General features: G+C 38.7%; 6 protein-coding genes across 15 annotated transcripts; 2 read left to right on the forward strand and 4 right to left on the reverse strand.

The window, feature by feature from the left end:
• Positions 1-86,798: 86,798 nt before the first annotated feature.
• UBE3D (ubiquitin protein ligase E3D) lies at positions 86,799-158,573 on the reverse strand. Of its 2 annotated transcripts, XM_065730962.1 has the most exons (10): positions 158,477-158,573; positions 158,185-158,384; positions 156,999-157,089; positions 151,517-151,748; positions 146,425-146,494; positions 144,014-144,083; positions 143,296-143,404; positions 139,829-139,998; positions 117,095-117,233; positions 86,799-87,320 (listed from the first exon to the last, which is right to left on the reverse strand). In XM_065730962.1, the coding sequence occupies exons 1-10, from the start codon at positions 158,536-158,538 to the stop codon at positions 87,300-87,302; spliced, it is 1,164 nt and encodes a 387-aa protein (XP_065587034.1). In that variant the 5' UTR covers positions 158,539-158,573; the 3' UTR covers positions 86,799-87,299. The 2 variants fall into 2 exon arrangements, with proteins under 2 accessions (XP_065587034.1, XP_065587033.1); XM_065730961.1 differs by lacking the exons at positions 86,799-87,320; positions 139,829-139,998 and having other exon boundaries at positions 117,145-117,233; positions 158,477-158,553.
• Positions 158,574-160,382: 1,809 nt separating this feature from the next.
• On the forward strand, positions 160,383-221,194 carry DOP1A (DOP1 leucine zipper like protein A). 6 transcript variants are annotated; one of them, XM_065730947.1, is made up of 39 exons: positions 160,383-160,440; positions 169,538-169,729; positions 170,800-170,981; positions 172,999-173,169; positions 174,552-174,741; positions 175,271-175,369; positions 176,359-176,458; positions 179,151-179,260; positions 180,887-180,995; positions 182,631-182,751; positions 183,387-183,506; positions 185,089-185,203; positions 185,573-185,602; positions 186,000-186,233; positions 189,124-189,748; positions 191,837-192,111; positions 192,776-192,928; positions 196,267-196,367; positions 197,640-197,899; positions 198,551-200,558; positions 200,661-200,772; positions 201,378-201,560; positions 203,867-203,992; positions 204,974-205,108; positions 206,332-206,387; positions 206,935-207,039; positions 208,120-208,186; positions 209,727-209,871; positions 210,109-210,188; positions 210,738-210,847; positions 211,011-211,160; positions 211,537-211,598; positions 211,685-211,837; positions 213,002-213,138; positions 214,041-214,096; positions 214,973-215,137; positions 216,573-216,702; positions 218,939-218,998; positions 220,599-221,194. In XM_065730947.1, exons 2-39 carry the CDS (start codon positions 169,592-169,594, stop codon positions 220,902-220,904), a joined length of 7,479 nt encoding a protein of 2,492 aa, XP_065587019.1. In that variant the 5' UTR covers positions 160,383-160,440; positions 169,538-169,591; the 3' UTR covers positions 220,905-221,194. The 6 variants fall into 6 exon arrangements, with proteins under 6 accessions (XP_065587019.1, XP_065587022.1, XP_065587021.1 ...); XM_065730948.1 differs by lacking the exon at positions 160,383-160,440 and adding an exon at positions 162,748-162,763; XM_065730950.1 differs by lacking the exon at positions 218,939-218,998.
• A 634-nt stretch (positions 221,195-221,828) lies between these two features.
• On the reverse strand, positions 221,829-229,997 carry PGM3 (phosphoglucomutase 3). Of its 2 annotated transcripts, XM_065730955.1 has the most exons (13): positions 229,800-229,997; positions 229,499-229,704; positions 228,970-229,154; positions 228,404-228,471; positions 227,990-228,123; positions 227,629-227,824; positions 226,362-226,519; positions 225,350-225,433; positions 224,241-224,339; positions 223,783-223,899; positions 223,291-223,413; positions 222,477-222,650; positions 221,829-222,085 (listed from the first exon to the last, which is right to left on the reverse strand). In XM_065730955.1, exons 2-13 carry the CDS (start codon positions 229,700-229,702, stop codon positions 221,999-222,001), a joined length of 1,629 nt encoding a protein of 542 aa, XP_065587027.1. In that variant the 5' UTR covers positions 229,703-229,704; positions 229,800-229,997; the 3' UTR covers positions 221,829-221,998. The 2 variants fall into 2 exon arrangements, with proteins under 2 accessions (XP_065587027.1, XP_065587026.1); XM_065730954.1 differs by having other exon boundaries at positions 229,499-229,997.
• A 2,326-nt stretch (positions 229,998-232,323) lies between these two features.
• ME1 (malic enzyme 1) lies at positions 232,324-389,760 on the reverse strand. The gene is made up of 14 exons (XM_065730953.1): positions 389,370-389,760; positions 350,207-350,340; positions 343,121-343,270; positions 324,260-324,335; positions 323,112-323,273; positions 302,304-302,407; positions 267,295-267,404; positions 258,200-258,297; positions 256,384-256,497; positions 244,718-244,823; positions 241,506-241,648; positions 239,630-239,803; positions 233,535-233,633; positions 232,324-232,685 (listed from the first exon to the last, which is right to left on the reverse strand). Exons 1-14 carry the CDS (start codon positions 389,469-389,471, stop codon positions 232,527-232,529), a joined length of 1,731 nt encoding a protein of 576 aa, XP_065587025.1. The 5' UTR covers positions 389,472-389,760; the 3' UTR covers positions 232,324-232,526.
• Positions 389,761-423,512: 33,752 nt separating this feature from the next.
• PRSS35 (serine protease 35) lies at positions 423,513-431,980 on the forward strand. 3 transcript variants are annotated; one of them, XM_065730957.1, is made up of 2 exons: positions 423,513-423,580; positions 429,176-431,980. In XM_065730957.1, exon 2 carries the CDS (start codon positions 429,191-429,193, stop codon positions 430,430-430,432), a length of 1,242 nt encoding a protein of 413 aa, XP_065587029.1. In that variant the 5' UTR covers positions 423,513-423,580; positions 429,176-429,190; the 3' UTR covers positions 430,433-431,980. The 3 variants fall into 3 exon arrangements, with proteins under 3 accessions (XP_065587029.1, XP_065587030.1, XP_065587031.1); XM_065730958.1 differs by lacking the exon at positions 423,513-423,580 and adding an exon at positions 424,137-424,165; XM_065730959.1 differs by lacking the exon at positions 423,513-423,580 and adding an exon at positions 424,194-424,205.
• A 10,860-nt stretch (positions 431,981-442,840) lies between these two features.
• Positions 442,841-510,769, reverse strand: SNAP91 (synaptosome associated protein 91). The gene is made up of 30 exons (XM_065730960.1): positions 510,556-510,769; positions 510,033-510,192; positions 492,225-492,367; positions 491,014-491,089; positions 489,222-489,324; positions 487,009-487,102; positions 485,651-485,762; positions 484,114-484,220; positions 482,758-482,799; positions 478,722-478,792; positions 477,339-477,366; positions 473,815-473,924; positions 472,472-472,572; positions 468,386-468,400; positions 468,069-468,239; positions 463,238-463,345; positions 462,456-462,713; positions 462,182-462,259; positions 462,012-462,083; positions 461,457-461,540; positions 460,457-460,540; positions 456,638-456,775; positions 455,217-455,366; positions 453,632-453,662; positions 452,289-452,400; positions 451,416-451,439; positions 448,395-448,478; positions 448,214-448,318; positions 445,266-445,366; positions 442,841-444,273 (listed from the first exon to the last, which is right to left on the reverse strand). The coding sequence occupies exons 2-29, from the start codon at positions 510,160-510,162 to the stop codon at positions 445,274-445,276; spliced, it is 2,724 nt and encodes a 907-aa protein (XP_065587032.1). The 5' UTR covers positions 510,163-510,192; positions 510,556-510,769; the 3' UTR covers positions 442,841-444,273; positions 445,266-445,273.
• Positions 510,770-537,233: the final 26,464 nt, after the last annotated feature.

Genomic DNA, 537,233 nt, shown 5'->3' on the forward strand with positions numbered 1-537,233 from the left:
AACATGGGGAAAGCGGTTGCCCTTCTGGAACAGAAACTGTAAGTCAGACAGCAAAGCAAGGGCAGCTCCAATGTCTCTAGACACACGTGTTCAGGCACCTGAATCGCTCCCAGAGGACCTGCAGACGTGCCCTTCATTTGCTGTATTGTTCGAGCTGTGTGCTCTGTAACAAAAATAGACACAGAGGACACGTAAAGCAGAAGTTTAAAACTACTTATCACCAAAGAATCATTTTCACCTGAACACTACATGGTTCCTGGACTGGGAAGAAAGTCACCTACTTTGCCATCATTGTTAATAGTCCTTGTTATGGCTGCTAGTGCTTTCCAGCTCTACAGTCTCCTCTCTGATTCTTGAGGCACTTTCAGGCTAGTTAATCTTGTCCCCCAGAAGAACAGATAGCTGTCATCATGCTTGGCACATGGGTTGTCATCAATGTTAAACTCAGCAGCTGATATTCCATATAATTCTGAGGCAGGACCAAATAAGTAAATCCAACTTCCCCATTTTTCATGCTAGTTTGAGGCAGGCACCTTCCTGAATACCACCACCATGTTCTTGGAAAGAAGACAGACAACAGTAACAATCCCTCTCACCCTCCCCCTTTTTTAGAAAATGGTAGCAGAATATCCCAGTGGGTAAAACTATTAATTCCTGCAGGGATTTTTACTCAAATTTCACTTCAGTTCTTCCTCCCATGCTAAGTCATGATTTCATCAGGTCTGGCTTCACCAAAACCTTTTCTACTTTTCACCTCCCACTTTACAAAGCAGAGGTTTACAACACAAAGATATGCTTAGAGTCAAGCATGGTCCAGACACAGGAAGCCCTGCTTCAGCAAGTAGCTTGGGAGTCCTACTGGTAGAGAAAAGTGAAACATACAGTTTTCCTCTAGTTTGTATTTGCTTTCTGTAGCAACATTTTTGTTATTGGAGTGATAAAGCCTCATCCAAATCTCAGTTATCTAAAAAGAAATGTTTGCATGCAGAGGTGCTGAGCACAGGCTCACTGCTGGATGACTCTTCATTACATGCCTACAAGAGCATTTAGGAGCAACACTTGTGACAGGAAATGCATACCAAGACACTGAAAACAAAGATAGAAAAACATTAAAAGCTACTCAGAAATCTGGCATAGACACTGTGATGTCAGAAAAGCCTGCTCTATCTAGAGTGTCCTCCATGGAGTGCAATGTATTGCACATTCTGTGTTAGCAGGGACCATACCTTCCAGTTGCTGTAAAGCTTAGTGATGGATATTAGAAAACACAAGCTGGAATAAAGCTCCTAGCGGGAGCAGCTTAGCAAGCTGGTGACTGTTTCTGAACGCCATTTATTGACTGATAAGTAAAAATGAAGGTCATAAGATGCATGCTAAGATATGGAGCTGTTAATAGAGGTAATATAGAATATTATGTGTGAGCTGTTCACTTGCCTCCACTCCATAGCAGTTTGGGTGCAGTGATGGTTAGGGCTGCTTCAACACCTCTGCTTCAGTTCAGTAGCATGGGACTTAGTGTCCTCAATGGAGATTTTCAAGAGGACTGAAAAGTACAATAGATTTCTCAAGCAATTCCAACTGAAAGTGATTAGGATGTGCCACTTGTCATCCTGCTCTTCTCAAGAACTGCTTTAAGGCCATTCTTCATTGCTCAAAGGCACTGTGAAACCCAAACCCTATGGCTTTCATTTCCATTTCTCTCCCCTCTATCCTCCTTCACTCGTGGGTGACATTTTAGACCTTAAAATGATATAATCGTTCTGGACTGCAAGCACACACTGCTGGCTTGTGTTAAGTTTTTCCTCTACTGGGACTACCAAGTCCTTCTCTGCAGGATCACTCCCAAGGAATTCTCCCAGTCTGTACACATACCTGCATTGTCCTGACCCAAGCACAATGCATTGCACTTGGCCTTGTGGAACCTTATCAGGTTTACCCAGGCCCAACTTTCAAACTTGTCAAGATCCCTTTGGATTGCATCCCTTCCTTCTGTTGTATCAGCTGCACCATTCAGCTTGACACTGTCTTCAAACTTGCTGAAAGTGCACTTGATTCTATCATCTATGACACTGATAAAGATGTTAAAGGATATCAGTACCAAGATAGATTCCTGGGGAACACAGCTCACCACCAGTCTTCACCTGGACATGGAACCATTGACTACAACCCTTTGGCTGTAACCATCCAACCAATTCCTCATCTACTGAGTAGTGCACCCTTCAAACCCACATCTCTCCAATTTAGAGAGAATATAGTGTGGAACCATGTCAAAGGCCTTGCACAAGTCTAGGTATAAGACATCAGTTGTCCTTTTGTCTACCTCGTTTTTTTTTCCTCACTTCACATATATATTTATGTTAAGCCTAAGAATAACTCGAATGCAGTGCTCTTGTCATGACGAGGGAATGCTCCATGCAGACTACTGTTCTTCTCTATACCTGTTTCATCCTTTAGTGACCTATGTGATTTATCAGCACAATCAGAAGCTAAGGTAGAAAGCCTCTGGAGGCTTTGGTCACCGTAGCTTTTGATCAGATACCTGGAGATTGGCCATGGACCCATTGCCTTCACAGTTCACTTGTTTCAACATTAAATAACCTCATGCCTCAGTTATACCAAATTCAGTAACTATGAGGGAGAGATTGCACAGGCTGGAAATCTCATGATTTTTAACTGCTGCTTTTGAAACATAACAGTAGGTCCTAGCAGATTCATCTTTCCTGTTTCACTTTGAAATGTAAATAAGTAATTGAATGCAGAAAAAACCCTCACAGGTATCTGTGGATGGAAAAAGAAACTCCTGGTTCTCCAAACATGTTCAACAGATGGTAGTAAAAAGGCAGTGCTCTTTTACTGTTGGAAGAATGTTTTTTTAATTCCTTTCTTCTTAATAAATCAAACAAAGAGCAGAGGAAAACGCCAATTTTCTGCACTTCTCGGGCTTGTGCTATTAAAAAGAATTGTGATAAAGTAAGTCCTAATTCGTTTGCCAGTTCTACAACACTCACAAAAATGTTGTGACTTTTTCTCCAAGCTAAGCAATTCAAATGATTATAAGATCCCTTGAGAGATCACTTGCAGAGTTGTTTAAATAGCGATCCAATAGCTCTTTACAGAGAACCATTACATCTGCAAGCTCTTTCTTCAATGTTACAAAAGAACAAAGAGTCTTCATAGTGTCACACTTGCATGTCTCAAATAGGATTTTACATCATTCTTTTGACCAGTGTTTAGTTATACATGTATATAGCTACACACAACCATTCATGAGAAAGAGCTACCCCTATGTGCAAAACTTGTTCACAGTTCCTCTCTCCTGGTGTTTTCCTAAACAGTTAGCATTATCAGAAGCTGATTCCAGCAAACTTAACCTGAAACCTGGAGAGCATTGGCAGCCATTGCCATGAACTCCCCATCACTGCTGTTTTAGAACTAGAAGTTACTCCAATAGCAGAGGCACGGTGCCCACCACACTCTCTAACCTTGCTTATTTCCAGTTTCAAAACAAAATGGAGGAATTCTACCTGCCTACAGCACAGCAACCACTGTTTGCAATCAGATGGCTTTCTGCTGTGTCACGGAGCTCATATGGCAAGGTTCATTCCCAGTGACACATGCCTTAACACAGTTGTAAGAAGACAGTCAAATGCAAGCACAGAAGATGCTTGTAAATGTCTGCGAGTGTAGGAAATTGAGTGGGTACTAAACCAAGCATATCTCTAGCATGCACAAATTTACTCCCAAAGCAATCACTTACTCTCCACGAGCTTGCATCTCCTTCCTCTTACAAGCAGAAATTCCCCTTGCCTCCTGTTTAAGCTTTGTCTCTGGTACCCAGACTGTTTCTCACGACAAGTACCACCAGAAACCCCTTGCTAATGGAAGCACACTGATCACAGGGTCATAAAGGGACTGGCTCTCTGCTGGCAATTTTGTCATGGCACAGGCAGTTACCTCCATATGTTCCCACTGAGCTGGAACCACAAACGATGCGAGTGCCAAGGGGCTATGAACACTTGCAGTGATTACAGCACTCGCTTTGCTTCACTTAAGCTGCACTTTTGGACCTGACTTGTTCCCATCACTGGTGCCCAGGGGTAAGAGGAAAAGCCCAGCTGCAATTACACAGAGCTTCTGTGCAAACTGATGGCATCCTCCCCATGCTGCAGCTGTCCTTTGGATGCTGGTGAGTGCAAGGAGAAAGCTCTTTGTTCCATGCCTGCGTAATGTGAAACTACAGACTGAAAGCACCATGTGTGCCCTGATGAGAAAATGATGAAAGAAACTTTGAGTCCTTTTTATCAGAATCTTCTGCAATGCAGTGGGGAGGTTATCCACTGAACTGGTCTTTCAGCAGACCTCACTTTTTCCTCTAAATGGTAGAAGAGAAATGAGACTTTTTTTAATTACAGTATCCAAACCTTCTTTCCAATATGTCCTGCAGAAAACCCAAAAAGTTCATCCTTTGTTACTGCAGTGAAAGTTTCCCTAGGTAGCATGGTATTTAAAACATAAACAGGAGGATGCAGCTGGAAATTTCCAAATGAATGCTTTCTTTTTTTCCACTTTGCCTTGTCTGCACACATCTTGAGCAGCCCATGTTCCTGTCTGCCTACCAGGATGATATCCTGGGAGGATTTCATCACCTTATACCTGCAGTTCAACAGGAACATTCCCAAATCTTCAGGAGGCACGTTGCTCTCAGTATTATACATCCCCTCAGCTGCCTATAGATGGAAAGAGATCCATAACTAATATAGGTGGTGTCACAAAGCTCCACCAGCACAGCAGTCAATACGAAATGCAGCACTAATTACGAACAGCACCAATCTGCTCAAATTACTGTTGTAACGCTAGCTTTGGGAAAAGGTATTTTTATGCATAAGCTTTTCTGCAAAAGAAATATTACTGGAAAGGCAACAAACAGCCTCTCGGTTATGAGAATGAGCTCTGCTGAACTCTCGTTATAGCTGCTTTCAGGAAGGAAAATGATGTATATATCTTCATGCTCTGAAGTTAACAGAAAGAAAACAATAAGTGGCCACGCTGATATTCAGAGAGAGAAAATTCCCAGATCCTGCTATTTTATGGAGACATTGCTTTTTGTTTTAGCAAACAGAGAAATCTATTTGATCACTTTTAAGTATGTGAGCAACGTACCCAAATGTAAGGTGTGAAAGATCCTCAACTGCACTGAAGCAAGTGTTTTTCATGGGGGTCTCTCTGTTTCATACTGTTTAACACAGGGGAAAAAAAAGCTACTTCAGGATGCAGAGAGAAGTGTTTTCCAAACACATACCATTGAGGACTGATTTCAGAATAGCTCTGTGCCAAGATCCTAAACATGCAAATCCTGATATGTGGGTGTAGTTGTGTGTAGACGCGATGCTTAACATACACGGAAGTAGAAACAGGGTAACACTCTCTGCTGCCAAAAGCAAGTCATGTTTTCCTACTGTTCTTCCAGAGGGTCGGGCCTTCATCCACAGTTCCCACTCTGAAAGTTTCTCAGCCTAATGAATGTGTACCCAGGACAGCAGCTTGGGCCAGAGTGAGGAGGTGGCTCTATGACTTGTCAGTAGACCCCAGTGAAATATGAAGGGAATAAGTTGGTCCCTTGCAATCTGAAAACCGTGTAAATTTCCTTGGTGAGAAAGAGAGAGGGAGAGGGAAATAGAAAAAATGAAATGGAAGACTTCTTGGGCTCAGGGAAATCATTTCCATCATTTTTTCACCACATAATGGGCTGTTTGTCATAGGTACCGGCACCATTCTTTTCATCAAACTGTTGGCTAAGATTTATTCTTTTTCTCTCACAAAAGCTTCCCACCTGGGGTGGAGGAAGTGTTTTCAACTCATATCGTTCACCAGAATAGCTCCTTATTTCTCACTATGTCATTTCTATTGTAGGTACATGTTTTCCCTCTGCTCTTGAGAACTATTCAATATTAAAAACCCATCATGAGTTATAAACTGAGATCTCACTAGCAGATTGTTCTCATTTTTACTCATCCTACTGTTTACTTCCTAAAAGCTGGTTAAATTATCATTCAGTGCAGATGAATTTTCAAAAGGACATTAATTCCATATTCATTTTCCAACAAAGGAAATCAGCTAAGTCACTTCTTTTTTCTTTATCTTTCATGCATTTCCTGAACTGTGGTTTCAGGTAGCTGCTCATCCTTAGCTACAGGGACCAGTATCACAGTAGGTAAGGTGATGCACCGTGATGCCAAATGCATACATTCATCTTGCTCCATGCTCATGCTAAAGCTTGCTCCCTGCTGACCTAGCTTAAAATAGATGTCTGTCCAATAAAACTACTAAGTGTTCACGTAAAGTAGAAACTTTATATCTACTTGCTCTGAAGGAGATTATAGTTACAAGAAGCACAAGAAAAAAAAAACAGAGCCCTCAGAATAAAAGTGTCAGTTACAAGAAACTGTAAGAAATCACCTTTCACAATGTACAGATATACAATAATCGTAGAATCACCAATGTTGGAAAACACCTTCAAGATCACCCAGTACATCCATCCACCTACAACCAATATTTCCCACTAAAGCATGTCCCTCAGTTCATCTAAATGTTCCTTGAACATCTCCAGGGACAGTGACTCCACCACCTCCCTGGGCAGCTCCAGTGCCTTATTGCTCTCTCAGAGAAGTATTTCCTAACATCCAGCCTGAATCTCCCTGGTACAACTTGAGTCCATTCCCTCTAGCCTTATCTCTAGTTACACGGGAGAAGAGTGCATCTTCTCCCTGCCTCACCACAACACCCCTTCAGGTACTTGTAGAGAGCAATAAGGTCTTTCCTGAGATTCTTATTCTCCAGGCTAAATAATCCCAGTTCCTTCAGCTACTCGTCATAAGGACTCGTGCTCCAGACCTCTCACTCATAATGATATTTATTAATATCACTTCTACCTTGTTCACATGTTATTCGTTACCTTAGCAATCCAGGTTGAAAATGAAACCTCCATATCCACAGTCGTGTAAGAAGCTAAGGTGCCAAAAACAACACTTAGCTGAGCCCAAACACTAGAGTGGTAAAGTTCAATTAGCAGTTACCTGGCAGCTCAATTAGCAGTTATCTTCAATTAGCATCACCTGGGCTGTTACAGCCCAGTGACTGCAGTACAGTTCAGCAGTAGCTGGCTGGATTATTCAGCTCCGTGCTGTTATTATGAGCATCGGAAGCTGTGCTGGAGTAATTATTCTTGTTCTTCAAGATGCAACAAAAGTGAGTGTTTTAACTAATGAAACGTGGTAAGTGCTGAAGCCACCATTAATATTATCAACATTTTTAATTTGTAAGGTGATGAAACATTAAGGTTTCTATAGCAGCTGCTGATTTCAGCTTCTAGGAACAGTGAACATTTAAATACTATTGTTCAAGAGACTGTGTTCTAGAATACCATTATTGGGAGTTTCTATAGGTATAAATACAATTTTCTTTAAATAAAACAAATTAATTCTTTGAACTTGACATACTTTGAGAGATTGAGTAATATCTGTACTTCTGTAAACACTTCTATTTGCTGACTGGAACCTGTTTTGTTAAGGAATCAAGGTTAAGATTAAAAGAAACCTGGTTTGTTCAGAGCAGCACCTGGTCAGAGGTATGAGCATCCAAAGAATATAGTGCTCAGGCAGCTGGTCCACAGATGGTCTATCACTATGAAAGCAGCTCCATCTGAGCATACATCCTTCTGGTTCCCCCATTTCTGAGAAAGCAGCTATGTAGAAATTTTAAGTGGGTGAGATAGCTTTGTGTTTTTTTTTTTCACTTGACAGTCCATTATTCAGTCAGAATATTTTTAGAAAGCATTCTTCATTTAACAGGCAAATAATTCTGAGTAAACAGTTGCCATCAGCTTACCCACAAGACCTCATCAAAGTATGAGCTAATTTGACTATCTCAATTGTATCAAAACACTGTACTCCTTGTGATTTTTGAGACCAGAAGGAGGAACTGATTTCAAACAAATAGGGAGAATGACCTTCCTCCTCACCTCTCACTGGAAAGAAGCACTGAAAACATTTTCCAACCCTGAACAACACACGTGCGTGTAATGCAACAATGAGATGGAAACTACCATAATAATAGTGGGGTAGCAAAGTCTTCAGCAACAGCAAATGAGAATAAGCCCAAACACAGCCACTGTAATGAAGATAAGGAGTTGCCTACCTTTAGAAGGCCCACGTAGGCAAGGATCTGCAGCAAGAGATGACTTTGCCTCCACTGCCAACTTTTACTGAGGTCTGGGGAAGGGTTGGATCCTGGCTCCACCCCATCCAGTCATTCAGGTACATTGCTTGCACCTGAGCTCCCCTGGGTTGACCCTGCCTTCCCACCAGGTGCGTAATCACTGTTTCGAGCTGTGAGTTAGCATTTCTGCTACAGTGCAGAAAAATGCATTTTTCCTTTGGTAAAATACAGCAAGCCCATCATCAGAGTCAGCAACAGAATTTGTGTTGTCGATTTCAGCCTTTTACCATTTCACTCTATCTAGGATTTTTTGTTTGTTTGTTTGTTTGTTTTGTTGGTTTTTTTTTCCAGCTTTCAAGGATGGGTGAAAAATGAGAACTAAAAAAAGATAAAAGCCCGTCCTCTGAGTTCACCTGATCCTGCTCCTCGAACCAAACCAAGGAGTCCTTGTCACGCACAGACCTGGTCGCGCCAAGATCTAGAGAGCACACTCATCATATTCAGAGCTGGGAAAATTTGCACTGGCAAAATCTGAATTCTTAGTGGAATAACACAGAGTTGCTCACACATCAGCCAGGAGGCCGAGCTATGCACAGACCCCACCTTTCACATCCTTGCTTGAGTGCTAGAAGTGGCACTGCTGTGTCCCATCAGTGCCATGCCTCTGCTAAAGTACTCACATGTCAGTGGTCACGAAGGATGCCTTTGCTCACAAAACTCAGGGAATGAATGTCTCACAACAGTTCTTGACAACTGACTGGTGCGTCAGATACAAGGTATAGTGAAGAGAGAATTACAGAATCAGAGACTAATCGATGCCAGTAACTACAGTATAGTTGGAGACGGGGCTGAATTTCATGGTAGGAATAAAACTGTAGTAAAGATAACTGAAGAGATATTTTTCACTTTTAACTTTTACAAGATTAAGTATTGCAATACATTTTTGCATAATCAGCAATGCTCTGTACCAATAGCAGTACTATGATATATGAATTGAGATTGACTAAATCAGTAGATATAAAGTGACTGTCAGAGAAAGGCCGTGTGACTGGTAGGAGTCTTATTAGATCAAATTTTTTTACACCCTTTGCTGATGGTATGAAAGCCTCAATGGTTACAAACTTTGCTGTTGAAGAGCAGCTGAAGGCCACCAAACCATTGAACTATCCTTTCTTCTCAAGCCATTCTGCCAATATCAAGCTGCTAAGCTCAGCTGTTTCAGCTGCATATTTCAGTTTCTTCACTAAATAATTCACTGTTTCTTAGTGTAGTGATTCATATTAGGGCTTCTAGGCATGTCTTTTTCCACCTGAGATCTGCTTCTCTGTGTCCTGGACATGGTTGGAACACCAAATGCTGCTTTATAATATTGACTTTCCAAAATCTGCTGGTTCAAAGCTTATTTCTAACCCCCTGTCTTTGACTAGCTGGACTACATCCTTGCTCAGCCAGGCACCTTCACTTAACATGGAGTTTGCCCCCTCTTATAGTCCAATTTATGAGGCTCTGTGTTCAGAGAGGATACAGGATAGTAAAGCGTTTAGCTGATCAGCAGCTTGAATCCAAAATACTCAAGTAATAAAATACAATTATAACAAAATAGAGGGTAAAGAATATTTTAATTATAGATCAGGAGTGCCAGGAATGGACACATACCTTGGGTGTTCATCTGTTCAGAAAGGTCAGCATTGACTAGTCAGCTACTGAAAAGTGGCTCCATGGTTTCAAAAGAGCTGTGCCTGGCATGATGCGTAGCCCTGCCACTGACTGACTAGATAAAACATTTCTAAAATTAGCCCATACTGTGTTTCTTGTATCCCCAAGCTACACCTGAGAGCTGCCAAGATCTACACACAACTGTAGGTTTTCTTTGTCATTTATTTATTTGGGACATGATCAACATATCTCGATCTGGTTCTGTTCTGTTAAAGCATCCATGTGTAGGACTGGGAGAGGTTTAGATATGAAATGCACTGAATTATTTACATTTATATATATTGTACATAGCTAACTCCTTTATACAAGTGGCAAAACACAGTATGATGATAGTACCAGGTGAGGAGAGCTCAATCTCATGACAGTAGAACATGCCTCACTATTCGGTGTACACATCAACAGCAGTGGGTTTGCTTGCTGTAGCATAATTCTCAGCTGCTCTATGCAAGACAGACAAGCACACTGGCTTTCCTGTATTTCAAAACATTTGCTGATCAAATTATTGGCTTACTGCACTAGCAGGAGTGGCCCACAGAGGTGTCTAGGGGGCTCCTGCACTTTATGATAAAAGCTGATATAAGCAGAACACCAGAAATTTGATAGAGAGGCATGACTGTGATGCTCTCATGTGCATTGCCACAGCACGGCCTAAACTACTAAAATACAATCACATGCAAAAAAGGCATGGTGCACAACCTGAAGTTCAGCCAATAGAGGGAACACCTGATAAGTCTTCCACAGAAATGTGTCTGGTGACTCTGTCCCCACCCATTCACACTCCTTTCAATGGCCTCCATTTCTTGAAATGTCTCTGCAGTGAGCAAGGCCTGGCCTTTCAGCCAGCAGCCTGCTTGACAGTTAGTGGTAACCGTGGTAATCCTTAGGGGTCTTATTTACTTCAATGGGTAAACAATGCATTTAACTCGCTTTAATGAATCAGAAGAGTAACTGCTTTCTTCTACTTCAGTAGGGTGCATGTGCCATGGTATGACACTTTCCTTTTGAGCCATAGAGTGTCTCCTAGATATATACCCACTATTATTTTGAATACTTCTTTCATTTCAAAAACTCACTACATACTAATGAGTCTCAGCCACACCCCATTTCTAGTATAGTAATGGTAACCCTTGAATTTACACATGAATTGAGGTAACTGTGCCCTGCTTCCATGACTTCCTACCCTTACTATCTATACTTCATCTCTTTTGTAAGACTGAGAGACACAGGAGGAAAAAAAAAAAGTGACCAAGAGCAAAATAGCTATAAATCCCCCAAGGCCTTTTTTTGCAGTGGATGCATCCCACGGTCACCCATCTTAGCCTTTTCTCCACTGAGTAGGCACAGTATCTCAGGCATTTCTACCACATCAGCCTCACTGAGCTGCAGCAGATAGGATTACTTTTATGTGCAGGCTAGTTCTTGTCCAGTGAGAAGAGAAAACTGAAACACATTCATTCAAGCTTCACGGAAATTAAACTTGCCAGACGTCTTAATGAAGGCCAAATTTAGACACTAAGCAAACAGTGTTTGTTTTTTTTTTTTTCTCACCTTAATTTTGTATTGATGTGCACATCCACAAAGCTTCTAGAAACCATTTGGAAATGGTAAAGATAGATCCTTGATTGCTAATTTTAGCAGGATCATCATGGTTTTTGTAGTCTCTCTCACCCACTTGCTGTCAGGAACACAAATTCCACACTTAACACTCCCTGCTGACAACTTTGTTTATGTGAAGATTTGCAATCATGAAGGACCTCAACACTTTTATCTCCCCAGGGGTGGATGCTGGGCACCAAACTCAAACCCCAGCCTAATGCCACAGCTGCAGATCTCAGCACCATGTTACAGCCATGCTCAGCTGCCTACTAATGTTGTTTTGATATCCAAGCATGCATAGCTTTTCTAGGGCAGGTAGATCATCATGTGCTCCTTCAACCTTAACTCCTTCAGCTCCACAGATGAAGAGTAATGCAAATTAACTTTGGTCATTGCTGGATGTATTTATTTTCTCACGGGGTGAAAAGGTAAAAATGAAATCTCTCAGCTGCAAAGAGAGTTTCTGCAGCAGCATCAGTTGATTATTCATGAAGCAGCGGTGATCTAGGAGTCCGTGATAATAACTCAGTCACACTTAAATAACACTTCACATTCAAGACCAAGTACCTTTTTATTAACCTGGAGGGGTGATCATCCCAGGTCAGTGTTGAAACCAGCCAGCATTCTGTAAATAGGCTCTCCTGTGACCCATATCATAGCTTCCTGAGGATTAAAATGATTCAGTGTTTGGTGCTATCAGGCTGTACTCACAAGCATTCATTTAATCCTTTCCTCTCCATTTCCTTGTTGTGTGAAGAGAAAGACAAATGTAAGAACATTGAAATAGGACGTTTTAAGATCACAGATCTGGGCAAATGCAGTTTCTCACTTAAGCTCTTCTGCCTCTTGATTACACATAAGCCATTCAGCTGCTCAGTATATCATATCTGGTCTTAAAGTCTAGGCTCACAGCTCCCCAGACTCTAATAGACCCTGGGAGAAATACAAGCACAACTTTATACTCCATCTCAGTGGTTTCCAAAAACCAAGAAACTGTTGCAATAAAGAGAGGAAAAATTAGTTTAAAAGGAGAAAATAAATTGAATCTGTCAAACCAAATAGTAAGTGGGCTGCCTGGTTAGGTAAATAATTTTTATTGGCTTTCTCCAACTAATCTGCCTGCAGGATTTATTGATCTTCTACTGTATCTTCAAACAAAGCAGCTGACTATAGTTCCAGTTTATGCTTTATCCATTAATATTTTTGTACATCTTAGAGAGCATTTATATTATTTATTAATTTTATCTAACTGTAATTACAATCATTGCAACTGTTTAATGAGAAGATACTCCAGGCCAGCTTGCTAGAACTCAAATTTCATTTCATCATTCTCACAAGAATGGCTTTGGAACATTTAGTTCCTAAGCCAAGAGCTTTCCCCTGGCCAGCAAACATTACAAAGGGATAACTAAGGCTGAGTTGTATTTGTACCCCCTGCAAAAGAGAAATACTGCTGTTATTCTGTTAACATAATTAGGTCAGAGTTCAACCATTTTAATTTGTGTTATCCAGATTTGCATAGACTTCTGCATGCACTATTCGTCATACCAGAATGGGAGCAGTCAAGGAGAGAGGAGGCAGGAAGCCAGTCATCTCTCTCACCTTTCTGGTTTCAGCAGCAATACTGAGATTAAAACTTCCATTCTCAAGGCGATATATGCACTTGCATCTCCATGGTCTATGGTAATGAGTCAACAAGTATATCTTCACTCAACCCACTTCTGGGTTGCCCCATGGCTGTGAAACAAGAAGCTTTAGTTACATAAAAATATGTCTTTAATTTTCTCATAGTTTTCTCATGTGGATCTGTCGTTTTGCTGAAGAACAGACAATATTTGAGTCTTGGTCCTCAAGGTCATTTCTTCATACGGAAGTTCTGACTTTTCAAAGTAGCACCTGCAAACCCACTCAGAACAGGGCACTGAATGAATTCTCTCCTATTATTATTGAATCCTGAGCTTCATTATTTGAAGCTAATTGGGCAGTAGAAAGATTTCTCCATCTACATATGCTACAGGAAGTTTTCAATGAGTCGACACTTTTCAGAATAGAAATTATACAATGGAAGTCTAATGAACAGGGAAAATTCATATGGCACTTTGGCTGCTTCTCTTTCTTTCTTTACAAAAAACTTACAGGTTGGCCAGTTTTGTAGGGAAGAAATCTGACCCAGCTTATCACAGAATGGTTGAGGTTGGGGGGGTACTTCTGAATGTCATCTGGTCCATCTAAGCACAGAGAATCTGCTTCAAAGATGATCTCAGAGAATCTCTACATACCAGGCTCAGTACTGCATGCATATATCTGAGAGAATTTTCCACTAATAAATGTCATATTAATCTGTATAAGGTAACCAGACAGCATTGATACAAGATTGCATTACTCTATATAAGCTAAATGAATACATCCCTTTGCTCCTGGTGAATAAGCTGGCTTTCTGACCCTTGCTGATGTGAGATCCTGAAGCATTTCTTTTTAAGTCAGCTGAACTCCCACATTCTCCAGCTTTTTAAGTCCAACCTCAGCCTACACTGTTTCTATTCCTTCAGCTGCAAGTTGTTCCCTGTATAATGGCCCCTCAAGATATTTCTAATTACTTGTTCAGATAGATATTTTCATGCATTAAGGCAAACATAATTAATAACATTTAAATTTAAGACGTAGGCCTTGAATGTCCAAACCACGGATCTGGCCACATCATGCATCTGAACTTCTCTCCCACAAAACCTGGAGTGCCAGAAGGTGTCCCTGCTCCTTGATGGGTGGAGGCATGGAAACACCGGACTAAGAAGGTGATGTTCTGGAATCCCAGTGTTTAAACTTCAGCAGCTATGGGCTGACATCTCCTGAGACACATAGAGAAGGCAGTCATGGATAGAAAGGTCTTGAAAATAACTGTGTTGAATGTGTTGATTTAGACATTTTGGGAATGATGGAGAGTAACAGATAAGGCCAAAGAAAGAGATTAAATATGGGAAGAAATAGATAGCATAAGTGAGAAGTCCACAGTGTCTGGCCTGACTACTCATAGGGAGGTGCATGAACATTGTTGCTCCATCTGAAGTCCTGAGTGAGGTTCAGAATGCTCATGCGAGGCCCTGGGGTCAGGTCCCACTGTCTCACCTGTCCAGCAGGAGTGCTGGTGATGCTGCAGTAACTCAGAGCCTCCTGTGCCACAGCCCAAACAGATGGGGGGAGCTGGAGAGCAGGGGTACAAATCCTGGGAGAGAGCTGAAAGCAAATATTTCCATCCCCAAATAGTACTGTTTACAGGATCCTGTAGTCCATCATCTTTTACCTTCTATAAACCACACCATTGTTAGCTCAAGAGCAGATGAGCTGCAATACGAGGTGTATGTACAGATCACTGTTCTATGTCAAACAGCATAAACACAAGACCTGGAGTCTTTTGTGTCTTAAGTTTATCTTATGCTACAGAGTAGCTGACACCATAGTGCAAATGGGACCCACAGCTTCTGAGGGCTGGCGTAGTAAGGACTGCAGGCTGGACACTGCTGCAGGACGGATGGCTCATGAGAAGAAAGGGAAGGACAGCACAGGCAGGATGTGAAAGTTAATTATTTGGAGGAAGGAATGTGTTACAAAAGGCTCTGTTGTCATTGCTTGCTTTAATATTTTTACATTTCAAGAAACCAAGGCAAAAACAAAACCAAACAAAACCAAAAAAACAAACAAAAAAAGAACCATTAAGAATGCCAGTATTAAAACTGAAGAAAGGAGATCACAGCCTTTAAAAATAAAGCATATATAAAAACTGTACCAAATGTACCCAATTTCTATAGCATTTGTCAAGTTATAGATACAGTAATAAACGCTCCACAAAGAACTAAGAACTTGAACATAATGTTGTAGCTCCCTTGTGCTTTCAACTGCTTGGTTTTCTCTCATTTGTGTCTGTTTTAAAGTCTGTTTCAACAATATTTAAGTCACCCTAACAAAATCAACAGCACAAAGGACACAGTCCTTTATGTAAAACACTGCTTTTCTATGTGAGCACACTGCATGAAATTTGAGACTATTAAAAATAAATACAAAATTATGATATATATTAACACAAATTATAATAATATAATTATGTAAGTCACAAAACTGTTTAATTATTTTACTAAATGCAAACAAAAAGCTGTTGTTTTCTAGTTAAAACAAAGCAGCAGCTTACAAATCAGTGATAATCTGAAGGCAGCCATAAAGTGATAACTGTTAAAGCATTGAGATTCCATGCTTATGGAGAGAAAATGCTGGATGAGCAGGAGAGAAATCCCAGTACATAGCTAGCAAGAGACAGAAAGAGGGAGAACAGGGAGCTTCTTATCTGGGAAAAGAAATAGAAGCTGACGCAGCTGTGAACAGGCTTGTATTGTTTTATTCCAATGTACAAACGAAGTGCTTAGCAAACATTTCTCGAGATTTGTGGCTCTGTCCCTAGAGCATCACACACAGGATATATCCACCACCTCCCTGTGCATCTCAAGGTTATTAACAGAATGAAGCTGTAGACACGGGCTTACTACTACCAGAGCCTGTCGGACTTGTGGACCAAACAGTTCAGAGTCAGTTTTTTCAACCAGGAACATTCATTCTTCATCAGTCCCTTTCTCTGTAGCTGGAGCTGTGAGCTGTCCCACAGACACTCACCCCTACCGCACCCCGTGCAGGGCTCAGCTCTGGTCTCAGCCTCTGGCTGCAGCACTGCTGCCATCTCAGGGACTCATGTCAGGAGAGAGCACTTCTAATCGATTTAATCATTAGACTTTTCCCATCCATGTCTGCTGCTAACCCCATGAAGAGAGATCAGGAGCCTCCACAAACTCCACTGGCCCTCACAGAAGCCCACCAGTGAGCAGGCACACAATATGGTGTGTTTTAGAACGTGAAGTGCTCTGTGCCCTGCCTACAGGAAAAGGTCATCCCTGGAGTCTGACAGCCTCGGGCTTGGTTGAAAACCAAGGTGAATGAAGGTACATGGCTAATCTTGCGCAGTGCCAAAGGCCATTCAATCACTGAAGATTCCTGTCTTCATCATGGGCTTCTTTTTCTTAGGCTTGGCTGCTGTTCTCATTCCTCACACTTGCCTCCACCTTCTCACAGGCTGTCAAACCTCTCCTTGAGCAGCCTTCCCACCTGCAGGTTTTCCCGCCATCTCTCCCACACCACTGTGATCTCTTTCCTTACTTTCCCTTCATTTTACCTTTCTTTGCTGTCAGAGGCAGAACATCTTGCAGCACAAGATTTTCCTCTTCCTTATCTGCCAATGCTGTTGTTGCAGAGCTTTCATTCCCTGGTTCCACATTAATTTTCCCCATTATGCACACTGTGTGCTCCCATCTCACCATACCTCACAGCCTCCATTTAAATTAGAGATGGACTCAACCTCACACTGGTTAAGAGACCCACATGTTGTTCTGTTAAACATATCAAAGGATTTGAAATGGCATTTTATCATACACACTTGCAAACAGTCAGCTTTCCTCTTCCCCTTCTCCTTTCTGAAATCTCATTGTTTCCTCTTTATCTGACTCCTTTGCTGTCCTCCTCACATCCTTTCCTTAGCTGTTAATGATTAAGCTTTTCATCTTTGTGGCCTGTCATCTCAAATGCTGTGGCCTCTGATCTGTCTCTCTTCTCAGAGAAAATCAAACTCAGAAAAAGCCTGCTTTTGAATCCTGTATTTCCATGTACCACTTTACTACATTTCTTCCCCAGATCGTGAAATTCATTGAACCCTAAGCTGTTACCCTAGCCTACAATTATAATTTCCAGCTTTGGTCTGGACCTCTCCCAGGCTGCTTTTTATTACTCCACAAACTTCTTTCAAAGTTTTGAGCCTCTCCTAGACTGAATGCCAGGGCCCAGACTGTACCTCAGTCCTTCTGCTCTGGTGCAGTGGTGTAAGGCTTCCCCCACCTTGGCTGCTGCTGGCACACGAACATGTGGAGCATGTGCTAGTGTCTCTCCTTGCTCTCCTCCCTCTCCTCCCTCTTCCCCTGATCCTTGCTGATCTTCCTGCTTTTCTCCTTCTCTCTCCTCCTTTCTGTGTCACCTAAGCCTCACAGGAGGCTGCACATTTCAAAGACCTCCAATTCTCTGTAACCCTCTCCATTATCTATCAGTGCCAATGAGCAGAGGCAATGTTTCCTGCTCAGTCTCTCCTCCTTTGGCCTCTGGATGCTGATTAGAGTCTGTATGTCTCAGCAGCTGGAGTGTGATGGGCCCTTCTTGCTGTTGCGGATGAGTAATAGCTCCTGGCATGAGATGGGAGGCAGCTTTGGGGGCAGAGTTAGGGCGGTACTGTATCCTGCTGTCTCTGAAGGTGAAAATAGCAAAAATCCAAAATGCTATTTAGACAGCAGGATACACAAAGAGAAAATGTGTGTCCTGTCTGCTTTCCCTGTAGATGAAATCTAACACCAGAATGGGCGAGTGAACTGCTGATATGGAGTACACGTAACAGCAGTCCATGGTCTCTGATAATATGCTATGATAATATTCTATAACATTGTATCAGTGACAGAGAAGGATTAATTTATGGGAGAGAGCTTATAGTGTGAGTCCTGCAGCACCAGCATGGATCTTTTTTGGTGCTTAAAGAGTGAGAGCTGACATTTGTTTGGGACATATGACTGTGGCAAGCACCAGCCTGTTCCTCAGGCATGGCTCCTGGTGCCTCACAGACCTGACAGCATGGAAATCGATGCTTTTCTCTCTGTAATGGAATGGATCTTTTTATTGCCAGGGTATTGTCATGAATCTTTGGCAGAAGCCCAAAGGGTCTCCCATGGGAGCAGTCCATAGGGAATATTCTAAACAGAAGCAAAAAAAAATCTCAAAGCAGCTCTGGTCTGTTTTTAATCAAATACTGATCAACAGGAGGGAAGGTTCTTAAAAAATAAATAAATAAAATATTAACAAAAAAAGGTAATATTTTCCAGGAATATCTGTGCAACATGCTCTTTCCCCAATTCTGTGAATGAAAAGAAAAAAATACCCCAAGGACTCATAGACTTAGAAAATGAAGATTGCCTTAGTCAAGTCTGTTGGAGGGATCTGTTCCAAGATGCAAGGAGGTAGTGGGCACTGTCTGGAGTTTAGATAATATCCATTAACGTTACAGATACGAGATGGTTCTAGAAGGAGGTAAAGGGATGCAGTGTGATGTTCAGCTTCTTGGGTGGGCAATACAGATTCATCCCCTTTTGTCATTTAAACAAAACTTGAATGTCTGCAACATTTCCTGACATATCCCCCCCTGCCCCCATGTTAGTGTGCAATCTTTCTGTGGTTTTGCAACCATTTCAACCCCATTCTTGCTGAGATCATGGCCTAAGGGCCACATCACAGGTCCAGGAGCCACTCTGGAGAAATCCCAGCACCACCTTCTCTGATTATTTCTTCTCCCTTCATCACGGCCCCTCCAGCTTCCAATGCTCCTATGTAAACCCTCTCCACATAGCCTGAAGCTTTTCCCAAGTTTTCTATTTGCCTTTCTGTGGGCACAGGTGACCAAGCACAGATTGATGGCATGGCTGAAGAAGCTGCAGGCATTCGGCAGCAGCTGCTCCCTCAACTCAGGAGATGCTCACAGCTGCCCTGAAGCCACTCCTGCAGACACATCCTTGTATTCTGGAGTCTGCCGTGATACAGCCACCTGTTTTCAGAAATGAGCTTAGAGAATTAATTAAATTTGTTTTAAAAGAAGCATGCCAGGTAAATCTACCAGCTTTGATAAATCTTAATGATATTAGTAATTTCCCTTTATTCCCCTGTCTTATTAGTAGTAAAAAAAAAAAAAAAAAGACACAATTTGCTTAAAGCCCATGGATGTGGTATTGGGAATTTCAGCCTGAAAATTTGCCAAAGCTAAAAGTGCCTGGAAGCATTGGGTTTTAGTGGAAAACAGAATTTTAAGCTGCAAAACTGAAGGTACGGCTACAATTACGTGATCTAGAAACAGCTTTTTCTCTATTTGTGCCAGGGGCAGTGTTTTGGGCATATCTTGTTCAGACACAGGTAATTCTATATGTTGCTCAGAATCAGGAGATCTACTAGTTATCTTTTCTACGATTATAAAAAATGCTGACATCCCACTCTTAAGGCTGCACGTGCAGCCTGGGCTAGGGAGCTGCTTTGGCAGGGGGTTGGACTAGATGATCTCTAGAGGTCCCTTCCAACCCCTACAGTTCTGATTCTGTGATCGGCCCTCCAAAGCAGGCAGCATCTCTGGGCAGATACAGGACAGAGAATGGAAGGTGAACTTTCTTCTTTTGTGACAACCCCTTCCTGTAGAGGAAAGCATCCTGGAGAGGGGCTGTGGAAGCCCAGGGGAGGGGCAGAACCTCATCTGACACAGGATAGCATCCGCACTTTCCTAATTTGGCTGGAGTTACTGCTGTGACTCTGGAGCTGCTCGGCTCCCGGAGGTGCAGGTGATATTTGTGCGGATGCAGATTGTAACCTTTTTAATCTTTACTTTGTTTCCATTTTCAAAAGGCCACCAGATTATTTGTATGATTAGTCAATTTGACTAGAACAAAGAACAGGCACGCACGAAATGAAGAGGAAAAACAAAGAGTTATCCCAGGACCGTGTCTGACACCCTGCAGCACTGTATGTGACAACAGAGCAGGGGGGAAAGAAGGTGCAAGAAAGCATTGTTTTCTGATCAGCTTGCTGCATTCTGCTGCACTGAATTTTCCTTTGCAGAAGATAGAAAAGCACTAGCAGAGGGTCTCATCAGTGTTGTTACTATGGCAGGTTTACAAAGGGCAGAGATGAGGGCAGACTTTCCTACAAGGCCTCAGAGTTTCTCTGTCGGTCTTTTTGTGTTCCTTGCAAGTTGATGTATGGATGTCACTCTCAAAGATTTCTCAGCCTTTTTTGTCAGTTTTACTTTTTTCACCTTCATTCTGGTGTAAGAACTGTGTAGCTCTCCCACATCCAAACACCTGATTGCTGTGCAACACTTCTAAAAAGACAACTCTTCTACAAAATAGCTTCCCTTGCATCCCAGTTTTACACAGCTGGGAGGAGGTATGAGATCACCACCACCACTCCTCATAGCCAGTGGGTAAGTTTCCCTGGCATTTATCCAGATGCTGACAAATCTTCTGCAATTTCACTTTCTTTTCTAGAACCAATAACTTCCAATACTAAAGTGGCAGGCAGCTAGAAAATAAGAATATCGCTTAAAAGAAAAGTATGCATGGATGTTTGGCTCTCAGAGCAGCGATGAGTTTGCTAAACACAATGCTTTTAGGTGAGTCCAAAGGAAAGTCCCTGAAGAAACTTCTGCAGAAGCTGTCATTTTTTTCATTACAAATCAAATAATCCCTACTGAAATTTTACAAGTGAAAATATGAAACCACAGGCTGTCAAAACAGGGGTTTGGGAATGCATAACCCTAAATCAGTTCAGTTTGACTGATAAGTGTATCAGCAGGATTTCTCCCCTTCCTGATTTTGTACAACTCATAGCTCAGCACAGCAATTTAAATCTAGAGCTAATGCTCCCTCTGCAAGAATATAGAACAATGGAGACAGATAACACAGCGATGTAGTGTTGATTCACTAGAGGTTTTTCTCAATTCTGAACACCCAGCAAGAGGGTCCTATTGAGTAACGGCAGAAATCATTCCTCCATCCATAGTCATTTAATTGTAAAGCTGACAGCTTTTTTTGCATGTACTGCAGTGCAAAGACAGAATATTTGTGATACCAGAAACTTTCAGTCTCTTACACTCGGCAGAAAGGAGAAACAGAGCTCCAGATTCTTATTGGCTTTGAATTTCCAATGTTTGGAGGTGAGTTTGAGCACTGGCTTAAAAAAAAAAAAAGAACTTGCAGATCTTTTTGACTTTTTTAAACTTTCTACTAACTGCTTCAAACTGGACAACAGCTGAACATTCTTAACATGAAAAAGTAACAGCAGTAAATTAGCTTTTTTTTTCTTCATCACCTCTCACTGAACTCACAGCACAAATTTAGAAGCAGGACTGTCACATATGGCATAGTATATGTAACACACAGCAAAGAAATGATAGTTTTACTTCCTAATATTGCATCTAATTGTGCTATATATATGGCAATGAGTGTTGCTTCAGCATGTCCCAAAGAAGATACACAAGCTTTGGATGAAGACACAATTGCAGGTGACAGCCCCTGCAATTTCATTTATTTGACTGCAGATCAGATGTCCAATGAGAATCAGAGATCTCCTCAAACATAGAGCACATAGGAATACTCAATAAGAAAAAGTCCACACAGCTCAGAGTCTTGTACCTGAGACACGAGCAAAGGAAAATGCGTGGAATATATGAGTATAAACAAAAGTAAAGCTTGTGCAAAAATATTCCCTCAACTCCTCAGTCTTCCACGCCTTAAAGTTCTGGGACTGACACACCCAATGAGTGTTTGGTGTACCTCTTTCTGTGATCTTTGCTCATATTCAGTATAAACTCCTTATTTTTCCTCTACTGTTTGACTGATACAAAACAAAACTTCTTGCTCCTTCTAGTGTCATCTGGTTCCTCCTCATTCTTCATAGGGATAGAAAACAGTCCACCCCTTTCCACCCATCCTCCATCAGGCCTCTTGCATTCGAACAGACACCTGCTGTATTGTCCTTGCTGTCTGTTTCTCAGGTTAACAATCCCAACTCACTTAACTCAACTGTTCTTCAGGCTGAGGTTGTGTCCTTAGTCTCTTGAATCCTTCCAGCCCTCTGAACTCTTTCTGAGCTGGGAGTAGGGATCAGAGCAGCAGAGGGCATTAAAAATGCACCTGAACCAGGGACTGATGCCAGTGGAACTTTATGTTCTCACTCCTTTGTCCCTTATAAAAGCCAGTTATGATTTAGGACATATTCTGAAGTCTTCCATTCCATGGTTTTCCCCTTACGCGTGTCCCTGAATCACAGTGTGCAGAGCAGGCAGCATTTCAGCTTGAATTCTCAGTGCATCTTTCTCCAGCACACATACTTTCAGTCCTCAGATGACATGGTTGAGATTAAAATCTTTCTTGCTTTGCTGCTCAGGGCACAACACTGCCAGGCTGAGGTCCTGCTGCTGTCCTGGAAGTTCTATTTCCATGAGTCAGCTCCTCAGCCAAGCAGAGCAGCAGCCTCCTCCAAGATCATCGTGCTGCTCTGGCTGCAGTGGGAAGTTCAAACTCCTGTAAGTGGCAGTGCTCTGTTGCCATCCTCCCACAAAGTGCCTGTAAAGCATTTTAAATAAGAAATGAATGATGGTGCTGGTGTTCTGCATGAGCAGGTCTGTGGTCCTAGCACTCCCATAAATCACCTGCTTGCACACTGCTGAGGAGGGAGGGTGCTCAGCAGGCTGTGGGGAGAAGTGTTTTCTGAAGTGTTAAGGAGGACAAAATCCCTTTGGGGAAAGAAGGAAAAGATGAAAACAGGAAGAATAATTATAGGCCCTACATCTTCTTGATAAAGGAGATTTTCAATATTTCAGCTATACTTGTGTTAATTAGAAATATATTGGTAGCGGAGAATTGAAGCAGGTTTGTAACTAACCAGTCGATGTAGGCATCATAGCATGAAATCATGTTACAAGCCCCAAAATGTATTTTGCTAACCATCCATTAAATCTTAATCTCAAGTTTTGCAAACCATTAAGATTTTCAGATAAACTTTCCTGTAGAGCAAGCAAATCAGGAGCAATGCAGTTGCTCTGCTCACATTAAAAACCTAGGCAAGGCAGTCAGCTCAGAGATGAATATAAGCTTCTCCTCCTTATTTAAGACTCATATTTCTCACATTACTCATTTTATTTTAATATAAATACGATTCTTACAAAATAGGTTGGGCTAGGAGAGCCAGAAACAAAGCTCAGAAACAACAGAGCACTGGTTTCTGCTTTGTGGGGGTCAACATATGAACCCCATGCAGCTGACTTGAAGTTCCAATACCTCACTGAAGTAACTCAGTTTTCCACCTCTCTAAATTCTGTTCTCACCTCTGAGAACCAGCAGAGAGGAGTACTACCAGATTACAAGTGCTACTGGATGAGTAAGGCTTGGAGAACAAGACTTTTTATATAGGTGCCTATTGTGTATGTCTGGATGTGTGACAGTTTTCCAAGCCCTGCACATCCAGCTACTTCTGCAGAGCAGAGGTCTAAGTTTTTAGCCAACCATTTTTTAAAGCATTTCCAAGGATCTGTTTCACACCCACCTCTATCGCCTTCACTCAGCAAAATGTGAGCACCTGACATGTAAATGACAATGGAGCCGAGCTACGGCTGAAGTCATTCCTTTAATTCGCTGACATTTCTGGGACAGGGAAACTAAAAATGTCTGAACACTCAGAAAAGAGCTTTTGTTTCATACACTAATAGTTCCCCTTGTTCTGCTTATGCAATTGTCATCATATATTCTGATTCCCAGCCCAGTAGTTTGGGGTATCATGCGGATACCAAGGATGGGGAGGCAGGCGTTTTCTCTGCCCCCAAAATAAAAAGAACCATATGCACTGCCTGCAGCCCATTCAGTGCTCACCTGCCCAAACCCATTTCTGTGGAGCCACCCATTTCTGTTGATGCCATGCTGATAGGGCCATAAGCAGAGGGGAGACCTGAGGCACAGAATGGGTGAGTGGATCCACTCTGTCAGCAGCCTCCTCCTCTCTGCAGAATTCCTGGTCTTCATACACTGCTATATGTGGACATAATCTGGCCAGTCAGTGTGGATTGTGTCCTGCAGTCACAGAATCATAGAATCACTAAGCTTAGAAAAGACTACTAAATCTTCCAGTACTTGAAAGAAGCTCACAAGTAGAACAGAGTCTGACTTTTTATGTGGATAGATAGTGATAGGACAATGGGGAACAGATTTAAACTGAAAGAGGGGAGGTTTATGTTACGTGTTAGGAAGAAATTCTTCACTTATAGAGCGGTGAGGTGCTGGCATATCTGCCCAGAGAGGTTGTGGATGTCCCACCCCTGGAGGACTCACAGCCAGGCTTGATGGGTTTCTCAGCAGTCTGATCTAGCAGTTGGCAACCCTGCCCACAGCAGCGGGTGGGAGGAGGGGGGTGGAACTAGATGGTCCTTGAGGTCCCTTCCAAACCAAGCCATTCTATTATTCTAGTCCAACTGTCAGTCCATCATCACCATGCCACTAAGTCATGTTGCTCAGTGCCAGATCTACACTTCTCTTGGAAATCTCCCCAAAATGGTGACTCTATCATGTCCCTGGGCAGCCTGTTCCTGCAAACCTAATTAAGGAAGCTACTTGTATTAGAAAAGCCAGACTGCAAGCTACAGCTGTGAGAATCTCCCCCAGCCAAGCTGCAGGCCATGCATGCAAATACATGAAGTTCCAAGACTTCTATGCAAAATGAGGATATTGTAGGAAATACTTCTAGAAATGTAAGTCTGTGAATAAAAAAAATGAAAAAAAAATCCACAGATTAAAAAATAATCCCAGCTATTCTGTGAGCCCAGAGCAAGCCAGAGGGAGGCTATGCCATGGGACAGGGCTGGCCCCATGCCACTAGGGCCCTCATATTTCCTCATCCCTTGAACTTCTTTAATTGCATGGTGGGAGTCAGCTATCTGTTAAGCACTGGGTGCTAGTAATTTATCACCTACTCCCACTCCCACTCACAAAAAATCCCATCCATTATCAGCACTTTGGGATCCTTTTATAAATAGGTTAGAAATCCTTAGTTTGACATATGAGAGAGATTTGGTAAAGGTGAAGTGTACAAAAGGCAAGATGCATGCTGTGCCCCAAGTACTAATGGATACAACTGACTTCCAATTGAAGAAGTTGTGTTACTTCATTCAGTACATCATATCACATTCACACATGCATGACCAGCAACTCCAATGTGGAAGTATGATCCCAGCTGCTCTGGAAGACTGTGGTGAGGAACCAGACATGGAGGATTACTGCTGTGGAGGATTCAGGATGAAAGGTTTGGGTTAGGAGTCTACAGAGATATAGAGAGACACACTGCTGAAGCACCTGGCCCTTATGCTGCTCTGTCACAGAGTGAGGGGGAGCTTGCAGACAGCCTTTGGGGAATGCACGTGAGAATAATGTGAAGTGTGTGTATATTTAGAAAGAGACCTGAAAAAACATAATTCATGGTCTCATTTGAGCTGAAAGTGAACCGAATCAGTGTAAGTCCTTGCCTTCTCTAGCATAGGTTAAGTGAATGTCTGGCTAGTACGGGCCCAGCTTTCCCTTCAGTATATTTGCAAAATAATGAAAGCACCCAACTTATTGCCTGTTTATGTGAACTCCTTCAACACCTCTGAGATGAGGAGTTGTTCTACTTGTTCCCTTTTGGCTAAAACAGAACTCGTTACAACCCCTGCCTGAGTCAGTGTGTGCCAGGTGACACTCTGATCAGTTAACACCTGGGAAATGCTCTTGTCAGATTATACACAACACCTTGTTTGTGAATGATGTTTAAAGATGCAAAATAATGAGTTGATTCTGCTGTGGGATAATGTTAAACTTTTAATTGGAATACTGGAAATAGTTGCTAAAGGAAAACAAGAATACAGAGAAAAAAGTATGAAAAAACAAAAGAACTTTGCAAGGTATGCCATTAAAAATTGGCTACAACTTTTATCTTCCCCTCGTAAAAGGCAGCTGCTCTTTTTCAAGTGCAACGGGAGAAAGACAGCAGATGAAGACCCAGGGGCCCTTGTTCCCTTTCCTCTTCCTGACCAAGCCTGCCTTACCTTTTCCTTAGGAGCTTTGTTAGTCACTCAGACCAAACACAAGAGCACTGTGCAGTAAATGGAGAGCAAGGTAGACACACATACACATGAAGTGTAGTTGTTCCTGATGGGAAAACATTATTTATTCACTGGGTTAGCTACGATGGAAATTCAGATGTTAAGACTAGGATCTGCACTTCAAGTTTAATGCATAGATATTAACACTGAAGAGAACATGATGTATGATAAAGAATTCAAATGAACTTTTAAAGATAAATCATGCCAGAAATTTGAGCACTGTGCTTGATGGAGTTATGAAAATAAATGGAAAATGGGAGTAAGGTAGATGGGTTATTTTGATTTTGCAAAGCATGTGAAAAAGTGGTATGCAATCCAGAAAAAGATTATGTCAGAATAGGCTGGAAAGTGAACGAATGGCCTGCAAAGAGATTAAGGAACTGTAACAAGGAATAACAAATAGTTTTCCTGATAAAATCTCAGGAGAGGTGTGATGAGATACAGAAAAAAAAAATGACTGCTAGTTATGATAATATTTCCAAGAAAGCATGAGTTTTCAAAGTCCAGATCTTGATTCTCTTAGGGAGAAAAGGCAACAAAAATCTCAGGAGACACCTCTGAATCTTAAAGCAAAATAATCACATCTCAGATCCAATGGGATGAGAACAGTTATTGGGAAAGAAAATACTGTCCAGTCAGAAAATCAGTTTGATTTCCTATATCATCCAGACACCTCTGTAAATAATAGCCGTGCCTTGTGAAGAATTTCTACTCATTATAGGGGAAATGTATGACATGCATATGTGGTGCTAAAATGGGAGGCCAAGAGAACCATGCAATGCTGAATTATTATATAGAATAGGAATATAAGAGCATAGATATTAACCAAATAAAATTTGGTTAATTTTTAATTCTTGGTAAATTACCAGGAGGAAAAAAAAAAGTTATTTAAAACAGGTAAGAGAAGAAATTACAAGCCACACATAGAGCTAGGAGCACAGTGAAATGAAGGAGTAAAGGATTGGTGTGAGCTGGGACCATGCATACAGGTATGCACAGCTTAGGGTGAGACGGTCTCACATGTCTGCTGAACAGCTCTGAAACTCAGTATTTGAGTGGTGTTCACAAAAACCATTAAGTTGTGGAAAGAGCAACTGCTGCACGACTTGGGAGGGTTCACATTAAACCTGCATTAAAAGAGCTAAAACGTAAGGTGACATCCATTGCATAGCAGAGGCTCTCTGCTTCCATCAACCATGCATCTAAACAAGTTTACAACTTCAAGGCATAGGCTAATTTTGCTTATTTTGGTTATTTTATAACCATGCTACAAATACTTTCCTGATACCACCTGAGAAATGTTTTTAATGCTTTTACTTGTGTTTCTTGACTACAGGAGAATGCAGAAAAATATATCAGTGAAAGGAATGACATCTTCCCAAAATTCAAGACAGGTTCTATTTGAGAAGAGGACAAGGTTCTCACTCTATTTTTATTTTAGTCAGAAACATCAGCTGACCCTTAATTGTGATGCTGATAACAACAGACAAGAATGACCTGTTGAACACAATTGGCCCTATAGTAATTTCCAGGTCCTGCAATTAGTAATATGTCAAACAATAAGATATGAGTGCATAAAGGGGAGATGCAAACAATATTTCCACACAGTAGGTGACTGCCTGTAGGGTGATTTGATTTACTGAACTGAGAAGATGACACTTGTCAAAATCTGTTCACAGTAAGAAAAACTTCTACCTAGATCATCAAAAAAATGTCCTATTTGAGAAAAAGGAAGTCCCTAAGGCAAGGATACAAAAATAACGTATAATATCCACTAGCATGCTATCATGAAGTTTGGAGTTAAGTGAGAGAGTCAGCTGCACTGAGAAGGAGTATTCAGTTTTAGGAGACAGGCAACAGTGTGTGTCACACTTGTAAACACACTGATGGGAGGAAAGGAGAGTGGAGAATTTCAGCAGGAACAGATCAGGAGAAGATATTTGTTAGCAAAGGAAAAGTAGATTCACAGTATACCAATGGTCTTTCCTCTTGTTTCTCAAGTAAATAAAAAACATTACTGCAGCATAGGAAAATTCCCAAAGTAGATCTTTTAATAGAAACAATCACTATTAATCATTCATGGAAACTAATGCTATAAGTTTCTGCTACCAAACACAGTATGCCTTGGACTGTTTTCCAGTTCTTGATACCCTTTAGCATGGCACATTACTTCCAAACCAGAGTGATTGCATCCAACCTATTGAACCCATTGGCTCCCCACACATGGCATGACATTCATATATTTTTTAATATTTTAAAATATGTTTGTTTCTTAGATAGCTGAAGTGAAATATTTGTCTGGTAATTTTTCCAATTATAGCAAAGGCAATTATCAGCAGGAAAGTTAAACTACATTAGTTCTTCTGTGACAAATGACATATTTTTATGTTAAAGCACTGCCTGATTCTTTTATTTATTCTCCTCCCAAGTCTGCATAAATTTCTGTAAGGTCAAAGAGTTCCTAAGCTTCCACTACTAATGTACAGGAGTTCGATAATTAAATTATCTACAGGATGATTCATATGAACCAAACACTTGTAAATCCTACTCTTAATGCCAATATATATAACAAGACCTTATGCATTTTATGGAGATGTATAGTTACAGACATGACATAAATATGATGGCAGCATTCACAATAAGACAGAGAATCTAATTTTGTAGATCCAAGGGACACATTAAATAATCTTGGTTTATTTCACAAACAGTTGTTAATAAAAAGTGCTTAACTTGTTAATTAAAAATTTGCCACTAATTACAGCTGCAGCCTCCCACCCAGCATGACTGAAATTGCAACTGGTAATTAATTATTTGAATGTGAAAATGAGTGCCATGGTCATTCTGGAACACAGAAGGGTGCAGTACCACGCTCTTGATGCTGCTGCGGTTGGCCTCGGTGGAAATGGTGAATGACTCCATGATTCTAGGCAAATCCATTCCCATCTGGCAACACACAGGGCTCAATAACAGCAGATCCAATTACTGCTGCTGTTTCTGCTGACCAGGCACTCTTGCCACCACCTGCACCTGCCTCGAGAAGCTATTTAAAATATGCAGGAGTAATACCTGTTTTCAAGCTAAGAGCAACATGATAAAATGTTATCTTCTTGCTCAGTTGAAAGAATTTGCATATGGGTAATTCTACTGAAGCAAAAGGTGGCTTTTAGATTCAGACCAAGTGATATGGTCAAGAGAGGCCACTGAAATAGACGGAACTTACTAACAAATAGTCAGTATTATGTTATGTAATTTACATGGGATCATATTCTCAACCTCTGTCAGGTGAACAATTCTGTCTTAAAAAAGAAAGGAAGAAAGGAAGAAAAATCACCCAGAAAAGATGATCCAAAGACCAAACCTGTCAGCCTTTTAGATGATATTAAGGATGGGATCAAGAAGGGGAAGGGGAGTAAATTTGAAGATGAAGGGAAACAGCTGTGAAATATGGAAACTGCTGTTATTCATGGTAGGTTGAAATTTTTGTTTGTTTGCTTTTAAATGTTTCTGTTTCTTTAAAGGTGAAACAAGACACAAACATACACCAAAAAAAAAGTACAGAAAGAGGAATATCAAAGACAGAAATCCCCATTTTCATAATAGACAGTTTCTCCTTCTAGAAAAAGACTCACTGCTGGAAAACAACAAGTCAAGGACTCAGCCCATCATCCTTTCTGAGTCCAGGAGAAATCTTGTCAGTTCTGGGACATGAAGGACTTATCAGTTGTACCTTTGGATGTAAGAAACTGAAAGCAGATTTGGGGCTTGGATAAGCAAAAGGAACTGGAGCCTCACAGTTACTAAAGTGTCTTGAAGCTTTTGCCCCCAGCTTGGTGACTATCACATAGGTCCTTCTGTGACTCAGAGATGTGTCTTAAATGGGCTTTAATAAATCATGGGAGATCTTGTCCAACAATGTGTCGGACCAGGTGGTCACAATGTCAATGCTTGCACTTTCTGGCATCAGTTCAGGCAGATGGAGTTTACTTTTGCTTAATTCACTGCTTAACACTGCATTTAGTCATTTTTGTCTTTACAGTCCTTTTTATCAGCCATAATTTTAGCTCAGAGCCCAAGTACAGTAAAAGGAATTTTCTTATTTGGATTAATCAGTTATCTATTTAACTTCCTCTGAAATTCATAAACTGATTTATAAAATAGGCAGATCTACTTTCAATAATGAAAGCAAGTCTCCATCCAGCCGATGACCCAATCAATAACAAGAAGGAGGCAAATATTATATAGGAGACTGCCTGAGGCTTGGATTATTGGTATTTACTGAAGAAACATGACTGAGAACAACTAGAAATGTGTCAGTTCTTTTTCTCTATTTGTTGTGGAATCAGTGTTTTTTGTTTTCCCTTGTGTTGGCCACCACCTTTCTTTCTCTCCAGCAGCTGACAGAGCGCTCTCAAAATCTGGAGACCCTGTGCTAAGGCAAGAAATTTTCTAGATAAAAAGCATCCTCCAAAAGCTCATCCACTTCAAGAATTTTACTTCTCAGGTAGACTTATTAGATGGTCAGTGCCCTCACTGTAAATAATTACAGAGGAATTAGAAGAGAAATCTGACCACAGGTTCTAAGGCGGCACAGGTAGAATATATTACTATGTTACACAGCAGTGTAACAGGCCAGATGGGAACTACTACTTAAAGTCCAACTCTCTGGAGGCAAGTAAAGGCACAGCCATAAGATGAACTCTCTTACAATCAGGGTACTGTGTGGTCCCTCAGAATTGTTTTTTGGGAAATGTCATTTCATCACTGGGAAGCTATTTTACTTGATACTGTTCACTTTAATTCTTGAAACTATTGTTGTAGTACTGTTATGGGAATTTTTATTTTAAAAAGGTAGTGATGAGTCACCTGGTCAATTTAGTACAAATGGGAATTCACTACAGGCTTTCTGAATGGATAATGCCTTCCTAAACTCAGAGCTCAATTAAGCAACTAAAGAGTTATTTCCTTTAGGAGAGCTTAGGCACTGCTGGAAGTAAGAAGTAAGGAAATTTCAGCCCAGAAATGGTATTGCTGATCCAAAGTTTAACAGGGAACTGTGATCCATTGGGAGTCATTTGTTTTTATACACTGAAAATAAAAGTAACTTTCAGTGCAATCTTCAGAGGCAAGACCAGCCTACTCCTCACAGAGCACCCAGTCCCACCACAACAAGGGAGGTCTTCCTCAGACTATGAGGGCAAACCCAGACTCTGGTCAGAAGTGAGGAGTGGGATCTTCCACCTGTGCCCTCACCTTTTCTCCAGAGGCATGAGAGGCACCCAACAAATGGTGCCCAAAGATCATGCCAGCAGAGCTCTGCCCCAGTTACTTGGAACATTGCTGTGAAAGAGAGGTGACATTTCAAACACTGCCTCACATCAGTCTGTTGTCCCAAACCAGTTGATTTGCCCTCGGAGCAGGCTACATTGAGGTTGCAGATGCCTGTATGAAGTACTTTAAAGAGAGCTAGATTTTAATCATAATTTTGAAAACCAAATGTATGCAATATTCTCCCGTCAGATCTTGGAAGCTTTATCAGAACTCTTTCTCAGTGTTAGGGACCTATATGCAAAATTAACCTTCTTTTGCTTCTTATTTTCTTGCATCACTTGGATGAAATCACACAGTTCATAAAAAGTACTGGTTGCAGCTATTCCCAAACAAGGCACAGTAGACTTCTAGAAAAGTCTGTTCTGGAGATGCGAAGAGAGAATTAGCAGTGGGTTTACCATACTAGCAACAACAGTACCTTGTGGCTGAGAGGCCAACCTTATAATGCTGCCCTTGTACTGCTAAAAAGTAGGCTGGACATCAAAAGAAGCAAAGACCAAGACTGGAAAAGCAATTAATCCTTGCCAGTTACCTCTTAGAAACAGCATATTTCCTGGTGTCACTACCTTTGCATATGAGTTGATGTAAAAAAATAAATAAATAAATAAATCAGTGTTATTGTATTATTCCAAGTGTCACTCTTGGTAAATGCTAAAATACATAGGAGCTGCAGAGAATGTGCCCGGTTCCATTTTGAAGAAGGGACTTTGAGTGGCTACAACGTGAATGTTAGACCAAGGAACAACTTTTGGAATAATATTAGGTGTAATGAAAATGGAAACTTCAGTTAGAAAGAATGAAGAAACTAAAATAGCATGTGAGAATAAGGGGTCTATTTTTACACTTCAGTGCACATGGAGTACCCATTAATTTTAATAGGTGCTTTACACTGCAATTATTAATAGAAGAACGTGCCCTGTTGTATTCTTTTATGGGACTCTGGCCATATTCTGTGACATTGCAAAGGAAGGCTAAAAGTACTGTCAACTTAGGGGTAATGGCAGAAATGGGATTCGGTTGTAGCAGATAAAAGGTTTCTAAAATTCGAAGAAGAATAGGAAGTGGGTCTGGGACTGAGGTTAGATATGACGAAGTCTCTGACAAGACACTGGCCCCTTAAGGAGACAAGGTCAGGGAAGCAGACTGCTGTTGCAAGGTATTGCAGAAAGCTTCAACAAACTCTTGAGATACCAGACTAATAGAACTGAAGAGACCATCTAGCTACTGAAAGTCTTCAGTAATTTAGGCTGCCATCAGCCTGTGTGGAAGGCTGCATTCATTAGACTTTAAGCCCACTGGAAATGTTCAGAAAGCTCTGAATTGAGCTGCAGTGGTACAAGCCTAATCTTCACGTCTGCTGCAATATCAGCAGGGTATCAGGATGCCAAACTCTGATCTCCTCCTCTGGAGCCAGGAGATGCTCCTAGCTGTCATTTTGGACACCTTTGCTTGCTAGGTGTCCTGAGTGCTAATATTACAGCTACTGTCAACATGACAGCATGAACTCATGAACAATGGGCTCATCAAGCCACATGCAATAAGTCACACTGAAAAGGCAAAGATATTTAATAAGTGTAGACAACATGATGTGAAGTACAAGTGAGATAATTTGGGAAGTGTTTAGAACATGCCACTAGCCTTACTATTACCAATTATCATTCCTACAAGTTACGAAACATCAACACTTGCATAACATTAAAAATTTGTTTTCACTTTGTGGAGATATTTGTCATTAAACTAAATGCTAAAACCATCGATTTAGTTTTCCTCCATAACCTTCCTATAACAAAAAATATACAGGAACATAAATTTCTAAAATCTTGTCCCTTTTATGCCTGATAACATTGGCTTTTCTGATTCAGAGAGAAGTTCAGATTTATTGAGTGACATCTGGTTAATTAAATGCCTATTTCCTATGGTGTGTTAAAGGATTCATAACACAGAAAGTCAACACTGAGAGAGTAATTAAAGTGCACCTAAAGAGCAGAACTAACCTTGTAGTTCACTGTAATTAGAAATAAAATAGGAACAATATGTTTAGAGAATTACCTCCTTTATTAGGTTGCCATCAACAGAAACCTGTTTATCTATTTGAAATCTCATTTTGCAAGCTTCCATTTTACTTTTACCCATCTGTGCAACTTTATACCTCAGCATGGATGGCTATCTCAGGAGTAAGCAGAGCTCTGTTTCCAGATGTATGCTAGTTCACAGACACTGGAGTTACTTGGAGCAGAGGATTATTTTTTTCCCCCTAAAGTTTCAGTACATTCCCTTTGCGGGCACGAATGCAGAACACTCAAAGTCAAGTCCTTGATAAAGGCCTGTTAAAAAATCTAAAGCTAACATTTCAACCTGAAGAAGTCTGTGGAGAGACCTCATTGTGGCCTTCCAGTACTTGAAGGGAACATACAAACAGGAGGGAAACAGACTTTTTAACATGGTCTGATTGCATCAGGACAAAGGGGGTATGGTGTTAAAAATCAAAGAGAGGAGATTTACATTAGATGTTAAGAAGTTTTTCTACTCAGTGTTGTGAGGCACTGGCACAGGCTGCCCACAGAGGTTGCAGATGCCCTATCTCTGGAGGCTCTCAAGGCCTGAGCTGGTGAGGGGCAGTCCTACAAATGGCAAGGGCTTGGAACTGGATCTCTAAGGTCCCTTCTATCCAAGTCATTTTATTAGTTTACGATGTCACTTTATATTTTGGTGACTAATGTTATTTAACCACAGGCCTTTTTTTTCCCCCCACATTCTCAAAGCTTAGAGAAATATCATCCAAGATAAAAAGAAATAACAATAAAAGCATCTAAATGCCGAAATCCATGAAGTAGTCTCAAGGAAAAATGTGAGCTGCTTTGATTTTCTTTTCATCAATGAAGATAAATGCATTAAAGATATTTGCTTCGAACCTTCTATTTTAGCTGTAATTCTCTTTGGCTTGTCACACTGGTTACAAAAGGAACAACTATAACATCTAATATCACTGCTTTATGAATGAAAATCAGTAGCAAGTAAACATGTATATTTACAAGCTGCATATTTATTACCTTGAATGAGAAGGATTGTCTTTTATTTATGAAGTTTATGAAAGAAAAAAGGTAATAATGCTGAGCTTTGAATATGTGTATGGTATTCAGCAACCTGGAAAAGAAGCTGTGATCAGGAGCAGCATGGGACTGCTGGCAAGAGCTCCCTTATGGTGTGACTACTGCAGGAAGAATGAAGACATCAGGACAGAACAACACCTGGAGCACCAACTTTTGAGCTTTGAAAAGCAGCTGGAGGATGATAAATGACACAAATACAAACCTTCCAATAGCCCAGACTTAACTCCAGTGCCTAGAGCTTAAAGAAAAAAATTGAAGCTGTAAACAAGTAAAATGGAACACTTTCCCTACCCCCAGCTAATGCCACCATAGCATATGCTTGCTCAGAAGAGCTCTAAGGATTCAGACACAATGTTTTGCTTCAGGAGGACATTTATTCCTTTATTTTCCTTTAATCTCTTTTAAGACTGGCTCATTCTCCAGTGAGATTTTTAGAAGTCTTAGTGGCAATTCTTCTATCTACCTCTCACATGATCTACCTCACTGTTTCAAGTTTAGAGCCCTAATAGTTTATCTTAATCATAGGTTTTAATACATGAAACAATGCTGTGATAGTCTCAGCTCATTGTTCCATGTTGCCTCACTCCTTGATATATACCAGCTTCAGGATTTCCGATCTCTCATTCCTGCCAAAAGTTTTGCCACTCACAGGAGTGAGTTATTTTTAAAATATTTTTTCATAACAGTTCTTAAACACATATATGCAAATAAGCAACTAAAGAAAGACAAAAACGAACAAACAAAAGCAGTATTTTATGTCAGAACAAAATAAAGGCCAGAAATTTGCTCACAAGCATTAGATTTGCAAAGTGTATTTGCAGACAATAATTAACAGCCATTTGCTAGTTCTTTACCCATTTGAATACTGCCTTTTCCTACTCCTCATCTTTACCTTGCTGCTTCTTTGACGTGGATGCAATTGTGCTGGCTGCTCACTCTAGATCAAGCTCCAAGTTGGCCGATCCTACTAGCTTCAAAGAGCTCTTTTAAGTAAATTAGTCTCTCAATAACTCCACATCACTTGCATTTCCACTTCAGGTAGAAGATAATATATGCAGCCCAATAATACTCTTTACAGAACCTTTTTCTTTTTTATACTAAACAGGCCACAGAATATGTTTAACTTCCCCCCTAACTCTTGCATTCTAATAACTTACTTAGCACACTATTACCATATTGTACATCACTTGATTATTACATCTTTCTGCAATTTTGTTTTCAAAATTGCCATCCTATCCTTTCCTCATTTCTCAGAAATGCTTGGCGCTCTTCCAGGAATTTATTCAAGTACACATTAAAGCTGATCCAAGCACTCATTTTTCCCTTCTTTTTTAAGAAAGTATAGAAAAATGCATATGAAACCAATAAGGTTTACTGCCAATCTTTCATATCTCCTGAAGCACAGCCGATCCTCTTGCCACCTTGCAGCCCATTACAAAATGAGTAGCTTACAAGTTTCTTGCCCGGAATTTCATTCTGCCCTATTCTTGAACAGGGAACGACAATGCTTTAGTATATGAATAATACTTATACAGTGAAAAGTTCTGTAGTGAAGCACAGTCTTAGAAATCAAAATAAGTCATTAACCAGGAGATTGGTTCAGAGTGCTTTCCTCAGTCCACTCCTGAAAGTCAGTTGAATACCACTTCTATGATGACAAAAAAAGAAAATCTTTCACTGAACTACTGGGGAAATACCTGGGAGTTAGATGAGTTCAGTCCAGGCTTTCAGAATTTTTTTTAATCTATTTGTGTTTAATGTATACTCTTTCTTCCCCTATTGCTCTCTGCCTACCTTAACTTGTAGGCTAAGTTAGGATCACTGTCATGGTTTCATGATTTTTGGTACTGGTATTCCACATTGTAACATCATGCACAAAGAGTTAATGCTCCAGCTCCATGGATCACCAATAGTTCTGGGTATACCTGTCTCAGAAGAACTATATTCCTCAGAGGACTTTGCATTGCTTTGTATTTTTATGTATTTCCGCTCAGAGGGAAAGATCAAAACTGTCTGCGTGTCATGAGACACTCTCTTTCCTTTGGGACCAACCCAGCAGTAGGTGCTCACTGCCATCTCACCTTCAGCATTTAGCTGAAGGCCTTCGATTTATTAGACACTGTCTCTTGCTTATTTTATTTGATTTATTAGCTTCAATTGCAATTATATTGTATTATATTGTGTTGTTTTGCTTTCCGATATCCTATTTAGTAAATTAGCTTTCCTCCTCAGATTATTAGCACTGTTTTGTTTTTAGGCCCTTCTCACTTTTCCCTTTCCCCGGGCATGGGTCCCCTACACCAATCATCACAGAACTGGGCCGAACCAGCCCATAAACTGTTGACAATCTCATAACTGTCTCATAACACTGCACTTTCAGCTGCATGACAGTGTAAATGCCATCAGAGTCTGGAAAGGTGCCTTGCTCAGGGTACCTGAGGAGCATCTGCATGAAGAGAGAGGTTCAGTCCTCCTCACAGATTCAATGTTTAAGCTACCCAGCTATTTTGTAAAAGGCACACAGGGTTACTACCCTGATCATATCTGCAAGTAACATACATTAATTGTACATCATCTCCTGAATCAAAGGTGACTTAGATGACAGCAGATGCATGCTGATGTTCACAGCATTAGTAAATAAAACAAACATTTCTGATTAACTTGAAAGCCCTTTTTCCATTCAGTATTAGGTATTAAAACCAAACATGAAGTCCAGGTGTTTGTTTTCCCCTGTATTCTCTCTCCATTTTCTTTCTCAATCACTAAAAGGGTATTGGTTTCTACTTTTGTCTTCCTCTGTTTCCCTGAGTGTCTGAAATCTTTCTCAAGCCTGAAAATCCATTTAAAGAGTGTTAGAATTACAATCAACCCCTTCTTTAATTTTCTGTTCCTCTATGACTTTCCAAACCTCTATGACTTTCCAAAAGAGGCAGGAGTACTAAGGAGAGATTAAAAAAAAAAGATAAAAGAGGAAACCCCTCTGAATGCAATTCATTTCATTGTATTCAATGAAAATGTGTGTGCTGTTTTGGACTGAGTAATCTGAAGCTGAGATAAATGAGAATATTGCTTTTAAATATCTAGTGAAAAAACACTACCTGGAAATTATTTACATAATAAAAGCTATTCTACAATTGTTCAGAACATTACGTTCTCCTTTTCGAGTGAGTTTCCAATGCTATGAGACTATATCCTTGTGGAGGGCATAATCAGAAACAAATATCCAGAAGTCATTCTCAAATTTTTCATTTTAATTTGGATTTTTTTTTAAGAAATCCCAGCAAAAGGAACAAGAGAGTCACAAGAACATCTATTTGAAAAGAAAAACTTGAAAAGAAAAACAAACATGTATGCACAGTTAACAAATGGAGCACAGAGATCCCTTGGAGCTGTTACATTTCATACCTCAAAGTTTGTCTTTACTTTCTATTCAAGTCCTTAAATTTTCAAGGCATGTCCACTTCTAAGTGAATTACCCTGTATTCCAATCCCTCGCTAAAGTAAATACTAAAGCGAAAGTCCAGTTTTACCAAAATACTGCAGATGAAAACTGGAGGTATCTACAGATTCAAGTGAGAGTACTATAACATTGATAACCAGATGAGATTTAACAAGGGCAAGTGTAGAGGATTCTAGGGAGGAATAACTACATGCACTGGTACAGGTTGGGGGATGACATAATGGAGAGGAGCTCTAGAGAGAGGGATTTGGGAGCCCTGGTGGATGACAGATTAGCCTTGAGCAGTGTGCCCTGGTAGCCAAGAAGGCCAATGATATCCCAGGGTGCATTAAAAAAATGCATGGCCAGCAGCTCAAGGGAGGTGATCCTCCCCCTCTGCCCTGGTGGAGCACTGTATCCAATTCTGGGCTCCCCAGTACAAAATAGACAGGGATCTCCTCAAAAGAGCCCAGCAGAGGGCTACAAAGATGATAAAGGACCTGGAACACCTCCCTTATGAGGAGGCTCAGAGGGGATCTGATTCACATCTATAAATATCTGAAGAGTGGGAGGCAAAGGAATGAGGCTGGACTCTTCTCAGCAGTGTGTGGCAACAGATGAGGGGAAATGACCACAAACTGAAGCGTAAGAAGTTCTGCACAAATGTGTGTGGGAACATCTTCACAGTGCCTTGACAGAGCAGTGGCACAGCTGCACACAGAGGTGGTGGAGTCTCCTTCTCTGCAGACTTTCAAGAACCACCTGGACGCCTACCTGTGCAACCTGGGCTAGGGAGCTACTGTGGCAAGGGGGCTGGACTCAGTGATGTCTGGAGGTCCCTTCTGACCCCTACAATTCTGTGATAGTATAGGCAAGATGTCCATTGTATAACTCTAGGGCACAAGAGTCAGTAGTTGGAGCAGATTGGCATCCACCGCATTTCACAGGGAGTTATCCCTCACAGAGGTGCACATTACATTGCAGCCAGTATTCTCCTGTGTCAAGAGGAAAATTTTACAGACCTTACCATGAAAATAGAACATCTGTTCAATATAATTGGCAGATACTGAAGAAATAAATCAATTGGATTGTGTTGATTTAAATCAAAGTACGGGAAATAAATCATTGTAACACCATAAGTAATGGCTATTCTCATTACAAATCCCAGTGATTTAGCTTTCTAGGAAGGAGCTACATGAATCAAAGCTGTATTGTGAGAAAAGCATACTAGCTTGAGGATAACAAGGAGTTAATCTGAAAGGTCTTTAATGAGGAGGCTAAACAGTCTATATGATAAATTATTGCTCCAACATAAGAGGGAATGAGCTAGAAACAGCACAAATAAATCCAGGAGGAGTTCAATGTGTACAACATTCTAAGTACTCAAGAAACACACCTTGTACATTTTTAAATTCTTTTGTAACCTCTGAAAACTTTCATCCACAATCTGAAAGACAGCTATCAATACATGATTATTTCTTTTTTCCTGAAAGCACTGAGATAGATGGAAGCCCTACTTTTTGGCATTCTTTTATATAGATGGCATATGGCAGCTGCATTATTTATTTATAATTCTGGGCTCATAATTCGAATTCTGTGCTTGGGGAGCTGTATATCAACTGGCTGCTCTGGCCAAAGTCATTCCAGCAGAATCCCCACTGATAGCAGTCATCCATTAAAAAAAATAACTGTATGATAGCTCACCTGGACAGCAGTGCTTCTTCCACACTCCTGAGGCCACATTCATTGCTCCTCCCATTCAGTGAAAGAGTTTCATTTAACTTCAGCTGATTTTAGATAACATCATTTCTACTGGTCTTTGTCATATGCACATCTCTATATGCTAAGGGCAAAAACAATTAGCATAGCACCACCTGGTCTAGGGAGCTGCTTTGGCAGGGGGTTTAAACTAGATGATCTCTAGAGGTCCCTTCCAACCCCTACAATTCTGTGATATTAAAACCCTTTTACCAATGTACACCATTTTAGATGAAGATTAGGTGACCTCATAAATGAGAGGAACACATGAAAATCTATGTTTGACAAAAAGAACTAACGTATACAAATCCTAAATGAGATGGATAAATTGCTACAAGCTTCCATGAAGTTAAACTAACATTCACTACTATATCTGAAGGGGAAAAAAGATCCCTTCCTTTGTACCACTATTGATGAATATTAAAATATTTAGATATTAAATCCTTATCTCCCCCCATAAGGCATTATAAAGCAATATATATGCAAAATATGAGAACAAAAATAGATTTGCCTACACATCAGCATTTCAAACACTCATTAACGCCAGGACAAACAAAACACTGTGTTCTGGTTCTCTTTACATCATCTGTCATTTGGATATGCAGAGTATAATGAGGCAGAACCTTAATGTTTGCGGGGGAGAAAAGTTAGTTTTTATCTTTCATTTACAACAAACATTAAACAAAGCCCATATGAGGGTTGGAAAGTAAGCACCCTGGCAGAAGGCCCCAGGTCTGGATAATCAGGACATTGATCTTGAGGACAAAGATGTCCCTAAGAAATTACTTTTCACATATAGTCACCAGCACTCTGGCGCTTTCATGGCTGCTCTTAAGCCATCTCCTTACTCTATTGTTTGCTCTGCTTGGCTTCAGACCAAGATGTCTGGGAGGTCTATTGTTCCTCAAGGACTAATCTGCAGGGATTTGTATGTATGCTTCAGAGCCAGAAAAAACTTCATTTCTTGTGCCAGAACTTTTCTACATTAAATAGACATTCTGTTCTTCTACTACAACCACAAGCGTATAGACTGAGGCCAGAGGTGGTCACCAATCAGTGATCATTTAGTCAGCACAGCTTTGGAATTTGGAGTGATAATAGATGTATGTGGACAGTGCAGGAAAGACAAGATATGTTTCACTCAGACCAACACTTAACACCACAAACAATTTGGTTTCGCACACATTCAAATGCAGCTTTTACTGTGTTTTTCCTAGGATCCAGAGGGGTTGATTCCTTCAAGTGCATAGCTACAGTAATCAGTAGTTTAATCTAGCTACTAATTATAACTGAGAAATCCAGTACTTGAGAGACATGGAGATGCTGGAGAGTGTCCAGCAAAGGGGCTTCTTTGGAGCACTTCTCCTGTGACAGAACCAGGGCCGTTCAGCCTGGAGAAGACCCAGGGGAGGATCTCATCTGTGTCTGTTAATAACTGAAGGGAAGGTGTAAAGAAGACAAAGCTAGGTTCTTTCCAGTGGTTCCCAGTGCCAGGACCAAAGGCAATGGGGACAAACTGGAGCAGAACAGGTTCCTTCTGAGCACCTGGCAGCACTGCTGTGTTGTGCGGGTGATGGGGCACTGGTGTAACCTGCCCAGAGAGTATGTGAGGTCTCCTCCTTGGGGACCTTTAAAGGGCACCTGAATGCGGTCCTGGACACTCTGCTCTGGGTGCCCTACTAGAGCAGGGATTGGGTCAGGAGGACCCAGAGGTCACTGCCAGGCTCAGCCTTCTCATGATTCTGTGAATTTAAACACATATACAGAGCAAAAATAACCCTAATTACTGGTTAAGAAAATGAGATGAAGTTTGTTTATGAAAACTAGAACTAACCAGACACTTCATTTCTCAAGTGTCCTAAGTATTTTGACTAATGGCAGGTAAAAAGAACATAAAAGCAATAACAATATATACAATTTCAAGTTACTCTTCATTAAGAAGTTTCAGATCAGACAAGATGAGATTGAGTGATAAAGTATTATGGAAACTCTGACTAATCTTAAACATATAATCTGTGGGGAAAAAGCACCTGCTAGATAATCCATTTACTGGTTTCCCAAAGTAATTCCCAGAGGATTTCTCTATGATGGAGTACTCTTTTGGAAAGTTATGATGTTCTCCTTTTTTGCTTACATTAGAATAAACTACATAAAGAAAAAAAAGAGGCTGTTTATTTTTTCCAAGAGAAATGAACAATACTGGGATGTAAGTTCCCAACTGCAAAAGCAACCAACTGAAGAGAACAGTCTGCAGAATATTATGGTAATCCACAGCAATTTAATTTTAAAATATGTAATTAAATCACATTTTCTTGCTTTTCAAAGGTACATGAAGTACTTTAAGTGAGGTTCTTTGCTTATTGGATTCCTTTATTGTGTTGTAAGAGTGAAATTTTTAATGCTGCCTCTTGATATCAGGAAAAATTAGAACAGAATAATTAGTCTTATAAAAATTTCAGTTCAGTAATAAATGCATTTGAAAATTTTATGCTTCTCCTTTTCTTCCTTTACCAAGATCTTGAGCAGCATTTAAATGTTTCTGCAGCTTCCCTTGTTTTCTGCATCTCATCTATTTAAGAAGTCCTTATAGAAATCCAAATGCATCTGAAAGGTTCTGCAACATATTACCCACCTGTTGGAAGTACCGTTGAGGCATTTCCCCTCAGAAGACATCAGGCAGATGTATATAAAACTGGAAGCTGAGCATACATACCTACTGCTGATTTGTGGCCTTTTATGCCTTCTTGTAAATAGTTAACAAGGTAAGAGGCATCAGAAAAAAATAGTCGTGTCCATCTACTAACATCTTTGCTGTTCCCTAAGGGCCAGCAGCAGATGGTATTTAACTTCAGACAGTGCAATTTTTAACTCACAGGAAAGACCATATAACAGTAAAGGCATCAAAACAACCTGTTTCTGCTAAGCACCATACAAAGTAACAGTCCTATACTGATAGGACATGCAGCTCCAGCAGTAGCCGAAGGTGATATTTATACATGTCAGGGAAGATTCATGAGCATAAGGGGCAGCTATGTTTTGCTGGAGCAGTGCAATTCTCCTAAGGGTTATAGACAGAAGTAGTAAGATTTTTGTCTTGACCTTGGAATTTATTTACTTTTTTTAACTTGTAACAATTTTTACACATACCTATGAGTTCAGAGGCCAGACACAAGTACTTCTTTCTTGTCTGTACCCTGTGAAGAACAAAAAACCTTAAATTCAACCTGCCTCCATCTCATCTCTGATGAGACTATGGAGAACCTCCAGTCCCTAAGTGTACTTGACAGCTCAAACCCAGCTAGGTACCACTCAATGAATGATTTTTCTAATTTCCACACAAAAAGAACTTCATAGAATTCCAAGGAACTGAGATTTCACTGTCTTCATCATACCTTACAGAAAGTTCCTCCCTCCCCCATCACTGAAGCCATTCTTTTTTAAACTCCTGTAAAAAAAAAAAAATCAAGGTGTGCCCCAGAGCAACCAGAGTTCTGCTTTGGGAGCATCCCTTCAGAGATCACAGCACAGGAAGCTGACATCATTTGTCTTCACCAACAATTATGCGACACAGTCATAGCCCTTAAGCCACATGCTGTTGAAAAGCAAAGAACAACCCTTTTCTAATTCCAGATGCTTTCAAAGATTTATTGAAAGAAGCCACCTACATTTCCAAAGGTATCATCTCTCCTCTAGCACTACTTCTTCTACACCAGGTTCCACATATAAAATACAACTTAAGCTTGTATATGGCTTGGTGAAGTCTGGATTGCCTCTTGGATAGATATTCCCCCCATTTGATTCCTTCTGCCCCTCCAGCACTTCAGGCTTTGAGTATTTATATTTCAATTTAGAATCCATCTGCTTTTGCCCCTCAATCCACACCTCCCCAAAGGCCACTTTTACTCACAAATACAGTTCTAATGGCACTAGGTACTCCATGAATGCTGAAACACACCAGATAAAAAAAATTACCAACAGTCTGCTGGTAGAGTGTTAGCCCATCTCTTTATGGTCAGAAAATGCTTACATTTTATTACTAAAAAAAATGGAAACATATCCACTGGTACTTATCTTTCCCAGAAAAACACTACAATATTCCAGCTGATTTCTACACTGTTCCCTTTGTGCTGGGAGTGGCTAAAGGAATCCTTTTTCCTAGTAAGTATGCCTACAGCCAGGGTAGAATTAAAGGTGACTCATTGATATTGCTAACAGCAAAGGTGAGTCAAGAAAGGATGCAGGAGGAGGAGGTCTATGCCATCAGATGCACAGGTGATTCAGTCTCAAATACTTGAATACTACATTACTAGTCAAATATACTTAGGGAAATCATTTTATTATTCTTTCAGGATATGGGCTACACATCAGCAGTGGGGCAGAGCTGTCTGAATGTGTGTGCCAGCTCTGGAGAAGTACATGCATGTGGAAGCTATCCTTGCAACAGCACTCTCCAGGCAGCTCTCATTGGAAAGGGCTCATTTGCACCCAATGGCCCCTGCTCATGGGAGTCACAACAACCAGAAATAGACTGTAGTTAGTGCAGAAAATAAAAATGCCAACATCTGATTAGCATAACAAGGCCACGGAAATACTCATGGCTAATTAGTACAAATTCTAGATGGCAGTAAGAACACCGTGAAGCAGCCAAAAAGAAAAAAAGCACCCTAGTTTAAAATAATCTTGCTTTGCTTTTTTCTAAACCCTGAAAGAAGCAACATGACTTGCAAAGACTTGTGCTTATGAGAAAAAGAGAGGTACATGTTATTTCACTGGGAAACTCAAATATAATTTAATTTTCTTTCTCTGTATCTCTTCCACAGATGAATGAGGATTAACAATAATAATCAGGCCCCTGGCTGTCCTTCTGCTATGCATCTCAGTACCCCTATTGCAGACTCTGGTAATATATACCACTTAGTGATGTCCTGGCCACAACACTAAGTGATTAGTCCCTTCAGTAGCCTTCATAATGGTACAGTTTTGTCAGAAATCCATAGCTGCTTTAAATGTGCATATTGAAAGCCTGTTTTAATAAAAAGAATCTCTTATTCCAGCCATTTAAGGCCACAACCACAAAGACTCACATTCCATAATTAGAATTAGTTCTCTAGGAACTTCAGATATAACAGTCTGGGTCAAACAAAGGGCAAGCTTGTGGTCTGCTTGGGATAAAGCTCAACAATGAGCTAGTTTACACCAGGCTGCAGAATGAAAGGAATGCAGTATGACAAAACACCAATGGTGCTGTTGTCACTTGCCTAAAACCAGGCAATAAAGTTACTGCAGAACTTGGGACAGTGGAGTTGACAGTATAGTTCACCTTAACAAGTTTTATTGTATTAAATACACAAGTCAGAACTCCTTCTAGTGAATTGCATCATATATTTCTAATCACCAAGAAAAGGCAGTAGAGAGTACTATACAAACATAAGCATGCACACCTCCATATATATATATCTACACTATAGAAGCAGCAGCCAGCAGATAGTTGGGATGCCAGTTACACTCGTGGAAGCTTTCCTCGCAGCCCTTCTCCTGCCTCATCACACCAGCTATCTGTCAAACACCACTTCTATACCACTTAAATATGTACACTATGCTTTGTATGTAAATATATTTAGATTCTGTAATCCTAAGGATTCTAGCTCTCTATCAGATGTCTCTTCCACTGATACATACACAGAAACTGGTGCTTTAAAGGCTGTGTTTCCTCATTACCTTTAATATCAAACATTCAGAACAACTTCTGGCCCTTAGTAGGTACTTGTTAACATAGGATAGGCAGTCAATGTGCCAGCCAGTAAATACATCATGCTTGGGGGATATTTTTCCCCCACCACTCATAGGTATAATTAAAGGCAATAAAATCAAGTTCATTACATTTTGGAAAAAAAAAAGATGAGTATGGTATTTTCATTTGAACCAAATATTAAGAGATATGAAGAACACAAATAACACTATTTGACAGCAAATCCTAAGCTAGGAAACACTATTTGTCCCAACAGCCACCAGCACTAGCAATGCATTTTTGCCAGTAATGAAAAAGAGCTCACATGCCATGCTGTTAAACATCTGTAAACATTGTGCTCACATCCACTGTCTGGTCTCCATAAGTGTCCAGCAAGCATCAGCAAATGTTGGTGCAGTTTTTTTCCTCCTGCATGGAGGAATTCAGTGCCACACCTTTGCTTCAGTCAACCTTCCATGTCAGATGCCATTTTGTCAGACCACCTTTCATCTGCCATATGTCACACACAACAAAATGTGATGGAACATTGGTGGGAAGGCTCAACCTCTACTGTCATACTACTAACATCTGCCACTGACATCACAGGCCAATAGAAAAGAATAGGAGGCATTACTCTCAAAGTAGCCCTCATAGTTTAGATGAGGTAAGAGAATGTCAGATTTCTCATATGAGGCAGGGAAAATTAACTATCCAGGAGGAAAGAAGTGAAAGGTGTTGGTCCTGAAACACACATGGTCTCCTATTTGTGCAGGAGCAAAAAATGGGACATGGAGTCAGGACAAATACTGTTTTGTTATATTTCACATAAACCTTCCATGGAAAAAAATAACTGTTGCTGAAATATTTTTACTGGTCTATCATTAAAGTATTAGGAGCAAAACCAAGTCTGGGCAGAAACATTGGATTTCTCAGAGATTATTTTGCCATGCTGAATTTTAGAAGAAAGTAGAACAAGAGAATATATATTAAAACAATATGATTTTAAAGCCCCACACTGTGCTGCATATGTCCTTGAAATATTGCAGCTGAATTTTTGATAGCAGTAGAAGATAACAGGTATAAAAAGATAATGTATTTCTTAGGGGAAATAACTACAAAAAAAACAACAGAATCCTCCTTCAAGGAGAGAAAAGCATGGTCAAATTCTTCAATCAAAACCAGGAAATTTCCTAGGAAACAATTTTGTAAAAACAAGTAAAAAATGACACTGACTGGGTAAAGAGACTTCTGTCAGTCACAATAATCTAAGTTAATAAAAACACTGGACAAAGACTGCACATTTTTTTGTTGGTTTGTTAGGAATGACTTGAGAATTAGACACTTCTATCCTAATTTCAACATCTCTGGAAACTGCCTCCTTTTGTTACTAAAGGTGAGCAAAGCCCTGCTCACACAACTAGCCAGCACAGGAGACAGTCTTTTGGATGAGAAGCCAAGCTCAGGGAGTTGTGGGGTGGGCACTGTGCTCCTCACTAAAAATCTGACAGACCAGGAAAGCAGCAATGGTCAGGAGGGCTCAGTAGGGCATTGCAGATGCTGGGAGCTGGCAGGGTGCCTCACACCTTGTTGAAAGCCTCTGCAATTCCCCAGAGCTCCAGCAAGATGGTGAAGCAAGAACAGGACTAATTGCTGCTCAAGAAGGAACATAACAGAAGTGTCTACATACCAGTGTTTAATTTTTTCTCTCCAATAGAGGGGCTATTAAAAAAAAAGATGAACTCAAAGTTCCAACTCCACATCAGTTTCAACTCTTTTTTTTCAATTAGGGCTATTAAAATCATCTCAGCATTTTAAAAGTTAAGATGACTTACAGAATTCCTAGGTTTAAGTTCAGCAGAGAAAAGAAGCTGCATTCTCTTTGTGAGCCTTATGGATTTGATAAAAAGAAAAGGCAGTGTGACCTGCTCAAATACTCCCTGTTGCAATGCCAGATGGGAATCTGGCACTGGAAGCTGGAGCTGGCAGTAGGCAGAAGCCCTGATTTGTAGTGTGTGAAAGGCTAAATAATACTCCAAAATAACTGTCAATCACTGATGGAGATGGAATCATTTCAGTAAAATGATGTCTAAGTAGCACATCTGAATAATTTATTGTGGCAGCATAATCTGCAGATTTCAGCTGTGATTACAATATAAGACTCTATTAAAGACTAAAGAGCAGAGAATAAAGCACAGAATAAATCAGAATCATAAAGCCACTGTCAGCAAGAGGATAGAAAAAGTTCTTGATAGAAACTGGTGAGAGCTGCGTGCTGCAGAATTTGTTTCAGGAGTTGATGAGAGCTAGGTCTAGATGACAAGTTAAACACCTGACTGGCTGTTTCTAGACAGATGCTGAAATTCCTCATGAAGTTAATGCAAGATGGGGCATCAGAGCTTCTGACAATCTAGCTGAACAGGAGTACAACTTCCAACTTTGTTTCTCTAGTGTTCAGCATATAGACATCACCACAGAAACACCTGGGTAATTCTGAGAAGTGTCATCTCTAAATGCTTTTAAGCTGCTACATAGGACTAACATAAACCCTACTCCTCATTTCTTCCTCGAAACACTACTGTAATTTCAATATTTGGTTAGACACTAAAATTGCTGGAAATTTCATAAACTTGGTTTACAAATGGAGCATAATCATTTAGTTAGACTTCTTTGTCTGTAATGACAGAGGAAAGATCATTTTCACCTCAGCAACTACTTTGAGGGACAAGACTTAACTTATCCTGGAATGCCTTTTATGAAGCAGACAGCCATACACAACATATTGATTTTTACTTATAGTGTTAAAGATACAGGTTCTTTCAAGTCCACTCCTAAAATAAACCTTTGCAGATCTCAGCTGGCTCTTGCTTCCCACTGACTGGGGCCTCAGCCAATGACAGTGGCTTCTGGGCAGTTTATGATGAGAATAAAAAAAAAAAATCAGAGGTTGCTGTATGAGCTCTGAGAAACAGAAAAATGGAAAAAGCAGTGGTCCAGATTAAAACCTGATGGATAGAAAAGCAGCAGTGACGTTTGCACAGATGTCTCCCAAAGGAGCTCGTCTTTGGTTTCTCCCTGTTACAGTTGCAATGAATGATGAGGAAGGGACACAGACTGTGCTTTAGATTCAGCAAGAAGGCAATGTAAACTTACTTTAAAATTAAAGGAAAACCTAAAAATGTGCTTTCCTCAGCAGAAAGTGATAACTAAACTAAACTTCCCACTGAGAACAGCACTAAGCGGAGGGAAGGAAGCTGTAAACAAAGTGGGCTCTTGCAATTATATTCACATCTGATGGCTATTGTTGAATCTCCAAAGGTTTTTAAGAAAATAGACAAACAGATCCCAATATAGACAAAGGCAGCTGAAAGATAATGCAGCACAATTTGACACAATTCAAACTGCCTTGCTGGGTTTCTTAACAAGCCATGTTCTCTAACTATGTGAATATATATGCAAAACAAAACAAACCTTAGAGAACTCCTTGCTGTAATTCATAGCAATAACGTTATCTGTATAAAATTATGTGTGAAGTAAACAGCCAAGATTCAGAAGAAGCCCACATATACTTGGGAATGTTCTTCACTACCACAAGTAATTTCAGACTCTCAGCCTCCATGATGATCATCCACTTCCCTCTACCCTGCACACCATGAAGACATAGCAAAGCCTTCTGTGCAGACACCTATGGCACACGCTGCACTTTCACATTTTCCACATTTAAGGACATAGTGCACTGCTGGCTTTGACCAATGGTGCAACCAGCCTGGTGATGGCCATAGAAGCAGCTCTTCGTGGCAGCCCATGGACTTGACACTCTCATATTCACATTTTATTACCACTAGCACCTTCTTAGAAATTTCACAGCCATGAAAACACTTAATTCCTTTTCCAACCTGCAGACACCTTTGGCACACCCACTGGTGATGCAACCCAGAGCTCACCACCTGCTTTCAGAGCAGCCTTGTACAGCTGTTTTCAACTGATCTGTTTGTTTCAGTCAGTGCCTCTATTTGGGATAGCTGGTGGCTGCCAGTGCTGCATTTGGCACACTTGGCACCTTCATGGTTCTGCAAAACTTCTGCCAACAAACCCCCAAGCCTTCTCCCCTAACTGAGGAGGGGGATTTCCAGTGTTTTGCTTTAGAAAAAACAGTTTTCATTAATCAAACACTATTTGTCAAAACTGGCAGCAGTTATATAGCAATGAGAGTCCTTGGAAAGTACAGCAGTCAGCACTGTGAAGTGGCATTTATCAGCAAGAATTGCTATATTTCTATCCCTCTGCTTAGGCAAAGAAAATAGATGAGACAATAGTTGGCAAATCAAATCCTTATGATATATTTCACTCCACCAGCAAGCAAGTGTTTATTTTGGCTTGACTTGGCTGCACAGCACAAGTAAAACTTGCTGTAATGTGTAGCAGTTGGTAATTTATCTATCATCAAAGGTATTTATAGAGCACTAGTTACCAGAGTATTCTGGTTCTCTCTACTGAGATGTTAGAAGAGAGGGAATAAGGCTTGTTACAGGGATTTATAAAGAAGCTGATTTTATAAAGCTTCCTTTGGAAAGGAGGGTGGTGGGAAGACATGATTAAAGAAAAGTTACAGCATGAATGCACAGAAGAAGTGTTCTAAGCTAAACAAAAAATTATTCCCTATGAAGTAAAAAAAGTAAATATAGTTCATAAACCAAGATACGCTTTGATAGGCTGAGAATTCATATTTCATACTATTTCAGTTATTTTACAACCTGACTAAAGTACCAAGGTTCCAAGGACCCAAGCTCATATATATTAAAAAGTCTTCATGCTCAGTCAAACCATGGTTTCAGCAGCAGCACTGCCTTAAAGGCAGGCTCTTCTACAACCATGATGCAGGATAAGGTTAAGGGGATTGAAGTTCAATGAGGGACATGAGATTTTACAATTTCCCCTTTGGATGCCTTTTACCTATCATCCCTATATTCACTTCCATGGAAAGACCTCAAAAACAGACAAGCCTGCCAAACTGCACAGGGCTGGAAAAACTCCGCTTTTAGACTTCTTATCTTCAGGCTCAGCAAGTCAAGTGACAAAATGGGTGCCTCACTATCTTACACTGTGATTTAAGCACTATACAGCACTCCTCTGAGTTCAAACTGACATTAGCAAAACGTGGTTCAGAGTCTACTCCAGACACATGGGTGATGCTGTACATCAGCTCTCCTAACATGCAGAAATCCTGCATGCAAGAGAGATAAATGAAGTCTGTGAGCTAGACAAGAGCTGTGTCTACACCATAATGCCCATGCAAGGTGGGGTTTAAGCATTGCCTTGGTAACAGGTGAATATCTGCCACCTGTCAACTCTATTAGGGCATCCAGTTCCCAAACAGCTGAAGATGTTGCAAGCAGCTCCAGCCACTCTCCTGTGGGAACTGAGAAGTCTTCCTGGTAGCATTCTAAAAGTAGGAGAGAGCCATTATGCACTTAAAAATAGACATATTTAAAACAAGCCCTTAAAAATTAAAAGCCATCTGTTGATGAAGGACTTAAATTCAAATACCCTTTGTATGCACTTTAACTTGGTGCATGTGAGAGATAGTTAAAGAAAAGCAAAACAGCTACTTGGTGATTTCTAGATATTTTTCATGGCTGTGGGGGCTTGTTGTAAAGCAGGTTGCCCTACACCCACTAAGAAGAAAAAATCCTGAGGGTTTACTGTCATAGAAGCATGAGTTGGAAGTCTTCTAGCCCAACTCATCTGCAGTGAGCAGGAACATCTCCAGCTAGATCAGATTGCTCAGTGGCTCATCCAGACTGACCTTGAGCATGCCAAAGGACAAAGCATCTATCACCTCTCTGGGCAATCTGTACCAATACCCCACCACCCTTATAGTAAAAAAAAAAATTATATATCCTTTCTAAATCTCCCCTCTTCACCCTTTTTGTTTCAAATGCTAGGGGATGAGGGGTGATGGGAAGGAAGAAAGGACCCAAACACCCAAGAAGGCTATGGTGAAAGACAGCGTTATATGAATTTGTAAACCCAACCACTGCAGCCAGCAGCATTTGGCTATCTTGACTGGGAAGCTTCCCATAGTAAATCAGCTGTGGTCTTCCTCTTGCACAAGGACTTTCTCATACATGTTTAGTATTGTGCCAAGACTTTCCAGAAGAGTAGCAGCAAAACAGGTTGTATCTTAGCTAAGCAGAAATAAACTTCATGAGCAGAAGCGGAGAGAGAAGAGCATATCTACCCTGACGATTTTTATTCAGCTAAGAACAATAAAAGCCTGACAGAAACAATGGGGGGGGTGTTCAACTTTCTTACAAAAAGACTCCAAGTATTTTTATGCCACCACATAACAGTCAACCTAAACACGGGGCTAGCTCTAACTTTCCAATAGAAAGCGCAAGACAAGTGGCACTTGATTTGAAAAAAATTGAATATTTGAACTGCTTGCTTTTAAGAAACTTCACACATGATTTTCCTGTGTAGTTAATAGAATGCAAAAGATAAATGGAAGTTATGCTGAGCCCCAGCACTGGTTAGACACTTACCATGATTCTCTTATTTTACTTGCACGAGTGTTATGTGGGGAAAAATAAGGAATAACTGACTTAAAAACTCCCCACAGGAAACCCTGCAAATGCAGCTCTTGGAACCAAATCAGAAAGGACCAAGAAGGGCAGTGCTAATCCTGAGATTAAAAGAAATGAGTTATGAGAACAAGTTAAAAAATTATTTTGTAAGTAGAGACTTAATAGAAGTGGCCAAAATCATAAATAACTGAGATAAGAGAAGCTTCTCTTTTAGCTTCAGTGCAGAAGATTGGATAAGCAGCACCCATACTGAAGTTAAAGAAAAATAAATTTAAAGTAAGCATTAAAAAAAACCACTTTCCATCTCTGATAGCAGTAAGCAGGTTAAGTGACCTGCTGCTCAAAGTTGTGAGGTGCTGACCTTAGGATTGCTGGTGAAGGAAACTAGAGTGGGAAGTGCTATGAAAAAGTGAACTGCACTGAGTGCAAAAGCTGTTACTTGCAGGCTGTCATGTGTTCTGCTTTTACAGGTGTTTCTCCTTCAAAAGCCACACACCCACATTCATAATTCCAACATTCTACACTGAGCTTCTTTGAACATATAGAAACATTATTTATTAGATCAAGAAAGTGACAGGTTCCTGTAAGGACCAAAGACCTAAGTAACCTTTTATTTAAGATGCAGCACCTAAGCATCCTTCTGCTGCTTTAGATGCATGGGAAAACAGATACTGCTTACATCTGAATACATAGAGTACATCACCATCATGCTGGCTGAACAGGAATCATAACTGAATTCTTAGAAATCAACCAAACCTTTATCTCCCATTATCTTCATGGGAAACAAGTTTCCTTTGACCTAAGAATAGTATAACAACATCACCCATGCTGTCAGCACAGGAGTCTGGAAACCTCCTCATGCATTAACACTGGTTGGGTACACAGTGAGCCTCACATATCCCACATTAAAGCCCAGGTAATCCTACTTTTCCAATACCATGAAGGCAGGCTTGCAAGCCTGTTGAAACAAGATTTTGGATTTCCAAGGAGAATGCTTTCTCAAGCAAAATCTTTTTTTCCCCTCTCTTTGCCACTACATTTCAGCATTTGAAGCAGAACAGAAGGACCTGAGCAACAGGGGAAGGAGCAAGCAGGCCAGAACCAGCCTCAAAATTGGATTAACACTCACAGAGCCTGGTGTGATGGGTGTGAAATGCATGTGGAAATAAAGTCTATCATTGAACTCTAATCAAACAACTCTCTGTTTTGTTCAGGGAAAAAGAAAAAAATAAAAACTAATTCTGACTAGACCTCAGCATAATCAGGTAAAGCATTCATGAGCAGGCCAACAGTCACATACAGAAGGAATGGAACTCACCACACTGGTGGAGGAACTTTCTAGTGATACAGCACTCCTCAAAAAGCAGCCTAGGCCCAAGAGTTACACACCCTTCAGTGGCTGCCCTTATTTGAGCCCAGGGTGGCTGCATCCTGGGTCCACCCCTTCTGGTCAGCTGTGGATCACAGGTGCAAACAATGTGCCTGTGCTCCCTGGGCCAGCCACTCCCCTTCACCAGGTGCTCAATTACCAGTTCAAGCCCTAACAGATCCCCTGAAACTTTCCTTATGCTGTAACTGGGATTTCAACCATAACTTGGTGAAGGGGAACCTCAGAAACACCAACAGCACTTTCCCAAGTATATGTGATTCTTGTTGCATAAAGTAGTTTGAAGCCTGAAATTGTGATGAAGGTCCTGAACAGATGATCTGTGAGGCATCACTAGGAACAGTGTTACTGTAGCACTGACATGCCAGAACAGTAATTAGGCAGTTTGTGTTGAGGGATTTTTTACAAGCATTACATAAGAAGTCCACGCTCCAGAATATTTGCTATGCTTAGATAAAATCATGCACATACACTTCAAAGAAACATAAGAATAGAAATGTATCCCGTGTCTGCCTAAGTAAAATTCTTTCTTTATCATTTTTTAAGTAATCATCTATTACAGCACAGCTTTCTACTACAGTAAGAGGGTTGAATTTTGACATTGCAGAGAAACTGAATGGGAGCTACTTATACAACAGTTTTTCTCATCAATAGGATCCAAAGAATTAACCAATTCACTGGTGTAATGTGCACCAGATGGCCAGAAAACGCACCTTTAACATCTTTGATTTTTAGAACAGTTTTTTTCTTACAACTGACTTATGCATTAGCTCTTAAAAACGAAATGCGTGTTGAGACTGATCTCATAAATCCCAAGCAATCTTAGCTACAGCTTCTTCAGAAAAGCATTTTATTGAGGATTTTCCCTTTTAGTAAAACAGCAAGGTCTGCTTGCCTAATCTGCTTTGAATTGCTCAGGCAGAAAGTGAGAATTTTGCCACCAAGGGAAGCACTTCTAGGAGGTGCTCAACCACAGTAGCTCCCTTGCCTTTCTCCCATGCTCCATCCCACCAGCTCCGTCCAGGCATCTTGATGCTCTTCAGAAAGATAAGGCAAGTCACATTCCCTTATGAGACATGTCTACATGTTGCAGAAACTGAAGTGTCTGTGATCCAGGAGTGCTCACACTGATAGGATTAAAGCACAGTAATGATTTGCTTCCATGTGTCAACATGAACCATTCCTCTAGACGCAGCAGGAATAAATCCTGCCCAACAAAGGGCAGAACCATTCTAATGTAATTCTTCAAGCGCTATAATTTTAAATATGGGAATTTCTGGTGATTTTCTAATTGTCTGAAGTATTTTTAGTTTGTTTTTCTCTTTTTTTTTGGGGGGGTGAAGGGGTGGTATATGTGCTATTATGGAGATGGTTTTATTAAAACTGACTTCTTGTCTCTGGCATCATTGCAATAATAAACATAGGTAAGAGTACAGAGGTGACAGTGGCAAACACCACATAAGTCTTTATTTTCCATTTATTTCTTTCACAATGACCTTAAAGAAGTTTGAAATACATTTAGTCAAAGTCATCAGACTGACCTAGGAATAAGAAAGAGTTTTAGAGTAAGATTAAATCACCCATCTCCCAAACAAGAGACAGATTTATACTTAGGTTTGGGGTTACTTTGCATTCCTTTCTAATTATACATCCAAAAATGATGTCTTTTTCAACAGATGTCTATCCACAGCCTTGATTTAATTATGCAGATAAAAAAGGGTTCGGAAACAGAGTCATTCTGTTTATCCTTTGATCCACTATTAGAAGAATCTTTATATACAGTACTTTGATCATATATTTGAAATTAAATTCAGGACATGTGGCATCTTAAAAAAGATTCTCCATTGTATTTTCTTGAATCAGTCAAGATATCATCTATTAAATGTTTTCTCCTATATAAAGGATTTAAAGACCCATTTATTGAAAGTAACTCAGAGAGTTTCTGCAGTTAGCATTAAGGAGAATGAAAGATATTAGACCCAAGGTGCTGGCTCAGCACTTTTTGGGGCTCTTTGAATGAGTCCTCAGAGATGCCTTCATCCTCCCACATGTGGAAACACTCATGAATTTGTGCTGCCACTCTCTGTCCTTATCACTCTTTGGGAGCAAAGTGTAAAGGAGGAAAAGTGCTGATCTTGTACAGAAAGGAATGATGATGGGGCAGCATCCTGCTCCCTACCAACTCATTATGCTGAAGAGGGGGAAAATTGTTGCCATGCTTTTATTTTTCACACACAGACTTTTGTTTCAAGAGTGACATGCATGAAGCTCATGAAAGAGTACATGAGTATAGTCCTATTCAAAACATACTCCATTGCTTTATAGTTCCCAAAAGAGAGAATTACTGGCCCATGATTGCCAAAGTTATTATTATTATTGAGGGTTTTTTTTTTTTATTGCTTTGTCTTTCTTTGTAAATGAACAAATATTTGTCATTTGCCAGTCTCTTAGGGTGCAATATTAAAGATTGACAATTTACTGTGAACACATTTAAAGGTTGGATTAGCACAGTCCAGGAAATTGGTGACTTTTCCATACATCAAATTAAACGCTTTGACAAAAACATCTTCTCTTGACATCTTCAGCCTCTTACAGTGAGTCAGTTCTTCCTCCCATAAGCAAAAAGGCCAGGGAAGTCTCTTCCCAGCATCCTCTGGTGAAAACGGAGGCAAGGAAATCAGCAGGCTCCTGTGCAGGGGTCACATCCACTCTGACTTCACCCTCAAATGAGGCTGACCTCAGCCTCCTTTCATTTCTGGTTCAGATTTTCAGAAAAAGAGCTATCCACTGAAGTAAACAGGAGAAATTGTAGCAGCTCTGTGCAGCTCTTAAAATTTGCAGGTTTTACTATCACGTCAAGGTATTCAAAAGATAAAGAAAATCACTATCAGCACAGAGAACATGGTTATTAAATACTATTGCATGAGATCTATTTTAGAGGAAATTAAGAACGCTTTAATTATGCTTTGATTTGATCACCCTCACTGAAGTGACAGCTGAATTGGTTATGCATTGAGTTTTGCAGACAGTGAAATGCACACTGTTAGCAACTCGGAAAGTGGGGTAAAATGTACTTCTAGGTAGCCAAAAGCCTGCATTACCCCTCGTCCCTGCTATTTGACACTGAAGCCTGTGTGGGAAGGTTTGCTTCCTGCTTTCTGGCTCCTTGGTGACTGCTGATGGCCATCTGGTTCTGGTCAAATCCCACAAGTGTACAGGGTGCAGACCTTCCTCATCCATTTCCCATTTTCTGAGCTTGTTTTCATCATCAGCCCTCTTTGGAGTGATTCCAATGAAGACTGGATGCTTCCAGTCTTAAGGATGTTTCCAAAAGAAGGGCTGTGTCCTTGAAGAGTCATCTGTACCTCAACATTTGCACTGAAACGGTGGCAGGAACAAAAAGAGTATTAGGTCGTCCCTGTGCTGGTACACCTCTACAGGTACTTTAAAACTGCAAGCTTAAGTAAGAATAAATCAAATATAAATCCTGATGGATGGTTACTAACATTTTCTTTTATCATCTGTATGAAACTACGAGGAGCACTTCTCTCAATGGTTTTCTTTTTTCTTTTTCTTTTCCCTGAAAAATGAGCAGAAGTTTTCCTGTATATTCACAGCAGTAAATTACAGGTATATATGTACATAATTAACAATGATTTAAGCTTAGAAGGGTATGGATATGTGAACAAAATTATTCTCATATGTGCCTATTTTCAGTGGGTTATTACTTAACTCTGATGGCACTACTTTAGAAAGAGATAGCATGTATATAGAATGTTATCAATTCTAATGTATTTATCTGACTCGCATAGTTGTACATAATTATGTCACTGGGGAAAAATAGACTTAGTACTTGCAATATGTAAGGATCTGACAACATGATATTTAGAAATGCCAGCACATTGTGGTGGCACATAGATGCCAGATGACATGAAACAATTGCAAAAATTTTTCTTTGTTCTGGCTCACACAGGAAATTCCCATTTGCTATCTGTGTTGCAACTTCAACCTCACCCTCACTGGCTTGCTTATAGATATGTGTGTATTTCTTTCATACCCACTGGCACTTCTTTGTTTCATTACTAATTGTTTTCCTCTGTCAGGAAGAATTCATCAGCAACGTGCCAGCATTTCTGATCTTATCAACCACACGCTTCTTCCCAGAAAGCCCTTCATTTTCCAAGCATTTCTTTTCGCTTTCTGGGTGATCATCTTGTGTGTGGCAAAGAGTGAGCATTCTCCAATCATCTCAACCCACCATCTGTCTGATTCATGACATTTTTCTATCTTCTCCCCACACCCTACTGGAGATAGGGAGGTGAGTGTGGGAGTTGAGCTGTTAGCCAAGTCTGACCCATCACAAAAAGATTTTGCTTGAATAACCATCGTCTGCAACTCCCAAATCTGAAGGAATTTCCATCAATCCCAACATTTCAGAAAGGAGCCCCAAAGCCCAGACTGACCTCTCCTCTCCTTCTGTTCAAAGACAAGCATTTCAGCCACTGAGATGTGTTTTAACAGAGTTGTTATTAAGAAAAGCACTTGAGCAGGATTTGGGCATTAGTGATTAGACACCTTCATTTTCACGCTGATTCAATTTTCTCTCCGGTGATTGCTGGAAAGCCTCCAGAAGTGCACCACATTACTTTTATTTAGATTTTCTCCTCAGAGCCCTATATCCAGCCATGTTGTCAGCCAATATATATCACACTCCATCTCAGTACATAATTCTCATCAAAGCATTGCAAAAATTTTGGACTTACATAAGGCAGAGCCTGTTCTTTTCCTGTCTGATAGCATACAGTACCATACTTTGAGAAATTCTAACTTGCGAGTCCCAAAATACTCACCTTCCCAATTCCCATTTGAAATATATGTCCTAATTCCAGGCAAAAGATGTCAGTTTAGAGCACTGCCTCACTACCTTCCCAGATCCAGTTGAGGTACCTCTGCAGTGTGGCAGCAGGCAGACAGGCTCATGAAAAATAGTAGTGAGACATAATTAACCATTGAACAGCTGCTAATGAGAACCATTTATTGGAAGATTTAAGACTTGTTTTCATGAGAAAGAATTTTCCTCCAGAGCTCTCAGTAACTGCTGGTGTTCTTAGGAACCTGGACTCCCAGATCTCCAGTTTGGGGTTTTTAGTTACAAAAAAAAAAAAAAAAAAGTAGGTTTTAATTTAACACAGTACTTTGCAATTAATTAGGAATCTCATTAAGGGAAGCAAGGCTTTGCTCTGTAATAAAATTTTGCAGGGACCATACAATGTGACAGGCAGGGATTTCTTAATGGGAACATGATCATATTTGCCCTGAAATTCAGAGAGCTGCTCCTTAACCTTGCAGACTTACACACTGACAGCTAAAATTTGTATGTATCTGCTTCTGCTGTGGTTAATCCTGAACCTGCAGATTCTTACACTGTAGGATAGCAATTCATAATAAAAGATAGAGTATCTTTCCCTAGGTCTGAAGACCGGTGTCCTCTTCAGGTTTGTAAAAACTCTTAGAAAGGCTGTCATTGACAAACCTGACAGGTCAGTGCAGAAAACTATAGGAACAGTTTAATATAGGCATTGTCCAATACAGTCATCAGTGGGAAAAGGTGCATGGCACACGAAGAGTTACTGTCATTTTAAATCATATTCATATTGCAGTTATAGATTTCTAATATACATTTAATTACAGTGATTACAAGCCTTTAAAAATTATCAGCAGGTCTTTGGGAATATCACACCCTTTATTTCACTCTGCTTTAATTTATTGCTCCTAAATAGAGGACAATTACCATTTACAAGCAGCTGCTCCTGAAACGCACTGGAGAAAAGGGATTTGTTTCTGAAGCTCGCTATCAGTTGTTCCTCTTTTTTTAAAATTTTATTTTATTTTTTATACAAACAAGATCCATACGCTTTCCATTTTAGACCACAGAACAAATGGGTTCTGTAGACTCCTAGACTGGTACCTGGACTGTCACTGGCAGAAGTGCACTTATACAAGGAGGCTGAGAGAAGCTCTGTACCTATGAGGACCCGGCCCATGCACTTCTCTCCACCCTTGCACCTGAGCCAAGGCCTGTCCAAGATGGTCAGGGGACCCCACTCTGTCACATCTGTTCTCCTTCAGTTGAGCAGAAGGGGGACCTGCAGGTAAGGCAAGGGACATGTGAATAGGAATTAAATGAAATGTCACTGTGTCATAGAGAACAAAAGAAGAGATATATATTTGTCTTTGTTATTAGTGAGTCTTCTGGTCTGCTCGGCTGTGATAAAGCAGACAGTAATAACATATTTTTTCATCAGTTCTTTATTTAATCAAAAGGAAGAGATTTAGGGCTAGATCCAAAACAGATGCGAAGCTTTACTGCAGGAATTTCCGCAATTCAAGGTGACACAGGAGCATTGCAGCTTTGCTTGGAACAAGAGCTAGGCATGATGCAGACCAGCTCAGCATAGTGTGACACACCCAATGGGGCAATGCAAAGAGCAATGTGAGCCTCGTGTGGGCCATGGGCTGAAGGGAAAATACCCCTGAAGCCACTGGGGAGGTCACCATATCACAGAAAATCCGAGTCGGAAGGGACCCATAAAGACCATCAAGTTCCACTCCTGGCTCCATGCAGAACCACCCCAAAAAACAGATCATGTGACTGAGAGCATTCTCCAAATGCTTCTTGAACTCCAGCAAGCTCAGTGCCATGACCACAGCCATGGGGAGCCTGGTCTAGTGCCTGAACACCCTTTGGTGAATAACCTTTTCCTTACATCTGATCTGAAATGTAGATGTAGAAATGACTGCTGGAAGATCGCACCTGAAGAACTGCAGAGGCATAGAGGGATGTCACTGTGGCTGGAGGGACTGGTGGCAATGCATGTCTATGATGACCCTTGGTACTGGCTGCCAGGAGGACAACACTATCACTTGAGCATCCAATGCCATACAGCATCTTAGCTGGCACCAACACACATTGAAGCTGATCCACTTCCAAGAGACCAGCACTGGGACCAGCTGGAGAGAACATCACCATCTTAGTGGGGAGGTGAGGCGGCAGCTGACAGGGTGTGCGTGTATGAAAAGCTATTTCTGGCAGAGTTGGTCCCTTGCTTGGCCTGCTAAATTAACCTGAGCTTTGCAGCATCACGTCACCTGGTGTTCCTTTTCCTCCCCTTGACATTAGGTAGAGCACGTCATAATGCTCTGCAAACCTGGAATATTCATTAGGAAAAGATTCATGAATATTTTATCTTTAACCTAATAACAATCCTAACAGAAAAAGCTAGCAAAAAGTTCCTATTGCAACTTTAAACTTAAGTCAGCATAGGGGAGCAGAAAGAAAGCTGAAATAACTGTAGATAAGATCTGACAGGAAAAAAAAGAGCTGCGGTACAAGGAACACAGCTATCAGTCCCTTCAGGGTAACAGGCAATGCCTTTCATGAAGTTTTGTTGACAAAAACAGGAACACTGTGAGCAAAATAAGCACAGTGGTAATGAATCAAGCTTAATGCAGCATTATAAATTTCAGAGCTTTGTACGCATTAGAAATAGCTAGCAGACATCAGGACTGTGACAAGTGTCTGTACCATTCCTGTTAAAGACACCTTTGGTAGAGGACAGATAAAAGCACATTGTGGAATACTGTGCTTTAAACAATGGATCAAAATCCATCACTGCTTTCAGGCAGAACAGTGTTGCTTTCTTTTGCTTCCAGTTGACATTGATCAGTTAATCACTGGGCACTTGATTGAATTTATTCCTTTGTTAAATGCATAGGAAATTGCTCAGACAACCTAAATGGAGTTTATTAGCAGAGTCTTAGTGATCCAGCTCTGTATCAGAGAAAAGGAAGATACAAGGAACATTTTCTCACAAACCCTGCTGTAGTCGTAAAAGGTAATAACATAGCAGAAAGATGGTTTGACTCCTCCTCTAACTTTGAATGCTCCCAAACAACTTGTGCCCTTTTGCAAGTATGTATCTAAAAGATTAGCTAGCAAAGGTTCCACTAAGCAAAAAGAACTAACCATTTCAAGATGGTTTTTAGTCTCAAATTCATAACAATGAGACTTTGGTGCCATGGTTACTAGTGCTTATCAAAGTGCTACCAGCTACTCAGTGGTAAAGGCATCACCTGGAGCAGACATAGCAGATGGCTGTACTTCTGCTGAATAACCTCCATGGCCAGCGTGGCATTTCATCCAGCTCTGTGCAATCATGACAAGCTGTAGAGTACAGCTAAAACCTGGTCTTCTGTAAAGCTGCTTAGCACCTTAGCCCAGCTGAGTTTTCTGGAACAGATCTGAGACCTCAGGGTGAGTTGATACCATGTCAGGTTGCATCATTTGGGGTCCAGTATCAGCAGTCCTGCCGCCAAGCTTACTGTGCCAAGCATGTCCTCTAGCAGCCCCTGGAAGGTTAATTCACTGCCTGAAACTTTTAGAGAGGATTGTCCATTGAATCCAGCCTTTTCATATTAACACTGGCCAAGGATTACCAAAAGGTAAAGAGGTTTCTGATATACTATCACTAAGACTCAGCCTGGAAAAGAAGAAGGTCAGGGGATCTTACCAATATCTATGAGTACCTGAAGGGAAGATGTAAAGCGATGGAGTCAGGTTCTTTCCAGTGGTTCCCAGTGCCAGAAACAAAGGCAATGGGCACAAACTGGAGCAGAACAGGTTCCTTCTGAGCTCCTGGCAGCACTGCTGTGTTGTGTAGGTGTTGGGACACTGCCATAGGTTGTCCAGAGAAGCTGTGGGGTCTCCTCCTTGGAGATCTTTTAAAGCCACTTGGATGCTATCCTGGAAACCCTGCTGCAGGTGTCCCTGCTTGAGCAAGAGTTGGGCCAAGTAGACTCAGAAGTCTCTACCAAACAAAACCATCCTGTGATAAAACTATGATGACTTATAGTGAACATGACGTACTACCAGCATCGCATGCAACTTGTCTGTGCATTACCAGTGACAACAACAGGGGCTTATAGCCAGGACAGAAACATGAGCCGTGACGTCCTCCTCATCCTCAGCTGTGGCCCCAAGGCTGGAAGCATTGAACTACACATCTCAGGCTGAGGTCTTACAAGTTTTCATTGTGGTTTCACACCCACTTGCTCGAGCACACTGTGACAGGTAACCCATGGCCACAAGGGAACCTGTGTCAGTCACCTGAGACTAAATTGTAACATTTAAAGTTCAATTACAATGTTCTAGGTTAAAAGTATTCCTGCATTCGGTGGCCTTTCATGGACTTCTGCTTTTGAATTGGTACCAAGCATTTGAACTTTTCTTGGCCTTTTCATCATTGGACGATATGAATTTGCCTGGGGGATATATTTCACCATATTTGTGAGCATCTGGGGAGAGATTCGGTTAGCTCAGTGCCTCAGAATCACACACTTTTATCTCTAACCCCAATTTGGGTCACTGAAAGAGCAAAATACAGACATTAATGATGCATAAAGCCCGTGCCATTGTGATTTTCATCACCCTCTACTGATGGTCTCAGCTCCCTAGCAAGTACTTTGCAACACTTTAACACTGAACACATTAGCCCTCTACATTTTGTTGCTCTTTCCACACTGTCCTTTTTTCATCCGCTCTCCCTTTAGCTCTAGGGAGAGCAAGGATCGATAATACAAATCTAATATCAAAGAAGTCTCCAGTGAAGCTGTAGGTGTGTTCTGCTCATGTTGTGCCCCAAGCAGCAGTATATGGGTCTCAGTGCTGGCACACTCCACATTGTGCATCAGGTGATGTCAGCACCCTGGTGCTTGCACCCTACTTTCAATAACTGTGTTATTTGCAAAGAGTTTTGGAGAGGTAATGGTGTGTAGTAACATTCACGTGTTTACTTTCAGTTGTTGGTCTCTTAAGGGTAGAATAAAATTATTCTCAGAGTCAAGAAGAATATATCTGAAGATTGTTGCAAGGCCTAAGGAGATACAGGAACTTGAAAATAAGATAGATATTACTTTTTCTTGAGCATTGGGCTCCTCTGGAAGTCAGTAAATAAGTCTGAGGATGGGAAGCTGCAGTCTGCTACATGACTGTGGAATTGCATGGGTCTTGCAGAGATTATTTTGGCCAAAAATGTTACCAGTGTTCTCATCTTAACGATACACAGCCAGGTACATTTAGCAATTTACAAATTTATTATCCAACCCCACAAATTGCTAAGAAGAGGCACTGTATACACTCCTGGATACAGACACCCCACTACTGCTGAGATCTCAATAACAGCACTTCCAAGCAAGACTATTTTTTAATGAAATACAAAACTGGCTAAAAATCTGTTTCTCTCATCTCTTGTTTCACAGCAGGAAAGATAGCATACGGTTCTATAATAGCTATCAAATGCCATGACAAAACCAGTATCCAGATGTAGTGAGGTTATTTTTTCATCTCTCCAGTTTTCTATGAGATGTTATCTTCCATCAACACCCTTCTTAACTTCTTAGCAACACAAAATTCTGTTTGCAGCTTGTTCAGCTCTATTTTCAGAGCTTAAATGTGATTTGATAAAAATAACTGTTTCAAAAAATACAAAATAACTTTTCAAGTCAGGTAATCAGAGGCTTGATTTAAGGTAAAATGAATGATAAAATTATATCAAGTACTGTTTTGTAACTAAAAATGGATTGGGAAGAGAGTAATCTGTTAGGTCCTGGTCAGAGCTGAGCATTACTAATTCCAGAGTAGACTGGCAAGGATCACAGAATAACAGAATCACAGAACTGTAGGGGTTGGAAGGGACCTCCAGAGATCACTGAGTCCAACCCCCTGCCAAAGCAGCTCCCTAGCCCAGGTTGCACAGGTAGGCATCCAGATGGGTCCTGAACGTCTCCAGAGAAGGAGACTCCACCACCTCTCTGGGCAGCTTGTTCCTTAGGATGGAAAACAAAAGCATGCATTCCTTGTACAGAAGTTTGAATCCATAGTACTATAGATTTTCCATCAATACTATCTATCTCAGGACCCACAATGTGGAATTGGAAGGGGAAGGGAATCTGACCTCAAGAACCACTTTCAAATTAAAGTTGACTGATCACTTATAAAAAATAATGGGATCTGAGTTATTCCTAAGAGTAACACCTCCAGTTACTAAAAGGATATTGCTTGAAAAGCTATTTTCTAAAAAATAGATGCTAAGATTGATGGGAGACTGAAAGAAAACAATACATCAGACTCTGTTTAATTTGATGAAGGTAAGAATGATAGTCAAGTTTCAAAGACTAAGACTGGAACAGTCTTAAGGAAGACCCCATAGTCAGCAGAAGTACTGTCCTGTTAGCTGCATCCAGCATGAGAATGGAAGAGTAAAAAATGAAAATAGATCACTATATTTCAAGTCAATAAAGCAAGTGGATAAACCTTTATGAGACTCAAAACTACGTCTCCCTTATAACCACCCACTTCCACACGTAATGGATATATTCATCTCAGTTCTGTGGGTTTTTCTGTCAGACAGACAGAGGGTGGGGCAAATTGCCTTCTTTTCATAAATCTGATACTACCCACTAGCATGAGCCGAGTCTTGAAATATACAGGAACACAATTGATTTCCAAAATCTCTATTACAGTTGCAGTGAAATTACAAGGAAGAGGGGCAGGACTGCCTCTTCAAATAAATTGGAATTCTTTAAAATGGGTTTCTAAAATGTACAGCAATAAGCCTATCATCATCACCCCTCAGGCATTTAAAGAGTTGCTAAACACATTTCCCATATCTGAATCCTTCACTCATATTCCCCAGAACAAACTGATTAAATGAACAGCAGGATAACATTTCCAAAAAATATATATAACAACAAGGGGAAATACATTACTCCAGCCTATTGGGACACCATTCCCAGGACAAATACCATCCATCTTTTTTTTCTCATCTGAATTTTTCCGATGACAAAGAGCATGACCTGGTAGATGTTGGCTCTGCTCTGAGGGCTGGCTTGGATCTGAAGGATATCTCAGATGCTCTCAAACCTACACGTGTTGCCATATTTGGAGAGGACAGGATGGGGCAGAGGAGAATTTGTGCCTTGGAATGAGTTAGTAGGAAGGTGAAGGCAGATAGGTTCCCTAATCCTGCCTTACTTAGCACTGTCCTCTTCATCTGAAGCCAGCATGCATTCTTCATATAGTTGTTCTGCCATACATATCTGTCCAATACATATCTGCCATACATATCTGTCCAATGCAATTACCTCTCAGACGTACTGGTTTGCACTAACATAAAAATACCTTTAACTGTAGGAGGACAGCCATTTTCATTCCCTTTGCATTAGCAGGTATTAACATACCAAAGAGCACTTTCTAGGAAAGAGGCTGTTTTTCAGCCAAATTCTGGTCTGGGAGTGCCTGGGACCCCACAGCTGCACTGCCAACACCATGTTCCTGTCATATACCACTCCAACTGTATTTTAGAAAGTTTCACATGAGTTAAATAAAGTGTTTGTTTTAAAAACGGCACGCAGAGGAAGGAGAAAATGGCAGTATTCTCCCGATCTGTAGTTCAAAGTTCCATCCAGCTACCACCCTCCTGCAAGCTGTTGCTCTAAGTCTGCACTGTGCCAGAGCCACCAGCCCTTGAAATCCAAGATCCCCAGTGAAAAACAATGTGCAGCCCAGAGATGGCCTCGAGCTTTAAACCATGCAAGCTGAGCTCCTGACTCACCTGCTGGGAAACCTGCCAGTGCCTGACTTGCAGCACTACATCTTGCTGGGAGATTCACCATCTGCCCAGGATATTACTGAATTTCTAATAATGTTTTAATGTGTTTTTTTTTTTTAATATATATATATATATATATATATATATACATATATATTCTGACTCCTAGCTCTGTTATTTTGTTGTTGTTCTTTATGTTTGTTTGTATGAAGTGTTTCTTTAGGTTTCAGACAAATCCCTTCTGCTAGAGGGATCATCATAACTGCCACAGCAAGAGAAATGAAGACAATGATTTTGCCAGCATATTTCTGGTAGGTAGTTTCTATGGATGAGGAGGGAAACGGACATTTTAATTCTAGAAGCAATTTGGTTGCAGAAGTTTGTCTTCTTACACATGTAAGTGGTCACTGCATCCCCCTCCTGCTCGTGTGGGCTCTTGTGTCCATCATTTAACTTCAGGCTCCCAGGCAGTCCATTCTGCTTTTATAACCAAAGACTTCTGTAGCATTTTCCCTGTTTTCCTCGTCTATTGTTTTCAGTTTCAGTGCTGCACACCAGTTCTGATAACCAATTTTTTGCTAATATTGGATTTTTTTTAAGTTTTTATGCTTCATTGCTTTATAGCTTTTCAAGAAAAGAGATGATTTCCTTTTTAGAGGGTTCCAAGATCCTCCATAGGGGTCCAAACAAGAGGGACTTCCTCTCTTTGCAGTGTAAAAAATATTGTACATTGTCTTCAGTCTTTTTCAGTAAAGAAGTCCCGAAACAAATACAAAGTTATTTTCCTTAGCAGACTTACAAGCCTAACATCAGTGTTCCTGTGCAACTGCTCTCCCTGGAACAGCTTTATGTAATCCCCGGCCTCAAAAAGCTCTCTTGCAATTACTCTGAATCTTTTGTGAGAAACTTAGGAAGTTTTAGTGCATCACCAAGCAGTTAACATCTGTGATTTCCTACTGAGTTCTGAGTTTAAATCAATTAGCAGTAATTGGGACTGTTTACAGTGGGCTTTCATGTGGAACAAGCATATGCTGGAATTTTAAACAAAATATTTAAGTTCCTACACCAAATAACCATAATGAAAATTAAAAAAAAAAAAATGTGTTAACCCTGTACTGTGCTGCTAAATTATCTGGTAACTCGTTGTTCTCAGCAGAACCCACTTCTGGCCTTTGAAACAAATCTGAAATCGCCAGGTTTGGAGAAACAAGTGATTTGAATTTGATTTTTATGTTCTCCATTTCTCAACATCTTAACTGTTTATGCTGCACTAAAATCACACAAACTGGAATTAATTAAATTTAACAAAGCATCTAATTCTTGCATGGACTGGTCTTGACATTTTTCTCCAGCCTATTAAGGTAATAAACCTACCACATCGAATTACACTCAGAAGTGCTATACACAGTTTTGGGAAGGGATCAATTCTCCCGATGACAGTGGTTATCTGTGCAGAATTATACTGCGCAGTTTTAAATAAAACTGCTGATCTTTCAGTATGGAGGAAGTACCAAAGTACAAAGTTAGCTGGGATTTTGCTGGGGCACTTCCCTCCTTACCATGGCCATCCCCCAATTACTCCCATCCAGTGCACCGTGAGGAGGGAAGGAGAAAGACGGTCCCAAAGCTTCCATGGTTTGGAAGCTTTCCAACCCTACAAATAAGAATGAAAAACAGGTTGATTTATCAGAGCCTGCAGGTTATCGCTGTCTTTAAGGAGATTTGCCGGTGCTAGCAGTTCTGAGAGCTGTCTGCACAGATTAAGCTGCAAGTAGGTGCCAACCCATTGCAGATGCTGCAGCACCCGCAGGGCTGGGAGCTGGATTTATCCCTGTTGAGTAAGTAGGAACAGGGAACTACTGAGAAGCTGTGACGCAGACAGTCAGAGAAGAACTTCAGAGCTGAGGAGCTCTTTCACCTTTATGCTGAAGTGAAAGTGAGATGTGGTTTCTTGATTTAAAAATGATTATTGCATATTGGAACTGAAGTGGAAAGGGTTAGTAAAAATCCTTATTTCCGTACTGTTATGTTGCCAAGGAAATCTATAGCAAATACAGTCATTATTGGAGAAAGCCAGTTCAGCAGAGCGATGCTTTTGAAAAATTGAAAGTCGAAGGGAGACACAATTATGTTTTGTTCAGGTCAATAGGCACTTTCATTCAAGAGGACAATTATTGAACATCAAAAAAGAAGATGCAAAGACATCATTACTCTGTAATGAACCAAGCCTGGAGCTGGTTTAGCAACTATAACCTGAGAACAACACCATCAGCCACTTTCCAGTGACTTTTTAAAGCTGAATAAATGTTTACATGGAGAAAAGCAAGCGATAGTGGGCATGCACACTGCTTCTTTGTGAATATTGAGCTGAATTTTCAAAGAGCTATCTCTGCCCCCGTTGCTTCCTTTGCAAGAGCCTTCTCCAGAACCAGGGCTAGCCAGGAAGGCCTGGAACATCCCCAGTGCCTGTGACACCACTGCTAAACAGGCAGGCACAAACGCTGACAGCAGGGCCACCAGGCCTTTCCACGGCTAGTGACACCCCAAGACATTTTCACAGCTTCTTGTCACAGTCGAGCTTACTCCTCTTCCAAATGCAGAAGCTTCTACGTCATCACAGCTTTGCCAGCTGCCTCTTCCCTGCAACTTCATCAAATGCTGACTTGAATTCAGCTCTTCCTGCTCTGTACACTATTGCTTCTCCCGAAGCAACGGTGGACTCGCACTGAGAGCTAACTCAGCTCCTCCACACCATTCTCACACTTGTCTTCTTCAAGGGAACAGGGGGAAAAAAACTTCATGCGTTTAGATAAGGTCAAGGAGATCACTCACCAATTACCATCATAGGCAGAACAGACTCAGATTAATGTAACTTATTGCCTATTGCAAATAGACCAGATTAGCGAGAAACTAAAAGCAAACTATGAACACCTTTCTCCCACCCTCTTCTATTTAATTCCTCATAGCGGTGCAGAGGAAAGGGAATGGGGCCTGCAGTCAGTCTGTAACGCTTAATCTCTGCCACTCTTCCATGGTCACTCAGCCTCTGCTACACGTGGGTCACTCCCATGGGATGCTGGCCTTCCCCAGCTGATCCCACATGGGCCTCCCACGGGCTGCAGCTCTCCCAGCACTGCCCCAGCGCAGCTCTGTACCACAGTGCCTAATCTTCAGGCACTACCCCACACGGCTCCCCATGGCTCTCCACAAGGAGATCTGCTTTCTGTAGTGTGTATGGGATGCATGGGGACAGCCTGCTTCTCTGTGGGCCTCTTCTGTAGTAGTGGGAAGCAGTCAGGCTCCTCACTGCTGCTGGGCTCTCTCTAGACCACATGCTTGGGTCAGAAACAGCTGCAGGATGAAATTGCCCTCCAGAGGACTGTGTGCCTGGCACATTAGGGCCGGATGATAGCGGCTATTTATTTTACCCTCCATAACTGAAGCCATTTTAAATCATGACTGCACTGTGCAGCATGTGGGTGAGAGCTGTTTGTATAATTATCCTTCTGTAACCTAATCCTGCAGAACATGGCTCTTGTCTGCATTGGGTCTCCTTCACACTGCTCTGACACTGCAGAAAGACACAGGCAGGTAAATCCACTTCAGGAATCTTTGATCCAGCAAAAACTGCAAAGCAAAGGAACACGAGGCTTACAGTCTTACAGAGGTATGACTGCTTGGCTGTGGGAGCAATTCCTTGCTCTTTCTTCATGATTAATTAGTTTACATCCTAGCTGATCTCATATCACTCTCCCTGAACTTTCTGGATGTAAAAAAGTGAAATGCTGTGGCCTGAGATAGGCCCTGAATCAAAGGTGATCTACAGATGAATCTCACAACCTCACAGTATATCTAATATATATAGTATTAATTGCACACACAAGATGATGTTTAACCATATTTTTCCATGTCAGGATGTGTATGTATATTCTGGTGTTTATCTATATGCAGTAATAAGTCAAATTATAACTTTCTTGCTCACAAGGGAACTTTGCTGTAATGTTTGTTACCCAATTAAGCATGTTGCAGGGTGTCTGTGCAGACAGCGAGGCCTGTGTTCCTCCAAAATAGATAACACAAATCCTTTGTTTCCTCCTTGAACCCTGGCCAGGTTGTGGGGAGAAAGAGGAAACCAGATGCTCCACCTGACTGGGACATGAATTTGTTTGGTATAAAGGCTGGGCCTGCTTGGAGTGACTTTGGAGACCTCACCCATGGGATGGATGCACTGCCATAGAACTTCCCAATTTCTGAGACAAGTTCTCCAGATCTTTATACAACCACGGTTCCCCAGTGACTGTGGATCTGGATGATGGTAAAGTATTAGGATAAATGGTTGTGTATCTTTCTTTATCACTAGTGCTAGCATCATGCAGTAATGATTAGATGCATTACCTTGTTTATTTTCTTTACTGTTAAGCTTATCTTTTAACTATAGGCACTGCTTTATTTTTCTATTATTTTGAAATACACAGTAAAATAAGCTTATCCTTTTTGTCAGTGTCAGTGTCTTTCCTGTTGCCCCCACCAACTGGCAAAACATGGAAGTGTTGCAAATTTAAAACTGATCCTTACTAAACTTTTCACAGTCAAATTCTTCCACTGTTTTCCCTTTCAGACTAAAAAAATTTTCTAATAAGTCGGTAATTATAAGCAAAAAAACCACACTGGGACAACTGATATTTATTTTTTTTCTCCTGATACCTTTATCCAATTCTGATTTAAGAAAAATGTTCCAAACACCACTGATTCTCAATCTTCACTGTCTTTACATTGATATAATGATATTGCCGTGGCTTACAATAATTTCCAAGTCTTTAAATTTCACTGAACAACACAGGGCTCATATTAAACAGTTTCAAGTGTATCTGAGAGATGAAAGGTGACAGAACTGGTAATTACCTTGTTTCTCATTAACAATGACTTAGTACTCCAGGGACCTGTATCAGAATAAATATTCTATCTCCTGTTTATTAACCTTTGTTCTTTAAAATGGTGAATGAGTGCTGATAAAGCTATCACTATTGCGACTGCCTCAGGAACTGATGATGTTTCCCAGCTCTTAATATGATTTGGAGTCACCTTACCAAAAATAAACAGAACTTGACTCTATTATGCTCCAGACTGTCTGTACTTCCAACACAGGCGTTCAACCTAAATATACAGGCAGTATCAGCTGGTGTCTCACCATCTACTATGAATGAAATCTACTATATAACTCCTGCATAGTTTTATTTATGCCAAACTGTAGTGAAACAAGTGCAGGAACACACAGAGCTTCTGTGTTTCCTTGGCCAAGGTTTATTTTGGAAGGCGAGATCTTCTTGGTAAGGAATACAAAGTTTGCTGTGTTGTTTGGGTACTGCCATCTGTCTTGTTTCCAACAGTAGCAAGAGCAAGCTGCTTCAAAAGTAAGTTCCCTAAATCCTAAATCTGACTGCTTCAGAGCAACTTAATTGCTTAAGCCCTAGATAAATGTCCAGAGCCATAGAGTTTCTACTGCTTCAGTAACAGATCATTTCAGATCTGACAATTTCCCCTTAATGCCAGCACTAATGAAGTATAATCATTCTGACTGCAGAGCCTTAGAAGAAACAGAACAAACAATGAGGAAATAGAATAAACACTGATTTAATGACAGAACAGCCCTGTGCCTTGATGGAGAAAAGACAGCTATGGTCAAGAAAGTAAGTGAAAAATCCAGGTGCTAACATGTTTTGGCCAAATGATAGGAGTAGATCTGCTAACTACAAGAGACTGAGTGACTCGAAAGAAGGGGACTAAATTCTCAATGGGCTCAGTTACAATCTTCAGAGTAAATTAGCTTGGTAGCATTTATTGTATATCAATATTCTGGGGGCTTGTGACTGTACAGCAAAGAGATGACCCTTTGTAATTCTACCGCGGTAATGGATCTGGGCAACAGTAAGTTTTCAGTGTCACTGAAAAATCCCAGAAGGAAGAAATCTAGCATTTATATAGCCTCTTTATTTTTTTGCTACAAAGAACCCTGGGAACGATGACAACCACTTTTGATAAGAACTGGAACATATACTTAAAAGTCAGCTACCGTGATTGCCGTGTTACCTTTTAACTTCTCTGCCTGATGGTCACACTGACAGGTCTGACACTTTATTTAGTGGTGATGGGTAGTAAAATCTTCTCAGCTAGACACTTGTCACCTACCTCTCCTTGTTATTTTCCTGTGCATCTCCTCCAGGGGCTGATTCATTTTAGAAGTATTTGTTGAAAGCAAAACGCATTGGAGCACAAAGTGACCCATGAAAATTGTACACTGTATTGAGTTTGGAAAAGAACACTCAACTTCCCTAGTTTACTTATTAACTGAAGACTATACACTGCGAATCAATACACCATCACTCCATTATCTCAGGACCTGCTTGAGAAACCTAACCAATTACTCACTTCTCTTCCCACTGCAGTCTTACTACATACAACAGATATACATCTGAAAATATCTATCCGAGTGTGATTTCAAATGAAAATATTTCAGTGGAAAATATGTAGCAAGAGAAGAAAGTCCATGCCTCATCTTTCCTAAATGAGTGTCCTAGTTTGGACTGATAAAGAGAATTTTCTTCATAGTGGATGGCACTTTGGATTTGTGATGAACATAGAGCAGATTTCTGTTGTTTAGCAGGCAGGATTGTGTAGTACAGGTAGTACAGCTGGCTCAGATCAGGAGATGGCAGCAACAGAGGGAGTATGATGCTAACAAACATTCTGACACGGTTGCTAGTAAACTACTTGCATTCCCAGCAAACTAAGAGCTGCTTGCAAGCAAAAGCAGAGTTAGAGAAGGACAATCCTACCCTTAATGGGGAGGTTTGCTCTTTCAGAGAGGAATAAAAAGCCACCATGACTAAGTGCACTGGTGAAACATTCCAGTGTCTCCCCAGCATTCTGATACAGTCTATGCAGTCACCTCTCTCTCAGATGGGATGATGACCCCAGCTCCTCACTCCTGGGATACGTCCTCCCCAGATGACTATTAGGCAAGGAACGTGTTAGTTTTGACAAACTACTTCTGCACAAGCTGGGTTAAAGCAAAACCCAAGTACTTTCTTACAGCATCCAAAATGGACAACAGAGTAAGAGCTTTTCAAGGGCTCAGAAAGACCATAGTGAGCCTGCTTACAAGAGGAATCACAAAAGGTCCTTTTTATTCCACATCTCACTCAGATGCTCTTCTGATGTGGCAGAGATTCTGCTTCTTCACGTGTCATGTCTTGCAGGCTACACTTTTTAGAAGAAAACCTTTCCTCCACACAGCTCACTAACTTCTGTTATGAATTTCCTTTTCAGGGGCTCTGAGCATATTTAATTTTTCCTCTTGAAACTTTCTTTCCATTCGAAACTTGCTTGCTTGAAACTCGCTCAGAAGACAATCTTGACACTTCTGCAGTTAAATTAAGAAAGTCTCACTTCTCTGAAGATACAAATGTCACTTTGTCAGCCCAGCTGTCATCCCCTGCACTTTACTTGCCAACCAGCACCTTCTTGACTGGTGCCACTTTACCTGCTTAACCTCTCCTTCCCTGCTTTGGTGACTCAATTGCTTTCGACGTGAAGGTGTCTCCCAGTACTGAAATTTGTATTTAGAATCAGTAAGAACATTCACAAATGTTCTTGGCACAAACATCTAGTGCAACAAGCGAAGTCAGTGATGATTGTCTCATGAATGAAACGTCAGTGCTGGGATTAAGGCAACAGAAAGAGACAGAGGCGAAAATCTTTTTTCCAAATACGCCACAAAAATGTCACAAAACACTGACAACAGAACAGCGTGTAACAGATATTTTCCTGAAAAAATGGCATATTTTCAACCCACTCTCTCTCAAATGAAAGGCGAGCCTGGTACAAACAATTGAAGGGAAAAGTTCAATTCATTTTGTGCAAACATTTGAATAAGGGTCAATTTTATTTCAGTACTCCGCTCTTGGGATGGTCTGTTTCGTTTAGGGCTTGAACCGCCTTTCAGGCTGAGGTGACAAGTGAGTGACAGCAGCGCTGACAGCTCCATTAGCAGCAGAAAGAGGACAGGTGAACGTCGCGTTGCACCTCCTCTGGATAATGAGCTGCATTTCTGAATGTAACCCCAATTCCTGCAAGACGAGACACAGTGTGACAAGTAAGTGGTAGATGAAGCAACACATCCTGAGGACTTCTCTTACATCAAGGCCTTTTACTAGTGTACCTACTATATATAGTGCAAAGAAGACAGAAAGATGCAGGTGTTAGGGCTCTGGGCTCAGCCTCTTGAAAGCAGATGCCAGTTGCCTGCCCAAGGCACCCAGATAAGATGCTGAACAAGATGTTTTGGATGCAATCATTCACCAGGTGTTAGTGGTTACAGTCTGTGCTTATTAAAAAGGTGTGCAGAGTGGGTAGCCATCTTGGTTTCTACTCAAGGATCTTTCTATCCCCTCATTACAAACCAAAACTGGGGATAGGAGCCCTTGGGGGAGCAGGCTGTGTTCCGAAGCCTCGACATGCACCAAGGATGAGAACAGACCCAGGTGCATTAGGATGTGATGACAAACTTCATTTGTGTCAGAGCAACCACGTCAGATTTGGTGCTTGCCTAGATGTCGAAACTCTGTTTGGGAATTACAGGTATTCAGTGCATTCAAATCAACTTTGTTTTTTCTCCCAATAAAACACGCATGTGAATCACAGCAAGCTATCCCGGCACGAGCTGTTGCTATGGGTTGCCTAGAACTTTGGCACTTGTTCTTTTTTGTCTCATCTTGTTTAGCTGTTGTAGAAACCTGTTTCTTCCAAGATTTTCCAGAAGAAAAAAAAAAGAAAAGCTTAACAAAGAAGATAATTGCTCCCTCATCTCATGCTTTGAATGTGAAAAAAAACTTGTAAATAGAATGAATTTAACAACAACAAAAAAATACTGGGGGAAAATACACATTTATGTTTCTGTTCTGAAGTGGTATTGAAAATGTGATTTACTTAAAAAAAAAATTAAAACATAAAAGAAAATGAACATTTCCCAAGAGGTATTTAGGCCATTTTCTATGTGTTTTTCATGGGAAGAGATTAAACCTCTATTATTAGGTACTTAATACATGGCTAAAGTCAAGGAGGGAACAGAAGAGGCTTCCTATTACATGGAAGCACAGAGACACATACAATAGGTATAGGAACAATATTGTTTGCCGTATTCCTAACTCAGACCCTTGTAGGTGCTGTGGGAGTGAAAATTCTTGTAGGATTCTTTACATTCTTTCATATAACATGCTGAAAATAAATCTCTCAGCTCCTGTTCTCTCCCTAGTTTAACACAATTCATAACACATTCAACAAAAAAGTTACTTCCATTAAGTTTATAACTTAAGTCTGCCAAAGACTCAGAAGGGCCTCCATTTATGAACTGGTGAAAATGAATTTAATGGGGAAGTAGGAGGTGCTACTGGTCACCTTTCAACAATTCTCTTATTAGACGTACTAAATATACTTCTCAAGCAGATGGAGAGCACTAGAATTATTGTATCTCTGTTGAGAAAGAAGAGGGACAAAATTAAATGTTGATCTAAGAAAGGCAGATAGGAGAGAGGGTCCGTATAACTGAAGAGTGAACAAATCAGAAACTGCATAGCATTAATGAGACAGATTGATTTAATTAGCCAGTGTAACCTCATTTATCACGCTAACCAGAGGAGACGTGCTCGCATACAGTGATGTTTGAAGGTCAGAGCAGTATGTAACACACCTCTTGTGCCACCCAAGTGTCCAGCCACAGAGGTCTGTTTTACTTAGAGTGGGAAAAAAGTCACTAATAGACAGTTATGGAAAGCCTGCTACAATGACAAAGAGCCTCCATACCAATAACGCAGTGCTTTATGTTGTAATTGGATCAATTCAGCCTGCTAATAACCCAAATTTTCTGCATTTTCAGTGTTTAAGGGAATCAAATATCAACTATTCAGATAGAAGTAACACTAACATAAAAATCGGAGCCCTTAAGTTTTGGGCAACTGCATTGTTTTATGAGAGCAGATCAGTCCCTGCCAGTCTTTTTTTTTTTTCTCTGCTCTTCCTCTTCATTATTCAGGAAGGAACTTAAATAATGACAAGGCTCTGGAAGAATTCTCAGTAGCAAAAAGCTTCTCAAGGGCTCATTTATGGTCTCAGCTACATTGGGGTAAGACCCAAGCACCTCAGTGTGACAAGGGGATACATACATACCAGCCTAATTTGGCCCCGAATTAGAAGTGCTTTGTCAGCTAGGAGCTCAGGTGTCTTCCAGCATTCAGTGCTGCCCCTCTGACACTGAGTGTTTTTGCTGCTAATTGGAATTTCCTTACTTCTACTGTGAAATTATTCATTTAAAAAAAAGAAAAAAAGCTTCTAAAATCATTTTCTCTTTTCTTTCCTGATTTATCAAGAGCCTGTGAAAAGTGTCTTGCAAGTGTTTATAGTTGTTTCAGGTTTTAAATGGTGCATGGGGAGCTGTTATACTTTTCTAAGTATCTCTTGCTTTATTTGAAACTCCTATTTAAAGAAAAAGCATAACAGGACCCACATTGATTAATTCCATCACCCTCTGTTCCTTTAGGAAGAGTGTGGAAGGCATCCCCAGAGCCTCCCTGCTTCTGCACTGCGTTGGGAGCACAGCTGAGCTCCTGCTCCAGTGGACCCTCATCCACGGGAGCCTCAGATAGCCTGGAACACCATGAAGCTGGGCCTTGCAACCCTTAAACCCTCAGCACACTGAAGGGGCAGGAAAGCATTCAGCACCAATACCCAACAAGTGGCAGTCAGATGGGTTTGGGATAGGCTGTGGTGCCAGCTGCTCGTGCATGTGTAGGATGCCTCAGAGTTAAACACCGATGCTGGAAATTAGAGCCTGCTCACAACATTTCTAGTGTCTATTTCAAGTATATTTAAACCTCCCTTACAGAGGCCACACAGGAGACTCAGTCTGAAAGATGCTTTCTGCTACAGAGAAGGGTTCTAATGTTGCTTTGGCTCCGTTATATGCAGAATAGAAAGAGCTGAAGTCTTACCACAGTTCTTTTGTCCCTTCCCTCTTGGTCCCCTTCACACTAGCTTGTTACTAGCCTGTTAATGATGGTTGTTTTTTTTTTGTATTAGGATCATTCCTTACTCTTCAGGTTCAGTTTCTTCTGTAGAGTACTCAGGTAGCAAGGGAACATCATTAAGTTCATGAAATTTTTTTCTTACACTAATTGTATGAGGGAGAAAATGTCTCTACCTGTCCCTCTGCTGAACCTTCCTGTATCACATACTCTTTCCAGTGTGCTGTGCAGCACAGGCAGTGAATACAGCAATACTCAGATTATACAGAAAGAGTTCATGGTTGGAAAGTCACTCTTTTGTCCTCAGTCAGCGGCAATGAGGAAAGACAGTCCTAGGACTTATCAGCTGCCTTTAGAAGAAATGACACCCCTGGCAATTTACCTGAGCATCTGGAGTGTGGCTATGAGCTGGTAATATTATATCCACCTCAGAGAAGGGGATCCTCATAGAATCCCTTGCAAAAGCAGGGCTGTTCCCCTTGTGCACGGCAAGCATTAGATGTGGGCGGCAGAGGCTGAAGTCCAACTTTAATGCTAATCCTTGCCTCTTTGACCAAGGCAGGAAATTCCACAGCTGTCATCAAAGCAACACATGTAATGAATAATCCATCAGAGCTTTTTGCTTTTCTAATAGATGGATTAGAACAAAACAATCTGCGTGCATCTTAAAAACACTGGATACTATATTAATGCCAACTCTGAGAGTATAAATAAGCTGATGCAGTTTAATAGTAAGTATAATTTCCTAGAACAGCATAAACTAATGGCTCATCGTTTAAACCAGATCTGCTGTATTTAACCCAGCTACTCTGCTGGTCTGCAGGACAGAACAACTGCAACAAGCACCCCAGCACCTTGCAAAATATAGGAAAGTATCAGCTGCCATTCAACAGTGTACAAATAACACAGAAGTGAAACAAATAAATACGAACAGGTTTAGGACATTGTCCTTTGAAACACTGTCCTCTGGGTTAAAGATATGAAGATTTAGCTTTTAATAATCTTCGCATACAAGGAACCCTTCCTCTCCCCTGTGTAAGTGCTTCAGTTCTTGTTCCTAGCTACATAAATCACAGGCAGGGTAAATGCATTACAAGTCAAAGGAAGGAAATACCATCGTCTCCTAGCAGACTCTGGGAGCTACAGCTTTGCACATACGTACCAAAACATCACGCAGCTTAGCATGGCATAAGATACAGAGTTTTACAAACAGTCTAGACCAAATTTATGCTCATCTATGAAATTCTTGGCTGCTTACCCTCAAAAAATATTTAACACTGTTTCTCCTGAAAACTTCTCTTCCATGACTACATTGTGCTTTCTCCCATTATTTTTAGCTGCATATCAAGGAAGTATAGAACTCAGTGTCCAAACCCAAGAGTGCCAGACGCAAGACTCACAGATAGCCAGTAGTACCAAGCAAAAGCTGTACTCCTGAGAAACAGAAAAAGCCTCTGATCTAATTCGATGAAGAAGAGTTGACAGAGGCCATACATGCTGCTGACATGTATAATCTCTCTCATGACAGCAGATGCACCTGAAAGTGGTTGGCAGAGATATTACAATGTTGACCATACTGCCCGCATTTCACGATCACAAATCAGTTTCCAGTTGACAAGACTCATTTTTTACTGCAACACCTTCATCTTCAAGCCTTTGCCAAACAGTTATAACTTCATCAGAGCATCTGGGAATACATTTAACAAAACTGCCTTTTGCAGAAGTGAGATACTACTAAAGCAACACAGTTCTGAAAAAACAAAAGCACAGACAGGAAAGAAGTTATCTGGAAAACAGAAGACTGGCCCTCAATTTTCTAGTGGGGGCACCTCATTAGAACACCTCAGTGCACTACTGCACACTCGTTATTTTTCTTTAGGAATTATAGTAAAATAAGATCACCAGAGTTCTGCAATGTGTGCAGCACCATTTCATTAGAAGGACAAAAAGTCAAAACTGTGCTTTGTTATCAGTGGACTCAGTATGAAGACTGCTTCCACGTGACCTTTCATTTGTAATTTTTCATGAAATCAGATGTACAAGATATTCCTGTTTGAAGGAGTGAGCACAATCCCTGAAAGCTGTGTCTAAACAGGCGATAAACTCACAATTCCTTAATGCCTTCTTCCAAATAAACAAAAGCCTTTTCATACACCTCATCAGAAACTTAAAACACTTGGATTATGTGATAAAACACTTTCAAAGGCAGCAAATACCAAAAGTAAATTTGCATTTTGTATATTACTGTATAATCTTTAATTAAGGGTTCATATTAAACTAATAAACAAAAATAATCTATTTTATCTTTCGCAGCTGTGGATGATTTGTGAACAACTGTTGGGCATGCATTAGGGTAATAAAGCCCATGATATGTCTTAATATACAAAACACATAACTACTCACAATTATTACTTGAAACTGAGCTTAAGCAAGACAAAATACTTAATAGTTTGTGGTGGGAAGCAAGAGTGACACTGTCTGGTCAATGCAGGCTGCATTATAGAAATGCTCAGGTGAAAATTATGCAGTGTATATTCAATGTATGATACTTTTAACATTGCCTGCTGATGAGAAAGTTTGTTCCAACCAAGCTGCGATAAAATGCTGACTTGGCTTCTCTTTGTCAGCTCAATGAAGTGTAAGTCAAGTCTAAGACCCCAAAGTGTTCTCTTCAAGACAGCCATAAAGCTGGATCCAACATAGCTATCAGTCATTTTAAAACTCTAGGACTCAAAGACTACATCAAACCACATTATTACCCAGGCAAAGAGAAGAGTTATGACCCAAGCATAAGGTTTATGCACCCAAGAGAAAATTCTGTCATTGTGGCCTATTTGCACCTATGGAGGAATCCAACAAACTCTGTTCCATAAAAAACCCAACTTTCTCCTTCATGGCATGCTTCTTCTAGCAGATACGAAAAGCAGGGTGGATATTTAAAACAAACAAGCAACTGCTCCCTGTTTAGATCCACCAAACAAAGACAGGTCTTCTGTGCTTGCTCTGCGCAGCGGGAAAGGGTGAATTACATCCTTTAAGCTTGAAATACTTCCTCGAACCACCCAAGTCCTGTCTTATATTCTGTCAGGTTTTTGATAGCCACAAAACTATTAAGGTGAAAACATCAAGCATCTAAGCTCGGAACAGTGATGTTTTCCATTAAGGACTACTGGAATTTGACCAGAGTCTTGCTCCCTCTACTGTACTTTTGTCTGATTTCACCAAAAGGGTGTGTATTAAACATCAGATTCATTATCAAATTCATACCAAGAGACAGGAAATATAATATTGGGTTTTTACACAAGTATTTGATCTCTGGAGTGACATCCTCTTTGTAGCAAACATTAAAATTAACAAAAGGTTCAAGAATTCACTGTCTATGGGCTATAAAAAGAAAAAAAAAAGCCCAAATACACAGTGCATCAGTAACAGAGAACTAAATAAGAACAAAACATTTTTACCTTGAAGTAAAAATATGTAATACATATTATATATATAATATCATCTTCAGATGGAGAGTTATTTACTAGAGCTTCTACTTCACATTTATGGTCTGGAACCCCCCGTGGTTCTCAATGACAGCTGAAGGGCTTTTCCTGCATGGTAGATGAAGACCGGCACAGGGCTTGAGATGATGGCATTGAGATCCTGACTCCTGCTGAGATCTGAATGGAAGCCCCAAGGCAAATCCCTCAGTGGAAGCCAAAAAGAAAATTAACAGGCCAGAGGGGATTGTAGGTTTTTCTACGAACCAATCTTATCAAACGTTTTCACAGTGACCATGGCACAGTGACACGGTCCACTAGAAATGTTTTAAGAACATTTGCTAATGCAGCAGTCAGAAACATCATTAATAAAGATGAGGATCAGGACAACTTGAGAAAGGATCAAACATCCAGAGCACAGAGCCGTGCACATATAGAATAATTGGATTTTCTTCCAGAGAATAATGGCATTCCTTGTGTCACCACAGTTGGTAACAGAAGTGGAGTACAGCTGTAGTGCTTGCTATGAACCACCAGTGTGATGCAAAGGTGGAAAAGAACAGAACCTCTGACACATAATGCAAAGTGTTCCCACAGGAAGTACGAAGTAAATGTCACTCTGCCAAGACCCCCACTTGGCATGCTGTTTGCTCACACCTTCACGAGAAAGATTAATTCAAACCAGAACAGACAGAATCTGGTAAAACACAGAATCTATTTTTGTGAAGAAAGTTATTAATAAAGCAAACACTGAAGGAAGACAGGATTGCTCTCCAAACACAGAAATAAGTTTATGAGTCCAAGACGAAAACTATCTTCTACATTAAAGAATGTTGTTGGCACAACAAAAAATGGGTACAAATTAGCCAGAGATACACCAGAAATCAAATTTCTATCAGATAAGTGAGGCTCTGGATCAAGTTTCCAGTAAGTGCAACAGGACAAAAAATAATAACTGATTGAATTTATGTGGGATCAGGATATGAAAGCAGACGTTTGAGACATAACTAAATGGAAGAGTGCCAGCAGTAACATGAGAGTGGCTTCAAGGAACAGAAGTCCTGCAGGTTCTGAATTCCATCTTTTCCGAGGATACTTTAAAATGATGTTCTATGGCCCAAGTAAAAATGATTAATACTAACTATGAAACATTTGTCTAGTACCTCAAGAGACAAAAATCTGTTTTAAAATCTGGAATGATCCACAACAAAGTAAATAGCCCATGTAAGGTCCTTCTTATTTAGTAGCATTCAGGTAACTACAACAAAAAATTACCATCGGTTTCTACTTGAAACAAATTTTTCTAAAATTAAATTTTCTAGTGCAAATGGTGACTTTTGCAGAGCAAGTGTCAAAATCTAGACAATGATGAGGGTATAGACTGGAGTGCACACTCTAGCAATCCAGAGATAATTAGAGAAAATCTGAAATGTATCAGCATTATTCTGTGAAAAGATATTTAGTTTGTGTGAGCATTAAAGAAAAAACAAACAAACAAAAAACAATAGTCCAAGAAATGTTTCAATTTACAAATTACAGTGCCAATTCCAAAATTCCCAATCCACCATTTCTTTACCTACTTGCAACAACCTAAAAATATCTTTCAGGACAGGAAATAATTTCCTTCAGCCCTGTTGTTAATCTCTTATCCCTAAGCATCTTTCAGAGCTCTCTGTCATGCTGTGCTCCCCGTCTTCTGCTGGGCTCCCTCATGCCTCGTTTGCTTATCTAGCATCCACCCACCAGACCTGTCCCAGCTGTCCTTGTGGATAGGAACACAGTGCTCTTTGCACACTCAAGATAAGAAGATACAACAGCTGAGCTGTATTTGTGCATCTCAACCACAAAATATGATTTTTATAATTATTCTGAATCAATTAAAACAACAACTCATGTTCTTCTCAACGACCATCAATTTAAAAGGTGCTCTTGATTTAGTGTATTTTCATTTTGGGCCACGTATTCGAGAATTTTTGTTTCAACAATTTTACAAAACCCTTTTTTTCCTTTTTGTCAGCAAAGCACAAGCTGTAAATTGTCCCCTACCTTCATTTTCTTTCGAAGCTCAAAGAAAGAATTGCTCTTGCCCTCCTCTTGATAAATCCACATAAATCAAAGCCTAGTAAAGAGCAAGTCTGGTAATCTGAGAAAACAGCAGACACTAACTGTATAATTGGACCATTACAGATCCCAAATCATAGCTTCTTATTAGTCACAGACAGAAACTTATGACAAAATTTACAAAGAAATTGATAGAATAGCCACTACATCACGAATATAATCAATAATCCAACAAATCTAGGAATGTACTGTGCAGAGCTGATAGAGTGTTCGCTGAATTCATAGAATCATGGAATTGTTTAAGTCCTGAAAAGGTAATCTATCCAACTCCCTAGCAATGAACAGGGACACCTACAGTTAGGTCAAGTTGCTCAGAGTCCCATCCAGCCTAACCTCAAGCGTTTCCAGGGAAAGGGCATTCAATACATGTCTGGGCAACCTGTGTCAGTGTTTCACTATCCTTATTGTAAAAAATAAAAAGTTATATCCAGTCTAGATCTCCCTATTTTAGTTTGAAACCACTTCCCCAGGTCGTCTCACAACAGACCCCACTAAAGAGTCTATCCTCTTCCTCTTCATAGCCCCTCTACTGAAAGGCCGCCCTCAGGTTTTCCCGGTGCCTTCTCTTACCCATGCTGAACAGCCCCAGCTCTCAGCCTGTCCTTGTAGGGAAGGTTTCTATCCCATGGACCATTTTTGTGGCCTTCATCTGGATGCACTCCAACAGGTCCTTTCTCCATTCCTCTACAGCTAGTTTTTCCACCTCATTTCCACATGAATTGAGCCTCCCCATGATGACAACTAACTCCATGTCTCTTTCACGTCCTCAAAGAAGTGATTAAAAGCATGCAAATTAAAATGACATTTTATATTTTAAAATAAACTCTTTTCTAATGTTTATAATGAGAAATTGATAGGCATTTATATCATAATTGAAAAGCAGCAGACAGAAGGAGCATTTATTACTGAAAATGTAATATAATGACCAATGCAATCCATGTGTAAGACAACAGGATGGGGACAAAGCAAGAGTCATTAGACATGATTTGCAGTTAGACAAATACTCATGGCTATCATTAAAAGAATGCCATCTAACTGTCCTAAATTATAGCACCATGAGATCTGAAGACAGCAACTGCTGTCTGCAGTGAGAGAAGCATCACACTTGCCTGCCACAGGAAGAGACAGGAAGGCACAATGTTGCTAACGAGAGGTTAGCATGTGGACCAGCAAAATTCCTGATATTCTGTGAAAACTGTTAAAAGCTCCCTGGCATCTGCCATAAGGCAATTCAGTCCACTTTGGAAGAATAAACTGAAGAAGCATGGTAATGACAGGGCTGCTCAACATTTTTGTAACTTGTCCTTCAGCAGATTTTGCAGTCCTTCAATAAAAGTGATATAGAAAGCAAGAAAAAGCGGGGGGAGGGGGAGGGGGAAGGGGAACTGAAAGGAATGATGTAAATAAGCTAATACAGTACCTCAAACAAGTAACCTGTCATTTATAATGGAATAGAGTTGGCTAGGAGAGAAATGAAAGAATGCAAAGTCTAAAATTGAAACCAGAAAGTGCTGTTCTGGAGGACCAACAATGAAGGCAGCAAAACAGAGAGAAAATTACTAAAACGCATTTGCATTTAAATCCAGAAGTCAGTGCAAAAACATCTATTGTAAATTTTAATTAAAGCTGCTCCTTATATCTACAAAGTTTTCTAAAAAAAAAAAAAAAAAAGCAACCATGAAACAGAGGCAAGGCAGAACTTGCCCTTCAGCTCACAGCACATCTCCCTGCATCAATCTTTTTGTTGACATTATTCAGTGTATCCCAGACTACACTGAAGGTGACTTAAACTAAACTAGAAAGTCACCCTAATTTGGGAGATAAAATAACCACACTGGGACTGAATTTGGTATGACAGTTTAGCAGTCCCAGTTCATTATAATGGTCAGGCTTGTTTAAAGAACCTAACAAGCTCTAATGTTGACTCGTTAATGACAGGAACAACACTGTTGTCCATTGGTGCTAATGGAGAACACCCCCTGGTCTGACAGGTAGGAGCGCTTTGTGCATCACGCCAATAGCAATCTTTATAACTTGATAGCATGTAAGAATTAAAGCTGACATTTAAAATAGCTTCTTGTTGCCTTACACTGTTTGGAAACTGCACATTAGTAGAGGAGGCACATCTATCTCCGTTAATGTGAGTGGGTACTTCTTAACGTCACAGTTGATTTATTATTATGGCTTTAAGACTGAGGCTGTGCTTGACACTGTGGAAAGCAAAGAGAAGATACTGCCTGCCATGAAAAAAATGCAGCGCAATAGATACAAAACAATGGGGAAACAGAGGAAGTAATAAGTAGGATCAAAAGTTTTCTAAAAAAAACCAACCACAGCTGGTAGCCAGCTCCTGTTTGGAGCAATTTTCCATCTCCAAGGTGCTTGTCCACATGCTTGAAAGGTAAGGAAGTTGCAGATGTGCCCAAATCCTATGGTCAGCCCAGACCACCAGTCCCTGCTGTGTTCTCTCTCAGCTCCCTTCTCACTCAGTCTGTTCACTGAGGGAAGACGTGGGCAGAGAGGGAAACAGAAAGGCCCAGCCTTGGTGCTGTGCAAGCACTTCTCAGCAGCAGCCAGAACAGCAGCACGTTATCTGCACTGTTGGAGCCATAAATCCAACCCACAGCATGGCTGCTACAAAGGTTGTTAACTCCATCCCAAGCCAGACCCTGTACATCAATGCACAAGGTAAATAAATAAATAAATAGAACAAGGGAACTTCTAAGTGTATGTAGGCACACAGGAGGCAAGCTCCTAAAAGGCTGTGTTATCAGTGTACATGCTGGGCTTGGTGCTCCTCAGGATTTGCTTCCTGAGCCAGCTGCAGCACTGCCACAGCAGGAGCACGTCAGGATGGAGCTGATGCACGTTTCTAGTACTCAATCTCCATAAGGCTTTCCTTGTTCCCAAATACTCCAGATGAAGTATCTATGCTCATCATTCTGTAACCAAATACAGTCCTAATGTCAGATTTACTCTTTATGGCCATAGTAGCAAATGAAATAAATGTGACAGAGACTTAACCTTTTGGTGTGGCACACGCATTTTCTGACCTAAGATAGCTCTACATTTGTAAAACAGTAATGAGTCATTTCAATAGATTGGGAAAGACTTTAAAGTTGAAGTATTTCTGTGCAGTACGTCTACTGTCTGCAGACAGCTCAATTATATTCTGGGTAGTCACAGAAATCAAGCAACTCACTCCAAAAAAAAAAAAAAAAAAGGTAAAAGATTCTGTGTCCAGTGAAAAACACTGTCACTCCTGTGAAAGGCAGGTAAGCATGCAGAGCAGAGATGGACACTTCAGGGAAGCTGTACTCCTTTGCTACAATAACCTTTCATTTCAGGCAGTTTCTGCAAAGTCAGCCCTCGTGCGCATACATGTTTTGGAAGCTGAAGGAATAATTATTCCAAACAACCATATGTATGGGAACTGCTGAATCACGGCCTGAACCACTGATTGGTCACCTGAAGTGAGCACCGAGTCAGCCATGGGGGCACAGGTGGAGGTGATATACCTGTGTGAGTGGAAGGGGTGGAGCCTGGCTCCACCTCTCCCAAACCCCATTTAAGGGCTGACCACCACCAGGGAAGGATCTCTTCTCGGAGATCCCTCCCATGTGGAGTCCCCTATGAGCCTTGTCATCCTGAAGGCGAGCCATCTTCTCTTTTGTATTATTTGTATACTGTCTATATAGTACTGCTCAAAATATACCATCATCTATACTATTTCTTTGTGAAGTACCATCCTTGGGAGTTATTTACCCCACAACATAAAACTTAGATTCTCAAAAACATTATCAGTTTCACAAAATACATGAGGTATAGTAACACAAACATAGTCTTTCTTCACTCACAAGAAGGTGAACATTAATGTGGAAGTAATATACACAATAAACATACAAGTTCAACAAAAACTAGATTTTATATTTTCAAGTTGGCTTTCTAACTTTACCAGAGCAAAAGAAGGACAAAACATGCCTCAGCATCCATAACATTAAATATTTTAGAACCCTTCCTTGCTGCCAATAACTGATAAAGGTAGAATTGACTATTTAGAACTCCAACCAGCTTGATGTGACAAGACACTCTTACAATGGCATCTAAGAATGTACTGGATGTAAAAGCCAACAGTCTTCGCCTTTGATTGCATCCAGACAGAAAGAATAACACGTGCCATAGCTCATGTTGCTTTGTATTGCCAGTGGATTTTGTTTTAGATGTCACACTACTTGAAGGTTTCTGTACGCATCTGATGGAAGGGAATTTGAGAAGAGTTTTCCACATAGGTATCCGAGTTCTTCACATCTTCAGAAAGGCAACCTGTAAAAGGAAGCAAAAACATAACTGTGGTTACTCATAGCACTGCAGGTTAAAATATATATATATGTGTGTTTAATTGAAATTACATACTATAATAGTCTTTTCACTTAAAACCAAAACCTCTAATGTGATGAGAGAGAAGATGCTATATTAGAAAGCAGTTACTTTCCACCATTTGTCTGCCTAACATTTCTCTCTCTAAAGTTTCCAAACTCACTCTTCTGATGATGCAGTATACTTGCACTGAACTGAATCAACTGTAGAAGTTTCAGTGTTTAAATAAGAATGACAAAGACTTCCTGGTCTGTTCTACTCTAGAGGAAATCCAAATCGATGTATTTTTCTACTTACCTATCAAAAACTTTTTTTCTCCAAGAATAACGAAGCACAAGGAGTGTATCTTGTCTCCATACAAAGGCTATCTGTTAGCCTTCTGAAACTAGCTTAGATTAAATTTGACATATTCCCTATTTTGCTCCAAATACTAGTTTGTTTAAACAATGCTGCCCACTAATCACTTTAAGTCAATTAAAAAATATCTTAGATTTTAAAATGACCAGGAACAACTCAAAGCTTTCATCTTCATATATACATGTCCTAACTAAGGGAGTGCTGAGAAGACAAACATTTTTCTATGACTTAGAAGAGAGGAAATGAGATACCTTGTCTTTTTAGCATGCTAAGTGGACTCCTTTGTCTACCATCTATTTAGAGGAAAGGTGACCTAACAAATGTCAAAATTCTAAGGATTTCTGGATTCCTAATTCATATGTGCTTGATCACAAGCAGACAGTAGTTTCCCCTGCATGTTTTTTTTTTTTTTGTTTAGCCTTCTTGAGAAATATCAAGGTACTAACTTAGAAAGTAGTTAGCTGACTGGAGACACAATCATATGCCAGTTTTCTTATCTGACATGGAGATTGTTTTGTATACTGAACTGGGAACAAGCACCACATCTTGCAGATCGCAAGGACTGAAAAAAAGATGGGACAGATATCACCATGTGAGGACAAGAAAGAAATAAGACTACACATTACACAACTGACTCCTAAAAACTACAAAAACACAGAAGAATTGAGACACTTCTTTTTTCTTCCAAGAGCTTTTCAACTGCACTCAATTAAGTGAAGAAATTATTTATCACTTCGGATTTCCTTAACTGACAGTCAATAACCAGTCTACTTGATATTTTAAGTAAGCAATACAGGAAGCATGATCAGCCAGGACCTGAATTAAAATATAAAGTATCAGCAAGCATTTAGAGCAGAGGGTAAACAAAGATAAAACAATATTATGCTATGTCCAAAGAGTGTTTAACAGAGAGTTGTATGCCTGCTACAGAGGATGCAAAAAATCAAGCAAGTTTGAATGTATCTAAGAGGATTCTCAAAAAATCATTCGTACAAAGGATTCACATCTAAAATAACATGACTGCAAGGTGTGAATGAGATATGGTAACAGAAATTCTTGGCTAGAATGGTAAAAATCAAGTTGCATCACTTCCTGAATATCTTTTTCTACTTCAACAATCCCAGCTGTACCCCTTGAGAAAGCTGTGATGTTACTACACAGAAGGGTTTATTTACAGAGACTGGACAACAGAGAGCCACAAAAGCTTCCGTATTTCTGAATCATTCTGTTCTTCCAAAGTGGAACTAAAATTCAGAGAAAAGGATTTTTATGTAGAACGTAAATTTTCAGAAGTGCCTGGAGGCAAATCTGGCCAGTATGCAGCCAGCTGGTTAGAGTGCAAGTCTGCCGAGTTTCCCAGGAAAATCTCATCATGTTGACACGTTCTCATTGTGTGTTTTCATTCAGCTTAACCAACACATTCCAGCAGGAAGCTGCTCCAGCACAAACATTTCGGTCAGCTCAACCTAAGGTTGTTGCAAAGGCTTAAAGCTGCTCATCCTGTATGTAAATTTATCTACTAGGCAGAGATTCACAACCTCAATGACAAAATGTAAGAAGAACTGACGTGCCTGTCACCTTTCTCATTATCTACTCACTCAGATGAATGGGACAGAAATATAATTAAATGTAAATTCTTACCTATGCAGAGAAGTCATAAGTTACGCAGACTAGGAAGGAAATCTTGGCCCGAATTATGTCAGAGGCAGAACTCACACTGACTTTGACAGGGCCATAAATTTCTCCCTGCGCTGCAAGGAAGATGTCCTGATTTCAATCGAAACAACATTAAATAGCACAATGATGTTTTGGTTGTTGCTGAGTGATGGAAGTGTGCCTGGGGCTGGGCCAGCTGCTCAGCAGGGAAGAGCCACCACCTTCATGGCGTGGCAGAACCATTGAGGGGAGCAAGCAAAAGGCTGTGTTGTGTTCAGAAACCACAATAGAAGAAAAAAGTTAGTTTTTTTTTTTTTAATCTAGAAAAAACAAATACACATTGTAATACACAACATATAAAATTTTAAGCAGTGTTTTTTTTCTAACTCAAGACTAGAGGCTCTTTTTCTATGTGCTTCTGAGGTATCATTAGAATGGATATCCTTATTTAATTTGACTACTTGGTATATTTTATAATGCATGAAATGCACATATTCACTCCTTTGAGAGTATTATTTGCAACAGAATGTTTTCCTGAACCTCTGGGCTTCCCTACTGCCCAATAAAATGCAAAAATGTCAAAAGGAATCATTTGTCAGTGTCTGCATTTACATTTAATATCAACGTGAATGAAAAATGCACATTAGATCATCTGTAAAGCTGACAGAGCTGACAAAAAATGGGCTAACACATGGAAATCATAAGCTCTTTAAAAAATACCTGGAACACATGAAGATGTTCAAGGACAAAACCAAACTAAACTACATAACTTACAAAGCTCCTCCTCAACTGAAGTTTAATATGAAGCATGTAAAATACTTCGTTTATTGTAAATTCCAGACACACTTACACTGCTGTATATTCTAGATAAAGCAGTCTGGCACTGTACACTGGCTTCAAAATTATGAACCTACGGGTTGGGCAAGTGGGAGTTAAGATGTTCTGTTTTAGACACTGTGCTCTCTCAGCTTTCTCAGTTAAATGTAAAATATCAAGCTTAAGCATTCTCCGTGGGAATGATGCTGAGAATTTGGGAAAACCAACTTGACAGTGTGCTCTTACATGGACAAACACTGCAACAGGCTGAAAGCTACCAAAACAGAGGCTGATAATGTTCTTTTCTCAGTAGGAAAAGGTAGATACAGGGCAATAGGTTTCAGTCATTCTGAATCTTTCTCATAACATTTAATTTTATGGAACATTTCATCAAAATATTTTCCTGATTTCGTATGACAAAAATCCAACAGAAAACAACAGTGGGGCATCCAGTTACAGAATCAAACCCTAAGGAGTAACAAGTAAAAGAAGAAAGTTACAACTTCACAAAATACTTGAACAGCTCTGGAGTCCTGATGAACTAGGGAGATAAAAAGAGGGCAGTTCTAGATGGCAGAAGCTGCTGGAAAGAAATGTGCACTACCCAAGAATGGTAACACTGGGCAAATGGGCAAAGCAGATGACTGGTGTAAGAGAAGCAGAAGCACGACTAGAGACAGCAAAACAATACATTTTAAAGAAATGCAATCTGCAAATCCAGTGCATACAATCTGTTTTGTGGAGCTGACAATAGACAGAGGATATGTAGCAATAGAAGAAATTTATTTTCTCAGCTAGGCAAAGTAGTTCAATCTCACACAAGTTTAAAACTGTTCTTATGTTTGTATTCCCTTTAGAGGAAAGAAACCAAGTGAACAGTGCAAAAAAATAGATCATTTTTTATGACCATAAAATTCGAGAGCACAGAATTTTTAACACCTATGTCTCTTCCAATAATTAAACAAAAGTAGATACACAACAGAATTTCATTTCAGTGTAAGAGAGGAAACCGTACAGACGTCACTCCAAAAGTAATGCCTCCTATTTATTTCCATGGAAACTACAACACATACAAACAGCACAATAGCACCACTGGATAGAATAAACTCTCAGCTATAAAACACTATTTTCCAATGTAATCACCACCATTAGCCATGAATTTTCACCAGTGATGAACAACAGTCTGCATGCCACACTTGTAGCTATCTGCAGCAGTGGAGGTGACCCACAGTTACCACTGCTGAAACACACCACCCACCACATCACTGTGCTCACATCCCATCAGGTCTCCATAATCATTATGCAAGCATCAATGAACATCAAAGGGGTGACATTTTTTTCTGCACAGAGGAATGTGATGCCACACGTTTACTTCATCTGCACTTCCATGTCAGCCACCACTGCACCAGACTGCCCAGCTGCTGCCATCTGTCACACAGCAACAACATGTAACAGCATACAGTTGGGAAGGCTGAGCTGCCATACCACTAGCATTGCCTCTGCAACTGTGGGCCAACATAATGAAATAGGAGGTATTAATTTCAGACCAGTCCTTGTACTTCTGTCTACGCCTACTTAATTAGAAAGGAAAACAGTGAAAAGAAAGTAGTTACATATGTTTCAGTTTCAGAAGATAATAACCTGATACACTTATGAGTCCTTTCTGAAATATAACTGTTCCATTTTCTCTTTCCCTCTGTACACCAAACAATAAAAAGCTACCACCAGGCTCCAGTCTGAGCATTAAATGTGTAAAATACATTTCATGTTAATTATTTCTCTTGAACATTAGACCCATTTTTAAACACTACCACACAGGGTTCATAATACCACAGCTTGCTTTAGAAGAAGGCAACTTATATGGTTACCCTAAATCTTACCAACAGCGGGCGGATAATCCGTACATAAACAAATTCCCATGCTTTGGTCCTGCACAGGATCTAGTGTGAAATCAAGCGCAACTGAATGACTGCAGAGGAAACTCTGATTACATGCCAACGAAGCTATGGCCTGCAATCAACATCAAATGCTGTATTCATTACCACTCAAAATTGACAGGTAACTCCATTCACATACGCACAGGAACTGAAAAAATCTTTCCTGAGAGGAAGTGGACAGATCTCTGTTCCTTAGACACAAGGACAGAAGCAATTAACTTCACAGGTTCAGTATCCCTCTGCTGCAGTTCCTCTCCATGCATAATACCGTTTCAAGCTTTCTATTCAGTGTTTGGTAAAATTGGACTGGTAAGTTAAACTCTGGTCTGTGCTAACCTCAGTGACTTATCCTAGAAACAAGAAAGTAAGGGCCCACAGAGACAATTCTGCTGGCAGACCGCAGGGGACAGACTAAGCTCTACTTGGAACAACAGTGAAAAGCTGAGAATAGCATTTTCTTCCACAGGTGCAGCTGGATTTGGAAGATAACACACACTCAAAGCCTCAGACCAAAGCCTAATTCACATACAGATTTGCAATGCCACAAAAGCTAGCACAAAGTGTTACGGTTTAAGCCTCAGTTATTACAGCTAATGCAACTGCTTGGGTGGCTGCAATTACAGCTATAATCAAGATGCTCTGTACATAGAATACATGCTTACCTCGAAACAAGAATCAGAAAGAGCAAACTACATGCATTGTGAGTACAGCTGAGTCCACATGTATTACCAAACCCCTGTATTTAATAACACACCAGTACAACTATAACAATAACATAGATAAACACATAGAGAAGGCCATTATCCTGCCTGATTCATCTCAGTGCTGTAAAAGAAAGATGGATCAAAGGGTTGGAGAATTAAAGCACCCATACCATGCACTAGTCACAGCTCTACAAATATCTTGTTTCTGGTAAACTAAACTCAAAATAAGTCTGGTGTTCCCATACCTGCTAAGAAGAGACAGAAGCAGTTAAAAGAATATTGCTTTCTCTGAGGCTTTCATTTTGACACCAGTTTGAATGACTTGGCTTGAAGCAGAGAGTTGAAAAAGATTTGAGAGAACATTAACTGCTTTATTTGCACCTTCTCCTGCTAAATCCACATATTCATAAAAAGGCAGCTATCATTTCTAGGCTGATCACTACCAAGCCATCACATACTACCCCTATATATCTGAAGCTGCTCCTGGGAAGAACAAAGGCATTTTTAAACTCAAATCTAGGAAGGAAAAACAGCAGGAGAACAGCGCAGGAACCAGAGATGCCACTATCTTGACATTGCAGGGCTTAGCTGCCTCAAGAAGGACTCTAGTAGACTGCAAGCTCCCCACCTATACTCTAGCTATCAAGCTGCCCTCAATTACACTGCTATTTCATTCCCCTTTCGTCAACATTCAAGGCTCTGGGGGTGAGAGCTAAGCATTAAGTCACTGTGTGCCTGCTTCTCTTATGCCACCCAGGTTGCAGATGTAGAGCTGACTACTCTAAAATTTCCACCCCAGCCACTTATCACAACCTCTCAAAAATTATTGTTTCAGGTTCTCTCAGATGGTGAAATGGCTTTAAATGCCACGTAGTGAGATGTCCGGTTTGGAGTATGCCTCTCAGCATGAATAAGTGTTTTAAACAGTTCCCCTTCCCTGGCATTTATGGACTTAACAATCTGAAAAGCCAGTTTGTCCTCACAGCAGAAGAACCCACAGCCCTGAGCTGGTAATTCTTAAACACTTTACAACGAAAACAAATTCAAAACAAACTGTCAATAGAAGGATATGACTCCCTGGTAAAAGGTCACTAAAAGAATATTACAGATTGACTGAACAGATACAGTTGGACAAACAGTTTCAAATATTTCATCAAATAAGAAACTGTAAAATCTAGTGCCAGTATAAAGGCCTGCATGACCTGACATTATGCCAGATTTTTACTGAAGGCAGACACTACATAAAATATATCCAAAATGCTCCCACAGCCAAAACATGGCAGCACGTGCTGCACAGAACTATGTGGTCATGGCCATAGGGTCAACAGAAGCAGAAGTTGTGAGACTTCTATCCTGACCAGTTAAAACCCTGCAAATTGGGATGTAGGGTAAGGAGACTTTAGAGTAGAATGAATACACTTTTGCAATCCAACGCACTGACATCTATGGGGCTCAGATTTGGGTGTGAAGGACGCTTCGTGAAGGATTCTCATCTCTTTTACTCCATGGGAGTTCTAGGTTTTCACCTAGGATCACCATGGCTGGAAAAGACCTCCAATATCTTGTCCAATCATCCACCTACCTTTAATATTTCCCCATTAAATCACATCTCTTAGTACAACATCTACATGATTGTTGAATATGTCCAGGGTCAGTTCCACCACCTCCCTGGATAGTCTGTTCCAACGCCTCACCACTCTGAGAATAAATTTTTCCTAATACCCAGCCTCCCCTGGCACAACTTCAAGCCATTTCCTCACATCCTATTGCTGGTCTTATTCCTTTAGCATATATTTGCAAAGAATTTCAAAGAATTTCCACCATGCTCCTGTACGGTGGGAAAGGCACGTGGTGTGAGTCTTCATTGCAGAAAGAAAGTCATTAGGAAAATGCTACCTTGAGAAATCACTTTCTTTTTCTGTCCAAAAAGGGAAAAAAAAGCTAAAATGTAATCAGAACAGTCAAACAGAAAGGGAATTAGATTCATTAAATTTGATTTTTCATGGAATTAATTGTAACCAAAGGGTTTACTTTTGAAATATGATTTCTCAATCTGGTAATGCCCTTTCAAGGTTTACAAAATAAGCATGCATTCTTTCACTTAATCTCTCCTAAAAGTATTGCTTATAAGAATGAAGCTTGATTTGTGACAGAGATAAATAAGGAAAAAAACACAAGAGATTCCTGTGAAATCTATGCATGTGCACTGCATCCTACCTTCCAGCTAATATGACAGTTGCATGTTGAAACCTGCCCGAGGGAGGGCAATCTTAGAGAGAAATCTATAAGCAGCTGCAAAAAAAAAAAAAAAAAAAAAAAAAAAAGAGAAAGGAAAGGAGGAGAAGGGGGAAGGGAAGGGAAGGGAAGGGAAGGGAAGGGAGGGGAAGGGGGAAGGGAGGGGAAGGGGGAAGGGAGGGGAAGGGGGAAGGGAAGGGAAGGGAAGGGAAGGGAAGGGAAGGGAAGGGAAGGGAAGGGAAGGGAAGGGAAGGGAAGGGAAGGGAAGGGAAGGGAAGGGAAGGGAAGGGAAGGGAAGGGAAGGGAAGGGAAGGGAAGGGAAGGGAAGGGAAGGGAAGGGAAGGGAAGGGAAGGGAAGGGAAGGGAAGGGAAGGGAAGGGAAGGGAAGGGAAGGGAAGGGAAGGGAAGGGAAGGGAAGGGAAGGGATCTCTCTGTGTTCTAGTGTATACGAAGACAATCTTATTTTGTAGATGAAGTAGTTCTTTGCATGAAAACATTTTATGTACATAAGTGCATCAAGTGGTCAATGTTCTTTTCATTTTAGTTTAGTTTAGTTTTTTTTCTCCTTACATCACAGTATGAGAAGATCTGAAAATTCACAGCTTTATTTTATCTTTTGCCAAGCCTTCTTCAGTAGCTTGTATTACTTTTATTTCTGCTGCAGACATTACTGCTTTTGGTACCCAGCATTATTATAGATGCAGAAACTGCAATATTATTTACCTTTGTTAGCCTTAAATAGTTTCTCTATTGAATGCAAAACCACAGTGGAGGACAGAAGTTAGTACTAACATTACATTGCAGTTCAAATCCACCTAGGATACAAAACCCACAGAATTTAGGATTTTCTTAGTCAACACCAGATGATGTTCACTTTTTACTGCAGAAATTACTAAGCTGAAAATCAATCCTCAGCTAAGCAGGCAATCCAAGCAGCAGCACGTGATTTTCTGCATAAAGTGGTTACAACTGCTGTAGAAAAGACATTTGTTTAAGCACCCTCATGTATGGACAGTTGGGAGACATAGGCTAATGTAAAACAAACAAGGCACTGCAAGCTGGTGTGTAAATTTACGGCATGCCAACTATATCCTAAAACTAGACCATGTGTGATCAATACTTGGCAAACCAAACTGGTGCATATGATGCAGACCCAAAAAACTTTCTAGCCCCACGACAAAGTGTTGCAGAAGCCTGACTCAGGAAAGGCTGTGTTTGCCAATCCTTACAAGACCTGCACACTAATGCATAGCCAGCCATTCCACAACTCCAAACATACAGCATTGTTGGCTTCAGGTCAGATTCCTGAAGTCATTTCAATCAAAGAGTATGCAGCTCTCTGTAAACACAAAGATTTCTTTGCACTCTTCAGAACATGCATAGAGTGACTGGTATCATCCATATGAAAGCACAGATGCATCTTCCCCACAAAGGGAAAGGACTTTCTCTTACAGTGTCCAGCAACTGTAGCCCTTATAGTACTTAGGCAATGAGGAAAAGAGAAAAAAAAAGCATACTCTGAATACATCTTTTAAAAGAAAGGTCTAGACAGAGAGATGTATGGAATTATTTTCATGACCTTAGAACCATGAACATTGTGCCTAATTCTAGAGGGACTAAACAAGGCCAACTAAGTGGACATCATTTGAAATACAATTTTAAAATATAACCCAATAGTGATCTGTGTGCTGTAAAAATGTCTAACAGTGTCTTCAGTCACAATGACTTAAAATTTGGTACTGTGACTTGCTCCTCCAAAAGTAGAGATGAACACCTTAAACAGCCACAGAAACCTTAAATCTGAATCACACTATCATCAAATCACCTATCTCAAGTGAGCTGACAGGTACAGAGCTTCCCAAATGTGAGGTCCAAGGAGATCTGCTCACTTACATCTTTGATGAGATGCTGGTCTATCCAGATGGACAATTTTCTGGCCATTTCCATGGCTGTTGCTCGTAACTAGATACCCTTTGGTGGTACCCTCTGAATGTAATTTATTGAGTGTCCTATCTCAACCAGATATCCCATCTTCTGTATTCCAATTCTCTTATGCCTTTCAGAGAGGAAACGGCTCACAAATGTGAAGGAGAAAGACTGGTTTTATTTCATTACTACACAGTAATATGCTTGGCTGGATTCTCAGTTGGCATTTGTCTCCTTTCCTCCTCTCCTTGTCCTGTCCCTTTTAGCTATGAAGTACCATAAAACTCACTAAAAGTTTACTTTTACTCACTAAAGGAAAGTGACTTTCACATTCTCCATGACTAAAATCAGAAAAAAAATAATACAGTCTTCCTTCTTTGGTTTCAATTCTTCCTTTGCCATTAAACTAGAACTTCTGGTATTACTATCTAATATCAAAACATTCACCAAATTAACTCACACATTCTCTCTCCTCACAATCTTCCTATTTTAACCACTATCCCTAACATTTTTCTTCTTACATCCATCAATTCCTCTACTCTAAACCCACACAATACTCCTTCAGTGAGGACTCACCTTCAACTAGTGCTCAAACACTAAAGCAGGAGACAAGCACCTCGATCATACTGTTTTCCAAAAAAGGAAAAAGGGGGGAAGAGAAGAAAAGGGGGGAAGGGAAGAAAAGGGGGGAGAAAAAAAAGGGGGGGGAAGGGGAAGGAAGAGGGAAGGGAAGGGGAGGGAAAGGACCACAACAACCCACAATTATTTACATTCCTGTTTCTGCAGCAGGTAAAACCTGCGAGCTAAATTCCCTTCAGAGCCTGGCTGGAGATTCCTGTTTGTTCCCTGTGTTTCCTGACTTTGTTACTGTCTTTTTCTCTAAATAGGAGAAAAACTGTGGGCTAAGATTATTTAGATCTTAGAAGTAACACGGTGAAAAGTTAAAGAAAACAAGGAACTTAAATGGAAGCATAGGAAAAAAGGGGAGAAAGCTGGATCTCTTGCTGAAAACTGAAATGTAGACAAGTATTTACACTGCATAAAATATAAGTATTTGGTGTAGTGCACTATTGAGGCTATCGTACAAGTATCAACTGAAGAAACAAAGTGATTCAGGCTTCCTCATGCAAGCCATGATCCCAGTATAAGTGGTATAATCACGTGGCAGGACAGAGGATAGGCAAGACAAAAGCTACTAATGCTGTATGCCAATGTATTTTTGAATTCTAATTTAATGTATTTTTGAATTCTAATTTAATGAAAATGTTTCCTTCTCTCTTTGTCAGCTACCTCATAAGAGGACTCGACCCTAGACCAAGGTGCATGAGAAAACCCAACAGGAAGGAAAAGTTGATGCAATGAACTATGGAGTAGCACCAGAAGTCACTTACCCTATCTTTAAACTGTCAGGAAAAAGCCTATTGAAAACTATTGTGGCAAAGTTCTTTAAAAGTAAGCAGACAACAAAGAAACAAAGCCAACCACTTCTTAACACTCTGCCTACTGATTGCCTGGTGAGAGAAGTTCCAGTTTATTTCTGCTTTAGTCTCCAAATTGTTTCATTTATATCCCAAAAGAAAACTTGCCAAAGCCTGTAAGCTAAGTAAAGGTCTATTACCTTCGTCTCCTGCAATGTTTTAGATTTGTGATACCAAAGAAATCAGTGCACAACCTAAATAGAGTTTTTAAGAGCCTCCCCAGCAAAAGCTACGTGAGCAGAGCATTCTGTGATGCAGGATGAAGCTGCTGGTTCACCTTATCATGTATACAGCAACCGCCACAGTGCCCAGCGGGGCCATCTCCTGCATGAACATCTATTTCTTCACAGACCAAAACCAAACGCTGCTTGAAATATCATCTGAAGGACCAAGATGATGTGGGACAGAGGCAGAGAGAGCACGACAAAGAATAGATGTATTAAAGAGGCGTTCAACAATCAGTGTTTGGTTGTGTGCTCATATTTACATGGAAAAAATACGGTCCGAACAATAGATATACAATAAAACAAAAGAATGAACTGGAGGATATTAAAGGAGAACATGACACTGCTGAGTAATACTTTGAAACTCAATAGTTTGAACAGGTGTCTTCACTGGATTATCTTTTGAAAATGTTCCAGAAAGTAGCTGCATAAACTCTTTTTTCTTCCTGGCAGTTAAAACTAGAAAGAGAATAAATAAACCTCACTTCCCTGCATGAGGTATGAGAATTAATTAGTTTGTGCATATAAGGCGGTATAAAAGTATCAACTACTATTTCTATTTTTAACATCTGATTGGGACTACTGCATTCCTACCCCAGAGTTTAGATTTTGGCAAGAGATTAGGACTGAATTAAAAAGGAAACAGGTGCTTACAAGATAATATGGTGTCAATAAAAGCACTAGCCAAGAAAATGAAAGGAAAATAACGTAAATGCAGCATTCATTTGTACTTTGTGAAATACAGACACATCCAAACACATAAAATACAAATAATGAACAGATATATTAGAGAACATCTCTGCCAGATTCCTTCCTTTGATAATACAGTCAGAGCAGGGATGCCTTTCAGTTTGTGCTTGACTCCTTTACTGTAGATTCTCATGATGCTTGTTAAAAGACCACATAATCAAGTTTCACTGTTTAACACTGTCTGGGAAATAAAACTTTTCCCAAGCCTCAAAATGAAGTTTAACATCAGTAGATTTTAACCGCTAAATTCACAGAATCACAGAACTGTAGGGGTTGGAAGGGACCTCCAGACATCATGGAGTCCAACCCCCTGCCAGAGCAGCTCCCTAGCCCAGGTTGCACAGGTAGGCGTCCAGGCGGGTCTGGAACGTCTCCAAAGAAGGAGACTCCACCACCTCTCTGTGCAGCTGTGCCACTGCTCCGTCACTGCACTGGGAAGAAGTTCCCACACACATTTGTGCAGAACTTCCTATGCTTCAGTGTGTGGCCACTTCCCTTTGTCCTATCACCACACACTGCAGAGAAGAGTCCAGCCTCATCCCTTTGCCTCCCATTCCTTAGGTATTTATAGATGTGGATCAGATCCCCTCTGAGTCTTCTTTTCTTAAGGCTGATCAGACCCAGGTAAATTATTCCAGGCATTTTTACACTGAGGATCTCTGGCCTCAAAGATCCCTACAGCCATTACTGGGTCAGAATGAATTTTGTTTCTAGGGATGGAGCACATTCTTTTACCAGCCGTAGTCAGAAGAAGAGCTGAAAATAGCTGAAAATACCCATGTTGTGAATCAAACTCCTGAAAACCAATGTCTTCTCAGGAAAACAAAAAGTTACTAGCCTTGAAGTTTCATAGTAAAATACAATAAATCACCATCCTTAGTCATTCTCTCACCAAAGAGCAAGGTAATTAAAAAGCTATCAACAAACTCAAATCCTTCAAGTTACATGCTTGCATTAGTATGTACTAAAAATTTCATACAACAGTAAAATAAAAAAAAAGCAATGGTTTTGAAAGGCAAGGATTTGTAGGGCAATGTTTTGCAAGTTGTATGGTGCTTACTATTATTGCCATTCTCCTGTACTGTTTCTTATAAGACTAGAATAGCAAGCTATAGGAACTCAAGAGCACTGTTGACTCTCCAGTTGGAGCTTTGAAGGAGAGCACCATAAGAATTTTAAATAGCTGTCTAGACTATACTGAGATCCCTCATGTCTTTCACCATTAAAATGTTTTCCTGTAGCCTGTGGAACTAGTGACTGAATAACGTAGTAACATAATTTGAGAATGCTAGATGTTTATGTTTCTGGTATTAAATGATTTTTGCATTTTTAGAAGGTTTAATACAATTATCTTTCACTTTGATCTGTTTAAGATGCATCTCTTCTTAAGTATTTATTGTCAGCAGGCACCCATGAGAGAACAAGTCTATTAAATTAGCAAGACATTAAGGAAGGTTTTTAAAAGACAGACAACAAAGGATTCTCTCTTTGAAAAAATACTGAAGAAAACTACTTTGACTTGATACAAATTCACATGTCCTTTAAATTCTAATTCCTTCATCAGTAGTAACAGCAACACATAGAGGTTGAACTTAGTCCTGTATCATTGATTCTGCATATACATTTGAACAACTCTGAACAGGTCAATTCAACTCAGTTGTCCAAGAGAGGCAATTATTCATGTGATGAAGTGCCTATGGGATCCAAAGCTGGATTCATAAATGGCTTATGCATCTCTGTCACTAACAGGAATCAGATAACTCTGCAGACTTATGCTCCACTGAGACCGAATCTGAGAATTTTGATAAATGTACCAGCCAGTTATCTTTTTTAAAACAACTGGATGAAAATTAATTGGTCTACCAAAATGAGAACTCTTGCAAGGAGCTGAAGAGATTTTAAGGTGAAGTTTGACTAACTTCAGAGGCAATAGCAGGAGACTACACTTGATAACACATAAGAGTTCCACATAGTCCTTGCTATAAACTGCACCAACTCTTGCAGCTCTCTAGGATAAGACCCGATCACCAAAACTAGGATAATGATTGTCTTTTCATCAGATTCTTATGCCAGCCTGTTGAAACACATTGGGAAATGCAAGATAATATTCTGCAAGCAGATACAAGATGGAAGCTTTCTCTATTATATCATACTCTGCTACTTGTGGAAATCATTTTTACATTTGAATCATTAAGGAAGATAGTTAAATGATCCTGTTTATTTTTCCAGATCTCCAAGCAATGGTATTTGTCCTCTCCAAAGATCTGCTAAATGGCGAGTTCATGCCTTTCGGGAGGTAAAAACTAAAAGCTAAAATTAACAGAAGAAAAAGAAAATAAACAAAATCACGCATTTGCATGTATTAACCAAAGACAAGAAATCCACCTCCCAAGAAAAGCCTCAAAGTTGGATTTCTGAAGTTGTGCACAAATTCATCAACACCACTGTGCACCCTTTCGTCCTTCATCATTTCAAAAAGGAGTGCAACTGCACTTAAGCAGAGGATTGTGTGTTCATCATATTCCACAAGTAATACTTGCACTGTGACAGAACCAAAGGCTTCAAGAACAAAATTACAGTTAGTAATAGCTGCTTCCTTTCACAGACAATTTACACTGCCCACAAACAAACTACTCCTCAGGTATCATCTTTTACAGCCTCTCTTTCCTTTCTACGTTTGCAATGCTTTTATTACAAAATGAAAATAATCGTCCTGGATCGTGCACCATGCTTTTAATTTTTCAGCCAAGTGCTGTGCACAGCTTTTGTCTGTAATAGTAACAGATTGCCCAAGGACACACACAGTGAGTCATGGGAAGAGTCAGGATTTCCTGGCTCTTAATCCTGCCTCAGATGAGGTCTCTCACATTACTAGTCTGAGGGGGCCAGCAGGTGCAGGGAAGAGAGGAGAAGAGATAGAATGGGAAAGAGAGAGATAGAATGGGAAAGAGATACTGTTCTTTAGATGAGCAAGACTGAAAACCAGAAAAACAAGCAAACAAAAGAAAATAAAAACACCACAGTGTCTTTCCCTGCTCAGTTTCAGATGACTGATGTAACAGTAATCACAAAATCTGCTCAAGAGCTTAAATCTTTTTTTTAATGTAATGGATGAAATAGAGGAAAAATACAAACAAGCAGAAAAATGACATAAAAATATAAGGCTTCTTAAAACAGAAATAAAATCAACAACTTGCACAACAATCAAGGAACCAGAGGGGGAAGGAATTTACATGTTGTCAAGATGAGGAGATGCAGGAAGCTCATTCCTCTGAGATAACTGTGCAGCAGTAATAGCGTGTAACCCCAAAATGGTGAAAAAATCTGGGGTGCATGATCACAGTAGTGGTTGACATGACTAAACTGTCTCACAGCTTTTTTGAACACAATTTGAAACCATTCTGCAGGCTACACCAGTCTACTAAACTGCAGAAGCCAATTCCCCCAAGGCCACCTACAATTAGTGAGAGCTGAGGAACATTCAAGAGACAAATATAGATCATGCAGAGGTGATGCATCAGCAGCCTGCAAATAATTAATACCCATCCTAATAATGCCACCTACTCCAAACAACTGTGCAACAGTTTACAAGACCCGTAACGTCACAAAGGAGTAGGAAAACCATTTTTCATCCCCACAAAAGTAGGTCACCCATCATATTCTGAAGAAGAATCCAAGCAAAAAACAAATGGGTTTTGAGGCAAGTTGTGCTTATTTCTCAAAGCAAAGCACAGCTCACACGTGGACCTCAGCAGCACTCTGGCTAACTGGCTGAAGTGAGCCCCTTTTCAAAATAAAATGGAGTTGTGCTGGTAAAAGACATAACTGTATGGAATATTTAGGAGCTGCTTGTCTCAGTGGGTGGGATAACAAGATTATACAAAGACTACAGCCTCAGAATATAGGTAACAGGAAATTAATGCATTTTATTACTCTGCATGTAACTCATGTACTCTCATTTAACCCACAATGGAGTGATCTAGAGCAACATCCAACAGGTACAGTCAGTCCTATTATCGTGGGAATGCAAATGGTGTCCCTGCACACCCCCAGTTATATAATTACATGCAACAACAGCTACTGCAATAATCAGGAAACTAATTTAGCAGAGGATGAGAAGCAAGTATTTTGAGTTTTGGATGGAGTGGTGTGGAGCCAGGAGTTAGACTTGATGATCCTTGTATGCTCCTTTCCTTGTGATTCAGGATATTCTTTGATTCAAAGTGAGCCAGGAGTCGCTTCTGTCAAAACTCTGAGACAGGCACAAGCAAAAAGTCAGAACTGCAGCAGCTTGAACATCACCAGAAGCACTGCTGAGAAAGGAAACTCAGAAAAGGCTGAAGTACTGAACACCTATGCCTCAGTTTTTTCTGGTAAGAGTGGCCTTTAAGAATCCCAAGCCCTTGAGATCAGTGGGAAAGCCTGCGACAAGAAGATTTAGCATTGGTGAAGGAGGACCAGGTTGCAGAACACTTAAACCATGTGGACATAGATCTGCTTTAGGAAAAGCATCAGTAGCGGTCTGACAGAGGCGATGCTTCCTCTCAAGTCAACTCTGAGGTCACATCTGGAATAAAGTTCTGAGCTCCCAGTACACAAAAGGTCATGAGAATGATCAAGGGCCTGGAGCACCTCTGCCAATGGAGGTAAGACACTTCAGCCTGGAGAAGAGATCTCCGGGGGGGATCTCTTACGTTTCTATAAGTACCGGAAAGAATGGAATGAATGAAGAAGAGAGGTTTTTGTTTGCTTATTTTTTCTCCAACAGTGAGGTTGGCTGAACACTGGCAAACAACTGGCAAAAGTTGCCAAGTTAAGTTGCAGAGACTCCATCATTTTAATGTCTGAAACATGACTTTTCTAGAGTACCTGTGTTCTAGCTGACCCTAATTTAGCAGGTGCTTGGAGGATATGATATCAAAAGATCACTTCCAACCTCAGTGAATCTGTGCCTCATATATATTTTTGGCTCATTAGGGTCATTAAGACTGGTCATTAAGACATCCTTCAAGATGTAGCTTTCCAATGGCTCTGAATCCCTCAAAAACAGATTTTTTTCCCACTTCAGTCTATGCTCTTTTTGGGTGGATTTAGATTGACTGCAAATTCCATTTTCCTCACCAGTTATCTCCCTAAGCTTTCTTTTAGATATTGACATCTTTCCTGCACTTGAAATATGCTTTTGTCAAACAGGGAATACTTTTAAGCTATACGTTATCTTGTGGCTTTGGTTTACTCCTCCTTTCATATCCTCTTTTCTTTATATTACGTGTATGATTACTTTATATCATAGCGTGTCCTTCAAACTCATAGTTCCATGCAATCCATATTATTCTCTCCAAGCTTCCCCCGCTCCCGCCTCACCCCAACTTTGTCATTTTTTTCAGCCATTTAATTCTTTCCAGTTTTGGATGAAAATAACTATTAGACTTTACTATTATGAGACCTTTTCTTGTAGTGATAAAAATCTTATTATTCAAAACAAAGCTAGAACCATTCCTTTAAGTGAGATTTTGCATGTTCTTCTTTTTTAATTAAAAAAAAAACAAAAAACATCTTTTGGAAAACACTAATGACCTCCAAAGATAATCAGTATTTCGGCTTCTTTCTTTCTATTCCTATTCTTTTTTTTAATCCAATTTTACCATCAAGGACAAGTATATATGAACAAATTATTCAATAGTCATAGCTCCCTTGAGCTATCATTCTGGATTATTGAAGTGCAATTATCATAACACATTGGTCTGCTCTAAGACTATCAGAATGCTGTTTAAAACTCCTTCCTTAGAGCAAGACCACTAAAAAATGCTATTAAAACCTAATTTACCAGTATTATAGAAATGAATAAATTTAGCACTTCACAAAATTCAATGAATGAAAACCAGCATAAGTTAGCAGAAATGTAGACAGATGATAATTAAGAATATAGGTAGAAATAGGCAAGATCCAAAGTTGGGAATCATAGCATGATCTCAGTGAAATAACCTGAAGTTTTAAGAAACTTTATTGGTTTCGTAAGTCAAACAGCAAGAAATAGCAAAGAGTGAAACCTATATGAAAAACTTCAATTTTATTGAGTTTGCAGAGGTGAGCAGGAACAGAAGAATGGTTTGCCTCAGGTATTAACCTGACAGATAACTTGAACAAATATTTTTGTCACATTTCACCTGTTTGTGCCCCAAATTTAAACACTTTATACAAACCCTACTGCACTGCATAAACAAATTCAAAAAAGACTAGGTACATATCAATCCCCCAAATCCTTATAATCCTTGGTAAGCTAAATTAAATGAGCATGGCTGTTTGAATGCATGAAGATAATTATTTATAACATAACTGATCCTACCTACCTCTATTTAAAACAATTCATTTTTCTATAACTGAATTTTTTAAATGCTTTTCTAGTCTTTCAACCTCAGAAATAATTTTAAATATCTTTTAATCACATCACATATATACTACACAAAGTTCAGGTAAAGAAAAAATGACTTGCACTTTTCCCTTTATTTCTCTGACTGATCTTCTCTCCCCAACCATAAAATACAAACAAAGCTTGCTTAAAAGACAGATTGAAAGACAGAAGGAGAGAAAAGCACAGACCTTGAACACCAGGAATGAAATCAAATTTGTTAACTGCTAGGAGCATGAAGCATTAATGAAACAGAACTAGAAAATGTCCCCTGTATACCATTGAATATTTATTCAATGTTAATTAAATTCTTTTATTCAAAATCTATACTTACCCAAGCATAAAAATATTACATCATATCAATAACTGCAGAGTGTAAGGAAGTACTATACTATAAGCATGTTTTTCCCCATCTAGTGGAGTGAAGGCTTTTAATCATTTCTATTGTTTGAAGTGCTGAAAGAAACATAAGGGGAAAAAAAACAAACAATAAACCTCTGCATGAACCAGCAACCACAGTTATTAATTCGTCCAACAAACAGATATTGGAAACTAGCTCCAAGCATTTTCTTACAAAGTTCACATCCAAAAGTGTTAATGAGGAATTTTCAGAGAACCCACAATAATTATGTTTCTCTACAATATATTCAGCTGGCTGCTTCATTCATTTGCAGCCCAGTTCTGCACCATTGAAGCCAACAAGAGTTTTAAGATTAACCTCAATAGATTGAGGTTCTTGCCTAGAATGCTGAATTTCAGATGCATTCATGTAATATGAAACAAATTAATTAAAGCAAATCTGCAACTATTAAGGGATCATTCTCTAGCATTTTTAAGCTTACAAGATGAGAAACAGCTTCCTAAATCTTTAGATAGGCACTGACTAGAGACTATCCAATGTCCAAAATCACTAAAATTTTATTCCAATGAGAACTCTAAGTAATCTAAAGTAAGCCAGGAATTCTTACTGGGATGGCCAAAAAAATGGACTGACCGGTCACTTTTGCATAAACAAAAATGAGATGAAAATGAAAATGAGACTAAGACAATGCCTTTACACAAAAACCTTCCTGCAACTTGCAATTCCTTCAAAAATTTTTTTTTTTTTTTGTAAAAAATAAATATTATAGATTGGTTTGGGAACTACTTTGAAAAATTTAAGTAGACACTCAGTAGTTTTGCATATTACCTGACTGTAGGCTGGGAAAGAAACATAAACCAGTAGCTAAATTTTCATTCTTAGCATCTGCACCTTAGTAAAGTCTCATTACTATAACCAGTATTAGTTTTGTTACCAATCTTGACTTCTCCATTGTTTTGTGTTAGGAATGTATGCTCTGCCTTGACAAGAAGGTTTACATAAAATGTTATGCCTCAGAAGGGTTTTCTTCAGCTTCCAGGCTACGCTTAAAAATCTCTCATCCCAACATATCAAATGGCCATTTCAAATCTTGTCAGACTGTGGCCTCACCAATATCTTTGCATCTCCTAGAAGAGTTCAGAAGTACACAGCTAGAACACTTTTCCAATCCCAGTTCTCCAATAGCATCAGTGTTTGAACAGAGACATTTATGCAAAATTATTATTTACTTACACAGATAAATATCAGCTCTTGAGGGCTAGCTGTGTGGATTGATTCAGATGGATTTAACTCTGTTTGCTGTCAAATTTCTTCCTAAAGTTTCACATTAAACCCTTTAAAATGAAAAACTTATTACACCATTCATTGCTGCCAATATTAGTATGGAACACTACATGAGGGGGCTGGAATGGGTAGAAAATAAGAGGTGCAGAGGAAAGCAAAAACTTACAGAAAAGAACAGATTAAATTCTACAGGCAGTATTTAGTTACATCCTAGATATCACCTTAAAATAGAAAAAGCAGTCACTAATGGAATATATTCCCCAGGATAACCACACGGAATAGACACTCGATTAATTAAACTACTCACTAGCTACTGCTCTATAAAAATATAGCTAAAAATGTATTTTCTTCCAGCAGAAGCACAGAATGTAACCTGAATTCAGAATGCTTCTGTGTATTCAGCAGAAAGTCGATTCTACATTGTTCCAAAGAAGGATATAAAGCCAGGCTGTTCACCTCCCAGCTTGTTTTTCTACCTTATCTAGATAGATGCAGATACAATTAAACAATCCTAAGTAAATCCTTAACTAAAAGTTTTTAAGTTTCTAACCTGTAAAAAGGCATAAGTGAATTACAGGGTTGTCTCCTCATAAGTGGTACAGAAACAGTACGCAATCAAACGATTAAGTGACAAGGAAATACCACTGAAGAAAGCCTAAGTAGTCAACAAAGTAGTCCTAGAAATTAATGAGTTCTTAAAAGTGTGGCAGATGACAAATAGAATAAACCTCATAAGAAAACATCACGAAGAGTAGCAGGAAGCTCTTTGGTGAGTAGAAACAAATCTGTTAGCTTATCATACCCCATTACACAGTGGTAGCTATCTTTTTTGATACAGTAGGAATAAAAATGGAGCACCAAGAGCAGGAGAAAATCCATCTAAAACTGAATTACACAGGCAACTAGTTGTTGATAAAAAAAGAACTAGAGTTAGTGGTATAATACAGAAAGTGAGAACATCTGAACCATACAATGTTCAGCCTTTTTCAAGCTTGGATTTACCAGGCATTATGGAAAAAACTTGTAAGCTAACTGAGCAGCCCATCTAATGAGTATGAAAATGTTGTTTTAATCTTTTGTACAAGTTTGCAGGCAAGACTCTTTTCCATGAAGCCAATGTGCTTAATACTCACTTTTTCTTCTATTTTCCTGATAATTCAAGCTCACTAAAAGCAATAGAAAGAATATAGTTCTCTGACCTACTTAACCAATTCATAATATCAAAGCTCATAAAAATAAAGAAGACTGGCAACCAGTATGTTAAAACAGTCTCTTCCTCTACAGACCATGTTTTTATAATTTATGTTAATGATGTGGAAAATATTTTTGTATTTGTTTTCCATAAGGCAGAATCATTTCCTGTTTCACTTGTCAAGCTGCTGGGAGACAGATAAAGAAACATTAAGCAGAATACCTGGCAAAAGTCCAACCACCAATCACGTTCTGCCCACTCAACTCTGCCCTGTGATCTCACTTGGCTATTGCCTCTTCAGATTCCTGCAAGTTTTCCTACGTCCTCTTAAATGGTTGCCAGGTTTCACTTGAGGCAGTAACAGCTTGCTGTCAAAGGCTAACTGATTTCAGTAGGTTGTGTTAACATCCACATCTCCTTGTGCCCTTCTATTTCTTCTTCCTATAGAGTATTCTAAATCTTATTTTAGGAGCACTGTGAAAAGTATATTCTGGGACACTTCTTCACACACTCATATGTAGAATAATTTCCATTAATTCAAAAGCAGCAGAGCCACAGTACAAAAATATTTGCAGAGATTTTCTTACTGGTCAAACCAGCAAAAACTTTAGAGAAGATAGAAATAATCCTACTCTTTTTGTAGTCTGTCTGAATTTTGCTGGTTTATGTCAGTGGGAACTGCTTATTTCTTCCATTTTCCCTCATGCCCTTCCCTGTCCCTGGGCAGATAGTAATTTGACCTCCCCCTGTACCTAACATGTTCCCATTCTGGTTTTCCTAAACTCCACACCTAAAGTCTTCTACCCTAACAAGCAAGAGCTTTCAAGCACTGCCATTTGTCACCAACCATCAAACACAGATCAAAGACCCATGATTTAAGCACAGATTTAGAGCCCAGCACTCTCCTTGCTGGCACTGCAACAGAATGATGGGCTTCTATTTCTGAGAAGGGAAACCTTTCACACTGGAAGCATTACTGTCTACACCAAAAGATCCATCCCAGACTTATTTTCAACTGACAATAAAAAAAAAAAAAAAGAGCTTAACAACCCTCTTCACTTCCATCCACCATGTACTTTATCACAGTCAAGTCACTGATGCAGTTATTACGCTCTGGCTTTGCAGACGTCTGTATATTTGTCCATTTGTCTCCTTGAAGACATCATTACAATTTCCAGCTCTTTAATACACAATGCTCTTGCTCTGAGTGCCTTGGCAAGATGCCCTGCCTGCCAACATAACACTAGGATTCAGTGACATCCTCTTTCAGAATCCTCAAAATTAATCGGTGATAATATACCTATTCCAGCCTACTGCTGCAATCTCATACAGTTGATTTCATCTGTTCTTAAAGTACCTGTAAGTCTACTAAGAAGCATCCCTTTATATATCTTTCTTCAGCAGATTTCACGAACTTCTTAAGTAGCTTCAAAACTTTCATTCAGACTCATAAGGAAATGAACAGTGTGTGTCATAGCTTTCCATAACAATATCCATTCACAGCATAATAACATGAAACCTTAAGGAAAAAATTCTGTTATAAAATCATTGCTGTCCAGTGACTCAGTATGATTTCTAAAGTAATAGTTGACTGTCTGGCTCTATGCAGCTGATAACTATATTTCTCCACCTTGTTGGCTAGGAGATTGGAACTTAAGTCAATCTATTAATAATGAATTGGACACAGCTAAGACTAACTCAGATAAATTGAAGGGAAGCAGCCCAAAAGAAAGGGATTACTTAGAAACCATGTCAAACACTTGCAGCAACATTTGGCCTTAAATGGGGCAAGATATTTCTTTTGAGTTATGAGCTCATTTTTGAGTCAGAAAGGTGATGTTCTCAGTTAAGATGCAGAAATGGGCGGGCTAAAATGCATTAGACATCCCATATGAAGACTTTTACATACATAAACATGTCTATTCGACTCATTTCTTTTCGTAACACATGATAAACATTGTTTGGGAGTGTGGTGTGTTCATAAGGAACACAAACTCTGTGTCTAATAGACATTACAGACACAATTACTGGATAATTGGGACATAAGAGAACAGCTACACTTTTAGATTTCAGAACGACTTGGGAAAATAAAACCTTTCACAACAGAATCAAACTGGAAATTAAATGAGTGATATCAATCAGACCTTTTCAGTCCAAATTAGTTTCATCTTCATCCCTTTCAAGCAGTTGATAACATGGGCTGTACCAAGCTATCTAAATTGGATTCCTGTAATCAATTTTGTATTCCTGTCTAAACAACTAATGACATTTGAACACACTCTCTAAGAAAACGGCAATGAAATGTATTATCAAATGCTGACATTATACTGCGTCCCTTAGGTCTGTTTTCTCAGTACAGAATCATCACAGGAGCACCTGACTTGGAAGGGACCCTCAAAGGTCATCTAGTCTAACTCCCTTGCAATAAAGAGGGATGGATAAAGCTAGATCAGGCAGCTCAGAGCCATGTTCAGCTTGACACTGAATGTCTCCAGGAATGCGGCATCCACCACATCTCCAGACAACCCATCCCAGTGCTTCATGACTCTTACTGTAAAAAATGTTTTCCTTATATCCAGTCTAAATTTCCTCTCTTTAATTTGAAACCATTTCACCTTGTCATATCATGGCAGAGCCTGTCAAAGAGTCTGTCCTCTTCTTTCTTATAGCCCCAATTTAAATATTGAAAGGCTGCCCCCCCTGATACTTTCCCTGGTCTGAACAGCCCCAGCTGTCTCAGCCTGTCCTCACAGGAGAGGCGTTCCATCCCTTGTGGCCCTCCTCTGAATATGCTCCTACAGGGTCCATGTCTCTCCTGTACTGAGGACTCCACATCTGGATGCAGTGCTCCAGCTGAGGTCTCATCAGTGTAGAGGGGCAGAATCACCTCTCTCAACCTGCTGACTACACTACTTTGGATGCAGCACAGGGTATGGTTGGCCTTCTGAGCTGCAAGAGCACACTGCTGACTCACGTCCAGCTTCTCATCCATCCACCAGTACCCCCCAGGTCCTCTACTGCAGGGCTGTGCTCAGTCCTTTCACCCTCCAGCTTCTTCTAATAGTGGGGGTTGCCTCAAACTAGGTACACAAGACCTTGCACTTGTAAACGTATGCAAGTAAACACTCAGTTTTTAAGAAGTGATTTAAGTCCACACAGGATTTTGCTGTTGGAGTGTAGATTGTGAGAAATGCATGAAAATGAGTTGATTTCTCAGGCAGATCTCCCCTTTCAAGCAAAAAGGAACTGTATTTCCAGAAAAGGCAATTGCCTGTATACTACACATACACTGCTTCCCACTAGAGGCTCATGTCGCTTTTTTTGTAATTAAACTTAATTCTCCTGTGTATGACATGCCCAGATTCATCCCCTCCGATTTCTTCTATACTGCTGAACTCAACTGCAAGGAACAGATGACAAATTTTGAATCTCAGTTTAGTGGTGACTCTCCATCACTGAGCACTGACGATCACTAAATTCTGTACTTCCACCAGTAAGCTCAGTCTGCATTTTTTCCATTCAGCGTTTTAGTTTTGGTTATGATGTGATTAAATTTCTCTGGTTTCAGGACAACTCCTTTCCATTACGGGAAGCGTAGCAGTACCAGACCTTAGGTAATGGGACAATACCTTCACACCAGCAACTCTGTAGAGGCACCAGATACCATAAGGCTACAGTGCAGAAATGAGTGCCTGTCCTGCAGGTATGGATTCGTCACATCAGGGACACACAGGGGAGATACAATCAGGGACACACAGAGGAGATACAAGACATTGCTTAGCATGCTCCTGTGTATGGAGAATGCCTGTGTTGAACACTTCTCGGATAAGAGACACTGAGTTAATAAAGTTTATGCACAATGAATAGTAGGAAATATTTTTGGTTGCAGTTCAAGAAAGACTTCAAACTAACAGATGATTATAATTCAAGCAAGACCTCACTGGAGATACTTTTAAAAAGGTAGCTTATGGTGAACAGAGAAGCCTGGCTAGCATGGTAAAATTCACCTTATTAAAACACAATTAGCAGATGAGGAAAACAAGCCTAGATTGAGTCAAGATATTGTCATTTCAATCATTTTGCAAAGTACTGCTTAAATTTGGCTTTGAAATACTCATTCTTTTACTACTACTTGCTTCTGTCAGCATTTCCTCAAAATCACCATCACTTTTTCTAATTACTCTGCAGTCTTCAAACAGATTTATTATGTCATTTACTAAATGCAAGCAATCAAAACAAAATATTCAGACATTATAACTTTATTCATTTTCAAGTCAATTAAATACTTGTATGTATATTTAGAAAGAAAATGTCTGCTTTTCAAGTACTGTAAGGTTTGGGTACTTGTTTCCTATTTACAGAAAATTTGTTTAAAATCAGTCTTTAATATATTTCCACATAATTTATCACAATAAAACACTTATTTGCAGATGTAATGCAAAATGAAATCCAAACATTTAGGAAAGAGCAGTTCTTTTTCCAGTCCTTTCCATAGAAAATTGTTAATAAAGAAACTGTAAGAGCAGTCAAAGCAAAATTAATACATCCTCTGTCATTCTGGCAACCAATCAGAATAGGTCAAAATTGGGGAAAAAAATCATCAGCAAACACTTTTATCTAAATCTGTGTAAATTAAAAGAAAACATTTAGCTAGGGGAAACCAGAGCACCAAAAGAGGTTGAGACTAACTCAACTTGGTTTACTTGATAGAGGTTATGTTTTGCAAAAGGAAAGAAAAATTACTCCATTTGCAGCAGTTTTTCTATATAATTGTCACACTGTTCACTCAAAAATTCCAGAGACCTAAGCAGCCTGTGAGAGTCAGAAAAATGAAGAAACATGTTGTCTGCAGAAATCCTAAGGGATTTGGGATCCTAGTCATGGTCTGCAAAATCTTACAGAACATACATCTCCAAATCTGTAAGTCATTGTGTGGGAGATGAGCAAGCAAGTCATACAGAGCTTAATTTAAAAATTTTTGAAAATATTTCAATGCACAAATGGATTTATTCCTTGTTTTTGGGGCAAGTGATTTTCAAAAACTGAAAGTCCATTCCTTCTGTCTTGATATTGTCATCTTTTAAGTCACTATTTCCCAAATCACTTTGAACCACACTATTTCCCTGTTCATTCTTTGCTACTGTCTGACAGTACTCCAATGGACAGGAGTCCAACTTAAAAGAATCTGTGAAATCTGCAGCTCCAAATACTCTGGAGGCAACAAAAGGAGGAGCTGAGCTGATTTTCCTAAATCTCACATGGCAGTTTGTTGCAAAAAGGACTGCCAGGAAACACACAGGTGCATATCTAATTATTCTCAATTCCTAAAACACCCTAACTTACTTTGCCCTAAAGTTTGAAAATGGTTTTTTTAACCTTATAAATATACAAAAGTCTCAAACTTAGAAAACACCGAATGTCAAGGCATGCCTTTAGTTTAGATCATATGCATACCTCAGAGACAGCAGCAATTTTGTATTCTGCACATCATCAGTGTTTTGATTCTCACACAGTAGAGCCATTAAACTACAGTGAATTTGGTTTTTATTAATTTTTATAGTTTCTGAGCAACTTTCTATTTTATCTCTCTACTACTGTGTATTTTAGAATGTTTTCTGCACCAAATTATTTCAAATGACAGAGACTCAGTAGTTTGCTCTATAGGAAACTTTTTTATTCCTTTTTTGGAAGCAAAGCAAATGAGTTTTTCCTACAGAGACACTTCTAAGAATGCTTAGTGCAACAACAGAATGAATACTTTTTCCCTCTTTTTTCAACATAGGCTCTACTTCTCTTTACCAAAGCAGTGGGATGGTAACTCCCAGAGACACTGGGTGCAGCAGTGAAGACAAAATTTTTAAAATGCTTCACCATCTTTAAAGCCCAATCTTCTTTCAATTTCATGCAACTGTAACAGTAAAAATAAAACTGTGATCTATTTAACTCTGAAAACTCTTGCTGTAGACTATGGTCTTATGAATGTAACCTCAATATGGGAAGTGAAATGCCTGACTGTCCCACAATAAAATCAGCGAGAGAGAGAGAGAGAATGTGCTGAGCAGCCCCATGTATCATCATAAGAATTCAATATCCAAGACATTTTGTGCTCACTGTGCTTGAATTCAGAGAAAGATAAGGTTAGCAAAACACAACAGAGATTACATGTCACTTTAAAGCATTTCCCTGTGTTAACTACTTTTTGTTGTAAACTCTAAAACACTAACACATCTTCCCAGATTGCAATGAGAAGTAGCAGCTGAGCACTTCACTGATGAAGTACAGGGTATCTCAAGTGGGTGCTAGCTACAAGTGCTTGCAAGTATTTTGTGTAACGCACAAAGTCCAATGATTCCTAAAGCCAAGGGTCATCACCTCAAGTAGGTGGAGAATGAGATCAAGAATTGAGCAAGGTAATACAGTTTTCTGTATAATGTAATGGATACGAAGAGGGGTGAAACAACATGCAAAGCAAAAGCAAGCAAAGAAAATCTTGAATCATTTCAAGTAGCCAGTTCCTCACTCACTTCTTTATGCTTTCTGCACAGCTCCAGAATAAATACAAGGTATCTCAGTCTTAATCCCTGATTCTAGGCACCCAAGTAGGGGTACAAGTCTGTGAAGTTGCAAGTCAGGAAGGAAAACTCAAGTTCTCTAGAAAACCCAAGGGCAGCCACTGATTGGCATGAACTCGTCTACCATTTTGGTCCTTCAAGTTTCCAGGCTCAAGATTTCTGAGATTTGGCTTTCTATAGTCTACAAGAAAATGTCACTCACTGAACAGGCAAAACAAGAGGTGAGACAAAGGCAATCTGGGACCTACAATCAACAGCCTGGTCTAGCAGAAACAGGAAGGCTAAAAGCTGGCTGCAGTAACTGCTCCACCCTTTTAAAATCAGAGAACTGCAGAACAGCCTGCTGCTGCTTCTTTCTTCCAGGTTGCTCCAGTGATGTAAACCCAGCAAAAAGCCTTCACAGGATCAAAATGGAATAAAAAGGAATTTCAAATATTATGTTACTAAGCAGTAGCACACTGTTTGAAAATAAAATGTAATTTACGTCTCAGCACAGATACAGAATCTGTTAAGCTTGTCCTGAAAAGTATTACTGGAACAGAGAGCAGAACAGTTTATTACAGAAATGATTAGCAACTAAACACATTTACTTCATGTGGGTTTAACAACCTAAACAACACCTACTGCATATGTATACCAACTAATTATTTTGGCTTGTCATACCTGCAACAGTGAAACACTACCAAGAGATGGAATAAATGCAGTGTCAAACAACACAAGGGTATGGATAAGCTAATTTTTGCCTACTCAGCTATAAGCAGCTGGTAGTACATTTAGCTATGTAGCAGCTTTACTAATGGCATCTCAGGAGTTAGCTGGAACTTTCAGATCGCAACACAGACAGCTGCCTGTTAGATTTGTTTTAAAATACTGCATCAGAACATGCCTGAGTGGAAACCAGTGATCCATTTAGCTCCATACCAAGTGTCCAAGAGTAGGAACATTTAAGAAAGCAGAAAGCTTGAGCACATCCCTGTGTCATTTACCTGAAAACTCCCTTAGCATCAGAATCCAGTGCTCAGCTGCCTAGGACCTCGACTCCTCTTGAACAAGACTGCCACTTGTGGTAACAAGCAACTTGACAGTGATTTTCAGTTCAAATACAAATATTATTTTAATACAGAATATACATATATGAGAAAAATATCACATACACACAAAAAAAGGCTGAGTTAATATGTTGCATGAAGACTGAGATATCCGTAGCTGTTGTTTGTAAGAACTGTACACACAGAAACATGCTAAGATCATACAAATCATAATTTAACATGCCTGCAACAATGTATTTTTGAGGAAAATTTGTGACTAGTGAGAACATCAGCAGTTAAAGAAAATGGGATGAAATTGTGAATGCTTCACTGTTAATTTTATACACTGGCTTGCATTTTTAATTCCATTGCTCAGATTGGCTTTCACCACTGTAACCCTTTTTTTTTTTTTTAGCTGCAGACTTATGTATCTACTTTATTTATTTTTGAACACATGATTTTACATAGTGTTGCATTTCAAGAGAGTTGAATGATTCTAGCTGTTCCAGATTAAGATTGCAAATTTTATGCTATTTCTTTAAACATTTAATTTAAACAATGACTCAGTGTTTAATAAAACAATGGTATTGCTTGCCCTGGTCTACATGTAATAAAAAAAAAGAAAAGAAAGAAACAGAGAATGAAAAATTCTCCACTGCCTTATACAACTTAATGAACAGTTACTCAAAACCAGAAGATAAATCTTCAGTCTCAAAGTGTTTACAGGCCCCACAGATCTATCTTTTCTGTAGAAATAGCACTATTATACTGAAACAGCAGCTGTTCCTTACCTGAAAAGAGTTCATAGACTGAAGTGAAGAGGGTAGAGAAGCAGTACTCAAAGTCAGCGTCAGCAGTAATTCCAGACATGTTTCTGATGGTAACTTTAAAGGATGAACTCCAAAATCATTTTCCCAGGCATCAGCTAGGCTAAAAAGTTAAAAAATAAAGTAAAATGAAATAATTTATTTTTCTATAAGAAAATAAAAATAAATTAAATGCATACTAGAAATGGCATGGAGTTGTGATGATAGATCCCCACTTGTCACTCCTATCCTTGTAATTGAAAATAACTGTTTTGCCAGAAATGAGGTGCATTTAGAGCACTTTATACCTACTGTCAATTTTACAAAGAGATGCTTAATGTGAAAAAAAAACCTTAGCATACATTTAGAAGAACACACTCAACATTTCTTAATCCAAGTTTAAGTACTTCTGAACCAAAGCTCAGCTGCTACTTCCAATCATATGTTGTCTTTACGTAAGGAGCATTATAACTAGAGCATAACACCTCCATTTTCTGTTTCTATTAAAATAAATCCTTTCACTTCTGAAACCACCAGATGTGATTTCAGAAACTGATGTTACGACGCTCTCACTGGAATTTTACTTATCAGTCGACATTGTTGTGGGTTGATGCTCACTAACCACGACAGACAAACGTACTATGCCTTTCTCAACCCAAAGCTAGAACAAGCAGGTCACTTTGATATAGGTGTTCTAAACCACACAGGTAAGGAGGAGAGTGCCTGAGCTAGGCACCCTCCGGCAGTTTGGATGGTACTGCATCACTCAAGGTCTTCACAAATGGCTGAAAAGAACCAAAGCTTCTGCACAATAAGTCCCCGTTATATCCAGAATGTGACTGGAAATTACTTTGGACACTTTCGCTGTGCCAGACAGGTCTGCAAAAGCCTGTTTGGAGCTACTACAAATATTGTTTGCAAGGACAGGAAAGCACATAGTTCAGAAGACATTTGAGTATTTAAAGGTGCAAGCAGCTAAGTCCCCAAATACAATGCCCATATTAAAAGTAAGTACGATTCTATAAAAAGAATGAGCGAGTTGCCAAGCCCAAGAGAGGCTGCCCTGACTTGTACAGAGATTCTGTCAGTGTTGCAGGGGAGAACATCTAGCTCTAAACCATGGACACTGAGCTGCCAGCAAGCAAGGATTTAGTGGGCAGGGATGGTGATAGGAGGATGGTTGGACTAGATGATTTTGTAGGTCCATTCCAACCTAATGTACCTATGAACCTATGAGTTTCACCTTTTGTAACTTCATTTCCAAACATAATTAGAAATTTACCTTGGTAATCCCTACTGTGACCTTGGCTCGACATTTTTGACAAACTTGTCTGGTGATACAAGCAAATTTAGGTAAATCTAGCAAAACTGAAAGGCTTTCAGTTTTTCACAAATCAGCAAGTCTAAACAAAGCAGCGTGCAGGAACCCACAAACAGTTAAGAGTGTTTGGAGACCAGAGGTGACATTATGATAAGGTACTGGGGCGTAGAGAGGTGTTTCCACAGATCAACACCTTCTCTGTAAAGAAACTTTTCAGAACTCCAGGTCATACTGAAAACATTACAACCTAATTCACTACCCTGATTCTATTTTTAGTTTTTGACTTAAAGATTTTTTGAGGGCTGCCTCCTCATACTGAAGCTCAACTGGTACAGCACTGATGCTGCATTAGGGCATTTTGAGTCTGTTGACTTAGCTGAGGGAAGGACTGTTGCTATAAAGACATCTATCCCAATTAGATTTAATTTTTGTTTATTAATAGCTAAATTACGAGCATTTCCTGAAATGATTCCAGTGTGTTCCCTCATTACAAACAAACCATGTGTGTCCTAGCACTTACTGCTCCAGGAATGCTCATGTTATGAAATAGTCTTTATGACTTGTCCTTTAGCAGCATCTAATGCAAGAGTTTGTGGTAAGTTTGTGCTTTGTTAGATGAGCTCTCTTTGTTCTTCTTTACCCCTATGACTCATGGGAAGTATTTTTCTACAATCTTCACCGTAGAGGACGGAGAAAAACATCTACTTAAAACAAAAACAAAACAAACCCTATTTATTCATCTTAGCTTCAGGGAATCCTTCTGTACAAAGAGAACTGTCTCCCTTCCAGTGCTGGAGAAACTATTTGCTTTCTATTTACTGAATGAGCCACATTGGTTAACTGCTCCTCAGGGGAGTGAGAACCCATGGAGGAAAACTCACACCAGACCAACCCCAATTTCCAGCAATTTGAGTTGGCTCAAAGTTCCTTAGCCATGGATCCAAAATTGTGTTTTGCTCTCCTAATTTTAGAAACTGAGTAATTGAATTTGACATTAAGATGGGGTAAATTGTTAAGAGACAGTTCTGGCATTAAGATGGAGCAAATTGTCAGAGATAGAGTTTTGGAGAGAGCTAAGGATGAAGATGACACCAGAAGGATTCAAATGGGCTCATGGTAAAATTGGATACAGGTTGGACTGAGTATGTGCATGCTTTCTTCCCTTCCTTCCATCTTTTTTCAGCTGTGAATTCTTTCTTCTAAGCTTCTCATGAGAGAAAGCAAGCTGGGCCAAACATGCACTTTTGGAGATAATTTTTTTTTTTGCCACATCACATTAAATCCACCCTCTGTAAGTTATAATCATTCAGTTTTGCCTGCCAGTGATCTCACAGACACCAAAATTCCTGTCCCTGTTCATTGCAGGGGCGTTGGACTAGATGATAGCCTTCTTAAAGGCCCCTTCCCACGCAAATGATTCTATGAAGAAGGGTTGGTGATAATGACATTGCCCCACAAGGGCAAGAATCAGAGCTCTTTGCAGCGTTAATCCAAACCTGAGATGCTGTCCTTACAGATTAAAGTGGCATCTCAAACTCACTCTGTTTCAACTACAAGACCTACATCAATACAGTCCATAGAAAGGTAATAACATTAAAACATAAGATGTTCATGTGACTTTCATTTTGAGTAAGACATGATCACAGCTAATCAAAGCATTTAATATGCTTCAAGCAGACATTTCAGAGCTAAAAGCAGCACAGAAATTGAACAGAGTAAAATTCTACTGAAGGGATAATGTATTTAGCTATTATGTTAGATGTTGATATGAAATAACTATGTGCAATGTGCTAAAATGCCAAACTGGAATACAGAAAACAAAAAATATAGATGAAAGTCTGAGACTATCCTTCCCCCTGTCCTTATCAATACTTTCTACAAGGAACAAGATGTGTGAAGGAAAAGTTTAGATCATGATATCATTATCAGTCAAAGCAATACAGCCAGGAAAATAAAACTATAGCACCATGAGCAAGACATTAAAAAAAAAAACAGCAATCAAGTGTCAGAATATTTGCAAAGCTGTTTAGGTGATAAATGTGAAATTTGCCTCTCTTTAAAAAGAAAAAAAAATATCAGCAAACATTTTCTGAATTTCAAATAACTAATTCTAAAAGCAGAGATGAGCAAAACTTGAAGATGTGTATTCAGATAAGACTAATGAAAAAATAGTTACTTCACCAACAAAGGTAATTGATCACAATGTTCTCAGATGCATAAATTTGATTCATTGGGCACTTCTACAATGATCATTATGTAATTGCTCCATGCCTACGTAAGACAGAATAAGATGAGAAAACGTCCTTAAAAGCAATGTTTAAGACACCAAAATAATGAATAACATTTCTAAACCCAGTTACCATTCAGGTCAAGGAGCCCACTCATAAAGTCTTAAGTCTTCAGAGAAAAATACAGACACATTCAAGGCAAAACACTGAAACAAGAAAAATCCTGATGTATATTTACAAGTCATTAAAAAATGACTGGAATCTTTCTGAGATCTTGGAATCTGAGATTTTTTTTTGAAAATTGGACAAGATGCCTCAAGCAGATTGCTTTTTTCCAGAAAAAGTTGAGCTTCTGCATCTTTCACTAATACCAAGGTTATTTATCAAAAGTAACCATCTTCCACTGCGCATGACATTCACTTTAAAATGCAACAGTCTTATCAAAATATGAAATAGCTTGCGTTTGAAGAGGAACAGGTAAGTCCTTTTTTACTTTCCAGAGCAACCCTATCCCAGTCTCTTATTTAGCAAACTACTTCTAATAGATTAACTTTGGGTAGTCTCTACAGAGATCAAAAATGGAAAATGAAAAAGCACTTACTCAGAGAACTACTCAATGCCAGGGCACTAGGCTAATTTCACAGAGTCCACCTGATTATTTACTATCTAAGTAAATATGCCATACATTTAGGCCTCCAAATATTGTGAAACACTCAAAGGAGATGACTACAAGGTAGCTATGGCTTCAGTGCTTTGTTAAATAAAACCCATGCTGAAGAATGTAACATAAAAGCTCACGGAGGCTCAGTCCTGACTCTCAGGGTTCACTGAATGCTGTTAAAGTTGTCCTTTCCAAAAGCTGCAGCTCTGATGTAAATGACAGATGACTTTATTGAACCCAGGGACAAACTTGCTAAATTAAACAACTATTTGTAAAAATGATTTAATCTAAAAACAATTCTAAATTATGGTTGATGACTATATACTTAATATACCAGGAGGCTAAGTTATTTATACTTCTAATTATCTTTGCAATGATCTAAAAATGACAAAAATCAATGCATGCTCATTAGCTTCTAAGCTCTTGCCAAAATTTAAATAATACGGAACAGTAAGAAGTGCAGCACTTTCAAAGCCTACAATACATTCCTTTGGAAAAATTTCTTTACAGAACCAAGGCACTTTACAGAACCAAACCACTTAAAACAACATCTGCAGTCTTGTTCAAATGTAGTTTCCTTTTCTCCTTCAACAGCTGAGAGTGTCAAGTGATTTTTTGAGCAGACGTTCCCTAGGATCTTCATTAGTTGCATGGTATCCCAAATTAACAGATATTAAATCTCTCAAAAGTGACAAGGCAACAAAAAAAATGTATCCCAGGGGTATCCTTACATGGGGATGAGCGAGAGCAGTGGAACATATCAGGGGAAGTAAGAGGACATACAGCAATAATCCAGGAACCCACATGAGAAGTTGTTTTTTTTTATACTTAGTGCAATGGACAACAGTGGTCAACTAGAAAAGCATTCTAACTCCATCTCTAAGCTCTGAACCTTATTTATTTTTTCGAGTGCACCACTATAGAGAAAGGACACCTTAACAGAAAACTTCTGTATTCTATATTAAACTGAGTAATCATGTATTCTTGGATGTGGGTAAGAAGTTAGCTAGAAATCCATAGTTTAAAAGGAAAAAAAAGGCTTAAAATATCCTATCCTACATAAGCTCTCCTTAAACTATCAGTGTGTTACCATTTGAAAGAGACAAGTTTTTCATACTAATAAGAAAAGCTTGCAATGCAAATTCAAATTTAATCTCAGAGTACCATCTGCCCATTGCCATAGTATTTCTCAAAATGGCTGGTATAAGAAATATCAAACGTTCTTGTACTAATTCAAAGGGCATTTGAAATATAATTATGCTATTTGATCCCACAAATGTTACACCTGTAATTTTCTCATTTGTAACTCCAATATGTAGCACAGATTAAGTACCTAATGCTAAAAAGTACACTGAAAGACAGATATTAAATGGCTTTGTTTGCATGAGACAACTGCGTAAGAATCTGAACCGCATTCTATTTCTGTATTTTAAATTACTTTAATACTTCTCAATGTGCTTTGATTATTTTACATTATTTAAGGAAAGTCAGAGAGAAAAGTAAAAGCTGCCCACCATAACCTGTAATGTGCATATCAAATTCTCTTCTGTTTTGCACATTTTTATTACACTGAATTAACCATTATTTACTTATATGTAACTATGATGGTTTTGGTGCTGTTAAATAAAAACGTTAATAGCACAAATGAGGATTACGTTCAGCTCACAGAATTCAATTCTTATTTTTCTCAAAGTGGAAAAGGACAAAAACAAAACCAAACCGCATTAGTACACTGTGCCAACATAGATACGGTTATTTACAAGTAGATTATTCATCTGAAGGCTATCTTTCTGCATGGAAATAAATCGTTAGATTTAAATCCTGTCCAGGAGTAACTTGCCTTGGAGCATGCCTTTTCAAAGCAATGCTTAGCACAGTCCTCCAAAGTAAAGGTTTTTGGGTGCCAATTGCTTTTTTTTACATTGTCTTCCCTCTTCCAGCTGGCAGCTAGACAATTTACAAAGCATTAATTTTCCATTGCAAATTCTATCACCCACAGAATATTTTCATTTCACTGTAAAACAGCACTAATTGTACAGTATCTGCAAAACACAAACAGAATTTCAGCTGCAAGAATCTCTGAAATTATGCTTAAATATCACAGTGAAGAGCTAGCAGGTGTTCTCCTGCCCTGTCACCTTTATGCTCCAGATTCACAATAATTAAATGATTTGAAAAGCTAGATCAAGCATCAATCATAAGGCAGACTTATGTTCCATGGGATTCATAGATGCGTGGGACCATGAATACTTGAAAATACACTAAACTTAAAATTCATGACAGTTCTCATAGTACACACAGATGGTCAGTAAGTCCACCTATGACATTATTATCTTTATTGAGCCTTAGCATCAGGTAAGCAAAAATAGGTTGATCAGAGAATAAGCAGAAAAGGGAATTTTAATTTTGACAGAACTTATCTTGGAGACAAAAAATCCAAGCCTGATGGCTACTTCCTATAACATGTCCTACCAGCAAAACCAGAGTGCATAAAGGTACAGCAACAGCACCTGTATCCACAGAGTCAATCCTTATCAGTAACTTCATATGAGGAAATTCTTCATTATTCTGCAAGATCAAAAGTTTATGGTAACAGCTGAAGCTGTAGAAGCCCAAGCTACAAACAAATTTCACCAGATCTACCTTTCAACAGAGCATCTGACTGTAAAAAAAAAAAAAAATACAAGCTCATGGAGAAAACAAAGCTCCTGCAGGACTTCTGATGCTCAAATGTATAGAGGCTAGACTAGAACAATCTGAGGTTGGAAGGAACCCACAAGGAACAAATTTAAGTCCCAGCTCCACACACCACCCAGCATTCAAACCCTATGACTGAGAGCACTGTCCAAACATGCCTTGAACTCCAGCAGCTTGGGGCTGTGCCCTGCTCTGGGCAGCCTGTTCCATGCCCACGCCAACCTCTGGTGCAGGACCTTCCCCCAGCCCCTACCTGACCCTCCCATGACACAGCTCCATGCCATTCCCTCAGGTCCTGTTGCTCAGCTCTGCCCCTCTGCTCCCCGTGAGGAGCTGCAGCCACCACGAGGGCTCCCCTCAGTTCCTCTCTGCTGGGCTGAACAAACTCGGGCACCTCAGCCACTCCTCATACACCTTGTTCTCAGAGCAGAACTCTTCAAAGTACAAGTTTGTTAAACAGAGTTTCTCATTAAAAAACAAACAAACAAACACAGAACAAGAAAGTGTGGGAGCTTAGTTCTTTCTGGGTGTTAGCTGAAGTCTGTCGTGACTGCACTTGAACACCCACATTATGCAGAACTACTGGCATAGCTCCAGAGTACAATGTAATTGCAGACTTCTCAGCAGCACAGCAGTGCGGTCCCTCTTAAAAGAAGCAGCAAATTGCTCCCGTAAAAACTGCATGGCCAAAGCTTTAGAATGTGCTGCTTCAGTTTAATGGTCGTGTTAAGGCTTTAAGCTGCAGTTTTAGGACACCTTACTGTAACGCAGGTGGTGAGAACACAAGTAATTTTGCTGAAAACAATAAAAATACAGATTGCTGTAGCCACATCAGTTCTAATGAACAATTTATCATACTGGAGGATGGCAGTACCAGTGGTTATCACCACCTAGACTAGCAACAGTTCTACTATAACTGCAGACTGAAGTTTTCTCAGTTGTAGTCACAGATATGTCTACAGCTCAGAACAAAGGGATAACTTTGCACATCCCTTAATATACTTCATCTTTAGCACCTCTTGTCTCCTTCCTGGGATACACCTAATCTAAATTACAACAGATTGTGCTTTATTTCCCTAATGTATGTCAATAACTGTAGCCTACTGTGCTTGGGATGGATTTGGAGTTTACAGAGCAGCATGCTATTGACCTACTGCTAAAAGCCAGACTGGTGCCACATTACATTATATGGAGTATCAAAAGCATGTGCCAGAACAAATGACATAAAAAAGACAGCCTGTAACAACAAAACATTCAAATTCTCAAATTCCATAGGTGTTTTAACAACTCTTCATGAAAATAGAACCTTCATTTAAAAAACAATCAAAATGAGACTGCATACTGCAGAAATGAAAGACGTGGTGTCAACTATCAGATCACAAATACAAGGGTCCCTCTGTGTACAAATATCGCATTTAGTATGTGAGAATTATTTTGCAATATGTAAGATGTGGAACCTTAATACAGGCAATCAAATACCAAAAGCTACCATGCAAAGATAGATAGAATACTATTTTTTTTTAATTAATTCAGTATGAAAAGGTCTACAAACCTAATAAACAGCCTGTCCAGATCCTTCAGTCCACTACATTCTCTTTTTATAGCTTCCTAGGAGGAGTAGGGGGATGCAAAACTGAGGTCCCAAAAAATGTAACACATGAGTAAAAAATTATTTCACAAACAGTAGAGATTTGAGTGCTGAAAAATAAGGCTAGGGAATCACATTAATTGTACAGGAAAATGAATTCTCTTCCTACAGAATGAGGCATATCTTTTGCATCTTCTGGTCTCTTCTTCAGCATGGCAAGTAGTTAGTTCTCTTTTAACAAAGACAGAAGTTTCCCCGCTGCTGGTTCCTACCATAGTGAAATGGCCTTAAAATTCAAGAGGTGCTGTCACCACGTTTTTCTTTTTATACCAATGCTTAATAGTAACTTTAGCTTTAGGACAAAGGGACATACAGGAAAGAACCTTCATACTTCATTTTCTCCATGTTTTCAGCTCCACTTTTACCAAATCCTTGGCATTTTTAATGTGCATTGTACCATCTGAAAAGAAGCTTTGCTTTGCTAAACATAGAAAAGTTTTTGTCTTTAGTAAGGACTTAGATAAATAAGCCCAAATCTCAGTGGACCTTGTTAAAGCAAGATCATAAATTTTTTACACTTCCTTGTGAGTCTGGGAAAAAAAAAGTCTACGTATCAGTCTGAGCTCATGCTGACTAATATGGTCTCAGAGAAGGGACTACTGAAATTCATGTGTACAGCCATTAGAAATAGATTTACAGGTGCAATTATGATAAACGAGCACAGGTTTATTAAGTAATGATTAATTGTTTCAAAAAATTACTGTTAAAGCTGAAAATAGAAAGCATGCAGAACCGAAGTTTAAACACTATAAAGCCAGTAACCTGTTGGTTCTGTGCACTGTGTGCACTAGGAGATATTTAAACCACACAGTCTTAGGCAACCAGCAACTTGTCTGAGCAGGGATGGGATAGCTGATGGAGACAGTCTCCAGCTGGTGACCCTGCCTGGATATCTAAACTGTTCATCTCTTGTTTCCTAAACTGACAAGGCTTATGGCACGTTGTCTTTAAGCAACAGAAAACTGGCAAAAATTTTCTTTCAACCATATGTTATAAGCTGCAGCAGTTGAGGATTCAACTGCCAGGTGGCTCTAACATCCATACTGCAAAGGCAGGACCAACAGCTCATACAGTGACCTCAGCAGCCAATCCAAGCTGAAACTGTGAATGAAGAGCACAGTTGGCTGAAGTGAGACTGCCAAGTTCCTCATCTAGTCGGTGGAGGGAGAGGAGCAGCTTCATGGGCAGGCTGCAAACCCAGTGAGTAATGTGGTACCCATCCCCTTCCAGTAACACGTTACTGATAGTCACCAGGGAAGATCAGGGAAGCAAGGCATTAGAGACTAAGGACCATAAGCCACAGAGCTTTCACTTGACCTATCACTTAACAAGACAGAGTTGACTCTGTTCAATCTCCCAGTCAAATGGTGTGAACTGTACTCACGTTAGGTGCAAGTATTTCCCACCAGGCCTCTCCAATTGCACTGCTCCTCCTCACCATCAGACCAAGCAGTAACCATAACACCAGCATTTAGGAGCACACATACAGAGCCTTTAATATCCTATCCTAACAGCACTGATTTCAGGTATTCATTTGTGTCTCTAAACTAGTAAGAAAGAATAACAATTATTTTCTCAGAATAATCAACCAGGCAAGTGGCAAAGAAAAGTTATTAAAAAAAAAATCAAATCAAGGTTGAAGGAACAATGCTGTGTATAATCAGTGACAGCACAGCGTTGTTCTTGCCCTGTACCTAACTAAACCCCTGGGTTCCACAGCCACAGCATTAAAGCACTTTCCTTGATGTTCTCATGCCGGTTATTCATACTAACTGTGCCACATGAACATTTGCATATGCTCCATAAACCTTAATTCTCTTTTTAAGACCTATTATACCAAGCAGGAGGCCATTTCTGAAGTTAAAATGGATTTTCAGAACAATATAAAGATTAAAATGTTTCCTGGCCTCTGATTTTTAAACCTTTGGGTAAAATTAAATCATTTCCACAGTGCTGCTTATATTCCGTATAAAGTATACACAAATAACAGAAACTCCAGAACATTATGTCTGAATCCAAAGGGAGAAGTTAAACTGCTGTAGAAATAAATGCTGTAATCACTGTTCACAGAATGCTCTCAGCTTGTTGCTCTGAAGTTATTCTATTTTTTCCCCATTGTACTGACTTCAGAAGAGAAGCAAATTCAGTATTTCACAATGTAATTACAAGAACCTGCAGCAAAGTAAGGAACACCACAAATCACAGAATCAGTCGATCCCGAGAAATTCCAAATAGCAAAACTTATTATTTCCACTCATTCAGTCCACACCTCTGCCAATAAAATGTCTAATTACTGCAGTTAAAACTTCCCATATGCCATACTTTCCCCTTCCCACTGAAACTATTAATTCCCTGGAACGGTTTACTAGTATCATCGTTTTCTTTGCTCATTGATGTGACTATGGCAAAATCTGTGCAGATGCCTCCTCTATGCAGGCTAGGAAACAATGCTGGCATAAAATATTACATGCAGCTACAAGTCAAATTTAAAAAGCTATTAAATCCTAAATAAATAAAATCAGCAGTACAATAAAATCAAGCACACCATCTCCTTTCCTAAAAATAATCCTTAAAACCAACTGCAAATCTAGAACATTCCACTAGACCCTTTTCCCTATCCTCAGACAGGTCAGTTTTCTTACATGCATGGAAGTACTTCTCCATAAAAACATCCAACCCTTCACAAAACTGCCTCTCATTTTGTTTAGGCTTTATTTCCTCAGAACTAATTCTGAAGTTTTATCTTTCAACCACTCAGAAGCTTTCACCATTCATTACCTCAGAGATTTTAACAGTGTCAGTACAGTCCATAGCCATACTGCTGGAGTCCCCACTACATTTACATGGCATGAGCTTTCTTAAAATAAATAAAAAATAAATAGAGTAAGAACAAAGAAGTCTAGTCTCAGATTAGAAACATGAAGAACAGGAAAGGAAGCATGGCAGCTGAGATCTGGACATGTACAAGAGTGGCACTGGAAGCAAAAAAAAACAGAAAGAAAGGGTATTTAAATGGAAGACTAAATCTAAGTGAGTGCTGAAATGGAACTTAATGTTACAGAAAGAGCAAAATGCAGGTTTGGTGAAAAGTAAAGAAGGCATAGAAGGACTAATTCACTGCCACCAGTACAGTGAAAATAGAACCCCTTCGAGTAGATTGGCTCATTCAAAGAAGTGATGCAACAGCAGAAGTAATGCAGCTGCAGATAAAGTACTAAAAACCCTTTGCAAATGAAATTAATTAGGTAGAGAAATAATCCATACAGTTGAACATGAGACCAGTCAAGATAGTGGTAACCTGTCACTCTGAAGAGAGGGCAAAATGAAGGAGAGCTGGGAAGTCTTTTGGTAGGTCTGTGACAGAGCTTGAGCACTGAACTAGAAGGTACCTCCAAACCAGCAAGCTTATTTCTTTGAAAGAAAAGAAACTGTGCCAAACTACTCATTTTTGCAATTTTATTACACAATTATTGTTTATTATTGTGTTCACCCCCCCTGTGGACACAAGCCACAAGATTGGGTTGCCCAAGGCCACATCCAACCCGACCTTGACTGCCTCCAGGGATGGAGTACCCACAGGTCTCTGGGCAGCGTGTTCCAGTGTCTCACCACCCTCTGAGTAAAGAATTTCTTCCTAACATACCACCTGCATCACTCCACCTCTCAGTTCACAACTGTTACTCCTTGCCCTGTTGTGTCACTCCCTAGTAAAGAATCTCTCCTTATCTTCCTTTGGAGCTGCATCTTAAAAGCAGTTATGTTTCCTGGAAACTATTCCTACTGAAAAGCCTTGCAGGAACCCCACTGCTCTGCTATTAGAAGTCTTCCAATCCTCAGCTCAACTTCTTCATAATCAACTACATCAGTCTGTTCTCTCCAGTTTCTTCTGAAGCCAATCAATGAACATTTTTTACTATTTAGTACCCATTGCTACTTCATTTTCAGCAATCTGCTGAGTAAATACGTGCATCATAAGTAACTGATGATAAAAAAAACAAAACAGTTGGATAACTGAATAAAATTCAGTTGTCCCACTCATAAGGAAGAACTGCAGAGGTGCTAAAAGCATCTGCAGAATTGCTGTGCTGGGAGACCAAAACAGTTTCTCATTAACTTCTTTCCTTTTACAAAAGCCACTGAGTTTCAACAGTTTCAGAAAGGAAAAAAAAATCCATCTTCAATAAAACAATCTGAGTTCGCATTTCTTAGTCATCATGATATGCTCCAAAACTTACAGGCCTTAATATTATTAATGACATGCAGCCACTGCTGCTTGAGATACAACAGTGGAATATAACTTCGCAGCAATAATATGCAAACAGCTGGAAACAGGAACTAACAACAAACACATTTTCAGGTGTGACTACAACAAGTAAAGGTCCCTTTATTATATTAGGCTTAAAATGCACTGAATTATTAAATATCAGAAGGCTTGTCTTCTAGTAATGTTTAACCCTCTTTTTCAGATGAGGGACCTTCACAATACCAGCATTAATTCCAACCAGTCAAAATCACTGCGGATTCTCTTTTTAATTTCCCCAAATTAAAAAAAATACTCCCCAACTTCTGAAGGAAGTTCAACATCTGGAAAAAATAGCGTAAAAAACATATAGAAACATTTTAACAGTTTTCTCTGTAGGTCATACAGTTGTTCCCATTAAGAAATATCAACTTTGGACAAAGAAGAAATACGACATATTGTTCAGTCTTACTGCTTTGTGAAGTACACAGGACAATTGGGAAGTTAGCCAAAAAGATAAAAAATACACAGTAAAGTGCAGCTACAATGTCTGATGCACCTCAGCAACGTTTCCACATTGAAATAAAACTATTTTGGAGGATTTAAAAAAAATCAGCTTCTACCAGGAAAAGAAAAATTGTGCTCAGTTTAAAAATCAACTTCCAACCAACTCTGCTACTGATACTATGCCACAGCTTTGATCAGTGCCAACAGAACTGATCAGTATGAATTTAAAAGTCCAAGTTTGTGCACTGGAGACATGGGTGCCCAGTTGAAACAAATGGTTGCAGTCATCTTCCTGAAGAGCAGTCCTTAATGAGAGCCTGTACAATTTTGCCTTCCCAAGGAAAGCCAGCAAAATCACAACCCACAGGAGCACTCAGTGATTTCTGTATTGCTGCCTCCAAGAATACAGAGGACACTAAAAATCATAATCTATTCCTATCACTGTGAAGTATGGAGAAATTTGAAGGCTAAAGTACTGGTAAGAGCACACATGCTGGTAAGAACGTAGATCAAATGTAATACTTTTTATCCACAAACAAGGGAAATGGATGGGTACAGTCAATATGACTCCTGAGTAGATCTACCAGTTCTGCCTTCAGCAACTATCTGACTGTAATGCAGCAATATAATTGACTGAAAATCTAAAACTCTTCATCAGCTTTATTGCCTGAAATAGTACATTCCTCACCCATTCTTATCCACAGCACTATCAATTATTATGCCTATTAGTCATACATATAATCTCATTTATAGTTTAAAACCAGTATTCAGAGGAAAAGCACAAGAACTCCTCATTCTGTTTATCCTTAATGCCAGAGCATTCAAAACAAGCAACCAGAAGCAGTATTGGTTCCACACACATTCAGCAAACAAGAAGCAATACTCAGAGCAACTTCACAAATTAACTTTCTAAGGTCTTGAGTCATATGCTCCCAATCTGCTTTTGCCTTGCTGGTATACAAAGTATTTCAAGTAAAATTACCAGCTTAAATCATTTAATTAACCTAAGTATTGTTAGTTTACACAGCCTGTTGTGGAGAAATATACTAGAAACAGTGAATACTGATTATTTTAAAACAGCTCAGGACTTCAAAATTCACTAAATCATGTTTTGAGGTTTGTCTGCAATCTGCCCAAGGCACTTCCGTAAGTTTTCCTTTTTCATTATGGAATGAAAAAGTTGTTTCATTATGGGATTCCTTCCTGCTGAAATGGATTCTGTCATTTAAAAGATATTATTGGAATTAAGTATTTATAGTTTCTAAGTAAACCCAATAGTCCTCCTAAGTCCATCAGAAGCAAATTCTAACTGTGTAACTGAAAAGCTGCTATAGTTTGACCTACAACCATAAAAGTATTTTCAATGTATCATCACTATGACATTAAGGCTACCTCACTTTCTAAAAAGTGTTGCCTAACACTGTTGTGTTAGATGAAAATCAAAGTTAACATGCTAGAGATACACATCTTAGAATAGGACTTGCATAGATGTGACGTTGCAAACTGGACAGTAAATCTAAATATAACCAACAAGAACCCTGCATGATACAGTACCAGTATAAAGTTTAGGATACCCATGTCTGTTTTACCAGCATAAATACAGAATTTTGTTCACCAAATCCCCCCAGTCCCAGATCCAGAGGCAAATCAGTGAAACTAGCAGGAGATCAATTTAAAACAATTAAAAAGAGTACTCTACAGCAGTAGTGAAAATCTGGAACTTGCTGTTTTAAGAGACTGTAGAGGCAGAGAGCACCATTAAGGTCAGAAAGTTTATACAAAAGATGGTCCTAAGATGCATGAACAGATACTAAAGGAAACAGGCAGGGCTGTATTCCCTTAACATTCTTAATAAAACAATGACATAAACTGAGTAGTACAAGAATGTCCTGAGGCTCACATGCTAAATAATACCTACTGATCTCAGAGAAAGGATAGAGGGAACACTGATTTCGCCCAGCACGGAATTTCTTATACTCTTATGGTCTCATAAAAGTGGAATTAACTACTTGACAATGCAGCTGTTTCAAAGCATACATTTTGTATCAGTTTCATATTGCCTTGCCACTTTTAATCACAGATTTCTCCAAACTCATCAGTTCTCTCATCACAAATTTTGGTATTACTAAACGAGCTGAACAATTGTGATATGAATGAGAGAGATATAAGAATTACTTCTTTATTGAATTAGTGTTTTGGTAAAAAATATAAATACTAATAAGGAAAATAATAATATATGCCTGAATTGTATTTTCCCCTATCATATTACAGAATCACAAATCAAAAAGCATATTAAATATGACAGAAAATCTTAATTCTTTTTTCCTAAGAAATCAGAACCCAAGAAGTAACTCAGAAATTGTATTTACATTCAATTTCTTCTTTGTACATTACCATTTACTGTGGATACAGCATTTATCACTTCTAATGCACAGTTCAACAGCACTATCATGCAAGATGAGTAGTGAAACATAAGCATTTTTTATGCTGTGCAACAAGAAAGGCAAACTATTCATCAAGTTTTCACACACAGGTGAATCAGGACTGAAAAAGCCATCTTTATAAAAAGAAAACAGTAACTAGCCAGAATCCTACATTCTCTGACTTCAGTGCTAAATTTCAATAACTGAGCCAAAAGGTGCCCTAGGTAACGAGCCCAACCAGAATGTCAGCAAAATTTGAGGAAAAAAATATCTAAGACCTCATTTTTTAGACAAATGCTTTACTGCAATATCTTTCTCTGAACTTCTTATTTTCTCTAATTCAGTTAGTACTTTTAAGACTACTATGAATTTGAAAGATTAGACAACAAAAACATGACAGCTTCAAGGAGTCAGGAAGATATACCTGTGCTTCAAATCAAGAAGTAAAATTTTCAGTAACAACCATAGAAGGATGTTGCACGTGGTAGGTCTAGTTTCAATATCAAGGGTCAGGATGCTTCTACTGAGAGTTATACTTCAATACTTACACGCATCTTTTCCTAGAGATGGGAAAAGGATGTCAACAGTACAGAAGAACAGATCTTTCCTCTCAAGAACAATCTCTAGCTACAAAAACAAACAAAAACCCAACAAGCACTATCATCCCTTCCCTTCCTCCACGGTTCACCAGTTTATAGCTCCCATATACACCTCCCTTGAATTCTAAAGAGTATGTTTCTTTTCTGTCCCCAAACCCTTGGCTGTCATCAGATCACATCTTTCAAAAAGCTCTGCTCAGTCAGCTCTTTTAAGGCAAACACCATTTGCAGTGTCAGTTTTCTTGATGCCATGAAAGAGTCCAAGAAGAGAACAGAAAAGGAAAAAAAACCCCGAAATAAAACAGAACCTTCACAGTCTGTCTGCAAACACACCCACTTAATCATTCCAGAGATAGCACAATAAGCTTCTTATACTACAAAAGTCACTATAAAGAAACCAGAGAACAGTGGTTCTGAGTCTGCATGCTCCCTGCATAGTTTCTAACGAAGTTACTGAAACGTTAGGAAAAGACTTTCTATTTCAGACAGGTAAGAATCAGTGACATACTGTGGAATTTTAGAAACTTCAGACTGGAATTAGAACATTATGGTTCTTTAATAAGCAAACTACTATAAAATCATATACAGAATGAAAACCACTTTGGGGGCAAATAAACTATTTGATATTCTGCAATCCATCAATACCAGATGTATTATATACAGACTCTGACGTAATTAAAAACTGTATCAAAAGCACTAGAACTAAAAAAAAGTTCTGATCCATGAACTCATTTTTTCTATCTTATTCTATCCCTCTACAGCTAATAACAATAAACAAGCAAACAATTTCTGGAAGTTGCTTTTCAACTCTGAAATGCTAAGCAACAAATTCTTACCTAGGATAAGGCTTCCGTAAAATCTATAAACCATGCAAAGAGACTCTGGATGCATGTAAGAAATAAAAAGCTATCATTAACTTTTTGACAAATAAAGCTTTGCCTAGTACACTACTATAAAAGGAGAAGTGTAATTTCCTCTAACTGTACTTTCACAAATATTTTCCGAGACCAACTACAGTCAAATTGCTGCGTGACCTAATTTTCTTCATGCATTTTCACAACACTCTCACTCCAACAGCATATAATGTTATCACTCCCAACTGTCAAGGTTGGTTGTATAGCCTCTTATTTGCCAAGAACCCATTACTTGAAAGGAAGACCTCTCCTGTCTGCACAGCAGATTTGTAGGTGGAGAAAAGGAGCCTTGCTGAGAGAAGAGTGGCAGGCACCAATAAATATCTCACTAAGAACAGAGCAGAAAATACACGTCCTTCACTAAGAAATGACAGTTCCTCTGCATTGCATATACTTTCAACTAATTTGTTGTAGAGAGACTTCTTATATAGGTCCCATAAGGGCTGGAACCTAACTGTTGGCAAATCTACTCAGGTCTCACACTATCACACAAAGGAGACATTTCTAGCACTGTTTAATAGCTGAAGGAGCAAGATGCAAAGGTTACGTCAGTACAACACTTAAAAGGCAATCCTCAGAAAGATCAGAATAGGGCTCCGCAAGGAAAAATGCCAAGGGCTACACTATAAATAGCATGTCTGGATATATTCACCCATGTCTTAACTTCACTCTGCCTTATTAGCTGCTGAATGCTCTTCTAACATACACAGCTTGTTGGAAAAAGATACCCAGAGCACAGCTGTTAATAATTCATTGCCAAGGCTCCACAAGATATGTCCTCAGCTCTGTTCTATTCACTATCTCAGCCACTATCCTAGAGAATGGAACAAAAAGACATGCTTCTTTCATTCACAGGCAACATGAAGCTCAGAACAATACTCTAATCCCTTAGAACAGACCATGGGCTCCAAAACCTTTGTAGTACTTCAAGGGTAGATGCGTGTGCAGAAATAAGTAATTTAAGTATTATAATTACTGTTGGAGTGGGGTACCTGAATTGTTATTCAAGATATCAGACATTTTGTTCAGTATTCTTGAAAGAAATATTTGAGAACTAAATGCAAGCACACTGCATTAAACAAGCGGCATTATTTTTTATACTTTCTCCTCTCCTCTGTTTACATTACTATTCAATGCACAGACTTCAGTCTTATTGTGCATCAAGGCACTATCTCAAGTAAACTGATGAATGTAGAATCAGACTCATCGTATCAGTTCGAATTATTTCTGTTCTTCCATTTCAAAGGCCAAAATCTTGTATTTATTTTGGTAAGAGCAGAACTGGGAGCTGTGATCCTTCCACAGAAAAAGAAGATCAATAGCTCAGCAGAAGTTGCCTGTCAAAGAACACAACCCTCCCTACCTTTCCACAGTGAGCAGGTGAATTTACTTAGTGTCTGTCCAAGTTATTTGAAAACTAGTTGGTCCATCTAAGCCATTCATATATTTTAATCTTATAAAAAAATCACCTCCAACATCTGATTTACATATTTTATACCTCAATTTTCTTCTTCCAAGTACCACAACAGAAACATGAGACAAAAAATCCCCAAACCTTTAATCAAATCAGTAGACACTAAAGACTAAAGTCAACACTGTGCAAAAGAAAACATACTGCTGCTGGTGCCTATGAATCAGTGCAACTTCAACTGCACACCCACATCTGATGTGCAATTTTAATATATTATTTTGAGTTAACATTACAGGAAATAAACCAGGTTTAATCACACTAATTCAGATACACTTGATGACTATGTTCAAATTTAAAAGTCATGTTTTCTTTACTCAGTAATTCTTAACTGTATGCAGTTTTTTTTTTAAAGGTGATGTTCAAATCCTCTAGGCAGTCAGTGCAAGCAGGGAACACGACCTTCCAAAGTAGTTTTCCCACACAGGAAATTTGGGGTGTAGCAACCCAGTCATCCATGCTATGCAGCTGTCCATGCTTGAGCAGAGTGCTGGGCCAGATGGCTTCCACAGGTCCCTTTCCAACCTCAACCATACTGGGATTCAGTGATCTGACACTTAGAGGCAATACTGACATAGACTGAAACAAAACAATTCTTTCAAACCTATACACACTCATTCCATCATCATAAACAAGCCAAATGATCCTGTTCCATAAAGCACTCTGTGCTACCACACAAGCAAAATGTTCGACAGCACTAAGCAAGATCACTCCAGCACATTATCTTTGGTATAAGAATGAATTAGCACAGTTAATAACAACTTGTACAGAAACCTGTAGGGACATCTGCAATTTTCTTCTGCCTTTTAAAAATCATTAAATGGAAGAAATGACAACGATGTACTTAAATATCAAACAGTTTGGGAAACAAGCATCCAAGAAGGTCAGGGATGATTGGGTATTAAACAGTAGTATTAACAGCAGTATTAAACTGACTGCTTTCATTTCTTATATCATGCTTACACCAAAACATACAAAAGCTCCCAACATGCTTGAGAGAAAGGAATTACAGTAAATGTCTTTGGTCCTTTCTTTTCTGTTTTTACATTTTAAGCCAAGGACAGTTACTGCTAGAGGAGAATTAAAACCTGAATGGTACCTCAGGTTCACTATCAAGTTCCAAAGACAAATACAAGGTAATCTTCAGAAACAAGTGAACTGTAACCAGCCTTCCAGTGAAAACAGAAGAACCAAATACAGTCACATAGTAAAATTTTGCTGCTGAGAATACTATTTGAGAAAAACATTTCTGAATGCAGGGTAAGTGACTAAATAGATGTGACTTTTAATTACTTCTACATAAATTGAGATACATGTGTCTTCAGGTAATTGAATCTTCTCTGTGATTGCTAAAATTTGAAAAGCAAAACTGTAAGTTACCATTCACTATGACTTCAGTGGTAAACTGAGCATCTTTAAGAGCAAGTAGTGAATTTTCTAATATCCTCCCTTCTAACAATAAGCAATATGAAGGTAAATATTCAAGATAATTTTTTTTCTTGCTAAATAACATTTAGACCAAAATCACAGAGATTTCTCAGTGCCACCATCTGAAGCTACTCCATACATAAAGGTGATCCTTTTTCTTATATGACCAACAGTAATAGTTTGTTCTATAGTATCACCTGTTTATTTAAATGTTGAATATTTTAAATTTTCTCCCTATGTTAGAAAGTTCATTTCACCTACTCAATACTGGAGTCTGTTCAAAAATTAAAATGGATAAACTTGGGAGTATTCATTATCATGCATCGCATTCTTGTAAGGTGTACTTTTCTTCTATGAAAACATTTAAATGTGCATGATGTGTATGCACATTTCCTTGTCTATGCAAGGCAAAGATTTTTGCTTTCTGAGCTCTTGGCCTATATATTAGCGGTGTACTCACTGAATCCTGAGGAAACACCTTTTCTTAAACATATCCACATATCTTTTCTCATCTAATTTCAAAAAACGTAAAGGAAAGTTTAAAATAGAAACACCAAACCACTATTTACACAAAATATTTTACTCAAAAACATTGCTGTCTGTTTATTCCTGTAGAACTAAAAGCATGAAACTGTGTTAGCAATCATTTTCTATGACCTGCAAACACTGGAGTCACTGTTTAATCAATATTCTCATATCTTTGCTTTCTAACAGTTAAATGCTTTAACACATTAGATTGGACATTTGTCATAATGTATTTTCAAAGCTTGTTGTAATAAAATTTTTCTGAAGGTCTCTAGCAGACTTGGAAACATAAAAAGGGTTGGTATGACATTCAACTTAACCACCTTCTTTCTCTCTTCTCATTCCCCTTCTCTTAAGTTCATAAGTTCATAAGGTTGGAAAGGACCTATAAGATCATCTAGTCCAACCATCCTCCTATCACTATCTCTACCCAACTACTAAATCAAATCCTTTAGCACCTCATCTAAACGCTTCTTGAACAGCGCTAGGGATGGTGCCTCAACCACCTCCCTAGGCAGGCCATTCCAGTGCCTGACCACTCTTTCAGAAAAGAAATGCTTCCTCAGGTCTAATCTAAATCTTCCCCGGCATAACTTGTGGCCATTCCCTCTCGTCCTGTCGTTATTTATCAGGGAGAAGAGGCCCACCCCCTCCTCACCACAACCCCCCTTCAGGAAGTGGTAGAGTGCAATAAGGTCTCCTCTGAGCCTCCTCTTCTCCAGACTGAACAATCCCAGCTCCCTCAGCCGCTCCTCATAAGACTTGTGCTCCAGGCCCCTCACCAGTTTTGTTGCCCTTCTCTGAACACGCTCCAGGGCCTCAATGTCCTTCTTGTAGTGAGGGGCCCAAAACTGAACACAGTACTCGAGGTGCGGCCGTACCAGAGCTGAGTACAGGGGGATGATCACCTCCCTGCTCCTGCTGGCAAAGGCCTCATTTGTGTTTGAGATAATGCCACCATTAGCTTCAATACATGTTACAGTTATACGTACTCAGGCTAATTTGTTATCTCAATGGACTTCTGAATCATCTGAAAAGGACTTTTCCATTGAGAATAAGTAATGCAAAAAGTAGAGGCCTTTGATTTACTGCATGGCGTTATTCATACTCTTCTAGGTTACAAGAAATGTATTTTAACAGTGGCACTGTTAAACACATTGTCCATATAAACAGAGATAATTTTAACACTAATTTGTGACACACTAGAAAACATCTGCATTAGCAAATGCAACTTGGGTTAAGAAGGCATTCCAGACCTGTACACAACTCTATCTCTTACAAAGCAAAGCATAACTGAAGTTGGAAAAAGCAGGCAAAATTTGCTAAACGATGAACGACCCAGCTGCACCCTCTTGGCTTTGGCTGTACCAAAAATGCTCAATTTCTTTTCTGAGGCATCACAGAGAGGATTACTCCCATAAGTATACTGACAGATGAGACTGGATTTTCATATAAAATACAGAAATTGAAGGCAAAGAGGAAGATCCTGCTAAACTCAAACATCATTCAAGGAGCAGTCCATGCTCAACTTCCTTCAATTTTCCATCCTCCCTCAATTACACTGTCCTGAGCTACAGACACAGAGCATCATGTCTGAAACAGTGTGGACAGACCTCATTCCTACTTCTTGGAATTCATGGCACCACAATCTTTTCAGCACCCATGAATAGAGCTGGAAAAAAGACCAAGCTCTCGAAGAACACAGTGAGTTTAAAAGGGGAAAAAAAATTGAATAAATGAAAAGTACATTACTCTTCCATGTAAAGGAGATAACTTTATATCATTTATATGCGTGCCAGTAAGAACAACATTACTCTCTTGTCTACTTATTAATACTGTGCCGCAAAAATTTAACTACTAGATGTTCTCTGAGGGAAAACCAAACTATTATTTCAGTTAGTTACCAATAAGAAAAAAAAGAGTAAAACAAACAATTTTGAAAAGGTACATACACCACTGAGATTACTGGACTGTCCAATGGATTTCAAAGCAACATTTCTGACCTGAAAAGCAAAATGATTCAAAAACCACAATCTGAGGTCAGAAAATGCTATACTTACTCCTTATTCCTGTTTTTAATGCATGGCTGGTAGAGTACTTTGACAGCACTCCACATCCCCAGTGGTCCAGAGCTAGGCATGAAATAATCTCCAAACAGTGTTAAAAGACTTTGGGAGGAGGAACTTCCTAAGGACTCCACCAGTAATGTGTCAGAATTTAGAAGCCATATCTATAAATAAAGAAATAATTTATTTTACTTCAGATGACACTCTTTACACAGGTTAGTTGACACTAACCTGACATGATGACAACTCCTAAGGAAGTGTTAAAAAACAACAAAATGACATTTTACTTTCGATATTACACATCACAGGCCCTAGAGAAGAAAATGAGGAGTTAATACAGTCATCTACTATTACGATCTCCTTCTCACTAGTAGAGCATGATTTTGAATGACTGCATGCTACAGGCAGGGAACTGAAAGACTGCTCACTGAAAGTGCAAAAAAGTAAGGAATTTTACAAAACTTATAGTTATGACTAGACAGAGCTGAGAAATACAGTGAAAAAAACAGCAATTAACATGGTCTAAGGTAAGGCTGGTAGTAGGTATATAAAATGCTCAGTGAGGGAAAGAGCCACTGGTAACAGGATACATGCCATAATTGAACATGACAGCCACAGCTTACCAGAGATCAAAGCTCAGAATCACAGTGAAAGTTTCATGAATAATGACAGATGTGAAGTTTTAAGAGAGGACAATCAATTTAGCCTACACACATAAACGATGACAAGAAACTGCACTTCACTTAGCAAGTGGCTGTCTGTCAGTTTCATTCTGGTAACTCAAAGTACACATTCATAAACCGAACTGCAAAAATACACCTCACTAAGCTAGGATCATTACAGATAGTGCTTTAAGCCACACACTGAAGATGTTGGAGAAAATGGGGATGAAAAAGAAATGCCATACACAAAGGCCACTACCACCACAATTAGCTTTAATTAAAAATGCGTTTCTTAATTTTGAAATTAAGACTTCCTTTTTAAGAAGCCCTCTCTCTAAGCTGAGTGCACTGACTTAAGGCAGATTATACATGTTATTTGTGGCTAGCACAGCATTCAGATTTTCATGTGAGCTTTCAACCACTCTATAGACAATATACAATCTTTCCTTTCTTTCTACCACTTTACACAAAAAACAGTGCCTGCTGAACCAAACGCCTTTGATGTTAAGTCCACTAAGAACTTTCAAACAAAGATAAAGTTTAAAATTTATTCATAATGCAGATTGATGACCTTTTCTCAAATGGCAGCCTTGGGAAAAAGTATTTTCATGTGGCTTTTTCCTTTTTAAATCATCCAGCCAATACGTTTCAAAGATGATATCAGGGAAAAAGCTGCAACAAATCACTTATACTTGGGGGGACTTGTTCCAAATAGGTAAAATACAGCAATCTACATTTCACAGATTTCCTAAAATCACAACCTATGTCTCCAGCATCCCTTTGAGAACAGTGAGGCATAAACTCTGATTTAACATGACTATAAACAGCTGTTGCTCTTCCTCACTCCCAGCTATTTCAGACATTACTGTTATTTTTGTCATCACATGGGTCAGTACTGTACATACATTCCATTACAACAGCTCTGTCTTCACATTTGAACTAAATGGATTAAATGTAGTCTTCTTCGTATTTCACAGAGAATACAACTCTCTAAAAGAGCTGGTTAGCTAAGACTCAGCGAGGTAGTCATTACATCTTGATTGCTGTGACATCCCTTTCTCTAGCCTTGACAAATGCAAACTCATTCTGCTCAAACCCTCAAAAACATGATCCAAGAATCAGCATCTGACTGACAAGTCTTTCCCATTAGTCTCATTTCTTTTCTTGGGTTATCTTCCCACTCACTGCTAAAATATGAGTTAACTTACCTAATCCTACTCCAAAGAATAACTTCATTAAGTACTCTAAGACTGGAGTTAGTATTCAGCTACTCAGGACTCCAGCACAATTTTTTTTCATTTTCACAAGTCTACCTTTTGGGGTTTTATAGAGTGAATTCCATCCAGGGGATGATACAGACAGGATAAGTAAAGAGATCCATCTGAGCCACATTTTAGACTTTTGGAACAGTTCTATTTATTCTCAGGCTTTAAAAAAATCCTTAAGTATACAGCTTTCAAAAACCTGGTTATCATCAATTTAAACAGAAACTCAAGTTGCAATCTCCATAGATAATGTAACTGTATCAAGTTCAGTGATACACACAGAGAAAATAAGACAATGAGTATATATAAAACTTGGGCTTTAAAAAACATTTTTAAAAAAGACTTTTGAAAGACCTTAACATTAATTATTACAGACACAGCCTAACCTGTGAGCATTCAGGTATATAAGCACAAACACTGCAGATGAAAATCTCTGGTTCATTTTCAGTACAAATGGAACAGCTGGTCTACTATACATCAGTGATGAGACCACTTGTCTGTGTAATTACAGCCCTAAGCAGTGACTCTTTTTTTGTTTGTTTTTAATTTGCAAACATTAGTGTAAACACTGCTTATATTACTCTTGTGTCCACAAGGCCTGTGAGTCCCAAGACTTAAGCCATAACTCTGGAATACCTGTTGGTGTGCTCCCAGAATACTACCATGGAAATGAATAAGGCCTTTTTGATGTTAAACACAGGGAGAAAAAAAAGCCTAATAAAAAGGGATTCCAATTAGAAGCTAGCCTCTATGCTAACTCAGCCTCATGCTGATTATTAACGAGCATTAAAATACTAAGCCAGCCCCTGTTATTAAAGAAACTCCAGATTCAAATTCCTATCCACCTTAAAAGTTTGAGGAATTTGCTGTTACTAAATAGCAAGCTTAAATCATCAAGTATAATTGGCAATTTTATTATTGTTTGCATTTCACTTTCCAATGCAATCTATCAACCACATGAGTAGTTTTTCCTGATCTAAGAAAGCATCTGTGAAAGATGCAATACAATCTGATGAACTTGTAGTGATTAAAGATAAGAAACACTGGAACAAAAAGATGAGATACATATTACAAAGCCAAGATAAAAGGTCTCCATAATTCTTGTTATTTCTGCATGTTCTGGTTTTGACTGGCAATGGGTTAATTTTCTTCATAGTAGCCAGTACAATGCTACGTTCCGGATTTAGGATGAAAGCAGCAGTGGTATCACACTGATGTTTTCATTGTTGCTGAGCAATGCCTACACAGAATCAAGGACATATCTTCCCACGTTGCCCTAGCAGCAAGCAGGCTGGAATGCACAAAATTGCAGTGAGGAGACACTGCCAGGACAGCTGATCTGAACTGGCCAAAGGGCACCATGCACAGGAACAAAAGCTGGGTAAAAGGAGGCAGGAAAGTGTGCTAGGAGTGATGGTGTTTATACTCCCAAGAAGCTGCTGCATATGAGAAGCCCTGCTTTCCTAGAATTGCCTTGCTTGCACACATGGCTTTTGCTTTACCTAGCAAACTTTTTTCAAGATAAAAAACTTACCAGAATATATATCTTTCCATCATCACCATTTATGGTGAATCTAAATGTGCTTTTAGTAGAGGACAATTCCACAAGACACTGAGCAACCATGCTCTGTATGAATTGAGACCTGTTAAAGAATTAAACATGTACATTTTAATTACAACTACACAGGTAAGATCATTCACACCAACGCATGGCATGATGAGTAAAAACTTTTCCTTATACTTTACACATATAAACAAAGTTCAGAAAAACATGCATATTTCAAATATAGCTCACGAATGGAAAGACCTATGACTAATACAAAGTATATAATACAAGGTAATTGGATCAGGTTCCATGCCATCTTATCTTCAAATTACATTATTTGAGAATCCAAAAACCCAAAAAAAAAATCCAAAAACTTCCAGTGAAACATTACAAGCTTACTTAACTCTACATAACATAATTTTCAATTTCAATAATTAGTCACCAAATGTCATGAAAACTTAAGTAATTCAAATAAGTATTTTATTTTGGCTTACTGGCTGAACAGTGAAACACTGCAACAAGTTGTAACCTCTCTCCTTATTATATACAGAAACAACACTGTTGCATGAGTGAATACAGACTGCATTACCTTTAAAATGCAGGACTTGCTCGTTATAGTTAAATATTGAAAAAAAAATTTTACTAGGTTTCTAACTTCCTTTTCAAAATATAAAAATAACAATTTATCTGACTTTTTAATTTTTACCTTGGTATTGTGCTGAAACTTTCCTCAGATGGCCAAATAATCACCTCAGTGACATAGTATTTAATAGTATCTAAAATGAAAAACACCTTTAAAGAATGACTTATTTACAAGTAGACTGTAAGTCACCATATCATTATGTTTAATTATACTGCAATTAGCTTTTTGTTCCTCAGTCAATTAAGATGTGCAGCATGTGATCAAATTCCTGCTTTGGTTTGTAGGAGAAGTTTCTAATAAAAGAAAACATTGCTAGAAGTCTGCTCTGAGATAATTACACAATCAGCAATTTGTCATTCACATTGATCCTTGTTTAACACTAGAAACAATCATCTTGAAACAGTATGCAGGAACCAAAACACCTGGACTGAACTAAATGTCTTACATAAGGATGTTTGCTGGTGCCAGTTAACTCCTGTTTACTATGCACTGCTATCAAGCCACGCCTGAAAGACACAGTGAAAGAACTTTCCTAAAGTACTGAGATCAGAAGAGCTTACATAGTATTTTAGTACCCTCTGCTGCTCAGTAATGCTACAGCGAACCACAAGAGTTTTAGTAACAGTATACACACGGGAATAACAGAATCTCTTTTCAAAAACTACACTAACATAATGCTAATATATGTAACACACGTTCCAAGTTTCAGTGTGTTTTCAAAAATCTCCAGTAAAACATACTTTTAAAACAAAATGGAAGCGTTTTGAGTTCAGAATTTAGTCTCCATCAAGGTCAAAAACAATCACATTGAGGCTTCAAGCCTAGGCTACACATGCAGCCTAACCAAACAGCAAGCAGAAAAGGTTATGAATACAGAGTAATAAATTAATTACACTAAGCCTTAACATATTAGCAATAGTGAAGTTCCACCAATTCCATAAATGTTAAGAGTAGAATGGATTGCCTCATTTGACAACTGTCCAGACACACCAGAAAAACTGGATGAAAATTACTGCCCACAGCAGGGGAGTTGGAACCAGACAATCTTTAAAGTCCCTTCCAACCCAATCCATTCTATGATTCTCAGTAAGACATTTAATCCTGTTATAACAATTCCAATGACTTGGCAACTCCACCCCTTGTCCAGATAAGCATTATGCATTCTTTAGTTATCCTTGCTGTTTAGAAATTACATGTTACCTCAGAGCTAATTCTAGTCTGCAACATGCTGTGCCTTGTCCAAGAAGGCTTACCCTGAGTAAGGAATTGGTTCCACTGCTGAAAGGGCACTAGGAACCGAGGAGACGTTTGCCTGCAGAGATAGAAAATGGGAATTTCTACCCCCCCCCCCATAAAAAAAAACCCAAACAAAAAACCAAAGTATGTATGGGAATAGTGCTGGGGAAAAGGACAGATTTGTGTCTGTCCTTTGAATTCTCCATAAAGTTCTTACACTAGTGAGGAAATATGCTCAAAAGCAATCAACAAGCTTTCTAACTTGACCAAAATAGAGTCCAGAACAATTCCCCACACATCTACTCTGTGTTTCCCATCTCCTCTACTAACAATCACATCAACTATGGGTTGCTAGAGTTGTCTGAAGGCTTAGATGAGGGGCATTTATTCACGATGATCTGTAAAGCTTTTTTCTAGCCCCTGATTTTGCAAAGTCTTACAACTTGCTCTGTGGGATTTCAAACATCTTACCTTAAAAGTAGTTTTCTTAGAGCTTGTATTTTTTAGATCCCTGTACAGAATAGTAAGTCAAACTTCTGTCTTCTGTCTCTGTGACTTCTTTCTGAAACAGGCTCTGCATTTTCTACTACATTTTTATATTCTCTGAACTGAGATGGACTCATGCTTTTGCGGTAGAGCAGAGGGAGAATGAAAGAAAATCCTGCTAGAAGCAGTATTATCACTGCTTCTCTCCCTGTTAATAATTGCATTTTGAAGAATATCTTTTGAATACTTCAGGTAAGCCTTAAATACTGAATGTCACAACAGCTTTTGAAAAAACAAGACTCTTACAATGTCACTGTCAAATGATGAGAGGCTTCCTTTCCATGAAACTAGGCTTGCTGTTAGCAATAATATCTTTAGCTTCTATTTCTCTGTTAACTAAGTTACGAATTAACCTCTCCATTATTCTGTATGACTGACAACAAAAGGAACTATCCGCAACTTATCAGGTCTCCTATTTTACTGGGATTCCTATTAAACTGCAACCATGTTTCCAGTCTTTCAAAGGTTTAGAATTAACCAAATATGCCACAGAAACTGCGAGGATGTTCCTCGTCTTGGTAAGTCACTAGTTCAACGTCTCACAGATGGAGCAATTCCAGAAGGGAATAACCCAAATACAGGGAGTTTAGGCCTACATTTTTTTCTGATAAACAACATTCCTCTGGAGTTTCTAACCTCCAGTGCTCATTAACTGACACAGTCAAGTACAGTTAAGACTGCACACACAATACCTGATGATACTGTTTCTCCCAGTGTTGTCTTGCAGCGCTCACAAATTACTCTGGTATTTTCCTTTGATTTCTGTAGGACAAATAAATATCATTTAAATGCTGCTTAGTTATTCTGAAATAGAAACCTATAATTTTAACATACTCCCAGGAATGTACAGTGAACTTTGTAATTCAGCCTGTTCCCTTTGTGTTCATATGTACAGAGATGTGCATTGACTATTTCAGTCTTCTACACTTCGACATGCTTTCAAGTTTCATACCAATTTTTAAATCTGACAGCATTACCAATCACACAGGACAACCTGCATGAGATAACAGGAGAATCTCATAATATTCAGTGATTGTATGATAAAGTGATTAGGTAAATTCAGTGTTGATAAGGGCAAAATAATGCACAAAAGAAGAATTATCCCTAAGCATATACAGAAAATATTACATTGTAACATGACCACCACCACTCAGTAGAAAGTTCTAGCATCTGTGGACAGGTTTGTAGGAATACCAGTTCATGTTCAGCAGTAAAGGTCCATAGAGTATGCAGAATTACTGGGAAAGAACTAAAGAACACAACATATTATGATAGTTTAGAAAGGTGAGGTGGGTTTGGCTCTATTTTATTAATTCCAGTGTTTGAATTTAAATTCATTATCACTGGAAGGATACAAGTAAGCATAACTCCTACTTTAACACAAAATATAAACTCCAGAACTGATTCTATTTCAGATTATTGTATCACAGTATAAGTCTGGTCTGGAAGTAATATGTATAGGCACACTGAATGATGTTTCTGAATTAATAAACTCTTCTGGAACTAAAAATCCTGGAATCTAATGAGAATATTTCTAAATTGTATTTGTATAAATACCTTAATAACTGTTAACTCAGTACACAGTTTATAAAAATACCTATGTGTAGTTTACTAAGCGTGTAAGACAGAAGTTGCTGAAGTCCAAACAAGTCACAATGAACTTAAGAAATCATATTGCAGGATATGCCTACATAAAATTGTCTAAAATTAGCACAAATTAAATCAGTTTGGAGTACTTCCACTCAGCATTTATCTTTTGTTGTAACCTTTGTAAGAGGTGCCTACAGTTCCCATAGATTCCAACTGGAGTGAATACATATGTGCCTCTCAGGAAACATGGTTTATATGTACCTCCAACACTATAGTCCTCAGATTGTAAAACACGTGATGCAAGATAGCTTTCTTGGACTACTGTCCAGAACATGAACTGGTGTTGTGTGGTTTATTACATTACAGAATTTAAAAGAGTTAAAAAAAATACATCGTCTTTAGTACATTTTTATCTTCTGAATGAAAATACTGAGCTATGCCCATTACAAACTGTCTTCAGAACCTGGATGATGGGCTCTCATATTATGCAGATATCCAAGACCAATTACCCTTCTCAGCATTAAATAATACATCATTATTTGATCAATTCTGATTTATTAAGGCCTTGGAAGAAGTGATCCGTCATTAGAAAGCAGTGATGAAAGCGAGCACAATGCATTTTACTTGTTTCATTGGGCAGTTTTTTTCAGTAGATACCTTCTGCTATAAGGACAAGGAAAGTTACACATGGGAGACAGATGAGCTATAAACACCAGTGTGGACCATTAAGGAAGTTAATGCCTAGTCCAACAGCAGATGCTCAAAGAAATGATAACAAAAATTAAAAGAATTTAGATGATACTAACTAGCTAAACATGAGTTACTAATGAGATGCTACACAGCAAAGAAGAAAAAATGATTTCTGAATGTATAAGCAATTTAACTGCTCATAAGGATAATAAGAGAATATAGCTCTCCAGAATTAGTAATGTGATTATTGCTAAAATGCATCTATAAAGAGTCTTAAAAAAAAATCAAAAATAACAAAAATGCTTTTCCAGAACAACAACAGACAGGAGATATTGAGTTACAATTTTTAGCGTGCTTAGTTTAATAAGTAGGCAGCAAAGATTTAGGTTGATGCATCACTGAAACGGTTTACCATGTTGTGTGATAAAGTTGCTGTCATTTGAAGTACTAAGTCAGTACTTGACATCTTTCTCAAAGTCATGCTATAGCTCAACCAGAAAGGAAGAATTTGATGCTGGGAATGCCTAGCAAGAGTTCCCTGATCTGTACTACGCGAATACTAAAATGAACACAAAGGACTGCTCCAGCTCCCCAAAAAGCAGGAAGTGGCCCACAGAATCTGAGCTCGTGATCAAAAAGTCCTGTTTCTCTGCTCTCCCTATCAAGCTAAACAAATTGTGACAGCAAATTCCCCCTCCTCACAAAGCAGGAATCCAACTAAAAGCTCAAGGGAGTGCCCTACAATCTTTGTGACAACTTTGGAGAGCCATCAGAAGTGCAGCCCCCTTGTTAACATCTGGCTCATCTTTACAGTTATTTCCTTCCCTAATTCCTGCTCTTAAACATATGCAGTAAAATTATTTGCTTAATGTGAAAAGCACAGCTAAGGGAACTGTCCTTTGTGAGAAAGAGTATTTAGAGGATGGAACAAATACTGCACAGTACAACTGCATATATGCAGCACGTCTTTGAAAGCTACAAGTCAGATGTTTTTCTCCTGTCTATGGTTACAGGTGCTAGCTGAGAACTGTGCAGCATGGTACCTATAAAGCACCACTAACTCACCATATCATGCTTCAGCAGAAAAAGCGACAGCTCCAGGTAGGCTAATTAAATCAATATATCTATTTGAGAACTTGCAGCTGCAGATGAAGGTGGCTCACCAGCCCAGTATTTTTTGCTTCTATTCCTAAAGACCCCTGACAGGGCATCGGGGAAAAATATTTTCCCCAAGAGATGCTATTACAAAGCTGCAGAACCACGTGACATTCAAAAGCTATGTTACACTGGAAGGCTAATAGATGTGAGAAATACGTTTGCGATGAAAGAGTGCTGTGTTGGTCCCACAGGAGCCTGGAAAAGATTGTTTAAGCATATCTAGTATATTCCTGCTACTATTTTGGTCATACGCAAACACTTCCCAAAGAACTGCAATGCAATTAAAAAAGAACTTTCATTCTGAGACAGACCGCAATGGTATTCTCTAAAATGAGAACATTTATGCCAATAGCAATCTATCTTGCTTCTATTACTCTCATATTATGGAAGAATTTTCTGTTTCAGTATGAGGGCTTTCTTCCCTTATTAATCCAGCTTCTACTTGATATTACAGTTTTTTGCTCATTTGCTTGGCAACCAAGAGATGCTAGAAATAAGAAAACACGGAAATTAGAATTCAGTGCGAGCATGAAAGATGCAGAAAGAGGGATCTGACACAAGGAAATAATTCTCGACTTCAAACCAAGAAAGCCAATCTGAAGATTCATCACACTAAATCAGTACCGTATGTTTCTAAAAGAAAATAGCCTCCTCCTTCATTCAAAGTTCTGCTGTTATTCTGGTCTGACCCATATCTCAGTAACATTTTTGTCCCGTATCTTATTACATTTCTGCCACAAAGGCAACACTTCCCTGTCAAACATCTCTTTGATTTTAAAAGTATGTTGGGCAGACTGCTCCTCTTTCTCTGGGCTGCAGTATGAATTCCGTTGACACTGCCTCTTCCCATCTTTGTTCCCATTGTTCCACCATCTCTTTTGATACTACTGAAATGAGAGATAATTAATTTTGGGGACCTCAGACAGAAGGCATTGTCCTTTTGGAAATTCAAAATCTTCTACTTATCCGCCTTCTTAAGAATACTTAGAAGACATAACTTCAATTGTCAAATAATTCCAAGAGTTAATCCATATTAATCTGCTTCTCTCATGCTGAAATCCTTTCAGGATATCGGTTCTTATGTTTCCTTCTCCAAATTCTGCTTTTCAGTGAACAATGGAACAAGAAAACAGAGAGACCACAGCTTCAGGACTGGCAGACAGACAGGAGGACAGAACTGTTCTCAAAACAGATGGCTCGCTTGGATGCATCACACCACCTGATCTGCTAGAATCCTGGTGATTTAAAAGGAGATAATACAAATCCCTTACGACAATAAACAGCAGTGCTGTATAAGAATCAGGGCCTCTGATGTTTGAATTTGGTGCTGGGAATCTGTATATCAGCTGTTACAGATGCACACTGTCAATGCAGTAACAGTTTCCAAACTGCTGAAGAACTTCATCAGTCAGCTCTAATACGTAGTATGGGGGAAAAAAAAAGATGGTATCTGCAGGATCAGACTTAGCACCAACTACAGACAAACTGTACATTAGCAGAAAAGATGTTATGGAAATGCAAGCTAAATTCCTTGATGCTCTTTCGGTGGAAGAAGTAATTATTGCTCAAATTTCTATACAAGTGCTGGATTTCCAACACAAGTCTGTTTTATTTCTTCATCTCACTACTGAAACATTAGAGTGCCTACAGACTTTTTTTTTCCTGGGCAACAACAAGCCTTGATGTTTCTAAGCCAAATGGTAGCCCTATTCCTTCAGACTCAGCTGATGGATATCTCCTCCTGGAACACTTTACAGAAGACACCTTCAGCAGTTACAGCCTAGAGTGGCAGATCCTTTTCACCAGATAAAGAGCAGTCAAATAAGGTCAACATCCTTCTTTCATTTTGTCAGTGTAAGGGAGCTATATCTGAATCTGGAAAACATTCTGATTTTTTTAAAATCTTACTGAAGAAAAAAACAAGCAGATTAAAAAAAACCACACACACCTTCCTTTGATTGTAGCACTGCTACTCTAATTTTCTCCTTTTCATTTGTATCACTGCCCCTTGGCAAACACCTAACCAATTACAGTTACAATCTGAATAAATGTTGATGTTCTCCACTCAGGATAGCTTTTTTGGGGGGAGGGGGAAATACTTTGTTCTAGAAGTACATCATTAAATGGTTCACACCATCCAGGTCAGTATCATGACATGGTGTATATTTTAAAAAACAGCACAGAACATTTTCTGGCTTTTATGCAGCTGAATGCCAACAACTCTTTAACCTTCAAAATATCCTTGTAATTCACATTAAGTTAAATAAGTCAGTGATAAAAATGTGTTTTATAAGAAAAAAAAATCAAATACAATCCCTTAAGAATTATTAAAACAAACTACTTTACCAAGGTAGAGTCATCCTGAGAAGCATAATGTCCAATGTCCGAGCTGCACTTGGGAGATTCAGGCACATATGATTGATTTCCTGAGTTCAACAGGAGAAAAGTGTCTCCAAGAAAACAGTCATCATGCTGAGGGCGTAAAGTGCTTCTTGCAAAGGGATTAGGGTGACAACACCACTCTTCTACTAAAGCACTCCAGTTTTCACTCGGTAGAGGAAGAACTCTGAGAAATTTCCTAATAGGGAAAAAAGAAATATTTCCATATATTATTTCCTAAGATACTAACAGAGAAATTGGACTCTTTAAAAGAAGAAAAACTATGACACTTTCTCCAAAAGGAAGTGCTTGACTCTCCTTTCAGTCAAAAGCACTTTCTTTGGACAAATTCTGAGAAAGCAATGGCCAAGTGTTTCCTGCCAAGTTTGTAATGAAGCTTTTCCCACAGGTGAATCTCCAATGATTACACAGCAGAATTTGGCATAACTTCCGTGAAAATAATCACATGGTAAAAAACAAAACAGGTCTACTCAGTCAAGAAAAATATAACAACGGATATATTGTAGTTATTTTAGGTTTCCTCACACCAAGCTTTAATATATATAAGGAGACAAAAGAAAAACAACAAAAGCTGCCACAGCAAGGGAGAGAATGTCATTCAAAGCCTTTCAAAGTCAAAAATTAGACTTCAAAACAAAGCTAAACCCTGACAAAAATACCACAGCATGTATCCTTTAAAAAGAAGAAATTAAAAAAAAAAAGGATAAAATAATGCATTCTTAATTTAGATTCAAATTCAAGTTTCAAAACACACAGACCAAAATAAAAACCACCAACGAACCAAAAAAAAACAAATCCTCTTCTTCTGGGTTGCTATACAGACCATGGCATCTGCCACAGGCAATCCCACACCTTGCATTGCATATCAATTTTGTTTTTAACTTCCTTTCTTTGGTTACCCACTGCCTGAGGATTTTAGAAGCCAAAATTGTGAAGCATTGTTTTAAATTGTAAAACACACTCTGATAGCTGGAATATATGCATGTGACTACATAAATACAACCTTAGTCATTATGCTCAGTAGTCAATACTTGTTGCTCAGAGTTCCTATAATCATTGTGTCCTCGTCACATGTGATATTATTAAGAATTTAAAAGCATTGATAAATACTGTCTGCACATTTACATTTGCTTTAATCTGGGTTTTCTAGGAAACTACTGCATTGGGAAGGAATTCTGCCTCTTTAGCAAAATAACAGACAATAGCTTTAACTGTGAGTTCTCCAACAATTTTCTAGATGCACTTTTTTGTTGTAGTGTTGCATTCTCTGTCTAGTTTTTTTGAATGCTTTACTTTCACTCCCATATTTCATCTGCTCTTGCTCAAACTCTTCACATGTTATTTCTTGACTTCACTCCTAGTTTAAAATTTGGAATTACAATTTCACTCTGCAAATAATCAGAGAACCAATGAGGCAACAATTAGACACCCTACTTTTCTTGCTTTTCAGAGACTACTCTTTCTGAAGATGCCTGCTTTCCCATTGCAGTTCACTGCAGTTTTTCTACTGCTGAGTGAGTTAAAATAAAACTTTGTATACCTTCTTCCTGCTTTCTTGATCCATAATACATTTTAAACTGTGCTTGCTCCATCTGCAGATGGAACTTGGAACAACTGGTCTTCCCGCCCAGCTTTAGCACTATGAGTAACGTCACCTTCCAGCACTACCCATTGCTGACATCACTCTCTGTAGTCTTATATATCATCAGAGATACTATCATGGTTCAGATGGAGGACTGATTATTCATCCCAGTCTCATACAGTTAGTGCTAAGGGCTGGACTCTCTGAAGGTTTCCATTCTCTTGTACCATTCTTCACTTAGAGCAACAAAAAGCAAAGCCTTAGAGAATTATTTTACGTATGAGCTACACTCACACTGCATGCACTGTAAGGAGAAAAAGAAGAAAATAACCCAAATTCTTTGCAACTCATGAACTATGGAAAAAAAAATCTAACCACTTCCTCTAACATGTGAAAGAAGCAGAGAGCATAACCCTTCAGCCATCAAGACTCCCGAAGGGAGACAGACTAATCCGGTGGATCTCAGAAAACATAGAAGGAATAACAGAAAACAGCTGAAAAATCTCATCTAGCCCATTTCCCTGTCTCAAGGAAGGATTCACAACATTTAAACCATTCCAGACATACCTCTCTAATCTACTCTCTAAAATGATAGGAAGTCTATGCAATTTCTATCTCTTGTGGTAAAAAATGCTAGCTTTAGAGTATGCTTTTTCATTTCAACCTAAAACCCTCTTGCTTCAGCTAAAGGCCATTACTACACCGTTGCAGCAACTATACACATACCAGACAACTCTTGTATCTCCTAGGAGACGTCTCAACTAATTCCCATTTCTTTCAATTTCTTTGTAAAGATAAAATTTTCTAGATATCAGGTTGATCTTATTACAGACACTTTTCTAGCAATGCACATTTTATTAAGTTCTCTCTTACACAGTTATGCAACTCCCCTTCAATCTCATCACCTGTGATGTCATTAGCATGGTGAATAACAACTAGATGTTATGTCTGCACATGTCATTTTTGAAAGAACAGGAGTGCTAAAACAGAAACCGTTGCAAACACTGACAGCTCCAACCTTCTATCATTACCTCAGCCAATCTATTTCAGAAGTAACATTCAAGGGGGTCAGAGTTCCTCTGCGAGGAGAAATGCTTTAAGTACTTCCATGCCTTTCTTTGCCTTTCTAAAACTTCTAACTATGCTACATTGTAGGATGTGGAACCAAAACATGTAAATTCCATGCATAAAAATTTAGTGTGCTGAAATTCAGGAAAACATCCACTCAAAGATGAAAAAATAAAAGGTGGAAGATCTTTTGAAAGCAGACACTTCAGACTACAAATTGTAAGTTTCGTTACCCACAAACGTATTACACTTCCTGATAGACTTTGTGATGAGACATTTCATTAGAGAAAGCCTGAAACATTCCTTCATTTATGTTCAAGCCAACCATAAATCTTCATTTATGATAAGAACGAAAAAGAAGTTTACTGATATACATTTGTATTACCATTTTGAGTATTATTACACATCCAGCTAAAGCTGTCAAAATTCCTCACTGCAAGATCCAGAAAATGCAGCAGCTTTTCATTAAAATTCTCACTCACTCTGCAGATTACCTGGACTTCCACAAGGCCTTTGCCTGACAGTGGCCTGGCCTTTGCCACTGTCCCACACAACATTCTTATCTCCACATTGGAGAGAGATAGGGACAAAGGGAAGACAATTCCGTGGATAAGGAATTGGCTGGAAAGTCACTGACAGAGGGTTTTGGTCAATGGTTCCACATCCAGGTGGAGGCTGCTCACAAGTCACATCCCCCAAAGGGTCCATCTTGGGACCAGTCCTCCATTAGCATCTTTATCTGTGACATAAACATTGAGTGCATCCTCATCAAGTTCATGGATGGCACCTAGATCTGAGGCACAGTTGTTAAAACAGAAGGAAGAAATACCATCCAAAGGAACCTGAACAAATTTGAAAGGTGGGCCCGTGCAAACCTAATGAGGTTCAATAAGGCTAAGTGCAAGGCATTTTACTTAGGTCGGGGCAACCCTAGGTACCTATAAAGACTGCAAGAAGAATTCATTGAGAGCAGCCCTGAGAAGAAGGACTTTGGGGTCCTGGTAGATGAAAACCTTAACATGAGGCAATACAGTGTCCTTGTAGCCTGGAAAGCCAAAAGTATCCTGGTATGCAACAAAAGAGGGGTGGCCAGCAGAGCAAGGGAGTTGACTGTCCCTCTCTACTCCAGCCCTGCGAGGCCTCATCCAGAGTACTTCACCCAGGCCTGGGGCTTCAGTACAGGAAGAACATGGAGCTGTTGAAGCAGGTCCAGGAGAGGGCCACAAGGATAAAAGGGCTGAAGCACCTCTCCTATGAATAAAGGCTGACGTAGCTGCACTTTGTTTAGCTTGAAGGAGAGAAAGCTCCAGGGAGACCTCACAGTGTCCTTCCAAAACTTGAAGAGAGCTTACAAAAAGGAAGGAAATAAACTTTTTACATGGATAGATAGTGACAGGATAGGAGGGGACATCAGTTACCCAAAGGGAGTTTTTCACCGAGAGGGTGGTGAGACATGAGCACAGGCTGCCCAAAGAGGTTGTGAATGCCTCACTGTAACACTACAAAGCAATGGAAAGCACAGCAGCAATAGGGCAGCAAAGTCCTAGGCTGCAGCAAGTGAGGAGAAGAAGCCCAAGTGTGCAGCAACGGCTGGCAGAGAAACAAAGGAAAAACAATGCACTTACCCTTAGGTCTCAGGCAGGCGGGGATCTCCAGCACAATACCCTTGCCTCCATTGCCAACCCTTAAATGAGGTCTGGGAAGGGGTGGACCCTGGTTCCAGCCCATCCAGTCACTCAGATGCATTCCTTGCATCTGAGCATCCCTGGGTTACCCCTGCCTTACCACCAGGTGCTCAATCACTGTTTCAAGCCTTGACTTAGCATTTCTGCTACACTCATCCCTGGAGACATTCAATGCCAGATTGGATGGACACCTGAGCAGCCCAATCTAGCATCTGATTTAGTGACTAGCAGCCCTGCCTATAGTGGGGGGGGTTGAACTAGATGATCTTTGAGGTCCCTTCCAACCCAAGCCATTCTATGATTCATTCATTCTATAATACACTTCGTAAGGAAAAGAGATAAGATCAAGTCATATAGCTAAGAAACAGCTCCTATACTTCTCAAATTTAGTGTCTCCAAAGTTATGTGTAAGCCATCTTTGCTTAGAAGAAAGGAGCTGATGACAACACCTCCATCCTGGCCAGCCACTTTATAACAACAGAAACTGAAAAAAAAAATCATAACAGAGTGAACAGAACTGAAAAGGATCCCTGAAAGTGCACGGGAAGAAAGAAATCTAGGTTAAAATTTTCACAGAATTGTTCTGAGTTTGAAGGGACCCTTACAGGTCATCCAGGCCAACTCCACTGCGATGAACAGAGTCCCTTAGATAGCAGAGCTGCCAGCTAGATACAAACTATGAGTATTTTCAAATCAATAAAAACTAAAATTGTGTTGAACTTTTTATTTGCACTATTTGCGATTCAAAATATTACAGCTCCTTGTTCTTCAGTGCAGCCAAGTCCAGATACAAGAGGAAATTTGAGGCATCGCAGGCAGACAAGAAAAGAATTTAGGCCTCCCACCTTTCTGGGCAATGTACCACATGCTCTTAGTAAGCTATTTCTACCCTTAGTCAAAACAAATCAATAAATAAATGGTGAAAAGTTGTTCCAAGTAATTTTGATTTTAGGTACCTGTAGCAGTGTTTCAAGGTATTCTCAACTAAGAAGTTCAAAATAAACATCCTTCATCTAGCTGTGTAGAAAGAATAACACAAATATCAATCAGTATTGTACTTTCTGACACAAATGAAAGATACTGCAGTGCTTACCGTTCTTTTACTACGACATTACCACAGGACTGGCAGGAAAAGATGCAATTCTCCTGTGGTTTCAGGCTTTCCTTCAGATCATAAACCAATTCTACAAACAAGAGAAGATAAAGTAAGGCTTCAAGGCTGTGCAAAGTTTTCAGTCATACATAAAGATCTTTCCAAGTATTTCACTCTTAAGCAAGTTAAGAATCCAAGAAACAAAGCAAAACAGTGACATTCTAAACACAACTTTAATTTATTTACCTGTAGAAGTAAGTAATGAGATTTTGGATAAACTTGCCACCTCTACCTCATGGCCCGTATTGCTGGATAGGAATTAAGTTTGTGAATAATTATTTTAATTGTGGGTACTGTCTCCGTTGGAGGAAATGAGACACAAATATCGTTACAAAGATGGTTCAAGCTAAAATTCACTGCTTCTAGTGTGCAATGATAGTTCTACTACTGAGTGTCTCTGCCATATGATGGTACTTCCAGACACACAACAACAACAACAAAAAAATAGCTGGGTGCTTAAAAATTAGGCAGTAGTCCGCCATTCTCAGCCTGGTAAGATACACAGTTGTGGTGGTACTGCTCAAGGAACAGTCAGTCAGCAATACCCTCTAGAGGCTAGCATGGTGAACAGTCTCAGGAGACAGCTCAGACTGCTTAAAATTCTGATTTCTAAATTAGAGAATGAACTACAAAAGCATCCAGACAACATCAAGTAGCATTAGGCAGAAGAAAAGTGTAAGCCTAGCTCTACTATATAAACAGCCTTCAAATAATACTTCCTAAGGTCAAAGTATGTTCTCAGCAAAGGCTCTCTATTTATGAGTTAGGTTACAACCACTAATAAAAGGTACTTAAGGACATTCCAGATACATAACAGACAAATTTTGTGTATTTATATAAAACATAAAATATAAACTAATTAAACAGGCAGTAGCAACTTTTGTACTACAGCCTTGATGAGTTACATTCCTGCACTTTTTAGCCGCTAAACGTGAAATAGGAGCTAAAAAAAACCCTGGAAAACAGGGGAGTGAGCTCAACACAGCTCTCAAACTCCCACACAGGAGTTACTCAACAACTTCCCCTCTCGGCATCACCTCCGGCAGCTCCGCTTCTTAGAGCAGACCGCCTCCCAAGCACTCAGAAGCCGCGACCACGTGCACCTCCAGCCGGCGCGCAGCCTTACCCGGAGCTCGGGGCGTAGCGCGCAGGCGCAGCCGCAGGTGCAGGCCGTCCCCGGGCAGGAGCCGCAGCCCGCGGCAGGAGGACGGTGCCACGCTGACCCCTGGCGGCAGCGCAGCCGCCATGCAGGCAGCGCCGCTCCTCACCTCCAGCCGGCCCGGGGCCACCGAGACGTCGGCCGGCAGGCTCCGCAGGCTCGCCTCGCTGGAAAAGCAAAGCAAGTTTCGTATTATTTCTCCCCCGCATACAGAACTGCTAAGCAACGCGCACGGCTCCGCTCAACCCCAGGGGGCTACCGGATAACGAGCACGGCGCTCTGCGTTCCCCGCCGGATCTCCAGCAGGAAGGCGCACGCCATGCCCGCACAGCTCGTCCGACAGCCCGCGCGGGAAGCGGCCTCTCTTCCGCCGGCCGAGCGCTGCGCCCGCGGCCTCCCGCTGCAGCGCCGCCTGCCGGTGGGCGCCGGGCTGTCCCGCAGCGCTGCCACGCGCTTGGGGCTTGGAGAGCTCCAGCGCTTTCTTCGTCCTGTCATCTGCTGCCACGGCACACAGCCTGTTTTCCAGTTCCTCCCTCCAGCCAGCCGTAGCCTACAGTGCAGTTTATACTCTCACTTCTGCAGGGTCTCTGTGAAGAGCCTGCAAGTCTATTTTTCACCTTTCTGATGCTATCTTTCTCTTATCTTTCTTCACAATGGGCTGTATGTTGCTTAGGTTAGGATTTGTGGCAAAACCACCATTGATGTCACACCGACACTTTAGTTATTGCTGAGCGGTGCTTGCATGGCATCAGAGCTTTTTCATTTTCTCACCCTGCCTCCCAGCGAGCTGGCTGGGGTGGGCAAGAGGATGTGGGGTGGCAGGGAGGACAGCTGACTTCAGCTGTACCATACAGTGTTGTGCTCAGCAATAAAACTGGGTGCGCAGGCCGCTCAAAGCAGCCACTGCTCGGAGTCTGGTTGGGCATCATTTGCCCTCTTGAGGGAGGTGAAGAGTGGTTGTCTTTGCATAATCTTCAAATCAATTCCTTATTCACTGAATAGTCCACCTTTTGAACCCATATCTCTCCAATTTTGAGAGGTCTCTGTTGCTATAGAGTGAGGCCTCCAACACCTCACAGAATCATAGGGGTTGGAAGGGACCTCTAGAAACCTCCCTGCCAAAGCAGGTTCCCTACACCAGGTCACACAGGTAGGCGTCCAGGCGGGTCTTGAATATCTCCAGAAAAGGAGACTCTACAACCCCCCTGGGCAGCCTGTGCCAGTGCTCCGTCACCCTTACCGCAAAGAAGTTCTTGCACACATTCGTGCAGAACCTCCTGTGCTGCAGTTTCTGTCCATTCCTTCTTGTCCTGCTTCCACACACTTCTTAAAAGACTCTGGCCTTGCCACTTTGTCCCCCACACCTCAGATATTTATAAACCTGGATCAGGTCCCCTCTCAGTCTTCTTTTCTCAAGGCTAAAGAGACCCAGTTCACTTAGCCTTTCTTCATAGGGGAGATCCTCCAGGCCCTTCACCACCTTTGTGGCCCTCCACTGGGCTCTTTCCAAGAGATCCCTGTCTTTTTTGTACTGGGGACCCCAGAACTGGACACAGTACTCCAGATGAGGCCTCACCAGGGCAGAGTAAAGGGGGAGGATCACCTCCCTTGACCTGATGGCCGCACTCTTTTTAATGCATCCCAGATTCAGCTGATTCATGCATTTCAGATTCATTCAGCTGAAGGTAATTATATATAAGCCTTCCGTCAGTGGAGCACATGAAGTAGTTAGTAGTGACAGTCTTACTACCTCTGGGAAGATTGCAGAATCAAGGAATCAGAGAATGGTTAGGCTTGAAAGGGACCTCAAAGCCCACCCAGTCCCAGCCCCGTGCTGTGAGCAGGGCTGCTCTCCAGCAGCTCAGTTGCCCGCCCAACCTGCCTTGAATGGTTGGGGCACCCACAGCTCTCTGGGCAGATATGCCAGCACCTCACCACCCTCTGAGTAAAGAGCATCCCCCTAACATCTAACCTAAATCTACCCTCTCTCAGTTTAAAACTTGTCCTATTGCTCTGTGCCTCAGGAGCTGCTGTCTGCATCGTATCCCACCAGGAGCTGCCCGTTAACACAAGCCACCAGCTGCGGCGGGGAGCGCTCCGTGGGCCCCTATCTGATAGCACCGCCAGGCGGCGCAGTGTGTCGGCGCGCGGTGCACGCCGGGAGCTGTCAGGGTGGCGCGGGGCGGCCGGCGGCGGCGCGGCTCTTCCGGCGGGGTCGCAGAGGTAAGGCGGCTCCCCGCCCTTCTCCTCCTCCTCCCCGTTCCCCCTGCGGCGGGCAGTGGGGAAGCGCGGTCAGCCCTTCGGGCGCTGTGGCGGCCGGCCCTTCCCGCTGGGCCCCGCGGGCCGCCCGGCAGCGCTGAGCGGGCCCCGCCGTGCCCTGCGTGAGGGTTGGGCCGACGCCGTGCCCTGGGGGGGGGCTGCCATCCTGCCCGGGCCAGCAGCTATTCTACTTTGACCTTGAGAACGCCGCTGTTCGGTCCCGTTGGCAGCGGTGCGTGATGATGCTTGGAAGGGTCTGCGGTTTGTGCAGCACGGGGTTAAGTTCCATCTGTTGATGCCGAAGTGGCCTTAGCTCTTGTGGTGGCTTAATTTCATCCGCTTGATAAATGTACAGCTGCTTCTGTGCTAAACGTTTTTACAAATAACGTTTGCATACCTGTTACAGTAATCAGAGAGGCCTAAGCAATTTCCCTGTTTAAACATCCTAAAATCTGGTGGAGATGAGCAGTGCTCCTGGTGAGCTTGCTTTGGGGGAGCCCTTGCATTCGCAGTGCTGTGTAATTAGCATTCCTGTGCCTTCTTTCCATATGCAGTAATGTTATGATATGGGTCTCAGATAACTGAGCAGTGTGTTACCTGAATTGTGCCTGCAGGACTGGGAACAAATGGAAGACACAAACCATAATGTCATAGATGTTTGCAGGTAACCTCTGTGTAAGGTTGACCATGGTAATTTGTAATTTTGCTGCCAAGCCTCTGTCTGTATCTGTTCTAAATTCCTACATATCTACATATTTATGTGCCTTTCTTTGAGGTATTGATAAATTTCCATAAAAGAGACAGAAATACTGTAATATTCTTTCTCTTGTCTAATGATAGCGTGATGCCCAAATACTGAGATTTTCCAAAAAGTGCAGTCACCTTTAATATAACATGGATGAATAAGGGTGAATGCCAGTTTAGAAAAAGACAAAATGTCAGCAGCATAATTCCTGGTTTTCTTCTAGCTGAGATGAGAATAGGCACTTCTGGAATTGAAGTAGCCTGTAAATGAGAAATGGGTAAGGAGAGCTGCATTTCTGACGTACTGAATGTCATATTTTCCCAACCTGTTGGTGACACTTGTGACAGCAGGTATTTAAACAGCATCTTGCATAAACAAGTAATTCCATGTCTTCCAGCAGGGCTGTGGCTGTGCATTCTAGTGCATGATTGCGTTCATTGTGGAGGTTATATTTATTTTGGCAGTGCTTTTCTTGTGCACAAATACTGGCGTGCTACACTGACCACTAGAAACACTCATCACATGCACAGCAAACTAAACTGGTAAGAATGCAGTCTGCCTGGTGTAGGTGGACCTAGATTGTATTCATCTGCTATTATTACTCATTTAAATAAGGGGAGGGGGAATGCTTCCCTTAGCTCATCACTGGCTTAGTTGTCTTGACCAGTTTTACTTCTTCCCACCTTTATTTTTAGTGTTTTCTCACTTATCTGGAAAGGATTGCTTGGGTGACCGAAAATACATATTACTGTTTTACCTCTGTTGTTGCCTTTAGAAAAAAGAGGGAAATATTTTGAAAATGGTTGAGAAAAATAGAAGGTAGAACAGGAACAGAACTTTGAGGCAATAAAAAGAGACAGCGCCTGCTTAAGTGTAGGATGGAAGAACAGAACTTTACACAGTAGAATTTATTTGTGTGCATTTAAATTGTCTTTCAGAGTAATAATCATGCTGCCTTGACTTGTAGCTGAGACGATAAGTAATAAAACTAGAAATAGTTTTCTTCCCTTTTTCCCCGAGTTCTTAAAGAGAAACAGTTCAGAATCAACTATTTGTCCCCAGTGTCTGATATAAGAAGAATGCAACACCAAAGCCACTCAGGAGATAATTTTGCTAGTCAATGCAACACTATCTTTATTATTTTGCTTATGTTCTATGGTATGTGCTTCCTCACTAGAGATACTTCAGAGACAGAATGCCAGATTTGCCTGAAGCTATGCATTAGAACAACAGGATGAATATAAGGTTTAGTCCTTCAATTTTAAATTATTGTGAGCAAAGAATAAAAAAGAATAAATGAATAAATTATCAGGCTTAAAAAAAAAAAAGTTGGTAGATTATGCATTAAATTCAGTATTGGAGTACTAAGGAAGATGTCACAATATGAACTCAGTGTTACACTGGAAGCTGGACTCCTCTTTGAGGAGAATACCGCCAACTCAGTGTATGACAATGAACTCATGCAATCCTTACCTTTTTTCCAGGCTGAAACATATCTGAGAATGGGCAAACTCTTCTTTAAAGCAAATTGGGTTTAAATGGGTTTGCGTTGTTATTGTTGCTGTGGTGTTTTTTGTTTGCATTGTTTTTAAACTTCCTTACTGCATTAATAGAATTTCCTAGTTGGCTGGCAGTAAAACATAAGTAAGAGAGAAAAAGGGTACCTCAAGCTAAGTCTTCAGTCAATAAATGGTTGGAAGAGGTCAGAAGAGCTAACTAGCTAAAAAGTCTTTCCAATTAAGGGCATAATGTCCACTTGAAGGAATGAGGCTGAAACATATAAAAGCAAAAATTAATTGAAGTTCATTTTAGAAACCTTTTCTTGTTCCTGTACTCAGATACCAGGAGAGGAGGTGACTCTTTCAAATGAGGTACCTACCAGTTGCTACTCGGTAGAGTGGGCAGGAGCTGAGTGGGTGCATGTGAGCAGGGCGATGGCACTGCGTGTCAGGGAGAGCACAGAGCTTGCTGTGGCAGGGAGAGCACAGAGCTTGCTGTGGGCAGAGGTGCACAGCTGGGGTGCAGGTGCATGCACGCTGCAGCACAAACATTCTCTTTGCTGTGGCTTTCAAATTACCCTCCAAAATTTGACATTGCCCTCCAAAAATTGCCCTCCAAATTTGTGGTTACCATGGATCTAGTGATCTCAGATAAATACTTTCCATATTCTCTTCAAAGTAACACAGGCAGCCTACTTTCCAATATGCAGACTTGTAATCTTTTTATGAAGGTTGAGAAATCGCAAACTGTGCTGTTGTCAGTTTGATTGTGGACAGCTGAAAATGCAGTATTAATACAGGGCAGTAAGCCAAGCCTTGTCAACCTGGTAGCAACTCGTTCTGCTACAGGAATTGTAGGTGATAGGGTACATACAATATAGGTAGGATTTAATGTTTCCCTTTGTCTTGACATTGTCACAGTGACTGGTTTACTCTGGAAGGTTACCTTTCACGTTTAAATCAATCAATAAAATCTTAAATGTAATATCTTGCTGTTGGAATTATTTAAAACCCTAGGCTGACATTTCAACGAAGGTTACTCTGTTATAGAAGAGGATCAAAAATGCCTTTACCTGTATTGTTTACTCTTTTTTAGCAGATGCTTTGCTGTTAGAATTTGAATTCATTATAAAGGCGATAGTGCTGTAAGCTCAGGTGAAATAAAATTTAAGGAGGAAACTCCACAAAAGTGTCAAAACAGTAGAGGTCAAATTCTGAGTACTTTTCCTTCCTGCAAATGTGTATCTGAAGGAGAGGGAAATGTTGACCAGTTCTAGATGTGTAGACCTGAGGAAACATTTTTTTTTCTGAAAGAGTGGTCAGGCACTGGAATGGCCTACCTAGGGAGGTGGTTGAGGCACCATCCCTAGCGCTGTTCAAGAAGCGTTTAGATGAGGTGCTAAAGGATTTGATTTAGTAGTTGGGTAGGGATAGTGATAGGAGGATGGTTGGACTAGATGATCTTATAGGTCCTTTCCAACCTTATGAACTTATGAACTTATGAACTTAGATATAAGTTGAGATCTTTGTTTGTTTTCTTAACTAACGAAAGGAGAAGCTGATTACTGAGAGGGATTTGTTGGGTGTTCCTTAAGAGTTTTTGAGCTTGTTACTTATTACACTTGATGAACTCATATCTGGTTTATGTCAGACTTCAGAATACCATAAAAGAGCAAAAGCAGGAAGAATGTCTTGCATATCTTATCTATTCCCATCAGAATTCTCTCAGTGTTAAACTGAGAATCTTTATTCTTTCTTCTGTGGAGCATATCCATTTAGGTATTAAATATTATCTTTGTATTACAGGCCATACATGTTGATTCTCATTCAAACAAGAACTAAATAAAAAAAGTATCTCAGAAAAATGTTTCATGTTGATTTGGAAGCTGTCAGTACAAATAATGACATCAAAAGGGATATCAACACCTGACTTGGTGTCATTTTTCTGTGGAAAAACAGTTATTCTTGTGAATTTTTGATAGAAAAGTGTACTGGGAAGGTACTAATCACTGTAATAAATGTCACTGAGTTCTCTATGTTCCTGCAGGAATACCAGGGAGGTTTGGGCTAGCTCAATGTACAGTGAGTATATAGTTTTAGTCATACCTCTTCTTTTTTGTTTTTCATTACAATATTTAATAGCAACTGGCTGAAATAACAACCTCAAGCTGTTCTTCAGAAAGCATTAGAGATGCATTTTTGACAAATTCTGAATAGAAGAAGACTCCGTAATTTTAGAAACAGATTAATTAGTTAGAATCAGAAAGAATCAGAAAGTCTTTGTTCACAGAAGTATTTCCAATGCAAGATTTTTGTATTAAGACACTAGCTTGCAATTTACAGCAGTTTGTTGTTTATGCTTTTAAACACTTCTGAGAGGAAGTGTAATGAATTGCCAAATGACAGGACTTCTGTTCTCTGTGTATTCAAATCTGTTCCTCTTAAGTATAGTAAAATAAAAATGTTTCTGCAGTTTTCACTTGGTATGTGTGCACTGTAGCCAGCTTAAAATCAAACAGCTCAGTACTGTGAAATATGAAATTTTTCTCATCTGCTTTTTAATTATCTGTTAGGTGTATTTATTTTTTTACTGTATGCCCCGTAGCTTGAATCACCAAATAACTTCAAAAATAGACCTTCAATAGGCATTGAACTGCAAGAACCCTGAGGTCAAAGTAAGCAAGATTGTTAGCTAAGGTTATTGCTATACTAGGGACAAATCTTGGGATTTCTGAAAGTGAAATAATGTAAGCATGTTTGTGCTCCACAGCGAGCAGCCCATTTGCTTGCACCAGCAACTGACCTGTTTTGTATTCCAGGTGGGTGGAAAGCAGATTAATCTACCAGTTCTGTGAGGCTTGAAAAAAAAAAAATGTGAGAATGGAACAGCAGCAAATCAAACCTGAAGAGGGGGTTTGGAGTACAACAGTTACTGGATTGTATGGGTAGTAGTTGGAAAGTCTTACAATTTTGTGATAGAGACAAGACCTACTTACACTGAATGTGTTAATGAAACTGTTCTTCTCAGTGTAGCTGCTTCAGCCAAAGCTATTTAGAGCCTCTTAAATGGTCCACTGGTTTGTGTTGATGCAACACAGAAGGCTCTCAAGCATGTAAGTTTAGGGAGGACAGTCGTGCTGTGAAAAGTGCAACTGCAGAAACAACACCTTAATATAACGCAGAGAAAAGATAGTACTGCCTCAGTGATGGAGGCGATTGCAAACTTGTACATAATCCTCAGCAAGAGGAGATCCACAGTCTAGGTAACTGCTTTCCTTGACAAATACATACCTTAAGACTAGTCTCTAGATGTAGCCAGAATTGTGTGCTGTCCGCCCTTTTTGTTGTTTCTTAACCCCAAGAAACCATAAGTAGAAGGTAGTAAGCATCTAGACCTGCTTCTGTGATTTAATTACAGTATTATCAAATAGTTTGGAAATAGATAACATTTCCTAGATAGTGTCTGAGATTAACACATTAATCGTGAAGAATATTTACATTGTTCATTTCCGTTTCCTCATCCATTAAGAGGAGGCACAGTCACTTAACAGCTCAGTGGTAGTCCATGTCCTGACAGGTTCTCCAGGAGATCAGGTGAGCCATCTGAGATTTTTCTCTCACTTGATGAGGTATATACCGAAAAGGAGAAAAAAATAAAATCAAAGCAATGAACGATGCTCTTCATCCTTTCATTTTAAATATATTATAAAATTAAAAAACTTCAAGAAAACTTAATTGTAACCATGGGGTAGTAAGATACATTTTTCTTCTCTACATGGAGCTTCAAAAGGATTATGTTCTTTGAAATGAAAATATCAACTAGAAGACCAGGGTAATTTCATTAGTATCAACTGGTGGGCAACAAACTTGTCTAGAAATACTGATTATTCAGTGAGAATATTTTGACCAGCTTATTAAGAAAAAAACCTGTTTGTTAACTTCGTGTTCCTGCTATTTTTATCTAACCTTTGATAATCTTGAATCAGTCCAAATTACTGGCTTTCAGGTTTTTCAAGCACTTTGGGAAGACATAGTCCTGTTTTACACACAACCATAAGTGGTTGCATTTATGTTTTGCTGAATAAAAGAGGGTACTGATGCTTTCTTGAATCAAAAAAAGCATAGTTCACTGTGTTGAGTTCTTCCTCCATCTTCCTCCATCCTTTGTGCCTGGGAAAATAAAAATCATATTGCTTTTGTATGTTGGTCCTTTCTTCTTTTTAGTAGTAACATTTCACTTTTTGTTTGGAGGTCAGATGCTGATGACCTTGCAGTCTCTTTGAGAAATCTCTTGGTATTCCATAGTTATTCCAAAGCAAAATAGTTCTCTTTCTGGTCTTGAGACAAAACAAATATGATTATTATTATAAAATGAAACCACATGGAATAAACTTTTAAGTAAAAAAAAAAAGTGTAAGTCCTTTGTGCTCTTAGGGTATGATGAGATCTATTGGTTTGGCACTCAGAATATATTTTGAAATAATACTCTGCATCTCTGTACTGCCTGGAAAGAGTTTGTCATTGTGTGACATCAGAACCAGAAGTACGAAAAAAGTTGGTAGGTATAGAACTTTTTATTCACTCCTGCTATTCTAGGATTTTACTCCTTTTGTCTGTAACTATATTTTTATTTTCTTCTTTTTTTCTGCTTTACTTGTAACGGAAAGATGTGAACAGGGCAGGAACAATATGAGAAGTAAAGTAATAACAAGGTCAAAAAAAGAAGTATTGTGGGATCTTAGTTGTTCTGAAAGATAAAAGGTCAATGAGATGAGGGAAGAAGAGAGAACATCTGGTGCTTTATACGTACCATGTCTTGAAGGTTGTGGGGTTAGCAACTTCTCAGAGCTCCCTCTGTATCACCTAGTGCAGTGCTGTGCTGCCTCTAACTAAAGAGATAGTCTTTTCTTTTTTAAACTGTTCTTCTGAAAGATGGTGTGGATTGATCTTCAGAAGCAGCTGCTAAGGGCATAAAGGAGGGAGCAAAAATCTGCCACTGTACTTTGTCTCAAAAACTTGACACAGTCATATTTCAAGCCTGATTTATGACTGTCTCTAATTTGGAGATATTGGAGTGTAGTTTTCTTCATGTTTATGGAGTGCTAAAGAGAGGAAACAGAACTGGCATACTACAATGTGATATAAAGTACGGCAACAGTAGTGGGGTGGCACAATCCTAGGACTCAGCAAATGACAGCAAGCCCAAGCACAACTGCTATGAATTCAGAAGCAAAGGAAGAAAAGCTGCTTATCTTTGGAAGGACTCTGGTAGACAAAGATCTCCAGCAACGTACCTTTACCTCCACTGCCAACCCTTAAATGAGGTCTGGGAAGGCATGAATTCTGGCTCCACAACGTCCAGTCACTCGGGTACATTGCTTGCAACTGAGCTCTCCTGGGTTGACCCTGCCTTCCCACCAGGTGCTCAATCACTGTTTCAGGCTGTGAGTTAGCATTTCTGCTACAAGTACCAATGTAGATTGTAGTGTTGGGATTCAATTGTAAAACCACCAGAAATCAGAATGTCACTTTTTCTTTCTGTTATTGTTCCTGCTCTTCTATTTCGTAGACACTTAATTTCAAGCATTACCACTATTTTGTCATACTGCTGCTTGTGGGTTGATGTTAGTGAGGCTGGCTCTTCAGTCATGGTGAAAGTTCTCAGTGAAGCTGCTGTTTTCAGCATAACTTCTATTTATCATACGTGGTAGGCAGTCTTGTGAGTGCTACTTCTTTATTGTTAGTGCTGTTTCATGGTTGTTTTTTATCTGCTGTGCTTTACGCTATGATTATACACACACTTTTCTTTGTGCTGTCCTTTAATCAAGACAGAGGAGAGCAGCATTTATTGAGTGTGAAGTCTTTTCTGAAGTTGAATATCAAAGAGTTCCCAAATGGCTTCAGTTAAAAGGGATGCAAAATCCTCCTTTCATAGAAATGCTACAATTGAATTTCCCATTATGGATTGCAAGTGCTTGAGGCTGAAGTAGCGTTAAGAAATATATATGTGTGTGTGTATGTATAGAGAGAGAGTGGGTGGAAAAAAATAAATACAGTGATTGAATTTCATGAAAATAAATTCTTTTCAGAGCATAGATTATTTATGAGGTGCTGCTTCACAAAATAGACGTCTTAATTATCTCGTAAATAATGTGGGATTAAAATATACAGGGCAGATTTCAAAAGCCTCTGATTACAGAACACTTACACTTCTGGTGTGTGTGAATGATAATAAAGTAGTTTACACTTCTGGTGTGTGTGAATGATAATAAAGTAGTATGGTATTTCTGAATTGGAATATGAGGTGTTGTAGAACGGTTGAGACATGAAAGTACTTCTGAATAATGTGTGATCTGAATGTGTGCTTCAGTCTTCTACTGAAGTAGTAGAAGTAATTTAAAAAAAAATAGATTTTTTTTTTTTTTTGCTTTTTGAAGGGCCGATTTGTGGGAAAGGTTCATTTATTTATTTATTTTTGGTAGTTGTTTGCTTTTCCTTCTGCTGATGGACTCAGAGGGAGAGGGAAATGAGATAAGAATCCCCTTGTTATATTGTTTAGGATAAACAGCTTTTGGGCAGAGGGGTAAAGCATTAATTTTCCAAATGTTTTTTATTTTTTAAGATTTAATTGTAAATACACACTTGGATATGTGTTAAATATTTGTGGGCACTATGTATGCTTTTTAGTGGGATTTGCTATGAATAGCCTGATTTCAGTTTGATATTTCTGTAATGCTTTCCATGAGTAAAATGTCTTCTCGGAATGAAATTGTTTTAGTAATGTGCCTTTTTATTTGTGTGTGTGTGTTTTGAACAGGTAATGATTGTACATGAATTACAAGCTGGTCTTTAGTGGGGATACAGTGGGAGGATGAACACAGAGGAGCTGGAGCTACTGACTGATTCTAAGTACAGAAACTATGTAGCAGCAGTTGACAAAGCACTGAAGAACTTTGAATATTCCAGTGAATGGGCGGATTTAATATCAGCACTTGGGAAGCTGAACAAGGTATGTCTGTCAGGTGCCTTCAGAAAAAAATCAGGAATTGACAAGGAATACTGTGTAATAGTGTGAAAGGGTAAGGTTTCAGCAGGGTCTGATGGAACTAAGTGCAACATTTTTTTCATAAACATGTACTTTCAATCTCATTTAATTGTACTTTAAAAAGTATGGAAGATACAGGCAGGTTTAAATATAAATACTTTCATATGATGTGTGAGTTACAGAATTTATAAACCATTTGTTGACCTGAGAATGCTATTCTGATTCCTGCTAGTAGTATGTTCATTGTGTACTAGCACTGTGTTCTTTAATAGCAACTTACAAATGTGTACATGTTCTATAAGATCTTGTTCTGATCATTCCACTGAGGAGTTTGTAGGCATCTTCAGTCAGGGTCATCAAGTTCCCTTTGCACATGCACTTTTTACCAACGTGAAGCTCTACAGAATTTGGAATGGAAAAATACAGATCTGAAGCAATTACATAATGTTCTTTTAACTCTATGGAAAATCTAGAACAACATTATTGTTGTCAGTGTTGGTGGGATAGTTTCTTTGTATAAATTCTGCCTTTCAAATAGAAAAGTATAATATTTGGAAAGAGAAGTATAAAGACAGAAATATAAATCTGTGTCCTAGTCTTGAAGTGTTCATGCAGTTTTAGACAGTGGTGAACTTCGGTATGTTGCCTTACTTTATGGCAGTTTTTAACTTTTTGGTTGTGGGGCTTTTTGGGTTACTTCAATATTTCTCTTTGAGCTACTGGCAGTGTCTTCTGATGAATGCAGACTGTCATTTTTGTCCTGAACTGCCATGCGTGATTATACCAGAAGAGGCCTAGTAAAATTAGGTGAATAAGCTGTAAGTGTGGAGCTCATTGCAAGTGAAGTTTTAAATTCCTTGGCATTTCTAGTTGTAGCAGATGTACTATACAAGTGAAAGGCACTGCAAAGAAAAAGCTCCAAAGTATATCTTGAAAGGTTGGTTTGGCCGTATTTGGGAACCAATTTGGAAAATGTGCATAGGATGTTTAACTACTTTGTTTTGTTTTTCTTAATGTGCTGATTTGTTTATCAGGTACTACAGAACAATGCGAAGTACCAGGTAGTTCCTAAAAAACTGACTGTAGGAAAGCGCTTAGCACAATGCCTTCATCCAGCTTTACCAGGTGGAGTTCATCGGAAGGCTCTTGAAACATATGAAATCATCTTCAAAATCATTGGGCCCAAACGTTTGGCCAAAGATCTTTTCCTCTACAGGTACTGTAGTTTAAGCAACTCAGTTCCAAATGTGTCATTTAAATGCTCTTGGTTTTCTGAATTTTACACATTTTAATAAAATAATAATATTTTAATAATATTTAATTAATATTTTAATAATATTGCTTAGTTGTATGGCAAGAATCAAGCAATTTTTTTTTTTTTGGTCAAGTTACTGGTGCTTGTTTAATACTGTTCTTCTGAATACTGTATATCAGAAGTTCATAAGTTCATAAGTTCATAAGTTCATAAGGTTGGAAAGGACCTATAAGATCATCTAGTCCAACCATCCTCCTATCACTATCTCTACCCAACTACTAAATTAAGTCCTTTAGCACCTCATCTAAACGCTTCTTGAACAGCGCTAGGGATGGTGCCTCAACCACCTCCCTAGGCAGGCCATTCCAGTGCCTGACCACTCTTTCAGAAAAGAAATGCTTCCTGAGGTCTAATCTAAATCTTCCCTGGCGCAACTTGTGGCCATTCCCTCTCGTCCTGTCATTACTTATCAGGGAGAAGGCATACAGGTTGCCTACATTTTCCTAGGAATGAACTACCTTTTACTAAGAAATCTGGAATTTGTTATTTCTTCACGGAAATAAATAAAACTTTGTGCAAGTATATACAATAACTGCAGTATTAACATTTATTTCAATGTATTTACCTTTTTTTTCCCATCACTCGAGTATAGCTTATTACAAGAAACTTACTCTTCTAAGCAATCAAAGCAACAGTACAGAAAGATTGCTTTGTTAGAATGCTGGGCAAGTACAAAACTTGCCTTGCTGTTAGCCTCTAGGATTGAAGATAACAAAGGTGAAAGAACCTTGAAAAGAAAGTGTTGTGAAAATATTCTGATTCCCTAACCTCCAGCAGGTTCTTTCTGACAGAAAGCAGGATGTTATCTATTTATATACAATAGATACATGTGTGCTTATGTACACGCACACACAGGGTCACACATGGATTTTATTCTTTAGCTATCCCTAGAGATTGAAATTTCATCAATTTGATTATCTGTAGAATTAAAACAATTCTGATGAGGTAGCAAAAGTGTATATTAATGCTTGGAAATAAATTGTTTACCTTCAATTCAGCTGTTCTGTCTAGCTTGGACAATATGCTCATAAATAGTTTCTTTATTTGGAAGGAGGAATCTCAGATCTATGTTGGTTGTTGGTTTTTAATTTTATTTATTTTTTTGAACTCGTAGCTCAATTTTATTTTTGTTTGTGCTTTGGTTCAGTAGCTGCAGTATCTCAGTAACAGTAGGTTCTAGGACAGAGAAAAATGCTACCTTGTGTAATGTAACTAAGAGCCATTGTTGCTCATGCTTGGGAGGAGACTAAGACATTTACATTTTTGCGTTATCAAAGATTCCAGTATTTTTCTTGTAAGCAGAATGACTGTCTAAGCATCTTGAAGGATGACTAGTTGTGTTACAAAGAAAGACTGTGGAATAGTGTTTTAGTTATTGAACAAAAAGGCATTTTCTGCAGCAAAACAAACCAATTGAAAATAGCAGGGCAGCGTTTCCTCAAGATAAAGGCAAAAATAAATCATACAATTCTGCAGTTTGCAAAGACTTCAGTCTTTCATTAACATGTATAAAATGTGTATCCAAAATGATTTTTAATAGTAGATTTATAAGTATGTATTTTACAACACATGGAGAAGAAGATGAATGAACAGTTTGAATGGAGGGGAAAAAAAAGAGCTTGAGACAAGGGTCTTAAGTCTTTTAACTTCAGTCATGAATGACTTTAAAGGTTGACATTAAATGCATGTCTTATTACTGATGTTATTTGTAAGAATTTGTTATATCTAGTAGCAATAGCAAAAATGTTTTTAGTATGTGGAAAGCTGATTATATTTGTACCTTTCATGAACTTTGATTTTTCAAGTTAAACTCAAAAACTTTTTTTAATCCTTTTTTTTTTTTTCTTCTTTTAAACTGTCTCATGTGAGCAATTTCTAAAACAAATAAATAAATAAATAAATTGTTTTTTCCTCACAGTTCTGGGCTATTTCCACTCCTTGCCAATGCTGCTATGTCTGTCAAGCCAACGTTACTGAGTCTGTATGAGATTTATTACCTCCCTTTGGGGAAAACTTTGAAACCAGGTCTGCAAGGACTGTTAACTGGGATTCTACCTGGCTTAGAGGAGGGGTCAGAATATTATGAGAGGTGAGAATAGATGTTTTAATAAAACAATATGACTGATTTTTTTTTCTTGTAACTTTTCATTAAATATTTGTAGATTTTGTTTTAATGATATGACATTTAATTTTGTTCAGTCGTATTAATTTGGAATTGCGCATAATGATGTAAGATACCTAACTTTACTTATGTTAAATTATCTGTTAAGTGTTTCTGATGTTGAAAGAAAATTGACATTAGGTAGACTTAGTGTTATAATTCAGTTCTGGAGACATATAGCATGTTAGGAACTAGAGAAACCAGGAACCACTTGAATCAAGAAGCACTTCTTTACTGTGTGGGTGGTGGAGCACTGGCTCAGAGTGCACATAGGCTGTGGAGTCTCCTCCTTGTTGCTCTTTAGAAGCTGCCTGGATGTGGTCCTTTGCTGCTTGGGCAGTGGTTGGACCACATGTTCACAGGGCCCTTTCAACCTTAGCCATTCTGGGATGCTGTGAATATACTGCTGCTTTCCTTTTTTTCCCATTGGTTTCCACCAAAGTTATATGTGCTGTGTTAGTGCTAGTCTAAAATACATAATTGAATTCAAGATGCATAGACCAAGCTTCCATCATTAAGATTTATACTTTACCTTATCTAAACTATCATTAAAATACCTACATAAGAGCCAGACGACAAAGGTTCCCTTATCTGAATAGGTATTAATGTATTTTGAGCAGAGGGGCCTGGGAGGTAATAGTTCTTACCTTAACTGGGCTTAGACTTTCTGAATATCTTTACCATAGTGTCTGGTGCACCGGGATCTTAACAAAGCGAAGGATGAAGTGGCACTACAAGTCTTTGAGTTAGTGGCATCGTTAATGTGCTTACATATTTTGGGTATTTCCAAGTACGTTGCTTGGAGCTTCGGAAGCTGGGATTTACAACTTGTGTGCCTCTCCTATAGATACAGTGTAGTTGGCATATCTACTTCAGTGGCTACTTCTTTGCTACAGTTTCCATTACTCCCCAGGGGCCACTCAGCTTTCATCCCAGGTCTGTCTCAGCTGTGCAGAGGGGCTGTTACATGAGACTGCAGAAATGAGAGAAATGATAAAAGAGAGCTCCTGAATTCTTAAATAGCTGTGCTCTCTTTGTCTGTAGCAACAGCTGGCTTTAAGCAGCAGACTAAAAACCTACATGAGGAGTAGATGGTCCTTCTGTGGGTAAGCAGAAACACTTTGTAAGCCAGGCTGGTGCACAAGCTTGCTAGGTTAGATCACTGTGTTCAGGTTGCATTCGGTGGTTCAGAACATGATCAGCCAAAATATAAAGTTAGTCTTCGTGTAAGGCTTGATTATTTATTTATTAGAACTGGGGATAGAAGCAGTGATGCATGTCCTAATTCATCTGATTACTTTATTCTGCAGAACAAACACGCTATTGGAGAAGGTTGCCTCAGCTGTGGATCAGTCAGCATTCTATAGTGCTCTCTGGGGCAGTCTTCTCACAAGCCCTGCGGTTCGCTTGCCTGGAATCACTTACGTCCTCTCCCATTTGAACAGGAAGCTTTCAATGGAAGATCAGCTCTATATAATTGGCAGTGACATTGAATTAATGGTAACGTTTTATTGACACCATTGGTGTTAGACTTAGTTATGTAAGAACATACTTCCAGGGTGGCTTAGATGTCTTTGATATCTTTAAATACAGCCTTTAAAAATAAAAAAAAACGTGCATTTATTTGTCTTACCTCCAATTAAGCTGATGTTTTGGGGTATGATAAATGTTGCAAAGCTGAATTAATGTTTCAGAACTGCTTAGGTTTTGTGTAAAGCTGTCCATTCATGACTCATCAGCTTAAAAGGGTTGATTTTTGTATTTTTGAAAAATGTATAGTATTGTTTTGTCTGATGCTAAATTATTATTACTGATACCATAGAGTGAAAGTTTAGTGTTTGTGTAGTTGAGGGAATCTGTTGATTGTGTTTTCTCAGTGGTAAAATAACTTATCACTGTTTTTGTCTTGTTTAATTATTCAAAATTATTTTTAAATAACTATGTCAGACATTTCACTGTATTTATAAGTAACTATTTTTATTTTGTGAGTGTTCATTTGCATCTATTTACAACAGTACTGTTTCTTCAGGTGGAAGCAGTAAGCACATCAGTGCAAGACACCAGTGTTCTAGTACAGCGGAGCACACTGGACCTTATCCTTTTTTGTTTTCCTTTCCACATGAGCCAGGTAGGCTAATAATGTAACAGATACTAATTGGCAGACTCTTAAGTATACTCCTTAATAAATACTTCTGAGAACTGCTAATAATTAATGATTTTTTCCTTGGTTGAATAGAATCATGAGTAAGAATTACTCTGGTCAGTTTGGTTATTCTCAGCTCAGGATCTCTGCCCTTGTCCTTTCTTGCTTCATGTGTTACATTTTAACTTACGTGGCCACAAACTCAATGTAAAGTGTTACATATAATCACGAGCTTTTAATATGCCCAAACTGGACCTGTAAACAAGTTACCTGTTCATGTTGTTTTTAGTTCTTGGTGTTGAAGAACAGTGAAAGTTGATCCTTGTAACATAAGTGTTATAGGAACATGATAGAATTAAAAATGATTTGATTATTGATTTTGAGTGAGTTTTGATTAGTCAAGTGAGTAGTGCTGGTGTAGTGGGAGATGTGGAAGATATGAGATCTATTTTTAAATTGTTTTAATTATGATTGTTTTTATATATGTGTACTCAAAGTTGATCCATGCTTTCTCAGAAATTTGGAAATTTTTCACTTTGCTGTAACAAGAATTGTATTCTTGCTTTGTGGAAGTATTTGTTCACATTTATCAGTTCTACATGAATATGTTGAGTGTCTTTGTTTAGGTACGAGGATGCTTATTTATTTTTATTTCTAATGTTCAAACCTTCAAAACAATAACAGATAGAGGAAAGAATTTTAAATAACTGCCTTCTTATTAATTTAACTAGATGTTAGTGAAATTTACTTCCTCGGATTTTTTACAAGGCAATTTATTTAATTAGAAAAAAATTGAGTTGTTAATGAAGTCAAGTTATTTTGCTGTTCATAAAGGGTACACGTTATTACTAAGAGTCTATTCAAATGATAACTATATCTGGAACATTGAACCAATTGATTTTATGTGTGCTAATCTTAGCTTTGAAAAAATGTTACTTTCCATAGTGAAATAGTCATGTTTTTAACTTCTTCAGGCAACACGTCCCGACATGATCAGAATTTTGTCAGCAGCCCTTCATGTGGTGCTGCGCAGAGATATGTCGCTCAACCGAAGGCTTTATGCATGGCTTCTGGGTAGGTTTGTTTTATTAGGTAACTTGTTTGTTTGTTTGTTTGTTTGTTTTTAATGGAAAGTAGAAGAAAGATCATGTGTCCGTTGGTTGTGTTACAGAGAAAAAGATTATTGGAAAAGGGAAATATATTTTGTATTGTTAGGAAGAAAAGCATTGTTCTTCTCAGTGGGCATAACCTGTGAAGAATGTCATTCTGGAACTGCTTCCTGTTCCATACATTATTAGTGCATTTTGCTGTAGCAGTAGTTATGGGCCGCTTTCAGGAAGAAAGCCTGATGTAGTAGGCCTGCATAAATGGACACTGAAGGGCAAGATTTATTTCCCTAAAATCTTACAATGGAAAAACAGATAACAGGCATTTCAGCTTAAGACAGTTGGAGCATAGTAGGAAAGAAAGATTGAAAGTAAAGCAATGTCAGAATATGTTCATAGTGTATTGATGAAGGATTGAATATGCAAGCCTTAACTTTAAGCATCATTAAATATTTACATCGTTGAATTAACATATCATCAATCATTTTTATTGACTTCATGGAACTAAAACAGAACTTCAAGCCCTTTTTGGAAGTGAAAATAGATTGATTACAAGACACACACTTTCACTTCTATCAAATGCTAGGTTACTAACGTAATACATGTTTCTTCTTTTATATGAAACCAGTTGATAGTCACAGAAGAGTGACAGAGAGGAATAGCTATTTAGAAGGCTTTAGTAACTACTGTGGGAATATTTAGAAAAATAGAAAACATACATAAATACGTAAATTACTTTATTTAGTCTTGTTATTTTGAGAAAATAAAATCCATTGTTTCACGAAACTGGCCTGTTATTCTTTATGGTCATTGTCACGGCACTTTAGTATAAAAGTCGACATCTCTGACTTGTAAGTTCCTGAAAGTGTCATAGAAACTGGAGACTGAGTAGAGGGAAACTGGAAGGAAGACTATTTCATGTTCTGCTTTACCTATTTTGTTTAGCTTTCCAGCACACCAGCCAACACTGGTAGCTTTTCAGGCTACCCAGAACCCTTCCCAGCAGCTACTGTATCTTTCCCAGCTGGTAGATATGACATCACAGACAGGTAGCTTGTGCATGATTAGGAAAACTAAATTGTCAGAGAACAAGAAAAAGAGAACTGAAGGTATGGATGAGGAGCAACACAGTTTTACATAAGGGATTTAGTTTCGTTGCTGAAGAATTTGCAGGGATTTAAAGGATTAATATGAAAAAAAAGTTGGATTTCTTTAGTTTTGCTGCTTACTAAATAATTACTAAATAATTGTTTATTTTTTTAATATTGCATCTTAAATTCATATAATTTATTGCCAGATGGATATAATCCATTCTATGTCTAGATATACCAGCTTCAGCTAAAATCTTTTCATGTCTTAATAATCTCTGGAGACTCTGACTTGCAAATTGATCATCTTTTAAGGAAAGGCAGTGAAATACACAATCATGCATTCAGATCCACAGGCATTCAGATACCTACATTATCCAATTTAAAGAAAAATAATTTCCAAATTAATCACTGTGCTAACATTTAAGCTAAGTTTGAGAGATAAGATGCGTCATCTACTGTCACTGAAGAAGATATTTCATGCTTTTTTAAAATCACAATTTTTTTTCAGTTGTGTAAGTTTCTACCACTGTCTCTGCAAAAAGATACTGAAACTTCATAAAACAGTTCCATAATTAATTTTTCTGGTCCCGTTTTATGAATAGCTGGTGCCTCCATTTGGTTTATCTTTGGGGAGGGTAACAGGCAAAGCCCTGTTGACTTTTGATACTGTGCTGCTTTTAATGTGTGTAAGGAAGTCAGTTATATTTGAGGACTCTCTAAAGTCATATTCTGCATGAGATTATTTAATTCTGGTGTTGGCTATTCTTGTTGACTATTCCTTCTTTTTGTTTTATAGCTGGAGATAGTCTTTTTATAATTCTCAAGGCATAAATATGACCTTGCATCTCTTTGAACCCAGGCAGGATTAGCTGTAGATAACAATGGTGGCTTTAAGTTGCTGCTGAATTGAATTAATCTTCTTAGACTTTCCTTCCCCTTTTTTTTTTTTCTTTTCTTTTGTCAATTCAGTACAAAAAATGTGGAATGGAGTCATATCCTGACCAACTTTTTTTTTCCCCTAGGCCTTTCCAGAAAAAAACTAAAAAAATGGTTAAAGAAAAGTTAGAAACCTTTACAAAGCAAAAGTTTATCTCCTTTCAGATTTATAATAATACAGTTGATTTTTTGTGGAATATGAACCAAATTGATGACTAATATTCTCTCTGTATAGGTATTTTATTCGTACCAGAGTGCTTTTAGTGATAATCTATTTATATTTTCAATACCAAATTTTGTATTCTCAAATTCTTGATATTGACATCTTTTCGTGAGACATAGTCCTAGATTGTCTTCTTGGAAGTATGCAGTCTTTGAACACTTATTTATTTTGCGTGATAAGTAATTTGAGTAGTTTTGCTGTGTGAAGTTAAATTCTTTAGTTTTTGTGCAGTCTGCATGTTTGGAAGAATCAGTTTCCTATATTAAACTCTCTTTAAATCATCTCTCTCTTGCCAACATTACTTGGACATCATCTTGGTAAGTTATCAGTGCTAGTCTGTTTAAAGAAATTGACAAAATATTCTATTAGGAGACAAGTATTTATTTACCTTGTCTTCTGTTTGCTTGAAGGTTTTGATAATAATGGTGCCCTTATAGGACCCAGAAGTACAAGGCACAGCAATCCCGAGGAGCATGCCACTTATTACTTCAACACATTCTCCAAGGAAATGTTAGTCCAGGTAAGCATACAGTATTTTTATTGAGGCACAGATAAATAGATACTGATCAGAGTTGCTATCTTTGTCTTTTGACTTGACATTTCAATTTCTCTGTGGTATTATGTCCTACTCTTCTGAAACCTTCTCAGTGAAAAATCATAGTATATATGAGATAATATCATTCTTTGGAATGACAGTATGATCGAGACAAATATTAGATTCTTTCCTGTCCTATTCTTCCATGAATGCAGCATGCATAAAAGGTATTTGAATATAAGCCCAGCACACTGAAGCCTGTTCTATAACAAGACAGAGCTGAGGAGTTGTTTTTACTAACATTCAGAAAATTCCTCTGCTTTGGGTATCATAGAACTTTGATTAGATAAACATTACTCAGGAGGCATGGGCATGAAGGATCATCTTCCCCTCTAAGCAAGGGGAAGATCTTTTTGACTGACAATTGAGAGGAATAGTTGAGCAAGTTGACTGTCATGCTGTTTGACCCTTAAAGCTAAGTGTGCTGAGTTTACCTGGTCTCAAGGACTGGTGTTACTTCTCTCACAACAATTGATGAGTACAGATCTATTTCAAGATGCTGTGTCTGATCCTGAAATCAGGTAGATGCTTTCTTATTAAGGCAAATTGAAAAGGTTGGGATTTTTCTGATAGTAAGAATTGTAGTACTACATATAGGAATTACAATGAGGATTTCAATGTTATTTGCTGACAGAAGCATATTTAGCTCTTAACAGCTTAAAAGTGAGATTAGCAGAGAGTTAGCACTTCCAGTTTAAAATGAAGTTAGTGAGATCTTTTGTTTTACTGACTTCAAAAGTACTATTCCTTTTTGCTGCTTTCTCTTCCAGTCTTTGTATTCTTTTAGTTCTCCCATTTTATTCATTGAGACAGTGTAATGAGAATTCCGACCTTCCAAAGGCACATTGCGGTACAGAAGACTTTTCTTTCAAAATATTGGCTGATGCCACCTGATTTATGGCAGATATAAAAGCTGAATCTGTTTTCCTGCCTCATTTCCTCTCTCCCTTCATTCTCTTATTCAGCAGCTGTAAAAAAAATGAATTAATTTCAACTCTGAGCAATGCCAGCAGCAGAGAAAACTGAACTGAATCTATAGCAGTTTAGGTGGGACATTTTTAATTATGCAGCTTGTGCCCTGAACTGCTTCAGTGTAGAAACTCAGTTTTTCTGTTTGTTTTGAAGTTGTCATTGCTGTTTCTTCAACTTAGTCAAGAAAGTGATATACAACATAGATATGTCCATAGATGGACAGATTTTTTTTTTTGTTCCTTAAATTCTACATTTACATTCTCAACCAATTTCTTCATTACTTTTCTTGTTGTCTATTTTAATTTTCAAGAAACTGTGGGATGTTATCTATTTATGATATGTTACTGGGCATTCTGTTTTCATTTTACTTTAGTATATACTTGTTAATATTTCTGTAGATGAGAATTTTATATCATAGGTGAAGCTGAGAGAATATTTAAGCTTGGAGACAATGAGCTACAGTGAGTTAATGGTTTCCAGTATTGAGACTTTTCCTTTTATATGCAGCCCTGATAATTTCTTTCAAAAACTATTTTCTGTTTGGTTTTTCTCTTTTTGTTATGCTATTGTTCTTTGTAGGCCATGACTGGAATATTACAAGTTAATGGACATGGAGAAGAAAGCACATTAATGCAAGACTTAAAGCCCTTTCGAATTCTTATCAGTTTGTTGGATAAGCCTGAACTAGGTGATCTTCATTTTACTACTTCTCATCTTGATTTTGTTTTGCATGACTTTACATAACTTTTTTTTTTTTCTTACGTTGGTTAAATTAAAGCAAAGCTGTGTTCCTAATGACAGTGTTAATATCAGCTGGTTAGCTGGATTTCTGTATCTTCCAAGCTGATTATTTAATTTGGTTGTTAGGTTTATCTTCATTTGAATGCATTTTCTTCTACATTCACCACAGGGAACAGGAAGCTAAAGTCATAGACAGAAATAAATGCATTTTGAAAGAAGCTCAAATAGGATCTTTCTCATTCCTTTATTTAAATAGCGATTCTACTGTTTTAAATCTCAGGTGTTGCTTTTGGGAATAATGTGCTCATTCTGCTAACATACACATAGAGATCAGAAACATTAGCAACAAAATGCTTTATTTCAAAATTATTATCTGTAAGGAAGCAAGTGTTACTTGTTTTTTACTTTATTTTTCTTTTCACTGTTTTAAGTGTTAGGATGAACTTTTCAGCAGGTAAGTGCAAAGGACTGAGAATGAAAGTAGGTAAGATGAAAGAACTGACAACCATTAAGCCTTTTTCTTTATAACAACAGTTACAGAGGTGACTGCAAATTTTCTGTGTCTGCCCTAAGATGTGAGGGCAGAGGAATAAAAGTTTAAAAATGCATCAATTGTAAGAGTACAGCTTGAAAAGGAAGTGGTTAAGACAGACAAAGAGCAAAATATACCTGACAAGAATTTCTTGTCTTCCTGATAATTTGTGATTTCTGGGGAGCAGTTTATATTTTCAGAGGCAGTGTGCACATGAAATTTTTATAAAGTAAGCAAAGCTCTGAGAATTATTTCAGCAAAGTGATACAGAAGAAAATGTTAAGATTTCAGCTTGGCTCGGTGATCATACAGTCACTGAAGGCAATTAAATGAGGCTAAACAACATGACCAGACAGCAAATACTTCAAGCAGGATCACTTTGTGGAGTAATCAACTAATCTCAAAGGAGGTTTTTAGTTAGTTTGTTTGTTAATTATTTTTATTTCCTTAAAGTCAGGATTTAGCTCATATCTAGAGGTGGCAGTATTAAAAAAAAAAAATAATTAAATCCCATAGTTTCTACCTGGAATTAAAGAAAACCTGTCTTGATTTAATAGGAAGATGTTCAAAATATTTTATCTTGCATTTGCTTTTAGATATTTATTTGTTATATGATAACACCATGAGCTAGCTTCTGGTGTTCCAAAATAATTGCTTAAAAGCTACCTCTGGTTAGGAATCTATGAAGTCACATTTACATGAAGCTAATAATACCTCAGAGTCGGCTTGAACATGAGCTATGCTAATGTGCTTGCTTAGCATTTGAACTAGATGTGTTTGTATCTGAGCCATTGTTGTATACATATGGGAAAAAAAATCCTCTTGTGATTTATTATAATTTTGGTTATTGTAATTGCATGTTTATTTCTGGATTGTAAAAACCAAACAAACAAATGAACAAAACCTGAAATTTACGTAGTTTATGAAATTTAATGAAAGAAATTTTTTGGTTGTGGTGTTCAGAGCTAGCTAATGATTTGTTAAATTTCACATGTGGATTGTTGTGATGTTATAACTTACAAGACTGTCATTGCTGGTATTTCTCTTTAGGCCCTGTCATCCTAGAGGATGTGTTGATCGAAGTCTTTCGAACATTATATACACAGTGCAAAACAGAACTGGAGCTTCAGGCAGAGCCTTCTTTCAACAAAGATCACACGCAGCTAAGCAGGTGAATGATATGTGGAATGTGTTTTGTATTAAAAAAATAAATAAAAGCCTTTTTGTGCCTGAAAGCATGCTGTATCTAGGCCATGGCTGCAAAGCCTGTGAGACTGTGACCTTGTTTTCTTCCTGATCTGGGTTCCATTGATAGCAATTGCAACTTCTGTGTTCTGTGCTAAGGTCTGCAGGGATGTAGCTTCTTTTTTCCTTTTTCTTTCCCCGATATCTAGAGTGAAATTTACCCATTTTTTTTTCATTACAAAAATGCTTGCTTGATACAGCTGAAATTCAGTATTTTGCTGGACTTCATCATAGAATAAAATTGAGGATAGAAAGGAGTATAGAATGTATTTGAAGATTTCAGATGTGTGTCTTAAAATGCAGAAGAGAGAAGCTCCAAGTGGGGAAGGAACAATTATAGGAGGGATAATGAGAAAACAGACAGGAAGGCTGGTAACCATGCAGAGACATGGGGATATGGAGCCTGCTAGTATACCAAACCCTAGGGCAGCTATAGTAGGGTTGGGGTTGGGGGAGATGGTGATTCATCAGTATCAATTGTTGGTGGATAAACTTGATATGTGATTAAGTAACTCAGAAATGAAGTATGGAAATGTAAAATGTTCCTTTTATTTTCTTTAGCAAACTGAGGGAGAACAAGAAAACAGCAGAATTGATCAAAACAGCCAATCTTCTATTCAATTCCTTTGAGCCTTATTATATGTGGGATTACATAGCTCGTTGGTTTGAAGAGTGTTGTAGGTAGGTTGTAATACTTTCTCCCTGTATTAGTAAAATTGAGGTTATCTTTTGTTTTATATATTCTTTTTCTTTTTTGTTTTATTCATAGAATTTATTATACTGTAAATGTGATCATCTAGGCTGTAAGTCTGACTAACCTGATTATCTTCTATGACAAGATGACCCACTTAATAGATGAGGAAAAGGCTGTGAATGTAGTTTATCTGATTTTTAGTAAAGCATTGTCAGTTTTTCACAGGTATTCTAGAAAAGCTGACTGCTCATTGCTAGGGCAGGTGTAGAGTTTGGTTGAAGAACTGCCTCACTGACCAGGCTTGGAGAGTCCTGGTGAATGAAGTTAGATTCAGTTGCAACTGACCTGTGGCATTCCCAGGGCTCATTGCTGGGGCAGTGTTGTTTAACGTTTTTATCAGATCTGGATGGAGGGGATGGACTGTTGATCTGTCTTGAAGGGTAGGAATTCTCAGCAGAGAAATTTCGATAGGCTGGGTCGATGAGTCCAGTCACAGAACATTCACCAAGGCTCAGTGCTGGGTCCAGCACTTGGGTCACAACAACCATATGCAATGCTGCGGGCTTGGGGAAGAGTAGATGCAAAGTTGCCTGGCAGAAAAGGACCTAAGGTTGCAGATTGACAGCTGGTGAATGTGAGCCAGCAGTATGGCCATGTGGCCAAGAAAGTCAATGGTATCCAGGCTAGACAAAATTGCTAAACAAAATTTTGGCTGGATTTACATTGCATAGTTAGGAATCCTGATGTGTTTTAGACTTGTTTTCTGTTTTTTGTGGAGGAAAACCTAATGAGGTTCAACAAGGCCAAGTGCAAGGTGATGCACTTGGACCGGAGTAATCCCAGGTATTTATACAGGCTGGGGGAAGAACTCCTGGAGAGCAGCCCTGTGGAGAAGGACTTGGTGGTCCTGGTGGATTGATTAGAAGCTGGACATGAGCCAGCAGTGCATGCTTGCAGCCTGGAGGGCCAGTTATATCCTGGGCTACATTAAAAAAGAGGTGGCCAGCAGGGAGAGGGATGTGATTGTCCCCCTCTACTCAGCTCTTGTGAGGCCCCATCTGAAGTACTGCATCCAGGCCTGGGGCGCCCAGCACAAGCTCTTGGAATGGGTCCAGAGGAGGACCACTAAAATGATCAGAGGGCTGGAGCACCTCTCCTATGAGGAAAGGTTGAGGGAACTGGGCTTGTTTAGCTTGGAGAAGAGAAGGCCCTGAGGAGACCTCATTGTGGCCTTCCAGTACTTGAAGGGAGCGTAAAAAAAAAAAAAAAAAAGGGAGGGTGAAACCCTGGGGACATTCAAGGCAAGGCTGTATGTGGTTCTGGGCAGCCTGCTCTAGTAGCTGGCGACCCTGCCCACAGCAGGGGGGTTGAAACTAGGTGATCTTTGGGCTCCTTTTCAACCCAGGTCATTATATGATTTTATGAATAAAGACAGTTCTACAGTGAGAGGATGGTTGCATACTTTTAGTAGAAGCCAGTGAGGTCAAGTCTACTTTGCATTAACTCACAGTAATGTGGTAAATAAAAGGAGAGAAAGAATGCCGTTTAAACTTTGTTTGAATTTTGTAGGAGGACATTACATGCCAGACTTCACACTGGGCCTGCAGGTGGTAATGAGCAATCTGAGTTACCCCTGACAAATTTCTGCTTGTTAGTGGATTTTTTGTTGGATATAGTTTCTTTGGTAAGAACTGCTTTATTTATTGCTAATAATGGAATACTGTGTGTTTAATGTTTAAAATCTACAGAAATAGCATATCTTTTTAGTTAAATTTATTGAACTGTTGAGCATCTTTAAAAGAAGTTATGATGCTTATACCCGAAACTTTTTTTGTTGTTTGTCCTCTGTTTCTTTTCTCAAAATGGCACTATTAATTACAAGCACAGTCTTCTGTAACTTTGTCAGTTTAGATACACAACTTTCTTGTAAGACTCCTTTCAATGTCATGATAATGTATCTTCTGTTGGCATTACTTAATGTAGCAACGACTGTTGAAACTGTTTTTGCTTTCTATACTGTCTTTCTTCAATTCTTTGCTTTCTCATTTCAAAGCCTACTAGAAGCATGAGAGTGCTGTGTCAGGTATGGCAATCAGCCTGTTTTCCATTTACTTATTACAATTTTGTTTTTCACTATTTTTTTTTGTTCTTAAATTTGTATGTTAAAGTTATTAAAATAATACTGTTATTCTTTAGTCTTATAAAATACTTTGTAACATGTCTGTAGTGAATGTGATGTACAAATCTGAACAAATAAATGTATTTGTTGGTCACTCATTTGTAAAGTTAATTTTCTAAATTTTTGTAAGTATGTAGTTCTTATTCTCAGTTGTTAAGATTTTCATTTTCTTTTTTTGTTCTTTTTTATTTTTGATGCATTTAGAGCACAGTTGATCAGATGGCAAGTAACACTGTTATAGCAAATAATTTTAAGGTGGAATTTATGTTACTACACCTGAGATGTACTACTTCTTTTTCAGGAGACATACATTGAAATACAGACAGAACACTTGCCTCAGCTGTTGCTCAGAATGATTTCTGCATTGACAAGCCATCTTCACACTTTGCACTTGTCTGAACTTACTGATTCACTCAGACTCTGCTCAAAGATCCTTAGTAAGGTTCAACCTCCACTGCTGTCTGCAGGCGTAGATGGTACGCTGCAGCTTCCTAGTGGACACAGCAGCTCCATCAAAGAATGGGAAAATAAAAAGGTAAGTGGTTATATTGTTTAGTATCTGGGGAAAAGTACAGTGCTCTTTTTTTGTGTTTCTTTCTTTAATGAAAAGTGTGTTTTCTAAGTCAGTGTTGCATTACCTACTTTTCATTACATTTAACTTAATACACAGGATCATATATAAAACTTGGATCATTAAAAGAAATTATGTAATTGTGGTGAAGAGTCTTGATTCTTAAGGGTTTTTACCTGGATCTAATATTACACACATTTTTATATAAAATTTGGACGTGTTTAAGAGTAATTAACTAAAACCATTGTTTGAAGTTGTAATGCACTTCAGAAGTCTGATCTGATCTTGTAGAATAATTGGATTTGAAAGAATTCTCCACTTTGCTTATCTATCTGACATGTTAATTCTTCTCTCACTCCATTTATGTGCATCAGAATCATGCTTATCAGTTGTTTTACTGTCAAGTCTTAGAATAATTTAATAAAGAAATATAGACTATAAAGAAATAAAGACTATACAAACCAACCAGCAATTATTTCTCTTCCAACATTTTTTTTAACATGTTCCATGCAACCAGAGCACTTTAAGGTACTAACATACCCTGAAACCCTTCCTTTCTGATGGATCTGGCTGAAGAAACTAGAGGAACATCATGCAGTGACTAAGATTGCAAGTGATAGTTGGAGGTCACTGCTCAAACCAGGAACAATTTCGAAGTTAAGAATGTACTTGAAAGCTAGGTCTGGTTGCTCAAGATCATATCTAATTTGGTTTGGGGTATCTTCAAAAGTGAAGATTCCTTGACTTCTCTGTTCAGTTTCTTTGCACAGTTTGATTATTCTAACGAAGATAGGGATTTCCATATATTAGAGATTACTCCCTGCTACACACAAACTTGAGCACACTATTCTAGATGTGGCCTTAAAACTGCTGTCTGGAAGGGAATAATCTCTTCCGCTGGCATGCTTCTGCTAATAACAGTGCATGGATTTCACCAAAAAGATCTGCTGGTTCATGTTCAGCTAGTCCATTAGAACTCCTTTATCCTTCATGGAGGATCCTATCCTTATCCTTTTTAGCCAACTTACACCCAGCTTGCAATGATTTTCCTTTTAATGAAAGTCTGTTTTGATTGAGTTGTCCCTTGAACCTTCACAGGCTTTTCTCTTAAAATTATAACAGTCTGATGTGTGATTGTGGCTTTTGCTGAAAGAGACAATGAAATTTATTTCTATATTTCTAGTCTCTTGTACACTGTAGTTCAAAAGATAGTGTCACCTATTACATCTTTACAAGCTTTTTAGTGTGTATTAGCTTTCACTGTCTCCCATGTTATCTCAAAATAAATTTTCCTGATGATTGTTACTTAATCTCTGGTAAAACAAGATGTAATGCATTATGTGTAATCATGTCTATGTTGTTTTTACTTGTTTGGTTTTTGAAGTTATGCTCAAACTCTGTATTTAGGACTTGTTCTTGATAAGATATCAGACAGCAAGACAGGACTTCTGGGCCTGTTAGATCTCAGACAACATTGTCTTTGGTAAAAGAGCTCAACAAGAAGCCTGTAGGCATGTTCTTTACCTGCATTTAGTCCTGTTAATGAATTCATTTCTGTTTAAACTGCGTCTGTATTCACCTCATGCTCGCCAGCAAATAGAGACTTTGATGACAGTTCCCAACAAGGCTATAGGAGGCTAGAGCAGCACAGAAAGCCATTGTGGGATCTTTTTGACTTCATTCATTAGTTATGCACGTGTTCTGAACTGATACAGAATTGAGAAACATAATGCATCATGAAAAACTGTTGTATCTGGAGCAGTCCTTGTTTCTTGGACATTGTTAACCATTTCCAATTAGAAAGAGCAGTTATTTAATCGGAGCTTTTTTTGTCTGTAATTATAACCTTTTATTTGGGAGAGATCCCCCACATTCCAGACCTCAGTATATGTGTGGAGGAGGAAAGGAGCGAGTTGAAGTTATACTGTGCATGTGTTTAAAAATTAAGATTCCATCCAAATTTATTAGACAATTTCTAATGCAAAGTGAATTTACTGGTATAACTGTGGAAATGTGAAGAATATTTTTTTAGATTATGAAAGCTTTTATTCTTATTTTACAGTTGCATAACTCACCTCTTTATTTTCACAGTATAAGATTGTGATGTTGCATGATATTGATTGATCCCGCCTTCCCTATGATAAGAAACTTAATAACTGTTGTCCTTGCATCACTAGTGTATATATAAACTACTTATAGATTTCAGCGATGAAATGTCTAATGTAATTTCTTGTTTGTACAGTGGGATCCTCAAAAGCATTATCAAAGAAGTGTATACAGTTCTACTCTTAAGTTTTTCCATTCTTCTTTCCTGATATCTTTTTTTACCTCCTTTGTGTGCAATCGTTCTTTACTCTGATCAGAAAACTTCTGTAGTGCTAAGATAACTTTCCTTTTTGTAGAAGAACATGCTAAAATCTGAAGTATTACAAGAATCTTACCAGCTCAAATGACCCTAGGCAACATCATTCAATCTTCTGCTTCCTTCTAGAATTGAGGATGTTTCTTCTATGTATGAATATTTTGGTTTATGACACATCGTAAATTAGTAGTACTTGTGTATGTGCATTTCAGAGTTCTGTGAATATTATTTCTGTTAAAGTTTTCTTCATATCATAATCATTTCTATTCCTGAAGTATTTTGCTTGATGAACAGTGCTTTTCAAATTGTTTTTTATCATTTGATCTGCCATGCTTACTGAAATTGCTCGTAAAAGCCAAAACACTGTACGTTATTTTGTGGAAAACGTCTTTATATGAATAGATTTAGAACTGGGGCATACATTTGTGATAAATATTTTCGTACTAATAGATAACTCATTTTAAACAGTCGTTTAACTACTGTCTCAATTAGGTGCCATCAGTTTCTTTTGAGAATCCTAATGATGTGTTTGAAGATGGTGAAAATCCTCCGAGCAGTCGATCATCAGAAAGTGGATTCACAGAGTTTGTACAATACCAGGCAGATACTACTGACGACATTGACAGAACACTGAATGAAGGTCACGGTGCTCCTGGCATTCCTATTATAGGTAGCACATCCTCAGAGACTGAGACAGCATCAACTGTGGGATCTGAGGAAACCGTTGTACAGCCTCCTTCTGTAGTAACACAGGGAACAGCAACTCGAAGTGGGAAAACAGTACAGAAGACTGCAATGCAGTGTTGTTTGGAGTATGTCCAACAGTTTCTAACCAGATTTATCAACCTGTATATCATTCAGAGCAATTCCTTGTCTCAGTCCTTAGGGACAGAGCTTCCAGTAGACACTGTTAGAGAGCAAGGACAGACCACCAAATGGGATAGAGAACCACAAGGAGATGCTAAAGTGAAAAAACTGAACAAGAAATTTTCACCAAAAGAATACCTTCCTGCCTTTATTGCTGCTTGTCAGCTATATCTTGAATGTTCAAGCTTTCCCGTTTACATTGCTGAGGGAAACCGTACTTCAGAATTACATCCTGGCAAGCCTGAAGTTGGTAAGTGGACTCTGTTGTTCATTTCTAAAACACTTGCTTTCAACATTTTTAAAGTAATAGTGTTCATTCTTTGCATGTGCTGCCATTTACCACTCCCCTCAGAAACGTTTCCTTCTTTATCAGTTTGTTTGCTTTTTGAAAACTAAATTATTTCTTCATAGATTTCCTCAGGAACACTGCTGGCATGGGATTTGAAACCAATTAATATTGGATTAACAAATAAAAGTTATACAAACTGAAGCCTGAGAGTAGGACTTAAGCTTCAAGCGTTCCTTTTTACTGAGTGAATCCAGGAATGTTTTATAATAATTTTGTATAACATGACCTTTAAATATGCAATTAATGTTTTTTTCATATACTACTAGCCTGCAAGTAAATGTTGTGGCAGATGGCTGAGAAAACTTTGAAATATTAACTACCTGTTTATTACATTTCTGTACAATTCTGATCATCATTGTCTTGTGAATTCCAAAGGAGAAAGCCCATAAAACTCGAATAATAACTTGTTTCTTATGAATATGAAGGCAGTACTTCTAGGAATCTCATTCTCTTTGCTAAATGTCTTAAATTTGTGTTGCTTGTTTGCCATCTGAGCTTTCTCATTTGTAGTGTTGCATGTGGAGTCTGTTACACAGTTTGGCTTTAAGGAGCAAGCACAAATAGCAGGTGGTTGAGGTTAACTGAAAGGCTTTGGTTTTGCTTCAGTTGTAAACATAAGTTGTGCAGAATGGCAGACAGGAATAGCAGTGGGAATGGGAATGTACAGTCTTCCAAGGAGCCCTGCTTCCTTTAAGTGCTTCGAGCAGGATGGATAATGGGAGAAGATAGTTCTATAATTCACACACGAGTCTTTTCTTCATCTGCTGCTATGTTTTCATACTGCAGTAAAAGCTGTTGTTACTGAAGGATTCCTAAGTTTTGAAAATGCTTTCGAGTTGTATTGATGATTACTCAATTGCCTTTAATTGACAGTGAGAGTCAGCAGTCTGTTTATGAGAAGTAGCCAAGTTAATCTTGTATTGAGGGAATATAACTATACTTAAAATTTGCTGCTTGCTAATTTTCTCAAATCAGTGCATGCTATTATTAACTGACTCAATTTCGTTTTCAATGTCTTCAGTCTAAAAACATTTGTATTTGTAAACAGGAGAATGTTATGTGGGATTATTAGTTATATTTAGACTCTAAATTATTTGGCAGAATTATTATATAAATTAGAAATCACCTTAATTTCTAAGTAGATGCTCTATTTGTGCCTTGTAGATAAAGTCTTCGGGTGTGCCTAACTGTAGAACTGTTTACCTATTTTAAGAAGTCTTTCTGACATTTTAAGAAAAATTAGTTTTGTATCCCCAAGGTAAAAAAGAGTGCATTATTTACTTGAGTAGACTGTGAATTGTGTATAAAGAAGCTGACTTCAGAGAAAGACTCTTACATTACTAGGACAGTGTGTGGTATTAAATGAGGGAACAGTTTAGAAGGAAAAAGCAACAGCCAGCATTCAAAGCAAAGTCTGATCCAGTAGGATTAGTTTTCTGACACTGAAAGCATCACTTTTTGCATATGCTTCTACAGTTTTCTGTAAAGCCTTTTCATTTTTGTCAGAAAAGGCTTGATGTGGATATGTTTTTGTGTATATGTAAACTGTAAGTTTGAACCAACCTGTGTTTGTGTGTGGGTTATTCCAGACTATAAGCTGCAGTATTAAAACTTGATTTTCTGGTTAAGAATCTCCTGAAGATGGGCAGTGAATGAAGTGCAATCTACTCATATGATTCTGCCTAAGATATGGAATTGTGTTGATGCAATTCTGCACAGTGTATTTTTCTCTTCCTTCTCTTCCTTGTTCAGATTTTCTGGGTTTTAGTTACTAAATATTTGAAGTTATATTACATTCTTGATTAGCTAATTTTTCAGACAGATACATCAAGAAGTACCTGTCCTGTGTGTACTTTACTAAACATATTCATGACAAGGTTGAAAAATGAAAGATAAAGGACAAACATACTTACGGCTCTGAAGTATAGAAGGAAAAATTAATAGCAAAATTGTTGTTAAATGAAAATATATCTCTTCTTTTTATTTCAGACTGTGAACAAGTGCAGCCCCCACTGTGGCTTCAGACTTTAATGAATGCTTGCAAGCAAGCAGGCGATTTCAGTGTTCAAGGAGTAACTATTTCCCTTGTGATGGACTTGGTTGGGTTAACTCAATCAGTTGCACTTGTCACTGGAGAAAGTTTGAACAGTGTGGAAACAGCTCAGCCTCTTAGTCCTAACCAGGGAAGAGTGGCTGTGGTCATCAGACCTCCTCTTACACAAGGCAATCTGAGATACATGGCTGAAAAGACAGATTTCTTTAAGGTACAGTGCAGCACCTCACTGATGTTTTCTTTATGCTTTTTTCTTGATTCGTGAGGACTGACAGGTTTTGCCACTTAATCATTCTTGATTTGATAAACAAGATTTCCTTGCTGAATATTCTGATAACAATTGTAATCTGTGTTGACTTCTAAATGAAAATGTATAGTATTTTTTCCCACTGTGGTTGTTTTACTGGCTGCTTGGGTGAAAACACTTGTTTGAATCTGTATTTTGAAAATGTAAATGAAAACTTTGAATATAATCATTAACTATCAAAGGTATGAAATGGAGATAGGTATACTTGATTTAAGACTCTGCTAAGCCACAGTTTGCATTTGTGATTTACATTTGTAATTTACAAAAGGTAATCAGGCTGGTTATGTTATGTAGTTCATTAGATTCAGGTGGAAATTTATTTCTGGAGATGCCTGTGAGTTCTGACTCTGAACAGGATTTCTTTGTGTACTTAACTATTGCAGTGCTTCGAACAGCTGCATATGTTCATATAATTAAAGCAGAACAGTTTTATAGATTGCCTCTTTGTTATGTGCTGTCATCAGATACATTTCCCATCATTGCATAGAGCTCAGCAGAGTTCAGAACAAAATGAGGCATGATATTCATTCACTTACCTCTCTTACAACTTCTGTTTTCATGTCCAAAGCATATAGCTTTAACTCTTTGGGACCAATTGGGTGATGGAACTCCTCAGCATCATCAGAAGAGTGTGGAGCTCTTCTATCAGCTGCATAACCTTGTTCCATCTTCTAGCATTTGTGAGGATGTTATTAGTCAGCAGCTGACTCATAGAGACAAGGTAAGTTGTTCATGTGGTTACTGAAAGATGACTTGAGTGTTTAATACAAGTGAAGTATATTTGGAAAAAGGACTTGTTACCCCAGTGGAGGATGTAAATAACTTCAGTATTTGAAAAACGTTTCACTGTGTTGGTAAGTTTGTTTCAAACATTTAAAATATTCTTATCTTTCACTTGCATGCAGAATATCAGATTCTCCCACCCTGACACCATCACCTTCTTTCCTATATTCTCACTTGCATGAAATTGTAACCTTATCTCTGTATTTGATCCTTGCTTACATTATATCTTGGAGTTTCACAAACCTATAAAAAGTGTTCTTAATGGTAGTTCTCCTGACCACACCTCTTTCCCTGAGTAGCTTCTTTTCTTTTAAGCTCACTTCATTTTGCTGTATCACCTTTTATTTTCTGACCTATGGTGTATTCTTTCCTATTTCACCTGACTCTTGCAAGTTGTTCTAATGATTTGTCTACTGTAGCATCTGTGCTTTTCTTCTTTACCTCCACAAAATGTGGAGAAAGGGAGAGGAAAAAAAAAAAGTGTTTTTTGTAACTCCTTTGCCTCTGTCACTTTTCTCACAGGGGGTCTTTGATTTCTTCTTTCTTAAGAAAGAAGTGTGTGACTCCCTGTCTCTGGGTCAAGATGCCCTCCTTAACTGCCTTTCTGTTTGTCACTGTCTTCCATGTAAAGCATGAGATTTGCTTTCAGTTCGTTTCCTCTCAGTGAGAAACTTTGTGAGTCTGCTGCATCTGATAGTATTATTTTGCTTCTGCCTTATATTGCTTCTGCCATTTCTCTTTTTTGGCAGCAGTAAGTTTCATTTCTTGTCTTTCTGGCCATTTATGAGTTATCTGACTATGGTTCTTTCTGTAAGAATAAATGTAAATACCAGAGAAAAGAGTAGCTTCTGAGTATATTTTACTTGCAGATCCCAAGGGCTGTGCTCTATGTTTGAAGTTCATCCTCTGACATTTCTCTTCATTAATTATTTGCATTCCTATGAGATTCTTTTCCCCATTTACTAAGTGAGGAAGTTACAGTAACTAGTTATCCTCAATGAAGAGTCTACAGTTATTCTTTGATCTCATGTGGCCTCTCTTTTTTGTACTTAATATCACTGAAAGAGTTGAATGCTGAGAGTTCACATTTGCCTGTTTTGCAGGCTAACTACTAAACTGCTATAACAGTAATTGCTAAGGTTTGTTTCTTTGTCTTTTGTTTTTGTGTTTCTTTCTGTGGAAAATTTGGTGCTTGCCTAATATTCTCTAACTGATGTGGCAGCTGGAATCTGAGTTGTCTGTGTGCCTTTCTTCAGTATGCTGCTAAAGCTACTCTTTCCTCAAAGGTCTTTACTTTCCATCACAGCCTCCTCTAAATAGCCACGGAGTACAATTTGAGTGAAAAGAAAATCTTAGTGAAAAGAATGCTGCATCTTTGCCTCTGTGACATGTTTGGTTTGTAGTTATTGCTTTGTAATTTGTCCTATCTCCTGTTCTGCTGCCACAGGATATCATCATATTTGCTCCTGATCCAACAGTGGATTTCTCCCATTTTCTTTTGCTGTTCTGAGATTGCTTGACTCACTGCTGGCTGTTGTTTAGATATTATCTTGGCTATCATAATGACAACTTCTGTTTTGCTGTCATTTTAGCTAGTGCTTTAAATTCTTAAATATATGAACTGCATTCACAGCCCCAGCAGAATGAATGATAGGACACTACTTGCTTACATGCATTGAAGTTTCCTGTTGTGTCATTTAGCAGGTCACCTTTCTATAGAGTAACAACGTCAACAAAAGCAATTATGAGCCAGTTTGTTAATCACTGCTGTTCACAGTTCAGCACACTGATAAAACTGCTAATGAGTTAGTTAGTATTTTACTGGACTGTGAACTACTGTGACTGGGGATGGGACATTCAGTTATTTCTGTCAAAATTAAACTGAAGATAGTAACTTCTTACATCTTACCAGCATGGATTGCAAGGACTTGCATGGGGTCAATCTCTTATGTGTTTAAGAAGTGGAATTTTCTCTTTATTCAGTGGGTAGCTTTGTGCAACTGTAGATTTTGCAGCAGATTTTTCTCTGGAAATCACTTTTTTTTTTTTCCTTCTAAATAAATGCAATGTCCTGTTTCATTTTTTCTTAGTACACATCTGATGCAATACATCTTCTACATTCTGTAGTTTTTATTTTTTGTAGCTTTTACTTAAAAATTGTCTTACAGTGGAAGCAGTTGTTAGTTGTTGCAAAGCTTCTACATGTAAAATAAGTATGCCAGGTTATCGCTGTTATCACAGTGTGTGATTTGGTCTCATTTTTGTAAGTTTCAAAAAGAAACCAAGTGAAAATCTCAATCAGCGTTTTGTCTATCTTTGTCTTTTGATAACTTAGTTAAAGCTCTGGTTATATTTGAAAGTATATGTCTTTTTTTTTTTCAGTATAACCATCTGGTTTTCATACGTCACTTATTCAGTCCTGCAAGTGGTTAGCAGCTTCCTTGTCTCTTGAGTAAAGCTGTTTTTAACAGATTTACCCATATGGTCTTATCATGTTGTGACATTCACTACTGTTGAAAATTTTGCTTAATAACTCTTTCCTTGATCAGCCACAGTGAAGAGGCAAAAGTATAAAAATTGTAAGTTTAGTACCGTTTTCACCATTAAATATTCTCCAAGTTATTCACAGTCATCAGAAGCGATCTGTTGCAGTAATCATGTTTTCTTTGTCAAAATCAAAACTATACATTCCAGAGTGAAAATTGGTTTCTTCTTGATAAATTCTATCATATATAGTGAGAGAATTCTTACGTCTCCCTTGCCAACCTATTTTCATTCCCTTGTTTCCTTGGTTACTGTGTTTAATCCCAGGATTCCAGACACTACCCTCTGGTTAACCATCTCTAAGTACCTTTTTCTGTCTGCCACTCTGTTATGTATCCTTTAATTCTGTTTAAAGCTTTTGTGTTTCTTCCTGCTCTGTCTTTGTCTCCACTAGAGCTTTGATTTAGATAAAATAACTGAAATCTGAGTCATGTAATTCATTAGAATAAGGTAAGTATTGTTCAAGTTAATACAATAAGTATGGCTTGAAAACGTTCTAAATACAGGAAACTAAGGCAGACAAGATCAAGATGAAGAGAGGAAACAATCTTTGATATTGCTGAAGTTGTTAAAAGATCTGTTCTCTATTGTTGCTTTTACTATTAAAAAACAGGATTTGAACATGTAAAGTTGTTAAAATACCTACTTGATATGTTTTATACACCCCTTTTCTCCAGTTGTTATCACAGGTTGCCATGTTGTGATAGATCTAACTTATAATTTGATTCACAGAAGGTAAGAATGGAAGCTCATGCAAAGTTTGCAGTGCTGTGGCATCTCACTCGTGACCTTCATATTAACAAGTCATCTTCCTTTGGCCGTACATTTGACAGGTTAGTGATGGCAAGTGATCAAATTAAAAGTTTTGAGGCCAAGTTATACTGGCTGCATATAGTGTTTATAAATTAGGGAATACAATGTAACTGAGAGCCTGGAATGAGGCAAATAAAATTGTTAAGAAAACTACTTTTGATGGTGATGATTAAGTAAGCTGTTAAGCTTTTCTGTTGTTAGTAGTTTCCTGTTAGAGTAGGACAGGAATGGTCATGTAATGCATTGATTTGCAGTGTGGCTCAATATTTGTATATTGAATGTAATATCTAAGTTCTTACTGTGATTTAGTTTTTTTAAAAAAAGGCAAGAGAAGTTCACACAAAAGTGAATTATATGAAAACAGAAAGTAATAAGAAAACTGAAGAAAATTGCCAGTTATCATGAAGATATAAATGTTATTTTGTTTAATCTGTGATTTGTGTAAAGTTATGCAAAACACTTATGCAATTATTATTGCAAACAGCAAGGGATCTCCCTTTTGCATTCTGATGTCAGCCTACCTTAGGAAGAACTGAATGATCTGGACTTTGAACTGGACTCATCTTCCTCAGATAGGATTTTCCTACAACATTTATGCTTACTTGATTTTCCTGGTGTCTACTTAGCTGTGGGAAGCAGATTAAAAGAGTTATCTCTTTGCCATGATTCTGTCACTCATGGCAAAAGTGGTGACAAATTCTGTACTTACATCTAAGAGCTTTTGAACTTGTATCACTGGAGAATGTGGAACAGCTGGTAAAATTCAGAGTCCTATATATATATATATATATATATATATATAAATATACACTATTTTTTCCCAATTTAGGGAAGGATGCTAAAAGCTAAAACTATAAAAAGAAGAAAATAATGACAGTAGGAAGAACTGAGATGGCAAATACATTTCTCTCAGTTATTGAAGAAAAGATCCTTAAATAAAGTGTCTTCTTTTCCATGCAACTGTGTGAATTACCATTTTATTGTTTTGTGCTACTTATAGGCAAACAAACCTTGCTACACTTAGGGATGAACAAATACTTAGACTATAGTACTGTTACTATAAGAGCTATGTTAACTGACTTTATTATTGGCAATTTCTTAAATAGAGTAGTCTAAAACGCAAAACCTAAGATTGTGGAGTTTTAGTTCTAAATAAAATAGTGAGGTTTTTTTTGTATGGAAAGTATAATGGAGTATGTTCTGATGCATAGAGATTTGTCATGTATCAGATTCAAACATGATTATATTAGGAAGTACAGAATATGTGAGGTTCATTTTTCTTGCATGTCTAGATCTCTGTTTATCATGCTGGACAGCCTTAACAGCTTGGATGGTTCTACTTGGTCAGTGGGACAGGCTTGGTTAAATCAAGTACTTCAGAGACATGATATTGCGAGGGTCCTTGAGCCTTTGCTTCTACTACTTCTTCACCCAAAAACTCAACGAGTTTCTGTTCAGCGAGTACAGGCTGAGTGTTACTGGACTAAATCTCCCTATCACCCCGAAGAAGAAAATGAAAAACACTTCATGCAGAAGTTTAGCTGTGCTGATGGTATGTACAAAAGAAAACTCTACAATCAGTTATTTTTTTTAATTTGCTATATAAAATATTTAAAGTACAGATTTTGTTCAATATAGCAAAATGAAGTGCTCTAATGGCTGCTGCTTATGTGTGCATTTGTGCGTGTTTTTTAATTCAAATCTAGGTATCCCCAGTATTCTTGAAGTTTAATTGCCCTAATATATTAAGGCAATATATTCATTTTCAAATGCAAAGTATGTTTTATGTGTTACAGTTTTCAGTAGAAGTTTAGCAAAGAATTGAAAGGCTTTTATGAATAAGGATCACTGATGTAGAGCTGACTAAAAACATACTGATTCAGTTTAAAGGTCTTTCTCTTTATTGTATATTTATTAACAACATACTATTTTAATTTTTTTTATGAAAACACAAGTAGGTATGACTGATATTTTTCATGAGGAAATTATGTTCTACTAAGGTCTAGCACTAAAGTGATCTTGCTTTGATGTGGACATATTGCTTTCTTATTAATGTTTGTCTGCTTTCAAGTGAAAAAGTTCTATTTACCATGCCTTTATATAATTAGAAGTCTTGTTAATAGCTTGAATTCTAAATTTTAATGTTAAGTTCTATTTTGAATAACCTAATATTGTTTGTATAATTTATTTGTTTCTCTTCAAGCATTTACTCATGTGCCTGTAAGCCAAGGACAACTTATTATACCTAAAGAGGGCAATGAAAAACAACTTGCTATGGATGAAATGGAGAACTTCAGTCTGACTGTCAACCCTCTGAGTGACAGACTTTCCTTGTTAAGTACCAGCAGTGAGACCATTCCAATGGTTGTGTCTGATTTTGATCTTCCTGACAATCAGGCTGAAATACTGCAGAGTTCTGACTCAGGCTGTTCTCAGTCATCTACTGGAGACAATATCAGTTTTGAAGTGGAAACAGAGAGCCTGAGTGCCCAAGATAGCTCTCAGACTCTAAGAGAAGATTCACCTGATGAAATAGTGCAGCAAGTGGTTACTGATCTTATATGCAAAGTTGTAAGCAGTCTTGGAGAGGAGAATGAACCAGTTAAGTACAATCTGCACTCTGAGGATACTTCGTGTAAATTCAGTTCTTTGGATAATCCTGAAGAGGTGACTAAAAGTGAAGAACAGAATATTCAAAGTAGCCAAAGCAGTTTGCTTAGTAATGACAGCTCTCAGTTATTATCAGCATCAACTGAGACCGGACTTGAGAGCTTAGGAGATGAAATTTCAAGAAATAACTCTTCACCCTGTATTACAGCAAGCCAACAGTCTCTCTCCGATCTCACTCTTACTTCCACAGAATCCAAGTCCAGAAAGCGAAGCCACAGTAGTATTCAGTTCAACTTCAAAGGAAAACTACCAGAAAAAATGTCAGAGAAAGAAACAATTGTTAAAGAGGCTGGCAAGCAACCAGGTGCAAAACCGAAGGTGAAAATAGCCAAAAAGAAAGATGAAGAGAAGAAGAAAGCACAGACAGAAAAGCTGAAACAAACAAATGTGTTCTTCAGTGATGGTCTTGATTTAGAAAACTGGTACAGCTGTGGGGAAGGAGAAATTTCAGAAATCGAAAGTGATGTGGGTTCCCCAGGAATGCGAAAATCTCCCAACTTTAATATCCATCCACTGTATCAGCACGTGCTGCTTTATCTTCAGCTGTATGACTCTTCAAGAACTTTGTATGCTTTTTCTGCAATTAAAGCAATTCTGAAAACAAATCCTTCAGCTTTCGTAAGTGCTATCTCCACTACCAGTGTCAACAATGCATACACTCCTCAGCTGTCACTGCTCCAGAATCTTCTAGCCAGACATCGGATATCTGTTATGGGCAAGGATTTCTACAGTCACATCCCAGTTGATTCTAACCATAACTTTCGGAGTTCTATGTACATAGAAATTCTTATCTCCTTGTGTTTGTATTATATGCGGAGCCACTACCCTACACATGTTAAAGTAACCTCACAAGATCTAATAGGAAACCGTAATATGCAAATGATGAGTATAGAAATTCTGACACTTCTCTTTGCTGAATTGGCAAAAGTTATAGAAAGCTCTGCAAAGGGCTTTCCAAGCTTCATTTCGGACATGTTATCCAAGTGCAAGGTTCAGAAAGTGATCCTGCATTGTCTGCTCTCCTCTATCTTTAGTGCGCAGAAATGGCACAGTGAGAAGTTGGCTGGAAAAAACATAGTGGCTGTAGAAGAAGGTTTTTCTGAAGACAGCCTTATAAACTTTTCTGAAGATGAATTTGACAATGGCAGTACTCTACAGTCACAGCTCTTAAAAGTACTTCAACGCCTGATTGTGCTGGAACATAAAGTAATGACTGTGCCTGAGGAAAATGAAACAGGTTTTGACTTTGTCATAACAGACTTGGAGCACATTGGTCCCCAGCAGCCAATGACTTCTCTTCAGTATTTACATTCCCAGCCAATAACCTGCCAAGGCATGTTTCTCTGTGCGGTGATAAGAGCTTTACATCAACACTGTGCCTGTAAAATGCATCCTCAGTGGATTGGCCTTATCACTTCCACTTTGCCTTACATGGGAAAAGTTCTTCAGAGGGTGGTTGTTTCTGTAACTCTTCAGCTCTGCAGGAACTTGGATAATTTAATTCAACAATATAAATATGAAACAGGATTATCTGATAACAGGTATGTGTATATAAAGGCATATAATCTTGTAAAATGTTTTTGATTGAGTTGAATTACTTTGCCTATGAATAAACACATTTAAAATATATATATCTGTTTTAGGCCCATTTGGATGGCATCAGTCACTCCTCCAGATATGGTTCTTACTTTATTGGAAGGGATTACAACAATAATTCATTACTGCCTCCTAGATCCATCAACACAGTATCATCAGGTAAACTCACTTGGTCATCTGAGAGGTTTCTATGCAGTATATTTCCAGGTTGATATCTGTCTGCCTCTTTCTGACTGGATTGTATTCATCATGCAACATATCAAAATATTATGTTTTTTCTTTTTTTATATTCACAGTTTTTCTTTTCTAGTCAAGCAGTAGTTTTTATCTCATAGTGTGAACGTAGTCTCTTAAGAATGTGACCCACGTTCTACAAGAAGAATGTTATCCTTCTGTTTCTGCTGTATTGTTTTTCCTTTTTTGTTTTCTTTTTGTTCTTTTTTTGCCTTCTGTTCATTTAGAAATAACTGAAGGGTTTGTCTGTGCAAACGTCAAATTCTGAAATAATTACGTTTTGCAAAGATTTTGACATGATACAGAATTGATTGCTGTAGTCATGAGGTATCATTTGTTCAGAATGGATTCCATACTGAATGACTGAGAATCAAAGGATAATATACATACTGTACAAACTATTGAAACAGTGCTTTGAAAAAGAGTCAAGGTGTAGAGCTTTCTTGTATGTTGTCTCTATCTGTATATATGACATTAGTAAAATAGCATATTTAATACTCTTCCTCCTCTTTCCCCCTGAAATCCACTAGCTTTTGGTTAATGTAGATCAGAAGCACTTGATCGAAGCACGCAATGGGATTCTGTCTATCCTGCATATGATCATGTCGTCTGTCACTTTGCTGTGGAACATTCTTCATCTTGCAGACTCCTCAGAGAAAACTGCTGCTGCTGCTGCTGCATCTGTTACCACTATTAATCTTGGGTCAACAAAGGTCAGAATATCAGGGATAATATCATTTAAATTGTTCCTGAATGTTTTTTGTCAAAGTAAATCCAATTGTATCTCTTCAAAACTGGCTTTTAACACGTTTGTCCTAATCTACCCGTCCTCCCAAAAAACAAGGCTTTCATAGGTGAGGATTGAATCTACTTTTAAACTTAAACATTACCTGCTGACAACAATGCATCTCCCCTGTTTTTCTATAGAAAAATTTAAATCCATTATGACTAATAGTTGAACCGTTTCAGCCACCCTTTTATGTCTCAACAGTTGTAAAATATTCCTCTGAAATCTTAATAAGAGAACTCACTTCTTAAAACACCTTGAACTTGGAAATTTGGAGCTAGTTCCTTTGCCCATTCAGTGCCCATGCAGCAAAGTCAATATGCATGGGGAAATACCCTAGCAAGCAATAAGACAGCAATTATAATGAAGACAATCTGAGAAGAGATCAAGTGGATCACTGAGAATGCTGCCTAGGCCTCTTATTGGAAGCACTTCAGACTTCTAATACTGCATGTTCTTAAATAGGAAATAGTTTGAATTGTCTAAATCAGAAATGTTTAAAAATGTTTTCCTCATAGTTGTTCCAAATGCACCAAGTATTGTTTTTGATGATTCTGTTTTACATCCCTTTCAGTGTTTATCATTCACACTGAAGGAATCACTTCTTGTCTCCTTGTCTAAGTCTGCATGTCTTTCCACAGACATTATCCATTGTCTTATTTGGGCTTCTAGTAGGGCTTCCTGCTCAATGAAAGGAAAAGAGTGTGTACTTCTGGGTGGGATATGACATACGCTGCTTCCAGGAAAATAAGAAAGGCTTTTGCACTCACAGTTCAACATTAACTTTTCTGTAAATCCTATATTACTTTATTTTGCCCAAATCCATAGTTTTCAAAAGAACACAGAATCACAGAACTGTAGGGGTCGGAAGGGACCTCTAGAGATCATGGAGTCCAGCCCCCTGCCAGAGCAGCTCCCTAGCCCAGGTTGCACAGGTAGGCGTCCAGGCGGGTCTGGAACGTCTCCAGAGAAGGAGACTCCACCACCTCTCTGTGCAGCTGTGCCAGTGCGCCGTCACTGCACAATACCCAGTGTGTGCTGTGCAAGAAGAAATCCTTTTTAAGCCCAGCAACCCCACTTGTGGCAAGTGCATAGTTGAACTCTAGGATTCTGTATAAAAGTTTCCTGCAGGATTATACAATTTCTACTTGAATATATCTGACCAGACTAGAAAATGACTTTCAGAAAAAAGATGAAGTGCATTTTTCTCTGAAATCTTCCTTTCATTAAAAAAAAACCAAACAAACAAACAAAAAAAAAAACACCCAACAACTGGATGAAGGACAGGAAGAGAAAGTAGCTTGAGGAAAAAAGTTATTTTTCCTGACCCAAAATTGCCTGAAGAAAGATGGCACATGCATGTTGTTAAGAGTTTAAACAGTGAATGTTGCCATCTCCTAGAATAACACATTCTTTTTTATGTTTTTTTTTTCTACTACTCAATTTTTATCTCACTTGCAATAATCTCCGTTCCTATTTGTAGACACAAATGTTTTCTTTCTTATTCGTAGTTCTCATACACATTTGATAATCACGTTTCCACTCATGTTCATCTCTTGACATACTAATTTCTTCCTCTTATAGGTCACTTTCTGTATCACTAATCTTTTTTGTTTTTTATAGTTTGAGTTCTCTCAGCTTGTGTACATTTCTTGAAGTAAGGTGTCCAAAACTGGACATGGTACATGGTATCTTCTTTCAGGGTAAATATTTCATGTCTGTCATGAAGTGCTGCTGTTTATGAATGCTTTTTTTTTTCCCCTTTCCTTGCAAAGTTGTCACAGTGACTTTGTGATCCACTGTAATCCAAAGATTTTATTCTTATGCAGCACTGCTATCTAAATACTTCTACATCCTGAATAATTTGTTGTTTTTCCCTACCTTTGCATGCAAAGCTCAAGTTTGTTACTGTAGTCAGCCTTATTCAGGACATGTTTCCAGTTTGTCAGATCACTTTGATTTCTGTATCTTCCTTTCAGTCTCTTCCTTCTTCAATATCATTTGCAAATTTACAAAGTGTATTTTCTCTTCCCTCATCTTAGTAATTAGTCATAAGTAAAATGATTGGGGAGTACCACATGTAAAGCAGAGCTTTATGAACCCATTGAGTGCCTCCTTCCATTTTCATGAAAAATTAGCAATAGTTGCCATCCAAGTCTGGCTTTAGAGCTAGTTATTCTATATGTAATGCAGGAGTGTTTATTTAAATGTTTGTGTTATTTCATGTTTCAGAATTTGAGGCAACAGATTCTTGAGCTGTTGGGTCCAATTTCGATGAATCATGGTGTTCACTTCATGGCTGCCATTGCATTTGTATGGAATGAAAGGAGACAAAATAAAAATGCTGCCAGAACTAAGGTATGATTATATTAACACAGTCCTTTTAAATAGTACTGATAACTTCAAGTGATTTAGAAATGTGAGCTCTAAGATTTGAGCATGCCAGTGAAATGCAGAATATTTTTAACTAGCATCTGTACCATTGGGAAATTACCAGTTTAGTACCTTGTATTTTTTTCCTGTTTCCTGTACCTTTTTAGACTCCAAAACTCTGTGTTCCAGCAAAGCTGCACTGTAGCAAAGCAAGAAAGTAATGATTTGCACCCAGACTTAGCATTGTAGATGCATGCTAAATATCTTCCTAAATAGTTGAGATTTTTTGTTCATATATCCTACTTGTCACAACCTGTCAGAAGCGTGATTTTTTTTTTGTTGAATTATTTATAGTTCACTGTATTCAAGTTGGGTGTCATAGTTTAATCACTATCCTTTTTATTTGTCTAGATTTGCATAAATCGAATATTTGCTGCCTTTTTGCTTTTGAAGTCACGATTGTGACACCTCTGCGTTTATATTTTAGGCTTTATTTATATAATTATCTCAGATGCTGTAGCAGAACTTACATTCTTTGCCTCAATACCCTCTTCAACCTCTGTAGTGCATCTTTTTAAGATAATTCTCTCAGTTTGGTGATGACTTTTTAGGAGCTTTTGACTTGTTTCATGCCCTGGCTAGAAACAACTCCTGTGAAGTTGTCTCTAACATAACAGTTATAGCTATTTTTACTCGTGAATTGTCAGAATATTGTTCTTCACTTCCTAGAAATTTACTCCTTTAGAGCTTTCTTAAAAGCATCATGAATAGTAAACTCAACTTTCTAAGATGCTTCATAGTTTGTAAAAGCATGCTGGTCTTCAAGGCATTTCATATCTGGATCCTGTTTCTCCTCTGTCACAGTTGGTCTCATTCCATTTACTTAAGAAGCAAGCCCATGAGGCAAATTGTCTTAATTTTGGTATAGGCTTTGTGATGACAATGCAACATATCTGATTCTTCCAGGTTATACCTACAGCAGGTGAAGAACAGCTTCTGCTGGTTGAGCTAGTTCGGTCTATCAGTGTTATGAGAACTGAGACTGTTATACAAACAGTGAAAGAAGTTTTGAAGCAGCCTCCAGCCATAGCAAAGGACAAGGTATGGAAACTGAGGAAGTACTATTTGTTTATTTAATGCCTTCTTACCAGAACTTAGGACACTGATGATATAGATTCTTCATGAACAACACTGGGCAAGTATTTATTCTCACTGGAAGTACAGGAACTCTGAATATCTTGTAGGTGGATGAACTTTTGGAGGGGAAGTCATAATCTGCTTAAGACAATACCATTTTTTGAACAACTCTATAGAGTCCTGTTTATTGCTTCTGTACTAAGTGTTTTGCAGGAATAGCTTACATACATGAAGGATACTTTATTTCTTGAACTGCTTTCTTGATGCAATGCATAGGGTTTAGGATGATCAACAGATCTTTAACAGCGACTCTATTGGATGATGCTAATACGTTTTCTCTACTTGCAACAGCTACCTCATTTGCTCTACTTTTCACATCTAATAACGATATTTTAATTATTTCATTCTCAAAAGCTGTGCTCAAATGATTTTAATGACTTGATTCATTTGCATGCAGTTTTATGATTTGTATCCAAGCTAAAAATACAAGAAGGATGTAAAACTATTATAGAGTGCACAAAAGAGGGTTAAGAAGTCTTTCTTTGTGTTTCACCTTGGCATTCCACTTCTCTTTCACTCATATTCTCCCTTGGCAAACATTTGGTCACCCAGGCAGCATTGATCCAGTGGTAAACTAGTTTTAGAGCAGATCACTTCTCTCATCTAACACCCAAAAAGCCTGGCCAGCTTTTGACTTCACTATGTGTATGTACAAAATCCTGGCTTGGCACAAAGAGAGATGAAGCCACTGAAGGAACTGGGGCTCTTTAGTCTGGGGAAGAAGAGCCTGAGGGGAGACCTTATTGCTCTCTTCCAGTATCTGAAAGGTGCTTACAGCGAGAGCAGGATTGGTCTCTTCTTACTGGTGACAGGACAAGAGGAAGTGGCCTCAAGTTGCACCAGGGGAAGTTTATGTTGGGTATCAGGAAACACTTCTTTACAGAAAAGTTGGCTCCCCAGGGATCAGGGAGATGCAAACCCTAGTGTCAGGTTGAGCGAAGTGAAGAAAAGAGGAAGAAACGAGAGAAGACAAATTCTATAAAGAGATACCTCAATAGATATTCGTAAAACCCTGTTAATGAATTTAGTCACATCTTCAGATGTTGCACTAAGATAGTGTTTTCATTTTTGCTGTAGCAAGTGGGGAAAGTTTGTTCTCCTGACAGTTTTCATATCTTTTTTCCCAGAAACATCTTTCACTGGAAGTCTGCATGTTGCAGTTTTTCTATGCTTACACTCAAAGGTAAGACAAAAAGTTAAATGTGTCTTGATGACAGAAATTGATGGACAATCTGGATATTTTATAACCTCCAGGATGATAAATTGCATGTGTAATATAAATCATTCTGATTTGTAAGTTAACAAAAAAAAAAAGGAGATTTGTGAGTTTTCTAATTCTGTATCACCTTTCTTCCCATGTCTAAGAATCCTGCAGGAAATCTCCCTGCAGCATAAGGAAAGCTGATGTTAATTGTGCTATAATTCATTGGTTCTACTCCAATCATGATTATGTTGTTCTTCTGCCTTCACACAATCACAGAATTGTAAGGGGTGGAAGGGACCTTTAGGGATCATCTAGTCCAGCCCCCCTGCCAAAGCAGCCTTGCTCCTTTTCTTAATGTAGAAACCTAATATTAGCAGGAAAAAAAACCAAAAACAATCCTACAAAAAACAACCAACTGATGTTGATTAACACTATCTGAGAGGAGAATTGTGAGGTAGAAAGAAGCTGAGGAATACCTGAGCAGGATTGATGCTATCTATATTGCTGACATTGTTTTCTGTTTTAGGATTCCAGTGACCAGCTTAGTGGATAGCTGGGGAGCACTACTACTTCTTTTAAAGGATTCCATCCAGGTTGGTCTTCCAGCTCCAGGACAGTTCCTCATACTTGGGTAAGTGCACTTGATGTTTGCAGTTTCTAAAGAATCATAGAATCATGATTCGATTAGATTCGATTAGAAGGCTTAGATCAGAAGGGACCTCAAATCCCACTCAGTTCCAACCCCTCCTCCTGTGGGCAGGGCTGCCACCCACCAGATCATACTGCCCAGAACCTCATCCAAGCTGGCCTTGAATACCTCCAGGGACCCTAACATCTAACCTAAACCTCCTTTTTTTTAGTTCAAAGCCATTCTCCCTTGTCCTATCTCTGCCTACCCATATAAAAAATCTGTCTCCTTCCAGTTTATAAGCTCCCTTTACATACTGGCAGGTCATAATGAGATCTCCCCAGAGCATTCTCTTCTCCATGAGGAGAAGCTTCTAAAGAAGCTCTGTGTAAGTGTATGTCATACTGAAGTTTTGATATTTTCACTCAAAAATAAGCAAAAAAGATCTGGAGATGAAGCTCCATTATCAGAATTCTGTTTCTATAAAAACAGCTTCTTTGAGGCAGTTATGTAGAGATTAAATAAATTATATTAGCCAAGATTTTTATTACTTCACTGAGTATTGGAACCATTCAGGCTCCTTACAGTAGATTTATATTTCTGATTTTATTTATGAAATATCTCAAAATTGTCATTATGATTAGTTATATGTAGATCCACAGCTTGCTAGAAGTGACTTATTCCCAGCAGAAAAGTCATCTGTGTATGGAACATTAAAATTAAAATGCTGGATATATGTAGTTTTTTATTGTTATTTTGTTGTTGTTTGATTGTGGGTTTTTTTTTTTTATATAAGAAATAGTGCACCTTTTCCATGAATTTCTGGAATTTGATTTCACTAATAAATTGTCTCTAAAGATACTTGTGTATATTCTAGCAAAATATGCATTCAACTTTATGGTATGATCAAAACTAACTTAAGAAACTTGCTAAGATTCTTTCTGGGATATTGGTAAGTAGCAGTGATGTTAAGGCTTAGCAAAAAAAAGTATAGTGCACGTAAATTTATTCAGATATGCCCTGGATTTCAAAATTACTGAAAAACTTATTGTAAAATCCATGTCTACTTCAATTTATTTTCAGTGTTCTCAATGAGTTTATTATGAAAAATCCAACCCTGGAGAACAAGAAAGATCAAAGAGATCTTCAGGTAACAATTTTTTTTTTACTGTAAAAGTGTTGAGCAATAAATGCTGAAGTTGGAAGAATTATTTGAATGAAAGTGCTTTACCCAAGTGATTTTTCCCTATAAAAGTATTCTTTCAGCAATTAATAAGACAATTAATAGATAAACTTTGCTTACTAGTTGACTGCTTTATTTATTGTAGCTTCTGAAGAAAGTCAGATCTATGCTTTTCTATCAGCCCAAGGACTGATGCTCTTTTCTGGGCTAAGTCTGATGAAGGAGTGGATGTCCTAAAGACATTACCACTTCTGAAAATCAACTGTTCTGTAGAATTACTGAGTGCCCCTATTCCAGGAGAGGCAGAAGCCAGATGCTGCTGCCAGTTTTTCAGTGAAACATTTTGCGAAGCAAGAGGGAATTGCAGGAGGAGGTCACTGGTAGGAAGGGGGAAAGATGGAGAGCAGGAGGTATTAAGGGAGGTGGCGAGGGCTGTGAGGCTGTAACACAGCGTGAGGGAAAGACAGACGTTTTCACATGTTAATAGAACAGCCTTCACTAAACTTGATGGCCTTGAATCAATGTGTTCTTTGCTGTTTTATTAAATATTTATTTCCCTCTGGTAAGTGTTTGTGTGTTATTCTTTGTGCATGTTTGTTGTTTTACGTTTTCAGTCTGCAGGGCCTTGCCTGTTCTTCTAATTTTGTCATAATTTTTAGTTCCTAAAATATTCTTACTGGGTTTCCTGAACTCGTTTCTTCTTAGGACAATAGCTTGCAAAATTCTTAAGGGAAGAGGGGTATAAAAGAATAATTTTCTCCCTGTCACAGTAGGGGTTCTGTTATTATTAAAATACTAAAATTTGTTTTGATATCTATGTAGCAGCATGTATTTAAAAGCTCATGTTAAAATTATGCTTTGACTTGTTCCCAAGTACCTTATTACTAATCAACATTATTCTTGGTTAACAAGCAAAAGTATTTGGTTAGATATGCCTGTGGTACAGTTAAGATGATGTGATAATGTCCTGTTGGAAAACATGAAGAGCCCATCCTGAGTTAAGCAATTGTAGACAGAGTACTTCTTGCTACTGTTGTCCAAATACCAAAAGTGCTTACATTTCTCTTTCTGTTTTGACACATATCTATTGTGAGAATGTTGCTGCCACAGCCAGGTGCATGGTCGGAGCTGGAATTCAGTGCATTTGGTAGGAAGTGATTTTATGAAAACACTCTAGTCCACCTTTCTCACAGGAAGATGTGTTCAGTGCAGATTTTTATTCTGTTGCCTTTCTGATTGTACTGGAATTATCCCACATATCAGTTCTTAATTGATTATCTGTTGTATCTTCTACTTAATACTGCTCATAAAATATTGAAGACTATCTCATTTTCTGTGATGTTCTTCATCACAGAATAAACAGAACAATATTGAACAGAAGTGATTTTTAAAGCAGTTCCCTACCTAATTGGTTAAGAGATTTTCTGCAGAAATGTCTGTTGGGATAATAATGTAGTTCTTCTGCTCAAAGTTCCTAAAAGCTTGATTTTTTTTTTTATTCTATCAGGATGTAACACACAAGATTGTGGATGCTATTGGGGCCATTGCTGGTTCTTCATTGGAACAGACTACTTGGCTGAGACGAAACTTAGAGGTCAAGCTTTCCCCCAAGATTATGGTTGATGGAAACAACTTAGAATCAGATGTTGAAGGTAGCTTTTAAACATTTAAATAAATATCATAACACCAAAATGAACTTAGAGGGCAGCTCTGCCGTACTTGGATACATTAAAAATGTTTAGGTATCTTTGAAGCTTTGTTGCCTTACACAGTGCATCTGGTAAAGTCTGTATACCTTCAAAACATATGTTGTTAAAATATGCTTGCAAGGTGAATAATGGCTTAAGAAAAATAACTTTGGACTTCATGCTACTGTTATCTTCATTTAGATATGTTGTCTCCAGCAATGGAAACTTCAAGCATAACTCCATCAGTTTATAGTGTCCATGCGCTGACTCTACTTTCTGAAGTAAGCATCCCCTCAAGTGTAAAAAAACACTGTCTTATAATTTTTATTTTTATTTTTTAATTGTGAAAAGCCTGGGGAATGGGCTTTGATGGGAAACACTCATGTGAATGGATTCTGGTTCCTGTCATGTAACAATAAATGAAACTTCTGTTATGAAGCCAGTTATAAATATTCAATGAGATTAATGTGAAGTAGAGTGTGCCTTTTCAGATGTTTAGTATGGGTTGCTGTTGTAGTGACAGACTTCATGTGTTAGTAGGCTTTTTTGTGTTAATGATGATAATCATAGTCATTCCTTGTAATTTTTCTTTCATAGGTTATTTTGTAGAATGATTTATCTAAGAGCTGATGCCTCTGTTTTAATGTATGTTTTTTTTTTTTTTAATTAAGAGACATTTATACTTCGGATTTTGTATAGTACCTTAAATTTATCACCTCTATCATAAACTTAAATGTTCAGTGGAGGACATTTATAGTATAAAGTTGCTGTATAGTAAATAAAAAGTAGTTTGGGAATGTAAAATAACATAACTTCCTTGCATGTTGCAGGTTTTGGCTCATCTCTTGGATATGGTTTTCTACAGCGATGAAAAGGAGAGGGTTATTCCTTTGCTTGTAAATATCATGCACTATGTTGTTCCCTACCTCCGTAATCACAGGTATCTTTACAACTTATTCAATATATGTAGATCTCAACAGTCAGTTGAAATTAGATGAGCGTTTGACACTTCAATTTAAACAGGCATGATAAGGATTATCCATCTATCAAACTTTCTATAAAGCAACAATTACAGTTCTTTCGTGTTGACTTATTTTATTTAGTGCTCACAACGCATCCAGCTATCGAGCCTGTGTTCAGTTATTAAGCAGTCTTAGTGGGTATCAGTATACAAGGAGAGCATGGAAAAAGGAAGCATTTGATCTCTTCATGGATTCCAGTTTCTTCCAGATGGATGCTTCTTGTGTTAACCAGTAAGGCCTCTTTTTTCTTTCTTTTTTTTCCTGCTTTTATCAAGAGTTGCTACAAGTTTTATGTACACAGACATATTTCCATTCAATTTACAGCGGCCTTGTGTTGAGAGAAATATGGAGGAATGTACTGTTTAGATTACCACTTAAATTATTAAATTCATTTACCTAACTTGTATTCCTATGCAGTTTTTTTTCAATATTATTTAAAAAAAAAGTGTTTTTTGTGAGAAAAAGGGATAAACATTTATAGTTTCAGATCTGCATAGTCTAAGTGATGCTCTAGAGAGCTTGGAGCTGGTATTATTTAAAAGAACAAGGAAAGCTTCCTGCAAGTATTTCTTGATTTTCTGATTTGTGTACAATTTTTATCTTTTAGCTGGAGAGCTATTATGGATAATTTGATGACACATGACAAAACCACATTCAGAGATTTGATGAGTAAGTATTCACTGATGTGGCAGTGACTTAAAGTGGAACAAAAGGGAAATGTAATGTTAATCTGTGCTACTCATGTTCTCTTTCAGCACGAGTGGCTGTGGCTCAGAGCAGTTCTCTTAATCTGTTTGCTAATAGAGATGCAGAGCTGGAACAACGTGCTATGCTCCTGAAGAGATTGGCTTTTGCCATTTTTAGCAGTGAGATAGACCAATACCAGAAATACCTTCCAGATATACAAGGTAAGTAAAAATGTAGCATTTCGTGGAGTTATTCTGCAGTCTGATTTCTGCCTCAGGAACAGGACAAGAGCAGGTAAATTTGTTCCCTGGAATGAATACCTGTGCATACCAGGTACAAAATTACTGCAGATCTTCCTCAGAACACTTTTAGTCCTACATGATTACGAAGCACATGAATTTTCATTACCAGTTCTCTAACCTAGTTTATTTATTTATTCATCATTTTATGACCTTGATCAATGTCCTCAGATTCCCAGAAGGTTCTTTTTGACATGGTAGGTGCTTAAACCTTGAATGTTCAACTCAGGATAAATACAAAAGCCAATTTTGGAAAGCTTTTGAGTTCTTGACTGTTGTAGTAGTTTTTTCTGCTGCTTTGTATATATATCCCATTCATCACTGAAGATTATCTCTTGACCTGACCTTTTTACATGATTGGGAATGAAGTTTGGTTGACTTTCTTCTAAGATGATGCAAATAATTTTGGCATCATCTTCTGGATGCGTTGTCTGCTACTGCTGCCAAAGTGGGCACCTTGATCTCATCCTCCATACAGAAAGTCAGTAGCATCATTCTGATTTCATTTGTTCCAGGATTTCTTCTTCGGAGTTGTGTTTCTTGTTTGTTTGTGTGGCTGATATGTTATGTTCAAGATACAAATGGTTTTGCTGCTCTGAACTGCAAAGTGCATGTATTGGCTTGACTGAAAAATTTAAGTATTGCCTCAGTATTGAATGCACAATGGTGCTTAGAGTTAAATAGCATATTTTCTTTGTGTAATATTTCATATACTGTGATGATACAGCTTTTTCAATAATGCGTATTTTAGTTATTTGAGCTGTTGTATTTTTTTGGAATCTGTTAACTCCTCTTTTTGGAACGAGTGAAACTCTGCGTGAAATGAGCAAAACTCCCAGATAAAATATTGCATTTGTGTGGAGAAGTTCAATAAAAATACACTGCTGTTCTGAGGTTTCCTGCTTGGTGAAAGTGGCTATTTGCTACAGCTTTATTGTGTCAGTAATAAAGAAGTACTGAAAAAATATTTTTAAAAAAGAAACAAAAAAACAACACAAGTGAGAGTAAATGAGGGAATAAGAAAACAGTGGTTGGAATTACTCCATTGTGCTGAACTGAGGAAGCTTTCTTGGCTTTTTGTTTCAGAAAGGCTGGTAGAAAGTCTTCGTTTGCCACAGGTGCCCACCCTTCATTCCCAAGTGTTCCTGTTTTTCAGAGTATTGCTTTTAAGAATGTCTCCACAGCACCTTACTTCTCTTTGGCCTACAATGATCACTGAACTGGTGAGTTGCAGTTAACACGTATTATTTGCAACACTGGTGCAAGCTTGAGATGCAGCCCGTATCCACAGTGTTTTTAAAGAAAATCTTCTCTAGATACTGCGCATGTAACTGTTCAAACTAGTCACAAACAAAAAGCTCATTTTTGCAGTCTATTTTTCCAACCAGGCAGAACACCTGTTGGCTTATTTTACTGAAGCCATTCAGGTTACTCTTGACCTACATTTGTATTTACCTTTGTGGTTCCTGCTTCAATTTCTGCTTACGTACACGTGCCCTTTCCAACATTCCTAGTCCTTCTAGCTACTTGCATGGTCATTCAGTCCTTTCTCCCCAACCATAAAACTGAGAAAACCCTTAAAGGAGTCAGAATCCATACTGTGTTGGCAGTTAATGGTTATTCAGAGTTCTTCCATTCCTGTTCCTAAAGCCAAAACCAAAATATCATTCTACCCTGCTAGAACTGCTAAGTAATGAGAGCAATGTGGCTCTCATTTCTGTGTTGCCCCCTGGTTTTTAATGCAAGTTGCCTCAGTCAAGGAATTGCTTCCACTGGACAGAACTGTGTGACGTCCAGGCATTCACACCTGAGCTTGTCTGCTTTTTCATGTAATTCTTTATTCTTATTTCCTTTTGATCTTGCTCTCTGCTGGGCTCCCTTTCTAAGAAATCCTGATGGTCAGAGAGACAAGTCTTTTTGCTACTTGGGCTATATACGAGTTTCAATTTCCACATACATGTGAATTTCCACTTGTAGTTCAGGGAGTTACTTTGTCACAAAGGAATGGAAATAGAGGAACAATTATTCAGAGCTTTAAGGCTTATTACTCACACCTCCCCATAGTATTATCCTGGATAACAATCCATTAAAAAAATTGTATTAAAATACAGCATTTTATCTTCAGGTACAAGTGTTTTTACTGATGGAACAGGAGCTCACTGCAGACGAAGACATTTCCAGGTAAACTTGTAAGCTTCCACTTTTCTAGCTTGTTAAGTGTCCTGGCTTGTTGATGGGCTGTCATTTGCTAGAATAGTTCGTCTTAAAATTGCCAAGCCCAAATGAAAAATACAAGTGGAGAGTGCTCCAGTCTCACTGCAGTACCAGGGACATGTTTGGAGTAAAACAAACAACAATACCCTTCCCAACTTGCTCATAGGGCAGTCTATACGATACAAGTGTGTTAGTTCTTAGTGTCTTTCATGCTAAAATGACTCTGCTTTTTCAATTAAAACAGGCATGGCATGGCATGACTTTAGTTTTCTGTTTCGTACTTAATTTAGAATAAGATTGCAAAGTTGTTTTTCTTTAATAAAAAGGTAACATCTTCTAGTGTTAGAAACAGAGATGAAGTAGATCTTTCTATTTCGCTCTACTGTTAATTTCTATAGCATCTACCTCTTCTGCATAGTATGATTCAGTTTCAGTCAATGTTGGCAATAGAAATTGATTTTTCAAAAAAAACAAAGAAGGATATTTGCCCAAGTGTTCTTCACTTTTTCCTAGCTTCTCTTTATTCTTTTGAATAATGTTCTGTAAAATAAAGTAATACTCCCTTGGCAGGCAAGTTAAAACTTGCTCGTAATTTGGATGACTGACAGGAATCAGCTACAGCATCATATACTTTTGTATTCTTATATACATACTTATCTTTTAATTATACACACACACTTACAAAACTCCAACCATAGAACAACCATGCAATATTCTATTTTGATTTATGGATTTGGGATTATTTTTGGAAGAGTTTTAATGTTTTTAAGGGCAAGTAAAGGAGGATTGTCCCATAGAGTGGGAGGCAACATCAGCTCACTTGCCTGTGGTACTTTATTTTAGGACTTCTGGCCCATCTGTTGCTGGTCTGGAGACAACGTACACAGGGGGCAATGGTTTTTCCACATCCTACAATAGCCAGAGATGGTTGAACCTATACTTGTCTGCTTGCAAATTTCTGGATTTGGCCCTAGCCTTACCATCTGAAAATCTTCCTCAATTTCAGATGTGAGTAGAAGATGCTATCATCTAAGTTTCTGGATGTTTTACTGTACCTTTTGGTAAAATTCTGCTGTTTAAAACATATATTTTCCCATTCCCTTTCCATTTCTGGCCTTTGCCTAGATCCATCCCTTCCCGGTGTCAGAGTGGCCCCCAGAGCAAATAATGCTATGCAGCAGATAGCTTCAGACTGATTTGATTTAGCCTCTGACTGGAGATTCACCACACCACTGAGCTAATTACTAATAGTGATTTATTCAAATCCTTTACTTTTCCAGTACTTATAGTAATGTCCAACGAGCTAAGATACACCCAATGTGTCTCAGTGAGTGAGTTTTCACATCGGATCTCAGCATGACTTCCCTTAAATTACTCCTGTGGGATCTGACTGGAATATGTTGCAACAAACCTGTCTGTTAAGGAGATCCCACAGGTTGCTTCTGTGCAGCAGTGCTCATGTGTGCAAAGTGCTTTCTCAGTGCCTCTGCAGTCCTATCTGTTGGAAGAACTGAATGCACAACAATGCGGGGGATTGTAGAAGAGGCAGCCTAGGACAAAACAAAGCATCTTGTCTCTTCCTATACACAGCACAGCAGTGAATACCCCTGGCACAGCTCTGCAGATGGCTCAAATTGTGTCCTTGAAAAGATTCTTGTATGTGCTAGATGGTACAAGCACTCGCACGCTGTCAGGTTATGCCCCACAGCATTTCTAAAACTAAAGCTAATCTTAAGAGTTTCTTATTTTATTTTCTGGAGATTTGGTTCATAATTCTTGCCAAGCTTTCTGTGCTATCCTAATTTCCACCGTGAGGCAAGACACTGTTATTAAGGTCATTACTGCATGTTTCTGGAGACACACTGTAGTCATGCCAGATAGCTGTCTTTTATAACATTCTCACAGACTGGGACTGAAGCCTTCAGGGCAGAAACTTTGATTTCCTTTACAGTGTAAAATACAAGCTACCAGTCCTTGAAGTGCAGAAGAAGAGGGAATAATCCCTTTTATCCTTTTGGCCAATGAATAGAAATGAATTCCTGTTATCAATGCAGTATATTGTAAACATTTGATGTGTTATAATAAGTATCATAGATGTGTACGTGTTTAACATAACTTACATATTTTTTAATTTACAACTCCTTTTGGTTCAGATGCAACAAAGATGTGAATATAAATACTTCTAGCTTCACAGCCACTGTTTTGGCATCCCTGAGTACTTTAAGATACCCTATTAGAAGAAGATAACACCATCTTTCTTGACCATGTCACCTTCTACTTTTCAGAATATGGTTTTGCTGTTCTTTCTCATCAAGTACTGAGTTTTGATTTTGTTCCTCTTTCCTTGATGTTTCACTAGATCTTCTCAGCATCTCATGTTCTTAGATCTAGCTGAAGAGCCTGTGCGTTTGGTAAGGATAATGTCTGTGTTATCTCATGGCAGGTATCGCTGGGCTTTTATTCCAGAAGCATCAGATGATTCAGGCTTGGAGGTACGAAGACAGGGAACACATCAGAGGGAATTCAAACCTTATGTGGTGCGCCTAGCAAAACTGCTGCGAAAAAAAGCAAAGGTATACCACTTCCATCCAGTTCTGCCTTTACTGAAAAACTGCAGGTACAGACACTTGCAGCACTGTTTTTTGGTGGTGTTGAATAGAAAGGAGTATAAGCATGGGAGATTTTCATTAGGGTAATCTCAGGCTAGCATCAGGCAAAAATTGTGAACAGGTATTTAAAAAGAGTCACTATGGTCAGTGGCTTTGCAACACATTTTACTTTCTACTCAAGTAACACTCTAGATTTTACCACTTAAAAGTCTACTATAAACATAATTCATTTTTAGATAGCCAGTTATGTAAGTAAGTAGATGGATCATTACCTTTTGAAATAATAAAGGTTTTTTGTTTAAAATAATCACATTTACGTACCTAGGAAACCATTGTGTTTCTAAAAATGACAAAACAGTTCTGAAGCAGTGTGAAGCCAGGGCAGAATGAGTTTCTTCCCCAGAGTACTTACTACGAATAGAAGAAGGCAGAGAGCAATAGAAGTGGTTCTAGAGTGGGAGCAGAATTAGAGCTGTCATTGTGCTGGTACATGTGGTATGTCAAAACCCAAGTTTGGCTGTGGCAGAGGCCTGATCTGCCACTGGAAGCTGACCAAACTCTGTCTAAGGGAGCTACTGTCTTCTGCCACAGGACAGAGCGCAGCTGTCAGATACCTTGCTGCTCCTGCTTTGAGGGCAGAACCTCCTCAGGCAGGCTCTCAAGTGGGATGAGTTTCTGTGTGGGCCTGGGAAATGAGGAGGAAGCTCAAAGTCACTTGGGAGGGAGCTTTGAAGTTTCATTCTTAGGGATCCTTCTATCAGGATGGCATGTAGCAGGGGTTGCTTACTGCGTTACAATCTTTTAAATGTTTTCTCTGAGCAAAGAAGCAATTACTGATACAGAATGATAGAATCATAGAGTGGCTTGATTTGAAAAGGACCTCAAAGATCATCGAGTTTCAACCCCCCTGCTGTGGGCAGGGTCACCAACCACTAGAGCAGGCTGCCCAGAGCCACATCCAGCCTTGCCTTGGATGCCTCCAGGGATGGGGCATCCTCAACCTCTCTGGGCAACCTGTTCCAACCCTATGAGTAAAAAACTTCCTCCTAACGTCTGACCTGAATCTCCCCTATCTTAGTTTAAAACCATTCCCCCTTCTCCTATCACTATCAACTCATCTTCCCCTCCTGTTTATATGCTCCCTTCAAGCACTGGAAGCCCACATTGAGGTCTCCCCAGAGCCTTCTCTTCTCCAAGCTAAACAAGCCCAGTTCACTCAATCTTTCTTCATAGAAGTGGTGATCCAGCCCTCTGATGGTTTTAGTGGCCCTCCTCTGGACCCATTCCAGGAGCTCTGTGTCTTTCTTGTGCTGGGCTAAATAGAGAGTTTAGGAACGGCTTAGTTGCAAGCAGGTCTGAACTTAGATAGCAAACCTCACATCATAGGGGATAAAGAAACAAAGCACATCCACATTATTTTATTATCTTTGGACAATAAAGTTCCCTTCTTCTCACTTGTAAAAATGAATGAGCTCTAACTGACTGATTTAACCAAGATGTAGCCTCTAACTCTGATGTTTTATCCACCACGCTGTATCTGTTAGGAAGTTTTCACATTCCAAATAACCTCTCTGCACAAATTAGTAAATATACATGATGTATGACATACACATGCTGGTAAGTACTGTATGCTGAGATAGATGGTTGAAGTCAGGACTTGCACAGCGTGCATCCAGAGTGCAGAAAGCTTCCTGGGATTTCCACAGCCTGCCAGCTGTGGTGGTAGTTGCACATGGTGAACAATTACCGGGGGTGTGAGAATGAGATGAGCGTGAGGTGGCAAATACTGATTTCCAGACTACTTCTTTGTGTGGAGGAGAACACTGTTGCATATAGCTGTGTGTTTTTCTTAAAAAATATTGTTTCTGAGCAAAATGTTTGAGTTGATTTCAGTTCTGTCTTGGAGCTCTCTGACTAATGCTCCCGTTCGCTTCGTGTCGTATTTGTCAGGCTCTGTATGAAACAGATGTGCTTAAAACCTTCCTTTGGCACTACTGCAATGCACAGAAGAACAAACTCACAGTCACTGCAGTCACTACTACTGTCTGGTAGTGTCCTAGAGCCCCAGAGTCTGTGGTTTCTAGACAATAGGCTCTTTGGGAAACACAGCACCCAACCAAGCAACTGCACAGCCTTCATGGCAAAGTCTTAGTATGATATGTGAAATACAGTCTGAAAGTTCTCCTCTTTCCTTCCACAGGACAAACAGGAGGACTTTAAGACGGTGGTTTTGGAGGGATTGGAGATGGCCAAGCATCAGGTGAGGGTGACCTTTGATGCTTGAGTTGTGAAATAAGCTTGCTATAATACTACCATCACCCAGGGTAGCATTTAACTTCCAGTAAGAGCTGAAAGAGATGAGTCTATTCAGGGGTGTGGGGTTTTTGAAGGGATGTAACCACAAGGGCCCTCATTTTTATAGACACCACATAAATTTATTTATGTTTTCCTCCGTGAGTTTAACAGCTTTTTTGTTCTAAAACAAGTCATCTTCACAAATCGTTATAAAATGATTTAATTATTTCTGCCAGCTGGCAAGAGTGGAACACAATCCCTAACCCAACCTCTGTCAAATTAACTGTTGCTTTGAGTATCTGAGGTATCAGTGGTGTTTACAAAGGTACTGCTGTTGAGTCGTGGGCAAAGCGTATGGCACTGCTCAGAGGGAGCAGCAGTATTTGGTTGGCTGCTGTGTAGCACTGCTGCTCGCTGCGTGCTGGGGTGGGCTGCCGCCATCACTGAGTGCTGCAAAGACCAGTGCTGAAATGTCTCCCTTCTGTCAGCCCAGCATGAAAGCCCTGAGGGAGAAATCCTAAAGCTCTTGTAAAACTAGGAGGCTTTCCTTTGTTCTGGTCTGTTTTGTGGCCTTTATTTTCTTGAACTGTGGTAGAGAATAAGCAGCGTAGGTGGAGTAGTCATCTCCAGAGGCAGGGAACCACACAACCAGTTCAAAATACCACCTGTGTTCATGTTTCTTCTATCTGCTCTTTGTGAAACATAGGCTCCTGAACTGGGGAAGGCCCTTGCTTTCATGTAAAGGATAAAAACCATATTTTTGTGAAATGCTGTTTCTTGAAGGAATCTGTTTGCTCAAAGGCTGCGTGCTCCATAGTCCCTTCCTTGCTCTCTGCTCCTGTCATTTGGTTACTGAGTCTGCCCTGGAGGAGCAGGGCCTGCCCCTGTGCCATGCAGCTGGTGGTGGACTGGGTCCTCACTGAGGTGGCCTCTGCTGCTTTTCTTCTGCCTCAGGGAATTAAAAAAAACACTGCATTGGGGAACACTGCTGTTACGGTGGTTGCTCTCTCATACTGGTTTGTCAATAGCTGTCCAAACAAGGCATTCCTGGAATTGATAGTACCTTGTCATCTAAGTTTCAACGTGGTTTTTTTTTTTGAGTAATAAAGGGAAATGAGTACAGATGACTGTAGAAGCAGCTGCATGTCAGTGCTCAGATGTTCCAGTGTGCAACCCTAAATGGCTGCTGCTGGTGCCTGCGAGCAGTGGGGATTGGACTGCTGCCTGAGCTGCTGGACTTCCTGATGCTCCCCACTGAGATCCTCCCTGTGAGGTGGAAGCTGTGTAAACAAGGGGGCACACGGCTCCAGGGCACCTGGGCTGAGCATCCAGCACTGCTTTCATGTGGGTGTCAGCTGTCCTTTTGCAGCCAGTGCTGCTGCCACATGTGACTGCAGGGAGGAACAGGTCTGCTTCGAAAGCTGCACACCTGTGTGTTTTGTACCAAGGGCAATTCACTTGTTTTCTGGACTGTGGAAAAATTAAGTATTGATACCGGTCTTCTCTTTTTACCTGTGTTACTTCTGTTCTGTCCTGCATAATTTCCTATTTCTCTGTACTTACAGAAAAATCCAGAGGAGGACAGCTCAGGGAAAACACTCAGTTGGGAACCAGGCCACCTGCTTCTAACCATCTACACCGTTCGCAGCATCGAGCAGCTTTTGCCTTTCTTTAATGTACTCAGCCAAGTTTTTAACAGCAAAGTCACAAGCAGATGCGTTGGACACTCAGGGAGCCCTGTCCTTTACCCCAACTGCTTTCCAAGTAAGGACATAAAAATGGAGAACCTCAAGACCTTCTCCAGCAAAGCAAGGCAAAAGATAGAAGAAATGGTTGAGAAGGATTTTCTGGAAGGTGTCATAAAAACGTGAACCAAACTGGTACTGTTCAGCTTATGTGTAACGTACGTATTCAAATGAAATACTGTATCTTTCCCTGTTGTATATTCTTTTCTTACTTTGTATGTAATGAAATAATTAATGTTGTATTTAAGTTACATATTTGTAAATAAGAGTTCTGGATGTGGCCTGAATCAAGTGTAATTATTGGTGGCTCATATTGATTATGGTGCCTACTATTTACAGTACACTTTCTGTTGTCTTGAGTTCTGTCTTAAAAAAGAAAAAAAATCCTAAAAAATACAAAGTGCACATTTTTTTTTCAATTTGCTTCCAGTTTATTTCTCTTAAGGTTTTGAGGATCCATTGGCACTTGTGCTTATTTAACAAGATAAAAAAATGCCATGCTAGCAGTTAGTGTTTTTGCCAGAGGTGGATACCCTGAACTGAAATACGCAGATGAGTGATGTGTGAAGTGTCACTTTCCCTTGGCTCAGCCCCTTCACCCCAATGAGGAAGCAAAAAGAGGCGTAGAAATCCACCTTAAAAATGAACAAGCTGCTTTCTAAGCAATCTGTTAATTTCATTAAAAATCTAATTAATTAAGATATTACTGCAATAATACATTGTATTATTTGCAAGTGCTCTCTCCTCACGTCAGTGTCCGTGCCTTGAGCTGAACTGACTCTTGAGCCTGGGGCCTGCTGGGCTGTGCAGGAGAGGTGGGCACGCAGCTGTGGCTGCGCTCACAGGGGAGGTCTGGGAAAAACTGGTAACCAGACTGCTGCCAGTAGAAGAGATGGCTCCTTAGTCCTAGAAGACTGGAGATGTAGCTCCCCTATGGCACCAGACAGGTCACAGGTGGCCAAGAAATGATATACAAGGCATCTGTCACCTCTAACTCTGTTCAGCTTCAGCATTCAGCCAGACTTGGAGGGGAGGGGAGTGCGCGCAGCAAGAACATCTCATTAAGAAGTGAGTTGCCAATCAAGGTAAGAAATAAGTGTAGTATTCTGCTAAGTTTTGATTAATCCTTACTGCAGTCAAGAAGGTTTCAGTACATCCACACCAGTACAGAGAAAAGAAAGCAGCATTAAAAAAATAAGTCCAGTTGTGAACTTCAGTTGTTAAACAGGTTGAGGCGGTGCTCCTTTTCCACCAGCAAGGTGGTAAACAGCCAGGCTTACTTCATGGGCAAGGGCATCAGCATTCTCCTGTGGGATATTGTAGAAGTTATCTCCGTGTCAGTATTAGAAGTTTAGAGTAAATGTGCAACACTATGGCTAAAGTTTATTTGGGATTTTCTTCGTTGTAAGGAATCACACAGTTACTGTTCACTGCCTTGTTAACTTGCTTCTTGAGTTCCCAGAAGGCTGATTGTCCTTTCAGAATCATTTATTGTCAGATCTGCCTTCCTAAGCATCAAACTCTTAAAGGTAAACATTAGGAATATAAACATCTTTAGCTATACAGAAAGCTGATTATTTTTTTCAACCACTGTTTCCCCCCCTCCCCCACACTTAGTACCTACTGCATTTGATTAAATGTGCACCACCCACTGCTAAGGGAAACACTGCAGAACAAACAAACAGTTTAAGCTCTGACCTGCGTGTCTGCCTCAGCATAGACCCTCACAACATCTTCTGTTCCTGAAGGGCGGACGAATGCTCGTGACAGCTTGTACTTCTTCACCAGAGCATCGATTTGCTCTTGCAGCCCTGGAGGTGTAACAGCACGCCTTTCTGCATCTGTTGTGTCAATGACTTGTCTGTCTGCAACCTTCAATGTCAGAAACAGACAACTTATTTCCGTGCTATAGCAGTGCGGTGAGAACAGTGACCTGTTTCATTCTGCTAAGGCAGAACTTGAGGTTTCGGCTTGCTTCACTGTCAGAATAAGAACTCACTTTGAGAGCTGCCTGCTAACACAAAGGGTCTCTAGGATCCCCTGTTCAGCTGCTGCTCAGTAGGTGGTAGCCTGACAGGACTCAGCTTCTGGTTTGGAAAAAAGGGTCACTTCAAGACATGCCTCCTTGGGTAGCTGCCCAGCTAAAGCCAGAGCTTTTCCTAGTAGATCAGAATGTGTAACCTCTTTTACTTGGTGAATGTGAAAGCTCAAAGCTCTCTTACTGTCTTCTTAAGCGTAAGACAATGCCACCAGCTGGGAGCCAGTTTTGCTGAAGCTCTCTGAATAGTGGAGAAGAGAAAGAACTTGAATATTTTAGTTATACAAGTGGCACAGCTAGGAAAATCCAGAAAAATGGCACAGAGTCAAAATCTGACTTAGAGCAGAGCAAGACTTAGGCCTGTCTCTCTCAAGCTGACGTTCCAATCTTTTCAAGCAGAGGCAAAAATGAAATGGAAGTATGAGTTTTACAGAGGCACAGCTGTAATGAGAGCCAGCGTGGAGGGTAACTAACCTGAACTTTGAGCAGCCGACTCGGGAAGTCAGCGTAGAGAGCATCCCACTGCTGCAGAGTCAGACCTTTCAGAGCCAGGATTGCTTCAATGACCAGCATGTCTGAGATGGCGTCACCAACCGTCTGTAACACGGAGGGGAAAGGGAAGAACTAGAGAACTCACCAGCAAAGAAATGAAGGTATGTGATAATGGATCAGTAAGCTTCCACCTGAAGAAAATGAACATGCAGCCAGCTGACTTGTCTTGGTCTGGATAGTTGTTTTTTTGTTTTTTTTTTTAGTTTTGACTTGCCAAAGGCAAGTGCTAGCCCTCAGTTTTCCTAATGAAAGGAATGGGGACTAGCACCTCACTCTTGTTGAGGGGTCAGAATGCTTGAAGCTGGCCTGTGAAGCGTGACTTAACCCTGCTCCTGGAGGAATGATCTGTATGCTAAGACCCCATCCTGTGAAAACCACTGAAAAGCACACTGATCTGTTGCTCTCAGCTTTTACCTGATTAATCAGGTCAATCATGTTCTCAAGCACCTCTGCTGCTTCTCGTTTTGCATCATCTTTCTCCTCTTTTGCCAGCTGTCTGATGGTGCTTTCAGCAGCTTTACTGAATAGTACCTAGAATACGAAAGATGAGAACTGGTTGAGACCGGCCCACAGCCCACGTCAAGAACTGGGATGTAAGGAAAAAAGCCTTTTACCCTTTAAGCCCAGATAATAATTATTAAGGTTTGCCTCCATTAATTACCATTCCCCACACAAAACAGAAGACATGGTGGCAGTGCTGTAATAAAGAAGGAAACAAGCCTGTTCTCAATCTAAGGGAGAAGAAAAGCCTTGTTTCTAGACGTAAGTGGGGACTACAAAGACCTTCAAAGGCCAATTTTGACTTGGATTCTATATCTGTGTTGGCTGCAGATATTACTTACAACATAAGTAATACTTATGCCCATACTTACTGTGCCATGTCCATTTGCCTCAAAATAAACTCCAACATCAAACTCCTGGGCCTTGTGGTGCAAGTGTTTCACTCCTGTTTTGACACAGTGAACAGGTACCTACAACCAAAGGGCATACAGAGAAAGTAAACTGTGTTACCATCTCACTGATGGCAGTGAGACCATAACTGAGCTGCAGTGATGTTCAAAAAATCACATAGAGAGCCTCAGGAACTGGGCACCAAGCTGAGTTAACTGTCACTAACTACCCAGCCTGTGCTGCCATCAGGAATAAGGGTTGATAAGGCTCTAAGGAGACCTTACAGCAGCTTTCCAGTACCTGTAGGGCCCTGCATGAAAGCTGGGGAGGAACAATTTACAAGGGCATGCAGTGACAGGATGAGGGGAAATGGCTTAAAACTGGAAGACAGTAGATTTAGACTAGGTATTAGGAAGAAATTCTTTACTGTGAGGGTGGTGAGACACTGGAACAGGTTGCCCACAGAGGCTGTGGATGCCCCCTCCCTGGAGGCATTCAAGGCCAGGCTGGGTGGGGCTGTCAGCAACATGCTCTAGAGGGAGGTGTCCCTGCCTATAGCAGGGGGTTGGAACTAGGTGATCTTAAAGGTCCCTTCCAACCCAAACCATTCTATTATTCTACACTAAACGTATTTGTAGATCCTAATACATTTTATTATTGCAGGGAACATGCCAGATATCTCTTTGAACTTTTAAATGGCTTGACTCAGTTTTTGCCAACCAACCTTAAGCCACATATTCCTCCTGAACAACAGTGAGCCAGCTGCTAGACAAAGATGAAAGAACCGGTGACTAAGTATCAAGGAGCCTTTTCCAGCTCACTTGGCTGCCATCCATTCCTTATGTTATTCCAGGAGCAAGAAAGGATTTTGCTGAACTCTGACCAAACTTGATTTTAATCAAAGTTCAACTTCTCAGCTTTCCTATCTTTGATCTCCTTTGCCACTAATCATTTAGTAACTGCTGTAGGTTCTCAAACAGTCATCAGCTGTTTATCTCAGCATAGTTTCCCTAGGAATTGTACTGTAGTGGTACTTAGTAAACAGTAAACCACTTTTGCAGAACACTACCAGATCTGAACTCAACAATACCTGCACTGTCTCCTCCAGGTAGCGCGTTGAACTCCCATTGGCATACGCTGTTTGTATCACTGCCATCTTTAAAGTCTGTCCCACCTGAGCAAAGCAAGAAGCAAAAGCACTTTACTGCACAATGAGCACACAGGGGAGAAGGCCAAACAGCTGGAAAATCAGAAAAAATTGTACAGGACTACATCTATGCTTCCCTACAGGCACATAAAACTCCTGAGCATCAGAGATCAGAGAATATGGACACACATAAGGCAGCATGAATTTTACTCAGCCTTTGTGTGCCATGGGAGCTGTGACTGGCTTGAAGCAGCTCTCCTTAGGTTTCAAACCACTGTTCAGATTCAGCATACTGGACAGACATGTGGAATTACATGGGGCCATGTCCACAAACAATACATTGGAAGCTACTAGTGCAAAGCAAGCAAAGGCTGGCAAGCACAAGTTCTCCTCACTGGCTGGCATCTCTGCCACAGTGCAAGAAGTGAGTTGGTGTCAAAGAGAAGAAAACCATAGTGACTCAGCTAGGCCAACTGTCATCAACACAAAGTCCAAGACAACATTTGAAAAAGAAAAGATTTCTCTCTCTCTTCTCTGTAGGGAAAATTCTTTCCCTTTTCTTTCCCTGCTTTGCTGCAGGTACTGGTTTGGGAACGATGACATATGAAGAACTGGCACAAGTTCTCATGCTCAACTTTATGGAGTTTCAGAGAAACAGTGGGTGAAGGACTGAGCCCCCCCAGAGAAGGATACAAGAATGAAAGAATGGAATATCAGTGCACATTAGCTGGAGAAGTTCTCTCTCACTAAGAAAAGCTGCAAGGTTCAGATTTTTGTTTAGAATAAGGGAATTACAGCCCTGTCAAAGCAACGTTTTTGGCTACGCTCTTTTTAAAGCGTGCACTTCAGGCAGGTGTAGGAACATCGCCTGTGTAGAAATCAATGCAGTCCTTTCAAACTATTTTACACTTGTCGTGTTTAAAGTGTGAGCATTCATCTGACACATCCAAGTTACCTTGGCAAGAAGTTCTTTAAGGAAGATACTAATTAAAGTTGCTATTTTATCTCCATCCATCAGGTGGAAATGGCCAGCCGTGTCCTGGTAGTAATAAACAATTCTATCTGCGTCGCCATCAAATGAGCAGCAGCTCTCGTTGGGCTTCATGTCTAGCCCTAGTGCACACAGAGCCAGAAATGAAAGTTGGAGATAAGAAACCAAATTAGCTCTGTGCAGACAGATGAAACAAATTGACACTGCATTTGCTAAGCATATACAGCATATAAAACAAACAAAGAGTTCCTGCCTCAAAATGTTTCTAGGCTCAATGCCAAATGGAATTAGCTGGGAAGCAGTTGTCACTGTCACCTCACAGAGCAACGCCTCAGAAAAACCAACTGCCCTTTTATCAATGCAATCAGGCTTTCTCCTGTCCAGGATGCTGATCTTCTTGCCGTTAACCTTGGAGTTTCTACCTCAGAAATGGCAGCTGGCAGCTCCCAGGTGCATCTGGAGTTCTCTGGGGACTTGGCAGAGTCCCAGAGGACACGGCATCCTCTATCCCCTTTCCTGAAGACACAGTTTAGCACGCAAGTGGACAAGAAAATCAGCCCATGCTGCTGATGCCTTCTATCTGGCAGTGAGTAGGAAACTATATGCCAAAAGTTGTCCCCGGAAGCAGCACAGCAAAAAGGAAACGCTACCACACCTTGATGTTCAGGTTTGGCTAACAGCCTCAGTCAGGATGCAGTTGCTGAACAGACAGCTCAGTTTGGCCTCAAATAATCTAAGATTCAAACCAGTCTGTTCTCCCAGTTTGGGCATTTGTACTCTGCAGGAATTTGGTTGAAACAGTTACCTCTGTGGTTTATGTCAGTGTGCCAGTTTGCTGGCATCAAGGTGTTAATTATTCCTGGGAACAGCAAAAAGCATCTGTAACACCAGGCCACAACGTAAACAGTTCTTGTTAATGTAAAGGCAGGCAAAACAAATCGAGTCCTGGCTGCTCCTTGGGCTCCAGCTTAACATTCACGCCAGACTGTCAAACATGTTTCAGCACATTGGGGACACGCTGTAGTCCTCCAAATAACTTTGAATAATACCTAAGACTGCACCAAAACCTCTCCTAGGACTCTCTTTCCATCACACAAGCACAACCAGTGCTACAATCACTCAGGGAGAAACAAGGGAACTCAGCTCATCTGATGCTGACACACCACTGCTACACCCTGCACGTTCAGATCTAGAGGGGATATAAAAGGATATAAAATGAGTGACTACATACCTTTAGGCGGCTTCTGATGCACCTTTACAAAGTCTGCACCACACAGGTGATTGAGCTTCTCCTTCGTTCCATCATTATATATCTGAATTTGTACCTCCTTTGGAAGGTAATTCTCCATCTCTGCCAGTTTCAGGGCTCCTATGCCGTTGGCACAGTCAATCTTCAGTTGCCTCTGTGCCTCTCCAGAGCTGAGAGACTTTGCACACGGAAAGAAAGGGCAAAGTGAACTCAACCTGAGTGAAACCACAGGCCCTGCCACCCCACCTACAGACATGCTGAATTCAAAACTTCAGACCCAAGCAGGATAACAGCAAAAGATACTTTGCACGTTTCCATGAAGAAGATAATAACTGATATTCACCTTTTTTATCAGCTCTGTAAAAGCTCTGGATAACTTTTGGTAGTACCCTTCCAGTGTTGGTTTCCCATACTGCCCCATGGTGTTCTGGCAGCAGACCACGTAATGTAGCTGTGGTGTGGTCACCAGACCGTAATCTAACATAAAACAAAGGCTTCAATATCAAGAGACAGAACACCAAATTAACTTCTTCAGTATGTTATACAAAATAGATCTTCTACAGAAAACAGACAAAGGCGATGCAGGAAAGCTCTGCTAAGAAAACATGAATCCCTTTACCATAACACAATCCAACTCTTCTGATTGTTACTGGCAAATGGAGCTGGAACCTGGGCTACTGCTTCAGGGATACAGAGAAGAGCCACATTTACAAAACAAAGCTTGTGATCAGACTAGAATGGCAAAAGCTCAACATACCATGGTACTGACCGCCCAGAACGGAGATACCATCTATTACTGCCTGGGAAAGCTCCTTGCTGCTTGGTCTGGAAAACAATGAACACAGCATTACAGAAAACCTTTACATGTGGGTTTGGAAAGGAAGAGCATGGGGAAGATGACTAGGAAGAGCAAGTTTCCTGCCAGCAGGTTTTGATTCAACACAAAGAAATCCACACCTTTCTTTACTGAAGCGGCCAACAACAAAAACGTTTGAATGTCACTGCCCTAAAGAATTGTGAGGATGAGTGAACTTCTGATGACCTTCTGTATCACACCTGGAGGTGACACAGTGTCACAAACAAGAACAGTAAGACATCCAGATCAATAATGCGAGGAAGCTCCCATAATCATCAGAGAAGCTCACATAGAATGAGCACTAGAAAATGGCCGTGGACTGCTATAGTCATGAGTGACTTTACCAGGCAGCAGAGCAGGCATGGGTAGCAAACCAGGCTGTAGAGAGTTAAGCATTCAGCAGCACTCATCAACGAACTGCTGCCACCTCTGTAAAAGCAGCATGCATCTAGTAGTGTTCTGATTACCTGGTGTCTCTACCGATAAAAACTGAAGCATCTTTTTGCTGGTTCACTGCTGCTTTTTGGCAGATCTCAGTTACTATCTTCTGTAACTCCTGGTCCTCTGCGTTTGCTAGCTGTGTAGCATATTCTTCCCAGGATGGGTGCAGCATTTCACCAAGAGGATCGACTAACTTCACACCATTATCTTCCTTAGAAGAAAACAGAACAAAACACACTCAGCCTGAGTGGGAAACTGAAATCTGAAGACAGCTGTTTATCATACAAATATCCTACATTACAGCACTGACTTTCCCACATGAGGGAAAATGGCCACCCTATGTATGTGGAAAGATAATTCCCAGCATGAAAAGAGTTCGCATTTTAAGGAACACCATAAACACATATCTTAAGAAGATGGAGAACACATATCTTAAGAAGATGGAGGTGCCCACAGGATTGTAGCCCGTGGAAACTTCTCGGTTACATTATTACAGTGAGCTCTGATTCCACCATGCCATATCTATTTTTTCTTCAAACAAAAGGCTGCTCTTACTTCAGGATTGTGAGATGCTGTAACCATGACACCAATAGTAGCTCCTGTGACCTTGGACCTGAGCACAGCCAGCATGCCCATGCGGAACATGACGTGGTCGAGCTGCTGCGCCTTGCTGCGAAACCCAGCAGTGCCATACTGAAGAGTAAGTCCAGTGGGCTTGGGATGCAAAGCCGAGTACTTTTTAAGTCCTTCAAAATCCATTTCTGGAGAAAGAAGTAACACAAATGCTCGTAAGAGAAGCTGGGTCACTAAAATTCATTTTGCTTGCACTTTACTTGACTTTGAGTTCTATAGATACCTTAAACTGGGGCCAATGCAACACTGCAGCCTTACAGTACCTGAAGCGAGCACGTAACCAGGAGGGGCCTGACTTTTTAAAAAGTCACATAATGACAGGACAAGGGAGAATGGCTTTATCTACAATCTAGGCTACCTGTTAGGCAGAAATTCTTTACTCAGAGGGCAGCGAGGCACTGCACCGCTGCCCAGAGAGCCGTGGGTGCCCCCATTCCTGGAAGCACTCAAGGCCAGGTTGGGTTGGGCCCTGGGCAGCTGAGCCGGTGGGGGCAGCCCTACCCACGGCAGGGGGTTGGAGCTCAGTGGGGTCCCTTCCAATCTAAGCCATTCTGTGCTTCTATAGCTCTGTCTGTACCCTGAACACCCATGCGTGGAGTTGTGGGGAGAACCACTAACGCGGGTCACAGCTTCACACAGCCACACATCTCGATCCATTCACCAGCACCAACCCACCACCCCCTGCCCCGCCACACCGTAAAGGAAAGCAGCCCTACCTGCACACAGCCCCGCCCGCCGCCTCCGCGCTCCACTTCCGGGTCCGCGCGAGGCCACGCCCCCTCCCGGGAGCCATCCAATGGCAGCGCGGTGGGAGGGGCAAAGGGCCGCCACGCGGCAGTGGGCTCGGCCCCGTTGTGCAGCGGCTGAAAGAGGGCAAGCTGCTGTATGTAGGAAACAGCAAGCTCTGCGCTGAAGGTGGTGCAAAGGAAGCGGTAGTTAAAGAAGCGCTTCAACGCACGTGGATCTACAGCCATCATATATACAGGCAGGAGCTGACAGCATGCTGAGGAACGACTGTCCCATGGACCTGGGCCAGTTCCTTCAGTTCCTGAAGCAGCATCAAAATGGACATATTGTTCAGATTTTATTTGAAGGCAAACTTGTGGACAAATAAGAAAAGAATGTGTAAAGGAATGCTAACTTTGGACAGTGAGAGATGAAGCTGACGTGGAAATTTGTCCCTAAGCTATGCCTGCTGTGAAAAGGGAAACTCAGTGTTTGACACATAAGAACAGTTCAAGTAGATATTCCTGCCTCTGTTCCGAAGTGTAGTGTAAGTTGTGAAAGAGGTGCTTCTTTACTCATCTTCAGAGACCTTAAAAGCAGCATTTATCACTGAGCTACCTCCCAAAGGAGTGCGTGCAAGGTGATGCAAATCCCACGTGCTGTTGTCCCGAATTGCACGGTTCTGTCTCCTCATCTGTACTGGGCTGTGTTACTAAGCTGAGGCACAGAGCTTCAGGTCACTTCTTCATTTAGTTGTGGGTTACCAAAGTGGCTGCAGTCAGAGATTAATATGGTTTAAAAGTATAAAAGTATAAAAGTACACCCCGACAAAGGGAGCCATACTTCTGCAGTCAAGATTTGCTGCTTTCACTGTCTTTTACTGCTTTGTGGAATAGCTGCTCACACTTAATTCAGCTAATCCGAGAAAAGCAAAGACTCTTGTGCCCAACCACAGTACTGAGTTTTGCTTTTAAACAGAGGAGCAGGAGGGAGGGGGAAGGAAGCCCACGTCACCCCATCATTTGGAAGCTTTGGGTAGTATCTGTCTTTACAGATAATTTAGTTTACAGATTATTTACTTTACAGCATTATTGCCCTCATTTCCAGTATCTTCTTCCTCTCATCTCATTACGGTCTGGTTACATTAATGGTAATTTTGAATAGTAACAGTTGCCCAACTCATGCTTTTTTATATTTGTTGTTAGGCCTAGCACATTGAAAAGTGTGTAAGGTACTGTATAAGGAAATAGATATGTTGTGTGTGTGTCTACATATATATATATATAGGTATTATCATATTTAAACATTATTAGTAGATGAAGAATGTGTCTGAAAAGTCCAAAATAGCTGTGCCTTAAAGAACACTGAGACACCGCCTTCTGCTTTGTCCCTAAGCACCATTATAGGAAAAATGATACACAGCAATAAACATCTTTACTGTTGAGGTTTGGATGCCCAAATCTGAAAACCAAGCTACTTGGATAGCAGCTATTTAAAGGCTGTGTTTCAGTACACTGCACTGATGACTACAAAATTAATAACAGGGACACTTCGGCTGCCTGTTCATAGTACTCTGATGTTCTCTGTTTGTGAAGGACATGCACTGCAGGTACTTGCACAGACCATGCTGAACAACAGCAGTGTTGCTGGGGTGAATGACATCTTTGATAATTCACAGGACTATGGCTTTGTTGTTGGAATATTTTAATGCTACTGAATAATTTGTCAACAAAGGTTCTGCAGGTTCAGTTCTCATTAGGACATTTTCATTGCTCCACGCAGGAGTGCCAGTAAGGTTTTTCTGTGGAGGAGAATATTTCTAAACTTGCTGTTATTTTTCAGTCACAGCTTGACAATTGACACTAATTTCAGTGTGAGCTGTAATGGATTAAACAGTGATTGTATGTATTTCTTCATTTTCCACTGTACCCTTTGTCTGGTAAATTTCTCACTGACATGTATGACAAATCCAGTGTGGGATACATCAAGTGCAGGAACAATCAGAAAGCAACCAACACGAATACAATTCTCAGATTAATCTTTATTTTTTTCACGTTTAATTAATTGTGGCTCCTTAATCCGAGTTTCTAATCAAATATTATGATTTAGAAAATTTGTTCCGACCCTTACAAAATGATCTACCCTTCGGCTTTGTAGGCAGAAACGTTCTGAATGTTTTAGTGCTTTTCCACTGCTGCTGATTTGGTTATTCTTCGTGAAGTATTTACAGTTTCACTTTCATTGCTTCTTCAGGCCAGGTGTACGAGTCGGCCACAAAGCTGTTATAATCAGTACTGTACATCTGCGAGCGGATGAAGGCTTCTAGGTCCTTGGGCTGGGGGTAGGTGGTGGCACTGTGATTCCTGTAGGCTTCTTCTGCAATCTGGAAAGTTGCATCAAAACCCGAATTAGTGCTTTATTTGAATACATTTGACAGAATTTTAAAGTAGGAGTTTGGTCAAAATCCCTTTTAGGATTCATGTGGAGCCCCAGCCTGAGCTGTCTGAGAAGCGTTTCAGGTAATGGCGTGGGAGTTTGTCTTCAGGTCTGTGTGTATAATAATCACAGCTGAATGAGGTCTGAGTTGATCTTCCACATTTGGTATTGCAAAGCCAAATTTATCCCCTGGAAAGGACAGAGGCCATCACTCAGCCTCTGGTGCTGTACAAACCAGAGTAGGAACTTGTAGGAATTATGGTTTCCTAAAAGGGAAATTCCTAGGAATAACGTTTCAGCAGAGATCAGGCAGAAACACTTGCTCAGTAACACTCTCCTTTTTCAACACACATTCAAGTTATCTCATCAGAGACAACAGAGGAGAGTTTCCATCACTGGATTTCTGCCATATGGGCAGTTTGATGGAGCCTGAGGAGTTATCATTTGCCTAAGAAGACATAAACAGCAGGAAGGATTTTATTTATTATTTATATGCAGAGTAAGTGAAGCTAGGAGAAATGTTTGATGCATGAAGACTCCTTGTTACTTTTTCTAAAGGATATTCAGTAAATTTACATCAGTAAACAAACTTTCTGGACTTCCGACTCTTTCCTGCTTGTATTGGGGTTAAATTTGGAGTTACATTTATGAACTGGAATTTAAATAAATTCATTTTTACTACTGGACCAAGATGGGTCTAAATTGATTTGTGTGAAGATGTGTTAGCTGATCAAATCTAATGTCCAATTACATAGCATGGGAAGAAAAGAAGCCAGGGAAGACTGAGGTGACTTACCCTCACAGCGATCTTCAGTGACACCTGCTGAATTGTGACTAAAGGAGGGTACAGGCGACCTTCCTGTAGATTCTCCTCTGAAACTTGCTGAGCTATTACCTAGAAATAAGGCAGACATTTAACTTTAGATGCAGACACAACTGTAGCTTTATTAGACACTGATCTTACACAGATACTTGGTTCTGCTTTGGCAAATCACACAGGTACTGCTTAATCTATGTAGCAGTGTTCTTAACAATCTGCCTGATCATTAGTGGTTGCCACGTAAGAGCTAGAAATTGAGGGAGCTATGCCCTTTTTTCATTCTTATTATATTGAACCCTGACACTGTTTGGTTAAATTTTCTCAGGTTAGGGGAAATCTTTGGCATAAAAGCATTGAAAGGCCGTGTGATGAGCAGGACAGGAAGCACTGAACAGGATCTCGAGTGAGACCACTGCATATAAACTAGCAGGTTGTTCACCGCGACGCATGAATTCCAGCCATTGATTTTAGTTGGCTAAATAGCTACAGAAGTGCCCGTTGTTCTGATGGTTGTTGTTACCCTGTGCAGAAAATAGTGCTGAAGCCTTAAGTGTAAAATGCTTTGAATAAAATTTCCAGTGGATAATTATTTTTCTTAGACATCCAGCTCACCAATGTAGTCTGTGTGAGAACATGACATATGGTCAACCACAGAGCAATGTAAAGTGGAAGCAAGATTATCCAGGCTCTCTGGAAGTCACAGCAGGCAGACTGATAAACAGAAGCTCTAAATTCTGTCATTTTTTTCATGAACTTCCTCCATTACTACTGCAGATAACTTTTAAGAAGCAAAGGATCTTAAAGATGCCTTTGGGTCTAATGATACTCTTGTAATCACTAGCTAAATTTTGGTCGCCACTTGGGGATCTGAAATATAATACAGCATTTCATGGTAATCCAGCCTCAGGTTTGCTGTGCCTGAGGGTCAGTTCACTAACTTGGCTTCTATTCTGAAATCTCTTTGGTGGATTTGATGGTTTCACTTCTTTAGCTGCCCACCTTTGTATCTTCTAGGGAGCTGCTAGTCAGAAACAAATCTAAATAACTTCTAATCAAACTAGGCACGGAACTGATATATTAGAAATGGTCTGACTTCAAGTCGTTTTTAAGCTGCCTTCTCCAGCATTCACCATTACAGTTCTCAAAACAAAATCTTTTTCAAATATGAAAATGTTAAATTATTTTAAGAAAGTGGATAAATACATGTGTCTGTCTTACTTTGGGACAGAAAGAAGCTACCTGGTGCAGGTATTGCTTGCTCTTTGAACAGCTGGGGCACAAAACAGTAACAAGAAAAGGAGGCTTTTCAAGCAGCACAACCTCATGCTTTTTAAGTCTGGTACATTTCCCAAGCAGCTTCAATTGCTGTTTAGTACATCAGGCTTGCCCTTGGAGTCTGTCCTTCTGAGAACATGGCCCAAACCAAAAGCAAGAAGTGTCCTGAGGGAGGGAATGAGCAGCATACTTGTAACAGAGCAACAAGCACTTCCTATGGCTTGTGGTCGTGTGGGCAACAGGACCTTGTGCACACTGCTTGCAGACGATGAGGACTGCACCAAAAAAACATACCTGGCTATCCTCAGTTCATCCTGCTGACAGCAGCAGATAAAATGTTCAAATTAAAGGACTAACGTGACAGTAACTCTAGGTTCAAAGAGATCCTGTTCTTTTTTGTAATCTGCCTGACACCGTGCCAGATGCAATAATGTTTTACACGTGGAGAGGAAATGGTAGCAAGTGCTGCAAGAGATTACGTACTCCAGTTCGGTGTAACAGGTGAAGGAAGATTACTTGTTTATCTTTTAATCTGACATTGACAAATACAGCACAGGTAACATCCCTCTAGGGGGAGCTATGTTAACATAAGATCTAGTTTTTACTGTCCATAATAGCAACTAGGTTATCTAAAAATGGTGCACGGCCCTTTGATGAAACTAGATATACATCTGCATGTGTAAAGAGGAGCTTACAGGAGACTTTTGCTGAGAGTTTTAAGGAGATCCTGCAGAAAAGATGAAATCTGGAATGATCGCCTGCAAGTTGCTGACAGGGAAATACATCACTGGAAAGGAAGGTCAGGGATAGGCACATCTGCTTTGTGACAGGGCTGATAGAAAGCAAGCCATTAAGGTGATGATGCTTAAAGTGGGAGAGTTAGCAAGCTTAGCCTGTACGGGTGGCACGCTGTACTGTCTGACGTTCTTCTATACAAGCAAAGGTATGGAAACAGTTTCAAAGTGAGTGACACATTCTTTGTGTGGTCTTTGAAGGAATGTCCTCTGAGACTAGTGTGGCATTGGAAAAAAAATAAAAAAAGATGAATCAACATTTGGAATTATTATGAAAAGGAGAGGCAACGAAGAAGGCAATTATCATTGATTAAAATAGCATCACTTTGTGCATGTTTCCTTACCTACTTCAAGCAAAAGTAGGGTAAAATTGTGAATGGTATAAAGAATAACAAGGATGATCAGGAGGTTAGGTTTTGTACAAGGAAACCTGACAGGCTCGTGAAAGAAGACTGCAAGAAAATACAGAAGTTAACTGAAGGTGATTATTTCTCACAGTGCAATAGGAAGCCCAAATCATCAGACAGCAGGAAACCAAGAAAGGGGAGCTTCTTTTTCCATGAACTCACAATGAAATTGTGATACTAATTGCTAAAAGATGTTGGAATGTTCAAATGTTTAAAAGGTTGTTGGTCTCATTTGTGGGAGAAATCTACACACGGATAAAACTTCCAGCTCACAAAGTCTTTACAGCACACACTGCTGAGAAGAGATTTTCAGCAGAAGGATCGCTCTGTCCTTTCCCATTATTTATCCTCTCTTCCTCAGCTCCTGCTACTCATTCCTTTCACAGAAAAATGCAGGACTCTTTGGATCTTAGGTCCAACCCAGAGTGACAGCTTTTCGTCATTCAAAGTTTTGTTAATTACAGTTTTGAACAGAAAAAGTGAAAGACAGCCAAATGGTATAAAACAAGTAGGAGCACCCTGACTTCTGTAGGACATATTTTCTATAGTGAAAGGAGTAACTTGTAGGTCACACATGCAAAGAATATTCAGTTGGTTCATAATTCTCTTTCCCTTCTGTTGTGTTAGGTAGGACATAGAATAGGTAATGTCACCTGTCATCCAGAGAAATATCCTACCGTTAAGAGATATTACAGCTTTACAGCACCTTAGCTTTGTCAAACCTAAATCAAAGCTACATTCTGTTTTACTTGGCATGAAGAAAAGAACAGAGAAAGTAGAATTTGTTGTAGTTACAATAAGCTATTTGTAACTTTTATCAGATTTAATTGGAAGAGCAGTGAAGCACAAAGAATCAGCAGCAGGCATGCAGAATAGACTGCTTGGATTTTAGGTTTTTCAAGTAAGCTGCCACTACAAACTGAGAAGGTCCCTGTGTTAAAAAAGCATCTTTTTGGCTCTATAACTTCTGCAGCATCTGGAGGAAGTTTTTCCACACAGAGGGTGGTGACACACTGGAACAGGTTGCCCAGAGAGGTTGTGGATGCCCCATCCCTGGAGGCATCCAAGGCAAGGCTGGATGTGGCTCTGGGCAGCCTGCTCTAGTGGCTGGCAACCCTGCCCACAGCAGGGAGGTTGAAACTGGATGATCTTTGAGGTCCTTTTCAACCCAGGCCTTTCTATGATTCTATGATCTTGGGCCCTTCCATTTCCAACGTGGAGCACTGGCAAATATTCTAAAGAAGAAGAGACTATTCTGATTTCTTTCAATTGGAAAACATCCAGATGAAAAATAAATAAACCAATTAAAAAAATTACCTTTACTTTGTGCTGCAATTTCAGCTCGGGGCCTAAGCAACCCTCCTGTTCTTAACACCTCTGATTCCTCTCCTGGCAAAGATTCTTTGAAATCTGCCAGGTCTGCCTCTCACACAGTGTGGAAGGCCAAATGTGAATCCTCTCAACTCCACCTGTGTTGCAAATAGTTATTGAGTTTGGTGCCAACCATTGAGTTTGGTGCCAATAGAGATTCTCTATGCAAGAAAAAATAGTTTTACATGTCCAGCATTACTGGGGGCTTTATTAGGGTGGTAGGTACTAGTGTAGGAAAATCTTTAGCGGAAAGGAAGAGTCAGGAGAGAACATCTATTTCAAGATAACATTTCAGAACTTGCTCAAAAATTCTGATGTTATTTTATTTCCAATTATGTTTTTTGGTTTAAAATGAGTTTCTGGTGTCTTAGCAGACTGCCTTTTAAAACACAGTTTGATCTACATATGGATCACCTTTCATTTTTCATCATTCTATACACAGGAGTCACTTCACCCAAACCAGAAGCAACATCTAGAATGAAATAAGACAACTGTTTAACACAGCAGCTTAGACCAGCAAGCAAAGATCACCGTATCCAACTGAAATTACAGGGGAGGATTTAAGGGGAGGATATAATTATCCAAAGACTTATGGGATGGATCATTGCCCTCCTTGGATGGTTAAAGCTAGTGGAGACAGTCTGGGCCTTCTACTAATTTTAAAGATGGAAATTGTGAATGTCTTTTTCATAGAGGGCAAGCTGCTGACAAACCTTTAAAAAGATGCTGTAGTATGCACCTTCAGATAAAATATCAGAAACCCAGCAATGGCAGCATGCAAGTGTCTGCTCTTGAAGAAAGCTTCATATCACACACCACTGGTCATAGAGTCCTGTTGCCTACACATTGCCTCAGGGTGATAGTAAAGGGCCACTTTCTTCCCTTTAATTCACAAAGAGAACACAAGGAGCAAAGATCCTGGAATGCAATATCCTTTAGAGTTGCATCAGACACTCTCTTTTTTGCTATTTGGTGCAAGTTTCGTTTTTGATTGTTCCATATTTTCTAACTTCATTGCTTTTGGGCCAAAGTCTGTGTTTGCCACTACTGGTATCTTTCCAGCTTCTTGTACAGCTGATTTGGGGATCAGGTCACTGAAATTTCATGAACTTGTGTGGATAGCAAATGGGTACAAACTGCAGTGGGCAAGTATCACCACTACACAGAATCAAGATTAAATATAGTTACCTTGGTAAACTGGGGCTAGTCATTCGTTTTTTCCATACCATTTAAAAAAAACACAACAGCAACAACACAAAAAGCATCAGGCTTTGAGTGACTGTGCATGGACAGAGCTGAGCTTTGTGAGGGTCATTATGTTGGTGCTGGTGCAGAGGAGGCAGGAACATCTGGACAGTGCAAGAAGGCAGGGACCAGGTTAAGGTCAGAGCAGAGTGGTAAGGATGCAACCTGCCTATATGAGATGAGCTGTTTTCAAGGGCCTCTAAGCAATAGAGGACAGATTCTTCTGTGCTGAAGAGACAATCCTGTACATTTGTAATGTTATACTGTAAGACTGTAGATGTCAGATTTTGAACAAGTTTTGGAAGTAAGAGGTCAGTGACTTCCTAAAATGAAATGTGTTTGCTCTGTTTGTCTCTCACTCAAAAAATGGAGATAAAGGAGGACAGACCAAAAGCTGGGTAACACCAGAACAAAGATGATAATATGATGCCTCGGGAAGAGAAGAAGCAGTGCAGAAAAGGATATGGAACAAAATGGGAAGAATAACATCATTTAAATCTGAGGTGCGAAGAACCAGAAGGCAGTGAAGCACTTTCACCAGCTGTTGAAAGGAGAGGTCCACAGAAAATGATACCAATACCTCCACTCAGTATTAACAGCAACAACAACAATTCAGCTAGTTTTTCCAAGCAAAACACCTGCAAAAGTCACCCCAAGCTACTGACATCAGAATGCAAGTCTAAAATTAAACCTGTGTGCACACATATGTAAACTGTACGTAGGCACCCATGACAGTACAGTGCCTAGGGGTCTCTCTCATTTCCACTGTAATAGAACATGAAATTTACATCCGATGACCTTTAGACCAAGTGTATCAACTTGTTAAAACAAACAGTACACCGTGTAAATAAGGATCTTAGGAAAAAATAAAGAAATAAACACCACTATTTTCTCAATTTTAAAAATAATATTTAGTTATTTCTGTATAATCTTTGGTTATTACCAATTTAGTATATTATGAATAATTATAATGCAGTACCTCAGCAGTTGTGAGGAACACATCCTCGCCAATATGTTTCAGTCCACATGAAATAACGCCAAGAGCAACTCCAGGGAACACATAGGAATTGTTACCCTGTCCAGGATACAGAGTTTTTCCATTTGGAAGAGTAACAGGATCAAAAGGACTTCCACTGGCAAAAATGCCACGTCCCTGCATTGTAAAGAGGAAACCAAAGAAATAACATTATTTGAGAATGCAAGAATACATTGTTCACATATTTCATATTCCCTTTTAAATATTGACCCCTGTGGAAGCTGGGTTTCATCTAATTAATCTTCTGGGAGAATGTTAGAGCCATCTAGCTCTTCAGAGAGTCTAGCAGACTTTAGGGTAGTGCACCCAAAAGTGATCCACATGGTGCTGCTGTCCCGGATAGATCACAGGAACCAAACACCAGTTGGTCCTGGCAGGCAACATGGAAGAGCCAGCCTATCTGGGGGTGTCAGCTTAGCTGTGTGGATGATACAGACTATGCCACATCACATGTCCTGTGGATGAACAGTGCAGCTAACTCATTTTACATGGCAGAGCGTGTGGGACTGAACCTGAGAGCAGCATGCTCTGAGCACCTCCTTGCTGACCAGGAGGAAGGCTGCATGGGGCCTGCTCTGGCACTACCATCAGACAGGGGCAGAAGCTCATGGGGTGGCCAGATGTGGAGACAAGGCTGATGTTCCTAAAAGATAAGTACTAGACAACCAGAGTTCTAGGCTTGGTATCAGTCAGTTTCAGAGCACTGAGGGAAGCAGTGATATCTCAGAGGTTCTGCACCATAGGTCCTGAGCTCCTGCTAGCTGAGAAAAGAGCACCCTAGTATTTAAGCATTGAGGCAGGGAAGACCAGCCAGCCTTTATTTATGCTAGCACTTCTGAAGTGATAAATGTCATGTTAAAAACTTCAGAGGCTTTTTGTTTCAGAAATATCCATGCCTATTTTACAGAACTGAAAGCGTGCATTTTAAAATACACTGCTGTTGCTATTCAGCTCTTCAGAAGATAATTCTGTTTAGTTTGGTGTCATGCAATATTTTCCTGCTTATTATATGTTTTAGTGAGAGATCAAATGCTTCAGTGTATTCCTTTCTCTGCCTGCCAGATGCTGTTACCCATTATAGCCAGCCCTCCATGCAGTCTGCTTCCCTGATTCCTGCACTACACTGTAATTGTGTACGTTTCCGTGGGCAATGGCCATGCTACATTTGTCTTTTAAACACGGAAGCTGTCATTCAAACTGCCCTGTATTCAAAAAGAAATCCAGACATAAGCCACTATAAATTACATATAGTCAACTACTTATACATGGCAAATTCCAGCCTGAATCTGCATTAGCATTTGCATAACACAATAATAAATTATTTTCACTTATATTTCCGTAACAGAAATCCTTGTAAGATGAGTCAGTTAATCCAAGTGGAGTGATTATTAATAAAGAAATATTTGAATGACTTTCTTCCTCTACTGATGTATTTTCTTGCTGTAAAGAGTGTTTGTAATGTCTCAAACAGGAAGCATACTGCTGTTAACACAGCAGTAAACAAATGGTACTGTACAAAACAGGCATAAGACTTCAATAACTGACAGTTACTGATCCTTCAGTTTCACCAAATATTAAGCATCATGCCTTACACCAATAAAGGCTTTTCTTTTTTTTTTTAATGAGAGTGTAAGCTTATATTGAGTTCAATGAAATTGCCTTGCTAAAATGTGAAAAAATGGCAACTTAATTAAATAAACTCTTAGCTACAGAAAAAACATTATCAGTACCTGCTATTTCACCCTCTACCTTTTCCCCATTTTAAATTTCAGGTTTGCTTTAAACTACTTAGACTGGGCAGATATTAATCTTTGGTTACCTCTGTATATTTGTAGCACTGCTCAGCAGTGCACTCTGCTTTGCTGGTAGGATTGCTGAGAGCAAAAATAATAGGATTTTTGTTGAAAGCAGCCATATCCTGGAGAATTTGTTTAGTAAAAGCACCACCAATTGCAGCAACTCCTAAGGAAGAAAAACACACGTACAACAAGCAGAAAAGGTAATTAGTTCCAAGTAAAAAGCACATGTCACACTTGGAAGAGCAGTGTTTCATTTCCTGCATACCTTCCTTTCTAAAATGTAGTTCAACACTTCTCTTAACAGACATGGTTAAAAAAAAGTAACCGTTGTGTACAAGATTTTGCAATAGCGAAACTGAATTGCTATCTCCAACGTAAGTCCATACTCCTCTGAGCATTTTGAACTTCTCACTTTACTGAGTAGATAGGTGTATCTCTGTTAAGTCTCACAGCTACTCAAAGTCTATCAGTGTTCAATTTTTTGTGTGACAAGAAGGGGATAAAGGACAGCCTCAGTTTTCTATAGCTTGTCATGCTGTCATCTCCAGCCTCAACTGTCGGATAGTTCACAAGTCTAAGGCTTCTCTGGCAGGAAGAGTCTTAAAATACAACACTTTACATCCTACCAGAGATTAAAAGTGATGGCTTTCTTTCCCCAGCCCTGTCCACATTTATAAATGCTTTCCAGAAGGACTAGGTGCCAGTCTTGTGGTATGAAAACATCCAATTTAAGATGGATTCTGCTGCAGTGTAGATGTGTAGCTGCTGTATGGTATCTCAGATCTCAGATGCTTCACTAAGCAAAAATGAGGAGGAGGGGAGAAGGAAATCATGTTTTTGGGATGTCAAGTAATCCTTTATTTCTACCTAATATATAGGAGCTGGGAATCTAAGGGTCAGGTTTCTGATCACCATGCTCTCAGTGGAAAACAAACAGTCCTTGGAGTAAACTTCTCTTCATCCATATTCTCTGGAAAACCCTCCACATGGGCTGTAGAGTACCTGGTGTCCTATTCCTTGCTCAGAGCCCCTGACACATGGCTCTGCTTTCCACACAGCATTCTGAGTTTCCACAGCAGGAAAAAAACTCATGTGAGGGAGTGGGAAAGGATCCAAATGCAGGCCAGGAGATGAAAGCCTGCAGCTTGGGTCTCTCCTGGGTCAACACTGTAACTTCTCATCACTCATGCCTGAAGGGCCATCCAGCACTGCCTATTCTAAAGGACACCTTGGTGACTGCACAGAGAGAACACAAGGTGCTTGGAGATAGATGACAGGGTCCTTACCTCCAAGAGCAAGCTAGAAGGTCATGCACACTGCAGGAGTAAAGTTTTCTAAGAGTTCTCAGAGTATTTTCTGAATATTTCTATATAAAGCATAACGTCATCTTACAAAGTCACAAAGAACGGAAAACATTCTCGATTGGAAGATCTAGATACCCCACTGAAATTCCCTGAATTGTTTTAAATTCAGTTTTCACAACAGTTCTACTGAAATCCTGAGTAGCCTACGAGGGGCTCCAAAAGTGCTGTTTAGTTGCCTAATTTGGGCACAATAATGCCTAAGGCCCATTTGGACCAAATCTCCTTCATTCTTATTACCTAGAAAGAGTAAAAAGAAGCAGCACTCCAATTGACATTAATCACTGTCTTCACCCAAAGTTTAAGCCAAAATAAGTTTCTAGCCAGCTGGGATACTGTATGTTTAATGAACAGTTAGGACAGTCATTATTTTGAGCCAGTTGTATAAGGACCTGTTACACACGTTAGTTTCTGATTAAATCTGTAGTAGCCAAATGCCAGTGTCTTCAAATACAGCATCTGGATAACCAATAGTATGAGTGACAACTATATCCAGACATAATGTTAAAGCAAAATGCTGAGAACAGTATCTATTTCTTTTTTGCCTTTTTTTTAATTAAATAAAAATAGAAAATTCTCATATTTGATCCAGCTAAGGTAAGGCTTTTTCTTGAGCCACTGCAGGCAATTTAATGTATATGTGGGTCTACTGAGACACTGTGAAGTAAAAAACTAAAAAAAGGAGTATCAGCATATTTCCCCATGCCTCCTTTTGCCCAAGGGAAGATACTCACTGGTCACCCAAACTGAAAAAAATCCCCACCAAAACAGCAATAACTTTTAGTGTTGTTCCTACTGGAAGATCCTTATTTAAACAGCATCAGTATGAGAAAATGTCCTTGAAGGAATGTGCTGCATTGGGTTATATATAAAAATGAGATACAGTAAACATTTTTGTTTCATTACAGCAAATATTCCTTCCATATCCACACTTACCAGAGTGGATACAAGGTTTTTGGGGTAACTATTACTGATTTTTCATTCAGTCCTTCAGTCCCACTATTTTTTTTTCAAACTTGTGTCCTGCTAAGTAAATATTTAGGACTACTTGGCCTCTGTCTTGCAGTCTTAGATATTTACGTAGCATTTCCCTTTCACATTTATGTGGCACACGCAAAGCCAAGCCAAATTTCTTTAACTCATTTATGATCACTGTCAAAAAGCAGATTTAACTGCACAAGGGCCATGTGGTTTAGGCATAGACAAAAGGTAGCATAATTTTCACTGTGGCATTTCAGATTTTTCTAGCATCTCATAAATGATTTTATTAGGCAGATAATTGCTCAAGTTTTACATATAAAGTGACAGTTCGAGAGTATTTGCTATTCATTCCTGAAACTGTAACCGAAATATAATAACCAAACTGCAGAGAGCTGAACAATTCTTCACTGAGATAAAAATGCTGCAACTTTTACAAAAGAAAAAGCCCTTGTAAAACCTGTGTTTTGGTCTTCACTGATGGCTAAGGATCTAAATGTGAAGGAAAAGAATATGCAGATGCAACTTGCTCATAATTACACAGCTTTGTGCTTGTTTAACTCTGTTTTCTCAATCTAAGCTTGAGGTCATTTGTATTACATTGTCCACATTAGATCAGAAGTAATTTAGGAAGGTGATAAGGTTCTCTATTAAATGTTTAAAATGGCTTGGATTATTTTTCCTGTAAAACTGATGGTTTGGAGTGAGAGCAGTGTTACAAGCTTGGATGGCTGATATTTGTTCAGTTGCTTAATAGAGTCCTTTATGTTCCTGGTGTTTTCTAAAAAAACACAAAGGTAAACTCTGTTCAGAGGAACTTGATCTTGTATTCAGACAATCCCTGTTTTTTCAAACAAAGAATAAGGTCTTTGCTTTAGAGTAGAAAAAATTACCTATTAGCACAGATGGTTTTATATCTTTAACAATATCTTCTAGATTTTTCATTTCACCGTGTTCATGTGCAAAACGACTTTTCTCTTCTGTTAATGAGCCACGCCCCTGAGCAAGAGAAAAAGATAATTATTATAAACTTTCTGGAACCTAATATCCTGGGATAATCAGTTTACGAAGTATCTGGTTTAACACGTCCTATTTTCACTTCTGCTTTTTCATCTATCAAAAAATTCCATATTTGAAAAAGTTACATTGTTTACAGCTAACAGGATAGCTCAGGACAAATTGATTTCTCTAAGAAGCAGAGGAATTAAATTCGATGATTTTACTTTATATTCATAAAAGCCCTAGAAACCAACTGTATTAACAATTACACAGAATCACAAAGGGACATCTTGAGATCATGTAGTCCAACTCCCCTGCCAAAGCAGGCTCCCTAGACCAGGTTGGACAGATTAATTAATTAATTAAACAAACACATCACAAATTTCTTCTTTGAAGCATTTTCAAGGCTGATATACTTGTTAATATTTGCTCAAACTCATTGTTATACAACAAACAACACAGAAGTGCCAGGACAGGAAGCTTTCTTCAGCTTTTTTCAGGTTTGTACTAGCCTGAAAGTTTAGAGTCTGTATAGGGAAAAGTATAAGGGAGACTATTTTACTCCATACTTCTTTGTATTTAACTCATTAACTCTTGAGGACAAAAATATTCTAAACACCTGCCCAGTGGACTGTTTTTCTATTTACAAAACTGACTTAGCTATGAAACAAATTTCAACGTGATCTACACTGGTAATTCTGTTTGATACCCAACAGGGTTTCCACGGTAGATGTAGGAAAAAGGGCCATATGGGACAGCACTGACACTGACAGGCTTTGAGCTCAGTGACATGGAATGGGGGCATGAGGGTACTGCATTTGTGAACATTACATTCATTTTCTAAACGCATGGACCTTTGCCTATACATACTCAGCAGAGCAGCTGAAACAGTTTAAAGTGTGTATGCCTCCTCCAGTCATTTAATTCTTATGCCTCAAAACCCACTACTGTGCATGCGCTTTCAAACTCAAATCTCAGAGGCAGTGCCAGACCCTCAGACAGCTTACCCTTTAAGTAGGTAGAAGGGGATACAGATATGTAGGGAAGCACATGAGGAAAACATGATGTGAAACATAATTTTAACCAAATACCCGAAACAGATGCATATCCTTTGTTCCATAGCCACATCTTATCCTACTGACAGTACAAAAGTTCCCTTAATCCCTGAAAACACTAAAACCATGCTGAAGTTTTGGAACAGAATTAATTCCGTGATTCCACTGAAGTCTATGAATCTGACTATCGTAACACAACTTAGTACTGCACATGCTGTTGAGTTCAAGTGATTTTTTAAATGACATTTTTTGCTTAATTTTAACAAGAATGAACAATCTGTTAGTACACGTTAGACAATGCAGTGCAGCAACGCTGCTGTTCCTCCGCTGCTCCTTGAACAGCAACCAGAGGAGCTGGTACACCAAATGGAAGGCAACTTCTTATATTCAACTATAAGAAAAGTTTCCAGACGGTGCCACAGAAAGCTGGGTACGTCTGTTATGTGGTCAGCTGTTCTGCCTCAGGGTGCCAGCTTCTCTTGACTCATCCCTGATGACAATGAATTTCCAGAGATTTATGCTCCTCAGGTCCTTTTTTTTAGCAACCAAAATACAGTTTTCTAATTAAGAGGTTTATATCTGTGTCTGTCCATATACAGGCCATAATGGTTCTCTTGGAAGTATTACCAGAGAAATCCTGCCATACAGGCACTTAGTTTCCTTTGTGGGTAAATGGTTAACTTCTCAGTCTCGAAAGACTACCACAATATTGACAGTTTTTGGCATATTTGTGCTCCAGTCACTTCCCCATCAATACACATTTTAAATCAGCCATTTTCCAGTACTCCAGCAGATGTCACCACAGTCTATGCACACACATCTTAGATGCATCTCATTTCAAAACAGTAATCTCCCTTCATATTTGCAAGGGGAAAGTATGACTTTATAAAGCCATTAAAGAACAAGTGTACATATAACTTCTTGACCAAAAGCTTGTTGCTAGGGAATAACTTAGAATGCTATTATAAAATACATTGGGATAGGCAGGTTGCTTGAAATTGAGGTACTCCAAAGAGCCTGAAGTAGAGGAAGGTTTTTTTTATGCGAGCTGGTAATGGGTGCTATGGAAAACTCTCTCATCCCCTTCTACTTCTTCAACTGATTTCTTGATAGCTTATCAGGCAGCTACTGGGGAAGCCAGTTTTCAATCTGCTCTTGAATTCAGCCCCCTAGGAGCTGCCTGATATAAAACAAAGCCCCTCTAAGAGCTACGATGCAGGCTGGCCCACTTCTCAGCCTGCCCCAGGCTCTCAGGGCCTATAGGCCTGCAGCTCTGGTCACGGGAGCATGCAGATTGATGGGGAAATAAGACTCCGTTTTTCCACTGTCATTAACTACTAAGAAGCCAGAGACTGACTTATTTCTGGAGATATACTGGCACTCTTCTCTTTGTGTAGTCTTATGGTTAAGTCTTATATGTACTTTATATACATATATGTATATTAGATATGAAGAAATATGTTTTAGTTATTAATTCAGTGATCCTAAAGGAACTACATAATGCCCGAGTTTGGGAAAAGCACTGCAAGCTTCTTTTAATGTCCTGCCAACAGGGAAGCCTTGCACTAAGGAAGAAACTTGCAAGAAGGAAGAAATAATTGATTTCTGTGTGCTCAACCTCAAACTAGGAAGATGTAAGACCATTTAGTAGTGGCTTATAAATGTGTCCACCCCTGCCACAACCCCCTCCCCCCCCCCCCCCCCAAATAAATAAATAAATAAAAAAACCTACAGGAACAATGAGAATTCACCAAGATGTTGTCAGACAATAGATGGAAAAGAATGGAGCCAAAACTCAGAGATGCCCATTTTGGCTTCCTGTACTCTCTTGCTCCTGTCTCCAGAAGTGTGAACAGACCTGTCAGGATGGCACTCAAAGGTGTTACAGAAGCCTCAAGCCTGTCCCCTCATATAATCCTAACATAAACATGGCATGCAGCTCACTGGTGCTTTCTATAAACAAAATAGATCTAACACTAAGGAAGTATTCTGATGAGCTCTGGGCCTCTGTATGACGTCCCAGTACCTTTAAGAGGAAACATCGTCTTTGGTAACAAATGTGTTTGCCTTCTGAGTCCACTGTCTTGCTGATTTAGCATTAAAAAATTAATTCGCTCAAAGAAAGTGCTCAATGAAAATCAGTGATCTAATGATGCTTCTCTTTCAGCACGCCAAGTCTCAATATATTCTCAATATATACAGCAGACTTAAAACTGCCTTGCAAACAAGGGAGGAATTTTTGCAGTGACTCCTATCAAAGGATGTTATTGCACCACTGTTCAAACAGAGCTTTGAAGACTCATCTACAACAGACAGTAATCAAATTATCTTACCTTGTGTTCTGTGATTTATATCAAGCACCCTTTCTGCATCAGATAACACTCTCCAAATAAAAGCAGAAAGTCTTTCACACTGAAACCCACAGCCAAAGCAACAGACCCTTTGTGATAGCTACGCAGTTATTCAAATAGGAAGACACAGACTCTTTCAACAGAAGGAAGAAGGTAAAGTTAGAAGAAGGGAGCATGTAAACAGGAGGGAGAATGACTGTTTACACGAGTTGATAGTGATTGAAGAAGGGGGAATGGTTTTAAGCTAAGACGGGAGATTCAGGTTAGATGTTAGGAGGAAGTTTTTCACTCAGAGAGTGGTGATGCACTGGAACAGGTTGCCCAGAAAGACTGTGGATGCCCCATCCCTGGAGGTATTCAAGGCAAGGATGGATGTGGCTCTGGGCAGCCTGCTCTAGTGGTTGGTGACCCTGCCCACAGCAGGGGGGTTGAAACTAGATGATCTTTGAGGTCCTTTTCAACCCAGGCTGTTCTATGATGATTCTATGAAAAAGAGGTCATATATTCATGTTCCTTTAACTTCCCAAATGTATTCAGCATACATTCAAATGTGAAGTTGAAGAAAAATAAATACATAGAAGAAAAGGAAAGAAATGAAACTTTTCATTATACAAGTCTTTCTGAATGGCATATATTCTCATAATAGTTCAATAGCTTTTATAGAATAGGTAATTTTCCCAGTGCATCATACAAAATTTCCTTGAATAAAATGTCCCAAACTGAACACTGAAAAGCTAGGAAGACAATCAGTGTCTTAATGCATTCTCAGCCAGCCTGAACAAATGGTATGATACATTTTCTGTACACTGCTGAAGGTTAACAGAATTATTCTCAAAAGATTAATGAAACCTCAGTCCAAAGAACCAATGAAAATATCAGAAATAACTTCAGAGGAGAAAAATACTGCTCCTATCACAATATAATTTAGTACCAAGAAATCAGTGGAATATTTTGGATTTGAACAAAAGAAAACGAAGACACCTCAAAAAAGATAGGTTGCTATATTAGAAGCTACTGTAGTATCTCAGATGGAAAGAAACATGAGCTAAATTCTTTATTAGCAAATGAGTTACAATGTGGACTGTGTTAATTCAGCAGACAAAGTACAGAGATAAAAAAACAACAGCAGCATTCTCTGATGGTGACATTATAAACGAAAGATCTTGGCAAACCTAAAACATCTGTGCTTCCTAATGAGTAAGAAAGAGTCCTTGATATTGCATATTATCATTAAAAATAGTAAAACCTGATTTGAACACTGGGATTTTGAATCCAAAGAGCACAGTGAAGTAGCATAACTCAGTAGCTAACAGCTTTATGAAAAACTGCTTGCATTTTTGATTTGAACTGGAGGTGAGTTTTTAGTTTTAGGGGGGGTTTCTTGTTGTTTTTTACATTTTAGATGCTAGTTGCAGTGGTTGATAAACAGCACAACAAGAAATGGAAATCCCTGAATCAGGCTTCAAGCAAATGTACATCACAGTTTCCAGAAAAACTCACTCATATCATCATGCCATGGAATCACATAGAGGGTGAGATAATAAACAAAACTGACCCGCCAAGAACTCTGAGAAAACTCATAGAAAACAGCTGTAAAAACAGGAGCCCAGGCTGCACAGCAGAAATACACATGGGAAACTGAAAAAATGAAGAGGCAAATCTCATGAATGCTACCAAATAGAAACCTAGTGCCACGGCCTGTTTGAGCTGGTCCCCCAGTGGTTGCCCTGCTTACCAACACTAAAGCAGAGCAGCTTTATGTAAGGCAAGCAAATGGCATGGCTGGAAGCTCTCCAAGACTCACTATTTCCGTCATCTCAGAGGCAGATGAGAGCAAGCCAGAGAACCCTGATGACTGCTCTGTCCCACATTAGACACTGCACTGGCACTGGTCCCACCTCTCAACCAGGGAGGCACAGATCCATTTATGTAAATACTTGCCTCCACTTGGCTGTGTCGACTGCAGATTATTTAAACAAGAGAGATCAGTGCTCAGATAAATTAATAAATTCATCTAAGGTTCCTGAATGCTGAAGACATGAGAACCACAAAAGAACATGAGAACTGTAGACAAAAAACAAACAAACAAAAAAAAAAAAACAAAGTGAAAACGCACATTTCCAACTGGAAAAATGCTGTGGTTTTTTCTTTTTTCTTTCTTTCGTAAATAATTTTTTCATAGCAGAGTTCTAAGTAAAATAATAATTAAAGCATCAAGGAAGAAGGGGAAAAAATGCAGTTAAGAGTCATGGGAGAAAGGGTAAAACATCCTTCTTCTGGGAGATAATGTCTACATGGCTTCAGCTCCATGAGAGGCTGTAGGCAGCAACTATAGGATGCCCTATGTAGACAGAACTCAAAGTTAATATCAATTACAAAACTTAGCAAATAAAAAAAAAATAAGAAGGTTTTGGATGTAAGCATATCACTGAAGATCAAGGACTTGCAGGCGACAAGCACTCCTGTGTTACCTCGTTTAGAAATGAAAACCTGAACATGTAATTAACATAATCTGATACCAAGCCTTTTGGTAGAGAAAAAAAAAGAAAACTAACCAACCAAGCAGAATAAATAAATTAATTAATTAACCCATCACATTTTGAGCAGATAATGTCATAATTGTTGGCAGTAAAACATGAGATTTAGGTAGGAAATATAATTCTGGTGTCAACTTAAAGATGCACTGTTAGAAGTTGTAAGTCCTTCCAAGCATACAAAATACACTTTCTATTGCTAAGCATACAAGTGTAACAGGCAGGACAAAGCTTACTAAGGCAATTATTTCAAGTAGATCTGAGACGTAGAGCAAGTTGGGAACCTACAGAACAATAGAAATAAAATGGAGCAAGACAATTCTTCATTGCAGCATCAGAGCATAAGAAATCATAAACCATTCAGATTAGGTCATCATGTCATCAGAACATCTAATGAACACGGTGTTAAAGAGGGAATAGCTGCATGGCAACAAATTTAGCATCCAAATATTTGGTGGTGTCATTTTTAAAGAAAATAATGTGGAGAAAAAGAAAATTGAACACACCCCACCAATCAGCATTTTGCCCTGTCTTAAACTGTTTTCATAGATTAAAGTATGAGTCACAAGTATGATGATTCATAAGCACTCAAAGACAAATTAATGCATATTCCTCCTGCAAAATTTAAACTTCATATAAAATAGGATATATTCAAGATGAAATTTCACAGACTATTTCCCCAGACATAAGAATAACAGAAAAAGCAAACACAGAGTGCTTTGCTGGGACATCGTATTAGTAAAATAATGTAGAAATTGTCATAAGTTTCTATGATGCTTGGAGATACCCCAGCCATTGCATCTTTGCTAAGGTGCAAGAGTCTTGGCTCAAAAAGTCAGGAGCAGTTGTAGTCAGGCATAAAAGATCTGATGAAGAACAAAATTAGAGTGTCAGAACAATTGGCTGTTGATAAAAAGGAAGGCAGCAATTAATAGAAAGTTCTCAGAAGAAGCAGATAAAACATTAAACAATGTATAAAATATTATACCCATTATCAAATGGTTTTAAAACCTTGAATGAAAATCAATGGGATTTTTTTAAGCCATTATTTATAAAATTGATTAGAAGCATATTAATAAAGTCAGTAAAAATCAGACAGTCAGAGCAGGATTCAAATATTTGGATCTGAGCACTAAAATGATCATTCATACATTATGAGTTGCCCTGTTTGTAGGGAGAGTGACCACACCTAGATGGCACTGCAATTCTGTCGTCCTTTCTTTTCCACCATTCTCTAAGCCAAGTATGAACTACGTGTGTATCAAATCTTGACTGAGCCATGAATTTTAAAGACGATTGTTCCCACAGCCAATTAAATGGTTATGAGTAACATTTCCAAGTAAGGTTGCCAGCAATATTCAAATGTGAGTAGGAAAAGGGGAATAATGAAAGTTTATGCTCCTCTGAAAATGTTTTAGAGGATTATCCACAGGATTACTTGGTATCTCCAACCTAAATAATTAAGACCAGAAAAAACAGTAACTTTTTGGGGTCTATTGCTGTCCTCCTCTTATAAAGTTCAATATTCTGGGGCTCAGAGCTTGTCATTTGGTTTGGACTTCATCCAAATTGACAAGAAGTTTTACAGGGGATTAAATCAATATCTGATGGGCATTTGTAACAGAAAATACTCAATTAGACAGAAGTGTTGATGTGCAGAAGTAGAAAACACTGAGTAAAAAATTGTCAAAACCAATATACTCCATGTTGATATACTCTTCAAAATGAAGGATGATATTTATGCCCATGTTATGGAATTTCATTTTTGCACTGGAAATTACATGGTATACAAACAACTTATGCTTTCTTGCAAATTACAGGTAAACTTCACAAAAGAATTGCTATTTTGCAGCATAGGTACACTCCCTTCAAATATTAAAACTTCCTTATTATTTGCATAATTGCTCTAGGCAGTTCAAGAACTACCCTGCAGGAAGGTTTTGCAGGACATAACTAAAATACTTGCAGTATTGAGCATCATCATTTTTTTTCTTGAGATCAATCCCCTCAAATGAGCATCATAAAAATTCTTCTTAAGTTTTTGCCTCTTCTCAACTACTTGACACAAATGAACACTGTCTTTGAAGTTTATAGGTGAAGATTTGGTCACTAATGTAGCTAAGGATAGCATTATGGCAGCTTTAAAGAAGATAAAATGCATTCAGATCATAAAGAAGATGAAATGCATATCACATGTTTACACATAGTGTCATTAACAGAAGAAAAATGAGGATTTCAAATAGAAAAGAAAAGGAACATGGGAGACAATACATATTGATGTGCTAATTTAGTTCAATATACATTTATCAATCAGCCCCTGTGACAAAATTCAGAGTAAAAGATGAGTCTCATCTACTTGATGTAATCTCCAAGTACACAAGAGTGCAAAAGCAACAACACAAGCGGGTTAATAAATAAACAAAGAGCATAAACAAAACATGTCCTCTAGAATATGAACTTTGAAAGGTATTCAGGATGAATCAGAGAGTAAAACTCTAGACAGTATCATAAATGTAACCTTCACCACCAGCTCTTTCACCACAACATAGCAGAAAAGCTGGTCATCAAACTCAGTGTAATGAAGAAAAATTGTTCCCAAGGGAAAAAGAAAAAGAAAACACAGCAAAATGAAAACACAGCTGTATTTGAACAATTAAAAGCCCACAAAGGAAAAATCAGCTGCAAAAGCCTAATAAGTGACTTCGTGGCAGCTTTTGGGGAGGGAGAAAAGATGGAAGATGTTCATACTCAGGTCAACAAAAGTCCCAAGGTTATTTTTCTTTGGTTTACAGTGGTTGAAGTGCTGTTCAAAGCAGATGAAAGGAGAAACAATGATTAAATCTATAACCACACATTGCAAAAATCAACGATCGAAGGACAGAATAGAAAAAAAAAGATGTAAAAAATAATTTACTTGGACAAAATAATTGCCGAGTCTTTAGAGATTCTGTTGTTATTCATGCTGTTAAAGCAAGAGATCAGAATATTTCTGGGACTGAAAGGGTCTCTGGGTGTCCAGGATACTACTTTTGATCAGGCAGTTTTTGATAAGAGAAATCTTAAGGGACTCTCACTGTACTGATCTCCTTGATAGACTTTTGATAGAAGTAAGAAAAAAGAGGCAGTTCAGGTTAAGCAAAAGTTGTTTAATGGGTGAGCTACTCAGTGGTTTGATAAATCTTCTGTTAGCAATAATAAAAAGGTTTCTGGGAATAGAATCTTTCCTATTCTTCAGCTTTCTCAAGAATGTTCTTGTTCTCTTATCTCATTTCTAAGAGTTTGGAAAGTCTCTTGACTCTCACAACACTTTTCTTCAATCAGCTAAGGCCAGAGTAATTTCCTAAGTGTACATAAAACATGACATTCCTTCTCAGACCAGAAAAACGGTACCAGGAAGAACTGAATTATTTACTTACTGTAAATATGACTTACTGGCAGGTAAGTCACCAGCTTAAAGAGGCCTAAGATTTTTTGTTTGTTTGTTTGTTTTGTTCTGTTTTGTTTAGGATGTCTAGCTACAGAAGAAAGACAAGGCAGGATTTGCAGAGCTCTTGACCAAGGACAAGTTTCCTCACACTCAGCACAGGCTTGGCACTGCAGTGTCACCAACTTCTAGTTCCGGCTGTCGCTGCAACTAAATGCACCACAGTTGAAAGTGGCCACCCCTTCTCAAGCCCCTCCGACTTTGCCAGACTTAGTGGGCACTGCCCACAGGTCTTACAGAACAACCAGCATGGTCATAAAATGTGCACTGTTGGCTTCTGCTGCTTGTATCAACATCTGGTCCCAAATTCCCCAGCAAGTCAAGTAGTGGTCAGCCCTAAACTATCTCAGACAACTGTTATGTCTGGCTATCATGAACAGTTCACAAATATACTTCAGGCAGGACATGAAATTCAGTTGTCTGCCGTTTGGACAAAACCCAAGTAAAGCCCCACCAGAAAGATCAGGCAGAAGAAAGGAACTTACAAACTGTGTAAGAGCGTGATTGGTTTTGGCGCTGCTTGAGAGCACTGAAGCTAGAAGGCGTTGAGGAAAGTATACGATCTCTGAAGCACTAAAAAATTAGAAACTGTGAAAGGAATGAGTTGTGAGTACCAAGAACAACAACCTGGCTTCTCAGCTGACGAGCAAATTAGCAGCAGAAGTGAGAGGTGTAAGAGAAGCAGGAGAAAAGAAAGGCTGCTTAACAACCTCAGCAGCACAGCTATGCAACAAGGCCAGGTTTACTGCTTCGGGGCTGTGAAGCTCTGATATTTCTGCCCATGACAGTTCACTTCTGTAATAGCACCAGTTATAATTAGGTTTTTTGGGTTGTTTTTTTTTTGTTTTTGTTTTTTTGTTTTTTTTGTAATTATATTCCCAGTCTCTAGAGGGGAGAAAATTGAGCAAAGCATCATTTGTCTTAGGCAACCTCTAAGTTTCATAAGCTGCAGCAGATGCACAGGCCATCACTTATCTGTCTCTGGACCCAAAACGCATTACACATATTAGGTGAAAACCAAAAGCATTAAAAGCTTTTCTTTAAAAAACTCTAAACAAACAGAAAAACGTCTGTGTCTTAAACTGTAGCAAGTTACAGCTTTCTACTGAACCTAATCAGGCAATTATTATGCTGTCTAGCAAAGAATTTCCAAGATGACTTCTACAGTGTTCTCTTGTTTCAATGTCTACGATCATACTATTTTTTCTGTAGTAAGATGAATGAAAGGTGCCATGATACTGTTAATAAACTAATTCACATACAGAGTGCTAAATTCATGCTTCTCATGTAAATGCATGTGAATTTCAAAATATCCTAAATCTTAGAGAACTAAAGAACACCACAAAAGTGCAGTGCCAGCAAAGTTGGCCACAAACAATGCTTACCAAAAAGTAAGGTGAAAAAGCAGAGCCAGTGAGCCCTTTCATGCATTTCTTTTAAGTAGCTCACAAACCATTAAATACATAACCACCTTTTAAAAAATACCCAGTTTCTTTATTCTGGCACATGGAATACATATGTTTCCTTATTTTGGCACACAGAAGGGATGAAGTAAGGGTGACTGATGAAGTCTCTCAGCAATTTCAAATCCTGACCAGTGTTGATAGCACTGCAGACTACAACATCTGCAGTAAGAGCTCTATAGCTGTGCAAAGAAGCTATTCAAAGCAATATATCTCCATTCTCAAAGAAGGATGACATGTTTGCAGCACCAGGGAAATATTCTCTTTGAAAATATTTTCTTTCTTTTTAAAAAAATCTTTGAATGTTTTTCTAATAGCACATGTACAAACATCTTTATACAAGTCTATGCTAACAAATAATAGTTGTGTTAACATGGGAAATGTTAATCCCACAAGTTGAACTCTTTATTACCTTACACCATTTTCTTAATGAACTGATGAGAAATTCTCATCCCTAACAGAAGCAGTGCAGGATCTCCAGGCATAATCACCCTTCCCTTGAAGTAAAATGGGAGCTGTTATTCATTTAATACACTTTAGAAAAGAAAAACTGCTTGCTCTATCAAGAGGGAAAAACTACCGAAATTTCTGTTACAAAAAATTTGTTCCTGCCTTCATCTACAGACTGCAATTAACAATCACGACATTTAAAGGAATAAGAAAATCATATTACCTTCACGATCAATCCCTTCGAGTCAACCATCCATATCCTTTTGACAGCTGCACCTTCAGACATCCCTTCTTTTTCCATAGCCATAACAATAAGGTTTGCTATCCCCAGTGCAGCCTGTAGGAAAAAGAAAAGAATTACGAGACTGGAAATGAAAGAAATCCCCTACTGACTTCTTTCTTCTAGCCATTGTTTTAAATGTCACATCATTTTATTTAACAATAAAACAGTAATTAATGGTCACTAATACTCAGTAATTAGAAACCATTTTGAAAAGTATAGATACATCTTAAGATGGCAATTGAAGTGTGGATAGCATAATAAATAAACTCTAATATAAATGTTAAAACTAACACTTATTTCATATAAACATATCAAAATATAATAAATATTCTTTCCTCTTTTAAGTTTTTTTTTTCCTTTTCTTCTTTTGTTCATGAAGGGTTGTTTTTTCTTTGTAATTTAAACCGAAGGAAACCTGAAAGTAAAATGCAGTCCTAAAAGGATTTTTGTTCCTTATCTTTCTTCAAAATGTCCATCAAGAAGGTAATCTCCTTTAACCTACTGTTCATGTGTATTGTAACTTTAGACTTGGCTGTGCTCCCAGTGAATGCGGGGGCAAAAAAACCCAAAAACCACTTATCAATATTTTGCTGAAACATATCATTCTGAATGGATTTTACTTTCAGCCAACAGATCAAATATAGGAGTACACTCAAAAGTGGGCAACAAAATGAGCCAACAGACACTAAGTATTTCTGATTGATAACTCATATATATTAATGGTGTTGATTCTGATTCTTGTTCTTTATTTTTCAGTTTCACTGGGAATCAATTGAGAGAGGTTCCTTTTTTTCTACCTAACAGTTAAAAAATATGTAGTTTTATTAGGAATGAGCTCACACGGCTGAGAGGATATCTACCATAACCTCTTTGCAGCACAGGCACATTGAGAGTACTAACAAGAAAACCTTAAAACATTAGACTGTGAATTCGTCTGTCTGCTGGATGTGGAGCAAAGTCAGGAGAAAGACCTTTAGAAACTGTCGGTCTTGATGGAAAAAGGCATTGACATACACCATGCATTCTGAAAACTACAGACCTGATCTATCTCAATAGAACCGAATATTGAATCACATTAAATATATCTGGACTACACAAAGGTGAGGTAGTCTATTGCACCTACAAAGGGGATTTGTGATCACAAACAATAATTTTTCACAAGTTTTCATGGTACCATAGACTTACTCCATATACCAGGTGACAGCCACACTGTAGATAAGCACAGCCTTGACTTGTATGTCAGTAGCTTGGGAATGTATGCTGAACAACTAGTTTCAAAAATAAGTGTTCAAAAAATCTTCAGAATTGATGATCTTCACATGAGGAATACTGAAGAACTAGATGTTATGGTAGGAAAAATGTAAAGCTTCTTACTAAATAACATACACTGGTAAATATATTTTACTTTGTATCTCTTTGGCTGTCTATTTCTTTGTCTTTCCAACTGTTGGTTGTTTTGGGTTGTTTTTGTTTTTTTTTTGGTTGGTTGGGTTTTTTTAGCTTCTATTGAGAACAGTTCAGTAATTTACAGCCGAAGAGCTAAAACCTCATGTTTAAAAGGAGAACAGATCTCAAAATTTCTTCTGAAAAAATATAAGGCCTGACTATATGATCAGAGAACATTTTTTGTAAGTTATATTTGAATTAAGCAGTGACTTTTATCAGGCTTCAGTGATAATTCTACCTGAATGTATTAGAACTTGAATAAATATTAAGAAACATTTTCAAAGTAAAACTGCTGTCTAAAAACACCTACCTCTCCAGCTCCCTGGAATAACACTGTGTGATCTGATAACCTGTTCTTAGTGATACGCAGAGCTGCAAGAAGACCTGCAACAGCCACAGATGCAGTTCCTGAAGAAATAAATGATTGTCTTTTATTAGTTCACAAAGAACTACAAAGCATTAGGCATACATTTCATACAACTTCATAGTCCCTTTCAGTTTCTATAATGATACATGGTCCAGTAAGAAAATATTCCTTGGAACTGCAGTTTTCTGTACTTTGATTTTATGAAAATAAGATGTAGATGGGAATATCTTCATTGTAACACTAAATAAAATCAGATCAATCAATTGAGCAATTCTACTGAATGGGCATAATGAGTGGTGCAATCAAAACACCATATAATATTCTAGTTACAATCTTCTTCAGGAAGAAAAAACTGGATAGCCCAGAAAGAAGCATCTTGAATGTTTCCAGATGCTGAAAATTAAGAATGGACTCACTCCTGAAACAGATATCTGTACCAAACCTACTGTAGATAATAGCTCTTCGAAGCTGTTGAGAGCTGGTGAACCTATAACAGCTATACTACTACATAATATTAATCCTTTACTTCTCACGTTGATGTTGTCAGAGTAGAAAAGCAAATTGCAAATGTTTGCAGAGAAACCAAGGGAGCTGAAAGGATGTGTTATGGATATATATATATATATATATATATATGATATATATGATATACCATGATCGTATAGTGGTTAGTACTCTGAGTTGATGGTATAGTGGTGAGCATAGCTGCCTTCCAAGCAGTTACCTGTTTTACCTGGCCCGTCAGAAGATCTGTCTGTTGTGGGGTTGCTATTTAACTCCCAATACACCACATGATGTTATGATGTGGAATATCAATAATACAACAAAAATCATAAAACCATAACAGGATAAGATCAGCTTATTTGAAGCACCAACCCTCCCTCTGCATCTGAAAACTTCTGTAATAATTTCTTTGAGGGGATAGTTCACATTACTACTGATTTTTCCTTCAGAGGAACTTGAACCCTCCATAAGCACCTGGCCAACCACACATTGGCTATTTCCCCTCAGCATGCACATACCCTGCATGATGAACTTTTGCTATTCACAAGTTCATTTTCTCAAAAGCAAAGACAAGTTTAAAGCTGTAACCTCTGTGTTAAGCTCAAGGAAATGGTCAAAATGGGTTTTCATATTGTAGGCACACAAACTTCTAAGTCTCAAATACAGGTAGCAAAGAAGTTAAAAGAATTGCAGTAGTAGAAAACCTCGGAGTGTGTAAACCTGTCTTCAAAAGGCATCATTTGGTACTGAAAGCTTGGTTTGAATCAGTGGTTTCTGAATAGAAACATCTAGTTTTCATAAAACTTAAACAAAAGAATGCAACCCTTGGTAAAAATCATGGAAATATTTTAAAGATAGGAAGTTCCTTAATCACTTTTAGAAGTAAGCCCATCTGAACAGTTAAGAAGCATGTCTATAGGACTAAGAAAAAATAATTTGTTGTGTGCTTTTAATTATGATGTTTCCCTTCAATCATCAGGAATACAGGACATCTTGTTCTTAGCCCACTTAATGTTTAGACCATACAATTTTGTCATTTTTAGTCATTTTTATTACTTGCTCAGAGCTGAGATCATTTACTCTCTTCTCCTGCATTTTTTTTTTTATAAAAAAAAATGGTTCCTCTGAGGCATAACTTCAGGAACACCAAGTGTTAGGCTGAGACACTTCCACCCTGCACTGTCCAAGAGTTAGCTTGTTTCTTTCCCAGACAAATTTAAATCTTCCTCTGGAAAGTGCCAAGTTGGCAAAAACCAACAATGGCAAACCAGAGAAGTCAGACCTCCTTCTCAGTTTCCCTTGGTACTCTACCAAACAATCCTCATAACCTTCAATAAAATCCCATCCTCTCTTTGGATGCCAAGTGCTTTCTTCTATTTTATGTTACACAGCTGTGTTTGCAGGAGAGGAGGAGGAAGCTGACATAACATAGCTGACTCCTAAAGCCATCGATCTGCCTTCCTGAAAAAGAAGGCCCTGTTCCCAGCTCCTGCAGTCCCTTCTATCATGCAGGAGATGGCCAGAAATTACAGCACAGCAGCTCCCTGACAGCAGTGGAGCTCTTGGAGAGCCAGGAAATCTTCTCTCCAGGCTGCTTGCTAGTGATGCAGAAAGAATATAATAATGCTAATTTATCATGAATGGGAATGCTGGGATCCTGCTTATCTTCCTGGCTGATGAATTGCTGATTTTTTTTTAGCTGGAAAAAATGAACTGTGATTATATATGACCAGTTGGAATATTTTTACACTCTCGACTATAATACCATCTTGTGTTCTAAGGAAAAAAAGAGAAGATACAGAAAATGAATCATATAATCACTTGAGTTGAAAGAGACCCTATAAAATTTTGCATGTTATGTGAGCTTTTGCTAACTGTGTGTTCATTCTGGGGATGATTCAGAGAGAAGTTTAGGATAGCAACATATAAATGCTTTTGCATTTCTCACGAATCACAGTTTTTACAGCAGAGGTGCCCTGAAAACGGTATTTTAAAATGACTCTTGTTTATATTCATCCATTTGACACTAGAAAGCATAATGACCCTATTTATTAGAGCATTGAGCTCTATCACCGTTTGCTGCTGGCAACAGCTGTCATCACTTGTTGTCAGCAGCTTCCCTCATTCATTCCTCAAGCAAGGGGAGCAGCCGGCTGTGTGAAAGGCAGATCTGTCCGACCGGAACTACTCCCATCTTCCATTTCACCCTGAACACCACATCAGGTTTTTGGAAAGAATCAAAATGCAGTTCACATCAAACTGCCAGGGCCTAACTGGTTATGGAGGATGTTACGGTACAGAAAGAGTCTCTGTGCTTTTTCTGCTCTCATCACACGTGAAAGAGAGAAATGGCTTTCCTTCCCTCTCCCACAGAGCATAGATTAAATCTGCCACGTGCAGAATAAAATGTACACTGATACTGTTTTGAAAATGGATCTTTTTTATCCTGAATTTTCTATGCACTTGCCACAGCAAGATTAAAAATGAAAGGTATTTTTAATGTAAATAATAAGAATGTAAAGGAATGTGAATTTAGATGTGAAATTTGGAATTGCACTATTCTTTAACAAGCTTTTTGTATTCTATCCAAGATGCTCCAGTCTTGCTTGGTACTGCAAACAGTATGATTGAGTATAAATATGTCATAGGAGATCCTAGAGACCATGGCCTTCAGGCCTGGCACATTGAAAATGCTTTATAGTGCAGTCTTCTTTCAGTAGATGTAACAATTAGAAAAAAAAAAGAGGGAAAAAGCCCCTCCACAAAGTGTTGGGAACTTAATTTTTACTGGATGCAGTTTAATTTAAATGAACAATAAATGATTTATGGAACTTTATGTAGCTCTTATACAATCTTTAAATTAAAAAAAAAAAAGGCAATCAGGTCATTACTTTCTCATCTTTAAATGCTAGCAAACAAAGCAAACAAAAGGAGAGGAAGCTTTGCATAACATCCTAAAATCTTAAGTATTCATTCTGGGCTAAAATATTAGGAAGAGGGAAAACCCAAACTTGTATTTCTCATAACACGACATAATAGAAATCATATGTTAACAGTGTTGTTCTTCCAAATGACATAGAGTGCTGGAAAAAGTGCATTGTCCTCTTTTACTCTTACTGGGGGAAAAAAAAGAAGTGAGTGTAAATGTCCTATCTAAAAGGTATAATCTCATTTAGCAGTGTGATAAAGCCTGCAGGTAGTTCACATCCCATTGAAATCCTATCCCTGCTCCACACTGCAGCACAGGCAGCGCAAGGAAGATGGGAATCTGCAGGGAAGGAGGAGTGGAGCCTTTTTAAAATAGCAAATATGATATCTTTGAGAAGGGATAAAGCACAGAGTTGCTGTTGGCTGAGGCTTTAAGGGACTGATGGAACGCCAAGCCCTTGCCCAAGCAGAGCCACCTGGAGCAGGCTGCCTGGAGGCAAGATTTTTTCACCCTTAATGAGTTAAAAATGAAAGAGGAGAATACTTGAATATGCACATTCTTGTACATACACTTGGAAAGGTATACAAAAATTACTCTGGGGGACATATTTGAAAACATATTGATTTCAGTGTAAATTTACTGGCAAAGACAGGTGACAGCATGCATACAGCAGAGGAAAAAAACACTTCACGCAGCCCTATGGTATATGCCTTGATAGGGTCGCTATTATTATCATTGCTATTAAATTTAATACATTCTAACATCTGTTCCACCTGTAAGCACATTTTACTCCATGTTAAGAGAGAGGTTTGTGCAGTTTACACTTAATATCTGAATTTGGGATAGGACATAAATATTTGAGTTACTATAAATATCCTAATTTCACATTTCCCAAATTCTCAGGAGAGAATGAATTTGACTCCCTACACCCATCACAACAAAAACAAAACCTTTTTTCTCTTTGCTTTCAAGAACTGGAATTTCCAGATACGAAATGCATCATTTTCTATGTTAGCATTAAAAAGAATTACATTTTAAAAAGAATATTTTTCACAGAGGACTCAGATTTCTGAGAACTGCACTGACTAAATGTTGAATTGGTCATAACTTTCAGGTCAAATTTCCCCAGTTATTCAAGTGGTCTGCTGAAAAATTATCATATACTTTAAATCAAAATGCACAAGATGAAATAATAATATTAAACTCTATATACTCTACATTTTTACTTTAGTTTTGTTGTCTTTAATAAAGTTTTGATTCAATTAAACAGCACACAGCTGTTAAAAACAAATGACATCTAAGATCATGATGAATACTGAAGTTATTTACATGGAGAAATTACACTGCATTGAAATTATTTTTGTTGGCATAAAGTACAGGTTCTGTGCCCATAGCGGCACAGTAAAATAGTGCTAGAAAGATGAAATAAAAACTTACAGAATAATATGCACATAGAAACATTTTACATAGATTGGCTTATGCTGCAAAAGGTTGTCATTTCCCATCGAGGCAATTCTAAAGTACAAAGGAGGGGAAAATGACAACAGTTGGCTGAAATAATTGGCAACCTAGAGAAATTCATCCACGTCAGCAGTGACTAAAAACAATCACTGTGTGATGAACATTGAGAGAGGCTTTATGAGGGGCTCCACATTGCAGAGGCACCCAGGACTCAGGCACGCAGCATCTAGGCTGCCACAGCAGCAGGGGCACTACTGCAGGCACCAAGGCAGCTCCTGAGTTTATACACAGCATGCCACCTGCTCAGGTGCTAAGCAAAGGACTGAAGATTTCAGACACTGCTAATTCTCGACCTGTATCTTTTTAACCAGCATTAACAGATTTCTTCAACAACCTTGTGGCAGGGAACAGAACAGGATGGTTTCTCTAAGGGGATTTTCAGCTTTCTGAACAGTGAATCCAAATGCTTCCAAGGAGGCTCACCAAGTGGTGATCACCTTCTACTCTGATAAGCAGCTTTCTTTGGGTCAGAAGCCCTGATTCGTTTGTAGCATTGGTGCAGGGCAGAAATTCAGTAGAGAAAAAAAGAACACCCATATCTTAAAGAAAAGTCCACTCTATCCTTACGATCTCTTTCCTAAATACATTGCAGACATCTGTATTTATGAACCTAGTTTCAACAAGGCATTTAAAAGCTTTGTAAAGCTTGACATGAAAATACAAATATTTCTCCCATATATAAAATTATTATCAAAAACAAGCTAATGTAGAAGAATTGTATAATCATAGAATCTTTTGAGTTGGAAGGGACCCTTAAATGTCATCTAGTCTAACTCCCTGCAATAAACTGGGACTCCACAGCTAGATCAGGTTGTCCAGAGCCTGATCCAGCCTTGCCTTCAGAGTCCCCAGGATGGAGCATTCACCACCTCCCTGGGCAGCCTGATCCAGTGCCTCACCACCCTCACTGTGAAAGACTTTTTACTCATATCTAATCTAAATCTACAGTCTTTAAGCTTGGAACCATTTCTCCTTGTTCTATCAAGGGGGGACATTTTATAAGGGCATGTATATAGTAACAGGACAAGGAGAAATGGTTTTAGGCTGGTAGGGTAGACAAGATGTTAGGAAGAAATTCTGAGGGTGGTTGTGAGACACTGGAACAGGTTACCCAGTGAGGTTGTCGATACCCCCTCCCTGAAAGCATTCAAGGCCAGGCTGGATGGGGCTTTGAGCAAACTGGTCTAGCAGGTGTCCCTGCCTATAGCAGGGGATTTGAAACCAGATTGCATCCCAGCTGGATTTCCAACCCAAACTATTATATGATTCTAAAACAACAGACTCTGATAGAGTCTATCCCTTGCTTTCCTCTAGCTCTTCCTTAGCTATTGAAAGGCCACTCTCAGGTCTCTTCAGAACCTTTTCTTCTCCAGACTGAACAGCCCCAGCTTTCTCAGCCTGTCCTTGTAGGAGAGGTGTTCCATCCCTTGAATCATCTGTGTGGCCCTCCTCCAGACATGCACCAACAGATCCATGTCTCTCCTGTACTGAGGACTCCACTCATCTACTCCAGGTGAGGCCTCATCAGCACCCTCTGGGGTGTGAGGGCACATTGCTAGCTCATGTCCAGCTTGCCATCCATTAGAGAATGATCTCTAATAGTTACAGAGAGCCATGTAGATAATGGCATTAGTTTTAAACTCAGACCTTTCACTGATTCTCCTTTCCAAAAATCATACTCTGTGTTTCAGAGAAAAAACATGAGGCAAGCTGATCTGTGGTCAGAATAAGAACAAACAATGATCCAAGGAAATGAAGAAGTAAATGTTTTGCTTGTTTGTTTGTAAATTTATCATAAATAATTATCTGAAAATATCAATATGAACAAATGATCAAAGACCAAGTGTTCATCAATCACCAAAATCCCAAAATGCTCTAGGATAATAAAACAGGGCTAATTTCATTATTCTCTCTAATATAAATTTGTAGAAGTTCAGAAGCCATGCTGCTCTTGCTCCTAATGTCTTCAGTATAGGAATGGGATATAGAAAAAGTTATAAAACATCTTCAAATTAAAGGATGTGGCTCCTATTATAGCACAGAATGGAGACAGAGCCATTTCCAGAAATTCTTGATAGTGTCTGTAGCTATCGTTTTAATTGCCAATATTTAGTAATTTTATATATCAGTGTTTTTCCACTCTGCAGTGGCATTAGTTAGCGTGGTGCTGGCACCCCAAGGATGGCTCCAAGCTCATAGAAGTCAACTGCATGAGTACAAGTTACTTTTTGCTAATGTTGTATTTTCTTTATTTTTTTTTAGGATCTGGAAAGAGTCAGGATCATTGCTGAGGTTTTTTTTTTTTTTTAAGATTTGGGATATTTTAAAGTTTATCGCTGCATTACTGAGATATATTGGAGTCCATTGTCTGGATATCCTCTGTTTGTGGAAAAAAGGTGCAACTCTTTTGATGAAACATTAAAAAATAGTAATTTATTTCTATCCTTAAGGTAGATCTGACTTGTCAAATATCCAAACAAAGAAAAACTATGTTTAAGATGTCATGGAAACACTGTCTTCAGAAGATGATGGTGAATCATGTGTAGCAATGTGTTTGCTTGCTTTTGTTGACCTGGTGCTGCTAGTCAGGTTCACTGCTGTAGGGGTAGAAAATATGCAAAGGCTGCTCTTTGAAGTAGCCTGGAAAAATTATACTGTTTAGAAATGGAAAACCTCTGAGGACTGCTAGAGAGGTTAGCACCGTCAACTGCAGCAGTGTGGACAGGTGAGATATCCTAAGGTGTTACACACTTAGAAGAGAAAGAGGAAAAGGAAAAGGAAGAAGAGATCCCTGGGTCTGTATTTAGGCTATTATTCCAATTCCATATTACAGGGGAAGATGACAACCTACAAAAAAACACACTGAAGGTTTTCTGTGGAGATATGAGGACAAATGACAAAGAGCTAAGGCAGGCTAACTACGTCTTCTGTCATCTTCTGAAAGATATGTAAGTATTATGGCTGGAGATCACCCCAAAGTAATATATATATATATACCTAGGGAAATACTAAAAAACCCACAAAGACAAATTAAATTGCAGAAACTGGATAAATTTAAGACTCTGTGGTTTCACGTCTAAGGAGCTGATGAGTACCTGAAATGGGATCTAGGTCCTGTGAGTGACACAAAATGATTTCAAAAACTCAAGCATTTAATGCTTGGCTTGGTGTCCCTAAAAGGAGAAATTAAGACAGTTCAGTTCCCAGTTTTTATCTCACCATTGCTGAGAACACCCAAAATCATGAAGAGGCAAGAGGCATCTGAGTGCACAGGTCCTCCTTCCCTGGGTGCCTATCCCCAGTTCTTCAGACTCTTGGCAAGGAGACTATGCACTTAAAAGTCTGGAGGAGTCATTTTCCAGTGCTGTATTCCTGACAAGAAGTTAGACATCCCACAGAGGATCTTGTCTCCCTTCTTGGGAGGAAAAGTTTGCAAGGCATGTCAGGCTGACCAATGAGGCAAACCCCTTGCTCACTGACCCTGGCAAAACCCCAGGAGTCACAGCAGAGCACTGACTTCTGCTGCTGACTTTTCTCATTGGAGATCTTTATTCTCATCCTTGAGCTTTTCCTTTTGTCAGCTGCTACAAATGACTCAGAAAGCAGAGTCAGGGGGATAATTTCCTTCTAAAATTGAATGCAGCCCCGAGACTGCAACACAAATCGGAAGGACACTTAACTGAGCTGTCTGTGTAAGAACTGAAATAAGTGTTGACATTTATCAAGAAAGCTCTGTTGCATAGGGAAATGGTAGCTGTAACTGGAGTGACAAAATAAAAACCTGAGGGAAGTGCAGTCCAAGCTTGAAACTTGACATTTGCCCAAAGATCTGAAGTAAATCATTTATATGAGAAAGCTAAGCACACACTGAGTTACTAAAAAAACCTTAAGAGTGAACATCTAAATAAAGCATGAGAAGGGAATTAAATGAGAGAGGAAAGGTTAAGGTCAAAGACAGCTCACCAGAAAGCCATGCTAAGGAAACCCAAGGCTAAATGTGACCCCATACTAATATCCTCAAGTAGCATAGGGAAAAGTATTTCTCTGACATGTAAGCATTAGGACAGAAGAAAGAGTTTGTTACCTTGAATGTCATCATTGAAAGTGCAATACTTGTTACGGTACTTATGTAGCAGGCGGAATGCATTAACGTTAGCAAAATCCTCAAATTGAATGAGACAGTTCATGCCATAACTGAAAAGACAAAATTTAAAGTGCATTATGTTATGAAAAATATTTAATTCTGTATTATAAAGCTATTAATACTTGCTATTAGATTTTGCATACAAGTATGAGATGATGATGATATAATATGATAACATCTGCTAATACATTTCTGTTATATTCTGCATCTTTATACTTATACAAATTATCTAGAAGGCAATATTAGAGTGCTAATATTCTTTACACAGTTCTACGTTAAAAATATGATTGGGGAAAATGCTTTCTCTCTGCAGATGTCTCAGCAGCAGTCTTCATAGAGCAATCAGCTAATGAGCAAAAAGATTGGCCCCATAGGGAGGGCAGTAAGGAAGTAACACATTCAGAATGTGGATTTTATTTTAATGTTATTTTACGGATCAGAAGCTCAACATCACTGACAGTGCCACACTAGCCCATTCCTATTATAAAGGAAACTTCTAGTAGCAATGTAGTTAATCTAGACAAATGTTAAACATATGACAACACGTTAAGGAAGGAGAGCAACAGTTGAGAGTTTGAATAGTTACACTTGGCTAAAACATACAAAATCTTTGTGAATATACAGAAAAAAATGTTATCTGAATGTTACATCTACTGTTTGACTGTTTTGTCAGAACTGATTGTATTATATGAATTCAAAACCATTCTTAAATAGTGCACTCGGAAGCAAAGCTATCACCCCTTTCAATGCTTTGTTGTCCTTCTAGCTAATGAAATAATTCAAAATGACATTTTCTATGGTATGTGGAAATCATCTATATACACTAAAGAAATATATCATATTTGGAAAATACCATATGCATTTGCAGCAGAGCACATCAGCAGCAGAAAAAAACAAAAAACAAAAAACAAACAAACAAAAAACCACAACAGCAAAACAGAAATGTAACTGGGATATGTAGGTGGGGGGGGAAAAAAGAAGTGAAACTTGAAAAGTTTAAAATTGAGGGTCAGTACTTAAACTGCCCCTAGAGGTTTGGAAATATCACATCAACTTTATCTCATCCTGGAATACTATTAGAAGTTCTTTAAAAAGTGTTTTATACTTTTGTAATCCTAATGGCAATTCGTGCAGAGTAAGAGACTTTCTGACGCAAACTTTTGAAGAGTACTGCAGTACAGTTTTGTTCCTGCTTCATCCAGAAAAGCAATACGTACATATACTGAGCAATTCACTTTAAATACTCTTCTCTAATGGTAATTGAGTTTTCTTTAAACTATACATACGTTTGGCAGCTGTAGTTTAGTTACTCCTGTAACTAAACTAATTTCCATGGAAATCACATATTTACAGCCACACTACAATTAACCAGAACTACTGAGATTCCACTGGCAAGAATGGTAATCCCTGCTGAAAATAAATGTATTTTCAGCTTTTATGGAAAAACCTGGACTTCTTCAGCAGCATAATGACAGGCAACCTTTTAAAAGAGGAATTGGCTAGTCAGTAATTGAGTATTGTAAACCACAGCTGAGTTCAAATAAGAAAATAAACTACAGCTACTTTTCAAAAATTAGCTTGAATCTCTAATACTATTCAGTATCTGACATGAACTGCTGTGATTCCATAAGGATCCAGGAGCTAACAGTTGGATAATAATTGAAACTAATGAGACTAACACTCTCAAACACCAGAACTTGGTTGCTTTTCTGATGCTGTTATGCCAAAGGCTCTTTACCACATATAACATTCCATTTTCTCATCTGCATTTGATTTTTCTCTATTTTCTTACTTGTTGCCTTTATATCACATATCAAAACCATCTCAGATTTAAATTAGAGTCTCTCAGTAGAAAACATTCACTCTATACTTGAGCACACTACCCATACTAATTCTCTGAGATACTTGTCAGATTAATTAAAATAGGAGGAGAAAAAGCCTAATGAATGGCAATCTAATCCTGGGCCTCTCTAATTTTGATGTTACAGCAGAAGAAAATGATATATGTCATTTTTATTCAATGCATCTACTATCACATTTAGCGAATTAGTTTTCCCTCTTTGCTCATTGCCTCTGTTTGGTTTTTAGGCCCATCTCCCTACTTTTTACCTTTCCCTCCTTTCCCCTATACTCAGGGCATGGGTACATGGTTTTCGCTGCCCCATTTAGTCAAGAACTGGGCTTTTGTTAAGACCCAAACCATTGACAGTATCTTCCTGACAATCCTAACATCTGTTCAACAGTTCTTTACACAGATAAAGCACTTAATTGAGGTTCCTCAGATGACACACAGTGACTGAGGAAGGCTCATAAAGAAGTAACTGTGATTCACTACAAACAAATCAGATTAAAGAACAGTATTGAGTGATTGTGGCTGACTATTACATAGGACAAGTTAAAGGGAAAAGGCCTGCAGTTGTCTGCCAGGAACTCCAGGTACAACAAGAAGGTTGTGAGGCAAAGTTCCTCAATCTGTCACAAGACAGAAAAAGTTTAAAGAGATATGTCCCTATATTTTAAAAGCAGTGGACTACATAATGCCATAGCATGAAATAAAGTTGTTAATGTGTATTGCTTGTCTAAGTAGCTAAACTCAATCATCACATGCTTTAGGGGAATTTCATCTCCGTATTTGAAACTTTAAGACATACCATTCAAAGTATAAACTGAAATTTTTCTAATTTGAATGTGTCAGTAAAAATGTAGTCATGGGAGCAAGCAAACATCCTATACAACGATTCTACAGTACTGTAAGTCTGAATCACATCTAATATATCACACTTTCTCACTTGCCTGAAGTAGAAACATTTCTGTATCTACCACTATGCCTGTCCCAACTATACATAGGGGATAACTGAAGAAGTAGGGAAGCACATAATTATCATGCATATTCAGATTGAAAGGTGATACAAATTACCAAAGAAAGAATCAGTGACTATCAACCGTTATAACTTCAAGAAATGATGAATCTAGGTCCAGTCTAGCAACACTCAGAAAATAAATGAATATCAGAAATACACTGATACTCAGTGCAACACCTTCCAAAATTCATAACTATTTTCTTACTCTGAAAAATATTTCTCTGTTAGCAGTGGCTTGGTTTCTAGTAATCTGGCTAGGACTACTGGATTCTAGCACACTAGTAGCTTTTAGCTACAAATTTCACTTTCATCTGTTTGGACTCTGTCATTGTAGCAGCTGATTAAAAATACATCAGTCATCCCTAGAAAGTGATAATTCAGACAACTGCTCTCCCTCACAAATCCTGTTCCTTCACCCACATCATTTTGTGTGCTTAGAACTTTGTCGCTTGAGTCACATAGGCAGTCCAAATCACAGTCCAACTGGACAGAACTGGACAGCTTTCCTTTTTCTTTTATGGACAGAAAACACTGACGAGTGATGGTAAGTATGTAACTTCAGATTTGTCACTGATTGTTAGAGGCAAATACTGGACAATAGATTAAAAAGAGACAGTTCCCTAGAATAATGTGTGGTTGTCAGAAAACTCTTTAACGCTACTCCCTATTTACAACATATTTTAGCTAACAACCTTAGTTTATTTTGCCCTATTTATAAATAAATTCATATCCAACTATCTATAACAACAAAGTTAATCTCTCAAAATAATTCTCTGGATAATGTCTTTATGTAAAGGTCTGGAGAAGGATGTCCACAGCTCCTTAACCATACCAAGTACAGAATACTAGTATTTTGGCAACCCTGAATAGGGAAAATCCTCAAGAATCTAATGGGAGCATTAAAAGTTTGGGCATGATTTTGAATTCAAACCATATGATCAGTAAAATCCACGCTTCCTTCTGCAGCAAATAATTTTTTTCTGGAAATATATTTAGATCATTTGTTCTTATTGCCAGCTATTGTTTTGGAAACCATCCTAAAGGGGCAAGTCGTGGTTTTTCAGGCTTTTCAGAGTATCCAGAATCCTATATGACTATTTTCTTGTTAATGGGGTCTGGAACTGAAAGAGCCTTAAAAGCCATCAGAATTGGCCGCTGACACCCATTCCCAAGAAGGGGCTGAAACAAAATGGTAGCAACACTGGCGGTCTCTCCTTTTCCTTGTGCGTCAGTCAGCCCCTCTGCCAGCCAGGCCCATTTATAGTGCACCAAGACAATATGGAAAAAATCTTATTCCTTCCTACTTCAAGTGCTCTAAGTTTGCTCATTTCCATACATCTCACTGCTCAAAACAGACTTAAAGTACAACAGTCACTGCTGTGTGCCAAAGCTTTCAGGAAGGGATGTCTTCCCACTGTTCCTCCCAGCAACTCCTCTGACCTGTATATCTTCTTTCCCCAAAGTTTTAAACTTTGTTTCATCATTCATCCATCCCTACTCATAATACAATTTGAGACTTCTGGTTAACTTCAGCTAAATTTGGCAGAGGTGGATGGAGATTTCTGCACTAATTGCTACCTGTCTGTTCCATAGAAAAAAAAGTTATGGAGACAAGAAACACTCATGTAAAAACCTGATGTGCTACAGATGTGCAGGACAGAAAACTCTTCAAGGTGCACTCAGCTCCTGATATTGCTGCAATGAAAATACCTTCCCAGGAGAGATATCTTTAAATAGCAGATAATTTTCAGTCTTGGTCCTGATTTGGAACAGCAAATTGGAGACAGCATTTTTCACAGAAGATTTTCTATAGAACTTTTTCTAAATAACTGTCAGCATCTTAGCTTTCCACAGGGAAGTCTGTTAAGTGGAGAGTGTCTCTGTTGCTTGTAAGGAGACAAACAAAATCAGATTTTCAGTCCATATTGAGACACATCTTACATAAGGGGCTTCTTGTGCAAAAAGGGAAATCAACTGAAAGCTTTTGCAGTATAGAAGCATAACCAATTACTACAAGAAAAAGATTATCTCATTTTTAACTTAATTTTTCATAATCTTGGTTGCATCACACTTTGTTGAGACTACTACTTGCTCTTTAAATCGAAGACTTAGTTGAAACATTAAATTGAAAACATTTTTAAAGATACTCTGTTTAACTTTTGTGCATTTATAGGCCTATTAAAAGAATAATATGTTCACTATAGAACTTGAGGTAGTTTTTGTCTGCTTCAGTAGACTGAATTAGCTATCAAATGTTTCAAGGCTAAAAAAAATGTAAAGATCTTTAAATAACAAATCTAAGTTGGCTGTGTTGTAAGTTTGAGTGTTTTGTTGTTGCTGTTTCAGTTTGATTTGGGTTTTTTCTTTTTTTTTTTTTTTTTTTTTTTGCAATTAGATATTTGTTCTAAAGTTCTCCACACAGTGCTCTTAGGAACTGGGCTACATCATAACCTTGACTTTTCCAATGCATGCTTATGGAGTCTTGTAAAAGTTTTAGTAATATGGTATGAATGAGCTATGACTGGAAATAAACACAAAAGCACCAGAAGCAACAGCAATGGAAATGAAAAAACAGCTCACGCTGATAACAAAGGACAGTACTGAATGCAGGAAAATTGGAAAGAAACAACTCCTGATTACATCAAGAGCAGCAGACCTGAGCTTCCTTGTAATGAAGACCCTGGCCACAGGAAAACATCAGCAACAGCAGCATGCTATCACAGCACATTGCATACATGCTGATGCAGCAGGAAGTCAGAACTGCCTGAAGAACAAGGATACACAGACAAACAAACGTATTTGCCTAACATGTTTGGAGATGGAACTAAGAAAGACCTTTGGCAAAAAGAACCAAGACAGCGTAGCTATTGGATCCTAAAGGCATGGAAGACCTGTATTAAAATAAGTTTGTCATCTTCAACCACATGGAACCCAGGAAATGCACCATGGGCTTCACAGCCAAGGGCCTTTTGCCTTTAGTGCTGTGCACGAGTAATCCTGGGCAGACCACCAGGACTCACAAGACTGATGCTTGCGAGTACGTAGGGTATAAGACCAAGTAAATAAAACCAACTAGTCTGCAGACTGTGTGGCATGAAAATACCTCCCTCTTCCATATGATCTTGCACTGTGTGTGATCAAATTAATTTCCTGTTTGTGGACTCCACCAGTCTGCCTCCTCTCACTGTGAAAATTACTTCCCCTCAGCTGGAAGATGCCTGGATGACACAGACAGTCTTACATTTGTTAAACAAATAATTTACACTTCTGAAATGTCATCAAGTCAGACACAAGCCAAACTCTTACATTCTGTTCTTGACATACACAAATACCGGCACTAATAGACAAGGTTATTGCCATGAGAAAACATACCACACACAAATTTCCACAACTGCAGAAGTATGAAGGCTTTGATAATGCTGATGTTAAATCAGAGGAGAAATGAAAAACCCACAGCAGAACTGTATTACAAATGCTGTCAACTTTCTTCCACGAAAAAAATAATTATAAATTCCATATGTAATCAAAGTTAACAGTACAGTGAATCAGAGTGACATTTCCTCATGAATTTGCGCTGGTTTACTTGTCACCTTATCCTGACCCAAACTCAGTCAAAAGTAAAACTCTGGGAAATGCGATTCTGCCTCTCCTAGCTATTCTACTTCTTTTCTCAGCGTTACTGCTCTTGCCGCTCTAGCTGTGCCTTTGACCAATGAACAAGGTTGAATTACATTGTTTTATATTCATTTGAAAGAGATGACTGCAGATTTGAGACATGATCTGAGGTTATTCTTTTTCTTTTCAGTCACTGAAGTTCTTTTTTAGAGACTTGGCAGCGTGACCTCCACAAAGGGAAGGAAGGATACTTAGCAGATGGAGCAGTCAAGTGACTGGGCAGACTAAATCAGAAAAACAAAGAAACAAGAGAAAAACCCATCTCTTCTGGAAAGAATGAGCAGCTTTATCCCTTATGAGTCCTTATCTGCAACTAAAGGTGCGAGTCACACCTTGCCCTTTCAAAACTTGGAGTGATCTTTCATATGCTCTTCAAGCTTTCAAAATGTAGTGAGAAGTATTAATTGAGCGGCTTCACACTAAACCTGAAAGGTTATATAAAAAAAAGAAAAAGCATATAGAACACATCACGTTGCATGTGATAAGACATCCTATCCAGCTTAAACCATTTGTGTCTGAGTTCAAACAGTTGTTTCTTGGTCACATCAGGATGCAATTTTTAAGCATTTGTTAAACGATTATTACTATGATTACTACTGACTGGTTCAGATTGTCACAGAATGTTAATTTACCAAGAAAATCATCAAAGCCTCAGTTGTAGGCTCCTCCCTGCACAGGTGCATTCCAACACACTTTTCAAATAGAAGATTTTTAATGTTCTAAATTCTTGCCAAAAGCATCAAGAAAACAGTAAGTACAGTAGCGCTTAAGTGCTGGTACTCAACAATAACATGGGAATATCACATTGGAAGCCCTCCATATAATGAAAGGGGAAATGACCACAAACTGAAGCATAGGAAGTTCTGCACAAATGTGTGTGGGAACTTCTTCCCAATGCAGTGACGGAGCAGTGGCACAGCTGCACAGAGAGGTGGTGGAGTCTCCTTCTCTGGAGACGTTCCAGACCCGCCTGGACGCCTACCTGTGCAACCTGGGCTAGGGAGCTGCTCTGGCAGGGGGGCTGGACTAGATGATGTCTAGAAGTCCCTTCCAACCCCTACAATTGTGTGATACTGTACAAATTAACAATTACAGTGAACAGTGGAATCATACGTTCTGAGAAGCCTGGATTCCTAAATCTGGACATGAGATGTTTCTCTGAGCAAATTCTCAAATTTATGTTTTAAAATGAAAGCTGTATTTGAGAAATAAAATCGTCTGAATTCATTTGAACAAAATGAATTTGCATTCCCTGTGTGTATTTTAAGGTGAATTTTTGCAAGATAGCACATAAAATAAGTTTTGTTTTTAAAAGCTTTATCTTTTCTTGAAAATGAACTTTAATATTTGCCCAGATACTAATTTCTCCCATTTTCTAAAAACACGTGAGGGTTTGTACTATAAGCAATAAAGATACAAAGGGATCCTTGGCTGATAATTTTACATCAGTGTGCTTCAAGTTCTTCCCACTATATTTATGAATCGGGGTCTGATTATATTTAAAAATACTTTGATAAAGACTAATTTATTAAGGTATTTAAATTTATGAGAATTCCAGCTTAGATCAACAAGGTTGTTCCTTTACTTTAAGTACATGCCTTGCTGCCTTATGAGTTAGACTGGAGTGATTTAAAGAAAATGCAGTGAGTTTTTGGAAAAGGTATTACATCTTTTACCAGATCCTAATGATAACTAAGTGCATTTAGGAGGTTAAAAAACAAGATGCTTGCACTTACTACTTTATATAAATATATCTGTATGGGTCTATAGATGTGTTCTCTAATATGGGAGATGTAATTGGATAGGAAAATTAGTATAAAGCCTGGGGCAGCACATCTGTTCTTTTCAGCTGCTGCTTAAGCTATAATGAGCAGATGGAAATCTTGCATTCACCACTGACAGCTTTCACATTGACTGTTAAAATGCAAACAGAAATGGCCTTTCAGAAACGTCAAAAAATGTTGGGAATAGGAATTCTAAAATTATTTCCAAAAGATTAAATGTACTTCACAATTTATGTACTGTTTGATCATTTATGAGACAGACCATACCCTCCCCAAATACCTGATGTTTTTAAAGCATTGAAGTATCTTGTTTACCTGCAACACAAATTACTTGTGAGAAAAAGAGTCAAACTGAAGGTTAGGCCAGAGAAATAGAGAATTGAGAATTTATTCCCTACTGGGCCACTGAAAAGAGCCCAGATTAATCTTCTTACATCCTCCTGTCAGGTATTTATAGACATTGCTAAAATCCTCCCTGAGGCTCTTCTTATCCAACTCTCTCAGTCTCACACAGAGAGGTGCTGCAGTTCCTTCAGGCCCTTTGCTAGACTCTATCCACTTTGTCAATATCTCGCTTGTACTGAAGAGCCCAAAACTGGTATAAAACACAGTATTCCAGATGTGGCCCCAGAATATGGGTGATAATGTCCAACTAAATCTGTTATATGTTGGATATTAGCTGTTTGATGCAGTACAAGGATCTGTTTCTTCTCCAATTAGACAATACAAGTATTTGCAGTCTGACAAAAGATTTATATGTGAATATTGAGATTTAGTAAAAATGAACATAGGATCTGATTCAGATTTTTTCAGAGCACTTCCTCTTATACTAACCTCTTTAGAACTAAATGTAGGTAATTCATATGAATTATGAAGAAAATCCTTTATTATACACAAAATCTGTAACTCAATTATACCTAGATTTCATTTGACACTGCTTATTAAAGGGGGAGAAATGTTCTTCTTCATACATGTAGGCCAGAAAGATCACTAAAGCATTCTTCAGATTTCCACCTTTCTGAATTACAACCCCAATGTCTCTGTATGTGCCACACTACCTGAGGTGCTGAGCACTTCTCAAGCTTAAAAGAAGTACCTCACATACCACAGGATTGGACCTTATGAACAGACAATTTTTTTTATGGCTGTTCTACAGTTGTTCTGCAATTAATTCAGCATGCTATGTACGTTGCCTTTCCACTGTAATCTCAACTATGTATGGAACAACATACTGGAATCTTCACAACAGAGATATTATTCCGCAGCATAAAAATTATTCAATTTTATTACATGTATTACAAGATCTACTTCAATAGAGAGCTATGAGAATTAGACAAAACCCTAGAACTTCAGGAAGGATATTTAAGAAGCCATTTGTGACCACACACTGTCATTGTATTTAATGATAAAGAAACTGTTCAGCCCCTCCTCTATATCCTGCAAGACTGAGAAAAGTAAGCATCACCAGAATGTTTTGGTAGGTTTTACAATTACTAATTCTAATTTCAAGTTTCCATAGCTAAAAAACATGAAAACTTGCAGTCTACCTTGGACAAGTGAGAGACATTCTTTCCAAAATAGCTCATAGCTATACCGATCATCATTTACCTATGTGAAAAATATTCCATGTCTCTAACTGGATGGCATGATATGTTCCTTAAGTCAATCCTCATTTTCCTCAAGCATATTTTTTTAACTGGGAGCGAAGCATTTAACAGAAATTTATTCCAAGCATATTGAAAAAAGAGCTGTGAATAGCGAGTGCCTCAGCAACCACCGAGCTTTTTATTATGTCTCACCAGCCATTAGTAGCCAATATATTATAGCAATGATAATTTAACCTACAAATTGTTTTAGCATGCATCTATTTAAAAATCAGGGAGGTAGAAAAGCTCAAACTTAATTTAGAATCCCTTCAGTCAAAGTCAATACTACCGACTCATAGAAAGGTGCTCTGTCATGTGAAATAATTGTGCTAGATGTGCAAATGCATGAGCTGAGATCTAAGCGGCATTTCAGTAGGAGAAGATGGACAAGTGTTGAAAAGAAGTGTCGCATCTTCTCTAAAGCATGCCAGAACACAATTGCATCTTATGTTTAGGATGTGCACCACAGTCTTATGCACTGTAAAACATATGTTCTTTCAATCCAGGGTACCATCACAGGTAGAGGAAAAAAAGCAGTGTCTTTAAATGCTAGGTGTGGCTATATGGATTTTGTATTTTGGACAGAAATATGCCTAGTCTCTTGTGACACAGCTTCCTTTTGCAGTTAGTCTGTAGGATGCCTGCTTAGTAAGCTATCCTCTCAGAGGCTTATGAAGAAGAGCAATCAGCCTCAAGTCACCAAGTTCAGAGCAGGCTCTGAATGACCTAATCCCAGGAAACTGGCTAAATCTCTATTTTACCACCTTCTGCAGTATGCAGACCAGATTTAGTCTCAAAGACTATAGCTAGGAAACATGGGATTCAAGGTTTCCCAAGAAAACCAGCAAGTTTTATGTCCTCGAGAGCACTGAACCTTTAAAAGTTTTCTGATCCTAAAGTGAGAAGGAAGACAAACTATTGCAGGCAACTCTCCACAGTTCCACTCTGTCTCAAGGAGAAAGAGAAGCACTTCTGCTAATGAGCATCAAGATCATTTCTGTGCTTTATGCTCATAAAAAATATGAATTTTATCTCTGGGAATAATTCTTCATAAATATTGTGCAGTTTCTGCTATAATCTTCCTGGGCTGAGATTTTTTACATATGAAAAAGTAACCTTGATATCTACAATTGCCTGAAGTCAATCTCACTGTCCTAAGAGATGATATTGCTCTGGAAACCATCAGATCAGTGCTCCATAACATGTCTGTAGTCTAAATTTTGCACTAGTTGAACACCTGAAGAGGAACAAATTTCCAGTTTCTGACTCTTTTCCAAGAATACCATCTACACAGGATTTAGGATATCTTTCTACAAGATATCTAAAGTATTTAACATTTTATCCCATCCCACTTTTATTTACATTTGTAAGGTCACTCAGATAATTAAACTGAATGACTAAATCTCTGCTCTGTATTACATATGATTTGGTACGGAAGCAACTAAGGAAATGAAGATGAGATGGAAGAAGGGGAAGGCAAGAGTAATCTTACCTTTGAATATGGAGTAGTACAAACCAAAGGTGTAATATTCTGACCATTTCTGAAGTTTATATTTAAGTAATTTAATATCAAAAACAACTGACTGAAACCAAATGCCCTATTTACTGCAGAAGGTCAGATTAGCTTACAAAAATGTTTTCTGCCTTTTGAAACTTGTAATACATATGGTCAGAAGAATGCTTAAATAATATAAACTAAATCTTACATTCATTTCCAAAAATTCAATTATGTGTGCATACACAGAACTGAAATGATTGAAAAGACTTAGAAAAGATAGGCTTCAGCTACGTATCTGAAAAACAAAACAAAAAAAAAAAGAAAAAAACTTGCAGAATTATGTAAAGAGGGGAAGGTGCTCAACACTGAAGGTTAAAAATACATGGTGTAGTGAGTAACAGAGCTATGTAAGAAAAGTGAAGATTAGGTGGAGGTAGAAAAAAGAAAACATGCAGAATTATGAAGTAACAAAAATATTTTGGTGTAGTAATGCAAAACGCAGCCAATGAAGTGATTTGAAAAAAACAGAAGTATGAATAATGTGCAGGAGAGGAAGATGAGTTTGGCAGTAGTATTTGGATTGACTGGAAAGAAACCAGATGCCTGTATCAAGAGGGCCAGAAATTACTGTAATCCGAGATTATGCAAGACTGAAGTGTTTTAATATCTTTTGTAATAAAAGACAATCATGGAAAAGAATCTCACCTAGAGAAAGAAGACATCAGATCCATCTCACACATCTTGTGAACATGGAGAGAACATTTACTTCCCTTAGAGAAGCAGATGTTTGTGTTGTTTTTTTTTTTTAATTAGCAATACTGCAATTTAATTTTCTAGCTAATTAAATGGCACTGGCTAGTGCAATGTAATTTTGAAGGACAAAGCCAGCAAAGCAATTGCTGATTCAGCAGAAATTAAACCACAGCAGAAATTAAACAAACTTCACAAATGAAAGAGCAACATAAGTTAAAAAAATTATGTTTCATCTCAAGCAGCTGCCACTAGAAAGTTGAAGTATGTCAGTGTTGTGTGAAAGATGACAGAAACGAATAGAAGTTCAGAAGAGTTCCGTGAGCTCTATGTAGTTGGCTCTAAGGAAAATTCTCTTTAACTTGTTATGGTTGGTCTAAAACCTGAGCACTTCTCACTCTAATGTGAAGTGTTTTTGTGCTCCATTGGCATCCATGGTATTCTGAGCAATCCCACCACCATTACAAGACCAAGTTGCAGCCCCTTGGTTACTGTCTGCTTTCATCTATGTTGGATGACTCTCCAGTTACTACGGGTAAGGAAATAACCACGAAGTTCACAGAAAAAAAAATATGGTAGAGCAGTGAGCATGGAAAATTGAATTAGCAGTAAGTCTCTGAACTAAATAAAAGTATTTACTGATGAGACTGAGCACTATATCTGTAAAGGCAAGGAAAAAGTCTAACACTAAAAAGACATGGGAGAAGACTTTTTCAAAGTGTTTCAGTAATTAACTGCTTTGAAATTATAAGCCAGATTTCAGCAGAAACACACATTTTTTTCTTTTTACTACCAACTATATTCATTTTTTCCTACAAATTTAATACAGTGGATTATATGCATTGTGATACTCCAAACTTCACACAAAGTAAACCCTCAAAGACTAACAAAAACCCTTTTCATGGCTTTCAAATAGTGCAAAAGTTGTGACCACCATTAATATTTAAATAAAGTCAAGTCTTCACATACTAACATCAAAATCATCTCTGATTGAATTTATACTTGGGAAAAGTTGGAGGAATGTTTATAAACTTTGCCATGGAATTGGAATACTAAAGCTCAGTAGAATGGAATATTTATAAGAGTAATGCATTTTCCAGAAGTCATCATAAAGAAATAATAGCCACTCTTGCTTTCATTGCAGAAACAGGAGTGTTCTGAAATCCCTAGAGATAAAGTGAAAGTATGAGCATTGCATTTAACATTGAAAAACTGGCAGTGCTTACAGCCGACCTATACTGGACACATTACTGTTGCCTGTGCTAGTGGCTAGGGTTGTGTTATATCATCATGAACTGAGCTTTCTGAAAACTTTCCTTTGGAGCAGTTTCAAACTTTTCAGTCCAAACTGCCTCCCTGTTAAACTTATATTCAAATATTTATTAACAATGACTGGAAAAAAGGTTAATTGGAGACTTAATTAAGGTCCCAGGAGCGCTCTACCTCTCTTTTTACATATTAAACAGGTGGCTAGATGTTTGAGATGACTTCTCCCATTAGTCTCTTTGAAGAGTCAAAATACCGGGGATTATATCAGAGATCTCAGAAAAGTAATGCATAAAATTGCAACTCTTATAATTGGGGAGTAGGTGAGAAAAGGGAGTTGTTGCACACTTCTCAGATCTGTTTATAAACCCCTGGTGAACCACATTTTATCTTTTAGGCCTTTGCCATGAAAGCTCAGACATGTACCATGTGGTCTCCCAGTTTCTGTTACAGAATGAACTAAGTACTGACATTTGATGTGTTATTTTAGATCACAGAGGCATCACACCAATGATTATGTATTTCTTTCTCTGACTATTTTTCAAGCTGTTTAGAAACAAATGACACATATATACCAGAATCCTTGGATATGACTGTAGCACGTAGACTTCATAGAATATATACGCATATCCTTGTCACATGTGTAATATACATGACATTTTTAAAGGCCATCAAACCATTACAAGCTGGAATGACACTGAGTTCACAAAACCTCACAAAACCACTGTGTGACACAACAGCTTGTGAGCAAGTGAGCCTGCACACCCTACTCCATCTGCAACAGTAACACTGGGTGACTCTCAAAATATGTACTTTTATTGAAATACAGGGAAGAAGTACATGAAAGATGATGCAATAGTTTTTCTTCTAGCCATTAAGAAGTAAATACATGTATGCATATTACCTTCCTGGGAAAAAAAAATTGTAAGGGAAGAAGCCTCATGAAGAAATGTGAGTTATAACGGAATTAATAGTGTTTCCAACTTACACAGTATCCAATTTCTAAATACTTACTTTAAATATTCATTGTTTCACATTCATCTGAAGTGCCCCCCCCAGAATCCACCCCTCACTCTCTGGTTGCAGTGCAATGAATTCACATTGTCTATAATATAATGACTATTCTCAGAATTATGCTACCAGATGCTGCTCTTCCTGCATAGACCAGCAGGTACTACCAAAGAAGATCATCTGGACTCCCTTAATGAAAAATTACTTATTGATGTAATTTTTTTTTACTGTAATCTATGATTTTGTTTGTTTGTTTTTTGTTGTCCCTAAGTCTCCAAATTCCATAATTTTCTGAATTAAAGACTGATGGAAATCTCGATTACCACTTCTATTTGCTGTTAGAATTTAATCAATAAAAATATAAAAAAGATTCAGAGTGATTACATCATGAGGTTTGCACATACTGGCAAGAACTCCTGTAAAAAGAAAATAGCAAATGTCGTTCTCATTGTCTATACACACTATTTCAGAAGCACTTATCATACTGAATCATGTTTAAGCAGTTCAGAAGGTAATGAGACTATTGCTTCCAAAAAGCGACAGAAGAAGAAGCTGACTAAAAAATAAGATAGGCACAATAATTATTGTGCTTTGGAACTGAGTATTTTGCTTTACAATTAATATTTCCAATTCAAAAGGTGAAAAGGAAAACACACACAGCAGCAAACTGGAAAGTCAGGCTGTCCATCATCTCTGTATTTTCAATATTTGTCCTTGCAAAATTTTAATAACTAGCAGAAGATTTGATACATATTAATTAAAAGTTTAATTTGCAAGATGTACTTTTCAGAGGCTGTGGGAAAGCTGCCACTTGAGTGATGGCATATCCCATGAATGAAATCATGACCACCAAACAGGAAGACATACAAATAATCTGCTCACAATAATAGTTTACAATACTATGAATATTCTCCTTCAGAGCTGTGAAGGAAACTACTTGAGAATTTAGGAACATTTCTTCTTGGCAGAAACACAGTCAGTTCATTTTTGTTTTAATCTGCTCTCAGAGCTCTATCAGGCAATAATAAACTAAACTTCACTGAAAATCAGGATCAGATGGTGAACTGAGATTAGGCCTGTAAACTTCTCAGTTTGACTCTATTAGCACAAGAAAGTCTTCCCTCATTCTGCATCTCTCCCTTACATGATTTAGAGAGCAAGATCACAAGTACTAAGACATTAGCTACTGTAATCAGTTGCTTTTCTTTTTTTATAAATTCATTCAGCTTCTCATCCAAATACTCAGAAGATACTGGGATGGATTTTTGGTCAGGAAACACATACCCATCACATTGCTTCCCTCCCTCAACTTCCCTAAAGAAGGCCAGGGAAGATGTACAATAACTGTAGCTGTCTGCAAAGGCACTTCCCTAGAGATGGGAATAACAAGCTTTTGGAAATGCTGAAAGACTGCTAAATAAGTAAAGCATCTAGCAGTGATCTGGTAAAACAGTTTTAATGCCATGAGATTCCACTCAATATCTCCAGCACTATTATTTTTAACTGGAAAAGTAGGACAACAGCCAATTTCATACTGCTGGAACTATTATTGTTTTATAAATTTATACATATATATGCACACGTGTCTTTTAAAATGTCTACATTTTCTGGCATAGACAGTTAGGGCTTCAAACCTTGACAAGATTCAGCTAAATAATCAAGTGTCCACTCAACTCCAAATATTTAAAGCATTGGAACATCCAAAATATTTTCAGTTTCTCTCCCTTTGTTTAAGATACTAAAAAAAAAAAAAATAGGATTTTGAAACTCATACATAGTATATCATTTCTGGGATAAGAATTCATAATGAGAATAGACTGTCTTGAGTGATGAGCTTCCTGGAAGGGCAGTCTGGAGGATGGAAAGTGCTCCAAAAATAGCTATACCTCTGTAACACAGCAGTGAAGACAACTCAGATTTTGCACTCAAAGCCAGTGTTCAATGGCTTGCAGAAATGAGGTACTGCAGAACATAAAGTCTAACAGTCACCGCACAGAGAAACCCTACAAATAACAACTCTGGAAGTTCATTTGTCAACTTCCAGATATTCTTTATCCTGCATTCATGTAAGCTAGAAGCATTGTGAAAACTAACATGCACTTGGCCAATATGCCCAGTTGGGCTCAGAAGTGTAACACTTTGCAGCTAAACAATTTCAAAGTTTGGCTTAGCTTTCCAGCAAAAAATCTAGAATTCTGAAATCATGCACATGACCAAAGGCAACTTCTTTCCAGGAGGAGGAATGACACCATGGCTTTCACTGTAGTACTACAAAATTACCTCATCACTTCTCAGCTCTTGTCTCTTGTCCATTTTTGTATTTTCTAAGTACTTTAAAGAACTTCTTAATAGTTTATTTATTTATTTATTTATTTAAGATGCCAGACTCATATTTTTTCCTGAGATTCTTGCAATCCTTGCTCAAAGTTGAACATCAATCCTGTAGGCATCACTGTAGGGGAGTGTTAACTTTATACTGGGAGGCTGTGAGGCAGACAACTGACTTTGATAAACCACGATATTACAAATCAACTATAGAGCACATATTTACATTAACATAGAGAACAACTCCTTGCCATACTGCACCGTACAAATTAAAAAGTACTTCTTCCAACCAAGACAAAGATCACGTGATGTGTTGCCATTTGGGCCAAGTCAACAGCCAGGAAGGAGAAAGAAACACATTGCTACAGAAGTATGCCTTCACAGAATGTAACCTTCAACTGGATCCCTTTAAATCCAAAATTAGCTCTGCATGCCATTGTTTGACTAGAGAAAATTTAACTGCAAGCTGTGAAAAAGGAGACTGGAACTCAGCTATAAAAACAAGATGGCTGATACATGGAACAAGTGAGATCTTCCATTAGAAAACAGCAGATGCACATACAAAAGCAAAACAAGGCATCACTTTCTCAAATACATTCACATCTATTTAGAACATACTTCACTGATAGTGACCATATGCCTTTGACCATAATTTCATTTTCAAATAATATTATAAATCAACCATACAAATGATCCCCACATCCTCCCTTTTTATTTTTGTTTAGTAACAGAGTATGTGAATAAGAACAGTTTTAAAGTAAGTATGACAGCTCTGGAATTATACCAGCAAAATTAATAGCAGTGTAGGAGCCATCCTTGGGGACAATTTGATACGTGGCAAAAGTCCTAAAGTCAGTATTCACCACACAATCTTTTTTTTTGATATTTTGCAGAGCTTAAATCATAAACAGATGTTTGTGGCAAAAAACTGTCTCCCCTTTCTTACATTCAACTTATTAATCACTTCAAAATGAGACTATTAAGATAATATCTTGCTGAGTCTTTATTACTTAGCAAGGTTACTAAATTCTTCACTTACATCCCTTTTCAGACAAAGTTAAGATGCAAAGTTCAAGATGATTAAATGATATATGAAAATAGTTATAAAAACTATCTAAAATTTTGTACTCCAGAAGCTCATGGAGGAAACGATGCCCCACTGTGTTTCATGGTAGCAGAAGACAAAAAATCTCTGCTTTCAAGGGATAAGGGTTCAAGGAAATGGTACTACCCATGTCCTTCCTTAAGCAGGAATACACAAGTTAGACTGAGAAATAATTAATATAATTTACTTACATTATGACAAATAGGGAAATTTTAAACAAGGGAAATCAACTTCTTCTACAGGAGGACAGTGGTGGATAGGGGGAATGGTTTTAAACTAAAGGAAGGGAGCTTTAGATTAGATGTCAAGGAACTTTTTCACAGAGAATGTGGTGAGGAACAGGCTGCACAGAGAGGCTGTGGATAGCCCCATCCTAGGAGATGCTCAAGGTCAGATTGAATGGCATTCTGGGAAGCCTGATCTAGAGGTTGGCAACACCACATGAGGCAAGGGGACTGGAACTAGATATAATTGATAGATAGAGATGTCAAAAAAAATTGAATGGTATATATACCATTTAAATGGTATATATATGTCATACATTTATTCGGTAAATATATCATATAAATGTTGAATTTCTGCATACAAAAAATGCAAGTAAAAAGGTGTGTCTTTAGCTACAAAGGTGATGCATCATGCAATCAGCTGGAGGGGCAGAGCTGGCAACATGAGGATTTTACTAGATCTGGTAAGCAGATAGAACTTGCGATGCCATGGTCCCAAAAAATGCGAGATGAAAAGTTACACTTACACAGAAATAGAAGGGGATGCACTCAGAAATGTCAGTCAAAAAAGTTTTTAGTAGGACCAGGACTGATGGAAGAAGTGAAGTTAGCTACACCATACTTCAGTCACACATTCTGAAGCAGGCCCTGGATATCTGTTGGGATCCTAGACTGGTCAAAGTGAAATGGATCATGACTGAAAAGGAGGGCTGTCATCACAAACTCCCTTTTATATAGTGACAGAGCTGTAGCCTGCAACCCTAGACTCTGAAATGTAATTGCCAGGCTTCCTTAGTATCACTGGAAATCCACAGACCCCTAAGGCACTTGCTTCTTCCCTGTGAAACAGGGATGACAACATTTTTATCTTGCTGGATTTGAGAGAATGAAATTGCAAGAAGCTTGAAATATATTGTGGGATAGAAGCAAACATATAAAAAGGAAAATAACAGGAACTGAAAACAAAACTTTGAAGATGTTTATGGAGATGAGATTTTACCCTTAACACAGATGATGAAGGAGCAAGAGACATCAAATGACAGAGCTGTAATACAGAAAATATAATGTCAACGGTACAAAAAAGTGAATCAAATTTGTAAAAAAGAAAAAAAAATAAGAGATCAAACCAAAGTTTTAAAATTCTTCCAAAAAGAAGGTCACTGGAGATTTTTTTCATACTTAATGCTTCAAGGCAAACCCTTGCTGTTAACATGCACCCCAGTTCTTGTCTCTAAATATATTCACAGTGACTTCACCACCTGTGGGTCATGGTAGTATGTAATCTTAAGGTATACTCCCTGAGCCTTAAGTGCTGCTGGAAATCCAGGCCTGGGAAGAGTTGGATCTGCAATGTGCTCTGACAGAGCCAACCAAGGAGCTAAGGCTGAAAGACCCACCACGAAGAGCATTAATCTCATGTAAGAACAACAGCATATAAAAACACAGGTATGAATAGGATTAAATGAATCTCTTCATAGATAAGTGAGCAGTAAAGGAAGAAGAAAAGCTGGAGCTTACAAAAGTCCACAGGGGAGAGAAAGCAGCAGGATGAGATACTACAAGTAGAAGGCAGCTGTCAGAGGTAAGCAGGAACAGAAATTTCAATCATCAAAAATGTGAAATGAGAGAGTCAATGAAAAGTTACAGGTTTCTTACAAGGAGAAAAGCGTTTCAAAGCACTAAGGTCTCATTTATGCAGTGATGTAAAACTTGGGTACTACTCAGCCTATTTGCACATAATGTTATGCTTGTGAAATGCTGTAGATGATGCATAGACAGCGTGATTGTTCCCTTTCTCTTGGACTGTTTCACATTTATAAAATGTTTCACATTTCTAAAAACCAATCTACACAAGGTCTGTTCTTGTATCATCCAGTTCTGTTCTGAACTTCAGCAGTAGTGTAGAGCTATTTACTGTTCGTAACATAACTGGTAAGGGGATAGTATGCTTGCTAGTTTTCTGCTTCCTATGTCTTTAAAAGTTTAATTATGCTTTTTCAATATTATACTGAAAAAAGTATATTTGAAAAATGAAAATTATTACAGTAAAAAAGGAATTGCTTTCTATTCCAGGTATTCTTACACCAGCTGGATTTAACTTCATTAACCACCACTCTCTGGGCCTGGTCCTGACCCTCCAGCAGTTCTTTACGCAGGAAAATACTGTGGGAGACAGTGAAACTAAACATTAAAGCAACTATAGGAAACTATAGGAAAGCAATAGTTCCAGTGAAACAAATACCAAGGCACAGCTCATTACTTAAAACCCCTACCTCAAGAGCTGTATTGCTCTTTATCAGCCAAAAAGAATCACTTGGACTTTCCCTTCTTTTTCTATTGGTGTAAGATTTCTAACAAAGAAAGAAGGCAATATGACAGAAAATGAGATAACATTAAAAAACTTTTATATAGTACAGTGTCACAGTAGTTGCTGAAGCTGAAACCAAGGCAGCAGTTTTCTTTTGAGCCAAGACCATGTTTTTTTTTTGACAAGAATCTATTTTGTCCTGTGTTCTGTGAAGTGGTTATTTGACATTGCCTCTGCTCATTAAGCTAAACCTGCTGCCAACAAGCCTCAACTGAGAAAACACTACAGCTCCAGTAACCTTTCCAACTGCCAGAGTGCATATTAACTCCTTGTTCCCAGCATTCTGACCCTCATCTTCCAAATACAGACTTGAAAAACCTGTTTAAACAGCAAATTATAAAAGTGTGCTGTGCAAATACTTGAGCCCTATGAAACAGAGCCATTTTCTTGCCATCAGCACTCAAGTTTTCTCTCTAGCATGCTCTTACACCAGTAGCTGCAATCACAAACTCCACTATTTAGATATTTTTTAGTACAGTAAATGGTCAGAGAGTTAGAATAAGCAGTACAATACTTTGTAGGCAATATTAGGTCTTCTAGCAAAACTGAATATTTGCAGAAGATGCCTTCTGTTCAGTGAGAGTGTACTGGGATCAAAACTAAAGATAGCATAACAAGATGTTTTTATTATCAAGTGAGTGTAACGGGAATATTTTGGAATACAATTTCAGGACATGGTATGACAATTTCTTTCTTGTGGAAAAAAACCCAACAACTTGGAAGTCTACATAGAAGCTGAAAAAAGCTTCAAAGTAAGCTTTTCTTGAGTAAACTCAAAGAGATGATATGCAAACTGCTTTTGTATATGCTGAAATATTGCTATTGTTCATTATCAAAATTCAGTGTATCTATCCCTCTAACATTCATTAGGCTTCTTGCAAGTAAAGTAAGCAATACCACTACACAATTTTATGTTGATCAAATCTATTTCTTAAATTTCCTGATTTATTACAGTTTGTGTTTAATACTATGGAAAAATTGGTTAAATACTATTTGTGATACTTGCTAAACATGGGAATTGCATTCAGACCTAAAAGCTTAACCCCACTGTCGAAATCAAAATCCCAAAGCCCCAAAGCATACACTGCTCTCTGCATTCACGTTTGTCTTCTACAAACAGTCCAGCCTATATTTCTTAATTTGCAATCACATTTGTGTTAAATGCAAGCCTTATTTGAAAAAAAAACCAAACCATAAATCACGCACTCCTAATTAATTAGCAGTAACAGCACACCGCACCCAGCCTAAATTTTCATTAGTGTACCAAAGCATACTTGCCTATACAGCAAAAAGAAGGCATCCAGCCTGGAAGAAAAGCTGTACTAGTTCCTGTTTCCAGAGACCAGCAACCAGGAGCCATCTGCTTAGATGGTATCTGCTAGGGCAGTCAAACAGTACAGCTGCATGTTGATTAATTCAGGTGAGAACTTGTTAAAGATGCACTGTAAATACTAAGATTCTCTTTTTTCATTTTGTTTTGAATTTTTTGCAGTTGTTTGGATTGTTTGAAGGTGGTACTGTTACTGTAAGAAGAAATTTGGCAACAGAAACTGATGTGGGGATCACATCCTTTATTCCTCACGTGTACCATTTCAAAATGGCCATCTCACAACCATCAGCCCATGCTGGCATTTCAGCTAAGAGCTTAATAGGAGCAGCTGGTTCCCATTCTGAAATCTGAATTGGAAAATATACCAAACCAGCTGCACTCAGTTCTCTTATCCTGAAAATGCTGTTCTTTAAAAATACTTTCCATATATAACTTATGGCTTCTGTACTTTCTGGCAAAGAAAAGAAAACAAACCCTAACACCGTGCAGTCTGGCTTGAGTTGAAAAATCTTTTTTACTTAAACAAATTTGAAACATTAACAGATTTAATAGAGCACTTCTTTGTAGATGCTATGACATTCTTCAGACAGCTTGTATAGATGTGAAGGATCACTGATTTAATTTGCTTTTGTGCCTCTCACCCCACCCCCCCAGTATAAATTCAGTGGAATGAGTACAGTTAAGCAACTGAAGAAATGTAGTTTTCCAGAAGTCAAATGTATGCTCAGATCATAATCAATTTTTCAGCAGTAAAGATTAATCAAAGTTTTTTTAATAAGAATTCAATACTGTAAAAAGATCTCTAAATGTCTGGCTCGTTGCTTCCAACCACAAAAATGGACTTAATAAGTATTTAGATTCCTCCAGGGCTGACAAAGGTAAAACCTCTAACAAGATGGGCTTTGTATTCTGAGCCTAATTAAGGAAGCTTAAACAAATATAAAAATGTTAATGTTGCAGAATAAGAATATATGCAAGTAAGTGGACTTCACCTTCACAGTGGGGGTGATGGAGCAGTGACACAGCTGCACAGAGAGGTGGTGGAGTCTCCTCCTCTGGAGACATTCAAGACCCACCTGGATGCCTACCTGTGCATTCTAGTCTAGGGAGCTGCTTTGACAGGGGAGATAAGATTACTGTCAGAATTGCAGCATTTCAGAGATCTGCACTTCAAACATTTTCTGCATAGAACTATAAATCCAGATGACACACAGGAAAAAAAAATAAGCTGCTTAAAAATGTAACTTTCACAGAATCTCATGACGTGTATCAGCTAATTGCTTATTAAAAGAAAAGTATTTTTCCTGCATTTTTCAAAGTTGCAGACTCTTCTGTTCTTAGTAACTGTTATTACAAACTTTTAGTTTGTATAATAGACGCAAATAAACTTACTGCTATTCGTATGACTTTAAAATGAAAAATACCTCTTACGTGTGTTTTCTAGATCAGAGCACTATCCTGAGCAAGAGCAGTGATGCCAAATATCTGTTACACTGAGATATTTAAAATAAAAGGAAACAAACACATACAAAAAATTAACTAACTTTTAACAATATGGATTACTTACAAGATAATTACTGAGTAATGTTAAAAAAATAAATTGTATAACATCATTTAATTAGATATTCACAAGGGGTATGTCTTCCAGAAAGAATTAGCTTGCTTTAGTATATGCTACTGGTATATTTATGTTTAACTCCATTTTAATTAAAATCTGCACAGTTCATTTTCAGCAAATCCTGCCAGCAGTCCCTTTCCAGTAGCCATTCAGATTTGCTACAAAACAGCAACTAGAAAAATGATCAACTTTGATGTTAAAATCCACTAAATTCTGAAATAAAATTAGCCAATTAAGTGATATACCTCTTGCAGTTTCCAAAGTGTAATGTTGGAAACAGATAACTTTCTGGTTTTGTACTAAGCTAAATCCCATTTTTAGAGAGAGAAGTATCAAAGTAATGCTGTACTGGAGATAAAACTGTAAAGAATTTCCTTCTGCGAGAGCCAGTATATGGGTAGCAGAAGAAATTCTTCCTTCTTATTATTCAAACCTTACCAAAATCTAAAGGAGTAAGGGATTAGGAGAAGAAGATCTCTGAATCACTAAAACTCAAGTCTGACTTTCAAAATGTATTTCCTTTTCCTTTTGTATGCACCCTCATTTTAGATAAGATAACCCACCAGTTTATCTGCTTCTGAGGACACGATCAACAACCTTCTAATGCCAGTAATCCAGTTATTAATTTAAACTCACACTAAAATTACAAAGTACTTTGGTAATTAGATGCATGAGCTAAACATATTCCATCATTTATTTGGGATTTGTTAGCACTGGCACAACTGTGGGCGTCAACATGTCAGCTAACTTCGCTTACATATGGTAGTGGGTCTGAAGTGTCATATTGCATTTTTCAGCCATTTCCAGGCTAATATTTTTTACAGTGGTGTATAAACAGTAGTGATTGCTAATGCAGAAGGAAGATGTGCATCTGGAATTTCCAAAAAGTATCAAGAATATAGTGGATATCAAATACTGTCTCCTTACGTCTAGGTTAAATAAAAAAGAATATGAAAAGAGAATCCATAAGGTAAATAAATTGTTTTATCTTGCTATTCTAAGGAGTAGTCTTTATCTGCTTTCAATTAAGCAAGCTCTCAGTATGCCTTGTTGGAAGCAGAGAAGTACAGAGAGACTGCAAAATTAGAGAGAGTAGTTCTCGGTATTCAAAACAATGGCAAAAACTGCATGCAATCTTTAATTTTATTAGAACTATATCCTAATTAGAAGTTTGCTTGGGATAGCTGTATGGGTGGATGGCTATACCTCAAAGGATATTTGGGATTCTCCTTTACTTGCCAGTAGTCTACCTATGCAACACTCAGGGCTGGTATGTGAAAGCCTTCAACCTCATAGATTCATAGATACATTCAGTTGGAAAGGACCTACAAGATCAACACTGGGATTTGTTTATAGATATTAAACATAGAAATCCAGGGCCCTTTTAGGTATCCATGGGGTATCCATGGCACCTGCACAGAGCTGGCAGCTGGTATTCAGTATGTGTGACGACTAAAGAAGGCCAGCAGCTGGAAGCCAGAGAGGGTACAACCATGTACCCCTACATTTAGGAAACTGGATTGTGCACAGGAGGACATCTGATTTAAATTCAGTTATCTAATGCCCCACTTTCCACCCACCTTTGAAAAGGAAAAAATTATTAATCTGCAGCTTCTTTAAGTGCAGCGTAACTGTAAGAAGGCTTAAACACCACTACAAAATATTTAAGCAGATTGGGTGGAGGATGTTTTAATTAACAATGGAAATGCTTATAAGACTGAAAAAAAACCCAACAGAGTTGATAAGTAAGATGTTCCTGATATAGAAGAAACTTCACTTAAGGTACTTTATATTATTTTTAAAAGGGTCGTAGTTACTGATGTAGATAACACACAAAACTCCACAGCTGAGCTCTGACATGTATTCTGATCCCAGTTCCAAATCCCTGACAGACAGTTCTTATCACAGGGTTTGCACAGATAAAAAACTAATTTGGCCGTAATCTCAGGATAAAGTTAAATACTTGTATTTCACAAGTCAGATTTAAATCCAAGCTTCAGTACTAAATGAAAATTGTCCAAATTTTCAGAAGTGCCATGTCTCCACTCTTCTGTCAGTTATACTGGTTTGTAAGGACACGTGAATTATGGATGTAGATTAGAGGATGGAAAGGGAAATAACTGAAGTTTCCATTATAATTTTCTGTGAAGACTGTACAAAATCATTGTTTGTGAGATCTTGGTTCTAGCAAGTGCTTTGCCTCACAAGTCTCAAGAAGAACACATCAATAAATTTTGTAAATACAGCAGAATACTGTAATCTGGGAGTACAGTTACTTGCCTAAAGCTTAAAAAATAATATGATATTAGACATAACATGATATCAGACATGTAAAGTGTTGAAATATTTTTTCTTTCCCCAATTCCCCACTAGAATCTGTTAGGATCACTGATACTGTACACTCCTGATTTTGCAAGAAGTTCATTATTATATTTATCTCATCTGCACAGATGCAGGTTTACTTGGTGAATCAGCACAGGAAGAGAAGGTTTACAGGCTCAGTTGAGAACAAATTAAGCAAAGCAGTCTTTCTGTCATGGCTCATCTCGGCCTGTTATTTTGACACAGTTGATAATGGGGCATTTTATATTATCTGAATACCATTTGCATTTCCATTTTCTCGTATGCTCTAAATGCAAGACAGAAAACAGGTAATATCTGAAATTTTATACAAATTGTACTTGCAAAATTATGCTTATGGATTTACAGATTTTCAGAATCCAACATTCCTTGTGTGAAAATTGTACTTTGAATATTGAAATTTATACACAAGCAGGAAATCAGCAAATTATTACTACTACTATTTGTTTCATGTCACTGACTTCAATTAGTTTTATTTTAACAACAAATTTCATGCATGTTAAAGTATTACTCACAAATTACTCAAATAAATCAACACTCTAAATCAATATTGGCCACACAGTTGCACCAGTGAACTTCTATTGAGAATCCTGCCCACTACTTTCTGCAGTGGTAAAAGAGGAAGGAGTGTAACTGAGATTACCCAGGCCTTTTACACATTAAAAATCCCTTATTGAAATAAGTTGGAGAAGAAAAGCCTGAGAACAGTGTGTTCTTCACTTGTTGGGTTTTGACTAACGGGAGAGAGTCCGGGACATAGCTGAGCATTGTTAGAACATGAATACATCCCATTCCAATCTCAAAAATCAGTTTGAGTACAAGAAGCATATTAAAAATACTAAAAATACTTCCAACTCTGTCTCTTTAGTACCACAAAAATAAAACAATTGCCTTCTCCCTGAGTACTGTTTGACAGACAGTCTTACAACTTCTTGGTTTCTTTCTTGGATGAATGAGGTTTTATATCTTCAAGTCTCTTCTACTGATCTTTGCTAAGAATTTCTCTGTGGTCTTGCATTATAAACATGAATAGCACTCTTTCTACAAATAATCTTGATGTGAGTACAGCCCTGTCTATCCTGCTATGATTTCACCTCACTGACAGATTCACTTTTCCTTATGCCAATAATTGTGACTGAAAAACCTGTAAAGCGTGCATTTGTGTCATTTCCAGCAGTCATATTTAATTTAGCCCACAGCAATGAATCACAAAATGCATATGTAGAAGTCTTTAAGGCGTTCAAAAGTTACCAGACACAAAATCCCCCAAAGATTCATGCCACAGGCACAGCTGCCAATGCAGCTCCAAGTCTGCTCCTTTGTGCTCTGCCTGTTCTGTAAACTGAGTAAAGCAAGGTCCTAGGAAAAGCCTGGTAGAAGGTAATTCCATGAAAGAAGGAACAGCGCACAAGTAACAGATAGCACTGGTCTAAGATTTAGATTCTCTATCTTTTACAAACTTTATTTTAGAACTGGAATACTGTTCATTAACAGTTACTAACTGATCTAAGTGTGGATGCCCCCGTATGCTGCAGGGAAGTGAAGACTAGATGACCTTTAAAGGTCCCTTCCAACTCAAACAATTCTATCATTCTATGATTCTTACTTTAATTTCAATTTATTTAAAGGACAAAAAAATAACTGTAATACTTGCAAGTGCAAATCTTCTTGAGTTTCCACTGTGAAGGGTTTGAAGCTTGGTCATTAGGTAGCACTGTGCAAACTTATCTCATGTGAACAGCTAACTAGATTATTTGACAGCAAGCAGCATTACAGGAGAACCAGAAAGACTGTATAATTGTGTCACGGGAGATAAAAATTACCTCTACGTATAAAATGAAAAACCTAATATGACTTCACATTCATTTGTATTTTGCCATGAAGTGAGCCTTGAGAAAACAAAATGGTTGCTGAGGCCTTTCCAGCATCACAATAGTGCAGCACATTCCACTTCTCCATCTTATGTGAAGCACTCCCAGCAGCATTCACTGCTGCTGCTGTTTTGACTGTCACCTAAATCCAGACTATGAAATATTTATGTTTATTTATTACTGCTGTGGCATGCTGTCATTATTTCTCAAGAGTGTGCAAGAGAAAGGAAATGATGAGTCAGAACAATTTAAATCACCGTGAAAGTTGTTTGTGGTTTCAGATGGCAAAGCATAGGCCCTTCTCTTGCCAAGGACACTGATGGAAGAAGACTCAGTGCTTCTGCACAGAATATTGGTATTTGGGAAATGATGAGCACTTCTCCTGTGACAAGAGACATGGACTTATTTTCAGCAGATGTGTTGTTACTGACTATTTATACAACAGAGCCAAACAATAGGCTTATACAAGCAGAAACCCATTATGCTAAGTTGTAGAAGTGACAGCACCCGTGTGCTAGAAACAAAAGTTATTGAGAAGGATGGATAGAAAACATAGTGTTGAAAGTAAGATATAGATATTAGTTATCTAGGGCACTAATCAATCCAGCAACGCATGCAAGCTGTTTTCATCTTCTAGTTAGTGAAAGCACAAGTGAGTTTTAAAGAAAAACATGAAGGTAGATAAGCAAGTATCATGAACCAAAGATTTCAGCACTTCTAAGTCCAGAAATAAGAGAGAGGACAAAATTTCATGGTTTATATTGACAATAAAGAAAGTAGGATGTGAATATTAGATATGGATTGTGATAAGGCATAAATGGATTTAAACAGGGATTTAAAAAAGAGACAAACAAAAAAAGGAAAATTCAAGACCTCTTTCTGCAGAAGGTAAGATTGTGTTGGTTTATTTCTGCAGTATCAGACAACTACCACCCAGCCAACCAACCTGGAGCACTGAACCACCAAATGAACTAGCAAAACTGGAAGAGAGCAGGGCTACAAGGCACCAAGAAACAAGTCCCACTGAAGGACAAAATCTGTAAATAGAAATATCTTCACCAAGACTGCCATGGGAGGCAGTTGTTGCTGCAGTATTAGTTTCTACACTAACAGTCACTTGAACAATACAGAAACACAGAGGAACAATGCAAGTCTGAGCCTTGCAGCACCACAGCGCTCAAGAGGATAGAGGAGCCTATGTCCTTGTACTAACAATCTGTGCATGAATATTTGTTACAAGCAATGTATGGTCCAACAAGTTCCATAATGATGCACAGCTATAATCACCTTTTGTGTTGATTTCTTGCCAGTGTTTTGTCTTGCCAGAAATTATGTCCATATTGAATTAATAATGTACAAATTTAATTATATTCCAAAGTAATTTACTAAATAAAAGTCTATTAAATTATGAGGGCTGCTTCAAAAGTAGTGCCTCCTATTTTATTGTGCTGGATCATGGTATCAGAGGTGGATGTTGGTGGTATTGCAGTACAGGTTGAATCTTCTCACCAGTATTCTGGTACATTTTGTTGCTGAGTCACAGATGGAAGCAGGAGGCAGTCTGACCACATGGCATCTGACATGCAAGTGCAGATGAAGCAAAAGTGTCTCATTGAATTCCTTTGTGTGGTAAAAATTTACACCCATTGACATTTCATGATGCTTGCAGAACATTTATGGAGACCCAACAGCAGATGCGGGCACAGTGAGGTGGTGGGTGGTGTGTTTCAGCAGTGGCAAGAGCCACTGAAAAGATGTTTCAGTTGGCCATGAAGATTTTGATGAGCGTGTCATTCAGCTTCTTGGTCATTTCTAGCTAAATGCATAGCTAATGACAGTGACTATGTTGAAAAACAGTGTTTTGTAGCTGAGAATTTACTCTGTCAAACAGTGTAATTGTGGTTTTTTATTTGTTGTAGTTTCTATGGATATGAACAGGAGGCATTACTTTTGGAGTGAAATAAGTATTTGTGTAATTTTCTTTTCATGATTGATAACAGTTGTTTTCAAAGTCGGATAACCTTACTTGCCGTAAAGCAATGTTTTAAAGTAACACATCGTGTGAAATGAAGCACTGTTACCATCTGTGAATAATGTAATCTTGCAAATGAGTAATAATGACAACATCATGATTATTTAGGACAGTACATACCGAATTACAATTGTCAGCAGCTTGGTTTGCACACCACAAGTTTAAGAAAAGCACAGCATATAAAAGGAGTGGGGAAGGATTTAATTAAAATGTGATTACAGAATGGAACATAAATGATACACGATATTACTTTTCAAAGGTTCACAACTATTGTACCTTGAACTGAAATTGAAAAGTGCATGAATACGAAAGACATCATGCATATCAAAGACAATTTCAGTGATAGAGGGTTGCTTTTCCACATCATAAATCCACAAATTTTAGCTTATAACAGAAAAAGGAGTTCTGTGCAACACTTTGGGACTGCAGTATTACCTGCCAGAGTTACATGAGATTACTTCTCATTTCCCTCCCTGTTCACAGACACAGGTACAAGTCAGCCTTGTGCCTCTGATCTGTGCACACTTTCTTCCCCAGTGCACAGTGACTTTCATTGGATACAGCAGAAAGCAAGCTGGTAGCATGCTATTCTTCCCTGCTCTGGTCTTTTTCAGAGGAGTTTTAGCTGAAGTTATCTTTATCAGATTTGTTAAAAGGAAGTCTCTTTCAGAAAAAGGAAAAAATCCACTTTTTCCATCAGATAGGTAAAGTCCATTTTAATAAAAAGATGTTTTTCTGTTCTTCCCTCATTTCTTGTTCTATCTCTAGTCTACATATTTCTTCCTGAAGTGTTTCCAGAATCTCTTTACTGCTGTAAACGAATACATCATTGCAAGCAAAAGTAGGAAAGAAATGGAAACTGGAATAAAAAGTTTGAGTTATTTCTTCTGGTTTTATAAGAAGTCTTGGTGGATCAACCCCAGCTACCAGAGCCCTGTTTAGGAATCTCCCTTCTCAGAATTTCCTCTGTAAACACAGATATTTAGGAAAAACTCAACATTTGGAAAAATTTGCTACTGTATAAAATGTTATATCACCCATTTCTCCATAGGGTAGAACAGAACAAACATTTATGAATAGGTTTTACTGTTTGATTTATGCTATTCAGTGCTGAAGATATCTCACTGTTTTTTTCCCATGTTAAAGAACACTCCTTCTACTTTGTATATCCCTGTACCTTTAAACTACCGTGTCAACACAAAAAAGCAAGAAAAACTTGGTAATGTCCACAGAAATTACAGCACCTGTCCACAGCAAAGGCAGCTGATGGCAACAGTAATACAGAAATAGACAGATCCGGACATAGGTAAATAAATAAAAGCTGTTCACTGACTTTATGCCAGAAGAAATCCAGATACTTTCCATATGCTTGTGCCTTCTCACATATGGGAAAAATCACATTGTACTAGTTTCATTCTGCTATGATAATACAGTGAATAATGTACCAAAATCTTGTATTAATGGATGTTTTAAGTCTTTCTCTGCGTGCTTTTTTTTATTATTATTATTTTTAATAAAGACTCATTAAAAAATGATTTTGACTTACATAAGGAGTTTTTGGGGGTGAATAGAGAAGGCTGAGAGAGAAAGGGAAAATATTATAGTTGATGAAATTCATCCTTCATATGACAGGTTTTTTTGTAAAGCACCTTATTACATACCATAACATTTACTCTGTAAAAGTAGCATTCCAACAGGATTCACTATAAATGATGCTGCACGAGATTATAACAATTGAGATTTTCAAAAATTAATAATCAGTCAATATGATATACGTGTCTAGAAAGATTTCTTGGAAGCCAATGAGAAGCCTATATAAAGTACTATACTTTGCTGTACAGCTGCCTACTTCCACATGTTCCCAACAAAGCTGCTAAAACCTGACCTCCATTCTGTAGAGTTGGTTTCTTTGGAGAACTATGAGAGTAAGAAGGATCTAAAAATAAAGTCTTTAATATAGTTTTCTAACTTTCAGTCTTTAGACTTCAAAATATTTGTCATCATCTTTAAAGTTTGCCTGTAAATTCAGATTAATGAGAAGACATGACAGCCTTGAGCTTCCTGGCTATGCATACCTTGGAGGTGAATACTCCATAATAACTGAAAACATGACAATAGATTTCTTCAGATCTTTTCCCATTCTCTGAATTGATTAGGCAATATTAAATAAGAAAATGTCTTTTGGAGTACTGTGGCAGTAACTGCCAATAAATACGGCTAACCTAAAATGTAACAGGCCAAACAAGAATATAAGACTTGTAAAGCAAATATGCCTCTGTGAAACATCCAGCAGAAGGCTAAGAGAAGTGAAAAGAGAATAAATATAAGAGAAACATTCATAAGGAAAAGATGAGCAAAGTATACAATTACCTAAATCACTGCAATGGCAGCAAGAGAACATAATACATAGTAAAGCAAATCACAACCAGTACCTTAAGTAGTATGACCCACAACATTAGAACCAACTGCAAGCCCCAAGTCTGCCAGTGACAATCTGAATAAAAATTTTGATTTAGAATATATTAAATCACTGAACAAATGGACTTGACTTTATACTAGCTACATCACTTCTCCCTTCATCTTAGCAAATGAGTATCATAACTGGATGTCATAATACAGCCAAAACAACTGAAACCTTTGAATTTTAAGTGCTCCATTTCAAACATGAAATAAAGGACACTGTTGTAGGCCATGACAGATTTAGCTGAGAACAAAGTGATCTTTCAGAAGGTCAAGCTAACATAAATTGCTAAAAATTACTCAAAATTACAGTTTTAAAGATTTTTGAGTAAAAAGAACAAAAGAACAAATCAACCAGACCATCAAACATCACCGAAATAGTATTCCGCTTGACCTTGATGCTTTCCTTTAGTATATGATTAAAATGATTTAAAATTAGCTATGGTTCATTTTAAAGAAGGGATAAGTTAGGGAATGCATTAAATTAGAAATTTTCAAAAGTTGGTCCATAGACCAATTTATAATGTTCCAAATCTTCTAGAAATGCATGAATTTTATCTGAAAGAGAATACTCAAAAGAAGAACAAACACATTGCAGTGCAGAGCCAAATTAGCAACTGTAGACAAAGTAAGAACAAGGGACTGTTGGATAAGTGAGGGTGATGAGTAAGAGTATAGCAACATGTAAAGAAACTAGTGTTTCAAGTATGGGAATTAAGACTACTCTTCTGCCCAAGTTTCTTTCACACACGATCCAAGGCTGGAAGAATAGATGTTGTACCCAACCAGCTGAGGTCCCAGCATGGAATAAAAACATGCATGTGACAAAAGTTCATAAGTTCATAAGGTTGGAAAGGACCTATAAGATCATCTAGTCCAACCATCCTCCTATCACTATCTCTACCCAACTACTAAATTAAATCCTTTAGCACCTCACCTAAACGCTTCTTGAACAGCGCTAGGGATGGTGCCTCAACCACCTCCCTAGGCAGGCCATTCCAGTGCCTGACCACTCTTTCAGAAAAAAAATGTTTCCTCAGGTCTAATCTAAATCTTCCCCGGTGCAACTTGTGGCCATTCCCCCTCGTCCTGTCATTACTTATCAGGGAGAAGAGGCCTACCCCCTCCTCACCACAACCCCCCTTCAGGAAGTGGTAGAGTGCAATAAGGTCTCCTCTGAGCCTCCTCTTCTCCAGACTGAACAATCCCAGCTCCCTCAGCCGCTCCTCATAAGACTTGTGCTCCAGACCCCTCACCAGTTTTGTTGCCCTTCTCTGAACACGCTCCAGGGCCTCAATTCCCTTCTTGTAGTGAGGGGCCCAAAACTGAACACAGTACTCGAGGTGCGGCCGTACCAGAGCTGAGTACAGGGGGATGATCACCTCCCTGCTCCTGCTGGCTACACTATTTCTAATACAGGCCAGGATGCTGTTGGCCTTCTTGGCCACCTGGGCACACTGCCGGCTCATGTTGAGCCGAGCATCAACCAACACCCCCAGGTCCTTTTCCTCTTTACATTCTTCAAGCCATTCTGCCCCGAGCCTATAGCATTGCATGGGGTTATTGTGGCCAAAGTGCAGGACCCGGCACTTGGTCTTATTGAACCTCATCCCATTTAGCTCAGCCCAGCTGTTCAGCCTATCCAAATCCCTCTGAAGGGCCTCCCTACCCTCAGGCAGTTTGACACATCCTCCCAGCTTTGTGTCATCTGCAAACTTACTGAGGGTACACTCAATTCCCTCGTCTAGGTCATCAATAAAGATATTAAACAAGATGGGCCCCAAAACTGACCCTTGGGGGACACCACTCGTTACAGGACGCCAGCTGGACTTAACTCCATTAACCACTACCCTCTGGGCACGGCCCTCCAGCCAGTTCTCCACCCAGAGAAGAGTGAACCTGTCCACACCAAGGGAGAAAACTTGAGACTGAGGAGCTGGTAGAATTTCCTGGGCCCACAGCTCAGTCCTGGGTGTACAGTTTATTGCAGACCTGGGGAGTGTGTTCTGCTAAGGATTCTGGTTTTTAAATTATTTAATGTACACATACTGAATGCAGGGTGAGAACTCCGAATATGTTAATGAAAAACAAAAATGTGAGCGAATGTGTCTTCTGACATAGGACATACTATCTTATGTATCATATTCTAATAATAAATCTAACTACTTTCTGTATAGTAGAGAAGGAAACAAGAAAAAGAGCTAATTTGGAATAGGTCTATAACATGGTATTTAAAAGCAAAACATTAGAAGGTTGATCCTGCTTTTGTTTGGGTTGGGACAGAGACTAGAGTGGGTTTCTTTTCCTTTTCCTGTTTTGTTGTTGTAACTCTTGTTTTTAATACAGAAGGAGTCAGTCCAGAGTGCAAGCCTAAACCCTAAAACTTCATGAAAAGGGAGATTTAAAAATGATGGCAAGCAGGCTGCAAAAACAGCATTTTTCCATGTATGATGCTGATACCTCACACATGAAGTCAGATTGAAATCTCAAAAAAATAGTTTGAAAAGTTAGTTCAACTCAAGATGAGTTTTAGTACTCATGTACCCATGCAGTGAATTCATAAAACAGCAGTATTTAAGGCAAGTTAGAGACAGTTGATCATCTTATACAATATAATGTGCACCAAACCCTCCAAAAAAAATCAAGAACCTAGCAACTGTGATCTCATCACTCTTTCTTCCTTACATAGCTCAGGACATTTATTTCTCCCAAGATAAATTTCACAATGGAATTCGCCAATGAATAGCACAAATATATCACATACCTTGAAGTCACAGCTTCCATGAATTCGTCAAGAAGATCATCATAAGCTTGACCTCTGATTCTCTTATGTCTCAGCCCAATATACAAAGGATCTTTCAGCAATGCCTGTTAAAAAAATAACTATTTGAACTATTACAGGAACAAGTTATACTAGTACATTCTATATTAAAAAGGAGGACAACAATACAGTGTTTGAGGATTAACCCAAGCATATGAAATGCATATCCATTTATCCATCTCTACAGAAAGACTGAAGAAATGCAACAAAGAGATTAAAGAAACAGCCTTTTGTGTCAAGGAAAATGGATATCCTAGCATCAAAAGAAGCATATTGTTTCCAAGTGAAAAAGTGAAAGTTTAACCTGGAAAGTCATGTTTCAAAAATATCTTTTTATGGCTTTATTTAGTTCTTTTCTCTTGTTCCTTTATATCTTTACAGGGGCCTGACATTAAAAAAGCCATTTTCTCATCATGTTTCACGAATCCCTCTCAGGGAACACTGAGTTCATCATTTCAGATGTGATGACGAGCTGATATTCAGATAACGTGCTGCTTTCCAAAATTCAGTATGCCAAAACATATACAAGTCCTTGATCTTCTCCTTCCAACTATTTAAAACATTAGTTTAGACTACAGCATTTTCCCTTTCAGTAATCCATGTCCTTCAGTTGCATATGATTTCTGAATCTTTCAATGTTTAAATCTTGCACTTTTTCTTCCTTGAGGTTTATGATTCAGAATCTGTCCTAGATCCACAAAAGCACCAAGCCTGTTCAATTCCATGTCTTTGCTACTAGACATTTTTGTTTCCACAATGTAACTTACAAACTTAACAAATGTGTTGCAAGTGTTTTGCCATCCCTTTTGACAACTCACTCCAGCTACAGCAATTCCCTGATTCAACACCTTCATTGGCTCTCACAGGATCTTGCATATAATGACATCCTTTGCTATTATTTTTACAGATCTCTGAAAATTAGTAAGATAATTTCTCTCTTGTATCTAGTGTTTAGTCCTTGCACATATGCTCAGACAGATTGTACAATCAGTATGACTGCTGACTGATGTTTGTTGTCATCTGAAAGCAGTTTCCAAAACCAGCACCACTGAAGAAAACAGTACATCAGCTTCAATTAGGAAAATATAAATACAGACCACTTCTCATTGCAGGGGAGAGCTGCCCATGTGCAAGATAAAACAAATAAGCTGAAGAGCTTGTTCAGCCTCCGTCAGGTTGGAGATCAGAAATCTGATTTCTGTGTTTTAGAAAAATGCATAAATTCTTTTTTCAGTTCTTCAGTGTTGTAGAACTGGAAAAATCTTCGGGTCAAAAACTTCAGTTGAAAACTGATAAGTAACAAACTTACCAAATAGTCAACCAGCCTGGTAGTACTAGGATATTATCAAGGGATATAGAATCACAGAATATCACAAGCTGGAAGGGACCCACAAGTGTCATGGAGTCCAGCTCCCAGCTCCACACAGCATCACCCAAAATTCAAACCCTGTGCTTGAGAGCATTGTCCAAAAACTCATTGAGCTCTGGCAGGTCAGTGCCAAGACTGCTGCCCTGTGCAGCCTGTTCCATGCCCACTGCTCTCTGGTGAAGAACTTATTCCTAACCCCCCCACCTGACCCTCCCGAACACAGCTCCATGATGTTCCCTCAGGCCCTATTGCTCAGCACTGTCCACCTACTCCCTGCAAGGAGCTGCAGGCTGCCATGATGCCTCCTCTCAAGCCTCCTCTGCTTTGGGCTGAACAAACCCAGGGACCTAGGTTGTTGCTCAGACATCTTGTCCTCTAGATCCTTCCCCATTTTTGCAGCTGTCCTTTGGACACACTAATAGTTTTATGTCCTTTTTTATTTTAGCCCCCAAAATGGTACACAGTAAAGATCCCCTTCTGCAGGGCTGCTCTTCAGCCATTCGTATACACGTTCATAAATTTTAGTCTTCTGAGGCTGAATAGGTGTTAGCTCTGCATGCTTATGCAAGGAAATGAGTTTGGCATCCTGGGACAGCTTGTCTGGTGCCATGTGTAGCATTGCAAAGACAGGAGCAGGCAGGATGTGCTGCACAAGGGCAGAACGGATGGAGCCTGCTTGGCACACATCATGCCCGGCTGCCCACAGCCCTTGCACACTGGGCTCTCTATTCGTTGCCACAGTTATATGCCGGAAGCCGCCATGGAATGTCCTTGGCTCAGTCTGGTTTTGTGCAGCCTCTTGCTCGAGGACAAACTGTGGTAATTTTGTAGCATGTTACAAGATTCCTTCATGAAGCATTCTTTCCAGCCATTACAGGGCTGTTGTTCTTTAATTAAAGTTCACTGGCACTGATAGTTCTTCAGCTAGGCAAAGCCATTTATGTGTGTGGGAGCCAACTCTAGGATATGAGCAACGGGGTTAAGAGTTTGTGCAGGTCAAAGCTATGACTGTTAATTCCTCTTCAAGTCAAGAGATTAATAGTCTTCCTAATCAAAAGACAAGCAAAGGATGCAAAGATCAAACTGGCAGATAAACAGCTTCATGAATGAAAAGAGCAAACTGGACTAAAGAGTGAAGCCTTTTTTGGAGGGGTAAATTAACTGAAAAATTCTAACTTGGCTGTGCAAAACAATCAAATTGTTATTTCAAACTATCAAATGCATAGAACATTCTTTACTATTAAAGTTTTTCCACATAAACTGTTCTTTTAACAATTTTATTTAAGGCTGATGTCAAAGGGACATTGTGCATGTATCACCTCTTAAATCCTGGACACTCACACAGGTGAGCAGGTTAAATGCTTTTAGGGTTACAGATGAGAAAATATTTATTATCTTTCAGTGCTACTATAGCCAGTACCTGTCTGTTGGGCATGTCTAGATAAAAGGCAAGCTGATGCCAGCACTTGTGTTAGCTCAACCCAAAGATGAGGTCTCTTCCTTCTGTGGAGAAATGGGAGTAAAGCTCCTTATTTCTTTTGCAAGAGGTTCCTTGCATTTTATGAATTTGTTGACAAAGATCTCATCTTTAGGTAGGAAGGGACCTGATCTCTTACTGGTAGGTACATAATGGAGGCAGTACAGTTCAAAGAAAAAATTACCTGATTGTGAAGTTTCTTTTTTGCAAAGTATTCTACACCCTCAAACACAATTTGTCAATATTAGTTGCAGGATTTCTCACATCCAAAATTCAGTCAGCATTTGCAAACGAAGACTCTAATACACACGTTGAAGTTCTGTGTTCCAGACTTCAAAATAAGCTTGTTCAAAGAAAATAGGCATCATAGTCTAATATAAATTGAAATCTTATACATTCTTCCTAATGCCTCAAAAACACTTTGCAGCTGTAAGCAGTTCTTAACAGGGCAGAAAATCATGATTCAGCATGTTAGTGCATATTTAAATGAACGCAGATTGATTACTGCACAATTAATTTTGATGGAAGCTGTTGGTATGTCCAAAGCCTCAGTGTTATTTTTTACTGATGAACTCTTTTATTGCAAAAAGTTTCACACAGATTGAAATTTCAGTCCTGTAGAAACAAAAAAAAGTTGTTTGAAATGTCCGATTTTTCTGGAGAACAGAAACTCCACTGTGTTTACCAGCCCTTCCCCAATTTGAGAAAACTGAGACAAGAAATTTACAGGAAGAATTTGAACTGTTTTAACATATAAAAATATTAACACTTGAAAAGACATCAAAAGTCCAACATTTTTCTTGATGGCTGTATGGCTTATTAGACCTATTGCACTCTGAAATGTTTTTCAATTCTTGGAGATGGCACATCTTTGTCCCAAAGCTTCTAGTGTTCTGTACAGCTGTAGTTTCCCTTTAATTTTATAACTGTGGCTCCTATGAATAACATTTCCCATTGTAGAAATTGAGGGTTTTGATATTTTTAGAGATGTTGGGGGAATTTCTGCTCGGAAGCATTACTGTATACCAAGTACATTTAGGTGGCACTGACACTGAGAGGTCTGGACTCTCTTTGTGAGTGGAGAGACTCAGCATCTTGCAGCCCTGGGTTCTTAACCTCCAGTTTGCCATGAAATTATGCACTAAATTATGTACGTTCTAAAGAAATTTCCTGGTGCCAAGTTTGAGAATAGATGACATTTCCGCATGTTTGTTCTCTTCTGATGAAGTATGTACACATGCAATTTTCTGTTTCCCACTGCTTTGGCTTTAGTAGCTAAATTAGAGCCAGGTGCACAGCTCAGGCCTTGTCTGAACTTTGATGGTTTGCTGATTTCTTTATTTTAAGTGCACACAAGTAAGATGGTATAAATGACTTGCCTCTTTCTTAAAACCCCAAAAGTCATTACAGTTTTAATATGCTCAGGTGGTGCTTCAAAGGACTCTTTGTTATTCTACACAGCTAATTTTAAGTAGATCTATATGATCTTTCTAGTACCAGAACCTCAATTAAGTCCTTTCTCCTTGTAAACTCTTATTTCACTTACGGCTTGAAGTGTACTATGTTGCTAAACCTCAGTATTTTAAAAGGATTTTTTAGCCTTAAAATTAAGTGTGCCTAAAAATAAACTCGTGTCAACTTTTCCAGTATTATTTAATATGTGTAACAAACCCACTAACCAAGAAAAGCAGTCTGATGTTTCAAAGGAGATTAGATTTCCAAAGGAACAAAACAAAGTTCAAGCTTTGACAACAAGCAAGGGAACAAAAGAAACCCAAGTCATTGAGGAAAAGTACCTAATCATCATGTCAACTTGACACACTTGATTGTAGTATAGAACTTTCTCTCCAGTGATCTGTTTTGAAAGCCATGAAATAGCCCATAGTAAATGTTAATCTCTCAAGATGTGTGAACACTAAAAAAAAAAAAAACAACAAGCGGGGACCCAGTTTGCATGGTGTTGACCTGAATAACAGGATAATGTGCTTAAGCAGCTTATTCATTCTTCAGTGCCTTTTGGAAACAGAGAAGCTCCACAATGGATTGCCACTCACAGCTCAGAAATAACTACTGTTCTTTTCACTTGTAGAATGTTTAGTTCTTTTGTTTTCACCCAGGGTTTCTTCATACATCTTTCCAAATAGGACTATAAAGGAACTTGGAGGCTATTTCTTGTCGAACTGTAACATTTGTAAAGTAGAAGGCACTGAGCTGTAAAGGAATTTCAGGCTCTTGGTATATAGCTGGCCAAGCTTTTCATCAGCGATGTGTCGCTGAATTAATTGTCTGGGCTTGTGAGACTTCCCAGACTGGAAGTTTAAACGTGCCCCAGAAACACTGAGTTCGGCATGTTTTAAGTATTCCACGTGAATAGGTGAATACATTTATAGCTGCCTTAAAATACACTTGTTTTAGAGCTCTGAGTTTTAGAATTGTCTATAGATTTAAAATGTCTATAAATATAAAAGATCTAAAAGTGGCAATAAGGAGGATAAGACCCTGTGTTTCAGGGCAGATATTTGGCTCAATTATCACTTTCTTTAAATAGTATAAATTTGATCATATATTTCTCTTGAACTTTTACAGAATTACAACCCAATGCAAACTGGATTCTTGATGCAATTAGTTATGACTCAGTCTGGCTGTGAAGATTTTGAAATTTAAAAATTAGGGGGGGCAAAGATGTATCTTTTTTTTCCTTCTTTCCTTCTTAGCATTGTTTTGCAAAATGAGAATACTAACTGATTGTCTAACAGAAGTCTAGTGGTAGCATATTGAAAGAGCAAATCAACTTGCCCATTAGAGTAACTTGCTTTAAGCCGTATTGAATCGAGGAGTGCACTGTGTGCTCACAAAGGACACAGAGCAGCAGGCACCTGCCAGCTGGGAAAGCTGTGGCAATATTACTTCGCTTGTTGTCCTTGAGTTCCTTTGTAATGCACTTAACAGAGGTGCACAATAGGGAGGGATGCTTCTGCATCCGCTCTCTGGTTCTGCTTTCCAGCCATGCATACTCCATGGGAACTATGATGAAGCTCCTGCAGGGTTTCCAAACGCATCTTAAAGTCTTAAGATTTCACATTGCTAAAAGCAGAACATTTGCATTTCTTGTGAATTTATCTCCCGGAGAAGTAAAATTATCCTTGGAAGGTCAGATTTTCCTGAAGTCATTTGAATTAGGTAGGCAAGTTAAAAATGGCAATGAAAAAGTCATTCCAGAAATTGAAAATTGAAATATTTCTGTAGAAATAGAAGAGCATGTGAAAGAAAATGACTTCAGAAGGTACCTGGCATCCAGCTCTTGACAGGTTTTCCTGTGGTGTTTGGAATAGATATGCAATTATAATTTTGATTTTGTTGCTAGAATAAATAGAATAGTGTAAACACAGAAGTAAAACTATTTCAGCCAAAGAATATACTTCCTAGAATTTAAAACTACATAAAAAGGAAAGGATATAAATAACTACAACTTAATGATGTCATTTACAAATCAATTTTAACTTTCATGTGTTCTCTACTTCAATTTGTTGAACTAACAGCATTTATATTCTGAAAGTCTCTAAATAATGTGTGAGAAATAATTTGTTTTGTAATGATGATGTAATTGGCAACAGTTTAGAAATTCAAGATTTTATTCCTGCTCTTTTTTTTTTCATTTTTTCTTTTTTTAACATTTTAATGTGAGATCTTTGACTTTTTATTTGAATGATAAATAAAGGAGAGACAAACGTCCCTTTCTGGAGACCAGCACAGTAACTTGTATTAGTGGTTTTGAGTGCCACTGTATAATGACATATAAAACTATTAGAGAGTATCCAAGGGGGAACTACGAAGATAGACAGTTGCATGTAACATTTCAGTGCATTTTCTTGGTTATGTTACTCATCTAAAAATATCTTTCAGTTCCTCAGCTTGACAGTGACCCTTCTGAAGAGTTTTGTAATTGAAATAGGAGAAAAAACAAACATCACCTACCATGTAACGGAACAAAGTCAAGAGTGGCTGAGGGAAGACCCAAGCTTGGGAAGCCCATAGAAGGTATCGCCAGCTGGGAATATCATAGAAAACTCAATACTGGACAATTCTGATGGGCCTAGGATCATTAACAGAGCTCAGAAAACACGTCCTTAGAAGTAATATATTACTCCTATCTAGTACTGCCTTCTGAATCATCCTCTTAAGAGGTCACAAATGATTTTGTAACAAAGAAAGCTTCACCACAATATCCAAGGGTAGACACTGATGCACTAATTCAGGCTAGCACTACACCAGATGACATGCTGTCACAACCACATCTAGCAGAGCTAGTAAAGAGATCAGAGAGGCCTAATTCACTGTGCCTTTTAGGATGCACAAAAATAAAAACACCAAGATAAACATACTGCATTATGTTAAGAGAGCACTCTTAATGTTAACATCTGTCTGAAGGGATAGGGATGGTGCCAACTCCACAAATGCCTGTAATTTGAGTTGGAATTTGGAAGACACTCAGAACCATGGTTGCAGAGCTATGTTTCATCAGATGCAATTTAAGGATGCATAACTCTTTTATACAGTAAAACTGAAAACAAATGGTTGTCTGCATGCCAGTGGCATTTCTTGAAAATCTTAATCTTATTTCCTTATTGAGAAAACAATAGTCCTGAAGAATCTGATGCTGTTTAGGACTTCAGCAGATTACACTGCATATAATAATTAATATTTTTAAAAAGAGATGATAATCAGAACGCAAATAAGTGGAGTAAGTCTTATATTTAAGACATGTAGTTATCAGAAGACATGAAAAGAAGTTTCCTAAATCCCTGATGTCTAATTTCTATAAAAGATTTTACTGAATTTCAGGAAAAGCTCAGACTAATAATTAAGCTCTCAGTAAAAATGACCATAAATAGCCCCCAAATGGCAAGTGACTATCATTTCTTCTTCTAGAGCTCCAGCACTTAAATAGATAAAGTCTCAATCTCCATGTCCTGTCACACATCACAAAACATTTTAAAATGGCTTCTTAATTTTAGAATATGCCTGACTGAGAAAGGGAACAAGCTACAGAAACAGATTATCACAACCAAACATTATTACCTTATTACTGTCAAAAATATAAAGGAAAATACAAATCTCCACCCAAAAATGCTGAAAGAATATTATGCAGTGAGTGCTTATAATAAATTATGGAAGATGGTTAAACAGCAGTTACAGAATATTACCTAAAAAAAAAGTTAAAATAGCATCCACAGTAACCTACATAGTAGCATAAAAACAATTCTGGCCTCAGTGAAAATTTTTCTAGAAATTAGAGACATTTTTCTTTAATTTTTTTCAACTCACAGTTTGATAACAAACAAATTGTGTCTTGAGTCTCCTACATGGTAAACTGAACAGAATTTTAGCATATCAGTAGATGCACTGTTTATAAAACTGAAAATCTTATTCCATGTTATCTGTATATCTCATTTCTGATCAACAGTTCTGATATTTTGCTTTTGCTTTGATTTTTGTTTTCTTTCAGATGTAACTATAAATCTTCATCACTTGTTGTGTCCTCTTCTTCTCAGTTCCATTAAACTTTATCTATTTATTTCATTTACTTCCATAAATTTCTCCCTTGTAAACATTCACCAAAATATCTTTGACCCTGACAACTGTCTGCAATGTTGATACAGCTATGACTTTTACTGGAACCAAATACGCTGAGTCTCTTCCTACATAAACAATTCACATCAACAATGTCTCTTCGACAGACAAAATTACTAACCAAGTCTGCTTATATTCTTTTGATGCTCACATCTTAGCAGTTGATTATGCCTGTTCTAACAGGAAAAAAAAAAAAAGGCAGAAGTAGCTCTGTGCACAAGGTAGACCTCTTAGTGCAAGGCCCAGTGTTTGTAGGATCAGCCTTTCCATCAGGCCACAGTGTTTTGTCTCAGAAACTAGGTCTATTTCTGTGGTAACACAGGTGATGCATCTTATCTCACATTTTGTAATAGCAGCTATATTTATGTCTCATTCCCACTCTCATCTTCTCCATTGACTATCAAAGTGATGAAGAAGCGGATAGATAGTTTCAGAAAGAACAGAAGCCAACTAAAACAAACAGTATCTGCTACTGTCTTCCGAGTGTGAATAACTGGAAATGTTTGATGTATTTTGAAATAAGGTCTGCCATCGGTTTGGTCATGCATACTATCCAAAATAAGCAATTCCAGATTTCATTTCTGCCCTCTTTTATAAATCCACTTTTTTTGCTGAAATGTGGAGTGAAAAGAAATGAACGGATGGAACTGCTGGTAATATCAGTATACAGCTCATGCTCTTTAATATGAGCTGAAACTGAGACATAAATCTAATGCCAGCGTCAAAGTTCTTTCTGCTAAAGCCGTTTCCTCCTCAGCTTGTTCTTGGGTCCAAAAAATCATTGCAGATATACTGTTTGGTAAATGCAACAATCTGAAACTCCATCTAGCTTTCTCATATTTTCCATGGCCTAATGAAATAGAGTATTTCACTAAAGAAATATTCATACATACCATATTTCATAATTTAACAATCTAGGCAAAAGAATGCCACACTCTCTTAGCCAAAACAGCCAAGTTTGAAGGATGATAACTGAATAAAAGTGAGAGACAGTTGTTGAAGTCTTCTCTCACACTAAGCAGTAGAATGGCATTTCTCAATGATACAAAGAGTTTGTAAAAAAAACAAAAGTTTAATCTTTTTAGAAGTTTGAAATACGTAGCAGAAGCATGTAGCAGAGAGAAAAGTGAAGAGCAAACTAAGTACAAATTTATCTTATCTAAATTAAGAATCTATGCCGGATATTTCAACATCTAATCTAGTCTAAGATCTTTTAATAGTCATTGGACAAAACCAGATAGTTTTAAAACACAATTCATTAGACCAATTTGGGGCAGATCCTCTACTTCATAAAATTAGCCTCAGATGATTAACCTGGGTTCACATGACTCTCAAGGTACGTTTCACTTGCCCAGTCATTTGGAGCTTACTGAGTTCAGGAATGCTAGGCCACATTCTCAAGATGAATTAATCAAGTATGAGATCATAATTGTCTATTCTGTTAAATCTCAAGTGTGGGAAAGATAATGGAGGACAGACAAAAATACTGCTATCTATGTAGCAACTAGGAAGGCCTAGTTTTTTGTATAGGAGTCAAGCAATATGAGAAAGTTGAATAGGTACAAGGAGACTGCAAGTACTGATCTCCAGTATTTTATGGAAATATAAGTACAGTACAGTTTAAGTAAAGGAAAATATGATGATAGTGAAGTGAAATCTGGTTCTGAAATATGTAATATTTTATATAACATTATATTATTAATATTAAAGATATTAAGATAAAATTACCTTGAAAGCTGTCTTTAATTCAGTGAGTTTTATAGATTGCAGTAAACTTCTGTTGTACAAAAACGAAAGCAAATCCAGATGAAGAAAATTAAGACTTTACATTGTTATATTTTTATTTGTTCGTTTTAATGTGCGATTTGTTCATTTGTTTGGAAAAGAGCTGTATATATTTATCTTCTGAATGAAAATTTAAAGGAAAGTATTTTTCATTTCTGTATTAGGACAAAAGGAGACATGCACTGTAAGAGAAATAATGTAAACACAGGATGTCTTTCTACCATTTAAATAAAGAAAGAAGTCCATTACAAGTGAAAATGCTAGTAATCAAAATCTGGTTAGTATAGATATTATATAACTGAGTCTGAAAGATATTTAAATTAAGTAAATGTTTAGAAGACAAGCCCATTTATACTGGAATTTTATTGATAAATCTACTGATTATCACAGCTACTGAGCTGTGCCTAAAACAATATAAGAAAAGCCTCTGAGTGAAAACAAGGGAGGTGATGTAATACATTCCTCTGGGAATGTCATGGTAAAGAATAGCATATGATCTATATTTGCACATGAGTCAAAAGACTGAACAGCTCTGAATATCATGAAGAAATGCTGCTCCCCTTTGTGCACAATTATTTCATAGAAGGGGTAGGCAATGTTTTCATGCTCAGCACACAGTGCATCCCTTGGGAAGCACAAGCCATTTATACATAGCCTTCTACAGACTGAAGAATTGGAATGTTTAATACAACCAAAGAAATGTATAATCATTTAGAAATAATAGTAATAATTGGAAGAAAAAACTTAAGAACAAAACAAAACAACAACAACAAAACAGCAAATTCCAGAATATTGGGGACAAAATAGAAGAAAAACTCAAAAGATTCTCCAAAATATGATTTTTTAAAGACTGGAACATACTAAAAATTTCAGTAGCCCTCCTTGAAATCTCATCCCTGTATATGCTGCAGTCAATCCAAGCAAGAACTGTAGAGGGCTAAAAATCTTCCTGGCTAAAGCCATATACAGATTAGAGGAGGCATAAATAAGGAAATATATTATTTAAGCACTCAGTAAAAAATGAACATATGATTCTCATATTTTTAATTGCAGGAGAGAATTCTCAATGAATTTCACTATCAAAAACTATGAAAATAGTTGTGCAAAACACACAGCTAGTGATTCCTTTCCAATTTCTTGCAGGAAAATAATGCTGGAGGAAGCCTCTTTGGATGTTACTGAATGGTACTTCTAGGGCTAGTTAACAAATAATCAGAACATTGCTCTTACTACCTGGAGGAAGAATGCATGGAATGATGAATGAGCCATTTTACCTTCCTAAGACTAAAGACAACAGGCATGTAAGCTTATATGTTTTTTCTTTTCTTTTTTTTTTTGGAGTTACTATCTCTTGCTCCTCATGAGCATTGCCTGATTCATCTTGTCAATGGGTATTCCTGCACACATCATATTAGATATATTTGAGATAAAAGAGTCTGATTATAGATTTCAAAAGAAGGTAAAGGAACATACAGAGGAAAAAAAACACCACCACCACACAGAAGTCAGATGCAGTCTGACTTATTAAATGAGATTAAAAAAGAAAGAACAATTTTCAAAAACAACAACAGTAGTAAAAAAGATGGAATATTCTGTGCAAGAAAATCTCCAGATTAAGTAGTAATTTACTGTTTCTGTTGATGACAGGGCCCTGTGGAATTATGGAACCACACAGTCCAACACATTAACTGTAAATCAGGGAACATTCTGAAATTCTGATGACAGTTTGCATGATGGTTTGCTTCTTACTTCATTTGACAGAAAATCGTGAATTTTGAAACATTAAATTTCCTAATAAAATCCCACGAAATGCCTTTGCTTTAAAATATTCCCATTTTTCTGCTTTCTCACTATTCTGACCTGTATGTAAGGCTCTGTGCCAACAAATGTATCCCAGGATGTATCTCACTAGTTTAGGATTATGAGAGGAACAAAGCTTCTTAGGAAACTGAATCAGGCTGAAATGGCTGATTCACAGACTAGAAAATATTAAGGCATCAGACCTCAAAGAAAGTTTTGTAATCAACTTCAGAATTTAGAAAGTGATTCCTTCCTCAGTCAGATATGTAAAGTAAAACCCAACAGTAGTCTACCACTACTTATCAGAACTTTTAGAACTACCTGTACATGTGAATCCTTGAAGTAAAGATTTATATTCAAGTTTGTAGTGGGTTGTAACAGAAGAAACATTAGACTTTAATGAAAAAATGAAGTTTATTGTATTTTGTGAAGTCCTCACTTCTTGTCTATTACAAACAGAAAGATATTTATGCTATGAATATACTGAGACAGAAATAGCAGAGACAGAAATAATAATGTATTATATGGCTCCAAATGACTATGAAAATGTAAGTATATCCGAAGATAAGACAAGAATGATGATGTAATTTTGCTTGAATATTAGCAGGTTAGCATTAATAACCTTTCCAATATATGTGCTACATTACTGAATGATTATTCCTTCTCTGAATATGCCACCTAAAAAATAAACACCAGAATCCAGAGCATTTTTGGGCAGCAATTGATAAGTACTTTTTACCACCACTTCAAATTTATCTTAAAATAACTGCATCTTCAATTGCATGGGTAAAAACCTCTACAAATTCTATTCTAGTGTAGACTTGCCTTGTCAAGCCATTGATTTGGATATAACGTACATCATATGATGTATACTTATATACACCTTTACTCTTCCATTTATTTCAAGTCTGAGTTAAAGTAACCTTATTTATCATAATTTCTTGTCCACTGCCTTAAGCTCTGATTTCAGTTTTTCTTCTGTGTAATTACTTTCTATATGCTACTCTGACAATCCACCCTCACTTTGTCACAAGTCTCAAAATCTGAGAAACGGGGAGCTACAAATTCAGAGAACAGGCTAACGTAAAATAATACTTTGAGACAGAAAGAGCAAGCTACATCTCAGTCAAAAGACTGAGGTCTGTATGGGACAACAGATTAGCAACATATGGCAGAAATATTCAAATGGTAAATCTGGATTTATTATTACACTTAAAAATTCTCAACACTTCTGAGTTACAGACAAAAGAACTAAAAATTTTCAAGTTGTGAATGTTTCTAAATGCATTACCAGAACTGTTCAGTAAAAGAACCCTTGAAGGCAAGAGAAGGAAAGCTCTCCAAAAAGTACTGAAAATTATCAACTGTCAGATATTTCTGACCAGCTCAAGAAAATTGTAGGAAGGTCTCTGCAATGAGGGGCAAATGGTGGCTGTCATAAATTACACCTTTTTCCCAACTCATATCTGTTTGCAGGTATAATATGGATGTTGGCACAGTTTCATGTATTTGTTTGTTGTTTTTTTTTAAATAAAGCCTGTTTAGGAGAGATGGCCAATGCCATAATAATTTTAGAAGTGAAATCTTCAGGAGAACGGCATAGGGACAGTTATTCTGCACCTAAGCAAACACACTCCATACATTATTTTTTTGTCCAATTTTAGCTTCATATTGGTATCAGTGCAAAAATCCTTAACCCATTTAAGAGTCATAAAAATCATGGCTTGAAGGACAATTTTAGATATATCCCTTTCTGCATTTTTGAGAAATGCCAGACATACTCACACTCAGACTTTTCATTTTCTCCATAATATAGACTGTAAAATCTAGACTTGATATCCTCTTACTTGTTCTTTTTTTACCCCTTCCCTTCAGTCTTAGATGGTTAATTATATTCTGTATCTTTTCTGCTGTAGCAAAGCCCCCTAATTTTAGAAGCAACAAGAAAAATAGATTGTACTTGTCCACACTCTTCTCTAATGCAGACTCAGTCCACACCCAGTAACTGAACTAATTCCTGAAAATTAGAAAATATTGTTTTGGGTTTTTTTCTTCAGCACCATGGGCCAGACAGAATTGTAATTCAGAACTGACTTGACTTTTCAGTACTTCTGAGAAGTGAAAACAAAAAATGACTAATGACTGACTGTATGACAAGTAATACACCACCACAATATTTTCTTGCCAACTGGAAGGGGGAAATAGGAGAAAATAAGGAATATTCATGAATTTTCATGTTTATTGAAGTACAGGCACCTCAAGCACACTAAGTATTTTGTAGCAAGGTATAAGGGGGAAAAAAAAGCACTTGTAAAATAGTGCTAAATTTGTGAAAGAGAGTGCAAACAGCAAGAAAATTTGTGTAATAGTCTGAAGTCCTGAAAAGGATACCATCCCTGATCAGAATGGCAGGAGCAGGCAGTAGTCTGCACCCTAAGAAAAAATGTAGATTTACTCCATCAATAGATTTAGAGATTTTAATGCCTGGAGATTAACAGGATTGGACTACAGAATTACCTTTGAGTACCTGACCTGGACTCACTGTTCTGTGGGACATGGAAAAGAGGCTGTTTACCTCACTAAGATGGGATAAACTGACCAATCACATTTAACATAGCTCCACGAAAAACTGTATATCTAGAAATCTACTGTCTGCATCCCACATGGGTCATGCACATATCAGAAATGTTCAAAACTATTAGTGAACATATCTGCAAAACATAACCTAGAAAGAAGTTCTACAGCTACAAAAATAACTCCTTGCTCCTGTCTATATAAAAATCTCTATTCATGGAATTCAAGAAGCACCATTATTATTAATTCATTTATTTCATTTAGTCAGTATTATTATTCAGTACACTATCATTGAAGAGCTGGCTCTAGTTCTAGCAGTCATAATTCAAGAGCAAGGCTAAAAGAATATGACTTCTTTAAATTCAGAGGTCATTACAATTTTATAATGCATTAACTACACAAACAATGATGTAGAAAGCAACCCATCTAAGTATGAATGATAACGGTAACTATGTTTTATTCAGAAATCGCTACAGCTGTAGGCAATGTGCATGATTATTTTTTTTTATATATGTCTGCATCTTTAGTTTGATAAGATTAGTGTCATGGTTTTATGGTTTTTCATCATTATTTCACATAATAACATCACACTTTTCCTCGTCTGGGCCCATCTACCTATGTTTTCCCTTCCCCCAACTCCACTTTCTGGGCATGGATCCATGGGTCTCTTTGCCCCCTTGTCACAGGAATGAGGCCAAACCTGTGACAATTAGAAACTGCAGTTTTCTGCTATAGTGAGCTTTTATCTATCCAAGTTTCTATTTTGATTAGACTACAAATAATAGAAGCAGGTTTGCCTCTATGTTTTATCAGCAGCTTCCTTATTCACATTTATAGCAAGTCATTTTGGAAGAATGTTAAATTTGAAGGTTGGTACAAGTTCTTACGGCATGTGGAGGTAATTTGGGGAAATGCAGAAAGCTAACTACAGCACCAAGTTGGAGAACTGAGCTTGAATTTTCACCTCAGCTTTTCTGGATTCACTCTTCTACCATGGATGCCTGTCATTCCTCCAGGAGTATCTGAACTGCCAGCCCAGTAATGCTTATTGACCTATTTAGGGCAACTGTGAGAGCTGTCACATTCCTGCATTTAAATACTTGCAGTAAGTTGAGGGAAAAATATTTCAAAGTACGCATGGGGGAAATAGCTTGAAATAACAGCCCAGTTTCTTACAGTCCCTGAGGTGCAGCAGCCAAAGGAGCGGGAGCTGCTCTAGCAACTGCCTTGCATGTTTCTCTCCTGTGTACTGTCTGTGTTTGTCAGTTGTATGAATAAAGGAACAGCATCAGATAGGCATTTGAAAAAAGTGTACTGACAGACATGGTTCATTTGTATGATGTTAGATGCCAAAAATGGCGTATACATATCTGACCAGTCTTCAGTCTAACTGTATCTATCCAGTGCAAAAGGTTTGCTTCTTCAGCTTCCTTAAAACCATCTTGGATGCAGCTTGTGTCATAGTCAGAGAATCATCTAGGTCAGAAAAGACCATCAATATCATCACGTCCAACTGTCAACCTGACCCTATTGACTCTGCTGAGCAATCCTGAGAGATGGCTCCAGGACACCAAGAAGCTTCAACACCAGGTGTCTTGATTCTGTTCTATGGGAAAGTATTTAATTTACAGGGAAATTAAATAAACAGGGAAATTTAAAAGAATTGAATGCTTTCTTTATAAACTAAACTTTATGGTAAATGGTTTATGTTTATAGGTTCATAGGTTCATAAGGTTGGAAAGGACCTACAAGATCATCTAGTCCAACCATCCTCCTATCACTATCCCTATCCAACTACTAAATCAAATCACGGCGCTAGGGACGGTGCCTCAACCACCTCCCTAAGGCAGGCCATTCCAGTGCCTGACCACTCTTTCAGAAAAAAAATGTTTCCTCAGGTCTAATCTAAATCTTCCCCGGCGCAACTTGTGGCCATTCCCTCTCGTCCTGTCATTATTTGTCAGGGGTTTAAATGAACCCTTAAATACAATGAACCTTTCCACAGCTTCCACAACTGGCCATTCCCAGTACAGAATCTGTCTTGTGAGCACAGTTGTTTTTTTAGCCAACCAGACTTACCTACTGTTTATTGGGTTTTTTTTTTGTTTGGTTTTTTTTTGAGAGAGAGAGTTTACTAACAGTTTTAAGTAGTACACAAACATAATTTATATTTTAATGTTTACATTTTTTTCTTCGATTCTGCTCCATTATTTCCATCACCCTTAAAACATCCCACTTACAGAGGAGAGAATACAAGTTTCAGGGAAGAATCCAATATGCTGTAGTTGCTGGTACTGTAACAACTACTCATTTTTCTTATGCAAGCAGATTCTTTAACCATTAGAAGGCAATTAATGTATGCTTCTCTAATATTTGATGAATGCCCAGAATCCAGAAAATGCATGATCTCAGCATTCCCAACAACATATCAGTACAAAGACTGGTGTACGAGTATGTTTCACTTGGATTGAAATTCCACCTGAGAGGCACCATCTTCACCTCCTACAAATACACAGTTACTGAATAAGACACAACTTTCATTGGGATTTTCATGGTAAATAATTAATAGTACGCCATATAGTGTTTTAAATTATTTGGATAGAAATATTCTAACAGTGATTCCTCACCTCCAATTTGTCAGTGACTTACATAACATGCATACTATTTTTGGCAGTAATCAACACCACTTTTAGACTCTCAGTCCTGTATTAATTACACAGAGAAATTTACTATTTCAGTCATGCAAGTCTTTCTACTGGAAGTCTTTCTACTAGATCAACATTTACTTGTAAGCAAGCATTTTCCATTTGTGGAAATGCTATCTGTGCAACTGTATAAAAATGCTGCATTTTCTTCTCTTCTCAATCCCTCATTTTATGAGTAGCAGGATAATACAAAAGCTAAAAATGTCTCTGCTAAAACTAACAGTAATAAAACATTCAATAATCACTAGAATGGAGTGAGTTCCTGCGCACTATTTTGTGTCCTGTATGCTAAAACAAACACAATACAGGATGAGAATTTGTGAAGTTTTTCAATCTGCATTAAAGTAAGATTTAATCTTTCTGTAGAATTCGCACGTTCTGCATAACAGGATTGAAGTTGCCAAAAATACATATTTTTAAACATTTTAATGTTTCTCCCCACAGAAAGGGAGAAGGAACTAATCTAAATGGAAAACATCTGCACATTTTGAAAAACATGTTCAGCGCAATTATTATTTATATATGCTCAAGTTATAAGAGTGATTTCCATTGTGTCTGATCATGGAAAATTCTGGCTTGAGTAAGAAAATACAGCATAAAAACACTGCTATTTGTCAGAAAGGTTTAGATTTTAAGATAAGTAAGATCAGTGCCATTCCACAGCAGCTTGACAAACACAATTAGCTTAGCCTTATATGTGGCTCAACACCTTGTCACACAAACACCAAGCATTAAGGAGAGAACAGGATCTGCAGGGCAGAAAAGGGGATGAGAGAGGAGAAAATAAGGGAGTTGGTGCCCCTGGACTCCTGACATGACTGAAGTAGCAAGAGACTAGACACAAGCTCCAAATATACAATGAATAGAATCAGGCTCATGCAGTCTCTTCAGTCAAGTGGCACACTGGTAGAGTCTAGTTTGCTTCTAGTCCTCCAGCAGATTTCTGGGATCTTATTCTCAGTTATAGCTCTAAGGTAAATGCTTAAAAAGCTGAGCAGTCCCAACTGGGACAAAAAAACAAACATCCATCTACTCTTGGAAGCACAGTCTAGCGTAACCCCAATAGAACCTCTAGATGGTAACCCAATCATGACTCAGAAACTTAATTTCTAACATGCTCTTGACATCTTCTCACTCCTGCAAAAATTCAGATGAGCGTGAATAGTGCTGAATTGTAGGCTAACATAATTTCTTGCAACCACTACAACTATTAGCAAAAAATCAACAATCAAATACAAAACCTCTTTATTAGCCATCCATTCATTGAAGATTAGTTTAAGGCCTCTTGCAGCAGTAAATTTAATTGAGGCTTTTAGACTGCTGGGCAGGTCTGCTGATAGAATCACACAGAATCACAGAATTGTGGGGGTTGGAAGGGACTTCTAGAGATCACCTAGTCCAATCCCCCTGCCAAAGCAGCTCCCTAGCCCAGGTTGCACCCATAGGCGTCCAGGCAGGTCTTGAATGGAGACTCCATAGGATCATGAGTATGCCAGAGCACCAACGAACAGCTCTCAGAATTTGTTTGCACCTTGTAATACTTAAGGTTGACCTCCTTTCCAGAAAACTTGACCTCATTGTGCTTTTTTGTCGGTACTTGTCAATACACACACACGCACGCACACATACACGTTGCTCCAAAAGTAACATCTCCCATTATCTTATGCTGGCCGACAACATCAGAGGTGGATGTTGGTGGTATGGCAGTAGAGACTGAACCTTTCTGTCAAGATTCTATTATATGTTGTTGCTTTGCTATAAATGGCAACAGAGGGGCAGTCTGAAAAAATGGCATCTGACACAGAAGTGCATATGAAGCAAAGGTGTGTCATTGAATTCTTCAATGTGAAAAGAAAATGGCGTCCACTGATACTTGTCAACACTTGCTGAACATTTGTGGAGACCAAGCAGTGGATGTGAGCAGAGTTAGACAGTAGATGACATGTTTTCAGCACTGTTACAGTGACAGTGGTCACTTCCACTGTTGCAGATTTTTATGAGTATAGTATGCAGGCTCTTGTTTGTTGCTGGCAAAAATGCACAGCTAATGGTGTTGACTGCATTAAAAAGCAGTGTTTTGTCGCTGATACTTTGGTCTATCAAATAGTGCTACTGCACTCTTATCTGTTGTAGTGTCCTTGGAAATAAATAAGAGACATTTCTTTTGGAGTGTCCTATGTGTGTTCAATGTATTTCAAGAAAATAATATCCCATGAAAATTTAAAAATTACAGTGAAACAGCATAAAAGAAAAACAGAAAGGCTAATGCTATATCAGAAGTAGATGATGAAATTTGCTGCTTAGAAACAATTAAATGTTTATCCCACCTACTCAAACCAGGAATAAAAACATTTTATAGCTAATAAGATTTGTATGTGATTTGATGTGGCTGTGCCCTACAGTGATCAGATGCATTTTACAAGTAAATCTGTCCACTTTCAGGAGAGGATTTGGGTGAAATAGAGAAAGAGGATAGCAGACTATTTCTAATTTTAGTAATGCTTACTCAACTATCCCAGTGCGGCAGGGTCGGAGGTGAAGCTGAAATTGCACACACCCAGCCCAGCAATCTAGAAATCTCTGCTAAATTCACTGGTACAAGGATGTTTTATTTAACTTTAATACAAATATACCTCTGATTCATTTACCATTCACAAAGTTTAATGCTTGTATCATTCATAGTGTAACTTCTGCTAAGGCATAATGATACTGCTGATGATATCATTAAGATACACCAATTCAAATATTCTTTCAGGAAAAAAAGGGAAACAAGAGAGGCCAAGTAATTAACTAGTTATCCTGTGAGCTCTGATAGTAACAAAATCAATTTTCTATAACTAGCTATCTTTAAATCTCTCCACTTCATACAAATGGGAAGTCAAGTCAAGGAAGACAAGGTCTTTGAAGCATTAAGATCTCATTTTGGGAAAATGTGTAGCATTACAGAGATTTCTATAGCTGAAGTTAATGTACGACCAAAGTAGATAGCAGTGCACTCACAACACATATCAGGCTATAGCTTCAAGCTGCTCCCACAGAATGAATCCACATTTGAAATCATTGCAAAGGAATTCTATAGAAGTACAGCAAAAATGCTGCTTTGCATTGTAATTTTAACTCTAACATCCCCATTTTCTTGAGATGTAATTTCCCATACAATTTTCTAACTCCTATATTGTACGCAGTACATTTTTATAGACAATATCTTCCTTACGTACTCAAGCCTTACAAAACAATCTACACTGTGCACATTTTAATGGATGAGACTATTTCCGTATGACTTTTTAGTTTTCACATAATTGTAAACCGTATCATAATAGAAAAAAAACCAACTTTTCATGATTTAAGTTTTATACATTTCCCTTAAAACTGGTAACACTAGTAACTAGTAACCTCAGAAAAGTACTTACCTCATTATCTGTTCCCACATCCAGCATCACTGGTAGGCACTCAAAAGGTTTCACTCCTCCACACGCTGTATAAAGTGCCAGTTTACCAACTGGGATGCCCATTCCATAACAGCCAAGGTCTCCAAGACCAAGAATACGTTCTCCATCTGTCACTACAATAGCCTGGAGGAAGAAAGAAAAGCACTTTAAAAATCAGTTCTTTGCTAAGATGATTCTTTATATTTATGAGACTATAAGTGTTTCCACTGATAGAAATAGAGAAATTCAGTAAAACCCACAAAGCTATTTGCACTAATAAGGAAGATTTTTCATCTTGGATGCCAGATACATTATATTCCATATATTCATGAGTATAAATCTAAAGTTAGAGACAGAATATTGTACAGCTTCATATAAGATAAAAATTTAAACATAAATAAAAAGCTTCTGCTGTAGCTACAGTTTAATTGTCAAATTCTTGCATTAACATTTCAATCACAATGAAATAGGTAGCACCATAAAAATGTTCTTGTAGCAAGAGCAATGAAGTGCAACTACAGTACTGAAGATATGGAAAATTCTCAGAGAGCAAATGAAACACCTACATTCCTTAATGTCACACTGCCAAATCCATACAAAGGTCTCCTCAGAAACATTGTGAAACAGATTCAGAAAGCAATACAGATTAAATAAGATCAAAATCTGAGAACTGACCTCGTGGCCTAGAAGAAGGTGTTAAAAATTTTACAGTGCCTGTGGCCAACAACCACTTCTCTCATAAATTCAATATTCTTTCTTTTCTAATTTGCTGGAATTTTTTAATACAAAGATAAGTCTATATATATTTCAAAATTCCATACCTTCAATTACTAATACATTTTTTAAAAACAATTGTGCTCTGTATGTACAGCTTCTAAACGTCAGTTAAAAAGAATTGGCTAAAACATAAATCACACTCTGAAAGAAATAAAACAACGCAGTACATATTCTCTGAATGTGACCTGGAAAGTTCTAACTTCTATACACTGTGAAATCTGCACGATATATTTTTTCAGAAAAAGATCATCAATATATCTTTCTTATTAGAAAAAGATCATCAATATATCTTCCCAAATGAATTCAGGTGCAAAACAGTATCAGCTTTGTCAAGCAAACAAAACTGAACTTACCTTGATGACACTTTCTGGCCAGGACTTCAGCATTGCAGCAATGTGTCCCCGGTCATGGATAGTAATAAAAAGTCCTCTGCAAATGAATAAATACTTTTCATATACACAAGCTAATAACTATTCACTTCTAAATTATTTAAATAATAAATGAACTCCATGCAAATGTATCTGACATACATAAATTCAGCTCAATAAATGCTTAGTTTCCTTGGAATGAGATAATTAAATATCTGCATTTATTAGAAGTCAGAGAAAACATAACTGAGAGAAAATGTAACTGCTCAAAGATTCATTGAGCTGCAAAAATCTGCAGGATTTAATTCTGCTAATTGTTAATCTTGACTTTAGAGCTCTCTAAGTAATATGTTCAAATGCATTCATTAATTTAATGACTTGAAAAAACATGTCCATTTTATAACAGTGATCACTAATGCTCATGAAGTCCTAACATTTTTAGGCAAAAATAGGCCAAAGTTTTGATCAATGAAAGAGAAAAAAAATAAGTCATCATTATCATTAATTCAAGAGCATTCAGAGTGTATTTAGAAAACAATTGCTTATTTAATTAGATTCCTTGTTAACATACACAGAAGTGGTAAATCATCTAATGAAAACACCTGGAAGTGCATATAGTCCACTCTATAGGGCTGAGCATACTGAATTTTTATTCCAAAGAGTGTTTTTAAACTGAAAAAGACAGTCTTTCACAAAATGCTGTAAAGAAGAAATGCCAAATAAATCCTTTCTGACATACTGTATAATAAGCTGTTTTGTAAACTCCTGTGTAAACCACGTACATAAAGCATAAAACACGGTTTATAAAAATTTCTAGACTCAGAAATGGCCAGTCTGAAGAGATGAGTGTGCTAAATAGAATGAAAAGTGTGGGAGGAAAGCTACCCAAAGACATCGCCCTCTTCCTTTTCCCCACTCTCCAATTTACACGGACCTAATAGATTGATCTTAAATGAAGTAAGGTTTTGTAATGATTTTCTAAAGCATCGGTGTACAGCCTAGTGTGGTTAAATGACCTCTTTCTTACAAAGCAGAGAGAAAGGTCTCCATGGAGTGAATTCCACAGCAGAGGAAAATAAATGCAGGATGGCAGCTCCAGAAGGAACTTTGTCCAAACATTTGTAAGGACATTTGAATAAGTATTCAGAGCCTGTTTCAGAAATCTGTCCAAGAAGGATCACATTCAAACAACAATGAAAAATAGGGGCTAAAGTGTAAACAAAGTCATGTTGAAAGCATTTTGTTCCCCTCCCTCCACCTTTCCCTCCACTCTTTCTGTATGTTAGTAACACATTTCTGAACATATTGTCCTAAGATGCTGTTGATTTTAAGGGTATGGTTTCCTTATTTTGTAAGAATATGGAAAGAGATAGGAATACTGAAATAGATAGAAATAGATAGAAATAGACAGAAAGTCCTCATCTTTCAAGTCTTCAGTTAAAGCATTTTTCTCCTTCAAGGCTGGCAGTGCTACATGCATACAACCATAGAAAAGCAGGCTATGTATTTCTTTCTTTTCTGGGAGACTACACCAGAAACAGCAGTAGCTGGACAAAGTTACTATTAGCGGGCTATGGTGACACTAGCCAGGTATTTGGTCACCCAGTAGACATGATGCTTGTATTTTGGCTGTCAAGGCATAACCATGAGAATTATGAAGAAAGGAGCATGGCAGCAATCTCAAGCCACAGAACATTGCAGGCTGGAAGCTACACAGCTTAAACTGGATTCAGAAATAAGACAGAACTTTCCATCTGTGTATAACATTAATAACCATAAGTTATGTCAGCGACTCATACTGCCTAGAATCAAGCAAGAGGCAGCCCATGTTGTGTCCATGGGTTTTACTCAGTCCTTCAGGATGGAGCAACTACAGCAAATGTAATCTGTCACAATGTAAATCTACATGGAACATGTGTTTGAATACATAGACACCAGTGCTCACCCTTACTTGTTCTGGCGCCAGTTAGACTTCAGTTCAGCAATGGTTCAAAGCAGGCAACCCAAAGGGATCACTTCTACTTGTGTCCATTTCATAGAATGGCTTATGCTGCAGGGACCTTAAAGACCATCTAGCTTCAATCCCACTGGAATCCACCAGATCAGGCTGCCCAGGAACCCATACAATCTGGCCTTGAAGGCCTCCAGAGATGAGGCATCCACAGCATCTTTGGGCAGCCTGGGCCTGGGCCTCACGGGTCTTCTGACTGAAAAATTTCTTCATAAAACTTAATCTATATCTTCCCTCTTTTAGTTTAAAACCATTCCCCCCTGTCCTATTATACTGAATGGAAAGAAAATACATGAACCTACAGTCCAGCAAAAATTATGCAAAGAAGTTACTGTGCCTCCTTTTCTCTTGCTGAAACATCAGTAAGACCAGAGCCTAAAGAGTGATGGGTGAACCCATGCCAGCACATCAGGATTCACTGAAAAAAGGATGGATTTTTTGGAGAGTGTCACTGAGTTCACCATACTGTTGTAGATTTTACCCATTGTGTGGAGGTCATTCTGAATCACATAATTTGGCTTTGTTTTACTAGAACTCTAATCTGTTAGAACAAAGTAAACAATTAAACAGTGCTTTTTTTTTTTTTTTTTGTCATGCTTCAAGGAAATAATGTTTCACCATCAACATATTTGTCTATTTTATATTAAAGTATAGCTCAGAGAAATATTTCAGAGTATCCTTGCTTTCCTCTTATAAAAACAGGAGGCATTCTGACATAGAAAATGCCAAACATTTCTTAATGGAAAAGTTCAAACTTTTCTCACAGCCCGTCACATTCTAAGCTTTATTTGAATTATGGACTATAAAAATTATAGAAGAGGTGCTTTCACTTCTTCATGCCATCTAAATTGATAAGCTTAAAAATAATAACAATAAAAGTTCTTGGGGAGCAACTTCAGTTTCTGAGTCTTCACTTTCCCAAACCCCCTTCACTTTGCAAAGCAAGGCAAGCTAATTCCTCTGTTGATATTCTCTTCTATTTGTGATAAAAATATACAAAGTGATATAATATAAACTTTGTACTAGAAACTAAGAGTACTTAAATCCCAAGAATGATTTGCTCTTTATTCACCAAGAGATAATAGCATTTCCCACGGTAATTGTTCAGTATGGTCTCCTGCCATTGTACAAAATGTACTCAAACTTTTAATTACCTTTTAGCTTATTAAGTTCTTTTTCTTGGTGATGCTCCTCCTGAGACTTCTGAGGTCTAATAGATACTATTGATGGGATGATTGAAAATAGGAAGCTGTTTATAGATTTTTTTTTTATTTTTTATTTTTACCATTTCTGTTTGTACAGGAGTAAATTTCATTACTTCAATGCAAAAGTCTTTGGTTTTTTTTTTTTTTTTTTTTTTTTTTTTTTACCAGTAAGGAAAATAGTTGCCACTGAAGAGATTCTGAGCTCCATCCTGAATTTATCACTAAAGAGAAACTCAGTCTTTATATTTCCTAGACACTGAATATGCAAAGCATATTTAAACACAAAAGGTTATGGGAAGCAAAACAGGGATTAAGAACAACAACAAAATGGGAACAGCAGCTTTAAGTGAACTTTGCACTACTGAAAACTTGGACTTGTATAGTTCATAAAACAGGTACATATATCACTGTGAAAGACAATGAAAAATACAATATTAACCCAGGAAATACATAAATAAATCATGCATATTTGTAAATAATACATGTGTTTGCATGCTTGGTATGTGGTTTCCTAATAAATATCTGTTTTCCAAAGAAGTTGGCTTCAAATACTCTGGAAGACAGAAGATAACATGCCAACTCAAGCTTACTGAATTTAAAATAATAACAAAGTCATTACTATAAATTTTACAGTGATTCAAAAGCCTAATTTGGCACAGAATTATAGGGAGATATTTAAAATAGAGAAAAATAAAATCACTGTGAGTCATTACATTGAGGGGTGTGAATTCTTCAGTTACAGGAGCAAATCAGGAGTTTTATTTCAAGACTTTCTTTTGAAAATGCTGTTTCATTCCACCATTTATCTCTGCTTGCAACCTGTGTAGCATTCGTTTGAGTTCACAAGTTCACAGATATTTATCAATCCTTGATAGTATGTGGGCTGCTTTAACAATCTCTGCTGTTAAAAATAAATTCCATACAGCAGAGATGATAGTTCAGAGGTGAGAAGCCCATGGTGGAGCAGGATGCCTGGGGAAGCTGCTGACTGTAGATCTGAAACTTGCTCTGGAGCTTGCATGGACTATATTTTGTAAACATAAGACCCCACAGAGGGTGAAAGAAAACCAAAACAAACCAACCAAACAAACAAACAAAAAACCAGCAAGATGCCTATAGTAATGCAATCTGAAGGAAAATAAAATATCGAAATGAAAAGAAAATCTCAACAGCTGGAACATAGGATGCTGTCTTACAACTTATCTGCAGCCCTGGACAATTCCAGCTCTCAGAGATTCTTGTTACCAAAGCACACTGGTACTTCAAGTGACGTGGTTTGTAAAAGAAATCCATTTTACTTGAAACATACCTCTTTCACATTTTCAAAATGTCAGTAGCTCCAGAAACATGCAAAGAAGTCAGACCTTTGTACAATAAGAAGCTAAAGGATGAACTAATTCAGTTGCTCTCATTCAGCACAAAAAAACTATTTATTGTTTGCTAAAGCAATCAGAATAAAATGTTGAAAGCCTTTCACAGCAAACTTTTAGCCAAGATCCTTAAGGAATACATAAAAAAAGTACATCTTGTCTCTTTGATTCATAATCCATAATTCTCTATTTAATTTTGGAAACCATGATGTGCAGCTCGAGATATTTTTGAAGAAAATTAAGAATTCTCCATGATAAAAGCAACACTTCATAAACTGTGTAATTGCAAGGTTTTTAATTATATATTTTTTTCATTTATATAAAATAGTAATTGTTGCATATCTAGATAGAACTTTTTTAATTACTGTCTCACCTTCATTACTCACAAAATCACCAGCACAGCACTTCATGGTCTAAATATTCAGACTGTAATGATGCATCCTTTTAATATAACAACAAAACAGACAAAACCATCTCTTTTCAATATTCATTTCTTAAAAGACAAATTTCTTAACTCTATTCCAAAAATCTCATGTATCTAGTCAACCAGTTTGTATCTATTAGTGCTGAACCACACAGCACAATGGCCTATAAATGGGATGGTTTGTCTGAAAAGCAAAAGATAGACTTAGAGAAATACAGTATGTAAGAGCCAGAGCTGTTTCGCTCTAGAAGCTACTTCAATTCTTCAGACAGTTGCTTAAAAAATAACTTAATTATTACACCCTAACAGACTCAAATGGAACTATTTGAAGATTGTGAATGACAGAACAGTTCACCAGAGCCAGACAAATTAATTAAGACAAAAATAACCTGATGTTCCACTTCAAGTGCTACCATCTTTATTTTTTTTTTGTGTTGATACTGTGTAAATAAACATCATCTCAGCATCAGTCTTGTCTCTACTAGGAGTCCTGCAATGTTAGTGATGTTTAATTTTTTTTTTTTATATTTAAACTGTGAAGTAACAAGGAAAGTAACAAGAAAAATCTCTGTCTTTCTACATATGCTCTTCAACAATTTGTGCTGCCTGTACTCATTGGAGCATGGAAGTACTCCAGAATTTAGACAATAAGGTCCTTTAAGCCAGTTTTCATTGACCTTTATTTTGACATCATTTGCTCTCAACAACCATTAAAAGGACAAAAGTGAGGACTTATTAAAAAGGCTTCTTTTTATGGCACATCCTACTCAACTTTCGCTTTAATGAAGAAGTCATTTCTGGAAACAGACACTATCCTCCCTTTGTACAGCTAAAGTCCACAGCTGAAAAAGAACTGAGGACAAGTTCATGTCCCAGCAATACAACTCTTCATGCAGAGAGCTGCAATGCTAAGAGACAAAAGTCAGAAAGGAAGGCAGGATAATGGAGAAAGAATTTTGTCATACTAAATTGTCAGTGAATTTCCAGGCATAAAACAGAGCTGGTTTATCCGTGCTTGAGCTACCTGCATATCACATTCAGTGACATATCCAAGACCCACGTCTGTAGGGCACAGAATTGCAGTGTCACCAATGCAGGATGGGACCTCGGGAGATATTCCAGTCCAAGCACTCCCAGCTAGAGAAGTTATTTTGCCTTTGTTTCCTCTGGGGTAAAAATGTGGTATAGACCATGAATTTTTCTCAGTTTTTAGCATGGAATGTTAGTGCTAAAAAGAAAATATCTACTCTAGCAGAGTTTGCTTCTCCTAAGATCAAATGCTTTTTGCACTGTGCTTTGCTGCAACATATACAGAAACCTAGTCTTGCAGTCAGTGGAAAGAGACAACCAGAGAAAGGAAGTCTCCCGTATTTTAGCAGATAGAGGTGGGCAACAGAGGCTGGGAAAGCAAAACTATCAGTTTACTTTTTGCACATTTTAAGATAAGCCCAAGTTCTTCAGTCTTAGGAGAAAGCCAAACAAGCTTTTACTGCTTTTCACAAGCATTACTGTGAGTGAGAGAAGTAATACCAAATAAAAGAATATATTTGTAAGAAAAAAAACTTTCCTCATTCAAAGGGCACCACATGAAATCATATTCAGCTTTTTCAGAAACAAAGAGACAGTAATGTAGCTACCAGAGTCATTTTTAAATCCTTAAGGAGTAAATATTTTCCTCCTTAAAAACTCTTCATCTTGACTAGCATTGAGTATAGGTAGAACAAGGCAACAAAGCATTCCTGAGTTATGTTCAACAACCAATCTGGTTTGAAATATTTAATTTTAAACAGCTTAAATGACCATAACAAAAAAAGCTGCCTGACATCAGCTCAGTTTGCAGAATCAGTGCAAAGGTCCCAGCAAAGTCATTTAATGTCCACCTTCTTTTCTGTCCCTATCTAGACTTGGCCCCCAATTTCATTCTTATAAAAGACCCAGGGCCTAGCTTTCCTGGACTGGACCCAGTGCTGAGTGGCCTGGTAACCTCTAAAATACTGTAAAATGGGGTTTCAAGGAGGGAGAAAACAGTTCCCACTGGATGTTATTTCAGTCAGCTTGCTACTCCTGGGGACTGCAAGCATGCACAACAGTGCGTTCACATCCATGTTGAGTGATGTGAGGGTGCTCCTTGCTTATACTTCCATTCAGTTGTTCCCTCACTTAGAAATTTTCTGAATTCTGCATGCAAGAAAACAAAGTTTTAACTTCAAAAACTGTATAGAGACCTTTTTTTCTGAAATACAGTCAATACAAAGACAATGCTTTCACAACCTTCACTCCACATTTCATATACTCTGTGAATACTTCAATAGCAAATTTTCTGTTAGCAGTCTAGATTTTTATCGCTAACTTTGAGGAACTGTAAAACAGCCGGTTTATTCACAGGCTAACTCATAGTTAGAAATCCTGGCATATTATTCTATTCCACATGAAAGTAGACTCTGTTGTTCTGCCATCATGACCGAGATGTCAGGCTTTGGTGACTGCTGGGAAACACAAGAAGCCTTCCAAGATGAGAAGTTTCAGGGCACTGAGTCAGTGCTTTGCAGTAACACAGTTTCTCTGTTGACAATTCATCCTATCACAGAACTGACTTCTCGACAATTTTCCCACATGAAAAGGTAAGATTATAAACTGATAATCAGAATAAACAAATCACTGTTTAGTGACAATGTGAGTAGTTTGGTATTAAATTTAAATTCCATTTTATTCTCATTGTAAGAAGCAAGTCTTTATGTATTTTTAATTGATGTTTGTGTCATTTCCTCATTTTATTTTCCACTATTTTAATGTCTGGCATTACTCAAAATCTAGATCACAGAATCACAGAACCACCAAGATTGGACCTCCAAGATCAACCAGTCCAGCCATCTATCTACCACCAATATTTCTCCATGCCTCTTAGTACAACATCTAAATACTTCCAGGGACAGTAATTCAACCATAGGTTCATAGGTTCGTTAGGTTGGAAAGGACCTACAAGACCATCTAGTCCAACCATTCTCCTATCACCATCACTACTCAACTACTAAATCAAATCCCTGGTGACTGTAATCACAGTCAGGAGTTGAGTTGGTGTAATTGATGGAGTAGCTTCATGAGCAGTCACTGGTGATAGTGCAATGAAATGCAGTCACAGTGTGTTTCTAAAACCACTATTTGTGAATATCCTGGCTTTTGAAGGGGTTTGAAGGCTCACACCTGGTGTAAAAAAAGAAGAGGCATAGGCCTCTCTGAGGCCACTACTATAGAAAGTCCATAGGCCATATTCTAAAACATCCAACAAAGATAGAGTTATGTTTCACCATAAGGTCTGAATGCAATGCACCAACCACACATCACATGACCAAGGCTACAAGCATCCTGAAGAATTTTGTTTCCTGCCCAGTACACTGTGTGCACTGTTGTACTTCTACATTCTGTGTAAAGTGGCAAACTGAAAATATAAATCGGTACATTGCTGCAGCAAACAGAAATGAGATAGACTTGAAATGACTTCTATTCTATTTATGTGAGGAAAACAAACACCTGTGTTCATATTCTAGCCATCTCTGAATAAACTTCATCTCAGCAACAGTAAACCCTCCCTTAGATGAAACATTCTTCCACCAGAAAGCTCAACAAAATAACTTTCTGAAGTACACCTAGTTAAAGTTTTGAGATCTCCTACAGTTTTTTTAACTTGAGATTAAATAGAAATTCAAGATAAATTCAGTTGCTTTGGGAGTAAAGAGACAAATATAAGAACTGAATTTTTATCCTTATATGAAAAGCAAGAGTATTGCATTTCTCAGTACTTGTTTTCTGGAGCCTGTTCCTTATTTCAATTGATTGATACATGCCTACTTTATCAGTGTCGACTTCTGGCTGGAAATCTTTCATTCAGATCGGTATTAGCCAGCACTTGTACAAAAAAGCACTTGGTTTCACTGGCTTATATGTGTTTTTACTGTTTGGTCTACTCAGTCTATGATCCTACCAATCTCTCATACATTGACAGCTGCTTTCTAAAAAAATATTATTTTTAATGCATGTGATTTAATCATTTAAGAGTCATTAACAAATTAAGGTCCTTACAGGAAGCAGAACTGACTTACAGTGCCACCACTTAGCTCTGAGTCTGGTGGTGAGGATGACAGAGCTTCACAAACCTTTCTCCACCCAGCCACAGAATGCAGTACTTTAATGCCATTTCTACTGTAGATTTTGTAAAGTTATGGCCTGATCTTCTTATGTTTAAGTTTATTATAATTCTCACTGCTGATACTTTTTTATTCAACAGCGCACATAAGAAAATCATTGTATAAAGTGATAAATTTTTGCCAAAAAAGAATGGAAATTTAATTCAACAAATAGAAGTATTTATTTCTATCCCAAAACATTTCTAGAATTTCCTTACCAGGAGAGGCATATGGCTGTCTCAAAGACTGTGTGAAAAGAAGTTCAGAACTGATAAGCATAATAAATATAAACACAGGACATATGAAGCACAATAATCCCATTATCATGACTTTGTATGGTGACAATCGTTATACCTTCTTTTCACTTTAAATTCTCTTTTAAGATCTATTTAGAAAGCTTCTACTCAGAGGTAGAACACTATGACTTTAATATATACAAGTTACTGCAAAGTTGGGGACTTTTACTTTCTGTTTTTGGCTCCACCAAAAACAATATATGAATATTTTAAAGTTACATTATCTTGTTTTCAAAATGCAACAAGAAGTCTATGCTGGACTGCTGAGTAATGAGAACATAATGAACAGAGAAGCTGCTGAGTAGGTAAATGGAGGATTTGCAGCAAGGACGTGCAGCAAATGTACAGAAAACAAGAGCTGGAGAATTTCCAGTGTAAGCATACCCTCAAAGGAAAAGCCCTCTGGATGTGGACAGGGATATATACAGAATGAACTAATTTAAGTATTGTAATGTTTCCAAGTCACTGGCGTTGTCCCATCTGAAGTACTACTGGCACCTCATTTTGCAACATAAAAAGAATTACTGGAAATTTGGAGAAAGTTCTCTGCACATTGTCAGAGGGTGGGATTCCTCTTCCTCTGCAAAGACCTCAGTGTAAAAGAGCACACTGAATGCTTATCAATCACCTGTAGCAGTTCATATAGCTATAAGTGCAGACACCACATGGGATCTTCCTTCAGAGAAGATATTTGTTAACACAAGTCAGAAGAGATCCTTATTAAGTCCAGATACAGGATTCCAGGCATACTATGGGATTCAGATAACAGAAGTGGTTCTATGAAGACAGATGTTGGGAAATCCTACAGTTTATATTAGTTCTAAGCACTGAGTCAGGTGAGATCTCTGTTTGTCTGTGTCTGATGAAGAGAACTTTTAGCTGTATATATGCGAGCTTCAACAGTCTAAGAGTTGTTTATCTGGATGACAGTTTTCAAAGGAAGACATCCATATTTCTTGCAGTCTTAAATGGCTAACAGTCAAGGATAACTCTTCTGGAAGATTCCTTGATGACTTCAAGAGATAACCCATATTTCATGGGAAGAGAAGCATTTTTAAAATAATTAGAATAATTAGTTAGAATAATTATCTGGACTGGGACATAAGCATCCTGAAGACCAAGAACCATTCTTCATTACTCCCTATGGACTAAACAAATCAATAACACTAGAACTGAATTTGTTTTTTTGAGTAAGAGATTAAGACCCTCTACATGTAAAAGCCTATGTCCAGGATATGTTCTTTATAGCATTAACAATAACTATAACATTAAGAAATAAAAAGCTCTAAAAATATTTATAACTAAAAAATAGTCTAATGACCAATTATTACTTAATATCCAACTACTTTTGTATTTTTTCTTGAAGCAACTTATAAAAATGGTCCCACAAAAAAGGGACAGAAGATGAAGCTTGAGCAGTGCCCATTCTAAAATTAAACAAACAAATAAAGCAACACAAATTATACAGTCCCAGGGAACAATGTCAAAAAACCTACATGAGATGTCAGACTGACATGTTTGCTAAAAGTTTGATAGCCTGTCCTTGAAAAAGTGTTGGTCTAAGGAAAGTTATGACCCTCTTATTGAAGCAAGCAACTCTTGAAAAATTTGCTTCAGGGCCGAACAATGTTGACAGTTTAGGGTGCTATATAAATCTGGCAGGTTGACAGAGGCTGTTTCACTAAGCAAAAAATGTGGTTGATAAATATCAGAGAGGACAGAGCCAGTAAGTAGACCTCTTCTTTACAGTATTACCTGATGAATTAGTATAGCTTATAAGACTTTGGCCAACTTGAGGCATAAAACTAAATGAAATTACTGCATATTTTATCAAGAAATATTCTACTTTGGGAAATCTGTAAGCTTATAACCCAAAGACTATTGTGGATTGGCACAACAGCAAAATCTCCCTGAAGATTCAGAAGAAACGGGAAGATATTGAAGATATATATAAGTGGTTATAAATTGATGCATATTCTAATTAATAATAGGAAACTGTAACTTGTTGAAAGAAAATCACTGTTCTAATATCTATAGTGCATCTGTTGATATATAGCTTACCTTTTAATATGGTATTGGCAGTAGGGAGAAAAGATTAGTCAGAGAAATATACTCTCTATTTCTGTACACTTTTCTGCATAGAGATCTGCAAACTGATTGTTTTGAGAACTCACAGGAGAAGAGTCTAAAAGTCATACAAATTGTAAATTGTCACACAAATTGTCCTTCCTATATGGTGAAAAGCATAAGAAAATTCTGTGTTTCAGGAGAGTATTTTAGTAGGATGCACAGGAAGGGAGATGTCAAAATCCGTAGAAGTATAAGTTCTCATTGGCTCTGAGTTCAGATGCCCTTGAAAGGAGACATTTGAGTCTCCCAAATTCTTGGAGGAGAGGGAACTTTCTACTCTAATCTTTCACAAGAGGTGATGGAAATTTGTAAAATACAACAAAACAAATCGAATGAGACCAGGTATACCCTGGAAATATCCAGGATTTTGAGAAAGATGTGGAGAGGGAAACAGACAGGTAAGGTATACATTTGTTCTGGCACCCTTGAAGAGAAACCACCAACGACTGTAGAAGGGCCCTGAGGATTTCTCAGAAAACTGTAAAGAGGGGAAAAAAAATGATCCAACACTGACTGCTGCCAAACTTTTTGGGAGTCATGTTTTGAGTAGCACTGGCCTCATTTCCTCCTGCTCATGGCCCAGATGTTCTCCCTCCAGAAAAAACAGAGCAATGCACCATCAAGAGGTACAAACTTAGGCTGAAAGCCAAAAATTCCATGCTTGTGATGTGTTTTGGGACAAAGTTTCTTTTATGATCGTGATGAGAATTCCCAAGATTACCTGCATAAGAAATCATCTATGCAGCTTGAGAGGATAGGAAGAAACTAACAACAATGAAAATTTCAACTCTGACAAGACTAAATAAAAGACAACCTCAAAGTGCGACTTCTGTAAATCCCATCCAGCCACTATAGCTGTAGGTAAAGCCTACATGAAAGCACTACGTACATAGAAAAAACACCATGTCAAGAATATTATATGTCATAATATCAGATCAGGACCATATATTTTCAGTTTTGTATAAGCTAAACATTAATGGTTCTGTTCTAAGGTAAATGTTTAATAAAAAGAAAAATTCACAATATGACTAAATGGTGAAAACTACTGTCAACGTATTACTAAAAGTTATGAATTTAACATGGTTCAAGAGAGACCAGATGGCTTCATGTGTGTAATCTAAATCATATTCTAATATTTTCAAAATCAAGGTACAACTCTTTTCATTCATCTATTTCTTAGATATTGGCTTAATATTTACATAGCACTTTTAAGACCAAAATGAGGCCAACTGACATTTTCCATGCAAAGATTCTCACAGCTTCCTCTGCAGAGTTACTGGCTGGTGACAGTCTGAGTAAAACACACCTTGTGCACAGTCTTGCGAGGTATGCTTCTAGAAGACAGTCTAGGAGAAGAGAGGAATTCAACATACTCGTTGTGTACCAGTTCCCTTTTTCCAGCTTTTCAGAGTATGGCAAAATATTACACTATTAGCCTTAGTTTAAGCTGAGGAAGCAACAGAATGCTAAGCTAAGATTTAGCTTGATGAAGGTAACAGAGAAGACCAGAACTATGCCAAAGAGTAGAATTACAGGGTGTCATGAAGGTGTTATGGCGCTTTAATTCAGTGGAAAGACTGCTCAAAAAGAAAAAATAATAATAAAGAAAGGAAAACTGTCTGGAAAATGTCATTGGTTGTCATTCTCACGAGAGACATAAGTGAAAATGACAAACAACATTTACTTGAAAAGTGCTCTGTGAGGGCCTGCAATTGTCGTTACTGGTGGACACTTGGAGCCAATAACAAAGATTATATAAAATCAGAAGAAAAGCTGCAGCCCTGTTAATTATCTGTTTCAATGCTATAGAACAGCTTGTGCCCTAGCCTGTGTTGTTAACACACACAGTCCCTATCAGCACTTGCTGAAGAATGGAACTCCAATGTGTTATTTTCAAACAAGGATCTTGCTTGTGGTACATCTTTGTGACAACATATTTCAGTTTTAAAAACTACCCTAAATATTCTGCCACGCTGAGCTCAATCAATAAAAAAGAATTCTTAAGTGACTTTGTAACTTAATATAATTTTAATATTATTTTATGCTATAAAAGTACCATTTTTTACAAAGTAAAGATAATAGTAAGATAATTGTTCAGAGTAACATCATATTAATAATGGTTCAAAATATAAACCTGTTTGGCCTAGGAAAATCCATCTAGATGTTTTGAAAAAAACATGGGGCAGTTATACTGAGAAGATGTTATGTTAAGTGAATCCAGACTTTCTGGTCTCAATCAAGAAAATAGCACATATCTGTGTGTGAAACAGGCATTCCCAAGGAAGCACCAGTAACTGAACTTCATTGGCTCTTGTGACCCAGGAGAACTTGACAGGTTTTTGGCCTCCTGCATGTCAAGTCTGGTTTCTGAAGAGACTTGGATTTCAGAGGCATCCATCCAAAGGAATTAACAAAAAAATAAAATTAAGTCTCTAGTGAAAACCTCATTAAAAACTGTGATAAAAATTATTATATGCACAGCAATACTCAACCTTGTTCTGGCAAATAGATTGCAGCTCTGCTGCCAAGTTCTAAAATTTTGTAAGCTCTGTCACAGGAGACAAATATTTCCATCTCCTCTAATTCCATTTCCTCATTAAAGAATTACACTATCCTGCAGCTGAGAATCTCAATGTGTTTGGTAAACATTAGCATATCAATGAAAATAAGAACTCATCCAACAGAGTACATCTGTAAATGCATGCAATAAGTATGAAAAGATACATTCCCTTTGAGAAATGCGAAGAAAAAAATCAATCTCAAATTCATATGTGCTGGATCAATCAGACACTTCAGTATGGAGGCAAACAAATCCAACATCAGCACTTGTAAGCTGAATATTTGACATACCGAATTGTTCTGTGAAATATGGGTACTAACAACCACCAATAACATTCTAAGCATTCTTTAAAAATATGAAAAGAGCTAAACCAAACATATTTTCAGAACACTTATTAAAAGTCAATTTGAACTGTAATCTTGCTTAGACCTGGAAAGGAAAATTCAGATCTCCTTTTTCTAGTCATATGAGGAAGGAAAATAAGATAAAGGGCAAAGGTGAATGAATTATTAAAGAAGAAAACTTTTTTGAGAAGACTTTACTGGACAATTAGCTAGAAGTTAGGGAAGATCTGATTATATATATATATATAAAATAAGGTAAAAGGAAAAAAAAAATAAAGCCCAGGTTGACATACTACTTTGCCTCTTCAGTGACAGCATCTGAGCACTCAATATGCAGCATCAATTTCAATTTAGGTACTTTTAAAATTGTTCCCAGTTATCTTAACAGCACATGACTGCCTCAGTAAATCACTCCGGAAGAGATCTGACACACCTGTGTGGCTGCAATAGTTAATAGGGCTTGCTCTTTCTATATTCTGTTTGAAATGACTTTTCCTTCCAGGAGTGGAAATACATAAGGAGTCACCTAACATTTTATCAACATCCCAAGTCTACAGCGTAGCAACACTTGCCAATTTTTCCTCCTCTCTCTGAACACTGAGTTTACACGAGAATCTGAAGCTCCTGGGTGTTCTCTCAACTATGTAAAAAGTTGATTTTGGACTCTTAGAGGAAATTTCCATTGAACTTTCCCATATTTATATTTTCTGGATGAATAAAGTGACTGAAAATACAGATAGATTTTAGAAATCTGATTATAGAAATAGATTGTTTCTTGGCAAGTACAGCAAAAGTTGTATCGTGCATATGCTTTGTTTAATTAAAGAACATTTTACTTAAATGAAAAGTAGAAACTCCTGACCAGAAAGCTACCTCATAGGGATTCTCAGATACTGTTCTTAAAGGTGGCGTGACTGCAGCAATACTGCCAGAACTCCACTACATTCCCAGCATAAGCCTTTAAAACTTCTATCTTTCTATCACATTTTTCAAATCCTTTTACATGTCTACAGTATATCAAAGAGATAGAGTGGGAAGAATTCTTTTGGAAGTCTGCATTCCTTCACTGACCAGCCCCCATAGGAGCACTCATCTTCCCTCATCTTCAATTGTTAGAGATTGGCTATCAGATTTATTTGTTTCTAGACCGTCAGATACTTGCTCATTATACTGATGGATTCTCTATACTAATGAAGCTGAATATTCAAGGAGTAATGCAATTCTGAGTTAAGTTTTAATTTTAGAGTCAAATGTCAATTATCCAGATGAGCATCAAACTAGCGAATGGAGTTATTTTGCAGCTGGTTTTCTTGAGAAATATTGCTTAATCACACATTCAGCTAACCAGCCAAGAATGCTCATTCTACAATTGCAAAATACTGATTCAGGATGAAAAACATCTCATCTTAGCCACAATGTCCTTCTGTAACTCTAAGAACATCTTGTGAGCCCATATAGTCTTCCGAAAACATGCAAGGGAGGCACAGATGATGATCTCATTCACTGAACTCTCTAGATACATATCTTTAAACTATTTTTCATTAACTCCTTGACTGAATATATAACTTGCAAAGCAGGAGTTTAAAGCTCACAACACACAGAGGTCCAAGCAAATATAGAAAAAACTTACAGATTTAAGCTGGATATTAAGATATTACCTTGCAACTTTCCATATTATACAAATATTAATGTAAGAATATCATGATTAGAGTAGACTACAATATTTTTTTTTCTTTTCTTCTTTTTGAGTACTAACTGAAATGTCTGTTTTATCTTTGCAACTTCAACTCACAGAGGGTGCTGTTTATGAGGGATTTCAATATATAACACTGAATGAGTCACATTCTAGAATATAGTTTCAAGGCAAATAAAGCTGATTGCTCTTCACAGCTTTGGAATATTTTACAAGCTTTCTCTTAGGAAAAAAAAGGATCTCTTTAATAGAATGCAGTCAAAGATGACAAAACACATGTATTTTTAAAGTAGCAAAGAATCTGTCAAAGGAGACACTTTGTGGACTTTTCTTCTGTGTGACTTTTCCTCTGATGAGCACCAGAATCAGTTGAGTGCTTGGGGAATGTATGAGTAGGAAGTGAGCCACCATGAAAATAACTACTGGGAATTTGCAGAGGAACAGTAAACATCCGATTTGGCTAATGATCTTTTTTCTTACAAAAAATAAAATTTATGAGATTTTTTTGAGATTCAGAAGACTGTAAATGTTTTTCAGCCATCTTTACTGAAATGAGTCATTAAAACACTTATTGGAAAGTGGTCAGGCAATCCAGGACTAGATACAAAACAGTCTGTTATAAATATCCTTCACATCTCTAAAGACAGTCAGTCATAAAAAACAAAGCTCACATGTAGCTGGGAAAGCAGTAGACAGTTGAATACAGCCAAGGCTGATTTCAGTAGCTTAAGAATACAACTGAAGACCAAAAGGCGTGTCAGTGAAACATTACTTAATATTGTTTCAAACACCATTCATTCATTAGCAGCTTAAGTGCAGTGAAAGGATGTCATATACTAAATAGTGGATTGTCCTATAAATCACATAGGGAAACTATGTAAGTAGTTAGAAGTTGTGAAGTACTGTAAATAGTGGAATAGTGGATTTGCTAATTTTCACTAAGGAAATTAACTTTCTCTTTTTAAGAAAAAAAATCTTGCCAATATTGGTAATTAGAGTCATGTTTTTAAGAATATACATATATCAAGACACTTAAACAGCACCTGCATGCTGCTCTGTCATCAGTCAGTCACTGTCTTAGAATATCGAAATACATTATCAGAATGCAAGTTCACTACTTACATGCCAGCTTACAGGGCTTTTTTAAACAGAACACAGGAAAATCCATGGGGAACATAGCAACTTTGCACAATGTTATATATACTGGTAGTTTTATATTGTAGTCATTTGCTGAGCTGAGAGAATTCAGCTTGCTTTTTCCCAAAACCTCACAGTACATGTAAAACTGGTAGTATGCTTTGTTTTTTGATCCAGCATGAGTAGGAGATGCTCTTTGGGCAATATCTTACATGGCAAGAAATATCAAAACAGTGACAGTTTAGGCAAAGACTTAATTTACAGACAAATTTATCACTTTCTGGAAAGTCAACAAAATCACCATGGTGATAATACTGATGTGAAAAAAGATGACTTCTCTTGCTAGGAGAGCCACTTACAAGCCACAGATTGATTAACAGGTTAAAGAAAGCACTCTTGAGGTATTTTTTAAACTTTTTTCTGTCTATAGAAGTGGGAATTTTATGTTGTGTATTTGGCCAGATGGTTGTGACTCATTCAGTCACAAGGCCAAAATGATTTTTACACTGACAACAAACCCTTGAAGCCCTAAGCCTTGTACCTCAAATACCTCCTGCTTAAGAAACTGTCAGCAGCCATTTGTTCCTTTAATTTTGCAAACCTCTCATTTTTGATCAATCTTAAAAAAAAGACTGATATAAAAATAACCATTTCTGTTAACAGAATTTTGTATATATTGCTCATTTATCTCTTCTTTTGCCAGAAAATAGCACAGAATGCCCTGAAGTATTGTTCCATTTTGCAATTGGAGCAAAGATGTTCACTGTTCACTTCCAAGCCTCAGAAACTGTTTCTGATTGAAGCAAAAATACTGCCTTAACTATAGAGATCGCCAAATTCTACAGGCCTTGAAGTCTGAGTTCTCTGCTGGTACACACAGCAAACAGCAATCACCAAAAATCTCAGACAATGTGGGCTGTAAACAGAAGCTGACAGAAATTTCTTTCATATCACTTCCCCATCATTCTATAAATACATGTGCCTTATACAGAACAAAAGCATTCCAGTAGCCTATGAAACCACAAATTATCAGTCAGTGAGATAAGGGATTTGAGGATTATTGATTATTTCTACGATGCCCATATGTACACACAAAACGAACTCTTAGGTTATATACATTCTATTATTATATGTGTGTGTATGTAGAACATGTATAATGCAAATATATAGGTAAAAGCCAATACTCTTAAGATTGATAAAGCAAATTTAAGACTAAGGATCCACTCTTTTATAGTGTACTAAAACACAGCTAGGATTGCAAGAAAGTAAAATTAAGTTAATGAGATTAAAAATGTATCCATGTTTAACACAATTAAATCAAGCATTTACCTTCTTAATGCAGCACAAATGATTGTTTAATGTAGAGCAAAAGCTTAATCTGATTTATCTCAACTATCACAGTTCTGGCTTATTTTCAGCAATGTTAGAACCCCCCATGCAGAAATCTGCCAAGTAGAAAATAAGATACAATTACTTTTATTTGAAACTTACATACCGTGGCCTCCGAAACGCTAAACCGTAATGCTGGCAAGCCAGTCCCACAGTGGGAGTATAAACAATAGGCATGAACTTTTCAATGTCAGAAGTCAGCACTTTATAGAAAAGCTTTTCATTTCGATCCTGAAGACTCATTAGTAGAATATATCTGTGGAGAATGAGATATAATTAGTCAGGCATCAAGTGAAGATATAAGAAGTAAATTCAGAAACAAAAAGATGCCTAAATAATTAGTTAAAGCTATGTTTGTACTGCAACAGTCTCTTAGATTCCTATCTAGAATGTTTAAATTCCTCTTTGTCTTAACAACAATAATATTTCAGACATATAGGATAAGTAGTTGAGACAGGGAGAAGCTGAAACGATCGCAATGTTTGTATACTCTACACCATCAGGAAGCTAAAACTGGGCTGATCCAGGTATAAAACAGGATGCTGAAAGACAATTTTTAGTCTGTCAGAACCTAAACCATACCTATCCATAATTTCATTTGAAATTAAATAGTCATTAAAAGAAAAATTATACAAAATTACTCACTTGAAGGAAAAAAAATAGCTTTTTCTTCACTTGTCTCCATAGAAAATTCTCCCAAACCCAGATGAATACTTCAAATAAAAACTTTACCAGTATGCTGCAGGAGAAGTCTTTCAAAAACAAAGACATATGTCTTTCAACACTGAAGTTTATCTTTGTAATGAAGTCTACAATTTTTAATTAATCTCCTAACAGAAATTAATTCTGGATGGCATTTGAAGAAGTTTTATATTTATTTAAAAAGAAATTCCATGTAAAAAACATCAGAAAAATGAGAGTGGAAAAATACATTGCTTATTTTGATCTGCTTTTGACTACTATCACTCTAACATTGAATAAATACTGAATTACTCATGATCCCAGCCAGAATCACTGAGTATGACAATGAAAATGAGAGTCTTCATTTCTAGTGACTTCAAGTTATACAGTTTTTTTCAGGTATGAGCTTGGTCAGTTCATGAACACTTAATATTTTGGAATCTGATGAGCCTAAGCAATCTAGCAAATATTCAGCTGTTTTGTTAAAGCTTAGCTTTATCCATCAGCTAAAGAAGCATTCAACAAGCCCAGTAAAAATGGTCAGTGCAGCCCCTCTGGCAACCAGAGACTGCAGTGAGATGTCAGGATTGAGAGGCAAACCAGTTTAATCCCTTGTGTTACTAAGAGTGTTCTAGCCTCCATATAGAACAAGACTTTGAAACCAGACTGTTGAATGTGTACTCTAAATACAATCATTATGAGATATCCTGAATTATCTTTCCTTCTACATGGAAGTTTAGACTGTGCTCCAGAGTTAAATTATATCCTACACTTGCAATTCTCAGCTGCAAATACATATCTACTATTTTTCCCTCATATTATTACATTTCTTTACAACCTTTTATTTTCCTTGCATTTTATCATGATATGGCATGCCTTTCAATCTCCTTGTATTCCTGCAGCACTTTCTTTATTAAAACCTTTCAGCTGAGAAAGATTATCCCTTGAAATTTAAGCTCCTTTAAATACAATTGCAAATATATTTGAGGGCATTCATTTATTTCCAGAAAATCTCAAAGTGGTGTGAGAGACTATCAGGTATACTCGGGCCTGCTCCGTACCAGAGATTACAAGCTTTCATGCAAGCCAGGTGATTATATTTTTAACAAGTTGCCAATACATTTTTTCCTTTTTAACAGTTATACTTACAATGAGAAGCACCTATTTAAAACTTTAGCTTTTCATTGCCCTTTCTTATTAATCAGAACAATTCAGAATTTTAAATGTTGTAGAGAAAGCTTTTACAGAGTGAATTAAAAGGTGTTTAAAGAGCTTCTTCAAGGGCTTCCACTCTCTTCGCTAAAACTCTCCATTTTGGTGTTTTTTTTTATTGTCCATGAGCAATAAGTTGGGATTTGATTTCCTTATTTATATTTATGATGCCACTTTAATATTCTGGATATGATTAAAAAAATACAAAGATAATAATGGCACAATACCAAAAATGATATTTTAAAATATTGCATATTTTGCCATAACCAAATTGGCAAAGTAGGTATTATTATCAGAAAAAATATATATTTTAGATACGAGAAATTTTGCTCAGAAGGCTAAATTTCAGTGACAGGTATAAAATACCTCCTAAAACTACTTCCTTATGAGCTTCCTCTTTCCGAGAAGTTCCTTATAAGAAGGAAAACCAAAAAACCCTCCTCCTCAGTGTGGTGATGGTAATAAGGCATTAGACAACAACTATGCGTCTCTTAGCAAAATCCAAGTAATCTACAGAATTGAAACCATAAAGCAATTTTCAGCACTGTGCTTTAAAAAAAGATACATTTAAAACGCAGTGTTTCATGGAATCTTTTACTAAAGCCCGCATGTAATTAAAAACACAGTGAAAATGAGTAATAAAATGTGGAGAATGAGCACTTGAGCCATAAAAAGGGAGAAAAATACTATCTGGTCTCAGACAGGGAGTCTTGAACAAAGATTCAGGGAAAAGGTTCAGAATTAGAAAAGCAAGAACTGGCAAGGAAGACAGTGGAGACTGCCAAGTATTCACATTTTTCCTATGTCATTCTGCCTAGTTGACTTTACTTCACCTAAGAACTTTTAGTGCCATACTTCTATTTGACTGCTGAGGGAGGGAGATTTAGGCTGTTAGGAAGAAATTTTTAACTCTGAGGGTGGTAAGGCACTAGCACAGCTTCCGAAAGAGCTGAGTGCCCCATCCCTGGAGGCATTTGAGGTCAGGTTGGGTACCTCGGCAGCTGAGTGGGGGGGGGCAGCCCTGCCCATGGCAGGGGGTAGAACTAGATGATCTTTAAGGTCTCCTCCAATCTAAGCCATTTCATGGTTCTATTATTCCATTAAAAACAGAATTAATTACAGGAGCAACAAAAGGATGTAAAGCAAATATCACCCAAAAAACAAAAGAAAACTGATATGGCTACTGGAAAATTAAACTATTAGGATAATTTATCCTACATGTGCTCTATCAGCCTGCATCTTACACAATAAAATGGAATTGTAGAACAAAAAAAATGAAGTATCAAAAAACAACTTTTGCTCATGTCTTGCAAGACATGAGAGCAAATAAAGGAAACTTGGAAGAAATATATCCATATATGTATACATAAATTGTATAAAGACACAAACATCAATTTGAATTAACAGTGTCAATACAGAAATGTTATTTAAAACAGTGAACTTAAAGAAATAAATAAATTACACAATAATCTCAGGAAAAGAAACGATCTGATGGCCCCTCTCGTGATGCTAACATGTTCAGTAAAATTTTTATCAGTATAACTGTTTGGAGGAAGAAAAACTGCTAGAAGATATGTCTGTCTAAAGGGCAAAGTCTTCAGTGTCAATATGGAGTAAAAATAAAGACAATTAAGAACACATGGGGGGAAAAATCAAATTACTTGCAGAATTCATTGCATCTTTTCCATATTAAGTTAGAGGAACAAAATTATTTTCTGTTATTGGTTTTCTTTTGCCAAGCATACCAGGCAGTATATTTGCTTCTGTTTCACATTCATATTATATATGAACTTGTGGTATTTCAGAACATAGCAATTCCACACTGCAAGTCAGCAAAGGAATATCAGCCATGCCAAAACATGTAACACCATGGTACTATTAGCTTAGCTTTATGACTTCGCAAAAATATACTTTCCAATCAAAACCAGGGCAGGCTACAATCCTGCCAGTATACAGCACTGTCTTACACAGCACGTTTCATTAGATAATACTTTTCTATTTAAGTACTCAGAAGTATCTGGTATTGTCATATCCAAATGCATGCATCTTTTGTATTGGGATGTAAAACACTAATACACACTCATGACCAAACTCTAGATTTAGGAAGAAAACAATAGCATCTCTTTCTCTCTTCTGAGTCACTGCTCTTACAGGAAGGAAGACTAGATGCATGCGAGAAGTAACTTTTTTCTAGAATTATTATCTTTGTCATCACTAGAAGTCAACAGATTCATGCTCTTATACAAGCCTGTCCTTGAGCATGTTCCTGCATAGGGATCACTGAGACTCTTTCAGTTTCCAATTAAAACAGTCCAAGTCTTTTGACAGTATCTGTCAGTGATAGGATTCAAGAAGTAACAGAGCAGGATCACCTTTCCTTCTCCTTTTAGTATATTTCAACACGGATGTGAGTACAGGAGATGAGTTAACATACAGCCTTGAGGGACAGTATTTTTCTTAACTCAAAAAAGTGTCTCTGAGCTCACACACATGTAGTGTGCATTTCTGCAGAGCATGGTGTCTACTGGCACACTCCAATAGAATTTGCAGACACTTGACTTATAAAAACAGCTATAAATCACATTTTGCATGCACACACAAGCTTTTCACACTCAATTCTCACAAACGTCTCTGAAAAGAAGCCCAGGTTCATAACCTGTAAAGGAAGCGTCTTCTGCATGCAAGTACTACCAAGTTCTCGGTCAGTGGGTTCAGCCCAGAGCAGAGTTGCTGAGGAGAGGCCTCATGGTGACCAACCACTCCTCGCAGGGAGCAGAGGGGCAGCACTGGGCTCTGATCTCTGGTGTCAGTGACTGGAGAGGTTCTACACTACTATGAAATGTACGCTTATATATGTAACAATTAAGTGGTTTTATTTTGCTAAAAACTGAAGAAAACACTGCTATAATATAATACATAGAAAATTTCTTTATCACACTATAGCATAATATGAAGAGTCAGTTTAGACCTGCTGGGTGTTCACACAGAAAACACATGATTTCTTGAAGAATTTCCTTTTAGAGGGACTTGTGGATTTCTGTAATTTTAACTTAAACACTTAAGCACTCAAAATTATCGAAGTTCTTAATTTACACAACTTTACACAGATCAGACGTTCATTTTCAATGCTTATTGCATAGCTGCTATAGACCTGTGTTACCCACTGAGGTTGTAAGTCTCAACTGGAGACTGCCAAGCACATATTCCTGCATCAGGCAGAGGCAGTGAGAGCAGAGAAAAGCCTGGATTCATCTTTGCTCCCTGGTTTAAGGTATTAATACACATCCATCAGCTCTTCCCCAAGCCTACTCTGAACCTGAGCTAAAAGACATCTAGGTCTGGGCATGGGCATTTGATAACCTCTATAATCCTGTGGTAATCATTCCCAGGCTGATTCACATCCAAGCCTATACTACAGCTGGCAAATTATGTCACCACACTGCTAAAGGTGAAGAGGCAAGGTGGGACACAGGGACCAGAGATCTGCTTGAAGATGAGTAGCGCTGAGCTCAGCTCTGTGGTACCAAGCATGGTGACAGCTCCTAGTCCAGTTTATTGGCCAGTATAAATGCAGAAACACTGTTTCTTCAGGCTATACTCTGCAGATAATAATAATAACAAGATAATAAGCACAGCTTTTAATTACTGAAGTCTTTTAGTGATAGGAGAAGGAAAAGAATATATTTCTCATCAATATTTTTGGGTTTTTTTTGGAAAAGAGAATTTGCAAAGGAAGACTCATAGGTGAGAAACGATTACACTGAACTTTAGTTATTTACATACAGACTTTAAGTTTATCAGAGTAAGATAAATTTTGAAAAAAATATCTCTGAAGAAAATGACTTCTGAAAATCTTTATATTTATTTTAAATGTATACTTGTATTTATGCATATTGTATTTTTTAGAAAATGTATCTTCCCTCTCCAACTTGAAAGTCAGATAGATCATTCTTTCCGTTCCTCTAGCATAACAAAGAAAGTGTTTTGCTAAGTATTCCTATGATGGCGAGAGACCACTGCAATCAAAAGATGGGTATATTGTGGATTTTTATGTTTGAAATGGTACAGCATTCAAACTTTCAATGATCTATCATATAGAAGTGACAGCTATTTTGTGTATTCTTTTCCTTTTCCTGCAGAAATTCTTCACTGTGGCAAGGAGCTATTTGAATGTCCAAAAATTTTGGCTGAAAAGTAAAGAATTAAGATTTGTATATACAGCTAATCTCCTCTTGAATTCTTCATAGTTAAATCTGCAATTTTCCATCTGTGTTGTTTTAAGAAATGCTTTTTTTCCTGTGACCTGAAGTAGGAGCAAAAGTTCCTTGCAAGTTATGGAACACATACAAATACAATATAAAAGGCTTTTCTCCCTGCTTTTAAGTTACAGATTAATAGAAAATACATCAGCTCAAGTAGAAATGAACAACTATATTGTCCTGGAATGAAGGCACTTCTTCACAGCAGAGTTAAGAAGGAGATGAAGGCTTAAGGACAGAAGAAGTTCTCTACTATGTGTTTATAGGAAGCGTCTCTGTGGCAGTTTATGCTATGCTACATATAGAGACTCAGACTTGATCAATCTAGCCTGAGTGGTAACTACTCTGATAACTGATATTTCTCTCCTTGAGATCACTGGAGGCTAGCTAGTAGAGAAAAGGTACCACAACCATGTACTCTGCACGGACAAGGAAGGCCGTGCTTCTTCTATTCTGCCTCTGTGAAAAACAAACACGATGGGAATTTTAAAAAGACTCCAATAGACAGGTTATCTAAAAGCATCTGGTTATATAAAAACAACAAGACAAGCCACAACAGAGAAAAGAAAGACAAAGGGGGAAAATAAATAGGAATACTGCAGTACCTATGTAGTTTTACCAAATGAGTACTCATAAATGTTAACCTCACCTTCCCACATCCTTGTCCTTCAAAAATCTATATTACATGATAGTTTTGTAATGTTTTATTAATATTATATATTTTGTAAGCATATACATCTATATACAGGTAAAGATGTTGAGTTTTTAGCTTCACGTCAGTTCTTTTTTCTGTTGACTTTTGTTGTCATTTGGTTACTGAACAATAAATCTGTGTCAACAGTACTAGAATATTATTATTGAAAACTCAGATTTGATTTTTTGAAGAAAGCATTCTGGAAAAGCTATATGTTATACATTTAGCTTAATTATTCTCAATTTTCAACAGCGGCAACAGCTCAAAATTAATCTCATCTACTATCAAAAAAACAAAAAAGGAACACATTTGATAATTAGGTTGCAATCTTACAGCCATATTTTACCTGTCTAAGTCGGATGTCAGTCTTTCAAAATTCTTAAGAATAGTCAAAACCTGGACATCTTGACTGAGAAAGCAAGGTGGCAACAGTCCATGAATATTCAAGTGTTGTCTTTCCTCCAAGGTAAAAGCCATGCCCTGCAATATATATATATATACATATAAATATAGATAGATGTAGACAGAGAGATATCTTTCAATAAAATTCTTCAGCAAATTATAACACTGGGAAATCAGCATAAAAAAAAACTTATTTAATACTAAACAATTAAAAATTATGAAGTGATTTTGGAAAAATAGTATATTACTGAGTATAAGAGAACAGTCCTGTACAGTGCAATAGCCCCATTCCAGAATAGAATGAGTTGAAATCTTCCAACACTGCAATATTATTCCCTGAAAAGTTTTTTAAGCTAGAGCTCAAGTAGAGAACAGCAGTCCATAGGCTTTGAAAGGTGAATGTTATGTTCTTAAATACTCATTTGTTTGTCTATCTTCTAAACATAGTGCATGGATAATGTTCATTTTCCTGTAAACATTATGATTATAATATCTGAAAGTTTTTCAGTGTCTGGGTTATGTCAGGTGTTCACGTGAATTTTTGACAGAATGCCATAGTACAACAAAGTAGTCATTATCTTTTTATAACCAAAGAGGCTGATCCAGAACCTAGTGAAGCCAGTCAACAGAAACATGGCCATTGTGAGTTCGGAGTAAATTCTGATCCAAATTTGTTTTGTTTTTCAAATTCCTATTCAGTTACACTAAGAAAAGTCTTGATACAGACTCAGTGGATTTTCTCATAGCATCCAGAAGACTTTAAGAAGTAGTTATTGTGTTGAATAGATAGTTGTAATACACGTTTGCAACTTAAAGATTGGTAGACTGCCAAATATCTGCTTTTATAATGAGATATGTTTGTCTAAACTTCATTCAAATATTAGAGAAAATAACTGCTTAAGTTTTACTTTGATATGGTAACTGCAGATAGAGAGGGCTGTTGATGAAATCAGATTTCTGATCTTTTCAGGAATGTGATAGGGCTTTCTTCTACATATGACCTATTAAATCTATACGTTTCATACTATAACCACTATATGAGCTCCACCAACTCATTCTCCCATTTCCTTAACATCCTGCCTGCCTTGTTTACATCCTTGTAGCAGGTCTGGCAGTTCTGCAGGTGTTCCTTCTAGGTTAACACCAGAAGTTTCTGTAACGTACTATCTTATGAAAACAATAAGAAAGCACTTCTGGTGTATTCATGGCACAAAAGAGGGAAAAAAGGGCAATGTAATGTTTTTTCATTCATTCTTGTGTGGACAATAAATACTACTATGGTATCATCACACCCATCTCTATATAATTTCAAAATTTCTTTGTTCATTTCACTTGAAGAATTACCAGATAAAACTATGATGGAAAAAAACAGGTAAGCCAACTGCAAACACAAAAGGTGCCCTTCGCTGTACCAACTACTCATACTGTTTCAAGAGATCAGATTCACAACCCTTTACACAATACCTGTACTGCCTTTTGCACAGCTCCTAATGATGCAAGATGATGTATTGATGCTGTATAGTTTGATTATAGGGAAAAGCTTTAATTTTCAGAAATATGTACCTTGCAGAACTTATTCCTACAGAACTGAAACAAAATAATTTTTGCTCTTACTACTCTACACTTCTTTTTTAATTTTCATCAAAATAGTTTTCAAGTCGTTTTCACAGCTGCTAAAAAAAAAAAAAGAAAAAACAGCAATTCCATCACTATCTATATATTATCTACATTTAGACTATGCATGTTTAGGTCACACTATATCTGCACTAAAATGCCATTAACCAAGTTGTTACCACTAAGGAAAAAGATGATCCCAAAACAAGGGAAAGAAAAATTTGTGACAAAAGCTTTTCGAAACACCAAACAATTCTGGATCTATTGAACATGCTCCTTTCAAACACAGAAATGGTGTGAAGCTAAGTTTAGTAACGGCCAATGATAATTTTGCTACAGCTTTCTGTGCATGCAGGTATTTAGGCATTTCAAAAACCTTGTTTTTTCCTGATCCAACATTACCTTTTTGTGGCCCTGTATGTCATAAGTGACTCCAGCTGCTATTTCATTTTGAAAGACCAACAAAGAAGAAAAAGTCAACACTCCTCAAGGGTTTCAAAGTAGGTTTCTCTATCCCAAGTAGATTTCTTTTGCCCCAGGAAATACATAAAAGCTGTGCATGTACGCTCATGCACACACACCCTTCAGCATCAGTTCCAAGTGATTGGACTTACAGAGCTTCACAGTTTCAGTGGATCAGTGTTGACCAAAAAAATGGCAAGCCAATAATCCTATGGTTCACACCTCTCCTATGTTTCATAGAGAGGATTTTTCTGAAAGGAAAATTTAGAAAGTCTGTGTTTGTCTTTACTTTTAGGAATAAGATAAGAACTTTAATTACTACTCCACAATTTGCATTCTTTCTGGAATCTGTATTTTAAAACAGACACAAGAAAAGTTACTTCATCTTGCCAAGTTCCCTTTTAAAAAAGTGTTTCATCTTGGAATAGCATATTTTCCACGTGTTGCTACAGCTCCTACTGTACACATTAATTTCTTTTGGGCAATACTTCAAAAACAAAACCCGCTTCTACACCAATTATGCTATACATACTTTTAAAATTCTCCACTTGTATACTCTTCTTTAGCACAGCTACCATGAATTTTTCAAATGTATAAGACAGAATGTTAGCTTCTCTTTTCTCAGATACTTTAAATGCTTATAAGAAAATAATTATGATTGAAGCACATTGCATGACAATTTAATGAGAAGGCCATTTCATAACAGTCATGCTCTTTCATCTGATAATAGGAAGAGCTACCCTACATACATTTTGTGGCTTAGGTTTAGATTCCTTGCACTAGCTTTTCATATTCAGTTTTCCACTGTGGAATTCTTAATGTTGATAGTGTTGTTTCCCAGACATCCAGCAGAGAGTGCTCTAAGTTCAGCTTGCCTTACTGCTTGTAGAGTGAGCACACCTGGATGGGGCAGGCTTCCAATCTCTAATCACTCAACTAAATAAAACTGGGGACATTTTCGTTTTGCACTCTGTACTACAGATAATTCGTCCAAGAAGAACAATAGTGTGACATTCTAAAAACAAGACAAGATCAAGAGACCGCAACTGCAAGCATTAACTTTACCTAAATTTTGTTCCTTATTTTCATTGCTTTGTGTCTTCAGAAGACAACATATATGTCATTGTGATCATAAAATGAGTTATGTTTAGGTCTCCCAGGTAAGAGTTTTCAAGTCTAAAGCGTTTTTGTTTCATATGTTTCTTTAAATATTCTGACTTTGGGAAAACCTTAAGTTCTTCTTTATTCACCTCATTACCTGTCTTTCTCACAAACCATTTGGCGGAACACACAACTCCTCAGTTTTACAGAAAGCTGAGTCTATTTTTCTCTTTTTCATTTTCAAGCAGTTTAACTCATTGCAAATTTAATTGTGAATTCATCTCTCAGTTTGCAGTGAAGTTATATACTTTTACCAATTTTTTATATTACTACACATTGTTCAGTGTTCTTTTGTTATTTAATCTTTATCATTTTATTAACTCAGCTCTTAGCTATGTTCTCTGTCCAGCCTCTATCCTTTCCCATAGTCCACTCCATTACATGCTTATTTTAGTGCAATTACACATCAGTAAGTCTTGTTCAGTAGCAGCCATAAAACAGGAAAAACAGAAGAACACCATTTGGAATCAAACAGTTTTTTGCACCAGCTTTCAACCAAACTAAGAAGTTGTGTTTCAGGATACAGAGAACACATTCAAAATATTTCAAGAGCTATCTCAATCTCAGATCACAGTCAGCAAAGAGGCAAGTTCTCTTTCAACACAAATTGGATTCCAAAGATTACATAAACTCCTTAAGAAAAAGACAGTGCACCAAATTATGTGCACATGCTGTCTATGCTAATGAGATTCAGCTCCGTTAATGGATAGCCAGAACTATCTCAAAAAAGGTCCATCACAGGCATCCTCCTTCAGTTTCTTTAGAGACCTAGTCCTCTTTTGTTCTAGTAAACCAAAATGCACAGTTTTAGAAACCTGTACCTATTCTCCTCCTGTAGGTCTCACTGCACACAGTTCCTAACATTACAGCATGTAGGACAATGCTGTCTCTTCAAAGATGAAATCATGCACAGGTCCAAGGGTCTTAGATGTGGTGACTCTTTCCTCAGCTTCTGGTCATAGCAGACCAAGCCCAGTAACACCTCAAGTCCCCTCAGGGGACAACAGACAGCAGTTGATCATTGTCTCAGAGTTCAGTAAAAAGAAAATAAAACCCTCAATTAAAAGATCTTTCCATGTCTCAAAATCCTAAATGTGAACTAATTTCAACAGTATCTGGAAAGAACCACTCATATCCAAGGGATGCAGATATGCAGAACATCTGTGGCTGCAGCTGGAAGGAGCAGGGCTGGCTCCAAGCCACCGCCTGCAGCCTGCTGCTGGAAGAGACGGTAACTCAGAGCAGAGCACAAGCAGTCTGGCACACCATGTGCAGAGAAAAGCCCACAGCTGCATGAAACGCAAGTCTGCAAAAAGATTTGAATCGCTTCTTTGAAGAAATATGCCTACAGACGGAGCCTCTGCCATTCCGTATCTTAAAAAATAATATTAATAAAAAACAAAAAAAGGAAAATAAAATGAGAAGAAAGCATTTGGCTGAAACACTAAAAACATTTTCCAGTCACAGGAGAGGAGTTTTTTCCTCAAGATTTCCCAGGTATGTCACTGTTAGTTGCCAGTCCCATGCCATCCCATACTGCTCACACTATTTTATGCACAACTTTCTCTCCAGAAGTCCAACTGAATGAGATGTGGTCTCTAAGAAAACTTAATTGTTGATATGTATAAGAGTTTGCAAGCAAATCCTTTGCTGATTCTGCTTTTGCCTTTCAAAATTTTGGCTCCTTGTTCTACTCTAGTGCTGTTAGAGAAGAATCCAAGTTGAAACAAATATAACAATTTTCTTCTGCTTTATTTTAAGGAGGACTTCATAGGCTGAGAAAACAGCATGATATATGTATAGTCCTGCTGGATTTGGACTACATGAAAACATTTCCAGGCACATAAAATATTGTGGTTCCCTCTAGAAGAGAATATTAAAATTTTTCTGTAAATTTTACATATTCAAGTAACTTTATTAAAATCTCCATTAAAAATATGGCACACATGAATTCTTAAGTGTTTTAAGCTACATTTAAGAGTCAGATGATCTGCAAATCCTTTCGTGATATTTTATATCTGTTGTATTTAAGGAAATACCCTACATGCAATCAAAAATGAAGTTTCACAAGCTTTTCTTTTTCACTTTGCACTTCAGAGAAAGTAGAAAAATACACTAAATTTTCCATATCCAGAACTTCTTTAAAGGGAAACACCCCAGTAACAGAGAAAATGATACTCTGAGATGCACTGAGTAATGGACTTATTCTTCTAAAAACAAATGTGGCTCATGGCCAGACATTTGTGTTGGATCACTTGGTATGGCTACAGGTGATCCTGATAGTTTCTTTCAACATTCTTGTCATAACTGCCACAAAATATTACTAGTACAGACAACTTCTTCAGATATTTGAGTCAATTCCCTTTCTTTAAAGAGCAGTTTAGGCCAGAGCAATCACAAAGTGTCCCTATAGCTAAGGAGAAGGAGTAATCTTAATACTGCAACTCAAGCAACGGTTTTCTGTCATCAAGGGTCCTCCTTTGGTTTTCAGGAAAACAATACACATGCAAAATATCAATATAAAATATGGAGCTCAGACATGAATACTGAACATGAAAATACAAACCTGCTGCACCATATCACACATACAATTACTTCAAGTTTTAAGGAAAGTCAGGAGACTTGAATTATATTCACAGCTCAATTCTATGTCCATAGGATTTTCAAATGCAAACTTAAAAAGTCACATCACCAAGGGAAACTGAAACCAAAGTCACAAATAACTTCTAACAAATAAACCAGGAATAAATACAGTAGCTAATAAACACACCCAGGGACTTATGACACAAAACAAATGCAGATGGCTAGAAGGAGATCAGACTTCTCTTGGCAAATTCATCATGGGAATGCGTGGGCAGCTTGGCAGCCTTGTAGTGAGCTGGTAATGGGGATTGCATATGAGCATGATTCAGGGTAGAACATTAGCAATGACATATCATGGCATTCTTATTTTGGCAATCTTCCTTCAATCTACTGTAAACAATTACAATTTACAATTTACCTGAAAGAAAGCAATCAAAACTACTTTAAGAAAGTTTTGGTACATATTTGTCTTATTATACACACATATATACAGTAAAATCTTTTTGCATTCCATAACCTTTCCTCACATTAAGTTTGTGATGGCTGTATTGCACAAACAGCAGAGATTAATAAGTGGAAGCGTAAAACAAGTCAGCAAGTTAATACTATATAAAAATACAGAGTATGTTGTGGTACAATTTAGGATGGAACAGTCTCTAGAGTGAGACACTAAATTTAGATGTTCATAGGCAATCTAGGTACCTATTCTCTTACTACAATTATAATATATATAGTATTGATAAAGAATTATCAGCTCACTCTAGAAAAGATACCTTGCATTCAGTAATGCAAATTTCTCCCTCGGCTCCAACAATTGTATTTCCAACAAGCCAAATTCAGATGTGCACACATAAGAGACTTCTATCACCTGGGAAGCTCTGAGGTATTGGAGAAATCAACATGGCATAACTTGTTATGACAGTGATATCAACTGAAAATCAATTTCAAGAGGACTTGGGATACTTGGATAGCAACAGGTGAAAGTAAGGCACAACACTCTTGTGCACCTCAAACGACACTAGTTGCCTACATGCCACTTGAAGTGATTGTCCCTTACCTTGTGTATGGTTCTGGGAGCTACAATATAAGGACATAAAACTACTATAGGGCATCCAAAGGTGGGCTACAAAGATGGGAAAGGTGAGTGAGGACCAGTTAAGATCCCTAGATTTGCTCAATCCAGAGCAGAGGAGACCGGGGAGAAGACTCATGGCAACCTACAGCTCCGAATGAGGGGAATGGAGGGGCAGTGCTGAGCTTTGCTCCCTGGTGGCAGCAACAGGATCTGAAGGAACAGTGGTGTGAGGAAAAGGTTCTTAATCAGAGGGAGATGGGTGTGGAACAGGCTCCCTATGGCAGTGGGGATGACAGGACGAGAGGGAATGGCCAGAAGTTGCGCCGGGGAAGATTTAGATTAGATTTGAGGAAACATTTTTTCTCTGAAAGAGTGTTCAGGCACTGGAATGGCCTGCCTAGGGAGGTGGTTGAGGCACCATCCCTAGCGCTGTTCAAGAAGCGTTTAGATGAGGTGCTAAGGGATTTGATTTAGTAGTTGGGTAGGGATGGTGATAGGAGGATGGTTGGACTAGATGATCTTGTAGGTCCTTTCCAACCTTATGAACCTATGAACCTATGAACCTATGGATGGCCCTGAGCTGCTGGAGTTCAAGGAGCAGGGGGTTGGACTGGACGATTTCTTGAGGTCCCTTCCAAACCCTGCAACTCTGTGTGATTTTGTGAGAGTGTTCGGGCAATATTCTCAGACAAAGGGTTTGAATTTTGAGTGGTGCTGTGTGGAGTCAGTTGGACTCAGTGATCCTTGTGGGTCCCTTGCAACTCATGATATTCTGTGATTCTATAATATGTGAACCACTACATCAAGCTTCAAATGTCCTTTTAATTCCCAATCCACATGTCCCACTAAAATAATCTTACTTTGAATCCTTCATATTATTACAAAAATGCTTAAGTTCAAAGTAACCCAAAAATTGCAAGAACGTGATCTTAAAGACATTATGTCATTTGCAAACTGCAGCAGATAAGGAGAAAGAACTCCCCAGCCCCCACCTCCCTAACCCACAGAACTGTACTGCTTTCCTGCAGTACCTGAATCTGAGATACCACTCAGGGAATTAGTGTAAGATGTATAGAGATACCTGTCCTATTATTTTAATGTGAGTATGCCAGTATTGCTTTCTGGCATATTGTTACATGTTTCAGCATCAACTCCAATTTCTAATCTTTATTGTCCCTGACTCTTGTAATACAATTGTAGTACAGAGTGTTTATAAAAGCCCTTTGGAGATAGCTGGTGTGAATGTGGTCTGCAGGCCCCTATGTCAGGTTGCAGCAGCCACCAGAAACCAGTAGGACACCTGAGTCCATGGAGGGGCTGCATGTGGAAGCCCCAGTACATGGTGAGTTCCACAGAACAGTCACACAGCTGAATTTCCAGAGCTGGTAAACTCAGAATCCTGCAAGACATCAGATCTGTTCAAGGTCCCCAGCACATGCTGCCATCAAGCTGCACAACCCGGGCCACCTCCAAGAAGGAGTGGCTGCTGTGTGCAGCCAAGGACTGCAGACAGACATCTGAGGGAACAAGAGCACTGAGGGCTTTCTGAGCAACCACTTGGAAGCCACCAGTGAGCTGCTAGTGACTTTTTTAAATAAAGATGTCAGTAATTTTTACTAGACCTTACCTGAAATTCTCATTGTACTATAGAAATGAATTATCTTGAGCAGAAGATGCTGTGAGTCTGTACTTGTATAACTATAACCAAGGAAGTCTGCAATGCTATCAGTGGAATAACTAACATGGAATCTTTATTTATGAAGGGAATTTAGGTAAGTGCAATATTAGATGACATGACATATATTGCTAACTAGAACAATTCCAAACGAAATGCCAAATAAAGGTATTTAATCATAATCATTACATAAAGGACAGACTGCACATACACAGTCTCCAATATGCCAGTTACATGTGTAAAATCAGATATAATTTGAGAGTCAGTCAGATTTTTGTGTAGGTAGATGAGGAATTTCAGTGACTGCCAAAAAGTCCATCTGTTTAAAATATCTACTTATCCAAATACAGGTTAGTAAGCCCTGAAATCCTGAGGGGATTTGATAAACCTGATATGCTTAGCAGATTTTATTGTTGCCTTTCAAAGAGGAAAGTGATTATCAGCTACTGTGTTCTGTGATCCTGACAGGACGAGTTTCTCCTCAGCAGCATAAAAAATAATTAATACAAATAATTATTTTAAATATTGTGGATCAGAATTGTATACAGTAAGGCATAGGGTAATCTTAATTGTGTAGTTTTTCCTCTTCTAGTAGCACCACAATAGCAAAATGAAATACACAGAAACAATCTAAAACTATTCAATGCAAAAGGAAGAAGGCAGAAAGAAATAGTGATCAGCAAAAGAGGCTTAAATTTGGTTAGCGGGCAGATCAAAAGCCAAAAAAGAAAAGCTATTAACAGAGTTTAGCATACCTTAAAATTTATTTTTAAACATCTTCCTGATTATAGAAACTTAAAAAGAAGTGAAACTTCACTTTCACAATCGAGACACTATATGTCTATTTGATTTGAAGTTGTCACAGAGAAACCTTATATTTATTTTCTACACCATGCTACTGGCCTCATGTTGTCCTGAATAGACACTTCTTGAAACTTTCCACTGCTGCTACTACCAACATGGGGCTAAGGCTCAAAGCTTTGAGTATTAAAACAGCTTTTTCCACACCTACAACAGTATCAATAGCAGCAGCTCATTAGGACACTCCCAATTACATTGATACAGCTCCAGGAAGAGTGGCCTGGATGAAGATTTTATCAGAAACTGTTGATACTAAACATGTTCAACCTAAATGATGTAGATTATTAGATGAGTGATCTAAATCAGACCTCTGGGCACCCTATACACTCCACAGAGAGACTGAACTGGCCTCTAGGATGAATATTTTTCTCTTATTTGGACTTATAGTAATGTTAAAAAAACATTTTGGACTAAAAGCTTTCCACTGTCACAGGTAATCCAGATCTATTCTGGATTACACAGTCTATCATCTGTAAATCTTTTTGGTCATACAATAAAAGCATATATTACATCTGTATCAGGTACTTCTTCATTCTCTGGATTTAAACTTATTTTTCCTTTTATAATCTCAGTCTAAGAACAGGAAATACATAAATATATGAAAACAGCAAAGTCTATCCAAGCCTTTTCTCTGGGGAACCTGCTTCGTCTAACCTTGGCATTTGTTCTCAGAATCCAGTAATGCACTGAAACCAAACATACTCTCTGATTGCACCTGTTTTCCAGGCACAGCTCATCTGGACATTTATCTTACCTACTTTAAAAAAAAATCTATCCAGCAGATAGAAAATTAATCTAATAATAATTCTGCCAAAACATTAAGTATTCTACTTGCAACATTCTCTTTCAAGTAAAAGTAATTCTCTTATCTTAAGAGACTTTGCAATGGGTCATTTAAGCTAAGCAAAGCTCTCCTCCTTTCTTCTTCTATGTGTGGTTTTCTTTAGGAGGTAGTTCCATTCCAACATTATTAGGAAAAAAACAATTCTGGTGAGATCTACTAGACCTTAAATCTATCCTAAGCTTCTACTCTAAGATGGAACTCTTACAGACAATCCTCTGAATTTCTGTGTTCCCTGGAGTTGTGAGATATATGGCTGTAATAAAAAGCACTGATCAAGCAGGTACAACATGCCATATAATCCGGATGACTCAACTATCCTGCCGTGGTTATGGAGATGTAATTCTTCAGATATTACAAGAACAACATTTCTAAGTTTTTTTCTACATAACAGATTACAGTGTTAGGGATAAGATTCAACTGCCACATTCAAGGACATTTCAGCTTCTATGCAAAAGAAGAAAAAAAAAAAAGCTTACACAGAGTTGCAGATCTTTCCTTGAAACTGTAATCACCAATGTTTTGTTATCTCATTCACTGCTGTTAGAACTTCCTGTTGTTCTGAAAATCTACTCTTTTTCCTCTCATTCTCAGGCCTCCCCAGAATTAAAATTTGTATTGTAACTGTGAAAACAGTTACAGTGAAAAAAATTGTAATTAAAGATATACAGAAACAGGAGACAAGCATACAATGACACACTGAACAGTCTTGGAAAGACTGCAAGAGATTAATGATATAGTACACAACTGTGGTAGTAAATCACTCTGTAACACAGCTGACTTCTGCTACACTGACATCTCTAGGCCAAGCATGCAGCCAGGCCTTGCAATCTGCAAAACAGACTAGAAGCTTACAGCCTAAGCAGTTAGTTTTGGATCAGCCATTAGAAGCCAGTCATTTCTTTCCTCTTAAAAGTAGTATCACATAACCAAGAACTGCAACCAATAAATTGTACTGCTTTCTTCATTAGTAAGTAGAAACTTTAGACATCTTAATTGGCTTATACAGTATTAATAAAAAATACATTGAAAGATTATATTACTAGGTTATTATACTTTACTGTCTGATACACTGTGTTTGACAGACTTAAATTGCCTAAATTGTCATTTAATTTCCTTGGCATCAACTACCATTTTCCATACTACATCAGATGGCTATTTAAGAATATAGAAAAGAAATATATGTGGATATAAATTGTGAATGTTTTTATCATGTTTAATGAAAAAAAAAAAAAAGAACCAACTAGATTTTGCTACTGATCTTTGCCAAATACAGAATCTTTAACAGTTTTATTAAATTTTGAGGGCTACACCTACCACTCTTCTTGCTTTACTAAGTGGAATATAGTATAAGTATAAAAACACATTGCAATTGTCAAGAATTCAAATACTAAGGAAAAAATTCAGATAATGGACCCACACCTAACACTTCTGAAAAGGTGCATCACAAAGGGCCTCACAAGTTTCTTAGCACGCATAAATCAAAGCATTCATTAATGAAACAGTCTTGTTGGGGAGCAAGAAATTCTTCTAGTTACATGAATAGCCAACATAATTATAATCAAAACCTCTCACTTTCAATAATATATTGAAGCGGATGGTAGCACATGGCCATGCTCCATTGTCAATGTTAGCAAATACTGGTGAACATAGATATAATCAATAGCTTTCTTTTCCTCACATACACTGTCTTTCAGTTTTGCTAAATATGTAGTAATGAAGCATCTGTTTCACGATAGGACCTGATTTCCTATTTTGAATTCTTAAGCACTCAGCAGAGCCATCAGTAGCTGTTCTCATTACTAGAACCATAGGCAAACATTATATCAACATCATGCAACAGCAGTCAAGTGATAGTAGAGTATAACTTTGTCATACAGTCAATATTTACACAAAATACGATTATTTCCTTACATTTGCTATATGAGCTTATTTGAACTTTCCTACAGACATTAGAAACTGATTTTGTTTCTATCATTTTAGTTAACGTGGGAGGAAAATAGAAAGGATCAGACTGACCAAAAAGGCAAACGCTTTGTATATAAAGTCAACGGGAAAAATAAGATGCAGTGAGCACAGATCCTAGCATAAGTCCTGATTTTGTTACTTAAAACTATCAGTTGTTACCAAGAGAGAGCAAAGCTATGCAACAGCCTTCTGGAGTATGGAAAAAGTTGATCAAAGGAAGGTTTCTACCGATGACAGAATAATTCCATTTTAAAAAAGATATACCCAGTGGATTCATAGAGCTCTGCTTTAGCCAAAATTCAACCTGCATATCAGTTGTATCTGCTGAGGGTGGGATAGATGCACAGAAAAGATCGGATTTAAGAACTTATGGAAAAGCTGATAAAACTGGGGATGTAACTTTTCTTTAGATTTGACTGCTCTCCAAAAGAATTAGATTCATCAAAAGCAAATACTGGATTAAAGAAAAAAGAACATTACAGAAATAAAATCTGAATAGTAGTTAAGGAAACCAGCCAACATAAAGCCATCTGAATTTGCTATCATACACACAAGATTTCTACCTGCAAGAAAATCTTGGAAGATGAAAAAATGCAAAGAATCCTCTCACAGGAGAACTGATTCTTTTCAAATTGCTACTGTTTTTGAAGCAAACTGGATTTTCTCATCCTTTTGTCTTTCTGTGCCACTCACAGAAATCCTAGTCTAAAACAAACAAACAAAAAACAAAAACAAAACAAACAAACAAAAGAGCCCCATGAAAATAAAAGCAAAACATTTCCTACATGGACAGTGAAAAACTTATTTTGTCAGTAAACGTTCAACTCAAGCATACTTGATTGAACCTGAAGGAAATGCTGTCCCACTGTTTCATCTTTTTAATTTTCTAGTATCTAATTATCCTGCCCCATTAGAAAGTTCTTCTAGCTACATAACTGCCACAGAGGAAATCATTGTGTTCTATCTATCATTCATGCAAAATGAGAACAAATATCTTGTTTAAACCTGATTAATCTGGAGCTAGCTGGCATTCAACACTGCCCTTGGTGTAAGACTGTTCTGAACTCAGGGAATATTAGACCCATAAACATTGTACCTACAAAGCAGCTCACACTGTGGGTAGCAACACAGAAGGGGAGATTGCTTGGAGATAAATTAGAAAGCTAGAATATTCACGGGCTGATAGCTAAAATATTTCTCCAAAGCCAACAAAGTTTATGCATTGAGGACCAAATTATAGGACTGACAAATCTAAGGATATTTTCTTAGAAGTGTCTGGGATTCTTAAGCTTAAGACACCTATTTGAGACATATTTTAGGCAACATGGGAGATCTACTAAGACTATGGATGGTGAAGGATCATCAGTTTTCATTTGTTTCATAACCAGCTCAATGTTAAAAACTCTGTCCAATTCTTGAAATACTTCAACAGTGCACAGTAATGTAAGTTACACAGCCAATAACCAATCCAGGTGTTTTGGCTGTTTATTAACCTCCATAGTACAAATTAGCACACTAAACTTACTTTATTATTTCCTACAGTTCAAATGGCATGTTCCCATTATCCATTACTCAGAAGATGGAAACATGCGTAAAGGGCCACCAATAAAGAAGCCACATAAAAAAAGCAAGCCTCAGTTCCAAAGTTTCCCTGGAGAAGAGACTCCCTGTTAATTCATGTTCCCTAGGTTGTACAGGAAAGCATCCAAGAGGAGCTTGAATATCTCCAGAGAAGGAAACTCCACACCCTCTCTGCACAGCCTGTTCTCACATTCTGCCTCCCTCACAGTATGGAAGTTTTTCTTCATGCTCAGATGGAACTTCTTGTGTTCCAGAATGTGCCCATTGCCCCTAGTCCAGTCATTGGGCACCATTTAGAAGAGCCTGGCTTAATCCTCTAGATGCCCATCCTTTAGACATTTATAAGCAATGATAAGATCTCTTTTGCTTCTAGCCTTAATCTATCTTAAAAGCTTTATTTGATCCACATTAGCTTTCTGAACTCTGCTATGCAAAACGAAGGTTTTTTCGATGAGAGAGGAACCCTACAAAATGTCTCTAAAAGTTAAACAGCAAAATACTCAATTCCTAAACTCAAATGACAAAAAACATTGAGCCACAAATGTTTTAACAAGCACATCAGGCTGCTATTTAGCTTCAGTCAAATAAGCCATCTTTTTGGAATTTCAAACAGCTTATGACAGAAATTTTAAATGAAATGGTGGGCCAAATTCACAGTGGTTGTCTGCATCTGGGCAACCTATACTGCAACAGTATTGCAGAGACTACTACAGAGACTGTGTAACATGAACATACAAAAGCTTTCAAATCTCCACAATTATTCCTGATGAGTGACAATAAACTAAAAATATTTTGTTATTTCCCCATTGTTCCTAAGTTTTAGCAAACCTACCACTACTTTCTATGTGACATGGGGGTGGCAATCTTCTAAATGACCATCTCTTTTCAAGAGAGGTTGTTCTGGTTATTTTGATCTAAAAGGACTGGTTGCAAAGCCATTTCTGATACTGGACGGGTACTGTGTCGGTTCTGAGTTTCTAAGCATAATAACACAGTACTTAGAACAGACTTCTTTCATTCGTACTGGCACTCAAAATAAGACCATATGTCTAAGCTTTAATAAGCAACAATTTCCAACTGCAGCTTATTTTTCTAGGAGGAAATGTGATTTACATAGATAGAACTTTAGAAATTCATTTACAAGATTTATGAGAAAAACTGGTTTTCCTATAGGAAAAAAGCACTCTTCACTGCTCACAGGAAGCATGCTTGAATATGACAAAGTCACTGGTCTTCCTGAGGACACAGCCCCAATGTGGTTCTGTCCATTTGCTTCTCATGGGAGCCAAAGACTTTTCTAGGACAGAGTAAAAACAGGAAAGGCACAAAAAGAAGCTGCTGAGAGCTGCTGGAGGAGTACCACAGGAAGCTGAACAGAGAAAGAATGCATAAGGAAAGTTAAATGCTGTGATGGAAAACAGTTCAGCAGAAGGCCTAAGCAAATGGGGAAGGAAAAACAAACTAAGCAAGTGAAACACATACAGGATTTATTTTCTATTGATAACTTAGCGAAACAGGGCTTACAGGTATGAGTCAAGAACAACATGGAGCAAGTCCCACCTGTGCATGGAAACACCCAGATCAGGGAACAGGGATGAATGCAAATGCAAAGGCTGAAGAGAATGAGCTCAGAAGAGTACAAGAATGAAAAGCTGCAAGCAATTGTCAAAAGAGCTTTGGGCTGCCACAAATTATTTCGTGTACAACATACATGCATGTAAAGCATCTTTTCTGTTTGCTTTTAGTTATGCCCAGAAGAAAAGCTTAACTCACAAAGCAGAAAATAACCTTTCCTTGGTAGAGAAGGGTAGCTTCCGTAGCGAGGAGGTGGGCACTGCACTGGAGAGTGAGGCAGGGCTCTCCAGGAGAGCTGAGAGTTTGTAACCCAATGAATGAGCGGCTGTATTGATTCCACCTTGCTACATACATTCATTAATCTGGAATTAATGGCCTTGCACAAGTTATTTGCTCCCTCCAGCAACTGTAACCTATATTTTCAGGATCAGCATCTTAGAACTCTTTTCATGTGCAATGACAGAAGAAGGGTTCATGCATCCATTTCACTTCACAATTATGTGCAACCTTCCAGGCTGCCTCTCCAACACATGATCTTAAAACACCAGTCTGGCAACCCCCACCATAAAGCAGATCTACTGGCTTCAGGTCCAAAGGCAGCATTTCTGATATATCATCTTGGAAAAAGTTTTCTGCAAAACACAGCTCAGAACCAATTCTCACATGTTGCACTTCCCTACTGAAATCCAAATACCTGACGGCCTACAGAAGGAATTACACATCACATACTTGGAGGGGATGTGAGGGTGTGCAAGACAAAACAGATATTCAAAACATGTCATCCCCTGGGAATGTATCTCCTAGCTTGGCAAGTTTTTAAAGCTGGAATCTTTAAATTATTGTGTTCAACCAGAACTATTTTGTAGTCCTCTGCGAAATGAATGCTTTTGTTTAAAGGCTTAATCAAGTCTATTATTAGTAATACTTATAGAAAACAATAAAAAAACTCTGCTAGATCCTCTAATTTCTCCCACATGTGGGAGAATGAGCTAAGCAGCACTGAAATGTTACTAACCTCTTATACTTTTCAAGTAGGGACACAAAATGAAAAAGGTACATGTGCAACTCCACTAAACATGACAAATTAAAAAATCCTGCATCTGTATACACAGAATTCACAACATTTACCCTGTTGCATATACAGACATACTCTTGATGAACTAGATGATTCCACCACAGAATTCCCCCAGGAAAAAACATCTATTACAAACAACAAAAGTAAATTGCAATTTTTTTAGATTGCAAAGTAACAAAGTTCCACAGCTTTTGTCTGGATTATCACCTGTGACAATTCTGTAGATCTATTATCATCCATTTCTAACATATCAGTGCCAGCTAAATCACTGTTATCCAAAAGAATGTTGCCAGAACCTTCTGGGTGGCTCTCATAGTACTGTCCTTCCCCTTCCCATTTCCCTTTCTGATGGGTCACTTATTCATAATTGTGCCGAGTTTTAATGCCTTTTCATTCTTTGCTTTAATTAAACTATTAAGAAAACCTGTCCATTCAAAATCAAAAAGCAGCCAAATTAGCTCCTTCTGATAATTCTATTTTACAGGAAATTCACATTCTTTCTTTCAGAACTAAAGCTTTCACTTGTTTATTTCAGAAGAACAATATCCCAAGGACTTCAGCATACTTTCTAACTCATTCAAGCAAAATGTACAGCTAAAAAATTAGGTATCTTGTCATACCCTGCACTTCAGATAAATATCCATAAATACTACAAAAGTCAACATTTGCTTTTTTGGTAATATATATATTACCAAATATGTGGCTTATTTCTTTCTGCTCTTTTCTTTCCAGAAGTTTCACAATGTGTAAAATTTGTGCTCATTTTAGAAGAGATCATGATTTTTTTAAGTACAGAAATGAATTTGTTAATTCCATAAATAATAATGCTGTCAGCTTGGATAAAAGAGTATCCAAGTAACAGAAAACATCATTAAACCCCTCCTTCTCTCTACCACTACCAAAATCCAACTACATACTGGGTAATGAAACATCAGAGCAATAATTGGTAATATCTGCTTAGGTTAGCAATATTTGATAGGTAATTTGATAGGTAATTACTACTGGAGATAGAGCAGTGTAGACTGGTTTCTATGTTTCTTGTTTGGTTTTTCTATTTTTTTTTCCTTCTAAATAGAGGAAACCACCAAAATACATTCCAAGCTTTTTTGAGAGTTGGATGGCAAAAAGCCTCTGTACTAACAAAAGACAGTTTTAAGAAACAAACTATTCTTCTGCCTTTAAGAATAGGCATAGGTTAGCTGAAAGGAAAAAAAAATAATTTTTCCCTCTCTGACATGAGCACTCAAAATTATTATAACTTCTAGCTCATAATGAACAATCTCATCATGTCAATAAATGTTTTCCTGGCAGCAAATTACTCCACAGGAAAGTAATCATAAGTTTAATTTCTAAATGTTGGTTTAGAAAAACATTTTGTCCTCAAGTTGATAAAACATACACAAGAGTCATAAGACTATTCATGACAAAGCCTTAAACTATTCTCTAGATCATACTTTTGAAAACAGACTGAAATACAATATTGGGACAAATGAAGAAAGTCAGGGCAACAAAGAGAAAACGAGATTTCTGGGGTTTGTTTCCCATTGTAGCATCTTACTTTGCACATAGATGGCACTTGGGTTGAATTAAAGTGAAACAGATCATCTACTGTACTGCATTCTCATGCTTAAAATCAAAACCAGCACACACACATTCTGTAGTTCAAGCAATTCTTAGATGTATGTTAGTTTTTATAGCTTATTAGAACTCAAATGCTACTATTTTAAAATATAAAACTTTTTGTTTTTTTTCTTTTAATTGAAGATGTCAACTAGGTGTTATTTTAATGGAAGAAAACATTATAGCCTAGTTAGCATTAAAACCAAGTCATTATTTTATACATACAGTTCCTGTAAATCACAAACAGAATAGAATCATGCAGGTGAAATAGGACTTCTGGAAATGTCCTGGCTCAGTCCCTACAGGACTTGTGCCATCTCCAGGTGAGAATCAAGTCCCTCTGAGGATGCCGATTCCAGTTCTCTTCAGGCAGCTTGACCACCTTCATGGTGATATTTTTACTTCATATCTATTGGGATTTTTCACATGCCAGCTTGTCTAACCAGCCTAGGTTGCTGTTAGCTTTCTCTACTGCAGACACACACGGTGACTTTATTTTTAGATCTTTATCTACAGAGTTGTTTTTTCTCTATTTCTTTCTCAGCCTATATAGCTTATTGATTAATTTACCCTAAATGCATGGCTGTTCACTTGCCTTTATGGAACATCATGTAGTTCTAGACAGGTTGTTTTTCCAGTACACACGTAGTCCTCAAGCTTACCGATAACTCAGTCTGTCTCAACATACAATTTATTAATAAAAATGCTAAATTGTTCACCTTATCAAGTTCTAATCTTCCTTATTACATTGAAGGTAGAATAGCTTTAGTCTACTTCCCAAGAAGAAGAAGAAAACTTGAGTTTAAGAGTGTGGAAGATCTGGTCTGAAAAAAGCATCTCTCAGCATTGTTCCTATGTCTCCCCTCGCCCAAGCAGAATTCACTACAAGTACTGGGTAAGATTCCCCTGCAATATCCAGGTGATAGACTCACCCAAGATCATCATCTAGTATAATGCTTTTTTCAGTTAGAAACCACATGAAACTGCTGTAGCTTACATTTTCTTTCACTACCAGTTCTCTTTTTGACAGTAATGCCATTTTGGGGCTATTTGTACTTTCATATTTTGAAAATAGAATTACTTCACAGTCCATATAGAATGCCATCTCTAAGCTCTGTCCAATGTTTTAAATTGGATTTTGTGTGTTCCTTCAATTTCTCAAAATCTGTGTAGCCCCCAAACAAGAATTTTACCATACATTTCCTGTAATATTAAATAAGAAAAGGGGTAAGCTTCAGTTTCTCTTAGGCTTTTCCTACTTTGTCTTATCTCCCCTGGACTTGGTCTGTGTTTCACTTCTACTCCGTGTGGTTCTTGTCAGGGTCTTTTGGATTTTGAAATATAGGCTTTTAGAAAGTGAAATATCATCCGCAATAGTTCCTTGAAAAGGCAAACAAAAAAGATGCAGAAATATTTCTCCTAAGAGAGTTGGAAGCGTTTATTTTCACATTTTCATCTTGGAAAATGAGTAAGAGGTTCAAACAATAGCTTCCTCTTCTCACCACATTGTTTTCTGGGCAGAATCTAGCGGCTCATTTGTTTTTCTTCTGAAAGGTTGAATACTCTGCAACAAAAGGAAACATAATAAGCATCTGCTAATGTGGCAACTTCTCTTTCATTTGAACTGAACTTCTTTTTAAGGTCATTTTTATATCCACTGGTAGCATCCACTGGTGGGAATTTTTCACACAAGATTATGAAAGGTAGAAAGGCGAACTTAACTTTGTTCTTCTAATTAACAACTTCATTTTGTTTATGTCTTATATTAATAGTTATATGAATAACTAATGGTTGAGAGAGAATTGTCTCTTTTTTCTTTGGACTATCCTAAATACAGTTAATATTGTTTCTACATTAGATCATAGAAGAATGTGATTTTTTTCCCTTCAGTTTAACCCAGGTAATTAGAGACAGACAATTTTCTTTTCCCCATTATTTCAAGCATGTTTACTCATCCTAAACTACTTGGCAGTTTAGAAACAATCTGAAGTACAAACTTTTCAATAAAGACATTGCTGGAGGATTCAGTTCTCACCTTGAATATTTCTTTTTCAAAAACAAATGATACACATAGCTGAATCTTTTAAATGCATTGATTCTATGAGGATTATCAAAATCCAAATATTCTACTGCTAAACAGGTGGGTTTTTTTTTTTTTTTGCATTACAACAATCCTCTCCAGCATGTTTACCAACTGAATAATACATTTCTAATGTACACTGGGGAGATGAATTCCAGAAAGGATCATTTTCAGTGGTGTACAGAACAGTAATTCACAATCGAAATACTAATAAATAAATAAATAAAAGACACTGCAGATGGTACAAAGTTTCAGTAATGAGGAGGGAGAGAAATCATCTACGTGTGCTCTGAAAAGCGAACACTAGCACTTAAGCAGTGAAGCAGAGCCATGCAGCACAGGATCAGCCTACATTAATGCCATAGAGACAGTTCGATGAGCCTGGCTTAGGGAGGAAGTCACAAACTCTGGCCAAACAGCTATGTGAGCAGCAGTGCTGAGGTTCATGCCAGAAGATGTGTGTTTTCAGAAGATCACTTCAAATCTTCTAGGACAGTAGCAAAGCTCAGCAAATTCCTCTTGCAGGTACACTCGCAGCAGCAGAGCCCTGCAGTGACCCTGTGTGTATTCACAGCTCAGCCCTCACACAGCCTGCAAGAGCAATTCTGCACATTGTTGCCATAAAATATGTATGCCTGGTTAAATAATTTTGGTCAATGTAGCTTGTTTCTGTTGAACAGCATGTTCAAGCAGCCCTTTAAAAACATGTACACACTGAGAACTGTTTCAGTGTGGTCAAAATCAGTTTTGTACCCAATGAAATGGAAACTAATATATAATCCAGGTTAATATAGCACCCTGACTGAAACTAAAAGTGGTGCATTATTCCCTTTTCCTGAGCTGAAGTAGATAGCAAGGTCATACAGGTCATTTCTGGAGCTGGGAAGGGGAAGGAATAAGCAGTCAATATGCTTTCCAAGCAGAATAGATTTACAAAATCTGAAGCGTTTCAATTCCTTGAATGAGGTGATTCTTGCATGCACTTCATCAACTTTCTCTGGTAAAAAATTAAGAGAAAACATACTTACTTTTTCAATAAGAAAACTTTCTGGAATCCTCCCAGGCTGTGACGTACTAGGAACGCTAAGGTATACTATTCCTATTCTGCCTTGCCCTCAAAAACTGCCTCAAAATCCATATCCGGACCTCTTCTATATTCTGCTAATTATTGTTTTTTATTTTTGTCAAGCCATCATTGACACTCAAGGTAGAGCTGAACATCTGAACATTGTGATCCAGCTGTAAGTGCCCCTGTTTATTGCAGGGTGTTGGACTACATGGTCCTTTCCAACTCAAACAGTCCTATGATTTTCCAGGTAACAGTCACATAAAATTCTTTTAACCGTGTAAGGAGTTTGCTCCTACGTACACACACATCAGTAAACTATAAGAAAAATCAAGGGATACATCACATAAATGACATATGATGTAATTAAGTAAATGGATAAAGACACTATTTATGTGCTTTTTTTCCCAATAATTTCAAGGAGAATTCATGGAAACGCTGTCCTGTGATTGGTCTTATAGACTATCAGATGTTTTACCTAAGGAGCTAGTTCTTTACTCTCAATTTCCATAGTGCTGGAACAAGCTATGATTAACGTATTTTATGGGGTTTGTGCCTTGAACATGAGCACAGAAACATGTATAACAGGACAAACTGAAAAATTCTTTCAAAGCAAATGGAATTAGGGAATTTCAGTGATCTATCTTCCTGCGAGCACGAGGAGCTACAGAATGAATTGCATCCTGGTAGCCATTCAGAATCGGATGAGGTAGCAGGAATCTGCTCAATATGAATGTTTAGATTCCACCATTTGTGTCTTATTCAGCATTAAACAACAGCAAGAAAGACTTTGTAAGGTGATGCTAATAACAGCCTAAACAAAATTAACTAAATCATTCCTTTTAATTTTTCACATAAATTAATACTTAACTAAGACATTACACAGGAACAAAGCAGCAGCCATCCAACAGCACTAATAGGAATTTCAGCATTAGATCTTCTGACTGCATGTTACCCGCTCCATAAAAGCTCTTTTACTTTTTTTTTTTTAATTATTATTCCAACGTTTGGAGTAAACAACCAAAAACACACTGACCCAAGCACTATCCATTCAAAGCGAATAGATAACAGCCAAGGAAATGAAGTTCAAACTATCCCTGCAAAAGGTTTAATACACATTGCATACCAAAAAAACAAGTCAGGAAGGAAACAGAAGAGAACTGCCAACTCTGCTTTTCTTGAAGCTGAAAAGAAACACAAGAATGATTGCTGGCCACTGAACTCTAAGCCAGTCATTCAATACCAGGATTCAATGTGACTATGCTTTGAGCCACACTTGATTTTTAGACCACTGGTAAACCAAGTGCAGCAGAAATACTTTCACCAGTCAAACTCAGATCATGAAACATTTTGATGGCTTATGGAGAACAAGACCTGGCCTTCATATCCGCACACACAAAGTTCTGCTCCCAACAAGTTGAGAAGGTTTTTCCTATGCATAAATGGAAAAGACACAGAAGCATATTGTACATAGGCTAGTTTATACCTTTTTAAAATATTTTTTAAACTGCTATATTCTACAAATAATGTATTTCTACCCCTATTCACATCATAAATGTAAGGAATAGACAGAACAGACCTAGGAAAGTACTGCATGCCTTCTGTCTAATCTCATTGGTCTTATTTACATACAGATGAAACTCCAACATTTCTTTGCTATGAAAGTTTGCTCAAGGGTGAAAAAAAGAGTAAATTAGCACCAACTATGATCCACAGCCGCTCCATATTTCAGGTCAGATAAGCAAATGAAATTCTGTTTGAAGTGGAAGCTTCAGAAAGGCTATTGTATGGGTTGCATGAATTTAAGGCATAACACAGGAAAGCTGGTTCAAAAGCAATGACTCTTCTAGGCCCATGATTTCAAAGGCATGTTGGTGGTATGGCAGAAGAGGATAGGCCTTCCCACCAATTTTCTGCCATGTTTTGTTTCTGCATGACAGACGGTAGTAGAACCATTTATGAAGCAAAAGTATGTAATCAAATTCCTCCATGTGGAAAAAAATTGCACTCACTGACACTCATCAACACTTGCTGGAAGTTTATGAAGACCAAACAGTGGAAGTGAGTGCAGTGAGACAGTGGTTGGTACTTTTCAGCTGTATTACAACACCTATTGCATAGTGTAGATTTGGCACCTTCTGACATCCATCTGTTCAGTCTGGTAAAAGATGGACTGCATGGGCAACATATCCCTAGCAACAACATCATAGCAGCTGTGAAACCATCACTACCACTGCTGCAGATTTTTATGAGCATGGCATGCAGGCTCTTGTTCAATGCTGGCATAGCTAATGGTAGTGGCTATGTTAAAAAACAGCGTTTTTGAGCTGAGAATTTGTTCTATCAAATAGAGTTATTTTGCTCTCTGCATCTGATGCAGCTTTCATGCAAATAAATAGGAGGGATTGCTTTCAGAGCAACATATAGAGCATCCTGTGAAACATTTTTATAGGTGATAGGATGCATAAAACGCTTCAGGACAGATAATTAGATTGTTTCTTTAATGATTTATATAGGTTGAATGCAAATTACTTTTTTGGGGGGAGGCCTGTGGCCCCCAGCACAAGAAAGACACAGTGCTCTTGGAACAGGTCCAGAGGAGGGCCACTAAAACGATCAGAGGGCTGGAGCACCTCTCCTGTGAGGAAAGGTTGAGGGAACTGGGATTGTTTAGCCTGGAGAAGAGAAGGCTCCAGGGAGACCACATCATAGCCTTCCAATACTTGAAGGAAGCAAATAAACAGGAAGGGGAACAACCGTTCACACAAGTTGACAGTAACAGGATAAGGAGGAATGGTTTTAAACAAAGACAGGGGAGATTTAAGTTAGATTTAGGAGGAAGTTTTTCACTCAGAGGGTGGTGATGCACTGGATGGAACAGGTAGCCTAGAGGGGTTGTGGATGCTCCATCCCTGGAGGCATTCAAGGCAAAGCTGGATGTCGTTCTGGGCAGCCTGCTCTAGTAGTTGCCTATGGCAGAGGGGTTGAAACTCAGTGATCTTTGAGGTCCTCTTCAACTCAGGCCATTCAATGATTCTGTGATTTCGTAACAGGACGCTCCCTTTTGAATCAAGTTTCTTCATTGTCTCCACTTACTGTATTTGGTTTATATTATGGATTAGTCTCAAAGTATTTGAACTTCATTGTTTTTGATAAAAGATATGTTTCAGGAGTTCACCAGTATATCCCAGCTGCAAGTAGCCATTTAGGCCATAGGATCAGACTACAATTAGCCCAAAATTAAAAAGTAAACAAACAAAAATGCTTAAATCGCTCCATTCCATCAAAAAAATAAACATACTGGAAAAAAAAAGACTGGAAAAAAAAAATCTAAACTAGAAAACTAACCCCCAAACATGCAATTCAGTTTTTAAGAATTCTGAGCTTTAAACTGTCCTAAAAAAATATTTGCAATTATACACTGTGATCACCTGGTTGACAGATTAACGCTATTTGCTATTGAAATTGCAGGTCAGAGTGTTTATTACTTGCTTAACATTTGCAAGTCTATATAGGTAAGCACATTAAGACACAAGAAATTGGATTGGAAATTACTCTTAATATGAGCATGGAGTACTGCCTGTGCCCTATTTTTCTCTTCAACAGAATTCAGAGGAGGAAAACGTCACATTCTTTTTTATGGCAAGCTTGTTATATTTCCACTGACACGTTAACGTAAGCAAGAATAATATAATTAAATTATTCTGAATTGTGCAGTCATAAAGAATTACACATGGCTCAGACCAACTGCAAATTGAAAAAACAGCCTATAATTCCAAGAGGAGTAACAGCAGCAGATTTTGGCTCTCTCTCTAAAAGGAGATTCCTGGTCATTAGAGGGTCTGAACAACCCAGGTGTTTTGTGCTATTTTACCTTATTATAACTGATTAGGTCTAGTGAAAATCTAATTTATATATTTTTTAAAATCATTAACTTTATGGCTTCTACTTTCATTCCTATCTCATGCAAGCACAATAACTAATGTAGCTAGAGAAGATGAGTGTCTTCTCCATTCACTGAGGTGATTGAGGCTGCAGAGCTCCAAAGAGTTTATGCAGGCCAAGACTACAGTAGGGAAAGTGAGTCAGTGTCATCGATATTGTTTCAAACCTTCTTGGAAGCAGCAGGGACATTCAGCAGTTTCAGTGCAATGGGGCACGTCTTTCTCAGGCACTCAAAAGTATAAGAGATAGGCACACACACATCCTACCAGACTCCATGTTATCTGGCTTCATTCCGTGCACCTGAAGGCCATTAGAAGTGAAGTACTGCAGGAGTCTGTAATGAGAGCTGTCCTGAGTAACATCTCTGCCAGTGACATGGAAAAGTTAGTGGCTCACACACTCATTGAGACTGCAGATGACATCTACATGAGGAGAATTATGGACAGAGGCAAGAAAAGGGCTGCCATTCAGAAGATCTTTGCCTGAAGGAAGGAGCTAATGGGAACATGATGAAATTCAGAAAGGACAAATGCAAAATTCTGCAACTCAAAAGGGGTTGGAATGGGCTTGGTGACCTTAGAAGGCAGTAGAAAAGAAGGAAATCATCAACATGCACAGGCAGCAAAGAAGGCCAACAGTATCCTGGGCTGTATTAGCAGGAGTGGAGCATACTAATAAGAATGTGGACTGCGCAAAGCGATCACCCTACATTACCCGGCACTCAGAATGCATCCGCAGTAGAGTGCAGTCTACAAAAAAAGGGATTAATAAACTGTAGTGTGTTCTGTATAGGAACACCACAGAGGCTGCATCAAAGTACCATTTCAAGGGGCATTATAACTTTTGGAACCACAGCCACACATGTATCTCGTGTCCAGGAATGCCAGGTGCTTTCATTTCACATGGTTTGTTATTGTTGCTGATGTTACTCTGCGGCAGGCAGAGGGTAAAAACTGAATGCACACTTAAGCTGGTTTCACACATCTGTGTAAGCCAGCTGATTCTGGGCCAAAACATTGGAAAAGCTTATTGAGATAGGCCAACTACAGTGCAATAAACATACACAAACAATTCTTCCACAAAATTAAACTAACATGCTTTGACAGAACTTAATAGACAGATAAAATGCCAGATCGCAGAATAAAATGGGCAGTTTAAGTCACAGCAAAAGCTCATAAAAATAAAGGAAGCTCTCTGCAAATTCCCTAGCATGGAAAAAAATAAAGAAGTAATTTCAATTAGAAGATATTCTTTTAAAACCCAGGACATGCTCTTGTGATTTCTTAAAATATTTATATCCCATATGTCACATCTGACAGTACCTCTCCACTGCTATCTTGCCTTTAACTATGTGTTTCCAGGCATAGGGTAGAATGGAAGAACACGATTGACAGGCTGAGGCTCTCTTCACACCATGTCTCAGAACAGGCCGAGCTCACACAGACAAGTATTTGGCACTGCTGAACAAAAATCATTTGCCTATAACATATATTGTCAACAGAAAAAGAAGACAAGTAGGAAAACTAGTGTTAGCTGCATCACCTTCAAGCTATGTTGGATTTCTCACATCTGTACTTAGATTCCAACACCCACAGCACCCTAAATGAGATTAACAAAGCCTGTCTTTCAGTGACAAGATTTGATGTGGATAACAGATTCACAGAATGCAAATCAGAGTCCATCCTCAGCTTACCATAGCCATATGGATAATTACTGCCTTACTGCTCTTCTGTCTACGTAGTAGCTTCATCTTTCTGATCGCTTTTGAACACCCATAACAGAATTCATTATATTGACATGGAAATGAATTCAGTTTTCTAGTTAGATCTTGATCAAGTTAGCTTGTAAATAATATATTATTTTGTTAGATATTTAAAGAAACAAAATTTCTGAGGCTGCCCTAAGAAATCACATGGAAAGCGTAGCTCCTGCACTTTAGAGGACACAAGTGCATTGTATCATCATGTTTCAAAGAAGAAAAATAAAAAATATACCTTTGTGAGCAACAGCAACCTTCTATGTAGTATGACAGAGGTTTTATTCATCATTTTGACATTTTCAATACAATATATTTTCTTTAGGCAGTCAGCGTAAGAACTGAAAGTGTGGGAGTTCATTTCAAATTTTTATCACTTGGCCCATTCAATAAGCAAAGTCTTCAGCTAAATATACCCATAGAAAGTCAGCTTTCATTCACATAATCACATGTATTTAAGTCCTGGAATCATGAATTCCAGCTACCTGGAGAAATGAATTTCCCCTAAATTAAAAACTACCAACTAGCCAACCAGTCATCAGCTGAAGGATTTGCCTTTATTGATCTGTGCTTCCTCAGGCATTGAGCATATTGATGATGAATACTTTCTCTCCTCTTCTTCCCACTCAGTTGGAATGGATGCAACGTTTACCAGCACTGCTCAGGACCAGAAGGCTCAGAGAAGGCAGCCAAGGGTCAGCTACTGCTTCATCTAATTGGAACTAATCTGTAGTATGTGGCACAGCCTGGCCCAAAGCCAGGGGCAGGTTTAGCTACACAGATGGATCATTTGTTCCTGTCCATTCAGATCTGCCTTTTCCCTCCCAGCATTCAACACTGGCCATAATCTGTGATCCTATTAAATGGATTTCCATGGACCTAGGAAATGGCACAGACAGAAGGCTACACATCCACTAATACACTAAGTGTAATTGCAATATGGCAGTAGGTAGAAGGATATGAACAAAATATATCAGAACTATATAGATTGGAGACAGTCATAGGGCGTTAATAATTAGAAGAACGAAACATGGCATTTTCATGTGCTATATGAGGCTGAAATAAAAGAAACATTTCTCCTCCAATAGTGTGAGAAGAGAACAATGGTGGAACTCTGAGGAAGAAAATAGTGAAATACAAGATTTACCTCACAATACCATATAGTTTACACTGCTTTTCATTCTGAAAAATTCTCAAATACTGCTTGCTACCTTATATGATAAAACTAAATTATTGATCTAGTTTCCAATTCAGTGCCCAACTTATTACAATATTTTGTCTCTTTTGCGATAGATCTCACTAAAGGGGTGAAAAATGTGTGTGTTCATACTCATTAAAGAGCCCCGATACTTGTTAAACATGACAAAGAAACCTTTACTTATATTCTTAAAAGTTTTTGAAATACACCTCAAAGTAAACCAGAAAGGGTGACTGTTGGTCACACTATTTGAACAGCTAGTGAAACACTATGACAAATAAATCATCCTTTTTCCCATATTCATCTACTCTTCTTGCCCATGTTTACCTTATACATCTTTAGTGGAAAAAAATAAAAATGGAGGACTCGGTAACTATGATTCCAGAAGACAGAATCTACACTTGAATAAGAAGCTTGGGAAATTGCCTTAGTTCAAAGAGTTTATTTCTTACTTCTGTGCATGTGTGTAAAAATTACACCACAGAAAGATGCACTTTTGATGTTCTATTTTGAATTTATCCCTTTTCTTTAGAAAGTAGAAAACTTTTCTCAGCAGCGTGGCAGTAGAGCAAGGGATCTAGTTTCAGCCTGGCCCTGATCTGGAACACTTTTGTTCTGCTGGCAAACCCAGTGCCAGTGGCTACAAGGCTAAGCTGGTATGAGACTGGTATTGTTTCTTGAGTTGAAATGCAAAATGAGATGTTCTACTTTTCCTGAGCTTAGAAAGTGTTGTTTTCAAGAAGTTGCTGAGAGTGTGTGGTAAAATCTACCTTCAAAGCAGAAAAAAAAAGCAGCATAGTAGGTTAGTTACCTTTCCTGATACGTGTTTACACTGATGCAATTAATATATTTATTCTCATATACTCTCTCATATTTAGTTCTTCCACAGCAGAGTTCTAAACCTAAAAGAGAATTTATATGCCATAAATGAAGTGAAAGGCATTTCAGAATTATCACATTAATATAAGGGGCACTCCATATTTCTATTTCTGACCCTTGAATGACCTAATAACAAAATTAGCACATGAAATCCCCTATCACATAAGCAAGAGGAAGGCTTTATCTGGCCACTGCTTAGAGAAAGCGATGTAGTTGATAGAACTCAACCTCAAAGAATATGGTAACCTGAGTTTATTAACTAGTAGTCTTCTCTCCAGACCTTAAGAGGAGTCAAAGCAGAAAAGTATGTGTAGGGAACAAAGATGCAAGAACACCATCAATACCTTTATAAAACTACCTATGTACCTATACATAGGCTTTTTCTGTATCAGGTGCACCTCTCCTGCCCAAATGCTCCAAAATAACACTGCACAGAAATTCAAGAGATTAAAGCCAAATGAAATCAAGTGCCAGGGCTTCACAGATCCAGGTATTCATTTTACTTTAGTTCTGTAGTGTTCTCCCGTTTTGACTTCTATCTGTAATAACAGAGCTCATTTGTACTATTTAGGTAAAGAGGTTTTACTGTCTATTTTGTAAGCATATCTCCACACACAAATCTGCTTTCTAAGGTCAGATACCTGCAGGAAGAAATCCAATAAATCAGATAAAGGCTATTACTGAAAACATAATGTACTTCGTCATCACAGGTGTGCACTTATCTCCAGTAAAGATTTAAGGCAAAGGCTTTTTCAATGTCCTTAGTGAAAGACAAAATTATATTTAGCTTTGTAGGAAATGTAATTCATATTAATTATTTTCTTCTCTTGAAAAGCACAGATACAATACTATCATATCTACAACCCAGGAGCAAACTTGAAAATGTATCACTCCTTGGGGACAAAGAAAAATAATCTAATCTGCAGTATCTCAGTCTGAACTAGATGCCGAAATCATTTAAACTTCACAGTAAGATACATGCTATCCAGTAACAAGATAGATGGATCTAAAATACAAACTCAGAACTGAAGACTGAGTGTATTTAGACAAAGTTTTATCAAACAAAATGGGTTTTTAATTCTTCACATATTTGTAGGGATGTTTTTGTTAAGAATATATGAAGAAAAACACAGAAGAGTGACTTTAGTATTAATACTTACTTAATTATTACACAAAGTAGTTCCTTTCTAAGCTAGATACATGCAACTATTGCTACTTGAACAATCAAGTAAGTAAATGAATTTGTGATGAATTTATATTCTGAACTTTTATACCAGACAAGTATGTCCCAACTTATTTCCAAAAGCCCTAAGTATTCCAATCATTAGACAAGTATGATGTTTTTTTTTTCCAGTCCTACACTGCGTATAATTTATGTATCTATAAAGCATTTACTCTGCACTTCCTCTGCACCATAAACAACCTCAAGCAGTGTTGTATTTCACACAGGACTAGGGAATACTATTCAAGTAAACTACAGAGACTGATTTCAAGAGAAAGTACATGGTGCTTGCAAGAACTCACTCCAGGGTGACCTGTGACCTTTGCCTTCTACTAAGTCAGGATTTTTGCTTCCTGAATTATGCAACATATTACATTAGAAAAGCTTAAACTATGATAAGACCAAAACTTGTTTTCTTATGAATACAATCAAGGAGTTTCCTATCAATTTTTTTTCCTTAAAAAAAAAAAAAACATACATAAGATAGCTCAAATACAAAACTAATTTGGAGATCTACCTTATAACACAAATGTTTAAATTCCCCCACAGCAAATTTTCCCCAGAAGTCACACAAAAATCTAGATTAAAGTTTTTTTGGTTTTTTGTTTGTTTTTTTTAATAAAATAATGAAAATAACAAGACACTTTAATATTAAACTATTTTATAAAATGACACTATTCATCTTTATAACCTCAGAAAGATCTGATTAGTCAAAAAATATTTATTTAACCTGTATTCCAAACTTTGCTTCTAGGTGGGCTGCTAAGAATTAGGTCTTAAAAGTCCATGGAGCTTAAGGGGGTTCAGACTCTAAAGGTGGCAAAGGAGGATTATTGTAGGATTAACACACCAGTGCTCATTTTGTGCCAGTTTTGCAGCAGTATCCCCTCTTGCATACCCTTCCCATTAATTCATTCTGAGTTTAAACTACTAAAAACAGCACCAGAATTAAGTTCTTAGTCATTCTCAAATATCATCCTACACGTATGCATCATTACTGTAAAAGCCACAACCTCACATGCAATCATGTTCTAATCCAGACTCCACAGGCTGTACGTCAAGATTGTTCATGCTCCTGGAGGTGACTTGAATATACATAATCTTGATAGTCCCTCAAGGCAGTCTTAAGTTTCCTACTAATTTACTACATGTTATGAAATTCTTATTTATTTTCAGAAGCTGTAGGATTGATCCTTCCAATGATGGCCTTGTTAATTTGACCAGAAATGGTCTTTTCAAAAGAAGTTCACAAATCACCAACTTTTTAAATAAAAATCGTGTGTATTACACTGAGATCAAACAAGCCAGTATTCATGGAAGTCAAGGGATCGAGGTTAATTGATATCCACTTGCAATTTATCTCACTGATGACTTAGACCTCTAAGAACCACTGAGATATCACAGTAACTACACTATGAAAAATACAGTTCTCCATATTCAGTTCCATGCCCTGTTGACAGGCATGCGTGCACATCTCTGGGTCAGAAGTTTACAGGTACTTGTCTCAACAGGCAGATCTCAGTCAGCACTGAATGAGGACAATGGATACATGAACACAAATGGACGTCTATTATTCACCAGCTGGCACTTAAGCAGACACCGTTTCCTCCCTGACACTGCACTTGAGCAGAAGGAATGCAACCAGCTTGCTTATTTTTTAAAAGGCACTCCACCGTGCCCAACACTGCTATCTAGCAAAATATAAAGAAAGCCCAATAGGTTCCATCCAGCACATGCTAACTGTCCTATCAGTGCTCACAGAATACAATTCCTTTGTTCTTTGTTTCAGATACAGGGGCTGAACAGACCATCCTGTGCACAGGCACACACAGCATGCAATGCTCTCCCTTTCTGTCCTCATCCCTTACCCTTTATTTTAAGTTATTCTTCCTGCTACAGTGGACTCCAGAGTCCTCTGGATCAATGTTTTAGACCTTCATCAGTAACACCTAGTGTGACAGCAGACATCCTTTGCCACTTAGACATCTGAATGCGGAGCAATGAGGCCTTCAGCACAGAATCCCAGCATCAGCCACCACCAGCCAGTTATAAACCAAATACACAGCTTATGTCTAAATCACTAGGCAGAGAAGGAAAGAGAAAAGTATGAAAAGCAAAGATTGCACATTTACAAGTTCTTAACCACCAAACACAATTCAACTTGGGGTCACAGGTTAGTGACAAACATCACTGTCACATGCATTTCACTTCCTTATCCCCAGTGAGGGCAGCAGGGTAGGAGGAGAAGCTTGCATCTGCCACAGCTGCAATTTTTGACTTCTCCAGGAAAGGATCAGAGTGAATTCCTGACACAGCAGAATTTAAAGCATGAAGTGGAAATTGCAAAATAAGAACTTACGTACACTGAGATGTGTTTTCTGCAGAAAGCATATTATTTTCAATTTAATTTAATTTACCAAGACAGAAGTACAAATTCTGAGCAAGCCCTACTTGCTTATTTTTTATTACTTTCTTATTATTAAGCATCAGTGAAGTAAAACAAAAAACAAAAACAAGTTCTATGCCATTCCAGCTTCTCTATAAAAGCTACTGTAGGGAACCACGTTTAAACTGTTTTAAATGTACAAATCCTGCCTGGATAGCACTCTGTGCCAGAACTGTTTCTATTCAAGTAGTCTCAAGAAGAAGAGTTCATTTGCTTGCTTTTAGTTACCAAAATTTACAAGAAAATTACACAACCAGAACTACTTCTAATGCCTGAAACAACTTCACAGCAAAACAACTTTCAGTTTCTTGTGACTATTTGTATCAACTTTCAGTTGCTAGCAGCTTATACATATATAGCTTGCTACTTAACAACTTCTCAGTTATTTTATTTGCTTTTAATTCAAGTCACAGAGCTTTCTTCCTGCTGTGCTGACTCAGTGTTCTTTTTCATAAATGCAAGCAAAGAATTGGAAGCCAAAAGAAAGAAGAGAATATAAGGCTAACCAGAGCAACTTACCTACTTGATCAGGAAAAAAAGCTGTGGAAGGCAAAGAGCAGTGCAAACTGTACCCATAAAATAGAATAGGATGGAAAAATGAACTGACTGAAATACACTTCATCTTTTGGGAAAAGAAAGGTATGTTCTTGAACTGATTTTAAGAAGCTTTCTGGATTCACCCTACCCTTCTCTACCAATTTTATTTTTTTTTAATGTCAAGCTAACATATGAGCGCCTTACACCTTTGTACCTTTACAATCACCAACTCCTTACTTCTCCTTTAGGACTATCTACTGACCTTTCTCCTTCCAAAGATTTTTCCAGAAAAAAGGGCTGGACTCTGCCCTGCTCAGCTGCATGAGTTATTTCACCTTCTAGCAGAGACTATTTAATGCAGAAGACATGGTGGAAAAGTGCACTTCACATACTAGCAGGGGTTTTGCCTTATTATTTCTAGCCTCTATATTCATTCTGAGGAATTACACCTCCGGCCCTGCTTGGCTGCTTCCTCTAGCAGACAAGCCTAGTCTCCTCTCAGGGCTGCTCCATTCAATTTGCCGCCACAAAAGAGAAGGCAAGTGGAGAGATGAGGTGGCACCACACCCAACAAACCACTTGTACAGAGCTCACCCTCACCAACCCCAACACAGAATGGGCTGTGGAAGGCCATTCTCCACAGCATCTTGACTGGCTAAAACAGTCTGCAGTTTTCCTTGCAGAGAACATCCCCCCCATATGCAGCTTAGGAAATTAGGTCTCTTCCTTCCTTCGGAAGGTTAACGAGGAAAATGGCCCCAGGTCTCAACTGTCCAGCTCCCAGACCTTCATGTACCCCAGCAGAGGGGTTGGCGCTTGCACACCAAGTTGTTCTGTTCATATGGGGAGAATCTTCTTGTAACTTGGGTAAGGCAGTCACCATAAGCTGCCCCTGCCCAAACATTGTAGCACAGTAATGTAAAGTGCAATGGCCACTATGGGAAGTTACTCATATTTGCATGCATCAAAGGTTGCTTAGGCAGACAAACCTGTCTTGACATAAAAGAGTAAGAGAGGTGGAATGAAGAGCAGAAATCCTTTATAAAGCCTTTCCACATATACTGTAAGTAAAAGAGCTCCTACAAAAATAGTCCTGCATCACAGTTCCTCCCTCACACCTCTAAAACTCAATTTTCCTAACCACAGCAAGAGCAGGCAGTGAAAAGATCAACAGAAAATTAAGAAATGAAAGTCATATACAATTAAAGATGCAATACAATTTCATCTGCTGAGAAACTGAGTTTCAAGAAGGAAGAATGCAGAGTAATGTCATAAACTCTTCACCCAACCCCATGGTAGTTAATGGTGAGCTACTGCTAAGCTCATATCCTTCCCCCCAAAAAACAAATGTGCGAGGTAGCCACAGTTCTGCCATCCTACAACTTATGGTCATGGCTGTTAAACAGCCAGAGGCTCTGGTATGAACAAAATTCCCACCTGAAGTACTCCCTCTTTGAAGATGCTATTCCACAGAACCGTAACTCCTGTTTCACAGGCCCACATAATAATAGATCAAAACTACAATGCTCACATAACACAAAGGTAGAGTCAATAAAATTTCACTCTAAAAGGTTTGAGACCAAGACCAAATTTGATGAAGGTTTCTGTACTAAAATAACCATACTATCATTTAGTCTCGTCAAAGACAGAAAAAACATCATGTTCTTATCTCCATCAACACCTGAACAGCTCTGCCAGGTGATCGGGAAATATCACTGTTAAAAACTATAGTGTTATAAAGAGTAGAATTACTACAGGGGAAAAGGAGGTGGAAGATGGTGAGAATGATTAGCAACTACACAGCCAAAAAAAAACAACTAGGAATTGTCATGCCTACTGGCACTTCATCTGAAATCATTCCATGAGTATTAAATGTAAAATAAGTTTTCTGGTATCTAAGTTAACACTTCTAACACATCATTTTAGAGACTGTTTCCTTCCTTCATCCCCAGATTTATCAGTATTCTCAGAATATCAGCTGAGATGTGAGTACAGACCACTGTAGATGACTCAGCCAAAGCATCACAAGTTTAAGAAGTGAAAACATGACTGTTACTAGCAGCAGAAGAAAGGAATTATACTACTTAGTATTTAGTAACAGCACAGATTTCATTAGAGCAGCTTCTTATATTTGTATTCTCTTATCAAATCAGATTTGTTTCAGTGAAACAATGTACACAACAAAATTCTTATCTCATAAGCATTCTTGTCCCAGTGTCTGCAACATAAAAGTGAAGCAGGAAGTAAATGGTTATGTTTAATTCAGATACTTGTTTTGCTTGAATTCAATATATACTTTTTTTCAATAAATTTGTATGTACACTCAATGTAATCTGATAAGAATATCAAGCATTGATACTTCAATAATCCCATTGTAAACTGCTCCTTGTCTCAGCCTGGAGTTGATTATTCTGGAAAACACCACTAGAGGTTTATTTCGTAAGTTGGACTGAATGAGCTTTTAAGGTCCCTTTCACCTGAACTGATCTACTCATTCTTTCTACCAGGGATCCATTTTGGCAACTGTCAGAAGTACAGCATTGGGATAAGTGGTCTTTTCCAGTGGCTGTTGTACAGTGATTTCAGTATTGAGCCAATGGACTCACAGTCAACTCCAAGCAACAACCATTAATGTTTAGAAAACATAAACTCTCTGACATCCAAGAGCCTCACTTACAGTAGGTTCTGAGGATAAAACATCACTGCTATTGCAGGTGAGACTGGTTTTGAGCTCACAGGTGTTCAGCAATCCCATCAAAGAGCCATCCAACACTTAGATTTAACAGAACCACTTATTTTTCTGCTTGCTGAATTGCTTCGGTAGAAAATAAAAGCAGTCCCTGAATGGCACAATTTCTCAATCAGGCAAGCATTTAGACTTGGCAGCCAATGAAGTCTATTTGAAAAGTTTGGTATTAAAATACATGTTTGCACATCTTCACATCAAGATTCTGAAAATAATCAAGTTGAGGGAAACTATGACTTGTTTAAACAATATTTAAAGATAAAAAATAAAACACAAGATGAAGGTTTAGCATAAAATGCCTTTACAATTTGTGCGCTTAAAAATAACACTCATATTGAGTAAAGCATAAATGAAAGATTTACAGGAGGAAAGAGCCAATTGTCATACTGCTGCAACTCATCAGCTTATGGAGCTCACAGCCTGCTGCCAAAAGTTCCTAATGCATTTCTTTTCAATGAAAATAAGTAAAACTGTTCATTTTCCTTGTAATTCCCACTCAGACTGTGTTTAATTGTACAAGAAAAAAAAGTTACAAGAAGTTTCTAAAAATGTAGCAGATTCAGAGTTTAAAAATATCAGATAAACTGAACCATGATTACTGTTCATAGGCTTAGACTGGTGTCCTTACATAATTGTGTGTCCTCATGCAATTGACTTAGTGTACTAAGATCTGCCGTCCCACGTGATTTTTGGTGCATCAAATAGAAGGAAGAAATGGCTTCTTACCTGGGCAAAACAACCCAAAGGGAAGAAAATTAAATAAAAATAATCCAGCCATACCTCACTAGGTTTGTGAATTACATAGTGTGAAAAGATTTGAAAACTGAATTGTAGAGGACTTATTTCAGTATTGTGTGTGCTTTTCGTTGATTGGAAATTTTGTCAAGGTAGAAGAGAAAGGAAAAGAAGAAATTCAGATGCTTACCCTGACATTCCTACAGCCCTTCTCACCTTTCTCAGCCACTGAGGTTAAGCATAAAATGTGATAAATGCACTGAGCAAGCAGAAATCCACCTTCATTATTGAATTAGAAGAGCACTAGGTACCGATAGGTATCCAAACTCATGATCCTTATTTCCTCTTATCTCTATCTTCTTTTCCTTTTTTTTTCTTTTGTTTTTTAAAGAAGTCCAAGTATAAATGGTTCTTCATAAAACTTTCCTTTAAAATCTGTCTGGTAAAGCAGAGATACTATTCAAGGACACAAGCTGTAGGCTTCTACATATAGAGTACACCTCTGAGCTTTATCTGCTTGCCAGGCCAATGATTCTGTCTTAAGAGGCCCTGAAAACAACTCAGCAGCCTTCAGCTTTGAACTGCTGAAGACTGCAATATAAGTTGCAAAAACTGAATTTTACATACAGAAGAGAAATAAGGAGTATCAGACAAGATTCAAGTAGTAACAAACACACAACTTGTCTTATTTTTCTACAGTTTTTCTAGGTCACAGATAGAAACCACTGCTTATTACACACTGCCTACTTTTGCCAAGTGTATGCAAATAGGACTATTGGAACTGGCACAGTACCTAAAGGAAAGTTCTGATACTAAGCATCTGTAGTCATTAAACAGAGCCCATGAGATAGCAAGAAGTTCTGGCACTTCCTCAGTACTGCAAACAAGTCCTGTACTTTAGAATCGTTATAAGGAGGCATTTTGACAGCTTCAGATTGATTTCTGTGCTATCTGATGCCTGGGCACCAGAAACTGAATGTGGAGTGCTAGCTCCCATGCATGCAGGCACATCACAAACCATTAGAAAGGTAACCAATTTTATATCTGTTCTTTTATTATTATAATTTATTATTATTATTTATTTAATTGCCCTTACATGTCCTGTAGGATGTGATACATCCATACCCACTGAAGATCACCTATCTCATAACCAGCTTGCTTTGTCCTTCTCTGTCCACAGGCCTGAATTTCCTGACTGGCAAGCATGGAGATGTAAGCCATCCTATCCTGCATTGTTTAGGATGTTCTACAAGCTGGGAGAAGGTGTCTGGGAGGATACATCTCCCAGCTTCTCTGCAGCATGTGTGCCATAACACAGCAGTGAGGGGGTGGAAGAGCAAAGCCTAAACTGGGAGATCAACCTTGATTTTTGTCTTCACAGTATCTCATATCCAGCTATGCAGTTCAAGGGAAAGATGGTTGAGAGGGAAAAGGTAGCAATGAGTCTTCCTTGCTTGTTCTGAATCAGGCATTTCCTTGAACACTGCAGCTGCTAAAAGCAATCCCAAGTGAAGCAGCCTCTCACTGGTTCTTCCCAGGATTTCCACCTTTTGGTTAGCTTCCATTTTACCTGACCTCAAGGGACACACACAGACATCACACACCCACTGAGAAAATTGTGTATTCAAGCACCCACACTAACAGAAGCACTATTCATCCAGCTAATATATGGAGCTTTTACTGATGAGTCAACCTCTCCGGTAAGGCTGAAGATGCAGTTTTTGTCAATTCATACAACTTGGCAGTAAGCAAGATGACTGTATATGCATTTTTAATGCAGAGGTACCAGTCAGAGCACAAACAGAAGCTGAGCAGTAAAACTGAAACACAAAGACAAAGCTGTGGCCACAGAATTAGCCAAGGCCTCACGTGTTATACAAGGCTTATTGCCTACATTTGACGTTCCTCATATTTCATTTCAGCAGCAAACCCAAGGCCCAGCAAGCCAATGAAGTATTTGTTATCTGAACACCACAGCTGTATCAGCGCTGTACAAATACATACTCACCTTTTCTCGCAGACCGAGGCACTTCACGTGTTTACAAAGTTTATCAAGCCAAGCACGCCTTGAGCACATGAAAGATGCCATAAACAGGTTTCACTGTGCTGTGGCATCTCCCAGAAGCGGAGCGTATCCGCTGATCCAAGGCAGGAGAAACACGGTGACAGAACACCACCGGTACCCGCGGGGGCCGCGTTGCTCCCCCGGGGAGCCGGGGTGGGCAGCGCAACAGCAGCACGGCCGCACGTGAGAGCCCACCAGCATCCTCCTCGCGTGCCGCTGCTCTGCGAAACGAGGAAGGGTGAGCCCGGCCGCAGGCTCCACAGCAGGGGAAGCGCCCGGCGCGACGCGGCCCGGCCCGCAGACGGACGGCGGAGGGTAGGGGAGCCGGCACCTGCCCCTACCTTATTGAGGTGCGGGTCGCGGAGCACGTCGTAGCCCCTCTTCATGGTGAGCTGTAAGGGCCTGCCGCCCTCCCGGCTCCCGGCTGCCTTTCCTGCTTGCATGGCGACGGGCTCGACGCGGCGAGGCGTACTGCCGTCAGGTCCTGCGGGAGCGGAGAAGAAGCGGCGGCGGCTCCTCCTGCTGAGGTGACCGCCCGGCGGGGTGGGGTGATCCTACGGGGAAAGAGAGAGTGGGGGAAGGGAGAGAAGGAGGGGGCAGAGCCACGACGAGGCACCGCCGCCAGGCGGGGGTCAGCGGGCGCCGCGCTGAGTCACCCACCGGCGCACCCCGAGTGGGGCAGCCAGCCCCGTCCGGGAAGGGAAGGCCTCGGTGTGACTGACACCGAGCGCTGGCGGCAACAGGCTGCTCCTTAATGCCTGCTGCGGGGGAATTGCGACAGCCCTCCTGCCTCCCCACGCTTACTTTTTTGCGCGGAGGATGACGCGATGCTGCCCCGGGAGATAAGCTGCTTGGTGTCTGCAGGTGATGCTGGCGGACCCTGAGCTGGGAGAGCACCTCCTGTGCTCGGAGCCGGGGCTGCCCGCACTAACGGGAGCCAAGTTTCGCTTTCATTATGTTATTAAGTGCCGGTGAAATCTACCCTTCTCTGGAGGGGATCGGCTGCGCAGCTCGGCATGAGCTGACATCGGCTTCAGGGAGGGGAGGAGCAGCAGAGGTATGGCTGGGAGGGATGGAGAGCAGGGCAGGTGTTGGGCCAGTCTGTGCTACTGCCTGTGGCATTTGTCACGTGTCCTAAAACTGTTTCTGTGCTATAGGACTGCGGCTGTGTTCTTCCTGATTCATGCATGTAAAGAGAAGTAACTTTCACGTGGATGCTGTGGTCGTGCTAGAGGAAGCACACAGCTTTCAATTAATGCCTAGAACACTACTCAGGGACTGAGGTTTGTGCTGCTACTCTAACGATGCAATGTCAAGCAGCAACAAAGATGATAACGCTGAAGCTATTTTAAACTTATCTCCTTGCATTCAATCTGTAGGCCTTGTATCCATTCTGCTACCTCATCTTTTATTAAGGAGGCTCTCCCAGAACCTGATCTTTTCCAAATTTCCTGTTAAGTAGCTCCAAGAAGTTCACTTGGGGTTAATTAACAAAGGGAAGTTGGAAAGGTTCCAGGTTATGCTTCTTGAAACTTGATTAGCTAGCAGCAAGCTCAGTAAATAAACCTCTCCCAGCCTCCACTGCCTCAGGAAGCATTGTGAAGATTGGTATTAATAACAGGTTTTGAACAAATGTTGGACTTGAAGTCTCCATGACTAACGATCCAGCCTTCCTGAGCCCTGTCTGGGTACCTCGGTTCCTCCCTAAGTCCCTAATTTTATTTTAAATGGGTTTATCAGGGACATCAGGCTCATGCTGAAGGCCTCCTTCAGTGGTGATAAAAATAAAGAGCAAAATGTTAACTTCCCTTTTTTCCATTTCTTTGCGGATAGGCTGAAACCATACAGATAGAATGGTAACATAAGTGTGATACTTTTGTCCCAGAGAGAGCAAGGTGTGCTGATGTAATTGTTATCTAAGAGTTGCAACACTATCTGTTTAAAAATAAAATGAAAAAAGCTGTCTAGTTTACACCAGAAGCCACTGTAACAGCTGTGACATCTGACCCCTGCTAAGAGCTTGTCCTGACTCACCTTGTTCCTGCTGTTAAAGGTATGCAATATAACAGTTAATTCAGGTGAAAGTTAATGTGGCTGTGTTATCCCTTACATAACCAGACTCCAGAAACAATTTACTGCAGTATTTCCCATACAAATTTCTTCCTGTCTTCCCCAAATTCTTATTTCTGTTCATTGTGTTCAAACACTAATAAAAACAAAATTGTACTCTTAATGTGACCCTGACTTTTATTACTGGTTGAATCCAATTTTGAACCACACACACACACAAATAAAAGCAAAAAACAAAAACAAACAAACAACAACAAAAACAGTTTCAAATGGGTCAGGGGAAAGAGGAATAATACTCAACAACTGCATCAGCTGCAAGAGTGATTTTTCTAGAAGAAGACTATATTGTAAAATAAAGTTCATAAAATCTTTTTAACTATCAGATTTTTTATTATTTTTATTTTTTCTATTGCTGAATTAATGATAATGGTATTTTTGAAAGAGTTAACCCGCACTCAAATAAATCAGGGTGGGGATTCCCTTCCCCCTCTACTCTGCTCTGCTGAGGCCTCACCTGGAGATTGTGTCCAGTTTTGGGCTCCCTGGAACAAAAAAGACAGGGATCTCCTTGAAAGAGTCCAGTGAGAGGCTACAAAGATGACAAAGGGTGTGGAACACCTCTTATGAGGAAAGGCTGAGACCTGGGTCTGTTCAGCCTCAAAAAAAGAAGACTCAGAGGGGATCTGATCCACGTATACAAATATCTAAGGAGCGGGAGGCAAAGGGATGACCTCTTCTCAGCAGTGTGTGGTGATAGGATGAGAGAAAATGGCCACAAACTGAAGCATAGGAAGTTCTGCACAAATGTGTGTGGGAACTTCTTCCCAGTGCAGTGACGGAGCAGTGGCACAGCTGCACAGAGAGGTGGTGGAGTCTCCTTCTCTGGAGACGTTCCAGACCCGCCTGGACGCCTACCTGTGCAACCTGGGCTAGGGAGCTGCTCTGGCAGGGGGTTGGACTGGTTGGAGGTCCCTTCCAACCCCTACAGTTCTGATTCTGTGATCAGTAAGGGTCATATATTGTGAAGGTTTTTCTGACAGTGGCTTTGGTGTTCTTCTGTCAGGTGCCTCATTCTTGTTCCCAAATGGTTTATATGGCACAGAATTAAAACTCCTACTTGACAGTGTTCTAAAGTAGCTGTTCTTAAAGTTCCTCCCCTCTCTCTCCATCTGCTCCCCATTCAATTATTCAATGAATCTTTGTCTGTCAAATGTCCCCAGTTGTATCGTGGATATATGAAATGTCCTTTATGTGAAATAGTCCTAGAAAAAGTGAGTAGAAGGAGCGTTGGACATCATCTCAATTGCCTTCACGTCTCAAACTGGTGTTGGCTGCAATATATGAGACCTCACAACCTGCTTTGGCACACAGCAGTGTGGAGAATATATGGGAAAAGAAAGATTTCACTGCTGCTGAAGTGGTTATTTAAGATGTCTTGTGTTGGTCTGCAACTGATCAGAGGATTTGGAACATGTCAAACCATTGCTTGAACCACAGCAAACTCCAGGATCTCCTGTGGTACTGCACTGGGGAAAAGTCAGCTTCCAGTGCTACCAGTTTAGAAGAAGAGAAGGGGAAATCCCACATCCTGATGAAAGCATCACATTAACTTTTATTCTTTTTTTAATTTTATATTACTATTACTATTATTATTATTATTATTATTACTATTTCTGGTGATTTACTTGTATTTCATATCAGACTTGACCAAATCGAGGTCTTTAGTGGGTCTGTCATCAAATGATGTAGAACAGTATTTTCCTCTTTAAAGGAAAGAGATATTTTAGGGGATTTTTCTCCCTGAATTCCATCATGTCTCTTACCCAGACCCCCAAACCTCCCAGGTTTTTCCTCCCAAGTCATGTTTTCTACTTCTTACCATCCTAATCATGCTCCTAAATGCTGTTGCAGGCTCCATATAGGTCACATTATGCCAGCCAAGACCTCACCTAGATCAACTAGAGAGGTTTACTTCACTTGTTTTACCAATGGCAATTCTGTTTATACTTCTCAGTAAAAGGTTTACTTTTTTTGCAATAGTGCAACACCATCAACTCATGATCAGTTTGTGGTCTGATATAACCCCATGTCCTTTCCTGCAGAGGTACAGTCTGAATGAGTTGGCAATATCATGTCAAATTTGGCAGAAACACAAGGTTAGCTTTTAAATGGGAATTGTTTAATGATTTAAAAATAGAACTGAAACATGTGTAACATTTCTATTATGTAAACATTTTACAACAGCGTTAGCAACCCACAAGTGTATTTGGTTGTTTGAAAGGGAAATTCACTTTTTAGTCATTGGGAGGTGTATTTTGTTAGTTAAGCTGAAGGGGAACAAAAAAACTGAACAGCATAAGAAGTGCAACACTACTGTTTCATTTTAACTTTGATAATTTTTGGTAATACAGAAGCTTTGTAAGACAGAGTTGGATTTTCGTTGTTGCTTTTTGATTTTAATTTTACTTTAAAGTAAGTTATGCACTCTTCAAGATGAGGGAGGAATCTAATGGTAGTTTTGAAACGTGTGAAATGCCAGTACCCTCGGAGACTTGGTGTCCCCCGCCCCCCTGATTTCCTCAGGGCTCTTCCCACCCATCCCACAGCCCAGGACCCCCCATCAAGCTCCCCAGTGCCATCAGTCCCTGTCTGTGCCCAGCTCTGGCACAGCTACACCTGTGTCTGGCCATGGGCATTGCTGATCTAGCACTTGTTCAGATGAAACTGACCAGCATGATGATCATGGCATGCTCTCAGGCTGGCCTCATCACTAAGTCATTCAGCAATCATGAGCTTTATCTGACCCTAGCTACCCTCACCAGACCTGACCCTTATTCTTTTTCCCAGCTTGACCTCACCTCATCAGCACAGTGGATCTGGCCAAGGGACTGTCCTTGGTTGCCCCAGTCTGTCCTGCTTCTTCAGTGTGGACGTTAGGATGCATGTTCACTGGTGAGACTCTCCCATGTCTGCCCCCCAGGCTCCAAGGGAGACACTGTCCCTCACTGTGCTCTGACACTGTGGACAGCTGCCCAGGAAGAGGAGTCAGGATCTTCTCAGAGATAGGACATGTGATGACAACAGGGAGGAGAAGCAAATTGCACCTGGAAAACCTCCAATTGGCCCTAAGGAGTATATTTTTCACCAGAAGAGTGGTGAGTGCTGAAGCAGGCTGCATAGACATCGAGGAATTTCCATCCCTGGAGATTTTCAACACTTGAGACAAAGCCCAGAGTGACATAGTCTCACTTTAAGGTTAGGCTTGTTTTGAATAGGAGGACCTTCAGATGTCCTTTACAACCTGGACTTTCCTGTGATCTTATGAATTGCACAATACTGAGAAAGACAAATTCTCTGAACACACTGGCATATCTACAAGAATTTCATCATGGAAGCTAAAGGCCTTTGCTTCTCATGAACTCATGTTTCAATGATTTTGCTCCTTTTTTTTTCTAGCTTTTTTTCTACATTGATATATATCTGCTTGGCCAGTGGGATCTATATCCAGGACTGTTTCTGTAACACTTCAGTCTTTTCTTGCAATAATTTTATCCTACATGCCTTAAATCTAGTTAAACTGTTTAACTTCAACAACTGGTGATAAATATCTTAAGCCTCTGCCATTTTGGAAGCTGATGCTAGATTCATGAAAATTAAAATTATTTCGCTGCAATACAAATATACCTATAAATATTTAAGTATAATATACTGTAAACACACCTGATTTACTATTTATTAGTTGATACTGCATAGTCCAGGCATTGCAGAAAAAAAGCTACACTTGTCCAAGACGGGTTGCATGCCCGTGGAGCCATTCATTACTGCAGCACAGTTTGCTTGTGGCAGAGTGAGAACTGAATGATGTTTTATTGTTTTGACTTATGGGCCACATCCTTCTTATTACTCCCATAATAAATCTAGCACAAGGCAAATTAAATATATATGCTTCATGGCAGCATATTCTTAGAAGTTATTCTGGCCCAAAATGAGATCCAAGGAGATTAAATAAGTTCATAAGTTCATAAGTTCATAAGGTTGGAAAGGACCTATAAGATCATCTAGTCCAACCATCCTCCTATCACTATCTCTACCCAACTACTAAATTAAGTCCTTTAGCACCTCATCTAAACGCTTCTTGAACAGCGCTAGGGATGGTGCCTCAACCACCTCCTTAGGCAGGCCATTCCAGTGCCTGACCACTCTTTCAGAAAAGAAATGCTTCCTCAGGTCTAATCTAAATCTTCCCCGGCGCAACTTGAACAAATGAAGCTCTCAGTAAGCATCCATTTATTTATTTATTTATTTTTGTGTTATTTGTACAAATAGGGCAACTTCATAAGTATTCCAATAATTTATTATATTTTTTTAATTTGAATTATAGAAACCTAACTATTCCAGTTTTAGTTGTTATTTAATCGCACATGTACAGATGTAATGTAAACAGAAATATATTTTCAAAGTTGATATAAAATGCTTCTATTTTGATTATATAGACACTCTGACCTACATAAAGTAGTGGAAAATCACGTACCTTCTCTTCAAACTATTCAAGTAAGTTTGAAGCAAATCTTCTTTGAAATATCCTTTTTGAATTAATTTCCTGAATTGGCTGGTGATGAGGAATGTCAGCTATTTCTAGAATACCAAGCCTGCTTATCTGAAAGATGTGAGATCTTGTTAGTAGTATCTTTTCATCACTAATGCAAATGCCTTCATTTTGTACTTTATGTAGTTTCACAAAGGATGCACACGTTTCCATCTCAAATATTTTAAAGATAATGCAGAATAATATTTCAGTTTACCAGAACTAAAATTTTTAACTGTTATGTTAAATGTCTCGGAACAAATTTTTCTTGGCTTCATTTTAGCTGTGTTAACAATGAATTTGGAACTGACGATTATTCGGTGCCAAAATAAAATAGCTATGACATTATTGTATGATTTGTATCTTAATACTGGGAGTTCACTGTCTTGCTAGGAATAATAGGATTTAGAAAAAGGCCCCAACCAGCATTTTTACTTAAACTGCTGTATCAGATGTATGTTCCAGCAATAAGAGTAGTAACTTTGTGAGTCTCCAGCCATTGTTTATAAAAATGTGATGAATTCTTTCAGCTCTGTCTAATACAGGCATAATTCTAAATAACTTTGACACCTTTAGGATTATTCTGGAATAGTTTCAGTGAGTGTATTTCTGATGTTTGTTTCCATTTGCTTCCATTTTCACAATCGTTATGTCTGGCACAGTAATTCTAATGGTTTAGCAACTGGCAAAGCAAGAATGGTTAGAAATTTCTTAACTACTTCCTCTCCTATGCAAGCACAGATTGTTTCATGAGCCTGTTAAAGACTTTTTCTTTTCCACACATGCTAATTACCATAAGTATTTTGGAGACTGTCCCACAAAGTCCATTTTGTTTTCCAAATCATTAGCAATGTTAAAAACAAATCTTCTCAAAAAATGTTGGCATAGGCTCAGGCACAATCCTTAGTTCATCAGCAGCCCTTCCTTATGCATGGGAAGCTGTGTGGGGTCTATTACACGCAGTTCGCTTGCCAAAACACTGGAGATTTAGTGCATGAGATTCCAGCCACATTTAAGTTTTTAATATACAAATGATTTTGACAAGAGCAATTGAAAGATAAAATCACCTATATCAGCAGGGAAGAAGAAATAGATAAAAGTTTTTGAAATAATATACTACTACCTTCCAGTGCAAAGAGTGGCACTTTGCTTTAGCAAGGATCCAAAGATCAGATATGAGGAAATCATGGGGTGTTGAGCTAGATGAACTTTAAAGGTTCCTTCCAACTCAAACAATTCTATCATTCTATGAGCATCCCTTTCAATGATGCCTAGTTTGTTAATAGTTATAAAAGGTCTTGACAACTTCAACATGAGTACAAAACATAAGAAAATAGCATTATTTTATATATACATATATTTAGCACCTAGAAGAGAACAATTGAGTAAGGGCTCAAAGGTAGTACTCAGAGATCATTCTTTCAAGCTCCCTCTTCACCAGAGGATAAAAAGGAGCATTTCTCTCAAACCACTTTTTATGTCATTCTCAACCTCATTGTTACTTAGGTGACAGTAGTCACGGTTCATGAATTTATTCTCTGACAAACCTGTTTATCTTGTTCTTAAGGAGCTATTCTATACATCTGGGCCCTCAGAAGCATGTATACTATAGCTTTTATACAGCAGTTATGCATACCTTAAATCCTTAATACAGCCAACGGGTTTCTGACATAGATAAATCAGTATATATTCAACCACATAAAACAGTAACTCACCACAGCAGAAATCCAAAAGGATGCAATATATCTAAGACAAGACTTCAAAGAACTACCTCAGCCATTTTGTGTATTGACAGTATTTTCCAAATAGCATTATATTCTTTTAAAATGCTAAGACTATCTCTGCTGAAATTTAACTTATAAAATGTTTAGTGTTATTTTCTGTCATTAAAAATGCAGGAAATAGTAGATGATCTGTTTAAGCAGTGGATTTTCTGATTTAAAGTAGTCTTGCAGAAGATCATTCACCATTATCGTGGATTTTCAGTTACAGGACAGTGATGACAAGATTTCAGAAATAATGTGGCGTTGTTGCCTGTGCATAGCAATTAGTTAGTGGCCTAGTTCAGATAAGAGTTTCAGTGTTTTACAAAATGTCTGAAGAATTGCTGTCCCAGATAACATAATTAACCACAGGGAACAGTTGAAGGGCACAGTTTATTTATTTCAGGAAACATTACTGAAAAAAAAGAAAGTTAGTACATTTGTACTATAAATTAGCTCTGGGAAAAAAAATGCAACTCATTGGGAAATTCTATGTAAAGAACACAGAGACAACAGATAACTGTATTATTATGTAGCATCAGATATCTGGCAAATAATCAGATTTTCTTGCTTAAGTTTGCGAGCTTTTCTGTTGATTTGTATCTGAAAGAATAAAGAAGAGACTTTTCATTCCATGTCTAGAACAGTTTAATTTAAAAACAAACAAACAAACAAACAAATATACAAGCTAATAGCCCTAAAATGGTTTTATCAAAGCAGAAGGAAACAATGCCTAAAGGCTACATACCACTACTTGTTAACCCATCCTACCATCACTGGTCATAGAGTCCTCGTAACTCTTTAGGGAATGTTCACAATACTCATCTCCCACACATACTTACTCAAAGTCTCTAAACACCCATTAAAAACAGAACAGTGCTTATTTTCAGTAAATTCCACCTCCATACAGCCCATGCAACAGTCTTCAGAAGGAAAGCACTGCTAGGAGAAAGAAAACAGCAGAAGCACTGTTGAAACACAGATGACCCTTTAAGACGACCCTTGAAGCTTTCACACTGTTACATGCCAACATTAAACACTGATATTATCCTCTGTCACTCTGTTGTTACCAGAATGTGAGCACAGAAAGTGTCTATTCGCCATGCACTCCCTGGGCTCAGTGTAGCTGGGTCCATAGTGTCAGGTCTACAACTACAGAATCCTGAAACTACAACACACAAAACCACCTGTGATTTGCTGTGCATAGATGTAGGGCTCAGTATGCCCTGATGATTTGGGCAATATTAATCACGCCTATCCAAGGCCAAATTATTTATGGGTAATAGAATCTTACAAACAGGTTTTTTTGTTTTGTTTTTTAATGTACAGGTATAAAAATCTGAAACTCTTGTACTTGATCAGGCTGAAGGGCCACCTATAACAATATCCTGGTTTTAAAAGCAGTAGATAGTTTCTTTAAGAAAGCTTTTAAGAAACGTAGCATTCCTTCTCAGTTCACAGCAATAAATTGCAAGGACAGGAACTTCCCAACCCAGAGTTTATCATCAGACTACTACAGCTAATAGCCATGGATTCTATCTGATTCTCTTCTGACTCATATGCTTTGGCTTACGCAGTATCCTTGATGCTCTGTGTTTCATAATTAAAAATGTATTGTTTGAAAATGTTTTGTTTGAAAATGTTGTATATTTTCAGCTCTTGCTGGATAATATTTTGGATGACCCCTGCTTCTGGAGTATGAGAAAAGATAAATAATTTTTACCTTCTATCTATTCTGAAAACCTTTGCAGGTTACACGACCACTAATGCAGATTGTGTCCAAAAGGCAGGTGTACTGCATCTAACTTTAAGTCACACTGATATCTTATCTTTAGCTTTCCATTTATTTGTACAAATAATCTCAGAAACTCTATTCACTTTTCTTACTGACTGTGATAGTCTGTGCCAATTTTCAGAGAATGAGCTATGTTGGCTCTGTGGCCACTTTCCCAAGAAATCTTACGTAAATTAGAGCAGTTCAATGTATGTGAGTAACACTGGGATTAAATATTTAATCCACCACTTTGTTACCTCACTGGATATTGTGAACACTTTTGGAACCCCACCTCCCTCCTGTAGCTGCGCATGTACAGTCAGCCTTTCTTTCACCAGATTCTCTGACATATGGACATATCTCCATGAAATAAAAAAGATAAGGCTTTCTTGTTTTTCTGTGTATCATGCATATTTTCTTCAGTTCTTGGAAATGTTCTCATGAACTTGTCCTTGTAGCAAAAAAAAAAAAACCAAAAGTGCTGCAGGTAACATTATTTGTGGCACCTGAACTACGGCTATGAGTATTATCAGTATTACCTACAAACTATGAGCTCCCCATTCACTTTATTTCCTATGCCTAATGTTTCTGGTCAAACCAAAAACCTCTGTTGCCACAACTGCTCTAATGGTTGATTTGCCAACACCAACACTAATCTGGATTGCAGGAGACGAGTACAAGTTGCACATAGTTATACTTTGGGGCACAGAAGCAACTTACATCTTCCACAATCAGTTACTCAGATGCCTATGAATTAACAAGTCATTTAAAACCAATGTGACAGAGTGATCCTCCTGTATTCTGCTTAAGCAGGAGGAGCTCATAATATGGCTTATTTGTTTATAACTTAGTAAAAGTAGAAACAATCAAATATAAAAACAGAATACAAATAGTTTTGAAATTACATCTACTTGTGAGGCGTTGATTTTAGGTCCTTAAACAATTTCTCTTACAAAGACTTGCACTGGCATGGAGTTGTTGCTGTCACCAAACTTTTTTCTACGCTGAGTAATAGCCATAAGAACATTTTGTGTTCAGATCAAAACGATAAGCTGTCAGAAACTTAATCATGGCATAAGAATACCACTATAATTGTAAGTCATAATGAAACTGACAATACAAATTTGCAATGAGGGCACATATTTCGGCAACACAGAGCCTTTGCATAACAAGTACTTTGTAAAGACGAAGGGAACAATCTTCATGTCACCAATCTGTAAACATGTAGCTGCACATTTCTCTTGTGGTCTTGTGAAATAATATGCCAAATAAAAGAGTGCCCATCATACAGAGTGCTGAGCACCAACAATTTTTTCTGTTTTATAAAATGAGCCTATGGCCCTTCTAGAACTATGCCTTTAAATAATCTAGCAGCTTTTCTAGGGAATATTTTGATGACTGCCCAGGGTTTTTGCTATTGTTTTTATTGGTTTGTGGCATGTAGGACTATGATCTGGAGTCAGGACGTAGCCCCTACCTCACACTATTTTCAAATTGAGGTCACAAACCTGCAAATATTTGGGTGAATATTATATTTTCTTGTGTGCAAGAGGTTTCCATTTAAACGTCAGCTGGGGAAAATTTGCAGAAAGACCACACCTGCTGAGCTTCAGCCTTCTGGCAAGCACTGTATAGAGGCCTAATGGGAATTAGGCAGGGAAGAAAGGTTGCCTGGATTTAAAAAGGGTGTGAACCTTCCAAGCTCTCAGGGTATGTACGAGTTTATATTTGGATAACCCAACAGCTATGCATGTAAATTGTCAGGGAAAATTAATGAATGGCGCATGTGTAGTATATCAAACCTCTTTGCCTTTCAACCAGTATTTTTGTATGCACCAAAGTGCACATTCCTAACTGAGAGTTATATACAATAAGACGTTTAGCGTTTAAAAAGCCACACAATTTTAATGTATCTGAGTGCAGAAAGCAGTTACTCGGAACAGTTTTTACGTTTGCTTATGGCTTTTTAAAGAAAGTAAATGGTTCTCTGATCCGATAATCATCAGATATTTCATGCTAGAATCTAATTTTGAAGATAAAAGAAAGAAAATGAACGTGCTTTCTCAACCATGGCTTTGATTTCTACTTTGCTTCCTCTGGCCACCCTTTTTTTCATGGAACCTACTATAATTTATTTTTAAGAAACTACATCATGTTTTACGTATGAAAAACATTGTGAATGACCTCTACCTGCTCTTGTGGTTCCACTCTAGAACTGAAAATCTCACATTTCTGTGAGATTCTTTCTGATAATTCATATAAGTCTCATTATACTAGTGCTAGCATGGTAGGTACACTTGTGTCCTAAAGTCATTCTTAGTTTCAGGCCTCTTAGCCTCTGCAGCTTGTCGGTTTTGCAGCAGTTCTCAGTGTCCCCCATTCCCTTTGCACCATCAGCTCCTCAATAGTGTGTGGCAGGTCTAAAATTTTTCTTGGGGTTCAGGTGCAGCATATTGCATAGGTGTAATTTGTGAATCTTTTCCTTTACACCCATAGGTGACATGTGAACCAGTTTATAGAGTGATGAGCCACCCCTGTACTTTCTAAAAATATCTGATATCTCAGAATAATTTCTCTCAAATTGGCTGGTGATCCAGATTCTAAGGAACTGTAAATTTATTTAAAAGTCTCTGCTTGAAGTAAAAACTTTTAATCCCCTTACATATTGTTATGGTTTTATGATTTCTGTTGTATTATTGATATTCCAGATCATAACATCATGTGGTGTACTGGGAGTTAAACCATAACACATATTCAGCCTTTTTTCCCTTATTACCTGAGCCATGTAGTGCCATGTCTTACTCTAGCAATTCTAGTGGCAGAGATCCTGCCTCCTGCTCATTGCTACCTCCTTCCTGCCAGCTGCAGAAATTTCCTCTCTCTTCCATCAAAGTTTGGGACCCTTTGCTGCTGGACTAAGATCTGTGTCTAGCATGTTTCCGGATAATGATCTGCTCCAAGAGGGGTCATCCATTCTCTATTCCTGTCAGAAGATGCATCCCAGATAAAGGAGTTAATCTGTTCTTCCTGCTGTGTTTGTCTGGCAAGAGAGATGATTATGCTAAACAGGGGGACCCTGAAGTCAGCTCAGTTTACAGCTCCATCCGCTTTGCTAGTAATTAATGCTAAGATTATGATATGGTATGTATATTTGTGTAAATCTTTAATAGGACAAACAAATTACTAATAAAAATAAATTAGCAGTTAAGATAATCTAACAGTATATAAACCACATTTTAACTTTATTATTTTTCCATCAACAATAATGAATTAGGAATTTCTCCAGTGCACAAAAAATCCCATAGCTAATAATTTTTTAATTATTTTTGAATAAAGAATGTAGAGGCATGTGAGCTGCACAGAAAAACAATGAAAAACATGGTTCACAGATAGGGTTAGTGCAGTAATAACAAAGAACAAATCTTTTCTTGGAAGACAAGGACTTGCATAGCAACCTAATCAGTGAACCGAGAGAAGAATGACAATTTCAAATGTGCAAATTGGCTCTGCTTTGTTTCAGAGCGTACCAGGAGGGACTACGCTAAAATATTCTACAGAAGTTTAAGAAGCCAAAAGTTGCCTTCTAGTGTACCTTGCATTAATTCTGCTGAGGTCAGTGTGGCTGTGAGCACTTCTGATGTATGGGCTGAAATCAGCCTGGAGTTACTGTGTTTCTTCTCTAAGCTGTACTTTGTTCTACTGGAATGGCTGTGTCTTGTCACATTAAAGGAAAGAAGGACATCACCATGTCCCGTAGCTTGTGTGATACTTGGAGGGGGCAGCATTTCAGGAAAAGCAAAGATTTTTGTCACCTAACTGGTGCTCAAATATTTTTCTAATATATTGTGTTGTAAAACAAGGAAAATGGATTTAAAATTTGTCCTTTTATTTAAACAATAATACATTATTCCACCCCTCCCCCCTGCACACGCACCCTTACCTAATGCATAAGGCATGCCTCACTTCAGCCAGCTGAAGGAAAGGGGGGAAGTGTGAGCCATTCCTGACCAGCTGCAAGGAGCAAGAGCAACCTCTCTTCTTCCCTCTGTTATCCCCGGAGTCAGGCTCCAAAAGTCCTTTCCCAAGGAGGGCCAGAAAATCCCAGCTTTCACTCCAGCACCCATTATACTACTGTTGTGGCTTTCGATATAATTAATTCAATCTTCACAGCTTTTTAATTGTTCCGACAGGACAAACAACTCTTGTTCTTTCTCTAGTCCTGAATGAGGGAGTAAACACTACATCCTGCTGACAGTCCCCATAAGTGATCAGTTTCTGCAAGTACACACTCATACAACTGAATATACTTGAATAATAGAGATGCTCATGAAGCAGCCCGTGTTCCCTGCCACCATGTTTTGTGGTGCCATGGCACAGGCCTGAGCAGCTCAGCCCCACAGCTCCTCCTGTTGAACCCCTGCTTGGGAGGTGGCTTGTAAAGTGGAGCAGTAGCTGAATTGGGTTGAAATTAGGTATTTTGTCCTGAGTTTTGGCTTACTGAAGAAGAGCTTAGAAGAGCTGGTATGTAAAGTTAAGAGTATTCAAAAGGCACTGAAGTTATTAAGGTAGAATATAGCACTGTATCTGTGCTTATTTCTTAGGAAGTAACATGAAAGAGGCTGTAAAGACTCTGAGGAGGTGATACTTTGTTCTAACTATCCAACTCCACATTTCATTTGAATATTCCTATCACATATTCCCAGTGCTATGCGGAAAGCAAGCCCCAATTCATTTGCACCCAATAACAAAGGCAGTCTAGCAATACTGGACTTACCAGTTGCTTCTCAGATCTGCCCAGGAAGGGTGAAGTCAGCTGAGTGTCTGGAATTGTTTAATCTGCAGAAGAGGAGGCTCTGGGGAGATCTTTTAGCTCTCTAGAACACCTTGAAAGGAGGTTGTGGTGAGATAGGGGCTGTACTCCTTTCCCATGTAACTAGTGATAGGACTAGAGGGAATGACCTCCAGTTGCACCAGGGGAGATTCAGATTGCGTATTAGGATAAATTTCTTCTTTGAATGAGTGGTTGTGCATTGGAATGGGCTGCTCAGGGAGATGACAAAGTCACCATCACTGGAGGCGTTCAAGAAACATTTAGATGTTGTATTGAGGGACACTAGTGCAAAATATTGGTGGCAGGTGGATGGTTGGGATGGATGATCATGAAGATCTTTTCCAACCTTGGTAATTCTATGACTCTATGCAAAGCTCTCTCTAAGGCATCTCCAAGAGCTGTATGAAGTGCCTGTGATAGTTCTGGGGGGCAACATTCTTTTCTGAGACTTCTGGTCCAGTAATCATATTTGTACACTCTGATCCCTTTATACTTTCCAGTTTAAGTAGGACAGGGATGTATGATTTGGTTTTGGTTATCCAAAAGGAAGATAAGGTGCAGAGCCAGTAAGAAGATATTTTGTAAGTGTAATCTTTGGGCACGTGAAAAAAAAGCCTTTGCAATGTGATACTGATAATCTGCAGTGATTTGAAATCCTAACACAGTTTCAGTATCACTCGTTATAATATTTAATTAAAGTCCAGCAGAGCATGAAGAATTACTTTTGACTGAAGAAGACTGATTTACAATTAGTTAAAAAAAAAAAAAGGTAAAGGTAAAGGTATTAAGGAATGTGTCAGGTTCATTTATTTGACAAATGAGTGTAAAACTACTTACAAAACCACTTACTTACCACAAATCAGAACACAGCAGCACCTAGTTTTTAATGTATTTTGTAGCAGCAATGAAGTAAGTAGTTTTATAACAGTAAAAACAATACCAACAGGTGCAGCTCAGACCTAACTCACTGAGAGTGCACAGGCAGACTTCCACACCACCACAGAGTTATGATGGATCCCTCCTGCAGTTGATCCTGAATGGCAGTCAACAGTCCAAGTGACCAGCAGCCAGGGAATATGCAGGCGTGTGTTATACTTAAGGGCAAGGTCATGGTTTGATATTACTCAGCTAGGGCTTTGTACAAATAAGGTGTTGTAATTAATTTGTATTATGGTAGCAGCTAATATCCTTGATGATATTCTCTGATTCTATATTTGATGGGGATTTTTTGGGAGTGGAGAGAGCAAAACATTCAAGATACAGATCCTGCCTTAAGGTACTTAAAGAGAAAGGCCTTTATTCAGTAAAACATTTGAGAACTTTATTCAATTTTTTTTCTCAGAAGCTATGGAAAAAGCAGTAGAGTGGCAGAGGTGAGGTTGGGCTGGCACAGATGCACACTGAGTTGCCGATGAAGATGAACAGAGAATTTTGAAAACTGTGCTCAAGAACTCTGTACTCTCCCCAGTTTTCTGTGAGAGCTTTGTGTGCTTCAGAAAAGCATAACTATATTCATACTCAGTGAACAAGCCATTAGATATACTATTTCTCAACTTTTTTATTTAAACATAATCTCTTCATTTTCCAGTAACCTACAGGGCTTTCCCCTTAAACCTCAATCAAAGTTTATTTGTGGAATACTTGAAAAAGTCATTTTTAATTCTCACTTTGTTGTTGTTGTTGACAAAGTCTTTGCAATAGAGAGTTTCAGAAGTTCACCACTAAATGAAATGCTGACTTTCTAAAGTACAAGTATTAATCCTGTAATGACTACTGTTTTGTTACATTATATTGTATTGAATTAATGAATTGCTTATTTGAAACTGATAGGTTGCCAATGGCAAGTTTTTGTATTTCCAGTTTTAATGTCAATAATACTCCAATAATTTTTACATAGTTTTTTAAGAAGTACATTTTGTTAATTTGGTTATATTGACAGCATTTCTTATTTCAAAGCTACGGTGAAAACACCTACTGATGTTTAAGCATCTCACTGACTGCTTTAACTTGATAATGATATTGCTTTGTCAACAGGATTCAACAGGATCAACAGCAGAATGTGCAGCACTGCAAATGTAAAGAAACTCTTTCAGAAAGTCTAATTATGCAGACTTAAGTCTGAAGTGTCAGATCTATATATGAACTTTTCATATATTCCGTATTTATTACACAGCTCTCATATACGTTGTGTTCTGTCTGTGTCAGCAGCCCTAAGCATTTTAGTTTAACTTCCAGTCTTTGAAGAAAAGGTATTACTTGGCTGCTGGCCACAATAAATAGGGAAGGAAAAGTGATAATAAACCTAACAGACCAAAATATTGGATTGTTTCTTGCTTCCATTAAGGACAATATAGCTTTATCGTTGACTCCTTCAGCATGGAAGCTATAACTGCTAAATCCAGGATTTCTTGCAGTATCTTTTTAGTGGATTTGGCTAACAAACAAACCGTGTTCTTTCTATAGAAACCAAACCAGCAATCCCTGCAACGCTGTTGTTCTCATTCAGACAACTTCCCCTGATGCATGTATATTAATTTATCTTTATTTCCCTAATCTTTACTCTGTAATTCTCATTATTAGCAGAGAGAAAATGGTGGAGGACTTCAGATAATCACAAACAGAAGAGAACTGCAACCTCTATCATCTTAGTGGTTACAGCAGCTGCCAAGTAATTGAGAGCCTTGGGTTTACCACCCTTCTCTAGTTGGTATGGCTTGATGTCTTCATGATGTCTTCCACATCTTCCATATCTCAAAAGAGCACTTGACTAGCTGAGCAGGATCTTGAAACTAGCAATGTATTCTAAGGCCAGGGAGGACAGAGAGTACTTCTGTGTTACTTCAAGTTCAGGTTCCTCAGAAGAGAGCTTAAGTTGGCTTCCATCTGCAGCTGGACCCAAATGGACTCCAGCAATTAGGTAGCTCACGACGTTTTTCTCAGTTGGAGTGAAACCACACAAGGAGCAAATCCTTTAATTCAGGTCTCTGGATCCTATCACATAGGAAAGCACTTAGACATATGGAAGCATTAGAACAACTGAACAGGGTCAGACCAAGGACCCACTTATCCCCAGACACTGTTTCTAAATGTGAATAGTGAGCACATTAAATATTTGAAGAACAGAGACAGTTTCCTGCAGCTCATGAAGATAAACAAAAGAACACGGAAGAAATAAGCGCTGGTGTTCAACTGAAATGACATTCTGTACCCCTCAAAGAATTATACTTTCTGAGGACTGAAAGCAAAGAGCCAGCTGCCTGTAGGCAATTCCATGCGAGTTCATGACATAATATACATTTTTCACATATAAAAAATATGACAAACGTTAACTTCTGTTGGAACTGTATCTTCAAGATCCATAAAACCTCATCAGCTATAGTGCCATCCACAGAAAAATGGTGTGGTCTCTTTCCAATTTCCAGCACTGATCTTGTTCCATTTTTTTTTTAGAAAACTCACTGAGATTACCTGTCTCAATTCTCCTATCTCCACAGAGTGAGGTGTTTTTATGGCTAAAATATGTTGATACACATCTTCCACTGTAAGGAAAACTGTGCCATCTGTCTCTATTCTGCTGCTGGTAAAAGTCAATCTAGGTCAAAACAAATAAACAGTGAAACACAAGTGGCTTCTATCAAACACTGTAGTGACTTTTTGCAGTATACTTTCCTGAATTTTGGCTCAGAAGCCAAGTGAGTTGGAGGTGGTGCATTTGATTTAGAGGTGATCCATTTATGTTAAAAGCCTGGAACAGATTTTTGCTTACATGAATTTGTCCAGACCACTTCTAATTTATGGCAGATTTTGGCATCTACAACATTATACAGCAATGAGATTCACAGGTTGAAAAGGTATATTTGTAAAAGTACTTTCTTCTCTTAATTTTGAACCTGTTAACTGATAATGTCATTGAATGTCTCCCATTTGGGGAAAGATGGAGAAAAATCACTTCCTATTATCTGTTTCCCATTTCCATGCCACCCAGGATTTTATAAACCTTCATTTAGTTCTTCTAGATCAGCTGTTTTTCAGAGTAGTCAATTTAGGAAGGCATGGAGCCTTTCTCATACTTTGCATTCTCTATGCTACTATTCCATTTTTTACTACTTTAGTTCCTAAAGAAAGAACTACACAAGATACTCCAGATGCTGGGGAATCTTTAATTCATATTTTACCATGATGTAGTACAATTTTTTTTTTGCTATCTTTTCCTAATAATGCCTAACCTTCTGTCTGTGCTACAGCTGCTCATCGAGGTGATATGTTCATAGAAATGCCTACCTATAGGGCATGATTTCAAATCAAAATGGTAATAGTCAACTTGGGGTCCAGCAATGCAATTGTTTTTACTTGTACAACACCATCCTACAGTAATCTCTACTGAATTTTACCTGCCATTTTGTTGCATAGTCATTAAGTATTTTTCCCATCAAACTTATTACATATTTTTGCAGATCTTCAAAATGGTGCTCATCTTTCATTTACTCAGAGACTACATTAGAACATCTGCAAATCTAGTTCTTCCTGAAGACTTCTGTTGGATTTAGCTTATGTTGTGAGAATTTTAAGAGAAAGGGTTTTCTGTGAGAGGAAATCTTCAAAATCTTTTCCTCCCCATTCCTTCTTCCATGCTGAACTCTATCTACTTTTAGAAATGGAAGACCTCACGGGGGCTCAGAGTCACTTAGGTCCCAGTGGTAACCTTTCCCATTTCTTCCCTAGGTAATCTGATCTCTTCTCCAGTCAGAGAAACCTAACACATCAGTCTTCATATATCATCTTCATGAGCTAAATTGCCAGGGAAGTTTATGATCTAACTTCAGAAAAATTTCATGAGAAAATAAATCATTTATTTTTCCAGATGCCTGTTCTTGAGAATGCAGCATGCAGCACTCAAGGTAGATAAGCAAACAGCTAAAGGCAGAAGTAATTCAATAAAACTTCTTCTTGGTTTATTGAGTGGGAATTTGGCTATCTTCTTTACTGAACCAGGCTGCTGGGGTGTTCTCTTACCCTTTCAGCACTCATATTCCTTGATTCTCCACCTGCCCTTTGCAACAGCCATCGAGGTCTTTCCCTTCTGGCACAGAGTTGATGCTGACCATGCACAGGGCTACATCCTCACACCTCTTCTTCCACAACCCACACAGAACCCTGCAACCTCTAACGCAAAAGAATTTGACAAAGATTTCCAATATCAGCAGTCCTCTTTCTTCTGGGGGAGAACAGCCAAGGGGGGATTTCCTACCTCCTCCTCCTTTCTCCTCATCAGCCTTTGTTAATCCTGTTGAAATCCTTGGGCACAGACTCTCAGACATGTTAGTTTTCTCTGGCTCCCAGGCTGTGCTGCACTCAGGGCTTGATCCAGTGTCTCATTTCACTAGCCACAGTTTTACTTGGGAAACCTGGAAAGGTTCTTAATATGCTGACGTAATTTGTCTATTTGTATGTTTTTCTACTAACATTAATATATCTGCCAGAATTTCTGCAAATATTAACAGAATTACAGGCAGCTGGTTTACAAACATTAAAATAAAAACTGTTAAAATATGGTATTTTCCTTCTGTCTTTAATTATGAAAGTAATAATTTCAAATCATATTTTATTGTGAGAAGAATAGCAAGAGTATGAAGATATTCCAAATTCAAATCAAAACCAGTGCTGTTCTCCTTTGAAATGTAAACTTACAGTTCTAGTTTTGACTGCAAGTACTTATTAACACAGACAACTAAAGGAATTGTTACTGTGTAGAGCACTTACATGGTTAAAACAGCTGATGCAAATCCCAGAGCATACTCATTAATGTCTGGCTTTCATCTGTGGTGTATCTGCAGTTGTAGCATGTTTATCTGTGAATGAGTCAAGCCTTAGCTTGCACTGGTGAAATGGCAACAAGAAAAGACATTTTGACTAGGTAAAACCTAAGGTAAGAATATCTTGCAGATTCCTGTATTTAGCTCCGCACTCACTCTTTAATGTAAGAACAAGTCAAACATGAATGACATTTATGTGGATTTTTTACATTCTCCAAAATTACAAGGTGACTGGACAGGCCTATAAAATAAAGATTGCTATTTAATTATTATTTTTATTTTTATTTTTTGGCACCAGCAGGATTTTAGGGCATTTCTGACATTTATATAGACTTTTCAAAGTCCACAGCGTAACGTCTGAGAAAGCTACAATATCATGTGCAGTCTTTCTTCAGCTCTCCTTGGTGCATGTGATTATCTTGTACTGGAACTCCAGAACAGTGTGAAATAGAAGGAAGCAAAAGGAATACAAAAATATAATTAGGAGAAATACTGGCTCAAAATTGGAATGAAAGAAATCCTTCTCTTTCTCTAAATCTATTGGAGCTTTCAAATATAATTTTTTGAGCCCTGATATATGAAAGTTCAAAATCCAGTGTTCTTGTGATAAATTTGGATACATGGTTTGATAAAGACTGTGACAGCACATGACAATGATATTTCACTTTTCTCTGCAACTGATACAGCAGAGAAAGGAATTTCTGTAAACAATCACCTCTTAAGTACTGGAATTTATTTCTTCCTGATAAGCTCCATTGCAATATCAAGAAAAATGTAAAACAATGGCATGTGAAGTCAGAATGATAATATTTTAGGTGCATTTACTGTGGAAGACTTAGTCTCAATATTAAAAATGTGTAGGAAAGACTGTAAAAGATATGTGGATTCTGTCTGCTCATAAAACTCTTGAAATCATGGAGAGACAGATTCTGTGTACATACTTTATGTACAAATCTGGATGAAAGCTCCGGTTTTCAAAAACATTTAATGATTAAAAAGTCCTAAAAAATCATAATGGAGAAAGTTAGTACCACAAAACTTCAACTTTCAAACTTCAATCCAGAATTTTCTGGACTTTAATCCTTTAATTAGGGACTCACAGCTATTTTCTTACCTTGCTGCTTGTTTTCCTTTACGCTGACACTGGTACACTAAATTCACTGAAGCTGTACTAAAACAGTCAAGCAGAGGGAAGAGATATCTATCATTCATTTTTCAGTGAAACCCAGTACACACCATTTATTTTAGGAAACACATTATGATAGCAGTGGATTGTTGATTTTAACGTTTCATGGGAACTGTGGTTTATGACACACTGTAGCAAAACAAATAATACAGAATCTTATTCTTTGATGCTAAAACTGACATGATAGCAATCCATGGGCAATTTCATTTCCAAAGAATGCACTGGAAAACTGACAGCTATGATAGCAACACACTGTGAGAGAAACAGCTCAAATGAGAATTCTTCCTTGGCATACGCTTCGATGACTTTATATTATATGGAGCTTATGCAGATAAAATGTAAAAGCAGGTCTTGTTATCGGTTTATTCTTATTAATTGGGTATAAACCCTATTGTGTAAAAGGCTGCATATATTTTCCCTTAGCTGTTAGGCCTGGTGCTGTGATGGGCCATTTGATAGTGGGTTTATTAAGACTAGTTAAGTTCATTTTATCTCTAGTTTGTATCTATAACTTGGGCTAAAATCAACACAGGTTGTTATTTCACCGCATGTGCAAGACATTTTAGCTGCAAACAAAACATGAAGGAAAAGGTTTAGATTAAATCAATATCATGTTGATTGCAGGGTTATAGAGTTGTTTCTTTACCTACCATGTTTTGATTGCCTCACTTCCAGATTTGGTGATCTGCTCAAAAGATGGCCTAACAACACAATATTTTTAGCCCATTGAACTGCTCGTTCAATACCAATTTCAGCCTTAAAAACAAAACAAAACAAAACAACAACCAAAAAAAAAACAACCTTTTTTCCTACATAACTTATTATATTTTTGGTAATTTAAGCCATAGTGATACTGACAGATTTTTAATGCTTGCTTCCAAGCAATGGAATTTGCTACTTGCAAACGTCATCATTTTTAAGTGTTAGTTGCCAACTCTATACATTAAAACCTTTATTCAATAGTATTTCACTATTTTATTGATTCATGACAGTATTTCAGTAATTCTTTCTATATTTGCAACTACATATTAGAAGTAAAAACAAATAATTTATTGGAGAAAAATAGGAACATCTTGCGAAATAAGATATTTTCTTGGAGTCATATCAAAAAAGACCCTTTCAGGAATTACTAAACTGAGACTAATCAATTGCAATTCTGTATGTTTTCTAGAAAGAGATCAGTCAATAGAACTGAATTCAGTGTTTCCCATTCTTTCTGGGAAGTAAAAAAGAAAAAATTAGTGAAGTCAAGATCATATCCTGGGAATTGTTCTAACAAATCCTGATCAAGAAAATATTAATTGAATATTTTAGAGTTAAGATAATAGCACTACTAAGCAGGAATGCAACTTGCTGAAAGCCAGAAAGTATGACTGTGCTAATGTACATGAGGAAAATTCAGACACTGCATTTGCTCTTTTTTTTTTTCCTTATTCCCTTTGGACTTCATTTTCTGCAATTTTAACCTTGGAATCATATTCGTAAACTATTAAATTGCTAACAAAAAAATCTTGGCTTTATGTAGTCCAGTGAATAATTCGGATGAGCAATCCACTGCCCTAGGGGAATGATCCTGTGCAGAAGTTGGTGTGTACCCCACTCAGTTTGCACACATCATTGCATTTTGGTGGGCTCTGCTTGTACACGTTGTTTGAAAATAATGAGAGGGTTTTGGAGAATTTTGCCTTGGAGTTTGATCCATTACATTTACTTCTTTAGTCTCATATCACTCTTGTGGAGCCTGCAGTGCATTTTTGTGTCACAGGATACTCAAGTTAATCAAATCAATTAATTACCTTAAACACTTAGTAATATTCCAGACAGGGTATGTCTGCATTATATCATCTTAGCAAATGGACATATGCATTGTGTGGAATGCTCCATTTAATATGTGCAGTTATGACAGCATGTGGACAGAGGTTATTCTGTTCTAGATTTGTGTAACCACACTGCTTGGGAAACTCTAGTAAACTGTAGCATGAACTTCATGGGGTATTACATTTCTGATGTTACAGAATCTATGTCCCCTTTCTAAATATTGCTAGCTGCCACATCCAGTCAGATTTTCAACAAGTTCCATGTAGCGAAGCGAACACATTAGTCCTAGCTCAAATGTATCCAGCTGTGGGAAAATTTGGCATCAGGATGTCTTTGATCATGTGCTAAATGCAAGTCAAGCCAACCAGCCTCAGCTTTTGGTTTCTGTCACCCACCCTGTGATTTGACAGATCTGGCAGGAAAGGTGCAGAAGGATTGCCTGAGTCCCTAAAGGCCTTGCAGCTTCACTCTGCCATTGCGAGGGTCATATGGCCCAATACAGGCAATAGTAAAACATACAGATTGTAAGGCCCTCCCATGATGGAGAATAAAGGAAATAAACTGGAAAGAGGAATTACAAACAAACATGGAAACCTCACTCTCTGGATCCAGATGTCAGGGGGGACTCCCGTTTCTTTATTCTGTTGTTAGTGACTGGGAAGCCTTTTTCCTGGCAAGGCACTTATTTATCTTGGATGGCAAAAGATATTTTCTTCTGTAGTGAGTGTGTAAATTAGGCACATAGTCTCTAGCATGTAGCTGCCAAAGTAAGTCAAAGGAATGGGCATTTCCATATGCTTTTTGGCATTCTGTATTTCTTCCTCCAATCTATGGGATCGCAGCCAGTGGGTTCCTACTGCTACTCAGCACTAACTATTGAAGGACAAGGAAGTACAAAGCTGGTAACAGTGAATGGATTATATTTCTAAAAGTTCATATTTTAGATAACTGAAATACAGAACAATGTCATCAAAGTCAGTTCTGAACATGATAAAATGAAAGAATGTTTTCTGGAACAGCAATTGTATCTTTTGTGTTCTTAGATTAAATTCCTGAACTGACTAGGAACTGCCTATAGGCTGTAGCTTTAGTGCCAATTTTTAGCAGAAAATATTTTTACATCCAGTTCTTGAACTGCTAAAATTGAGATATTCTAGTGAAAATGTAGAGCTGTTGCAGCAGCAGTGAGCTGTCATTAATTATGATTAAAACAGAACAGACACTGGCACAAGCAGAATAGCTGTATGTATGTAAATCTCTCCAATACCCAGCTTTGTGGCAACTAAAGTAATGTATGTACACATCTGTATTTCATCTCCTGCATTAATTTTTCTTTTTACTTGTGCTGTTATTGCTTAAAGTAGCTCTATCCTAAACTGGGATTCTACGGTCATCTGGTGATACATATCTTTAAGAGAATATGGGCAGAAAGGGTACTACAAGGAGCTAACAAAATGATAACAGTCAATGTACTTGGTGTCACAGAAAGGGAGAGCTCTACGAAAAGATTTGAAAGGGCACCATGAAGTAACAGAGATGTTTCCTTCCAAGTGGATCAAAGAGGTGAAAGCCGACACCAGAAGCAGATGAAGGAGGATGGTTCTTACTCAGACATTTAATGACTGGAAGATACTGGTTCAGCTTGAGAGAGAGGAGTCAGCACGGTAACAATATTCAGCATCTTCATGAAAGAGAAACAGGGAAGCACAAGTAACAGCTGAAGGCTCATAGCTTATTCTTGTCGTAATAGAGATTTATCCAGTGAGAAGTTTTACAGTTTCTGCTAATAATCTTAATGTATAACAATGCAGGCTTCTGCTGGAAATGAGGTGAGGTCCATGCAAACACAAGAGACAGACAAACCCCATCTCAGGGAGTTTTGGCTATGCATACTGCTAATGAGGATTTGGTAACTGAGTCATGTGCAGTTGTTAGTTTAAAAATCTTGGCCAAGAAGAGGTATGTGGATGAGTGATAATTCTTCAGATGTGTATCAGTTTTCCATTACAAGTTGGGGCTATAATTTTCCATTTATTTTAACTTGCATGAAATTCATTCTAAAGTCAATCTTCTTGCATCTGTTTTGCTTTATTACAGTTAAAGAATTCAGGGAGACCATGGGCTGGAGAGATATTGAGAAGCAAAAATTTTAATGAGTAGAGGAAGGGAACCTATGTGGATATTAAATCTTTACCATCATTTTTCTCTCTTGAGACCAGATACAAAGCTTTGTGAAATGAAAAAATTCCTTCCACTATCTCATTTGGGCTTCTTGTTTGTCTCTCATACCTTACCAGCTTCACTAGAAAGTAGACTAAAGAAGAACATTACATTGGTGATGAAATAATTTATAGGACTATGGAAGATGCCACCAGCAATGGATTCTGCAGTATGTTTAATTCAGAAAGTTATTTGAAATGAAAATTGTAGGTCTGCTGGAAAGGAAACCAACATGCTACTGCTGATCTGGTGTGGAATGAACAACATCTCTGAAAGCATGGTCTGAGATAAACATCTTCCAGCTATCATTAGCAATCCACATTGCTCTGCTTTCACTGCATATTTTGCTATGAGCATTATAACTTGACAACATGCTAGAGAGTTTAGAGGCAGAAATCAAAAGAAGCAGAACATTCTCTCCAAGAAATTCATCTCATACCATGGTTAATGACTCCTGTTTCTCTAAGTCTTACCCCCTTATTTATGGTTTTCTCAAACAACTTCTGAGAAAGGCAACAATAATATACTTTCTTTTCAGGACTATTAATATATTTTGCTAGTTCTTAGCCTGCTACAGGGGGAAAAAATGCATGCTGTAGCTTGCTCTTTCTGACTTTCCTCAGTCATGGTGCTACTGTTCTGAGCGAGGCCCTTCTGTTATAAGTCAGCCCTTCTGACTGCATAAGGATTCACCTTGACTGAGCCCGGAAGGGCAACAAGTGGTAGTAAAAGAGGATGAGTTGCAAGGCCAGTCTGAGGATATGTCTTAACTAAGAAAAATGTGAACTTTATGTCAGGCTTTAAAAAAAAAACAAAACAAAACAAAAAAACAAACCTAGAATATACGCTAAGCCATCCCTCAATATCTATTTGTATTTACCGTGGGTTGTCTTTGAGGACACTTCTACCTGTAACATCTCAAGAATGACACTGGACCTTTGGAAATCCTTAGAGCAATAGCCAGGTCACAGTGACTGACAGGAAATGAGATTCTGGGCAAATACTGCTGCAGAATTCGACACTGAGAAAGTGCAAAGGGGACTCTGAGCAAGGCAAAACCTTTCTGCTGTTCTTCCCCCTTTTTCACTGGGTTGTTGGCATGTGGAAATGATTCCAGCTGAAAGCCTACAGACAATATTAAAACTATTAGAAATATGCAGAGATTTTAGATCCATGAAGGATAGTAATGAGCATTTATGTACTTTAGTAACACCCCCTGAAATGATTCCCTATTACGTTAGCTGCAGCTGTGCTTCCCTTCAGCTAATAGCCCACATCCTGACCAGCTCAGTGGAGGTGAGTGAGAATATATGAAGACATCACACAGGAGAGATCTATGTGGGTCACAAAGCAGAAGATGGAAGCATTAGAAATATGTCCTGGATGTTGTTTGGCCCTCAGATACTCCTGCCAGCTGCAGAGACCCAAAGATAATGTTCGCTTAACAAGCTCTGGAGAGCAACAAGGCATTCTTGGCAAACTTGATGCTGTGTTCACCATGGATTTTGGCAGTTACTCCAGCGTTGTTTTCCTAGGCAGCAGATAGTAATTATGGCTCTGAGAGGTATAAAATGACTAGGCTCATTTCAGTTAAATATTTATCTTCAAGTCTACAATGAAACCCTATAAAATTCAACATTATTAGCTATTAGACTGTTAATAATTTTAGCAGAAACATCCAGCTATTTTAGGGTCATGAATGGAATTTGAAAATGGTATCACCAGGTTTTCTTCAACTCTTTCTTCACACATATAGCTTACTAAGTAAGAATAAACAGTCAGATTTGCCTTTTGATGCAATCCTGTTCTGGAATGCAGTTAAATAAATGGTTCTTTAGGGCATATATATATTTATTTATTTATTCTCAGGTTTTTTATTCAGTCTATAAATCATGCAGTGGTAACTGAAAAATTAATCTTGTACTCTCCTGGGCATCTTTGTGATGGTGGTAAATGGTTTATGGTCACCTTCAGTCAACACTGGCCTCACATAAGGGATGACAGTATTTCTTATTACCTATGGACTATGGTCAACATTACTCTTTTTTTGTTTGTTTTCTCTTTTTGAGCTCTTCGAAACACAATGTCCGTTAATGCTCCTTTCCCTAATTGGATTGGATTTCCAGAAGACTACCATGGGCACTCACACTCTTTATGTCAAATGTCAAATTTTCTCAGGTAGCATGTTGCTGTTAATTCCTCTGAGTTCTCAAACTTTTCAAGATGTGTGTCTCACTCCCAGTGACCCTCTTCCAGTTTAAATACTGATATTAGGCACAATGTCCCTTGAGCGTTTTAATTTCCCTTGAATCCCTTTCTAATCTGTTGGGTCAACCATGCTGGCAGTAGCTAAAAATCTTACTTTATATCTAACGTGTCAACATCACTCTATTAATTTTCCTCTGCAGTATGCTGTTTCCATTATAGTAATCTAGGGGCCTAGGGAGGGAATGAGTATTCAGCTTTAGCCAGGCAAAGTCAGGTGTTTTTCCAAAGCTTCTCAAACTCTGGACATTCACTTCATTTCTCCTCACATCAAAATGTCATTTATGGATATCACTGTACTCTGTTTACCATCTACAGTTCACTGTATTTTCCAGCGCAGTGAGAATGTCAATTGGAGGAAACCATTTGCTTCAAAGTAGTATGCTCACAAAAATAGATTTTTGTTTTTTGTTTTCTTTTTCTTTTGTAAATTTTCACCCCCTAATAGTACCTACCGGCAACTTGCCAACATATTGGGTGAACAAAATATTTGCCATCTGACAATTCTCCAGAAATACCTCTTCTTGTGGAAATTTTCTGCAAGGAAAGTGTTCACTCAATATATGTATATAAGTTCCATGATTCTTATCAGGTAAGAATTTTAGGCATTGGTTTTTTAGCAGTGATGACTGAACAGCCAACTGTACTCTTCTACTAACCATAGGAATCTCAGAGCAACAAGTTTGCACTGCTTCCTCTTCAGCTGCAGAGGTGGGGGGAGTGAAAAAAAGGGAAGGCAGGACTTAGCCCTTGGGGGCTGGGCTTTTAACTCACAGCCTCCTTCTTGAAGGTCATATGCTTTCACATTTCCACATTTGTTTCTGCTTTCTGCTTCTCTGAAGAAAGCACCTTCTTGACCTGACCACAAGCTAGACATAGTTTTATCTCAGAAATGGGATTTTTTTTTCCTGTTTATAGTACTACAAATTGGTAGGGTTATTTATTTATTTATTTGTTTGTTCATTATTTCCCCCCACACACCTCTTATTTCATAGATTCACATGATGAAAATCAAGTCTCAAACAGATGCCCTATGTTCCACATCCCATCTATTTTTTTCTGATCTGTAAGTTCTCCTGTTGATGACATTGTGTTCGTTGCTAATGTCCTTGTTTTTGGCATCACACTTCCTTGTACACCTATACCCAATTTAAATTTAATAACTGTCTCATGGCTTGCAGTGTAATAGTCCATCAGTCTACACAGAATCCTCCTGAGCTGGTGAAGCCATTGTAAACCTCTTTATGCTCACTGCATGTACTTCTAAAAAATGATGTGATATATTGCAGTTCTTGCATATTTTCCAAGTCCTCAGTGCCAGGGTCTCTAACAGAGGTCTGTTTCATTCAACGTCTTAGTCAAACCGGTCAGCACTGTGTCACAGGAACCTCCGAGCAGCACAATAACCAAGCCCAACTGGTCCACATAACAAAAGGGCTTCTGTGGCAACAAGCTGCCACAGAATAGGCACTGCCATGGAGACCATTCTTGATCCAGTAAGAAAGATCTATTGTATTTCACATCCCTTTGTTCAGAAAGCAGTAGGAATTATCTCACAACCATTCATCATGAGCCAATGAGATATCGCAAGTATAATGTTTGGGGACAGGAAAAGTGTTAAAGCTCATAAAAATGAGTCTTCTTGGAACAAGTAGAAAGGAATTGAAATATATGCTATCTGCTGAATTGGAAGAGTACTACGATGAGCTTGAGGGAGAAGGAAATGGGTTTACCTGCACTACCCAAGTAATCACTTGTTTTGGAATGAAGTGCACATCTATGCATGAGCACTGGGGGGACAGAATGAAAGGAAGAGAGTAAAGCTTACTTACTCCCTGCTCATTGAATATGGCAAAGGACTGCGCAGGGAACTTTTAATTTGGTTACAGGCATTTATATTCTTTTTTGACATCTATCCACTTTCTGTTTTGTTTTCCTGAGGCGCATCTCTGTTTTCTCTCCTCACAGTTCTTTCACAGTTCTTCTCCTGCTAAAGAGTACTTTGTAAGTAGGCTTATCTTTCTGTTGAGACATAATGCATTACATGGAGTAAAAATCTGAGATTGTGGACAAGGCATTTCTTACTATGATCCAAAACTATTTGTCCGTGTGCAAAACCTGCCTGGAAGCAGAATGCCTTTGTCCAGCCTTGTAAGACCAGACTGCATTCCAGGAGTGGCTGTGCAGCCGGTGCATCCACACCCTGTGTGTGCTGCCCACATGGAAAGCTGAGGCTCCTATCTCAGATTTCTACATGCAAAAAGAAAAAAAAATCCAAGAGAATCTTATTTGGAAATATTTTATAGCTCGTTTTTTGAATTACTATTTTCATCTAATTACATGTATGTAAATGCATTCAAATCTGATGGTAAAAACTTGCTTTATTTTCTCCATAGATTTGTGGGGAAGAACTTCAACAGCAAACAGTAGATTATTGATGTTAATATTTATTTGCTTCTCATTTTTGCTTTCTCTCTTTTTTTATTTAGGCATCACTCTTTCAAAGCTCAGTCCCAAGTGAACGTCTCTCAATTGGTATATGATGTCAAACTTATTTTTGGGACATGTAAAAATACCATAAGGGCTCACTAATCTTCTAATGAGGTAAAATTACTTCTGAAGGATAAAATTAGCATGCTGGAACTTTCCCAACAATTATATTTTTACAGCCCTACCATGCATATTATACAGTACGCTTTTAAAAAATTGTTACTATGAAGTATGTATTCTAGATGTATTTTTATAATCTTTATTTATTTTGATGTACTTTTTAATGCAATTATTACTTCTTCTCTCCCCCCAAAATCTTTAAATTTGCATTGTCCACAATGCAAAATCTTAATATGGCAAGAAATAGAATATTAGTAATGAAACAGTATTTGAGAACCTGGTTAAAAATGAAAAGGAAACATAGAAAACATAAATACAGGCTATGCTCATTAAAATAGTTTATTTTTTCCCAAACAAATTTTAGACTTCTCTTTTCTCTTGATAACTTCTAATGAGTGAGAAGAGATAGAAAAGTGAAATACAGAACAAAATCTAGTCTTAATAGCCAAGTTTTCAAGCTAAAAATAGTAATTAAAAAGCATGAACTAGTCTACAGCAGACTGAGAAAGCAAGATAGGGTGGGGTGACATAGCATGGGCACACTGGTCCCATTATCCTGATTTCTCTTAACGAAGAAAACCTCCATTAGCCTAATTTTCTGAAAAATAAGAAATGAAATACACCACTAAGTAACTAATTTTTGTAGAGGTAACAGTCTAGCAGTAATAACCTGTTGTATACTGCGCAATTCTGCGTGTTCATGAATGACCAGGAAAAGGAATGAGTGGTTGGACCTCAAAGTCTGGTGAGGTTTCCAAATTATATAGGTTAATAAAGACAAAGCAAAGAACTGCAGGAAGGTTTGTGAAAGGGAATGACCAAGCAATAGAATGGTGGATGGAATTTCATGCACACAAATGTGAAGTGATGTGCATGGGGAAAACCAGTACTTCATAAATGAAAATGCAGGTTATCTGGTCAGTGCTTCTTGGGAGACTGCTGGAGTTTTTAACGCAGTTCCAAGGGAACATCAGCATAGTGCTCGACATCTGTCAAAACAAACAAACAAATAAATAAAAACAACACAAAACTAGGAAGTGCTGGGAAATCAACAGTGGACAGGACAGAGAACACCTTTGTGCAGCCAGAGAAATCCCATTTTGCTTGCATCCTGAGGTGAAGAATCATAGAAATATTGGTTGAGAGGGACCTCTGCAGGTCACCCCGACCAGGCTGCCACTTGATGCAGGACTACTGACAGCTCTGGACCAGGGGTCTGGCTTGGTCTAGCTGAGGGCTGGAAACTGCTAAGGATGGTGCCTTCTTTGCACACCTTGAGCCAGTGCAGCATGACTATAGGTTTCTCAGTGATGTTGTGGATGCCCCTAGAGACTTTCAAGGTAAGGCTGGATCAGGCCCTGGACAACTTGATTTAGCTGTGCATGTCCCTGTCTGCTGCAGGGGAGTTGGACTTGATGGCCTTTAAAAGACCCTTCCAACTCTAAGAATTCTGTGATTCTATGACCTTTTTGGTGCATTGGTTCTGAAGTCTAAGCTGAACCTCGCAAGCTGCAGCTGTTAACCCAACCCAGATTCCCAATGCATGTGGCTGTTGCTCCTTGTTTTGTACTTGCCACTATCAAGAAGTGTTTGCCCCTCAGATGTTGTTCTGGTTCATGTGCATCAGCAGTAGGACGGAAAAAATGATTCAGTTATTTTCACATAAAACTTAGCTAACAGCTAGAATCCTTCAGGGTGGGAGGGTGGCTACATGATGTAAGATGGACACATGTTAGATGCGGCATGTGAAGAGTGTCTCTAAGTGAGTGTAAGTGAGCTACGAGAAGCGAGGCTGGCAATACACAGGGAAAGCTTTTGGCATAAGGTTTGGCTGACCTGCGAGACCAGCTACCACAGTCAGTTGTGGACACTAAAAGTCTACATAGGTTTGAGGGAAGGTAAAACTTCCTAAGTGCATAGCAACAATACATTCCTCAGAAAACATCTGAGCTTGAAATATTGGCAGTAGGGAAAGTTCTCAAGAGGAATAGCACATGACCTTGCCCTGCACTAATACTCTTTCATAGGCTTTGGCCTGACCCAGTCTGAAAGCTCTCACGTTTAAGAAATTGTGTGCAAAAACTAACTGCCCTGTAATGTGGATTTCTCTCTCTCCTTGTCATGGGAATTCTTCAGCTCATTTTATCAGGTGCATAAATAATTACCATTACACTTTGGTTTGAAGTTGTACGTGCAAACAGCAACACAAGCAGAACTGCAAGAAAATGAACATTATGAAGAATAGTTTATTTCCAACCTATTTATATAACAGTTCCACTACATTTCAAAAGTTAAGATTCCAAGAGGAAAGATATCCCTACCCTTGAGACATGAAATAGCACTCTGGAGATCTCAGTTTGATCTCTAGCAATGCCACATGTTTCCTGCTGGTTTTGGCAAACCAAGCAGGCCATCATCTAGTGGGAGCTGTTTTCAGCAGATGAGCTCATTGAAACGACTCGAGTTAAGCACTTGCAAAAGTCCTTAATAAATGAGGTTCTTCATGTGGCACGTCTACATAGCACCATAGTACTTCAGGAGTATGTGTAGGGCAGAGGGCTGTGGATGCCAGCTGGGTCTCCTGGTCCCTCCAGGGGGTCCACACTGTCCCCAGGCCAATGTCTCAAAGGGAGTGGTGAGGAAAGGGACACCAGAGCTCCAGTGCCCCATCTACACACAAGGCAACAACCAGCAAGGTTTTTTGCTCTCTGCACTAAGGCAGGGGAAGACAGAAAGAGAGGTTAGAAAGAGAAGGATATGGGTCTGTTCAGCCTAAGAAGTCTGAGGGGGGATCTGATTAACATTTATAAATATATGAAGGGAGGTGGGAGACGAATGAAGCCAGGTTCTTTTGGTGCATAGCAATAGGGCAGGGAGTAACGGCGTAAACTTTGTACATAGGAAGTCCCATACAAACATGTAGAAGAACTTATTTATGGTAAAGGTGATGGAGCACTGGAGCAGGTGGCCCAGAGAGGTTGCGGAGTTGCCTTCTATGGAGATACTCAAGACCCATCCAGACGCCTACCTGTGCGACCTATTGTAGGGTATCTGCTTTAGCAGGGGGGTTGGACTCGATGATCTCTTGAGGTCTCTTCCCACCCCTGCTATTCTGTGACTCTTGAGAAGCGAGAAAAGGAGGTGGACGCTTCACCCCCGCCTCCGAGTCCCTGAGCAGCAGAACCAGGGCAGAGCGAGGCTCCCAGGGGAGGGCACCCTCCCGTCTCGGGGCTCCTCCGCCCCCCTTCCCGTCCCCGCCTTCCCCTACTCTCCCAGCAGCCGCTCCCGCCCCAGCCCCGCGCGGGTCACCCCGGCTCCCCGCGGCGATGCACTCCCCGCCCCACAGGCAGAGCCCCGTCCCTTCATCTTATCCCATCCCATCCGAGGGGCTCTGCCTCAGCTCCCCTCGGCCCTCCCCCTCCCTCCTCCCTCCCTCTCTTTCTTTTTTTTTTTTTTTAGCTTTTTCCCTTTTTCCATCCCCTCCCCCACCTGGGAAGACCCGGCGGTTCCCCCCGCCCCGTGCTCAGTAGCGGCGGGTGCTCGGCGGCGGCGGATTGGGTTCACCGGCGCGGCGTGGATGTGGCCGCTGCCCCCTGCCCGGGGCTCGGCGCTGCCAGGTACGCGCAGGGACGGGCTCGGGGGACTCGGCAGCCGGGGCAGCGCGGCGCGCAGGTGGCCTCGGTCCCCGCTGAGAAGTGAGAAGCGGAGGGGGTCGGTGCCTCGGGCTTCTGCGGGGTTTCGCATAACCCTGCCGGCCTGGTGGGTTTCTTTTCGATAGGACCAGAAAGTGACGCGGATCTCTGATCCCCTCTCTAAGCGCAGGGGGCTCCGCGGACAGCGGAGTTGGGCGCGTTCGCTGCTTTACGCCTTCAAGGGTTTTGTCTCCGCGCAGCTCCGGAGCCTCTCCGCGCTTCAAAACAACCTCTCCCTGAGTTCTGATTCACCCCCGCACTGCTTGTGCTACCATTCCTGCTCTCCTTTTGGAACTGACACTAATTTTATCCAGATTCGTCACTGCTGGAAGCAGATTTATCTCGGAATCGCGGAAAGCCGTGCCAAGTATTTAGCTTGCGGACCGGGAGAGAGGGAGCTCCTTCGGGTCGGGCGCAGAAAGCGGAGCGCCCCGTGGTCACGCCCGAAAGCGGGATAGAGGATGGCCGGAGGACTTTTAGGGAGCGACAGTCTTCCTCCCATTCCTCCGGGTAAAGCACCGCACTTCCGCGCGATTTGCGCATCGGAACGGTGAGCTGAAGGGGTGCAGGCAAAGAAAAGCAAAGACACGAACGCAGCAGTCCGCCCTCCCGGCTCCCCTCCCGCTGAGGATGCTCCCCGCACCCCGGCAACCACATCGGGGCTGGGGATCCCCTCCCAACCCCCTCCCCACGTCCCGGCGGGGAGGAGAGCGGGGCTGCCGGCGGGGAGAGCTTCCCGGCCGGGCTCAAGCCGCGAAGCGCTCGTCCTCCTCCCCTTACCCCCGAGCGGGGCCGTGCCGAGCCGAACCCCTCTGATCCGACCCGGGCCGTGCCGAGCTGTGCCCGTGCGCTCCGAGCCGCTGTCCGGGCGCGCCACCCAGCGGTCCTCCTGCCCCGCCCGGGAGAAGGAAAGTGCGGGCCCGAGGTGTAGCCCGTTTCTTCCTTGCCTTTTCTTTCCTTTTCTTTTTTTTTTTTTTCCTTTCTTTTTAATTTTTTTCCTTTTTTTTTTTTTTTTTTTGGTGTGATTTCATAAAAGTCCACGCGAGCTTTCAAAAACCCTTGCCAATTTCATTCTTCTTATTGCTACCGAGGCAGCTTAGATCTTGTAGAAAAACAGGAGTCACTGTGTGGTTGCTGTGTGGGGTGTTTGTTTGTTTGTTTGTTTTTCTGCAAGTCAGAGTGGAGGATGAAATCAGTGCACTGCTCCATAGAGCAAGCACCTCCGAAGGAGTAAAGAGGGCAGCAGTGGGCAGGGTGAGGGTGATGCTTCTTTCCAGGGATTTCCAGAGTCTGTTTTCTCTTTTGCTTTGTCAAAGGAGAGCTGTCAATTCCAAGACCATTTTGAGAGTAAGACCAAAAGCACTTAAAGAGCTGGTTAGTGTTGCAGCTTCTTCTATTTTATAGTCTGAAAACTGTGTGTAAATTTGGCAAGTCTAATCAGAAATGTGCTGAATTTCCTACAATAAGAAGCAAATCTCGGGCTGCTCTGACCAGACCAAAATATAGCACTGGGAGGCAGCTGGGCACAGCTTCTGTCTGAGCTACACTAGGAGGCAAATTCTGTCTGAGGTAGCCTGAAGAGAAGCATTTTCGAGTACATTCTGCTGGAGTAAGATAGGTCATGCTGACAAGATGCTTAAAGGATATCTTAATAAGTTTGGGCATGGGTATGCTTTGTGATTGCAGAAAGGTTCAATGTTGAACAGCTTTTATATGTGCACATGGCTGCTGCAATACCACCAGAATCCTGCAGTTATCTGCTGGACTTGGAAACTGGAGGGAGAATTTTTATATTTTCATAGGACCAGAACACTCTTACTTCCTAGTTTCTGTCTTCTTCTGTCTTCTCTGAAGCAATTCATCCTGCCTTAAAGGCAAAGTTGACTGAAGGCTTCTAATCACTCTAAGGCATCCTGAAACGTGTACGGGGAAGGAGCAAAGAAAAGAAGAGGGCAGAGCTTGGGGTTTGGAAGGAGAGCAGAGAAGCATTAGTAAGATTTTGAGGATCTTTTTTTCCTTTCATCTTGTAGCCTTCTCTGGGCCTTTCCTCCTCACACTGGAGGATATATTCTCTCACCCCTTCTCTCACCCTACAATAGTGTCTTTGCAGCCATCAAGATGTTTCAGTCCCCACCATCTGGCAATAGAAATCCCCATGTTCCCCCATGCCAGCAGCCTGTATTGGACCACAGCAACTGCTCACTTTGCTTGTGCTTGATGCTGGCCTTACTTAAGCAGTAGAGTTCAGTTTAGTAAACAGAGTCCAAGTGCTTGGCTGTAAAATTACCATTTTCATCAAGCTCTTTGGTTTGGACTTCATCCAGTTCTGCTTAAGTGTAGTTGTCCAGTCGGTTCATCACAAACAACAAGTGGTTCATTATAATTGATGGAAACGTTGGCTTCCAAGACTCTTTGTAAGTAGTGAGCACTTGAATATAGTGTTTCAAGCAGGAGGCTCTGATGCATCTATTCAGGGTTGCTTGTTTGTTTTTTTTTTTTCCTACTTCTTTATAAAGAGAGGCACAGCACTCCGCCCATTTGCTTGCAGAGTGCCTCTATACAAAGCACAGTTCCTTATGGGTCCAGCTGGGAAGGCTTCTGCTACCTCAGTGAAATGACACCAAGCTAGTACCTTTATATATGAACTAGCAGTTAGTTAGTGAGTTAACTTTCTTTAATGTTCACAAAATTCAGCTACCCAGATCCTGGAGAGCAGCTGAGGAAAGGAGGAGAGCTGAAAAAAGGCATTCTCAAACCTTATGGAAGAAGTTAATTTCTTAATACCATGCATTTCTTCAAAAGCTATATTAGGACACAGGAAACTAAAATCAGCTTTTCCACGTTAGTATCACGTGATTTATCATCAAATCATGCTAGTCTATTGTTGGCTTAAATGAGGAGATGCTTTCTCATACAACACATAGCCAAGCAGTGGAATGCCCTGAAACAGAACTCTGTGGGTATAAGATTTTGTAGGGTTCAAGGAAAGATCGGGCAACTTTATGGAAGATAAATCCATAGAGTTTTACTCACAGAGCTTTACTTACACATAGAGCTTCACTTGCTTAAAGTCTGTGAGGTGCAATTGGCTATAAGCTAAAAGACTGAGAGAGGAGGAACATATGTGGGTGCTCTGTTCTTGGGCTATGCCCTAGGCATCTGCTTTGGGCCACTACCAGAAAGAGGACTTTAGGTTAGGTAGACCTTTAATCAGGCCAGGAAAGCTATTCCTATGTTCTCATCAGATTCTTTTATTTCCCCACCTTATAATTTATCCATAAATATGTATAAATATAATTCCTCTTCAATTTTAGTACTAATTAAGCAAAAACCAAAACAATACTTTGAAAGCACTGCTGTAGGTAAATATTAATGTTTAAATACGTGTGTTTCTGCTATACCAATAACTTACAGTGGTATGGCCAAGTGGTGTCTCCCTGCGCAATCATGCTACTGTGATGACTCTGCTGGGCTTTCAAAACCTTCAAATATTTTTTGGTATGACTACATACACCCCAGAGCTTAGGCCTGTGAATCACTCTAGTCTCCAGATGTCTTGGAAGAGTCCATATATCTCCAAAAACTTAGCTGCTTTAAAGCCAAGGTAAGCATATACATAGTATTGTAAAATGTGTTTTAAGTATATCCGGGTAAGTAAACCCCAGCTCAAAGTCAGCATTCCATGCAGGCTGAGGTGGAAAGCATTAAAAATTATACTGACACTGTGCTCTGAATTTGGTGTTAGAATCAACAGGCAGTGTTTGAGCCGTAGTGTTTAGTTAGATAAGTAGTGATAGCTGTTGCCTCTTACACCCGAGTGCTGTGTTGATATGGTGAAGATGCCCAAAATTTTAGGAGTTGTTGGTCTGCTGCTTCGCTCTTAAAGCGATGCTAACACTTCTTTTTTTTTTCTCATGTTACACACAAGCTCCTTTCTTTTTCATGCTATATATTTAGCTAGCCTGTAACCAGGTTATTTCAGTGTATGGTTTTACTTGTGTTATTCTAAACAAAGCTCAGGAAAATGAAAGCAGTTGTCTTTGCCCTGACTTACACTGCTATTATAATGTAAACCAGAAAGCTTAACCACATACATACCCTTGAATTGCTCGGCTTTTAAAGTTTAATCATAGGCTCTTTCTTCATACACAGCTGAGGTTTCCCTGTAATTGGAATAAGGGATATGAGAATGGAGTGCAGCTTTCCCAATGGCAGTGGTCAGTAGTTGGTTAATGCCTCTGACATCACTGCTGCCAAGGGAGAAAAATGGTCTTTTCAGTAATGTTTTGAGCTCAGAATCAAGAGTTCTGAGTTCAGTTTCTGGCTCTGCCATAAACTTCTAACAATTTTACATTCTTTCTGCATGTTTCCCAACTACTGACGAGAATAATACAGTTTCTTGTCTTTCAGAATTGAAGTATTAGCCCCTTGTGTGGCATATCACCCTGTCTAGTTGGGTTTTCTCACATGTGACCATGAGACACAGACTGCACAGTTTCTTCAGCCTTTGTGGGATCATGAAGGGAAAAGGCATGTCATGAGTCAGCAGACTTGTCCCTCCTACTTGGCTGGGCATTCCTATGTGCATATAACCAGGAGCCTACCATAAACCAACCATCTTCTTCTCTCACCTTTCAGCCCCTCCAACCATGGATTTTGAAACTGTGTGACATTCTGAGGGAGACTGAGATGCCCATGCAAAGGAAATGAATGAGGTTTTTTTAGTGGCCCCAGCATGCAGGAAATGCAACGCAGGAGACTCAGGAGACCCTTGCTTCACAGAGCAGCAGCAACAGAAGGTGCCTAAAATGGCACTGGCTGCCCAAATTGTTCCTTCTGCCACTTCCAGAAAATAAAAACATTGGAAAAGAGGTCATTCTAAGTAGGTTCATTGGGAAAACAATGAGAAGAATTGCCATTCTCCATAGCATGCAGTTTCACAGATCTTAGCTGGATGAGTAAGGCAGAACCATTTTTGGCCATTACGTCAAAGATTGTAATTGGTCCGATTTCCTAAGGGGATTAATCTCACAGGTACAGTCTGTTCATCTATCTCTGTCTGCATGACAACTTCTGGATAACTTTTAAATATGTTGATAATACTCATGCATGTTCCAATTATAACCAGTATAACCAGTAGAGAAGAGAATCAGAGTCTTAAAATATAATTCCATTCCTACAGTATAGATAAAACCAGGCTGCTGGCAGAGTGGAATGACTGAAACTACTACTGCCAATGAAGGAAAAGCAGGTAAAATTCAGCTCTGTCCACCAGTAGCTAGCTCTGTGCAGTAGGTAGCTCAGCGTAGATGCTAGCTGAGTGGTTGCACCCATCTCACTCGGGACTGTTGGGAGCATCCAAGGCAGTATATGGAATATCTGAGGGACTTCTATTTTGAGCAGAATGTTAAATTCTGTTCCACTGATGTCAGTCCCAATATTGCATGGCTTTGCTTTTTTAGATACTAAGATGACTGTGTGTATTTCAACATATTTTCAAACTTCTCTGTTTTGTTTCAGAAAAAGATAGACAAAATGGAGTACATGTTACTGCTCTTCATATTTTTAATGCCTGCTTTGGGTCTCGCTGATGGAACAGAAACTGAACAAGATTTTACCTGGCACTTAAAGAAGGTTCCCCAGATCGTGAGCAAAAGAACTTTCTCCCTTGACAGCCCTAAATTTGAAGCAAAACCCAACTTAGAGCTGAACAGCGTGTGTGGAATTGAATGCCAAAGGAAATTGCCAGTGCCCAGCTTGTCTGACTTGAAGGACCTCTTATCCTATGAGACTATCTTTGAAAATGGCACGCGGACCCTGACTGAAGTGAATGTCCTTGGGCTGACACTTGATCCAGCTGGAAACACCACGGCGCATAGGTCTGTGAGAAAGAAGAGGCAGATATATGGAACAGACAGTAGGTTCAGCATCTATGACAAGAGGTTTATGACCAACTTCCCGTTCAACACTGCTGTGAAGATCTCCACTGGCTGCAGTGGCATTCTCGTTTCCCCCAAGCATGTGCTCACAGCTGCCCACTGTTTGCATGACGGCAAGGACTATGTGAAGGGCAGCAAAAGGCTGAGGGTGGGTCTGATGAGGACAAAGTCCAGAGGTGATGGCAGGAAACGTAAAGGTGTTAAAAGAAGTAGAAGAGAAGCCCCTGAGGCTCAAGAGGATCCTGAAGTTGCCACAAGACTAAGGCGACGGTCCAAAGGTGGAGGGAGAAAGCAGAGGAGATCTGGGAGGAGGCAGGGGAGCTCAGATGGCATGCCCTCCTTCCAGTGGACCAGGGTGAAGAGTACCCACATCCCAAAAGGCTGGTTTAAGGGTGTCTCAGGAGATATTGCCCTAGATTATGATTATGCTGTTCTTGAGCTCAAGCGTCCTCACAAAAGGAAATACATGGAGCTGGGAATCAGCCCGACCATCAGAATGATGCCTGGCAGTATGATCCACTTCTCAGGCTTCGACAGTGACCGATCTGGGCAGCTGGTCTACAGATTTTGTAGCATTTCTGATGAGTCCAATGATCTCTTTTATCAGTACTGTGATGCTGAGCCTGGCTCCACTGGGTCTGGTGTCTATCTTCGTCTGAAGGAGCCGAACAAGAGGAAGTGGAAACGCAAGATAATTGCTGTATTTTCGGGCCACCAGTGGGTGGATGTCAATGGGGAACAGCAGGATTACAATGTAGCAGTAAGAATTACTCCTCTCAAATATGCCCAGATTTGCTTCTGGATACATGGCAATGATGAGAATTGCGCACAAGGCTGAAGAGAGCTGATACTAACTTGCCAAGCACCCATAATATCACAGAATGAAAGTCTGCTGCCAGTGGCTGGCTACCAGAAGAACATCATTCCACACCAGGATGCCTTTGAACTCAAAGATCACAAATAACCTTATGGTGACTTGAGTGACTCTGAATGGTTGGGGGATGGGTAGCATTGTCAAACAAAATGTTTTTAATTGTAATCAACTCCAGGTCTGCACTTGAAATCCCAAGCTATATTTATATTTGTAATTGTGATAAATTCAAATAATTCACATCAGAAAAAAATGGCAACACTTTGTCATTTTTTTTCCCCACAGGAAGGATTAGAACTTCTCAAACTGGTATTATTTAACACCATACATATTTTTTTCCAGTGGATTTGCTTTTCTCAGGGTTCTGTTTCAATTCTTCAAATGCAAGTTTCATATACATCGCATTACTGTATATGCAGATGTATATGTGTACTGCATGAATCCAAGACTTTTTTTTGGCATTTTCTAAAGACCACAGCTCCATGTTGAGAAACAGCAATCTAGTTCAAGCTTGTTATTTTGGAAAACTCTGGTTGCTGGAGGAACACTCCCATGGAAATCCCAAATTTCTCTAGCTGATGACCAGACCTAAAAGACAAGTTTTGCATCATTGCTCAGTAAAAATAACAAAGAGAAATTAATGAGCAGAAGTTTCCATGTTTGGAAGAAGAAACATTAGAACATAATGCCTTTAAATATTCTTTGAGGAGCTAGACAAGTCTTAAACATATGGATTTATTTTCTAGTTAGTATTTGAAAAGCTGTAGCTTTAGTTTCTTTTCAAACGCGTAGCTTTCCTGTTAGGCAAAGTGGTGGCTGTTTGACAATCATTTAGAGCTTCACCTCAAAGCCATAGGTGATGGCTTTATTGGGTGCTAACCATTTTTGCAGGCATTTAAAATTACTTTGTAAGAATTCAGCTTCATAGGTAGAATGCTCTGGGTATTAGGCTGGGAGTTGGAAAGCAGTATTTCCTTGCCTTTAGTTTTACAAAGTGGGTAGTTTTAATCATGTCATATTGAGACTCCACCTCAACTTGAGTGCTAGGGTTAAATTAGAAAAAACCAAAAACCTCCCAAATAAATTATACTGCTATCAAAATGGTGGACAAACTACCCTGTGCGTTATGAGATATCACGCTATGTAGCAGCAGTAGTTATCAACTCATGTGGTTCAATGTGTTTGCTGTACCACACAGTTAATGAAAACACAAAGTAAGCTTGACTTCTACATGCTTTTATACATGAATCACTTTCTAAAAATGGGTTGCTGTTGATTGCCATACAAGTCTTAATCATTTTTTCTTTGTATCAAGATTTTGAAGTGCACAGGGTTGTTATGGTGCTATGTTAATCTAATAACATAAAAAGATACTGTGTATTTCAGATCACATCCGTTGAGTTTCATTACATTCATAACTATTCAACACTTCAATCTTTCATGTTTTGATAAGTTTATGCTGACCAAAATCCTTTTTCTTCCTACACAGAAGGAAAAAGTATAACAAAATTTTCAAATATTACTCATTTGTTGTTATATTTGAAATATGTTTTTAACATTTTTCAATGAAATACAATCATTTTTAATAACTCACTTTTTTCTGTGAATGACTGAAAACATAAAAACCTGGCACTTTGAATGTGCAGGCAATTCTGTCATATTATTGCCAAAGCATAAAAATTTAATTCTTGTTTCCATGAGTTAACTATTACAACATTCCATTAATTGGAAATATCTCACTTGAAGGGAAAATATTTCTTTCAACTTCAGCCATTTCAGGCAACATTAAACTTTTTTTATTTTTTTAGACTTCTATGATTTTTTGGAAAAAAAAACCCCACAACCTGATAATAATTGTTAACATTTAGAAATTTATGTCTAATTAATTTTTAAGTTAATTATTGTTGTCGTTGTTGTTAAGATCTCAGTTAAGACATATGGCTTCACTGACTAATTTTAAATCCCCTCAGTCCAGTATTTAATGCTCTTGCTCCATGCAGTCAGCCTGCAATGTTCTGTAGGCAGCTCTGGAATGTTTTTCCTAAGTGCCTTTTTTCTGTAGTTACAGTAATATTTTAGATACTGCATTGTTGATCAAAATAAGTCAGTATAGGTCCATGGATTTTGATACAGTCCCACCCTCGTTCTTGATCTGAGTCCAAAACTGGTCACAGTAAGGTATCGTAGTACATTCCTTATGTTGGGAAGTATGTTTTAGATGTGCTCATTAGGAAAAGAAATGGCATTATTTCATCATTAGTTTGGGAAGTGGGGACAAGGTAAGAAAGAAAAATGTTGTCAGCTTTTTGATTGTCTTTTAACAAGCATCTGTTCTTGATGCCTCAGCCACAACTTGTATCCAAGCTTCTGTGTCTGAGTGCCCATGCACAAACATGCAAAAATATGGGCTTGGAAAGCACATGCTGCTTTGTGTAAGCATTGTTTTAGCTTAGTAGTAGTTTATAAGCCAAGTATTTACACACTGGCCAGTGCACTGCACAGCACTACAGTTATCAGCCACTACAAGTGGCACAAGTAATTCTGAGCTTCAATTTTCCTTCAAATAGCATCAGTTGGCATCTTGTTATCTGTGAGGAAATACAGGAGTGGGTGTTCCTAGTGAGTAGCGTAGTGCACAGGAGTCAGGTCTGGCTTCCCAGAATAGAAGGGGCAGTGTTTGGGACAACATTCCCTTTGGGAACAGTGTTTTCTCAATGAAGTTTTCCCTCTTTCCAGTACTGGAGAGGGCACCATTTGTTTTTCTCAATTAGTACAGTGCTTTTCCATAAGAGCTGATCTTCAGCTGTATTCCTGGCTTTAGGAAAAATCAATCAAACAAACGAAAAACATAAATTGAGACAAATTCCTTTTCTTCTAAAGAGCTTCTGGCAGTTTGTGGAGTTAACAAACAAGCTTTCCTCAGGCCAAGGGTACATCTAATGTCCAAACCATTAAGCAATTGTGCCCATTGTTAGTCTGGGGCTCTGAGAAGTGCCATGGAAGTCTAGGGGGTTATCTGTGATGTGAAAAATCAAGTTTGTACTATCTTATAAAAGGAAAACACAAAATTATTGCTGTTATATGAGGAATAGAGTGATGCTTTAAAAAATGCTTAAGGAAACCCCTGGAGTCAGTTTATAACTTCACATCCAAATTCTGCAGATTTATGAGGCTGCGTGGAGTATGAATCAGCCCAGAATATGGTTCCAGTAAGAAAATTATTCATGTGAGGGAGAGAAACATGTGGAGCATTCCTCCCAGTCTGCTGATAAGGGACCAGCTTGCAGCAGGCAGAAATGGCTACAGAAAGAGGGAGCAAAAGAAGTTGGTATCACAAGAAGGAGGTGGTGTTGTGCACAAGGAATAAAGAAAGTGTGGAAAGTAACATGAAATGGCTGTGAGGTAGTAGTGGGATGCACTGGAAGCAGGAGCAGGAAGCTGGTAAAGGCACAGCAGTATAGATTAAGATGTAAAAATCATAAGTCACTTAGACAGACTCCTTCCACTACTGAGCCTGAGGCTCTTGTTCCCAGCCTCGAGCCCCGAGGAAAGGGATGAGGCTCTGTCAGGGACCACAAGCAGGCAGCAGCTGCCAACCCACATCTACAAGGTTGCAGCAAGTTGGAGTCCTTGGGAAGCAACAGACCCAAAGCAAAGGGTCAGAACCTTCCAGCATAGTGCATCGCCAACAAGGTGGGAAGTGATGGGAATTCCTTTCACTGGAAAGTTTTCCAAACTTGATGTTTTAGTGGAATTTCTGCAAAGGCTGTTCCCTCTTGGAAAAAGAAAGAAATCCCAAACCTGAAGTGTTGGTTCCATCCTTGCTGCGTGTACCTATAAAGGTCTAGGCAATCATCTTTTTACAAATGCATTTTATTTGTTTGGCATCTGTAGAAATGTAATCAACTGATTCTAGTTGTAAATCACAGCATATTGCCAATACTTCCACTTACAAATTACTGGACTCCTGATTAAAGTGAGAAAATATGAAACATTATTAGATTGAAAGCTTAAATTTGCACAGTATTCTCAAAGTATTTGGCAGCAGACTTGAGTCCCGGGTTTTCATTTTTACTTGCACCATCATTTGCTCAAATGTGATACAGCACTGAGGTTAAAAACCCTAAAAGGTAGCTTGTATGATTCTTTAATGTTCTTAACTTTATAAAGTGTGACAGCAAACTTTAAAAACTTGTGTTTTTATAAAATCCTTAGCTGCACAAAATGACAGCTCACTTGGGAAAACTAATGCAAACCTTTGGTATATTAAGATGTTATTCAATGCACATACCTACACGTCAATAAATATTTTCTATTGTTTTCTTTTCCTCTTTCACGACGCAGTTTGTCAGCCACGTTGTCATTGCACCTCTCAGTTCTATGAATACCTTTGAGAAGTCTTCATGGGATCTTGCCCTCACAAGATACTAATGAATGTCTCTTTAAGTTTGTTGTGGGAAAAATTTCCCTGCCTACTGCTGTCTTCAAAATAATTACACTGTGAGCAACTTTGATGATTAGAAAAAAAAAAAAGGTTCAGCAAGGAAATGACTCACAGACTATGCCAAAACTTATTAATTCTAAAAGAAGCAATTAGTTCTGTTTCTGCTGTTAGCAATTGTTGTATTTTCTACCTGGGAGAGCATTTGAAGCAGGCCAAGTCAGAAATATGTAAAATATGACAGTGCTGGTTCTCAGTGTTATCTTATCTGTGTGCCCTTCAAGCCAGTGGGGTTTTGATCACTGGCAGTAAAAGGAGAGGTTTCTGGCAGAAATGAGAGCTGCTTGGGACTATTTAATGGGAAGTTTAGAAATGATTACAGCAATTACCACCACATCCAATACAAGCAATATTTGACAGGGTCTGATGGGCTCCCACGCACCCCTGGGGGTCCATGTACAAGAGAGGAGAAAGAGCCACATGGGAAAAAAACAGGATCAACAGGCTCTTCACCTGGACCAAGGTCCATGTGGGACTGGGAACAGTACCTAAATCCGATTGCTGAGGTTGTACCATCTGCCACGGCCCTGAGTGGCTTCATACCTGAGAGATGTTTCTCTGTCCTTACCCATGGTTTGGTTACTACTATGGAGGGCACATTTCAGGACATAGTACAGGTTACACATTTCCAAAGGCTCAGTGGCATCCTACCCAGTACCAGCTCACCCCTAAAATGTTCTGACATAGCCCAGGTCCCCATATTGGTATTTTCCTGCCATGGTTCCAATGCCCGGCATCTTCACTAAGTGTTCAGAATGATCTGAGCAAACAATAGCAGCCACTGAACCCTCAAAACCACAGAGGAAACTGTGTCTTAGGTGGGTTACAAATAGCACCCTGATAAGCCACCCATTCCTCTCACTTGCAGCACATCTTTGAACCTTAACAAGGCTTCTGCTAAGAAAGAGGATCAGATATACTGCAAAAGCTATATCCACATTTGATAAAGATTGTGCTTCTTGGCAGCTATGCACACACCATATTTATTGTCGTTGCTATGGCTCTGCTTTTCCATGTGAAAATGCTGGAAAACATTGGATGAAACCAAACTGGGCAGTTTTTCAGAGGAATTACTCAGCTGCCCTTTAGCTACAGTTAAGCGCTCTCCAGCCCCTCCCTCCCATTAATTTCCAACTCTGGATGAATTTCTGGTGTCAACTTCACTTAATCCCAGCTGGAGGGCCTGTCCTGGTGGCACCTCTGTGGCTGCAGACATGGAAGGGCGTAAGAGAAGGGAAAGGCAAAGGCTGTAATCAACAGAAAAAAAATCCAGAGAACCTTCCGGAATGAGAGAAAATAAGACCTTTGTCTTTCTTTACAGCAAATGGCAACCACTGCTACTTCCATTCCTTTGCCTTCTTTTGAGTGATTAACTCAATGGCTATCCAGTGCTAACGATTGCAGAGCAGAGAACAAAGCTGCTGACAAAGTAAAAACAAAACAAAACCAACCAACCACCATCAACAAAAAGAGAATGCAGAGTTATCCCATTGGGATTTACTAGTAATACGAGGGAGCAGAGGGGTGGGGAAAAATTAACAGTAACCTCTACTCTAAGACAAGAACTGTATTTTATTTAGGTAGAACCACGCATTTCTCCATCCCAGCCTGTTCCCACCAGGCAGGGATCCACTGTGCTGTTTGGCTACTGCTGTTCTTTCTAGCGGTGACCAGAGATAGGAAAGAAAAATGGGCACAGACTGGAGCACAGGAGATTCTCTGAAGCACTCCTGTGCTGTGCAGGTGGCTGAGCACTGGCACAGGCTGCCCAGAGGATGTAGGTTTTCTTCCTTGGGGAACTTCAAAAGCTGGCTGGATGGGGACAGGGGTACCCTGCTCTGGGTGTCCCTGCTAGAGTGGGGTTCCAGCCAGACAGACCTGGAGGTCCCTTTCCATCTCGGCCATTCTGTTCTGCTCTGTTCCTTACCTTTTTTTCTTTTGTCTTCTTAAGCTCCTCCCCAACTTCCTCATCTTTCTAGTATATTAGTGTCTCTAAAAACAGTTTGCTATATGTATCCAGGGAGGATGCATGATGTCACTTTTAATAATGGTGGGTTGAAACTGAACTCCTGTTTTGTTAAGCTCCAGTAACCAAATAAACACTGCAGCACTTACGGTGGTGAACCTTAGGGGGAAATCTGATCCTCTGCACATTATACATATTTATATGTTACAGCATATCACACAACAGGCATTTGTGATCTGTAAGCAGGTCTGCACTTTTCAAAGAAGTGAAAAGAAAGCCAATACTAAAAATAAAAAGGTGCTTTGTTAGTGTCCAATTTAGATCTTACACTTGCAAATTTACTTACTGCTTGCAAATCTACCTTTTGCAACTGTGATCTGTGATCAAGTACTGCAGCTGATACCACTGAAGGGTTCCATCCTACCTCCATGCTCTACCCATTCCCCACGGGGCTAACAAAGCGGCTTTTCTGTGTTTTCTTCTGCACTTTTGAAGGCTAACATATAGTCAGCTCCTGACCTTCCCAAAGCAGTGTGCACCCCGAGTTGAAGCATTTACAAAGCAGGGCACCGTCTGGACCCAAGCAGCAAGAGTGGAGTTCAATCACCTGCCACATCCTCCTCCCCTGGGTCTCCAGTGTAGCTTTACTCTCTTTTACTGCAAAAATAACAATTTGATGCTATTAGTAATACTGATCCTCCTAATGAGGCTACAAATAGCTTGTGCAGCCCCAAGACGTATAGTGGGGAGAGCAGGTCCTGGTGAGGTGGTGCCTGGGGCTGCTGAAGGTCTCTACTCCTAGCCAGCACCCACACATCTACTGAGCACCCATCACTGGCAGCTGGTGTAGGTGAGGCTTCTCTCGGCAGCAGTTTCAGTATGGTGCCAGCACAGGGACACTCATCCCCACGCAGCCAAGCAGTTTGCCAGTGCTAATCTAGGATTAAGCCTGGAAATCCCATGTGTAGGTGGTGTAGCTAGGTTTTATCTGCAGTTTCCCTACATTCACTTTGCAAAACAATCCCAGCTCTACGGAAGGGATAAAGCTTTCCTGTTTCAGGAGTACGCACAGTGGCCTACAGGGTAATTGCCTTCCATTTGTACAACTCAGCTTGTGGCCAGACTTTGCAGCAGCAATGCAGCATGTCAACCTTGAGTCCTTCACACTCAATGCTAAACTGGATTCAAAACAGTTCCTGTGCCAGCCTGGCCATTTCATTGCAGGATTTCAGTCCAACCACCTGAAAACTTGTGTTGGTATAAGGTACTTCCCTTAACATGTAAGGTTGGGTAAAGAGCAAAGACAGTACTGAGGGTTTGAGCTGGAGAATTTTCCTTGCTAACAGCAGAAAACATCAGTGGAGTGCATCCCACCATGAGCATCACTGCAGCTCCTGGGGATCGCAGCTCTCTTTGCCCCTGCAATTTACATCTGAGAGAAATACAGATCATTTCACAGAAATCAGAGAATTGTTTGAGTTGGATGGGACCCTTAAAGGTCATCTGGTCCAACTGCCCTGCAACGAACACGGACACCTACAGCTAGATCAGGCTACTCTGACCCCCACCCACCCTGACCTTGGATGCCTTTATGGACAGGACATCCATCACCACTCTGGGCAATGTGTTTCAGTGCCTCACTACCCTCATTGTAAAAAACTTCATTATATTCAGCCTAAATCTCCCCTCTTTTAGTTCAATACCATTTCTCCTTGTCCCATCACAACAGACCCTTCCAAAGAGTCTATCCTTCTTCCCTATAGCCCCTCTTCAGTACATGCCCCCTTAATAGCCCATCCTTCAGTATATACTTATCTAAATGGAGCTGTAGGTCGTGATACATTAGCTAGCAAATTCTTTGAGGTATTTTAAAAAGCTGTTAAAAGTCCAAACAACCCACATCCAGCCCTCAATGGCTGTTGGTTAAAATAAAATAAGCTCTCTGAAAAATGCCCAAACCAGACTAAATGATAGAGTAGGATTAGAATCAATACTGATGGTCAATCATGAAGCTAAACATCTAAAGAAGCAAAATTCTTCAGCAGATACATAAGCTTCTTAAGACAAAAAATAAAAATAAAAAATGCTTGCTGGGATCTTGAAGCCCTCCAGAAAACCTGGATACAAACTACCATGTTCTGGGTGGACAGAACAGTGCAATACTTCTCTAAAGCAGATTTCTCCACACTCATGGCATAGGTGTAAGATACATACCAGAAGGGCACATGCATTATGATTACTACTTAAAATCCTAAATGTTTAAACAAAAAGCAAAACTCTTTCCACCATTATGTAATTCGTTTATGTTTGGAAAATAACTGTAGTTTTGAATGGTATCTTTGTTAAGAAATTTAAATCAACAATTGCTTGAATTTTTACAAGCACCATGGTAAAAAGACTGATTTCATCTGCATACAATGGAGCTTAACATATTGAAGGAAATTTGAGAGAAATAATAATAATTTAAAAAGCCTGTTGAAAGAAATATTAGCCAAATCACCATCTCAACTTAATTTCACATAAGTTTGGGAAGCTGCTTAAAACCAGTCCATGCACATGAACAAACACAGCTCCTAAAATTATATTCTCCTATAAAAATGGAAATATGAAAACCTCAATGCACCTGAGGTGTTCACATGAACAGCGGCAGCTGGTTTGTACCACGATTCAGAAGAGATCAACAGGTTCAAAGATGTTTGAACACTTGAACTTGTCTTTATACTGTGTGACAATTTTAATTAACTCAGTTATCAGGATTACTAATTTCTCCCCATTTTTAACCAAGATTTAGCAGCTTTGCTGGTCTGCTAAACTTGTTTCTAGCTCCTGCCAAAAGTAATCCCTTTGATATTTTCTTTTTAATAAAGACAAATTTGGGGAGTTTTGAAACTGTACTTTAAGTCAGCTGGAAGTAGCATGGGATTATTCCAGTAAGGAAGAATCACTGAATCCTCAAAGGCAGATTAACTGGGTACAATTATAGACAAGTTAAAGATACATGAAGCTTAAGTCTTACAACTAACCATAGATGATATTTTTTTTTTCTTTTCTACTCCTAGATTAAAGTGGCATCTCACAAAACAATATATTTATATATGTGACAGAGAGCTTACCAGTCCCTGCAGTTATGGAGGGTAACTCAATTGTCTCCAATTGTCAATTCATCTCTGAAGGAGTACCTTCTTCTCCTGAACTTGCTGTCACTCAGCAGTATGAAATTTCTGTTTCCATTGGAGAGGGCTAGTGCTCTGGCAAGGTCCCTGAGAAAGATGGCTACTGCAAGCATCTACAACAGCCAGGTAACATGACAAAGAGCTTAAGTCATATGAAACCAGAAGACAGCTGTATTTCCAAAATGTGGGTCATACTTCATAATGCTCAACCACAAACACCTGGATGGAGGGGCTTTACTATGCCATAGCAGGGTAGGTATTTATCAACCTCTCAATAGGTTCAGCTACACAGACAGATTTTTTTGGGGGGGGGGTTTGCTGTCCTCAATCCTTGTAGTGGATGTTCATCCCCACCCCTCCATACGTCTCCACTTTCTGTATGCTGAGTTTCTGCCTCTGCACTACCACCTTTGGTAACTCATGTTTGGTCCTTATACCTATAACTGCATTAGAAGATGTCTGTTCAAAAGAATGAGCACCAGGCTTTTGTAACCCACGTGATTCTCAGAGTTTAATTAAGGGGAAGGGAAAAGGAGGTGAAGTTTTAAGAGCCAAGATTTGGAACAAAAAAAAAAATACCAGTGCTGGCTGCTTCAAGACACATATAGCCCACTCTTGCCTTCTGTAATTCCATCTCTGAAATTGCTGTTTAGTTCTTTCAGACCTTCAGTGTCTGCCACTACCCACACTGCTCACAGCACTAGCAATACACAACATGCAGGGAAAGGGGTTTTCTTTTAATAAAGTTTCTGAACATATTTCATATTTCAGGAGAGATTTGTACATCATCTTCATATCACCATAATTATTTCTACCACAGGTAGTTTCAGTTGGCATTTCTAAACATCAAGAGCTGGTAGATCTGTGCTGCTGTTACTGAGACCTTTTTTCTCCATGAAGAGTAAATTGTCTATGCTGGCAGCTCTCATTTTAGAGGGAAAGATGGGAAAGGACAATCAGGAGCAAAGAGCCATACCAGAAAAACAGAACTATGTCAGCTATGGCTAGTGGCTATATCATGCACTAGATCTGTCATCCATCAGTAACATCCCATATTACGGTAGTATCAACTGCATTTGCAAAGCAATTTCCTTCTGATTGACTTTTTTTAAAGCAAGTCTCTAGCTTTTTCAGTTGTTCTACTAAATCTTAGGAAGAGAAGTTTAGGTAGCAGTGTAATTTGGCAGCCAGTCTGAAATACAGTCTTAGAAAATAACAATTCAGTTGTCAGCGTCCAGGACATCTGATGTCTTGGAGAACACCAGCATCACTCCAAGGAAAGTCTGCAAATCAAGTTACAGCACACTGAATATATAGCTAAAAATATAATTATACCCAGAGAAAAGTTAATTATAATGAATGATGAATGGGGAAGCAGTGTGAGACCTTGCTAACCCCAAGCATTCAAACAATGAGCCAGGTTAAAGTTTGCTGCAATTGTCACTCAAAACTCTTCAGCAAACTGAGTTCATGGTCTCCAGGCACTCAGCATCTCCTAGGGCACCCAGGCTTGGGGAGCAGCTGCACATTTCTCACATCACTAGAGGTTCCGTCTTCAAAGGAAACCACCACACTCTCACAGAGCTCATTGGTATGAAGTCTGTACAAGACTAACAAGAATGAAGAACAAGGACTGGAGGCATTGTAGAAGCTGCTACAGAAGGACATTTTCCACATAGTGATGGAGTGTACCTGGCAAAGAAAGAGCCCCCACACTGAGGTTTTACCTCTTGGAGCATCTGTGTCCTACAGAAATAACTCAATTTTGTTGTAGAGAACATTTATTGGCAACAAAGTGCATGCAACTAGTTTTGCATAATTAATTAGAACAACATCCAAAGAAGTGGTCTGAACATATCTCCCTACATGCATCCCAAAGAGGTATGCTTGGTTTGAGAAAGCTTCACAACATGGTGTGTCAGAAATCCAGGCAACACAGAGCACACAGCGAGGATGAGCAAAAAAACTAACTGATCAGAGTCTGAAGGCACTGTGAGTCTTTCTGGATGAGCTTGTTTGGGTCTTAGTGCTCAAACAGTGAGAAAACCCAGGGATTTCCAGGGCAATCTGACTCTACAGGCTGTGTGTATTAAAAGCCTTTTAAATGGCCAATTGAGATAGATTCACAATACCAATGTTGCAACAAATAAAGAAAAAGGAATGAAAATGAACAATGAAAAAAATCTCTTAAGCAATGGCACCAACCTGCTGGTGGAAATCTATTTGAAGTCTATTTCTAAATTCTAACCATACCAAGTTGTTTCAGTGTTTTGTCATTCATAACTAAACAGACTTCGGTACCACTTTATCAATTCACCTTTTACCACTTCACCAAAAGGCCTCTTGTTAGTTGTGTTCCATCAGAAAGGCTTTAGTGTGGTTAAACTGAGTGAAATGTTTTCCCTTCCTTTCATCCTACCATAAGATGAACCTTAGCATAAGCAATTCCTGTAGCATCGTAGTTGCACTAGCTCTCAACAAGCTGTTGAATGAAACCTTATAGAAAAGAAATCAGGACCAGTACTACAAGCTCTCACAGATGCAACTACTTCAATAGTACTCTACTTAACTACTTAAGGAGATTACATCTCTAATGAAAACTTCTGAGTTGTTATGGGTCAAACTACAGAATTATCTTCTTCCTCAGACAAAGACCTTCTCACAATACACATTTCACCATCAAAGAGTATTACTGTGCTCAGCATCTGAATGAGCAGGAAAACAGCAACAAGGTATTTACTTTGATCAAGGTGTTTATTGCATCTCAGAGGGCACACATGCACTGGGGTTTTCCGTTTTTTCTGTTTTTTGCTTTTTTTGTTTTTTTTTTAAACCGAAATACAAAGAAGAGCCATTTTGAAATTAACTTTTTATAGAACTTTCCCATGACGGTGTATGTTATCCCCACAGCAAATTCTGTGATACAACCACTCTTAATGGTACCATACATTGATTAAATAGTTAATTTGAAAGACTTCAGGCGAATCTTTCCAACCCAATATGCTTTTACAGAGAACTGCCAAGCCACTTGTAACACTGATCAACAGTGACCTCATTTAAGAGTCAAGATCTTAAGCCAAGCCATCAGCAGAAACAGTATGAGAACAAATAAAAATTAAAGAAACACATTATGTACAGTAAAGGGCATGGATCTCCAGATCAGAATTAAATCTAATCACCATTAGTACAAAAGCTACTCACAGCGCAGTTGGGGAAATGGAGAAAACACCAGCCTAAGGCATATACAAGTAAGCACTAAATTAAGAGATGTACATAAGAACTAAACAGAGGTGAATAACATCACTTGTAATGTTCTGACTACAGATATACCAAAGACTGCTTTCAGATTTGAATTTCCTTAATTCCAGACAACTACGGTTGCTTTTTTCAACTACCTGGAGAGAAACTGACCCTTTACTTCTTTTCAGTGCATTGAGCAAGAATTGATAGATAAATATGCCAATTTTAAATGAAAAAAAAACAACTTAAATAATTACAATATATTTTAAAATCAAAACAGCAATAAATATGGTATTCTTTCAGATATGACTTTTCAGTCTCGGAAAATCATTGGAAAAGTACTTGTTATGGAAGTTTACCTTTATATTACTTTAAATTATCTTAACATATACAGTGCCACAAAAATAAAACATTTTTTCACGACAGTTGAGATTCCTGTGACTGGAAAAAACGTATTCCACACAATTCCGTATTTTCCTTACTATCTGGTATTATCACACTATGTTTTGTAACAGATAAAGGAGAAACTGAGTCTTAGGGAAATCATAGGTGTCCTCAAAAAGTTATATACATTGAAACCTTCAGAAAACACAGACATCGCTCCAAATGGCTCACCAAACAACAGCTGCATAATCTGCCCCTGTGGGATAGGTTCAGAAAAGCACTAGAAGGCATCAGAAACATACATCCATTGTTTAAATTGTAAAACACAAATAACCCAAGTACACAAATTTAGAGAGAGTAGGGATAACAGCTAAGGTAGTACACATTCCTAATGTTCACTTTCACAGCTGTGCTACACGTTTCAGGAGTAAGAGAAAGTCTGAGTAAGCACTGGGTTTGGTACTGGTGGCTCACTTTGAAACTCTGAGCATCCAATTGTGGACTCCAAACTCACGATTTTATCATCTCGTCAGAAAAACTGCAGCTGTGGAAACAGAAGAGTGTCATGTGAAAGCAGAAATAACAAATCAAATTAAACACATTCTAGAAAAATTAAGGGGAAAGTATCAAATACAGTCTTCACTGCTCCTCAAAGCTGTTACCACCATTTAAAAAGTGGCTACCTTCCCATGGACAGTTATGAACCTGTCTACTACAAATACAAGCTGAAAGCTGTGAACCCAGCAATAACAAATGCACTTCCACTCTCAGCTAAAAGTCTTCACAAATTCATAGGTGCTTTCAATGCTGGAATAGAGAAACACAGAGAAGAAGAGCCAGGTGGTACCTGCTAAGATGAGCTTGATCCCATCCCACCCCCTGTTGCTAATTCCAGCATAGAGGAAGCCCAGAACAAGCCTTAAAATTTAGCTATGGGTAGAAAGAAAAGGGACCCACAGAGGCCTGAGAGATATGCAAAAATTGTCTTCTCCTCACATCGCAAATTATCCTGGACTTATAAAATGCTTACCATACTCTAGCCATTTAAACATTAAAATGCAGAAGTGTTCAGTCCAATCTGATGTTTCTTTCTTTTCTAGCCCTATTTTTTCCCTCTTTTGATCTCTCCAAACCTATGCTACAAAATCTGTTGACACACAAGAGATGAGATGCAAGATCAATCACAGTTGACCAAAAGTTCTCATAAACTACGTACAGCTCCTTGTAACAACATGGAATAAGCCTCTCTGGCAAGGTTTTGCCCCAGTATACATACTCTATTATGTTTCTAAATGCTTCAATATTAATTTCATGAAAAACAAAACCACAAACCCTTGGACTGGGTGGAAGGAAGTCAAAATGGAAGCTATAGACGGAAGATAATTTTCTTGTCAGTCCCTTTTGGCAAAAGGTAGTGCATGTTCCTCCTGATCTTTGCAGGTACAATTCTGCTTATTGTGTTTAATCTACAGGACTAACCACCATCTGTTTGCCAAATCTGTACTGTGGGGTAACATGCAGGCAGTCACAAAATACCTTATCGTTTACAAGAAATCCTTGATGTTAAGATCCGCTAATGGGTCCTTTGTTGGAGGTTTCTTGGGACTCTGAGTAGCAGGAGTAGGGCTTGGAGAAAGCTAATAGATGCCAGCCAGGAAGGTAGAAAAAAAACAAAGCAATATGGATACACAAGCATTAGGTAAGTAGAGCTGGATCTCGCAGAAGAACATTGCAAACATATGAAATCTCTACGTTGTTCACTGTGCTGCCATTTTCCTCAAGCATTGTTTAAACTCTGTTCTCACTACAGAGTTAACAATGCTTGGCTGATGCAATGGGCACAGACACTGTATTCTTGTTAGCACAGCTGTAAATCACTCTCACCTTGAAAGACAGAACAGCATTAGAATTGTCAAACCAGACAGAAGTTAAGCAATTGTTAGATGTTAAACACCAAGGTACAGAATAAGCTGAGCGTGTGCTGCAGAGTACATCTGAAAATCCCAGCAACTGGCATTTAAAGGTTGTTCTGCACTGGTAACATAAATGAAAGTCCACAGTGTACTGCAGATGTGACTGAACTACATTTAAATTCTTCTTCATCTTTGTCAGGCATAAAATGAATTATTCCATAGAAAGTATCTGTTCTTGAAGTTCCATGCAATCCTTTTACCTAATGAGATAAATAATTCTCCCATCCTTACTCCCCACTGTCACCACCTTATCCAAGGGCACTACAGGTATTTAATAGCACACAGCCCTGGCACATTGATGACTGCCCTACTATAAGAAAAATGTGTTTATGTCTTCCATAATATCATTCTTAACAATCTCTGTCATTCGACAGTTTAAACTGGGAAGACCAAATAGGTCTTCCCAGTTTGTGAAACTGTGAATATGTGAAACGCAGAGCTTCAATACCTACAGCCTAAATTCTTATAAGAAGAACTTGAAACTGTTCTTTCTACAGGGAAAACTCAGAGATACTTAAACAGGAATGTAGTTTCTTACTTAACGAGTGAAGTCTGCTACAGACTGCTTAATATTGCAAAATTGAGAGGTGGAGTGGTTTCAAGTATCAAAGATCAGATTTTAGGCCCACAGCACAAACTTCTACCTCAGAACTCATTTCAAAGATAAGATGAACTTCTTAAAAAGTACTTCAGGGAATTTTTTCCCTGCCTCTCCTCTGGAAAGAGCCTTTCCTTTACTGAGTTACTATAAGCTAAACTCTACCTCGGAAAAGAAGCTTGGAACAGCTATCATGGTTTATGTTGTGTCAACTAGTGGCTACCAATCAGCTAAAAGCTTTGTATCAGAGCAGATATGGACTGCTGCATTTCCACTCTTATTAGCTTCAAATTAGAAGGAATACTTGGGTAACTGTAAGAAGCAACTGATACTGTTTCAACAGGATAGACAACAAGTCTCCATTCACTCAACCCACTTCATCATTAACTACTCCATTAGATATTTTTGTCATATTAAAGAAAGACTCATCCTCCTGGTAGCCAATAAGTCATGTCAGCATCTTCTGGCTACTAGCCTTGCATTATGAGTAGAGTGATCAACTACAATCTGATCCCAAAGATTAGCTTGAATTACTTTTTCTTCAGATCCATTTAGTGCAACTGCCTTTAATTGGTTCCTGCACACTTTTTGCCAAGTGAAGCATTTGAGGCAGAAGCACTCAGACATTGAAATCTGCTAAGATTGGACTTTCAGGTGGCAGCTGGTAGGTAGGCAGCCGCATGACGAGGAACAGACTGCAGGACAGATGGCTGTCTGAATGACACAAGTAATGTGAGCGTACTACAGCAATGTACTACTTTGTGTTGGGGCTAGAAACCACTTTGCAGTTCTTTACCATTTTCTACCTCCTGAATGACAATCATCTTCTCAGACTAATTTGTTCTGCTTTGAAGCATCACTACATATGAACCTGCAGGATAATATCCAGAAGCATATTGGTCAAACAAAAAGAGAGGTGTCAGGACAAGAGGCAGTGGGCACAAACTGGAGCACAGGAGGCTCCTCCTGAACGCCAACAAACACTTCTGTGCTGTGTGGGTGACTGAGCACTGGTGCCTCAGAGGCTGTGGGGTCTCCTCCTTAGAGAACTTCAGAAGCCATCTGGACACAGTCCTGGGCATCTTGCTTGAGCAGGGGTTGGATAAAAAGACTTCCAGATGTTTCTTCAAGCTTCAATTATTCTGCAATTCACCCAGAGTTGCTGCTAAGCAAATACCTCCGCATTTAATGAATAAAAAACTCCCTGTATGCAGCAACTACTAGAGAATTCATATGCGTAGAAATTTCTGCTGAAGATTCTGTATCTGTCTCACAATCTAGACACGCAATCCAGAGTTTAATTGCTATGCTAGTTCTTAAAGAACAGGTTTGCTTTAGCCCTACGTAGCTAAGTTCTATGCGGCCCTTTGGGCCAAAACACAATTGTCACAAAGTCAGATGAGGTAAATATACTTTAAACACATGAAAAACGAAGCAATGCCATGTACCTCCCAACTAAAAATAAAAATAAAAAAGAATGAACAGAGTGACTGAAGTTCATGACCTTTCATTTGCATTCCACCACTTCAGTATAGGTTAGAAGAGAAACTCCACTACACAATACTTGAATTTGCACATTGCAGTGAAACACTTCAAATTCTTCAGCATTATATACACTATGGGAATTAATACTCAAATACAGTAATTTTGCAGCATGCCACCAGCCTAAAACCATTAAACTTGCATTTACTAAGGAACAGCATCAAAGAACTCAAGACCTCAGCTTGTCCATAAGCAGAAGACCAGTTTTCTGAAGAATCCTCTTGGTGGGCTGAGAGGGAAGATGCAGAGCATTGCTCTGAACAGAAAGGAGATGCCGAAGAGCTCTACTTCAACCTTTATCCAAATCCCCCCTAAAACACATCATGGATGTAATTAGACACTGGAGACTCTTTCTGTGAGCACTGACTCACCTGTACACCAGGGCCTGCTGCAGCTCCAAATGGCGGCCTCATCATGGGCTGCCCATACATAACCGGCTGCTGGGGCATCATGGGTACACCCGGTCCTGCTGGGGGCTGTAAATCAGAGCAGCATGAGTAGGTTTCTGGATTAAAAATAAAAAGGGAGAGCTGTATAGTGAAAGAGACTCACCATCCCAAATGTGGCTCCCGGCTGTGCAACAGGTGGGGTACCTCCTGTGGGAGGAACTCCGCCTGTTGGAGGCACTGCTCCTGCCTGGAAAATAAAAAAAAGAATTAAAAAAAGAAGAAAAAACCCAAAGTAAGTCATATGCAGTAGGTTGTACCTAACCTCAAAATCACGATGCTTCTGAAGAATGAGAGAATTGAATTAGTCCTTACAATCATGTTCAGCTTTCTTTGTCAGAGGAAAGCTAGGTGTGACAGACTCAATTCTCTTAACAAATGGAGTTCATTTTCTGAATAAATCTAAAATGAGCCCAAGGATATTCATACTTTTCTCCTCCTTCAACACAGGGTAAGAAAGCACACTGATTTTGTAACTGATAGCCAATACACCATTGCACATGCTGTAGCACTGAGTTTTAGTAAAAGCTATAGATTTAGGCCTAGCTTAAGCAGAATGTGAAGTTAAAGGAAGTAATTGCTATAGTAATTAGTTTCCAATAAGAAAGTAGCATTATTATGCAATGATATTAAAATAACTTTAACATAAAAACCAAAGTTCACACACTTAAGCCACAATCTGAACTATTACATTCTTTAGGAAGGAAAGTTTAACTTGTTACACAATGGATTTTCATACAAATAATACATGAACAAAGAAAAGATATCTTCCACTAGGATTCAGGAAGAAAGAAATGTTAGTTTAGTAGTCTGACTGTATAAACAGCACAACTAAAGTATCCTTGAACTGGCCAACTCACGTACCTAGAAGAACATACACAACATCCCTTTAGGTTCCACTGCCTGTAATTCCCATGTACAGTCTCCTTATGGCCTGGAAAGCATGCAGTTCTCTTCTTTTCACAGAAGTATGTTTAATCCAAACTCTCTTTAAACTCTTAATAAGAACTTTAAAGAGAGCCAGGGAGCATTCAAGGAAGGGATTGAAGATGGTGGTAGGATTTTTAGGAACACCATTACTGCTTATACTGGGGCCTAAGACAATCTATTGGCACAATTTCTCAAGCTGCTACAGAAGTTGCATGGTTGTGCCTGAGCCTCTAAATCCTGACCACCTACCTCGAGTCAGTTATAGAATCACAGAAGTATAGAATCCCTAGAGTACGAAGGGACCTGTAAACATAATCTTGTCAAACTCCCCTGAAATGAACAGGGACATGCTCAGCCAGATCAGGTTACCCAGGGCCTGATCCAGCCTCACTGTGAAAGTCTCTAGTGACGGTGCATCCATTATCTCTCTGGACAACCTGTTCCAGTGCCTCACAACCCTCATCGTAAAAGACTTTCTCCTTATATCCAAACTAAATCTCTCTTTAAACTCAAAGCCATTTCCTCTTTGTTTACAGCCACAAACCCTGCTCAAGTCTGTCCCCTTCTTTCCTGTAGCTCCCCTTTAGATAATGAAAGGCTGCTATCATGTCACCTCGCAGCCTTCTCTTCTCCAGGCTGAACAGCCCCGGCTCTCTCAGCCTGTCCTCAGAGGAGAAGTGATCCATCCCTTGAATCGTTTTTGTAGTCCTTCTCTGGATGTGCTCCAAGAGGTCCACGTCTCTCCTGTACTGAGGACTCCACATCTGGATGCAGTATTCCAGGTGAGGCCACACCAGTGCAGAGTACAGGGGAAGGTTCACCTCCCTTGATGTGCTGGCCACTCTACTTTTGCTACAGCCCAGGATATGGCTGGCTTTCTGGAATGTGTGGGCATATTGCTGGTTCATGTCCAGCTTGACATCCACCAGTATCTCTGGGTCTTTTTTGGCAGGGTGCTCAATCCTTTCATCACCCAGCTTGCATTTGTATTGAGGGCTGTCTCAACCCAGGTGCAAGATCTTGCGTTTGGATTTGTTGAACATCATGAAGTTCTTCTAGGTCCACTGTTCAAGCCTGTCTAGGTCCTTCTGGATGGCATCCCATCTCTCTAGTGTGTCAACCGCACCCCACAGCTTGGAGTCATCCACAAACTTGCACCTGACCCCACTGTCCATGTCACTGACAAAGACATAAAAGAGTACGGGTCCCAGCAGTGACCCACTGTGTCTGTATGCTTTCAGTTGACAGCAGAGAGCAGCTCTGGAGATATGCAGGAATTACTCACCACACAGCCCACTTCTACGAAGGCTGCATTTAATGCCCTTCCCTCATCCTTGCTTCCAGGTAGAAATACACCAGTTTCTTAAGGAACATGGGATTAGTCAGAATAACTCATTTCAGATTTATTGAACAACAAGTACCCTACTCTTTCTTAACAATTATTAAGAATCTTTTTTCCAGTTGGAAAGTTTTACTGGAAGCATTTCAATTAAAATCCTTATCACACTAGCAGTACATCTGTCCTCAAGCTAAAAAGCAGTATCTTGGATATAGAAAGCAAGGAATACAAAGACATGGGCTACTGACGTCAGAAGAGCACCCAAAAGCTATCTGACTGCAGCCAAAGGAATATATCTTAGCTCAGAATTCAGTCCATCAGTTGCCAAGATCAGTCATACAAAATGAACCTGCTTGTGCCTGAAAGTGTAAGGGGCACTGAAAGGATCAGATTTTTGTGAAATACTGCTGATTTTAATATGAAAGGGAGGGAAAAAAGTGACCAAAACTTCAGTGGCTCAAATTCAAGGTTCAACAGTGATGTGAAGGAATGTTTCATTTTGATGTACAGATTTAGAAGAAATACATGTAACACCCATGTTTCACAAAATGCTATTAAAACCACCCAGCTTCCCAAGAAAGGGCAGTTACTTCTCTGATCAGATTGGTACAGCAGAAGCTAGAAAGTTCAGGTAGCGAACACCACTGGCTAGGTCATCTCCATATGTAGCAAAGATTGTCTGAAGCTACCACTTGTTGCTTGAGGATTTTCTGCTATGCGGACAATCCAAGAAGAGCCATGTTAGGTAGCTTCTAGGTAGTTTTTAGCCAGCCTTAGTAACTGCAGTGCAGGTGAGGTGCTGTTAGTATCTTATGTTTAGTAAGTGTAATGAGATCCCACAAAAAGTAATTCACTTACGCTGTACAGTATTGTCCAGCCTCTCTATTAAGAAAAAAAGTTAGCATTACAACTAATATACTCAATGAAGTTCTGCAAGGTTAAGGAACAAGCTGTAATACACTTAGAGTTGCAGTAATACTTGATCGTTGCAGCAGGGAACTGAACTGATCATGCAAACCATTGAGAGTTCTTTCCTTCCCCTCCATTCCACTTTTTTCCAACAGAAGCTGCTTTATGCTCTGTGTGGCTTTCAAGAAGTATGACCTTTCTTCAGATTACTCTTGTAACTTACTAATGATCAAATCTCTCTTGATCCAAGTTTAGATTCTATGCTCAGTTCAACTCCCTTCTTCTCAAAATAGTGCTTCCTAATATGTTTTACATGGCAATCTTATCCTTTCCAATAGACTATTTCACTGGGCTAAAAATAGCTATCTCCTTCTACTCTAACATCAGTCATCTACTTAGTCTGAATGATGCACAGTCTTTTGATACTTCATTCAGGAAAACTTGAATTGGGAACAAGCTTAATTTTTGTCCTATCAGTACATCAGATTTGGATGAATATCACTGTTCTTTGAACAATTTACCTGGACCTGGTGTTGGTCAAGACTTAAATGGCTAACCACACACTTTTATTAGAAATGTCCTCAACAATTAAATACATATGTAAAGTCTTCATTTGTAGGCTACTGCATCTTCACTGACTTCAATTTCAGCGATGCTGGCTGTAAATATGGTCTTAAGAATGTGACTTGAAACAATGGTATCATTTATACAGGAGCAAATTCTTTAGATGAAACCATGAGAAGTGGAACATACATATACATTTGGACAGTCTCAAAATATTGAGTTTTCAGTATTGGTGGTATTGACAGATGAAGCACCTACCAATGGGCCACTTGGGACACCACCAGTTGACCATGTTGCAGGTGCTACTTTTGGCTGCCAGTTGGCACCTCCTGTTAGCTTCTTCTCTCCAGCATTCCACTGAAGGTCTCCCCTAATAGAAAGGGAGAGAGACAGAGCAATTCTTTACATACTCACAAAATGAAAATGAAAATGAAAACCAATTGCAGTATATATTAAAAATTAGGTTTGCAACTACATTAGTTTATAGCATGAAAAGTATAAGCTATTAACAGAAAGACAGACTTTTAGTACCATGCACTTCCAAGGGCTGTTAGTGGCAAACAGCACTACACTCTACACTCAAGTCAGTTACGTGGTTATAGCCTTCGTAGTGAGAATTAAAGAGGTCTTTGAATTAGTATTGATTGAAGATAACAAATTATTGCATATACCCTTGCAAAGTAGGAAGAGGGACTGCTACTGCCTATTCTACTGGGGCCAGGAGTAGAGCTTCCTGCTAGAAGTCTTTGAAAGGTCATTTCATTGCTAGAAATCTTGCTCAGACAGATGAAGGAAAAAAGCATTCAGTTCTGAAAAAAGTTGATAGACACAAGATAAACAAAACAATTACAGAAAAAAAGGGCTGTTTCAAAACCAGATTTTGCTAGAGCCTGCTAAACTAAACTCCTTGAATAAAATAAACTGAGGGAAGCTAAATGTGGAGGATAGACTACACGATGTGCTTACTCATTTCCCTCCTATCATCTCTATAGAGGAACGACACATCTTGAAGAATGGACATTACAAACTAGTCTTGGATATAGAGGAAGACTGTGCAGAAGCAAGCAATCAGTTAGCTAAAGACATTCAAAACCAAGTGTAATGTTTTAAATATCTCTTCTTGGAAAATGACGCTTTTCACTGCCTGGAATGAAGTTCTTTTCTATTTTACAAGTATCCCAATGCCTACATGATAAGCCCATTCAATGTCTGTAAAAAGATAACAAAACTATTACATATTAGCCTAAATAACTGAAGAGAACTAATGCAATTTATCATCTGAACAATTTCATTTCTAAATCAGCTATCCAATCCAAAGATACATATATACATATATATTCTTAGAGACTCATATTAAAGCTAGAAAACTTAAAAGCTACATCAAAAGCAAATAAGTATTCAGTGAACCTGCATAGAATAGAACACTTTCCTCAAAATTTTTATGAATCGTTATTTTTTATTTGGGCAAATTGGAAAGGAGGGATCTACTGGTATGTGATCAGTTCACTGATTCTTACTAATCACTATGAAAAATCAATATAAGTTTATAAAACAGGCCTGAGAACTTTCTCTTTCTTTTTTTATTTAAAAATTGAACTTACTTTTTCGAAGTGGTACCAGAAATTCCAAGATCTGAAAGTTGTAAGAGAAAAGAAAGAAAAAAGTCACATGTCTAATGAGTTGAAATGGGTCAGAGTAACAGCTCACGTCCCATAGAACATGGGCTTATAAAGAATAATTAAGTTTTGTCTGTCTTCATTTATCTAGACAGAATCAGAGCATTAGCTACATCTAAATCTTATTCAGGACTAACATCTGAGGTATTGTTAGTATATATAAGACATGGATGTCTTATACTTCGAGCCATGTTTTTTTTCCACAAGCAAACTGAACTGACAACATATTTACATCTACAAAATGTTATTTAAGAGTATTAAAACTACCACAAATGACAACACTAACATCTATTCATCATATTATATGCTGAAAGTTATTCTACTCAGACAGATAAAGCTGAATGTTAACTGGATGTTCTGCAGTTTTATCATTCATGGGTGCTCCAAGCAGTTTTCTTAACTACCGTGTTAAATAATTTTTAATCTAAGCTTTAAACAACTCTCTTCTCACATGATCAGTGCAAGTCTGGCACGTCAAAGTGGTGAGTGTGATAACTTTCTCTCCCAAACTCAGATACACCAAATGACTTGCAGAAGATGCTTCAAGTGATTAAAACATTTGCTTACTTTTAAATACAGTCATTTATCTCCACACCTAACAGAAGAGTAAGCATCTTAAGAACAGTCGCATCTTTGCTGTATTTACATATAGAAACAGTATATTCTATTTATACAGTCCTTCAAGTACAATTTCCACAGTATTGTACCTTACTCTACGTGGATCTGTGCTGGATTTGTACAGGGACTGGTGCTACTGATCTCTAGTTCACAACTACCTCAGTACAGGAAAGAACATTTTTTGTTTAGTGCTTCAAGAACATGTTTTAGGAAGTTCTCTATCCGAGACAAGGTCTGTTCTTCATACCACTGTTATTCTGTTCTCACAAGGAGACTAGCAACATGTCAGCTATTATCTCCTTGAAGTTTTTGCTTAAATTCTATAGTGCTACCAGATGCTTTGGACAATTTACCCATTCCATCTGTTAATACCGGAGTGCCCATCCATTAAGAGTCTGATTATGTCCCTGAATGTAGCTAGGATGCTCAAATGTTACAAATTACATTTAAAAAATAGATCCTATTATTTGACTCAGGTCCTGAAAACAGTCACAGAATCACAGAATTCTAGGGGTTGGAAGGGATCTCTGGAAATCATCTAGTTCAACTCCCTGCTAAAGCACGTTCCTACAGTAGATTACACAGGAAACTGTCCAGGTGGGTTCTGAATACCGCAGGAGGAAACTACATAACCTCTCTAGGCAAACCTTTTCCAGTGTTCTGTCACCCTCAGAGATAAGTTGTTTCTTGTATTCAGATGGAATGAGTGACAAGCTACGATCCTGAAACACCAGCTACCTGAATCATTTTCATTTTTTTTCCTTCCTATAGCTGACTGATCTCCACAGGGAAACAGAACACTGAAACAAGAAAGGTAAAATGGACAGCTGTTTGGTTCCATAAACAGGATTGTTGTATGCCGCACCACTTAAAACAGGCATTTGTCACTTACTGCCTACTAAGTTTGCGAGAGACGAATCAAGATCACTTCCAAGACCTTTGCTTGCTGCTGAAGCAGGAACTGTTGTTGTGGCTGCAGGTGTTATAGACTGACCAGCAGGAACCATAGTTGGCATAAGAAGATCACCTAAGCCATCAAACACTGGAAGGGAAAAGAGAATGGTTTAAATACTGCAGCTCTGGTAAGAAAAACACCACTAGCCACTTCGATGTTGGTCCAACAAATACAGCACAGACAACAACGTCACAAGACTTACCAAAACATGGTTTGACATTAAAAGTAATGCCAACAAGGGCATGCATATCATTTTACTAGAGACTGAACATTCAGTAGTAACTCTCAAAGAGCTATACCAATGAAAACTAAAATGACAGGACATGCCTAAAAACACTTCATTTGAAGAACTGAATTTACACAGAGTTAGTACTACTTCCACATGACACTATTCTTACGGTCATCCTTAGGGAGACATCAGATACACACACATTTGTCAGGAGATATTCATTTAAAGGCTTTTAAAATGAACATCTTGTAGCAATCACCAGTCAGAATTATGGTGGCAAAGATAGTCTTATACCTTGACACTGTAACAGGACTGAAACAGTCTCAGGATGTTACTAACCACTTGCAAGCAGCAGGGAGCTGGGAAAACCTACTAATATCTGACAAGATCAGAAGGAATGAGAACCATCCACACTGACAGAGCTAGTTTCCTTAGTCCAACCATCTCTCAGAATCTCATTTTTTTAGATCCCTTGAAGTCAAACTGATATATCCCATGCGAACACTCTGTCTTCTGATCTGTATTAGAGGTACATGCTAATGTTAAGCCAACAGGAAAGGGTAGCATGTGCACTGGCAAGCAGCCAAATAACCACGCAGCAGTACTACTTTGACCTTTTTTCTTGTACAGACGCAGAACTCACCAATTTTAAGTTTGTAGCAAGGACCCAGCATGGAAAATATAGAATGGAAGAGATACAAACAAAATGATAGCAGTGATGAAGGTTTAAGCCTATAGTCAGGCAAAGAACGTGATCTCTCTCAGTTTTGTGAACCTTCAGGTGCCATGCAAGCTTAAAAACAGCTTCAGCAGCAACAGCGAGATGACTTGGATACGTACTTAATTTACAAAAGAGTATTTTCATTGAATAATTACTGATTCATGCCATAAAGCACGTGCAAGGATGATGCTCGCATTAGTTCTGTTTCTACTGTCATGGTAGAATAAAAAACAGTCACAGAAAGCTCTTTTGCACACATTTCCCTAAATAGAACCCTGAAATCTTCCAGTTGAGAAGAAAGGAAAGTAACTTTTATTGCTTGCATTCAGAGCCTAAATATGGTGTCATTAACTTATCTAACACATAAAACACATTTGAATGGTCCTAGAAAGAAGCCTTTTGACTCACCTGATGCATCAAACGAACTGCCAGTCGTTGGAGCTGTTGTTCCAAAAGCTGCATCGAAGTTAGGCTGTAGTAAGCTTGTTTGAGCTGGAGTGACTGGGGATGGTGATGGAGAAGGAGCAATAAAAGAACCTCCAAAGCCTTGAAAAAGTCACATAAGAGAGGTAAGAACATTAGGATCAGTCTTGATGGGCTGTGTTTAGCAAAAACTCAGTCTATAAAAGGGAGAATGGTAGAGATGATGCTTACTAGACCACTGCAAACAGCTCAGTACTACACAAGTGTCCTTATGTAATAATACAATCCAGGAAATTTAAGCTTTTGGAAGAGTTGCTGGTAAAAATTTTAATGTTCATTACTTAAGTATCTCCAGAGGTAGACTTACAGAATGTACAATTCTTCCACTACTACATGCTACTTAAGTACGCTCACAGGTAGAAGGAAATAAAAAAGGATGAGTTCAGAAAAAAGGAGAAACTGAAAACTAGTTTGAGAAGAGCATATGATCACAGTTTAACAGAACCAACTACTTTGGAATTCCAATGCAGAAGGCAGTGTTTTACTCATCCAGTTTGGTCTCTCATCATCTTAAAACATCCTGGTCTGTTTTGTCAAGATGTCTTCAAAACAGTTGCCCACCATCCCTTCCTCCTTTCAAAGCAGCATCAACAGTACCCACAAATATAAACAAGCCCTAATCACTGACATTCTCCAGCCTAAAAGCAATTTATTCCCATGCTTAACTATTCTTAAAATCCATCCCCTGCCCACTATATAATTTGAACTCCCTTGCAATTTAAGCTTATTTGTATTATCTACAGACTCTAGAAACTGTTAAAATATGCAGACTGATAAAAAGAGAACAGACATATGACATCCCCTCAGTTCTCTCCAGTCTACAAGCCAGTCCTCTTATTCAATCTTTTATTGGCTGCAAGGCCTACTACAAAATCACCAGTGCTGGGCTGTCCTCTATTCTTACATACAAACTTCTCCTTTTTCAACATTCATCTCAGGGCTAAGCTTTAGGCACTCAATTACATGCAGAAAACATACTTATCATTGAAGAATCAGAACAGAAGCAGGGTAATTGGGCATATCGTGGATAGATAAAGGCATCTGACTCCAACAATCCCTACAGCACCAGAACGGCCTAACGATCCTGTGCTCAGTTAGACCCATTCTACCTCCTGAGTGAGAAGGAGCTTGACAGCAGTGCATGGCATAACACAATTTATAAAACTCTATTTATAAAGTTATGTAAGCTTTTGCAAATCCCCAAAAAGTGCCTGATTCTCCAGCTACAGAATGGAGTCCTCCCAGCTCCAAGTGAAGTTTGGTAAGCTTAGTTTCGTAGCTTTTAGACACATGCACCAACATCAGGCATAGAAGCCACAAATATGCTTTAACAAATACAAGTCTTAGTCATCTATGCTTGTAAAAGACCCAGAAAAAGCAGCAGCTGATATATGTTATCCGGGCATCACCAACTAACTGATTTTGAAGTTGTTTTTACTAGTGCGCTCGGTAAGTTTTCATACAAGAACATACTACTAGACACTGGGATACATCTGCATGCATTTAATTGAATAAGAAAATACAGAAGGGGAAAAGGCATGTACAGGCACAATTCTGTTGTCTGCTGAGAGGTTTAGATGAGCATGAAAAAAAATTCCACCACCTTCCCCAAGATAGCAGAGTCTAGACACTTACGTGACAGCAGAACACTTAAGACAATGATGTATAGCAAGTATACTTGTAAAACTCTGCATATAAACACTTGGTACAACTAATCATAAACCATGAAGGACAAGCCTTCAGCAAAACCCACACAATCTTAAATTTAAAACTGGATTGCACTGCAGGCCATACATCTGCCATTATCTAGGGTGAACAAATGTTTAGCAATATGCTGTGATGTTTACAGACCCTCTGTATATGCCAAATTGAGATTCACCTCTAACTCCATGCCATTTTGGATGCGTATAAGTAAAAAAAAAATCTATTCACCCAAACAGCTTCAGGTCTGCTAGAGTATTCAGACTTATGACAACCATTTTAGGTATTGATTTAGCGTGACTCATCAGATTCAGAAAGTACACTGCAGAAGTTAACGCCATCTGGAGCATAACTTACTGTAATTTAAGTTTAGTTACAGATAAAAACAGAAAGTAATTTTTATTCTAATGTTTGCAGAAATAAGATCAGCTTTTTCCTGACAACATCTTTGCATCCAGTCCCCAGACACAGAACATAACTGCAAAGGGCATCAGCTTTTCTTTTTGTAAATTTTTCTCCTCATAAAATTACCAGAATCTACTTGGTAAAGTCTCATCTATAGTTTAAAAGCTATCCATAGGCTGCTTAACCAATACAAAGAACAACAGTTTTGACACAAAAAGAGGTCTTCCAACCTAAAGTCTGGAAACTGTACATAGCATGCTCTCACACTTTATGTCCCACTAAGTAGTCATATGGACAGAACTGGAACAGATTCAGAATAGACATGCATGTTATTCTCTAGAACACTTCTATTTTAGTGAAGCCCAACTAGGAGATGCTCACACACAGAACAGATACTACCACAAACACTGAGATATCTCTCTTGCGTTACACATTTCCCATATAATGGAGGATTGCTCACGAGCACATGAAGACAAAAAACATACACAGGATTTGACTTCTGATATTGTGTACATTGGCATTGACATTCAGACATACAGACAGCCAATGATATCAGGTTCCCCCATGCCTAGAATGGTTAATCATTGCAAGAAGAGCAAATTCCCACTCCAGGTCTGAACTAAAGCCACAGAAGTACAACACAAAGCTAACAATCATCCATGTTTGCTAAGGATAACCTACTAACAAATTCACCATTTAGAAAGGCAAGGAAAAATATGTGTTCCTTCAAATCACAACCATATTGGTTTTCTTTATACCTGAAAAGCATGCTGGGATTTTGTTTTCTATGAACTCCAAACTGGGATTGGGAAGAGTCAAGATTGTCTAGCACAATTTTTATATCTGTTAAAATACACAGTGTAGCAGGCATTTTGGAGAAACAGGATTCAGCTGAAGTGGCTTAGCTTTTAAGATGCAGTCTAAAAGTATACAGTTATTTGACCTCCTGAACAGGCATTACAGTCTGATGCCACACTCAGCACAAGCCAGTATAAAGAGAGGATTTCTTGCACTGCTGTGCCCTTGCATTCAAGAAGGCTCACTCTCATCACTCCACTCTCCCTGGTTAAATACAAGACTGTTGCAAAATCATTGATTCAATTTTCTAACATGTGTAAGTTGCCTTTATTAAATCAACCAAGAAATAAAGACAAATTACAAGCGAGGAATAGAAAGCATAGCCTCCAATCAAGTAGGTGACAGCCCTGCCCACAGCAGGGGGGTTGGAACAAGACAGTTGCTAGGGTCCCTTCCAACCCAAGAGTTTCTACAAGTCTATTATTCTATTATGATTCAATATTGTTTAACTCAAGTATCAGTACAGCCAGCCAAAGAAACCTTATGGGAACACCTTATGGAAAACAGTACAGAAGAATTAAGTTTGTGTAGGAAGTAGAAGATTAAGAGTAAGGGATGAAGGCAGTCTAGGAATTTAACCTGTACTTTGGTATAACACCTCCATTACAAATAAAGTAGTTTTAATTTAAGAAGTCTAAAGTACCAAGAAATCTTACTAAAAACTACTATATCCCACTGCAAACATCCACATACAGTCATGTAACATTTCACAAAATTTCACAAAGACCATCCATTAGGTTTTGCATGACAAAAAGGGTTTTTTTTTAAGTTCTTTATTACCAGCCAGTAAGTCTGCAGAAGCTGAGGAACTAGACGTGGCCTGGGTTGCGGGCTGAGGTTCAGGAGCAGTACTTCCAAAAGCATCTAAAGGGAATTCCAGAAATCAAAGAATTCAGTATTAAATGCATCAATTCACCACCTATCTTCAACAAGAGATGACAATAGGATAACAATTTCATTCATCACAAGAAGAAAATGAAAGTGCTTAGCTATCTTTATTGCAGAGCAGTACCATGGATGCAAAGCTCAGGTGGAAGAAAAGGAGATGTAACAAACCAGCATTTCAAAGATTTTTCTATAAGAATAGTACTAAAGAAGATATGAATATTAGGTCAGTGAGGCTTGCAAATCCCTATACTTAGACTACTTATCAGAAAACTCATACAAGCAGCAGCATTCTAGGCTAGAGGTTTTAGCCATTTTATTCAGAGTTTGGAGTAATTCCAGACATGATTTACTGTCTCAATTCAAGTCCTTTTAGATGTATATTTCACTAATGTTTGAAAATGCACTACTTCTAAGTAACAGTCATCTTTTCTACACTTCTAGAGCTGGTTGTGCTCCTCCTGATTTCCAACTTGTCAAATCTAACCAAGATCCTGTAATTCAGCTCTCTGGTTTGAGGCAAGTCACCATCAAAAATTCAGCTGCTTTGCTTTGAGAAATGGAACCAAGAGAAACTAACGTGAAAGTGGAGAGTTGCAAAAAAGAAAAAGAAAAAAAGAAAGTACATAACATACTTTCATTACACCTCTGAGGAGAAGAATCATACATGCACTGACTGAAGACAGAAGGGCAAATGTAAGGACAACATAATGGCAAAAATGACAGCTCATTTGCAGTTCATTATTGTACAATATGAAGAATTGGACATGTTATTCTTATCTGTAATGACACAGAAAAGCTGCAAGAAGGGGAAAAATACAGCTCTGGCAAAGTGCAAAGTTAACTGAAATGAAGTGATTCAGCTCTGAAGTGGTGAGGAAAGAAAAATACCCACCACCAAATAGGTCAATCACACCTGAAGAATCCACCTTTGCTGGAGAGGCAGTGGGTAGAGGAGAGGGGGCTGCAAATGCATCCACTGCAGTAAGCATAGGATAAATAATATTTAGTATCAGCAAGGCAAAAATGATAGCTAAATATTTCAATGCAATATAGGCTCCATTAGGTAGAATCATGGGGTACACGAAGCTGGGCAACAGTCTGCAGAACTGCAAACAGAAAGTGTTACATTTCTCACACAGCAACTGAACACTGGAGTACTTTTAAGAACAAAAAAAAAAAAACCCAACATTTATTAATAACTTTCTTATGCTTAAAGGAGAATATACTCTCTTAACAACCACATCACTTACTTAACTATAGTGTTAGCCACTTCATGATCCACATCTTCAGCAACAGCTAATCTTGTGACCAAAGTATCAACAAACCTACAATTTAGTACTCCAGCTTAAAGATATAAACTGGCACTAAGTTTTGGTTTTTGCTCTTAAGGAAAAAAAATCCAAAAGATCAAAACCATAAGGATATAGGATGGCCAACAAGCACTTACCGGACAACAGATCACCAGTAAGAGAACTCTCAGGCACAGGAGAAGCTCCGTGTGGTGGAGACGAAAAAGCATCTTCCAAAAATGAAAGAAAAACAAGAAGTATTGTTGATTCAGTTTACACCATTACAAAACATGAAAACAGCAGAGTATTTGAAGATTTCTCTCTTTACCTGTACCAAAGAGATCTATGCTAGGAGTAGCATCTGGTTTAGGTGCTGCGGGTACCTCAGGGACAGACTCAAATAAATCTAAGACCAAGAACATAACATGTCTTTAACTCATTTTTGAAACTCAGGACTGAAAGTGAACTTTCAAATTTTGCTCATCATCTTTGGAGTTAATAGGCTCTCTGATTTGAAAGCCTAGCACACAGCATGCATGCAACAAGTTTTAGTTCAGTACTCCTGACAGATCAATCCACCAAAGAGTTAAAAACAAAATTACCACCAAAGATATCTAGAGCAGGAGGAGCGGAGGTGGTGGCGGTAGCAGAAGTGGTGGCAGTAGTGGTAGTGGCAGTAGCTGTAGTAGCAGTAGTGGCAGCAGCAACAGCAGCAGCTGGAGAAGGAGTTGTTGCAGGAGCTGGAGTGGCTGCACTAGTTGTAGGGGTAACTACAGGAACAGCAGTCTCTGTTGGCTTCATAGCAAAGAGGTCCAGCTCAGGAGCAGCCTCTGCACTACCTTCAGATGGGGCAAAGGGGTCTTGTAAAAAGGAGAGGGGAAATATACGTGTATGCTTACTTAGGATCAGTGAGGGAGGAAGTCAAGAACAAAGCAACTACAGGCTATGCACATACTGCAAATACACTCACACACACATAGATGAGGTTGTTCTACATCTAGCCTAGACATGCTACTTATGTTTTTCCAAAATAAAGACTGTCTGAAAGGCTGAGTAGTCCAGTTACTAAAGGGCTGAACTTCCTAAGGTTGTTTGACAAGTCCAAAGAAGACAGAAATGGTGAAAGAGCATCCAGTTTAAAAGGTTACTGCTCACAAAAGTCAGCGCTGCCAGAATCACTAATTAGCACTACTGAACAAGCAAAATATTTCTGGAACTCAGAAACAGGCCATTTTGTTAAGCATGCCCTTCTGTCTAAGGTTTGTTTTGACCAATCGCAGGCACTAAGAAAATTTCAGAAAAACACACTGCCATGTAGTTTAAACGAAAGAAAACAAAACCAAAAACAGCAAAACAAGAGACCATCTAATGACATAAAACCCACCATTTCCTGAACATGCATCAAGAGCTGCTGCTACAGGGGTTGGGGTAGCTGGTGCTGCTGCCCCTTCAGTTGCTGCAGGGGCTTCCCCAGGAGAAGCTGCAAAGGCATCTTGGGTGCAGATTTAAAACAGAAATTAAAAGGAAAAAGGATAAAGAGAAGAAAAATATAGTAAAAGAACCAAGTTAAATTGCACAAGTAGATCCCCTTATACAACACGAATGCTATTATTCTGACAGCAAAACAAGTCATGCAGCATATATGCTTTATCTCCACCAACCTCACATGAGCAAATTCTAGACAGGGCTTGAAGAAGGAATTTCTCCAGTTGCCCAAAGTACAGCAAGTGTAAAAGGCACTATTCTCATTGTATAAGGGTTCAGAGCAGCATGATCATGGTCTACCCACAAATAACTAATGAAGTATGGCAGTACATTAGCATTAATACTAGTGTTAATACCAAATTTTCATGCTGAAAGCCTACAATATGCATGATTACCCTTTACCTGAATTTACTTGCATAGTGCTCTGAAAACCTCAGCACTGTCATGAATAACAATCCAATTACATTGGAAGAGATCTGTAACTAACATTTTCAGCTTTTTAGTCAACATCTAAACAACATCCAAAACATCTGAAAAATATAACTTACTTTTTTCTTAACAGTATTTCGATAAGATCTTTCTGAAGCCGGAAAAACTGATTCACAGGTTATATTTACTCAAACTGATTTCTAACAGATCCAGAATGTTCACCTTCACTACTGACCAGCCATTACTTAGCTTTCACATCTTTGAGGACTGTCTAAGATCAACAAGCCCAGTCAAGCCAGGGAAAACAGCTCTGGGGTCTGGGAATTACCTGCTCTTGAGTTTTGCTTGATTTGTGTTTGTTTTGTTTTTTTAATTATTGTTTGCCACTTGTTAATTGGTAGGCTTAAACTTCAAGCTCTGAACTTTTACAGCATTATTCCTAGATGTAAACCACCATTTGTAGCTCTTAATTCCACAGAGTAGTCCCAATGGGTAGTTCCATTCAGACTATCCTCATAAGCAAGCAGTTTCTTTTACAAAAAAAAAAAAAAAAAAAAAAAAGGTGCAATTAAGATTAAATGGCTTAAGATGCTCATAAATGCCATTCACCTACTAGTACAAAGTTAGTGAGGTAAAAAAAAAATCTGTTCAGGAATATTGCAATTGCACAGTTAATACAGCATGGGAAAAAGCTTAACATGCTTTAACTTGAGTCTCAATTTTAAAATGAAAACAACCATTTTAAAAACAAGTTTACACCAGTTAATCTAAAAAGCCCAAAAGAACATGCACTGAAACTTGAACAGAAGGAAAAGCCACTTACTCTTGCAATAGAATTAAAATGAATTGTTAGCAAATAAAGGGCTGCTAATAAGCCATTTCAAATATAATTCTATTTTTCATGTAACAAGGTTCAGTAACAAAACTGGATGGCAGTTGTCCAAGTAAAAATAACAATTAGTCAAAAGTCACCTTATTGTATGTAATACCAGGCACTGGCATATACCCCTTAGAAGAAATTCAAGACAGAAGGGGACTGAAGACTTCAGAATTGTGCTACCTCAGAAAACACTGTGCATGGTCCTACGTTCTACTGTTTGTTCTACTCTGACAGCCTTCATGTGGAACATCAGCCTGTGTTCTTTTGAAAGAATATATTTCTAGCCACACAAGCCCATAGACCAACAATACAATTCCCCCCTGAAACATGCTGTAGGGTCAACGCTTCTGAAGTTGTTCATAACTCTTCAAAAGGATCTGTTGTACGTGCACAGATGGCATCACATGTAGAGACGGATACTGTATATTTTATTAGTCAAAAAATAGATCTTTATCATTTCTCTTCTTCCTTCCCACTGGCATACTAACTCTACGTGTTCATACCCAGCATTGCAAAAGATCTTCTTGATTTAAAACAGCGACCATATTTACTTAATTCCCCACATTTGTACATCTTTTGCCTCTAAAGAAAATGTAGCTTGACTTCTACAAACAAATGATGCATGATTCCTCATATGAGTTTATAGACAGCCTGGTAACTTCAAGAGATATTAGTGAAGCCTTCGCAACTTCATACTACACAGAACATCAGTCGGGAGTCACAGATATGTATTATGTACTGCATAATTACAAACAGTTCTTGTTGAAATGATGTGTAAAGAAGGGTGCCCTTAAGTTCTCAAATACTGAAATAGTGCTTCAGTATGTATTGATATGTACTGTCCATAGCAAAAAAAGCATTACTGAAAAGTGGTTTGTGTAGTTTTAAAAACCCAAGCTTTTTTATTTGATGCTATTGCATCAATACAGGATAAAAGTTTATCACTGATAATATTGTTGATACTCATTTAATGTAATGTGCAACATCTGGAACAACTGTATGAAAGTTAGAATTACAGGAAAGATCAGAGAACTAAGTGTACAAGTGAAGAGAATATTTTGTTTACTCGTTTTTTCCTCTTATTTTTTTGATATGGAGAACCTCATGTCAGCTAACATGAAATATTTCACTAGGCTCAGCATTATGAAATAATCTTATAAATATACATGTTTTTTAAATAAACACTAGTTCGGTGTACACTATGAATGCATGTTCCTGCATGAAAGAGACATTCACTAGGGAAAGCCACAGTTCTCCTTCCCATTCACATCATCTGAATGCTCAGCATTTGCACTGTGTCTGTTATTTGCTAAGGGCATTGTTTACACAACAGAATAAACTTAATTTAAAAGCACATCAATAATTTCCAAAAGCACTGTGTCTGAAATCTGTTACTGAGAAACAGAATATTTCAAAATACTTCTTTTCCTCTACTTTTAGATCTCTCCCTCTCAGGAATTATTTCAGTCGCACTCTGAATTCAGCCTCTAGACAGGGAATTTTTAGGTGGGACCAGTTAACTGAAAGCTTGTCCATCATTCAGACTGAATTCTTCAAAAAGCCATGGTGAATCAACCCTGAATTTCTCACCTACTTCCCAGGTATACATTAGCTGAGGACATAACGCAGGACTGCTGTTTTTCCTAAAGACAAATTCCAGTCAGAGTCACAGGTAGCATTATAAGCTCCTACCAGTTAATGGACCAGTGATAATACACAAGATGAAAACAGTCAGAATTTATTCCTGCAGTTTTCTCTTTTGCTTCTGTCTTTGCTGTTGCCTTCTAGTTCTTCCTCCTACCCTGTCACTTCTTTCAGACTCTTTACATGCTTTCTCATGAGGTCACTGTTCTTGTTCCTTCCTGTACTGCTCCACACCAACAAGAAACAGTGTAAAGCAACTAAGAACTGACAGGACACCAAAAGTTAATATGACCTTATCTCTACCTTTTATCAAACCTCAGAGGTCAAATACCTTTTAACAAGATTAAGAATGAACGTGCCAAGACACCAAAAGCATCTGCCCAAAATGTGTTGTTTCTGGTGCTGTATGCAGTCTTCAAGCAACAAGGAATGTTAGCACTGGGCATTACTTAGAGCAGATGAGACTTAAGGTATGAAAAAAAAAGAAAAAACCAAAAAAACATAAGAAGAGAAATGGAAGCTCAATATGGACGAGAGGACTTTAAAGGAGTCTTGTAATAGGTGTCTTGAAGACACTACCTAAGAGTCTTCACTGCTGAGCATATTTAGAAATCTTTTTGTGGCATTAAGACCCTCTTCCATCCTTTTAAAAGGAATGATTAAGAAGCAGTGAACCTTCACTCCTTTCTCAGAGTCTGTCTGCAATTTTACTAGAGCTGTCTCAAAGAAGTCTGTTGAAGTCAGTCTTAAAAAAAAAAATAAACTCTTCTCTAGGGAAAAGCCTTTATAGCCAAATTGTTTTTGTACAAAACCTCTCTGTCAATCCTGGAACTAAAACCAATAGATAAACATATCCACACAGAGAACATACATTAAAGTTCTGGAATACAGTTTTTACACTAAGTAAGTTATTACTAATTCTTGACATCCACTGATTCACAGGAAGTATGCTTCACAGGAAGAGACAACTAGAAAAATGGAGTTGTTGGGAATTTTAGTAGCTTTTAAATCAGAACATTTCTCCACAAACCTGGGCTGGTACCATGTTGAAAAGAAATAAGTAGTTTCTACTTGTCTAATGAAGCAGGAGATTTCTCAACAAGTAAGCTAGCAACGTACTGGGTGGGAAAGGGGTTTTGTTCTATTCAAGGTTAGCAGCTAAGATTAGAGACCAAAAGAGCATAACAGAATTATAGGAAAGCATTTCCTATAAATCAATTTTGTCATTGGAATTTAGAATAAGTTCATTGCCACTTCAATTTACTGTCAAGCTATGCAAGATAAGACATAGATTCAAGAATATTGAAATGAAGTAATTTCAGCTGGCTCAGTATTATATTTACAGGAAAAGTCCAAACTAAACAATAGCCCGTGACATGTAATAGGCAAGCATGACGTAATAGATGCAAAAAGCAGCCATGTTCGTCTTCTCCAGAGCAATAATTATTTGTCCAGAAACTGTAGCTACTGAATAATGTGGAAAGAATTCCTGCTTAACTCAGTGTGGACTTGAAAATTAATGTTATTAGCTGTTTAACATAATGTGCCTCAGTCTTAAGTGTATGCAGCCTTCCACTTCCATTTAATTAAGTATATGCAATGGAGTCTACAGCTAATAGCACAGCAAACATAAGGGTAGTTTACATTTCCTGTTCCATCTAGTATCCAACACACATGCACTTCTGGTAGAGTTAAATGAGAGGTCTTGTTACAAATAGCTGCACTTGGTTCATCTACCTTTTGAGTCGGCACAGAGTACTAGAGCAACCAAACTAACCTCCAAAGAGATCCACTTCAGCAGTGGTAGCAGTAATAGTTGTAGTTGCAGCAGCAGCAGCTGAAGTAGTTGTAGTATCAGTAGTTGCAGCTGTAGTTGCACTAGGCTCTGGAGCAAATGGATCTGAAATCTGTGGCTCAGAGGTAACACCGGAAAGTGCAGCCAGATTATCTATATGCAACCACATAATGAAGATCAAACAGGAAAAGTAAGGGGAAGAAGGAGAGAGACCACAAACACTCAACTGCAAAAATTTAGAGCTCCTAATAAGGACTCTTAACATTCAGAAGATTTAGAAATAAAAAAATATTACTCACCCTCTCCCAAGAGGTCTAGCAATTGTCCATTAAAATGATAGCAGTATAAAGAAACAGACCAATTAGTAGAAATGCCAGACTGAAGGTGTTCATTAGCGATAAATTTGTTCTCTAGGTGATATGTATAGTTTAAAAGTTGTTTCAGCACTTGACTTTCTAACATTCAAGATGCTATGGTTACATGCCAAAGCTCATTCTGTTAAATATCTCTATTCATGTCAGCATAAATGCATAAATTCCATTTGATACATTCCTTCACAGTTAATCTTTAAGTCATTCACATGTAAATATCATGTATCACTGTTTCATACAACTGGTGTTCTACTTTTTAACCTACAACAGAGAGGACCTAGCAGTAGCCCGCAGGAGCTGACAGGAAGGTCTCCTTCCTTTCACTGATACAGGGCAGAGACAAGAAACTGCTCTTTAGAGTGTTCAGTTCAGCACCATACAAGTTCTCCCTTCCTGGTTGGCTCTGCTCCAACTTTGGTTCCTTAATGAACTTTTCACAAGCCAATAAGCATCTTTAGTGATAGACTTTTCTACAATTTAATAAGTGCTAATGCCTGTCAGATTGATCACACAGGCAGACAGAGGGAGCTTTGCCTAAATACATATTAAGAAAAAAAAAAAAACCCTAACACACACAACCACAAAACACAACATCAATCAAAAAACGGTATGGTGTAAAAATCTGAGAAAAATAAGTAGCTTGGCCTTATTAAATAATCAGTAGTTCAGTATCTCTCCTTGGTTCACTGTACATTAAACAGGGCCATGGGTTCATTTATCCACAACACACTGAAGAACCAACACACTGTCTGTATGTTTCACTACAAGTAAATTAGGTAAAGTAAAAATGTAGGAAGTAAAATGCTTTGAGAAATTAGAGGTTAATCTTAATACGTTATTCCTCATTTTACACCACTTGTTAAAAAGGATTAAAAATAAGAATGATGTACATGTATTTTAGTAATTGCTTCCTTAGGAGAACTCTACTTGAGACTTCACAAGCCAGGGTAAGTCAAAACACCATTCTGAAAGAGTGTACCAGTGTATTAAAAATGTAGTACTCTGGTATCTCATTACTGCACACCAGGTGGATGCCTCACAGCTAGACCTGAAATAAACAACTGTTGGCAACTTCTACCTCTTATTAGTTTATTCTTTAGTGTATTTTTGTTATCTAGTTATGTTATAGGTCATAATAAAGTGAAATAATTATTCGGCACAGCAATCTGTATTTACTCTTAATATGGTAAGGATTAAAAACAATGCTTTACTGAATAGTTAAAGTAAGAATACTAATAGCAAATCCATTTTCTAAGTCACACTGCGAAGTAGTTCAAAGTTCAAGTCTATTTGCTTTTATATGTGAGTTATAACTTGCAAAGATACAGAATTTGACCTACTGTATTTTTTGCAATACTACAGCCTAACCTGCTGGTCAAATGCTTGCCTCACAGTATGCTGCAGGCAATTTATTACCCTACCTTGATCTTCTACTGTTACCACAGCAGTGTAGATTTCACAATTTACAGTTCATTTGCTAGGTAAATCATGTCATACTCAGAGGTATGCAGAGTATACAAAAGTACTGTATATGCACCACTAAATATGAATATGAGTCTCAGATCGAGAAAAAAGAATTTTTTTTTTGTTGGGGGGGAGGGGGTTAGTGACCACTTGAATTCCTGAGTTTATATTACATTTAAGGTACCAGTTTGATGCTTCCTCTTAAAGTATATGGTATTTATATTTTCCTAGCTATTCTGAACTACAGCAATTCTTCTAGCTTCCTCTCCTTACTACTTCTTTCTCACGAGTTCCTACATTAACTTGTTGTGTGCAGAAATGTTTTGCAGATGAGGAAGCAGCTCAGGTAGCAGAAAGGCACTATTACACATTCTCATAAGGTGGAAGGGAACTTAAGGTTCAGCCTCCTGCTCAGACCCTACTGCCAACATCAGATCAAGGCAGCCATGGCTTTCCCTGGTAAGGTCTTTAAAAATCTCCAGGAATAAACATTCCTCTAGCTCTCACACAGAGGATCTGTATCTTTTTATTAACGTAATCAACCTCCAAAACAACTATGTGTTTTTGTTACTCCTCACTACAACCAGTTATCGTTCCCAACAAAAGTTTGGTTCCACTTTGCAAGTTCTCTTCCCAATAGTTGTACGCCACTGCTAAGAGACCCCTTTAGTCTCCTCTTTTCCAGACCACAAAGGCCCACCTCCCTCAGACTCTTCAGTATGTGAGTTTCTCTGGATCCCTGGAGTCCTGGTTAGCTGCCTGCCAACCCTCTTTTATCAGAAGTCTACCTTGAGTACAAGAACCCAGAACTGAATACAACATTACAGATGTAGCCTTATGTTTGGAAGGGTTTTAGATAAGAAGTACAATTCCAGTGTGGTAACAGGTCATCCACACATGAACTCCTCCCATCAGCAAAGCAGCCAAATTTGAGGCTTACTAAGTTACCAAAATGCTATTCTGAAAGACAAGCTTGAAGTATACTTGATAAGAACAGTGATAATCCTAGCCAAAGGAAATAGGTCAGCTGTCCTCTTCTGTAATGGACTAGATGTATTACTGTCCAATTTTAAAAAGTTTTCAGTAATTCAAAGTAATACGCACAAGACACCTCTTTCAAAACATCTAAGCTCCAAAATCCATGCTCCTCATCCAAAACAAAAAACAAACAAAAAAAACAACAACAAAAAATCCACATAACAAAAAAAACAAACCAACAGCTTTCAATTGCAATGTGAATCAATATTTTAATGGCTATTTATTCCACACAAATGAACAACTGAAGAAGAAAAAAATAGTCATCCAAGAGGCCTGAGCTCTTCCAGAACAGCTCAGAAAAACTTGTATTCTATTAGCTTTGGTAAGGAATGATAGAAGAGGACAACAAAGGTAACTACCAGCTGCTCAGGCATAACTATAGAGAAAATATGTAGGATGCTGTTAAAAAATGCGGAATAATTAGTCCCAGACATCCAAGGAGGGATGACTCTTTGGTCTTATTTTCTGTATAAAATTACATTTCAGATAATAAAACTGACACTTCTGAAAAAAACAAACACATTTAATATAAATATACAAAGCATGGTCTACATAGCTATACTTTCATGATGAGCCAGTTGGGAGACAAATATCTTTAATGAACTGAAGATGAGAACAGAAACAGGGAATGAGAAGTCACTAGTATCCAGCATTAGCATTCATAATGGAGTCAGTGTGACTCAGGGCACCATTCCTGCTTTAAGAAGGCTAATGAGTGAAGATCACTATATAGTTGTAAACCTGTAGTGTAGATGTAACTTAAATTATCATTTATTAGCCTAATTTCTTGTTCTCAGGAAGAGAGAAGTGAGCACTGCCTATATTTATTGTGGTCCTCTTCAGATCATCACTGCTAAGGCTGTCTGGAACAGGATTAGTTCAGCCTTTGCTGCACCACAGAGCTTATATTCCAGAAAACTAGTTCCTCTTTGAAGACAGTTAGCCCTCTACTTCTACTTTCTTACTACAGTTCTAAACAGAAAAGCAAGATCTTCAGCACACTATATCAAGGAATGTCAGAGGTAAAACTCTTGCAATAGATGTAATTCAACATCACTGGAATGCACTGGACATTTTGCTTTAAAATATATTTTTGATCCTTCCCCTACTGGTCTGTGCATTTGCTTCATGAACTGAAGACCTAGTATCTTCACACAACTTGCCAAGAAGCACGTGAACAGTTGTAGTTTTACTTCCCCAACTATTTTCAAGTGTCTACCCTACCTCTTCACCTTCAGTCATTCCCTTCCCACTCACGTAGTTGCACAATCCCGCCCCCCAACCACAGCTTTGCATTCAGGCCTTTATAGTCAGTTTATACAATTATGCATATCCCTAGAAAAAAGAGTAGCCCTGTGCTGCAAAGGAATGCACGCCTGTCCGGTCAGCAGAACCCAGAAAGTGAGCTGGGAACATTGTGTGCTAGTATGAAAAGGGATAGGTTCCAGTTCAGCCAGCCAAGCAAGAAGAGGGAGATAGCAAGAAGAAATGCTGACAGTGAGTTTTTTCTACCTCCCCAAGAAGTTGCTCCAGCAGGGGCTGCTGGAGCCGCTTGCCCAGTAGCAGCAAAATCTGGCTGAAGATCCAGAAGATCACTGGATGGTTTGGAAGAGCTGCCAAGGAAAGGAAGAGAATGATTAAATCCTGAAGTAACTTTTCTTCTTCAGTCAAGTCCAAAAAAAAAAAAGTCATGGCTGGATTGGAGGAATTAGATTGGAAAAGGCCATCCGTAGACTAGATGGCTGATGGAACTATTAAGAAAGGGAATTTTTTCAGGTCTTAGAGCAGTGACCATGAACAGAACTGCAGTAAGTGCCAAAGAACATACTAGATCCTAGGATAGGATCTTACCTTATTTACATTACTTGATAACAGCATTTTAATAGATTTATGAGACATAACTAAACTGTGACAATCCCTAAAATGTTAAAAAGAAATACAAGCCACCACCAAAAAAAAACTACCAACAAACCCAAATTCAAAAATCCAGGTGTCCCCTAAGAACAGAGGAAATAACTATTGCAGCTGAAAAGAGCTCCTTTCATCATGCCATGTCTGAAAGTCAGAAATCTGCATTTCCAGGCAATAAATAGGTGCTAGGTAGAATTGAGTTGGTAAAACTTCAGTGCCTTAAGTTGTCTACATATTTGGTTAGGAAACAAGTTTTTGTTGTTGGTGGTGGTGGTGCTGTTGTTTTTTTTTTTTCATTTAGAACACTTAAATAAGCTGTAGAAGCTCTTCAGTGAAGTGCTTAATTTGACAATTAAGTCACTCTTGTCTTCATAGTTTTGGTTCAAGCTCAGAGTTTTTACACGTTTAGAGTTCTTTCATTTCTACTCATTAAAAAGAACAACAGTAGTCTGTCCTGGTTCTAATTTGAAAGTACTGTTCAAAATTCCCCTTTGGAATTTAACATTATTTTTTATTTCAACCTCACAACATTCACTATACTTTTCTGTGCTTCATTAGCTGATTTGAATAGCAAGATAAAGGAATCTTAATTCAGTAGTTTTAGAAACAGTACTGAAGGTCAGCAGAGACTAATTTTGGATAAGCATATTACTTCAATCTATTTCATTATAAGTTTATGTTGTCATGTAAAGAATTGTACAAGGTCAGTACTACACTGACAGCAAACCAGAGTAGACACAAAGTTTGCATTCTTGTTTGGATGGGTTTCTTGATTGCTTTTTTGAACTCATTTGTGACGTAGATTGGTAGAATTAAGTACCACATTCAATACTGATGGATACTATCTTAAAGTAAACAAAATCTTGCATACTAGTCTCCCATTACAAGTGTAACTTTGGCTTGTACCGTCAAGAAAAATAACTCAAGTACACTTCTCAACTTACCTGACTGGAGCAGCTGTGGATGCAGTTGCAAAAAGATCAACCGGAGGAGACGTATCAATGCTTTTTGCTGGAGTAGAATTGGGAGATGTGACAGTTGTGGCTGGAGAAGACTGGAGAAATATTTTAAACACGCGTTCAGTATGCCAGCATTTATCCGCTAACAATTGGTGCACAGATTCACATACTTATAAAGCCCAATTTAAAGATTCATAGGTACATTAGGTTGGAAATGACCTACAAGATCATCTAGTCCAACCATCCTCCTATCACCATCTCTACCCACTGAACTACTAAATCAAATCCCTTAGCACCTCATCTAAACGCTTCTTGAACAGCGCTAGGGATGGTGCCTCAACCACCTCCCTAGGCAGGCCATTCCAGTGCCTGAACACTCTTTCAGAGAAAAAAATTTTCCTCAAATCTAATCTAAATCTTCCCCGGCGCAACTTGTGTCCATTCCCTCTCGTCCTGTCATTAGAAGATCAAGTTTTCTCGTGAACTGTTCTCACCTTGAGAGAACTGGAAGAAGACTGGGCTACATTTTCAGGGGGTTAGCAATTCACACAACCTGAACATTTCATTTCCTTGATAGAGGTCACAAACATGACTTGTGGTCATTGGATAATTCTAATGCCTATACCAGCACAAAACAGCCCTTCCTGTGCCTCTCTTCGTAACCACAAAGAGGCGTGCAGGCCTGCATGCCTGCAACATCCCCCTCCTGATAGCGGAAACCTTCCCTTGTGCCAAGGCAAGCAAAGACCTCCCAAAAACAGTGGATGAGGCAAGGAACTCTAGGATGACTCCACCTAGTGATGCCTGACTCAAGGGAAAATGCCTACTCTAGGCGTTCTGAGTGCACGTAGACTCCAGCAGCACCACATCAGCTTTAGTCCCCTGGGTTCAGTAGTGTCTAAGCAGCTAACTCAGATGTGTGAGCTGCCTATGCAAGTCCCAACCAGGATAACCAACAGTTCCTTTGTGTCAAAGGATTCTCAGCAAGTTCCAAGAAAACAGTTTGCTGATCAGCAAATTTCCGCATATCAGTTTTAAGACCATTCTGGAGACCAAGCATATCTGTGGGTTTGTTTCTGCATGTCAGATGACACATTTTGCCCAGGATATCAAATACCTGCTAGTCCACAACAACGCTTAAGTATTCCCATGATAGAAACTGTGTGAGAAGATAACTGATTAGAACCCAAGTTCAAAGCGTATACACAGATTTTTGGACTGGAGAGAGTTTAAGAACTATTACTAGTGCTAACTGTTAAAGTTCTCAGGAAGATAGAATAAAAAGCTCAGCCTATGATTTTGTTTTAATTGCTCCTCCAGTTCTGGAGCTTAAGGATATTTGCAAGGACTAACACTCAACAGAGTATGTTGCAATTCTTCTGTGTCCTTGAAGAATCAAATTTCCTTGAGGCATGCCAAATCTAAAAGATACTATGAGCTTTGTCTCCTCAGCTCACTAGAGATATTTCTCCTCACAAAAGGATAACAAGTCCAGTACTATTTACATTCTAGAAGCTTTCAAAAATGAAAAAGAATGGCAAATTTGACGTAATTTTCTTCCATCTGCTGTACTTCCATCCCACCATCAGAATGCTAAAAAGAGATAGATATATGGTGTCTGAACTCTTCTCAAGCCTTTACTTTGAGACTAGATTAGCCTTCATATAAATAGAGAAGGTTTACCTAAAGTTGTAAGAACACTTTCTGAATCATTTGGTGGTGAATGGAGTTAAATCCAGCTGGCAACTGGTCATGAGAGGTGTTCCCCAACAGTCAGTAACAGGGCCTGCCCTGTTTAATAGCATTATTGATAACCTGGAAGAGGGAATTGAGTGCATCCTCAGTAAGATTCCATATGACACCAAGTTGGGAGGAAGTGTCAATCTGCCTGGGAGTAGGAAAACCACAGAGTGATCTGGACAGGCTGGATAACTGGGCTGAGGTCCATACGATGAAGTTCAACAAGACCAAGTGCCAGGTCCTGCACTTTGGCTACAGGAACCCCAGGCAACACTACAGGCTTGGAGCAGAGTGGCTAGAAGACTGTGTGGAAGAAATGGATCTGGAGATGTTGGTTGATGCCCAGCTGAACACGAGCCAGCAGTGTGCCCAGGTGGTCAAGAAGGCCAATGGCTTCCTGGCTTGTGTCGGATGAACAACTAGTGTTTCCAGCAGGAGCAGGGAGGTGATCATTCCTCTGTACTCAGTTCTGTTGAGGCTGCACCTTGAATACTGTGTTCAGTTTTGGGCCACTAATGCAAGAAAGACACTAAGGCCCTGGAGCATGTTCAGAGAAGGGCAGCGAAGCTAGTGAGGGATCTGGAGCACAAGACTTATGAGGAGCTGCTGAGGGATCTGGGATTGTTCAGCCTGGAGAAGAGGAGGCTCAGGGGAGACCTTATCACTCTCAACAACATCCTGAAAGGAGACTGTGATGAAGTGGGAGTCTGGCTCTTCTGCGTAACTAGTGATAGAACTAGAAGGAATGACCTGAATTTGCATCAGGAGAGATTCAGGTTGGATGTCAGGAAAAATTCCTAAGAGTGGTCAGGAGCTGGAATGGGCTGCCCAGGGAGGTGGTGGAGTTACCATTCCCAGAGGTGATCAAGAAACATTTAGATGCAGTACAGAGGGACACGGTTTAGTGGGGAAATATTGGTAGCTAGTGGATGGTTGAACTGGATAGTGATGGAGGCCTTTTCCAACCTAGGTGATTCTGTGTGTGATTATAATGTAGCTTTCACAAACTGCTATAGTAATTAGAAAAAAAAGCCCTTTCTAAGATCAATCTAAGGTCTTTTTGGAAGGATATTTAAGAGCTTTCAGTAGAATCAACAATTGAACAGTCTTCTTCAGATTCAGAAATTTTGCATTCAGTTCTTCAACTCTTGTTATTAAGTATGGAGCTGTGACACGTGGTAATCATTCAGGTACAGCAGGAACTAGTATTACTAACACCGTAAAGCACATTAGTTTATCTGACACTCTAACCAAGCTGTTTTTCACTGGCAACTCTAGCTTTGCAGTGAGCAGCTGTATTAATAAAGAATTCTCAAAGTAGGTATATCAGATTACATTTTAAAACAATATACCATCTTTTAGGAAGAAAAATAGTCAGCATTTTCTCATAAAAAGCTGAAAATGGAGAGAAGAATCTAGAGAAGAAAGAGAACAGAGCAACTGTCTCACTGATGAAGATTAAAAAAAAAATGTTGTCATAAAGGTATGAGTGTCTTAGCTTTCTTAAAGCATGATCATCAACTCCTAGCAAAGCTGCTTAGCATTCTGCACTGGTCTAAGCAGCATCACCCTGTAGATCACCAAAGTGCTTTTATGAAGCTGTTATTTACAAGCCCATATAAAGATGCAACATTCTCATTCGGGTATGGTCTAGGTGACCAAGTCTAAAAAAACATATAGAATAGAAAAACTTAACTCTTTATGCCTTTATGATATAAAACATATAACATCAACAATTATTAACAAGTACAGCAATTGATAGTATTTACCTTGCTCAGAGGAGAAGGAGCCCCAGATCTAGGTGAGAAAAAAGAGTTAAGTACAGTTCTGTAAACTTGTTTCTTGTACTTAGAACACATGTAAAAAAACAGAAAGTATCGTAGCTGTCAGAAGACTTCTACAACTGCATGCCTTCCCCATTTCTCAGACTTCCATGTGTCACTTTAGACAAGAAATGCAAATTGTTACTTCAAAGCTTAAATGAATCTTTTTAGTTAATTGGTATCACAGGATTATTCTGCCTTTTAAACAAGCTCTACTTAATGGAAGAAAGGCAGAGATGCACGCAAATGTCTTGCCTAAGGGCCTACAGAAGTCAGTAAGAAAGAATTACTGGGGCAAGATGTAGCTATATTATAAAATCCTGCAAGGGTAGCAGAATAAGACCAATATAGAAGCAGTTATCTAAAATAAGTCTTCTGAAAATGTATCAACCAATTTCCAAATTCTGTTTTTTAAAGAAAGTCAGGGTCACTTTAAAATAATATTTAAAAGTATGGAAAGAGTAGGAAAGTCCCAAGCTGAAAATTCTCTCACATGCAAGAATAATCACAACAATCCTAATCTAAAGAGCTTTAATCGTAAGTTAGAGTATGTCAGTGGATTTGTTTACTTTCTTTATTATGAGGTATGAAAACACTGCTACACATTTTTATATCTGCTTTGATCTAAGTAATGAAGAATTACAATGATCCTAATTACAAACAGAGGAGTTAAAAACTGTGCTAGTATTGAACTAGCATTCAAACTAAAGGTTAATTGAACTGGATACACTCAAGGAGCTGTAGAATGGGTTAGACGATCTGGAGTTAAGACTGAAATTACTAAAAATAACTTAAGGTACAATTTAATGAAGATATCTAATAGTCCAAGCCATCTTAAAAACAAAACAAAAACACCACCAAAACCACATCTGCATGCAAGTGATATGTAAACATACATACTTACCCTTCACTAAATTGCAAGGGGAGCAACAGCAAAAGAGAAAACACAATTTTAGCTTAATCCTTCCTAGAGTTAGCCATGACAAGCATCTAGTAAAAGGATGCAAAGCCATTAGAAAACAAATCAATTTTGACAACAAAACCCTTGGCAGCAGGGGAAAATAGATCCTTCTGGGTCAGCTCCACAGTTAATTTTACTTCATTACGAAAAGTGTTGAGTTGTTCAGTGTCTCTCCCCCATCCCCCACCCCAGTAAGAAAAACAGCTGGTATTAAGACAACTTTGTAAGGGAAAGGAAAAGCCAAGTCTTACCACAGCTCATTTTTCAGCTAAGTGGCCAAAGGAGATTGGGGAGGCAAATCTATATATTAGCTAGTCTCAAATTGTTATTATTCTGCCTTGAGGCAACTTCTCAAAACATATACCTACTTGTTGCCAGGTTTCTTTCCTTCCAGTGAGTTTAGATGTTGCTCGAGGGTCTCCATAAGACTGCTAGGAGCCTTGTAAGCAAAGAGAAAGACACATTTTTAAGAAGATTATTTTAGATATTAGAAATCTAGCACAACTTCTCTGAAGTTCGCCATGTGCACACTCATGCTGTTATAATATTTATAATACTGAAAGTAGTGGATTTCCTTGCTATAGGTATTCAGGTAAAGAGATTTTGAAAGATAATACTGTATCAAAATTTGCAGAGAGAAAGCATTTAACTTTACCAAACAGCCTAAAGCCGAAATCCGGGATTTGCTCACCATGCTTTGAGTCAGTTTTAAACATTGACAACAGCACAGGCATCCACAGGGTCAAGTATAAGAATAACACATTGAAAGTTACCCTTTCAGTTCTGGTTTTAGTTGATGTCTCTAACACATCATTTAACACCAAGGGGTTGCATAGCATTTGTATATCTAAATAAACTAAAAGTCTGTTCCGATACCTTCAAAATCCTTTGATTTAATACTTACAACATCCCAATACCAACTTTCAGTTATGTCTTCTCAAAACTAGGCACAGGTTACTGAGCCCAGCAGGTAACTCAAAATTCAGAAAGATTACTCCTTTGAATATTGACAAAAACTAAGCATTTTCAACACTCCCTGATCTTAGGTTTTATTTTAAGCAACCTCTTCACTGGCAATATCCCCAGGCAGGCACTTGCTGTTACAATGATAGTCAAGAAAAGTAGTTATAAATACAAATGACAGTGTTTAGCTACTCTGATATGAAAAGAGTTCAGATAAGTAGAATTCTACAAGATCACACAAGAAGGAAACCCTTGAGACATACAGCAGAACATAATAGTGAAGTTTTTCATCAGGGTTACCGTTTCACCACTGGTACAGTCTTTAAAAGGGGAATTCTCTTTATCAGTGTCTTTCAGATCAACCAGAACTCCTGACAGCAAGACCTATGGCGTTTTTCACAAATAATGTCTTTAATGCCAGGGTATACATATGAATTAAGAAATAAAAAAGCCAATCTGTTCTGCTTGCAAACTGACTTTCCACTGCTTATACGTACAGTATGCTGAAAACTAGTTGTCTGGCTAAATCAAATGCCTCTGGATGCATGGTACCTAGTAGTTACGCAGAGCTAAGAGTATTAATAGTGGTTTTATATTAATTTGGACATTAAATGGAGCAGTAAGATAACTTCACACATGCAAAAATTTTAAGTGCCCAAAAAGACCTTAACAGGTGGTTTGAATTTAAATACATCCCATGTACATACAGAATGCAGCATCACCTTAACCATTACTGCTATTCCACAGGTAGGTCTATTCATTTTCTAAGAATGCATGCACAATAAAGAATTTGGCTAAAAACAAATGACTTTGTTCATCTTTTTCTTGCTGCTGAAGAACACTTGTTACTCTTTCATTAACTGATGAAGAGACTCAGACTTCTATTTATTTCAAAAAGGCTACAGCACAATAAACAAACAGCACTTAGGTAAACCACATAAGCAAAAATCTGTTGAAAAAAAAAAAAGACTTTTTTCTCTACCGAACTGCAGCTCTACAGTAACTATCTTTTCAGTACATTACTTATAAGTTTCTGAAAAGACAAGAAAACATGAATTTCATCTAGCAAACTGAATTAACAGAATCAGATTTGGAAAAACTTCTACCTACTTCAGAAATGAAATTTTGTCCTGTATCCTATTTGTGATGTTGAACATCATTTAATTTCCTCTGGATATTGCTTCAGTTAGATTAACGTGTTGGTCAACAACATGGAAGAACTATAGCTATGGATTACTCACTATCTATCTGGGGGAAAACTGCCATATTTTGATATTTGCTTATAGTCAAAAATGAGCCAAGTTCCCTAGCTGCCAACATGCCTCCTTAGCTTCCAAAACCTTGTAGCCAAACCAGAAGTTCAAAGATGACAGCTATCAACTTCAATTTCAGTATTGTAACCACTTTACTGGTTTAAAATATATACAGGCATGTCAAATGTCAACACAGTCAATTCCTTGTGGAATAATATTGACTACTGGTCTGATAAGGTTAGGCCAAGAGGGAGTGGTTTTAAACCAGACGAAGGGAGATTTAGATTAGATGTTAGGTGGAAATTTTGTCTTCAGAGTGCAGTGAGGCACTGGCACAGGATGCCCAGAGAAGCTATGGGTGCCCTATCCCTGGAAGTGCTCAAGGTCAGGTAGGATGAAGATGAATCCTGGGCATCCTGAGCTGGTGGGTGGCTGCTCCACCTATGGCATAGGGTTGGAACTGTATGGGCTTTAAGGTCCCTTCCAACCCAAGCCATTCTGTAATTCTACTGCTTTTCTTAGGAATTCAGGTGTAACACTGATATTTCAACTTTGATAGCTGAAATTATTATTATATATAATTACACATAAAACTTATTCATTGAAATTCAGTTCTACCATTCACCTTTTACTTACTTGTCATTGAAATACACTGCATAGGTCTTGTGCAGAATCTACAGAGTATTGCAAATGAGCTTCAGCAAGCATGTCCCAGACAGCTTTTAGGAAAACACAACTGTGATGGATAGTTTGAGATCTAGGGCTTGCTATCAAATAGCCATGTGTGGCAGTTATCAATCCCAGCATAATTTATTATGCAGTTCCCTGCATTATAAAGAAGTACGTTAGATTAGCAGTCAGCTTCCTCTTCCTGTCAGAGAAGCATGATCTGCCAACTCTAATCAGACATCAGTTTTTCCAGATAACCCAAAAAAGGGCTATTCTTGGTCAAAATGTTGACGCTTGAAGTGAAATACACCTCAGTTACAGATACAGAAGTAACTAAAGACCTCCACTGACAGATCTCAGAAGCAGAGGCAGCAGCAACTAAATAGTCACTGAGCAACTGCAGCAACTGACTGCAGTGGAGCAGGGCTCGTGCAGTTCCAGCAGGCAGCCTTTCCACTAGACTGATGCAACAAAAGCAGGAGCAGATAAAAGGCATTTATAAAGCATATTTTGTTAATCCAACTTAAGATGATCTTCTGGTTCAAGGACTTGGTACATGACTAATTTAACCTTGTTTAAAGATCTCTTGTTTAAAAAAAGAGCCCATTAGTTGCAGATATAGGTGAACATCCTACTTCAGAATTGAGTTCCGTATTTCATACACTACAACTCTATTTCCTAATCCAAAAATGAGTGGGTAGATATTATGGGATGCTACAGGGCTATAAAGATTAAAATTCTACACCTTCACATAACATTTGAGTTTCAGACTTGGCTTTTTTTTTTTTTTTAACTAAAGAGAATCACTATTCAGATGACGATTTAAACCAGGTTTTCTAGAGGCTTTACAAAATCTTAACATTTATGGGTTATGAACATCTAAGATTTATAACTGTTATGCAGCTCAGGTCACACTTCCATTCCTATTTTATTGGCATTGAAACTGTCAAAATTCCAAACTCTTCCCCTCCTCCACATAAATATCCTTTTCACATTAAACACAAAGCCCATTGAAAATGTGCCAGCACAACAGAATTCAAGCAACTACAGCACTGTCAAATTTTGGTGTTCAAGTTTTGTTATATAGTGACAGTTTCACAGTGAAACTGTGACTTCTGTAAGTTCACTGTACTTAGACTGTGAGACAGAAGTGTTATTGCTGCTCTGAGTTTCATCTCTGGACCACTACATTATCAGGGAGAGATTAAGAATTAATCACAATCACAACATCCATGTAATTTGTTGTCAAAGACAAACTTGTTCAACAACTGTGAGATTCTGTCCTTCAGTAAGGAAAGAGCAACACGGCTCACCCTTCAGCCACAGGCTAGAAGAGATCAGGAAAGACATTAATCTACTTATATTAGTCTTCATAAACTGCTTTTGGTAGTTCTTTTCTTATCTGCAAATTCGGAGTGCTTGAAAACATAGATTTTCTATAAGCATTTAGATTCCTGGTGTACTTACTAATTATTAAATATTTATTACACAGACCAAAAAGTTTACAAGAGAGTCTTACCTGTGTGAGATCGGGGATATCACCTTTGTCAATTCCAACTTGCTGTGGATTTTTTAAAAAAGGAGGTAAAATGTAAGCACATCATTTCAAGACAGCAGGCATTAATTTTGGTAGAACAGTGGTATACACTTCAATGTCTAATGCACTTTGCCTTTAGAAAAAAACTATGATGTTAACACATGCAGACGCCCCCAACTTTCCAGTAGCAATTCCATTACCTTCACCAACTCGAAGCAGTCATTCTTCCACCTTGGTAAAGTTCCTTCTCCTTACTACAAATCAGGTAGGACTTTCAGTCACCTACTGTTGCCTCAGAGGGCAGGTATCAATGAACTATCAAACACACTTCATCCTGATGCCTGACTATCCTCACACAATTTTCTCTAAAATTCACTCACTGAGCAAATTCTAGAAATCAACACTTAAAAAAAAAATAAAAGTTTAAGCTTTTTGTTTTTCCAACCTTCCTTCCTAGGTTTTCAAATCAAGACAAGGTGTCAGTCTGAAAGCTCTTGTTAGTTTTCCTGTTGCTTACCTATGCTGTTCAAAGTACCTGTTGGTTTAGGTTTTGCAGAAGAGCAGGCTTCACTGCATCTAGCAATCTTGATGTGCAGTCAGTATAATCCTGTACTGTAAAGGTGACTTATAGGTGCCTGAAGTATTGCTCAGTCTTCTGAAGTCTTCATGCTACTATTCCCTCAAGTCCAATGTTCACATCAGGGATTACACGCCATTCAAGAGTCTAGCAGACTCCTTCATAAATAGTTAAATAAACTAGCAAAGAAACATTTTATTCAGCTCAATACTGCTACCCTTTAAAATGAAGCATGAAACATGGAAAATGTGCATCTTGTGCCAAGGAGCCAATTACCACAAACGAGGGCCCAGAAAAAATTAACCATGTAATATTTGTATTATCCAGGATAATACAAGGATGATAAGAAGGATCAAAATGAGGAAATTTCCACATTGCAGTTAACTTGTAGTTAGCTGCAAAGATTTAACAAGGAGACGTATAAAATCATTATGCTTTTATCCATGATCACCACATTTTTCTCTGATGTTCAGCCCCACTCTAAAAACATGCACTATGCACTTCCAATAGATACCACTATGACTGAACATATATTACAAGGAAATTGAGGCTGGCTGCACAGCAGAAACTTGCAGAAAGCCTAAGCACGGCTTACTAGTTCAAGAAGAGCTGAATAAGCAGATCCAAGAATTTCTATGCTGCCTCACAGTTATATATAGTGAGTCAGATGCTTAACAAGCACAATTAATATTTTATATCAGTGCTAAAAAAGTTCACAGAATACTCAAGTGCCAGACTCCAGAAGACTGGAAGTCACTTACCTCTGCAACTTTAAGAAACTCTGATACTCTGGTCATTCGAGTAAGAAATCGTTTGTAGATTTCAAGAGCATCTTTACATTGTCCCTTTTTCATTTCAAAAAATTTCTCTAGAGAAATAATTTGGCAAATTTCAGTTAAGATAACTTACATTAGGTCTGCATTCATGAGCAATTCTAGTTTTTAGGAAAGTCATGTTTCAAGAATATTGCACTCCATTAACATTTTTCTATCTGGACACTAATCTAACAGTGTTCTTAGCCCTTAGTAGAATTCTGAAGTAGAACGTACTGAGAAGCCTAAGTTTTATATAGGCTGGAAAATCACACCCCAAAGAGTCACAGCATTGTGTGATATAAACCCAGTTTTTAAAGATGAATAATAACCAGACAAAGTAGTTACCAACCTCAAAAATCAAAATATTTAAGGATACTTAGACATGTATTAATATATTTCCTTTCCCAAGTTGTGTTCACTCCAAAGAACTCCAAAGAGCACTCCAAAGAACACCTTCCCATTCAAGTAATTCCTTAAAGTTGATCCGTGTCCATTAATAAGCACAACTGCCACATATTTCCACCTGAACTTATGTTTTTAGTAGCAGTAGACAGTGAAATCTCAACTCAACTGTTATGCCCAACACACTTGTATCTGCTTCATCAGCTTCCATGCCTATAGTTTCAGTCAAAATACCTGGGACTTACTTCTCTGAATTATCATCAGAAAGTGTTACAACATGGATACAAGACCAGTGTCTGAACTTTACAGTTCAGGAACATATTTTTTGCCAGTATAGCTTTTGCAACTTCTTGGATTCTTCCTTTTCTAGTCGCAGACAGAATTTTAAGTCAGTCATGCTGGTCAAGATCTCAGTTTCTATCTTTATAGACCAGATGAAGTGCTCGGAGGTTTCAGTAGCACAAACTTATTTTCTACAAGGTCAGTTGTATTTCCTGCAGCTCAAGGCAAATCCTAGTTTTAGCATTCATAACAAAGCCACTAGCAAAACCTTAACAAAGCTTAACGTGTGTTATGCTGTTGTTCACATTTCTGAGCATTTCTAAACATGTTTGCAGCCTTGATAGGATCTGTAGGTTGACTGTAAGAAAGTTTCTAGAGAAGATCCAGCTTTAGCCATTCAGACAAATCAAGAATGTTACACAGAAAGATATTACTTTGGGTAAGGCATAGCATGTTTAGCCAAAAGAATAATTTGGATTTTAAAAAAAAAAAATAGCAACAGCTGTTTTGCAAGCCTTGATGGACATATTATGCAATCTCCCATAGAGCTATGTATTTCTTTACATAAAGGAATGCTCAGTGTTTTTAAATAAACTGTACAATTTTAAGAGCATATAAAAACCTAGCCTCAGATGGAAACTAACATCAGAGGTTATGGCTTAAAGCCTTCTCTCACTTCAAAACAGAATAGAGAATAATTATTGTTTAAATGAAAGTTAAGTAAAACAAAAACAAAACCTGAAGCAGATCTGAAACTTCTTTTTCATGCTATGTAAGATACTGAGACTGGCTTACTTACCTAGTAAGTTAATAACCCCATCATTGTAGCACGCAAAAAGTTTGATAAGATCTTTAAACAGAAGCATGAATGCAGCATTTATGACACCATTTGTCAGTTCATTTGGATGAACCTACAAATAAAGTATCAGTTAGTTACAATATATTTATTGAATGCAAGAAGCAGCAGTTTTAGCTAGTAGCAGGTATGTGATGCTGTTACAGATGAAATCAGGAACTGAATACAAGTTTACCCACAAAGAAACTAAACAAAGGCTGTTTCTGTTTCAGATAATAGGCCACTGGTTGCTTTTTTCACAACCTTAACACAAACCATAACAGAAGAGCACTCCCATCAACTCTCAGTCTTGACTCCTTCACAAAGAGGTAGAAGGCAGAGACATTATTAAAAAAGCTTTAATGAAACTGGATGAAATGTGTTAGCTCCAACATTGCTTCACAAAGCCTCAGTAGCCTACTAGGTAATACAGTTTGGTTAATGTAGTCAAGACTTTCAGTTCTCATATTAACTCGGGCAGAAATAAGTGCTTGTTTATTACAAGATCTCTATTTTATTTAAAATAAACAAGTCAAAAAGAAAGGAAAAAAGTATTTCTAGACCACTATCACAATTCCTAAGCCGTTTAAAGAAACATTAGTGAAATAATGTGGTTCTAAGGCTTTCATCTGAAAGATGGAGCGAGCCTTGTCTTCCATCCGGGAATGTGTCCTTCCACCCACCAAGAAAGGAACAACTTCAAGACTTATTCCAATACTACAGTGTACCCCTTACAAATGACTTCTGGTTTTATCCTTAGAGCAGGTAAATAATCCCACCAACATTAATAATGCTATTAATATACTGAAGACATATTCAAATGAATAGACAGATTAAAGTTTAGTCAATTCACCTACAGCTGAAAAGCAGATGGTTTCAAGGAGCAAAACAATATATAAGAAGCAAAACAATATAAAAGAAAAAAATTATATAATTTTTTTTTTATTATATAAATTTCTTTCCCCTCAAAAAGAAGCTGGTTACCAGAAGAAAGAAAAAAGATTATTCAGTCTCCTTATTTTGCTCCATTTCCTCCCCTCACTGATACAAGAGATGAACATCCACACTCTGAGTCAGAATTTCTAAACAGCTCTCATTTCCCATTCTGCTCCTCTACAAAAAAAAAAAAAAAAAGGCATATAGGAAAATACTATGTTTCACCTCAGTCTACCTCAAGTGGGACACTGAAAATTGGATTTTCCTGCTCACATACTGTGAACATAAGTAAACCATTACCTACAATGTGAAATGTGTTAAATAAATACCATGTAGCATTTTAAATCACTGCCTTGTGTTAAAGCTGTGTCAGCTTCAGTACGTACATCAAATTCAAGTAGTGCATCAATTTGTTCCTGCAGTATTGGCATACTCTTCAGCAGCTTTTCAGGAGCCATTGTTCTCATTACACCATCAGCTCTGTAAGAAAGAACTCAGATTAGAAGCCATGGTGTTTCCACTTTCTCTCCTCAAAGTTATCTGCTGCCTAAACTTAAGCTTAAAGCTGCTTAAGAGTTTGAACAACTTGACAAGAAATAATGGCTATGGAAGTACTCAGAGAATTGACAGTGCTTGTGTGTTAACTTTGTTATGAATAACTAATGAACACTTACAGCTGAGAGTACTTTTCAATGATACATCTATGGTCCCTGAAGACAAAAAATACCTCTACAGGCTGTTGTTTTTCCATCAAGTGCCACAGTATATACATGTCAATAACTTAAATCAGGGCAATCATTGCTAAGAGCTTTTTATGCTAGCACACTTTCCTCTAATTAATTCTACTGCTCCTTTGTAACACTATTACTGATTTTGAACTATCTTAGTGTTGCTGGCCTTTTACTCCAGTTGGATCACTTAGCAGTCATGGATGTGTAGCATTTCTTATTTGCAGCTGTATGGGAACTACTGAATCACGGCCTGAACCACTGATTGGTCACCTGAGGTGAGCACCGAGTCAGCCATGGGGCCACAGGTGGAGGTGATATACCTGTGTGATTGGACGGGGTGGAGCCTGGCTCCACCTCTCCCAAACCCCATTTAAGGGCTGACCACCACCAGGGAAGGCTCTCTTCTTGGAGATCCCTCCTGCGTGCCTTGTCATCCTGAAGGTGAGCCATCTCTTTTGTATTATTTGTACGCTATCTATACAGACCTACTCAAAATATACCATCATCTATACCATTTCTTTGTGAAGTACCATCCTTCGGAGTTATTTACCCCACAGCAGCCCACAGTCTTAGTCTTCATATATGCAGATTTTTATTGCCAAATACCCCAAACACACTCAGCAACTGTCATGTATTGACCCATTCTAATAACTGAAAGGTATGATATCTCCTCTTTGGAAAGGCATGTCACCATTCTTAACACTCAGAGTCACCTTGAGAACTAGAAATAAAACATACAGAAAGATGTCCAGAAAGACATAACTATGCAGAAATTGAATGATGCCCAGCAATCCAAACATGTTTATGTAACCTGAAGTATTTTAAAGTACCACATATCAAAGGAAACTTAGGACTGCTGGATCAAAGTGGTCTGCTGGATCAAAGCCTACCTGTAATATCAATCCTACTAGCTACTATCCTTCATGTCACAAAGTTCTTGATTCATATTCCAGACAGGTTCAAGAGACTATTCTGGTCTCCATAACTGGAATGGCATGAAGCTATGCAGCAAAAACATTTACAGTAGGCCTTAGATTGTCTACTAGTTTAAAACAGCAGTAGAGGAAAACCTAGCAGTGATGTCTGTTTTAGCAGCCCAAAGCTGCAGAATACACTAGAACTGCTAAAACAATCCTGTGTGTAACTAATTGTTGAAAGAAATATCTTTAGTATGCAGGCAACAAAACTGCACATCCAGTGGGTGATAAGTCACTTCCAGAGTAGCCACAGCTTCAAGAGATAATCTGAAGCCACAGATCACCCAGTTAGAGACCAAAAATGTTCTGACAAATACCAACACACTACTCTTGAATACGGTTAACTTTTTTCTGTGCCATATAACTTTTTTTTAACTACAGCTTTTGTAGGAAAAACAAGCCAGCAGTTTACAGCCTCATTCTGTTTGGTTTATAACTGTTCGCTGCATAGCCTACTAAAATTTTCATGTGTTCACTTGAGTTTTCCTTTGTAATAAGTCATCTTTCTTATGGAAACTATCTGGAGAGTAATGAAACATCCTAAATATAGATTCAGAGCATTTCCGTCTCCAAATTCTAAATGCAGTTTCCCTGCAGCACAATTTAATAAGAGCCTGATTTAATACCTATCACTAAAAGCTCCCAGTTCCACAGGGCATCTTAGTGCAGTCTTCAATATTTGCCTTAATACCCATAATTTTTCTCTTTACCTTGTGTAATATTAACCAATTATAAATATACAAGAAATCCAACTATTTTGGTGTTTCATTGTGGCTAAACAAAGGACTGAGGAATTAAGTCAGTAAGAAAATAAAATTAAGTATAATGCCACAAGCAGGGTTTTTATGGGTCAGGCAACCCGATCAGTTTATGTATCTAAATTTTGCTTACCCTTTCTTCACTCTTGCAAAGTCAAAAGCCATTTGTCTGTAGGAAAACGCTTTTTCATTCAAGTATCTACTATATCGCCTTATAAAGGTGGACATGTCATAACCTGTGCAAAAAAAGTTAAATGTTTTACAGTTAATTTTGTGTTACAGGACAACTTCTTCCTTCTGAAGAAAGATAACAGCAGTGTAGTATGAAAACAATCTATTCTACTACAAACTGATGCACACAGTGTACAAATGGGTGGTTTCCTGTGGTAACCTGCTAATGGCTCCTACATAGTTATAGAGTAACACAGTTTAATGGTGAAATCAGTTCCTTCTCTGTCAACATGAAAAATGCCAGTTTAACAGAAGGTTTATACTTAACTGTTACATGTTTTCTAAGATAAAGATTGATCTCAAACTAAAATTCCCACTTTTCTATGTTTATCAGTCCCTCCAGTTCTCATATAGATCCACAAAATAGCTGCAGTTAGGTCTACAAGAACAAAATATGTTGGCATTCAGATATTAATGAAGTTGTTACACCAGATATCTTCGTACAAAAAGACTTAAAATTCCATGACCTTACAATCTACAAAATTTCTAAACGGTTAGAATTACAGTCTATCCTTCACTTTTTTTCTCTTGAAGCTTCTTCATGAAGTTACCGAAATGTGTGTAGAAAGCTGTCTTCAGTGTTGGTCCCTTTTTGTTACCTTTCTTAAACACATTCCTCCGCTATGTAATCAAATGTTTTTTCCCTAATATTTCCCAATTCTAAGCATCTCTACAAACATGTTTGTTACTACCGTTTCTGATGTCTCATCATCTATGACACAGTAATGTATTAATCATGAAATCACAATTTAAGTTTAAAAAGCAGCAAAGTACAGAAAAGCATTCACTGAACAGAATTCACATTTGCTAAATATCACTACCACTGAACATGCAAACCCTGTTTCTTTTTGACAGAGGTTTACTATTTTGAGGCTTTGCTTCTGTCCTGGGTTATCATTTCTAAAACACAATCAAGTCTTTTTGGTGTCATATGCCTCCAATAGGAGATGGAGTAACATGGCATTACTTTATTTTGCCCATTACTGCAGCATCCATCCATTCAGCACACAATCTACTAATATCCACTAACAGCTGCAGAATTATGTTTTCTCTCTTCTCTAGAACAGCTACCATCAACCAAGCTTTTCTCTTTTCAAGTGAAAATAACGAGTCAATAATAATCCAAAGTCAAACTAGAAAAGCAGACCAGAAAAGCTCTAGAGAAAGCAAGTCTTTAATTTCTTCCTTGAGCCTTTTAAGCTCACTATTCAAAACAAAAACTGATAATTTCTCCTGTGTCATTTTTTTGGCTTGTTTATTTGCAAACTAAAGACTTTACAGACAAATGTTAAAAAGCACTGTGTCCCTAAACCAATTACCATTTACGGCTGATTAAAATAAAATAAAAACAAACCTAAATAGTTCATTTTAACATTAACTCACCTAGGAGTTAAGCAGACAGTTGATTGTCTCTGATTTCATCCAGCACTTTTTATGGAATTTTATAGTTTCATTTTTTGAATGGAGATTTTACAGGAACTGAGAAACACTGTTTTGAAATAGTCTTACAGCTTTCATTTCAGTTGAGCTCCTGTATTAAGTGCTTCTAGAAATGTACCACTGAACCCTTTTACTTCATTATAATATAATAAATAATATTAAAAATATTATTTACTCCTTATGAATGGAGAAGTAAATTAACAATAATATCTTATTTAAGATCTTATTAAGGTAATAGACAAGAGTAGGCTTACCGTGAGATCCACTTTTGTCCAGAAAATTGCTCAGGTTGAACAATGTGTTTCTAGATGCCAGGTACTGAATGAATCTCTGCAACACAATGTTATTTCTTATCACAGGCTGTATCTGCAGACTTTTTACCTCCTAGAAAGATTACTAGACTTGCTCCAGTAAACACACATGAAAACCCAGATTGTTTGCAGTAGCCTACTATATTTTTCTCAAAAACTTTTCCATCCATTAAGATTAATTATACTTAGCTTGAATCTAATGAATACCCTAACACATAGAATATGTAAAAATAGATTTTGTACAAAATATTAACCAAGAGGAAGAAGCAGTAAGAATAGCAAACTCTTAAATAGATTTGAAGAAGCACAAGATTTTTATGCTTGCAAAACAGCATGTCCCAACTTCTCAGTCCATGAGTCCACAGTTTCAGCCAAGCTGAGAGCCTAATAACAAGCAGGCCTCACACTGAGAACTAGGACCAACAGACTGAAACAATCGTGGAAAACAAATCAGAGTCTCAGCCTGAAGTTGGAACATAAACATTTTCCCTTGTCATGTATTTACACAGCACTAGGTAAGTTCATTGCAAGAAAGTACTTTATATATTACCAGGAAGGGGCTCTTTTACAATTGTACTAATGGTTTTGGTTTTACACAGACACATCAATTAGTTCAGGTCAATAAAAAGCAAAGGCAAAGAAAACACAAACCAAAAAACTACTGAATGAAATTTACAGATCTAGGAAGAGTTTAACAGTCATGCTGAAAGAGCTATTAGGAGTGTGCTACACACAAGCTCAGACAACAATTTTGAATCTCTAATGTCTTCCAGGTCATAAAAGGCCATTAATAGAAGGATCTGTCACTATGCACATGAGATGGTCCATCAGGAATGCAAAACCAGCATCAGAGCTTGTCCTTAGATTTTGTTCATTGCAGACAGATGTACCAGGTAGTCTTTAACTCTGCACAGTTTTGTGTTCCAAGAGCACATAAATTCTGTCACTATACTGAGTCAGGCTGCTGCTTGCTCTAACTCTGCAGTTACATAAACGAGCATGCAGATAATCAGCAGGCCTCCAACTTAAACCACAATACTAAAGTTAAGTTTGGAAGCTTGCTTGTCGTAATCACACTTGCCCTTTTTTTCTCAGGTCCTCAGCAGTTCTGAGAGATGTCTTTCCACAGCTAATGTTTTCAGCTTTCCACTTACCTCGTTGCCATGAACCATGAGATGATGTGTGGTAACTAAGGCTTTGAATACAACCACCCAGCTACTATTTGTTGCTCTCTCAAACAGTGTATCAGCCATCTGAGGAATATTCACATTTGTTTCATTAGTTGCTTGGATCAAATCTGTAGGAGAGATGAAAGGAGGGTGTTAGGTGCTACAAATAAGACAAATAAGTTTGCAGCATGGCCAAGCCCTCAGAACACCAGGCTGCAGGCCATGGCTGTGACAAATTGCAGATTCAGTGCTTAAGATCTACATTAAATAAAGAAGAAAAATCTTGGAGGCTCGAGTAGTACAAGTTGACAGTGATATCACTCGGGCTCTCTTGTCCAATAATTCCATCCTGAGCTATGCCCCAACACTCTCCCATCTTCATCTCAAATGACTGTATGGTACAGAATGCTACATGACTACTGCTTGTGGGTTTACAAGGTAATTGTAGCAGTTCATTGTCTCTGGCTTAGATTAATAAGTATTACCAAATTCTTTCCTTACAGGTAGTATAGCCACATCAGCAAAGACTTATCATCAGAAACAGACACTCTAGCCATCTCAGAGGCTAGAATTTCATCAGCATGCTACAGCACACCTCCTAGAGACTTTACATACCTAGAGAGAAGACAAGTGCACTCAGACATGCATTAAGACCTTTTCAACATCAGGAAAGAAAGCAAAGACAGACATGAGCTTCTACTAAAGCAGGAGTCCTCTGCACGCAGCTAGACTTTATGCAGAACAAATAAGATAGCGATTATTACACACAGATACTTGCTAGGACTGTTTACAACTATTACCTAGTTTTGGGAACACAATTGGAAACTACATATTGCAACTGTGTGACTAAAGCCCATGTGATGCCAGCCACAGTCCTGGCAAGAGAAGCTTTTACCTTACACAAACAGCACAAAACACAGAATTGTAGGGCTGAGATTTAACCTTTGAAGACCTAAGTAAAATAAGTTAAAAATTAAAAAGTTTAACTCACAGAGTAATCAGTATCTCTGTTATTAATGAAAATGCTCATGTTTTCCTTTCCCTGAGATGGCAGTAACCATTGTTAATGATCTCCCACGTATTTCTCCCCTCCCTGCCTCCAACTAGAAATCCTCATCTCACTATTCAAGTCATTCAGTGACAACAGATGTTCTACCTTAGAAGCAGACATGCTACTCTGTGACTAATCCTTGCACACCTCAACTACGTGCATCTGTTGCAAACTCTGCAGAAGTTCAGCACAGTAATACTTGTGTTAGCAATCGTCTTTTTGAATGAGAATAGAAACTGCAATTTGTCAGGTTCCTGGCTGTGGAGTGACCTGTTTCCAGCTTCTAGCAAAGCTTGGCTTTCAAGCGTTTGTTCATTTTTCTGTGTATGTTTTGTTTATTTGGAACATGCAGTTAACTTCTATAGCCTCAGTAATCCTACCCTTGAAGGAAGCAGCTTTGCAATCTAAGTATTACAATAATAAAGACACACTATTGAATGAAAGCAGTCCAGGCTCACAGTTCTTGTTGAACTTGCTCTAATAACAGGCTAATAATCTTTTATTCTGTAATGCTAATTATTGCACTATAGAAGGCTTTGGTCAGTAAAAGCCCAATCTGTTTGCTGTTCACTCCATTCAGAGGCTTTATTTCAGACAAGCATTTGCCTTTCTCACTAGGGAAACACGCGTCACGTTTGCAAGCTTTCAGTCTTAAGTTTCGGTACGTAGCTCACTATGGGGAGTGGTGGTATACGCTGTGTATTCCATCTGTGGGTGGTAGGTAATGAAACCATGGGGGATTCCACCCACGGCACTGCCGTCAGGGCAGGCTGCAATGCACAATCCATACGTGCTGCTGCAGCACTGCTTCCAAGACACTCAGTCAATTCTGATCCTCTCTGGAGTGCTGGAGGGTACAGCATTGCAGTCTGCAGCTCTAAATGTTTTAGGACATGAGTAATTACAGCGTGCTGAGGAGAGAGGTATGATCAAATTTAAAGTGTACTTCTTTCAGTGAGCAAAGAAAGAATTAAACCACACATCTGTGTGTCATCTGAGTCAGGAGAAAAAAAGAACTGAAAAATGGTGTTCTCTAGTTCATTCTTTCAGGCCTGGTTTCCATTCAGCCACCATAAAGAAAGTTAAGGAATTCTTTCCCCAGTGCTGTAAAGCCTCCTCTTCATTAGGATTGTCAGCACTTGGCGCCGCTGACAAGCGCAGCTAAATTTATTGAACTTAAGAGTTTCTTTTGTGGCTGATCAGGATATTAAGATAAGAGTCAGCAAAACTGATTTGCCTTCAGTGACCCTAGGGAGAACAGGTATGAAGAAAACACAATTAAGAATCCAGAAGCTACATTTTTATAAGACACACCGATCCAGATATTTACTGTCAGGACACAAGTAATAGGTGGACTTGTTAATATGAAAGAGACAATACAAACTACTTGATGTAAAACAGCACACCAGAAGCAATATTAAACAGTCTGCAATGTTGATTCCGGCTGCTATACACAGAAGTAGGATGAATGAGGATTAAAGATACCCTCGTGATGAATTTTCTACTATTGCAGACATCCATATCAAATACAGTGACAGCTGATCCCCACTGCCATGAACTGAGTTTAGATACGAGCTAAAGAGCAAGAAAATAGGAATTTACAGCAGTTACAGAAGTGCTTTCAGTTTGACTCTCACAGAAGCGCAATCACTGAAGAGTGAAGACCTACATCCTTCACTTGAATTCATTTGCTTACTGCAAAGGACTAAATTACAATTGCCAAATCATAGTATCTATTTCTTCTCTTCACATCTTGCTAGCTGATATTTTAACACTCAGTCAATCTACAGATCCTTTTTTAAACTATACATTTCATTCAGATTTGAATATACTTTTCTAGTTAAGTCTTCAGATGCAAATTCACTATACAAAAAATAAAAAATCATAAGGGTAGCAAATCTTCTACATCATAACTTAAATCTAAACACGAGCCTTTCAACTGTTTGACCAGACCACTTTTTGACCCAGTTTTGAGATATCTGCAATTTATTCAGGGAAGAGAAGCAAGTCTAGAGTATGATCAGAAGAGGGGGTGCCAACAGGGCAAGGGGAGGGAATTATCCCCTTCTGCTCTGCCCTCATGAGCATGTGTACTGTACTGTGCCCAGACCTGGGGCCCCCAGTACAGTAAGGATGCAGAGCTGTTGAAGAGAGTCCAGAGGAGGTCACAATGATGATCAGAGGGCTGGAGCACCTCTCTTATGAAGAAAGGTTGAGGAAGCTGTGCTCGTTCATCTTGGAGAAGAGAAGGCTCGGGGAAGAACTCATTGTAGCCTTCCAGTACTTCAAGGGAACTTATGAGCAGGAGGGAGACTACCTTTTTGAACAGTCTGATAGTGACAGTACAGGGGGAAATGGCTTTAAACTAAAAGACAGCAGATTCCAGCTAGATTTTAGGAATATATTTTTTTTACTCAGAGGGTGGTAAGGCACAGGCACAGCTGCCCAGAGGAGCTGAGGATGCCTCATCTTTGTAAGCATTCAAGACCAGGTTGGATGGTGACCTGGGCAGTCTGACCTACTGCTTGGCAACCCTGCCCACAGCAGAGGGTTGGAACCTTAAGGTTCCTTTCAAACCAAGTTCTTTGATTCCATGACTGCTGCATCTTACCAGCCCCAAGTTGCATGGTTTTTCTAACTACTAACAATGCAGAAAAGGTACAATACACTGTCCTAAAAGAATTCTTGTAACAAGCAACTTCAAGTTCCATAAACTATATATATTTTCTACTTGAAATAAAAGTTCCCGAAATGTATTGCTCCACTGACCACAGAATAATGTTTCGCCCTTGCTATTTACATTTGAATCCTCTGCTTGAAAGTAATAAAACCAAAAGATGCCATTCAAGCCAGACCATGGCCACAGCAGGCTGGTCAAATGACTTAATGGTAGGAAAAGCCACAATGATTCAGAATAGAATCTTCTTCCCCCTTCAAAGAAGTAAGCAGCTCACTCTTGAAAGTCATTTGTATAGAATTCACTCTAATTTGAATGCCAAAGGATTTGTCAAGTAAGGAGACAGGTTCAGTAAGCAAAGAGGAGAAATCTCTACCTTCGTGCTCCCTTCCTCTCTTCCAGATTGCCCATTTCAGTCCTTTCCCCCACATAATCCTGTAGGTATGCACACTTTCCACTCAAATAATAATACTGAGTATTTCAACAGGCGTGTTTCAAGAGTGTTTCAACAAGAAACATCAAGTTATTCTGGAGCTGAACACATCACTTCAGCATTTTACTGACTTACCACAAATAGCAGCTGCGCAATACATTGCCTTTGTACTACATTTCTAAGGCAGCTCTTAATAGTTTAAAATATACAAAATGCCACTTGCATTTGTTGGACATCAAGTGATAAGGTTAGTTCACAGCAGCAGTTGCCTTGGAGAAATGCCATTCCCCAGCCTATCTTAATATGGCATACTGCAAAAAGAAAATACTGCCATTAGAAGGAGAACTCCTTGTGTTAACCATTTGACTGATAATTTTTTCATTAAAAAATAACTTTTTTTATTTTTATTTCTATTTTTTTTTTTATGTGTGGCAACACTTGTAGCTTGCTCTACAACCCAGCTCCTTCACCAGTTCAAATCTGGAAGCCTTAACCAAAATAGACATTCATGTAGAGTTAAAAAAACAAAGCCACAGGCATCAGTCAATCTTCTCCCAAGCCTTCAAAGCATTTATTTGATTTCCTGTATAAAATTGTTCTCTCCATCCTTGTAAGCATTAAAGCCATCAACCCATTGAACTCTGTTGTGCGCTATACAGAATCCTAGGTCTCATGCCATACACAGAAACAAATATAGAGTGAATTTACTGTTGCAAGATAATTTCTGAGGATAAAAGCTAGTAAAGTCTCTGCTGTAAGGTTACTGCTGTTACTGAATACCAGGACTCCAGCTGTGGCCTCCGATTATCCTTCCATGAAGATGAACAATCCCTAACGTTAAACATTGGTTGTATCAGTTTGTAACTCCTATCACTTGGCTGTTTACTGGACTATCAGTAACCACTAGCTGCAGCTTTCAGCCAGACCACCACAAATAAACAATCCTTCCTTTTCCAGTATGTTTGCCACATCAGTATAGGGTTACTTGCTGTAATTTTTGTCCTAAAGCATTTTATAATTAGCCTTTACAGTGCTGATCTTGAAGTCCAAACACACCTGGCAGAAAGTGGTAATCAACAGAGGCATGGTACACAAGCCGTTTGAGTTGGCATGCTGCTGTTTATTCCAAGAACAAATTCTTTTCAGTGCTCTCTACACCCAGATGATTTATCTTCCTCAAAAAAGCATTTTCTTTGAATAAGCCTGCAGAAGTGTAACTTATACTAGCCCAGAAAAGCAGTTTGCAATCCAGTACAAATCTGAATTAGCCTTCATTGGAAGGAGCTTTGTGTTTTAGCAGCATTATTTAGCTGCTATGTACTGACAGATTAAAAAAACCGGAGTGGAGATTAGACAATGTGCAAGCAAACTTCAGTGTTATGCTTATAAGCTATTGCGTGCATGTCAGAAAAAGGTCAGCTGAGTAGGCAGCCCAAGTGGCTGACAGATTTAGTTTTCAATATCCAGACAGGGGGACATGTTTTCAGCTGCTTCAGTGAGGTTCTTTTTGGAGTCCAGTTACTTCAACGGTGGATATCACATGATGATACAACCTTCAGTAAAATGCCTGAAAAATAAACCAAGTAAGACCAGAGTCCATGTGCTCCACAGAACAGACAAGCCACCAGCAGCTGAAAATGGGCTGAAATTCTGAACTGTAAACAAAATGCTCTCAACTGTGCAGTTAGTCCTGTTAAATACGTGGACATACCTACAGGAAACGGATAGCAAGAGTGATGCTAATCTGTCCATGTAGTCAGTGCAACAGCATGTAACTCTGCTCAAGGCACACTGAAACACAGTTGCATTAACAAGTATTTTATAACACAGGTGGAATTATTCCAATCCATTTTGTCTCACATCTGTAATGCGACAAATAAAAAGACAGCAAGACTTCCTAAAAGCGGAAGGCTACCTCACATGTGAGTGCTGTGCCTTAAAAGAGGCTTTACAAAGCTGACTGATGTCCTTTAGGGTTAGTAGGAGCACTCTTTCAGTGCAAAAAACAAATACAATAGGATAAGACTAAACATCCAGATCCCTGACGATTCCTTTGCACCACAGCAGTTAAACAGGAATCTTCTGCTTCTGCCTGCCAGCCAGATGAGTTTAAGCCTCAGAAGCATTGAGAAACGATCTACCAGTAGACTTAATTCTTCAACATGAAGTTTTTGACACACTAAACATCTCACAATGCTACCAAAAAATAAAAAAATAAATTGCTAATCTCAATGGCATACCCACCTGAGAGGTGGAGGACGCAGCTAGGACTACTAGCATTTAAAATAAATTGACAGCAGTAAGTTGCTATCTAATAGTTCAAAGCCACCACTGTATCTGGAAGATGCATTTGCCACGAGCAGTGGAAGTCTTGTATCAAGTACTGAGGAGTAGAGAAGTTGGAATCTGTCATGCAGGCTTAAATCCAGACAGCAAAGCTTCTGCAGAGGCAGATCTCTAGACTGAAATACCAAGAAGTATCAATTAAACTCCTAAGCACAATACAGAGTTGAATTTTTGAAAGATAACTTTTCATTATACTGCCTAAGCATTTTTCAGCTTCTGAGTAAACAAAAGGAAGCTCTATACCCTCACCTGTGGTAAACATCTTAACTTCTGCCTGGTAATATTTCTGCCATTCACAAATAACAGAAGAAATGAATATTCACACAAAGCTTAGCATAACCAAAAAGACAAAACACAGCTTAGAATGAAGAAACAAATCAGAAAGCCACAGGCAAGGCTCACATATGAAAACAGGGCTCGGTTTTAGAAGCCAGAAATGAACCATCGACTCATGATACATTGTACATGTTTTCAAATACTGGCAAATGAGACGTGCTGACTTCCTCTGGCTTGCTGCCCCTTAGCAGAATGTACATTCTCCTCTAAATGCGTTTAGATGAAGCTATAAAACTTGGATTAAGAGCTATATGCACTATGACTGCACTTCGGATTCCAGAGTCATGCAGTAAGATCCAAACCCACAGCTTCATTTGAAATAGCTGGGTCTTAAAACTCCAGGGTTGCTAAAGAACTGATGTAATGATTTGTTAAAGTTTGTGTCTATATTCAACCTCTATATAATGAGAAACAGCAGCTTTGAGAGCCAGGAAACAGGCCAGCTGGCTTCCCCTTTCATACAAGTCCTACACTCTCTAAAATGAGAAGTGAAAGGAAGAGAGCTTTTAAAAACAGTTTGATCTCCCACTTAAGTACATCTTTGTGGACTCTTTTAATTACATGTAAAGATGCATGCTCTAGCTAGTGAAGTCCAGCATCACGGCAAGATCACTGTCTTATGTTGAGGACCTCCTCACAAACTTGATGACTTGAATAAATTTTAAGATCGTGGGCGACAAGTCACTATGTTTTATTCATGTTTTGAGCAATCCTGTCTTCCTCTCATTTCTATGGAGTACCATTTTAGAACATTCTGAAAACTCTCAGACTTAAGAAGTACAAAGAAATTATGCCAGAGGCACTAAGAGCTTGCCAGTCTCTGCAGGCTAACAGCTGACCATCTGCTAGGGAAGCATCCACTGCCATTGTGTCATCCACTCTCGTGCCAAGTCAAGATCCAGTTTGAAGCAATCAAGTACACTGTCAGTTGTCATGCCAGTTTGTTTCATCCCTTCAATACAGCACAAAGTTTAAGACACTTTCTTTAAAGGACACGTTTCTCTGATCCTTTAAAGAGATAGTAGAACAATCTCAGCTAAAGTAGACACCAGCCTCTTGAATATGCCCTTATCAGTGTTTTACATCTCAGCTATAACCTCATCTTCTGAATAGCTAGGGAAAGGAAGACAAACAAACCCATGCCTTCTTTTTCAGGCCTTCTTTAAGGATATAAAACCACCTTGGAAAATACACAGCTGAACTGTTTTGTTAGAGTTTTGTGGCCTAACTACAGCACTGGGATCTCCTGCCAACCTGACATCTACCTGTGGTAATTTTGCATATTGGCTTACAACCAAAAACGAGTTAGCTTCAAGCTGTAGATGCATCCTGGCAGCAACTTGAAGTCCTCAGTACATATTAGAAGCACAGCATACTTCCTTGGTGGGCTTCAAGCATGACCATGCCTGTGTACTCACACCATTCACCCCCCCCACCCAGGCAAGAAGTATCAGTAGCTAGAAAATAGACTCTAGCAAAGGCAATCAACTGACACAATGTCTCAGCTCAAATGGCCAAATTACACATTATAAAAATACACAACATTAGAGTGATAACAGGACTTTTCAACATCCAATTCCTTTCATTAAACTAAAACGAGATAGATATAGATACAAACTACAAAAAAGCATGAGATCACATCACCTTGGTCAAGGAGGAGGAACAGGAGAGTATTTTGACTTAGTCTGGGAGTCAGTAGTAACATAGCATATTTTATCTTTCTATACTATGCCTCACAGATGATGTAAGCCTCAGATGCCCTGTGGATTCTACCACTTGCCAGCAGCACAGAAAAACACATTATTCCATCTATATTCACAGTGATATGGTCAAATCTTGAAGACTGACATCCAATCCCATCTGCAGAACTTGTTAGTCTGCTGGCATATTGCCTCTCTGAACGACTAGAGCTGGCAAGTACAGCAGCAAAGGTAAGTTTCACAATCTGAAGTGGAGGACTTTTGTGAGTGCAAGCAAACTGACTACTAGTCATGAACTGACTGCTGGTTTCAAAGTCAGGAGGAGTGGCTGACACACCAGAAGGCTGTGCTGCCACTTAGCCAGATCTGGACAGGCTGGAGAGTAAGCTTATGAGATGCAACAAAGGTGAGCATAGCCGAGGACAAATAAACACATGCACCAGTACAGGTTAGGGACTGATCTGCTGGAAATGAACTCTGCAGAGAAGGACCTGGGTGTTCTGGTGGACAACACGTGGGCCATTAGCCAGCAGTGGCCCTGTGGCCAAGAAAGCCAATGGTATCCAAGGGTGCATTAAAAACAGCATAGCCAGCAGAGCAAAGGGAGGTGATCCTCCCACTCTACTCTGCCCTGGTAAGGCCACATCTGGAATACTGGGTCTAGTGCTGAGCTCCCCAGATCAAGAAAGACCAATCTTCTAGAGAGAGTCCAGAAGAGCGCTGCAAAGGTGACTGAAGGCCTGAAGCATCTCTCTCAGAGGGAAAGGCTGAGAGACCGGAGACTGTTCAGCCCAAAGAAGATTGAGAGGGGATCTTATCAATGTTTATAAATATCTAAAGGATAGGAGTCAAGTGGGTAGGGCCAGGCTCTTCTCAGTGATGTCTGCAAGCAATGTTACAGCAAGGGGCAATGGAACAGAGGAACTTCCATACAAACATGAGGAAAACCTTTATTATGATGGGGATGAAGCCATGGAACAGGCTGCCCAGAGAGCACATGGAGTCTCCTTCTCTAGAGATATTCAAGACTCGTCTCAACAATTTCCTATGAAACCTCCTGTCAGGAACCTGCTTTAGCAGGAGGCTGGATTACATGATCTCTGGAGGTCCCTTCCAAACCATACAATTTTGTGATAATATGAACCAACCTTTTCAAAACTTGCTTCATACTGTTTTTCAGAACGTTTTATGTGTTAATTAAATACAATCAGAATAGTAAGATTAGAAAGATCAGAAGAATTGAAAACAGTTTTAAGGGTCTACCATTCGGTTTACAAGACTCCAGAAAAAGCAGATATAGCCATACTACACAAAGTGACAAGCCAGCCTCTGCCAAGTACTGGCTTCTAGCAATTGCCAACATCTGTTTTATTCAGGTATTATTTAAGCTATCAAGCCCTCATCCAACCAAAACTTTGGCCAGCAGGGAAGCTAAGCAACTATGCTGAGTCTGATGGAGTGGGATACTCTAGTGTTTACTTACCAGCATCACGCAGCAATCTTACTGGTACTGTTGGCCAAGGGGAAAAAAATATACCGTTGCAAACCCTCTGCTAAGGATCATTGCCTGCAAAGCTCCTAGGAAGGTTTTTTATACCATATAATTGGAGTTCAGGGTTCAGACTAGTGCTGTATTACCCATTTTTTCTGTACACTGGAAGCCTTGTGCTGAGACTCTGACCCTGATTTCCCAGCTTGCTTTACTTTCTTGCTGTTCAGTTTTCATGGTATTTGAAACTCAGGTAGAATATTGGAATATTGCTCCTAATCTGCATGCTATGTATTGAAGTTTGGTGATTCAAATTTCATCAGACACTCATTGGTGTGACTACTTCTGTGTCTGTGGTATTTTCCCCATACACACACCAGAACTTGTCCTTTTCTACCCTTATCAACATTCTGATCTGTGCCTGGAAAATAGCTCCAAAAAGGAACAGCACATGTTAAGTTAATGATACTGTTTGGTACAATTGACTCATCTTTAGTCTATAGAAAGACTAAGGGATGCCTTCAAGCAGTACCATATGTCTGCAACTAACAGTAGGAGATCTTCCTTTTATAATTTTCCTTGAGGAGTTAGGGGATATACGTGGCATAGTTTTGGTAATGGAGGAGCTGCAGGGGTGGCCAGTGTGAAAATGGTCTCTTTCATGGGCTGCAGGGGATACTTGCTCCAACAGCACCATGAGACTCCTGCTCCACCTCTGACCTTGGTGTTCCCACTGCTGGTTCTTATGTTTTCACTGCCTGTCCAGCATCTTCTGTCCCTTCTTAAATACATTTTCCCAGAGGTGCCTCCAACTCAGCTCCTGGGCTCAGATGTTTCCTACAATGCATCTGTAGTGGCTATATGGCCCCACTCTGGTGGCCACTCTGCCACCAACACTTCGTTGTGGACACCCAATACTGGGAGAAAGGTGAAGTGCAGAGTGTCAGCTGTCTCAAGTATCTTGAAAGCAAGCAGAAAAGCACCAGATGCAGGTGTTTTTTGCTATATTATCACTTCTGAAGAAGCAGAAACTAACAGTACAACAGATTCACCTCTTCAGTTACACTTTCCTCCCAATTCCAAGGCTAAAAGCTCTTCCCTGCCAGCAGGCTTCAAGACAGGAGAGGACACCAATTGGGAAAGTATTACCGACCACTATCATTTTCTCCATCCAGTAAGAAGCACTAAATAGCATCCAAAATTCTGTGTGCCTTTCAGACTGCAATCTACTTTTACTTCAGAGGATCTTTCAAGGAACAGAGACATGGGACCACTACAACAGAGTACTTTCTTGGACACTATGCACAAGTCTTCACTAGTGGGACAGGCTCAGGTAAGGTGCATATAGAAGATAGGCTTAAGAGCCAAGTCAGGAAATTAAACACGCAGATTAAGTCAAACAACATGAAATAAAGGAGCAGACTTTTTAAAATTATTGTTTTTGTCAATTAATGCAGTCCAGGGCTGTAGTGTTACTACACTGCAAGAATGTGATGAGATATTCAACCATGAAATAGAAGTGATGAAAACCTATGGATGGGTCACAGTATCACTGTTCTGCCCTTCCAGGAGAAGGAAAAAAAGAAAAAAAACACCACTTTTTTCATCTGTGCAGAACTAGGAAATGGTAGACTTTATTTATGTAAAAGTGAAGTACCCACGTCATACTGATCACTTCATGAGCAAAGGACCACAAAGAAAGCAGAAGAGGCATGACAAGTCTCCTGACAGAAGTCATTACAGCAGAAAGGCCCAACTGGCCCCTAAATTGGTCATTTGTGACCTTGGTAAAGCATCTTTAACAGAAGGATCTTGACTGTTGAAAACAGACTAAGAATATGTCTTCAGTGGAGAAAAGACAAGGAGAGGGAGGGTAGGTCTAATGAATCTAGCTTTATCAAGTTACACTGTTTGGACAAAAGGAAGTTTAATATTACACTATTTGCTCTCTCTTCTGTTTCCTGTCCTCCCTCTCCTTAGGGACTGAACTGTAAAAAGACAGAACAGTTTAGATACACAAGATCAATTGATCTTGTCCAAGTTTCTGCCTCTGAACCCCAACTCAAACTCAAAGTTCTATCCGGGCTCAAACATTTTTAAAAAAAATATTACTTGGCCAAGTTTAACTTTAATTAAAAGGGGAGCCTTCTCTTGGTACACATGCCTCAAGAACAGTGTTTAAATGAGGCAAGGATGGTAAGAGCTAATGTCATAGGAATATTCAAGACTAAGACTTCTTATTAGCTCTTCTTACCCATTATAGCTCTCCTACTTAGAGATCTACACAACTTCAAGTAAAGCAAGTCTTCAAAACTGTTTTGTGACAGGACATGAAATAAGTCCACAAAAATAGAGCGCTATTCAGCACAGAGCGATGACAACAACTTTCAGGGGAGAAAAGTGCTAATCTGTTATTCACTACCGAATGGCCTATTGAAGTAAAGAACTGCTTGCTTGGAATGTTTATTTTCTGGTGAGAAAGAGACTAATTGGAGTGACAAGAAGAAATTCACAATTCAGATGCAACAACAAAAACAAGACACTGTACTAAAACTGATCATCAATGAAAACCAGTTCCCTCACGCATAGAAACTATGACAAATTATTTTCAGATATCTCACTATATCTTATAATGTAGTGGTTCCATTAGTGAAGTGTGAAGCATGATTTGCGCAGAGACTCAGTTCTTGGCAATTTTTTGAGAGTAATTCCACGCATCCAGACAAAGCATCGCCTGGAGTGTAGAGCAATGCAGCACTCATGTGTCTGCACTATCCCCCTTAGGAGGGGGCCACAAGTGCTAACAGATCCAGAACACTCTCAAAACTGCCTCAACAGCAAACAGCTTCTGAAATACACACTTGATTTAATGTTAGCAGGCACTGATGATAAGTAACTGAAAATAGCTCTGCTGGCCTCCACTTTTAACAAAAGCTATCCAGCTAGAGATATATAATTATGTAATTATGTATAGTAATGATCTTGTACCTTTATCTTTACTGAGCCTGGGGAGAAAGCTTAGCCCATTGCTTTTGGTCAATCACTACTTCTGTTTCAACGTTAGATACCACAGTAATTCAAACTCATCAGGTCATCCACAGAGCTTACAGGATACAGGCAAAAACCCTTCAGAGACAACTATCCATATCAGCAAAACTCTGACACCAGCTCTGCATTTCAGTTACCAACCTGATTTAAAATATATATCTCTTTCCAAAGCCTTTGTCAGCTACATACAAATAAGCAAAATTAGACTTGAGATGCAAATACTTTACTATTCCTGCAACATGCACACAGATCATCTCCACAGACACTGAAAATTCTGTCTTGATCTTCATCTGTTTCCAGACCTCATGAAAACCTGCCAACTTTCAATCAGCCCCCTGGAAGGGGTTTGATCTTACAGAAACTGTTCTGAGGTAGTCAGGAGACATTACACGGTCTTTCTAGGCCATGTAAGTCATGGTCTTAAGACACTCCAGAGCTTCCTCCTGCTGTAAAACAATTCACCAACAACGTAAGATAAGGAAAATCCCAACCATTTTGATTCTTTTTAGAAACAGGAACTACTACAAACAACCACAGATGCAACAGCTTCACTGCTTTCCACTTCACTTCCCTAACTGACAGATCACTGGTTTGTTTCTCAGCAAAATCCTTATAAATAGGTCTGAACAGAGCTCCTTTATTTTTATTTTTTTTTTTTCAATCTATCACGTGTTTTAACATTTGAAAGTCATGATATGTCCTTTCTCTGAAAACGCCTTCCTGCTGATGCCACCAGAGCCACCACCACACTCAAGGCTGGATGCTCATTTTGCTTGCCCCACCACCAAACCCCTAGTGAAGCATTAGCCCAGCTTTCAGAACAACTCTGAGAATGAAGCTTCTGTGCTGTGCATGAGTATTGCCCTCACAGCTTAATAACCACAGCTCATGTATCCTTAACATAGCCTAGATACATCACATCCACAAATTCTTCAGTAGCCTTTTTCACTGCTTCAAAAATAAATAAGTAAAACCAAGCTGCTAGTCCTCATCTCACCACGTGAATGCTTTCCTCATTTGCTACATCTAACTGCAATTTATTTAACACAACACGATTAGCAGAGAGAGATGAATCAATATCATTGTGCTAACTTTAAGGCCTCTGTTGGAATGAAGGAAATGCAGCAAGGGCGACAGCAGTTTTTAAATCCAAAAGGATCACAGTTCCAATGTGCTAGCTGCAGTGCCTGGCCCCAAACCATCACTGCATCCTACATTTATGCTCCTTTTTCCCCCCCACAAACATTTGGGATTTTTTTTTTCCAATGCATGACTTCTAGCAGTGGCTGAAAATTCACTTGTATGAGAGTTGGAATTTAAAAAAGTGGTATATGTTACTAATGAACACAAGCAGCCTAATTGTGCTTCTTCCTTACATAACAAGTCTGTGCAGCACCCAGAGTCCATGCCAAAGGACAGACACAATGCAGCATCACAGCAAAGCCTGCACTTGCAAGCTGTGCAAGTACAGGAAGCCACACCAAGGCAAGCACAAAGCAGCTCAGCTTTCATTCACAGAAAACACTTCATTATACTTTCCAACCCTTCCTCACGCACGTGGACTTGCACTCAGATCGTACTTTTTTTTTTTTTACCCCTGAGAGCAAGTTCCCTCTACTTAAGCGGTATTTGCCAAAAACTGAAAAGAAACAAAACCAAACAACCACCACACACACCTTGTCACCCGCTGTCTTTCTATAGCATCCAGAGCTTACACCTTCTGCAGAAAACACGAGGATAGGCATCGTGCCCCATCCTCACAGGACTCCTGTTCAATGGTTGACCTTTCCACTTCATTTACAAAGCCCAGCTGCTAAGCGGGATGCTGGCAGGTAGAAGCCAGGTGTCATGTCACACAATCCAAGACACTAAACACAATTACAGCGATCCCTAAGGATGCAGAACCACTGACAGTAGAATTACAGCTTTTAATAACGCATTGTTCCAATCACCTCATATCTTCTACAGTACCTACAGCCTTCATTATCAAAATCCTTCACACCTCAACTCAGAACTTATGGCAAGTTTTGCCTTCCATCATTTCCTTCACCTGGCCCTCCTGTACTACTTATCCATCAGCAGTGGAGCCAGCCACACGGTTTGGAGGTCAGCCTCCACCTGCAGCACTTTCTGCACACATCCAGGGGATGGGCCTTTGCTTCTCATTACAGCACAAGGCTTACCTTAACACTTGCTCACAAGATACATGCCAGACTTCAAGGCTTAACAATTCACAGCTGAGAGGAGATGCCTCAGGTTTAAGAGCCTGAGAACATTTTATCATCTAAAATATAAACCTGATTTTAATTTATAGCCTGCAATTTTGAATGTGTGCATCTCCCACTGACAAGATTGTCTTTAATGGTCCCAGATAGTTAAACGCTCAACTAATCACACAGTTGGGAAAACAGAAGACAAAATGAACATGGACTTCTTCCCAGGAAGCAATCCATCCTCTTCCTCCTCAATGTCTCACATTGAGGTGAAATGGAAATGGCAGGGAACCCTTCAGGCCTCAGTCTCCCTTAGTATTATTACTTCAGAGATGAGACTAACATCAATATCTAAGCACAACTCTTTTCCAGGCCCTATTATAGCACTGGCAGATTATTTCTACCTCATCCTCACTTTAATCCTATCTATTCCAGTTAGCACTTTTACTTCTCTATTTATGTGTGCATGCACGTGTGTGTAGAATATATACACATTAATATTGCATAGACACAGCATGGTTTTAATTTCAAGAGCCAAGCTTTTTTTTTTTTTTCCCTTTTAAAGTTAAAGCTTCTGGTAATAGATATAGTAGGACTGGCCTTACACAGCCTACAGATTGAGAGGTGTCGACAGCCAAACATCAACACAGGCGAAAACGATTACCAAGAAATTTATAGTCAGTGGAATTATCTACACTCATCAGAAGATATTTTATTAACATAGAAGAAAACAAGAGATCACATGACATTAAGATAGATGATCTATTTCAACAACAGTTAAAACAGGTCTCCTGAAAGCCTTCTCCAAGCTAAACAAGCCCTACTCCCTCAACCCTTCTTCATAGGAGAGGTGCTCCAGCCCTTTGATCATTTTAGTGGCCCTCCTCTGGACCAGCTCCAACAACTCTGCCTGCTTCCTGTACTGGGGGCTCCAAGCTTGGATGCAGTACTCGAGGAGGGCCTCACAAAGGCAGGGTAGAGGGAGATAATTCCCTCTCTCTTCCCACTGGCCATCCCTCTTTTGATGCAGCCCAGGATAGTTGGACTTCTGGGCTGCAAGGGCACACTGCTGGCTCACATTCAGCTTTTCATCCATCAGAATCCCCAAGTCCTTCTCCACAGGGCAGCTCTCAATGAGTTCCTCTCCTGGCCTGTATACATATCTGGGATTGCCTCAACTTAAGTGCAACACCCTGCACTTGGCCTTACTGAACCTCATTAGATTCCCATGTAACCACTTTCTGAGCATGTCCAGGTCCCTCTGGATGGAATCCCTCCCTTCTTTTATGTCAACTACACTACTCAGCTTGGTGTCATCAACAAAGCTCCTGAGGGTACAATCAGTTATCTCTTTGCTATATATACTTGGAGTACTGAATATGGCTGAAGGCTGACATGCTGTGTTCCACTTGAAGGGGTAGCCATGAAATCATCAGCACCAAAATCTGTTAATTATTTTCCAGAAATAACACTACTTCCTTTGAAGAAATACAGCATCATCAGAACTGTTTGCATGCACCTGCACCAGCGTTACTTGGTAATGAGCAGCAGCCAAGAGACTTATTGATACAAAATTCAGCTTATCTTCACTTCTGAATATTTTTTTTTAATCGTATGTTACCAGCATTAAAAAAAAAGGGGGGGGGAGGAGGGGAGAACACTTACTTTTAGGCAGTGTTAAAACCTGCTCTTATTTTGCAACCAAATCTGGACAGTTTCTATGGTGAACAAAGCCAATTATCATCATACAATTAAGTACCTTCACCATCCTAACTCCTTGGTGTCTCCAAGAAGGGCCTGATAGTTGAAGGGGTTGAAAAGAAGGAATTGTCAAGACAAAGCATTACAAGCTCATTGCCTTTTAAGAAATATTTTGACTTCAACCTTGTTCCATGCATTAACCAGCTACAGCAAGTCCAGAACAGACAATAAATCTGTGAAACCAAGCCTCCAGCCGTCTTCAATAGAACACGATAGAAACCACCAGACAGGCCACGAAGCTGCCATCAGATGTCTAAGATCTCAGCACCAGTCCTTACCCTTTCCAAAGGCCATTCCAATCCACAGCATACTGCTGACCATCCTGCCATCACCTCAACCTCTTCAGAAGACTGCTGTGGAGAGGCCATGCATCTGGCACAGCATTTGTCCCTGCTGGGCCCCACCAGGGCTGGGGGAGGCAGTGACAGCCACGTGCCATTCTGCCATGTGCATGACCCCCTTCCCAGGCTGGAGCTGTGTTCTGCAAGGCACACTTCACACCACCTTCTTAGATGAAAGGCAAGAGGTCAAGAGGAAAAAAAAAAAATGGCTGAAAGAGTGGTATTATGCAATACGAGAAGAAATGCAAATAATAATTCATCCTCTCCTGGATATTTCTCACAGCTCTTTCCACTCACGAGCTGGAGTACAGTAGCAAGGCAGAACGCCCAAAGCCACATCCCAGAGGGCCCCAAGCTCAGCCCTGGGTCTTCACTGCGGATACAAAAGGGATGCTTACAGTCCAGGTGCTTCTTCTTGGGCCCCATCACTTCATGCGTGGTGGCTTTGCAGACGGCTCTGGCTACGGCCGATCCCGTAACGCTGTACTGAGCAGCTGCGATGCGATCTGTCAGCGTCTGACCCGACATCTTCGGCTGCCGTTCGTGCCGCTGCCTGCTCTGCAGAGGCAGAAAACACGCGAGGGGAAGGGGCTGACGGGCTGCGGGCCGTGGGCCGCCGCACTGAGCTCCTCCGGCCCCACCGCCCCACTGCGCGAGCGTTCGCCTCGCCAGGCAATTCCAGAACGGCTGCCTGGGGCAAAAAAAAAGGGCGATTTCAGACACGGCGGGGATAGGAAAAAAAAAAAAAAGAGAGAGAATAGAGAGAGATGACACAAATCGCGAATAAGGAGGGGGGAAAAAAGCTCACCCCCACATCACCTGCCCGCATCCTGCCCCCTCCCTCCCTCGCCGCCCCGGGAAAGGGACGCCATCAACACCCGGGGAGGGGGGGGGGGGGTGCTAGGCAGCGGCAACACCGACCTGTCAGCGCGTCCTTCCCTCCGTCCTCGGGCCGCCGCCTCCGCCCAGGGCCTCCCCCCGGCCCCGATAGCCCCAGGTGCGGGGCGGGATGCCGCCCCCCCTCCTCCTGCCGCCGCCGGGATGCGCTGGGCGTGCACGGCCGGGAGCCGCCGCTGCTATTTCCAGCCTAATCCTCCCGCAGCCTAATCCCCGCGCGACTGCCGCAGCAGCACCGCCCCCCAGCCCGGTGCAGAGGGCGGAACGCAGCCGGCCCGCAGGTCGCCGGCCCGGCGCGGTCAGGTGACACAGCGCTAAGGCGGACCGGGCTGAGCCGTGATGTGCCGAGCCGAGCCGAGCCGAGCCGGGCCGGGCCGCTCGGTGCCGCCCGGGGAGCCCCCCCCCCGCCCCGCCGCGCCCCTTAAAGGAGACGCCGAGATAGTGCCGGGGGGCTGCGGGTTTCCAGCGAAAAAAAAAAAAAGAGAGAGAGAAATACATAACTAAATAGAATAGCGCCGAACGAATAAAGAACGCACAGCACCTTGCGCAAAGGGGGAAGGCAGCGGGAGCCGCCGATGCTTCTTCCTCTGTCTGCGGTACGATCCCGTGGTTAAGCTTCGAAATGATTCACTGAGACATCCCCAAACGCCGTGCGAACTGGGCTTTAATTATCGCCTACAGCTGTCGATGGCCCCGGAAGGATTTTCTGTTCGTTACTGAAGATATCCTAAGGACCCCGGTTGTTGCGCTGGGCAGAACGCATTATTGCCATTTGCAGCAGCAGCTCCGGGAGGGTGGGTTGTACGGTTGAAGCCCAACCGAGCAATGTACGGAGCCTTCGGAAATGTGGAACACGTAGATTAGCATAAATTGTCTGAACTTAGTTCTGGAGTAAAGTGATTTCGGTGGGTGGGGTCTAAGTGGAATGGTGCTGGTAGCAATTACACTGAGCTGCTGTAGGAGCAAATTCAAGAAGACGATGTGTGGTATTGATTACCCGAATACAGCAGTGTGTGCAGCCAGCACTGAAGATCTGTGCACAGGAGGCGATGGCTGGGTCGTGTTGCATGCAGACACATTGCACCATTTCAATACATTGCACCAGGAGCACAGTGCTGCCTGGGGACTATGTTCCATGACAGTATGAAACAGCAGCTCTTTCACTACTTCTTTTTATTTTATTTTATTTAATGTACCTACCCAGAGGTTTTTAAGTCATAGGTAGCCTGAGAGCTCGTTGCAGCAATGCCCCAAAGTTCCAGTATCTGTATCTATGGGAAATCTCTTCTGAAAAAAAATACCACTTCAGTTGGTGCTTGTGTGTACTGAAGAAATGTGCTGGGAGCTTCCAGCTCTCAGTATGAGCTCAGACAGCCTTCCTTTTACAGAGCACGCAGACTCTTGAATTGCAAGAATGAAATGTTTTCTCATGCACAGTGTTTGAATTTAATTTGAAAGTATATGTCACAGGTGCATTACTGACCAGCAACAAGAAATGTGAGGAGCCTGCAAACTTTGAATGTTCTCATATTTGGGAATTAGACCCTCATATATGAGAATCTCACAGTCTGTAGATGCAGCATCCAACTTCACAGTAGGGAAGGTACTTAATTAGTGATGTAACTTGTTAATAATGACCACTGTGCATGTCCTGGGCCAAGCTTAATGTAACAGCCTCGTTCTGAACCAGTCCATATCACTATCAGCAGTTTCAATGTCTGAGAAGTCTTATCTGTGTCAGCAAAACCATGGCTGTTAACACTCACCTCATTTTATATTTTTACATTGTCAAAATATTTAAGCGGGAGATACTATAAATTTATTCTGTTGACTTAAAGGTATGTTTTGCAAACTGAGTTTAAAATATAGGAATGATGAAATCGTCCAAAATTTGTGTTGGCAAGTTGCTAGGTCAAGGACTGGAGTATGCAAAAAAGAACAATTTGCAAGGTTTGTTAAATGGAGCAGTATTTAAGGATTTTTTTTAAATGTTAAATTAATTTATCTCCCATTACTGGCACGTACAGCAACAAATAATCGATATCATGAATACAGACCACTCTGAAAATATATCTTATTTACACCTGTATCACATTTGATCAGCACTGTTCTTCATGAGGCCCCTCTTTTCTCTAGTTGAGGTCAGCTCATGGATTTCTGGTGACCATAGCATACAAGAATTTTGTTGAACAGAAGCAGGATCTCTCACCACCAAGAGTCTCAAATGCTGTTTTAGGGAAGTCTCAGTAAGCATGATGTCTGAATTTTTGGTTCATGATGATATCTGTAAAAAGTTAAGGTGCTTTAAGAGAGTGAGACACGAAGAGGACATCAGTATTGCTAAAATTCAAAGTAAAATGTTGTGACCTACTGGAACTGAATTGCCTTTTGATTTTAAAGCACCTCCCCCCAAACAAACAGAAACCAAACCAACCAATCAATCCCTCTCCCCCCAAAAAACAACAACAACAAACAACCACCAATAATCAAAAAACAAGAATTCAAGTTCATGATGAAAACCGTTTAGGAAATAGGAACTATCCTGAATAATAAAATATAATGGATGGAGCTGTCCAGACCTGAACAGGTCTGGGATTGGAGTTACCATTTGATGAGTTTGTTCTAGGCACAGTCCTGAAGTCCCAAGGTGAACTGGTTCTGTGGCTGATGGAGTACCCTGGGAGGTCTGGCTGAGGGCTGTGGAGGCAGTGTGAAAGGGTTCTTGCTGTTGAGAATATCCCAGAATGGTGTTTCATTTCTTGACTGTTTGTAGCTGCACTTTTGGCCTTGTAGTGAAGACCCTGATGGAGAAGATATACCAGTGACTACAAAGCTGAACATCCTTTTTGAGATCAATCCTCAAAACTAATTCTCAACAGATCTTGAAATAAGAAAACAACTGTTGATCTGTGGTAATCTCACCTGCAGGCCCCTACAGGGAGAAGAGGATGCATGTTTAGAGGCTGATCCATCTCAACTGAAAGCTGGGTTATAAATCAGAGATGCCCATGTCTCAAGTGACGCAAAGCATGTTGGACTCCCAGTATTTAGTACATTTTAAGTTACTGTTTTCTTAACACACATTCTCAAAGATTATGTTCAGTTTTGGCCCCTTACTTTAAGAATATTGAGCTGTTTGAGCATTTGCAGGGAAGAACAGCTAAGCTTGTGAAGGGAATGAGAAACAAGAGTTATGAGGAGTGATCAAGAGGACTGAGTCTGAGAGATCTCTTCAATCTTTACAGCTGCCTGAAAGAAGGTTGCAACAGGAGGTGCCAGGCTCTTTTCTCAAGTGACAAGTGAGAGAATGGGAGGAAATATCCTCAAGATGTGCCAGAGGATCATTAGGTTGGCTAACAGGAAGAATTCTTCACAGAGCGGTTGGTCAAGCACTAGAATGAGCAGGGCAGGGCAATGATGAAGTCCCTGTCTCTGGAAATATTTAAGAGACATGGATGTGACACTAAGGGATGTGGTTTAATAATGCAACTTAGTAGATTGGGTTGATGGTTGGACCTGGTAATATTGATGGTCTTTTCTAACCTAGCTGATTTTATGATTCTGTTTCTGTCTTAATGTTGGTTTCCCATCTGATCATCTTTTTCCAGCTTTATTCTCTTGGGCCATCCAGTTCTCCAGCCAGCCCTGGTACTCTTTTCTCCTGCTTTTGCAGCCAGGCAGAAGTTCAGGCTGGTTCAGGTTCCATCCTGGTGATGTCTAAGCCAGCAGGATACTCCGTGCCATTGCTTTGCTGCTACTTTTATGGCCAGTGGTTCAAACAGAGTTCCTGGAGAGGCCGGCTGTCACCATAGTGACAACAACAGACTTAAAAAATCCATGTAGCTGCAGTAAGGGGAAGAAAGGGAAGTGCATCCTTCTGTCCTGCTACTTGCAGCAGGAGTTGCAAAACACCAGGGCCAGTAAATGCCAAAGTCATGAAATATCCAGGAGTTTCCATGCTCTGCTTCTCAGTGTAAGCTCATCTTCTAGTCTTGTGCAGTTTCTGCCCTTGAAAATTCACTCAGCCTTTGTAGTTCCCCTCATCAGGGCAACTGTCCCAGTAATTCCTTTGGTTACTATGGCAATAAGTGCCAATGACGGATTAAAGCAAGTTGCCAGTTTTCCAGTCAGTATGATGGCCCAAGGAGGCAGCCTGGATACATTCATGCACCCAAAGTAGACTATTCATTAAATATGAGTTATTTCTCCTGTGCATGAATATCAGCTTTATTCAGTATGATGGCTTCCACAAGGATGACCTTAAAATTCGTTTAATCTTAAAAGGGCCCTACTCGTCTGATGAGTGAATGGGCATCATCATCTACCTTGTTAGGACTGTTTCTGTTGCTGGAGTAACTTTTGGATCAGGCCTATCAACAGCACACACTTCAATAGATCAGAAATAGAAGATTCATAGATATACCAGAATTTGAACAGAAGTCTGGTAATCGTGAAAGTTAATATCCATAAATTTTCAATCATTTATTTTCATATTCTCTGTAGCTCCTGCAAGTCTGGAATTAAGTAGATTGCACTTCCATGCAACAGACTCATAAGAGGTTTAAAATACTTTTGTTTTTTATAACTTTTCCCTTCTTTTGAGCATTTGTTTTATTCTATGTATTTATTTAAACAAAACTATGTACAAAAAATTACCAAGCTTTCTGCTTCAGTGTATTTTAATGTATTCATTAGAGATGACAGCTTTGTATTTATATTAGACAGCTGTGAGAAATAGTTTGAGGAATAGGGAAGTCTGCAGGTCAGCTTAAATACAAATATTTAATATTCCATTGAAGCTGCCGATAGTGGGAAGGGGAACATCTGTCAGATAATTTAGGTAAGTCATGCTAGGCTTCACAAATATTAGCGTGAGACAGATTTGCGGTAGTATACAGAAACAGATAATTTCCTACTAATTGACTTGTAAAATTTATTACTTGTTGACTAATTGACAATCCTGTCTCTGAACACAAAATAACTCTGAAGAAATTGATCAAAGCTGCATCATTTCCTCAAGGAGGGAAGGATGCTGCTTGAAATAAAGTTCAAATTTCATTCCTCTGTATGACATATTTAGCAAGAAATGGTGATCCATGAAACAGAAAATGGACTTTTGAACTACCTTGGCTATGAGAGTAGTAAGTTATCATATTCAAGCAAAAATATTTCTGCACTTGCAGTGAAAGAGCATTCTTTTGTTGCTCAGACTAACAAAGTGTCATCATTTTTCTGCCAGTGGTGAACTACCTCTCTAATTATAACTGTAATAATTGTGTATTGATGGAATTGTGGTTGTATTCTTACTGTGGCCATTGTATGCAGCAGTAGGTATGCTTTACTGCCCATCACTCGTCTGGCTTTTGTCTGTCTGTCTGATGCTAGCCCTAAGTTGCTGTCCCTTGCATGGAGCAGAAGTAGCACAAGTGGCTGAAAGCTTGGCTGAGGAGCAGCTGAGGTGGCATTCAGTTACATGATGCCCTTTTTGTTTTCCACTCTTTTTGCCTTTCTCCAGCTCTTCTTCCTGCTTGCACCCTTTCCCACAGACAACATCAAAGCTAGTATTGCCCCCAAATAATAAAATAAATCCCTAACGGATTTACATGAGCCAGGCTACAGTGTATGATTCCTCTGGATCAAATTAGCAAAGACTTGCAAAGGAGAAATCTTTTCTATATGCTTACAAAAAAGAAGATCCTGTCAAGAGAGGGCTATTTATTTCTTTGCTGTGCTAAACCAGTAAGGCATAGCTGTGGTCCTGGAAGCTGAACATGGTCTCTCACCAACTGCCAGGCTCCTGACAGCAAACAAAAGTGGCAAACTGTCCATAGCTGCAAAAGGGGGAATGCTGTTCAACAGTAGCTGTAGTGTTCCAGTGCTTTTCTGTAAGTTGTATTTACAGCCTGTTTTCATTTTAATTGTTGTCAAATATCTGTTGCAGCTAACAGACAGAATGTGTTAGGCAGAAGACTATTTAGAAAGTGATCCTTTGGCCAAGAACACACCACTGCTAAAGAGGTAACAACGAGCTCTGCTGGGTAACGTGTACTGTCTTTGGGAGCTCTTATGCACCATAGGAGCAGGCCTTAAACAGTAAAAACCTGATTTGCTGTAGAAAGAACCACAAGAAGAGTTTGCTGGTGTTAAGCACAATGTGTTTTTGTTGCAGTCAGTGGGCATGTAATAACATCTGAACTTCAGGAATAAGCTTTAGACCACATACTGTGTACCCCATCTGCTGCTGCTCTGTATACACACAGCTGTATGAGCAACAACAGTGAAGTATTGTCAGTCTGCTGGTAAATTTCTCATTGTAATTTCGGTGACACTTTTGTTCAGCAGAGGTTCAATAGATGTCAGACTTGTCAAAAAAAAAAAAAAAAAGTAAAATTTTCAACCCAGAGAGTAGAATAAATTTTAAGGGGGAAACAATATAATCACATATTACATTAGAAGTTGTAATACTTTTTATCCAAATTCTACCTCTGTTCACTTGAAAAAAAAAGAAAAAAAATCCCAGGTAGGCAAATAGACACTTGAATGTATGATAAAACTTATATACACAGATATATATATTGCAGTAAATCTTTCATGCCTTTTTAGCCATACTTAATCTTTCAATATTTTTAATGCAAATGGTTCTCGGTGCCCGTTATATTTTTGCTGAGGCCTCTGAGTTCAAAGCTCAGTCTTGATAATAGACTAACTAATAGACTAGATAAAGACCAACTTCTTCATCTACTCTTCTGATACACTAGTATTTCTGGTCTTCCAAGCCGGAGCTTGCTCCTTAACCTTATAAGGCCACCATAGGTGGCCACTTTTGATACCATTGGCATCCGGTGGCAGCCCAAGAGCCATTTTGGTGGTGGGATGTGATCAGTCAGCTCCTTCTCCTGGACTTCATGCAGGGTACATCTAATGGTCTTGCACAGTGTTGGCTGCATCAGAATCATATAAAAGACTAAGCCCTTCTGATTTTGGATTGCTCGGTAAACTGGGATTGTTACCAACACTTTAATACAGTCAAGTGCATATATCTAGAAGCAAATCCTATAAGATTACTTTTTGGAAAGCTTTTACTCTGAAAGGGATTAGAGGTCAAAGCAGGCAAAGAACATATTTGAACTTCCGGTGTGATGCTATGTGGACAGATCTGGTGAGATGTATGGCTTTATAATCAGATCCACCAACATTCTGATTTCCATATTCTCTGAAATTGTTTTTAATAAAATGGACTAGAGTGTTAGGAGGCTCTTGCTGTCCTTTTCACCTGACTCCTCGTGATAGACATATGGACCAGGGCTACAAGTTTCTTCATAAATTGAAATTATATGAGCAATTTGTTAAAAGAGGAAGTAGAAGAGAACAAACCATTCTTTTTGTCAGGAGCATTTGTAAAAGACAGGGATTATTTACTGGTATTCTTTTCTGCCCCACTGTAGATGTGGCTACCATTTTGAGAATGGTAACATTAACCAATCAGAAAAAAAGAATAAATGGTTATATGAAACAACTTATGGATGATAAGACTATAGACTCTTGAGGGCCCATAGACCCAAGCACATGTATGGTCATGAACCAACTGCTCCTTTGGAAAGCATGCATAATTCTGCCTTTTGCATAGGATGGTTGGTTTAAGTTGCCTTGCAGGCAAAAAGGAGATTTGCCATCAACTTTCACAGTGCAGTCCTACCACTATGAATTCAACCACAGCCTTTTTGCAGCCTTCAGCCTTGTAATGAGCAGTAACAAATATTAAGTTCACTTGCTCATTCCTTAGCTCACTGTAAACTCTGATAATGACCTTTTACTTAGAAAAACTTTATACTCTTGTGCAGAAGGAGAAAAGACCATGCTTGTCTATACACACATCATGCTGCTAATTATTGGGCATGAGTGTTGCCCAACTCAACCCTGATGCTTTTCCTCCAGCTTGTTTTCAAGGTATTCCCAATTTCTTTTCTTATACATTTGATTACTAAGTGATTTTCTTGTTTCATCAAAACTGCTTGTCCATGAATAGGAATCCAGAAAACCTGTGCTTAACTTCTTGAAAATTAGGACTGTAAAAACAGTCATGGACTTTACCCTGAGTAAATTTTATTCTTAATGGTAGGAGTGTTTCCTCATAGGCTACACTGTTAGGCTAACACTCGAAAGCATAATTGCTACCATATGTGCAGGACCTGGTTATAGTTAATAAACTAAAATATTATTTAAAGAAAATATACTGATGTTAATTTCTCCTTGGATTTAAGCCAGCTTGGCAAGCACAATGTTGGCAGTTCAAAATATACAGAAATATACAGAATATATCAATGAGTGTTTAAAACATCATCCTTAACTAAGAAAACAGGTGCTTATCCTGCTTCTGCAGAGTACTCTAGAGGTACTCGCAAAAATACCATTAAAAAATGATCCAAGGGATGGAACATCTCCCCTGTGAGAATGGACTGAGAGAGCTTGGGCTGTTCAGCCTGGAGAAGAGAAGGCTCCAGGGAGACCTCATAATGACCTTTCAGTATCTGAAGGGTCTGCGTTTCAGTATCTGTAAGAGAGAAGGGGTCACTATAGCAGGATCTGTTGTGACAGGACAAGGGGAAATGGTTTCAAACTAAAAGACAGGAGATTTAGATTGGATGTAAAGCAATTTCTTACAATAAGAGTGGTGAGACACTGAAACAGATCACCCAGAGGGGTGGTAGGTGACCCATCCTTGGAAACATCCAAGTTCAGGCTGGATGGGTCTCTGAACACCCTGATCTAGATGTATGTGTCCCTGTTTATTGCAGGGCAGTTGGACTAGTGACCTTTAAGTGTCCCTTTAAAGGTCATTTCTAACTCAAAAGATTCTGTGATAATTCTATCATTCTGTGAAAACAATTACCTGTTAATAACTTTGTGTTCAGAAAAAGAGCCAAACACTTTTCTGATACCATGTTGAGTTCAACCTATGAGAAGAAAGAAGACAACTTTACTGTGATCTTTCAATCTCTGTTCAGCTATCAGATGAGATGGACTATTTCCTAGAAGTACTGAGTGTCAACTTTCCTCTTGAAAGTGGTGGCACCCTCATTGTCTTGCAGCCCTGACAAGTGTGTTTTTTTTTTTATTTATTTTTATTATTATTTTTAAGGTCCAAAGGTTGACAGAAGCAAGCTGTTGACCTTACCTCATGTTAGAAATGTTATATGTAATAGTTAAAATTGAGCAAAGTTTGGAGTGAAGCAGAGAATTCGAGACAAGAACCATAAAATGTGATGCTATTAAGCACATACATTTATAAATAGTATGTGTGGTTTCATCAATAAATTCTGCTTCCAATGCGTAGAGTGGCAAAAATGATCTCTAAGAGGAACTGTGATAAGGGAAGTGGCTTGATAATCATACACTCCCAGAGTGAGGCCTTGTGAAAGATGTCACAGTAGGAAGAGGATAAAAGCTGTTAGAAAAATTTGCTTGAAGAAAAAATGTTCACCAAAATGTGAACACATATTGCCTGAATGACCATGTTTATTGGGCAATTGCTTGTATCCCTGGGTAGATACTTAATTGATTGCCTATGTGGAAGACTTCAGTCTAAAATAACAACTGATCCAGATCTAGCCTGGGTCTCGTTTTCATGTGTTGCTAATAGGAAAATTATGGCCATTATGGAATAGTATTGACTGTTGGTATTTTTGCTTCACAGTGTACTTCTCTTTCTCCTTCATTTCCATGGTGTCCTCCATTCAAAGAACTCCGAGTGTTTTACAAATGCTAATTTAACCTCCCTTCTACACTGTGTGGAAGGTAAGCATTATTAGCCCCAGGGACTGCCTTCTCTTTGTGCTGAGGAAGTGCTTACCATATAGCTGGCACTGTTAGAGACCTCACATAATAAGATATTTCTGAAGCTACAGACCCAAGGAGCAAAGCCAATAAAATGTTATCTTTTTTCAGTGTGAAACAATTCTGCCAGCAAATCTCTAGACAGTTAGCTTAAAAACAGGAAGGAAGATTAAGTATAAAACATAGAAAGGATGACATAGAGAAAACATGCTATATTATACTCCTTTATTTATTTATATTTTTTTTTGTGGAGGTGTGCAAACATGGTTAATAAGCATAAGAGCACCTGTATGTGTTTTGCAGCTGTGTAAATAGCAGTTATTAAGTCTTACTGCTGTAAATAACAGTAGAGAATGCGGAATGGGTTTTTTTTTGTTGTTTTTTTTTTCATTTTATGGTGTCAGACTTGGTAGATCAGCGCAGAACGCTTCATATTTGTGAGTGTTTCATTTGAATGTGACTGCTGTAGAGGGAATCTAACCAGCTGCATAATACTCACAAATTCATGTTTATATGTTCTTTAAATAATTAACGATATGCATTTATGTCTCTTTAATAAGTATTCATAGGAATAAACAGCCTTTTTTGTATAACACACAGACTTTGCTTTTTAGTTACACTGAATTGCATTGGGATTATAAAACTATCAAATAAATACTCATCAAAAGGACAGAATGTAGTAGGTGCATGTAGTGTTTCTCAGTGACTATTCTATGCTTCAACATGGTTAGTAAACAGTATCTCTGACTTCTTTGAGTTTGTGGAATACAGCATACAAAAGCAAAGAATACAGAACATGTTGATGGGGATATATGGTATATACTAGCTACTTGTTCATTGTAAACTAAAGGAGTATGTATCAGAAGTAAGTGCACTGAGTTGTTTCCATTAGGGAGATCAACTGTATGTCTGCAATAGCAATGTACTTTAATACTTTAATACTTTTAATTAATGGTAGTCTTAATGATGTCACTAATGATAAAGAGACCCAGTCTGATTAACTTAGTCTCCCAGGCTTTCTTTTCTAATAGGAAAAAAACACTTGTCAGTAAGGAATAACACACTATTCCCTTCAATCTGAAATGTATGCATTTTTTAATACGTTACTAGTATTATTGTCATTAAATAAACTAAATTTTTGCTAGGGGTGAACTGCTGTTTCTCTCTCGGGACTGACATTGGAGAGTTCACTGAATCCATCATGAAACTTTGATATCCAGAATGCTTGGTAGTTATTCTGATCTCTGATAATGACTTTGGAATAGATGTAATGAAGTGGAATAACTAATTTAGATTTCATCTTGTCAACATCATTATTAATTTAGAGCACCCATTTTTAAAGATTAAAAGTAGCTGTTCACGATCTGCATTGGGAAACAAAGAACTGAGCAGAAGAGTGGGGCTGGATTTCCTGCCTGCTGCCACCCTCTCATGCCACTCCTGTCACATAACGTATCTGGAAACCTACCAAGATCAACCCATAAGTATTTCTATTGTCACAAAAAGCAATACAGAGTTGACACACTGTCTATTATTGGCCCTTGGGTAGGAATGATGGCTGGTGTCAGCTATGAATGGCACTAATGGGGACGCTGCAGCACCTCATCGTGGTTTTTCTAATCTTTATTAGGCATGAAAGATAATTTAGCGGTCATTGCAATGCATCATATAGACCGTAGCTCAGCTGTATTGCTGAAGATAGGCCTTTATTTAAAGGTAAGCCTTTATGTAAAATGCAGAGTTAATTCAAACTTTTAGAGATTACCATAGCATCTATACTGTTTTGATGATGATATGGGAAAACATAGGAATGCCCTTGCATGGTCTGGTTTTTAGTCTGTTTGTTCTTCACCGCAGTCCGACATGCTTGAAATGTTATTCAACTGCCTAAAAAAAAATTAAAACATCTATGAAGGAAAAAAGGGAAATTTGCTGCTGTCTCACTGTGCCTCTCAAAACCAGAACTCTTCAAACATAGCTTTCTATTCGTGCACTGGTACTATGGGGTAGTGGCTATTTATAAAAGTAAATCAGACACAGGAAGCTTTGCATACTTACAGTTCTCTGCAGTAGTTACCTGGAAAGGGTAATGTCTGATCGTATTCTCTCATGGTTCAACCACGTTTTGGTCCATTATTCCTGCAAAGAGTTTTCATAGAGATGCTTTAAGCGAACGTGGAAAGTAAGAACCTTTTTAACCCTTTTACAAATATATTAACAGCAGGAGAAAAACTAAGGAAAATTTCCCTCCTTTACTCAACGAGGCAGGCAATATAACCACAGATGATAAGGAAAAGGCTGAGGTTCTCAATGCCTTCTTCACATCTGTCTTTAATAAACAGGACAGTTATCCAAATGGTACTTGCCCTGACCTGGAAGTCTGGGACGGGGTGCATAATGCACCCCCTGTGATTCAAGCAGAGACGGTCAGAGATCTTCTCCTCCATCTGAACTGCCACAAGTCCATGGGGCCAGATGGGATCCACCCAAGGGTGCTGAGGGAGCTAGCAGAGGTGATTGCCAAGCCACTTTCTGCCATCTATCAGCATTCCTGGTTATCTGGAGAGGTCCCACAAGATTGGAGGCTTGCCGATGTGACTCCCACTCCCATCTTCAAGAAAGGCCGTAAGGAAGACCCGGGGAACTACAGGCCTGTCAGCCTGACCTCGGTATCAGGGAAAGTTATGGAACAGATGTTATTGAGGGAGATCACACGACACGTGCATGGCAATAAAGGGATCAGACCCAGCCAGCACGGGTTCACCAGGGGCAGGTCGTGCTTGTCCAACCTCATCTCCTTCTATGACTGGGTGACCAGACAGGTAGATGAGGGAAAGGCTGTTGATGTAGTCTACCTGGACTTCAGCAAGGCCTTTGACACGGTCTCCCACAGTATTCTCCTAAGGAAACTGGCAGCCCGTGGTGTGGACAGGTTCACTCTTCTCTGGGTGGAGAACTGGCTGGAGGGCCGTGCCCAGAGGGTAGTGGTTAATGGAGTTAAGTCCAGCTGGCGTCCTGTTACGAGTGGTGTCCCCCAAGGGTCAGTTTTGGGGCCCATCTTGTTTAATATCTTTATTGATGACCTAGACGAGGGAATTGAGTGTACCCTCAGTAAGTTTGCAGATGACACAAAGCTGGGAGGATGTGTCAAACTGCCTGAGGGTAGGGAGGCCCTTCAGAGGGATTTGGATAGGCTGAACAGCTGGGCTGAGCAAAATGGGATGAGGTTCAATAAGACCAAGTGCCGGGTCCTGCACTTTGGCCACAATAACCCCATGCAATGCTATAGGCTTGGGGCAGAATGGCTTGAAGAATGTGGAGAGGAAAAGGACCTGGGGGTGTTGGTTGATGCTCGGCTCAACATGAGCCGGCAGTGTGCCCAGGTGGCTAAGAAGGCCAACAGCATCCTGGCCTGTATTAGAAATAGTGTAGCCAGCAGGAGCAGGGAGGTGATCATCCCCCTGTACTCAGCTCTGGTACGGCCGCACCTCGAGTACTGTGTTCAGTTTTGGGCCCCTCACTACAAGAAGGACATTGAGGCCCTGGAGCGTGTTCAGAGAAGGGCAACAAAACTGGTGAGGGGCCTGGAGCACAAGTCTTATGAGGAGCGGCTGAGGGAGCTGGGATTGTTTAGTCTGGAGAAGAGGAGGCTCAGAGGAGACCTTATTGCACTCTACCACTTCCTGAAGGGGGGTTGTGGTGAGGAGGGGGTAGGCCTCTTCTCCCTGATAAGTAATGACAGGACGAGAGGGAATGGCCACAAGTTGCGCCAGGGAAGATTTAGATTAGACCTCAGGAAGCATTTCTTTTCTGAAAGAGTGGTCAGGCACTGGAATGGCCTGCCTAGGGAGGTGGTTGAGGCACCATCCCTAGCGCTGTTCAAGAAGCGTTTAGATGAGGTGCTAAAGGACTTAATTTAGTAGTTGGGTAGAGATAGTGATAGGAGGATGGTTGGACTAGATGATCTTATAGGTCCTTTCCAACCTTATGAACTTATGAACTTATGAACTTATGAAGAAGAGGATATATAAAAGCACCAAACATGAAGAAAATGTTTGGCAGATTTTCTTTGTGTATTTGATGCAGGTTTAAAACAAGAATCTTGATCATGCAAACTTCCTTTATAATCAGAGGTCTGAATGTCAGGAAGTGTTAAACCTAGTCCAAAGGCCATAAAAATGCCTTGATCTTTCTGAGATAGGGTGGAGTTAAGGAAGACAGAAATCTTCGTGACTTTCAAGCGCATTCTCTTTATGATGCCAAATGCCATAAAAATGCAGGAATCCAAAGAACGAAATACAAAGACATTTTTATTGTAGTTATGTCATTCATGTTGCTGCAGAGGTTTCTTGAACATTGAGAACTTAGTCTCTTCACGAGTCTGGAAGTCAGAACTAACTGCAGCCTTTGCTATCAAACTCAACACTTCAAACTATGAAATTACAAAAATTCTCTATGACATTCCCTGAACTGCCTTCAAGTTTTGCACTACAATTTGCTCATTTAGGGCAATTGGATGAGATAGATTCTTAACCATTGATGACCACTTTTTGTTCATATACTTGGTTCTGGCTCATGTTCAATCCACAGCATCAAGGAACTTCTTTCAGCATCTTATGGAAAAGTTAAATAGCTGAGATAACAATCCAAAGGCATACAAAACTTCACTTCTTTTTCTTTTTTTTCTTCTTTTTCTTTTTCTTTTTCTTTTTCTTTTTCTTTTTCTTTTTCTTTTTCTTTTTCTTTTTCTTTTTCTTTTTCTTTTTCTTTTTCTTTTTTTCTTTTTCTTTTTCTTTTTCTTTTTCTTTTTCTTTTTCTTTTTCTTTTTCTTTTTCTTTTTCCTTTTCCTTTTCCTTTTCCTTTTCCTTTTCCTTTTTCTTTTTCTTTTTCTTTTTCTTTTTCTTTTTCTTTTTCTTTTTCTTTTTCTTTTTCTTTTTTCTTTTTCTTTTTCTTTTTCTTTTTCTTTTTCTTTTTCTTTTTTTTTTTTTTTCTTTTTCTTTTTCTTTTTCTTTTTCTTTTTCTTTTTCTTTTTCTTTTTCTTTTTCTTTTTCTTTTTCTTTTTCTTTTTCTTTTTCTTTTTCTTTTTCTTTTTCTTTTTCTTTTTCTTTTTCTTTTTCTTTTTCTTTTTCTTTTTCTTTTTCTTTTTCTTTTTCTTTTCCTTTTTCTTTTTCTTTTTCTTTTTCTTTTTCTTAGCAAGTATAAATGAGCATTTCTTCTCCATGTAACACCCACAGCAAGTAAAAAAATCAGATAATATAATCAGAGAATATTTTTGAGTGGCTTAGGTCATTGCATCACTCTTCTCCCTGAAGGATAGTACTAAATCACAAAAAGAGAAAATCAAACAGGGTGTTCATAAAACAACAATAAAAACTTGCACCAAACCTGCTTCAATCACCCACTCAAGAAACAAATAGAAAAACAGCTACTTATTATGTAGTGATCTCAAAAAGATGCACTGATTCATACTCAGCTTGAAATTAGTTGAGGATACTTTAGGGGTAATTTCCTGAGAGAAGGTTATGTCCACAAGGAAACTCATACTGTTCTTAACAGCATCTAACTTTTAGAAAAAAATGCGATATTTTCTTGGAAGAATAATCACTGGGGAGAAATGGGTAAAAAATGAAAGAAGTTAGACACCTGTAACTAGGGAAACATAAGATCATTGCAGATTCTGTCATCAAAAGGGCAATGTCCTTGCCTTGGGCTGTTTCTATATTCTATAAATTTCCTCAAAGTTTACAGCTCTATAAAAGAAATGCAGAGATCTATCTGAGCTATTTATCTGCTTTTTAGCCAAGAAGTGGCACTTTTGAGGTATAATTCATCTTACTGTAAGACAGCTATCTTCATATAGCTCAGATGATCCTGCTTATTCCTCTCCCTTGGCAGTAGAGGAAAGCCAGGTACTGAGCTCTCGCACAAGAATCTGCGGTGAGGACATTTAAAGTGACCTAAGATGACTCTTGGTCCTGGTATCACCAGTGTAATTAAAGCCTTGTGTCCTTTCCTCCCCACTGACACAGCTGCTATCTTGGAATGAGTGATGCCCACAGAGGTGGTGGGATGGAGTCTGTGCTGCCCTGTACAGAGAGCTTTTGGGATGCTTCAGTGTTTTCAGCTCTAAAAAGATCATATCATATGTGAACACTTGCAGTGCCTCTGTGTACTTCCACCAGGGATTTCAAGAGCGTAACCAGTTCCTAATAGCTCACAGTTTCAGAGCCTGCAGAAGTGCAGGATTGACACCTGTTTTTCAGCAGTAACAAAGGCCTTGGACTGTAGCAGAAGCCACAGAGCAAGGCAATGGCTCAACTGCTGAAAATACCTCAGACCATCCTCTTTGCAGTCCTCTTTTAAACGGAGAAGAGATTTTAAAGGTGGTGGAGGAATTAAAGTTCCCCACAAATCCTGAGTAAATGAGCTTTAATATTCACCCTCGAAAGTGAGTGGGAGAGAGGGGAAAGAGGACTGGAAGGACATTCCCTGTTTTGCAGAGGCAGATGGAGGAGGATCAGGACATCTGCTCCTGCAGCGGGCTGCAGTAGTGGCCGCTTCCCTGGAATAGACCATCAGGAATAGGTTTCTGACCTATTTGTGCCACGTCCTTTTATCTCCCGCTACTTGCATGACCCAGTAATTGCAGAGCAGAGGGAGTTGCTGTGATTTACACAGCTGCCTGTATACATGTTTGGGGGCTCCCCTCTCACTGCTCAAGCATCTCATCCCATACTATTGCACAGGGCTGGTGAAATGATTTCATCTTTATAATACCATCCCATTCTCTAAGGAAGGAAACTGCAATACTATATGTTTCACTAGAAAGACAGCAGTAAGTTCTTTATCCAATTTAAGTCACCACAACATTATGGAGATTTATTTTGTCCAAGAAGAAGCTGCCAGTGATGTTTACACAAGTTTTATGCTGGTGTCTCAGCTTAGTGACACTTAGCCCCACTAAGTTCTGGTGCCCTTTAGCTACTGGGGATGTCAGAAGAGAATCTACTGACAGACTCTGTGTGTGTGTTGAACAATCCCCACCAAGGGCTGCCCTGGTGGTTTGCACACATCTAAACACCACATGAGAGAAACAGGGCGGGAGTATGGGAAATAATGAAGGTGTGCCTGGACAGTAGCACTCAAAGCTTATGATAAGCTCCTGCAAGCTTGCAAAAAAAACCCACAAGCCCTTCTCTGAAGAAGGATAAAATTTAATTTGCCTGTATGTAATCACCAGGAAAGATGCAGGTGTTGATGTATCTGAAGTGAAGTCCCTCGTTGTGGAAGGAGACTTGCTGCTTATGGGAACAAAGGGAACTGTTCCTTGATGTGAAGAAAATATTTAGAATTTGAACCACAAGTCCCCTGAATGCCCTTAAATTCCCTTTTCCTAGTTTTTGAACTTGCATAAATGTGGAAGACTTAGATCATTGCAATATATGATGCTCAAATATCTTTCAGATAACAAATGTGTAATCTTTCAAAACTGAAGACAGACTTCATTTCATTTAATGTTTCTCTCTCCAATTCAGTGCCTTCTATGATTACAAGATGAATTTCTTCCTTCCTTCCTTCCTTTCCTTCCTTTCCTTCCTTCCTTCCTTCCTTCCTTCCTTCCCTTCCCTTCCCTCCCTCCCACCCAAGTTCCTTCCTTTCCTTTTTCCTTCCTTCCCTTCATATTCCTTCCTCTCCTTCCTCTACTTTCTTCCTTTCTTTTATTTAAATTCTTTTTTTTATTTATTTAATTTTTTTTTTCTGGCTCAGTTGTGATGGCAGTGCTCAGAGCTTACCAAGCAATGTTCATTTAGTATGTTTTACATAGTTGTCCTTCCTGATTTATTCCTCTAACATCCAACCTATTCTGCCATTGGTAGGACCAAAGACTGAAAATATTAATAAATCCATGCATTGTCTGAGATAAGGATATGTATATATTTAAAGACATTAAAATAAACCATAATTTGATTCAGCAGACTAACAGTCAGTAAAGGCTAAGTCCTATTTGCCTTACTTATGCAAGCTATTACATCGCAACAAGATTAGTCACTTAACATCAGTAGGAGTTGGTTCTGTAACAGATCTGCAAACACACACACACACAAAAATGAGTTAATACTGAAATAACATTTTTAGCTTGCTCTCTTGCCTTTTTAACATTACAGAGGTTTCCTAACAGTAACAGTTTTGACCTTGCCTCTCTTGCTGTATGAGAGATGAAGTCAGATGGAATGTTTTTTTTCAGAACTTAATATTCTCATCAGTTTTCCATGAAGCCAGGCTAAAAAAAAATATAATAACAATAACAATAAATTTGAGGAGAGCTGGTAAAAGAAAGCACTGCATTGAATCCGGATGGCTCCCAGCTGTCTTAATTGAACAAAGGGAAAGTTTCCAAATACACCTTCTGTATTGGCTGGTTGCCTTCAAAGTTCTCTCAAGCTAGAAAAAACGACCTTCCTCTAAAACAATGAATATTAAAATCTGTTGTATGAAGTTAGACCAGAAATATTGTAAAACATGTTGTTTCACTCCAAGCCAGCATCGTAGTTAAGCTACACTATGTTCCTGTTTTGGTGTTGGAATAGATAGTAGTGTTCCAGTTTTCATCATTGTATAATTTCTCACAGGGTTAAGAGGCTGATTTTTTTAAAGAAAAAAGTCCTGTTCTTGTCAATTAAATCAGCAAAAGTACTGGAGCAATTCATGGTGACGTGGAAGTCAGTTTGCAAAGTCTGGCCCCAAGCAAGAAGTGAGAGGCTGTAAGAACCTGGGAGCAATCACAGAGAGCCAACTTATCAGAGTCAGAAGGATCGACTTCAGCTCGCATTGTTTTATCATCAATGAGAGGTCAAATGGAAATACAGCACTCCACCAAGACACACCATTGCTTTGAAACACACCCCTGTGGTCTGTCACGGCCTCAGCTCTGCTCTGCTTGATTTCCCAGCAGCAGTGTGATGGAGATTCCACAAGGAGCAGCTGTTAGTAATACAATTCCCACATTGGCATTGCCAGCTGCTGTCGTCACTGGGAGTGGGATGGGGTTTCTGGATCCCTGTACTGCTGGGGAATTGCCCCTGGGGACAGAGAGAGCCCTCCAGTCAGCTAAACAGTAGCATTCAGGATTTAGTAGGCAGAAATCAGTAGTGAAAGAATGCTAATGCTTTTAAAAAGAAGTTCAGTGTCTTAGAAGTTAGGTAGTGCCAGAATTAGCAAAGTAACCTGCATGCAGCTCAGAGAGTGCAGTTGGTGATGCCATGCCTGGTGGCACAGCCACATCTCCACAGCACTCCTATCCACTCTGCCTGGAAGACAAGCAGGCCTCGCTCCTCAGCAAGCTCATCACATATTCCATGTTCTGTAGTCTCAAACCTTACTTACACATTATTAGCACAGTTATTCAAATCCTCTATTGAATTATTAATCTCCTCATGAGATTTACCATGATGATCTCTTTGCAATATTGTCACTGCTTACCAACATCAATTAATGTATCCCTACAGCTCTTTTTTGAAGTTACTATTCCATCAATTTTATTCACAGGGACCTGAGACAGAGAGAACTGAAGAAGAGATGTTAAACTGACAATTATTAAGTATTGCCTAAATTGAGAGTGCCCAATTTTAGACGCTTAGAGCCTGATTTTTTTTTTCACATGTTCAAATTGCAGCTAACAATTTTAAGAGCAGCTGTGAATGCTCAGCTTTTTTTCTAATTTAGACCCAGATGTCTCCTGTTGGGCCACAAGAAAATGAAAAATGACAGAGGCAGGGACAGACTCAATCTCTCCAGGGCATCATTCAATTGCCTGTGGTCCCCTGCCTCATTCACTGCACGTTTTGTAACTTCTGGAGTGTTACTGACAATAGCTCCACTGGCTACATGATGCTGAAACACTCCAATTACATGACCACATATTATTTTTTCCACAGTTATTTCAACTTGTTCAGTGTGGAAAAAGAATGATCTTATTACATAGGAACTTTCATTCTAGTATTTCCTTCTGTCTTCTTCACTCTGTCTTCTACTGCATGCTTCCTGGACCCCCTCTAGTACTTTGATGCACTATGACCCTGGGGACAAATTCGTGAACAGCAACTAATATTTCTTAATCAGATGTGTGATGGGTTTTTTTTTGTTTGGTTGGTTGGTTTTTTCAATGTTATGCTCTAGAGAAGAACAGTGTTCTGGTGAGAGCCCAAGGCAAACAAATAGGATTTTCTTTTTCCAGAATCAGTTCCACCATAGACCTTCTTAGTGACCTCGGGCACTCTTTATCCTTCCTGTCATTCCTTTTCATCATCTCACGTTCGGGACTAGTACAACATGTGCTTCAGGGCATTTTTGTGGAGCTCGACTCATTGAGCTCAGTAAAGCATCATAACCTCAGGTAGAATGTGGTAGCAAAGTGTGAAGTATTATGCAATCCTCTGTCTAAACAAGGAAGGTGCATTCAGGAGAGGAAGAGATGGCCACAGCAGACAAAAAAAAGCTAAACATGAGAACCAGAACTACACGTGGTATGCTTGGATGGGGTTGAAACAAGTGTAGGAAGGCTGTAGGTGAAGCTGATGAGGTGGGTATTGAAGTACCACTCATAGTCTCTTGTAAAGAGTTCTAGATGACATAGGAGAGTCATCTAGAAAAAAAGAAAAAGAAAAAGCAGCATGTTAAAAACAGAAGCAATAATTTTTACAAAGAAATTTGATTGGAGTGAATCAAAACTTCCTGGAGAAACATGATAGGTGGGACAAGTCGCTTTAATATGGGAAGGAGAAACTATTAAAAAAATCAGAGCCTGGAATTTCAAACTGGGCAAGATTAATAGGATAAAAGATAGGATTTTTTCTTAGTGGGATGGTAATTGATCATGCAAGCATATTGCTGCCAAGAATATTGGTGAATTTTCTGTCCCTTTGTATTCACAGCCATCTGGAGGAGAGGCAGTACTCTAACATAACACCAGTGTCAGCTATACACGTGACTATCTAATGATCCCTTTGGGCCTGATACTTGAGGAACTGAAGTTCAGGGGTGATCTGACATTGATTTCAATGAAGGCAGGATTTTAGCTTCTGTTCCCAAGGCGTTAATAATGGAAAAGGTATTAATTACCTATGCTCAAAGAAATGGAGGCAGAGTGATGCACAGTCCATGAAGTAAAGCTGCCAACAGAAAGCAGCAATGAAGTAAATTGAAAACATTTCTCTTTTTAATGTGAGTGCTCTCTGCATTTCAGCTGCACAGTCTCTTGAAGCGCATCTGCGTGGTCAGTTCTAATAATAGAGCACTTCTGGGATGTAACCCCGGGTACAGCGTGAACCAGGGCTGCACCGCAGGCTTTGGAAAGCAGCAGATGAGAGGGGAGATCCTAGCCATCCAGATTTTGCCAAAATATCTGATGCAGTTGTGGTAACTGAAGGTGGGTGAAGTTGTCAGAGATGGGGCAAATTGAAGGTCATCTGTGTGAAGGGAAGCAGGATTAGCAGCAGTGGATAATTCTGGGCTTCAGAGATGACTGCATCTCTGTCAATGAGCCAAGTGAAAAGATAGATTCTTCTGCTTCAGCGGGGTTGTCTATTGCTTCAACTTCAGAAACTGGCTTGTTTGTAAAGCTGCATTTAGATGCCTTGCCAGAAGGGAAGCTGCTGGCTATGTGCTACTTTTTTTTTTTTTAATAAAGACATATTCAAATGTACAGATCTGCAGATGTTACTTTCCTGCAGTATACTCTGCTCACAAAAGAATGATTAGTTATTTATCTCATCTGTGTTTAAGAAAAGTTCAAACATTTGCTATGACACTTACTATTCTGTGTTTAAAAGTCAAATGTAGCAAATCCTCTGATGAGACTACAGTTACTGAAGGAATACTTCTAATTTTCTTGTTTTCATTTAAATTTGCATTTTGAGGCACCTGATTGTGAAATGTGAGCAGTTCAGCCAAGGCGCAAACATGGTGTAAAAAAAAAAACCCTGAAATCAGTCTGCACCCTCAGGCAAAACCACAAATGTACAATGGATCAGAAAATCCATGAAGTAAAGCACTCTGCAATGGTATTTTAAAATCAAATATTTCAAACAGTTGTGATAGCAAATAGGTATGATAAAGCCATTAGAATAACAACAATAACAATTAATTTTATATTTCAGTTGTATGAAAATACCAAGTCCTCCTGTAAGCATGAAGATAAAAAATATATATGCATGAATGGGTTTCCAGGTTACTCAGCCCTGTGTGGCATATGCTACTCTTATTCAGAAAATCCCTTACATCCCAAAGTGAGTTTGTAGCACCCAGATCCCGGAACAAATGTGAATACCCCTCTGACTTAACCATCCAAACACAGAGCTTGGTCCCAGTGGTCTTCATAGGGAGACAGAAGCCTTCAGGAGATGGTCCACATCATCTAAGTTTGGCTTCTTTTAGGGATCCATCTAATGCAGCTGAGCAGAGTCAGAGTTTAAGGCAAAACAGGTAGACATTTGAAAAACTTGATTTCTACTGGGGCTACAGATCCCAAGGTGGACATCCTCATTCAAAACAGACAATTTGTAAACTCTTTTAGACCATTTCTGCCATGAATTCTGATCTAAAGGATTCACTTAGTCTTGATGTCTCTTCAGTTCCTTATTCAAATCAAAAACAGTTTTCCCTCCCATTGAATTAAATGTACTTTTCAGTGCTCACAATTAGAGCCCTGTCATCTGGAGAAAATGAAACCCACTGTTTCTGGATCCAGGTTTATGAGATTGACCATGATGTTTACTACTCATTCAGTAACTGCTTGTGAAGCTTCAAACATTATTTCTTTGAGTATCGCTGATAGCTTGATTTTCTAAAACCAGAGTCCTCTTAAACCTTTTTTATAGGTCGTAACCAAACCAAAGACAATGCCTGCTACCCCGTAACACAGCCCCTTCAGGAAAAAAAAATACAGGCATTTTTGGTGCTCTTTGCTCTTTTTTTCTCCTCTTCTTTTTTTTTTATTTTTTTATTTTTATTTTCTGTCAGGTAGGAAGAAAATGAGCATAATAGAGAGGTCTGTCTAGTTTACCTATACTTCTGCTTCCAGCTTACACTGGAAAATAAGAAGATACTTCAGTAAAAGCTCTCTTCAGAAATTACTATGATTATTAAGACAATAGGGAATAGTTTTACTTCCACTGACAAAGGTCAGACACTTTTGATAGTGCTATATTCATTCTCATTCCCTGTATTTTCTGTATTACAAAATATGTCAAAATTCTGTATGACTGTAATGTTTTATCTACTCACTTTGAGCTGAAAAGGTCCCAGTACAACAGTATTTCTGTCATTTGACAGATTAATCACATTCAACTCTGTTTTTTAGTGGTCTTGCTCTCATTTTTAATATATTCACAGTTAGCTTTATTTTCTCTTTAACATTCTTTTAAATTTTGTATGCCAAAGATCCAAATGTCTCCATTTTTTTTGTTACTCCCCATCTCCATACATTGCTTTCTATTATTTCTATATCTTAAATAGCTTAGACAATTGCAATTGATCCATTACATTTGGTTCCAACAGATGCTGGAATTCATGGTAGCAATATATCTTTCTAGACATCATTTTCTAAACTCCAACAAAGAATTTTATGGCCAACTAGTTATGTAAACATCACAAATAGTGAATGGATTCCATATTCTAAGCCTTCAAACTCCCATCATTATAATTCTGACTCTTGTTTATTCTATGGTAGCGTTATTGTCAATGAGAGAAAGCTGATACTAGTGAAATTATGGGAATGCACTTATGCATACCTTCATCACTCAAGCATTGTGCAAGAAATCTCCCTGAAGTCATCAGGAGATGCATGACATGAGTAAGTGGCACTAAAGATATGGATCTCTAGGCATTTTTATTGTCATTTGGCTGTTCATATATCCACTTAAAATATCTTTAAAATATTATTTTAAACTTAAAGCCCATAGCTTAAACTGACTAACTGCCATTGCAACTGCTAAGAGTAGAAATTATTGGCAGAGTATTATGACTACTTGGAGGAAATTCTGAAGTCTGTTTTACACAGCGACCACACCAGATGGCCTTGTGTTGTCAGTAGCTCTGAAAAGATAACAATACAGTCAGTGGGATTCAGTTCCAGATCAGCACACGTGAATGCAAGAGTTTATCACTTCCCATGTGTTGGCACGTAAAGCCTTTTGAACTTCTATGTTATCTAAGTATCTACAGGGTAAGTGTCAAGAGGACAGAGCCATGCACCTTGAGTGGGGTACAGTGACAGAAAAAGGGGTAATGGGCACAAATTGGAACACAGGAGGTTCCTTCTGAACACAAGGAAAACCTTCTTTATTGTGAGGGTGACTGAGCACTGGAACAGGCTGCCCAGAGAGGGTGTGGAGTCTCCTTCTCTGGAGGTATTTGAAACCCATGTGGATGCCTACCTGTGTAACTTAATGTAAGGAGCCTGCATTTGCAGGGGGTTGGACTAGTTGATCCCTAGAGGTCCTTCTAACCCCTATGATTCTGTGATTTGATGATTTCTTGGATGTCCCATCACGCTGCCAGCTCCTGCTGCAGAAAGGTTTGGGTCTTCTGAAAATCCTGTAGGTGAGGATGTTTCAGATACAAGAGGATGTGTCTAATGGCACAGAGTGCCTACTGGTAGGCTCTGCATCCCAATCCTGCTTTCTCTCAGTGGATGCTCATACATAGACCGAGACACGCGGACACCTACAGACAGGTGTTTGAATCCTTTCCCAGATATCATCTAGGAGAGTCTCATTTGAAGAAGCTTGTTATGCTTACCCCAAATTGATCCTAGCCTTGGTGTACCCTAAGTTTTTCCAGTAATATTTTGTGAGACCTCACCGCTGCCCACAGACATGGGGTCAGATGGTGTTACTAAGCTGGAAAGGGAGGAGGAGACAGAGCATTTATAGCCCCTAGAAGCTCACTAGTGATGTCCAACTACTGGCAGAGTTGTAGGTGATTACCACAGATGGAGATATAGATAGATAGATTATAGATAGATAGATAGATAGATAGATAGATAGATAGATAGATAGATAGATAGATAGATGGATGGATGATTACCACAGATATATTTATAAATACACTGAACATCAGTATAGTTGATGATTTCATTAAAACACCTGCCTTTCTCAAACGGTCCTAGGATGTGTGAATGAGTTTCAATATCTGGCCGTAGATGGCACCAAACAACCACAAGCAGAGCTTTATGCTACTGGAGCTGCCTGCCTGAGGATGCTGGCTTGCAGATCCAGCAAACCCGCCATCAGGTGCTAGAAATGTCACTGACCCTTGCAAGACATGATTCTGCATATCCAAAAAAAAGTGGTCTCTCTGAGCTTCGTAACTATTTTTTCACTCCTCACAATCCATCATTACTGATTATTTCTATTATTACCACTAACATAATATTAATAAAAGCAAAATATTAATAATGTAGTTATAAAAATAATAACCATACAGAAGCACAAATAAAAGCCTTGCTGTGGTCATGAATGCACTATGTTGATACTCTGAAAGAGCACAGGAAGAGACCATTGCTGCTCTGAAGAACTAGCGCTCTAAATAGGCTGCTGTGCAGGACTGATATAGATTTTTAGAGTCATGAAGCCTAATTTTTGCTTTTGCAAGCCATTACATAAAGCCATTGTCTTCATAAACTGATGAAGCTCCATCTTCAATTCTAATTACTGGGTTTTATTCCCATAACAGCTGTTGGGATACTTTTTTACTCCTATGCCTCTCTGAAGCTTTTAATTTCCAGCCTAGGCTCGCCTGTAGACATACATTCCCTTAACAACACTTACCCTGCCTGTTATTTCCTGCTCACCAGGCCCATTAGGCTGAATGACTTTTGAGGAAGAGCATGTGCTCTTAAAGCCTTCATCTCCCTGGAGATATGCCCAGAGGTGCTCCCCTCTTGGCTCCACACCTGCTGCCATCAGGGCTGAAACATCTTTGCCTGGGCAAATGGAGATATCAGCTAATACTTGTTCCTTTTGGAAGACTTACTAAGTGCTTTGCAAAAGTCCAGTCAGGCCTCCTTCCTATATGAAAGAGGTGATACAATATGAAAACAGGAAGCTGAGACCAAGTAAGATGAAATAACAACCTCTTGTTATCACACTGTAGGTTCATTTGCAGTTCTTACTCGGAGGTGAGCAATTTGTCCCCAGATATTGCTTCTAAACTTCAGTCCAACTTTATTACTCTTTTTGTAAACTCTAATGTACACACTGAAGTGAAAGTCTGTGTATCCTGGGTTAAGCACAGGGGTTGGGAATTTGGCATATTTCTGATTTCATAATTTCCATCTCTCAGGTGCAGCATTTTATCTGAGAGGACTCCTTTTAATACATTTCTATTTCATTTCAGTCAATGAATATTGAGTGATACTGAGTGATTGCTTCTCTACTAAGGAAGTGAAAAGCATCACATGAATATGGAAACAGGATGGGCAAATTAATTTTGCAAATACAAATTCATATCCTTAAGACGTTTTTCACCACAGGTATCTCATTAAACATAGGTTTTAGGCTCCTGAACTAAACAGTTGTCTTGTGTATTCTGTAGTACATTATAGCTATGACATCAATAGTAATTATATAGGGACTTATGCCTTAGTAGAAACAGAACACAAAAAATGCAGAATTAGAATATAAGAACGGCTCAGCTCAACCCAATGATTCATAAAGGATCTTCATCGTATGAAAAAGCAGAGGGACAGGGGAAACATAAATGGTTACTTTACACATGCAGCTTCTACTTCACATTCTGTTCTATTCAGCTTGTCTCAACACCCTAGTAAGCTGCACTTTGAAAAGATGTGTCTTGTTAAATAAGCTAGT

The sequence above is a fragment of the Cyrtonyx montezumae genome, unplaced genomic scaffold, assembly GCF_038088225.1.
Source record: "Cyrtonyx montezumae isolate F1298 unplaced genomic scaffold, pur_monq_1.0 scaffold_13, whole genome shotgun sequence".
Lineage (NCBI taxonomy): Eukaryota > Metazoa > Chordata > Aves > Galliformes > Odontophoridae > Cyrtonyx > Cyrtonyx montezumae.

Bases quoted from the DNA above. Each gene is read 5' to 3' on its own strand.
- UBE3D (XM_065730962.1), bottom strand. From the start codon at position 158,538: ATGGCGTGCGCCTTCCTGCTGGAGATCCGGCGGGGAACGCAGAGCGCC. The intron at 139,999-143,295 runs GTAAGTTTTTTA...CTTTATTTATAG, and splicing joins ATGGAAAGATATATATTCTG to ATATGGCTTCTAAATTCTGA. The intron at 117,234-139,828 runs GTAAGTATAGCA...TTAACTTTTTAG, and splicing joins ATTAAAAACAGGAATAAGGA to CCTAGCTGATGCCTGGGAAA.
- SNAP91 (XM_065730960.1), bottom strand. From the start codon at position 510,162: ATGTCGGGTCAGACGCTGACAGATCGCATCGCAGCTGCTCAGTACAGC. The intron at 484,221-485,650 runs GTAAGTAAGCCA...TTATTTCTCTAG, and splicing joins TGGGGTTATTAACTTACTAG to AGAAATTTTTTGAAATGAAA. The intron at 448,479-451,415 runs GTAAGTGAATTA...TTTATTTTCCAG, and splicing joins GCTGGACAATACTGTACAGC to GCAGGAGCAGTGCCTCCAAC.
- DOP1A (XM_065730947.1), top strand. From the start codon at position 169,592: ATGAACACAGAGGAGCTGGAGCTACTGACTGATTCTAAGTACAGAAAC. The intron at 210,848-211,010 runs GTATCTTTACAA...TATTTTATTTAG, and splicing joins CCCTACCTCCGTAATCACAG to TGCTCACAACGCATCCAGCT. The intron at 211,838-213,001 runs GTAAGTAAAAAT...TTTTTGTTTCAG, and splicing joins ATACCTTCCAGATATACAAG to AAAGGCTGGTAGAAAGTCTT.
- PGM3 (XM_065730955.1), bottom strand. From the start codon at position 229,702: ATGGATTTTGAAGGACTTAAAAAGTACTCGGCTTTGCATCCCAAGCCC. The intron at 228,472-228,969 runs GTAATCAGAACA...ATTGTTTTCCAG, and splicing joins TTTATCGGTAGAGACACCAG to ACCAAGCAGCAAGGAGCTTT. The intron at 227,825-227,989 runs GTGAATATCAGT...CCGTGTGCAAAG, and splicing joins TTACAGAGCTGATAAAAAAG to TCTCTCAGCTCTGGAGAGGC.
- ME1 (XM_065730953.1), bottom strand. From the start codon at position 389,471: ATGCAAGCAGGAAAGGCAGCCGGGAGCCGGGAGGGCGGCAGGCCCTTA. The intron at 267,405-302,303 runs GTATGTGATATA...TTGTCTTTTCAG, and splicing joins ATGGAAGCTGTGACTTCAAG to TTATGGCATGAACTGTCTCA. The intron at 239,804-241,505 runs GTAACCAAAGAT...TTTACAATGCAG, and splicing joins AGTGCTACAAATATACAGAG to GGACGTGGCATTTTTGCCAG.
- PRSS35 (XM_065730957.1), top strand. From the start codon at position 429,191: ATGGAGTACATGTTACTGCTCTTCATATTTTTAATGCCTGCTTTGGGT.